At 42.8% G+C, this 576,716-nt stretch overlaps 6 protein-coding genes and 2 long non-coding RNA genes across 12 annotated transcripts; 5 read left to right on the top strand and 3 right to left on the bottom strand.

Moving 5' to 3' along the window:
• Positions 1 to 56,345: 56,345 nt before the first annotated feature.
• Positions 56,346 to 79,258, bottom strand: LOC121136973. Its single transcript, XR_005874168.1, has 3 exons — positions 78,824 to 79,258; positions 61,377 to 61,421; positions 56,346 to 57,844 (listed from the first exon to the last, which is right to left on the bottom strand). It is a non-coding gene; the product is annotated as an uncharacterized LOC121136973 (long non-coding RNA).
• Positions 79,259 to 179,973: 100,715 nt separating this feature from the next.
• Tsen15 (tRNA splicing endonuclease subunit 15) lies at positions 179,974 to 195,668 on the bottom strand. Of its 2 annotated transcripts, XM_005071278.4 has the most exons (5): positions 195,470 to 195,664; positions 193,003 to 193,084; positions 192,577 to 192,712; positions 180,984 to 181,125; positions 179,974 to 180,543 (listed from the first exon to the last, which is right to left on the bottom strand). In XM_005071278.4, the coding sequence occupies exons 1-5, from the start codon at positions 195,596 to 195,598 to the stop codon at positions 180,523 to 180,525; spliced, it is 510 nt and encodes a 169-aa protein (XP_005071335.1). In that variant the 5' UTR covers positions 195,599 to 195,664; the 3' UTR covers positions 179,974 to 180,522. The 2 variants fall into 2 exon arrangements, with proteins under 2 accessions (XP_005071335.1, XP_012969709.1); XM_013114255.3 differs by having other exon boundaries at positions 179,974 to 181,125; positions 195,470 to 195,668.
• An 8,579-nt stretch (positions 195,669 to 204,247) lies between these two features.
• Colgalt2 (collagen beta(1-O)galactosyltransferase 2) lies at positions 204,248 to 311,732 on the top strand. The gene is made up of 12 exons (XM_040737600.1): positions 204,248 to 204,813; positions 270,727 to 270,837; positions 274,261 to 274,378; positions 276,062 to 276,196; positions 281,330 to 281,534; positions 286,587 to 286,706; positions 288,694 to 288,770; positions 292,930 to 293,036; positions 303,385 to 303,517; positions 304,493 to 304,620; positions 307,892 to 308,098; positions 309,561 to 311,732. The coding sequence occupies exons 1-12, from the start codon at positions 204,554 to 204,556 to the stop codon at positions 309,835 to 309,837; spliced, it is 1,878 nt and encodes a 625-aa protein (XP_040593534.1). The 5' UTR covers positions 204,248 to 204,553; the 3' UTR covers positions 309,838 to 311,732.
• Positions 311,733 to 318,032: 6,300 nt separating this feature from the next.
• Positions 318,033 to 548,819, bottom strand: Rgl1 (ral guanine nucleotide dissociation stimulator like 1). 3 transcript variants are annotated; one of them, XM_005071280.4, is made up of 19 exons: positions 548,410 to 548,819; positions 460,538 to 460,701; positions 420,887 to 420,997; positions 385,233 to 385,441; positions 370,206 to 370,283; positions 356,828 to 357,012; positions 353,992 to 354,116; positions 352,178 to 352,393; positions 348,903 to 349,006; positions 344,603 to 344,687; positions 340,192 to 340,281; positions 338,116 to 338,202; positions 336,744 to 336,776; positions 334,044 to 334,165; positions 332,074 to 332,163; positions 328,334 to 328,520; positions 324,777 to 325,031; positions 321,940 to 322,054; positions 318,033 to 320,330 (listed from the first exon to the last, which is right to left on the bottom strand). In XM_005071280.4, exons 2-19 carry the CDS (start codon positions 460,667 to 460,669, stop codon positions 320,143 to 320,145), a joined length of 2,412 nt encoding a protein of 803 aa, XP_005071337.2. In that variant the 5' UTR covers positions 460,670 to 460,701; positions 548,410 to 548,819; the 3' UTR covers positions 318,033 to 320,142. The 3 variants fall into 3 exon arrangements, with proteins under 3 accessions (XP_005071337.2, XP_040593533.1, XP_005071338.2); XM_040737599.1 differs by lacking the exon at positions 420,887 to 420,997; XM_005071281.4 differs by lacking the exons at positions 460,538 to 460,701; positions 548,410 to 548,819 and adding an exon at positions 421,998 to 422,187.
• Positions 363,642 to 365,424, top strand: LOC121136710. The gene is made up of 3 exons (XR_005873779.1): positions 363,642 to 363,729; positions 363,838 to 363,978; positions 365,049 to 365,424. It is a non-coding gene; the product is annotated as an uncharacterized LOC121136710 (long non-coding RNA).
• Positions 534,656 to 538,420, top strand: Apobec4 (apolipoprotein B mRNA editing enzyme catalytic polypeptide like 4). Of its 2 annotated transcripts, XM_040737601.1 has the most exons (3): positions 534,656 to 534,896; positions 535,425 to 535,550; positions 537,070 to 538,420. In XM_040737601.1, the coding sequence occupies exon 3, from the start codon at positions 537,100 to 537,102 to the stop codon at positions 538,171 to 538,173; it is 1,074 nt and encodes a 357-aa protein (XP_040593535.1). In that variant the 5' UTR covers positions 534,656 to 534,896; positions 535,425 to 535,550; positions 537,070 to 537,099; the 3' UTR covers positions 538,174 to 538,420. The 2 variants fall into 2 exon arrangements, with proteins under 2 accessions (XP_040593535.1, XP_012969819.1); XM_013114365.3 differs by lacking the exon at positions 535,425 to 535,550.
• Positions 548,820 to 549,086: 267 nt separating the features above from the next.
• On the top strand, positions 549,087 to 558,403 carry Arpc5 (actin related protein 2/3 complex subunit 5). Its single transcript, XM_005071283.4, has 4 exons — positions 549,087 to 549,379; positions 551,437 to 551,509; positions 554,041 to 554,217; positions 557,091 to 558,403. The coding sequence occupies exons 1-4, from the start codon at positions 549,237 to 549,239 to the stop codon at positions 557,151 to 557,153; spliced, it is 456 nt and encodes a 151-aa protein (XP_005071340.1). The 5' UTR covers positions 549,087 to 549,236; the 3' UTR covers positions 557,154 to 558,403.
• On the top strand, positions 552,255 to 552,710 carry LOC101828270 (ATP synthase subunit g, mitochondrial-like). The gene has a single exon (XM_040737602.1). It carries the CDS (start codon positions 552,300 to 552,302, stop codon positions 552,609 to 552,611), a length of 312 nt encoding a protein of 103 aa, XP_040593536.1. The 5' UTR covers positions 552,255 to 552,299; the 3' UTR covers positions 552,612 to 552,710.
• Positions 558,404 to 576,716: the final 18,313 nt, after the last annotated feature.

The following is a 576,716-nucleotide window of genomic DNA, read 5'->3' as shown; positions in this document are numbered from 1 at the left end:
CCCACCATGGCTCACTAAACCAGAAAGTCCTACAAGTTAACAGAGATCAACCTGAAGCGTGAAAAACACATTAAGAAACCGCATCTTTGAGACAGTAGACTAGAAGCGAGAACTCAGGAAATGAGACAGCTGCTCCTCACTGGGCAGCCTGGGCGGATTCTGAAGTGTGAACAAGGTAGACCCCACCCCAAAGCACAGAAACCGTCTATGCAACATGCAAACAAGATTCTCACACATCTGAGAAGACAGCTAGAACCAGGTTTCTTTCTCTCGTATATGAAAAGGGAAAGCCAAGCCACAGAATAAACAAAGGGGAAGTGTTCCAAGTGAGATGACTAGAAAAGAAACCACAATTTAAAAATTTCTGCAAAGCAAAATCTTGAGAGTATCCAGGGCCTGGGGGTTGAGAAAGACACATTAACTTTTAGAGGAGTCTCAGTAAGATGACTGATACCTTCTCAAAAGAGAAATAAAAGTTAGAGTATAGAACAATGATGCATTAGAGAGACAAAAAGAAAAAAAGCTACAAATACAACCTCAAATAGTTAATCCAGTGACAATACCCTCCAAATGTGAAAATATATATCATATGCATCTTTCTAAACAAGCAAACAAGAATTCAGCATCGAGGGAGCCATAAAGAAATAGATGCTACCGGGAATTCTTCAAACAGAAGGGAAATTATCCCCCAAATCTGAGAAAGAATAGAATGTAATACAAAAACAAAGGAGCTATCCACCACAGAATTGCTCTCTTGTGGAGCTTAATATATAGAGTAACAATTAATGAAAACTCTAAAGCAAAATCAGGGGGAAACATTGTTACAATTTAAATGCTGTAAAGATCTTTTGTGAGACACAAAATAAAATAAAAGTCCTATTGAATTGGTTGATTTCTGGGAAGCTCTTTAGATAGCCCTCAGCGGAGGGGCATTGGTTGCGCACACATGAGAACAAACTGAAAACAAAGGCAAGAACTTGAACTCAGTGTGGCAGACCAAGTGAACTTGGCTACATGATCAAATTCTTGGACAGGATAAGGGTATCATGTCGTAGTTATCCAAGGAGAGTTTGTGGGGAGGGAGCAGAGATCAATTCAAAATGATCAGTTTCGCAGAGGAAGAAAAGATGACACCCTTCCCCATCATCTTTAGCAATGCTTTTGTTTGTTTGGTTTTGCCTTGCTCTGCTTTGTGTTTTAGGAAGTGGCATCTTTAACATGTACACCAACAAATTGGTCATGTATTGAAAACTTTAGGATTTGAGGCCAAGAAAATAAGCTTATCATTTGCTACTTACTAATCATAGGTTATGGGACACTTTCCCAAAGATTCCTGCTTCCCAGGAAGAAATGATGCAAACCTTAGTGCAAAAAGCAAAGACAAAGAGCTTGGAAAAGGAAGTTGCATTCTGAGTGCAGTGCGGAGCTGCAGCTAGTCCAGTGTGCCAGGTGTACTGAGCAGATCCCCTCTTTCTGTGGACAGAGTCAGTATGCTACTGTTGGGTCTTGTCCAGCACAGCTGTATATGGCCAGAGGGGAGGCCTTTCACTCTGCCATTGTTAAGGCTTCTCCATGGTTTCTGTGCAGAACTGTCTTAACAGGGAGAGCCTCAGAGGCGGGCAGACGACAGGGTGGAAATGTATTTTCCTAGATGGGCAGGCACCATCAGAAAAAACAGTCTTGTTCAGAACACATTAGTGCTGTGAGATAACAACAAGGAACAAAGAGATCCCTCCCCCTTCAGATCCCTGCTGGACAGATGTCTTCAAAGATAGGAGGGTGTGAATTAGGCACCAGGTCCAGGAGTGAGGAATGAAGAAATAGTGATATCATTTCTTTATAGAAAATCAGCTGTCTTACAACCACATCCCTTTGCTTATTAATCCATCTGAAATTTCCCAGGGGATTTTGAACTGGCTCTTTGCCTACTGATGAATCTGTAACTCTGTGATAATTAACTGTAATGGTTTTGAGACAGACCCTCTTCTCAATCATGGCCTGGTCCTGAGCTGCCAAACACCATCTGCACCTGGGTGGCGGGCTAACAGCATTCCTATTTTACTCCAGTTTTTTTAAAATGTGGAATCCACTGTCCTCTATGCTAACCAGAGAGCAAAGACAACTCTAAATTCCCTTCTGTGAAGTGAGGTGATAGGGAAGGAAGGGGGGGTCGGGGGAAGAGGGACGCTAAAGGGTTCCCTTCTCTGAGACCAGGACACAAAAAGCCTCTCTATTCCTGGCCACCTGGACTCACCAGGCTCATTATGTGAGCGACTGAGGGTTGACCAGGCAGTCAGCAGACCAAAGAGCGTCGGAGAAGGGAAGAGAAGGGAGTTCTTATGCGAGCAGCTCCCAGTGCCTGTGGTGGGAGAGGCAGGAGGCTGCTGGTAATTTTCCGGGCACTCAGCAAGCACCAAAGCGCCCCTCACACAAACACAATGGCAATGTGGCCAGGGAGCCAGATGGGCCGTATTCCAGGCAAAGGCGGAGAGGAGGTGATGGAGTCTGGATTTGTCGGCTCCTTAGCCTTGCTGCTGGCCCTCTGTCTTTTGACAGTGGATTTACCTTTCATTAGTCCCTAAAAGGAGGGTGCAGCCCAGCTGGGTCTCCTGGAAGCTGTGGACTTGCTGATTTGCACACTCCTTGTGCATATTTTTATGTGGGCAGGGAAAACAGATGGCTCCATCCACATAGCTGAAAACCCAGCTGGTTGTTGCTGTGCTAAATGACCTGAGCTTGGAGATCCGAGTCTTCCCTGCCAGAGCCTTGGGGAAGTTGGGAAATATGTTTGTCTTTGAATTAGAGCATAGGAAGCCAAGGTCCAAGATGCTGCATCCCCCACTGGACCCTGTGGGCTGTGGGGACGCAGGAGAAGCAGTGTTAAGCCCAGTATATTACATATGGGAACCCTACTTCCTAGAGTCCCCCTCCTTTCTTTCTAGCTCCTTCTTTCCTTCCCTCCTCCTTCCCTCCTCCTTCCTTCCTTCCTTCCTTCCTTCCTCTCTCTCCCTCCCTCCCCCTCTTTCCCCCCCCTCTCATTAACTAGGCAGATCAAAAACTCACTAACAGATAGCGTTGTCTTCCCTTTCCTTCTACTTGTCTATGCAAGGAGGGAGGTGTAGATGTGCCGAGGTGTGACATGTTTGAGTGTGTATGCACAGGTATGTGGAGGCCAGAGGTTGACACTGGGTGTCTTTTTCAGTCACTTCCCACCTTTTTTTTATTTTGAAACAAGGCCTCTCACTGAGCCCAGAGCTTGCAGATTCAGGTAGACTGAGTTGCCAGCAAGCCCCAGGGGATCCTCCTGTTTCTGCCTCCCCCAGGGTTGGGATTACAGGAGTGTTCTACTGAGCCCAGCTTCTTTTAATTCTACTTTAAGAACTTGTCTTATCTCTTGTTCTTTTTACGCTGAAACAGACCTAATAAGAGAAATTTCCAAAACATACCAAGCATACATACATATATATTACATATTTAAAATAGGCATCCATATATACATTCCTGTTGTCTTAGTTTAGGTTACTATCGCCACGATGAAACACCATGACCAAAAGCAAATCGTATGTGGGGGCAGTGAGGGTTTCTTTGGCTTATGCATCTACATCACAGTCCATTACTGAAGGAAGTCAGAACAGGAACTCAAACAGGGCAAGAACCTGGAGGCAGGAGCTGATGCTGAGGCCATTCTGAAGGGGTGCTGCTTACTGGCTTACTCCCCATGTTTTGCTCAGCCTGCTTTCTTATTCAACCCAGGATCAGGGATGACCCTATCCAGAATAGTTTGGGTCCTCCCACATCAATCACTAATTAAGAGAAAACTCCACAAGCTTGCCTACAGCTCGGTCCTACGGAGGCATTTTCTCAATTGAGGTTCCCTCCTCTCAGATGACTCTAGCTGTGTTAAGTTGACATAAAATCAGCCAGCACACCTGTGAATGCTGGATGTAGAGATAACTACATGAATGAACTCAGGCCATTGATATCTGAAGTCCCCAGAGCAGAGTTTAAGAAAGTTCTCCTCTCCAATATGGAAGCAACACATGAGGATTCCTCTTTCTTCTCTCAAATGTAGTCTTGTGTACTCTGTGTTATGGGGAAGGCTCACAGCAAGGGAGAGACTCTTTGAGGGAAAGTTGTAAATACCCCCTGAAGGGCCTTGGGCTCCTCATGGCTTCCAATTGTCAGGGAAGAGCAAGAGTTTCTTCTGTGGTCAAGATGCTTCTGAGCTGTCTGGGCTCATGGGGTCAATGTGCACTTGGCCAGGTTGGTCCCGGCTCTCAAATTTAGTTTGCTGACCCCTCAAGTGTGAACTTCCCAGCTCTGTATCCACGCCTCCCTGCTTTCAGTTAGGCAGGAAAGAGGGACTGGGCAAACCTCCAGGACTTCAGATCAGCCCTCTGTTCAGATAAACTTTTATGGATGTTTCTACTTGGGAAGAGAGACAGCTCAAATTCTTCGCTCGGTTTTAAGTTGTACCTTGGTGACATACCAACAGATTTAAGTGCTGACATTATACCTGGAGTCAAAAATGCCCATGTGTGACTTGAATTAAGTAGACGTCCTCTGATAAGATCCACAAGGCCAATTAATCTCAGGGTGTTAAGCGGAAATTCTCTGAAAGGCACCAAGCAATCTACTCTTTGTGAGATAAATCAGAGGAAGAAGGTCTTTGGCCCATGCGCTTATTTTAATTGAGTTCAATTTCATTTTGGCACACTGAGCAGTTTCTGTAGTAATCTAGCTTGGGAGAGTAGTAAAATGAGACAGATTATGTATTTATTTACCTACCTACCTATCTACGTACCTACCCATTCATTCATTCATTCATTCATGCTGGGGAGAGAATGCAGAACCCAAAGCACATGAAGCAAGCATTCTACCATATAATCCCAGCAGCTTTAGATTCATTTGGTCCTAAATTCAAAATCTCTGCACTCTCTCTTGTTAGGCTAGGGTGATATCTAATTTCTCTATTCCTCAGACTCTTGACTGAAACTGATGATAATAATACCTTCCTCACAGGGTTATTGTGAGAAGTCAGATGATCAGAATGTAATGCATGCATAATAAGTAGTATTATTTCTAAGTCCCTAAGGGGAGGGGGTTGCTGCTCTGTACATTTGCTTTCACAAGGTTAGAAAGGAAATGATGTCAAGAAAAATTGTGAAGGTTAGCATTAATCAGAAGTTTCATGGGACCAGGAGTGATGACTCAGTTGGTAAAGTAATTTGATTTCCAGCACCCACGGAAATAGCCTGTAGACATGAACCTATAATCCAGCATTGGGATGGCTGAGACAGGTAGATGCTTGGAGCTTGCTGGCTAGCCAGTGTAGCCAGTCATCAAGCTATGTCCAATGAGAGACTTTGTCTCAAATGCATAGTGTGAAGAGTAATTGAGGAAGACAACCAACATATAGACTGCTGACCCTCACATGCATGAGCATGTATCTGCTTGCATGCAGATGCGCACGCATACATGCACACACACACACATGCATGCATGCACGCACACATGCATGAGTACACATGCACACACACAGAGATAAGAGAGTTTCCTGTGTATCAGCTCCTCCTCTATAAGCATTCGCATGCATGGACTGGTTGAATTCTCACAATGCTCTTTATCTCCGTCCTACAGATGAAGACCCTCGGGCACAGAAGAGATTACGTACCTCCTCTGAAATGGGGGTTCAGTGTATGCCTGAGCTACTTTTGTCATTTTCAGGGACTGATTTGTTTGAGAAAAAAGGTCATCCAGTCATTCTCATTATTCTGGGTTCTTTTTCTAGATCTTTCATGTTGGTTACCCAGGCTTAAGAATCCCCCCTTGTTCTCTTGAAGTGCTACATGAGGGGGAAATCTTTTCAGGATCGCTAAAGCTAAATCCCAATGTCTTCCACATCAATTGAGAAGGATGTATGTAGTCGTGAAGAAAATTCTTGTTTATCTTTGTGATCAGTTCAGGTTCATAATGTGCACAATATATCAGTAAAACAAAGCAAACAAAAAGACCAGACAAACCTCCAAATGGCAGATAAATATGAACCAGTCAAAATAAAATCCCCTGAGCCCACTGACGTTTGCCCCCGTGAGAAATGGGGTGCGGAAGCAGACAGGGTGGCTCTTTGTTTGGTTCAGCTTCACTTAAACATATAAATTGAATTATCTATGAGGATTTGTTCAGCAAATGATCTTTGAGCATCTCCTATGTTGTCTGACACTGAAGGATTCCGTCTTAGGTCAGCTTTGAGCTTTGCGTTTCAGGTTTCAGCAGGAATCTGAAATTTACTGGTGGAGGTTGCTCACCTCCAAGGACTACCACAAGCCACTGCTTTGAAAGACTTGCTCATGGGCTGTCTCTCATCCTCAGCTTTACACCCTCCTCTTGCCCTATTCGTGTCCACTGGTTTTGCAGTAATTATCTGGTCCTCAAAATTTAATTTATGGGACTGTGATGGTTGTGACCAGCTACTTCAAGTTTAAAACACTGATTTTTTTTCTTTTTAAAAAGGGGTCTTATTGTGTAGCACAAGCTGGCCTTGACCTCTTCATCGTCTTGGTTCACAAGTTCTGGGTTTCAATTATTCACCACCACGATGGGCTTTGTCGCTTGAACTTAATAGAGAATGGATCTTGAAGTCCAATAGCAAATATAAATTCCAGCACCAGCACCTCTCTCTCTCTCATCCTGTTTCTATCCTCCAAGTGCTGGAATTACAGATGTGAGCCATCACAAACGGGCCAGCACTCATGCTTAAAACTGTACAATACCATTACATTTTTGCAACGTGCAAATGCTTCATTTCACTCTGCTCCAGTTCCCGGAGAAGTCACTCCACTCCCCTTTGTCCTCGTCACTAACAATCCACACACTTGCCTCTCGCTATCAAAAGCCTGCATCTTGTGTTCAGCACTGGTCACACAAGTCCAACTGTGTCATGAGCCTGTGTTTCTAATGATCTCCCCACTGTTTTATTACTTTTTTTTCTTACCAGTTTAGCCCAAGAATGGGAATGCATAGCACTGTCCTATGTGCCTCCAGTCTTTCTGTGGGTCACATCTAAGAAGCGCTTGCTTAACTAATCTCCTCTACAGTATATTGAGCTGCTGTAATCAAATGAGCCCGTGGGCTGCTACAGGGGGGCCATGGTACAATTACTGCTGAGTTGTTGGAGCTGCTACCTGGGCATCGGTGCCTTTGTTTATTGCTCAGATGAGCACATTTTAATGATCCAGAGAAAATGAGCACAAGCTGCTACTGCCAGTTAATATGAATTCTGAATAAATAAATGCAAATGGAGTTGTGGGTGACAATGGCTTCCTTTTGATTTTGGCCTCCTTAATCTGGTTTTGCATTAGCAGGCACTCCTGCTAAAGGCTGAAAGAACTGTTCCTGCTGGAGTCAGAGGCAGCCTTTCACCTCCCAGCATTTGACACAGCAAGGTGCAAGGGAGACACAGTTAGGACTTCAGGAATCCTCCCCCCACCAACTGAAAGTACATCCTGTACTAGCCAGGAAACACCCAAAGAGACTCACATTCTCAAAAACATGCCATTTGCTTCTATGACAACGCCAGAAACATACAAACATTATACATTTTAGCAAAATCCCACACATTAGAGAGCAAATTTCTGATTATCTGAGGTGTTTGATAGTTTTCGGTTTTATTTGACATCTTCCTTTCAAGTCTAGCATTTCAAACAAAAAGGAGATTGGTTGCCTCGGGCCAAATGTTTATGTCTCCGACATCCTAAGGGAATGATGCTGCAGAATTCTGCAAAACTTTGCTGCTGGAGTTTTCTCAAAAATTCTTCATAGTTTTTTTTTTCCTTATATAAAAAAGCCAAAAGCTGTGAAGCCTAGGCAGGATAATATTCTATGAGCTTCCCCAACCTCCACACTGTCTCCTGTTTTTCTGTTTTCCTAAAGCTTGAGTTAAAGAACATATAACCGTCTCCACAAGACCCCTCCTTTCACATTTGTCTGCTTGCAAGCACCCTGAAAGACACTGCCTCTGCCTTTTGAACTCCTGCACCCTGTGTGAGGCCATGATCTCAGTCAGTGGTACAGAAGGAACGTGACTAAGAGGTGATAAATAAGATGGACTGAGATGAGTTGTGAGGACAGGTAAGATTCTGGTATTCGTGGGAGGAAGGGCACAGTCTGGTGAGTGGAGAGCTAAACAAAGTCACGTGACTGACATTGGGTCCAAGTGGGTGCAGAGGGCATGCTGATGACTGGGGAAAGGGAAAAGGGCAGCTAATTGAGAAGACAGAGCAAGAACAAGGGTGGCAGACACATCTATTGCTTTGGATGAAGTCCAACAATGAGGAATTTTAGGAAACAACCAAAGGGGAATTTCAGGAGAACAAAACAAAACAAAACAATTAATAGGCAACTATCACAAGTTCTTGGGTAAAGCAAGGTCAGGCCTGTCTCTACATGGTGACAGCAGATGACAGGTGACAAAAGGAAGGCAAGCAAGGAGTCTGCACTGCAATCTAAGAGGATGGTGAGGTCCAGCCCAGCAGGACAGGGCAAGAAGAGAGCTGAGAAGGAGGCCAGGTACTGTAGGAGAAGAAAGATCTCACCATAGAGAGAGCATGGAACTAAAACAGGTCAGCTACCCAGCCCGGAGACTTCATTAGCAGGGAAGACCGACATCTTTCCTGAAGAAACAGAAAGGAAATGGTTGGTCTCTGAACATAAGCTTTTTGGACAATGACTAGATCACTATATATTAATCTCATATATTGACAAAAGCATTAAATATCTGTATTCTGTTAGTGCTATGATTTAGAAAAGGAGCAAAACACAATTTCTGCGTTTAAATGCTGCAAATACAGGGGCAGATCTGGTTGTAGGGAAGAACAGTAGGTGCCATGAAGACACTAAGGTCCTTGGGAAGGATTTCCAAAGATGTTTACTGCAGGAATGGCTGGGACACAGTGAGTGAAGGAAGGAGCTAGAAGTGAAGCCCAGGGGAGACAGAAGCTTGAGCAGAGATGGACAAGGCCGAGGAACAGGATGGGCATCCATGACTGGGGCATTATATGATTTGCAATCTGTGTACCAGCTTAATGCTTTGATTAATTGCATTCTGAACCCTATCTTATCACCTATAAGAGGACAAGAAAGGAATATTAAACCGCAACCCAGGATTAAATAGAATCAAAAGGGTCTGCTCCAAAATTTGCCATCAATGGTGAAGAGATTTTCACCATTTATCTCTTCTGCAATTGATCTTGAACTCTAAAGAGGTGAATACAGATAAAATGAAATTCTCCTGTAGGGAGAATACAAATGTGAGCCCTGGGTTAGTCTGAAAGAAGATCTAGGGCAGGGAAAGTGTTGATGGATGTGAAATTCTTTCAAACTCCGCCATGGCCAGCAGCCTTATGGATGTGAGATATTGAGACTCTCAGATTAAAATCAGTTACTCTAATGCTGCCTAAGGCTCTAGAAAACCAAGGACTGGAGATATGGCTCAGGAGTAAATTGTTTATCTGATCTGGAAGACGCCCTAGGTTTAATGCCCACCACCATAGAAATAAACAAGGATTTGAAGGGCTGACATTTCCAGGCAAGATGAAGGATGCTCTTATTGGTTATTGAAAGCATACAGAGTTTCTACCAAGTGACAAGCGCTATGATAATAAAGTCACAATGGCTGGAAGAAAGTATTGGTGAGTAAGTGAATATCAAGCTGACTAGAGGACTAGGGACGTAGCTTAGCTAGAGCGCTTGCCTAATATGAACAAAGTCCTGGGTTTGATCCCCAGCACCATGTAAACCAAGGATGACAGGTGCTTGGGAGACAAAATCAAGAGGATCAGAAGTTCAAGGTTCTCTTCTACCACGTAGTGAGTTCAAAACTAGCCCAAGATAGGGAAGACCTTGTCTCAGAACACAGACAAAGAAAACTGATAACAACAATGACAAAAACAGAACAAAATCTCCTTGGCATCTGCCCCCTCCCCAAACACTTCATTCAGGGCAGATGTTCCTCTGGTCCACCATGCATTCAAAGATTAGGATACATCAACCTGTGATTCTCATAGGTGTGAACAAGCAGCAATTCCACAAGAGATCATTTAAGGAGTGTGGTACAGGTTAAGGATATGGTATTCTAAACTGGGGTTTTCCTTTTCCTTTGTTTTTGAGTCTTCTAATGCTTTGTGCATTTTGAGTTAATTAGCCACTGGAAGCATACGGTGGTTTGTGGTACAATCTGTTGTGTAAGGAAAGTCTTTCTTGAATCCCAGAAATCCTGATTTCCTTTATTGCAGATGGTGCCTGGGTGCCATCATTTCTGAGCCAGCCCCCCTAAATAGTGGAATGACAACCAGGGTTTGAAAATGACTAGTTGGACCAAGATCACTACCAGAAGGTATACCTTCAGACTGGCCTTAGTCCTATAGATGAAATCAGCATGTTCGTCAGTAGGCATTCCCTCCCGGTGTGCAGTCTGACCCTGTGCGTTTGAACCAGGTTGATCCATTCACATGCCAGGCAGTGAGGAATGGGAGCCATGGCTTCTGGGGTTCTGCTTTTCAATCATTATCTCATATTGGTCTGCTTTATTTCTAGTCTCACTCTCAGCCCTTTGCTTCTCCAAAGAAGTAGATGGAGGAGTGTGAAGGGTAGAAGTCAGGCTAATGCCATCAGAGGCCGGTCACCTTAGTAGGCTTCTTGGAGATGAGTCCCACTTCAGCTGCCAGGGAACATCTGGATAAGGATGTTACATGACTGCCAAGGCTGGACTTTGCCATTTTAAATGGATTCCCTGTCCTTGGGTGCCTTGTCATCGGTGCTTTGCAGACTGACGTCTGGCAGAGCAGATAATTGGTCAGTCTCATCTCTTCTGACCCAAGGAAACAAACTGGTCATGCCAATATGGTGAGGACATTGTGGAACTCCTCCAGAGGATAGAAGCAGCTGCTGATTTCTCAAGACAGAGGATCAAATATAGTTTTAGGGCTAAGATTATAGCTCAGTGGTGAAACACTCGTGTAGCACAAGCAAGCCCTGGGTTGATTCCCAGTACTTTACTACACAAATACAATACTAACTTTAGATGAGAACTCCCAGGGTTAGCTACATTACTTCCCCTGACTTCTGCACCTTCTTCTGATTGGACAAAGCCTTTTCCCTGGCTCTGTCTTTGCATCTATAAAGTATCTAAGTAACCTCAGTCCTTTTATTCTGCATCCCATGAGGAAGATGGGTAAACGATAGATAATGAACTGAAATGGTGAAAAAAGGCCATCCTTAGCTTCTGGAGTAACAGGGACACTGTGAGACCAAGAAGAACCTGAGTGCTCGGGCCACTGAGTGATCAGAGCTGCTTGGAGCACATGACTACCTCTTCTCTCATAAGCATTATTTATTTTCTAGTCCTGCCATCATCTTGACAGACCTTCCTCTGAAGTTGGTCCAATCACCCTGTCCTTCTCGGCTGTGCCTCCTGGAATTAGACACATGATTCCAAGGGCTCTGAGTTATGTGAGTATAAAGAGAAGATTGCTCTAGTCTTCCTCCACTCTAGGTATGTGTTTCACGACCTGGTGTGCTTGCTGCAAAGGTTTATTTCTGACCATGACCTTCTGGTCTGTCTCTAACAGCCTGAACACATTCCCCTTCTCACATGGCTCAGTCTTGTTTTCTACCCTGAAATGCTAAAACCCCTGGAATTCCGAAATCCCGTTTTTCTAAGACTTTCAGCTTCCTTGATGTGTCTATAATGGAGAGTGGGCTGCTAGATTCTAATGCCGAATGGATAGATTGAAGCCCAATGTTAAACTGAAGTTCATTTTAACTGAACCACCTCTGAAGATAGTTAAAATATATTTTGAAAAGCAGAGACATGACGATTCCATACTTACTGCCTGGTCCCACCCCTCACAGAAAACGTAGGGCCTTGTCCCATATTCAATGTTCATGTGCCTGCAGCTCCATAGTAGGTATAGCATAGAATAAATTAAAGATTTGTTTTGCTCAAACTTTGCTTTTGCAGGGGTATCAAGTTAGCAGCATTTACATCACCAGAATCTAATTATTTTCTAGGTGATACCAAATGAATTCCAAGAATAGGATTCTATGCCCTTTTAAGGTAGGGCAATTTTGCTTGTTACTTCTGGTTACCACTTGTAGTCTCTTGTCTTGTGTACCTCATTTTCTTTTCTGTGCTGTCTAGCTATTTCCTTTGAACTGAACCCATGCATCCTGAAGGTAGGAGGGAGGCCCCGCAAGACTCAGGAAGCTCAGAAAGTTAGAAGCTGGCAAGATCCCCAAGGTCCACAAACAATAAACTGCTTGAGGAGCAGGGCTTCTCCTGCAGGGCTGCCTGCATGTCCTGTGGGGGTGCTCTAGGGATGCATCTCTCAGTGGACTCTTTGGTGAGGCAGCTGTCCTTGGAACCTCAACGCTCCTGTAAATAGCATCAATAAATCCATTGATTTACAGACCCAGAGCTTGGTGGAACTATTTCTTTTGTTGGTACCGCTCTGTGGTGAGTAGACATTTGTTCATATCTCCCTAGGAAAGGTCACACAACCATGTGGAATGATGGATGGTTCATGGAATTCCCCTTAGGCAGAGTCCTGCCCTTGCCTCTTCTTTCCTAGGTATCCTAGCCAGGCAACAGAGTTACTCTATGTTCTGGAGCAGAGAACCACACTGGTCATGTTGGGTTCTGCTTTATCTTCAAGATAAAAATTGGCAGTTATCTTTACATCATGAATTGGTGGCTGATTGCCACAGAACCATCCTCTTTAATTCTGAGGTCTAATTCCGGTCGCCATCTTCTCATATTGAAGAGTGATGACATAGGATACAAAGCAACTGTGATCCTACCATGGAGCAGAAAGCAAGCAGTACTCAACTTGGCACTCTGCCCTGGAGATAGGACGCCTTCCATCCATCAATATTGACCAGCGTGTCTTTGACATCACCATCATCTCCCTAAAATCACTCAGAGGAGTGTTCCTGACTGCTGTTAGTATTCTTTAGACTCGCGGAATCTGAAAGTAGACTGCTTAGGACACAGTGTTTACATGCTCCGCTCTTTGGGACATTGCCTGATCAAGGTTCTGGGAACACAAAATATTTATATAATCCCTGGGTTGATGCTACTGAGGAGACCAGCCAAGGTGAAATCCCAGCAAGGGGCTTGTGATTCCTTAGCTTTCTGCTTGATTTCCTGTCAGCAGGGATAATAAATGAAACCAGTGGCTATTCCTCAGAGGAGGAAGGGATACCAAAATAAAGACTCAGTGCTCAACACTGCCGGGTATTCAAATGAGGGAAGACTACATCGCTAAAACAACTGTAGAAGAGCCATGCTCAGAGAGAAACTGTCAGGTCAGGACCCTCCCATTATTTGTCTCCTTTAATACAGCCCTGAATGTTTGTTTTTATGTCTGAGTTTTGGATGAAGCAGTCACATGGGTTTTTCAGGTTTCACAGTTTAGCAAGCTGTAGAATCAGCTCTCTAAGCTAGGGCAGGCCAGGTGTGCACAGACCTTCCTGTTTCCCTCTCGTGATGCTGCCTCTCTCCTACTTGGCAAGGGTGTCTTGGAAGGATCACATCCAAGAAAAATGATCACATAGGCACTAGGATGGAAATGTAGCGGAGTCAAGAGTTCACATGGGGAAAACTAGATGTGAAATGGATCCTTTAGGCTTTGGTGCCAGCACTGTAATACTTTGCTGATTAAAGCCTAGGAAACACACACACACACACACACACACACACACACACACACACACACACACACCATAAATCACAGAGTTCTTTGCATCAAAGGCACAGATAACCTTCTGTTCCTTCTGCTTTCTCGATTCCCAACAGTTTGCAATGTGTCCCAGCAACAGAACTCAACAGTTTGAAACTGCAAAACTAAAGTTAACAGTCAGATCCATAGAGGATGCTCCAAATGAGAAAATCTTAGCCTTTTTCCTAGAAAGCACAGAAGGGGGGAGAGAAAGGGGGAGAAAAGGAGAGAGCGGGGAGAATAGAGAAAGAAAGCAGAGGAGAGAGATCTTCCTTCTCAAGTCATTTGGATTAAATTTTCAGGCAGTGAGCCAGGAAATACAAGACATCAGACATGAGAAAGGGGTTTGTACCTTTAAAAGGTTACAATCTTACCCTCTGCTTTGCAATGAACTGCATTTTTACCTTACTGCTTTTAGGGTCTGTAAAATCACCCCTTCATACTTATTACATGGATTTGTTAATATCCAACTTTACTATTTTGTTTTTGTTTTCCTCTTGTGTGTGTGTGTGTGTGTGTGTGTGTGTGTGTGTGTGTGTGCATGTGTATTTGTAGGCACATGTGGGCATGCGTGGTGTTGTACACACACCACGCATGTGTGTGTACAAATGTGAAGGCCCAATGCTGATATCACGATCTTCTTCAATCACTTTCCCTGTTATTCATTGAGGCAAGGTCTCTCAGTGGAGCCTAGAGCTCACCAATATGCAAGTCTGGCTAGCCAGCTTGCCCTGGGGATCCTCTGTCTCTAACTTCTGATAGTTCTGGAATTACAGCGGGGTGCCATGCATAGCCAAGTATTTACATGGGTTCTGGGTATCCAAGTTCTGTTCCTGACACTTACATAATAAGCAAACACTCCCCATGTCTCCCATTTTAGACTCTATGTCATCTAAGAGTTCATAACTCCTATATACAATATGCTGGTCATGAACACAGTAGGACCTCAACAGTTATTTGCTGAGCTAATGCATGGCGTTATTACTGTGTTGTGTACCGTTTAAGTCACTGCTTCTCACTGGACCTACAATCTGTAAGTCAGCTGTTAGGAACAGTTGTGCTCAAAGTTGGTCTTTCAAGGCAGTTGTTACATGACCCCAGGTCTGGAGGGGCCACTATGCTTTGGTGAGTTTGACTCCTACCCTTGTCACTTGAAAGGGAAGTAGCTTGACTTCCTTACCCCTGGGCTTTTTTTCACTGAGTTCTAGGAACCCCAGAACAGTATTGCATTAAATAACTATGTAAGTTAGATTATTCTCATCACAACAGTCGTATGACTCTTTTAAGATGTACTGGAGACCACATCATGTGTCTTTGGCTCCCTCTTCATTGACTTAGCACTTGACCTGGAGCAAACTTCAGATTCCTTGCATTACCCTGACAGGCTCTCCAGGACCTGGCTCCAGGCTCTCTTCCCCCCACCCTACCCCAGTACTCTGAGCACCTTCCCACACAGGGCCATTCCACAGGTGACTCCTCTTTTCCAAGATCCTCTTCTGGTCACAAATACAGGCTGCCCCAGATGTCTCCATTTCAATGGCCTACTACCAACATTCGTTTTGAAATTGCCACCTAAACCCCACACCCACAACCCAAACCCACTGGCTTTTAATCTATTCCTTCTCCATAGCGCCTTTCCCTCGGCACCAAGTCTCCCAAGGCTCCTTTTATAATGTCTTAGTTGAAGGCTCTGCTGTCATTCACACTTCCCAGGAAACTTCGAAGAGGGACAGCTTTCAAATGCCCTGAGATAATGTTGGGCACAAAGTAATCACTGTGCATTTGTTGAATGAATGAAAGCCATAACAAAGACAGCATGGTACTGGCCCACAGGGAGTCTCATTAATGACCTATATCACCGGCACCCCGCCACTGTCCTTTTCCTTCTCGGTGTCTCTGGGACACTGACATGGGCTTCTGGGGCCCTGACAAGGATAAGGTACATAGTGCATGAAACGCGAGGCAGTTAATGCTAGGTGCTCAGGAAGTATTCTTTCTAGTATTTTTTGGTGGTAGCTGTCCAAGTTTGTTCTCTATTGTTGTGATATACACTATGACCAAAAGTATCTTGAGGGAAAAGGGCTGTATTTGGCTCGTATCTCCATCAGAGTGAATCACTGAGAGAAGTCAGGGCAGGAACTCACACAGAAGCAGAAGCAGGTTGGGGGTGGGTTGGGGAGCTGTTTGTTGGTTGTGCTCTCCCTGCTTGTTCAACTTGTTTCCTTTCTTTCTTTGTTTGTTTTTACAAGACAGGGTTTCTCTGTATTGTTTTGGAGGCTGTCCAGCCTGGCCTCAACTTGTTTTCTTAAGCAACCCAGAATGACCTTCCTAGGAGTGACATTGCCCACAGTGGGCTGGGCCCTCTCACATCAATCAATAATGAAGAAAACATCCCACTGACACACTTACAAAATAATCTGATGGAGGGAGGCCAATGACTTAACCGAGGTTCCCTTTTTCCAGGTACTTTTGATTGTATCAAGTCAGCACAAACTAACAAACACAATGGTCTTTAATGAACTTTTTAAAAGTAGAAAACCCTTGCCAGGCAGTGGTGGTGCACTCCTTTAATTCCAGCACGGGAGGCAGAGGCAGGAGGATCTCTCTGATAACCCTGGTCTATAAGAGAGCCACTTCCAGACTTCCAGGATATGCTCTAAAGCTACACAGAGAAACCCTGTATCAAAAAATCCTTCATATACAGCCGTAAAAACCAGCTGTCCACTCCACAGGTCAATGCCACGTTGGGACACAGCAGAACACTTGGAGCCACTGATTCATTATTAATATGATGATGCTAGTTAGCAAAGTCCCCAAAGTGACTTTCTGTGACCTTTTGCATTCTTGACCACAAGCCTCTTCTAATCTTACTTTCTAAATATCTTTTCTAAAATTTGGTGGGAAAACAGGATGAAAAGCATACTTTTGCTTTCATAGATACTTGAGTTGGCATTCATAGCCCAAAGAAATCCCCAGGAGAAAAAATAATTACTTACAATTAAAAGGAAAATTTCTCTGGAAAAATTGGAGAATGCTAAAAGCCAAAAGGATGGCATCAATTGAAGAGTAGACATCTCCGTGCCGGTGGCTAGAACATTTGGCTGTATTTGTTTTCAAGCCAGCAGAAATGTTCCTTTTTTGTCTCTATCTTTCCTTCGTCCTTTCTCTGTCAGCTTAAAAGAAGTTTATTTTGAAGTTAAGCATGCAAAGGTTCACAAATTCTTCCTTTTGTTTATTATTAGCAGATGGGCCAGCAGTGCTCATCTGCCCCAACTTCTGGAGATGCCAAGGATATGGCTGAGGTCTGGGTAGGAACACTCACCAGCATGAGTTCTCTGTAGAAGGCAAATCCAAGCTCTACCTTAGTGTGGAAAAGAGCCCCTACTGTCTACTTCTCCTGAAAACCCCTGAGTCAACACATGGTTCCCTCATCTCTACACGTCTGTGTAGCTTGCTTCTTATCATTTGCTTCTCTAGACAGAGTGACCTTTGTCAGGGAATAACTCTAGCAACGAAGGATGGCATTATTTTTATAGTCAGCTCACAGCTCTGTCCAGCTTTCCTGCACAATACTTTTGCAGGCAAGCACTCTCATCACTCGCCATTCGAAAGTCAAGCAGCTCTCTTAAACACTGCACTTCTTCAGCTGGAAAGCCCTGGTGCCAAGTCTTTCACTGTGCCAACAATCCCATATTCTGCATAAAACATGAATTATTCAAATTTCTATCCACCAACTTCTTTCTCAACGTAGGGATAGTAAGGGTTGGCATAGCCATGGTGACAGCCAGGAACCTGTCATCAGTAGTGGTTTCCCGAGGGCAAAGCTAGAATGGGTTTAATTAGGTTCATTTGAAATTCTAAAGGTAAGCAGGTATAAACATTGGTCTCAAGTGAGAGGCAGGGCTGACGTTAGGGTCCCAGAGCCAGAAGCTGAGCTTTGCACAGAGCAATGGTAACCCCAAGGAAAAGGGTTGTGACCCAGACTGACAATTCTCTCAGAAGGCAGGCAGCTCAGCTGAGCAAATGTGACTCTACAGTGTGGTGAAGGCACACCCCCAGCGGGGACAGTTTCTAGAGCCAAGAATGAATTATTTTTTAAATAGAAATACAATGAATACCATACAGAAAAATCAACAGAAAATGGACAAAGACTTAAACTCATGACCCAAAACTGTAGAACTTCTGGAAGAGTAGAGAAAACCTTCAGGATGCTGGACTTGGAAATGAATATGACACCAAAAACACAGACATTTACAGCAAAGGTTGACAAATGGGATATCATCAGACTGGAAGGAATTTGAACAGCAAAGGGGAAGTCAATGTAGTGAAAGGGCTACCTAGAAATCTATAGAAAATACTATAAGGAGTTAATAGCAAAAAACACACAGGGAACTTAAGGCTGGATGAATGGTTCTTTCCAAGGAGCTGGGCATGATTGCCAGCATCCACATGATGGCTCAAAATAGATTGTAACTCTAACCTCAAGAGATTGGAACCTTCTTTTGGCCTCTCTTGGAACTAGGAATGCACATGGTGCATGGACATACGTGCAGGCAAAACACTCATTCATAAAGCACTCATGCAACTCAGTGCACATATACCAATTAGTAGTGGGCAACAGCTGTGAGTAGACTCTTCTCTGAAGACATCCAAGTGGCTAATACATATACGGAAAGATGCTGGGCATTTTAATCATCAAGAAATAGTAAATCATAATCATAATGGAGCATCACTTCATCTTCACCTGAATGGTGAGTAGGAGGAAGCAGACAGTAGTCACCGTTGGCAAGGACCTGGAGAAATGGGGGTCCTTGTGTACTGCTGGGGAGGATTTCCTTGCTACAAAACAGTGTGAAGGTTCTTGATAAAATTAAAAACAGAGTAATATAAGATCTAACAATCCCACTGGGCTGTTGATTAAAAAAAATTGAAATAAGAACCTCAAGGAGGCTACTGGTCTGTTGTATTCCCTGCCATAGTATTAAAAAATAGCGAAAACGTACAAGAAACCGAACAGATTTTATCTCATTTTTTGTTTGGCTTTTCAAAGGCAGTTGTAGGTCCAAGGCAAACTTTAGGGTAGTTTTAGCTTCATGACAAAACTAAAAGTGAAGAAAAACTTCCAAACACCTTTGTCCCTACAAATGTACATCTGTCCCTGCTATCAACACCTCCACAATAATGGCACCTTTGTTACAACTGATGAACCTGGACCAGCACGTCTTAGCCCCCAAGGCCATGCTGGTTCTTGATGCTGTATATTCTGTAGGTTTTAACAAACGAGGGGTGACTTGTTTTGTCAGTGTGCTATCCCAGCAAGTATCTTAATCGTTACATCAAACTGTTAAAATCTGTTCTCAGTCTCCTCATTTCGGTTTGTTCCCGTCATCCTCTTTCTACATAGTTTAACAATTGCTAGGCTACAGTCAGAATTGTGCACTCTGCAGTCTTTCATGATTGACTTCCTTCATCAGTAATGGGCATTTAAGTTTCACTCATGTCTTTTTCCATGGCTCACTAGTTTACTTGTGCTTACTGTTGAATTATGTTCTCTTGTTGGGAAGTATTAGCATTTACTCCCCCATTCAGACATTTTGTTTTGCTTCTAAGTTTTGGCAATTATTAAGAAAACTATGACAAGCATCTAAGATCATGTTTTTGGATGGACATAAACTTTTTTAACTCATTGGGGTGCACCAAAGAAACACAATTATTAGATCACACAGTGAAAATAATGCTTAACTTGTGAAAACTTGCCAAACTGTGCCCCAAAGTGGCTGTGCCATTTTCCATAGCCACCAGCAATGAGGAAAAGTATGACGGCTCCATGAGAGCCTGCTGTTCAAGGCAGCTGTAAATGCAGCCCAAGTCAAACTCCTACACTTACTGAAAAACTGATAACTTTTGTGACTTTGCTTGTGACTCATTTGTGAAGCTTTTGAGCATGAACTTTGTGGATGACAGTGTCATTTTGTCGTGTCCAAAGGCTGGACACATCTTCTTGCCAGCCTTTGATGATGTCAGTGTTTTGGACCTGCATATTCTGGTAGGTCTCGATGCTTTAACTTGCAATTACTTAATTACATAAGATGCTGAACACTGTTTCAACTCTGTTTGCCATCTGAATATTCTCTTTGGTGAAAGATTTGTTCAGATCTTTTGCCCATTTTTAAAATTGAGAATTTTATTTTTTATTAAGAGTTATCTATATATTTTATAATAGTCCTTTGCCAGACATGTGTCTGGCTAATATCTTTCCCATGTCTTTCTTCTCATTCATTTTTAAAGATCTTTTATTTTTATTCTATGTGTATGTCTCCCTGTGTGTACATATGTATGTTCATTTATGCATGCAGTACCTGCAGGGTCTAGAAGAGGGCACTAGATTCCTTGAGATTGGAGTTACAGACTCTAGTGAGCTACTTTGTGGATGCTAGAAACCAAACTGGGGTCATCTGAAAGGACAGCAAGTGCTCTTAACTGCTGAGCCACCTCTCCAGAGCCTATCTTCTTATGACTATTCTTTTTATATAAGTAGTAGCACTTTATCCATTTTTTAAAATTCTAACCTTTTTCACTTAATATTTTGTTGGAGATCTTTGCATCTGGTTGTATAACCAGGTCCTCAGTTTTCTTTCAATTATATACTACTTAATTTTGGGTCTGCCGGTTTATTTAGCTACTTGCTTTTGGAGAGCACTGTATTGTATCTGGCCTTTGCTAAGACAAGGCTGCTACAGTGCATAACACATGTGTGCAGCCTCTGGCCTAAGTGTAGTCATGTCTGTAGAAGTCAGCTAGCCTTTGATTATAGTGCTTGCTGTGTGTTGGAAAGGCTCTTACCGATGCCATGCACAACATTTCACGGACTGCAAATGGTTCAGAGTCAAGTCAGACTCTCTGATGCCATTGTGGCATCAGTCTCTGCTTCTCATTGAATAGCCCAGGACCAGAAGAGGAGCGTTTTAGACTTTGCACTGGCTTTCCAATTTCTTCTTACTTGGGGATTTCTCACAGGTGTCTTGGCTAAGTCCAGCTTTCATCAGCCTCTCCAACACTTTTTAGGGAAGGGAAGACTGTCCTGTCTTTACCCAATGTCATTGTTTCTCTCTGTTTCTCATTCTTGTGGCTCTCCAGCTTGTGGAACTTATGACAACCCTAACTCTTGTTTTCTCATATTCCTTGTTGGCCATCTGGGGGAGTGTTTCCTGTGTTATCCGTATTCTTTTGACTGCCTGGCATTCTGTCCCATGATTTTGTAGTTAACAGATAAGGATTTGCAGCACAGATGAATGAAATTTAGGTTTGTTGGCAACTGTCTCTTTGTCTTTCAGATTAATTGCATCTTGTAGAAAACATGCTAAAATGTAAAAATATTGCTTGTATTTTCAAGATTAAAAAGGGAATCAGGCTAAGGATGTGACTCATGGGGTATAATGTTTGCTTTATAGTTGTAAGGAATTGGGCTTGGATCCCTAGCACCCATGCAAATGTCAGTGGGCGTGGCAGCCCAACCATAATCCCAGTGCCCAGGGAGTAGAGTTAGGAGAATTTTAGAGCAAGTTCTGAGTCTGCCTAAAGGTATAAGGTGGAGAGAAATTGTGAAAGATACTTGCCGGGTGTGGTAGCACACACTGGTAGGATTTGCTGAAGGAGGCGGAGGCAGGAGGATCACAGGAAAAATAATCAATACCATCTTCTCATCATCTTGTGTGCATATATACCTGCACACATATGCAGCCTCACACATATCAACATACAGATACACATGCATGCACACCACACACTTATGTAAAAGTAAACAAAACATTCTAAAGGTCATATAATATTTAAGAGTAACACCTGGGCTGGAGAAGTGTCGCAGTGGTTAAGAACACATGCCATTTTCCCAAAGGACCCGGATTTAATTCCCGGCATGTGGAGGCTCACAACAGCATGTAGCTCCAGTCCTAGGGGACTCAGTGCCCTCTTCTAGCAGCAGACATACATGCACAAGCATACATGAGGGGTGTAAGGAACAACAGAGTAAGTAGCACATGGAATCAGGCTAGCATGTCCTTACAACTGCTTGCATGAGCCAGCAAGGGGACTTAGGTACTGGCCAGTCTTGTATTCCAAAATGTTTGATATGCCAGCTCCTTCTCTACATCACAGCTCAATTCTAAGCCTTAAAATAACAACTTGCATGTAAGGGCTATCACTGCTAGATTCTGGTGACTTCGGGAAGGGTGAAGATGTAGGTATACACATAATGGCATCCGTTGACTGGTGATAGGAAAGACCAGAAGAAAAGGATAAAAAGAATTTTGTCTTCATCTAACTATGTTACTCCTAGGAGAGGAGTGTCTTCAGTTCTTATAACAATCCTAACATCTGAATGCAGAATTGTAACTGTTCGTGACTGGCCATCCCTGGAGAGCTGTGTGTAATGCACAAAGGACTTCCAAGAACATTCATTGTCTAATATGTACATGTTCTGGATATTGAGGAAAACAGATCACAAACCGTGCTGCTGGGTCTCCTGTGTATATTTTCTGCATAAGCAGAATTTCACAGAATTGAGGCCATTGGCATTTTCTTTCCCCGATTCTATTTTCACATAAATAAAACTGACACACGAGCCACTTCAGAAGAGGTCAATGATTTGGCTTAATTGCTTCTCCAGAGGCACAAGGAGAGGCTCTGCGAAGTAGAATTGGTTTTCTATACTCAAGCAAGCATGCATATGTTGACACATTGCCTCTTCTTCCCACAGAGGCCGTAAGTGATACAAGAAACAAAATAAGAGCAGTGCGATGCTCTGCCTCCTAAGCAGCCTTTGCATTTCAAAGATAAAAAGTGACTTGTGGGCACCCCAGGGTCAGGAAACTTCACATAAGGGATTTTATATCGATAAACAGTGTGTCTCATTTCAGGAGAGCATTCAGAATGCATGAGGCTCCCAGCACATACAGCCTTCCTCTGAACAATTTCAATGGAATCTTTATTATGCATTTTGTATGCTGTGTTACCAGCCAGCCAAAAGCTACTGAGTGTCTGCTATGTGCTAGAAACAGACAGAGGCAGGCTATCGATGTGACGGAGGGGGCAGATTTCAGAAGCAGCATATGTGTGCATCCTCCTAACGGTGAGACCACGGTCCAGTCACAAACTCAGGTGTTATATAGTGTCTTTACCTATGTATTGAATGCATTGTGTGGATTCAATGAAACTAGGAAGAGAAAGCGTTTACTGCCTTACCTGGCTGTGTACATAGTTAACAAACTAAATAGCATTAGCAGCTACTATTATTGTTCTCACAGAGATGGCATAGCACCAGTCCTCAGCAATCCAGAATCCAGTGACAAACAAGACATGAGTTAGTGTTAGGATGACTCCAAGTGCAAGGCCATGAATGATCCTTATTGCATATTATTTGGATGAGGCATGGTACAGCTCCCCATGACATTCTTATGGGATGGCAGACTCATGTAACTGTACACGTGTAGATTTATGAATCATTTCAATGACACCTCTGGAAAGTTGGGGTCCTTTATCTTTTTGACGTATTAATGATACTGTTTTTCTACTTAATTCTGATTTATTATTTTGCAAGTGAAGCCTACTAGGTCACTATACTAGGTAAAGGGTGCTCTGATAGATGTATTGAGTTTATAAGAATAAATGAAATGGTGAGGATCCTCTGCAATAGTCCTCTAGATAAGCTCCCTGAAAGTTGGAAATATCATTAAGTCAAATGCATTTTAGGGGCTGGGTATATGGCTCAGTAGATAAGAGCGCTTGCTGCACAAGCATAAGGACCCGAGTTCAAATCCTCAACACCTATGTAAGAGGTTGAGTAGGGAGTGTCTACACCTCCATTGCTGTAGGCAGACAAAGATAGAAAGATCACCGGAGCTTGCTGACTGCCAGCCTAGCTCCAGGTTCAGGGAGAGACCTTGTCTCCAAGAAATAATGTGAGGAGTGATAAAGCAAGACACCTAATTCCTCCTCAGGCCATAGTACACACACATGTGCACATACATCACACACATATGTGACGCACAAATAAAATCTAAAAAGGTCAGTTCATTTAAATTTCACCCCCAACTTGCCGAGCATCATAGTTCAGCAAGTGGAGAGAATCCTCAGCTTTCCCTTGTGATCACGTGGCTGACCAGGGGCTGCTTCTGTCTTCCACGGCCAGCACAGTGAGGGACTGTAGAAAAAAAAGACTGGACTTCAAAATTCAAAGTACAGTTTCTACAGTACGAGTGCTGTTTTCACACTGATAGAAAACCCCTAGATCGTAAGTCCTCAGAGACTGTGCAGTAATATGAGGGTGGAGTCTACTCCTAGAGTGAGAACAGATGCTCTCCTAGTTGTGGTCCTCTGGGAAATAAATGCCGGGATAAAGCAGGAAGTGCAGGGATGAGCTGGATAAACAACAGCTGTCAATGGTACTGGGGAGAGGACCAGGAGGTGGGACAGAAAAGCTTCCGACCACAGTGCTGGTGTCAAGGAAGAAGAGTGGGTTGTCAAGGATGGGGACAGGCTCCCCAGCAGGTCCCCACCGAACTCCGGAACCTTCCCAGGGAGTGAGGCTCAAGATAGATACTGAAGTGTATTCCAAACAGCCTCACCTAGACATCTTGGTCCACTGTTTGTTCCTCTTCCAGAAACTTCTGTTTGTTCTAGCTTCATTCTTCTGCTGTTATGAAAGCATATGAGGGGAAGAGAGGGTTTATTTCATCTTAGAGATTACAACCTGTGAATGAGGGAAGTTAGCATGGGCTCAAGCAGGAACTTGGGGCAGAAGCCATGGAGGAGCACTGCATGCTGGCTTGTTTAGGTTCATGCCTAGTTGACTTTTTATACGCTCTGGACTCATTTGTCCAGGGAAAGGTGCCACCTGTCATGGTTGTGTTCTCCTACATCAACTAACAACCAAAACAACCTTTCACAGACAACCCCACAGGCTCTGCTCTCAAATAAGTCTAGGCTGCATCAAGTTGTCAGTTAATGCTGACTAGGGCACTGTGTGAAGGAACAGCTGACCTCCAGAGAGTCACACAGGGTCCTCACAGTGGAGCAAGTTATGTAGTGTTAAAAGAGTGGTTACTGGAACTAGACATTCAATCGAAGGGTTGAAAATTAAGGCCAAGAAACTTGTCAGAATATAAGACAATTAAGTTAGAGATAGATAATATAAAATATATGAAAATTAAAAAATGAGATGTTAAGAGAACAACCCAAGAAAGCTACTATTCTGTTCATGGGGGGGGGTAGAAAAGGAGACAAGAGATAAGCAGAGAAATTGCTTCATAAGAAGAAAAACAGCTTTTTAGAACTGAAATAAGGTAGATAGTTCAGTATGAAAAAAATCATATACTTGGTTACATCTTTATAAAATTATATAATGCTATCTAGAGAAGGTCCAAATGCTTTCAGAGGGATAAAATGTTCACATATACAAATGCATGAGAGTCACATTGCCACCAGACTTCTGAGGAGTAAGAGGAGATGCTAGATCACAAAAGATAAAGGACTTTTAAAGGACTGGAGCTCTAGGTGGTGGTGGCACAGCTTTGAATTCCAGCACTCAGGAGGCAGAGCCAGGCTCTCTGTGAGTTCAAGGCCAGTCTGTCTACAGAATTAGTTCCAGGACAGTCAGAATGGTTACACAAAGAAATCCTGTCTTAAAAGATAAGCAAACAAACAAAACAAAATAAAAGCCATAACAAAATAAACAAACAAAAAACCAAAATCAAAACAAAAGGATTCTGGAGCAAATGATTTTCAACCTAGAATTGAGTACTTGGCCAGCAGTGGGAGGATATTAAAACCTGAACATGCAAGGGGATGTGATTTGCAAGTAACTTAGTTACTGGAAGACATATTCTGCCGTCATTGGGGTAGGGGCACAAAAAAGACCTGAGAGTCACCACCCAGTGAATTCAACCAGGTGAGACAGTGATGGGAGCTTTCAGGAAGGATCCGATGAAGATTTAGAGTTCTGATCCAGACCAGCTCGAAGGGCCAGGAGGGGACCAACATGTGGGTTGGGTAGTAGCTGAGGCTCCGCTGACAGTCTGCAACTACCCTCTTCTCTCAAAGAAGATGAAGAAGGTACAGGAGAAGGATACCAGGAAGAAACAAAACCTGGGTAAGAAAGCAAGGTGCAGTGTGAAGCAGCTCAGAATGTGGTATTGTTCTAGACAAATAACACAGTGGGAAAACCAAAATGTATCTGGTTTTGATGCTAAGAATGATCTTTAGAGTGAATCAAGAACCTTCATCTGCTATTACAGAGAATGAAAAGTCACTTTAATATACTTCTTGGACAAGCAGTAGATGACACTTTTTGCTATTTTAATGACAGTGAAGTGCGAATGCTGCTGACTTTTATGAACGAAATGAAAGCACTGATAAATATTTGGCCTTGTATAATGATTATAGGAGATAGTAGGTGAGACAGGGAGAAACGTAGAGGAAGTGTCAGGTACTTTCCAAGTTAGAAAAGCAGCAGGAGGTTGATGGCAGCAATTTGTGTAATGTTCCTTATTTCTTTATATTTTAATTTTACATGTATGGGTGTTCACACAAATGGCTCCTGTATGTCTGGGCACCATACATGCATATGGTACCAATAGGAGCCAGAAAAAGGTGTCAGATCTTCTGGTACTGGAGTTAAAGACAGCTGTGAGCTGCCATGTGGGTCCTGGAAATCAAACCTGGGACCCCCCCAGTGCTCTTAACCATTGAGACATCTCGCCGGCCTCCATGGAAACAATTGGAACATTCATGTAACAATGGTAGCTAATGAGGGAGTAAAAAAAGATAGGTATATTAAACATTTGGAGAAATCAAGAAAGAAGTTAATGTCAGAAAAATTTCATTTCTCAAGAGTTTAAGGGTAGAAACTGAACAAAAATATCAGCATCTAGATTTGTATGAACTACACTTGTGGGTATGGCTAGACAAAGAACCAAATATGGAAACAATGAAAAGAAATGAGAATATACCAAGAACTGGCTGGGAAAATGCCAACTTGGTGAGTTCTCTTACATTGTGGGATTTTTTTTACCAGTCATGAGGACTGTTTAATAAAAAAATTTAAAACCCTTAAATATTATTTTGTTTAAGAGAACAGGAGCCACAGTTCACCGCAAGAGTGGACATTAGAGTTGGTTGTGCTATGTTCCTTTCATGGAAGAAAATGCATTAATTCTCTCTCCAATTGCATTTTTCCATTTGGCATCCTCCCCCCATGCTTTCCTTCTTCTTCTCCTTTTCCCATCCCCCTTCTTTCACCAGCAGTGCCAGAATAGACCAAGAATTTCCCATACTTCTTAAAGGGACACAAATGTAATGTTTGGCATTTTAATTGCCTGTCATAGTTAAATTATTTCATGTGTGAAACAAAATGTGCAGACATTAGCATATTGTGAGCATTAAATCTTTGGCGTTTCAACAACTAGAGGCATACTCTACCCTGCAGATATGGATGTTGCCCAAGTCTCAGTCTGTTCCTTCCTCAGACCCTCTCTTCAGGATTTTCTAAAGGGCCCACAAGAAAAATGTATGCTTAAAAAAATCCAAGCTGTCATTGGTGTTTTTGATTTTAGCCATTCTGACAGCAGTAAGATGGCATCTCAGAGTTGTTTTGATTTGCATTTCCCTAATGGCTAAGGATGTTGAGCACTTTCTCAAGTGCCTCTCAGCCATTTTAGACTCTTCTATAAAGAATTTTCTATTTAGTTCTGTACCCCACTTTTTAATTGGATCCTTTGGTGTTTTGGAGACTTGCTTCTTGAGTTCTGTGTAAATTTTGGAGATCACACCTCTGTTAGATGTGGGGTTAGTGAATATCTTTTCCCATTTTGTGGGCTGCCTTTTTGTCTTGTTGACTGTGTCCTTTGCCTTACAGAAGCTTTTTAGTTTCATGAGGTCCCATTTGTTAATTGTCGATCTCAGTGTCTGTGCTACTGGTGTTATGTTCAGGAAGTGGTCTCCTGTACCAATTCGTTCAAGGGTCCCTCACACTTTCTCTTCTAAGAGGTTTAGTGTGGCTGGATTTATGTTGAGGTCTGTGATTCCTTTGGACTTAAGTTTTGTGCATGGCAATAGACATGGTTCTATCTGCAGTCTTCTACATGCCAATATCCACCTATGCCAGCACCATTTGTTGAAGATGCTATCTTTTTTCCATTGCATAATTTTAGCTTCTTTGTCAAAAATCAGGTGTTCTTAGGTGTGTGGGTTAATATCAGGGTGTTCAATTCGATTCCATTGGTCTACCTGTCTATTTTTGTGCCAATACCAAGCTGTTTTCAGGACTATAGCTCTATAATAGAGCTTGAAGTCAGGGATGGTGATGCCTCCAGATGTTGCTTTGTTTAACAGGGTTGTCTTGGCTATTTTGGAGGATGTGGAGAAAGGGGAATACTCCTTCATTGCTGGTGGGAGTGCAAACTTGTACAGCCACTTTGGAAATCAGTATGGAGATTCCTCAGGAAAATGGGACTCTGTCTACCACAAGACCCAGCAATTCCACTCTTAGGCATATACCCAAAAGATGTCCATTCATACAACAAGGATGTCTGTTCCACTATGTTCATAGCAGCGTTATATGTAATAGCCAGATCCTAGAAGCAACCTAGATGCCCCACAACTGAAGAGTGGATAGAGAAAATGTGGTACATTTACACAATGGAGTACTACTCAGCGGAAAAAAAATGGAATCTTGAAATTTGCAGGCAAATGGATGGCACTAGAAGAAACCATCCTGAGTGAGGTAACCCAGTCACAAAAAGACAAGCATGGTATGTACTCACTCATACATAGATTTTAGACATGAATCAGGGGAGTGCCAGCCTACAATCCCATTGCCAGTGAGTCTGGGAAACAGGGAGGTTCCCAATAGAGATTTGCATGATACCCAGAGAAGTGGAATGAGGCAAGATATCCCGAGCAGATTGGGAGCATGGGGGAGGGGAGAGGGAACCAGGAAAATGAGAGGGTGAGAAGAGGAGGGGAGAGGAAGACATGGAGCAGGAAGGTTGAGTCAAGGTAAGAATAGAGGAGAGCAGGATAAGAGAGCAGGGAGTCATTCTAGGTTTGAGGAGAGATCTGGCACTAGTGAGATTTCCAGAGATCTACAAGGATGACACCAACTGACAAACTAAGCAATAGTGGAGAGACTACCTTAAATGCTCCTCCCTGATAATGAGTTTGACAACTACCTTAGATGCCATCCTAGAACCTTCAGCCAATGACTGATGGAAGCACCCACAACTAAACACTGGACTGAACTCCTGGAACCCAGTGACAGAGAGGGAGGAGTGATGAACAAAGGGGTCAGGATCCTGCTGGTGAAACCCACAGAGACAGCTAACCTGACGAGGGGAATTCTTGGACCCCAGACTAATGGCTGAGAGGCCATCGGGGGACTGATCCAGAACCCCTGAATGTAGTGTCAGTGAGGAGGCCTCGGCAATCTCTGGGGCCTTGGGTAGTAGATCAGTGTTTACCATGGTGTATGAATGAACTTTGGGAGACCATTCCACATGGAGGGATGCTCTCTCAACCTGGACACATTGGGGAGGGCGTAGGTCCTGCCCTGGTTGAAATTTCAGACTCTGGAGATCCCCCGTAGAAGGCCTCACCCTCCCTGGGGAATGGTATGGGGATTGAGTGGGGCGCTGAGGGGACATGGAGGGACTGGGGAGGAGGGGTGGGAGAGGGAACTGGGATTAACATGTGAAGCAAGCATGTTTCTAATTTAAATAAAAATATATTGGAAAAAACCCAAGCAAATTATTTTGTAAAATAATTTTAAATTGTGCAAGGATAGGCTCTCTGACATTCAGAAAAAGTCTTCTTCATCTTCCAGGTATTTCTAGGGAGTACTGAATAGATCCAAGGAAATCCAAGGCCTGAGCTCACCTCAGGGGCCACTGGCCCCCACCCCCACACACAACAGTTAGCAGAGATACAGCCTTTCCTGAGGATTCCCTTTCACATGTCTGAGGATAGGAATAGAATCCTTTGACTGCACTATGCTGCGAGCCTTAAGTCTTCAGGGGACACTGTAAATTCCCTTTATTCTGATATGCAGGGATGAGAAATGTGTTTTGTGTCCGTCTGCCCCTCTTCCTCTATCTATCTATCTATCTATCTATCTATCTATCTATCTATCTATCTATCTATCATCTGTCTCCTTCCTCCCTCCCTCTCTTCCTTTTTCTCTTCCTTCTTTCTGTGCTATCATTCCCCTCGCTTTCTCGCTTTCTCTCTTTCTCTCCGTGTGTGTGTGTGTGTGTGTGTGTGTGTGTGTGTGTGTGTGTAAGCCAAAGGAGCACCTCAGCTGCTGTTACTCAGAAGCTATTCACCTTGATTGTTGAAACAGATTTTTCATTGTTTTGGAAGTGGTTGGTTTGGCTAAGATGACTGAGCAGCAAACCTCAGGGATGAACCTGTCCATGGCTCCTCAACGCTGGCATTATAAGAATACACTCTGTTTCTGGGTGTTTGATGTGGGCACTGGGAATAAAATCCAGGACCTCATGCTTTTTATGACAAGCCCGTTACTTATCTCTACAGATCTCTAAAATGTCAAGGTTCTGAATCCTAAAAAAAATATTGTAAGATGTTAGACCTTAAACTTAGGATCTCAAGCATACTCAAAAATTGCTACAACATTGAGCTGTATTCCCAGCTCCAAAAATAAAATTCAATTTTAAAATAATTAGAAGAGAAACAAAATGGCAAATTAGAAACACAGCATGCTGTTTTCATAGCACGTCTACATTCAAGTGTAATGTATGAATAATTTTTAAATGGAATTTTATTTGTAAATATAATTCATTCCCATCTTAATGTGCTATTAATGTCCAAGGGACAGGTGCAGAAACATGCATTGTAGCAAGAGATTAACGATTCAGGGGTGGTGGAAAGTATGCAGCTGGATGAATTTTGTGTGAGTGAACTGGACTAGTCAGTTCTTAGCAGAAACAAAAGGCAGACCAACTAAATTTGGAAGTTCACGTGATCCCTTCACAGACAGCACAATATCCAGACAGACAGCAACAAAAAAAGGACAAAAACTAAAGATATGAGGACAGATAAATAAAGGCTGAGGTGTGCCTATTTTTGTTGTTGTTGTTTTTTTTTTGTTTTGTTTTGTTTGTTTGATTTTGGGTGTTCAAGACAGGGTTTCTCTGTATTGTTTTGGAGCCTGTCCTAGAACTTGATCTGTAGACCAGGCTGGCCTCGAACTCAGAGGTCTTCCTGCCTCTGCCTCCTGAGTGCTGGGATTAAAGGTGTGAGACACCAATGCCCTTATGCCTAGTTTGGTAAGTAAATTTAACAGAAATAATTTGCATACAACAAGGCACATAAATATTAGTAGGGTAAGTTTTGATAAGTTCCTGCACTAATGCAGCCACCTTTCAATGGAGCCCAGAATATATGATTTTTAATCTCCTAATAAGAATTCCATCTCCTTCCATCATCCCCACCCCAGTGAGTCCCTGGGGTGTTTCCTAACACCACTCATTATAATTGACTACTTACCAACTTCTGAATGGGTCAGGCCAGCATGTGTTTTTTTTTTTAATATTTACTCTACTTCGAGTAGACTATGCTCTTGGATCAAGCAATAAATGCAAACCTGGAGAAATTTGGACTGTAAATTTTATCACTATTTTCTCTACATTTTGTTCTTTTCATTTGGAGATTTAAATGAAATTGATTTTTAGTTTTTAATAATTTCTCTCAACTTGTTTTGAAGTTTATTGATAATCTACTGTGTCACCTTTACCACTCAGCAAAGCCTTTCCAGTGAGTGACATATTCAATTGTTTCACATTTTGGTTGTAGTTTATGTCTGGTTCCTCCTCCTCCTCCTCCTCCTCCTCCTCCTCCTCCTCCTCCTCCTCCTCCTCCTCCTCCTCCCTCCCTCCCTCCTTTTCATTTCTTTGTTGATGTTTCCTATCTGCTCAAGCCCATGTTTTAGGGTCTGAGAGGTGGCTCAGTGGCCTAGAATCACCTGGGAAGAGGACAACGCAAATGAAAACTTGCCTGGATTGGCCTGTGTCCAGCCCATCAAATTGTCTTGGCCAATGATGGATGTGGGCGACACATCCCTAGGCTGGTGGGCTGAGCTGAGCTGGCTGAACACGAGTGGGTCAACAAGCCAGCAGCATTCCTACATGGTTTCTACTCCAGTTCCTGCTCCGCCCCGCCCCTGACTCTTCTGAATGATGGACTGAGACCGGGAGGGTAAGACAAATAACATACACCGAGCTCAGCAGAAAAGTAACTAGGATGGAACACGAACTATTTTAGCATAAGACCCAAGTTCAGTTCTGAACTGCCTGTGACTCCAACTCTGGGGATCCAATGAACTCTTTTGACGCACACACAAAATTAAGAATAAAATAAAATATTTCAAATAAAAAGAACTCTTTTTTTTCTGTTTAAAACGATATTGTTTAATAAATTTACAATTTAAAATTTATCTACTTCATACTAGGTCTCCTTAGATATTGGTAATATTCATGGGCATTTTTTACACAATTTGTCATTGTGAAAGTGCAGCAATATGTCTGTGTATATCAATACAGGTATTAAGGGACTGATTAAAATGTTATGTTATTTAGATTTCATCACATGCATGCCAAAAAGACCATAATTATAATCTATGCACCAACTCTCTCATGGTAAATGTATATCTTTGATAGACTTTATTTTTCTCTAGTGTTAAGAATAATTAAAGTTATGTTGTTTTGATTGTCAAATCAATCTAAGCCTGACCTTTAATATTCAAGCAAAATTAAATTAAATATATACATATATGAAACCCAATGAAATAATTGTCTTGGATAATTCATCTTTCTTTTTTTAATATTTTTTTATTTTCCATTTTAAATTTAGATAAGACACAAGGTTGCTTCACAAGTCAGTACGAGGTCCCTCTCCCTTTCCCTCCCCTCCTCCCGTGCCCTCCCCCCATCCCCCCCCTCGTTATCCCCTCATTCCCCCAGGGAGGGTGAGGCCCTCCATGGGGGTGTCCATAGTCTGTCATTTCATATAGGGCAGGGCCTAGACCCTTCCCCAAGAGTTCAGGGTGAGAGTGCACCTCACATTGTTCTATGGGAGTCCAGAGACCGTGTGTATACTTGGGATGGGTACTGATCTGCTGTCCAAGGCTCAATAGATTACCTAGGCCTCCTCACTGACACCCAGATTCAGGGGATCTTGATCAGTCCCATGCTGGATTCCCAGGCTGATGCCTGGGATTCAAGAGTTAACCTTTGTCTGGTCAGCTGTTTCTGGGGGTTCAACCAGCCCAGTCTTAATCCCTTTGATCATCAGTCCTCCCTCTCTGATACTGGCTTTCTTGAGTTCAGCTCAGTACTTAACCAGCCAGTAAATGAAGTTACTGTTTCCCAGACTCTCTGGCCATAGGATTGTAGGCTGGCACTCCCCAGATCTATGACTAAAATCCATATATGAGAGAGTACATGCCATGTTTCTCTTTTTGTGACTGGGTTACCTCACTCAGGATGGTTTCTTCCAGTGTCATCCATTTGCCTGCGAATCTCATGATTCCATTATTTTTTTCTGCTGAATAGTACTCCATTGTGTAGATGTACCACATTTTCTCTATCCACTCTTCGGGTGAGGGACATCTAGGTTGCTTCCAAGTTCTGGCTATTACAAATAAAGCTGCTATGAACATAGTGGAACAGACATCTTTGTTATATGAATGGGCATCTTTTGGATATATGCCTAAGAGTGCAGTTGCTGGGTCTTGTGGTAGGTTTATTCCCATTTTTCTGAGGAATCTCCATACTGCTTTCCAAAGTGGCTGAACCAGTTGGCACTCCCACCAGCAATGGAGGAGTGTCCCCCTTTCACCGCATCCTCTCCAGCATAAATTGTCATTGGTGTTTTTGATTTTAGCCATTCTGACAGGAGTGAGATGGTATCTCAGAGTTGCTTTGATTTGCATTTCCCTAATGGCTAAGGATGTTGAGCACTTTCTCAAGTGCCTCTCAGCCATTTTAGACTCCTCTATTGAAAACTCTCTATTTAGTTCTGCAGCCCACTTCTTAATTGGGTCCTTTGCTGTTTTGGAGACTTGCTTCTTGAGTTCTTTGTAAATTTTGGAGATCAACCCTCTGTCAGATGTGGGATTAGTGAATATTTTTTCCCATTCTGTAGGCTGCCTTTTTGTCTTGCTGACTGTGTCCTTTGCCTTACAGAAGCTTCTCAGTTTCAGTAGGTCCCATTTATTAATTGTTGATCTCACTGTCTGTGCTACTGGTGTTATGTTCAGGAAGCTGTCTCCTGTACCAATTCGTTCAAGGGTACCACCCACTTTCTCTTCTAAGAGTTTCAGTGTGGCTGGATTTATGTTGAGGTCTTTGATCCATTTGGACTTAAGTTTTGTGCATGGCGATAAACATGGATCGATCCGCATTCTTCTACATGCCAGTCTCCAATTATGCCAGCACCATTTGTTGAAGATGCTTTCTTTATTCCATTGTATATTTTTAGCTTCTTTGTCAAAGATCAGATGTTCGTACGTGTGTGGGTTAATACCCGGATTTTCAATTCGATTCCATTGGTCTACCTGTCTATTTTTGTGCCAATACCAAGCTGTTTTCAGGACTATAGCTCTATAATAGAGCTTGAGGTCAGGGATAGTGATGCCTCCGGACGTTGCCTTGTTGAACAGGGTTGTTTTGGCTATCCTGGGTCTTTTGTGTTTCCATACAAAATTGATTATTGTTCTTTCAAGGTCTGTGAAGAATTGTGCTAGGATTTTAATGGGGATTGCATTGAATCTGTAGATTGCTTTTGGCAGGATTGCCATTTTTACTACATTGATCCTACCTATCCAAGAGCATGGGAGATCTTTCCATTTTCTGAGGGCTTCTTTAATTTCTTTCTGTAAAGATTCAAAGTTCTTGCGATACAGGTCTTTCACTTGTTTGGTTAGCGTTACCCCAAGGTATTTTATGTTGTTTGTGGCAATTGTAAAGGGTGATGTTTCTCTGATTTCTCTTTCAGCCCTTTTATCATCTGTATATAGTAGGGCTACTGACTTTCTTGAGTTGATCTTGTAACCTGCCACTTTGCTGAAGGTGTTAATCAGCTGTAAGAGTTCCCTGGTAGAGTTCTTTGGGTCATTGATGTAAACTATCATATCGTCTGCAAACAGTGAAAGTTTGACTTCTTCCTTCCCAATTTGTATCCCCTTGATCCCCCTTTGTTGTCGTATGGCAATAGCTAGAACTTCAAGTACCATGTTGAAAAGGTATGGAGAGAGTGGACAGCCTTGTTTTGTTCCTGATTTTAGAGGAATTGCGTTGAGTTTCTGTCCATTTAGTTTGATGTTGGCTGTTGGTTTACTGTATATGGCTTTTATTATGTTTAAGTATGTCCCTGTTATCCCAGATCTCTCCAAGACCTTTATCATGAAGGGGTGTTGGATTTTCTCAAAGGCTTTTTCAGCATCTAGTGAGATGATCATGTGATTTTTGTTTTTCAGCTTATTTATATGGTGGATTACGTTGATGGATTTTCGTATGTTGAACCATCCCTGCATCCCTGGGATGAAACCTACTTGATCGTGGTGAATGATTGTTTTGATGTGTTCTTGGATCCGATTTGCCAGTATTTTATTGAGTATTTTTGCATCAATGTTCATGAGGGATATTGGTCTGAAGTTCTCTTTCTTGGTTGTATCTTTGTGTGGCTTGGGGATCAAGGTTATTGAAGCCTCATAGAAAGAGTTTGGCAAAGACCCTTCTGCTTCTATTGTGTGGAACACTTTGAGAAGAATTGGTATAAGCTGTTCTTTGAATTTGTGGTAGAATTCTGCACTGAGGCCATCTGGACCTGGACTTTTTTTGGTTGGGAGACTTTTGATGACAGCTTCTATTTCCATAGGGGTTATAGGTCTATTTAAATTGCTTATCTGTTCTTGATTTAGTTTTGGCAAATGATAGCTGTCCAGGAAGTCATCCATTTCCTTTAAATTTTCGAATTTTGTGGAGTACAGGTTTTCAAAGTATGACCTAATGATTCTCTGGATTTCCTCAGAGTCTGTTGTTATGTCCCCCTTTTCATTTCTGATTTTGTTAATATGCGTGTTCACTCTCTGCTGTTTGGTAAGTTTGGACAAAGGTTTGTCTATCTTGTTGATTTTCTCAAAGAACCAACTCTTCGTTGCATTGATTCTTTGTATTGTTTTCCTGGTTTCTACTTTGTTGATTTCAGCCCTCAATTTGATTATTTCCTGGCGTCTACTCCTCCTGGGGAAGTTTGCTTCTTTGTGTTCTAGAGCTTTTAGCTGTGATGTTAATTCTCTGGTATAACTGTTTTCCTGTTTCTTCATGTGAGCACTTAGTGCTATGAACTTCCCCGTAGCACTGCTTTCAAAGTGTCCCATAGGTTTGGGTATGTTGTGTCTTCATTCTCATTGAGTTCGAGGAAGTCTTTAATTTCTTTTTTTATTTCCTCTTTGACCCAGGGATGGTGCAGTTGAGCATTATTCAATTTCCATGAGTTTGTAGGTTTTCTGCAATTTGTGTTGTTGTTGAATTCTAATTTTAAGGCATGGTGGTCTGATAAGATGCATGGAGTTATTCCAATTTTTTTGTAGCTGCTGAGGTTTGATATGTTGCCAAGTATGTGGTCGATTTTTGAGAAGGTTCCATGTGGTGGTGAGAAGAAGGTATATTCTTTTTTATGTGGATGAAATGTTCTATAGATATCTGTTAATCCCAGTTGGGTCATTACTTCTATTAGACCCTTTGCTTCTTTGTTGAGTTTCTGTCTGGTATTCTTGTCTAATGGTGAGAGTGGTGTGTTGAAATCTCCCACTATAACTGTGTGGGGCTTTAGATGAGATTTAAGTTCTAATAATGTTTCTTTAACGAATGTGGATGCCTTTGTATTGGGGGCATAGATGTTCAGGATAGACACTTCATCTTGGTGGGTTTCACCTGTGATGAGTATGTAATGACCTCCTTCATCTCTTTTGATTGATTTTATTTTAAAGTCTAGTTTGTTAGATATTAGGATTGCTACCCCTGCTTGTTTCTTGGGTCCATTTGATTGAAAAATTTTTTCCCAACCTTTAACTCTCAAGTAATGTCTGTCTTTGAGGGTGAGGTGTGTTTCTTGTATGCAGCAGAAGGAAGGGTTCTGTCTTCGAATCCATTCTGCTAGTCTGTGTCTTTTTATGGGTGAGTTAAGGCCGTTAATATTGAGGGATATTAATGACCATTGATTGCTCATCCTTCTTCGATTTGCGATGGTTGTTGTTGGTGGAATTATGGGTGGAATTTCACCCCTTTGTTCTTTTGGCTGTTGGTAGAGAGGGATTCTCTAATGCTTATGTTTTTCTGGTTGTAGTTAGCTTCCTTGGGTTGGAGTTTTCCTTCCAAAATTTTCTGTAGGGCTGGGTTAGTGGACACATATTGGTTGAATCTAGTTTTGTCATGGAATATCTTGTTTTCTCTGTCTATAGTGATTGAGAGCTTTGCCAGGTATAGTAGTCTGGGCTGGCATCCATGGTCTCTTAGTGTAGGTAGAATATCTATCCAGGACCTTCTGGCTTTCAGAGTTTCCATGGAGAAATCAGGTGTAATTCTGATAGGTCTGCCTTTATATGTTACTTGCCCTTTTTCCTTAGCTGCTCTTAATATTCTTTCTTTATTCTGTATGTTTGGGGTCTTGATTATTATGTGGCGAGGGATTTTTTTTTGTGGTCCACTCTATTTGGTGTTCTGTAGGCTTCTTGTACCTTCATTGGCATGTCTTTCTTAAGGTTGGGGAAGTTTTCTTCTATGATTTTGTTGAATATGCCTTCTGCCCCTTTGAGGTGGATTTCTTCTCCTTCTTCTATACCTATTATTCTTAGGTTTGGTCTTTTCATGGTGTCCCATAATTCCTGGATGTTCTGTGTTAAGGATTTGTTGGATTTAAGGTTTTCTTTGGTTGATAAATCCATTTCTCCTAATGTATCTTCAACACTTGAGATTCTCTCTTCCATCTCTTCTATTCTGTTGGTAATGCTTGTATTGGTAGTGCCTGACTGTTTGTCCAGCTTTTCTATTTTCTGCCTTTCTTCAGATTGTGTTTTTTTTAGTGTCTCTATTTCAGTTTTCAACCCTTGCAGCGTTTGCATTGCTTCTTGCAATTTTCTGTTTATCTGTTCGTCCGTTTGTTGCCTTTTATGAATTTTTTGGTTTGTTCTTTCTTCCATTTCTTGCATTTTTTGGTTTGCTTTTTCTTCCATTTCTTGGATTTTGTGCTTTGTTTCTTCTTCCATTTCCTGCCTTTTTTGGTTTGTTTCTTCCTCCATTTTTTTCATTTTTTGCTTTGTTTTTTCTACCATTTCTTGCATTTTTTGCTTTGTTTCTTCTTCCATTTTCTGCCTTTTTTGGTATGTTTCTTCTTCTAATTCTTGCATTTTTTGCTTTGCTTTTTCTTCCATTTCTTGCATTTTTTGCTTCATTTCTTCTTCCATTTCGTGCCTTTTTTGGTTTGTTTTTTCTTCCAATTCTTGCATTTTTTGGTTTGTTTTTTCTTCCATTTCTTGCATTTTTTGGTTTGTTTTTTCTTCCATTTCTTTGAGGGATTTTCCAATATCCTCTTTTAGGGCCTCTATCATTTTCATGAAAGTGCTTTTAAGGTCGTTCTCTTCTGCTTCCATCTCGTTGAAATATTGGGGTCTTGCTGGTGTGGAGTCTCTAGAATCTGGCGGTGTCATATTTGTTTTTATGTTGCTGACTGTGTTTTTGTACTGTCTCTTTCCCATCTCTTCTTCTAGTGGGTGCAGAAAGAGCCCCTTCCTGGTCTGGGGACCAGAGTTCCCTTTTGGTGGGTGCTAGTAAGTCCAGTAATCTGGTGGTTCTTCTATACCTTGTCCAAATGCTGGTCCGTGGGTAGAGAAGAAGAACAGGAATCTGGGGCGCTTAGCCTCCTACCTGGTCCCCTGGACCCTATGCTGGGTCCTGTTGTACCTGATCCGGAACAGCTACTCCCCTGGTCTCCCTGGCTCCTGTAGTTTCCTGGTCTCTTTGGTGGGAGAGAAGATCTGGAATCTGGGGTGCTTGGCTCCCGCCGGGACTGGGAGCTCTGTGCAGTTCCCAGGCGATCTGCAGGCTCTGGAACACAGGCCAGGAAGCTGGCCTGTTTACCTGATGCTGCCAGAGGGACAGCTACTTCCCTGTACTCCAAGCCTCCTCTTGTTTCCTAGTCTCGTTGGTGGGAGAGAAGATCTGGAGTCTGGGGTGCTTGGCTCCCGCCGGGATTGGGAGCTCTGTGCAGTTCCCAGGCGATCTGCAGGCTCTGGAACACAGGCCGGGAAGCTGGCCTGTTTACCAAAAAGAACTCTTATATTTAATTTTTTTCTTAGTGTATGAATAGTGGGTTTTCATACAAATACATCATTGTACTTGGTTCAAATTTGTTCGCCTCATTCATTCTCCTGACACTGGTCTCCTTCCAGAACCCAAATATTACCCTTCTACCTCCATGTCTTATGCAATATATCATATATATATATTATATATATTTATATCTAGAATCCTCATGTCAAAGAAAAACATGGTACTTTGTCTTTCTCCCCTCAGTTATCCTCTCTTATTCTCCCTTTTAACCTTTTTAAACCCCTTTCTCCACTCTTAATTCCCCTCTACTTACGTAATATTTAAATTCAGACTCTGCATATGGGTGAATAAGTGATATTTTTCTACGGATCGGACTTATTCTCGTGAATATGATGCACTCTAGTTCCTTCCATTTTCTTGAGAATGGTATACCTTCGTTCTTCTTCCTGGCTGAATAAAACTGTTATATATATATGTATATATATATATATATATATATATATATATATATTACACTGTATTTATCCATTCATATGTTGATGGGCATCTCTCCTGGTTTGATATCTTAGCAACTGTGAAGGATGCAGCAATCAACAGAGGTGTGCCAATATCTCTGTGGCATCCTAACTTAGATTCCATGGTGTATACAGGAAGAGGGGTATAAGTGGATGTGCTAGTTTTTTTAAAGCTTTTTTTGGGGGAACCTCTGCACCAGCTTACATCCCCACAAGTAGAACCTAAGGATTCTCTTTTTCTACATTATAACCAGCACTTGTTGTTAGTTATGTTAATGATAACTGTTCTGACTTAGGGAAAATGGAATTTCAATGTTGTTCTGCTGTCTGTTTACCTGATGGCTAAGAATGTTGACCATTTTTATATCTATAATGACCATTTGTATTTCATATTTTGAGAACTGCCTTTTCATTAGTCTATTTGTTGATTGCATGATTTGCTTTGCTTTTTGTTGATTATTTTTTGAGTTCCTTATAGATTGCAGTGATATAGTCACAAATATTTCTGCTTTTGAGGCTGTTTCTTCACTTACCCGATTGTTTTCTTTGCTGTGCGAAATATTGTAGCTTTATGTTACTTTGATTGTCAATTCTTGCAATTATCTCTTGAGCTATTGGAGTTATTGGAGTCCTTGCCTATGTCTATATTTTGAAGTATATTTTTTGTTTTCCTATAACAGCATCAGTTTTTCTCCATTTAATATAATGCTGGATATAGGTTTGTCTCATATAGCCTTTATTATTTTGAAGTATGTTCTTTCTATTTCTAGTTTTTTCAGGAATTTTATCACGAAGGGATGTTTAATTGATAAAAAGTCTTATGTGTCTGTTGAGATACTCATGTGAATTCTGTCCTTACATCTATTTATACGCTGTATTATATTTATTGGTTTGCATATGAAGATCCATCTTTGCATCTCTGAATAAAGTCAACTTGGTCATGATTGCATGATCTTCTTAATGAAATGTTGAATTTGGTTTGCAAGTATCTTACTTAAAAAATGTTTGCATCTATGTTAACTAGAAAGATTGATCTATAGTTTCTTTTGTTGTTGTTGTTGCCTTCCTATCTGATTTTTGTATCAGGGTAATAGTAACTCCATAGAAAAAAACGGATAGGATCATGTCCCTTACTTTTTTACGCATTTGTTTTGCTTTGAGAAAGGGTCTCATGTAGCCTCGGCTTCCCTTAAACTCATCATGTAGTTAAGGGTTATCTTGATCTGATTCACACTTGCCTCTGCATCCCAAGTGATGGGAATGTAGGAAACATCATGTAACACCATGACCAGACTTCATGGAATAATTTGAGGAGCATTGTTGTTTGATTTGCTTTAAATGTCTGGTAGAATATAGCATATATCTGTCTAGTCATGGGGATTTGTTTTGTGGGAGACTCTTACTGCTTCAATATGTTTACGTTGTTTGTATTCACTCCACTTAGCTTTGGTAGATGATATGTCTATGAATTTGTCCGTTTCTTCCAGTTTTTCAGGTTTTTTTAGATGTAGGTTTAAAATTTTCTCATATGGGCCTCTGAATTTTTATCTGTATCTGTTGTAATGATTCCTTTTTCACTGGCAATTTTATTAATATTAAGAGTTTGCCTCATCTTTTCAAAGAATTAACTCTTATTGATTTTTCATGTTGTTTTACATTGTATTAATTTAATTATTTCCTTCCTTAATCTTATTGTTTCTTTTTGTCTCCTGCATTTGGATTTGGCTTGTTCTTGTTTTTCTAAGAATTTGGTTGCATCATTAGGTTATTTATTTGTAGTCTCCTAGTTTTTAAAAATGTAAGCACATATGGCTATAAACTTGCAGTGGAAGTACCTTGCTCTATCCAAAGAATTCTGACAAGCTGTGCTTCCCTTTTTATTTTATTCTATGAGCATTTCAATATACTTCATGATTTCTTCAATGACTTATTGGTCATACTTGAGTTTATTATTCACTCTCTACTATTTGCCTAATTTCTGTGGCTTTTCTTGCTATTGAGTTCTGGTTTTATTCCATTATGATTTGATGAGGTGCAAGAAATAATTTTTACCTTTTTGCATTTGTCAAGGCTTCTTTTATGTTCTAAAATGTGCTCTACCTTAGGGAAACTCTATGGGTTGCCAAAAAGAATGTGTGTTAGATAGCTGTTGGATAAAATATTTTGTAGCTATTTTCTAGGTCCAGTTAATCTATGATGCAGAGTCTTAGTCAGAGTTCTTTTGCTATGAAAAGATATTATCAACATGGCAACTCTTATAAAGGAAAGCAGTTAATTTGGGCTTGCTTACAGTTTCAGTTTAGTCTAATATCATCATGGTAAGAAACAGTGTCATTCAGGCAGACATGGTGCTGGAGAAGTAGCTGAGAATTCTACATCCATATGCACTGGCATCAAGAAGAAAGAGACTCAACTTGTAATGGACTTTTTGAAATTTCAAAACCCATCCTCCAATGACACATTTCCTCTAACAAAGACACACATCCTAATCTTTTCAAATGGTGCCAATTCTGGTTCAGAATATTTGTATACACTGTAAAGATGTGTCTCTGCCTAAAGCACCTTCTGATTGGCTTAATAAAGAGCTGAATAGTCAATAGCTAGACAGGAGAGGATAGGTGGGATTTCTGGGAAGAGAGAGGAAGAGGAGATGGAATCTAGGCACATGGATTATGCTATGGAGAAGCTGAGGAGACACTAAAGAGGTCAGAAATATGGTACAAAGTAGAGATAAACAAGCCATATAGCAGAGTATAGATTAATAAAAACAGGTTAATTTAAGTTATAAGTGCTAGTTGGACAAGCCTAAGCTAATGGCCAAGCTTTTATAATTAACAAGAAGTCTCTATGTTCTTATTTGGGGTCTGACAATCCAAAAATAGTCCAGACATGAAAGCTTGCTACACACTCCTTGGTGACCAAGTGTTCAAATCTATGAGCCCATGGGGGAACATTCTTATTAAAACTACTATTCAGTTTAAAGTTTCTTGGTTGATTTTTAGTCTGATAACCTATCTACTGATGAGTGTGCTTTTAAAGTCACTCATTATTAATGTATTGGGACCTACCTGGTCTTCTATGTTAATTAGCATTAGGCTACTTCTCTAGAAGACAGGTCAGACCCGTGACTAGCATATTGGGTGTAGGACATGGAAGGGCCAGTCAGTGAGATTACCATTCACTTCAGAAATTGCTCATCCTATGACCTTAGTGATGATAGTAGGATAGTGATTATATTCTGGGAATCCTATTGCCATTACCCTATAACTTCCCATGATCATCTGGGTGGCAGTGGTGGCATGGATTGCTTGTAATTTCAAGTTATCCCATGATATCATTTGTCATGGTTGACCTCGATTGGGCAGGGATGGTGGAGCTGGTGGACGAGGGCTAAGCAGTTGGTGGTTCAGAAGACAATAACAGTACTGAGGGAATCTGTTCTTGTCATAGTCACCCCCAATAAAAGCATGGAGTATCAGCGGAAGGAGCAGAAGTGATCAAGCTTTGGCTCTGTCCTTCGTGAACACTTGGCTTTCTTCATGTAGTGAAGACATCAAAGAACGCCATACATTCAGCCAAGTTTTCTCATTTAGCGGTGGCAAGAACACTATCTGCAAGATGGAGATGTGCCATTGAACTTGTAATTGTAAAATCATATTGGCATACATAAACTGTGTAGTTGATATCATTGAAAAGTAAATCACTGATGAGAGCAAATCTATTCTGTTAAAGCTGAAAGCAGTCATTGTGATCCAGTGCCCAATATGGCTAAAGTCATCTTCTCTGAACTTCACCCTGCTTTTTAAGGGTGTTTTTGTCACTGAGTGAGGAGAATCAGTTGTCTGCTAAATGAGAAGAGCAGATTACAGAGGTCGAGTTTCTGATGACAATTTTTTAAATTTCTTAGCTTTTATTTTGTCTAATAATTTCCAGTTAATATGCCAGTAAGTAATCTTCAGGTAACTCAAGACCCAGACTTCGCATTCATTCATATGATATTGAAATAAAAATGGATTGCATACCCTCTGATTTCTAGTTTCTTTACAGAACTGTCAGGTAAGAGATTACTAATGATTTGCCTTATTCATACAATGGGGTGGAGAGCAGAAAAATACCAACAAAATGTGGTGAAGCTGAGAGACTGAGCAAACAGACTCTTGACAGTCTAACTAGAGAAAATAAAGTAATATGGACAAAGAATTACTCTGTAATCGTAGAAGAAAGGGAAGAAGGCGAAGACCCATCCTTCTTAGGAATCATTCTAGATACCAAGAGTTTTGACAGGGTAGACAGACCAGGCAAGGGAAGAAGAGAAAGTACACATAAGTCTTTTAACACACACATACAAGCAAACATGTGCACACACGCACACACACACATATGTGCATGCAAGCACATACACACATGTGCATGTACACACATGTACATACATGTATATGTGTATATGTAGACATACATTCACATGTATATGCATATACACATACATGTATGCACACATACATATGCACATATACATACCATATATACATATACAAATATATATGCATACACAAACATATACATATATAATCATACATACATATATGTACATATCCTCAAGACAGGAGGATATTTTTTGCTGACTTCAACCAACCTGGCAGAGACTTGTTGAAGAAGTCATTCCCACAATTTTTCAAACCAGTCTTTGCAGAAAACTTAGTGGTCATCACCCGAGGACAAAAGCAACTTGAGAGAAACTAAAGAATCCCATAGACCCGATCTCATTCTCCATGCATCTTATCAGACCACCGTGCTTTAAAATTAGAATTCAACAACAACACAAATTGCAGAAACCCTACAAACTCATGGAAATTGAATAATGCTCAACTGCACCATCCCTGGGTCAAAGAGGAAATAAAAAAAGAAATTAAAGACTTCCTCGAATTCAATGAGAATGAAGACACAACATACTCAAACCTATGGGACACTTTGAAAGCAGTGCTACGGGGGAAGTTCATAGCACTAAGTGCCCACATGAAGAAACTGGAGAACAGTTATACTAGAGAATTAACAGCACAGCTGAAAGCTCTAGAACACAAAGAAGCAAACTCCCCCAGGAGGAGTAGACGCCAGGAAATAATCAAATTGAGGGCTGAAATCAATAAAGTAGAAACTAGGAAAACAATACAAAGAATCAATGCAATGAAGAGTTGGTTCTTTGAGAAAATCAACAAGATAGACAAACCTTTGTCCAAACTTACCAAACAGCAGAGAGTGAACATGCAAATTTAACAAAATCAGAAATGAAAAGGGGGACATAACAACAGACTTTGAGGAAATCCAGAGAATCATTAGGTCATACTTTGAAAACCTGTACTTCACAAAATTCAAAAATTTAAAGGAAATGGACGACTTCCTGGATAGCTATCACTTGCCAAAACTAAATCAAGAACAGATAAGCAATTTAAATAGATCTATAACCCCTATGGAAATAGAAGCAGTCATCAAAAGTCTCCCAACCAAAAAAAGTCCAGGTCCAGATGGCCTCAGTGTAGAATTCTACCAGAAATTCAAAATAACAGCTTATACCAATTCTTCTCAAAGTATTCCACACAATAGAAGCACAAGGGTCTTTGCCAAACTCTTTCTATGAGGCTTCAATAACCTTGATTCCCAAGCCACACAAAGATACAACTAAGAAAGAGAACTTCAGACCAATATCCCTCATGAACATTGATGCAAAAATACTCAATAAAATACTGGCAAATCGGATCCAAGAACACATCAAAACAATCATTCACCACGATCAAGTAGGTTTCATCCCAGGGATGCAGGGATGGTTCAACATACGAAAATCCATCAACGTAATCTACCATATAAATAAGCTGAAAAACAAAAATCACATGATCATCTCACTAGATGCTGAAAAAGCCTTTGAGAAAATCCAACACCCCTTCATGATAAAGGTCTTGGAGAGATCTGGGATAATAGGGACATACTTAAACATAATAAAAGCTATATACAGTAAACCAACAGCCAATATCAAACTAAATGACAGAAACTCAACGCAATTCCTCTAAAATCAGGAACAAAACAAGGCTGACCACTCTCCCCATACCTGTTCAACATGGTACTTGAAGTTCTAGCTATTGCCATACGACAACAAAGGGGGATCAAGGGGATACAAATTGGGAAGGAAGTGGTCAAACTTTCACTGTTTGCAGATGATATGATAGTTTACATCAATGACCCAAAGAACTCTATCAGGGAACTCTTACAGCTGATTAACACTTTCAGCAAAGTGGCAGGCTGCAAGATCAACTCAAGAAAATCAGTAGCCCTACTACATACAGATGATAAAAGGGCTGAAAAAGAAATCAGAGAAACATCACCCTTTATAATTGCCACAAATAACATAAGATACCTTGGGGTAACGCTAACCAAACAAGTGAAAGACCTGTATCGCAAGAACTTTGAATCTTTACAGAAAGAAATTAAAGAAGCCCTCAGAAAATGGAAAGATCTCCCATGCTCTTGGATAGGTAGGATCAATGTAGTAAAAATGGCAATCCTGCCAAAAGCAATCTACAGATTCAATGCAATCCCCATTAAAATCCTAGCACAATTCTTCACAGACCTTGAAAGAACAATAATCAATTTTGTATGGAAACACAAAAGACCCAGGATAGCCAAAACAACCCTGTTCAACAAGGCAACGTCCAGAGGCATCAGCATCCCTGACCTCAAGCTCTATTATAGAGCTATAGTCCTGAAAACAGCTTGGTATTGGCACAAAAATAGACAGGTAGACCAATGGAATCAAATTGAAAACCCTGATATTAACCCACACATGTATGAACATCTGATCTTTGACAAAGAAGCTAAAAATATACAATGGAATAAAGAAAGCACCTCAACAAATGGTGCTGGCATAACTGGAGGCTGGCATGTAGAAGAATGCGGATTGATCCATGTTTATCGCCATGCACAAAACTTAAGTCCAAATGGATCAAAGACCTCAACATAAATCCAGCCACACTGAACCTCTTAGAAGAGAAAGTGGGTGGTACCCTTGAACGAATCTTGAAATTCCCAGGCAAATGGATGACACTAGAAGAAACCATCCTGAGTGAGGTAACCCAGTCACCAAAAGAGAAACATGGCATGTACTCTCTCATATATGGATTTTAGACATAGATATGGGGAGTGCCAGCCTACAATCCTATGGCCAGAGAGTCTGGGAAACAGAAACTTTATTTAGTGGCTGATCGAAGAAGAGGCAGACTCCCTTGGTTAAGTACTGAGCTGAACTCAAGAAAGCCAGTAACAGAGAGGGAGGACTGATGATCAAAGGGATTAAGACTGGGCTGGTTTAACCCCCAGAAACAGCTGACCAGACAAAGGTTAACTCGTGAAACCCAGGCATTAGCCTGGGAAGCCAGCCACTTTGGAAATCAGTATGGAGATTCCCCAGAAAAATGGGAATAAACCTACCACAAGACCCAGCAACTCCACTCTTAGGCATATACCCAAAAGATGTCCATTCATACAACAAGGATGTCTGCTCTACTATGTTCATAGCAGCATTATTTGTAATAGCCAGAACTTGGAAGCAACCTAGATATCCCTCAACCAAAGAGTGGATAGAGAAAATGTGGTACATTTACACAATAGAGTACTATTCAGCAGAAAAAAACAATGTAATCCTGAGAATCACAGGCAAATGGATGACACTAGAAGAAACCATCCTGAGTGAGGTAACCCAGTCACAAAAAGAGAAACATGGCATGTACTCTCTCATATATGGATTTTAGACATAGATCTGTGGAGTGCCAGCCTACAATCCCATGGCCAGAGAGTCTGGGAAACAGAAACTTCATTTAGTGGCTGATCGAAGAAGAGGCAGACTCCCTTGGTTAAGTACTGAGCTGAACTCAAGAAAGCCAGTAACAGAGAGGGAGGACTGATGACCAAAGGGATTAAGACTGGGCTGGTTTAACCCCCAGAAACAGCTGACCTGACAAAGGTTAACTCTTGAATCCCAGGCATCAGCCTGGGAATCCAGCATGGGACTGATCAAGACCCCTGAATGTGAGTGTCAGTGAGGAGGCCTAGGTAATCTATTGAGCCTTGGGCAGCAGATCAGTACCCATCCCGAGTATACACACGGACTTTGGACTCCCATCCAACAATGTGAGGTGCACTCGCACCCTGAACTCTTGGGGAAGGGTCTAGGCCCTGCCCTATATGAAATGACAGACTATGGACACCCCCATGGAGGGCCTCACCCTCCCTGGGGGAATGAGGGGATAATGAGGGGGTTGGGGGGAGGGCATGGGAGGGGGGAGGGAAAGGGAGATGACCCTGGAACTGACTTGTGAGGCAACCTTGTTTCTTATCTAAATTTAAACTGAAAAATAAATAAATAATACATATGCTGTAAAAATAAAAATGAATAAAAAGAAAATAAAACACAAATACATTAAAAAAAGAATCTGAATTTCTCTGTTTTCTGGTGTGTTCCTAGGTTGGGAAAAGGAAACAGCTGATTCCACAGCTGGTGACAGAGCCCTTTTCAAGGGCAGTTGCCGGAGAACCCAGACATGGGGAGCAGCTGTTCCTCCTCTCCTGGGAAGTTCACCTACCACTGACAGCAGGTGGGGAGTGGATCCAGTCAAGCCTGCCTGTCTCAGCAAGTAGGAGATGCTTCGATCAGGAAGTCAGAGCTGATCCCTCTTCTCCATAATTTCTTTTCCTTTTTACAAAGCTCTGCACGGACTAGCTGGGGAGCAGTCTCTACAGACCAGGGCTGCACACTTCACAGAAGCGCTGGGGCTCAACTTTAAATAATGCACTCCACAGCAGGCTACACTGTTTACAAAACTATTCTTTCCCAGGCTTGCTCCAGAGGCATTTGGTTTCCAACATTTGAAACTGCCTTGCTCACCGTTTCCTTACACTTAAGAGTGAACTGGAGCGCATTTATTGTTAGAGGTGCTAGGTGTGCCTTCTGTGCTCAGTGAAGGAGCCCGAGGAGGGCATCCCAAAGAAGGTATAGGAGCTGGCCAGTGCAGTCATGAGGTGCTTTGCGGATGAGAGCCCACCTGTGTTCAGTAACTTCAGTTCCAATGTGTCCCTCAGCACTGGGGTTGAAATATTAATCCCTAAGTCGTGTGTTAATGACATTAGGAGGTGGAACCTTTAGGATATTGCTGCACATTCATGAAGGCTTTGAGCTCATGAATAAATTGATAATGGATTAACAGGTTAATGGTTGTAGTAGGAATAGCTGTGTTATAAAGGCGAGCTCTTTCTAGTAAGCATATTCAATTTTAACGGTGATGACCTTGCCATGCTATGATACAGATTTTGAGTAGATGCCAGTACCCTGCTCTTGAACTTTCCAGAACCTAATTAACAACTGGCCACTTCCTCCCCCTCTCTTCCCCTCCCCTTCACCTCATTTCACCTTCCTCTTCTTCCTGCTCTTCTTCCTCCTTCTTGATGACAGAGATTGAACCCAGGATCTTACACAGGCTAAGCAAACACTCTGCCGCTGAGCCATAACCCCAGCCTCTAAACTGGCATCCTTTATAAATTACCTGGTCTTAGGAGACTGAAAATTGGCTAACACAAGGATTCACCCAAGTCACTTCGTTGAAACTTCTTGTCCTATTTGTAAGTATTTCAGGTACTCGGGGAACTTGGCTTTTCTGATCATTGAGATTCCCCACCATTATCATTCCACTTGTCTGCCTGCATATCTGTCTGTCTGTCTGTCTTTCTATCTATCTGTATCTATCTCTGTATAGAAAATAGTATATAGAATCAAAGAAAGAAGGAGAGAGGGAGAGGTAGGAGGGAGAGAACTAGAGAAGAGGGAAAAATTTGGCTTTTACTTTCTACCATTCTGTGCAGAATCATAAATATGATTGCTCTAGAGTATTCATTATATGGGAACAGGGAAGGCATCTTTTCCTCAACATTTCTCTTTGACTAAGAAGTAGCTGCTTTTTATGCCACCCTGTCCTGGAGTTAGGAATTTATGGACTTTTGTGCTTTGAAAAATTTCCTCTGCACAAAAAGTTCTTTGGAAAATTTTCCTGTTTACTGAAATGCATTTTCCTCTACAACTGTTCCTGTCACTCACAGGGAAATTGTGCACAGTGAAAGAAATTCCTTTCTTGGAGCCTGTATCTAGCAGAGCTGGAGTTTCATCTTTGGTTGGTTTGTAATTCTTCTATGCATGTAGCATGGGGGTCACTGTCATATACTCTTTGACTCCCCCATTTCCCCTACATTTTGGACTTACATATCTTCATTGCTGGAAAATGTGGTATGATGTGTATTGTCCCTTAAGAAGGTATAAAAACTTTATGTAACCTACATGCACTTCCAGCTTGCATATTGTCTTGGATGTGATGAGTAAATTCCTGGTGAAATGATACAAAAACTACAGTTCCTTCATGGTTACATCATTTGTGTCCAGGGATGACATCATGAGAATGTCCTAGTTCCTAGACCTTGGTAGTTTGGGAATGAGCCATGTCATCCTTCACTCATTAGAAATGATGGAATAACTTTCATCCTGTACTACTGCATGCCTGTCATACTTTTAAATTCTTAATACTTAAATATAGTATGTATACATCCCATTATATATTTAATAGATAAGGCTTGTTTTAAGTCATGAAGCTTAAAATTATTCCTTGTAAGTTCTACTTAAATTAATCTGTTATTATTCAACTGGATACTTTAAAATACAAATGGCTGACTGCACAATAGGTATTAAGGTATTATCCATCTTTTTAGTAGGAGTTATTTAGCTAAATAACATTCAGGTTCTACTTAGTCTAACCCTGTAGGTTCACAGTTCTCTACCTGCTTTGTGAGTGTGATGGTGACTTTTGCTGGCCACATCCTCTTGACTTCTTCATCTTATGACTTGGATATGTTTGGCCAATGGAAGAGCTGGAAGGAGACTTAAGAATTTATGAAGTGATATGAGGGCATTTATTCCTCTGGCTTCATCTCTTCTGGATCATAGTTTGGTACTGGTTGTATATTTTGCTGTGAGGTCACATACCTTAAATAATTTTGTGGATTGTTTCTCCATTCCTTGCTCCTTGGTGTTGTTATTGCTTTTAGGGTAATTTAAAAACTACTTTGTCTGTGTACTTTACCTTGCTTTGTCTTTGTAATTATCTCCTGATTATGTCGTCTGCAGTCATTCCTTTGGAATACACGACTTGTATTCAGACAAAACCCATATGAAGTGCTGGAGAGTTGGCTCGGCCATTAAGAAAATGTGCTGCTCTTACAGGTGATCCATGCCTTAGTCCAAGCACCCATGTCAGGTGTCAGGTAGCTCATGACAGCCTCTAACTCTAGATCCTGGGCTCCGATGCCCTCTTCTGATATCTGTGGACACCTACACATATCTGCATGCATACGCACAATTACAAATAAAATCAAATCTTTTTGAAAACGCCCAGGTGAATAAATTAAGGACACTAAAAATGGCTACTTAAACAACAGGTCTATGAAGCGGAATATGGGATTATATTGTATAGTTAGCAGAATAATGGCCTCCTGAAAATGTTCATCTCCTATTCCTGGAATCTAGATGTTACGTTTCATGAAGAGGGGGATTATATCTGTACATGGAATTAAGAGTGATATCAACTGAGTTACAGATAGATTCTTCTGGATGTTCAGAGAGGCCCCATAGAATCAAAAGTGTTCTTAAAAGTGAAGGGGGCATCTAGAAGAGATAGCATCAGTGATACATTATGAGAAAGATTGACAGCCATCCTAACTTTGAAAGCAGAAAGGCACCATGAGTCAGGGATGGAAGGCAGTGTCTGGAATTAGAAAAGTCAAGGAAACTTATTTCCCCCTGGGGTCTCAAGGATGAAACCTTAACTTTGCCTAGTGAGGACTTTTGTTTTTATATATAGGATAATAAATGGGAGTTGTTTTAAGCCAGTGAGTTTATAGTAATTGATTGCAGCATCAATAGGAGACTGATAAAATTGCTACCATATTTAATGAATGCATTGAATTTTTTGATACAGGAAAATATTATGCAGATAATTTAGGATGTTATACTCAAATTATTAATAGTAACAGAAATTGGAATTCATGTAAGTAGAAAGCAAGATGAAGATCAATTAGTTATGGTCCTTAGTTGCTATGGTGACAATGGTAATTATCAATAATGTGGTGTAACTTGACTGTTTTTATCAATAATAAATGATATGCATAGCTAAACAAATAAATTAAAAGTTTGGAGGTCCAGCCAGGACACAAATAGGAAATTAGAAAATCTGTATGAAGGCTCTCAGAAGTTGCTGACTATCTTGAATGTGTTAGACAGAAGTGAGGACCAGTCTGGGGTCTAAGAATGAAGACATTAATGTCTGTTCTGCTATGTATTTCTAGGGCTTGCTGGCCAGTCAGTGAGGCTGAAATGGAGAGTTATGGGTTCAGTAAGAGGCCATGTCTCAAAAAATAAGATGGAGACACTGGAACAGAGAGCAGACTTTTGAGACATGAAACGGGAACATTTGGACACACAAAGGCAAGGCCTTAGCCTTTGAACTTCAACAGTGTCTCAAAAAATAATAATAATGCAACTAAGGATCCCAATCCACCAAAGGGACTGAGGAGCAGGGCTTTGGTGATGGGTGAAGGAAATCATGCCTAACAATTTATCTTGTATGATCAGTTTCAGGTATAGGACTATGCAGCTATACATCATTAATTTCTTCTATCTTTTTTCTTTGTCACCTTATATAAAAGGTTGGGCTGGAGATAGCTCAGTGACATGGTACATGCTTGAAATACACAAGACTGTGGTTTTGAACCCTAGCACCACCACTGAAAGTAAAAAGTTTTAAAAGTCATTGGTAGTATCTAATGTTTTAGCTTCAGGTGGGACTATGGTTGAGTCATGCTATCTTCCTTGCAGTGGTGGCTGGTAGGATATCATAGGCCTTCAATGTTGGAGACGTATTTCTCACTCTGAAAGACAGATGCTGAGATAAAGTGTCTCTAGGGTGCGTGTGTACCATTCTTCACACTTCTCCATGACTTGCATCAACCAAACCTCCCTGCCTTTGACATGTGCTTGCTATGTCCAGCATGACTTGGTCATGGGAAATTGACTGGGATAAGGGAGTGAAGAAAGGACAGACGTGTACAGTAAGGCTGATAAAGGATGGGCCATGCTTATTCTGATGCATCGGTGCTAACTGTGAAAGTCTTATTTATTATGCTTATTAAGTACAGCACAGGGAGGAATTACTGGTCTCTGTAGGACATTTCTCTAGGTGAACAGTCTCTGGCTGTAAACATCCCTGAGGAGGTAGCTGTGGCCAATACTGTCTGTATAATCTGTTAATATTTGCATGTGGACCTGAAGAATGCTTTTCCATTTCTCATGGGCCTGAGGGATTGATTCTTGTCAATCATACGCATTCCCTTGGAGCTTCATCTGTTCTTCACACACTCACTCAGGGCTTCCACAGCTGCCCACATCTGCCTGGGCTACACTAACAGATAACACTGACAGGAGAGTTAGAGTGAGTGGTGTATGTGGGAAGAGCCAGACATATTTGTGCCTAGTTTTTTCTTGTTGAACTACATCTGGCTGTGTCTTCCATAGCCCCTGTTTTGTGTGTGTGTGTGTGTGTGTGTGTGTGTACATTCTCATGTGTATGTGCATCTAGGTATGTGCTTATGTGTGGGGAGGCAAGATGTTAGATGTTGATGTCTCTATCAATTGCTCTCTATCTTATTTTAATTTTAAAGGTTTATTTTATTAGCACTCCTGTGTGTATGTTGGGAGAGGTATATATGGTTCATGAATGGGTGCCTATAGAAGCCTGTCCTCTACAGGATCCACAACAAAAGCTCCTAACTATCAAGCCTTCTCTCCAGTCCTTCCCTCTTATTTTTTAAGACCGGGTCTCTTACTGCACCCAGAGTTTGCTGACTCAGCTAATCTGGCTGGCCAGAAAGCCATGGAGATCACCCTGTCTCTGCCTCCTCAGAGTTGGAATTGCAGGCACACTCAACTTTTCTACATGGGTGCTAGGACTGAGCCTTTGGTCCTCTTTACCAACTGAGCCGTCTTCCCGGCTACCAAAGGCACTGTTTTAGAGTCATAGCTAGTGATCCCATCCCTTGTAGTTCAGCTCTCATTCGCGGCTTGCTGGGGTTTCTAACCTTCATTGACCCCAGGATGAAAGAGAACATTTAAGCCACCTCACTTCTCTAAGTAGTTCCTTTATTGATTTCTTCTTTAGCACCCCCCTTTTCTTGCGAAAACACTAATTTGATGCTGTCATCATCATCATCATTATCATTGTCATCATTGCTACCATCATCATCACCATCACCGTCATCCTAACATCACTATCATCATTTTCATTATAGAAGCTGACACTCACTGAACATTTTATTATATGGCAATTTTGTACATAAATGAGTTTACTTTATCTCCACTGCAAACAGTGATTGCTGTTACATCATTTAGCACAACAGAAAAATTTAGAAATGTGAAATTGACTCGTGGCTTACCCATCCAGGTAGTAAGTACCTGAAGCAGAGTGTAAACCCCATCTGTGAGCTGTAGTATGCTTGGAAGGTGCTGAGTCTGGGAATCAGAGAGCTTGGGTTTAAATACCAAAGGGTTCCATGAGTGAAGCCACTTGGTCCCACTGATCCTGGGATTCTCCTATGGGAACTCCATCATTCCTGTCAGGGTTCTTTCCAAGCAACGGAAAGAATATTCTCAATTAAATGACAGAAACACAGAGAGTTCTAAAGGCAGCAGCAACTAAGCTATACGTTTTTCTACCCTTCCATGTCTTCAGTGCCAACAGTTTTCCATCTTAGGATGATTGCTCAAGATTAAAGTTATCAGAGAATGTGTGCGCTGGCCTCCCCAGTGTCATGTGACCATGCCTTTTACCAGTAGTACTAGATCCTGAATCCACACTAACTGATATAGCATTGGGATTCTTAGAAAATTCAGTATAAGTCTACCTGGAAAGGGAAAGAAGCTATAAAGATAAAACATGAGGCAGACAGACAGACAGATAGACACGAGTACACACACACACACACACACACACACACACACACACACACACACACACACACACCCATTTCCAGGCTTGTTGCAAAAAGCAAAGGACAGAATCTAGGCAAAGTGCTTACAGTTCAAGGCATTTTCTTCCCTCCTGCTGGATAATTAGAAGAACAGGAACTTGTCTGCACTGGGAAGAACCCTGGTGGAGGAACTGACCTTCCACTCGCTGTGTCTGTTGTCCATCTCTGACACTCTCTCCTAGAGTTGGCTGTTGTCCAGCTCCTGTTCTGTGAGTGAGAGCTGCGAGCCCCACCCTACCATGCCAGTTACATAGTGCTCTCTCCAACTGTCTACAGGGTGAGCCTAAGGACTACCTCCCTTCCAACTGTCTACAGAGTGAGCCTGAGGACTACCTCCCACTTGTCTGTCTCTTAAGTGTCTAACATCCCTTTGCAGTCCCCATCTTGGATTTAACATTTTTCAAAAGTATAGACAAATTGAAATAATTATAGTAAACACCCATAAACACACCTAAATTCTTCCATTGGTGTTTTAATTCATTTATTTATTTGGTTACCCATCTGTCATCCATTCATCTGTCCATTCATCCATCCACACATCCAAACCTCCATTTGACAATACTGTGTCTTGATGGAGTTACAAAGTTTTTTGTTTTCTAGTTTTTCTCTTGTACAATACTGATCCCAAATGTTTGTATCAACATTGGCAGAAGCTGCCTGGAAGGGACTTCTGCAACTCCTTGGGGCTGGACAATGTTCTCTTGGTTAATATTTTGACTAGAAAAAATTTTAAAGCTTCTTTTTTCTTAAGAAGCAACAATCTGTCCTTTCTGGTGGCTTTTTTTTTTTGGATTCCTACTATTTCTAACTATGTCTCTAAAATGGATTTTTTTAGATTGCCTTGAAATGACAGGGAAGAGTTCTTAGAAAAATAAAATACTGGCTGAAGTGACCCCAAAGCAGATTATCTGGATGGAGCATTTCCTAGATGATGGTGGTGGTGGTGATGGTGGTGGTGACGTTGTTGATGGTGGTGCTAAGTTTTGAACAATCTTGAAAATTTGTCCCATAATTATCAAAATTTGTCATCTAATTACCAAATCTTGGAACAGTGCAAGATTCTAAGAAAGAAATTTCAAATCATGAGAGTCAGGTATGCATCTCATCTTGCAAGGACAGTTCACTTACTGAGATATTTTGCAATTGGCATTGTGTTAGATTCTGATGTGACTGGGTTTCATTATAAGGTCCGTGGTTTTGATTCAAGGCCCTAAACTCAAGACTCTAGCATCTGGCTTCCAACTAATTTCTTTGTTGGAATAAAGCTTTTGAGCCATTGCTGGTTAAATTTTAGTACAAATAAATACACAAACCAACAAACAAATCAAAGCAAAACCAATCAACCAAACAAGCAAGCAAACCAAAGACAGTGAAAGAACGCCACCACAGACATTCCTGAAGGACACATACAGGTCAGTTTCCACTCAAGCCCTAAAACATGAAACACCTACTCTTGGTGCCATTTGTTGGTGCTCTGCACGAACTTTATTCCCTATATTCCACGGGTGAGTGAGAATGGAAGCATGGCAGTGGGAGTGTCACAGGGAAAGGGGATGATCAGGTGGTGGGAATGCGGCGGGGGCAGCGGGGGGGGATCAGGTGGCCAGGGAAAACTTGTTGGGAGGGCTTGATTAAGGAGATGAGAATAACCCAGCCAAAGTGGGTGAAAGGGTCTGCGTGGCTCAAACTGAGACAGAATCTCAGGACATGAGAAAGCAAAAAGGGAAAGATGGAGAGAAGGCAGAGATGGAGAGAGATGGGACGATGCTCCACATAAGCAGGAAGAGGCGTCTGGGAGAAGCTCAGCATGTGGAAAGACTGGCCTTGGGTCATGGGGTATGATCAAAAGGCATCGGGACTGACCACAATGGGTCTGTTAGACTCTCCCACTAATTAAAGAAATAGCCCTCTCCCCTTCACCTTTCTCAACACTATCCCAAATTGTTCTCCAGACATTCATCATCACCTAATGCCTCATTCTGGAAACATCAGTGAAAGATGAGCTGCACATAGCTCCAGACAGGGCTCTGGTTGGTTAAAGTCAGTTAGCACAGCCTGCTGTCTAGCCACTGACGGAGATTCAGCCATAGCTCCGTGACCTGGACTGAAATGCTCAGAAAAGAAAGCTTCTCTCCTGCATGATGGGGTGAGACCCAGAATTGCTAGAATCATGGTGAATCTGTGAGGAAAGCCAGCCTAAGGCTGAAGCATAACCTTTGAAGGCAGGACACGCAGAACATTAAAAACTCCAGGGATCCTCTGGGCCAGCCTCTGTTCAAGCTCAAGGTACCTGAACATAACAAATTTGTCTTTATCAGTAATTATTTTGAGACTATGTTTCATGTAGCCTGGGTTTGCTTTAAACTTACCACACAGCCAAGGAGAGCTTTCTAATACTCCTGCCTCTACCTTCCAAGTTCAAAGATCACAGTCATGTGTGTATGTGTGTGTGGGGGGGGAAGGGGTGGGGGTGTTTATGGACCAAAGGCATTGACGTTGAAGTCTGCTGTGTTCTTTTAGAGACAGCCCTGCGCATTGTTGATTAGGAGTGTGCACAACCTTGAGATGTGTGTGGACCATGAAAGCAAAATGGTTTGCATGAGTTAAAAAGAAGACAAAGAGGTGCACTTTGGAATTTCTGAAACAGAACAGGCCTGTTGTCACACTAGTTCTCTGTTTTATGCCTGCGGGTGACTGGTTCTCTCAATGCAGACCACATTTTGTTAGAAAGGAAAATTCAGGCTGTCATCAGGACTAAACTCAGCAGGGGTCTTCAGGAACCTATAGACAGCAGGGACGCCATCTTCTGAGATCTGAGTTCACTTCAGGCACAATGCAAAATCTTTTCAAGGACATTTCCTGGATGTGGCCTCAGAAAAAGAATGCAAGTCAGAAAGGAATCAATTAAAGAATTAGTCATAAGTGCCAGGACAAAGGTGTCCACATGCCAGTCTATCTTGTCTGTCATATTCCCATCATGCACCTCAGCATTCCCCTGTGAACAAAAGGAAGAGGATGATAATTAGAAAGGATGGCTGCCTCTTGTTTGAGTCACAGATCCCAGAGCTCTTTCCTGGAGCTGCAGCAAGGCTTATGCTGTGACAATGATCAACCTCTTGAGGAAAGCAATTACTGACGTCATCTGGAGGGTAGGGCCCCATGCAAGATGAGGTCAACATGCACCCAGTTGCTTTTATGGTAACATTCTTCCTCTGACTTTCAAGGTCTGAAAACTATGTCACACTCTTACCATTTTTGTTTTTCTCTCAGGAGAACGGTACCTCTAGTGACCCCAGACACAGTGTGGACAGTTCCTTTTGTCCTACCTGATCTGTATGTCTCTCATTTCTACTCCATTAGAATTTCTTCATCTGTCCCCTCACTTACCCCCACTGCTGCTTCTGGTAATAGATTGTTATCACTGCCCAGCAGGGACAGTCTCATCACTTCCTAACTGGCCTCCTGTGCTCTCCCACCTGGGATTCTCCAAAATGAGCAGAAGTTAGTTTTCAAAAATACAACTTTGTTTGCACTACCCATTTACTCTTTGTGGCTTCTGGCATAGGGCTCAACAGTTTAACTGTTATGTTCTAGTCCTTGCTAAGACTCGGAGTCTTATTTCTTTCCATGTCTTCTGTTCAGTCTTGTCAAGTTATTTCCATAGTCTCAACACACACTCTAGTCCTTCCCGCTTCCATGTTTCAGTTCAGACTGCTCCTCCTGCGTGGAATGTACTCCTTAGTGAGCATGTCTACCTGGTCAACAGACTTCATCTTTGGAGGCTCCTCTCAAGAGTCACCTGTGAGCTCTTTTGTGTCTGCTGTCAACAGGGCCTGTTTCCAACCTTTTCTCGTCTCAAGGCCATGCAGTTTTGTGGTGTCATATATTTCTATTATGCTTTCTGGCACTCACCATCGCCTTTGCTTTGCATTTATACTGGCATTGCTAACCTTCAAAAGAGCCTCTCGAGAGGGGCTGCAAGACTGGTAGAGGAAGACAGGACTCGTGCCATGATGTGTCTGGAGGGAGCTCAGATCTCAGAAGATGAGATCACCGCTGTTGCGATAGGATCCAAACAATTAGCTTCTGACCTGTCCCTGTTCCCACCAGCATCCTTCTAGCCATACTTCCCAGCTTCTTTCACCAGCAGCTTAACCAACCTGCGGTTTCTCCAATTCTGACAGAAGTGGCCTCTTTCTGTCCCTCAGAGAAATACCAGCATGAGGCAGCTGCCTCCCTACAGTTTTTGCCTGTATGACATCAAGTTCTACACTTTCAGTCACTAAGCTAAAACCTGTATCAAGTCAACAGTTCTTTCTATTCAAGTCATTCCACTAAAATAGTTGTACTTCACATCTTCTGACTGAGTTCTGCATGAATCACTTACTGAGCCCACAGGGGTTCCTCTAGTGTGATGGTGTCATGTTTAGATTTTCCCCCAAAGAAACACCAATGAGGGGCCAGAGGATTACTCAGGTAGTAAAATACTTGCCGTGTAAGCATGAGGACCTGGGCTGAATACCCAGCATCCTTGTTGAAAGCCAGGTGTGGCTGCACACATTTGTAACCCTGGCACCAGAGAAACAAGGGCAGGTGGAGCCCTGGATATTCTGTGAGGCCTCAGGCCTCAGTGTAAGACCTTGTCTCCAAAGCAAAATAAAACGTCAACAACACAAGGAAATCAAGCTGAGTGGCTTCTGGGAGCGATATCTGAGGTTGGCCCCTGGCCTCCACAAGGAGATGCACACACATGAATACACGTCTTTATTGTGCATACTCCCACAAAATAAAAATACATCTAAAAGAAAAAGAATCAATGAATTAAAAAAATCTTTAATGAACAGATCCATTGTGTAGAAGCTTACTACAGAGTTTTCACTGAATGCACAGCATCTTGGCAGGGAGCAGCACCATTTAAGACACCCTATTCTCTAGGTTCTTAAAAAATTAATTTACATTTATTTATTTACTTATTTGTATATGAGGGAGGCACATGGGTTCCACGATTTATGTTTGAGGATGGAGATGGACAACTTGTAGTCAGTTCTCTCCTTCCACAGTGTGGATCCTGGGGTTTGAACTCTGGTCCAGCCTTGGTGACAAGGACCTCACTGGCTCAACTATCTCTCTACCTTCTCTCTCTGTCTTGACTCTGTGGTGTTTTCTTTAGAGAACACCTGGTTTACTTCTCTTGATCGCTTTTTACAGGGTCTTGATGAAAGCCTCTGTGTCTTGTCCTACTCTAGATCAATGAATACTTCCTTCTCATTCCAGTCTTGTGACTAGGCTCTGTCCCAAGCAGTTGTTCCTATTCTCTATTAGCTTGTCATTTGTATGTTTTCTTCTCTTTCCTCCCTGAGACCGAGAATAGGGACCTTTAATCTGTTCCTAGGAATCCCTCACCATTCTTCAGATGGTGTTAGACAAATGAAGGCATCAAATGCATGGTCGGGTTGTGGAGACCCCTTTGCTCTGTGTTAGTACTGTGATCACAGCACTTGTAAGTGGTGTTGATTGACACATGAGTACTGGGAATGATCCCAGATCCTCATTGATGCTCCCGACATTTTTCCTATTTATATGTACATCCTCGTCTTTTAAGAACCATCACTTTAGTTTCTACTAATGGTGACAGAGGCCATCCTAGCAGCAAGAGTTCAGTTTGGAGTCAGGTTGGGTTCAGACTCTCACCCACACTCTGGATGCCCTTCAACAAGTCACTTAACTTCGAAGTCTCAGTACCTTTGGTATAAATTGGAGTTATAAAAATCATAATGGGCATTCATTTAATGTTATGTGTTATATATGTTCTTAGAATTACATATGTTTAACCAATTAAATCTTCACAAAACCCTGGAAGTAATTTATTATTATTCCTTCATTTTATAGGTAAAATGAGCAATCTCAAAGCTAAACATGGCAGCACAAGCCTGTGATCCCAGCACTTGGTAGGTGAAGACAGGAGGACCAGGAATTCAAGAACATTCTGAAATCCACAGTGAGGATTTAAAGCTAGTCTAAAATACATGAGACTGAGAACCCTCTCAAAATGTAATAAATGAATAAATATATAAATGACGAGGATGAGGAATATCATCTCAGAGAGCCCATGTAACCTGTCTGACATCACCCATCTAGCCATTCTCAAGACTAGTATGTAGATACAGGCAGTCTGGCTCTAGGGTTCAGTTGGCTAATGGTTACTCTTATGCCTCTTTCCATGGGCAGAGTTCTACTCCATATTGAGTTCTGCTGAGGACTGAACTTGTGACTTCCAAGTGGCTGCTATCTTGCTCTGTCCTCATGTGTCAGGGAGACAGAGTCATAGCAAACTTTCCAATAAGTCTTCTCATCAAGGCACTAAGCTCAAGGACCTCACTCACCACCATGATCTCATCCAAGCAGTTGTCCCAATATGGCCTCCATTACATGAACTGGGAGAGTGTGGCTCAGAAAAATCACAATTCAGTCTACAAACACGATTACCTGGACTGTTGTTCTGGCAGGGACTAGGGGTGTGGCCTTACCAGGATTGTATAGATGGCAGCAGTCCTTGTGGCCACTCCAGCAGCCTGCAATAGAGTTCAGAGAGAGCTTGAAATCAGGAGCTGAAGTTAAAATTAGGTTTACCATTGAAACAATCCAGCCAGTGTGGACTGCTATTTTAGTTCTGAACAATTTGGCAAGAACCTCTGTGTCTAATAGTGGCAGGATGTTTTCCTGCTGTCTTTAACGGTCAACATGATGAGAGGCATTTGATTTTGTCATGTTTATCCCATGTTCTGTTGCTAAGGAAGAGGTGATGTAACCAAAAAACATGGTGAGGATGAAGACTGAGCCATGCAAAGGAAGCTTCTGGGACAAGCCATCGACATATCCTTTTACCCTGCCGGATTTTCTTCCCAGTATTGACTACCACCTGACCCCGTACAACCTACTTATTTATATGTTATCTGTCCTCCTACAAAGAACAGCTATGTGACAACCAGAACTCTGTGTGGCTCCCTGCCATGCCATTTCCTCCTTAAACATTGCTCTTTGCACAGCGGGTCCCCAGTCATCACTTTTTGGATGAACAGTGGGAAATATATTCAGTATTACTTTTCCAGAAAAAGTATGTAGAGTCTTCCTGAATTATTGTACATAGCAACTTAACCTAAAATTCTGATGATTTAATCTTAAAATGTGATCAAGAGAAAATTGCCAGCCAGTGTGGAATAAGAGCCACATTTCCATTAGGTATGAGTATAAGGGTTGTTTGAGACCTGACAGGCAGGATGGAACTCACCTAGCAAATATTTGAAGTCGGGCCTGAACAAAACAGCAGGGGTAGTATTGTTGTTAGCACCTTGAATAAGAGCCAATGTTCAAATTTCTTTTAGAATTTAGTACCAGAAAGTATGCTACAATAGCTAAGACTTAAATAGATCCAAACCATACCTTTGTCCCTTTGATTCTCTGAAAGCTTAGACCCAAAATTAATGCCCAGACATAGTGGGTGTACCTTAGTTACCTTTCCAAAACATCATTACCAAGGCAATTTGCAAAGGGAAGTGTTTAATGGAGCTGTGGTTTCAGAGGGTTAGAGCCCATGATAGCTGAGAAAAGGCATGGCAGCTGGGACAGTTGAGTGCTTACATCTTTTTTTTATAAGCAGGAGGCAGAGAGAGAACACACTGGAAATGCTGGGAGTCTTGAAATCCCAAAGCCCACCTGTAGTGACACACTTCTTCCTACAAGGCCATACCTCGTATTCTAATGTATGGTTCAATGCTGGTCATTCTCATGCAGACCATCACAAGAAGTATAGGCTGTGCTGGTAAAGTTGATGTGTATTTCTTGCTTTCTTGCATGTGCTCCCTAGCTTTATCTCCCTTCCTTCTTTTTAATTTTGAAGTACCGGGGATTGAACCCAGAGTTTCATGTGTGCTAGTTTTGTTATTGTTTTATCACTGATCTATATCCCCCAACTATTTCTGTATGTATTTTAAACATCTATGTTTTTTAATAAGTTCATAATATTACTTACTACCACCCACATTAAATTTAGAAAGTAGAATACACATCCATAGCTTAAATAGCCAAGTAAAGCTAGTGTCCTGGAAGGATCCCTCCACTTCCAAATCACTTACCCAGCATGCAGTTCTTCCCCATGACCACCTCCAATCCTGTCCCTTGCCCTGGATCTGCAGGAGTAGCCTCAATCAGCGCATTCGCTTCATTCTATGTATTTTGCTAAGTCACATGCACTAGTCACATACCAAACAGATTTGGTCTTGTGTTCTATTCAGTCACCTCTGGATTCCCCATGGTCTAGCCTAGTGCAATTCACTAGAATGTGCAGGCACTTCAGCATCCTTCTTGTCATGTCCTATTCCAAATTTATGCCATGATGAGACTAAGTTGTCTGAGTCCCTCAGCCTTTCATACTTTCCATACGTCGTTTTTTCTTCCTTTTTTCCATCTTGTCCATCTTGCAAACTCTATCCTTCTAATATCTTTAGTTTACTCAGTGTGAGTCTGTTGATAAATCATCTGAGCTGCCTTCAGCATGTCTGGCACTGTGTCCTGGGCACAGGGTACTGAGCTGTGCTTTCTATGGATTTGTTTGACTTCCAGAATGCATCTCTTCTCCCAATAACTTTCTTTAAGACCCCATCTATTCCTCCGCTCATTTTACTCCAGTCCACACTGTTGAGCAGGCTTTTGGGTTGCTTGGGTGCATGGCTTAATTAGTCTGCTTGACTCTGGGTTCACAAAGAGAAGAAGATTTTTTTTCATTTGTCTCTGTATCTTTGGGTCCAAAGGCAGACAAAGATGGATGTTGGAAAATGATGAATAAATGAAGTACATGAGAAACCAAAGGAACACTTATATAGTACTCTTGCATAGTGTGCACTCCCTGAATACCTGTTTAATGGGAGGGAAAGTGAGATTTAGAGACACTCAACAGCTCATAGCAAAAGGGAGATGCAATAGATGGGGTGGTGTATGAGTGGCAGCACACACGTGAGCATCCTGTGTTTAGGATGAAGATGGAGTGACTCAGCTTTTGACTGTAAGCATTTACTTTGGTCCAAGAAATATTTCCTGAACATAAACTATAAATATGAAAGCTGAAAATGTGGTAGAGCTTATTAAGGCACACATATTGACTACTTGCAAAGCAACATGGCTCAAAATATATAGACTCTGGGACCCAATGATTTTTGGCTGAATATGATCAAAATACTTACATGAAACTCAGAAAGAAATGCCAAGAGGCTCAGCACCCAGGGCATGGAGTCTGACTGTGTAGCTCACCTGGCAATTAGTCTATCATCGTCTTAAACTGGTTCATAAACCTTGCATTGATTTTAGCTTATCTCAAGGCAAATGCCTTTCATATGGAAAAGTACCACCAGGACACAGTGAAGGAGATCAGAACAGTAGCTCCACCCTGAGCTGCAGGACACTGATTTCAGGAGATATACAAATGAGGACCTGGTGAGGAGGAAGCAGAGAGACTATTTGACAGCATTATAGGCAGTGCAAAGAAGATGGACTATCTCCAGTCCAGATACAAAGAGGAGGAGCTGCCGAGAGACTCCACAGAAAGGAGGCGGTCCCCAATGTGATCAGAGACACGCCTTGTCTCTGTGGTGAAGAAAACTAACAATAAGCTCTAGAGCATTGAGGAGTCAAAAGTGAGCTTCCCTAACACTGAACCTCAAGAAAAGATGGAATTTCTGAAAGATTGGGAACGACTTTGTCCAACAACGCTGTGTTTCTCCCTCTTTTTCTAGATTGTACATCCTCCAGGGCAGGGATGAATATCTAGTCTCTTCTCCTATCACCCCCACTCCCACTCCTGCCCTGCCAGGTCTGTCTCAGGGGTAAAAACGCTCTATGTATTTATCAAAGGTCTACCAGATAATGGATGGACTCACCCCAGTGCCAGCAGCTGACAGACATAATGACCGATGCAAGGCAGAGAACCTGCGTAATGATGGTAATTATGGGTACAGTGCATGGGTCTCTGATGACTTTCCACATCCTAAATTCAGCTTGAGACTTACTCCTGACAAAGCTGGATCTAGAAGTCAAGCACACGGTTACCCCCATTCTTATTTGCACAGCGTGCCCTGCTGTAGTGCCTTAACTCTCACCGGATGTTGCCTCACGAGAGGATGTGGATTACTACACTTATTTCAGCGAGGGCCCAAAGGTTCATAAAAAATGAAAGCATTCATCCAAGGCTGCACAGCCAGTAAGCAATAGGTGGCAACCCAATCTTTGGGCTTTTGTCCCTGACCTGGGTTGTTTCCTCATCTGAACTCTGGCTGGAAGCCATGTCTGCAGAGCAGAGGAGAGGGTGTCGCAGTGGTAAGGAGTGAGGACTGTGGCATGGTTCCCCTCCCTCAACAACATTTCTAGATGCTGACCCACTAGGTGCTCATGTCTTTGCCCTCTATGCAGAGTGCATCTTAGGTGTCCTTTGGTATCACCCAAGTCTCTGTGGAGAGTGAGAACCTCAGCGGCTTTCCGGAAGAAGTATAAGGCAGTGATCCTGCACCCGGAAATGATCTCTGTGGAACCTTGTAGAACCACCATTGAGTTTCCAGGGTTGTGCACTCATGTCACCCCCAGGGTTGCAGAATAGAGGCTGAGGGTGCAGCACAGCCTCAGAAAGCATGATTCCCAGTAAGGGGCTGCTCCTGGCAGAGGCAGGTAAGATGGTCTTATTCTAGCTGTTGAGGCCAGCCTGAATTTCGTTTAGAAGCTCTTTCCTCCTGGGTGGTTGCTTCAGTTAAGTGGCCCCAGGCTCAGAAAGACTATATATGCTACCCCCGATTAATTACCCTGTGACGGTGCCTCACAGCTCCAATGACAGAATTTAGGGCTGTCTCTCCATAGGGAGAAAGACAGATGACAAGTGAGCCTTCTGTCTTTCACATACCATGTAGACTGTGACATGCCCCAGTGGACAATTCAGCAGCAATGGAGAGACACGATGTGTCAAGAAGATGAGAAATTCCCCCTCCCTTTTAAAGGCTGGATTTCTGTGAGCCAACCAGTTAGCAGGTGGCTCCCTTTGTCTTCTGGGTATACATAAAGGACAGGACGTAGGTGCCCTGAAGCTTATCCTGGAGCACAGCCTTCCCAGTCGGCTAACACACAGAGAAAGGTTCACTGAAATCAACAATGTGGATGATCTGTGACTTTGAGCCAGCACTGTGGATGGTCTGTGGCTTTGATAGTGCCAGAGGAAGGAAGATTTATCTGTTTCTAAATGGTAAAGCTAAGCCCCGTCTCAGACGGTGGGCTGAGACTGCCACATGCAGAGAATAACGTTGTCTATCCTGTCTCTGCTGGCTTACACTGCCTTGCATTTAGAGGTTGTCTAAGAGGACACCATCAATACGATCTTAATCATGACTGGGGTAGGATGACTCTGTACCTATTTGTGTCACTAATCTGCAGCAAGTGTTCTGGAGACATCAGTATGCAGCTCCAACTGAGTGTCAGAGGTTAGAGTCCCTTTGCTGGGCTTTACACGGGGTCACAGGCCCAGCCCACGATGCCGGTGAGCCCTGAAGGTGGAGCATCACTTCCAGGGAGGTGAGTCATGCCACAGCTACCCTGTTTGGGGAGTAAACACAAGAAATCGAGATGCCTTCAACCCCTAGTTCTTTCTTTGTCAAGACACCCTTTCCCTGCTGAGCTTAAATGAAGAAATGGTTTCCAAGTCCCAGGATATTTGTGCAACATAGTGGGTGTGCACTACGCTCTGTGGTTACTTCTTCCTCAACACTAGAAGTCACATGATATACACATGTAAAGGAGCTCACTGAGGAGAGTAGAAAGGGAGTAGAGACTCTCGGTATAGGGCAACACACACTGAGAGGCCAGCCCAGGGTGCTATGGGAATGGGGTCTAAATACAGGCACAGGTCTCTTCCCACTCCCCTCCCTCCCTTTCCTTGAAAATTGATTACCTCAGTGTTAGCCCCCCTTCCTTGTTCACTAGCTGTTGCCTGTACGTGTGTGTGTGTGTGTGTGTGTGTGTGTGCATGTGTGTTGGTTCACAATTTCAGAGAGAACAGTCTACAGTCTACTATGGTAGGAAGGCATGAGGCTAGAGAGGGTCAGTCAGGAGGAGGGAGGCCATTTCCTAGTGACCCTCCTTCACCATCTATGCCTCTCCCTCAAAGTTTTCACAAGCTCTCAATCGGGGCCACTAGCTTATGATCCAGTGTTTAAGACGCAAGTCTAAGGGAACATTTCATATTCAAGTCATAACAGTTGTTATTACAGAGGGAAATTTCCCACAAAGATGTAGAAATGAGAGAACTGCTTTCATTTTTTTAAACAATCTAGAGAAAAAGGGGCAGCGTTTGAAGGTGTGAAGCTGGGAACTTGAGCTCAGGAGTTAGGAAGCAGGATGTGGGACAGACAGGTAGAGGACAAGTGACAGGAAACCAAGGCTCACTGAGAGTCAGTAGGAGAAAGGCTCTTGGTGAGACTATCCCCGCCCTCAACCATTGGATATATCCATCCCCTGGTTGGCAATCTCCAACACTACTTAATTAGGGTGTCCACTAAAGTCCCAAGTAGCATCAAAGAGCAGCTCTACACTTGGCAGCACTTAGAGGTCCTGAGTACTGAGGTCCTTCTGCAGCCATCACCCTCACTGCTTTTCAGACAGTGAGGAATGTCCCCCTCCCCCTACTCTGACAGTGAAAGTGTTTGGAGAAGATGCCTTCGGTTTTAGGTTGGGGGCGTGGCGCTGCTTGTATCCAGAGGGGGAAGAGTGCAGGTCATGAATACTGTTCCTCTTCGTGCTGTGACAGACTTACTCAGATAGGAGTTATCTGACCCCAGATGTCAACAATACCAAGTCTGAGAAATGACGCTTTAGTAGAATTCCTTCAGGCTGCGAGCCCCACCCCCATCCGCTCCAAACAGCACTTTGTCCCTGTCTAGGTCCCTGTTTCAGCTAAGCGGATGCTGGGGTGGTGCAGGATGCGGGAAGACTCAGGTCACTGGGCGGACAGGGTTTTGATGTTGCTTTGGAAAGTCCTGACGCAGTAAAGTAACAACAGAAACAGTTCTGTTTTATTTTTTAAAGAAACAAGGATGAGAATTTAAAAGGACAAATTAACAACTCCCGAACTTCAGGAGAAAGACAACCCGTCCGCATCGGCTGCAGTAACCACTAATGGTCAGCAGAGGGCATCGGGGGCAATAGGGTATGGTGGGAGGAATTTCTGTGCCAAAGATGAGACCTTTTGTCAGAAGCCAGGAACTCAAGTGGAATTAAAAGCATGATGTAAAAAAGTCAGAAGCTGCTTTCTGGCTCCAGGACAATGCAGTTTCCACACAGCTGAGAAATGAGACCGTGGCAGAACTGGGGCGGGGGTGGGGCCTGAGAGGCCAGAGCATCCTCTGGGATTGGGGTATCCTCTGCTTGCCAGACTGCTCTCCCACAGAGTAAGGACAAACAGGCGGGAACCGAGGCTGGCTGTGCTTGCCTCCTTCCCCTCCTTCCCCTCCTGGCCTCCTTTTTCTCCTCATCTATTGAACCCAGGAATAAATAACCTTCCCATATTGAAGGAACGATGTGTTGTTTAGGTTTTAGACACTGTCCTGAATACTTTATTTTTGTTGTTGTTCTGGTGTTTAATCTTTGGTTTAGCTGTTAGTGTCATTATTATTAGGCCATATTGTAGAAGAGGAAACCAAGACTCTTGACTCTACTGTAATAATCAACTAAGGGTGTGTGTGTGTGTGTGTGTGTGTGTGTGTGTGTCTGTGTGTGTGTGTGTGTGTATGGTGTGTGTGTGTGTGTCTGTGTGTGTGTCTGTGTGTGTGTGTGTATGTGTGTGTGTGTGTGTCTGTGTGTGTGTGTGAGTGTGTGTGTGTGTGTGTATGGTGTGTGTGTGTGTGTATGGTGTGTGTGTGTGTGTGTGTGTGTATGGTGTGTGTGTGTGTGTGTGTGTGTGTATGTGTTTATGTACGTGTGGGCATGCATGTGTATAGTTGCTTTGGGCCAGAGGTTCAAGATATCAGATACCTTCCTTAGCCACTCTCCATCTTATGTTTAGATATATAGTCTGTCAGTGACCCTGGAGCTCACTGACTGTCTAGATAGGGCGACCACTGAGCTCCAGGGAGCCGCCTCCCTCTGCCTGTCCCCAGTCCTAGGACTAGAAGTTTGTGCTGCTGCACCTGGATTTTATGTGGGTACCAGGGAATCCAGACTCAGATCCTCCTGCTTGATGGTAAGCTCCTCATGAACTGAGCCATCATCCCTCTACCCCAGTGGTTCTCAGCCTTCCTAGTGCTGCAACCCTTTAATACAGCTCCTCATGCTATGGTGACCCCAACCATAAATTTATTTTTGCTGCTACTTCATAACTAATTTTGCTGTTGTTATGGATCATAATGGAGAAATCTGATATGCAGGATGTCTGATATGCAACTCCTGTGAAAGGGTCGTTCGACCCCTCAAGGGGGTTGCAATCTGCAACGGAGAACCACTGCCCTGGCCTCTTGAACATTTTTTTTAGTTTAGTGCCTTCTATATCAGGAGCTGAGCTGTATTCACTGGGAACTGAATGACACAACAGTTCCTTGCTGTTTCTGGGATGTGTACTTAGTCACTTATCAGAAGTATTAGATGGGAGGTAGGAACTTGGAGGGCTGTCTGTGGAGCTAGGGACATTGTCGTGGATATGTGTCACCAGGAGATCTTAAAGCAAAGGGAATTCTCAGTCCCCCAGTCTCACCAATGCCCTAATCTCGTACTGTTGCAGAGCGATGACTCCAATTTCCATGGAGACTCCCCACAGAGTAATTAGAACACAGTTTATAAATTTAAATCAGAGAGAACTTGGCATTCTCTGATGCATGATGGAGATTTCTTGCTGCTCTGTGGTCCATGAGGACATTTGAGAAGAAACCTCAGGACAGAAAAAAAGGATAAAAACACATTCACACGGAGCACCACCTACGCAACTGAACGGCCATCCATCTGCCCTAACCTGTCCTTCCTTTGACACCAGGCAGCCTGTGAGTGGCCCTGCCTTAGCCTCACCGCAGCCCGTTTCATGGAGGAGAGATCACCATTGATGGGAACTAGACAGGCCTGTGAATTCAGGAGCTCTCCCAAGATTTCTCCAGTTGATACTAAAAGGGAAATCAGGACTGTGTATGAGAGAGCACATATTAGGCCCAGGTGTTTCATGGCAGCAATTGTTGTCATTGCAGAGTAGCATTTTCCTGTTGTGGTATTCACCGGAATACAAACTGACACATCACTCATCCCAAAGGATATCAAAGTGTGCTTCTTATCCCACTGGGTTAACTCTGAATGAACCGTGAGTTCACACTATGAACCCGAATTCCTTTTGAGGTCTTTAACATAAGCACTGTCCAATGCAAGAAGTCAGCATGTGGCCACAGCTACATAGTTAATTGTGGTTTGTGGACCTTCTCTCTACAAAATGAAGGAATAACTATCCCCACAGGACTTGCCTGGAGACCTTATAGAGTATTAATGTGGCAGGTCCATAATAGGCAATATAGTTCGTTTTAATTAGGATCCCATGGTCTTAGAAATCAAGCTGGAATAGATCTATGGGCAATCTGGCCTATCACCTTATTCAATCCCTCTTCCATGCAGGATTGTTCCCTGGGGCGGACTCGCTAGCTCACGACTCAGTCTAAATTTAAATGACTGTAGCTAGGAGGTTTACATCATTGCCCTTGGGAAACTATTACATAGCCTAATGGATTTCAGCATGATTATCTTTTCTTCCCAATGATCCATCCCAAATTTCTCCCTGCTTAAATCTGTCTCATTTTTTTCTCATTATATGTTCTCAGATTAGGAAAAGTCACAAAACAACAATGAGAACAACCAGGAGTCCACCTCCTGGTCTTCAGCAAGGAAGGCAGGAGCTGGCCCTGACGGCCTCCGTTTAGAATGTTGCCCGGGAAACTGAACACTATCATCTTTTTCACTCACTTCAGTGGTTCCCTTTTCTTGGGAAGGCAGTTTTGTGTTTACACTGATGATGATTGGACACTTGAAATGATTCATGTCACCCTGTCCTATCTGACCTCCTAATGAACAACGACACATTGCCCAAGACTTGGGGTGCTCTCTGTGTCTAGGGAACAGAGGAAAAAAACACCCCAACTTGGGGGCATGGGGCTGAAGACTTAATCTTTCTTAATCCCTTCTGCCAAACAGTCAAGCTATCTGGTCATGTTGCAATTCCTTGGGTGACACCAGAAGAATTTTAGAACTTCAAATTAAACAAAGAGGTCTGGGCTTTTGTTTGTTTGTTTGTTTTTTGTCACAGCTCTCTCTCACACACTACCAGAGAAGCAGGGGAAAGTAGGAAATAAAGGGATAAAGGAAAACAGCAGCAAGGCTGCAGAGACAGCACACCACGCTCACCGTCCCCTATTTATAACAGATAATGGAGTCCCGAGCATGGCAGGACTGCAACTCATTAGGTCTCCTTAATTAAAGAGGATGGCCTCCTGGTGGCTTTATTTCCCTGGGTTTGTTTTTGATGATTATTATCACCACAGTATGTCCTGCTCTGAGAGAGAGGATGGGACTTCTAAGTGGCAATAATGCTGGGGAAATGCTAATAAATTCAGAGCACAGCCAGGATCAAGTTGCATCTCTGACTGGACTGTCCCACAAGCTAGACTCCCTAACACAGTTCCCCTGAGTGAACGTGCTACATACAACTCTGGCAGAGTGAGACTGACAGGAAGGAAATGGTGTTCCAGGTGTGTCTGGATGATAAAAAGAGCATAACCTACACATGACCAAACATCTATTTCCAAGGTCAGGCCATGAATGCATCCATTTGTTTTGTTTTATTGCAGTACTTTCTGGGCCAGGTGCTATGTCGATCTCCCTGGCTTCTTAGTTTTCAGTGGGTGTTACTTTTAAATCCTAGATTCTTGGCCTTTAACAATTACTTGGGTCTGTCATACTTTCTCCTAGCCTTGGACTTACTTAGTCTTTGCTTACAGCATCTTTCACTAAAACGAAGTCTTAAACTTAACGTTATTGTATCGCTGCTCTTTTCCTTTACATTTTTCTTGTGTATGCATCATCTAAAGGACCCTTCCTCAGCCGTTAGTCAAAGATGGTGCCTTCTCTTTGTCCCTGTAAGTGTGCTTTGACTTTAGTCGAAGATGGTGCCTTCTCTGTGTCCCTGTAAGTGTGCTTTGACTTTCGTGTAAATCTTTTCAGATACGTTTAGACGGAGGGTTCTGAGCCATGTGTGGCCTCTTCTCAGTCCTCCCATGTCATCAGCTGTCCCTCTCTTTCCTGCTCTGTGCACTGGATCTTCCCTTACACGTGTTTTGGCTTGTGTTGTCCTCTGTTCTACTTGTAAATCAGTTCTATCTGTTTTCACTGCTCCAAAATCTGATGGTTAATGTTATGTGCCAACTTGACTGGGCTAATGGGTGCCCAGGTAGACAGCAAAGTGCAGCTTCTGGTTGTGTATGGGCAGATGTTTCTAGAAGATGGCAGCATTTGCATCAGCTGACTGAGTAAAGACAAGCCTCCCACTGCTCTGTGGATCATCCAATCTGAGGGCTTAAACAGAACGAGAGGACAGTGGAGGGGGACTCTGCTCTGCTGACTGGGGAGTCCTGCTGCCTTTGGACATTGATGGTTCATGTTCTAAAGCCTTTCTGAGCCTCAGTTTATAAATGACAGATTCTGGGCCTTCTTGGCCTCCATATTCCCATGAGCCAATCTCTCTTAGTAGATCCTCTCCCCCATATTTGTATGCCTTGTTGGTTCTGTTCTTCCAGAAAATAAAACATTCAAATATTGTAAGAAGTCCTGGTGTCTGGTGAGATGGGTCTACTTTGTTTTGTTTTGTTTTCCAAAATTGCCTTCCATTATCCTTTGTCCTTTGCTCTTTCATATATAAATCTGATTTAGCTTTTCCAATGGCATAAGAGTAAAGACATATCCCAGAACCCCAGATACCTGAACTGAGTTGTCTGAGCTGCCTTCCATGGCTGCTCTGAGACACCCCTGGAGATGCAGGTACACACCAAGAATTTGCTACCCATGCTAACTAACTTAGCTCCATAATAGCCTGTGAGATTGGCACTCATCGCTATTCCTTTGGTCCAAGTAATAGAAATTGAGGCTGGCAAGATTAACTAATTTGATCAAGATTCTAGGGTTATTACAAACACAGAGCACATGGGCTTAAATCCATTGTTGTATGAGATTATACAGCCAGAAGTGAGATCTCTGATGTCAAATGATTACATATGAGCTCAAGGCTATGTAAAATTCAGAACTTCTCTAGATATTCAAAAACTCAAAGATTATGATGCACTTGCTAACTAGGCAAGTAATTTAAGATAATTATCTCCATCATTTCACCAAAGAAGACTCTAATGCGCAGAGGGCACATGCTCTGCCTGATATCCTTTACAAACTCCATTGCAGAAGACTTAAGTTGATTGACTTGCCCCACATGACAACCTCTTCTTCCACTCCTAGTTGTTTTCTGGGCCACCAGCTCTTAGCAGATATTATAACCAAAAGGCACAGGAAACTTCTGGTCCCATGAGAAAGATCTTTACTTCCATATGGCATGGCACTGGGCAAGTGAAAACATATTTTGAGGGCTGTGGAGATGACTGTGTTGGTAAAGTTCTTGCTGAACATTAGAAACTGAGTTCAGATCTTCAGCACCCTTTTAAAAGCAGGGTTCTATATCATATGCCTGTTATGCTACTGGTATTGAGGCGGGGACAGGAAGGTTCCTGGGACTTGTGGGCTATCTAGCCTAGCTGAATGGACATGTTCCAGGTTCAGTGAAAGACCCTGTGTTGTAAAGTAAGATTGGAGAATGTTTAAAGAAGGTACCTGATGTCAATCTCTGACCTCTCCATGTATTGATCAATACCCAGGTACAGTATGTGCCAGCGCTGGCACACATGAACATGAACACACACACACACACACACAAAACGTACTTTATCCCCTGCAGCCTGTGATCTCAGTGACACACAGTAACACATTCACTGATATTAAAACCTATTGATGGTATACAATGTAGCTCAACCCAATAGAACTCTCTCACCTGTGACCCCTGCCAAGAAACAGGACATATGCGTTTTCTAGGAAATCTGTGAGAAAAGCTGCTAAGTGCTGGCAATCATGAGAGTAAGTCTGCAGGAGTAGATTACATGGCAGGTAATTAAAAAGCAAACATGGGTTAAGAGCTGTTGAGTGAGCCAAAGAGAAACATGCCATCAGGAAGGGCTTGCTGGCTCTGGCTGCTGGTTACAGGGTAGACCCCACCATAAGCAGTGCTCTGTACAAATCTCTCTGACTCCAATGCACTCACTGACTCTGAACAAGCCACTCTGAGTATCTCTGTTCCGTTATCTGTAATGGAAGGCTTCCAGGGGCCATTAACAAGGAGAGGAAGTCAGCGATGTCTGAAGGAGCCTAAGTCTAAGGATGCCAGAGACACCTCGCTTCTCAGCACACAGGTGAGACAGTGAGGTGGCACTTAGGGTGAAGCCACAGGTTAAGTTCATTCTAACATCCCCCTGAGACCTTGAAGTCTGTTTTCTCTACACTGTTACCTGCAAGGCAGCTTTAGCAACTCATGTAACTAAAGAGAGTGGTTCATTCAGGTAAGTTACAGGCATGAAACAATTGAGGGGAAGAGAAGTCAAATGTTACAGTGTCTTCCCTGAATATATGAGAGAGAGAGAGAGAGAGAGAGAGAGAGAGAGAGAGAGAGAGAGAGAGAGAGAGAGAGAGAGAGAGATCCTTTCTTCAGCCTTCATCAGGGGAGGCAGTAAAATATACAGAACTTTAAAACAATTGTTTTGTAAAAGTCTACAGTAAAGAGAAGTATAGAAGTATAGTGGTCCCCTATTCTCTGGGATTATGGATCAAATCCTCAACTACTGGTTGCATAAACTGTGAATAGTACTGAAGTTATTTATACCATGCTTTTATTCTGAGCATATATGTCTATGACAAGGCTCAATTTATAAATTAGACGCAATAAAGATGAAAAACAATAAAACAGAGTAGTTCTGCTACACTCTGAGTTGTGTGACTATGCTCCCTGTTTCTGGAGCTTATTGTATGCTATCTTTGTGTAATGATATGAAATGGCATGGAGCCTAGGGAAAGAGATGAGACAGGTGAGTAGCCATCATAACAGCATTAGGCTGCTACATAAGGATTACTTGAATGTAGGCACTGTGATACCTTGACAGTTGATCTTATAACCAAGCCAGCTACTAAGTAACTAATAGAAGAATAGTGAATACAGTGTGGATACACTGAACAAAGATGATTGGTGTCTTGAGTGGGATGAATCAGAGTGGAACAAGATTTCACTACAAATAAGCTATGGTATTAAATGCAATACTATTTAAAACTAACGCGTTTTTATTTCTTCTAATAAAGTTAATGATTTATTTAATATTTAATATCTTCAGGATGTGGTTGATTTTGGGCAACTGAAGCCACTTGAAAACAAAGGCATTGAAAGGAAGAACCATGTGAAGGTGTGGGAGGATTTCTGGGTGTCTTAGTCTAAACTGAGGTTGCTAAGGGAGCCAGTGGTGGAGGGAGAAGAGGAGGAGGCACATGGAAGATCTTGCCCTTGTACAGCATGTGTGGTGACTGCAGTTAACACACCCCAGGATGGCAACATGGGGAGACAGGCCTGAGAGTGGAAGGCCTGCCTTCAGTCCTGGCTCTGCCATTTCCCAAGAGCAAGACCTAACGCAAACCCTGACACTCCATCCCCCATCAAACCCAAGGCAGTGTCCTGGACTCCAACTTCAAAAGCTACAGAGTCGGAGAACCTAGGTCTCATGTGAGATCCCTAGATAAACCCCAAGATGTCTGGTGAATTCTAGGAATGGGGTTTTAAGTTTTCTTTCTGTGAGTGGGGCAGGGGAGATCAAGCTCTGTATGCTGTAGTGTGTCCCCTGTGTGACCCGGCTGCCTGGGTGACCTCCTAGGAAATCCCAGTCTTGGAAAAGATGTCAAGAGTGGCCTAAGTGGGAAGGTGAGTTGGTTGGAGGTCTTTCCTCCCAGACAGGCTTTCTTCATAGAAAGGAAATAGAGATGTGGGGGAGCTTGCTGGATTCTGGGGAGCATGCTGAATGAAGTTGAGGGACCCCACTTTGCCATGCTCTGATTCTGAGAAAAAATTAATGGGAACCTTGGATTTTAAGAAAAAGTAACACAAGGGAAGCATTAAACCCAGAAGCAGTCCCAAGTGAAGCAGAATGAGAGAGGCAATGTGGAGACTTGGTGTCACCAGGTGAAGTGAAAGTTTTAGCTGAGTTTCTCTGCAAACCAGAATAATTAACCTTGTTTCATAGCTTCCAACCAAAACAGCCCTTCAGAAATGCCCACTGACCTGTGACTTCTGGCCTGCTCTGAATTTGACCCAGTAGATGTCTTTAAAGAAAAAAAAGATAGAATCCCAGTGCTTGGAAGGTTGTGGGAGGTATCAGCCATTCAAGGAAGCCTTGCTAGTGAGTGAGTTTGAAGCCAACATGAGCCCCACCAGACCTCATCTTAAAAACAGCAACGGGAGGGGGGTGAGAACAGAGTGTAATGACACACAGCTATGGAAATGCCATAATAAAACTTATGATGTATGTAACTCAAAAAAGTAACCTTAAAAGTGGTTACAAAAAGAAAAAAAACCCAAGTTCTAAAAAAAATCTTCACAAAAAAAAGTGAAACAAAATCCAAAACCTCAATAAAACCAATAAAAAACAAAATAAGTGTAGTGTCAGTGAGGAGGCCTCAGAAATCTCTGGGACCTCTGGTAGTAGATCAGTGTTTACCATGGAATATGAATGATCTTTGGGAGCCCATTCCACATGGAGGGATGCTCTCTCAGCCTGGACACTTGGGGAAGAGCCTAGGTCCTGCCCTGGATGAAATGACAGACTCTGGAAACTCCCCCCAAGAAGGGCCTCACCCTTCCTGGGGAATGATATGGGGATTGGATGAGGGGCTGGTGGAGGGACAAGGTAGGAGGGGTGGAAGAGGGAGCTGGGATTGACATGGGAAGCATTCATGTTTCTAATTTAAATAAAAACATATATTGAGGAGAAAAACCAGCAAAATAAGTAAGATCTAGGGTTGTAGCTTGCTGGGAGAGCATTTAATGCTCAAGGTACTGTGTTCAAACCACAGCACCAATAAATCAAGAGCCAAACCCAGATGCCTACACAGTGGGGCTGTGCCATAGCTTGCTTTCCAAAGAGGGAACTGACATCAGCAAGGAATGGAGGAGATGAAGGCTGTTAGATATTCATGGTGCTTCTAAAGCAAGACAGTTCCTCAGAGCTTGCCACTCCCACATTCTGAGCAACCAACTTGGCTTCCCTCAATACCAGAGAGCTCCAGTGTATATGTGGGGAGCAGAGTCAGAACCAGGGCTCCAGCTTTTGTCTCAAACCAGCATCTCCTAAAGGGGAGGAGTGTGTGTATTTGTGCATGTATGTGTGTGTGTGTGTGCATACATACATGTGTGCATGCCAGCTAACATCCAACACTGTTGGTGGGATTCCTTTAGAGTTCTCCATTACTCATGGCATATGATCTAGAGTTCTCTTCTAGTTTGGTAAAAATTCCTTTAATGTCTAAAAAGATGACAAGAAGCCATCATAGCATCCACTGTCCAAAATGAATGATACCAAACTGCACATATCACAATTGTTAGAATTTAGCTTTGCACACCACAGATACTTTTCAAATCAATAGGATCCATATGTAAGGTAACCTTTGACTGTCTTAAGTAAGAATAACTACCAGGCCCACTATGACAGGGTTCAGAGGACAACCGGGTTAATGAAGGGTCTAAAGGGGCTGGTGACTACTGATATTATGAACTGAAGAGTGTAAATTAGAAATGATGCCAGAGCCTAATGCATATGGAAGGTAAATAGGAAAGCAGATAGTGAGGTTAATTGGGTTTTGACTACTTCTAAGAAGACAGCACCAGCTAAATTGCTTTATAAATGGAAGCATTAGACTAGAATACATGTATCAGCAGAATTGTCCACAAGCCTGTTTGCCTTCTTTTTATGTAAGACAACAGCTTGCTAGTAGTCAGGGGATGAGATGATAAAGTGATTGTCCCATCCCTGACCCTTGCCTCAGTCTACCCAGCTGTCCTATAGATATAGAAATGCCTGACCTATTGAATGGGGAAGAACAAGGTAAGGGTACCACAGTATTGTAAAAGTAGCAAAAGCTAGAACTGAGTACCAATTAACATTAACAATGCATGTTCAAACATTGTATGTCAATCGACCTTTATTACAAACCCTATCCGATTCTAGACACTCTGCACAGCCAATTTTTTGAAATGCTTCCTTATTGTTACAGGATAAAATTGAAATTCCCAGCATCCACATGGAGATTCACAGCCATCTGTAATTCCAAGTCCAGGGGATTCAGTAGTCTTTTCTGTTCCCCCAAGAGCACTGCATACATGTGGTACACAGACATACATGCAGGTAAAACATACACACAACATAGAAATAATGTTTTAAGAAAAGACTATACAGAGGGGTGTGTGCATGTGTGTGTGCATGGTATAAGTGTAGCACACATATGGATACACACAGGTATGAGTGCCTTGGCCCTTATGGAGGCTGGAGGAAGAGGTCAAGTATCCCGTTCCATCACTCTCCATATTATTCATTCGAGTCAGTGTTCCTTACTGAACCTAGAGTTCACAGATTCTGCTGTCTCTATCACTCACAAGACTAGGGTAATACACGGGTGGAAGCATGCCTAGGATTTATATGGGTGCTGGGCTCAGAACTGGGGTGATCACGGTCTTAGTCACTGAGCCATTTCTCTAGCCCCAACCTTGTGCTTTTTGGAGTTTTAGAAATTATCATCACGAAAAACTCACCACTATTTCCTAGGCCATCCCAGGCATCCAAATGCCAAACCTAGGCTACGTTCTGAAACTTTTCATCTTCTTCTGTATTTGAGATGCGGTACTTCCTGGTTCAGTGACACTGAGGTGGCCAGTGATCACCTGGTCAGAGGCACCATAACTCCGTGGACGGTTCAGAACTCAGATGCTGCTCTCACACACGGATTTTGCTGGCCCAGGGTCGGGGTGTCTGAGCTGTGCCATCTCCCAAGAGAGTACTTCTGGGCCGATTGACTTAAAATTAGAGCTCAGATGGCAAAAGAAGAAGGAATAATGGGTTGAGAGATTGCCCTCATTTGCCTCTTTAAATTTTCATGCAGAGGGCGATTTGTTAACAAGGGGGAGGTCCTGAGGCATCAATAATTCAGCAGAGACTATCAAACTACAAATAGCCCCTCTGTGCCCAGCTGAGCTCCTGTCTGTTACACCAGCTACTGCGCAGGCGCTCAGGGAAAGGGTCGGGCTTCCGTGACCCAGCCCACCTACGTTCTGCCAGTCCTTCCGGATTCTCAGACCTGGAAACTGAGAGCAGGAACTCATGCTTCACAATGCCAAACTAGGGGAGGCTGAACACCAGTATCTCCAAGGAAGGTCCTGGATACCAGGCGGTCTTCCCAATTAGGTCACCAGTGTAGACACCACCAGCGTCTGTCAGACAAACTTGGAGGTTCATTCAGGGTTTAATGAATGCTTCTCCACACCCCAGCTATACTTCACCCCCCAGAACAAATGTAGCTTCATGCCATTTGCTTCACTTGGATTCTTCTGGCCTTGCCTCACACCAGAGAGGCTTAATAGTACTCGCACTCTTGCCCCTACCAAACTCAGTTCCTGGGGATCCTCTTCAAGAGCAGACTTTAGTTTGTGACGTCTGTGTCGGCTTGCATTGCCCGACCTTAGCAAAAGCCCTATCAGGTCACTTTAGCCGGTATCTGCCGTCTTCCTTTTAGTCCCGTGGTCCCTCCTCACGTAGTGGGGTGGACCCAGTAGCCTGGGGTGAGCAGTGGGCTCTACTTAATGTACCCAGTAGCAGCTGATGTTCGACCGACGGACAGAAGGTTTGGAAGGTGCCATTTAATGTTTGTTTTTTTTTGACACCTGTGTGAAGCTGAGAAAATAATACCGCGACATGAAAGTTTCACCACAGACGAAGTACCTGCCTTCTCCCTTAGGTGCTCACTGACTCAGGAGCAGGAAGCAAGCTGAACCGTGGTGAGGGCAGTGCAGGGGAAGTACTTGCTGGTCAGAACAGGGTGAAACCCTACTTAATTCGTAATTCAAGCACCTTCATGTAACCATTGTAACAGTTCAGGGCTTCAATAAAGTGCTGTCCCCATAACCCTGAGGGAGAAGTGCCATTATATAGAACAAAGGTACGATAGAGATAGAGAGTGTTTTCTTCTCCCTCAGCCACACCTTTATGGTTCCTTGGTGGCAAAGATGAACTTAGTCAGGGGTCCAAGATTTTCAAGTGATGAGGAGCTTTGGGATGACCAGCTGCAGATTGAGAAGGGAGTTAAGATAACCCCGCCTTCTTTCCATACATACGTGTGATAACCTGCACAAGGTGGACAGGAGGAAATAGAGGATGGGCCAGCCGATGCTTAGATTATATATTCAGTCATAGATGCTTCTCAGCCTCTGATGGGGAGGTCCTGATAAAAGCATTGTAAGGTGAAATATCCTAAGTACAAAGTGCATGTAGTGCCTGCTGCACTTCATAGCTTGACGGCACAACACGGCAGAGCACATTGGTTCTGTGCTACGATTGTGTGGCTGACTGCTACTTCCCAGCATCATGTCCTTTGCTTGGAAAATGATGCAAATGCAAAACCTTGAGATGGTTTGTGCAGAATGCATATAACACTTGCACCACCAAAACTCTTAAATCATCACACCAGGTTGTAAGTTGGAGCCCATCTACAGAAAGAACGTTAAATATAAAACATAAAATGTGATATGCATCTACCATGGATCTATATGTCAAACACAGTGATTTTTACATCTTTCTGCAAAGACTTGTGCATAGTAGATGATTTTGAGTTACGAAGTGCCTCTATGTAGAAATTGCTTATACACAAGACGTACAAACAGGGAGACATGCAGGCATGAATCTCTTGTCTGTCCAGTGTATTCATCTGTCTGATATGCCTTATTTTCATGCCCCTGCCTCCTTCCTAGGCCAGTATAGCACCTTGGCACTGGTCTCTGATGGTGCCCGCTGCAGTCTCTTCTCAGCAGAAGAGATGGCATGGGCTCTGTTAAAGGCTAGCTCACGCCCCACCTTCCTCTTCCTCCAACTTCAAACAGTGTGCAGTACATTCAGGAGAAAGACAAGGCTGAATTACACAGGCTTCAACGGGCCCTGCCCTCCTGTCTCACTCCTGTCCCAGTATTCCCTATCTGCATCTCCAGGCCTGTCCCATGCTCCTGTCTCCTGGACTGTCTCTACTAAGCCTGGCTGGTTAAATGTTGGATGCCATGGGTACCACCCAAGCGTCTATCACAGATCTGCTATTCTCTTGTGGTTGTTGTACCCGCTCTGTGGCCTTGTCCCCACAACCACCACTAAGCTTCCTTTTCACTGAACGCTGTGTTCGTTTTTATCTCTCCCACATGCAGGCACGGTGCAGAGTAGGCTCAGAGTACATTATTTTTAATGAACACAATAATTAGTAAGGAAATGAATTCTCAAAAGTGTACCCGACTTAAACCCACACTTATTTATCTTATTTATCACTTGGGTCGGGCAGGCATATGTGGTGTCTTTGACTTAGACATTACTGTTCCCTGGGTATGAAAAACTTCAGTCTATGTAGGAAGAGTTAACAAGGAGATGAGGGGTTGGGAGGAAATATTTGCAATTCTCAAAAGTTATAAGTAATGACTTTTAATAGAAGTTATAAAGGTAATTATTCATGAGTCAATAAGAAAGATTGCAGCCTTGTATCAAAACAAGATCATCCAGTTCATCAATTTACAAGAAAGCATTAATAGCAACTTCAGTTCCCGAAACAGAAATAGTATTTTTTCATTCAATAAAATTACTAAAAAGTATGGAGGCTAATAAAATTCAATACTGATGATAGTGTATGTATATTTCCTAGGACCCACATGTTTGTGTTCTGAATTGCATTCTAAGATACTACTAATTCAGTGGCTTAAAACAACATGGCTATCTATTGTGTCACAGTCTATAGTTGAGAAGAGTGAAACAAGTTTCACCGCACTACAGTCAATGTGCTGGATGGCATGCTCCTTCCTAGGGTCCCTATAGCAAGGCTATGCTCCCATGGACCCTCTAGCATCTGCAGGCTGCCGAGGGCCTGGGCTCATTGCCTCCTCCCATCTTCAAAGTCAGCCACATCAAGCCATGCCCATCCCCCAGTGCCACCACTCTAAGCTTTTGAGTCTCCTCAACTCTACAGAGGATCACTTTGAGTACAGTGTGACCACCCAAATAAGTCAGATGATCTCCCTGTTGTTAGACAAAGAGGAAACTTAATTCCTTTTCCAATATCAGTAGTGCCCAAATTCTGAACCCCAAAATCACCAAGAGGCCCATTTCAATGCAAAAGCATAGAGTCTTTTATTGTAGTTGTTTATTGAGCTAACCCTATTAGCTCAAGCCTTTCATCCATTCATGGGTGATGGATAGCTGGAGAAAGACCCCGAGAAACTGTGAGGCAGGGATCTTGAAGGGCAGCATGGGGAGTGTCTAGGGGTATGAAACAGTCTCAGGATTGGTGTGCTTCCATGTTTGGACAACCTGCCCTGTGTTGTTTGGTCAACTGGTTGCTATGGCCCATAGGCCCTCCCAGGGTGGTTGCTATGCTCTGCACGTCACTGCTGTGCACTTGTCCATAAAGCACAGCCCCACCAGCTAACTTCTGATTGGTTACTTGCCACGAGGAGGGCATCCAACTTCCTAGAGATCAGGACAGGCAAGGTCATGCAAGCACATGTTAGCCTGTCATGGCTGCTAAAATGGGGGGCTGGTCGCTTCACAGCCTCCTTTGTCATGAAATCTAGCATACTGGACTGTCCCAGAGCTTGGGACATAGGCACCTTGGCGGGAAAGGTTACTATTCTGCTTACTGAACCCAGCAATTTCCATTCTAGGAATACAACCTACAGAAATATATATAAACATGTCTCAATGTGTATGGCTGAAGATTTGTTACAGTAGTATTTCTAATAGAAAAATAAAAAGAAAGAAGGAAGTAAGAAAGGAAAGAAGGGAGGAGGGAGGGTGGGAGGGAAGAGCTGTTGTCTGGAAATGGAATATGCTGTGCTCCTGGGTAATGACTAATTTCAGATATCAATTCGATAGCCTGTAGGCTGCCCTGATTTTGGTCAGACATTACCCTGGGAGTTTCTGTGAGGGTGGTTTTGGGTAAAATAGCCATTTAGACCTACAGATCAAATAAGGCAGATTGCTTCACGCATGAATGGAGCAAGAAATCTGACTCTCCCAGGAAGCAGAGGAGTCTTCCCACCTGGTAACCTTTGAACCAGAGCACAAGCTTTCTCTTGCCTCTAGTAAAACTGAAATACTCTCTCATCCTAACTTTTTAAACAATATTTTTATTGATTATTTGGAAATTTCACATCATGCATTCTAATCACATTCACTTCTCAGGCCCCCCAGGTCCACCCTCCTGCTCTTGTGGCCTTCCCCAAAACAAAAGGAAGAAGAAATAAAAAAATGCCAAGTCAAATTTGTATTGCCCATATATTCCTGGAGCATGGTTGAACTCCTGGTGGCCAGCCCCTTAAGGAAAACTGAATCTGTCCCCACCCCCACCAAAAGTCATCAGTTGTGGTTAGTTGTTCTTTAGCATCCCATCATAGTTCTTAAGAGTTCTCTTCGAGGACTGCCTGTCTAGACTGTTTCTTGGGGGGAAGAGAGTGTCACAGAAACATCCTATGTCTCTCATTCTCAGCTGTGAGTCTGCAGTCATCAATACCTTGAAAAAGAAGCCTCCTTGCCATTTACATCCATCAGCAACACAAGGTATGAACTTCCACATGTCTTCTGAATAGATGTTTTATTTTTCTTTTTTAATAATTTAATTTCATTTTATGTGTGTGGGTGTTTGACCTATATGTAGGTTTGTGTACCACTTGCATGTCTGCTGCCCTCAGAAGCCAGAAGAGGCCATCAGATCTTCCTGGAACTGGAGTTATTGATGGTTATGAGCTGCCATCTGGGTCCTGGGAATCAAACTCAGGTCCTCTAGAAGAATAACCAGTGCTCTTAACAATTGAACCATCATCTCTCCTGGATTTAGATCCTGTTGGCTACCAGACTAGAACCATACCGAAAGCTCTTAGGGGTTTCTAACTTGCCCATTTAATTGGTAATTCTTAGACTTTGACAACCTCCATGTTGTATGAACCAATGACTTAGAATGTCTATTATCTGTCTATCTATCTATCTATCTATCTATCTATATCTATCATCATCATTATCTACCTACCCATCTATATCTGTCTGTCTATCTTATCTAGCCATCATCTATATATCTGTCTATATATATTTATATATCTATCTGTCATGTATGTGTCTCCATCTGTCTATCTCTATCTATCTATCTATCTATCTATCATTTATCTATCATCTTCTCAGCTCTGTTTTTAGGAAGACTTGGATAAGTCCTATTATTAAAAAAGCATACAGTCACAGGAAACAAGAAAGTGGAGTTTTATGAGCTAATATAAAAAGGATCCTCACGTGTAGAGGTATGTGAAAAAAGTGTTTAACAGGACTTGTTTTGCATAACAATGGAAAGGCCATTTATAAATGCATGCATGGCTCCGTAAACAAAAGTGTAGAAAGGGAATGAAAGCTGCATGTTAATTTCTTACCAATGATAATCCCTGGTGATCATCAGAGAAGAGCCGGGGCAGGGAGTGGAGATAGTGTTTAGAGTTCTTACAGTGTGAAAGTATTTAGTGTGTGTGTGTGTGTGTGTGTGTGTGTGTGTGTGTGTGTCTATTAAGGGAATAAAATAATCTATACATCTGTGTGCAAGGGAATGTTTTGTTTCTATCTTACCAAATTTAAAAGAAATAAAAGAAACTGGTTTAAACGCTGGAATGCCGATATGTGGGTTTACAATGAGGGAGGTCCTTCATGGTAACTGAAATACCCAGATGCACTAACAGGAGAACGTTCACAATAGAAAAATGCACAAGAAATCAAATCAGTGAACAGAAGGCACTTATTAGACATGAAATCAAAGCACAGAATATCCTTGAAGGATGCTGTATTGTTGCTAAGGTTTTAACTCCCATGAATTAGCCAATTGACACAGACACTTGTGCCCTAGACACAGCCTCTTTCTAATAACAGGGCCTGAACAGTCTCTTGAGCCTTGCTAACAAACTCTTGCTCTCCCACAGCCTTTTTGTGTTTTTAGCAGAGTCGATCAGATCCTCCGATATTTTGGTTACTGGTTTTGGTAGAGAAGATCAAATGTACTCCACTTATAGCAGAGACTTCGTGGAGTAACCTCAGAGGTATTTCCTGCTAGCAGCATCAGACTCTCATTTGGTCTCTTACTTAGCCTTCATGATGTCATCCCTAGAGCCTTGACGTTCCACTTAACTTTAAGGAAATTAATTCCTGTTATCGTGCAGACGGTGACCTTGGCTAACACCATGAATCTTTACCATGTTTGTGGTTTGTCCCTGGTTGTGTAAGATAAGAGTGTGAAACCGTGAAAGAGAAATAACACCCTGCTTCTGCCACTCTGGATCATGGGGAGATTAACAGAAGAAAATAGTTTTCCATACAGTAAATGTTGGCTGAAGTCTTTCTGCTGCACTGTTTGGTTCTGTGACACATGAAGTGGATAAGGCATGCAAGAATGTAATAGAATCCAGCATCTGCTGGGGTCACAATATCTCCAGCAGCCTCCTTTCACGAATGCCAATGGGCACCACTCTGAGGCATAGTCTGTGAGTTTTTAGATACAGGCATGCCAGGGCCAGGATCTCACCTGAAAAGTGAGTTAACAACACGGGAAGGGTGAGTGGCTACACATCTTGCTCCCTATCCTCTTCCCTAACCCCTGCCTGGAAATCAGAGATCCTGGCTGTAAACTTGTACTGTGAATGCTGGGCATTGGCAGCACACACCTTTCATCCCGGCATACGGGAGGCAGAGGCAGGCGGATCTCTGTGAGTTCGAGTCCAGTCTGGTCTACAGATCGAGTTCCAGGACAGCCTCCAAAACAATACAGAGAATCCTGAATCAAAAACAAACAAACAAACAAACAAAAAACCAAAAACTTGTACTGTGAACCCCTTCCCCACCCTCAGAAAAGTATAAGAAGACTCTGAACTATGGGCTCTGATCATTTCTTCAGAAACACTACCACGATGTCTGTCTCTGGTGCTGGAGCATGAACTTCTTGGGGTTCCCATGGAGTTTGTCTGTCCACAGCATTAATAACTCTTCTAATGAGTTCCCACTATATGTATCTGTTCATGAAATCAATAACTGTTCTAATAAACTCTTTACTTCACAGTAATCTATCTCATTACTCTCAATACTGCCTACCCCCATCCCTGCTTCTGAAACCGTTCAAGACAACCCTCTGTAGCATGCACTGCCTTCTAAGGAGACCCTCCCTCTCTAGGATCCTGAGGAACTTTCTGCCAGTCTCCACCACAGTGCCAGCCAAGTGGATGAGCAGTCTTAGAAATGAGTCCTTGCTTTTCAGGGAACCAAGACACATGCTGTCTCTGCTGGAGTCCTGTCCAAATGACAAGTGATGGACAAAAGAAATGTTGCTGTTGTTTGAAGTCACAAGTTTTGTGTCAAGAATCTCCAATCAATAGATACCTGAGACACGGCAGTGACAAAGGGGACAGACTCAGTGTGGCTCCTGGATCTGTCTTAGTAATACAATGGAGATTCCTTCTTAGAGAGTTGTAGACAGAGCTGGCTTGTGGAGTAGAGGGTGTAAACATTAGACAGAGGTGGTGAATTCAGGTTGGTACCCACTGTGTTTGTGGAGTAATAATCTTTCTCTGGGAAGATAGCTTCTGCTACTAGACATGCTGGGAAAGAGTGCAAGAAGAAAGAAGGAGGTAGGGATAGCAGGATATACTTGCAAATGGCTACTCATAGAGAGAGAATGCATGACCATGACTCCAAAAAGAAAAAAAGGGTATGGGAGACATACACAAGAGGGAGCTGAGGGGGAACAATCTGGAAAGGACAGAAGATGATGACGGGTAATCAGAAAAGTGGGTAAACAGCAACTCCACTCTTAGGCATATATCCAAAAGATGCCCATTCATACAACAAGGATGTCTGTTCCACCATGTTCGTAGCAGCATTATTTGTAATAGCCAAAACTTGGAAGCAACCTAGATGCCCCTCAACTGAAGAGTGGATAGAGAAAATGTGGTACATTTATACAATGGAGTACTACTCAGCAGAAAAAAACAATAGAATCCTTAAATTTGCAGGCAAATGGATGGCACTGGAAGAAACCATCCTGAGTGAGGTAACCTAGTCACAAAAAGAGGAGCATGGCATGTACTCTCTCATATATGGATTTTAGACATAGATCTGGGGAGTGCCAGCCTATAATCCCATGGCCAGAGAGTCTGGGAAACAGAACCTTCATTCAGTGGCTGATGGAAGAAGAGGCAGACTCCCACGGCTAAGCACTGAGCTGAACTCAAGAAATCCAGTGACCGAGAGGGAGGACTGACGAGCAAAGGAATTAAGACTGGGCTGGTTTAACCCCCAGAAACAGCTGACCTGACAAGGGTTAGCTCTTGAATCCCAGACTGATGCCTGGGACTGATCAAGACCCCCCTGAATGGGGGTGTCAGTGAGGAGGCCTAGGTAATCTATTGAGCCTTGGGTAATAGATCAGTATTTATCCCGGGTATACAAATGGACTTTGGACTCCTATCCAATAATGAGAGATGCACTCTCACCCTGAACTCTTGGGAGAGGGTCTAGGCCCTGCCCTGGATGAAATGACAGACTATGGACACCCCCATGGAGGGCCTCACCCTCCCTGGGGAAATGAGGGGATATTGGGGGGGGTTGGCGGGAGGGCACGGGAGAAGGGGAGGGAAACGGAGAGGGACCTGGAATTGACATGTGAAGCAACCTTGTTTCTAATTTAAAAATAAAAAATATTTTAAAAAGTGGGTAAGACTTGCTTTAGGTTTTAACTTTTGCTCTGATTTATTTATTTTGTGTATCTGTGTTGCCCCGCCCCCCTCATGTGTGACGGTGTGCATAGGACAGTCAGAGGATAGCTTGAAGGAGTCGGCGCTGTCCTTCTGCCATGTGGTTGCCAGGGTTCGAACTCAAGACGCCAGGCTTGTGGCAAGTGCTTCCTTTCTGTTCTTGATGAGTAACATTTCTAACCGCAAAGAAGATGCTGCATAAGACAGCCCATCCCAATGCCTGACACTAGACCCCTGCAAGAGGGAGGATCCTGTCAGACAAGCTCGTGAGGCCTGCCTTGTGTTTCAGGGGAAAGTGAGCCCAGGTGGGGCACACTGCAAAAAGCCAGGCAAACACCTCTATCTCTGGCTTTTACAACCCCTGCCTACAAGCTTGTCAAGAGCCCAGGTAGTCAACCACCCATTGTGCATTAGGAAAAAGGACGACACGTCAAGAAGAGAATTGGCATTCTGCCTTGGGGACACTCTAAAAGGAGCCCTCTTTGCAGTCTAGTGTCTTCTCCAACCTGCATGTCTCAGCCAGGGAACAGTAACTGACAGAGGTGGTGGAACAGTGACTGGGAGGACTGGATGAATATTTCATGGGTACCGGTGGAGTTAATAAATCACAAGGCACTGTGGATGGGCAGGCTGCTCTTTCTGCCCTGGACAGTGGCTGCTCAGCTCCGGTCAAGCGCAACCTCCCTTTCTGGCGTGGTCTGTCTGTACTCTGTGCTGCTTTTGGCCATGATTTTTAAATTCAGCATGTACAGAGGAATTGCAGGGAGCAGTTCCTGTGCATGCTGTAACCAGTGAGGTGAGAATGAGTGACAGAGAGATAGAGAAATTCCAGCCAACAGACTGGGCTTCTGCTTACAGTTCTGTTGATGACTGATTGGGGCACTGGACAACGAGCTTAGCTTCTCTGAATAGTGGTTTCCTGTTTCTAAAACTGAAGGGATGAGCGGGTTGGGTTCCTTGAAGTTTCCTATTTTATTCATTGATTCCTGTGTGTCTGATCTTTTAACATAGCTAGGTTTTTAAAATCTATTTTTAAAGTAAGTGTGTGTGCCTGTGTATATGTGTGTGTGTGTGTGTGTGTGTGTGTGCGTGTGTGCACCCACGTTGTTTTATTCCCATGAACCACTGAAAAGCCCCTTCCATGTTAGGAATTAAAAAAAAATCACTTGACTTCTTTAGAAAAGAAAGCAAAAATATAGACATACACATTCTCAGTCATTATTTGGAAACAGCACAGAAATTACAGGCAAGGTTCTACCACACAATACTTGAAATGTGTTTTAAAAAATCCATTTATGATTTAAAATGTAGTGACAGGGGCCAGAGAGATGGCTCAGTGCTGAGGAGCATATGCTGTCCTTGCAGAGGACACAAGTTGGCTCCCAGCACCCACACAGGTGTTTCACAAATTCCCATCATTCTAGCTCTGGTGATCTGATACCCTCTAGCCACAGACACATACAGATTTGCACGCGCGCACACACACACACCTACTTTAAAAATAAATTTTAAAAACCTAGCTATGTTAAAAGATAGTGTTATGGTCCCAATAATAGAAATAGCAATTGATTATTATTAAGAAATAAAAGTTTTAACATTGTTTAACATGTCAATCTTAATAAACTGCCATAATAAAATTGTGATATGAAATAACAGTAAAAAAATGTGATTGCATGCTTGCCTTGTGGTAGGCTCCATGCAGGCTGCTTTATAAGCATGTTTCTATTTATTCTTCAGAATCACAAAATAGGCTGAGAATACATGCTGATAAGAAATTTGAGCTGAGAAAGAGTTTCTTTGCCTAAACATCTAATTAATAAGCAGCTGATATAATATTTGAATCCTAATCATTCTGATTCCAAACATACATCTTTGTGATAATAAATAATAGCTAACACTTAACATTGTATTTACCATGAACTAGAACTTATTGTTGTAGCTTACTTATCGGATTCATCACACCTTTCATTGGCTCTGAACTATTTTACATCTCTGTAAAGTATATAGCAATGATAATAAGACAAATGATTTGTTATGGAAATGCAAATTAGTTGACTTTCCCCGGAAGGTCTTGCACTTATTTATACATTCACTCCCAAAGTCCTTATTCTCCATTTCTGTATGGTTGCTAGAATTCTTTAAAGCAGTTGCCATGTCTTCCTGATTACACTGTTTATAGTTAAGTGCAGCGTCTGACATGTGTTCATTTTCTATTTGCATAATGGTCATGGTTTTAATTTTAGAGAGAGTATGCTCCTTAGCAATTATTTACAGAAAAATGAGAGCTGGAAGAAGAGAGATGAGAGGAGGGGGAGAGGAAAGATGGGAGAGAGGAGAAAGCACCCGGTAGGAGATGGATGGCTGGAACATCTTCTCCAGGTTTTTGTACCCACTCCTGCTTCCGGTTGTGGGGCTGGCTATTGGTGAGCTGGTGGCTAACAGTGTCATGGCTGCTTGCCCTCTGGGCAACCTGTCTGGTGACTGTCCTGCGCTCCTGTCCTTTACAGCTGCTGAGGAGTGTCACCAGCATTGCCCTCTGCCCTGCAGGGCCTTTCTCCATCGTCCAGAGTCCTGCTCTCTCCAAAGCACCAGGGACGATGACAGTAGATACTGAAGGACAAAATCAAGTAGCTCTATAGTCATCTGCTCTCTTTTCTTTAACTGCCTCTTCGATGATGCACAAGATAGAGCCAGCCAAGAGCTGAGCCTGGATGGAGTAGGAGTTTATGGAGTGCCACCCTTAGCTGAGATGGTTGGCACCTGATGGTTGCTGGGGAAATGAGAATCAGTTTTCTTCAGGGATGCAAGCCCTGAGAGGGTACCAAGTGTTGTTTTAGCTACTGTCTGTGGCTCCACAGTCAGTACCCACTGCTTAGGCTGCTGCTGCCAAAGTCGCTATTGCTCTGTTTACCAATAAAGACTCAGGACTCAGATGCTGGGGTGAAAACCTGCTAGCACCCAGGAAGGAAACAGCTCACCCTGCTCTTTGGATAGCAAAAGAGAATCTCTCCAGCCACCCCAAACCAAAAAACGCAAACTCCAAGCCCCTGACTCCTCCTCCTGTGCGTCTCTTTACCCATCTTTCTGGCTCCCTTCTACTCTCTATGGCTAATTCCTGCCACCTAGTTGCTGGCTCCCCATCCTGATTAAAGGCTGATTTTTATAAAATCACTTTTGGGGTTCACCTGTGATCAAATATCTGGAAACACCATGCTCTCTCTAGTAGATTGTCCTGCACCTGTGTGCATACAGGCAGTCACTAAGTGGACCCAATAGGTGTTTAAAAAAAAGAGCCCATAAAGTTGGGAGAAAAAACTGGGGAAGGCAGATAAGAGTTAGACAGGAAGGAATGGGGAGCTCATTTATTCACAACACATGATATGCACCTGTGAAGTTCTTAAAGAATAAATTTTTTAAAGAAAAATGTTTATGTAATAAACTCCCCCACAATAATGATGTGTTCCATAACTAGCCTGTAGATGTGCTTGGAGAACATGACCATAAAACTTATAACAACCATTTAATCATAATTCTGAAAAATGCTGAAGCGATTTACTACCCGTATATTTCAAGATCAAATGATTTTGCTTTGTTTTTGTTGTATATTCATTTTTTGACACTGTCATCAATGCTTGCTGCTGTCCTAACAAGACAGTTTTTTTTTAAAAAAAGCATTTCATAAGCCCATGTTTAAAAATATTGTCAGTTGGTAGTCTGTGATATCAAAACTTGGAGAAATCTTGTTTCACAGCCTCATGGACACATCACCACGTAACACAAAATGTGTAAGAACTGACAAATTCTGATAGCACAAAATCTAAACATTTGTTGTCTCCTCTAGACTTGGAAGCTATGAAAACATTACTGCCCCCCTAGGGGTCTTGATCAGGGGGCTGCATGAAGCATGAGATCCTGAAACCACCTGCCAGCACAGAGAGTGGGTTCAATGGCGTGAAATGGTCTGTGCTCAGATCTGAAGTGGTGGGGAATTGTGGGTAAAGACACTAGTCTCAAACCACTGCAGCCAGAGAATTTCCCTTCTGATGAATCAGTGTGAGAGACAGAAATGCCAGTGACTGCTAAGAACCTGGAGTTATTACTCTTTCTCTCTCTGAAGAGACATCTAGTCTCTTTAGTTTCTTAGTTGCTGTGAATAGTGCATCAATAAACACAAACAAGCAAGTGTTCCTGTGGCGTGTTGACCTGGGGTCCTTTAGGTAAATACTCAAGACTGATATAGCTGACTCACTCATGTGGTAGCTGTCTTTTCTCTTTTTAATCTCCTGAAGAACCTCCATGCTTATTTCCACGATGGCTTTAAGGAGACCTGGTAATACTCCTTATCAAGAACAAGCTACGAGGAGGCCCCTTGGATTTTTCAGTGCCCATTCAAAAGTCGACAACCAGGAGTGCTGTAAATGCTTTATCCCTCTCCACTTCCACTTGTAGTAGAGAGATTGATCACTACTGTAAATAGAGTTAGTAATGCCTTTTCCAAAGTATGGCTGTGTAGTCTTGTGTGCCAATAGATGTGGGGTGGCAGGCTTAGGTCTGAGATGTGCCACCCTTATACACCACCTGGAAGCAAGTCAGTCAGAGAGAATTGCCTCCTCTCAAGTCCTTGGGAGCCCCTACAGTTTACTCGAATTGTCAAGTAGCTGTGAGTGAGCAAGCTGGGTTCGGTTAGCTGGCAACATACACTTAATATTACACACATTGCCAATGCCTTTTCCCAATAACGTGCAGCCCATAGAACTGTGCACACGTATGTCATAGTGGAAGTTTCCTCTGCTCTTTCTCTGTTTAACCGTATTGTGCTCATATTCTCACAACAGGAATGACCCTGAATTCTGTCATTTGTTGAAATTGCTCATTTGAATTTATTTCTGTCTTGAACTTTACCGTTTTTTTCTTTTTTCCCTTGGTAATATAAAGGGGGAGATGAACCAAGGCCTGATGCACACTAAGCAGGCTCACTACTCCAGATGCACATTAGCCCCCCTTTAAAAAACTTTTTATTTAGAGATAGGCTTTTGTGGAGTTGTCATGGGGATTTGGACTTTCTCTTGATCCTTGTGATCCTCCTGCTTCAGCCAACTGAGTAGCTGGGGCTGCAGGCCTGTGCTGCCATTCTTTGCCATCTCAGTCATCTCTCTATGCAGTATCTCACCCAGAAGAGACCCTCCTCACTCGATGTTTGCTGACTGGAATGTGGTGGTGCACACACTTCCCTTCCAGCCTTAGGAATCACAGCTAAAGCCCTTAAGAAAGAAAAGGGAAAGTTGCCCAGGGGGGTAGACTTAATCTAAGAATGGCTTGAGAGCAAACTACAAAAGCAGGCAGTGTATGGCCTGTGATGGTAAATAGAAAAGGGACTCTTCTCTGTTCATGGGCTGCTACTGTAGTAACAGAAAAGTCCATAAAAGGAACGCTCTGCTATTACCTCCTAGCCAAAAGATCGGATGAAATCTACCTCTGAGTGGAGACCTAATATTCTGGCTGAGCAGGTCACTTACCTGGCTAAGAGAGCAGCCCTCAGGAAGTCAGATTCACATTAAGCCATTCTACTAAGATGGGAGGAATAGTTATCCCTTTATGGGGCAGCACACTTTTGCCTCCTAGAATTCCAGTTTTCTAGCACAGTTCCTACATATTTACCATGGTGTTCTGCCAGGTCTGCCTGAGTATCTGAGTCCTGACACAGAAGGGTAGAACTTTCCCTTTTTCTTCTTTTCTGTCTCTTTTGGATGCTGACCACGGCATCTGCCTTTTCTGCCACTCTGAGCTTCCTTACTCTTTCTCTGAAACTCTTTGCCATGAGGCCACTTGTCTGCCATGTGCTGTCCTCTGTGCTTGGCTTCAGTGATATGGCTTTCTCTCTTCCTCCTGATCTCCATCTTCCTCTTTGAGTAGCTGCCAAGATTTATAGCTTGCTTACCCTAGGGATTTTCTTTCAAATGCTAACACAATTGTTCTCAAACTTCCATTGGGTCCATTCTTAAATTCTTTTTTTAGCAAGACCAAGAGCACCCACGCAATACCCCAAAATTTCCAAATGGGAGTTTAGTTTACATCTGAATAACATGGAGGAGGGCATTGCAATACACATTCCTCCCTTCTCCACTGTGTCTCTGTCAGAAACCATGGACCTGGGACATAGGAATCAGTATTTTGGCCAGGAGATTTTGCCAGAGGTCCACGGGCTACTTGGGAATCATTATTTTAGGATAATTCTCCACCTAGACCCAATGTGGTAACTAGCCCACTTAATTACAATGTTCTACGATGGGTGGATAAAAGAAAGGCCTAGAAGACAACAGAAGGAACAGATGAAGGGAGGAGCCACACAGCAATGAAAGTTACACATTGAACCAAGTAACCGGCAAGGTGCCTTTAAATGGAACGTGGGTGAGAAACCCTTCCCATATATATTCTAATAACACATGAGTAGGATGGCTCACTTATCTATTGACTCTCACTTGGTGTTAACCTGCCAGAGGGATGTTGCTTAGTTCTTAAAGAGACTTTCTGTATTGGAGGGGGTCAAAATGATTCTAAACACATTGCAAATAAATGACAGAGCCTGGTTTCCAACCTGGTTCTTGGCTGAAGTCAAAGCATGGGCTCTTAGTCACCATGGTGGTGTATTGTAGCTAAGTTCAGTGGAAAAAGAAAGTCATCAACATGATATGATTGCCACTAGGAGAATGATTGGCTAGTAAGGCCACTCTAAAATTGATCACAAGATCCTTTTGTGGTTAAAAAATCTGTCTGTTTCAGAACTAGAGAGATGGCTAGGCAGCTAAGAGCACTGACTGATATTCCAGAGGATCCAGGTTCAATTCCCAGCACACACACTGCAATTCATAACCATCTATAACTTCAATCCCAGGGGAACGGACCCTCTCTCTCATCTGGCCTCCACCAATGCTGTATGAATGTGATAGACAGATGTACATGCAGGGATGGACACACACACACATTAAATAAGTAAAAATTTTATAAAAGAGTCCATCTCCACAATTTACCAATTTGATGCATTTGGATTTTTATGAATTGAGTTCCATTAAAAATACATACCTGAGTTGGGCGGTGGTGGCGCACGCCTTTAATCCCAGCACTCGGGAGGCAGAGGCAGGTAGTTCTCTGTGAGTTCGAGGCCGGGCTGGAACCTCCAAAATAAAACAGAGGAACCCTGTCTCGGAAAACCAAAAAAAGTATATAAATAAATAAAATAAAATTTTACAGCCTCCAAAACAATACAGAGAAACCCTGTCTCGTAAAACCAAAAAAATAAATAAACACCTGTGTGGTCTAGGGGTGCTTCTGAGCTCTCAAAATGTGTGCTCAAAATGAAAGACACCGAGATGATGCAAACAAACCGGTTAAGGCTCTTACTCTAAATGATTGTCTGTTCCCATCCAATCACAGCCACTGAATTAAGTCCCCCAGGGGCTGATGCAAGGACAACATTGCTGTAGTGGCTCTGTGAACGGTGTCATCCACTGTGGTCTTGCTCTGAGGAGGAGGCAGGCAGTGGAGCTGCATCAGGTGGCCTGCCAGCCCGTTCAGGCAGTGCATTAGCAGTCAGCCTGCCTCAGCCAGCCTTGCTGCACAGGCTTGGCCCGATCTGTTAGAAGAGGCAATTTTCCATCTCTAATTTTCTGCAAACTCACTGTCCCTCGAGAACAAACAGCTATAATCAAAATGCCTCCTGTTGACTTTGCAAAACCTTGGAGCAAGGCTAACCACATGTTTCTAAATCCTAGCCTACAGAGCAGATCTTTAAGGCTGTAAACTGGAGGGTTCAGGAGGAAATGCTTCAAGAGGAACCGTAGCAAGGGGCGGTGGGGGTGGGGACTGGGCATGGGGTAGAGGGCTGTAAGGCTTGCCTCACTGCCTATCTCCCCTGGATACCCTGTCTCATCCACAGCAGTTCCCTGTCACATACAGAACCTTTAGTCTGCACTCAGTCTAGCGGAATAGCAAGCATAAACAAGAAGCAACGGTTGCTAGAGTCTGGTGTCTACATAAGGTTTTGAAAATGGGCAACATATAAATAACTGCTTAACGACAGATAGCTGCGAGGGGGGCTGCTATTACGAGAACAGCCTGAATAATTGTTTTCTGAACAGATGAACTCATGATTCTTGCATGAGTCTCTTTATCAGTAAGTAGGGCCTGTGGACAGTAAAGTCACCGACCTGAGTAGAAATCATGCTTGCAAGGCACAGACCTGCCTTCAGGCTCTGTTGTTCGGGGAAGACAGGTTAGTGGGAGGGGATGTAAGACTGTGGGATGTTGGGGCCACCAGGCAGAAGGCACGCAGAGAGGTGGGAGAGGGCTGAAGTGGGCTACAGTCGTCAAGGGCAGCTCTGAGGAAGAGGTGGACTTTGCACACTTCAGGATTTGGAGAGCAAGAGCAAGCCTGTACAGAGGGCATTCCAGGACAGGAGAAGCAGGCTAAGGGTGTCTCTACTTGCTGCTTGTCAATGTCTCCCAGGACTGTGAAGATGAAGGCCTTCAGACTTCTCCAAGTCTTGACCAAAAAAATCAGCCAGCGCACACAGTTACATAAAGCACCAGGGCATTAAATGATGTCAAAGGGTATTATCGTTTTATTTTTTTAGAACAGCATCTTGCATTCTAAGCAGCATAAAATTAGAAGACTTGCCTGCTAAACACAGCCCACCTTCCTCTTTGCTTGGACATTTTCAAAATGTTTAGTTGTAGAAGAAATAATTATTTGAACACATAAGCCTGGAGCTCATTGGATTGGGTAGGCTGGCCAGCCAGCAACTCCCAACAATCCTCCTATTTCTCCCCTTCCAGTGCTGGAGAATCTGAACCCAGGACTTCATGCTTATGTTGTTGCAAGCACTTTCCTGAACGAGCTAGCTAGCTCACCAATGCTGTTTTGTTTTTTTTTCCTTAAAGACAAGATCTTATTATGTAGACCAGGCTGGCCTGAAATTCAGAATTCTCTTGTCTCAGCTTCTTGGCAAAGTCTTTTATAAGTGTGATTATTTCCTGTTGCTCTATAACCAAACAGCTGTGTTTAGAACGGATGAGTAAGATTCCATTATAATTAAAAATATCACAAACCTGCCATTTGGGGAGAAAATTTTGAAACACTGGAAATGACTAAGAAGATAGTTTGTATCCTATTTGATCATGAAGGGACAGTATTCTGTAATCCAGGCCAAAGCTGTGGTAGAACTGTACACCTACTTGCAAGTAGAATTTTGACTGGCAATTTGTTTCTAGGTAATATATTATGACTTACAGAATAAATTAATCTTTTTTCTCTCATAAAGAACACAAGGATACAACCAGTGCCAAGTCTTCTCCCCCAGAAATGTTTGGCCATGTTCCCAGATGGTCCAACAGCCTTGCAAATGCAGCTCATCAACCTATTTGCTATGTAGAGTCTTTATTACTTCCTGTTGAGCAAATTGCAATGTGTATATGTCCCATATCTCCTAGTATCGCTGGATAATAGCATTTTTAACTTTCCCTTGACCAAGGTCACTTTAAGGCTCTCTGCTACTCTTTTCAGGCTTGGGTGGTTCTATTAGTCACTCAACTTCTTGAGGATACAGATGCAACATGAAAGATGTTCCCAGTGTTAATGGATAGTCCATGTGATAAAGGTTCTTGTGGCAAATAAACACAGGGAGGGCTATAAGCCTACTGTCCCCACCTAGGAATTTTGAATATATGTTGGCAGAGAAGAAAACACAGAAGTTAAGCAGGAAATATGATGGCTTTGAAACTCAATTGATTACAAAATTCCCCCACTTCCCCCTCTCTCTTAGCGTGTGTATGTGTCAGTTTGTGAGCCCCTTGCCTTTTTCTTTCTATAAAATCTCTGGACATGAGCATAATCACAGTAATAATGAGGACATTAACACTTATTTCTATCATTTTAGTGATCACCGTGGGAATTTTAACATACATCGTGCACTCCGGAGGCAGAGGCAGGCAGATCTCTGTGAGTTTGAGACCAGCCTGGTCCACAAAACATAGTTCCAGGACAGCCTCCAAAGTCACAGAGAAACCCTGTCTCGAACCCCCTCCCCCCCAAAAAGTTTAATGTTTATAACTTTACTTTCCATCTGGACCGTGTCAGTCATCACCTGCTGAAACTTATATGTAAAACTTTCTTGTTACTTTAGCCTCACAATTTAGACGTTAATGTTATCATCAGACACAGTCAACATTCACACTTCCCATTGTTGTGGATCACAAATCTTCCTGACCTTAGGAAGACTGTCACTAGAAGTTTATTGTGAATGTGTTGGTAGTAAATCCACCCAAGTTTCTATGAGAAAATGTCTAGTTTTGAAAGATGGCATTGATAAGTATAGAATTCAGCCTGAAAGCAGGTTTCTTTCTGTACTTTTGAAGTTTATTTTCTATTCTTCACATTGTCAGTGTGACTTCCGAAGAGTCAGCTATGTCATTGTAGTTGTTCTGGGCTTGGGGTTTTTGTTGTCGCTTATTTTTCTATATCCTTCTCTGGATCTCCAATCTGTCTATTTCTCTCCCGTATTGCTATTTGTTACTTTGGGTGATTTGTTGTCTTTAATGTTCTTAACACTTCTGGAAAACACTAGTCATGTATTTTGGCTCTGGATATTCTTAATTCTTATTTCTATATAGCACTTAGATTGTGCATTTCTTGGACTTACACATTCTGATCTCCTGATTTTTAGTCTCTTTCATATTTTTTGTATCTGCCTCACATGCTTCTTCAGCCTTACTTTCCAAGTCGATAATTGTTTCTTTCATTGTGTTTAATGAAATATCAATGTCATCTATCTATAGTCTACTTTCAATTGCTGTTTTTCTTTTCTGAGGATTCTTTCCGTAATTATTTTTTCCATACTTATTACTGCATACACATTGATTAATTAATACCTTCATTTTACATGATGTTTACATTGGTTTTTGATAATTCTAATAACCAGAGTCTTTGCACGTATGATTTTGTGGTTTGCTGCCTCTACTGAAACTCATTCGTGGTTATGTGTTTCCTGTGAGTATATGCTGAATGATGCTGGAATGATGAATTTTTTGATGTAGTTTGAACAGTTTGTTCTTGAGAGAGGATTTGTGTTTGATTCTACCTGACAGGGATGCTTGCTGTTCCTAGTCCTAGTACTTACTACAAGCCTAAGGTAAGTGTGATGTGAGTATTGTCAATGTGGCAGATCAGTAGTCCCCTGGGAGATGGGCCTCTAGGCTGCCTATGAGAGATTTTGTTGATTATATTAATTGATGTGGGAAGATTAATCTTAATTGTGGGTAGGATTCCCTGGGCAGCGGATTCTGGACTACATAAGTGGAGAAAGGGAGATGTGTGCACATATTGCCTTTTCCTGAACAGGACATGATGCAACCAGCTGCTTCAAGCTGCCGCCGCCTTGATTTCCTCTCTGTGATGTACTGTGCATAGACTAATAGCTAAAACCAATCCTCTGTTCTTTAAGTTGCCATGTCAGAGCACTTTATCACAGCAACAGGAAGGAAACCAAGATAGCAATTAAGCTTATGTGGTGTTGGCACAGAGAAAGACAGAGTTCATAAGGACATGTTCACGCATATGGAAATAAATGCACAGCAGAGGTAGCATCGCAAACATTCTACTAAAGTGATTTATTCAATAGATGATGCATAATAAAGAAGCAATGACTAAAAAATGATTTGAGAAAAAGAGCTATTTCCAATTTTTAGGAAGAGGGATAGCAAACACCTAAATAGGAACATGGTTCTGACACTAAAGCCTGCACGTTTGGCTTCAGAATAAGTATGGGTCCGCCGGAAGTACAACTGGTGCTCTTATTGCCTGATCCATCTCTCCAGCCCCATTGCATTGTTCTTGAGAATGGATCTGTGTTTTGTATTATTTTGTATAAATTCTTGCCTGATTTGGAAGTCAATTCCAGGACATTGAGGGCGTGCAGAAGTCATGAAAGGCATCAAAACCAATCTCTGGGAGTTCACAGCTAGGTTACCATCTGGAGGGTACAGCTAGCACTCAGTATGTATGAGGGCATTCTAAGAAAGTAGATTAAACACAGATCAGAGCTGTCACCCTGATGGAACAGAAAACTAAACTGTTTGTTCAACTCCCACCCCTCCCCATGCAGGATTGTATTTGAGCTGCTGGTACCCAGGCATTGCTGGTTTGTCTCATTCCTTAGTGTGTGGAAGCATAGCTAGACTTAGGCCAGCAGCTATACAATTTTCCCAGACAGAGAGTCACAGGAAGCCACCAGGGTCTGTGTAAGCCACCACCGGCAGGTGACCTCCTGAGTGAGTGCAAGGGATATGGGTGGAGGGTTAACAGAGCCCTCCTTTCCTTGGAAACAGGAACTCACTGAAATTCATTTGTTTACCCTAATCAAGCAGACCCACATTAATGTCAAAGCAGAAGGAGAACAATATAAGTCAGAGGATCACTAATGGGAGCTTGACCTTGTACAATCCTGTGGCGAGAGAATAGATACAACACAGCCTCTAAAGGTTGTTCAGTGGACAAAGGTTAAAAAACAGCCAGTAAGCTAAACAAACTTTTGGTCTCTTCAGCAGATTCCTTCATATAACTGTCTATTCATTTGGCATGAGACCAGTGATGCAATTGGAGCTTAATAGCAGATAGATTGATGCCTATTGAATTCACATAAGAGGAGGGATATGCCTGGTGTATGTACATTAGAAGGAGATGTGCCTGGTATACTTATATTAGAAGGGATAAATTTGGTGTATGCATATTAGAAGTGAATATGTCTGATGTATGAATATTATAAAGTATTATATCTGGTATATGCATAATAGGAGGGACTATGCCTGGTGTGTTTTTTAACCCCTAATTCTGTGTCAGAAAGCTGTTGTAACTATCATGCTTTCAGTTCTTTGGGATTTTTGCCAAGGAGAATGGGGAGGAGAGGAATGGAGATGAAGAACTAGAAGGAGGAGGGGGATGAGAAGAGGGAGAAGACTCTCCTCTTAGTCATGCTATAGGAAATTATGGGGCCACAATGATTAGTTTAATGCCTGAAGGACCCTGCTCAAACTAAGGCAATATGGTCAGCCTTTTAATAATTAACTTTAAACACTAAGTGAATCCTCAGAGAAATTGTTCATAGGATAAATGAAAATGAAGGTAGGGTCGTGGAATTTGTGAAGAACAATTACAAGGATACCATATCTAAGGTCTGAAGTCCTTGAGAGGAGAGATGCCTTTATGTATGCAAGGAAAGCTAAGTCTTCATTAAAAGTAGCTTTCTGATAGGAGAGATTTGGAATTGACCTCATGAATTTATTTATTCAACCACAGCAATCACTACGTGGGATGCTGGGATGCTACAGTTGTGATCATTCATCTTGATTACAACTTGGTTGGATCTTGAGTCAACTAGAAGATGTGTCTCTGGGTTGTATATGAGGGCTTTTCCAGTAAAGATTAAGAATGATCCTCCCCACAGAGTGGGCACCGTCTTCCAGTGGTGGCCCAAGAGTCTAAGGGAAAAAGAGTGTTTTTTTTCCTGCCTACTTTTCATCACTGCTGGTGAGAACACACACTCTGTTGCTTCTGTTGACATCCTAATGTCAGACCCAACTTCTTTAGCCTTCCAACATGGACTGAAGACCAGCAGATCTCTGGGAATCCTCTAGGCTTTCAGGGCCAGATTGGACTGGTAAGACACTCAGCCCAGTGGACTGGTAAACCTCCAGGTTCTCAGCTTCTCCAGTGTGCCCCCAATCATGGCTGGACACGTAAGCCAATCTAATGAATCACCTTTGTAACATGTACCCTTCAAACAGTTTGAATCTTCTACAGGATCCTGACCTTCTTTTGGCTGAGGGTGAATAGGAAGAGACCAATAATGAACAAGGAAACACAATTAAGGCTTTCAATAACGTAAAATTAGAAAGTGCCCCGGAATGTGGAAATGATTGGTTGTTCTTAGATTTTGTCTCATAAGGTTTCTTCCAGCATAGTCCATGATGTAAGAAAGGATGATAGCTACATGTCTACCTACAGAAGAATGTTCCAGACTGTGAGGAGGCAAAGTGCAGACACTTCCATGGAGGAAAGTGGTTGATTATCCCCAACACAACAAAGAGAACAATGATAAACAAAAGGAGAAAAGCTGTAGGGTACTAAGATCAGAGGGATGGCTGTTGGTAACATGGGGGGTGGGGAACGGACCTGCAAAGCTCACGAATCTTCAACCAAAATGAATGACACTTGGAACCATTGCTAGGCTTTTCACTTCTTTCCAAAGGATGCAGCCAATGCAGTGGTGTTGGCAGAACAAAGAATGTTTACTGTTTCAACAGTCCTGGTGAAATAGTGAGCGCTTGGACTGGACTCTGAGAGCTTAGATGATAAAGGATTGAATTAGGACTTACATTTATAATACAGTCACAAAAATTGTTCATAAGCATATAAGACAAAGAGAGAAAGTGTCAAAGATGGACGGAGGACTTGACCTGGGGAACCAAAAGGTCAAAGGTTCTGTTTATTGGCATGCGAGGGTAGCACATTGGGTGGAAGAAATCACACCTTTGGTGTCAGTCCTAGTCTGAGATGTCTCTTAGATGGAGCTGTGGTCTGAATGTTTTTGCTCCCCCCAAATCCATATATTGAAAGCTAATTGCTAATGCAATTCTGTGAAGAAGTGGAGCTTTTGCTGGGAGTGGTTAGGTCATGTCTTAACTCATATCCAGCTGCTTTATTACACTTAAACCCTGAGAGAACACAGCCAACCCGGGTGTATATAAATCCTAGCAACTCATGAGGGCTCCATTCTCATGAGTGGAATTGATGCCACTATAAAAAGAGCCCAAGAGAACTATTTCAGCCCCACTGCAAAGTAAAGACACAGAAGTAAGGAACCTGTGTCACCAGACACTAAATCTGTTGGTGACTTTATCTTCGTTCCTGACTATGGAATCATAACCATTAAATGTCTGTTATTTACAAATTTTTTGGGTGAAGATATAATCAAATTGAGATAAAACATTCAGGGGGTGTTGTCAAGCAAGCAGGTGTGTGTGTGTGTGTGTGTGTGTGTGTGTGTTTCTCGGACAAAATTCTGAATGGAAATATGAATTAAGGAGTCACACTGAAAGCTGTGTCACAAGGAGGAATCACCAAAAGCAATAGTTATGGAAGAGAAGACGTTCACAGCTGTACTTCCCTAATAGCTTTGAATGTGCCTGACAGCCAAAGGGAAGAAAGAAGCTCAATGCTGGATTTGGCATCAATAACCCTGGAAGACAGTGACTTGACCAATGAGGAATAAGCGGCTGCCACGCCCCTGAAAGAAGGTGGACTTATAAATAAGGACCCTGAAGTACAGCAAAAAGAAAGAAGACAAAGAATTTATGAAAAAGGAACTCTGAAGGAAAATAAAATAAAAACTTAATAGCTACAATAGGATCCCTAACTTCTTTTGGCCGCCATATAGAGTAATGCCAAAGGAGAGGGTGGCTTCTAACCTAAGATTTCTCTTATGAATTATGGAAATCTGAGATGTAGGGTTCTCCTGAGAAAACAGTGAGTTAAGACGTGAGCTAGCATGTTGAATTCTGGGGTGTGGAATGTTCTTCATAAATGCTTGCTATGAGTATTTTTCATTGCCTTGTTGCCCGAGAGTTTGAAAATGTAACGATTCTACTCATTGTCATTTGGTAAGAACAGCCACCCTGTGGCAAGCTATAGTGTTATACTGCCACAGGAGAGCATGTTTTATTCCAGCGCCAATACTAGTCATGGCTTCCTTGGTGTTTTCTTAGTAAGTGCCAATTTTACATTGGAGTGAAGTAAATAAGATAGGGGGGTTGGGAATGCATTTCCTTATTGAGTAGCTCTTTACCAATAACAATGGATTGGTAGGTGCAGCAGGCTGTAACTTAGACCTTTCATCTCAGGTTGACGTGGCATTAAGTAGAACATTCTATTGGAAAAGTGGCTCCTGAGATTGCTATGCTTCTCAAAATAGCTGCTCCCTGTAGCCTGTACTTCTTTGCCTGGTTGTTTTGAAGTGTTTACACTGTTCTCTCTAACTAAAATTGCTGGCTGATTTGATTTCATCTGGACTTTATATTATGCTGCAGTGATTAATCCACTTGATCTTTGCCAAAGTCAACCAGTTGCCGAGTAACACTTGTCATTTCCATGTCCATTGAATAAACACCCTCTCCTGGAATCAGTGCTTGATAACTCTCCAATCCTTGTCTATGATGCACCTGCAACCTTGAGTAAAACATCGAAACAATGAGAGATTTTCAAGTTAATTTTTGTCATTTGCTATCCTCTATGTTTCAGATTTGAGGGAGGGGCTATATGAGCACTAGATTGGGATTGATAGCCCAAGAGAAGATGATAGACTATCTGGTTAATTGTTCTCTTGCTACATTTGATCTATCTTCCTGCCACCAAGGCCAAGATGGCAGGAACCAGATTGTATCTGCCTCTTTGCCAGGACAGTCAAGTGAGGAAGGGCTAATACAGAGAAGGGAAGGGTGGGCCTTTAACTCCCATTCCCTGCCTCTTCAAACTACCCAGTGTGTGTGTGTGTGTGTGTGTGTGTGTGTGTGTGTGTGTGTGTGTGTGACTTTCTGGCTGTGGAAATTTAGCTGTTGAGAGAAATGGCACCTGTATAAAGTCACACAACTAGGAAGGCACAAAGGCAGGTCTGACTCCTCAAATATCTGTATTCTTAGCCTTTACTTAACAATGCCTCCTGACCCAGCTGTTTCTTTTTTCTGTAGGTCAGTAGGTTTTAGTATTTATAGAGGGTATGTAGGTATCACTGTGGTTTAAAAGGTGTCATCTCTTAGACACTGCATTTTTTTAAATGTATCACCTTCTAAGCCTAACATCCTCACTCCCTCCCTAACCCCGGTCCTGGGCAGCCACTTGCTTATCTATGTCTATGGACATTTTATTTCTATAAGATCTTATTTTATGTCTAATTACATGTGTCTGTTTGTGTCTGTGCACTGTGTGGGAATGCCCATAGAGGCAAAGGGAGGGTGCCAGATCCCCAGGACCTAGAGTTACAGGTGGTCTGTGATGGTTGCCAGATGTAGGTACTCAGAACCAAATTCTGGTCCTTTGTGAGAGCAGTATACTTTCTTACTGGCTGAGCCACCATACAACATGAGCCTTTTTTAAAGTAGCTTCTTTCAATTGGCATGTTTTCAGGGTTTTTGTTTTGTTTTGTTTGTTTCATGTCCTACCTTGTACCGTCCCTCACTTCCTTTTGTCACCGCTGTATCCCGTGGTCTGGATTTACCACATTTTATTTGTGCATTCATTCAAAACTTAATACAAATTGGCTGCTTTTACATCTGGAATATGAATAGTGGTCCTGTGAATATTTACATACAGAGCTGTGTGGATACATGCTTGGTTTAAATGTACCGGGGAACAGAATTTCTGGAACTCTGTATTAATGTTTCGAGGGACTACCAGACTCTTCTGAAATTGTTGTGCCATTTCTGTTCTTCCAACAACATATGCAGTTTTCAGTTTCTCTGTAGCCTGGTGATTAACTCCCTTTATTGTAGCCCTACTGTGTGTGAAGTTATGCCTCGTTGTGGTCTTGATGTGTATTTTCCCTTTGATTAATGATGCAGATGCACACCTTTTTTCTTGTTGGGAGGGTGTTCTTTTGAAATTGTCCTCAGATCCTTGGCTCATTTTTAAACTAGAATTTACACATTATTATCAGTTTGCAAGATAATATCAGGTTGCAAGTGCTTTTTACCTTCTTAATTCAAATCCTTTGTTACATAGGGCCTGCAACATTTTTTTTCCTGTTTTATGGTAGGCTTTTCATGGTGTCATGTAAGCCCCTTAAAGATACTATGATAGAATGCCGTAAGCTAGAAAATTTGCTAAGAAAAGAGCCTATTCCTTGCAGTGTGGAGGCTGGGAGCCCAAGGTCAAAGTGTCCTCATATCTAGTGTTTGGTGACCTTCCTGGATGGCTTTCTTGTTGCTATAACTGCACATGAGTTAAAGTGTAAGTTATGGAGCTGGAGAAATGTTCAACAATCAAGAACATTTGCTGCTTTTTTAGAGGTCTTGAATTCTGTTCGGAACACCCATGTCAGGTGGTTACGAACCCCAGCTCCAGGGTGTCTGACACCTTCTGGCCTCTGCAGGCATCTGCACTCATATGACATATGCTTGAAAATACACATATACATACATACAAATTAAGTAAAAATTTAAAATAAAGGTAAATTCTGTGAAGGAGGGGATATTATTATGTTTACAAATTATTCATAGTACTTGGAGCAGTGTCGGGCTCAGAGAATGAAATCAATACATATTTTTATTTGAACAGAATGAAACCTATTACCCAATATGTAATATTCTTTTAACAAAAATTCTAGAAATCCTATTTCTAAATGTCACAAACAACTGAAACACAGAAATGTCAGTACATGTATGCCAGAAGGTATACATTATGTACATTTTGACAACATAAAATTAACTATCTGATAATCTGAAGCCAAACCATGAGTAGCCATGAAGGGAGGAAGGAGACTGGAAGGAGAAACTGCTAAGCCCCCTATTGCCTAAGAGGAGTGGCAGGAGGCTCTGTCCAGATTAACAGAGTGGGAGATGGAAGGTTGGAGGTACCATTTACATCTCTGTAGAAGTGTCTCACAGAACAGTAAAAATCATAATACATCTGGAAGTTATTAAGCCTTGAGTACAAGGGAGCCAAGAGCCGTATCTTTCTAAGGGAACCCAATACATTTACATTTTGGGGTTGATACATAAAAATTAAAGAGATGGCAGATTGCTGGGCGTTGGCGGCACACGCCTTTAATCCCAGCATTCGGGAGGGAGAGGCAGGCGGATCTCTGTGAGTTCTAGACCAGCCTGGACTACCAAGTGAGTTCCAGGACAGCCTCCAAAGCTACAGAGAAACCCTGTCTCGAAAAACCAAAAAAAAAAAAAAAAAGAGAGATGGCAGATTGTTACTGTAGGGGTTTGTGTCATAGAAAAATTTAAGCTGTTCCTATGCAGTATGCCATGGAAATAGGCCTTTCTTTTAAAAATACCCTCCAAAACTATAACTAGTTTGCACTGTCACATGTCTATGCTCTAAAATGCTTCTAATTTAAAACTAGGTTTCTCTAAGAAAAAGAATACAATTTTTAGGGCAGAAAAGGATAATCAAACAGTTTGCAAGTGCATACTTCTTGCCAGTGAGGAACATCCAACATTTTGCAAACGTCATCTGATGGTGAGTGTCAGAGTCTACATTTACCAGACAGAGAGAACCAGACAAAGATGGAAGCGACTCACTCATTTTCAGTGTGTCTGCAACCAAGCCAGTGAGAAAGCCCAGACTTCCTGGATTCTGCATTCGAAGATGTAGTTGATGGATTTCTCCTTAGAAAGACCACATATTGATATGATGATAGTTAAGGAAGAAATCCAAACTAATATGGCACACTGTGTTTACAATTTGGAGAATTCCTGTATTTTTCCATCCAATAATCTGGAGCCAAAATGCACATTGCCTGTCAAGACACAGACCAGTGTGTCTCTGAAGCACTGATGGGGCTATCTGTCGGCTGGGGAGTGACACCTGCAAGGCAAAAGAGGACTGTCACCGAAATGGCCACCGTTAATTTTAAGACTCTTAGTACAAGTCATACATCTTGCTGTCTGTGTCAATACTACTGCGATTTTGTAACCATGTAAGAAACAACCTATGGTTAATGAGCTTGATAAACAATTCTGATTGTTTTGCTACATGCCTCTTATTAATTCAATCTACTAACACAGGTAGAAAGAAGGAAAGGCTTATTTGCGGGATCCGCTGTGATTTTGCTCATCAGTTTCATTTTTAATTTGCTTAGCCTTCTTAGTGGGAAGACTGGAAGGAACAGAAGTCATCGAGTGATCCCTCCTGTTTGATCAGTCGTCTCCTCCACCTTCCACCCCTGCTTTCCAACACCCACACAAACACTGAGAACAACTCTCTGCTAGACAGTGCTGGCTCAAATGGCCAAAGTTAGTACTGGGGCAAAGCATGGATACTCTATGGAAAGTGAGCATCGGACCAATGCTGCTTCACAGCTTTCAAGAGAATTTGAGAGAGGTTCTGAGCGTGCAGACCCAGTCTAATTGGTGTCTTGAGTAAAAAAGAGGCAGATGGAGAACTCATTAATGGCCACACTTTTAGTGTATAAACTGAGAAATAGAAATGACAATGACAAAGACACCAGATAGAGGAGTAGATGTGAAGAGAATGGGGTGAATTAATCACGTGTGTGTATGCATGTGTGTGTGCGTGTGTGTGTGTGTGTGTGTGTGCGCATGTTTCAATGGGCAGTGGTTCATATATATGAAGATGTTCATGCATGTGGAGGCCAGAGGTCAAGGTTGGGTGTCTTTCTCAGTCATTCTCCACCATGCTAAGGCAGAATCTTTTACATGAACCCAGAGCTTTCTAGATTAGCTATTCTAGCTAACTGGCTTGCCGCAGAGATCACCCATCTCCACCTTCTGAACAATGGGATTAGAAATGGTTACTTACCCAGCATTTATGTGGGTGCTAGGGACTTGAACTCTGACCCTCGTGTGTGCACAGCAACCACTTTACCCACTGGACCATCTCCCTAGCTCCTACCCATAGTTTTATTGTGACAGAATATGTGTAACACGACATTTACCGTGTTAACCATTTGGGTTATATAATTTGGTGAATTAATCTACATACATAGTTGTGTAGCATCACCTCCGAGCATCTCTAGACCTTGGTGGGGTATATAATTTGATGAATTAATTTATACACATATAGGTGTGTAACCACGACCTCTGTGCATCTCTAAACCTTGGTTTCAAAACTTAGATACATGAAACAGTGGCTCTCTACCTCTCTCTCTAAATCCCTGGGTAACTACTATTCTCTGGATCTTACTAATGTGGGAATTAATCATTCTTACCAGATGACTGCTGGGGTTATATCCAATAGCAATTTGTTGTTTCCCAGATCCAAAACCAGTACGTGTTCTGCATAATGGATAGGGCTCCATTAAGCATCCTTCCTTCAGAGTGTAAGCCACAGGGAGCTTTCCCATTAGAAGTCACTGGAGGGATAATACAAAGAAAGGGGGCTCTCCTGTTTCTAGTGTCAGCAGTGTGCCTCTGTCTCTGTTTCTGTGTCTCTGTCTCTCTATTACCCCCCACCCCCAACCCTCCCCAGCCCCCCCCCCCACCTGCGCATGTGTGTGCATTCACTTGTAAGTATGTTGCCTGCTGCTGCCTATGTCTGAGATCTTTCCGGCCTTTTAATTCTTCAACTGGCAGAGAAAATGCACCTGATCAAGGTCCTAGATAGCTAACAGTTTCATCACCGCAGAGAGACCCTGCCTCCCATCCTCTTTCATCTGGAAGTGCAAAACTGGAAAAGACCTGTCCTTCAGAAAGAGCAGCAGCTCCATCCGTATCAGCTCTGCCATGGAGAACATTGATCAAATTGGGTTCAAATCAATCAGAGTGGGTGGTGAAACAAGAGCGGATGCTGGGACCAGTCAGAACAGAGGCCGAAGGAAACAACAGAGACACTGGCTAGCCACAATGATCCATCTGTGACGGGTCCGGCAGATGCCAGCTCTGTATCTGTGGGAACCCAGGTTTGAGATAATCGGAAGGACTGTGGCAGAGTCCTTGCTGCTCTGACTTCAGTCAAACCTTCCCAGCTCATTGATGGCCTATAAAGAGGATGAAATAACTGGCAAGCAGTTAGGAAATTTTCTAGAATATTTCCAGTGATGCCTATTCCTCTGCTAGCCTTACCTATCTCTATGCAACAATACAGTTTTTTTAGACTACTGGACCAAATAAGCGAGTCACTAATTTCTCACAGTCCCTGTTTGCATTATTAGAAAATTCTGGCATCTCCACCTTCAGGGTGTGTCCACAATCTAACCACGTTCATGGCCCAGCCACCATCACCTCTTGCCTAGATTCCGCCATCATCTCCTCACTGATGTCTTAGGCCTTTCCTCAGTTTAACAGAGGAAAGATCCAGTCCAACAGAAGTCTGGTTGTGAGACCCCTCTTTTAGATATTCGCCAATGGTTTTGCATCTCAGCAAAAGCCAAAGGACATATATTAGCCTTCAAGACCTAATATCAGCAAGATGAGGAATTTAGTCTCTTCCTGCCTCAGGGGCCTTTTCACAGGCTGGTCCTCTTGCAGTGTCTATTAATTCTCAGCCTAGTCAACTCCTATTCATTCTCCTGATCTCATGATGGTTATTTCCTCAGGAAAGCCTGCCTCGAATCCTCACGCTCAAGCTCTCCAATAGCCGATGCTCTTTTTAAAAGACACATACAGTGCAGTTTATCATTCTATGTTCATGCAACTACTAGTTTAATGCCTCTTTTTCTCTGTGTACTGTATACTCAGTGAGACTGCAAACACCAGACGGATCATTTGGCGCAATCTGGCCTCAGGTTCAAGCAAGCCCTTTGTAGAGACACTTGTGGTGTCAAACAGGAAGCAACATGAAGAAAAGCCTTCCTTGCGATGTGTCAAGCCTTCCAGGAAAGACTTAGCTATGAAGATATTTTCAGTCCTTTCTAAACCCACAAGGTCTATAAAGCACTGCCTCCCAGGGACGGTCGGCAGCCCGTTAGCAGGAGAATACAGCCCGAGAAGGTATTTACATTCTAACAGGAGTCTTGAAGGAGGGAGACTTGTCTCAATCCTGCACCATAATGATTTATGCAGTCGGGAACTGCGGCAGCCAGCGACAATTAGAAGAGATGGGTGCGGCAAGAGCCAGAGAAACGGTGCTGATGAAGTCTAGATGGTAAATTTGTCTTCTACCTCTGTGAACTAATTAGCACAAATGGTGAACTAAAAGAAGGCTCACTTATTGCCACAGGATCTCAGAAGACCAAGTGTGTGCGACCAAATGAGCTGGGTCCTCTGCTTGGGGGTCTCCCAAGCTGCAATAAATGTCATGGCTGTGTTGCCAAGGGAGGGACCTCTTCTAAGTTTCTTCTGCAGTTGGCAGAATTCAGTTCCTATGGTAGAGTAGGTTCCTTATGGTCTTGCTTGCTGCTAGCCTGGTGTCACACTCAGCTCCCAAGGCTACTAGTGTTCCTTCAGTTGTGTTCCATAGGTGTGGGCAGCACTCATGTCCACTGTGCATACCAGTGGGAGGCGCCCCTCAGATTCTATTTCCTGAGTCAACAGAACCAAACTCACCACTCTTATGAGTGCCCCCCCCACCGAGACAGGATGCCTCCGGGATGAGCTTCCATTTTCTGTAGAATGTAGCATCATCACAAGAATGATAATGTCTCATATCCCAAGGTTCCACGCACACACAAGGACACTGCAGAGGGTCTGGGCAGACAGAGTCCTGAGGCTGTGTGAGCATCCTGCTTACCAAGAGATTCCCAGTCCTAACAAACTCCAGAGTACTTTTTCACTACCACCCCACTAAGCGCTTCCCAGCAGATAACCTTGAGAATTCTCATCATAAATGGTGTCGTTTCCCTGGTTTCATAGGCCAGGGATTTAGAAGCCAGGTGGCTTCTCACATGATCAGTAAAATGAGCACCTGAGATTTTGAACTCTAGTCTTTGTGAATCCAGACCTCATTCATACCCATTTTACCTCCTCAAAGGTATCCCCCTGGCACTGGCAGAGCTGTGATCATCATGGTTGATGGATGTAAACACTGGCTTGGGGTGATTATGTAACACGTTCAAGACCACCCAGTTAGTGAGTGGCAGAGCAGCCTTCAGTGTAATCTTCTTCTCTGATCCACGCAGGAGAGCCGTGCCATTGATGGACACTCTCCCCAGTTGCTTGTCAGCTAGAATAAAACATAGTAACAATTTTCACCCAGACATTGGGGGAAACAGCGTACCTCCTGGCTGTAAGGCTTGGCTGAATGATATACTCTGTATAATCAGCCCTGTGTCAGTTAACCTGTAGTGAATGAAAAGTAGTCATGTTTCATTCTCATGCTGAGGAAGGGGTCTCAGCTATGGATACCTGATCTTCCCTCCATCTGAAGGAATACTTTATGATACTTGGTGCCTTGGAAAGATATCCCCCCTGGGAGATAGATCAGTGATTCATACACACAGCCTGTGCATCTGTACCTTTAAATGAAGGCATTCCAGGGTCAAAGTTAATAACAATTCAGGGGTAAGGGTAAGTTTGCTTTATACTAGCTGCATTTTCTATACTCCTTGCAAGGAGGCAGAACATCTTTCAGTAAAACTTATAAACAAACACTGTCATCAGATATAAATGCCATCATTTGTCCCACCTGTGTCTTATCACCCAAAGTCAGCTCGATTGTCCTGAAGCTGGCATCCATCTTCTTTTTCCTATTTCTTCTCATTGCCTGCCACTGCCAGGATGCAGACAGAGCCTGGAAAGGCGGGGTTGCCTCCAAGATCTGATGCCCCTCCTCCCTGTCCTGCAACTATGCTCCAGGCAGATGGCAGCAGCTGAATATTACTAGAGATTTTTCATTTCATTTGCATGCCCTGCCACGTGGCAGTTTGGATAATAACTGCTGTCCTCTGTAAACACCGCATCTCCTGGTGGGCAACTCCTCAGGCATAATGGCAGCTGGCCCCCAGTCATCCAGGCCACCATTTCATCTTGCTGTCCCCACAGGAGCAGGGACAGTTACAAGCCCTGGGAGCTTCACCAGTCCTAGTCTGTGGCCTCAGCCAGCCTGCACCTGAGCTCTGCCAAAAATATTCTTAGATTGGGAACCCCAACTGATAATCGCTCTAAGCCCCTAATGCGATTACCGATTTAGGCAATGAGCTTCAGGGCAGTGTGTAAGCATTAGGAAACTGTTGCTGAGGAACTGTGTGTTTGTATATTGCCTGTACAGTGTTTGAAAATTTCTTTTTTTATGCAAATTTCAATGAGCAAGAAGGAAAAGTCATCTTTGGCTAAGCAGTAAATAAAGTCATGACAGTGAAAGTAGTTAGCCAGAGAAAGGTATACGAAGAACCTGGGGTGGAGGGAACGTTGGTTAGAGGCTGAGGAGTCAAGAGACCCGAAGAGGCAGAAAAGGCAGAGGAAGGTGTTGCAGGCCCTTGGGTCACATCAACCCTGCAGAGGGTATGAGCAGAATAAAATCAGAGTCCGATAATTAGAGCATGAAGAACAGAGATGCTGGTCAGAGAGTTCGGTAGAGGAATTCAGTGAATGGCGCCCCCTGGAGGACATAGTAAGAAGGAAGAGAAAGGCAGCAATGGGAAAGATCGGGGAAAGATCGGATCAAGAAGATAAGGATCATTTATGGTCCAGTATTGAGGAATCCACAGAGGGGAGAAGTGGATATCACAGGAGGCCGGACTCAGGTGGCAGTCCTCTGCATCAGTGGGGCAGGGACAAGCCCGCACAAGAGGATACGGGCTGGGAAATCAGAGGAAGGCACCGGAGTCTAAGGATTGACAACTGTAAACACACTTTGAAAGCAAGTTTCCTGAGGGACTGGGTTCCTTTGGGGACCGGTGTAGAAGTGCATTAGCAGCCTCTAAGCCATGTGACTTCACACTTTAGGAGAGGAGGGGCCTGCCAGCTTGAGGTAATGTGAAGAGTGCACGAAGACTCGCCATCTCCCCGTGGCTCTCCCTAATAACCAGCTGTATGTAAGGAGAATAGACAATTAAGGTTAGAGGTCAGCAGAGCCGCAGTCCATTCCTATTGTCACAAACACCCCTGGATGTCAGTGTGACTTGCTTCAGCCAATGTTGGCCAAATGGCCACAGGACAAAAGGGGTACCTTCCACAATATAAACACTTCCCCAGAGGAGCATCTACTTAGAAAACGGGGCTGCAATATGCTGGGACTGTGCTTGCAACAAGAGGACATGGTTTTCTGTGTGAAGAGACAGAAAAAAAATTAAGCCAGGTGGAAGAACTATTGAACGACCTTGACTGTGATCACTCTTTCGTTCGGGCGTCACCTTTTCTGTTATCTACTCACTGAACTGTAACTCTCCAATGGCTTCCAGCTGTTTCTGACCCACAGAGTCCTGCCTCTGTGCCCATGACTACCTAGCAAACTGCCCCTGGGGTCAGCAATAACCAGTGTGCCCACAGCGTTACAAACCAGGGCTTCAAGGAAACTGCTGAGAGTTCCTAGCTCATCTAGCTGCTGCCTCGGTTGGGCCTCCAAGGATAGTCAGTCATCAAACACCAGGATCCGCCAGTCTTCGGCGCACTGCGCCAGGCTCCCAGAGACAAGCACACTGGCCAGGCTCCTGTGTGTATTTCTGGATTCTTCTGCGCTTATTCTGAGGTACCCTGTAATAGAGGAGTTATATCCCCTGTTTCCTCCTCACCTGTAACTCCGGTGTTGTGTACAAATGTCTACACTTCGCTTTAGCCCAGTGATGAAAACGGGAAGGAAACTCAATGAAAAGCTTTTTATTTATTTATTTATATATTTATTTATTTATTTATTATGGTTCAGTGGAGATGGGGGAGGAAAAGGAACTCAGAGAGGAGTTCCAGAGCTAAATCAAACAGGAAGATTTTTAATGAGACTGTCCCCACGAGGAAATGACTCAGCAGTTTGGGAAGAGAGAGGCAGCCCAGGGTTGCTGTCCAGGAAGGGCAGGGCTTTCCTTTTGGTTCCCAGGATGGAGCCGAGCATCCAGTTTTCAATCTTGTTCCCTAGAGATGTGGGGGAGGGGAGCTGTGAGGGGCACAGATGGAGTTGTAGCTGTTACGCCTCCGAGACTGAGCAACACCTGGACTCTGTCCATGGGAAGTCAATCTAAGCTCACTGAGACCATGTGACCCTATGTCTGTTGAGAGAAAAGGGTCAGAAGGTTCTGGAACTGTGCCTGACAAAAGGAGACAGTTCTACCTGTGCCCAGAACAAAGGAGAAAGGGAATGTTCTCCCCAATATGAAAACACTTCAAAAAATGAGAAAAAGAAAATAAAAAAATACTATTAAAGGACTAAGGTTCAGTATTTCTGGTGAGCACATTATAGACTGGCTGGCTGTACACAGCGGCTTGTACTTTCTGAGTTAAAAGTCAAGGCATGGTGGTTGATAATATTTTGTTGTTTCTGTTTCTGTGAACAAGAACTATACAAAACCATGATACAAAACTACAGTCACAAATTTAAAAAAATTAATTTATTAAAAATGGAAGCCTTACATGGGGTTGAAAGTACCCTGGGAAATATCAGATGAAGGGACTCTGCTTTGAAGCGGAGTGTATCTGGGGAGGGGTGATGAACAAAACTCTACTAACTGCAGGCTTTTTTCCCTCTCGGGAACCACCAGAATTCTCCATTCAGTTACCAAGGCTAGTCAGTGGCTTGTGTCATCCAAAATGCACTCTTTCCTGGAACTCTATTTTCTCATTCAAACTAAGCCTTGGACTAAGTTTGGGTCACAGGAAGAAGTCAAGGCAGTTCCAATTAATGGGCATTGGGTATCAACTATGTCTCAGGCAGATTTTGAAGTGTGTGTTAGCCTATGGGGGCTGTCTATAGGGGAAATGAGACTATGAGAGCAGGCAGACTAAAGCAATGCAAATGACTCTCCATTCTTGTACTCATTAAAAAAGATCTATATTTAGTACCTAACATATACCATGCACCATTCAATATACTCAGAGGATACAGCAAAAAGCAAGGCTGGGAGCTTTGAACTAATTCTAAGCCCTGGCTCAGGTATGATTGGTCTTGAGCAAGTCTGCTAAACTGTCTGGTCCCCAGATTTCTTATTTTAAGAGTGTAAATTATAAAAACAATCATATTAATACTGTTTGAGAATTCTTGGAAAGTCCAGAGGCAGTTGAGATTGGCACTGAATGTTTGTTGGTTGTTTCTTTAAGGCACTGTTCATCATAAATGGCAGCTAGATATACAAGTTAACCTATGGGGGCAGTCTATAGGTGAAACAAAGAGAATTATGTTCTCCTACGCATGATCCAGGATGTGGGTGTGCAGGACTGCAGCTACACACAAAGAGTCAGCATCCCAGACTGGGATGACTTGGGAACAGCTTCTTCAAGAGTCTGGGAATTTCAGCCATGTCTGACAATACCCCATGTATACAATAGTCACGTATACAATATAGCTACATGATGAGTTTATTATTAATATAGTATTAAGGTCTCACAAGCCCACTTATTCTAAAGCTTCTGAACATCCAGTTTATACTCTGGGGACCACATGATTCCAGCTTTCCTTCTTGCTTTGTGGGCCCATTAGTGCTAAGTAAAGCTACTTTACTCATCAGAGTAATGCAAACAGAGATGGGCTTGACATATAAACATGCTTTCATCTGCTGGAAGCTTATAAAACAGCAGGGTGCATTTTATACAAAGGTTTGGAAGGAGTTTGAGTACAGAAAAGTTGAGAAGCAGGAGAAAGGACAAGAGCTGGTTTCAGAGTGAGTTTCATTTTAGTAAAATATTATGCCACATCCTAGTAAGACTTGTATCTTTAATTTTACTCATTTTATGACTTTGATATTTAAGGCATGGATTTCTTGGTCTTATATGAACTCTAAGGTCATATGAGTTAAAACCTGGTTTTATATTATGCAAATTTAGATAACATTAATAAAAAGACTTGAAGTCCGATGTAGGGGTTCACTACATTGTTAAAAAACCATGGTGTGCTCTGTAAGGAAAGGCTGCTGGCAACTCCCCTGGTGTAGAAGGAGGAAGCCCTGGCCGAAAAGGTCACTTTTCTGGATGAGAATATGTGGCCGCAGATTCCTGGGAACATTCCAGAAGTGAGGTTCTGCTAGGAGAGAGGTACAAAGGAGCACATGTTCCTGAGAACATATCCTCTTCAATTTTTTTCTCAGCTGAACTTCCTGACTCTCAGGAGTGTACCCTGCATGCAGGGGTTCAGTCATAAACAGAAGGCATACAGTCCCTGACCCCTCCCACCGAAGAGTTCACAGTGGAGTGCTCGCTGTATTTAAATTCTCAGCTTCCTCATCTTCTCCTTTCCCACGGGCTCAAGTCTCCGGGGGCATCACCAACTTCCACCCTATTTTTCAAATAAGCGCATTTCTTTTGATTTATTTAACATGTACCTAGAAGGGGAGGCATTCTGGTTGAGCCCAGGGTACTTCCCCAACTTCTGTCTCCATGCTGATCTGATTCTAGGACAGGTACTACACAAAACAAGGGCTTTGGAACTAGGAAGACAGCAAGAGGTGGTTTGATGAGAATGTGCCCCACAGGCTCGTATTTGCATACTTAGTTCCCAGCTGACTGAACTGTTTGGGAAGGCTTAGGGGGTGTGGTCTTGTTGGAGAAGGTGTGTCACTGAGGGAGAACATTGAGGTTTCAAAAGACTCGGACCACTCCCAATGTGCTCTCTCTGCCTCCTTCTTGTGAATAAAGATGTGAGCCCTTGGCCATTCCTGCTGCTATATTTTTGTTCCGTCAACATGGGCTCTGAGCCTCTGAAACTGTTAACCCAACTCAATGTGTTTGTAAGTTGGATTGGTTATGGTGATTTGTCACAGCGATAGGAAAGCACCTCAGACACAGAGCCACTGAAACCAGATCTTCAGAAGCAAAACTTGAGGCAGGGGTGGTTTCGTTTTGTCTTTTATAGGGGGGACACATGATTTAACTTATAAAGAAGGATGGGGAGGAACAACAATGAAATGGACAGGGGGAGCAAGGGCATAGTCTCAGAAAAAGTCCACGCATGAGAGGACTTGAGCACAGATAACGCCACAGACTTTCTGTTTCTGTGCTCTCTCTCTCTCTCTCTCTCTCTCTCTCTCTCTCTCTCTCTCTCTCTCTCTCTTCCCCCCCCCTCTTTCTGTGGGTACTCGTGTGGGAGTAGAAATTGTCATATCCAGAAAAGGAGAAGCCAAGAGCTATTCACCCACACTCGAGCTGGTCACCAAGCCAACCCACAACGCAGACGTTCAAGTGCAGGGTTTCTTTCCATAGGTTAACAGGCTGTTGCGTCAGATGACGACCCAAAGTGCTCAAGAGTCGCTATTCATCTTCCATGGAAGACACTCTTGGCAGCCCACTCCCGTCAGAGACCTGTCTGACTCATCCTTCTGGATGGTGAGAAGGTAAATCCATCTCCGGAAGCCAGGCATCCCTTCTTCCCCTCCACCCACACCTAGCTGTGTGGAGGAATCCAACCCCCACACAGTCTCCTGGTCACCCAGTCCTTTCTACTTTATTTGCCCCAGGTAGCCAGAGTTCTAAGCCAGAGGTCTGACTCCAGGGGCTCCAACATGTCAGGCCCAGGCTCTCACCTGGACAAAAACAAACATAGTCAGAAAAGGTCAGAAAGAATCAAATGGACACTTGAAGAGGCTGGAAAGAAAGCGTGTGGGCATCTCTTAGGGGTACTGACTGAGCCTTAGGTTTAAACTGAGGAAGGACCAGAGCAGGAGCTGAGGGGGTGATTTGAAGCAGGATTGGAAAAACTGGTCTGGTTGGTCACTAGCTCAGCTCTGGTTCTGTGAGGCAGCCCTGGAGAAACCCTTCTTGCCCAAGGAACAATCCATTCCAATCAGGTAATTGTCTCTGCTGAGGGATGGTTTCATCATGTGCTGCTCTGTCTATGGGGTACTGGGAATCCAGAAGCTGATGTTCCTAGAATCCACGGGGACAGTTAGGTCAATGACCACAGGTTTTCCAGGCACCTCTCTGGTTTATTCTTATCTTTATGCCTTCAGTCTTAAAGAGGGTAGCTGCAGATGAATCACCAGTTTCCAGGCAGACACTCCTGAGGCAGCCTGACTGCCTGCAAAGATAAAGCAACATCTACTGACCCTAAGTTTTGAAGGAGGCAGATACACGATGGTCAGAGATGCGGCCTCCCACCCTGCTTTTAGTTACCCTGTGGGCCCAGGTGAGGAGTCTGTGCTCTTTAGTAAAACCAGTTCCTTTGTATGTGCTGTAATTGCCTGTCTGGAACTCAGCCTTCTTAAGACCTCTGCTGGGGAGGACTGCTTCCCAACCGCGTCCCATGAAGCTGTAGCATTCCTGGGTGGAAGAAAGAATGTGACTATAGACAGAAGGGGTCCCCTGTCACCCTAAGCCCTAGAACTGTGACTGTTCCATCACATGGCACATGTGAAGATGTGGCTGGGGTTAAAGACCTCAGGAAATAATCCCAGATTATCCGAGGGGACCCAGTCAAGTAATGCAAGTCCTTAAAAGGCGGGAAACTTCCCTGGCTGTGTTTAGGGCAGCTGAGCCTGGAGGAAAAGGAGACACATGGTATGGATGCACCATTACTAACTTTCATGACACAGGAAGGAGCTGACAGCCCCAAGAAAGTAGGGACTTCTGCGCTACAAGGGTGAGGAAGTGAATCCTGCCAGCAATCCAGATGACAGCCACTGAACCCAAGGGAAGAGACCCAGCACTCCTGATACCTGGTGTTGCTCGTGAGACCTGTGTCAGCCTTCTGACCTATAGAACTAAGATAATGCATTTGTGTTATTTAGCTGCTGTATTTGTGGTCATTTGTCACAACAACAATGGGCAAAACAGTTTTTGAAAGACAATGCTCTAGCCTGTCAATCATGCTGATCATATAGTCACAAGATTTACAGAAGAACAAAGCCAGTAATAAAGCATGAAGTGAATCAAGGAGCAGCTAACTTGTTCACAGCAAAGGGACAAGCTGAAGCTGCAGCAATTTGTGACTCTGCGTCTGACCGCATCACATGCTGTGTGCAAATAGAAGTGCTGCAGACCCGTGGCATCCAACTCCGTTGTCATAGTTACTCTAGAAAGGGAAAGATGCCTCGACAAAGACCAGATTGGCTGTTTTAAGTGGCGAGAGGGTACCCTAAGGGTGGCCAGATGCTTCTACATTCAAGTCAGAGATGTTTTCTGAAATTAGGATTCTGTCAGCTCTGCCTCAAATGAAATCAAGGTCATTAACGCTCAGAAAACAGCATGTCTGCATTAATGACGGACACCTTTTAAGGAGAACTTGTTCTTAAATCTTAAGATCCAGAGAAATAAACATCAACAGCAGCAAAGCTTTGAAATGAATATTGCCCCACATTAGCTGTTAATTGCTGGTCACTTCTCACAGCTGATTTCTTATCCTTCTTTAACTTCCTTCCCTCTGTCCTAGCCACACCGGGATGTGCCTTGGACATGCCATGTTTATCCCTCAGCCCTTCCTCCAGACGCTGGCACGTTTCACTCCGTCCAGAAGCTTGCGTGCTCTGCTTCCGCCTTCACTCTCTCTGCCACGGTGCCCACTTCAGACAGCTCTTCCCAGAGTCCCTTGTTTAAAACAGATGCCCCCAGCCCAAGTGGTTAGCCTCTTTACAGGGCTTACGCATTTATTTCCTTACACAGCTTCATTTCCCTCTCATCAGAATGGACCCTGAATGGGAACCAAGACCCCGCCATTTGCCCACTGCTGTATCCCTCCCCAGCTTCCAGTCCATGATAGAAGCTGTGCTGCCTGTTGCTCTGTCACTCCTCTGCCTCTCAAACACTGGCTGCCCTCACACCCCAATGTGTTACAAATCTAAGTTCTTCCCATAGGTCATGCAACTGGCATGACAGATTGTTTTTCAAAGATGGCCATCACAATAAACGCTACATGTCCCTACAAATTCATGCTGGTACTTCTCCCTTTTATAAATACATCTGTGTTCTCTCTTACTCATCTGCACTGGCCTGGAAATACAGTGCGACTTTTCCTTGATGCAATGTAACTTCTAAGGGATAAAGCAGTTGACCTTATTTTTCTGTATCTCTTTGGTGTCACAGACTTCATGTTGTGTGGAAGCCTATACCATAGGAGAGACCATCAGTATTTAACCAGAAAAATAGCCAAGTTGAGATCTCCCCTGACAGCCAGCACCTGCTTCCATATGTGTGAGATATGACAAGGTAATCCCATTTGTTGTCTTACTAGAGGCAAAGAAGACAACCTAGTAAAACTACCAATCAGCCTTCCAAATCTCCTGGAGATTATTATATTGCAAGCCACAATTAGTAAAAGGGCACTGAAACAAGGTTATTGACTGTTAAAAGAACCAATTGCAGTTGCTGCCATATGCCATTCATATTCTCTGTCTCAGAGTAGCTTAAGAACTTGGTTTCTAACCTCCTGAGTCACACCATGTGTCTCAGTTGTTTTTCCAGTCACTATACAAAATATACTGTCCAAAAACAATTTTGGGGGCAAAGGGTTTACTCTGGCTCAGAGTTCATTGCAGGGGTGTCACATGACAGGAGCTAGAGGCCCCTGGTCACATTGCATCCATAGTCAAGAAGCAGAGAGAAATGCATGCTCATAATAAGACTTTCTCTCCTTTTCATCCAGGCAAGGACCCGGCCATGAAACAGTGCCCTCAACATTTAAGGTGGATTTTCTCTCCTCAATTAACCCAGCAAAGAAAACTCTCCCTAGGCATGTCTACAGGCCACAGATCCTGCTACACTAATAATGAAAGTTAACAGTCACAGAAAGCTTGCAGCCATCTCTTCAAACCTTTGTCCTAGAGTAACTTAATGAAAATTGATTGTTAGGAATTGCACTCATAAAAATGTGTGTGTGTGTGTGTGTGTGTGTGTGTGTGTGTGTGTGTATGATCTAGGATTTTTCTAAATTCTGCCACTTTAAGATTAGAAAGTCATCCAGGAGAGCTGAACCAAGGAGCTTCACTCTGTCCTCAGTCTCCTTAGCCCAAGCTTGGTGACAATTCCCTTCTAAGCAGCTCTTGACATGTATAAATCCAGATTCGGTCCCCTTCTAGTCAAATTTGCCTCTGCTACTGGAGTACCTTCTCAGGAGGCTTCTCAACTGGTCCCACTAGCCAAAGCCAGGGTCATAGGGCCACACAACCTCCTTAGCCAGGGTCATTGGGACCGCATGACCTCACTGTGCTATTGCTGGGACCACTCTGGGAAGGCTACTGGAGTAACCAGCAGAGCTTTGATAGAAATAGCACAATTATTTTTAAAAGCCAATGGTCAGAATACCTCAAATGCAGTTAAACAATGAGTCTGCATAGCAGTTGTAGACCAAAGTGTGTATAGATACAGTGTCTATAGCTAGCAAGAAAAATACAGAGAGATCCAAGTATGTAGTACGTGTAGAAAGTGGTTCAGTAAGATGTGACCACCTTTAAACAGACCTAGGCTTGAATTCTGAATCTTCCACTGATAAGCAGCAGACTCATGGGCAAGTCCCTGACTCTCTCTAAGACTCAGTTCCTTTATCTGTGAAATGGAAAAGCAACAGAATCTTTCTCACCAGGACGTTGTAAGGAAGAAATGACCAGATGAATGCAACTGACCACTACTCAAGAAAAGGGAGCCTGAGATCCAAGAAGGATGCTCTGGGGTTACTGCGGCTTCAGGAGTCAGTATGGGTTTCAGAGTGGAGCTGGGGAACGCTGCCTTGAGAGCACGCAGCAGAAGAGCCTCGGGTCTACATAGTCCTCTCCCCTCACTCCCGCAGGAACCACCACCACCATCACACCAGAGGCCTGCCTTGGTTGACTTTTGAGCCACTAAAACCATGGGTCCCTGGGACTAAAGCCCTGGGGAAAAACTCTACCTCCCTCTTTCCCCATATTTCATTTGAAGTTTGGCAGAAGGGCCAACTTGCAAGGCAACACGAGCCAGAAAACCCACTTAATGCCCTTGGTTTCCCACGAGCTAGTGGCGGAGCACTCTCATTTGCACAAAGTACTGTGTATCAAAATAGGCAGTTGGAAATATTCCTGGCAGATGGTGCTAAATATAGAGCCAGTGACAGATTGGCCCCACCGCGAGGCTCCTCTCTTGCTTGTTAAGAGTGTGCCAGAGCCAAAAAGCCTTTCTTCTAGCTTCTCCTTCCCGGAAGACTGTGGCAATGGCCCAAGCATGCGCCATGCTAGACATCTGCCAAGACTAAGAGGAGGGAGCAGTGCCTGACGGTGAGCCCCAGCACCCTGTCTGGGGGGAGGGGATCCACACTCCAGGTACTGAACTAAATTCCATTAATCAGCCTCTCTAAAGGATTGACTGATGAATGAACAAAACTCTGCTGTATGGAAATGGAGGTAGGTTGGGCAATGGTTAAAGTTGAAGGTTGCAAAGTCAGTGCATGGAGAGTCCTGCTCTTGCCTCACTCTAGCTACATGAGCTAGTTACAAGGTTGCTTAGCAATTTGAGGCCTCAGCTTCTTTCATCTGTAGAATGGGTATATTAACAGGACCTACTTCATGTAACGATGAAATAGTGTAATTTAGGCCGTGTCTGGTACAAAATACCTTTTGAACAGATGGTAACTATTTTAGATAATGGACCAAGGAGAGAGAGAGAGAGAGAGAGAGAGAGAGAGAGAGAGAGAGAGAGAGAGAGAGAGAGAGAAGAGAAAGAGCCCAAATAACTAAAGGATGTCTGACTGAGAATATTTTAACTAAGAGCAAAATTGACGTTAAAAATATAGTCCAGGATTAGTGAGATGCCTCAGTTAATGAAAGGACATGGCATGCAGCCTGATGCTCTAAGTTCAATCCCCAGAACCCATGGTTACAGGAGAGGACAGACTCTCAGAATTTACCCTTGGCCTCCGCACATGCACCATGACATGCACACACACAAAATAAACAGCTAGAAATAAATAAAATAAAAATATGACCAAGGTGTGAATTTCTAAATTGTTTCTCTGTATAAGAAGATTGAAATGACCAGCACCACACAGACCCACTGGGAGCCGGCACATAGCAGAGTTTTAGAGTGTAAAAGGTGGCTTCCGGGGTGGGAGACATTCTAGGGGCTCAGACCATCTTTTAAAGATTATTAGTTGTTGGGAGATGTCATTCTGTAAAAATGTGTCTGATTGGTTTGAATAAAGCACTGTTGGCCAATAGGGAAGCAAGATAGGTGATGTAGGAGTCGAGGAGGATTCTGGGAAAGAGAGACACAGTCAGTTACAATGTATCCTCCAGAGGAGTAAGACGTCCAGTCCCTTTTCTCTGGTAAGAAAAATACTTAGATTAACAATTATGGGGTAAACACCTAAGTCAGAGCTAGCCAGTAAGAAACAAGCAAACGGCCGAGAGCTTCATAATTAGTATAGTGTCCTGTGTGTTATTTGGGAACTGCAACTGTGGCAGGGCCTAGGTGGATGGTGGGGAAGGGAAGGCTGCACTCTACAATTAGTTTTTGTTTTTTGTTTTGTTTCTTGAGACAGGGTTTCTCTGTATTGTTTTGGAGGCTGTCCTGGAACTTGCTCTGTAGACCAGGCTGGCCTTGAACTCACAGAGATCCGCCTGCCTCTGCCTCCCGAGTGCTGGGATTAAAGGCGTGCACCACCAATGCCCAGCTATTAGTTTATTGTAGTGCCTACTTTGTTGTACTGGGGATGGAGCCCAGGGCAAGCACTTTACCACTGAATTATAGCCCAGCCCTTTTTACTTCATTGTTAGATCCCAAGAGTGGTCTCAGTATGTGGCTCAGGCTGGCCTCGGCCTTGTAATAGGGTAATCCTACGCTTTAGTCATGCCTTCATGACCACATCTCTGGTTTGCTTGTCTCGTTTTATTTTCTCCGAGTTTTGGCATTACGATTTCTGATTGTCTTATCCTCTGTGTTGTGGAAGGACCATGTCCTTAAGATTTCATGGAGAGCTAGAATATTCCTGAGAGCCTAAGACTGCCTGCCCCTTGGAGTCAGAGGAGCTTTTCCCACACAATTTCCCCAGTGGGAGATTACAATGAGGGCAACATTTCCCTGAGAATTCTGTACGATGCTCAAGACTCTGGCTCCAAAAATAGCAGATGGGACCATGTCTTTACAGTCCACACTCTCCTATGTACTTGCACCCTGTGTAACGGCAGGTCAGCTGCTTTTATTCACATGCCCCAACATTTCAGAAGCTTCACTTAGGCATCACATGGACACTAGCATGTGAAGAAAGGGAAGGGGATGTCTGTGCTACACACAGTTATCCAAGGATTCAGTCTGCTCAAGGCTTCTAAGGTTGTCTGGGTGACACCATCTTCAAGAAGCTGATGGAGAAGGCACACGGAGAACCAAGGCAGAAAAACTGTAACACACGTCACTTGCACTCACGTGCGGTTGGTAGAGCTTGGTCATATGACCATACATGACATAAAAGAGGTCAGGATGTGTAGTTTCTCTGGCTGCCCAGAGAGAAAACGGAGGTTCTGGCGTTCTGGCTGGACCGATTCAAACTCTCCTAGAACTATTAAGTCAGGGGACCAAGAAACATTCTGAAGAGGCACTCTGGAGAAATTCCTGAAGATTTTCACATTTCTTGTGCTATTTTTTATTTGAATTTGCTAATAGTTGCCCATAATCTGTATCTCTTCCTCTTAAATTAGAAAATCAGACATCACAGTTTCTCTTCATTAGGAATTAGACTGTTCTGTATCCTTACTGCCTAAGGTCACTTGGCATGTGTAACTCCTTTTGAGAGAAAAAGAAAAAGAAAACAGCCCACCAGTTATCATTTGAAAGAAAGCTGTTCTAGTGTAAGGCTTGGGGTTTTGTGCACTGGGGTTTCAATGTAACTTTTCCAATACCATTCAAACTTGTTTTATCAGTAGGCTGCCAAGGAGCTCTGTAGACAGAGGGGTGGGGAGGGGGAGAAAATGTCTTTATTTCTGAAAAAACCAGCTCTGCAATGACATGGAATAGCTCCCCAGATTTCCAAGTGGGAAACATCACACATTGTCCCTGCACCTACTAGAGTGAGTGATATGCACTGATGCAATAATACTTGTGTGTTTACAGAAGTCTTTTACTTTTATGATCATTTCAAAGATATTTCAACAGTATTAGTGGGTGCAAATCATATGACTAAGGTATTAAAACCTAAACCAAAACACCATTACTGGTGAACTTTACTGTAACATTGCTGTATGTACAGCTTTCTGCTATGGTAAAACACAAATATGATAGCATTTAATATTCATTGTTCCTGGTGAATGCTTAACATTTTATCCCATACATGCTTCTGATACCTTTACACTTTATCAGTTTTTCCCACAGATTATTAGACCTATTTTGTTGTTATGAATCAGAACCAAATGGAGAGATTATTATAAAATACATATATTCCCTGTACCTGCTGATTATAAAGGATATGCTTGGGAAATGGTTTAAATATGAGATGCCCCCCTACATGGCTCCAAGAAACAATAGCTTGAACCTCAGAAACCATGAGCTAAGGCAAATAAGTCCTCCTTGTGAGTTTTTTTTTCTGGGTAATTTTTTGTCATAGTTACACCAGAGGCAACTGATGTGGCAGTATTAACAAGTTTAGTAGTCATTTTTTCATACACACAGCATTTGAGTACCATGTCTTATATTTCATTCATTTCCCAGTGCCCAACATGGAATAATAAGTACTTCATTTATGCATCATGATGAAAGAACAAATGAATCAGATAAAATAGTATGCTTACAGGCTAGAGAGATGTCTCACTAGTTAAGAGCACTGGTTGCTCTTCCAGAGGACTGGAGTTCAATTCCCAGGATCCATATGGTAGCTCACTCCAGTTCCAGGGGATTCAACACTATCACACAGACATACATGTAGGTAAAACACCAATACAATCAAATAATGAAATAATGAAATCTTGAAAAAAAAGTATGCTTGCAAATAAATCTGCTACTGAAATTAAAGAACTAAATTAAAAAATCATTTTACAATGTTGATTGTCTTATTTTCACCTACATTAATTGTTCAAATTATTCTGAGAATGCAGAGTCATAGGTGAACAGTAAAGTCTTTACTAGTTGTGTCAAGTTTGCTTGGTAACATCAAATTTAGGTAAAAAAAATTTGATAAGAACACTGCGTACTAGTAACACAGCCTCTGTGTTACTGGTGTTCTAGTTAAATGAGTTGTGAGAATGACTTATATAGCATCTAAATCAATGTCAAGATCATTTAATTCTTGATAATTCATTATTAAATGCCAGAGTCTTTACCAGTTTCCCCAAAACAAAGACAATTGCAAGTCTCCAAGAGGTACCACTTCACTTTCTGGATGTATCCCTAACCCCAACCCAACCCTCTGTGGCCCTTCTACCACTCTGGATGCTCCTGGTCTGCATTTTAAGTCCCATCATCCCCTACTACCATCCCTCAACATTTTGTACCAGGCCCTTTTGAAAAGGAAACCAATGCAAGTGGGGAACAAGGATATTTATTAGCACTTACACGAGAAGCTGGGAAGACGAGAAGCCCTCAGAAACGTGGCCAGCATCCAAGAGAGAGAGAGATTTTGCTTTCCCTTTCCTTTTATCTCCCACCTGTCCCACCTATCCCTGTCCATGCCCTTTAGGGGCGTGGATAGTATCTTGAGTATGTGATCTTTCCCCTACAACCCCCTTTAGTCTAAATAAGAGATTTAAACTTGATACAAAGCTCAAACATATGCAACATATGTACATAGAAGGTGATAAGCAAGTTATAATCTACTTATATCCTAAACTAGCATATCTACCCCATCTAAATCCTAAACTTATCTGAAAGAGATGCCCAAGTCTGAACACCTCCTTCCAATCCCAACCCTAAAAATAATTGAAAACTAACACTAACAGGTGTAAACTATCCTGTAATATCAACAGTAGGGAAAGGGGGCATAGTATTCTCAAAATTACTTCCTGCTGAAATGGGACGACAACAATCTCATAGGAACCTGTAGGAAGAAAATATTAGTGTAACAAGAATCTTAAGTAGATTAAATAGTCTCTGTTTGGCAGGAGATACTTGACTGAAGTTCTAATGTTGATTGAAGCTCTTACCTGAAGCTCTGGCCAGATTGTAGAAGGTGCACTGTATCTGTTCATTGGTCTGGAATTGTGTCGAGCCATGTAGTTCCAAACTGGTTTCAGGATGGTACCTGTCAGGTGGAGTCAATGATGTGGGGCAGTTCAGATGTATCAAGTCAGATCAGGTGGAGTCGATGAAGTGGGCCCCATTTTCTTTCCAAAGTGTTTGAAGATTGCTATCAGGAAACTCCTTGTTCTCTGGAAAACACAAGCATTAATGTTAACAGATAAATTTTCAACTTTTGTATGTATGCATACCAGGAAAGGCAACAATAAGAAAGATAGTAAACATGAGGGAAATTAGACTTTCAGAAAAGGAACTGAGTATAAACAGATGACAATCCCTAGTTTTGCTTTCTTCTGTCTTTTTTTTTTCTTCTGTCTTTTTTTTCTTCTGGCTCTTTTTTAATTTAATTTAATTTTATTTTAACAACATGCTTGGATTTAGAGGAGGAGAGCCAATCCAACTCCAAAGTCAGCTTCAGTTAAATGAATTGGGACTAAAAGAGTATTAAGAAGCAAGGAGAAATGTATATTATAAGAATGAATTGGAGAGTGTTAGACATTGATACCACACAGTAGATTCTTGTTTGTTTGATCATCCTTTTGGGTAGGACAGTACACATGCATTTCCATATCACTTGGAAGTTTAACCAATCCTTGTCCTTATTATTTGAGAATTAACCCCTACACAGGGACATCTGATTGTTAGGAAAAATTCTTTTGCCCAAGGAAGGCAGGCAAATATGAGGTTCATGGCTTATTTTTCTCAAGACCTAAAACCAGTTCTGGTGCACATACCACTTTGAAAACTACAAAAATCCAGAGAGATAAAATCCAAAGCCAAATATGAAGGAGGAGCAGGGATTTCATGCTATGACCCATAGCAAGAGGAAGGCTTCTTAACTCCCTCCCTTTCCCTAGTGTGTTTTAGTCTTCTGTGAGTTTTCCCTCATTTCATGCTTACTCCAGATGGTGAGGATAAGGAATCTTAGACTTGCCCAAGAAACCAGAAGGTGTCATTTGTGTGAGGATGTAGCCATTCATCTAGCATGTACATTTGTGACTAATACATGCTACTGCTCTGAGCGCCAGTCATATACCAGCATGGGAAAGTCCCTACTCAGAGGAACTTTATATTACAGTGTACATAAAATAAAATATATACCAAGTCAGACGAGAGACTTCCATCAAGAAAAAACAAAACAGGGAGAGTGGAGAGAGACTGTCAGGGCATTACAACAATCTGAGCAAGTCTTGACAGCCTTCAAAATGACATTTGAAGCTGTTAGTATCATATTCTCCATCATTGATTGAATAGCTAGGTAGAAAATGGGGATATATAAACTTAGACAACTCAGTGATATTTATAAAAATTCCACACAACGAGAGAAGACAATGCCCTCTTTTATACATGCATGAGGAATTCTCCAGAGTCAACCATATGCTAGGCCATAAAACAAGCTTCAAAAACTTTGAAATGTTTGAAATCATAGAAAGCGTGTTTTCCAAAAGCAATTCACTTAAATTAGATACTAACAACAGAAGGAAATTTGAGAAATCACCAAGTACTTGAAAATTTAACAAGGCACTTCCAAATAACCTATTTGTCAAGTAAGCTAAAGGAAAAAAATTAACATTTTCAGTGAACTAAAAGTGAAATCTCTCAGGGTCAATAAGATGGCTAAATAATTAAAAGCTCTGTGACACAGTTCCGATGACCTGAGGTCCACCCCTGTATCCTCCAATGGAAGGAGAGAACTGACTCTTGCAATTTACCCTTTGACAATCACATGTATGCTGTTGTATGTGTGGTAGAATATTATTTTAAGGTGTGTTACTTTTGTTTATGCTGCATTTGTTTTCAACTTTGTGAAGCTGTGTTATCTAGCATGCCATCTAAAACACCTGGCAGTCCTAGTAAAGAGCTAAATGCCCAATATCGAGGCAGGAGCAAGGATAGGCCGGGCTGGCAGGCAGAGAGCACTTAGAAGGAGAACTGAGGAAGTGGGGCAGCAGGGGGAAAGGAGAGGAGGACATCAGGGCTCAGTTGCCCAGCCAGGCACAGAGCAAGAGTGAAAGTCAGGTATACAGAAATAGAGAAAGATAAAGGCCCAGAGGCAGCAGGCAGTCCAGATAATTTAAGACAAGCTGGCAAGAAACAAGCCAAGCAAGGCTGAGCATTCGTAACTAAGAATAAGCCTCCATGTGAAATGTACTTGGGACCTGGGTGGTGGGCCTTTCAAAAAGGTCAAAAAGCCAAAACAATAAAAAGTAAAAATAACTTTCAACAAGTATGCACATGTCTGCATGCTCTCTCATAAACACACACACACACACACACACACACACACACACACACACACACACACACCAATAATATTAAATGCATTTTTTTAAAAAAGAAAACGTGCTGAGTATGGTCGCATATTCCCATAATCCTATTCAGTTCTCAAAGGATCTAGAGGCCAGAATGGGCTGCTTAGTTAGACCCACCTCAGAAAGAAAAGAAGAACTCAATCTACACATTTGCCATAAATAGTTAGCATAAGTAGTTAGAAATAGAGGAGTTAATTTAACACAAAGCAAGCAGAAGCAAGGAAACAATAAATATCACAGTAGAAAACAATGAAAAGAAAAGATAACAGAGAAAATTTGTGAAGCCAAATGCTCATTCCATGCAAATATCAGCAAAACTGACAAATCTGTAGCTTGACAACAGGACACAAATTACCAAAATCAGGGGGATAGTAGGGAATTGCTAACAACCTCCAATTAAAGGATAATGAATAAATGTCATGAACAATGTGTGCCAATAAATTAAATGCCTTGTGCAAATTACAATGAATACATGAATGACCTAAACTGACTCAAAAATTAGACAATATAAATAAACCTAAATTAAAGGAAACAAATTAGTAATCCAAGTTTTTCTAAAAAGAAAATGTCAGTCTCAAATGACTTCAATAGTGAATTCTAACTAATATTCAGAAAAGAAACACTTCAAATTCTTTATTAACACTCTCATAAGAGTAGGGAAACACTTCTACACATATTGCACAAACCCAGTTGTCATGCTGATAAAAAATTCCAACAGGCATCTCAAAATAATCAGCTTGCTATCTTTTATAGACACAGACTTTTAAAGTCTGATAAACTTAATAAGATGAATCCAGAAGTATGGAAGGATCGTATACCATCACCAAGTAGAATTAAAGGAACAAATACAAGTATTTATGTTCAAAACTACAACATGTCATATATATATATATTAGTTACTTTTCTTACTGCTGTGGCGAAACAGCTGCCAAAAGCAAGTTAAGGAAGGAAAGGTTTGACTCAGAGCCTAAGGGCACAGCCATCGAGACAGGAGGGACATGGATGCAGGAGTCTGATAGCTGGTCACTGTGCATCACAGTCAGGAAATAGAGAGATGCATTCTGGCAATCAGCTGGCATGCTCCTTTTCATTTCATTCAGGGCTCCAACTCTAAGAATGATGCTGCCAACATTTAGGGTGGGTCTTCACGCCTCAACCCAATCTAGACATTCTCTCAGACATGCCTACAGGTTTGTCTCCTAGATAATTCTAGCTCCTGTCAAGTTGACAATCAATAAACATTAAATACTGCCATCATCATTAACTTGACACTCATACATATCATTTTTAACCCATGGTTTCCTACCTCTTGTCATTATAAGCTCATAGCTACTTCATAAAGCAAAGTCTTTTCAGTCCAACTTCAAAAGTTCCTGTGGTCTTTAATAGCCCAGACACTATTTAAAAGTCCAAGTCTTTTCTTCAGTTCAAGGCCATCTCAACTCTGGGCTCGTATAAAATCAAAACTAAGTTATACAGTTCCACTATCCAATGGCCCCAGAGAAAAATTCCTATTCTAACAGGGATGAGTGAGGTATTGGATAACCATGTCAAAATAAGAACAAAGTCTAACAGAAAACACCAAAAGCTAAAATTCCACTATGGTAATCTGGGGTTTGTGATAGAATCCCCTTGGGTTCACAGGTCTTGGGCAGTCCCACCTGTCATTCTCTGTGGCTTGCAGTGCACATACCCTCTCTCTGGCTAACTTCATTCTGTGCTGTAGATTTCTTCAATGTGTGCTCTGTGATCTTTAAATTTGAACTTCACCTTCAAAGTCTCATGCAATGGCCTCTGAGGGCCTCTTTTCAGGGAATCCAACATTGCCCTACATTGCCGGGCCTGAGTAGCCTTCAGGAGCCTTAGCAAAAGACTACACGACTCTGTTACTCTGGCATCTTTAATGCCTGGGAAACCAGTACCACAAGTTTGCTGTCAAGTCTGCTGAAAAAATGTGAGCTGTAGCCTGGCCTTGAAATATAGTTTTAGCAGTCTCTGTGTGCCTAACAAGCTGGTTTTGGTCAAGAGACTCCCTCAGAGGCATTCTCACTCAGGTTTCCTCATTGCAAATGAATTTGTATTTTTATAATTTTTGAGCCCTTGATGGTGATGAGGTCTCACTCTCAGGATGTGTTTCCTATTGTCCCCATGTAGATCATGAGCTGTCTTAATTGCTAATTTAATTGTCGTGATAAGATACCATGACCATCCCTTGTATAAGAGCTACAGGTAATTAGCAATGAGGAGGGGAATTTAGTCTTCTCTGGGAATGAGCCACTTAATTTGCCATCCAATATCCTAAACACATACAAACAGCACTAAACAGCCTCAACGGGATGCATTTGTTTATTTACTTAAATTTATGTATGTTATCCCTGTGAGTGTGTGTGTGTGTGTGTGTGTGTGTGTGTAATAATTTTAAGAAAGATGCCATGAATTTGAGCAGGATCTGGGAGTATGGGAGGAGTTAGAGGAAGAAGGGGGATTAATGCAACTATATTTAAGTTAAAAATAAAATAAAATTTTAAGAAAAGAACAACCCTAGCGTACAATTACTGCATCAGCAGCATGGAGGCTTTTTTCCCCATTTGATGAACACACACACACACACATACACACACTTCCAGCCTGTAGTCCTGGAGCTGAATTCTGCACTCTATTTGCTAGTGACCTATGAGTGTCCCTGCAGAAGACATCTCTTCTTCCTGGGCTCATTTGTCACTCTTCCTCTCTCTCAGCATCATTTGAAACATGCAAAATCCCATCCTCACCCTCCCTGTCACAGCAGCAGGTGACCTGGAAAGGGACATAAAGGCAAGTTACAGAAATGCAATGGTCAGACCCATCTGCATAGAATCACGCATCCATACACTATTCAAAAATGCATCCAGAAGATTTTTACAGAATTTCTATCACATGGGAGTAAGAGAGCTCGAGGGTAAGTGTCCCAGTTTGTTTCTCCGTTGCTGTGATAAAACACACTGATAAAAAACAGCCTACGGGAGAAGGGGTTTACTCTGGCTCACAGTTCAAGTCCATCATGGCAAGGACGTGCAACAGTAGGAATTGACTGATTGCATTATATCCTCAATCTAGAAGCAGAGAGAGAAGGAAGTTTCATGCTCGCTAGTGTTTATCTTGATTTCTCTATTATAGACAGTTCAGTATCTCCAGTCCATGGGATGGTACCACACACCATGGGCAAGTCTTCCCATGTCGATTGTCATAATCAAGATAATTCCCCACAGGTGCACCCAGCGGCCAGCCTCCCTGGTGACTCTAGATCTGTCAGGTTGACAACACTCCCCACAAACAGTCGACAGTAGGTGAGCTCACTCTCTGCTGGTCTGGTCAGGGGTGGTTTTACAGAGGCATTGGCTTGGTGTGGGTATTTGAGCTTGGCCTTAGCAGATGAAGGAGGCTTTGAGAAATGGAGGAGGAAAGAATAAAGGGGGAATTCTGGAGGGGCAGGGGCTGTGTGAATAACACCATGGAAAGGAGCACACAATTTCTGTGTGGGACCCTCCAAAGGCCAGGCACCCTCCTTCATTTGGGGGGAAACCAAACAGCAGAGCAGCAGCCTAGATGCCCCAATCTCATGTAGAGGTTCTCTGCAATGTTCTATTACTCGTAGTAGGGCCAGGCCTTCCTTCTATCTTTACCTCTGAGGTTATATGATTGCTAGAAGCTTTAAAACTCTTCATTCTGTAGGTCTATTAAGCAAGTATGAACGAGGCCTGTGGCATAGCAGCACATCAGCCCAAGAAACAGTGATGAAAAAGGCAACTTCGGCACTAGAGACTAAGAAATTGCTGGAGCGATTGGGGTATTAGAGTTTGCACACCATGAAATGGATTCTAGTGTGAATTCATGAGGTTCTTAATGGATTCTAGAGTGATTCATGAGGTTCTTAATAGGAGAATCAGATTCTAGAGTGATTCATGAGGTTCTTAATAGGAGAATCAGGTCACATTGCTACAGTAATAGGTTGAATCTGAACATCTTATCTCTTTGCAATGAGGTTAAAATAGAAGGATTTCGCATTTTATGGGACTTGATATCATGGGTGCTGCTGTCTTACTAACTAGCAAGTTTCTCTGTCACTTGTGGTGATGTTTTGTTTACGATAAAACAAATAAAGCTTGCCTGAAGATCAGAGAAGAAAAGCGCAAGTCACTAGAGTTCTCACCTCTACCAATGCTCAGACCAAAGTGGTGATCCTATCCTCAGATTACATCTCCAAACTGCACTGCTCCTCACCAAACTGCAATAAGTTCCTATCTCCCCTCACCTTATATTCCTCTCTGCCCAGACATATCACTCCTGTCTGTCTCCACCTTCCTAGTGCTGGGATTAAAGGCATGCCACCCAAGTGCTGGGATCAAAGGTGTGAACTCTTTTTATCTTTTAGACTTTTTTTTACTCTCATGTAGCCCAGGGTGGTCTTGAACTCAGAGATCATTTGCCTCTTGTTTCCTGAGTGCTGGGATTAAAGGTGTGGTCACCACTGTCTGTCCTCTATGGCCGTGGCTATCTTTGTACTCTTAATCTTCAGGCAAGCTTTATTTATTAGATCATAAACAAAATATCACCACAGTCACCTGTGTTAGCTCCCCATCACTGTGCAAAGGAGCTGGAAATCATGATTTTTTTCATTTTGGCAGACAGTATCAGAGAAGTCTGTCAATGATCCCTTGGCCCTATTGCCTTTGGGCCTGTGGTGTTCATGGCAGAATCACATCGCAGGGGCAGCTTCTCACCTCATGGCAACTGAGGAAGAGACAGAAGGGGTTGGAAACCAGGGAAGGGAGCCCCAATGTATTCTTAAAATATGTCCTCCTAGTGAACCACTACCCCCAACCCTGCCACCAGCTGGAGACTAAGTCTTTAACACAGGAGACTTTGAGGAACAATCCGCATCCAAACTAGAACACACCTTATTTGTAAAACAGAGGAAATGTTAGCACACGGTTGATCAAGGATGAGTAAATTCATGTACAGTGCCTGGTTTATAGCAAGTGCTTGATGAATGCTGCTCTTGGACTTTTATCACGGCACTCACAGCTGAGGCCTTCCCTCATCTACTGTTCTGTGTCTCTGAATATGAAAATCATAAATTCTCTGCATAAAATCACCTGAAGAACTTTTGGACATGGATTCTTGTTCCCTACCTTAGACCAATGGAATCAATAATCATCTCTTGGGATAGGGACCAGGAAGCCCCATTTGGTTGATATATGCAAGTGATTTTCATCTTCTTGGAATTTGAAACCATCAAGATAGTGTGTTTATTGGAGATGAGATCTCTGCCTTTGCTTCCATGACCTTCTGTGTGAGCTGAATATAAAATCAACTCCACCGTCTAGAACACCAGGAGATGACCACTCAAGGCACAGTGAAGCATCTATGGGGCTGAGGTCAACAACACCAGGTGGCCTGAAGCCCATCTAACTATGCTATACTTGTTCTTGTTCTAGATACTCACCTCCTGATCTGCTGGGATCAATCCCCAGCCTGCAGTAGCTGGGGGGAGAGGGGGCGGGAGCCTGCTCAGCTACCAGTGTTCCGCAAAAGAGAACTGTTTGGAAACCTGGTACCTACAGAATACATCTGTCACTCCACCAATCAAATCAATGCTCAGCATACATGACATGAATGAGCTGATTCCCTGCATTATCAGTTTATCACCGGATTCGTTCTGAAGCTCAATCCCATCGCATGAGACATTTGGATTAAATCCCTACAGGTAACCACACTCTAGAACAGACATGCATGTCTCATATTTTAAGTGTGAGAAATTTCCTCACCATAGCAAACACAGTAGAAAATAACAAGTCTTTACACATCTATAGGACTCTATGGTTAGCTGTCTAGGAACTTCCACACCTATTATCAGCATGTCTCCAAGTGGAAATTAGAGAAAATAGACATTTTTTTGCCCTAAAGAGTTTACAAGGCCCACATAACTACCTATCAAACTCTGGGCTGACAAATGCATGGTTCTCCATTCTATGCCTCCTCATCCTGGGTTTGTCCTGCCATCCCGCTCTAACTCCAGCCTACAGGGACAAGGAATGCTGGTTTTGAGACCACACTTTGAATCTCTAGTCTTTCATTCTTCCAGCTTTTCAAACTCATGGGAGTGGAGTATGCATAAAACACCAAGCACTGTCCCTGGAACATAGCCATCAGCCCAGAGTCATTACATGCCTGGCATACATACACTGCTGTTATTAGATACAGACGGTGCTGACAGCCATGGGTGGTCATTCTGACCCAAATGGCTAAGATTCTACATGAGTCTCACTGCAGTCTATTTCTTCTCTGGAATGCCTTTTTCAGGGAAGAGGACAAAATTGTCATGGTGTTCTGGTATTCTCGTGTAGGTTTCCTTCTGGATACGCTGAAGAAATCCTTTGGAATTTATGCTCTAGTTATCAAGAACCTGCATTATGACCATATGATACTATGTTTGACACCAGAAATGTAATTCTTCTCCAGAGAGCCAAGTATCGACTCCATGCCTGTCCTAAATCAAGCAACCCAGTTACTCAGTTTTCTTCATTTGCTGCTTCGTCAGTCTCAGTAGCATGTGCTTAGCTGAGTGGGCAAACTATGATCAGGCCAAGAAAGAGGCCTGGATGAATTCCCCTGATTCTGCTCGGCCTGAAGAAACTGTCCCTGGCCAATTCCTCAACATCAAAAGGTTTAGAAAGAATACATTACATAAAGGAAGAAATGAAAATATTGACAAACCGGGGGATTGGCGTCTGTTGCAGATGATGCCACGTTAACTTTGGTTAATTACAGTCGTGGATCTCTGAGAGCAGTTGTCTCTGTTGCTACTGCCTAACCCATCCTTACCAGAGACCTAGCTGGTGCTCATGGAGACTATAGAAATGAAGGAGAATAAGCTGTCTTCCCAACTAAAGGACACAGGATGCCAAGTGCAGGACTAATCTGTAGTAGAGGCCACATCCCAAGCATGAGTATACTGGGTCTGAAGGGTTCTCCATCCTCATGGGCTTGATCCTCTTCTTGCTGCATTCTCTCTGTATCTAATGCCCTGGAAATGGCAGGAAGCCTGGGTGTTCCTCAGCCCAGGAAAGACAAGTGAGTCATGACACAATAGACTGGAAGCAGAGGAGGCTGCGACTTTCAGATAAGGGGCCCATGAGAGGAATGCAACTTCAGAGGAGAGCTCCTAAGAAAACAAGTTCAAAATACGTTCTCAACAGTACCGTTTTTAAGGAAAAACACACAGAAGCAAGAAGCATAGAAGGGTACATGAGAACCAGAAATTCCATGGTGGTAACTATGATGGAATATTACACAGCTATTAAAAAGAACAAGTTTATCAGATGCAATGAGGAGATGTTCCTACAGAACAGTATAGAGTTACCATAATCACAGTTAACATCTGTCTACATTCAAATATTAAACAAAATGGTGTGAGATTCCCTCACAACCTGAGAGATCAAATCATTATTGGATTTATCATGTTTTAAATAGATTACATTTCTTTAACAAGGGCATCCCCTTAGCCTGCAATCCTCCCTTCAGCCTCCTGTACTGGCCCCATACTTCCGAGCCTCCTCTTTAACAGAGTCGATGCTCTCACTCTGTCTGCTCACAACTCACACACAACCCCTCCTTTCTGTGTTTCAGTCACTCAGCCCTTTTGGATCCTCAGAACCTCCTAGGTCTTGAGGTCTATGTACTCCCTACTGCCTGGAGGCTCCTGGCCTCAAGTCTATGAATTTCACAATTTCACAGTCACATGGTTCTACCATTATCTTCACACCTGGCAGCTTGCTTTATTAGACTCAGACCCCTTGAAAGCTTTGTAATTATATGTGAATCATGGTTTCTCCTAAAACGATGGAAAGCTTTGTGAGGAATGTGATGCTTAACTTTATTTGCCAACTGGATTGGATTGAAAGGGCTTTCATCCCTCAGGCAGGAGAATTCTCCTGCTCTGACTACCTTTGGGCCAGGACACCGACTTCTTCCCATCTCAAACCAAACCCGGCTGACTCTCAAGCTTGCTGGCCTTTGGATGGTTACCCCATTCTTCTGGGCTCTCACATACTTATGATTCAGTCTGAATTTTTCTCTCATTTGCTCTGATTCCTTTCATTGAAATTTTCTAGAGATAAATATATTCTTTTGTTTGTGTTTTTCAAGAGGACATGCCTAATATAAGAAATACTATTTGAACTGCTTGCAACCATATGCCAACATAGTGATTGCTCAGGCTGATTGTATAATAAGATTTTATTGAATAAATGTATCAACAGATAGATGGGGTGGGAATACAATTCAATGATAATAATAATTTTACACAATATATGTAGCATATGTAGGTTATTGAACATTTTATACTCATTTAGTGTGGCCACATCTTTTCAGAGTCATTGCAATAATAATAAGCAGGCTTTTTTCTAATTCTTGGACCTCTGTGAGGTTGGCATTATTCCAGCTTCACAACTGAATAAAGGGAGGGTCTCAGAAGTTAACAAATCTGTCCATGCTCACACAGTGAGCCTAAGGACAGAACAAAGTCTGGGATGAGGACAAGCAAGGTTGAACTCAGACCTTTTGCCACTGTGGCTACGTGGACAACACACTGGCTATTATAAGCTGCACTGGAGAATGCTGGGGGGCTTTCAGGGGGCAGAAACACGACTTTGCTCCATCTTGTTGCTGCTCAGCAATGGTGAAGGTAATGGTGCTCCAGTCTGGGAAGGAGATGCTGGCCCTGCTGGTGGGGTTGCAAAGGTGAGGAAATTGTTGATGAAGCTTAGACATGACTCTTTGCTCATTTTTTTCATATGCAGTCTGCAGTTGTTATTGCCCTCATTTTCAGGGGTATTCTGTTGATCATATAATAGTCATATCAAACTCTTTAAGAGAGTCTCATTAAGTGACTTCATTGTCACCGGGACTACTTGTAACACAACAGAATGACTAGAACATGAGTTGGACCTCATGATGTGGTCAGAAAAGTCAAAAGACACAGAGACATCAAGGACAGTCTACAGTGTATACTAATATGACTGCCACTCTCAAGAGCTCTGACCAACTGAATATTTACAAAAATATATGCTCAAAGGGCAGACACGGCAGGGCAAAGAATACATGAGATAGTCAGGAAGCAAATGGTTTACTCTCAGCTTCGACACAGATGATCTTCCTCTGTACCACATGCAAGCGCTGTGCCCTTTTCATCACTTCAGCCTCCACAGCCCAGTGAGGCCTTCATCTTCTCAGCCTCTGCCATCAGCAGCTGTCTCTAGAGAGCCTGATGACAGCTCTATCTGCTGCGTGAAACCAAAGCCTGCTTTTCTCCCATCAGAGCATCCTTAGCCTATGGCATATACCACTGCCTAATGGCATGGGTTTCCCAGGCCAGCATGGCAGGGATCAGTAATCTCTGCCCTGACAGCAGCTGGAATTCCAGCAACTACCTCTAGGCAAACAGTATGCAATAGCAGATGATAGGCCCGGTGGTAAGATTTATCTAATGCTGCCTACTAAGTAATAATAATAATAATAATAATAATAATAATAATAATAATAATTTTAATGCTCATTTCTTCTCTTGTGATCTCATATTATTAAATTGCTAAGTTTTATATTATACATCTGTATTGCTAAAATAATAACAGTTAATTACTTGAGAGGCATTAAAACAATTCTAATAATGAAAACAAATTAGAACAAATTTTGTAATGAGTTACCATTTTTATACTTTGCCTATGTTCCATCTTCTATCTCTATACTATTAAGCAGAACAGAATCAAAATGCTGAGAGAGATTTAACCAGTCATGATAGAATTGGAAATCAGAAAATGAAGTCTTTTGCCAATGATGCTGTAACTAACCATGTGGACTTAAAGCCTCCTTGCCATGTTGGGATTCAGTTTCCTGTCTGCAAGCAAGGAAAGAATGATTTACAACCTGGCAGCGGTGGCATTTGGAAGGCAGAGGCAGGCGGATCTCTGTGAGTTCAAGGCCAGCCTGGTCTGCAGAGAAAGTTCCAGGAAGGCTCCAAATCTACAGAAAAACCTTGTCTTGAAAAACAAACAAACAAACAAACAAAGAATGGCTTAGACTTGCAGGTGGAGAAGACCTCTCCTTTGTACCAAGTGCCCCTCGCTGTTTTATCCCCTGCTTCATTAGCAGCAAGTCCAGTTCTTGTTTGAGGTTATTACTGGTTTGGTTTTGTTTTAAGGTCCATGGCATTCTCATCATTCAGTTCCCAACTAGTCACCCCTCAGAGAAAGTTCTGCATACTTCTACTGTTTGAAAAGAAAAATAGATGTAGATGATTATATATGCACACACATATGTATACTTTTACTGTTTGAAAGGTGAAATAGACGTAGATGGTTATATATGCACACACAGATTCATACTTTCACTGTTTGAAAGGTAAAAATGGGCTTGAAGGGACACGGCATTTAAAGAAAGAAAGGTCTAAGAAAGAGACAGGAATGAGAGAGTGTGCGTGCTTTTTCTAACTACCTGAGGAAAAGCCATTTTGAAGTGTCTATAAAGCTTTATTAAACTTATTAAGGATTGCATCAAATTGTGTACAAGTCAATTCAATCTACAAAGCAGGAGCCATTCCAATAATTCTGTTCACAAGACAATATAATTATGTTAAACTATAAACATTGCAAAAACACTTAATAATTTCATTCTTATGCTAGACTTTTCCCTTGGTACCAAAAAAGCTCCTGGTGGAAATAAATAAATATCCATCAGATCTGTAAGAAAAACCCTATGGAAATGCTAATTCATCAGAAGTTAGCGTAAACATTTGTCTTTCCTTCTGCTTTTAACAGTCTTCTAGAAACAGAACTAAAGTTGATCTTTTCATTTAGCTAAAATTCTCAGTGGTGTGCTCAAATGTAAAGAGCACTGGTGCTTGAACAAAACAAACCCATTATCCTTTAAGGGTCCAGAAGAGTAGCTACCTTTCTCACAGTCCGTCTTGGCTTTATATCGGACACTATGAGCCACCCTGAAAACTGGCCCTGTATGTAATGTTTGCTGTGTGTGGAGAGATGGAGTGCTATTTCACTAACACACACACACACACACACATTCACACACACACAGAGAGAGAGAGAGAGACAGAGACAGAGACAGAGACAGAGACAGAGAGAGAATACTTAGACCAGACTTAAACCCGAGTAAGTACTGTTAAATATTTCATTCAGGGGATATACATATTCTTCAATATCCTCCACTTTGATATTTTGTGATTTATTTATTTAAAGGTGATTTTTTCCCTAAGAGAGACTGAGAGAAGTCTAACATGAGACTCAAACAAATAAATAATTTATCCCTGTGTGATAAACTCCACTGAAGTGCCACTGAATCCAGCTACGTGTGTGAAACTTTGCACTCTGAATGTGGCCATTCTGCAGACACTGTTACTCTGATTAAATGGATTCTGGATCAAACCCCAATGATGCTTCCCTGTTCCCTCCTCCCTCATTCTTGGGCCTCATGGGGAAATAATCCTTGAGACTTGATTGCTTTATAGGAAAACTGAAGTTTCTTAAATGTTTAACACTCATGTGTACAATTAGAGGTGATAACCCATCCTCGTGGGATTATTTTTAAAAACCTTAGAGAAATTTTAAGTGGTATTTAATACAGTCCTATATATTATTAGCCTGGATACTATATCCTCTTCAGTTTCTTATTGACAATATTTTACTCCATGATTAATGTCCCCAAGGCATAACTAAGGGAATAACTTCTCTTATCTAGATGTGTAACTTCTCTGAAGTTATTTTATTCTCAATTTCCTGATGGAAAATATGTTTGCTTTCTTGTATCTGGAAAATTAGGTAGTCATCGCATTTGGTATTCATTTATTCTCCCATCAGGGACAGACCTCGTCTATTGTCTTATCACGTGTGAAAATGAAACTGTTAGCACAGGCCTTTGCCAGCGAACACTTCCCAATTTTATAGACTCATTGAACAGTATTTTCCCCCTCGCTGTGAGGTAAAGGATCCAACATAATAAAACTTCGTTACATATTTCAAAATACTTACCAAAAAGCTTAAGATCCAGACAGAAAAGTGTGCCCAGTAGGATCTGTTTCATCAGGCTCAATAGCAGGAAAGTTCCTATAATTTTTTCACACAAGATCATGTTGGACAATGATCGTAGGACGTGAATGGCAAGAGACTAGCAAGCTTGAGGCTAGCCTGTACTACATTGTTTCACCCAATAATCTTGGCATTTATGAAATGTCACAGGGAAATTAATGTCAATTTGTGCAATTTAGCAAGCAACATATTAATAATTATAATAAATGATGATCTTGGATCATCTGTTCCCTTTTTCCGGTTGGTAAAATACAATTTCACATGCAGAATACAGCGGGAATTCCAGCTTAAATTAATTTGTATTGTTGATATGTAACTTATGATGTACTTATTAGAGCATTTCAAAAGAAAAACACCAAGACCAGTGTCAGGGTTCTGAAGATGTCACTAGCCGGAGAGCAGTGTAGATGTAGACACTGTCAGAGTATTTTTATTAAATACAAACATTATCAGCCATGGAAAAAGCTATTACAATAAAGTACTTGGAACACCACCACCTTTATTATTTAATTTTACAACATATACTGTAGGATAGCAGGTGAAAACTAGGATGTAGCATAGAAATGGGGAGTGGGGAGCAAAGTAGGCAACAATCACTGAGAGAGAGAGAGAGAGAGAGAGAGAGAGAGAGAGAGAGAGAGAGAGAGAGAGAGAGAGAGGGAGGTGACTGCTAAAGTGTGGAAAAGTTGGGCTCCTGCAACAGATGATTTAACATTTTTGTCAAATTGTTGGTTCTGGCTGACTCAGGAACAGGAACACGCAATGTGTCCCTAACGTTACTAACAATATCTGCAATTTAATTGTTGACTACATGCAGACAAAGAACTAGACAAGCTAGTTCTTTGTCTGCATGTATGCACTTAGATCCTCACTCATTAATAAATAATAATTTAAATTTTCACTATATTCTTTCATATCTCCCAAAGAAGTGTGAACAACAATTCATAAAGCCTCTACCAGCTCCTGCTGTCTGTACCAGGCAGAAGCAGCCTCTCCCTCACCCTCCCTGAAGTCGCCAAAATGCTAAGGCACCAACCCATCAAGTAGCTAAAAAAAGAACAGGCTACTAGCAAATAGTCACTGAGAAAAAACTTAGTGCTTACTGCTACTTTTTCCTATTAAGATGTAAGAAAAGATAAAATCTGAAATCAGTAAGAGAGCTTGAAGTGAAAAATCATAATTACCCTTTTAAGTGTGTCAGAGGCATATAACAACAAAGAGAATAGAACTCAAACAATGAAGACAATGGTTAGAGAAATTACAGAACCCTGACGGAATCTGTCATATTGTAGAAGAAAAGATAAGTGACTACAGTCTGAAGTGAGAGCCATCCATCACTTCACAATGTCCACAGAAAAGCTCACTAGAGGAAAGTGTCCACAGCCTCAGAGAGGATCTCACTAACACCACACTTGATCAAGCTGTGTGGAAAGTGGACAAGAAGACAATAGAAAATAATTATCTGCAGTTGCGATTGAAAAAGGCCTGGGGGTCCATCTACAAAATTTGTACGTGTAATGATTATTGATAGATGGTGTCGGTGGAGTAAACCTTTCCTTTGTAAAGTATCACATTTCTTCATTAACACCTTAGACCTCAGGCTGACTCCATTTCTTAGCTGTTCTGAGTGGTGTAGCCACAAACATGGATGTGCAAGCATGTCTGGGGTGATGTTGACTCAGGGTCCTTCAGGAGGGGCATATAGCTAGGCCACACGGTACTGTTGCCTAGTCTATGTTCAGTGTTGTGAAGTGCCTCCACACAGATTTATGGTCTATGTTCAGTGTTGTGAAGTGCCTCCACACAGATTTATGGTCTATGTTCAGTGTTGTGAAGTGCCTCCACACAGATTTCTGGTGGCTCTACCAGTTTTCATCCACACTAGCAATGTCACCACTGCACCACAGCAATGGCACCAGTGTCACGTAGGTGTTTTCAGTACCACCTCAGGCTCAGAGTAATTGGGAGTTCCTGGCAAAGATGTCTGGTGGCTTTGCCGAAATCAACCTAAATTTTTTTTGCAAGCACTCATTTTATTTGTGGTAACCAACAGGTACAGAGTCTAAGTGTCCACACATGGCTGAACGTGTCCTCAAAATGTGGTCACCCATACAAAGAAATTAAAAAGGTATTTATTTAAATTTAATAAAGAAATAAATATCTAATGTATGTTACAAACATGAATGTTTGAAAGAAGTCTGTGAGTGCACAATGTATCCATGGTGGCTGAATGTATACAATTCAAAGATTTCCTCCTTGGTTTGGCTCTTCCTCTGTACCCCTTGTACATGTGCTTGAACAAGTTCCCTGTTACTGAGCTGTTAACTCCAACCTCATAGTGACTTTTGATAAGCAGACTTTAGGAAAATCGATTCCAGTTTATTAGCTTATCATTTTCCCCTATACATGACAGTTTTCGTATTCTAAGACAATTCCCAAGGTCACAAAGGTAGCCTCTGTGGTTTTTTCTAGAAATGTAATAGCCTAGTTTTTCACTTTCTGTTTGTCTCTTCTCTCTCTCTCCCTCTCCCTCTCCCTCTTCCTCTCCCTTCCCCTTCTAGGGTATTACTGAACCTAGAGCAAGTTTGGGTGAGACTCACTGGCCAATGAGTCCCAGGATCCATCCATTGTTCTCAGTCCTGCACGCTAGGTTACAGATGCATCAATGCCTGCAGCCTGCCCCATCCCCTTTCTAATGTGGATGCTCCAGTTCCCAACTCAGGCAGGTCTTCACGCTTGCACAGGAGGTTCTCTACCTACTTGAGCCATCCCCCCAGGCCCCTGTGGTTTCCTTTTTAAGTGCGTAATTCTTCTGTTAGTTTTGGATATGTTGTGAAGTGTTCATCATGGTTCAATATTTTTCTGTATACATGTATCCAACACCATTTATTGGTCCCTCAGTCTATTCTGAAAGTAATACTGTCTTGATAACTCTAACTTTATAAACAATTTTATAATCAAATAGTGCAAAATTGTCAGTTTAGAATCTTGTAAAAGATTCTGTAGTCTATTATTCTAAAATGTTTAGCATTCTTTTTACATTTGAGTATCAACTTGGCAATTTCTACACAAGGCATGCTGGTATCTTATAATGAAATTACATTAAATCTGTATACCATTTAAGGAAAGTGAAACTAATTTTTCTGCTTCCTTCTGTCAAAGATATCCATGCCCTAATTCTTGGGACCTTTAAATATGCTATAACCTAAATTCTTTACCTTCCAGAGACACTGTTGACCTTCCAACATTTCTGCAAGCCTTTGAATCTGATATCAGCATTTCACACATGGATACCTTAAAGAGGCTTTTCTTTGTTTGAAATATTTGGTCCCAGAAGTGAGGCTAATGTTGCAAGTTTTAGTGCATATGTGTGTGTGCGAAGCTCCTGGGTATTTACATTTTACGTTTATGAGCCCAGTTAGCACAGCTGTAGACTAACGTGTCAGTAGCTGCATGCTATACATTAGGGATATTGTAGATGTGTTCTCCTAAAGACAGCAGGTTTGTGAGTAGCCCTTAGAGCAACATGAGATTGGCTATAGTAACATACTAATATTGAACGAGGTTTTTCAATCCATTTTACTTCACTCGCAGACAAGTCTTAGACTCCAGAGAGTCGACCCTAATATTTCGGGAAGGCATTAGTGAAAGGGTCAGTTCTTGTGGGTGGGATGAGATGGGGTGTATGTTTGTGGTGTAGTGTGGTTGGGGTGGGGAGATGTGGTAGCGAGCATATAGGAAAGGAACATGTCTATATTGGTAGAAGGGGCAGCAACTCATGGTTTCTCGTGTACTAATGCATACTGTGGGAGTCCAGCTCCCAGATCCACTCCAGGGTAATAAAAAGAAAGCCTCAGAGTAGTGGGACATAGAAAAAATCTTACCCGATGGTTGCTAGACATTCCTATCTGAGGAAAAATACAAACAAGCACACACTTTCTGCTAGCAACCTAAAAAACAAAAACAAACCAACAAAAAAATGAAGGAGCACACACTTCCCTTATGGTGACCTTCTCTTTTACTTCAACTTATAAAGTCTCTCTTTCTTGACAACGTCTCTTTACACACAAGCATCTCTCTCCAGCCCAATTACATCTTTCTATATTCAGTTACAGTTACAGATCTCCACACAGCATCTCTGTGTAGCAGCAGCTCATTCACACAGCCCTCTAGCTCATACTTACATCTTCTAGATCATTCATTCATTCTTTCCTCAGTCTGTCACTCATTCATTCTCACATTTCTTCATCTTCCACACTTCTCTCTCACAGCAGCCTTCTCTCAACGCCGCTCCTGCTTCTGTCTTTAAGCTCTCTGTCTTGCTGTCCCTCTCCCAGCCAAATTCTGGACAATTTTAAGTTATTTTATAGGGCCCAACCAATACTCAAAACCCAAGATAAGTCATGTGATTTCTCTCAGGCTAGGAATGTCACTGTTGAGTAGGTGGCCTTGCACATAGCTCTACATTGGTGAGGGTTCCCAGACAGTAAGTAAACAGATGACTGAACCTTGAACCTGCAAAAAGTCAATTACTGAGAAAGTTATATCCAATCAATTTGCTTCTATTCTGACCTTGAATTCAGTGAATAACACCTGAAAAAAACACCTTCTGTATTTGTCTCTGGGGGCAACTGGATAATGGTCTTCAGGGGCGACCAGCCTGCTTTGAATCTTCTCTGACGTCTAAAGTTAGCTTGTCTGTGTAAAAGGCTGTCTTTGTGACTGAGAATCCTATGTCTGTCTGAGCAATGTAAAATATCCTGCTATTATTTCTATTCATCAAATTTATACAATCTAAGCATCATCTTTCTGACTATCCACAGCTACATGTGTGCCCAACAAGTATAAAACACACCACCCAAGGATTGTGGAAAGAGCACCACAGCTGTTCTTACTAAGGAAACATAGCAGTGGTACCTATTAAAGTTACAGGAACAACCAGTCATCCAGTCAATAACCACATGACTTTGCCAGATGGGAGTCCCCAATAATGTCTGGTGAGTTTGACAAGTAGGATTCTCCAACACCATCTAGGGGATTGATTTGTTAAGTACTTGTTAAGAGAAGCTTTTTCTTGCTAGCCGCTTTGGTATATCACCCGCCAGTCGTCTGGGCTCTGCCGCTTTGTAGTCCCCAAATAAACACACAAGACGCTGTATTAATTATGAAGCTGTTGGCCTTGCTTGTTTCTTACTGGCTACCTCTGACTTAAGTAATTACCCCATAATTGTTAATCTAAGTATGTCTCTTACCGGAGAATAGTTCCAGGCTTCCTACCCCCATGGCGTTGCATGTTAACTCTCTTGTGTTTCTCCTTCCCAGAATCCTCCTGGACTCCTAGCCCCACCTATCTAGATTCCTATAGGCTCAACAGTACTTTATTGACAAATAACAGGCAAATAACAGGACTTCCCCAACAGTACTAGTTGTCGCTGCTGTACAGTCCTATGGCCCTCTGCAATGTACCTGTCACTAAGTTAGGCTTCATGCGTACACTGGGGGGCACAGAGCTGGTACACTGTAGTTTCCGTTGCAGTACTTCTCATCACCCTCCTTTATGGACACCGGAGTCTGCCTTACACCCACTCATACTGCAGTACTCTGCATGGGTCTGATCCTGAGTGAAATTTCTTTCTCAGTAACTCGGTAAGCATTCCCTATTCCTTTGAAATCTATAAATCCCACTTTCTGTGATCTTCTGAGCCACCCAAATGAGTAAGGGGCTCCTTCTCCTGTGAGTGTTGACAATAGCTACAAGTCTAGCATATCATTGGTCATGTTTGCCCAACCCCCTAAGTCTGTTTGCCTCCCCCAAGCAGGCTGGAAACCCCGTAGGCAAAGACCTCATTGAGCACCATAGCCTCAATATGTAGACTACAGTAGATCCTGAATCTATGATTCTGGACAATAAAAAGTGAATGGAGAATACACAAATAAGTGATTGAATGGACAAGATGTCATGAAAGCACCTGAGCTTTGTGCATTTCCCTAGGGAGGCACCATTAGTGCTGGAACTTCAAAATGGAATAGGAGACCAAAATGGTGTGTTACTATCATCAAATAAAACATTTTTTTATCTCAACAGTCCCAGTTCTTATTCTGTCTGTCTCTGCCCTAATTTTTTTCACAGAAAAGACACCTTTTTTCTTTAAACTCTCACAAACTGTCCTTGGTGGCTAGCCAAAACTCTAGGAGCAAATACATTCCTTCTGGATGCCATGGGTCCCACAGTGCTTTCTTCTGATGGGAAATGACTGTTGAAAATGTTCATCAGCTCCTCCTGGATCTGGCATTAGGACTCCAGTCAAAGCTGTTTTATATAAAATATAAAATGTTTTCATTAAATGTTATTTATTTTTAGGCCCCTACACAAGTGTTTTATAAACCAATCTGAAACAATTTAATGTCTTAGAGTTTTTAAGAAATATCTAATATTTCTTAGAGTTTCAGAAGCACAACCAAGCCAGAAGGAAAGCTACTGAAATAGTCACTAGTAACCTATCTACTAATTATCTACTCTGTTGTCTACTAACAATGGAGTGGGTAACCTATCCACTCTTATTTCCTTTTTAACACCTTTGTCTCTTTTTTGCTGGGAGGTAGGAGAGACAGGGTCTTTCTACGTAGCCCTGGCTGTGCTAGAACTCACTAACTATGTAGCCCTGGCCGGCATCAAATTCACATAACTCCTTCTGCCTCTGCACACCACACATGGCTTCATTTGTTCTTTCTGTGGTTCTGCTGAAAACAAGGGGAAATGGTTCCCTGAAATCTCTTACAGAGTCAGCTCAATAATCCAAATATTAGAAACCTCACTCAAATAGCTTAGACACTTTCTTGACTCCAAATGTATTTTCTTGCTCTTTCAAGACATTTTAAGTCAGTTGATTTTTTCCCTTGTAGTGGTGGAGAGCAAACATGATCTTAGAGTGTTGGGCAAGTGTATGTCACTGCGGTAAACTCCCAGCCCCGAGTGGAATTCTTCTCCCCCTTTGAGTTTCTCCAAATGAGTCTTCAAATAGATCAGAAAAGCATCCTGGATATCTTCTTGCACTTTCCAAGTATTTGGGATCCCCATCTGTCACTAGAGATTAAGGAAGGAAACGTGGGTCATATGCCTATTATCACTATTCTTAGGTTCACTTCTGTTAATGTTCCAAGGATTAAGACCCAAGAACATCATTACAAAACCATCCAAACTTTCAACGAGTCACTTAATTGGTGAAATGGAGAGGCCAAGTCACAGCTTGCTCATTTAAAGTCTAAGATTTAGAATACACAAATTCTAGTCCTTGAATAGTCTCTCTCTCTCTCTCTCTCTCTCTCTCTCTCTCTCTCTCTCTCTCTCTCTCTCTCTCTGTCTCTCTCCCTTCCTCCCTCCCTCCCACTGTGTGTGTGTGTGTGTGTGTGAAGATCATCAGGGTATCAGGGTTTCAGCAGATATTTAAGTAACTACCAAGTACAGGATCCTTTGAAAACTAAATTTAAAAAGCAGGCTTGTCAGAGGTAGTGGGGTACTCAGCAATGACTTTTCACACAATCCTTCCCAGGCTGGGAAATATTTGCCGACTTTTAACTACTAAGACAATATATATTTATGTGAGGGAAGAGATATTCAGAAAAAATGAGGTAGTTGTGAAAATGAAATACTTTTTCCTCATTAACTGGGCCTAGCCTAGAAAGTCAGAAACTAAGGTGATGTATTAAATGACCTCAAGAATACATAGAGGCTTAATGGGGACATTCACTTCCCTTAGATGAGAGAGAGGGGGGAGGAAGGAAGGAAGGAAGGGAATAATGAGGGAAGGGAAGAGAACTCAGATTTTCAGCTCAAGAGACATAAAAGAGCATATAAAGCCAGGTCGAGAGCAAAGCAGTGTTGTTGGAGTGACTGCTGACCTGGGGAGGAGAGGAAGGAACGTGAGCCACACCAGCTGCTCATCAGGAAGACACAATCTAGTTGGGAAGATGAGACATTATCTCACTAAATGGAGGTTAACTCAAGAAAGTAGCTCCAGAAACTGTGTGGCTGTCCACAGAGCCAAGCACAGGGGAAAGCCAAACACAGAACTCTCTGAGCCCAGCATGGTAGAAATCCTCAAGGACTGGAGAAAGTGTAAATCTTGGTGTTCAGCCTCAAGCGGTGAGGTGGGTCTGAGGAGAGGAGAGACAGAGGAGGAAGAGGGAGATGAGGAGGAAGGGAAGAAGGAGGGGCCTGCACATGAAGAGCGGTTACCAGAAGTGAAACTGAAGGATTGATATCCCACAACCAGGTGCATGAGACTCCTAGTGTAGCCACAGTGAAGACACAGAAAGCCAGGTAGGGCCAGAGGAAGGGGCGGGAGTATGGTTCAGTTTGGGAAGACAAAATTATCCTGTGTGGATGATAGTGATGGTGACATTACCATGTGCATGTGCTTAAAGCCTCTGAAATTCACACTCAAAATACTTAAAGTGATGAATTAGATGCTATGTGAATTTTTGTAGGTCTTAAGAGAGACAGCTCTCTTTCCCCAGGGAAGTGGCGGTGGGTTTATCCCAAACTCTCTTAGCAAGCTAATAAGAAAGGGGCTTTGTGTAAGACAGGAGGAAAGCTATTGGATGCCCAGCCACTGCCATTAAATGCTGTTTGGAGATGAAGCAGTGGTTAGGCATGCAATAGATTTATTCCTGTTTTGCACAAAGCCCCTTTCTCATTAGGATGCCATGCTCTAATGGATGGCCTTCCGCCCTGTGACTGGACTCAGTGGCCTATGAAAAGAGGACACGAAGTTGGGGTGGGAGGAGCTAGAGGGAGCACAACAGGTTAAGATGATCAAAACACATTGTACGTATGTATGGAATTCTCAGAGAATGAATTAAAAGCCCATTTCCACTATAAAAGCCAGTTATTTCACCAGCTTCATTAAAATGAGCATGGCCTTTGATGTTTAAGAGGGTATGCTATTGGGAAAGTTTCTGCTTATGTTTAAGAAAAATAGAGAGAAGGCTATTCTGTTATGAGTGCTCCCCCCTTACTTTTGCATGTTTTCATATAAGGACACAATGCTGAGATAAAGATGGTTAACATGGTCATCTTCTATGCATTTAGAGAGATAAAGAATGGTAGAAATTCTACCTGGAGTGCAACAGCCTTGCTACTGTGCTAACCGACCCCAAGAACAATGTACCCCTCACTGTTAAAGCCACTTTTACTTTGTATTCTACATGTATTTGGTATTACAAAACAGCCCTCAGGCACATTGCAAGGGCTATAGTTTGAGCTACAGTTTATTCTTCCTCACCGTGGGGAACAAGAAGAAGGTATATACAGTAAGACATCAAGACAAAAATGAATGCCAAGAAAAGAGATGGGACCATCATCAAATGTGATCAGGGAACAGGCAAGCAAGGGGCTGGTGTTTTCCCACGTGTTAGAAACATCAAAAAGTCCTGTTTCCCAGAAAGGGTGTACATAAAGGAAATGCTGAGCATAAACATGGACTGACACTGGGAAGCATCTAGAAACAGGTAAACAACAGACCAATAGAGTTATGAGTGGAAAACTAACAGAGCAGCATACAAAGAGGACTGGGAGAATGAAGAAAAAGATAATTGTGCCATCTACAACAGATCATTGTCTTTTCTCAACTCCACAGACATCCCAAATTCTCTGCTGTGCTTCACTTTTCCTATATTCATGTGACAATGGCTCTCGACACATTGATATACACCCCTATCAGGTCTATGTAGTCTATTTTTATTCTTATCATTTTTTCACCCATGTTCAGCATCTTTTTGAGGATATTTCGAACTCGGTGTTTAGTAAGCACATTTATTAAGTGGTGGTACACTAGCTGCCTCCAGAACTAGTTAAACAGGCACAGGCCAGAACGGGAACACAACTCCATCTGTTCACTTAAGATTCTGGCAGCTCTGGCAGGCAGGTCCAGGCATGGGGCAAGCTGTTGGATCCCAGATATTCCTGTCCTGTGGTACTCTTAACAGGACCCAAGAGGCTGCACAAGACAGCTGTCCATTAGGAAGGGGCTCTTTGGCCCAAGGATGGGAGTGAGAGGCCAGTTAGTATATTAATATGATCTAATTCTCCCCACGCACACCACTGGCTATTTTGCTATTTGCTTATATTTTAAGGGTCATTCAAGGTTCCCCATAGGAAGTCTTTCCTAATGCTTTTTCTAAGGACTGTTTTATAAAAACTAAAATAAGGCAGAGTTATGAAAGAATGCATACATACTCTTCTACCACAAACCCTGGTGGAATAATGCTGGCCCCACCCATGAGGGATTAGTGACCCTTCTCACAAAGCTCCACTTCCATTTTAGGATTTAATTCTTCCTTGTGCATCTGATTCTGCTTAGGGGTAGTTTTTTGTTTGTTTGTTTTGTTTTGTTTCTTTTGGTTAGTCTCTCAGCATCTAACGAATGGAATATTATTCCCTTGATAGCACACAAACTCTCCATGAGTGGCAGAGTCCCAGAGGAGATGTGTTTGAATGAAAATAAATTTCTTCTGAAAATGAGACACAAATGAACCATGTTTTACATCAGAAAGATTTCTTTTTAAAATTCAACTTTAAGGAAATGGCTCTCCAAGGAGTGATGGAATGGTTCTGATGGCCTCCCAGAGCCACGTGACCTGTTTGATTTTATTCAGGGATCTAAAGAGAAGCAATGTGGAGCAAGAGAAAGAGAAGGCCCAGACCTGCTGAGTTTCAAAGGTCAACAGGAATCACAGCAGGTTTAATCTTCATTCCCAGTGCTTCCTCATGTCATAGGAAGTGAGGTAATATATAAGTACCTAAGATAGCAAAAGGGATTGTGGTATCAAACTGAATTGATGAAATGGGGATCTTGGCACTGTGTCACTAAAAAGCTATGAAAGGTTCATATGAAGGGGTGACCTATGACACATGATGCCTCTTGGGTCAATTGATGCCACAACAAGACATTCTCTTAGCCAGATAATCACAGATCTTAAAGCCACGTGCATGCCCACAGCACCTTCACCGAAGAGAGCTATCATTCAATGTCTGCTTTACACTTTGACAGTCAGATAATGTACTTGGCCCTTTCTCAAGTAGATTCCAAGTTTGTTACAAACAAGCAATCTAGACAGGCAAGAAACTTTCTCCTAAGAAAATCCATAGTTAAGGATCCAGCACCAACACTTGTGGTTGATGTTAGTTTACCTGGAGTCTGCATGTTCACATGAAGGAGTGAGTGGACTGACTGCCTTCCCTTTCGAGGAAAAAAAATGAATCACAGGCCAATTTTTATTTAACACTGAACCCAGACTCAGATGTAGTATTTTACAACATTCTTTGGGATAACGATGATAATAAGGCTCTGCTTACCCATCTATTTTTACTTCATTTTGCAGAGTTTACATTGACAGGCTCCTGCACTGCTATGATTAAACAATGTAACCAGGTTACATCAGTGTGATGAAACAATGTAACCAGGTTGTATCACTGTGATGAAACAATGTAACCAGGTTACATCAGTGTGATGAAACAATGTAACCAGGTTACATCAGTGTGATGAAACAATGTAACTGGGTTACATCTCTGTGATGAAATACCACGACCCAAGCAACATAGGGAGGAAAGGGTTTATGTGCCTTACACTTCCACATCAATGCTCATCATTGAAAGAAGTCAGGACAAAAACACAAAAGGAACAAACACAAAAGGAACCTGGAGGCAGGAGCTGAGGCAGAGGCCATGGATGGATGCTGCATACTGGCTTGCTCAGCCTGCTTTCTTATAGAACCTAGGACCACCATCCCGGGGATAGCACCACCCACATGGGCCGCACCACCACATATCAATCACTAATTAAGAAAATACCCTCCTGGCTGACCTACAGTCTAATCTGATGGATACATTTCTTGATTGAGGTTCCTTCCTCTCAGATAACTATAACTTGTGTCAAGTTGACTTAGAACTAGCCTGTCACCCAATACTACCCAGACCCCACTTTCCAGTTGTGAGACTTTTTCATCTCTTTCTTTCTCCTTCTGTTTTCCCACCTAAGTACTAATCAGGCCCACACCTGCTCAGTTTTGAATTGGATGAGGTCTGGAATGTTGAGGGCGGTCTAGCCACAGATTTTCCTTGTTTTATTCCACTGTCCACATCTTTCAGAGAGAGTTCAAGGCCTCCTCCTCTTGGAAATCTCTAATCCTACATATTCTGCTGTTTACTTCACACTTCCTTCCATCTTCTGTTGGCCCATTTCTCACTTTGCATGTGCAGCAGTCTTTTTCTTTAATCACCAGAAAGCCCTGTTGGGATGGAGAACTCAGCCAGCTTCATTTGATTTGCTTACCATGAGAGGTGGACCTGTTAGTACTGTGCTGACCATGATGACATCATGATGCCGGCTTTAATTGTCACCATCTCTTGTGGACAGCAGGCTTGGCACAGCACATGTCAAGGAGAAGACAACTAATAATACTTGTTGAAGAGATAGATGTCCTGGTGGTAAACACATTCATTTATATAATGAACATATGGAGTGTCTACTCTGGGTACTCAGGATGCAAAGATGAACAAATTGTTTCTGTCAGTTGGTCTCTGAGCTGCACGAGTTTGAGGCAATTCCTTTTGTAGCACTATTTGGGTCTCCTTGTATATTAAGGAAGGAAAGATCTAAACTAACATCATTAGTTAAGCCCAATTAGTGGTAAATAGAAGAAAAATCAGAGACTGTAGATACTCTGGGGAAGACTTCATTCTACATAATACATTCCTCCTAAAAGAAATCCTTTAAGTCTACCACTGGCCCCATTCATTGGAAGTAACCCTTAATGCCAGCACATAGTTCTCCCGCCCTGCTCCATGTGAGTGACCCTACATCTGTGTAGGTAGAAACTAGGGCACAGCTCTGGGACCTGCTTTCAGGATGGTGCACTTGGGCTACATTCCAATATGCTTTAAACAGATTTTTGGCAAATAATATGACAAATGCAGAGATACATTCTAATTAACTATAGTGTTCAAACCAGATAATAATATACATTTCATTTAATATAATGATCTTAATATCACCCTGTAAGTATGCAATGTTGTCATTGCTTCTCCTAAGTCACTGACTCCATTCTGCAGTATTCTCTTCAGAAACAGGGAAATAGGAAATTCGGTGTTCATTTTCTACTTGTTATGGACACTAAAGGCAAACTCCATTAGACCAATCTCCCAACTCTTGGGAGGCGGGTGAATTCATCAGTGCAGTATTCTTAAGCATATGAAAGTTCTTTGATTCTTTTCCTTCCTCTTTCTTTTTTCAAATAAGTATATGAGGAAGCCCATGTATGCTAACACTACTAGCTGCCTTCATCCATACACCCATCATCATACATTCATCATACACCATCATCTATGGTCATCATACACCATCATCATACATTCATCATACACCATCATCTATGGTCATCATACACCATCATCATACGGTCATCATACACCATCATCGTACATTCATCATACACCATCATCATACGGTCATCATACACCATCATCATACGGGCATCATACACCATCATCATATGGGCATCATACTCCCATCAGTCGTACATCACAGAGACTGCTTTTCTCAGTGTAACCTGCTGTCTGCTTCTTCTTGCTCAACTTTTCTCCCACTTAATGCTTCCCCCTCCTCTCCTCTCTTCCCTCCCTCCCTCTCTCCATCTGTCCCTCAGAGATCATTTCTTTGGTCATTGTTATCTTCTTCAGACTTTTCTCTATCCCTGTCTTTCTTTGCAGTCATATGCTAGTATATCTCTGCTTTCCCCTTGAATTGGAGCCTTCTGAAGATATGACCTCTACGTCACTTGTCAGGACCTTTAAGAGGGCTGCATGTGGTAGATGTTGAAACAAATTTGTTTGAATTTATTGAAAACATTGACATATTGTTAGCAAACACTTGGTGTTATGAGGTATAAAATGAAAGTGGTTTAATTATTCTGATTTGAGACTCCCATCGATCTGGGATGGAGGCACAAATGACAAGGCATATTTTAGACTGCACTTGCATCCTGTGGAATCCGGGTCATGGAGGCATGACAGGAAAGAACACTGGAGATTTCAGCTGAGCTTTATGGGCCCTCTGGGGACCACTGGACAACACTAGTTTAAATGGGTTAAAAACTGAAAAAAATCCTTCAACTGGTTTCAATTAAGCCAAAGTAACCCTGTCCCGCATGTTAGAGGTCAGCACATAGTTTCCCCTTTTCTCATTTATTGCTCCCAGCAAGGATCCCAGAGGGTTCTATTTCTCAAACTGATCTCTGTATCATCTCCTCTGCATTCAATTAGAGTATAAGCAAAGGCAAAAATAATCAGATTGCTTAAGAGGCCTCTTCTGTTCTCCTGATCGTCTCTTAATTTTCGCCCTAGAAGTCCATGTGGAGAGCCCAGTTAGGTGGAGTCTGAGGAATAAAGATGTCAGGGTCTCTAGGAAAGACCACAATCTTGAATGTTCTCTGTTCCTGTTATGCCTGTGCACATGTGACTGGTCTTCTAAAACAATGGAGCAACCATATGTCAAGGCTGACTTGGACCTGAAGTAGAGTTGGACTGGTACTGTACACTTAGCCCTAAATTTCTACATCACATAGCCTGGCCTGCTTCCTAATTGTTTCATCTCAACTGCACAGAAGAAGGAACAAATCTAAACCTTTTTATTTTTTATTAGTGCCCCTCTGGGCACAGGTCTAACCTCAAGCACCTGAGCCTCTAAGACAGTCCCTTAGTTCAACCTTGTTGGCAAACACTTGCCTACTGGCTAAATAGTTGGCAAAAGCATCTTCAGTTTCTCAGAGGAAAGGCACAGTCATATTATTTGACACAAATCATTATAATACATAAGAAATTGGGATTGGAAATTTTTAGTGGATGTCATTAGCTTTCTTTCTAGAATGAAAGGGAACAAGCTACTTCTGGTCACCTGCCAATGGCATCCCCAGGAGTAGCCTTCAACCACAGACTCTAGAGAGACTGAGTATAAATATTTAGGCTCCCCTCCCCTGGGTGGGATTATTCTGAGTCACATGTTTTGAACTATAACTCAAGTTTCCCCATGAATTCCAGTTACTCAGTACAAAGGCTGGTGTTAGGACATGCTGGCTATTGGCTGTCTCTTCTTACCATGTCACACTATCACTGTGCCCTTACTTCACAAATGAATTACTTGTACTGACATCTTTTCTCAAAGAGTCAAAACAAGCAGAGAGGTGGGCAGAGGAGTAAAGCAGTGTACAGCAGGTCCTACTCTGTCACCATGCCACGTGATGCCTAGCACCCAAATGGCTGTCTGCATTAGGCTGTAGCTCATAGGAGTTGTATGGCTATTGAAGTTCTTCAGACTTTACTCATTTGTAAAACAGGACAACATTTGCTGCCCCAAAAGATCATTCCAGGGACGATAACCGTCTTAGTTGGGATTTCTATTGCTGTGAAGAAACACCATGACCATAGCAACTCTTATAAAGGAAAACATTTAATTAGGGTGGGCTTACATTTCCAGAGGTGTAGTCCCTTATCATCATGGCATTACGTGGTGGCATGCAGACAGACACGGTGGTGGAGAGGTAGCTGAGTGTCCTACATCTTGGCTTACAGGAGACAGGAAATGGTCAGTCTCACTGGACATGGCTTGAGCATACATGAGACCTCAAAACCCTCCCCCAAGTGACACACTTCCTCCAACAAGACCACACCCACTCCAACAAGGCCACACCTCCCAGTAGTGCCACTTCCTTTTGGGGCCATTTTCCTTCAAACCACCACAGTGATAATTGCCAGCAGGATTCAAAGAGGCTTTCATGAAGTCAGTGTAGCTCAGCAACACTATGCAGGTATACATAGGGCGTCTCACTCAAATCAGGAGATTCCACATGGGTGTTTGTAGTGGGTATTTGCCCCACCCATGACCTTGGGCTATCTGGCCGGATAGAGGTGGAGCTTCTTGTTTCCTTTAAAAGTATAAGGGGAACAGTCTTGCGCTCTCTTTGGTGATTGTTAGAGATTGGATACTCTCTTGGGTGGTGACTGGAGATCTGATCACAGCTCCCAGCATCTCCACGGCAGAAGACTGAGGCTCTCTACCCTATTGTTATTCATAAGTGTTCCCCAATAAATATTTGATAACCTTTTGTTCAGGCACTTGTGGACTCCCTTACTGCCACCTACAAGTGTTGAATTCAAAATCCATATTTAATCAAGGTAAATGGAGCATGCAACATGTATTACGGAATGCCCATCAGGATCTTGAGCAGTGGCCTACATGTAAACAGCCACCTAGGCTTCTATCTGGTACAATATTTCAGGATCAAAAAACAGAAAAACAATATGTTAAGACAAAAAAACTCTGAATTCAGAGTTGCAGGTAAAGGACAGTAGCTCAGGGGACTCGAGGATTTGCATCTTGAATGCCAGCTATAGCCCCTGCTCTAACTACTGCACATTACTGTTGCTAGCAAGGCAATCCCCTAGCCAAAGGATTGGAGGCAGCAAGGAGCTTAGATCCCAGTAACAAGGGAGGGGACAGCTGCTCTTAATTCATATCACCAGGAAATGTATGCAGCTCATTTCTCCTGGAATAAAAGATACAGTCACAAATGGTTGTAAAGTATCTACCTTAAAAAATAGCTAATATTTAGGGCCAGGTATGATGGCACACACCTTTAATTTCAGGACTTGGGAAGCAGAGACAGGTAGGTCTCAGTGAATCTGAGGTTGCCTGATCTTTACAGCAAGTTCTAAGCCAGCCAGGGCTACATATTGAGATAGATAGATAGATAGATAGATAGATAGATAGATAGATAGATAGATAGATAGGTAGGTAGGTAGGTAGGTAGATAGATAGATAGATAGATAGATAGCAATTAAAAATGCCTTACCTAAAACCATGTTTTAATCTCTACAAGATCTTCATGGTTTTTTTTTGTTATCTCCCTCTTACATGCATGAAAACAAGCAACATATTCAACACAGCCCACAAGTAAGTGGCAGGGGAGAAGAACCAATTCTGATCTCTAGAACATAGCCTTCCCACGACTTTTCTGACTCCTAAAGGACAGTGTGTGCACTGACTATCGCTATGAGGCTCCTCCAAAGTCACCGGTAGAGCTGGTGTCTGTAGCTCAGCAAGCCTGGCTTTGGAACCTGAAAAGACCTTTTAACCTCAGAACGCCTGCTGCAATTGGCTTCTACCTTGGATAGCTCTGCAACTCAATATTAGCTCTCTTTGCTGCCCCACCTTGGCACCAGGGAAGTTTCAAGACAATTGATTGGAAAGTGAATCTCATCTCATTCTAGTCCTGTCCCTGGTGTTGTCCCTATCTATATTTAGATAAATGCTTTGCACAGCCGAAGAGGCAATAAAAACAAGCCACGGAGATTCTAGGCTGGTGCCAGGACACAATAATGAGCTACAAGCTCTTGTGTTTTCCCCAAAGAATGAGTATTCTGAAACAATGAAAGACAATAAAAACAAGCTACATCGGCAAGCTACATGGTGTGCTTGGGGTCTGGAGCATCTCCCCCGTTCTCTCTTTACCTAAATGAGGCTAAACCATAAACAGTGAACAACTTGTAAAGTCACAGGAGAGCAGGGCTAGGGAGTGGCCGGTGGCCTGAGGCACCATCTTGATGCCCAATATGTCACCTGGTAAAGCACAAGCCAAACTTGAACCTTGAGGTTTTAGGAAGACAACAGCAGGTGTGAAGTGTGAAAGGAAAGCCCAGCTCCATTCTTCAGTTTGGGGGTTCAGTGGACAGACCGTCCTGTTGAGAACCCCTTCTCTGGACTCGTGGGGAGTGCTGCAGTTTCTCCATTATGTATAGCAATGTGTCTCAATGAACTCCATCCGCTGCAGTTGTCTGTACCTCTGCCCTCTTTTCTACTATATGCTAAAGTGCTTGAGGGCAGAAACGGTTGCCTGGCTATTTCATAGCCTCTCTACAAGCTGGATTGCTGTCTGTTCGATGGAACTATTTCAATGAAGCCACGTTACTCAAGCCTGGTGACAACTATGTCGTCTTCAGGCTGAAATTTAAAAAAGCAGTGTGCTTTTCAATCCTGGGAACCATCACATTTCTGAACTCTGCCCAGTCCCTTTTATTTCTGCAGTCAGACAAAGCAATCCTTGCCTGAGCACATTTCTATCTGTTACACCTTGCTGACTGCCCTCGCTAACAACAGTCTCTTTGGAGATGAAAACTCGCCGAGCACTTGCCCTTGCCTTTTCAATTATCACCAGCAGCAGATTCGCCGGAAGCTCCACCACCCCCGCCACAGATCTCCATCCCCCAACCTTCCATCTTAGTGTCTGGGCCACCTCCATCCAACCGCTAAGCCAACACTGCGCATTTTATGTGTTTGCTTTTTCCCACCAAGCCCCAATTCAAAGTGCCAGTTTCTAAATTTACCAGGTAATTAACACTAGCAGCTTTAATAAATAAAATTTCAAGACCCAATTCAAACTCAGTTTGATTCTTTACAGCAGGTGGATGTTTCTGGTCTTCCATGTGCTGAGTTAGGGACCCTGGGAGCCCACGCATCTTTCAGTTCTACCATCTTCTAGAATCTTCTTGGCTTCTTCATCCATCCAGCGGGAAAGGGGGCAATGAGATGACATGTGATCAACTAAATTTCACCCATGTGATCATCTAAATTTCACCCATGTTATCATCACAATCTAATGTTGTGGTGGACAGCATTTGCCACCCAGGTGCCCATCATGTCATCTATCCAAACCCAGATGTAAGGAAAAGCTAGCAAGCATGGCTGCCACAAAGTTTAATAATTACAGTTGGAGTATCTTTAATATTTTCACACTGCAGGTTGTATATACGATTTCATATCACAGCCCTGAAAAATTTAACAACTACATAAATGTATATGTCAGTCTCTGAGCCTTGGTGACTATAAGTACTATATAATGTTTGATTACACACACGTGTGCACGCATACGCAGAGACAATGAGGACTCAGAGGGCAAATAGCTTGCTCTAAGACATACACGTTAATGGCAGGCCAGGATGTAAACCCACACTCCCATCACTTCTAAGCACTTTCACTCTCTGCTCCACAGAGCAAGAGATACACAGCTATATGTACTCTGAGATAGTATGTGAGAAGGCTTATGTGCAGTGACTCAAGCTGGATTTTAAAAGTAAGGATCTACCCAGCCAGAGTGACACTGAAGTTAGTGACTTCGCTATTTGGAGATCTACATGTAAAGGTACTGAGGCCTGAGCAGGCACAGTCCTCTCAAAAGACTCGTGGAAGGCATGATTGTGATGTTTAGATTCCATTAGCCAGAAGGTATTGATAATAACAAATCATGTCCTAAATCTTAGTTACCTCTCTCCAAAATTTCCCCAGGGGAGTCATATACCTACAGAAGAGTAAACAATGGAAGGGAAGCCAGTGTCCCATTCCACTGAAACTCTGCTCCCGCGCGGATTAAATATAGTGTGCATGCTCTGAAACACACTGGATTGTGATTGTGGGGGTGCTGGCAGATGAATCCCTTAAGAGGAATAAATACTTTTCCCTTGGGCCTGATTTAACTCTCAAGGCAGTGAAACCTCCCTCTTGTAGACTGGATGAGCTACAGTGAAAGCAGTCTTTTACATAAACCATAAACACCCTCCTCCTTTTATTCCAAGACACACTCAGCAGAAGCTGAAGAGTCGCTGATACTGTGGTAGTGTGTCCCAGTCTCCAAAATCATGAGTCAAGATTAACCTCTTCCATCTCAGACAGTAGTGGGGCTAGACTAAGTCAGGGCCCCAACTCCCAGAGCCCCTGGTGAGAACGTCATTACTGCCACCTGTCCCAATCCAACTTCATGATTTCACCAGTCTTCACCTGCTGTAAGAAAAGAGCAAACAGATGAGACCACTGGAGAGGCAAGAGCGGAGCAGAACGCTGACTGGATGTGTCCTAAGCAGAAAGTGTCTCCTCCTCCCTAGTCAGACCACGCAGACACAGAAAAGTCTACTGACCACTTCCGCAGCAGCAATGAAATGGGTGCAGGGGATAATTCATCTTTGCATGTGGCCTTTGGCTTCCACCAATGCTACAGCGGTACTTTATCTTCTCATAACTGTAACAGGAACTTCGAATATGGCCTATGTCTGTATGCATATAGGCGTGATGGCTATTTTTGATGTCAATTTGACTGCATCTGAAATTAACTAAAATTCAAATGGCTGAGTACACCTATGAGGGATTTTTCTTTTTTAATTCAAAATAGAAACAATCTTATTTTACAAATCAATCCCAGTTCCCTCTCCCTCTCCTCCTCCGCTGCCCCCCACCAACTCCCCATCCCAACTCTCTTCTTCTCCCCAGGGAGGGTGAGGCCTTCCATGAGGGAATCATCAAAGTCTGTCACATCATTTGGAGCAGGACCTAGGCCCTCCCTTGTGTGTCTAGGCTGAGAGACAATCCCTCTACGGGGAATGGGCTCCCAAAGTCCATTCGTACACTAGGGATAAATACTGTTCTACTACCAGAGGCCCCATAGACTGCCCAGGTCCTCAACTGACACCCACCTTCAGGGGGCCTGGTTTGATCCTATGCTGATTTCCCAGCTGTCAGTCTGGGGTCCATGAGCTCTCCCTTGTTTAGGTCAGCTGTTTCTGTGGGTTTCTCCAGCCTGGTCTTGACCCCTTTGCTCATCACTCCTCCCTCTCTGCAACTAGATTCCAGGAGTTCAGCTCAGTGCTTAGCTGTGGGTGTCTGCTTCTGCTTCCATCAGCTACTAGATGAAGGCTCTAGGATGGCATATAAGGTAGTCATCAATCTCATTATAGGGGAAGGGCATTTAAGGCAGCCTCTCCACTATTGTTTAGATTCTTAGCTGTGGTCATCCTTGTAGACTTCTGGACATTTCCCTAGTGCCAGATTTCCCTTTAAACTTATAATGACTCCCTATATTAAGGTATCTCTTTTTTTGCTTTCCTCTATTCTTCCCCTGACTCAATCTTCTGGTCCCTCATGTCCTTCTCCTCGCTCCTCTTCTCTCCTTCTCTTTTTCCTAACTCCCTCTCCCCTCCCCCTGTGCTCCCAATTTGCTCAGTAGACCTTGTCCCTTTCCCTTTCTCCGGAGGACCATGTATGTCTCTCTTAGGGTCCTCCTTGTTTCCTAGCTTCTCTGGAGATGTAGATTATAGGCTTGTAATCCTTTGCTCTATGTCTAATATCCATATATGAAAGAGTGCATACCATATTTGTCTTTTTGTGACTGGGTTACCTCACTCGGGATGGTTTTTTTATAGTTCCATGAGGGATTTTGCTTAATTAAATCATTTGAAGTAAGGAGACTCACTTTTAATCTGGCTCTTTTGAGGTGGGAAGATCCACCTTCTGCTGGCAGCCTATCTGTCACAGGGAAGAAGGAACCTACTTCTTCAGGATTCCAGTGTATACTGAAAACCAACCGAGGCATCTAGCCTCATGGACTGAACAACTACTGGATTCTTGGACTTGCCATTGGTAGACAATCATTGTTGGACTAGCTGAACCACAGCTGGTAAGTCATATATATATATATATATATATATATATATATATATAGAGAGAGAGAGAGAGAGAGAGAGAGAGAGAGATTCTATCAGTTCTGTTCCTCTAGAGCAATGGTTCTCAACCTTCCAAATGCTGTGACCCTTTAATATAGTTCCTTGTGTTATGGTGACCCCCAACCATAAAATTATCTCATTGCTACTTCATAACTGTAATTTTACTTCTATTATGAATTGTGGTATATATCTGACATGAGGGATATCGGATATGTGACCACCAAAGGGGTTGTGACCCATAGGTTAAAAACCACAGCTCTAGAGAACTCTGACTAATGCAGTAGTATATATTTTCAATATGTGGTATATTTTTACATGTGTATGTGTATATGAGGGCATATGGACAGCTATATGCTCACACTCATGAAGACCAGAAGAGGACATTGTGACCTTCTATAACACGCTCTGCTTTTTTAATTTGAGACAGCAACTCTTGCTGAACATTGAGCTAGACTGGTGGTCAGGAAACCCTAGCAATCCTCTTGTCTCTACCCATCACAGCACTAGGGTTACAAGCACACATTACCATGCCTGACCTTTTACATGGATGCTAGAGATTTGAACTCAGATCCTCATGTTTTGCACAACAAGTGCTTTTGCCCACTGAGTCATCTCCCCAGCCCTGTGTCAGGACTTTGTGTGAGCATTGTGAATTATTTTTAGTGAATAGAGAGCCATCAAGCACAGTTCAGTGTCATAGATTGTCACTACATAGGATCTCTAGCATATAGAATCTATAATATATACAGCATGAAACGTATTATCTATAGCATATAGAATGTATAGCATGTGAACCCTGTAGCACACAACATCTGTAGCAAATAGAATATATAGCATGTGGACCCTGTAGCATGTAGAATCTGTAGAGGCTCTGCCTTAGATATTGGGAAAGGGAGGAGGCATAATGAGCACTGTAACACCCACAGGGGATGCCCAGAATGTCCATTCACTCCACATATCCCTGCTCCCTTTTCTGTCCCTACCCTCACCCCGCAACACACACTTGCTTACTCCTTAAATTCGGTGATTCTTTTGATTTCACTTTGAGCACTGAGAAGAAAAACATTTTAAAGGTTTGTTTATTGTTATTTTAAGTGTTTGAGTCTATTGCCTGCATGGGTGGTGCCTGCAGAGACCAGAAGAGGGGCATCAGCTCCCCTGGAGCTTGAGTAACAGACAGTTGGGAGTTGTCATGTGGGTGCTGGGTACCAAACCTGGGTCCTCTGCAAGAACAGCAGGTTGCCCTTAACCACTGAGTCGTCTCTCCAGAGTCTGGAGTCCAAACCAAGAAACACTTGTCTTCATCCAGAGAGAACAACTTCAGGAATGATTGACACTCCATTCTGCTTTTAAATATGGGGTTTACTTTAAATAATTTGGCAGGCTTCGTAGAGAAATCACCACAGAGAATGACAGATTGTATGAAAACCACCAAAACCGTGGGCCTCATCTGCCAGGGGAATACTCCATCTTCCATACAGTCACTGGTTTAGATTCCTACAAAAGTGAAGAGTCTCAGTATGTCACACAGCTCTGCCTACCTTCTAGAAATGAAAGGAATCAACAAGTAGGGCCCGACTCATTGCATTTTCTCAAGAGTAAAAACAAACAGGCAAGAAAACAAAACCCAGTCCAATGAACGTTGGTGGTGAGTTAGGGAACATAAGGAAAAACACACGCTACATATTACACACTGGCTGACATGAGTAAAACAGGATGACATGAAATTCCCCCCGCCCCTCCCCTCTCCTTCCTTGTCTCCTCCCTACTCTCCCTACGGAAGGGCCCACATGGCAAAGAAATGAGCTGCAGCCAGCAGCCAGCCAAGTGAGCCATCTTGGAAGTGGATTCTCCTGCCCAGTTGGGCCGTCAACAACAACAGCCCTAGCTGATGTCTTCATTGCTGCTCCATGGAAAATCCCAAGTCAGAACCATGTCCTTAAACTGCTCCATATTTCTGAACCACAGAAGCCTTACGTTATTGTTTTAAGCTGCTGAAACTAGGGAAATTTGTTATACAAGAGATTACTCTAACACACCACGGCCTTCATATGTTCTCCATCTTCGTATGAGGGCATGTAAAGAGGAAAGACAGGCCGGTAAGAATGAAAAACTTTTCTTTTTCCTGACTAAATATCAAGATCTGCCATAAAAGCACACCTCTGTGATGCTTTTACTAACAGTTCCTATCCCATTACCAAGAGGCTATAAAATTAGTTTATTTAGAACTGTTAAGACTTTGAAACTCAGTGTATTAAACAAAATAAGTATTTCCTGGTTCTTATTAACTTGCCAAAACATCCTAGTCTAAATGTAAAAGTGGTCAATGTGCATGAAATATATTTGAGACAGTCAAAAAGGAATGCTAAGTCACCTTTCACTGGGAAATGACATTTTAATATCCCTTATTTTCAGACTTCTTATATAGATCAAATTATCCTTCGTAGGCAGTTTTACACCCTCCTTTTTATCATGCAGTGACTTTGTCTCTCAGTTTCTGATCTCTTGGCTTCAGCTACTGACTCTCAGGTCAAATTCTCGCCTAAACTGCTTGTTATTCAAAGACTGTTCTGTGACCTGTTGGACCAATCTCATCTTAGAACTCTTCAGAAATGCCTCAGATCCTATCACACTCTTACCACAGGACATTTGCACCTGCCCTCTCCCTGGTGGCAAGGACAGTCCTTCGGTTATTTGCATGAACCATTCCCATTGCATTTTCATTTCTGTTCAAATGGTTCCTGAAAAGAAAAGCCATCCCTAACCGACCAAACTAAAGTTACATCCCTATCGTGTTCCATCCCTGTAGTAGTCAGGGTTCTCCAGAGTAACATAATTTGAACGAGTTTATATAGAGAGAAAGGGGATTCATTAGAAGGACTGTAGTCCAGCTAGTCCAATAGTAGCTGTCTATGAGCAGGTTCAAGAACACAGTTGTTTTTCAGCCATTGAGGAATGGATGTCTCAACTTGTCTTCAGTATATGCTGGAATCACCAAGAAGTAGCTCTAATGCTACTAAAGAAACGGACTTGCTAGAGAGGTGAGAGCAAGTGGACAAAAAGCAAAAGCTTTCTTCTTCCAGGTCCTTATATGGGCTTGCAGTATGAGGCCTGGCCCAGATTACAGGTGGGTCTTCCCACCCCCAAGAGCCAGATCAAATGTATCTTTCCACCCCCATGGTATGGATTAGAAGTAGATCCTCCCACTTCAAATTCAGCAAAACTCCCTCACAGGTGTACCCCTCAATTTGGGGGTTTTAGTGAATTCTAGATGTACTCAAGTTGACAACCAAGAATAGCAATCACAAACCCTACTACTCCACTTTGTTTTACAATATGATGTTGTTTTATATAATCTTTTTTAAGACTTCCTTTCAGAAATGCCTCTGTAACACCCACTCTGGATTAGACATTATTCTAAGTTCTTCAGACCCAGTGGGGAACAGAACAAAGTCTCTCACTGTCTTACTGTATTAGAACGTACAGATGCAAGCTGCTAGTCAGTGTTTTATTTTTTTAAAAAAACTAGCTACTTCTTCAAGAAAAGGCTCAAGTCTCATCAAGTGCAGAAGACTCCATCCATGCTGGGTCCCAGGACTTAAACACTGCACCTTCTCATTGAGGGAAGTACTAATGTGCTTTTGTGGTAGGCCGGCCTAGTTAGCCCTGTTGGTTTTAATCCTAACAGATTGCCCCAGGACAGTCTTTCTGCATTGGAAAATGTCCCTGACATCATGCACACATCCCCTTTTCTGGCGGTGTTTGTCTTGCTCTCATGCCTTTAGCTGAATTTCGAAGCTTCCCCACTACAGGACTACACTGTTTTGTATCCCTGTCAACAACCCGTGGCAGCAGCAGTAATAGCAGTCACAAAGTCAGGAGTGAGGAAAACCATCTTGAGGCAATGTGTTGGTGTCCTGTTACTGTCTCTTTCTGTACCTTTGCTGTGGTCTGTTTTGTCCACTCCGATGTTCATGTAGAAATTCATGCCAAAGCGAGGAGGGTGCTGAGAGGTGAGCCCTCGAAGAAACAGCAGTATTCATGAGGATAATGAATGCTACTAGAAAAAGGTATTTGGATACTTCTTGGTCTCTCTTACCATTGTGCCGTCTACCATGGAATTATGTGGCAAGAATGCATTAGCTTCTTCATCTTGGCCCTCCCAAGCTCAAGAACACTGCACAATGAACACACATCCTTTATACTTAACCCACTCTCAAGTCATCATGACACAACACTTCCCCCCTACTTCACAGCTAGGCTCCATTCTTTGAAGAACCTGGCTTACAGTCAGTTGTGTATTCCTCTGAAAGGGGCAATTTATATGTGACCAGAAAGTCCTCCGAGATCGCAAGGGAAGGGAACGTGAACGTTTATTATATGTTAGTCTTTCTTCTCAACAACATTATGTGAAGAAATGCCACTCTGGAAAGGCACAGTGTGTCCTTTCTTTTACAGATGAGAAACTGAGGCTCAGGGAATTATCTAACTGCCCAGCCTCATGATGGATGACTGAAACCAAAATCGCCTTTCAAGCTTTAGAGCCTCAAAGAAACATGGTCTCCTTAGAAAACCGGGAGGTTTGTGAAAAACCAAACATGAGTGCAGACAGAACCAGGTGGCAGAAATGATGGCAGGAGGAGAAGATGTGTGTTGCAAGATCCTTTAGCCACAGTCACCAAATTCATGACTACAAGGCATCTCAAATCATATCCGCAGCAGCCCCTTCAATCTATAGAAGTCACCTATCAAGGTCAAAGGAAGTGAATAATATCCATTTGTATCTAAATGACTGAAAGCCTACTACCTATGAAAAGCAAACCTATGTAATTATAATTACAAGAGCCAAACTACCCAACAGATTTACTTGAGATGGGAGAAAAGATGAACAACTTTTCACATAGTTTCCAAACACTTGGCATCCACATTAATTTTATAGTTATGTAGGAGATATTACCATTCCAAAGTAATTTCTTAATTTAACACTATCCTCATGTCTTCACCCATCCCAAATTGCTGGATAAATAAATAAATACAAGTTTCCCCATAAGAAGGGACGTGTAATCAAATAGTGAGTTTATTGGGCACATATATTTTGTATATTTTTTTTTAATTTCTCAGAACTGCTAGGTACAGGATCTCACAGCAATAACAAAGGAAGACAGTTAGGGATATGTTCTTTCTTGCTCATGGTTCAAGGAACATGGGGCTACTATTTGCTACTATTTTATGCAAAGCAGAAAGAACAGACAGGTCCTTGCCCTATCCTTTGAAGAGCAGGAATGGAACTGGGTGAGAAGTAGTCAACTTAGGAATATTTGAATGCAATAAAATGACATTTCTCAGTGCTTACTCTGTGTTGAGTACCAACAATGCACGTTAAATAAGAGAGAATGTATACTCTCAAGATTAAAAAGCTCTTGTAAAAATAATATGAAGTCAGTGATAATTAACACCTTCTGTCTGCAAACACAGCAGGATAATATTTTGAGGTATGAAATGATGTTTTCCCTGCTCAGTGATTCTTGTTACCTGTGACCCTTCTCCTGGGCAGCATTTTTTGGCACACTGCCTTATGGGATGGATTATACTACAGAACAAAAGAGGTAAATTCTTGGCTTTTGATTTTCAAAATCTGAAATCTTGGCAAAAACATTATGTTTGGAAAGAAAATAGACCCAAACTAGCCAAAGTCAATTTTCCTACCCCTCTCCTAAGATAAAATTGGAAGAAAAAAAATAAAAGCCTAGAAGATAACAAAAACACAAGAGTCAGAGCCTTGAATGGGTCACTGAGCAGACACTGTTCTGTTCCCTCCATCCTGACCTGGTCCAGAAGAGAGACAATAGACATGGCAAGGGAAATGAAATATGCAAGGACTCTGTGGCCAGCATGGACCTCTGCCCCACACCTCCCGCTGCTGTTGTCCTCCAGAGTGGGCAATATGCCCACAGACCAGGGTTCTTAGACTCTTTTCCTGTGAGTTGTGGTGCCAGTGGAGAGCATCTACCCGATAAATTATTTAGATGGAGAAGGTGGCCCTGATAAATTACCTACATGGAGAAGGGGCCATATGTCCTGAAAGTTCTCTACATGGAAATAAAGGAACAAAACCAAGTATCTCATTGGGGCCCAAAAGAAATGGCTGAGCGAGACCCAGATCTGGAAGCCCTTGTTGTCTGGGCGGGGAATGGGGGTAGAGGGATTGGAAGGAGCCACAGTGACTTACGTGGAGCGGGCATTCGATGCCAATGTGGCTGATGAGAAACCCCAAGGAGTGATGTCTGCCCTCAAGTCTCTTCCCATCCATGGCAATGGGTCCCCACATCTCCCTGGGTCTCTATAAATACTCCAGGTTCACAGTCCCACGCAGAGGATGATGAATCCTAGAAGAGAAGCCACCAGGTTCCTCGTAAACCCAGGCGGTCTATGCACTCAATAGTAACCTGCTTCCTGCAGAAACAGTATCTCCGGGATCAATTAGGTCTCCTGCAATGCAGGCACAGGGCTTGTTTTCTTCATTCTTAGGAGGCAAAAGCTCAGGCTAACATATGGAACAGATCATGGCACCATAGACTCCTAATACACAAAGGTGGAACCCGAGCAGTGGAGTGAGGAAAAGGTGTTGCCCGAACTCGCCACTCCTCTGCATTTTATTAGAGCAAGACTTTTTTTTTCCTTGCAATGTCCTATCATTACTTCCCCACTGCGACTCCAGCTCTGTCAGTTATCAAATTCATTCCCTCTATCTCTCCTCTCTAATCCATACCTTTAGTTAAGTTGATCATGGCTATCCATCTAACTTGCTTTGGCCCGTGTAATGTAGGCTGGAGTGATAGCCGAATTAAAATGAAGTCTGTGACACGTCAATATGTTTTTTCCTCCTGTCACTAGAACTGATACATTCCAGAAGGAGGAGGTTCTGTCACTAGTAGATTCCCAGAGAAAGGATTCCTGGCTACGTGCAGTGTGAGTTTATGCACACTTTGTGGATGCATGTGATGAGAACAAAGTAATTATTTGTTAAATGAAGTCACTGGTTGCTACTATATCATATTCTAACACATCCTGAAAAACAATTTGGGAGCCTGCTGAGACTCAGGCTCTTATACTGCTCCTCTGAACTTTCAACACAAGCTACTGCCACTATTGCTGGTCTCCAAAAAGTAAGTTCAGTCACTAGGAGTGAACATTTGGAGCCTCTTACATCCAACTTATTAAATGTTGACAATAATCAGAAAATATGAGACCTTTCCTCCAAAAATTCATATATAGAATTGTGTCTTATCCATGTGGGTCCTACAAAAGTACTTGTCAGATAAAATTAAGTCCTAACTTCAAGGTTAGAAGGTAGAATTACAGTATTATTGTGATCAATAGCAAGCAGATAAAGGACATGCTTGTTGAAATCAGTTCTATGTCTGAGTCTATTCTGTGCCCACACCAACTCCAGCTCCAGCAAATGGAGACATTTTCTAAGTTCTTTGCCTACTCTTGAATTTTGTTTTACGTTTGTCTGTGGAAGGGCATGAACATGAATAGATTTATTCTCTGAAATCAAACTGTAAATAGAGTGCCATAAACACAATTTTAAGTTATCTACACCCAGCTTAACATGTTGATCCATTTGTTCAAGAGAATGAGAGGAGAACATGACCCATGCTCAAAATACTCCCTACCCCCTCCTGGACAGCTTTTCCTCCCAGGCCTCTTTGACATACATTACTATGTTTCTGTGAATCACTGGGGAGAAAAGCAACAAGGTATTCTGAAAGGAAAAGTGAGGCAGATATTGAGCGACATGGCTCTTACCCTACTGACCCACCTATCACTTGCTTCCCCAAGAAGTCATTACTTAACTGCTTAGGTGCTAATTTTTCTCCACCTCCAGAGCACAGGATGATAATAATAATAATAATAATAAGCAATATCAGCTTTCTTGTGAGACTCTGGATGAGGGCTGAGAGGTACTTAGTGAATACAGCAGAGCACACTTATAATTTAGAATGTGTGCTGCCCTTCCTTACAATGCTCTCAGCTTATATCATGCTTACATTTTTCCCTTCTCTAGAAGACAATAAACTCATTGAAAAAGGCACAGTCCCATTTTCTGTTGTTTTTTAACATCTATTCTTCTCTCATACATTACATCCCCACCAAAGTTTCTTCTCACTCAGCTCCTCCCGCCCCCCCCCACCTCCCAAATCCCCCAGATCAACTCCTTTGTTTCCCTTGCAGGGAGAGGGGGGTGGCAGGCCTCCCAGGAATTTATCCACTGAACACAAATAACAAGTGTTTGTAGCAATAATACTGGCTACAAACTCTCATATCATAGCTGGACAAGGCAACCTGTATGAGGAACAGGGTCCCAATCACAGGCAAAAGAATAAGAGACACCCCCAACTTTTATTGTTGGGAGTCCCACAAGAACACTAAACTACACACCCATAAAGTACATGTAGAGGACCTAGCACAGACCCACACAGGGTCTATGTTTGTCACCTCAGTTTCTGTGAGATCCTGAGTCCTGTTTAGTTGATTCTGTGGGCCCTGTTCTCCTGGTGTTCTGAACCTACAATACTTCCTCTCACTCTTCTTCAGGGTTCCCTGATCCTGTTTAGTTTTTGGCTGTGGGTCTCTGCATCTACTCCCATCAGTTGCTGGATGGTGCATCTCTGACAACAATGGCACTGATCTATGAGTATAGCAGAATATCATTAGGAATCATTTCATTGACCCTACCGCCAATCCTATTTGGTTCTATCCTGGGTCTCTGGAGTATCCTGCCTCTGCTTCCTGACCATCCATGCCATGTCAGATATGGGCTCCCTCTTGTGGCATGGGTCTCAAGTTGGACCAGTCCATTCCCACAAGTTCTGCACCACCATTGCCCCAGTAGGTCTTGCAGGCAGGACAGATGATAGGTTGAAGGTTTTGTAGCTAGTTGATGCCCCAGTCCCACTGTTAGGAACCTTGCCTGGTTATAGAATACAGCCAGTTCAGGCTTTCTGTCTCCCATTACTAGGAGACTTCTCTAGGGTCACTCTTGTAGATTCTACAGAGTTTCCACTAAACTAGGTTTTTACAAATATCCCCCAATCTCAGTCTACTCTCCCAGTATTTTTCTCCCATCCTGAGCCCTTCTATTCCAATGTCCACCCACTCCTAGTTCACCTACAAAATCTATTCAATTTCCCCTCCCCAGGGAAATCCACGTATTCACACACACACACACACACACACACACACACACACACTTGAGCCCTCCTTGTTACTTTGTTACTTAGCCTCTCTGGACCAATGGATTGTAGCATGATTATCCTTTACTTAACAGCTAATAGCCATTTATAAGTGAGAACATGCCATGCTTGTCTTTCTGAGTATGGGTTACTTTACTCAGGGTTATGTTTTCTAGTTCTATCAATTGGCCAGAACATTTCATGATGTTATTTTTTAACCACTGAGTAGCACTTCACTATATAAATGTACCCTTTCCTTTAACCATTCTTCTGCTGAGGGATGTCTAGATTGTTTCCAGATTCTGACTATTACGAGTAAAGCATTGTGAACATGGTTGAGCAAGTGTCCTTATCATAGGATGAAGAATCCTTTGGGTATATGCCAGAGAGTGGTATAGCTGGGTCTTGAGGTAGATGGATTCCCAATTTTCTGAGGAACTGTCATATTGATTTACATAGTGACTGTACGAGTTTGCACTCACATTAGCAGTGGAGGAGTGTTCCCCTTGCTCCACATCCTCATCAGCATGAGCTACCACTTGTGTTTTTGATCTTAGCTATTCTGACAGGTGTAAGATGAAATCTCAAAGTAGTTTTGATTTGAATTTCCATGATGGCTAAAGATGTTGAACATTTCTAAGTCATTTGAGATTTCTCTGCTTAGAATTCTCTGCTTAGATCTCTACCCCATTTTTAAATTGGATTATCAGGTTTGTTGATATTTAGTTTCTTGAGTTTTTTTCTTATATATATTTTGGATATTAGCCCTCCGTCAGATGTGGGTTGATGAACATCTTTTCCCATTCTGTAGGTTGCCATTTTTTTTCTGTTGATGGTGTCATTTGCCTTATGGAGGCTTCTCAGTTTCTTGAGGTCCCATTTATTGATTGTTCTTAGTGCCTGTGCTGTTGGTGTTCTCTTCAGGAAATTGTCTCCTGTACCAAGGAGTTCAAGGCTATCCCCCACTTTCTCTTCTACTTTGTTCAGTGTATCTGGTTTTATGTTAAAGTCTTTGATCCACCTGGGCTTGTGTTTTGTGCTGGGTGATAGATATGGACCCATTTGTATTCTTCTATATGCAGCTGTACAGTTAGACCAAAACCATTTGTTGAAGATGCTTTCTTTTTTTCCATTGTGTATTTTTGGCTTCCTTATATGTAGCTCCAAATGACGCTGTAACAATAAGCGACACTTACTGAAAGTAAAAGCTTTCTTTTTTTCCATTGTGTATTTTTGGCTTCCTTATATGTAGCTCCAAATGACGCTGTAACAATAAGCGACACTTACTGAAAGTAAAACTAAGTATTTATTGTAGAAATTACTCACAAGATACCAAACAAGTAACCCAGATGAGCCAAGTAGTTTTCTGCTGCCGAACCGGAAGCCGAACTCCGGGAAAAGAGACCGAGACTTCCTGTGTGCTGTCTTTTATGCCTTCCCCCGTAACGCCCCCTAGCCATGCCCAAAAGTGGGCCTGGCTAGTGACGTAGTTCACCGCCTTTACGTCTTTACGTCTTCACGTCTTTACGTCCAGCTGTATACGTCTTTAGTCATGCCTAAAGTGGGTGTGGTTAGCGGTGTGGTAAACCGCCCTTTTATTACCTCATCTGTATGCACCTCTAGTAAGTCACATGTTTTATGGCGGCATACAGACTTCCTCCTACACTTATAAAAAAAAATCAGGTGTCCATAGGTGTGTGGATTTACATATGGGTCTTCAAATCAATTCCATTGATCCACCTGTCTGTTTTTATGCCAATACCACGCTGTTTTTATTACTATAGCTCTGTAGCAGAGCTTAAAATCAGGGATGGTGATACCTCCTGATGTTCTTTTACTATACAGAATTGTTTTAGCTATCCTGGGAGTTTTGTTTCCCCAAATGAAAGTGAGTATTGTCCTTTCAAGGTTTGTTAAGAATTGTGTTGGAATTTTGATGGGGAGTACATTGAATCTGTATATTTCTTTTGGTAAGATTGCCATTTTTACTATGTTAATCCTACTGATCCATGGAAGATCTTTCTATCTTTTGATATCTTCTTCAGTTTCATTTTCAAAGACTTAAAAGTTCTTGTCATACATGTCTTTCATTTTCTTGGTTAGAGTTACTCCAAGATGCATTATTCATGGCTATTGTGAATGATGTTGTTCCCCAGCATTCTTTCTTAGTCCATTTGTCACTTTTGTATACGAGGGCTACTGATTTTTTTTTTAGTTAATCTTGTATCCTGTCACTTCATTAAAGGTGTTTACCAGCTGTAAGAGTTCCCCGGTAGATTTTGGGGGTTGCTTATGAATACTATCTGCAAATATTAATACTTTAACTCCTTCCTTTCCAATCTGTATCCCCTTGATACTCGTTGGCTGTCTTATTGCTCCTGCTAGAACTCCAAGTACTATATTGAATAGATACAGCCCTTCCTTGTTCCTGATTTTAGTGGAATTGCTTTGATTCTTCTCCATTTAATTTGATAAATTGCCTTTATTATGTTTAGGTGTGTTCTTATATCCCTAATCTATCTAAGAGTTTCATCATAAAGGGGTGTTGGATTTTGTGAAAGGCTTTTTCAGCATCTAATGAGATGATCATGTAGTTTTTTTTCAGTTTATTTATATTGTGGATTACATTGACTGGTTTTCATATGTTGAACCATTCCTATATCTCTGGAATGAAGCCTACTTCATCATGGTGGTTGATTTCTTGATGTGTTCTTGGATTTTGTTTGTCATTTATTGAAATTTTTTTGCATCTATGCCCATGAGGGAAATTGGTCTGTAATTCTCTGTCTGTGTTGAATCTTTGTGTGGTTTGGGTATCAGGGTGACTATGACTTCATAAAATGAATTTGGCAATGTTCCTACTGTTTCTATTTTATGGAAAACTTGAGGACTATAAGTAATAGCAATTCTTTGAAAGTCTGGTAGAATTCTGCACTAAAACCATCTGGCCCTGGGCTTTTGTTTGTTTGCTTGTTGGCTTCAGAGACTTTTAATGACTACTTCTATTTCCTTAGAGGTTACAGGTCTGTTTAAATTGTTTATCTGATCTTGATTTAACTTTGATAAGCAGTATCTATTGAGAAAGTTATTGATTCCTTTGAGATTTTCTAATTTTGTGGAGTACAATTTCAAAGTAAGACAAATGATTATTTGAATTTCCTTGGTGCCTATTGTTATGCCCCCTTTCCTTTCTGATTTTGTTAATTTGGATATTTTTCTCTCTTTTAGTTAAGTTTGGATAAGGGTTTTCTGTCTTGTTGATTTCCTATTTTTCTTTTTATCTCTTCTAATGTATATTCTTGAGAAGAAACACAATACATGCAATGAGTATTTGAAAACTTAGTCAGAAGTTGTTGAATCCTACCTCCTTAGGTAAATGGCATAAACTACACAAATGACATACTTTATATGCAGTATGGCAAGTTTTCTTCAATTCATATTGCCAGCATTCTCCTGGAGTCTGGGGTGAGACAGCACATGTAAGAAGCAGTTGCTGTGGACTGTAGCATATCTCTTCACCCCAAAATGTACATGCTGAAGTTGCAGTGTGACTGAATTCAGAAAGGAATAGAGCTCTGGGGAGGTGTTAGTGTGATGTGAGGTTATAAGGATGGGGCCCCATTAATGAGGCTGTGTCCTTCTAAGAAAAAGGAGAGTCCAGGGCACTTCTCTCCATGGACAGCAGGGGAAGACCATGAGAGGTAGGTAGAGACATAGAGGCCAGGGAAAGAATCTTGAGCCAAATCAGCTGACATTTTGATCTGGAACCTCCAGACTCTACACTACGAGAAAATAAACTTCTACTTCTGAGCTACCTGATTAAAATATTAGCTAATACCTGATTGGACGTGTAGTCTTCCCACCAGTCGCTTGGGTCCCACTGTTGTCTCAGTCCCCAAATAACACATGAGACACTATATTAATTATGAAGCTGTTGGCCGTTTGCTTTGATTTCTTATTAGCTAGCACTGACCTAATTATTAACCCATAACTGATAATCTAAGTATTTGCACATGATCTTCTCTTACCAGACAAAAGGTCCAGACCTCTTACTCCTCTGGCATCCTACATCGTGATTGACTGTGCCTCTGTTTCCCAGAATCCTCCTCGACTCCTCGTCCCACCTATCTTGCTTCCCTATTGGTCAACAGTGCTTTATTTAATAAACCAATAAGACAACATATACACAGGACTTCCCCCATCACCTGATAAATCAATAAATGAACATTTAATGAAATATTGTCTCTACACAGTAGTCTCAAAACAAATGTCAGTCTTAGATTTTGCTTTCATTGATTTAAAGGAAAGTTTCCCAGAATCACCCAATAATATAGTTGGGCATTATGACAACCCCACTGACATATGATCTTTCCATCTTTTTTCATTTGTGGGCCCAAGCAGTCATTACCCATAGGTCATCAAGACTATACTGCTGGAAGGGGCCAGCAGCAAGAAAGAGCATAGTTATTGCACAGAAAGAAGGGGAAAGTATATGACTAGCACATTATTCTGTAAGCAGTCCAGGTAACATACAGCAGGCAGACAGCCGCTCCCGACAGGAGCTCTACATGCTTTGGCAAGAAGGTGCTGTGCAGCAGTAGGCAAGTGGCTTCCTGCTGGGACAGCAATGGAAAAGGTGACCTCACAGAGGAAGTTAGCATAGAAATGTCTGAACAAAAGATGAAATACCACGGCTGAAGCTTTAAGTTGTTTGCTTCCAGGCTTGTAAAACTGTAAAGATGTTCAGCCAAAAGAAATGAGCCCACATGAGTTAGTGTTTGCTCTCTACTGAATCCTGTGAGAGTCTTCTAAGAGGTGCAGGCGGGAGAACAAAGGAAATTAGTCAAGAGCCACTGGACCTGGGTGACTTCATGCTGCCCTGGCCCTTCCCAGCAGAGGGCACACAGACCTAGGACTCAGGAGACAGCAGCCAGAGAGAAATCCCACAAAGCCTTTTCCTCCCCTCCCAGCTGGAAAGGGAGGAAGGCAGCTTAAATAGGATTATAGCAGCCACCCAAGTCTTTTACTATAGGAATGTGTATACCTACATCAACACAGAATGTACTTGAGACCTGAGGCCTCTTGCCTCAGGGGCTAATTGTTGCCTCAGTTACTAATTGATCCTGAAATTCACTGAATAAAGCAGGCTTTTGCAAGCAAAAATGAAATACATAACTGCATATGGAGCTGAGAAACAAAAAGTCTAGAAAAAAAATCTCTCCCACTCACCCCTTCCCCAAAAGGCTTTTTGCTTTTAAATAGGGATTTACATTTTGAGCAAGCCTGACTCAAGTTACATATATAACACGGGTAGGGTGTAATTTTAGAGGCCTGTCAGAAAGAGGGGGTGTGGGTACATAAGACTTATTTGTATTTTTATTTATACTTCTCACAGATTGAAATGAAAATTCAGGAGAACTTCCCAAGAAAAACCTCAAGCTAATTCAAGCCTGCAGTCTGGAGATGCGTTTAGCCTACAGCGCCCTCTTGTGTCCATGGGCATCGTTCAAATTCGCCTCCAGGCAAAAAGCAAACCACTGTCTAAGCCCCAAGTCTACAGCATGCTTGGTTTGCCAGTCACCGAGTCTGCAAAGTGCCAGTTACTGTGGGACCTGGAACTGAGGTGTGTTTTTAAAAGCCATGGTTTCCTTCTGTTCTTACCGAGACACAGCTGGGCTGCTTCTCTTCAAGCTGTGTTGGATCACTGGGCTCATGAGCAGGTATCCGACTGGCTTTGGCAGAACAGCTTTAAGTCACAGGGACCACTCTGAAACTAAGTCAACACCCCAAGTGGAACAGTGAAACCGAGGGCTGGCCTTGGATTTGAAAAGCCATGTTGGTCTTGTTACCTAGATCTCACTCACTAATCTGACACTTAAGCTTCACATTTCCATCTGAAAATGCAGACTTTACATTCAACCCTGTAGGAGTGAAGGTGAGAATTCACACCTGAAGACTTGAATCTGGGACTGCCACAGTGGAGTCTCCGAAGCATCTTCTTCAAGCCTTCCGGGGTGTAGCAAAGGTAATCTGACACTGTGAACATCTTTCGTCAAGTAAAACTCAGGGATGGTCAAGGGAGCACAGATAACTATGGACCAAGAAAACCCTGTGACACTGTCATACTTCTGGCTTTGGCCATTTTTTCCCACGTCTGTCACCGTTGCTTCCTAATCAGCCATGAGATCTGATGTAGGTGGGCCTGGACCTGTGACTCACTTCCAACTGAGGAACAAGGCTCGCATTACACAAGACAGCAAGCCCATCCTGCTACATCTCCTGCTGGCTGTGCTGGGAAAGCCCACGTGACAAGGAGCAGAACACAGCCTCTAGCTTACCTTCAGAGGCCGAGAGTAGCACAAGGCGTGGGAAGCTGCAGCCAAGCAGCTGAGGGAGGAAGCACGCTCAGTAGCACCTCAGCCAACAAGCCCATGCCCACTTCACTGACCAGAAAAATGCTAAGCCCGGCGGTGGTGGCCACACCTTTAATCCCAGCACTCGGGAGGCAGAGGCAGGCGGATCTCTGTGAGTTCGAGGCCAGCCTGGTCTACAGAGCAAGTTCCAGGACAGCCTCCAAAACAATATGGAGAAACCGTGTCTCAAAAAGCCAAAAAAAAAAAAAAAGTAAAATGAAATAAATGTGCTGTTACAAGATGCTAAAACATACAATGATGGAGGATTACTATAGGTCTTTAATTTAAAACATTTTATTATAAAAGTAATACAAATAACAAATGAAATGTCGAGAGAAACAAAGTTATCCATTCACTGCCCTGCCATCCTACTATAACAACAGTTGGTAATTTGATTATCTACTTTTACAGCCTGGTGTGTCATTTGCTTCCATGACCATGTTCTAATGCTCTTGTGTCCAGTTTTCATTGTAGCATTTTCTCAGGTACCATTTCATGGGTACATGTCCATTTCATGGGTACTAGTCCATTGACTCCAGGTGTGGGATGGCATAGGCATATACAGATTCCCCCATCTGAACATATCCTTACTATAAACCTTCATATAACTATAATGTCTCTGATAAGAATGTTCTAGGCTAACTACCCTATATTTGCACGCAATATAGATTCTTCTTCTTATATATAAGAAGGTTTTATGCTGAAAGCAAGCTTATGGGTCGGCACTAGCTAAAGGCAAGCCTGACTACCTCTGAGACACAAAATGAAGCAGACTGATGGCCCTCAAATCCAATCTTTCACGAATGAAATCAGCATCAGGACAGGTGTCATCTTCTAAGAGAAATATTCTGTAACACAAAGAAAGAAGATCAGAACGCTCCTAGTGGAGAACATATGTAAGAGTAAGATTAGAAAGGTATTTCATGTAACTATCCCAATTAGGCTGACAACTGTAGAGAAAGCACATGCCAAATATGTATTAAAATGTTACTGACAATGTCAAGTGCCAGCATTTGTAAATAAGTGTTTTGATGAAAACTATTACTGGCCTTTGCATTTCATCTCAGTTACTCACTTAAGATGCATGATGATGTCACAAAATGCTCTGGGAAAATAAGAATTTCTCCAGAGAATAGGAAAACCAAATTATTTCTGCATTGCATAAGACAGAGACAGTTTTCAGGGGAATAAAAACCAAGCCTTTTCTTCCTTGAAGTGGAAACCAAGTGGCCTGATCCACGCCTTTTCTCTTCCATCACTGTTTCCTGGCAGTTAGTTCAAAACTGACCTGCGGGTCCGGCAGCATAAATCCATCTGTAAGCTTATAATAGACTATTGTGGAATCCGACTCCACTATGGCCAAAGTAAAAGACATCGGCAGTTCTGGGTCACCTTGCAATTTTCTAGATGCCTTCAAGATTTCCCTTATCCTGAAAATGAAGACAAAGTATATGTGAGACTCACAGTCACCCAGTTAATGATACGATCAAGCAGTATAAATTCTTGAGGGAAAAGTAAAATATTGCTAAGGCAATGTCTGAGGCTTGAACATAAACATTAAAAGTTGTCTTCTCACACAGAAAGCCCTAAGAAAGACCTACCTACTCAGATTAATTATATTTGGAACCTACAAAATACAACGCTAAGAATGGTTTGTGCATTTAATGGCTAAGGATTACAGATGCTAATTTTTCAGTTTCCCAACTTGGAAACTTAGCGGGAACAAAGTGACACTCACACCTGTACCATAGCATGGGAGACAGACTGGGGAGGGACACAGAAAATTACATAGAGTTTTAGGCCAGCTGGAGCTTACACTGTGAGACCCTGTCTCATATCTGCAAAGCAACGACTGTAGTAAACATGCCCCTTGTTTTCACATGGGTTACAAATATTACCTTTGAACATGTCACTCCCCATTGGTCACGCACTGGCCCAACTGTTCTGCTACTATGAGGTTCTTTCTGTTTTTTTTTAACTTGGGGCAGGAAAGAAGGACACAACATCGGTAAAGATAGGCTGCAGGGGGCATCTTTCTGTATGAGGACGTCTCTCTTCAAATATTTCTGGTTAGTTTTTCTACGTACCAGAACTATTAGACCTAAGTAGACACAGTCCTATGATTTCCATTACAGAGTTTGACCATAAAAATCTAAAATAAAAATAGAAAAATAAAACATTTAAAATTGATAATGGCAGCATTTCAGCTTGCTTATCCTGGAAAATAATCCACCAAATATAATTCTAGGTCTTCTAAGTACTACTAGTTTTTGTTAACTGCAAGCTAAAAATCCTTATTACCTACTCAAGAAAGTCTGTGGTCAAAAACTGGGTAAAAATGCAGCATCCCCAAACACTTTCTTAAATAAGTAAATAAAAAATGATTAGCTAGCTTATCATAAAGCAAATCAATTTCCAGTGGTTAAGATATTGAAGACAGAAGGTTAATTAGCATATTAACTTCTACCACAGAATACACAAAGGGTCTATGACTCTAATTGCATGCCTGGTAAATGTACTTGCTATTATACAACAGTAAAGGTCTCCTGCCAATTTTTCTATTTAAGTGATTGAATAAACCTGTCCTTTAAGGGTTTTTTTTTTCTTCAAGTTAATAGGAGGGAAAACATATTATATTCTGACATTCATTTCTAAACATTATTCTCTGGCATCGTTTCCCTGCTCAAAAATTTCTTCTCCCCAATACTTTTTATTTAAATTGTCATACACACTGCTTTTTAAGTTTATTTTTATGTGTGTGAGTGCTCTGCCTACACATATGTATGTTCATCCTGTGTGTGCAGTGCCCAGAGAGGCCAGAAAAGGGTGTTGGATCCTTTGGGACTAATTACTGCTGGCCAGCTGCCATGTGGGTGCTGGGAACCAAACCTGGTCCCCTGTAAAATCAATACTGCCCATAACCACCGAGCCATCTCTCCAGCCCTTATAAAGCTAGTAAATACTTTTGTCAGGAGTACAAAAGGAATTCAATGAGGACAATACTTTGAACAAACAAACTGAAGATAGTGCACCCCTTTAGAGTATTCAAAGCTGAAACGAAGTGAAAGGGCTTCTCTAAGGGTCATGTAGTCACAGCACAAGTTCTGTTAACAAGACCTATTCTAGCTTTCCTATCTTTGCAAAATATTTAATATCCACCCTTGCCTCTAAGATTACTACTACAGTAAATATTAAAATTAATCTAAACTACAAAGGCATTCTGGCTATTAGTAGGAACATAGGAAATATTCACTTTTAGAAGCAGCCTGAATACAGGAACTTGGACTTAGCTCTTAAAGGGATTCTACTTCTGCTGAATTGCATGGCCATGAACTACAGGCCTGCTGATAGGCAGTTTGGTCCAGAGATATTCAGGAGAAGTCTTGGTGAGGACTTTGTTATTCTGCTCGATGGAAAGGGTGACGAATCCATATCGAAATTAGCAGTTAAAGAAAAAAGATAACATATATAAGTTCTACTTTGAATCAGTATTTTCTACCAAAAATAAAATAGACTAATAACTGTTTTAGTCATAAACATTTTCTTTCTTTGTTTCTTTTTGTTTGTTTGTTTTTTTTGGGACAGGGTTTCCCCTGGAAATTTTTAATAATAACATATAAAATTTTAGCCAGGAGGATAGGTGGTGGCACACACCTTTAATCCCAGTACTCAGGAGGTAGATGCAGGCAGGACAGTCAGGGCTACATAGTGAGACTTGCCTTAATAAGTAAATAAACAAACAAATAAATGAATAAAAAAATTCAACAGAAACTAGAAATAAAGGGAAATGTCCTCATTATTATAAATGCCATATATCAAAACTGTTTAGCTAATGCAGTTAAAAAGACAGCTTCCCCTTTAATATAGAACAGTGCTAAGATTTCAGCTTTTGTTGAGGAAAACTAAGGTCAACAGAAGTGGAACAGCAGTGTTTTCTACAGTAAGGTGACAATACTTCTTAAATGGATCCTTAGGCTCAACACGGTCACTACAGAATCCTAACATGTTTATCTAAATCTTCTCCTATCAGTGACACATTTATTTCCCAATATGCAACATATATAAAACCTAGCACATGCCCATAAACCCTGCAATGGGCAAGCTGAAAGCAAATTTCTCTTAGTATCCCTAACTGCAGACTGTGATGAGAATAGGACACAGACAAAGGAGAAAAGACTTTAAGAAAACTTTATACAATATGATCTACTGTCTAAATTGAGGTAGGGGTGTGTGTGTGTGTGTGTGTGTGTGTGTGTGTGTGCGCGCGCGCATGTGCGCGCGCGTGCACTTGCGTTCATGTGAGTATGTGCGTATTGTGGGTGTCTGTGTGTTTTTCCTAAAGTAAAGTAGTGAACAGTATAGGGATTTTATATTTCACACTACTAAACAAGGATAGAAATTTCCACTTCAGTCACTGTTGTGTTTTGATTCTCAATTGATGTTTGTTTTCAGAATTCTAAACAGCAAAATATTTTCAGGCTTACTCAAAACACTTAAGGTTAGAGAATTAACACAGAGTTGTAAAGGAGGTTTTGTTTTCAGAGCTGAGGGAACTTACTGCCCAAATTAAATGAAAGTTCCTATTTCTGAGCTCTTGTTTATCCCTCTTGGTGGGGTGAGTAGGAAAACTACCAGTGCATCTTCACAGTGAATGGATAAAATGGTACCCGGCTGCTACCTCACCACATATGGGCAAGCTTACAAAGTTCTGTGTTTAAAGTCTTGTCTAGACTACTTTGAACATGTGTTTACTTAGAGTACAATCTTCCTAGTCAAGAATTTGTTTCTTTATGGTATATTGCATGAGCTCATAAAAACATTTATGCCAATAGGCCATGCTATCTTAGTCTTGTAAAAAACTATGGATAACAATGGAGATTCTGAAGTTCTACTTTAAAATCACACATGACTATTAAGATGCACTAAAGGGTAACTTAATTTTCAATAATATGAATTCTTATTTCAAAATAAGAGAACTCCACATGTGAACATGCCCTCTACACTAACAAGGGTTTCATTTTTTCTAATCAGTGAAATCTCAAGGAGAAATTCTCAACTAAAGAAAAGGATTTGTCAATAATATTCATAGCTTTTGATTATCAGTAATAACATTTGATGCTGATGGCAGACTTTCCCTTTTCATAATTCTTCACAGATGATCTCTATACGATAAAAAGGGGGCTGACTTTTTATTGTTGTTCTTTATTTTATTAACTTATTACATTCTAATCCCAGTTCCCCTCCCTCCTTTCCTCCCAAGCCCTCCATTCCTCCCCTCCTCCCAGCTGATCCATGGAGAGGTTAAGGCCTCCCATAGTAAGTCTACTAAATCTATCCCATCATGTAGTTGAGTCACCTCTCCACCCCCACACCCCTGTGTCTAGGCTGAGCAAGGTATCTCTCCATATAGAATGGGCTCCACTAAGTCAGTTTGTGCATTAGAGTTAGATCTTGGACCAACTGCCAGTGGACTCATATATTGTCCCAGTCACACCATTGTCACCTATATTAAGGGAGCTAGTTTGGTCTTATGCAGGTTCAAGGAGGCTGATTTTTAATAAACTGATATAACCAATTTGACAACCAGCCTAAACCAAGACAAAGTCAACACTATTTGACCAATGTCCCTAGACCAAGTTACTTATACCTTTTCCACAAATCTCAATTTTGATTTAGAGATTTGCAATGAGGGCAAGAAGCTGAAGAAAATATTACTCTTAACTAAAAATGTTGAAATAAAATCCACCATGACCTAAAAGTCATATTAATTTCTATCCACAGAAGTGTCTCTTTCTGCTCTCCTTAGTGTGGCTAAGCAAGGATATATATACAGGAGTTCTACCTACAAAAGGCACTGATTTTTTCATCAGTCTCATCTTGCTGTAATAGAATGTTACCTAATGATGCAGCTCTGGAGCAGCTCAAAATTCACTCAGAACCAGAAACACCAAGAAAGCTGTGTTCTTCCATGGGCTCCGTTCTTAAGAAAAGTTCCAGGGAGAGCAGGCCACAGCTTTGGGAAGCAGGCCAGAACTTCCCAGTTTAAAAAAGCAAGGCAGCTGAACTCTCAGTAGATTTGCTGAAGAATTAAGAGCCTGTGTGGCTATTTACCTCACTGGGAAGAAGTCATTTTGGAAAAAAGAAAAGAAGAAAGGGGGGGTTAGGGTTGCAGTTTCAGCAGCAAGTAGTGAGTCCCAGCAGAGGTGGTATGAGGACACATGTCCTGATTACCAAGGAAGCCAAACAGTACAAGTCATTTTATCAGCTATTAGACTTCAGGCCTCAAATAAGAGTGGCTGCTAAATAAACTAATAAAGATGCCATGCTTTCAAAAAGGAGTGTCTTTTAAAGAACAAAGTCATCATTCAAGAAAACAATGTAGCATTTAAGTATTAAATCTCAGCCAGATGAGGTGGTGCATGTCTACAAGCCCAGTACTCAGGAGACTAAGGCAGGAGGAACATCATGTGTGTGGCCAGCCTGGGCTACAGAGTGAATACCAAGGTAGCCCAGGCTACAAAGCAAGACCTGTCTTGAGAAAAATAATTAAGTCAAATAAACAACAATAATTAGAGATGATATAAGGAAACTTGGTTCTTCTAATCTTTTCTTTCATAAGACAACACAAGGGGACAGAGGGTGAAGGGCCATATGCATAGGGGGGGGGGGGGGGGAAGAATACAATGGAAGGAAGGTAAGGAGAGCAGGGCACTGCTGGATTGCCTACACTGCAGTTACAGTGGACAGATGGGAAATGGAGAGGCTCTGCAAATGAATACCCCCCCTCCGGAAACTCTTGAACGGATAATGGCTATTACCTATCAAGTCTGCCTCGGGAACTAGTCACTCAGCAAATAATACTGGCTTCTGTAAACCAGGCCCCAGGCTAGGTACTAGGTGTAAGGCAATGAACACAGTGAAGTCTCTGCTTCCAGGGAACTTACTTTCTAGTGGAGAAACACAGACAGTAAGTAATCAAATAAGACCAAACACACAATATGTGAGTATCAGCATGCCAAGTGTTATAATATGCATTTAGGGAGGAAAGTACTAGTGATCATTTGTCAAATATGAGGAATGGGAAGAAATATTTACATCTCTCTTTCTCTCCACTGTGTGTGGTGTGTGTGTGCGTATGCGTGCACTTCAGAATGAACAGAGTTGTTATTTACTAACCAGAAGAAATCACAGAAAGAACAAATGTAGGGCAAATCTGAAGTTCTTTTTCAACATGCTAATTAGAGACACCTTTAAGATCACAGTAGATATGTCAAGTAAAGCATTACACATATGATTTGAAGTGGAAATATGAAAGTATAAATTGGGATCCATCAGCATATTGACAACATATAAAACCATGGACCAGAGGAGGTTACTAGAGAGTGAGCGGGAAAAGTTCTGAGCCCCAGAGCATTTCTATACTTAAAGAGGCCAGAAGCTTGCAAAGGTCCACAGCAGTAAAGAGGAGAACGTGAAGGAACTGCACACTCCTTCAAGCTCCAAGGACGTCCTTGTGCTAACAGCCTCTTACACTCTCATGGGAATGGAAATGAGCACTACCATTCCTGGTGCCCTCACGGCTGTCTGCTTTAGGGCCTGCTGCTGTTTCCTAAAGACCCCGGAGTGGCAAAATCCTGCTCTAGCTTTCTCTTACTCTGCATTCCTGACTCTGATTCCTTCTCCTGCAGTATTGCTTCCCGGAAGGTTCTTACTGTCTCTCTTCTCCCCTCCTCATTCTTCTCTCCCACTGAACATCTCTGCCTTGCTCCGCCCACATACACATATGAACTCCAACACAAAATACAGAGCACCCTTACTAGCTGTGGGCAGCTTTGCCTCTGCCATTACTAACACCCAGTCACAACAACACTGTCATCCTTTTCAGGCTTTCTTAGGCTCAATAATTTGCTTACATGACTTCAATGTCTGTGCTTCTTTTAAATGACTTGTCTTCCAGGGAATGCTCCCAGACTCCCTATCCCCTCCTACACTGTCTATAGAGATTAGGTCTCATCCTCTGCAGTCTTGCTCAGTGTCCTAGGCACTGCAGGACTCTAGACAGTTCAAGCAGGACAAACATGGCTCTGGCAGGCCTTGCCCTTCTCCCCCATTCCCTCTACCTTGCTAAAAACCATCAGATTCCATCCCTTCAGCTAGCCACCAAGGTCTGTTCTCTTACTTGACCTCCTCCTCCTGAGGCTGACTACCAGGGTCCAGTTTTCAAAGTATTGAATCCAGCAATCAAAAGCCCAATTAAAATTAGACAACTCATCCTAACATGGGCTTTTCCCTTTATAAACCACCATTTTCCTATGGTCCACATCTGTCTCCTCTCTATCTAGAGGTAGTCCTTTGTGCCTCCAGGACAAAAATCCCTGCCCCCTCTCACTTGTTCCCTTCCCCTTCTCCCTCACCATCTATCTCCTGTCTGTCTCTTATTCATGCCCTCTGTCCCTGTGGGACAAATAATTCTCCTTTGTGCTGAGAACTTGGTCTTCGGGGTCCTGAGCTGATACTGATTCCTTATAGATACATCTCTCAGTGCATTTAATCACACTGGGTATAATCTGTCCCTCTCAGCCCTGGACTCAGAGCATCATGTAGGAAAGGTCTGTGATACTGTGTAGCCTTGATCCCAGGCATCCAATATAAGGGATAAAAATCATGAGCAATCTGAAATCTATCTCATCCTCTCTCCAAAAGATCTTTCTATTTTGCTTTTCAATAGCCTATAACTATATTCATACTCATTTATATTCACTGTATTTAATGGTTAAAAGTATAACTATACACATTTTTATATTCTTAACACTTTAGTATAAGAACAATAAATAAAATTTTAATTTTTCCTATACAGCTCAGTGTTTTAAAATATCAGCTCTTCTCCCTGCAAATCCATTAATGCAACTGGTATGTGAATAAATAATTTATCCACTTATATTGTGTGGGAGACTGCTGTGATATCTCGCTGGGACAACACTAATAGCTGATAAAGTACTTGTGTAAGTAATCATGTCTCCTAAAGAAAAATTACTATTGGCAGTCTTCAAAGGCTATGTAGAGAAAAGAATGGTAACAAAGAAGAAAAAGAACTACAATCCATGTGATTCAATGTAGGGAGAAAGAAAGGGCATTCTTCTGAGAGCATTGTGGCAAACAGGATACGATATGCCTAAATAAGCTAGGCAGATTAGGAAAACCAAGTCTAGGAACTCTAATTTGGGCTCCAATAGTCTTCATGGTACAAGAATCTTGCCAAAGGAGTCTCACTGCCCTAGGATGGCAGGTCTTAGGCTTTCAGCTTCCTAGAGGTGAACTGGCAGGCAGATGGAGTGTTGATGCTGCTCCTAATTTGCAGAGTGGCACTGGGACTGGAAGTCATGCCAAGAAAGGTCATCTGGGGGCTGGAGATGGCTCAGAGGTTAAGAGCACTGACTGCTCTTCTAGAGGTCCTGAGTTCAATTCCCAGCAACCACATGGTGGCTCACAACCATCCATAATGAGATCTGGTGCCCTCTTCTGGTGTGCAGACATACAAGGAGGCAGGATGTTGTATTCATAATGAAGAAAGAAAGGAAGGAAGGAAGGAAGGAAGGAAGGAAGGAAGGAAGGAAGGAAGAAAGAAAGAAAGAAAGAAAGAAAGAAAGAAAGAAAGAAAGAAAGAAAGAAAGAAAGAAAGAAAGGCCATCTGATGACTTTCTCTCACCCAGAAGAACACCAGTATTTGTGAAACTGGGGGCTCCATCCTCACTTGCACTGTCCTCTAACACTGAGAAGGTTTTATAGAGTAAAAAGCAGCAATGCACAGCTACTGTTGAGGACAGGTAACTAACATCTTTACCAGAGAGATTTAACGTCATGTGAAAAACAGCACCACATAACTGTGCATCTTATGATCACAGAGGAAATTAATTTTTCTCAGATCACTTAAGCATATATAACTACAGAAAGGCTTAGATATGCAAGCTTTGATTCCAGTTTCAGCCCCTCTAGTATCTTATGGAAGGTACTAAACTGACATTAAAATTGAGAAAAAAAATATTAGGTCTATCAGGAATACACAAACCACCACTAGTCAAAAATTTTTTATAAAGCCTTCTTCTCTTCTTTCTTCCCGAACCTTGCAGTAAGTTACTTAAAATGTTTCCCCTTTACAATCACCTGTATTCAACCCTATCCCAAATGCCTGGAACATTATGATCTTGACTTCAGTATGACAAACTTCTGCTCATGATTCCCAACAAAAACCAATGGCAAAATAGCTTTCCTTTGGAGGAATGTGTACTAGCATCAGTGAGTATATATAATCATGGTAAAATGCTTAGTTTCCCTTTTCACCCAAAGAGAAGCTACCTAAACATAAATTTAACTTCATTTTCAACACCAGCATTGAAAAAGATAGGGCAGGCCTCTAACTTATGCAGGAATCCCTTGTTGTGTCAGACAAAGAACTCTTACCCACTGAGCTATATCCCCAGTCTTCCATCAGTTTGGTGACCTCTGTGAATCTATGACCATTGCCTCATAGCATTGCCTTGTCTGGGGAAAAGTACTTGCCCCCACAGGCATTTACCAAGTGTTATAAGGATCCCTTAGAGTCCCGAGCTTCATTTGAACAGAAAACAAGCTAAGGTGCCATGCAATATGGACATACCACATTAATTTGTGTGTCTGAAAATATGACAAACTATTTACTTATACTCATATAGACCTTCAATCACTCAAATACTCATACACCCTGAAATGGAATCTGCCTTTTGAGTGTCAGAGACTATGAAAACAAAATCACCAGTCCAAAGCCTGAGAAAGTAAGTAGGAAATAGATGCAAAAACAGTCCAGAAATTCTGAGAAATGTAGCCAGATATACATTGACATTAAGAACTGATATTATGAACTAGTACCTTTTAAGGAAGTAGCAAATATGCACTCTACAGCACAAAGTAAAGAATGAGCCATGTAAGTACATCTGTCAGTTTGCCACTCAACACTCAAATAGCAAGACAGCTACTGAAATGGTTTTAACTGATACAGTATATTGTTGTTTGTCTGCACTCACAGAGTGTTCTGTAACTATACTGTAGTTAATACAACTAGAGTTAGTGACAGCTGCCAAGCCTTACAAATCTGAAAACTCAGACTGTATACAGGAGTTATCATTGTAAATACACATGAAACTGCATGCCAACAGACTGCTTATTCCTTTGGTTCTGTGATTTAGCATGCTTCCCATTTCCCAATTGATAAAAATGTTATTTACAGTTTTGTTAGGAATATGAACATTAGAAACAACAGTCTCACGAAGCTAACCACCATAGCTCCAGACAGGGCCTCGATGTGCTCTGTGATGTGTGACATGTTTCTAACACTAGGGTCAGGCAGGATATCCTTACAATAAAATCAGTACTCTTGATAATATGTTAGTCTCCTTCGCTCACGTTCTCACATAACTTCTTGAACAGCAGTCAAAGGGGAAAGCAGCACTGCCAGGTCAATTACTACAGAGGAAAGCACAGCGGTTACTTCTGTGAGAAGGAAAGAGCTATTCCACACACTGGGAAGGAGTCTGGGAAGGCTTGACAAGTTCCTCGCCACGGTTATGCGAGTTGGATATAGGTACTTTATGATAATTCAAATTTGTAATTATGAGCTTATGTAATAATTACATATTACTCATATTACTATGTAGTAATTCTAGAATCAAATGAAAATGAAAACACAACTTAAAAGAACTGAGGGATATAGCAATTGGTAAGAAGAAAGCTCAAAGCTGTAAGTGCTTAAATTAAAGAGAGGGTCTCAAATAAAACTTAATATGTATCTTCAAGTTTGAGAAACATAAGAAAAGCCAAACTCAAAACTAATAGATGGAAAAATAATAATTATGGAGCAGAAATCAATGAAATGGAAATAAAAAATAGAAGAATCACTGACACTAAGAGCTCATTCTTTAAAAGCATAAAACAATCAAATTAACCAGAGAAATAACCATTCTGGAGATAAAACGGTGATATTATGATCCATACTAATGAAATTCAGAGGAACTGTTTGGAAATCTAGACTCCAAGAAATTGGAAAATCTACAAGAAATTGATAGAAATACTGTCTACCAAACGTAACAAACCTAATGAATATAAACAACTTAAACAGATCTATAAAGAGTACTGAGATTGAAGCAGTAATCTCCCAACTAAAATAAAACAAACACAACAAAAACTACAACATGGTTTCACTGCATGTATGGAATTTGTGATTATAAGAGGTGGTAAATGAGAACATGATAAGAGAACTAACTGTTGTAAATGAAGGCAAACAGTAGTTATTCACAGGAAAACAGGAGCCCTTTTCCTGTTGTATCATTAAAAAAAAAAACACTGTAATTCTTAGTACCCTTTTAAAAGTTAAAAACAGACCTATACTTAGAATTCCAAGCAGGAAATATACCTTAAGCTAGATGCAAAGATGATGATTATAAAAGAAAGAAAAGACACACATGATCATATTCAAATTAGGATGTTATTCATTTAAAACATACCTTAAAAACAGTAAGGAATGGGCTTAAAAACGGAAAATAGGGCCAATAAAAGATTATGGGTAAAAACATATAAAGAACTTATAAAAGAGAAGAAGAAGAGGAAGAGGAAGAAGAAGAAGCAGAAGAGGAAGAAGGAGGAGGAGGAGGAGGAGGAGGAGGAGGAGAAGGAGAAGGAGAAGGAGAAGGAGAAGGAGAAGAAGAAGAAGAAGAAGAAGAAGAAGAAGAAGAAGAAGAAGAAGAAGAAGAAGAAGAAGAAGAAGAAGAAGAAGAAGAAGAAGAAGAAGGAGAAAGCACAAACCATCTAATAAGCAATGGATCTGTTACACTAAGACTAAAGTACTCACTCACCTGCTATGGCTGAGGGAAGCAGAAATGGGTGTAGGCACCACAGTCTGTAGCCCCTCCCCTTCTATCTCAGTGCCAAGGAGGCAGATAAGCTGTAGTTCTGGTATTCCTACACAGTTTACTTCATGCCAACTTTTACCTGAAAAAGCATCAAGAATGCATTCATTGAAAACAAAAGATAGCATTCTAAATTTCTAATACTCAGTAGAACAAACCACTCATGATATATAATCCTCTCTTCTGCTTTTCTGATCTTTTCTACAGCCTTATAATTCCCAATGTAAATGAACAAAGAAGTGTAAAATTAACTGGAAAAGTTACTAGTAAATGAAAAATGTTCGTTTATTATATGTGAACAATGCTATATGACAACCAAATTTCCCAACCTCCCACACCCCAATAACAAAGCAATATAAACAAGCAACTTACTCTCCATGAGGTCCAAGTAAACCAAGAATGCTATATAAACTTGGGTGGCATCTCCTATATCTAATTCCATCATTTCTAGGTACTGAAAATCAAAACACAATTGTTAAATAGAGAAAGAAATAGCTCACTGTTTTCTTTCATTTAACAAGTATTTACTAAATGCATAAATATAATATAAATTGAGTACACGGAGAAGAAGAGTAATGGTGTGAGTAATTATGGAAAGTGAGAATAAGCTACATATATTCAAGAGTCAATAAAGATACATATCCACCAGGGTCAGAGAAAATTTAAATACGACTTTGATTGGGTTATGCTATGGGAAGCCTCTATTTCTCTGGTCTTTTTAATTTGCATACAGAAAAACTTATACTAACTTCCTCTGCACTCCCACTCTCGATTTACTTGAGGTTTAAGAAGCAAACAACTTAGCCGGGCAGTGGTGGCGCACGCCTTTAATCCCAGCACTCGGGAGACAGAGGCAGGAGGATCTCTGTGAGTTTGAGGCTGGGCTGGACCGGCAGCCTCCAAAACAATACAGAGAGACCCTGTCTCGTAAAACCAAAAAAAAAAAAAAAAAAAAAAAAAAAGAAGAAGCAAACAACTTCTTTCAGACTTGCTATTTGTTACAGGAAAAACTCAGAAACCTACTCCTGCAGAGAAAGCCTTGGGCATTCAAACGTGTCAGTGGGCAGGTCCATAAACAGAGCTGACTCACAGATGAGACAGCTGCAGACCCTTGGAGGGGGCTGCAGGCCTGCTGTCGCCTTCTTCCATCCACTGAATGGTACACATACAGGTTGGATAGGAGGGCTTTGCCTGTCCCACACCTCAGAAGTGCTTGACAATGCATGACAGAGACATAGTTTTGGGTCAGGCTACAAAGTCTATGTGAGAAATCAATCATGAATTTTATCCATGTGGAGTAGTGCGGACTTCTGATTCAATGAATAAAATAATAAGCTTGTAAATGAGAAAATCCAGTAACATCTTATTAAGCGGTCTTCAAATTAAGTAACTAAAGGGTATAACTGTAAAATACACATTATTTCTTTTCTCTTTTATATCAATTTGTTGATCCTAGAAGAAAAAAGTATCAACAGGAAAATTTGATAGTAGGTCTAGACAGACAGTCATTAGCATCAAAGAAAAAAAAAGACCCTGCAAGAAAGGAAATTGTCTAAAGGCAATATCAGACTTAGATGTAATTTTTTTTTTTTTTTTTGGTTTTTACGAGACAGGGTTTCTCTGTATTGTTTTGGAGGCTGTCGGTCCAGCCCAGCCTCGAACTCAGAGATCCGCCTGCCTCTGCCTCCCGAGTGCTGGGATTAAAGGCGTGCGCCACCACCGCCCAGTCTTAGATGCAATTTTAAAAGATTACTAGTAGATACTTATATAGTGTTTTTGATATGTCAAACATCTTACAAAACTGTCCCTATGAGGTTAAGTACTACTATTATGCCTGTTTTTAAATGAAGAGACTGTGATATACTGAGACAAGTCAAAAGACTGAAGCACAAGACACAATGAGTCAATGACAAAAAAAAGTCAACGTTGGTAACAGAAATAAGATTCAAAATGGAGAAGTCTGAATTGGAGTCCAGGCTACTAGCCACTGTCTCTGCCTCTCTTCTTTCCTCCCCCATTATTATAATTTGTTAAATTTATAACATTTCCATGCTATTGTTTATGGAGAAGATGAACGGAAGAGAGCAAGAAAACATCAAGCTTCAGGAAGTAGGGAAAGGCTCATCTTTTCAGATTTGTACTTTCAAATATTTCCTTTCCTTGAATATTTAGACGCTTATCTGAGTTCATAACGCAAAAGGAAAAGTTGCCATTTTATTAATGTACCAATCCAATCCTCAAGATCCTTATAGAACCTGCATTCGTTATCAGCATGCTGTTTGTGGTTTTTCGGATACAAACCACCGATTTCCGAAGCAGAGGTTAGGAAAAGGCTATCCTTATTTTCCTTGAGGCCAATACAGTAAAACTGGCAACATGAACAGCTCTGCCCTGTGCAAGAACTTATTCAGTTTCTAAGAAATCCGAAAAAAATGGGATTCCGTTTCCATACAGAATGACGGCGCACACACTTTGGGCCTAAGGCTACGTGGAATGTGACTGTGGTTAACTAAGCACATTATTTGTGGACTCCTAGGTCTCAGTCATAGCCCGCAGATCGGCTAACCGTGGATTCAATCAGTTCACCCCAGAAAGGACTAGATAGGAAAAACAGGTATGCTTATCAGAGGCCTCTGGATAAGAGCGGCTCTGGCAGAGTGAGAGGCACGGTGTTAGTCATATAAACAAACAAAAATGATACTGCGGGCGATCTGCGGCCTTGCGCAGGGGTCGCCCCCGCCGGGAGGCTGGCAAGCGTCCTCCGCCGGCCGGACACGGCCCAGAGGAGTCGCTGTGAGGAGGGCCGGGTCGGCGCCCGACTGGCCTCGCGCCTCCTGACCTTAGGGTGTGTGCCCATCCAGGCGTCCTCGGGAGCCCACGTGTGGGGGGTGGCGCCGCCAGCGCGAACGGGACCCGGGCCAAGGCCGCTACATCCCGGGGTTGGCTCGGAATCGCCGTGCTCCTCCATGCTGCCCGCGCAGAGAGCAGTGGTGTCGCGCGAAGCCCGCCCGGCCAGAAGCCGAGCCCAGCGCTCCGCAGTTCCGCTTCCCGCCGCACACACGGGGCGGAGAGTGCGGGCCACGCCCCCTGCCCGAGGGTGCTCGCACCTGCGCGCACGCGCTCCAGTCCCCGCCACGCCCTTGGCACCGCCACCACCACCACCACCCCGCCCCATCATTTGTTTGTTTGTTTGTTTGTTTGTTTGTTTGTTTTTCTCCCCAATCTGGGCAGGTGATAGAGTGGAGGAAGTTCGCTAACAGCCTGACTTCAGAGTCCTTCAGCTAGCTCCATTGTTAAGTTCATATTCTCGCCTGAGAAATGAAGGATTCTATCTTGGTCTTAAATTCCTGAGAACAGGAAAAGGCCCCAATCAATTCCCTACCGTCGAAGTTTAAAATAAAAACGTAGTTTTAGAGCGAGCTCACCTTTCAAGATTAGTTTAAACGTGAGGTGTGGATGGACTATTGAAAACTAACGTATGCATGTGACTTAAGAGCCAAAGACCAGTACCTTCCCACAGATGAGTAGGACATGGCAAGTGGATTTGAATTGACCCCGAGTAAGAAAGGGAGTCAGTGGAGGTTCCTGGTACATATTAACAGCATCACTTCGAGCTATGAGGACAGACTGAAGAGAAGATGGGTGGAAGCAAGGAATGATTACAAAGACACTGACTATATTAAGCTGACCAAAAAGGCTTCCAAAATTAAAAGTACTAGGCAGGGTATTTCAGCACTTCAAAACACAATGGATGGGGAGGGCCTAGGCCCTGCCCCAAATGTATTTCAGTACTTCAAAACACAATGGATGGGGAGGGCCTAGGCCCTGCCCCAAATGAGGTGACAGATTGTAATGATCCTTCATGGAAGGCCTCACCCTCCCTGGGGAGAGGATGCAGGATGGGATGGGGGTACCGTTGGGAGATGGGAGTAAGAGGGAACTGGGGTTGATATGTAAAATAAAATTTAAAAAAAATTACATATGAAAAACAAAACACAATGGATTAAAAATCTTGTGTTGTGGTGGCACATGGCTTTCTGAGAACTCAGGAGGCAGAGAGAGGTAGATCTCTGAGTTCAAGGCCAGCCTGCTCCACAGATCAAGTTCCAGGATAGTAAAGGCTACCCAAAGAAACCCTGCCTTAAAAAGACCAAAACCAGCCGGGCGGTGGTGGCACATGCCTTTAATCCCAGCACTCGGGAGGCAGAGGCAGGCGGATCTCTGTGAGTTTGAGGCCCGGCTGGACCTACAGCCTCCAAAACAATACAGAGAGACCCTGTCTCGTAAAACCAAAAAAAAAAAAAAAAAAAAAAAAAGAAGACCAAAAACAAAGAAAAAGAATCTTGTGTTGAAATAAGCAAGATTTCAATGTGACATACATCAGCAATGAAGTGCAGCAAAACATGTTTTCATGGAAATATCAAAAGTCAAATTTCAGCAAAGAAAAAAAATTAAAAATCCAATGGGCATTCTGCAACTGAAGATGACAATTTCAATTTCAGAAATAAATATTTTTCAGTGGGCGAATTTTGACAGCCAAAATGGAATCATGGAGGAAGAGGTAGGTGAAGCTGATGCCAGAGGAACAGAAGTCAGGAGACGTGAACAGATACTTTTATAAGGGGTGGGAGGCAGCTAAGTGCTAGACAGGGTGGTGAATGCTTGCAATCCCAGTATGCAGAAGGCTAAACCGGGAGAACTGAATTTGAGACCAGACCAGTCTACAGAGGGAGTTCTAGTTCAACCTGGGATACAAGACAACACCTTGACACAATAAACAAACACACAGCGAGTGAGAAAAGTCTTAGAGGTGTGTTACATAGTAGTGGACTAACATACAGAAAAGGGTAGAAAAGTTGAAGAAATGATGGCCAAAAATTTCACAATTTTAATAAAAACTGTTAGCGGTACAAAATGATCGATGAATATCAATTAAAAGAGGCATGAATTCACACTGTTCCAAGCTGCTGAAAATGAAAGAAAAAGAGAAAACCTCGAATGTTTCAGAATAATAAATACAAGGAAACTCTACCTACAAAGATTCGTTAAGTTTCCCTTGAATATGTTATATCTGTAGGGAATCATTATCTTTGCCTCCACGAAACAGCTATTAAGCTCCCTCAAAGCAAACAGTATTAAAATTAGGAGGCTCCCTGGAGCACCAAACACTGGAACTAGTTCAAGTGATTAGAAATGAATAAACCCTTCTCTCTGGCTCCTAAAGACTTAAATCAGTCAAAGAGGTGTAACATTCGGTTGCTAATCTGAGAAAGGGGATCCTGTAATTCAGGACGCAGATCTAAAGAGATTAGACCCTATGTGAACAAGACTTCCAAACACCTTCAATGAAAGATTTTTCTACCTTACATTTAAAGGTTAAAGGGTAAGTGGAGGAGTGGAGGAGAAAGAGAAACCTGAAAGGGTAAAAAAAGCACTAGAAACTTTTTATTCAAGATTAAATTCTATTGTCTAGAAAAATAATGATATAGGCACACGTGTATAGGGAGTGCTTCTGACTTTTAATTTCACTATTTAAGAGTTGAATAAAAATGGAATTTTTGCTGCCAGATTAAGAAATGAAGATTTTTAAAGCAGTTCTTGCTGGTTAGGAATGGCTAAGAATGAGCAAGAAGAATTAAAGCACAGAATCAGAAGGACTCCTGTAGCAAGCTTAGAGTGAAATCTACCAGAAAGCAGGGTAGAGTCTGCCGGAATTTTCCATTTGTAAGTGCTTCAACAGTTCATTAGATTAGAGTACTGAGGGGCTTAGAAGAAAAGTCCGTAAGTAAGTAGCAGTGAATCCGATTCCCTCCTGAATATTATGTTCTGAGTAATCTGGCACTTGCAGAGCTGATTTCCCAGGCTGATATTTGAGCCAGATCATTTTGTTCCTACAAAAAAAGTCAGTAATATCTATCCACGGATAGTCAGTCTCAAGAGAAAAAGCCATCGCTAAGTTGTGGTGCAAAGTGTTGTTTCCTAATAGTTGATGAGCCAGCTCTGATACAGTATCTAAGAATTTTCTTACTCTAAAACATGGAGTAAACTGCTTGAGAAAGTATGCAATGAACAGAATATGATGGATTGGCACAATATGTGTGTGTACTACCAGAGCTTGGGAAGCCAAAGCAGGAACAATCTGAGCTTAAAGCCAGATGGAGAAACAGCACGGATGGATGATAAATGGGTACTTCCGTAGATAAAGAGATGCATTTAATGCTTAAATAACAACTTGTGATGGAAGTTTCTGTCCTGCCTCATCCTGCAGCCTTTTTGTTACAAATAAACACACAAGGGCTTACATTAATTATAAATTGTCCAATGGTTCAGGCTTTTTATTGACTAGCTCTCTCTTAATTGTTAACCCATTTCTTTTAATCTGGGTATCTTCAGTGATGCCCAGGTCTCTTGCTTACAAGGCAGCTGCCTGTCTCCCTGACTCCACTGTCCATTGGTCGAAACAGCTTTATTCATCAACCAATAAGAGAAGCATATATTCACAGCATACAGAAGGACATCCTCCATCAATTTAGAGCCCTCCAATCATCCCATCTCTGTTCTTGCTTACAAAATATGGGGTGGGGATGTTGTGATCAGAGGGGCTAAAAAGTTTCAAGTCTGCATCAAGTCTGTAGGGCAGGTTTGGACTGGCTGGGGGGAACCCCAGGAGATAGGTGATGTTACAGCCTTGAATCCAAAGGCAATCTGGTAGCATGGCTTCTTCCTTGTTTTGGAATACTGTCCTTTTCCCTTGACCTTAGCAGATTGGATGAGGCTCAGCCACAATACAAGGAGAAATGTGCTTAGCTTAAAAGTTTACTGCATTGATTGTTAATCATATCAAAAAGAAAAATTATTTCACAGGAGTCTCTATGCTGTTTGGACTAAATAATAGGACACCCCTGCCTAGCTGAGCTGACACATAAAAACTAATCATAGGAAAAAGAAATCCAAACAAAATAAAGACACTGAGTAACCTAAAGCTCAACCTGCTGCTCGTGCCTGGGGATAACACATGTGACAAGAAGAGACACACAATGGGCTTCAGGTTGGTGGCCATTATGTTTCTCAAGTTAGGTGCTGGGCAATCAGTTAGTAGTGTTGAAACTGACACATTGTTTTTAGATTATATTGGTTTATAATACAGCTTGTGTTTAATAAATACTTTATAGTGCACAAAAATAGTCTGGTATTTTTGTAAAGAGATGTAGACATGCATGCTTAAACAATAGCTGGCTTTGAAAAAGCATCAAAATCAAATCATAGCTCTCCAACACATCTTATCTCCAGCCACTTTATCAACATCTGCTTCCAAAGTGAGTTTTCAGCCTCTCTAAAGAAAGCTGGCTATAAACCTACACTAAATACATACAAATTGAAAACATGATATTAAAATGATTTCGGGACTTGGGAGACAGCTTTGTATGTAGAATGCTTGCTGTCTAAGCATGAGGACCTGAGTCAGTGTCCTCAGCATCCATGCATAAGCTGGTAGACTGGGATGTATCTGTAATGCTTGTGATAGGGCATGGAAAAGCTCCTGGACAGACCTACTAGAAGAAGGAGTAAATTCTGTATTCAGTGGAGAGCAACTGGCAACTGAAACAGACAGTTGCTGTCAATCTCTGGCCTTCACATTTATTGGGGAAAAAAAAGAGCTAAGACAAGGTAACAGAAGGAAATACGGAGGTAATATGATGTCTTAGTTTTAACTCGCTTAGTTTGTAGTAAGATGAGCATATGAACAAATGGCAAGTATTCCTTAAAGTAAGGGGATCTTAGTTATGAAAGTTGAGTGGACACTGGCCAAGAAAGAAGAGAAAGGAAGAGAGAACATCTCTGTGAAACCCTTCTAAAAGGTCCTGCCACTATCACCCATGTTCCTCTGCTGTAGCTGGAACATACTTCTGCCGTGGTTTCACTTAGTGTCTTCTGCAAGCTGGTGAGTCTCTGAGAGTGAGGATGTTTCCTATTGGCGCGGGGGGGGGAAGGTGTGGAGTGGATTTTAACCCACTAGTTACTTAAGTATAAACACCATAGAAAATGGTTACAGCAGGAGACAAGGTTTTAACCCATTAGTCATTTAAGTATAAACTCCACAGAAAGGGGTTAGGGCAGGGGACAGATTCTGAGAATGAAATTGCCTGCAGACTACACTGACCAAGTAAAAGGGAGAACATACGGAAGTGGCTGAGATGGAAATTGGTACCAGGAGTGGGTATTGTTATGAGAGGCCTGTTTATTCTAGGAAGACTTTGAGACCTTGGACTAGAAATGGTTGAACATTTTAAGCAGGAATTACTGGAACATCCTAGTAGGAGCATGGAAGATGCTAAGAGCAATATAAATTATAATGACCTAGGTCAAGAAATTCCAAAGGGGAAAAACATTAATAAGTAGCCTAAAGACTATTCTTATGATATTTCATCACAAAAATATGGCTGCTTTTTTCCCTTGTCCTAAAAATCGTCCTGAGGCTAAATTGAAGAGTTTGGGATTAATGGCATTGGCAGAGATTTCAAGGCAGCCTGTTAGTGACCATGTCTTCTGGTTATTAGCAGTCACTCTCATACAAATCTATAATGAAAAGGAGCAAGCAGAGCAAGGAAAATATAAAATATACAGTTTGAGGAGGAAGGGAGCACCAGGAAATGTAATATAGAAGACAAAAGGTCCAGTGCTCAGGAAGATAAATTTAAAGAAAAGCCTGATGTTAAGTGGAATAAGGGGAGTAGGGACCCAAGGACAAAACCCTGCCTAGCTAAGCTTTCAACTTGTGAAAAGGAATTAAAGAAAAGCTTAAGCAGTTAGGGAAACAATCTACAGCAGAAAGATGATGCAAATGTAATTTTACAACGGAAACGAATTCCATCCCCTGAAGTAGCAGAACTTGGCAGCTTTAACCACTTGGCTCTGGCTTTAGAGTCAAGAATACATGAAAGGGGATATGGAATCTTCCTCCATGGCTAAGAAAGCTGCAGAGGCCAGCAGTGCATCAGGGATGCCACTGTGTGTAGGCTCGGAGAGGTCATCATGTGGAGCTGATTTGAGACCCCAAGATGTTGGAGATAATGAGATACCTGCCAAGGAGAGCTGCAGACTGGATGTGGAACCAGCCCAAGTGAGAGGAGTATGTTACACTCCCAACAAAACTGGAAGGAACTGGAGATCTAAAAGGCACTTTGGCATCAGAGTTGGAGATGCAGAATTTGGAGTTTGCCCTGCTGGTTGGAGTAGGCATGGCCTTGTTGGAGGAAGTGTTTCACTGGTGATGAGCTTTGCGGTTTCAAATGCCCAGCCAAATCTAGGCTCTCTCTCTCTCTCTCTCTCTCTCTCTCTCTCTCTCTCTCTCTCTCTCTCTCTCTCTCTTTCTCTCTCTGTCAGGGACCTCCGGCCATCAACCAGGTACTGCTACTCACGTACTCATAAGAAAAGCCCCTCATAGAAAGTACGTGACTCGGGACCACCCTGCTCCCTGCCAAATTCCAGAAACAGACCTGCGGCTTATCTAGGGCATAGGCTTAATAGAAGGTGGATTGTGAAAGATAAAGTTAGAGTCTGCAGTTAGGTTACCAGAGGACACAAGATGCCCTACCCATCCCACTGACCTTCTGCTCTGCCAGGTTCATTACAGCTACAGCACATCCCCCATTCCTTTGCCTCTTCCCTCCCCCTATATAAATCCCTTTGGGATGAATAAAGTTGTCGCCTTGATCAGACTCTTGTCTTGGCGTCTGTCCTTGTATCCCCTGCCCCCCATCTTTTCCCTAGGTGCCCACCAGACCCACGATGAGTGTCCTGTGGGTCGGGACAGTCTCTCTCTCTCTCTCTCTCTCTCGATCAGGGTGTAGTTCTCAGCTACTTCTCCAGCACCACGCTCCTACCATGATGACAATGATTAACCCCCTGAAACTGGAAACAAGTTCCAGGTTAAATGCTTTCTTTTCTAAGTGCTGCCTTGGTCATGGATCTCTTCACAGCAATGCAACAGTGACTGAGATACAAAGGAACTTGTAAACGAGTAGAATCTGAACGAGTGGAGCTTGCATAGCACAGGTCTGGAAAGCTGAGAACTGGAACGAGTTCACTGCATTTGTAAGTACCAGACTAGTCTCAGTGGGGAGGGCATGCTAAAGGCACACTTTGCTGTGGCGGAGAAAGGGAGACGAAGAAACAGAGGAAGGCAGTGCTGCCTCCTCCTTCTCAGAGCTTGATCAATAGAGGGCCACTAGGAGACAAAGGTTACTATCGTTGTTTCACAAGCAGGGTCCTACACAACCCTGCTAAGACACTTCCAAGTCCTTAGTGTTGGAATGAAAAGCCTGGCCACTATGTCTACCTATGTTTATAATAAGGGTTTTGTTTTGTTTTTGTTTCTTGTGTGTGTGTGTGTGTGTGTGTGTGTGTGTGTGTGTGTGTGTGTGGTTGGTTGGTTGGTTGGTTGGTTTTTTGAGACAGTGGTTCTCCGTGGGACGGTCCTGGAAGTCCTGGAACTCGCTTTGTAGAGCAGGCTAGCCTCGATCTCAAGGAGATCCTCCTGTCTCTGCCTCCAAAGTGCTGGGATTTTAAGGCATGCGCTACCATGGCCTGGCTATAGTAAGAAACTTTCAATGATGTGAAAAGGGCCTAAGTTTTGGTGTGAGGGAAGGGAGCTGCTACAAACGGACCAGTTGAAAGTCCAGAGAGCGGAGAAGAGCAAATAGAGGCCTTCTGAGAGCTGTGGAGAAAGAACAACACAATCAGTAAGAAGAAGCCTCAGGTCGGAGCTGAGAGCGGAGAAGAGCAAATAGAGGCCTTCTGAGAGCTGTGGAGAAAGAACAACACAATCAGTAAGAAGAAGCCTCAGGTCGGAGCTGAGGGCTTGTTGGCCTGGCGGTGATGGTTGCGAACTTCCAGGGTCCACAGTTAGCCTGCACACAGATCAAAGGCTGGTTTTCATGCCACAGTTACTCTGGTCCTGTGTTATCTTCAAGGGTAAATAATCTCTGAGAATGCAAGCGGTTTCATTTTGCCCGCCGATCGTGTTCTACCTTTACCCTTTCTTCTGGGCTTCATTCTTTCCCCTCCCTCTGGCACGTGGGTCTTCCTACTCTTGGCAGTTTGGGTCATTATCGGGGCGGGGGACACATGGATCTTTTCTTCCACACCTCTTCACTTAGGAAGGGACTCCCAGGGCTGGAGAGATAGCCCAGCTGTTAGGAGCTCTTACTGAAACCTTATTTGAAAAGAAGGGCCCCGGAATGGTGTTCCATTGGGACTTTTTATTTTCAGGGTTCTGATTTGAGGTGTTTATTCTGTCAAGAATGAATTTCAGGAGAAGTGTATCTGAAACACAAGCATTTTGCCTCTGTGGGAGTTATAACATTGTTTCTCACAGTCCTGGGTGGTTGGGGAGACGTCCCATTTCAAAACTCTAATCTGTCAATAGGTGCTTTATGAAATCCTGGATCCATCGCGTCACCGTGAAGGACTTCAGACTGTGGTTTGCAGAGTAAATTTTCTTGGGGTTGTACCGTTATGTACACACACACACACACACACACACACACACACACACACACACACACATACACACACACACACACACACACACACACACACACGCCCATTGGCAGACAGGGCCACACCTCACAGCTCCGGAGGAAGCCGCAGACCTCAGCTGTACAAGCGCAGCTCTGACTAGGGGAACTTTCCGTGGACGACCATTCTCACAGTGGCGACCTGTCGGTCCGCGGGGCGGAGCGCAGGGCGAGCGAGCGCGAGCGGCGGGGGAGTCGGTGTGCTGGGGACTCCGGCCGGGACTGGGCGACAGCGGGTCCCGCGAGCTACAGAAGTCGGTGCCCGTGCGCGCTCCCGCCGGCTCCGGGGCAGCCGCATCCCCGGCGCCACCGGCAGCATCGCCGCCTCCCGCCAGCCGCGGAACATGGCTGCACGCCGCGCCACCGTCGCCTGCGCGCTGCTGCTGCTGTCCTCCGCCCTGCTCCGCCGCGGCTGCCGGGCGCGCTTCACTGCCGAGCCCGATTCGGATGAGGACGGAGAGGAAACGGTGGCGTTCCCCGAGTCGCCCCTACAGAGCCCCACGGTGCTCGTGGTTGTCCTCGCCCGCAACGCCGCGCACACGCTGCCTCACTTCCTCGGCTGCCTGGAGCGGCTGGACTATCCCAAGAGCAGGATGGCCATCTGGTGAGCGGGTAGGGGTCCCGGGCCACCCCGGAGGACGAGGGCAGCCTGGCACGCACACGCCGTTGCTGCTCTTGTGGGTTCTGGACCGGGCGGGTGGTGGGACCCGGAGGGAGATGAGGGCGAGATATGGGCGAGAATCCCGTGGCCTTGATTTTCCTCGTCCCCCTCTTCTGCCTCACCGGTGGTAAGGGACTTGAGGAGATCTCCTTAGGAAGACTTTCAAACCCTCCCTTTCAGTCGCGAGGTTTGTTCTGTACCCCCAAGCCAGGAAAGGAAGGGAGAGAGAAGAGTTTCTGTCGCCTCCAGATGAACACACAGAACTTAAGTTGGACTGGCAAAGCGGTCCGCAGAGGCTGGAGGAGTGGAGAATGAGGCTCCCTGACTTGCAGGTGCTAAGCTCTTGCTCCCTGCTTAACTTGGTTTCTTGGTTTTTCCCTGGGGTACCTGAACCCAGGGATGGAGAATATGTTGCTTTGTTTGGAGTCTTTCCAATCATACCACACTGTGGACTGGTCTTCTTGGGAGCTCCAGAAGGTTCCTGCCTGTTTAGTGTCCTAGGACTCATTCCTGCTACAGATGCAAACTGCTGTGAGGTACTCCGGGGTTTCTTCTGGGGAAGTATGGAGCCACTTTGGGGAGGATAAACAGCCGAGTTTTGTCAGGTTGGTCCCCTTGTGTTTGCTGTGGATTAGGACCTGGAATCAATGGAGGTCTGTCCCCTTTCTGTTCTAGACCTCAGTCCGGGTTCCACACCTTTAAATCCAAGCATTAGTGGTAGAGCTGGCCAGAAGAGCTCTTGATGGTCTACAGAAGTAAAAACTTGCCAGGAAAGACTAGCTATCAGGTTGGCAGACAAGCCCCTCATCCTTGAGAATAACAACTCAGGTCACCCTGGAACAGTTTTGAAGGGAACTGTCCCCAGACCAGAGGCACCTTAAAGCAGAGATGGCCGGGGAGAGGAGGAAGGAATTGGCAGGCTAACAGTACCTGGTAGGAGAGGTAGTGAAGTGCGAAAACAAACAGGCACAGTACAGCACTGTGGGCACACTGCCTCGCTCTGCACCCTGCCATACGTGACGGCTTCCACGAAGAAGAGTGTGCTGTGTGAGAACATTGGGGAGCCAGGTTTGCACCCGGCGCGCGTACGTGCGTGCGTGTGTGTGTGTGTGTGTGTGTGTGTGTGTGTGTGTGTGTGTGTGTGTGTGTGTGTGTTAGTTAACCACTCCATGCCAGAAGAATCTCAAGTCTTTTCCTGCTTGATTCGCAGAAGAAATCTTCTACATATGGTTTTGGTTTTTTTTCATGCACTATTTAATTTTTTAAAACCTTACCGTATTTACCAGAAGTTAGGAAGTGGAGAAGAAATTACTGAAACTCACTCAAAACCACAGAATTAGCAAAAGGTGTGCTGACAAAGGCAATGTTGGGGAAGAGGAGCTCACAGTTCAAGGGTGTGGTTCAGCACCAGGAGCAGGAGGAGGAAGTCTTGGCTGCTGGAGCCTGAGGTCCTATTGTATTCACAGTCAGAACACAGAGAGATAGATGTTGTTGTCTACTTTCTACTCTGTCCAGGGACTCCAACAGTACCGAGTATAATCGGAGTAGGTCTTCACGATTCTTTCATGGACACATCCTTCATAGACACACCCAAAAGTGTCCTCCCTTGGTGATTTTAGATCCAAATCTAATCTGTCTGGCAATGAACAACAGCCACCACAGAAGGTAAAGCGAAAATGTGACCCATGAGTTTGTCTACAGACTCTACAGCTTTTTAAAAGGTTCTAGATTAGGAATGTGAGATAAGCAAGATTTACAGCCACCTATAAATTACAAATTAGGATATCGGGGTTGTTTCTCAATAGCTTGATATGTGATTTGGTCCACATGCTACAGAATCCATTAGTGCTGATTTCAATAAGTATGCAGGAGGTGAGATAAATGACTGAAAAGTATTCTTCCTAGCTCTTTTGAATTTTATAGATGTTTTGACATGACTGGAATCAACAAGAAAACTGATGTTTATCCTAACTTCCGTGAGTGTTCCAGATTACATGAACACTGATGTTCTGCTTAGATAAGTGATGTTTTGATCCTGCATAGACTTTGTGGCCTCTTTTCCCTTATTCATGGTCCAAGTCACTGTACTCATCCTTTATGGCCAGTGTCTTAGTTAGAGTTTCTATTGCTGTGAAGAGATACTGTGACCATGGCAACTCCTATAAAGAAAAATATTTAATTATTGGAATGGCTCAACTACACTCCATAATCATCATGTTGGAACATGGCGGCATGCAGGCAGACATGATACTGGAGAAATATCTGAGAGCCTACTTCTTACAGGCAACAGGAAGTGATCTGAGACATGGGGCAGTATCTTGAGCATATATGAGACCTCAAAGCTCACCTCCACAGTGACACACTTCCTCCAACAAGACCACATCTACTTCAACAAGGCCACACCTCCTAACAATGCCCCTCCCTTTGGGGTCCATTTTCTTTCAAACCACCCCAGTCAGCATGAGAAGACTGAGAGAGATTTGCAAGACTTGGGAGAGGATATGGGTAAACTTTACATTAGTCTCTGGAGACTCTTGTCTTAAGAAGCTTTGTTCTATCTTAGGAGCCCTGTGTAAGGCCTTAAGTAACAATGGAAATGCTAGTTATTATGGAACCAGAGACAGGGCTCAGTGGTTAAGAGCATTTGATGCTCTTGCAAAGGACTAAACTGGAGTTCATTTCCCAGCACCATGTCAGACCACTGGCAACCACCAGAAACTCCTGGCTTCTGCAGACACCCACATATGTGTGGGCATATATACACAGAGTTATGGACAGTAAATGAAAAATAAATCTGTTTAAAAAGTTAATTTTAAAATATTCTCTAATTCTTATGTACCTTCAATCAGTTAGATCTGAAATACAATTGAACAAAGTGTGGTTCCATTCTGTGGCTCCTCAAACACAAATTTTTTCATAGGACAGTAACATGTTTGGAATGGCATTTAGATATTGTGAGGGGGGAGAAAGGATTTCTAAGTCATATTGGAGTGCGTGTATGGTCTTGAAGGCTTTTAGAGAAGTTGATAGTGAGCTTAAACTGAGTTTTGAAGCATAAATAGGAATTCCAAGAGGAATTCTCCTGGAGAAGAAGTCTTCTAGAAGGAAGAGCTTCCAGAAGCGAGGAGCATTGACCAGAGCTTCCATTCAGACAAATTATAGCAGGTGACCAATGTAACGACTGCTGACCTCCAGATACATATTCTTCTACAGCATCTCTCTGGAAATGCCAGCTTTTGGATAGGCACTAGAAGGGTACTTGTCCAGGAAGGTTGTAGCTTATAACCTAGACTATGTTTCAGTGGGATGTTGTAGCCACAAGGAGCTCCTACCAGTTGCTTCCTTCTTGATTGACTCATAAACCCAAGACCTACTCAGCATCTGAGATGCCAAATGGGGTGTCTACTTTGCAAGGCTCGGCCATGAGCTACTGAGAGTATTCAGCAAGCATCACTGAGAAGCATGTGGGATGCTAGCTTTCACTGAAACACATTTCAGAATCTCACTCTGTGCACACCCACTCTTCTCCTTCATCCTCTGCTGAGGGATAGGAGATCATGAGATAAGATTCTTTTCTAAATCACTGAATGTTAAGACATGTCACGGCGTCATTGAGAGTCTGGCCCATGGACCACATGCAGACTTCCCTGCCATGTGATTCCCTTACACAGCTTTCTAGACTTGATCTGTACCGCACACGCAGGTGAGATGGGTACCAACAAACTGGTGTGAGAACTCCTGCTTTTGGAAAATGCATTTATTTCGATGAGAATCAAAATTTGGGGGTTAGGGAATTGATTGAACATTAAAAAGTTTTATTTCAGAGATACTTAACAGCAGCAAAAGGGAAATTGTTTTCATTCTCTTGTGTGATATCAAAACTCAACAAACTATTTGTCTTTAGTTATCACAACCTGGGATAAGAATCAAGGCAGGAATTTTGTACGGACTAAAACGTGCAGTACTGTGCTGAGACACAGGAACGGTGAAACTGTGACTTGAGGCAGTGTGCTTCAACGCTGTCTCTTGAATTCAGTGGTGCCACGGACAAGTGACCATAGCAATAGCGGGCAAGGCTGATGTCCTCCCACTCTCCAGAGCTGTGATTTGGGTAAGGAAGGCCCATGTACCAGTAGCAAAAAATGAAAAGGACACATTTGACCCAAAAGAAGAAATACTTGATCTAAAAACAGACCTTAAGTTTATTATTTGGAGTGCCTATGATGCTTGTGGGGAGACAGTCACAAGGCAATAACTGCTGTGTGATTATGGAACAATGTAGACATTTCATCTGGTGGAGTGGTACAGAGTATTGCACTAAACTGAGACCCATTTTATGGTTTTAAGTTGAGTGATGAGATTCTGTTGGCATAAATATGCAGTGACAGGCTTCTGCTTGTTCTGCTTGAACTAGTACCAATATTTTGCCCTCTACTTTATCTCTGCATTGTTTGGGGATTATGTGGAATCTACTTCCATATTTTAATGGGCAAGCAAGAGAATTTTGGCAGTCACAGTCAACTAGATTTACTAATGTGTTTGTAAAACATCCTAAATTGCTATCAGTGATAGTTTTTAGAACCTGGGGTGGAGATGATGTCATAGTTTGTCAGGAGCTTGGCATGCACTGGTTATCCATTCAAAGACAAATTTTAGCTACATTGCAAATGGATGGTTCTTTAAGTCTCCTTCCTAATAGTATTTTGTTTTCTCCGCCTGTCTCTTCTTTTTTCTTATGTTTTCCAACATGGTAATTTAGAATGGTGTTAAGGATTTTATAAATTAGAATTAGACTGGGGTGTACGTCTTCTGTGTCATCATGGGCGTCCTTCGCTATCTCACTTCATATAGGAGGAAACAGGCACAGAGAATAGTAATGCCTTGCTGAAGGTCACAAGCTGGGCTGGCACATGGTTAGAATGTGAGCCAGGGGACTGATGTGCTCACCAAGTGCACACGGTCTGCTTGAGAGCAATAAAGGACCAGTCAGCGCTCCTTTTTGCCTCTGTCAGATGACCCAGCTTGGAAAGATAAGTGCACCAGTGTTTTCTTCAAATGAGAGTTGTCTCTTCTGCTTGAATGGCACCAGGGGCTCCATGGTTCTCTTCCGCTGTCCCGATCATTTTGTCACTTAGCTCAGGCACTGACTAATGGTTACTGAGCTCAACTCTATTTCAGAAGATTCCACAGGAACATATTTTAGCAAGTCACTGCCTGCAACCAAAAGAAATCTCCCAAGTACGACTATTGGCAACAATTAAAACAGAACTTTGCACACATCTGTTGACTACATTTGGGTCCCTATTGCTAAAACAGTCCATTTTCAGCTTCTTCAGTGGGTGGTCTTAGACTAGCTTGTCCCATAAATTCAATTATCTTTGCAATGTTTGAAGAAACTTGTCAAGCTCCAATTTTAAAATATGATTGGTTTCTGAACTCTGCATTCCTTTGAATACAGACTGGAGTAACAAATGCATGTCACCAATCCTACTGCTTCAATGATTACAAACTGTTTGCAGCAATAGATAGTGTCCCTAAATTGTTCCCATCCTGTCTTATTGAGTTGCATGCATTGGACCGCAAAGCACAGAGTAGGTAAGGAAGTTCTCCCAGTAGTTATATAGTGAATACCATGACGGGATCATAGATTTCAACTTTTAAATCCTGAGTGCCTGTTTCAATGTTGTTTATGTTAGAGAATGCCTCTCCTGGTTTGTAAGTCACACCAGTTATCCTAAGAACAGGTTGGTTTTATAAATAAGTCTTCAGGTCTTTATTCGAGAGGTTCTGCCTCTGCATTCCCTTGCCACTCTTGGGTCAGAGGCCTGTGCTTCTCGCAGTCTTCCTGCTTGGCTGTCTCCTGTGGCTGTAGATATGAACAATGAACGCTCTGTAACCGGGAATGCTGCCGGTTGTGCTGTGGTCCCTCTCCCAACACGTAAATGTGCACATGTGTCATTTCACTATGTGGCGCTGTCTCCATTCCACAGAGCAGTATAGTAGGACCATTATGAAACTTTCATGGGGATGATAGTAGGGGATTATAAGGGCTGTTTCTACACATTTCTTCACAATGTGCAACATTATACAGTAAAGCTGAGAAAACCGTTAGCCTATAATATATTTGTAGACTGTTCTCCAGTTACCACCTTATGAAGAGATTTCACTGTGTGTATTTAAACCATAACTATAATTCATCGAGAGCTACAAATTGTGTGGCTTTAACATTTTACTCTCAAAGGAGTGGCTTGTTAATTTAATTGCATTTATGTTAACATATCTAAAAATTAATGATCAAAAATTATATCTGGGGCTGGAGCGATGGTCCATTGCTTAAGAGCAAGCACTACTCTTGCAGAGGATCCAAGTCCAGTTTCCCCAGCTCTCACTTTGGGAGGCTCAGAACCACCTGTAACTCCACCTCCAGGGCATCTGTAACCCTCTCTGGTCTCTGAGAGGCTCTGTACTCATGGTTTGTACTCATGTACAATCCCCCCCACACATATACTCATAATTTAAAATAAAAATATTTTAAAGGTTGAATATCTTAGAACTCATATATTTACTTAATAATAATGTAATACAAACTTTTCTCTAAGACTTTTTTCTTTTATAAGTTACAATGCAAGACTAAAACAGTGTGCATAGGAATGCGATAAAGCATAAATTTCTCTTCTACTTCACACCACCGGCTAGAGGAGAGCAATGAGAATGCTTCGCATAGTTGCCTAGAAACTGTCAATATATGTGCGTATTTTGGCCCAACTATAGATGCTGCCTAAATCCTGCATAATGATGATACTTTTGAAGGCATTTTTCTGTACCAGGGTCTTTAAACCCTGACAAGGCACCACATTACTTCCCAGTGTCCATAATCAAATCCGTTTCATAACCAGTGTTTCATGGAGTAAGTCTATGGAGTTCCATCACCCCTGCATCCTCATCTGACTCTTTGTGCTCCAGAGGACCTGTCCCAGTCACCATTTTTAAATATTTAAAAATTGTACTATTTTTTTTTATATGTGTGACCATTTCGCCTGCATGTATGTCTGCACACCATATGCGTGCCTGGTGTCCTCAGAGGGAGAAGAGGGCATTGGGTCCCCGGGAACTGGAGTTAGAGATGGTTGTGAGTTGCCATGTGAGTGCTGGGTCTCAAACCTAAGCCCGCTCTAAGAGCAACCAGTACTCTTAACCACTGAGCCGTCTCTTCAGCCCTCTTAATCTTTAAAACATACTTTTGTAATTTTTTATAATGGTACATAAACTGAAAATGCATCTCCAAATTCTATATATCATAAGTATCTAAGTTTATAATGTTTCATAAGTGCATATGCCTGTGTAATGAATACTTGACCTTGCCAGTTCTGCGTTTCTCCACAACAACTGTTACTGGGGCTGACTAGACTCTTTTCCATGACCTCTGTCCAGGCAGCACAGTCCCCGTTAGTCCCACATTGTATGGGTTTGCAGTAAGGTCCTGCTGTGTCTTTAACTTGATGTACCTGACCTCTGTTGGTATTTGGGTCCTCCCTCCTCAGGCTAGTACCCAAGTAGTAACTATTAAGAACTAGAAGGCTTGGCGAGTGGCCACTGGGTGACCTAGTGGTAAATAAATCAGGATCATGTTAACTTTTCCTTCTGCTCTCCATTCTTCTAGCAGGAAAGCTGTGTTAATATTCATAAAAGCTTTTTAAAAATCTTGTTATAGGTAGTAATTGAAAATCCAGACAGAATTTACACAGAATGGCTATAATTAATTTAGTGGGACGTGCTGCCCTGTAACAAATGCATTTGTTGGTGGTGACATTAACCAAGTCTCTCACATGAATTAAACTTTAGATTCGCCAAGAAATTGTTTCTCTTCTTCTTCAGGAACACCATATGTGCCAAGATTTTTTTTCAGACTTGTACTTTGAATAACAATGTCCTGAAGATCTGCTAAGGTTAAACTCAGGGCTTTGTAACAAGTTAATTTCATTGAATCTGCAATTGTTATTATTTTAGCTGTTTGGCAAATTCAACAAGCTGGTGGCTATCTCTTGCCTCATTGAGATTTTGTTGTTCTATAAACATGATACAAGAATAACTAACTCTCTCCCTCCAGTGTTCTCATATTCCTATTTGGGGATACCTTAGAAAACATGCATCAGAAGCATGAAAATCATAAAGAATGACCCTAGACTCTCAGCTCCCCAAATGAGGCAGAAAGCCAAGCCTGCAGGAAGGCTTCTGCTAAAGGATTTTTATGAGTATCTGGGTTCAGTAGCATGTTGGCCATGTTAGAATATTTCATTTCCTTCCAGGTTCAGTTGCTTTAAAATCAGCTGAGAGGCATATACCAGGCTGGAGAAAGGCTTCTTAAATTGTGAACTCCCCAATTTGGCTACTAACTACCAAATAATAATAATAATAATAATAATAATAATGAATTAAACTACAGTGCATGCACTTTAGTCAAAGTCAATACAATTTTTTTATTGCCTGGTTGGTTGGTTTTCTTGTTATGGCTTGGTTTTGTGTTTCAAGACAGGGTGTCTCTGTGTAGCCCTATGTGTCCTAGACCTCACCCTGTAGACAAGACAAGAGATCCACCTGTCTCTGCCTCCTGAGTGCTGGGGTTAAAGGCATGCACCTCCACCATCCCATTGACAAAAGGATTCTTACGATAGTATAAGGCTCTTTTCAGTCTCTCTTTTGAGAGGGACTGTCCATGTTTTGGAGAAGGAGGGTAGAGGGCAATTATAAGCTTCTTGCTCTCATAGGTGACAGATATGACATGAACCAGAGGAATCTAAGATGTGCAATGATTGGTATTCTCACTGAAAGTTACAGTGAGAAATTGCTCCTTTTAAGGTCTTGAGAAATAAAGAGTTTTGTAGATACTTAACAGTGTAAATGAAATTCCTGAGATATCTGTGAAAAAAATGTGTTTGTAGACATTTGGGGCCCTGGCATTCCCAAGAGTGCCTTGCTGGGCTAATAGAGGCTTTTTAGTTTCTTGGTGGCCAGCCAGCCTCATAATCTTGGCCAAGTGGCACACACAGCACAGTGATTATGGTGTAGACCCGCCAAGACAGTGGGAAACTGATGCCAAGTGGGATCAGGATTTTTCATGTCATCACTGCACCACTGAACAGCCAGCTTGTGTGCGGCTCTGGCATGGCCCTGTGCAAACGCAGGTTGAGTGGAGAGCGCCCAGGCATCCAGACTCTGTCTTGTTCAGGGTGGATTTTGTGGAGCTCACATGAAGGCTTGAAATAGCTAGCATTGCAAATATTTTAGAAAATTATCACCCTCCTCTCTAGCCTTTCTCAGTCTTCCTAGATTTCAAACTTTACTAAACACACTACTTTCCATTGTTCTATTTCCACTTTAGCAAGATCATCTATGGATATCCAAACCAATGGACTAACAATGATAAATATTAAGGAACTAGGAAGACAAAAGCAAACATACCTCCAAGTTCATATAAAGAAAGGAACAATGAAAACCAGAGTAGGAATAAATAGAAGGTTAAAAAATCCAAAAGATAATGAAAAAAGCTATTCTCCAAATGCAACTGACAAACCCTTGCTAGAGTAATATATAGTTTATACATTTTATAGATTCTAGTAAATACAATCAGAGATGAATGAAAGGAAAGCATTTCCAGGGCACTATACAAATACAAAGACCATAGGAGATTATTGTGGACACAAATATGACAATAAACATGCATTCTTTCTCTAACAGTGGCTGCTTTTTCAAATATGTATTGTTTAAAGACAGAGCTACAAATGGTTGACCCTCTGCATGTAGTTCCTTGTACTGGGGCTCAGTATAAAAAGCCATTCCCTCAAGCTTCCATTTTCAGCTTACTCTACATAATAAATTTATTAATCATTTAGCTTTATGTAAGAAAGATATTTATTGATGAACTTCTTTAGAATGGAGCAAGATGAAACTCGTGATTGCCTCCAGCTAAAAAGTATTCACCTGAGCTGGGCGTTGGTGGCACACGCCTTTAATCCCAGCACTCGGGAGGCAGAGGCAGGGGGATCTCTGTGAGTTCGAGGCCAGCCTGGTCTACAGAGCGAGTTCCAGGACAGCCTCCAAAACAATACAGAGAAACCCTGTCTTGGAAAATTCCTTGATCTTAGTTCTCTGTTGCTTGTATTTAACTCTCTCTTCTTCTTCTTCTCCTCCTCCTCTTCCTCCTCCCTCCTCCTCCTTCTCCCATCCCTTCCTCCCTCTTGCTGTCTATCCCTTCCTCTCTCTGTCTCTCTCTCTGTCTCTGTCTCTCTCTCTCTGTCTTGCACGCGCGCGCGCGCGCGCGCGCGCGTGTGTGTGTGTGTGTGTGTGTGTGTGTGTGTTCTAACACATGTAGTATAAAGGACAGAAAAGGATGTCTAGTGTTTGGTGTTCTGCTACATTTTTTTCTCTTCCTTACTCCTTTGAGACAAGGTTTCTGTCTGTGGCGCTTAGACTGAAGGCCAGTTAGTTCCAGGGATCTGCCTGTCTCCATCCCTTAGCACTGCAGTTACAAGTTACACTGGGATTTTATGTGGGTGCTAGGGATCAGAACTCAAGCCCTCAGGCTTTGCAGAAAGCTCTCTTGCCCATTGAACTCCCCACTACTTCTTCCCTCTGTGAAAACACACCGTTTTGAAAGACAAAGCCATGCACCATAGATAGCCTATGCCATTCTGTAACTGTGTAGGCACATGCTGGCCTTGAACTCGAGGCAATCTTCCCACCTCAGCTTCCACGGTGCCAGGATTTGACCATAAGCCATTATTCCAGCTTAATATTCTTATATTGTTTTTTTTTCATGCCACTTAAAACTCCTCCTCTTATCTGTGACTGATAAAATTGCACTTTTTAATAGCTGGCAATTCAGCTGTAATTATGTGATATTACAAAGTTCCAAGTCTGGGTCCTCATCACTCATAAGAAACTTAACATCTATTTCTTGGAAAACCGTACTGCTCTTGTTTCTATACAGAGGATTGCTCTGAGTTCATTACAGATACATAGTTTAAGGAGCTGATATGGTGGCATTATTATAGTTGCAAGCGCACAGCTTCCTGTGGGGGACAATAATGACTTGGCTGATAATCTTAAACTTTTTCACTCCCAATTTTCTTGTATTCTTTCAAAAAAACAGTAAAGATTCCTAAGTGTCTGCATTCATTTGTACTTTTAATCCTTTTTTTTCCTTTTGAAGAATGTAAGCTGCGTTCTTTAACTGAGTATGTGCCACCGAGAAAGCAGTAACTATTGAGGGGTAAAGCTAAGACCTGGGTCCCTGCCTCCAAAAGCAGCTTCGTCTGCTTCCTATTCCCCTGCAGTGGACGTTCAGTTCGTTAACTGTGCTGTCCTGTGAAGGGAGTGAGATGCATCACTGCGTGTATCACTTCCCATAAGTAATGTGTTCCCCGTGGGTCTCAGTTTCCTGGCCAGTAGAATAAGAGAAATGTCCTGGAATTGTGGTTCTCAAATGGGGCTAATTATCAGAATCATTGGATGAAGTCTTAAGGAAAGACCCAGGCCAGGGCTGATGGGGTAGAGCCAGGGACAGCTGAAACATTTTGTAAACCTTCCAGGAGATTTCCGTGTTCAGCTAAGATTGAAAACCTCTGGGCAAGATGTTCTTAAAATCTGATATTATTCCCCCTTGATGAGAATGACCATACCCGAGAACTTTCACAAACCTTAAATGTAGAATTGATTCTTGAGGGACCTTTAGTCAAATGTTAAATCTTTTGAGAGTGGCTTCAAAATGCTGAGTTTTGTTAGGAGCACATGGCCTTCCATCCCTCTGTCTACTGCTACAGAGTTTCTTCCTTAACAGCTGTTGTCTCCTTTGGATGGAATGTGCTGGAGACGACTGACCTGTGGAGGAATGTGCCAACATGATAACCAGCCTCGCAGAGGCATATTTGGCAATTTCTTATGAAGAGTTCTGTGCACCAGGTGCAGAAGCAGCTTCAGCCCAGGACTTACTTCCTTGGCACAGATGGCTGCCCCTTGGCTAGGGGAACTGTGTGTAGCAAGGCTTCTAAGCACACCCAGCCAGACTCTGGCTAGCCCAGGGTCCCTTCCCACTGTGGGATTTGGTATGTTGCCCAGCTCTGCTTTGGGGTTTTCTGTTTCATAATGATGCAGGACCTCTGATCATCTCTGGGTATTGAATTGCTGTTGATGTTACTTCTAATGGCTTTGGGCTTTCTGGATTTGCATAAACAGTGCTGCCTTTGTCCTGTGGTCTTGACACAGCTTCAAAGCATTGAGCAGGCATCAAAGCCACACAGGAGCCTCATTTTATTCAGGCATCAGATTGCAGCCTTGCCAGCAGGTGACTAAGGTTACAACTCTACTTCTGGCCGGGTTTTCTGCCCATCGAAGACTACGTTCGGTTCTGCTAAGTCCTCTTGATTGTAGCTCTGCACAGCAACAGACTGTGCAGGAGGTCTGTGCAAATACAGCTGAATGGAAAAGGAACTGCTGATGTGTTATCTGAGGACAGGAGGAGTGTCGCTCACTCGAGTAACACTGTGCTTCCCCAGCCCTGTGAGAGGCAGATTACTTAGGGTCCCTGAGGGAAACATGGAAGTCCCGGTCCCCTCACATGCCGCTGGAATGCACTTTGTGAGGACTCAAACCTCATTTGCCATGTGCTTCACCAAAGTGAAAGAAGCCCTTGACTCCTCCATGGGGCACATGTGTCTTTACTTTGGATGTACTGAGGTCTGCCTCTCAGTAGAGCCCTTAGAGCAGTCACGTGATGCACCTGCACCTGAGTCTCTGCCTCTGCTTCCCAGTAGCTGTGCAACAAAACAATAGGGCCTAGTATTTATTTTATTAGTAGGAGTAGTCAACTTGGTTCACTTACAATTTTTTATGTGTACACTACGTATTTTGCCTCCTCTTCCTCTACTCTCTCCCATTTCTCTCCTGCCCCTCCCAGAACTCCCCCTTTTGGGAATCCCTTTCCCCCAGTTATTAGTTTGTATGTTGCTTAGTGTCCAGAATTTAATCAGGGCCATCTGTGGTCCTGAGTTAGGGACTGTCAGAGCATCGATGGTCTCAGCAGTGAGTTAGGGACTGTCAGAGCATCGATGGTCTCAGCAGTGAGTTAGGGACTGTCAGAGCATCGATGGTCTCAGCAGTGAGTTTGGAACTGTCAGGATCACTGGTCTCAGCAGTGAGTTTGGAACTGTCAGAGGATTGCTGGTCTCAGCAGTGAGTTTGGAACTGTCAGAGGATCACTGGTCTCAGCAGTGAGTTAGGGACTGTCAGAGCATCGCTGGTCTCAGCAGTGAGTTAGGGACTGTCAGAGCATCGCTGGTCTCACCAGTAGATGCTCAGCTTCCCCTTCTCCCAGAATCTGTTATCTGCAGATCAGCAGTATGTGATAGGACCCAATGAGTCCCTTCCCCCAACACAGCTGACCACTAGGAGGGCCCCACCTCTGTGGCTCCAGTACCACAGAGCTGCTGTGGGTTCATGGTTGCCACGTCCATGCCCTGCTTAGAAGATGGCATTCCACTGCCCCTCTCTCTATGCCCTGGCTCTCACAAGTGGGGCCTAATCTTCATTTCCTCTCTGACAGGAAGTGAGAGGTATTCTGCAGCATTGTATCTGAGGTCTCTTAGCACCAGCCGCATTAGAGTCCCGAGTGCTGCTCTTGTATGCCATCTCCGCCTGTGTCCTCTGTATTCTGAAAGTTTTCCGGGTGCTTTGCCTGGGCAGGCTACAAGCTCCTGTGTACCCACACTTCCACTCCCTAGACCCTAAACCTCACCCCCTTGTCCTGTTACTTGAGATGACACATTGAACTCTACCCGCCTTTTTGTTGTATTTGTTCATTGTTTTGTTAAGAAAGATCTTGCTATGTAGCCTTCGGCTGACTTTGGAACTTGCCATATAGACCAGGCCGGCCTTAAACTCATAGAGGTCTGCTTGCCTCTATCTCCCAAGCCCTGGAATTAAAGGTGCACACCACCACGCCTCGTTTGTTTTCACTTACATTTGCACTCTTCCATGGTTTTGAGTTGTCCGTATCTCTAATCCTCGATGCCACAACTGATCATTCATATCTGTATTGGAAAGGGGGCATTTGCCCTTTAACACAAGTGAAGATGCAGCTATTGTGAATACTGGCTGCAAAAGTCAGGGCTCTGAAGAGAAGAAACAGCGTGCAGAGAATATTATGAGAGGAGCCTGCTGCCAGTCGGGGAAGCCATCACTGTCAGCACTAGGGATAAAACACTTGCTCCTTGAGCAGACACAATGCTACACTTGTTACACAATGTTACACTTGACTGTTTTTATTGCTTAAAAACATAAGTGAAGACAACTTTTCCCTAGAATGTTTCCTCTTTTACTGCAGAAAAGACATAAATGGGAGCTTGGCATTTGTGGCTGTAATGGGAAACAGTTTATGTGTTTGCTCTTTGTGAAGGCTGCTGGTTAGCCATGCAGCCCAGTGCACTCTGCTCGGTCTACTATGAGGGGAAGTAGCTTACTTATGCCTTGGAAGGGTTAGAACAATGGTTCTCAACCTGTGGGTTGTGGCCCCTTGGTGGGGGTCCAACAGTCCTTTCACAGGGGTCACCTAAGACCATCAGAAAACAGATGTTTACACTATAATTTATCACAGTAGCAGAACTACAGTTTTGAAATAGTATGAAAATAACTTATGATTGGGGACCACCATGACATGAGGAACTGTATTAAAGGGTCGCAGAATTAGGAAGGTTGAGAACCACTGGATTAGACAAACCTGGCAGTTGGAGGTTCAGTCTCAGTAGGCTAATGAGCAATGGAAAGATTTTACTTCACCAAGCTGCCATTATATCAGAGATGCTAAAACCTGGCCTGCATCTGATACCTTCCGAAAGCAAAATTTAAACACCATGAAGGGTCATTGTAACACAAAGCTCCTGCAAGAAAGTCAAATCATGGAGGCAAAGAATACTCTTTTTTCAGGGTGTTCTCACTGGTGACCCCGACTTACCTACCTGGGGTTCAGTCTCCAAATCAAACTCTTCCCTTTCCAAGCATCCACCAATAAATCAAAAGGCAGATCCCTCTGCTAGTCAGAAGCGCCCTGAGAGAGCCCTGATTCTTGGCTGCCTCCCTCAGGCCTCTGCTCTTGGCTGCTTAGCTGACACTCTCCAGCTGTAAGCTGTCTGCCTGCAGCGCCAGATGTTTGAGCCTCGAAAGGAAGATGTTAGGGAAAGGCCTTGGTAGCTAATGCTGGGGCCTGGGCGTGCTCAGCAGACAATGCTCTGGTGATTTTTTTTTATTCTGATCTCACAGCAAGCAGGCAGGGATTAACAGGCTGGAGACAGAACCATTTTGGCTCTGAAGTAATGTGGCTTTTTGAAGCTGTGTCTCTCTTCCATGTAACAGAGTGTCTGAGAGTTGATATTGTTTTCTGATCAGTGTGCCACCTGTCAGGTTTCAGACAATGAACTGCCCTGGCATTCTGTATCTTTGACCTAGAGAACCAAGAGGGACATTTGACGGACCTGATGGCAGTGGGTGCATGGCTGCATTTAACTTTCTGAAGCCATTTCCCCCTTTTGAATCTTCAGGCTTTTCTTATTAATTAACCCTCTCCTCACTTCATTGACGTCTAAAGTTAGCTCCATTTCCTTTCTAAGTCTCCTTTTGTTTCCCAAGAGTCGTTTCCCCAAGTTGGCCTTTGTTGGTTTATTTTACCCATATCGTTGGTTTGGATAGTGATGATCGTAGACCCTTTTCTGTCTTATTTGAAATGCTGGGGGAAAAGCTTATTTGAAAAGCTATGTGCTCCATTCATCTTGTGAAAAATGATTATGACATCTAAAAATCCAGACAGGTAATTCTTGTTTTCAGAAACTTCAAAAAAATATTTATCGCCGGGCGGTTATGGCGCACGCCTTTAATCCCAGCACTCGGGAGGCAGAGGCAGGGGGATCTCTGTGAGTTCAAGGCTGGGCTGGACCGACAGCCTCCAAAACAATACAGAGAAACCCTGTCTCGTAAAACCAAAAAAAAAATATCTTCTTTGCTCTTTGATACCCAGGAAGGTGAAGGCAAAGGTTATTGATGACTGTGGTCTGTAGTTAATTTCACACGTGGTGGTAAAATCATACACTATCACTTCTAGACCCCTGAATAATCAACTGTTAACAAATGAGGTCATTTTTTGGTAGAAGAACTGCCTATGTCATTGTCTCAAAAGAGAGATGGGTTACAGATTTTGTCTGAGAACATGCTTCCAAACACTGTTTAAACTCCTGGAAGCTTAGTCTAAACCTGGCCTTAATCCCACAAAAAAACTTGAGTGTTGCAGGTCTCCAACTAAGTAGACAGTGAGAAAAAAACCAGCAACATGCTAAGTAAAAAAAAGGACATCAATAGTCATTTGAATAATTATTTTCACTAATACTGCCACTAAGACATTCAGATTTCTTTGTGTGTGTCTGTAGTTCTTATGCATATATCATGTTTACATGTAAAGTGTGTGTGTGTGTGCGTGTGTGTGTGTGTGTGTGTGTGTGTGTGTGTGTGTGTGTGTGGTGTACATGGAAGTCAGTTGTCAATGTCTCCTGTCTGCTATCTATTCTTCACATGGGTTCTTTTGAGGCAGGGGCTCTCACTGAACCCAGAGCTTCCTGATTTCACCAACATAGTTAGCTAGTTCTCACCGGGAATTCCGCATCTCTGCCCTGAAGAGGACTGGCATCATAGGCAGGTCACCACACCCACCTTGCATTTACATGGAACCCAGTTGTCAGCCTTTTGTGCAATGTACTTTATTTACTCAGTCATCTCCCTGGCCTTGCAATTTGCATTTCTTTCAGTTCTTGAGAAGGTAGAAAGCCCTGGTGACTTCATTAAAGTCCTTTAATGGTGAATGTCAGAATGTTTACTTCATGAATATTTCTTGCTATGCCTCCAAGGTCTGCTTTCTGAAAGTACTAGTCTGCAGTGTGGGCCGCCATGATTCTTCTGTCCTGGAGTTCACTCCTGCAATCTCCACCTTGCTGAGTGGTGTGACTTCACAAAGGACTTGGAGGTGACGGTGTGAGACTGCTGGCACCAGACGACTAAAAGTAATAGAAGTGATCTCATGGTTGCTTGCTCCATGAGAAATAAAATTTTCCATGTTATGAGGATATTCAAGTTGTTCCCAAAGGAGGCCATCGTGGAGAGAATCAAGGCCAGCAGCCAACAGCCACCATCAGCTTGCAGCTTGTGAATGAGGTCCTAGGATGAGGTCTTCCATCCCCATGAAGACTTCAGGTCTCTGTAGCTCCAGCTGAAGGGATTTGTGGGAAGAACCTGAGTGATGGGAAGGAGCTGCCTTATGGAGATGGTGGGAAGGAGGGCAAAGGGAGCCATGGAGAGGGTTGCTTGAGAGCAAGCATACAAGGGCTGTTCACCTAAGAGAAGTGTGGACTTGGGGCACATTTTTCTTCTTTCTATTCATTGAAATTAGTGTCAACAACACAATAAGATACCTTGATGTCAATTCTTTAAAATCTGCTGCTTTTTTTCTTATGGATTTCTGCTACAGGACAAAGGAAAACAACAGGAACTGCAGTAATTTATTCACCAAAACCCAGCCATTGCCCACAGCAGCTGTGCCACTGCCAGTACAGTTTACCATCTGTCAGTGGAGGAAATGAACACTGTTCATGTTGCTGGAGTGTGCAGAATCCGTTATTTCCTTCTGCAACATCCTCAGCACCCGGACTTTACAGTGGAATATTCTCAGAGGGCTTTCTGTGGCTCTGGCGTCATTGGCAGAATCCAGGGCGGGGTGTGGGTGGGGTCAGAATTCATGAGAACTCAGAATACTTTAAGACACAAAATAAAATTTGGTAAATATACTACTTCCACAATGATTGAAACATTTTATGAGATCATGCAATGGGCCTAAAAATAAGGTGCAAGCTGTACATCATCAGATTATAGGAACAGAAGGCCATAAGGGCCGGTTTATGTTTAGACAATACGTCACTGATGCAGACATCCAAGATGGTCCTTGGTGGCTTAACACTGCGCATCTAATGCATTGTGAATCATCTGAGTTAGCACAAAATGGCAGGCAGCAGATGGAGTACAAAAGCAAACAGTGCTGTCATCTGTTATCTAACTGCTCTGGCCAGAATGCCCCTTTTGGATAGGATTGGCATGAATAAGGCCTTGGGATCAAGGCCTTCACCTTTGCCAGCCTGCCTGTGTATATCTGTCTGTAGGCCTGTGGTGTGCTGGCGTGCACGTGGGTGTCTACTGGCAGCTGCCTGCCTACTGGCTGGGTACCAACGAGTAAAGTTTGTCTTATCTGCCTGGGACTCCTAACATCCTTCCCAGGCTTCCATCCCTGGCATCTCCCTGTGACCCTCCTCCTTCACTGGTGTCAGGGATTGGACCCCACCTTGACGTCAATTCTGTGCCTATGTCCTCTCCTCAAGAGTGTTGGCTGGGCTTGTCAGCCATTCAGCAGGCAGCAGCTGAGTTTTAGGTGAATTAGCGGCTGCTCTTCCATTTGCTTTCTTTGGCCATGTAGCAAAATCTATAGAAACAGGCAGTGGTGCTGCAGACCCTGCTTTTCGTATTCACAGAGACATCGTGTGAACCCAGTCCTCTTTTCACTGTGGTGAAATCGCATCTCCTTGGAGTTAAACAGATCTCTCAGTTTGACTCTGGGTACCTACAGCAATTTCTTTGAAATTTACTTCCGTTCATACTTACATTTTAGACCTCAATTACAGAGTATTGGACTCTTAAAAAAAATCTCTATTAGTTTCAATTATTTGAGGCTTTGGTTTCACAGCTAAAATTAGGAAATCAGAAAAAATGTGAAGAACAACTGTTTCAAAGAGCCTCTTTAGATTAGGAATTTATTTTGTGTTTCCGGATTTATCAATTTCTATTTCCTAGTTTATCAGTTAGTGTGACAAGGAACTTTGTCATTCCCAAGTATAGGTCGAGAGAACCAATTACTGACTTAAAAAAATACTCTGTAAACCTGTTAGCCTTGTGCTGGAGGGAAGTCTCAATGAGTAATTATTTCAGACCAGTGAGCTCATAACTGTCTGCTGGGCAAAGCCTGGTCCTAGTTTCTTCATGCAAAATAAGCTCCAGGATGTTTCTATCTATGTTTCTGCCTGATCCCTCGCAATGCTCCTTTAACCCCATGAGAACCAGATTCTTCAGGTCAAAGGCATCCATTCCTTCTGCCTCCTCTACTGCACTACCAAGAATTATGCTGATGCAACAAGCCAAAACCAGAGCAGAGAGCCATGGCTCGTTTCTTTTGAAAGGGAGACGTAAGGTGACAGTGACTGTGTGAAGGACCTCAGCTGCCCAAACGGGAATGTTCATGTTCAAGATGAGGAGGGTCTAATCTCTAATAAAATCCAAATGATGACCTTAGCTCTTAGCAGAGGCTGGGTCCACAGTGAGCTGGTTGCCTTTTTAAAGGCTTCCTCTTCATTTGGCGTTCTTTCTGCTTGCTACTGGCAGAAAAAAAAACCTCTCTCCCTTCTCCATTTATTCTGATCCCTGCTGTCTGGAGGCTATTCCAGCCTTTTAATATTTGACTTTCAGAAACTGCATATTCATTTCTGTAGGGGTCTCTGTGTTCAATTTGGCTCTAAAATATCACGCCTTTTCAGCTTGGTATTTTATATAGTGTTACCGTTGATATCTTATGAAATATTTAGATTTTCAACGTAAAGTGAAGGCTGTGTGTGGGATGCAAAGGTTTGTCGTGTTCCTGACTATTAGCAATGGAGCCGTTTCCTGTGAATGCACTTGTTGTCGGAGCTTGCCCTCCATCTTGTTTTCTTTTGCTGCTGAAGATATTTTGAAACTTTGATTTCTGAGAGTGGAATTCTTTACAGGCTTCCTAGAAAAGAAAACCTAACATACTGGTTAGAGGGACTTCTTTAAAAAAAGACACACTCTTAAGTAGATCAGGCTAGTTTCAAACTCACTAGGTAGCCGAGGAAGACCTTGAACTTCTGACCATCCTACCTCAACCTCCCTAGTGCTTGGATTAAAGGTGTGTGCCGCCATGCCCAGTCCATGCACTCTCTGCAGGCCCCAGCCTCCAGTCAGAATAATCAGTATAAAAAGTAGCCTCCTTCTCCCTCTTATGACTCTGTAGTGACACAAGTCTCCCACCTCCCAACTGAGACGTGATGAGATACTAAGAGAAGCCAAGTGTCTCAAATATGACTTTTAAAATAGTGCCTTGGGCCGGGCGTTGGTGGCGCACGCCTTTAATCCCAGCACTCAGGAGGCAGAGGCAGGCGGATCTCTGTGAGTTCGAGGCCAGGCTGGACTGACAGCCTCCAAAACAAAACAACCCTGTCTTGTAAAACCAAAAAAAAAAGTGCCTGATTATTTTCAACATAAGCAGTAATTCATGGCAGCGATGTTCTTAGGGAATCAGTTTTAATTTATGTTTGATAGTTCTATTTGATTATTGTCTTAGCTAATTGCCGAGCCATTTCTCTAGCCCCCAGTGACTTCTATTCTTAAAAAACTATTTTCTAAACTGTTCTGTGGTACCCTGAGTTTTATAAAAACATTTCACTTAATGAGGAATAATATTGAATGAGCACTTACTATGCGTGAATTGCAGTAACATTTTCCATGAATAGACACACTCAGAATGTGTGTACAACAACCCATGAAACATAGTAGCCTCCCCTGACACAGAAACTGAAGGTCCATAAATTTAGATTTTCCAGAACTACATACCTCACTTGGGGCCAGAGGCTGATTGACTGTGGCGCTAAGGAAGCTTACCCTTCAGTCTTCCTGCTGGGAACACATCACAGAGACTTCAGTTTTGTGTTGGCAAAATGTGCTGGCAGAAATGTTTTATCAGCAGTTGGCCAAGGCGACTTAGCCAGCTTGCCCTAAATCATGTCACATTTTGGGGGGACATCACATTGGAGAGACGAGGACTTGTCTGTGATCTTACTTGGGGATGCATGTAGTTTGAGGTTGGTGGGATAATGGGGTTCGTAATTCCTCCAGACTCACCATATTATTCTTGACCCATTTGGAACACAGATGAAGACCCCAAGGTTCGTACATGTGGCTGGTACCATCAGTGAGTCAGGAGACAAGAAAAAGCAGTTGAACTTTGTCTCTAGAAAACACTTCCATCAGACACAAGCCATGTAAGTGAATGCCCCAGGGAAAATCTTTCACACATTACTCCCATAGGAAAAAGGATGTATGCCTGATCTGTTTATAATATTCAGTTATCTAGTATTTTCTGGAAGAAACTTTGTTTTAAGCAGGCCTTTTCTGTCCTTTTCTCTCCCAGAAAAGGGAACCCATGGCCGACCAAAGCAACAGTAGCACCGAAATTTAGCTTGGTGAACTAATGAGTTCCTCTGGAGGTTGCTAGCAGGAGTATGGGTGAGGGATTACTTACAGGAGCAGATGTGACTCCAAAGCAGCTGCAGCCTGGAAAAGCCTGGCCCAACTCACAGAAGTTGTATTCTAAGAGCTCTCTGCTCAGTTTGCAGGCAGCTCGAAAGTGAGAAATCACTCCTGTGTGGCTCAGCCCGTTCTCCCCCAACACCAGGGGCTATTTCCTGCTTCTGGAAAGTGGGAAGAGCCTTCAAGAATCTAGTTTCCACTGACCTAGACTTCTAATGAGCTTCTGTTTACCTACATCTGATGAGCTCTTCTCCCTCTTGGGGAGACTTTCAACATGGAGGAAACTGTCCTACAAAGGGGACATTGCATGAGCTAGAGCAGAATTGAAGAGTCTGGGGACAGGAGGTCTGTAGCAGCACACAAGAGCATGTCAGCTTTGCTTTAACTCCTCAGGGCGGATGAAAGGCACCTTGACTTGACAGTTCAGCTGACAGAAGTGTCACCAACACAGTCAATTGACTCAGTCCTTGCCACATTGCTAATGAGATGCAAACTTCAAACAACTATGAGAGAAGAAAGGCTAAATTATGATATTTCTACTCCCACTCTCCAAAAAGATCTTGTTAATAGTTGTGTAAAAGTTGAGACTACCTAAACAAAACATAAGAAAGTGCATTCACAGCAGTATGCCAGGTAGCTGGCTTGCAAAATGCTTTGTGTCTTGGATTTTTGTGGCATTTCTTGACTTTTAAAAATATGGTAGATTTATTTTCCTAGTTGAAATAAATACCTTACATTTTTGTGTGTAAAATAGTCACTTTTGGGGCCACAGGGATGTCTAAGCAGTTAACAGTACTTGTTGCTTTTGCAACAAGTTTGATTCCTAGTACTTATTGGTAGTTCACAGCCCTCTGTAACTTTCCAGTTTCAGGGAATCTGATGACCTCTTCTGGCCCCTTCTAACACTGCATGCCTGTGATACACATACATTTGGGCAAAACACCCATATTCATAAAAGCTTTAAAAATAGTCTCTCTTATATTTAACCCAACATTTGGAATTTTGCATGCCTTTTTAAAAAAAATGGGTTGCCGAGTTAATCTATGCTTTCAAGTCTTACAAAGGCTATATTCAATCCCGCCTGATCCTTACTCATAGCCTTAGAGCAGCATGGTGCTCCTTAACTGACACAACACTCTTTCAGAAACTGTGTATTCACCTTTGATTACCTTGCAAATCAACTGTTCATTGATGAAGGTTCATTGTTAGAGTTCTCAGAACTAGCAACAGTTAGCCTGCTTCCACACTGAAATACTACTGAAAAAAAAGTAGCATCCCTGCATTCATAGTTACAAATATCATTTTTAACACCTAACACTCATTTCCCACAATCACACGCTTCACAAACCTTCCAGATGGTTGCTTTTGCCACACTGAATAGAATAATTCATAGCACAAGAAGAATCCCCTTCCAGTTTGACAGTATAATTCCCTCCTGGACCTTTGGTATAATTCCATGAATGACAATGGTTTTAGTTGCTGAAAATTTATAGCCATGGTGTAAAGCTCTAAATCATTTTGACTCGGGCTAACTAAGTAATTATCATTTAATGCACAAGAAATCATCCTGTCGCCCATTTTATTAACTCTGCATGGCTCCAGAAACTACCACATGTCTATAAATAAAGACGCTAGTGACAATTTGAGGCCTGGAGGAAGAAGTCACTTTTACAGCATCACCTTTGATATTTTAAGTTCTTCAGCATGTTCACTGAAACTAATAATGACAGTCGATGAATTATAATTAGAACTTCTAGTGTGAGTGAATGCCACACATAGCATGACATCCACAACGAAGACTTGGAGTCTCTTCATAGTTTCATGTACATAGCTCCGAACTCGATTCATCAAAGTCTTTGTGCTGCTCCGGAGGGGCCCTGGGGACCTGGTGACATGTCTGTCACCTGCTGATTAGTGTCACTTCTTCACATCAGCACCATCGGTCCTCCACCTTCCTCCTTGACTCCTTTTACTTTTTTTTTTAATCTTGTTTTTTTGTTTTATTTTGTTTTGTTTTTTTGAGACAGAGTTTCTCTGTGTAACAACGATAGTTGTCCTAGAAATAGCTCTGTAGACCAGGCTGGCCTTGAACTCACAGAGATCTGCCTGCTTCTGCCTCCTGGGATTAAAGGTGTGTGCCACATGAGCCTGACTTTCAACAGAATAAGTTCACAAGGAGGGCTAAGGACTGGCCCTGCAGGCCTCAGGCCTCAGAACACTGCAAAGGTGCCTGAGCAGGGACTGGAACTCATGGGCTCCATTTTATTGAGTTAGGAAATAATACAGCCATGAGGAGACAGCCTTATATTTATCCATTTACTGAAGACATTAACTCTCAGAGTGAGAAGTGCTACCCCCCCCCTCTGTTTTAGAAGGCCAGTGCCCTAGCAAGCTCAGGGTGGAGCGGTGCTCTGAGAGCCTCTAGGGGCAGGGACTGTGGGTGACAACAAGGGTTAAAGCTCCTCTGTTGCAAGCACACAAAACGCAACACGCTTAGACGTTCATTGTCTTGCCCTTCACAGACTTTCCCTCTGTTCTAAGCTCCAGGATTCCCTCCTTCGTCTAGAAGGTTTTCATCCGTTCCTACCCTCTGTCATTCCTTTGGTTTGAGTCACTCCCATCCTTGTCTCCAGTGGAGTCTCCGTTCCCATTTTCCTTTCATCAGTCTACCCCATGGCTATACTGCAAGCCTTCTTTAGACGAAAGTGGCCATGCCGTTACCAACCTCCAACAGATCTTCTAAGGAGTCCAGATGACTTGGCACGGAGCACAAGGCCCCTTACAATATGGAGATTCTGCTGGTGTCTCTGGCCTCATCCTTCCTTTCTGGTCTCTCCTGGTGCAATCCTATGGAACTGTTTTCTAATGTACCACAACTCTCTCTGCCCTTGGAGCTTTTTGAACTACTAAAATGCTCTTTGCTAAATCCTGCTGAGTAATCCTGACTTCCCCGCTCCATCACTGCCTATGCTCCAAGGCTCGACACAAACCTGTCTTTCTTCTGGTAGCTTCATGCAGGCACTGATGTATGGGCCGAGACCTCCTTGATGTCCTCCCCTGCACCTTCCATGGCCTTGTTTTAACTGTTGGCCTTTCTGCATCAGACCCCTGATCTCAGGCTCCTAACAGTGTTATTGTGTCCTCACATGAGGCACCATGGAGGAAGATGCTGAACAAATATCTGGGAAAGGACAAATCAGTTATTCTAATAGAGTGTCACCAATCTGGTTTCATCTATTTCATTTTAGGAGGCAATGAAAGCCCCCAAACAATTATGGACCACTCCCCCCACCCCAGCTCTCCAGAGACGCCTCTGGTGGCAAAGTTAGGATCAGAACTCCTCAGAAGCAGGAAACTCGGAATTCTTTCTATGGAACCTTGTATCATATTTTGTTTGTTTGGTCTGGGGGAAGTGTGTGTTCCAGATGGTACATGAGGAGAATTTTATGTTCATTAGACTTTCTGCACCCACACTGAAAGAACAGTTTATTTATCATGAGACTCAGTTCAGTGAGACAGACTGTGCTCCTTTGTTTCAAAGAGCCATCACAGTCATTATGGAAATCAGGTTTGAGAGTTTATTCTTCTCTCTCTTAAGACAAAGGATTTGGAAAGAAGACCCATCACTGTGTTTTCATTTGCTTTAGGAGGAAACACCAAACACAGACACACACACACACACACACACACACACACACACACACACACACACACGGATGGAGGTTGACTTTTGCAATCTCTAACCAAGCAATTTCTGCGTTTTCAATATTGTTATTCCTATACAACATTTAAAAATACTCTTGGAGGCGTCTATGAGGATAGTGGATTTTTTAAGATCAGTCACACTGCCCATCCTAAAGAAGGAGGCGGGAGGAATATGATCAGATTGTGGGCACATGAAGGACTAGACTCTGGAGACTCTGCTTTTTCCTTGCTTTATTGTTCTATTTTTAGTCTCCTTTTGAAAGAGGAGCCTGAAAAATGCATCCTCAGCAAGCATGAGGAAGGCCAAGGCATTTCCTTCTTTTCCTGCCTTGTCCCTGGAGATAACAGAATTCTGAGTGACCTTCCCGCATTCTGTAGTAAAAGCCAACGCAAATGCAGAGAGTTTATAGGACTTGCACTTCCTAATCACTCCCTGCTGGCTGTGTGATATTAATAACTGCTTTATACAATAGCCATACTAACACATGGGCCAGGCTGATGTTCACCTAGACCTCGAGTGAAGCTAAAAGTAACAGGACGGACAGTGGAGAGAGTTGAATGGTGATTGAAACTACAGTGACTCCACAGAAAACAAAGGGGATGGGAAGGTTTGAGGACTGCAGCCCCTTGCAGTCCCGCAGGAGACATTGAGAAGCACGGCTGGCCAGGTAGCCCATCGACTAAGAGCACATACTGCTCTTGCAGAAGCATCAAGTTCAGTTCCCAGCACATTCATCTGGCTGCTTACAACCTGTTACAGCACCAGCACAGAGGACCCAGCGCTTTCCCTGACCTTCATAGGTACAGCACTCACACATACAAGCCCACACTCTTGCCACATGCACATATACAAACAATTGAATATTAAAATTAAAGTCTTAAAAAATAAATTTTTAATGGCAAGAAACATGGCAGCCAAAGGGAATGGAACATATTTTTTTAGATTCTGGCTGGTCCTGTGAGGAAGACAAGGTACTAGACATTTCTTTTTGTAGCAGGCAGGAGCAAACTGAGCGGGAAAGACTCTCAGCAGACAATCCTGCAGGTAATGGGAGGCTAAATTTAACATGAGAGTAGCTGGGATATTGTGAGTTGTGTAAGTTCAGATCCCAGCATTCATTCAATAGGCTTGGCACATACTGAGTACACTTGCATAGCTAGCAATGGCTGAGAATTGATAGTGGCTTATGTGTTAGACTATGTCTAAGGAGAAAGAGAGGAAATATGGGTTTTGGTTTTCCCATATGGTTTTGAATCATTTCTTGAAAAAGCTGAAATAGCCCTTGGTTCCCACTGGCTTCTTTAATATATTGTTGCTGCTGGTGATGTTAATGGCCTCTTCCCGACTTGTTGTATCTCAGCCACAACATGGTGCCACTGGGAACTTTAGATTGAATGGCCTCCCCACTGGCCTGGTGTATCTGCTTCCCTGGTTGCAGAGCACTGCCAGTGCTTACTGAGTGGCTTCCGTGCATCTCCTGGAAAGCGATGATTATTTGTTCCTGCTCCCTAAAATCTAGACAAAAGAAGAAGAAGGAGAAGGACAAGGAGGAGGAGGAGGAGAAAGAGGAGGAGAAGGAAGATGAGAAGGAGGAGGAGGAGGAGGAGGAGGAGGAAGAAGAAGAAGAAGAAGAAGAAGAAGAAGAAGAAGAAGAAGAAGAAGAAGAAGAAGAAGAAGAAGAAGAAGAAGAAGAAGAAGAAGAAGAAGAAGAAGAAGAAGAAGAAGAAGAAGAAGACCATCAGGCACCAGGTGGTGGTGCATGCCTTTAATCCCAGCACTTGGGGGGCAGAAGCAGGTGGATCTTTGTGAGTTACACTGTCTCAAAAAACCAAAACAAAACAAAAAATCTAGACAAGAGATCCTTGTTGGTGCTGTTCTGAGAGGTGACCAGGGCCTTCAGGACAAAGGCTGATGAAGTTCCAAGGAGCCTTGTTGCCCTCTCCTATCTGGAAACTCTTGGCTGGAACTCATGGCTGCTCTGTGATTTTCCTGTCTATCATTTCAGGTAACCAACTGCTCCTGTAACTGTGATTCCTGGAGTTCCTTTGCTCAGGCCTGTGAGCCTCATCCATCACAGAGAGATTGGGGAGACTTATGGGAGGGGAGATGGGAAACATGAAACCTCTCTTTATATCTGTTTCCCTTTGCCTGAAAATCACCATGTCTTTGGCGTTCCTTTCCCGACGGGGTTTTTTTAAGGTCTTGGAGTGGTTTGGAGACATCTGACAATTACACAGTGGAGCTGTCCATAGCTGTCACCCTCAGACATGAGCAGATGCAGAGGGCCAAACACCCTTAGGGAGATCCTAAACGTGGAGCTTATGATGACAACCTGCTGAAGAAGCTAGTGGAACACTGTGTGAGTCATTGTCCTATTGCTGTGAAGAGACGCTATGACCAAAGCAACTCTTCAGAGAAAGCATTTAATTGGGGGCTTGCTTACAATATCAGAGGGTTAGTCCATGACCATCCTGGCTAGGAGCATGGTGGCAGGCAGGCAGGCCCGGCACTGAAGCAGTAGCTGAGAGCTCTCATCTTATCCACAAGATGGAGGCAAAGAGAGAGCAAGACTGAGTCTGGAGTGAGCTTCTGAAACCTTGAAGCTCACCCCCTTCAACGAGGCCACACCTCCTAATCCTCCCTAAACAGTTCACCAACTGGGAACCACACATTCAAATATATGAGCTGTAGGGGCCATTCTTATTCAAAGTACCACAAAGTACCAAGGGCAATTTTGTTTTCTACAAACAAAACATGGGTCTCTTTATGAATTTGAAATTTTGAAGCTTGAACTTCCAATCGTCAAGAGTATTGGCCCTGCTTGAGTCAGAGCATGTGGTTTCTCATTGGTATTATCCATTGAGTCACTGGCTGTAGATGTTTAGGAACAAAACCTGGATCCCAGAGTCAGGGTGTTTGGAGTCCTCTCTGTATTCACTGCTAGACAAAGGACCCTATTGCCTGATGATATGATGTCAACTGGCAGTGCCATGGTATCTACAAGAATATGAGGAATGGGCACTGTGTGTGAAACTGCACTCACTCTCCAGTGTCTATGTGTTATGGCTGCTCAGCTTCCTGCCTGGGCAAAGGCTTCAGCTCCATGTTCACAGATATGAGCAAGAGAAGAATAAATACAAATTATGTCTAATAAGTCACATTTAAAACATTATAGTTATCACAATTTAAAAATTTCCACACAAATGCCATTCCAGCACACCCTCTTAGTATCTGCTAACTTTTTGTATTATCACTAGTGTTCTGGGTGTGGAGAAATTTGAAATTTTGGGGAGGCAGGTGATATTGTCTAATGTAGCTAGTATGAAAATTGATTCAGGCTTATCTGCTTATGAAAAATCAACAAAACCATGAATTCCCAGACAAAAACAGAAGAGAAGCTGCTTGGTAGACAAAGGGGGCCAATAGGAAGAGGAGGGGAAAGAAAAAGAGGACGGATGGAATATGGAGTGCCCATGCTCACTGGAAATGTAACCAAATAGAATTTAAAGTTTAAATCTGAAAAAAGCACAGCGATTGCTGTTTAACAGGAGTGAGGAGAATTTGTAAAGAGGGTGAAATGAAAAACAGAAATAACCTAAAGAGTTGCCATTGCCAAATCAGACTGTGGGAATCATACATCTGTCCGTTTATTTACACCTCTTCCGTCAGAAAGGAACTTGAGAGGGTTATGTTGATTACAAAAAGGTCAGTCTCTCATTAAAATTCTGTTCAGGGATGCGGGAACAGAAGGGAAATTTGTTCCTCTTGATCCCCATTTAAGAAATCACCTTTACTGCTGACAGCCTCCTCTCTGACCTTCACCTGGGCTCCTTTCTGCAGATCTGGAGATGAACGTGTCATGATTCCTAACACTGTGGTGGGCAGGCCTACTTACAAGTGGAGATTCCTCTAACTTCAATCTTGTAAACACAGCAAAAGATGACTCAGTGGTTAAGAGCACTTTTTTCTTGTACAGGACCCAGGTTTGGTTCACTACACTGTGGTTTACAACTATCCATATCCCCAGTTTCAGGAGATCTGATGCCCTTTTCTGCCCCTTATGCCCTCCATGGGTACTAGACATGAATGTGGTACACACACATATGTGCAGGTAACCACACACACACACACACACATACACCCACAATAGATGATAGATAGACACATAGATAGATGATAGATAGATAGGTAGATAGATAGATAAAAACAAAAGAAAAAACCAAAGGACTTTCATGTGGATTATGTATTGTTTCACTTTTGATTTTGAAATAATTCAAGCATTACAAAACATTGCAAGAATAGAGCAAAGAACCCACATACACCACTCCTGCAAATTGTTCCACTGCTTTGCCATTCTGTATGTGTGTGTATATGCATATATATACATATGTATGTGTGTATATATGTATATATAATTCTTTTTAAGGACTTGATATAATAGTCTTCAAGCCTCACACTCCTGCATCTTCAAATGCTTTCATGTGTTTTCTCCTGGAAACAAGAATATTATCTCATCTATCTGCAGTTTAATTCTATCAGGAAGTTTACAATCCTTTAGTTCACAACCGGCATTTTAATTACAGGAATTTCTCTTTTTTTTTTAGCTGCTTTTCTCTTCCTGGCATATATCAATTGTACGCAGTACTGAGGTCAGAGGGCAACTTCAGTTGTCAGTCCTCACCTTTTCCCCCGTGTCTGAAATAGGGTCTCTTGTTTGCCACTGCATACACTGTGCTAGCTGGTCCAGGACCTTCTGAGGAGAGGGCTCCCCCACCCACCCTGGGAGTACTGGGATTACAGATGCACTACCTGTCTGGAGGAAGTGAGGAGGGTTTTTAAGGAGGGCAGGTGTGAAACAGAAACAATTTGAAGAGTTGCCATCCACAAACCAGGCTGTAGGCTTCCCAATGACTCTGGGGATCTGAATTCATGTCAGCACACTTGCACGGAAATTGCTTCACTCACTGAGACCCATTTGTCAATTTTTAGAAAGCCTGGCTCTATTTTGGAGTAATAAAACGTATAAGTGCATTCATCAAAGCATGAGAATATAAAACCAATGCTCACAAATAAGTAGCTTTTCTATAGACTGAGCATGCTGAGAACAAAATCAGGAAAATCCATTTATAGTAAATTCGCAAGGATAAAATACCTAGGAATAAACATAACCAAAGGAAGTAAGATTTTAAGATACTGAAGAATGAAGTAGCCACTAGAAGATAGAAGGGATTTCCATGCTCAGGAATTAGCAGAATTAATGTTAAAAGAAGAAAGAAAGAAAAAGGGAAGAAAGAAAAGGAAAAAGACTACATACTGCCAAAGGGATGTACAGATTCAGTGCAATGCCCATCAAATCACCAAAGGTACACTTCCCAGAAATAGGGAGGAAAAGGCCTAAAATTCATATGAAACCATAAAAGAGCCTGGATAAACAAAACCATCCTGAGTAAATGAACAGTGATAGAGATCTCATAATTCCTGATCTCAAACTATACTTCAGCTCTATAGTCAAATACAGCTAAATGTGCATTATATAAGCACAAAAACAGATGTTTAGATCAAGAAAATAGAACAGATGATCCAAAACTAAGCCCACAGAGATTCATTAATCTGATTTTTTCTTGAGATTAATATAATTACATCATCTCCTCCTCCTCTTTCCTCCCTCCAAACCCTTCTTACTCTCTTTCAAATTCCTGGCCTCTTTTTTGGGGGGGTGGCGGGGTGAGTCCTGTAATTCACTCTGTATACCAGGCTGGCCTTGAACTCACAGAGATCCCCCTGCCTCTGCCTCACAAGTGCTTGGATTAAAGGTGTACTGCCTGGTTCTGGCCTCTTTTTCATTAATTGTTGTTACGTGTGTGTGTGTGTGTGTGTGTGTGTGTGTGTGTATAAATACAATGTACTTGCTATAATGTTATAGTATGTGTGTTTTCAGGGCTAACTATTGGGTATCGGATAACCCATTCGTGTGCTCTTCATTAAGAAAGGGTAATTCTCCCACTCTCAATATTCTCTAGTTGTAGTTCCTTGTCTGCGATTGAGGCCTCCTGAGCTTCCCTCCTTCTGTGTTAGCCTGTTTATTGGTGTCATTCCTGTTCAGCTAATTCTTGTTCACAGTTTGGACAGCCATGCTGCTGAGACTTCATGGGGGTGGTTTCTGACTTCCCTAGGAGACACACTCTCCATAGCAAACTCCCTGTCTTTCTAGTTTCATTCACCCCTTCTCCTGCAATGATCTTTGAGGCTTAGGTGCAGCGGCTGTATTGTAGATATATCAATTGGGACTAGACTCCATAACTTTGCATTTAATTGGCTGCAATTTTCTGTAATTAATGGTCTCCATTTGTTGCAAAGAGAATTTTTCTTGATGAGGGGTAAGAGCCACACTTATTGGTGGGTGTAAAGATAAATATTTAGAATGTAGTTAGGGTTTATGCTGATCTACTGAAGTAGCAATTGTAGGTTCTCCTCGAAGACACATGACTCTATGAAACTTGATAGTTGATAGATCTCCAGTACCAGATGTGAGTTCCCTCTTGTTGAGCAGGTCCTAAATACAATTAGAGAGCTGTTGATTAAAACCAAGATATGTGTGCTACTACTGTCCCCTTAAGGTTATCAGGCAACGCTAATCATCTTTGTGGTTCATAGGCAGCATATCATAGGACTGTTGATTGCTTCTCTTCTTTGGAAGCTTGCATGTGTCTTTTGGTATCATGAAAGCTAGACTTGAGGGAGGAGGCTTTCAAGTCAGTTCCAGCTCAGAGGCCTAGGAGTTTCCTGTCTGAAGTGCATGGTGTCTTCAGCAATAGGGACTTACCTTCTGTCTCTGGGGGAGGGGGCAACCAAGGGTGATAGCAATAGCCTATAAAGTTTTGGGAGTCTCTTAGACAACTCTGACCAACAATCAAACGTCTGATTTTTATAAAACTTCCAAAATCATACATTCCATCAAAGACAGCCTCTTCAACAAAAGGTGCTAGAAAAACTGAGTAGTCACATGGAAAAGAATAAAATTAGATCCCTGTCACTCACCATGCACAGAAATTCAGTTCAAGAACAGATCAAAGGCCTCAGTGCAAGACCAGCTCTGTCTTCGTTTCTTGAATAAGACATGGTTAGAGATCATCTATTGCATTCTTATTCTCTTTAGTTTCCTTTAACTTGAACTAATATTTAATTTTGATCTTTTTGCTCTTTCCTGTGGCTGATATTTTTCAACACAATTTGATTTCTGTGATGTTTCTTTGTGATCAAGTCTTCTGTGTCCTCTTGGCATTGGTGTACCATGTGTCTTTAGCATCCTCTTGGCCCTGGAGTACCATAATCCATGTGTCTTTAGCATCCTCTTGGCCCTGGTGTACCATAATCCATGTGTCTTGAGCATCCTCTTGGATACCATAATCCATGTGTATTTAGCATCCTTTTGGCTCTGGTGTACCATAATCCGTGTGTCTTTAGCATCCTCTTGGCCTTGGTATACCATAATCCATGTGTCTTGAGCATCCTCTTGGATACCATAGTTCATGTGTTTTGAGCGTCCTCTTGGCCCTGGTGTACCATAATCCATGTGTCTTTAGCATCATATCCAGAGGTTGATAGCATTAACTATTGCTGGCGATGTTAACTCTGATGACTTAGTTAATGGGTTTCTAATTTCCCCATGGTATAGTAACACTTTCCTTTGGGATTGGTAATTGATCTCATTAGGTTTTCAGTTCTTCATGGGCAGGCAGTGTTCTCTGCTCCCTGTTTATCTGGATTGAGGAGAATTAACCCTGGCAACAGCAGCTGCTGAATAAGATGAACCTCAGTATGTGGTTCAGTAAAATATAGTATTTTAGCTTTGTCAGGTTTTTTTTTATGAAGATAACTTTGGCAAGTGAAAGTTAACAATGGGGAAAAGGCTCTTTCTAAAGTATTTTGTTTGAGGAGCTGGCTTTGCCTTGTGGACCCTGAAGATAGGACTACTTTGAGATTCACACCAAATGAAGCTGATGTCTTGGGTACCACTAGCCACAGTCCCTCATCCTAACTCTCCTTCAAAGAGTAACAACCTATTAGGAGGCCCCAAAAGCAAATAAAAGTAATATCTCCAGTCTCTATTATTGTAGAATACTCCTAAGTTTTGAATATGGGATTTCACTGAATCTAAAATATGCGGTTACTTTGTATATAACAGAGAAAGGAAGTTACCGTCTAAACTGTAATGTAATTCTTTTTTATCATTCTGAGTATTTATTTCATGCTTATAAAGGGGCCTCTTTTGGAGTTACTAAGGCATAGCTCATTTATATTCTGTGAACACATGGAAAGAAAATATAAAAGAAGTTAATGGACTGAGGTATATCTAAAACATCACAGCAGAGTCTGGGTTCACAGCATCACCACCCCCACAAGTCACTAGGGTCTCTTTTACATGTGATCTTATTCTCTGACTTCTGCTTAGGTGGTGGTGTTGCTAGAAAGTGTGGTTTCATAGTTCTCTTCTAAGTCACCGATGTTGCCTCTGAAGTGATGTTACCAGACTTGTCACAAGGAAAATTCTTTCCTTGAATGCTCTCAAAGTGCCTTTGAGTGTCTGCAAGTTTTAAAAGACTATTTCTCTAATGTAAACCAGGATGAGAAACCATTTCTGTCAGCAGAGATAATTAAGTCACACCAACTATGGAGTGATTGCATGATGCTCACGATTGCAGGTGCCAGTGAATTCACAGAAAGAGGTCCTTAGCGTTAATGAAGTGAGACTTGTATATGGCACGTTAGCGAGTAACTAGCAGAATCAAGATGACGTATTGTGCAAGGTTGGTGAGGATGTAGAATCAGGCTCCAGCACTCCTGGTACTGTAAACTGTTACTCTCGTGGGAGGTGCTTTGTAACGTAAATACACACCTTTTTCTGCCTTAATGTTCTTTTGCTGCTAGTCTCAGAGTTTTGTCTCTTTTCTAAGAAAATTACAAGAGACGCAGTTAAAGTTTTATGAACCAAATATGCATCACAGAAACAAGTACAATGTTCAACATGTGGGGTAAGAGAATGTTTCCACAAGTGTTTAATCAAGTGCTCCCTGGAACACAGGAAAAAGCCCTGGCAGCACGCCTCCACCTTCGTTTCTCCAGGAGTTGGAGAGGAGAGTGACCCACAAGAGGGTAGAATGAACTACCTTCCATACGGCTTCTTTCCCGTAGGTCTCCTCAAACAGCACAGGAAGACTTTCCCTTTTCTTCTGTGTCTAAAGCCCAAGATAGCAACTACAGATGAAAACGTGTTCCAGGGTCCTCTGTCTTTCTCTTCCGGATTCTTTCCTTTTTTAAATTTACAGTCACAAAGGCTTTGTTTATTGACTACATGTTCCCCAGCACTGTTTGGTTTAAATCAAAATTCAAAAAACAAATTTTAATTTAAATAACATTTTTTCACTTATTTTACATACCAACCAGTTTCCCCTCCGTCCTCTCCTCTTGTCCCCTCCCCCTCCCATCTACCTGGTCCCCATCCACTCCTCCATTTCCAGTCAGAAAGGGACAGGACTCCCATGGGCTTGCACAAAGCATGATGCCTCTAGTTGGGACAGGGCTGAGCTCCTCTCCTTATCTGACTGGGTCAGGTAATCCAGCATGGGGAAGAGGTTACCAAAACCCAGCTAGGCTCCAGGGAGAGGACCTGCTCTCACTGTTAGGAGTCTTACTAAGGGACCAAGCGATTGGCTTTCTTACCTGTGCTGTAACTTGTCATTTATATCCTGAGCACGTGTAATGAGTAGCTGCACTTGAGTCATGGATTCTCTCCATCATGCTGAGGACTCCGGCATGACCTGCCTCTGTGATGAGCTTGTGAGATGGGCCCCCTGAAAGACAGGTTCCAGGATTTACACAGGACAAAGAAGACACCCATAGGAATAACTCCACTTGTAGCAGCACCCAGGAACCCGATCTGTGTGGGTATGGCCTGGTGACATGAGTTGAGAGACAGACTATGGGTGGGGTATACATGCTTCCAGGAGAGCAGCTATCCTATCAGCAAAGCTCAAGACAGGACGGACATGAGGTAGGAACTCCGAGTAGAATCAGAGGCTCTTTTTCAAGTCTGTAGTCAACTCAGGTCCCAAAGAGCAGTGTGGACCATAGAGGCCATATCCATAACACACTGTAGCCTGGGAAGTACCACTAACCAGAAATGTCCTCGTTACTACTCATCCTGCCGCCAGCAGAGAGGCACCAGAGCTGGGGCAGCCACCAAGAAGCTGGAGGACATGAAGACAACAAGCTCATGAGGTGCCAGGCATTTAGGGCCTCTACTGGGGCTTGAGGGTCTGTATGGCAAAGCGTAAGATAAAGCCGTCCAGTGTAAGGACTTCATGTTTATTGATGGCTCTGTGTCCATAGCGTTAGGAAGCCGGGGCGGGGGGGGGTCTTTGGGGCTTCCCTGTTAAGATTTCATCTGTAAGTCTTCATCGATCCCTCTCTGTGGCATACTGTTTGTCCTTGGCCCAGGTCCAGCAGCCCGGGTCTGAGAGGGTCTCTGAGCACTCGTCAGAAGTCTGCAACACTTCCCCTGTGTTCTCAGGCTCTCTTCCTTCCCGGGTGAGATTCTTTCTGAACTGGTAGACGATTTCTTGTCAGCATAAAATGCTAATTACTCTCTGTGATTTTTCACAAACTTTAAGTATAATGAACCTCTGGTCCTTTGACCAGAGGACCTTGGGACACTTCTGCCTGCCTCTTCTTCCTCGTGCCATGACTTCCTGTTGCCCCCAACTGAGACTCTTTTGTCACATAGTACACTAAAGCAATTCCCCCAGAAATCCCAGAATGCTAATCTTCTCTCTAAAGGTTCATTGTATCCCACAGGATGTTTATGAACCATCTTTCATGCTGGTTTAGAAATTATAAAAATAGAAAATCCTGTGTTGCATTTACGATGCGATTGCTGTGTGGTTTTTGTAGAGAACTGGTCACCTCTTGCTATCTAGCACCGCCTAAAAAAGATTTGTAAATTAAATAAATGAACTTGAAAATGCCTTTAGGATAACTGTAGAACACACTAAAGGACTTATTTGTTTGTTTTATAAGATAGAATCTCACTATGATTCCTTGACTGGCCTGGAACTTACTATATAGTCAGGCTAGCTATGAACTCACTGACATCCACCTGTCTCTGCCTCCTGAGAGCTGGAATTAAAGACGTGTGCCCAGCCACTAATAGATATAAATTACTCTTACTTTTACTTTTTGTCTTATTTTCCTATATTACTTGGGGTTACTGGTTACATCTGTAATCTTTTTTTTTTCTTCAGTAGCCTCTTCAGTGCAAAGAGGATTATTCAGTTTTATTCCCCCTTGTCATTATCAACCAGTGTATCAATTCCAAAAGAGATTGATGGAATGTAAATCTTCTATCTCTTACCTTGTTGCCCCAGGCTTACCTTGCTCAGACCAGACACGGGTGAGGCTGTGGCTGCCTCACTGTTCAGAGATGGAAAATGCAAGCTATGTTCAGCACGCAGCTCAGTCTAAGAGTAAAAGGTGCAGTTTTTAGATCTTGGACTCTGACCTCTGTAGTGATACATTATTTATGATTTATTAAACCTTGCCTGAGGAGAAACAAAGTCAACCACAAGCTATAGAGCTCAGTCAGTGGTGGTACACACCTTTAATCCCAGAAGCCTTAGAGCTAGGAAGTGGTGGAACATACCTTTAGTCCCAGGATTCAGGCCTAAGAAGTAGATGGATCTCTGTTAGCTCAAGGCCACACTGAGCTACATGAAATTGACCCAGTCCTAAAGAGAAACAACTCACATAAATGTGATCTCAACACTTGGGATCACACGTCTTTAATTCCAGGACTCATGAGAGGTGTATAAGACAGGAGCAAGGTCTCAGATCAAGCATTCATTCTCCAGCCACACTGACGACAGGAAGACATTGAAATCTCCAGTCACGCTGAGGAGAAGTTATAGTCTAAGGTTTGGTAGAGCCAGGATCGCCTTTCATTCTGAGGTAGAGTAAGAACTAGTGACCATCTGCTTTGCTTTTCTGATCTTCAGCTTGAAGTTTGAACCCCAAAATCAGTCTCTGAGTCTTTTATTTTTTCTGTTACAGACCTCACTGTTTTCTTTCTCCATTACTAGTTTGTCATGGGAAAGGAGATGTTAACAGAGTGTGTGTTGTGTTGCTAAGTGCTGTAGATGTTAAGGTTGCTAATAGGTTATCTGATTTTAAGAACTATGAAGCCTTGGATATTATATTTATCGTCTTTGAACTTTTAGCACATTTTGCAGGAGCTGGAGACCTGCTTGTTCTTGGTGATACATCAAGCAAATGTCCTTGTTTTACATGTACCTGAAGATGCAATAAAGCATAACGAATGTGGTAAAATAAGATTTGAGATGGTGTGAAAAGGCACACTGTGAAGAGTTTTTCTAAAAATCCATTATGAGCACAGTGCAAACTCTCCTAACCTTAGTGGCATACAGTGACAACTGTTTCACCAGGATCACTAACTCTGTGGCTCAGAAATCCATGAAGCACAACAGGGGTGCTTGTATCTGCTCCATCATTTCTGGGTTCTCAACACGAAGAACTTGAAGGCCAGGAAGCCAGAGTCACTTGAAGGCTCTTCCACCCTAGGTCAAATCTCTCGACCAGGAAGATTCAAAGAGCAGGAGCGATCATCAGAAGGCATGCATGGGACCTCCCTCTTCCTCAAAGCACAGCAGCCTCTTGCACAGGAACCTTGCACTCTGGGTGTGGGTGTTCTGAACAAGGAGGTAGCCACCTTGCCTTGTTCGTAGAAAACACAGCATCATTTTTGCTGCCAAGACTTAAGATGGGACTGAGGCCACATTCTTGATTGGAGAAATACTCAGGCTATACTATGAAATAGCAGATACGGTTGCAGATATACTGGAAAATAGAACATATTCCAGCAGTGGCAATTTGCTTCCTCAGGCTGTTAACAGCTGTGGGATAAGGGACAGCTTGCAGCACATGATTTGCTTTAACTGTCACCTGCTGTTGAACATTGAGTTTATTTTCAATCCTTTTGTACCATAAATGATGATACAATAAATATATTTTTATCATATCTCTTTATGAATGTGGCTACATACACTTATAGGATATGATCTTATGAGTAGGATTCCTTGCTCAAAAAGTAATTCTACAAGTTTAAATTTAGTAACTATCAAGCCTAGCTCATGGCATAAAGATCATCTTGGCTTTGACCAAACCCTTAGAATAATAATGGCTAACACTATGAGAAATTATTACTCTCCATAAAGGAATCTGGAGATAAAGATTCCAGGACCAGTATGGACATTCCATGACAACATGAGGAACCCTGTCTTCCAGCTTTCCAACCCAGGTCCCTTTAATTTGTCTTCACCCCCTTAATTCAGAATGGTAGTTTGAAGACAATACTTTCAGGGATCATTTCTATAGTTCGTTACCAGAATGGTAGTTTGCCATGTCATTCCAATTCTAAGCAGCAAAATGCACTAAAGGAAGAAGAGGGATCACACACTTTCTTGCTGTAACAAGGCTTCCTGGAAGTCATCTATGGTCCATCTTAAATATTATTAGCTTAAATTCCTGCATACATAGATGTGGGATTTGAGGGAGTGCCTGCTTGGATCCAAGTGGGGTTTGCCCATATAACATCATAATTCTTACTATGCAGGAGAATGGATGCTGGTAGGCTGCCAGCAATTTCTGTGTCATTCCTTTGTATGTGTCACTGCTAAGGCTCACACAGGGAAACCAAAGCTCAGAAATAGTAAGAAACGTGTCCCAATTCCCAAAGATAGCAAGCACAGAGTACCAATTTAGATCTGGGTCCTCCTTTTAAATGGTCAAGAACGGGATTATATTCCCAACTCAGCATCTCTCCAGCCTATCCCCAAATGTTATTGCTTCATTCTGAGACCTTGATAAGGCTATTTGGCCCTGTTTTGTTTGTGTGGAGCTTGCACAGTGTCTATAAAGTCAATCGAAACTGAAGCTCGTGATAATTCTTCTTGAGCTGGTGATTTCTGTCCCTGCTGCTACGTAGCGGTCCCAGTGTGGGATCAGCCGCATGCTATCTTGATTTGAGTGGCTTTGTCATGTCCTCCGCAATGCTTCCTTTCAGAGCTCCTGGCCTTCTGCTCCTCACACAATGCACCTTTTCATAAAGAAGAGCTGAGTCATGAATGGCAGTGCAGATGCCACGAGTTTATTTGCAGCCTGGAATCCAACCCAGGTTTCCTTCAGCAGTCCAAGGCAGCTGCCACCTGACAGCACCCCAGTCTAGACTACATCAAATCCATTTACTGACAGGCTCAGGACTTCTGTCCTGTAGGTTCTAGATGGGAATGTGCAGTATGTGGGGCGGGGCCAAAGAGGAGGCCTGCATGGACAGAAGGGAATGATAGCTTGACCCCCAGCACTTGCTGTCTATAGTAATGAGGTGTAGAAATGTTAGCCTTCAGAATCGGCCGAGGAGGATAAGATCCACGTATGGACCAGCAGAGTCAGGACTTTAACTGTCGTCAGTGGGAAGCTTTACTCAGAAATGAAGTGTTGTAGCCTACAAACATAAGGTCCAAACTCTTAGACCTGTGGGCTATTCCATCAGTAGCATCAGGCTTGTCCTGATGCAGCCTTCAGATTATAAAATTCCACATAGCAGAGCTTCTTCTCAACAGGAGTCAGTCAGACACCTTTTCAAACATCAAATAAACAAAACAGAGAGCTGATTCCTGGTAGATACTCTCTTCGTATGTTTTGTGCCATGGAAACGAATACAGATGATGCTCAGCTCACATGGTAGCTCATTCAGATGAATCCATCTTAAATTGTAAAGTGCTTAGTTGAAAAATGTTTAGTTCATCCCTGAACACCTCAGCTTAGCAATGCCATGCACTGCAGAGTTTCCGGCAGTTCCCTTCATGTCCTATGGCTGCTCCTGCTCAGCATCTCAAATGTGCACCAACCACAAAGCACTACTAAGAAAAACAAGGACAGTTCCTACCAGATGCATGCTGCTCTTCACCACGACAGAGGAAAAAGTACTCATTCAAGCCATCATTAGTAGGAGACCATTTGCACCCTTGTCTGAATGGTTCCTTATGAACTATGGCTCAAACTCTTCACACCTTAGAGGTCAGGCAGGACAAGGTCAGGTTGCTCTCATTTGATAAAGAACTCGCTGCATCATCCCAGCAGAAGGGAGGTGGGGGAGCACGTGCTGGTGAGGGAAAGGAGAACAAAGTTGCCCCATGCTGGGATAGTGAATCTATGCCTCAAGCAACACAGAATTGCGCTCACCCAGCAAAACACGGGTTACCCAAACACCCCCTAGCACCTCCACACAGGGGAGGGCAAGTTTCTAACTCAAGAACTTGAGGGAACATATCCAGCTAACTAAGGAAACACCTACTCCTGTCTTCTTGAGGAATAAAGAAAACAACATCAGAAAGAGCATTTACGGTGCAGAAAGTAACGCTGAGCAAGAAAAGCGGTGAACATGTTGGGGAATCACACTGTTGCTTAATGAAACATCAAGTGTCTAATTAGGGTATTAAAATAAAGAGAGAACTAAAATTCGGTATAAAAATTAATGTTTTATTTGGAATCTGAGCCAACTTGAAATTAAATCATTCTAAGGTTATTTATTTGAAGAGGATAAAATGTTTATTAAATTTAAATTTTATCATATTAGACACACATCCTAATTTCCATGCTGTTCATTAACTACCACAGGGAGAGAAGAAAACAGGTGGAGAAGACCTAAGTAAGGCAAAAGATGGGAAATATTTTTAAAATCATAGCTGAAAAACCCAGATTCTTTTCATACACATGGGAATTTTACAAGAATCACACACACACACACACACACACACACACACAGCAAAACCAAAATAGAAGAGAATTGATAAAATAGCTCACTCTTGGGAAGTAATACCACACAGAAATGACCAACACAAGGGGAACACAATATTGCTGTTATACATGAAAAATAAGTCAAAGATCAAAAATAGATAGTAATGAAGATTTAGAAAACAGAAAGGCTCGACAACTACTTATAAACTATAAGAAAAATGGCTGTCTTAAGACACAAGAGAAAAATCCAGAATAAAGTAAATGAAGGAAGGAATTGTAAACACAAAAATTAAGGAAATAGAAGAAGTTAAAAACAGTAAAGAGGATCAATAATCCAATACAGATTTAAAAAATTTCACAAAATTTATATATAGCAATCCAGTACGTGTCTGTTTACCACCATCTACCAGAAAGTACACTCATTTAAAATCTTATTTACTTATTTATTTTTGTTTTAAGATTTATTTAAAGCATGTCTATGTCTATATGAGGGGATATGAGCATCTGAATGCAGTGCCTTGGAGGCCAGATGAGGGAGGTCATCTCCTGGAGCTGGAGTTACAGGTTGTGAGTCACCCAGTGTGGGTGCTGTGAACTGAACTCAGGTCCACAGGAGGAGGAGGAGGAGGAGGAGCAGCAGGAGGAGGAGGAGGAGGAGGATTCACTTACAACTGATGAGCCACCTCTTCAGTCCCTGTTTGTTTACTTTGAGATGTGATATCACTCTGTTCACCAGACTGGTCTCAAACTTTTGGATGGCCAGCCAGTGTAGCCAATTGGTGACTAGCAGGTTCAGTGGCAGACACTGTCTCAAAAAATAAAATGGAGAAGTGATTAAGGAAAGCAGACATCCTCTGGCTGTTGTACGTATACCGATGCAGGTGCATACACCACACACAGACGCCCAGCAAGATAATCAATAGCAGATAATTCAGATTGGCTGTTACTGGCTGAGCGGGAGAATGAGTAACTTGCGAAGGCACACAGTGAATTTCTAAGATAGCTACTTAAACTAGTAGATGTTCTTTGTTGTTGTTGTTATTATTTTGGTGTTTTGAGACAGGGGCTCACTATGTAGATCTGACTGTCCTGGAACTCACTATGTCGACCAAGCTGGCCTTGGATTCACAGATATCTGCCTGCCTCTGCCTCCTAAGTACTGAAATTAAAGGCATGGGCCACAATGCCTGGCCTTTTTAAAAATAAAATTTAACCCTCATATTTATTTCATGAAAATAATCCATGGCATTATGTGATAAACTTACAAATCTTAGCCACTTTTCCAATGCTAGATCTATTTACATATTCTTACATTAAGTCTTCTTAAAGACATACTCTTTTATCTTTTACTTTCAAAATGTATGGATATACTTTATATAATACAAATTACAATATGAAGCATGATAATTGATACTGTCTTACATCTATAGAATACTTTCCAGTGAATCTTTTTTATTTTAAATTTGTCATGACACTTTGTTAAGCAAAAGACAGTTTTATTCTACAGAAAATAAGCTTGAGTGGTAAGTTCATTTGCTTGAAATTTCTGACTTGAAATGTCTGGCTCAGTGCCAGACACCAGGCTTCTTGTTTTCAGAAGTTCTGATACTGGCTTCTGACCCGGGTCATGAATTTGTTCTCCGTTACTATTTTGTTCATTTAAAGACCTGATCTGTGTGGCGTCCCTTCTGAACTCGAGAACTATACCACTGAAAATATTTCAATAGTGAAATTAAAAAATGTAAAAAGGCTAAATAGCTAATAGTTTGATTACCTAAGAGGTGGTGCCCTCTGAATGCAGATCATCATGTTTATAATAGGTTATCTCTCAGATACCTGCTGTGGGTCTAACCTCAATCTCTGTGAGCAGTCAGTTCTCACTGTTATCTTCCAATGTAACTGTGAGCATTAGAGAAGCCAGGGCTGGCAGAAGCAGTACAGCAGTTCTCCCCTCCTCCCCTTCCAGGCAGGGACCTCTAACAAGTCAAGTCCCAGCCTGCTTGAAAGTCTGAATATTTGCTTCTGTCTAGGAGAGAGTGTCCTTTCCCTCTCAGAACTCAGTATCCAACGCTTAGGGCTAGGTCTCTTTCATTCCATCTTCTCATTCACAGTTTTACTTGTGTTTTATCTCATCTGCCCTGATATCTGGGCCTCTTTGTTGAGCCATGAAACCCAGTCATTGTCTGTGTTGTGAATCTGTATTGTTAGAGGAACATCCTGGCTTCTGTGGACTGTTCTGCTGTTTGTCTTGCTAGCCTCATATTCCTTTTCTTCAGAGGCATGGGTGGCAGGGTAAGTCAGTTCCCTGAGGGGGCATCAGTGCTACAAATGGCAAGGGAGATCCTGTGTCTTTCCTTCCTCTTGAACCTGGAGTCTGCGCTAATTGTGGTGAGGCTGCTGCATCCAAAGCAAGTCTGTTACATCACTTATACTTGATAATCCTGTAAGTGTGGCAGTTTATTAGATAATGGAGGTCAAACCACTTAGACAATACTTTAGAATGAATACTGTAAGATTACTGTGAGATTAAAAAACACAAAAGAATCCGGATGTTGACTTGATCGGTTAATTCAGATCAAAGAGTTAAAAAGAACAACATTCAGTATATTTGGAAAGTTTTAAAAATACACGCATTACCGGTGGGACAAGTAACATAAAGTTGAATATTAGGAGGCAAGAGATCATCATGAAAGTGTTTCATTTTTTTAAAAGTTGGATAAATGAAGAGAACAGTGAAAGGTTGTCATCTCACCTCATGAAGGTGCAACTAGAAGAGAGGAAGCAGATAACACATGGAAGAGGGGTGAAGAGAGGATGCTGGGATTCAGCGGTGCAATTTCTGTGTAGGACAGGGCAATACCTATGATTGAGAACGATTAATTACATCTTTCAAATAGCCAGTGGAGAAGCTTTTAAAATGTTTACAGCGCAAGAACATGATAACTGTCTGAGGTGATGGGCTTGCTAAGTCCCAGTTCTGGTCAGGCATGTATTGAAGTATCACATTGTACCCTATATATAAATAAGTAAAATTGCTACAATTAAGAGCAATTTCTCAAGAGTATACCTGAAGATGAAAATGATACATTTACAAATGTTAAGGTAATTAGAATATTTTAAGCAATTCAGGTGTTCAGTTAAAAAAATAGTGAAGAAAATTCAGAACCTTTCCTCAGAAAAATGAATAGGCAGACAAAAGCAACAACAACAACAAACAAAGAGAAGGGAGGGAGGGAGGGAGGGAGGGAGGGAGGGAGGGAGGGAGGGAGGGAGGGAGGGAGGGAGGGAGGGAGGGAAGGAAGGTAACCCACATTTTCTGCCTGGAAGCAAACACACTATAAGGCACTATAAGAAGTCCTTGAGCTCTGGCTGACTGGTGTAGTCTGATTCCTCAGAACTGAGACTTCACTTACAAAAAAAAAATCTTCTTGCTGGGAAAAATGCCACGAAGAGTTCTGGGAGTCTACCCTTTCCTCACCACCCCAGTTAACTCCAGTGCATACTTCTTCAGCTAGGTCTAGAACATTATTAGGGGCTTGTTGTTCATCTGTATTCAGGCATGACTATATGCATTTGGAATTGTTCATTAGATTATGCATCATTTTGAAAATAAAATAGATTTTTTGTTTGGAGGATTTTAATTCTACTGAATCAAGACCAAATGTCTTTTATTGGATTATGATGCATACATTTCTTATTAATGAGCTACTTAGGTTTGCAAGTTATTGCTACAAGGCTTTGGAAATTTTATGTCTAAGAAAAATGACTATTAGTGAGATGTGGTGGCATATGACTGTAATCCCAAGCTCAGGAGGAAAGTAAAGGCAGAAGGATCACGATTTCAAGACTAACCTGGGTCTACATAGTAAATCCTTGTCTCAAACAATAACAGCAGCAGCAGCAACACCACACCACACACACACACACAAACACACACACACACACACACAGGTGCTTTTTCATATTTTTGTTTTTCCCATCTGTGTCCGGGAATGAGTGAGGAAACCTAAGGCTATGGGGTGATGTGACTTAGTCAAAACTGATTACCTGGAAAATTGGGTCCCTGTAGAGAATGGAATATACTGACAGCATAAAGTTGGGTGCTGGTGACTTAGTTTCTATTTTTAAGAAATCTGGCTAATACAAGACATTTAATTTTATGCTAACTTTTGGTTATTGCTGCCCTTGAGACTTCAAACAAAATGTCTTCATCTATTTCTTTTGAAATTTGCTCTTTAATGTGTAGATTAATTAGGCAGAGCTATCAGTACAGGTTGAGTGTCCCTTACCCAGAATGCTTGGGATCAGGATATTTTAGATTTTAAGTCTTTTCAGTACAGGTTGAGTGTCCCTTACCCAGAATGCTTGGGATCAGGATATTTTAGATTTTAAGTCTTTGAGATTTTGGAATATTTGAGTCAATTTTATTCCTAATCCTTATATCCAAAATGCTCCAAACTTTTCCTATTTTCCTTTTTTTTTTTTTTTTTTTTGTAGCAGCCCTGGCTGTCCTGGAACTCACTCTGAGGACCAGGCTGACCTCGAACTCACAGAGATCCACCTGCCTCTCCCTCCTGAGTGCTAAAGGCATGGGCCACCACAATCGGCCAACCTTTTTTTTTTCTTCAATGTTTCAGATTTTGGAGTTTTTTCAGATTAAAATGCTCAATCTGTAGCAGTTTAGTGACTGTTTTTTCATCCAGGAAACGGAAGATCCCTGCTTCCTGGAATTTATAAGGATTAAAAGTAAAATACCTGTGATTCCTTTGTAAGAACCTTCGTATGAGTGCTGCACCAAAGGGCTTTTGCCTTTCACGGTACGCAGGTGGTAGTCTGGTGAAATGTGGTTCCCTTTTGGATTCTCTGTTTAATGAACTGGGGTCTGAAGGTTCGCACGTAGCTTTGGCAGTGCCTCATCCCTCTTCTACACATAGCATGTGGGAGCAGAAGTAAAACTTCCACAATGTCCCCCAAGGATGCAATTTAGAGGCAGACAATTGAAAACTTAGTGAGTTTCAGGGAAATGAATTCTGACAATTGGACATCAACTGGTTATCCTTTCATTGTGTCTCTAAAGCATTCCTTCAGCGTGGGATAGCCTGGGCTGGGGAAGGAAGGGCTTCCTTCAGCATGGGATAGCCCGGGCTGGGGAAGGAAGGGCTTCCTTCAGCATGGGATAGCCCAGGCTGGGGAAGGAAGCTCTACCACTATGCTGCGTGGTCCTAGGGTGGCCCGAAGGGAAAGTTGCTGCCTTCTCCTGAACTGGCTTAGCTGGACTCTGTTTACAATAGTCAGTGCCAAATCCTCCTGCTGGATTTCTAATTTGGCTCTGAAGACACGCCCTAATGAGAGCTGGAAAGAAGGATGACTCACCTCTTGCCACATTTGTCACCATCCAGATTCACATTTGCCTGAACTCTGCCTTGGCCCAGTGTCTCCTGGGGTACAACCTTCAGAACAACTGATCACATTATCCACTCCCTCCTGGACAGGTTCGGATGCTCCTCCAATAACATTTCAACAATGCAGCACCAAACAGCATCCCTCCCCAGCCTCCTTCCAGGTCTGGCTTCAAAAGTCAGACTTTCAGACTGGGTTGATTAAACAGGAAGGAAGTGCCCCAAAGACATTTCACTATCTTTACCGGAGACTTTATTTCTAAGGATGAAATCACATATTTTGTATCTAGAGAACAAAAGAATGTGAAGTATAGTGTTTTAACAATCAATAATTTGCTCGGGAGGCAGAGGCAGACGGATCTCTGTGAGTTCGAGGCCAGGCTGGACCGACAGCCTCCAAAACAATACAGAGAAACCCTGTCTCGAAAAACCAAAAAACAAAAACATTCAATAATTTATTTAGCAATACTATACTTGTGTTGGTAAATGCTCTCCTGCGCTTGAGGACACAGCATGGTTACAATCAATGACAGACACCTTACCTATTCTTGTCCTTGTGGAGACAATATACTAGAAGCAGAGAAATAAATCATTCAGTCTCATAACAAGAAAGGAGATAGTTGGCATCAAAAACATTAAGTCATGGGATTTGACCCACTTGGGAGGTCGGGGAGCCTTTACTAAGCTGGAAGTTGAGGATACAGAATCCTGGACCTAACTCCCAGAGTCATCCAATGAAATTCAGGACATGCTTCAAGAAAAACGAATGTCTTACTCGTCCATAAGCAATTCTCAATTCAAAGCAACTGCTAAGCTGGGCCTGGTGGTGCATACCTGTAATCTCAGCACCTGGAAAGTTGAGGCAGGGGGTTTCAAGTTTGGGGCAAGCTTAGGCTACATAGCAAGACTTTGATGAAAACAAAACAGAACATTCAACACCAAACAACAGCAACAAATGGGCAAAGATCTTTAAGTCTACCTGTTGGAGGAGAGAAAACAAAGCTAATTGTTCAAGAAGTGCAATAAACCAGTTATTCTTTTATTTATTTATTTTTGTTAACCTAGCCTTTAACAGCTGAGCCTTCTCTCCAGCCAGAACCAGTTATTCTTAAGTACCGTTGACTCTTCAAGACTTCATGCAAGATTATAAACACTTCACTTATCCCTTGAGGTAATGAGGATGGCTAATGAGGGCTCTCAAACAACTACGTTCTCCGTGGCTGAGGCTGTTTCATTGACAATGCCGAGCCTGCTGATACATACACCTAGCACTCTGAGGGGAAAGTTACAGCTTTCTCCTACATATTTCAAAGTTTTTCCTTCTGCTTTGAACTTGCCTCCAAAGTACAATCTCCAGGTAAGACATGGGGGATTGGGTTTTGAGTTCAGCTGCCTGACCAAAGGCTGGCTTGGACTCTTACTATTTCTGAAACTTCACGCCTCCATACACCTGATGTTTCTCATCTGTATCTTGGAGCTAAAGAGCACTGCACTGGAGTGCAGTTGGGAGGAGCCAACACTGGAGTACAGTTGGGAGGAACCAAGGGATGCTCTAAGAGTCCTGCATCTCATTCTGGCAGATAAGGAGTGTTCAGCTTGGTCTTCTCTGTCTCCCTCTGCAGATACAGTGAGCTCCAGTGACAGTCGAAGACATATATGAACTGTATATTTGTGTACACACACACACACACACACACACACAGACCCTGAAAAAACCCTAGTAGTACACACTGTTCCTTCCCTCTGACATGAGTTTTCCGTAATGGAGATGGAGGGAGGATGTGATTAACACAGCTTACTGTTTGCTCTGACACCACCACTCTGAATAAAATAACTTGAAACTCGTCAGAAAACAGTTCTTGGGGTTCCCTAACTTGTGAGTGACTATAGATAGGAATATGGTTACATATCTAGTGCCAGCCGACTGTCATCTGCTCCTCCCTATGTGGAAACCACAAATGAGTTGACATAGGAAAGCCAGACCTCAAACTTTTATAGCAGGTAGATTCAAGGCAAACATTTTCCTCTCTTCCCTGAGCGAGCTGCCGTGTTGTCACTGGAGGGCAGACAACAGTTATCGGCCTACACTGCAGCTTGGTGTCAGTTGAGCCAAATTCTTGTCTGATGGGAAAACAGCCTTGAATTCCGTTTGCAAATTGGGTATGTCTTTCCTTTGTTCTTGCTTCCAGTCTAACTCCATCAGTGGGGAAGCAAGGACTGTAGCAGGAGTGACTTCAGTGGCTTAAGAAAAAAGTCCAAATGGTTTGCACAGGGCTGGTATTATTCTGTTATAAACTTGATGCTTCCTTTCATTAAGTATAGAGCATGAGCAAGCCACCACATTTTCATTTTGCTATTAACTTATGTGAACATTTGTTTATTCATTTATACATACACATTCACAAACATACATACATGCATACACACATACACATACACAAACACACATACACACAAACATACACATGAAAACACATGTACAAGCATACACACACACTCACATGTGTACACTAAGCATTTATTATTTACTAACAGCTTTGAATGGAAAGATTGAATATTTAACCTGGGAGATACAAATGAAGTTGTGGAGAAAATGATTCAGAATGTCAGAATCCACACCTTCCTCAGCCTATGTCAGAATCTATATCTTCCCCAGTCTATGTCAGAATCTATACCTTCCCCAGCCTATGTGACTACTGAATCTGAGAATAAAAATAGAAAATGGCTACTCATTTGTTACATACAAAAGATTAAGTCTAAGACCCAGTAGAAACTAAAATCCACAGGTGCTCCTATAGAATAACATAGTCTTTGCACACAGTGCCTAGGCAATTATCTCACTGTACAGTGACATAGCCTTTGCACACATGACCTATGCAATCAGCTGGCTTACTGTAGAGTGACATAGTCTTTGCACACATGACCCATGCAATAATCTCACTTACTGGAGTTGCTTCAAGGTCACTTGTCTTATCTATTGTTACAGGGTACATGCCTTATAAGTGTTTGTCTTGTGGTGTTGTGTTGGTGATAATGACAAGAAAAAGTATGCATATATTTGGTGCAGACACATTCATAAAAGCTTTTCCATCTTTGGTGGTTGACCACGGATGTAACTGTTCTCTGTGATTTTTGACACCCCAAACTTCTGCTCTGCCGTTCCTCCTTGACTGCCAGTCCTAGCCCAGCAGATTTGCATTTGGTTCCCCAACACCATCTCATCCTCTCCACACATTTTCGTCTTTGGAAAATTCTATCTCTTCCAAATATCTGCTCTCCTTCATGTTTCCTCCAGGCTCTTCATTCTTTAAGTCTCCCATGGTCCATCCCATACCTTTCCAGGCATCCCCTCCCCTTCAGTGACTACCAGTGACTTGAAAATTACAAATACCTAAGCACCCAGAGACAGATATTGGGGTTCAAGCTTCAAGATGAAGATCAGAGAAGCAAAGCAGCCAAGCCACTGGAAATGGCAATCCTGCCTCCACCAAGCCTCGGACTCTAATCCCAGACTGCTGCCTTTCCTCAACATGACTGGAGACTGATTTTCCTCATGAGACCCTTTGCTTTTTATACCTCTCGAGTGCTGGGATTTAAGGTGTGTGATCACCTTTGTGTGAGCTGTTTCTCTTTAGGACTATATCAAGTTCATGTAGCTCAATGTGGCCTTGAACTAACAGGGATCTGTCTGCCTGTCTCCTGAATCCTGGGATTGAAGGTGTGTGCCACCATTGTCTGACCTCTATAGCTTGTGGCTGGCATCCTGAACCCTCAGGAAAGCTTTATGGAATCATAAATAACATATCACCCCACCTTTATTTCCTATTGAACTATGAGGAATTTCCCTTTCTGTGACTTCAGAGACAAAATAGGATTTTTCAACAGCTGTTAAGACCCTTGCACAAAGGAGAGGCAGAGTGGGTTTGTTGAATTAGGGGACTACACAGTGCTTTTGTAAGTTCTTGTCAGGTTAAGGGTTCGGTAAGAAGGGAGCCATGGCCTATGAGGCATTGATTTAATGTGAGGATGGAGAGTGGGCAGAGAAAATAACCATATTTTCACGGCATGTACAGTTTGCTCTTTAACCTGAATGGCCATTGTCAAAGTTAAATTCTATTGAGAAGTAGAAAAAAAATGGTTTGGAATCTTATAGTCCATTCCTTTTTTTTTCTTGTGTTTAAATTGGTGTGTATATTTTTATTATTTTTATTCATTCTTTCAGAGTATCCTACAATGTGTCTTGATCACATTCACCCAACTCTTCCCAGGCTCACCCCTTATTCCAGCAAACGTTGTGTCCTTTTCTTTCATCCTATAAAGGCCAATTTGTGCTGCCCAAATAAATACTCTTGGATATGGCCTTCCACTGGAACATGGTCAACTTACCAGAGACCACACTTAGAGAAAAGTGCCCTCCCTCTCCCAGCAGCTGACAAAGCCAGTATCTCCACTGCCAGGGTGGGATTGTGTGTCCAACTCTCATCTCCATGGGGAGATCTAGTCCGGCACATGTTTAATGCACACTCTTGTGACCATTGTGAGTTCTGTACAACTCCCCTCGGGTGTCCAAAAGACACTATTGCCATGTAGTTATCAATGGCCTCTGGCTCTTACACTCTTCTTGCACCCTCTTCTGCCATGATTTCTGGGACTTGGGAGGAGGGCTGCAGCATAAATGCTCCATTTAGGGCTGGGCATTCCCTCTTGATCTCTACACCTTGGCCACTTGCGGGTTTCAGTGTTAACCAATATATACTGCAAACAGAAGTTTCTCAGCTGAGGGTTGAGAGATGCACTGTTTCAGATGGAAAAAAACAAGACAGACAGATCATGTAAATTTATTAGTATTATAGAGCTAGTTGATTGTAGAACCATATCCCCAATCTCTATAGGTTGTTTGTTTGTTTCCATTAAGGATGAGGTTTGTCTGAACCCTGTATGAGTCTGAGCTGGGTCTTCTGTGTATACCTTATGGTTGGGTAGCTTGGTGGTCTTGTGGGACTCCCATCAGCGGGAGTGGAGGGTGTCTCTGACTCCTTTGTCTGCACTTGGGATCCTTTCCCTAATAATGGGTTGCCACATCCAACTGTAACGTGAACGTTTGTGCCTAGGCTTATTGTACCTTGTTAGGCCATGTATGATGGATATCCCCAGGAGGCCTGCTCATTTTCTTTTTGTTTTTCTCTCTTTTTCTTTTTTCCTTTTCTTTCTTTCTTTTTTTTGAAGGAAAACAGAGAAGTTGATCTGGGAAGAGGGGAAATGGAAGGAGGGTCTAAGAGGAATGAAGGAAATTGCAGTCAGGAGTCAATGTGTGAGAAAAGAATAAAAGTTTTTAAAAAGGATATGATTTGTTAAATAGTTGAGTCAGTAGCCCAGTTCTATCAGTAACCAGAACACTTACTGTCTCTTTTACCTGCCCTGGTTTCCGTAAAGGGATGAATGAAAGCCAACCTCTCTGCGCAGCCTCTTCACAGTCTCCGTCACAGGAACCAGGTGGCCCTTACACGGTCCGCACAGTTCATCCAAAGCAGCCCCTGCTGCTGCAGTCCTCTGGCCAGTTGCTTCATCCACCAAGCCCAGGCCTCGGGCTGTGGCTTTGTCTGTGGTCACCCTGGCTCTGGTTTGCCATGACCTCATGTTTCAGATGTTCCACGTTTTGCCGTGGCATTGCCCCACCAGGCCCTCGGATTGACTGTTTACATCAGTGGCAACTGCCCAGCCTCGCCACTAGGCAGTACTGGCGTCCATCCCTTGAGGGTTTACTCATCTGCTCATGTTCCAGTCTCTCCACTCAGCTCCTCCATGAAGACCTGACAACTCCCTGTGTCCTCACAACTGCCCTTGAGATTCTGAGTCCTTGTGTCTGTTCACGTCATGAAGTCAAGACACTGGGAAGTGCAGGAAGTGTCCTGTGCCTCACAATAGGAAGTCAAGAATTTTAAAAGTTAAGAAAATATGCATCAAGGCTTGATTAAAAGTAAAAGGAGAACAAGCCTTGGGATGCAGTCCATCAGCCTGAAGGTTCTCATCTATAAGATGGGAACAATAGGAGCTGGAGAGATAACCAGATACCAGCACGCACTTAGAGGCAAAGAATGGCAGTGAATGTCTGTAATGTCTGTAATGGAGGTCAGGGACAGGCAGATGTTTGTGGTTTGCTGGCCAGCTGAACAGGCAAGGTTCAATGAGAGACCTTGTCTCAAAATTTAAGGTGGAGAAGGCATGCACCCACATATGTGAGTGCACCTGTACATATATGCACACATGTGTACAATACACACACATGTGGAAATAAATAATATCAGGATAGAGTTATCATAAAAAATTAGCATATAATAACATCAGTATAGAATTTCTTTCAAGATTAGAGTTGTGTACATAAAACATGCAGCTTAGTGCTGAAAATACAGTGCCTGAAATACAGTAGGCTTTCCATAAGTGGCTGTAAATATATATATAAAATTTGAGGCAACAATACTTAAGGGAAATGAAAACACATCTACATAAAAAGTTTATACATGGATGTTCGTAGCAGCATTCTCTATAACCACTGAAAATCAAATGTATTCAAATGTCCATTAGGTAAGGAAGAGATAGAGAGAATTTTATATACCCATGCAATGGAATCTTATTTGCCTATAAAAGGAAATGAAATGCTGGTACATGATACAGCATAGAGAAACCTTGGAAACATGCTAAGTGAAAGAAATCACATGCAAAAGACCACTGATGTACAATTTAATTTATACAAAATATCCTGAACTGACACATCCATAAAGACAAACAGTGCAATTGTGGTTATGAGGGGCTGGGAGGGGGAAGGGTTGCTCATAGACACCTTTCTTTCTGAGGTGAAGAGAATGGTTTGCATTAGACGATGGTGGGGTTGTGCAGGTCTATTAATTTATTTAAAGCCACCAGTGGCATACTTCAAAAAGTAAATGATAGGTATCTAAATTATACCTGCATAAAACTGCTGCTTAAAAGTTGTGCATATGACTGGGAAGTGGTGGTGCATTCCTTTGATCCCAATATTCGGGAGGCAGAGGCAGGTGAATCTCTATGAGTTCAAGGCCAAGCCTGGTCTACAAAGTGAGTTCCAAGACAGCTAGGACTGTTACACATGTGCAGCAATGGTGATGTCTTAGTTACTAATCAATGGAGGTCTATGCTTATTCCATGGTGTTTGCTCCATTTTTTGTTTGAGAATTTTACACATATATACAATGTTTCTACCAAATCCACATTAACACCCTCTTCCCATCCATTCTTCCAGTACAGACTGCTTGGCAAAATTATTTGGACCTTGATCTATGTCCTGGTAGTTTTAATGGTCAATTTCGACGGAGCTTGGTAGGAAAGCCTCCATTGAGAAATTGCCTAGCTTAACTTGGCCTGTGGATGTGTCTGGTGTGGGGGAGGAATGGTTGTTAATTGGTGTAGGAGGGCCTGGGGACAGCACAGACCCTGGGTGGGTAGTCCTGGAAGAAGACTAGCTAAGGATAGCCCTGAGCGTGAGCCCGCGAGCAGTGTTCTTCCCTGGTTTCTGCTTCCATTCCTGCCGAGCTCCTGCCCACACTTCCCTCAGTGATAGACTATGATCTGGATTTTAAGCCAACAAACTTATTTCTCCCCTACACTGCTTTTCATCAGTGTTTTATAACAGCAAGGGAAGAAAGGAAGTGCACTACACCTGTGTGTAACTTTCCGTTTGCACTGAAGATGCTTTCTGTGTTGATGCAAATGGAGAAGTGATTTTTTTTCTACCCTCCTAGGCATATTTGAAATACTTAATTGCTAAACTATGTGCCCTGAGCAGTAGATGGATGGACCTTGGCTACCAAGAGCTAAAATAATGTCGTCTTTGTATTGGGTTCATGGTTTCCTGAGAGGCTCTGCCAGGCTGGAATATTTTCACAGCATTTCAGCCTGAGAGTTCTCATAGGTTAAAAAGAGAGAGGGGGAGAGAGACTTTTTATCTCTAAAACCTGAATAACTGGCTTCCTCTGAACAATTGGAAAGCCTAGCATTTTGAACAAAGTCCCTCGTGGCTACAGTCAGATGGAGCCTGCAGGCGCTGCTCATTAGGAGTCCTCCTCTCATGGGTCATTCCTATTTGTGCCCAACTTTTGTAGGCATGGGGCTTGTATGGGAAAAACCCATAGAGATTTCTCATTCGTTCACTCATCAAATCCACACTTGGTAGCTACATGGTACTACAAACTGATAGGGACTGGGATGGTCCCTATCCTCCGGGACCCATCTGATAACAGAAAAAGAAATCCAGCAAATGCAGTGGAAGTTTAACGACAAATCCAGGCATTGAAGCCAGGCTGAGCTGACTAACGGGAGACTCTAGGAGACACCCTGAATCCACTGAAACATTCCTTTAGGACCAGTGAATGCTTCAAAGGGGGGAACATGCTGTCTTGTCTGTGGTCTTCAGAGAACTTTCAGTAGTACTCAAAAGAAAAAAAAATCCAGAACCAAGAGGAAAAAATGGGAACTGCTGAGTGGGTGATAATGGGTGGAGATAGGAGTAAACAAGGAGCAAAGGAGAGGAAGAAAGGGGAAAAGAGGTCCTCACACAATGCAAAACAGATTGGTCCTGTCTCAGATAATGCACTTGGTATTTTCATAGAATTCTAAGGTTTTGACTCAAAGGGAAATTGTCGTGAATTAACCCAAGCAAAACTTGCAGTGATCAGATCAACTGCCCATCTTTCTTGTCTCCTGTTAGGAAATTTTCATACTCTCATACTGAGGGGATCATATTGGTTGTGTAGATTAATGTCCCTTACATGATACAGAGCACCTTCCAATATGGCGGTGTCTCGTCTGCATCTACTTGTTGTTGGGACAGTATGATGGGGAAGCTGGACTGCAGCTCAGAAGGCCTGAAAGAAAAGTCCAAAGCAGAGGAAATTGAAGCAATGCATAACTTAGTTCATTGTTGGGCTAGGGCGATAAACGGCACTCAGGTTAAGTCCTCACCATACAGAGAATGTCCCTTCACGAAGCGTCCAGAAGCGCCCACTGACATTTCATTCAGCTAATCTGTTTCACTGTAATAATACTAGGCTTATGAGTTTACAGGTAAAACTTTTTCTCTAGGAGCAAAATTCATGATATTTAGGACTGAAATTGATGAGCAGATTGCATGGGGTTTGATCCTTTTATTGAAAATGGATTTTTTTCATACGATATACATGGATAGTGGTTTATGGTTCCCCTCCCTTTGCTCCTCCCAGTTCCTCCCTACCTCCCTTCCCACTCCATTTCTGTCTGTCATTAGAAGACAAACAGGCATCTAAGAGATAATATAATAATATAACATAAAACAAATAGAAGGAAGAGAGAAAACCAGACAGACAGATGGAAAAGAGCCTAAGAAAAGGCACAAGGACCAGATATAGACACAGAGATCCTTTCATTTGCACACTCGGGAACCCCATAAAAAATTGGAAGCCATAATATACATTCAAAGGACCTGTGTGGGGAAAAAAGAGAAAATAAGAAAAAAGAAATAAAAGAAAATCCCCAATACGACTTTATGAGTCAAGGAACCTCCAAAGACGCCACTGAGTTCACTTTCTGTTGTCCTGTCCATCTACTGCTGGGCATGTGGCCTACCCTTCAGAGGGATTTGCTGTCCCTAGTGGGACTCCCTTGGAGAAAACTAAATTTGCATGTGTAAGGGGTTGTCAGTTAGAGATGGCTTCTGGCTTAGGGGTACTGGAATGAGTCCACTTCTCCTTTCAGCTCTAGGACTCCGTCTGATACAGGCTGGTGCAGGCCCTGTGTACGCTGCCCCAGTCTCTGTGAGTTCATATGTGCGCTGGTCCTGTCAGGTTTAGAAGGCCTTGTCTCCTGGTGGCCTCCATCGTCCCTATCTTACATTCTTTCTGCCTCCTCTTTCATAGTGTCCCCTGAACCTGGAGAAGAGGGATGCGATGGTGGTTATGGCTGAGTGTTCCAACGCCTCTCCCCCTTTACATAATGTCTGGCTGTGGGTCTCTGTATTTGTCCCCATCTGCTGGAGAGGAAGTTTCTCTGATGCTGGCTAAGTAAGGCACTGGTCTATGAGTACAGCAGGATGTCATTAGGAACCGTCTTTTGCTCTGTTCCTTTAACAGAACAGTAGTATTTGGTTTTACCTTAGGTCCCTAGGCTATCTAGTCTCGGGTTCTTGGTCACCCAAGAAGCATCTCATAGAGTGGGCCTGAAGCCAAACCAAAAATTGGTTGGCTACTCCCACATGGGTTGTTTGTTTTATGTGGTGCTTGCCCAGTTGTTTCTGGAATGAAGGGGTGCACTGAGCACAGTGGTTAGTGCACAGGAGAGTTTCATGAGAAATTAATTTATTTCATTTCCTAGTTTAATAGAACCTAGGAAAAGGCTTTTGTTGGGAGAACTCCCCGGGTCCCTAGTCTATATTTGTATCCTTAATCATATCATTATCTACAGCCGATATCTAGTTTCCACCCATCCAGATGGATTCTAGACATTTGAAACACTACTGGGTAACCAAGAAGCAAGAAACAATCGGTTTATTTTGCCAAGTGGCTAAGCATGCCCCTCCCTCTGGTAGGTCTGCTGCTGGGGAGTGGGTGTTTTGCTGGAATCAGAATGTAGATGGAGTGCTTTATGAGTGACCTTTATTGACTAATAATTTCATTAGTTATTTCCAAAGGGGGGGTGGTTATTTCAGGTGGAATTTTTATCTTCTCTACCAATGGACCTTCACTACTGAGTTTAAAAAAAAAAGGCCACTTAAGAGGGCACTTGAAGGTTTGAAATCTCAAACTGGAAAATTCACTTTTTGCCAGTTACTGCTCATGGTGGGAATGGTTCAGTCCCTGGCTAACTAACGGTGTCCATTCCACCGCCAAGCCTCTGAAGAACGTACTTTTCAGATTCTCAGGCAGCAAAGAACAACTGCTATTTATAGATGCCATTTTCTCACACTGGCTGCAGTCCTATTGCTCTGAAATGCCAGGACCTAGACTTTACCCGAAACCCAGTGCGTATGGGAGTGATCTAGAGTACTATGTCCACAATAACTGAGGAATCCAGTCTAGCTTCAATACAGTTCCATTGGCCTCCTGCTTACCAATGTGAGTTTACCCCTAACAGCCTCAGAAGGCCTTGCGGTTAAAGTAAATGAACCGGTTCTAATTATTTCAAGCTGGTTATTGTTTAAGAGCCAAATTTAGGAGTAAGAACTGACTTTCTGGAACGAGGAAAGACGTCAGGTTTAGTTTTATTGTTGCTTTTGATTATGAGCAGGTAACTCCCAAGTTTGCCCCCACCCTGCCCTCAGTGAAGCCCTTTCAGCCTACAGACAGGCTTCTTCAGTGACACATGTGCTGGCTTCCACCACCCGTGGCAATGTGCCCATCATTCCAGGAACTTCCTCAGCCAAGGCAGTCCTATATGTGCTATTGGCCAGAATTCCAGGGGTTTGCTTTTGTCCCGGGTGCCTTTTTGGATGTCCAGGTCCTTGAACCTCTCCTGACTTTCAAAGCTAGAGGTGAGAAAGCTTGACAAAACAAGAATTAGAAACACGGCCAGAGAGGAGAGAAATGGAAAGGGTCAGATGCCACCAGCATGTCCCTCACAGTGCTGCAACTGTTTCTGTGAACCTGCTGTCTCTGGTGGAAGCAGGCAATCCTACCTATTTCCTTTTTGTTTTCTATGATGGCATCTTCTTTAATTACTCAGGTATCCAGGGTGCCATTCCTTTGCATGAAATGGCTTTGTCTATAGTCATATTTTGATTCTTTTTTCATTTCTTTCAGTATATGGTCTTTAGTTGCTCTCTTCATGGTTTTCCTGGGTATTATAATTAACAACTCAGTTTATAATTATCTAGATCAAATTGGTAGCTATGTAATTTTAACAGTACAAGAAAATGTTTGTCCTGAATAGATTTATTTCTCCTCTTTTGTGTTGTTTTTAATCACAAATTATATCTTTATTCATGGTGTTCATTCACCTATTCTTATAATTATTGCTTTATAAAATTCTATTTTAAAAACCATAGGCAAAAACAAATTATAAAATTAAAATGCTTTAACACTGAAAAACTGAGCCAAGAGGCACTGATGGACAGATAGGGCCTAACCTTGAGCATTGAAGCCATTTCAAGGCCATGGCTCCCCTAAAATGTAAGAGGGATACCTCTCAGTGCTGCAGGGTCCCGGTGTTCCTCAGAGGCACTAGACCATCCTGATTGGATTCTTGTCATCTTAACACAAGCTAGAGCTATCCGGAAAGAGGAACCTGAATTGAGAAAATGCCTCCATCCGATTTCCTATAGGCAAGTGTGTAGGGCATTTTCTTGATTAATGATTTATGTGGGAGGGTCCAGCCTGCTGAGGCGCTGTCACCCCTGATCCTGAGCTGTATCAGGAAGCAGGCTGAGCAAGTGATGGGAAGCAAGTCAGTAAGCAGCTCTCCTCCACGACTCCTGCTTCAGTTGCTGCCCCCAGGTTCCTGCCTTGCCTTCCCTCAGTGATGACTTGTGACCTGAGTGTTAGAAGCCGAAATAAACCCTTTGCTCCCCAATCTTCTTTAAGTAGAAACCTAAGACACTGATCATCAAAAAAAGAAATGAGTAGAACTCAAGGTCTGACCTCCCCACACACTTTATCCTAAGTCATAGAGATTGGAGGCAGGGAGGGGGACAAAGATAAATGACCAAGAACCTGGTTCTCCTGTAAGCCCATGTGTCTTAATTTGAGCTGCTGTGACAAAACATCTTAGATTACATCATCTGTGAGCAAAAGGCTTAGTTTTGGAGCCTGGCAAGGACAAGATCAGGTTGCTGACAGAGCTGGTTTCTGATGAGGGCTCCACCTCTGTCTTATAGATGGCAGAGCTTGTTACTGCACCACCAAATAGCAGGAGGAGCCCATAGAGCTCACCTTCCTTCTAAAGCCTCCTAAAGACCCCGCCTCTTATGCTATCACATTGATCCTAAGTCCCACCTTCTGAAGTTTGGATTCCAAGGGAACATTTAGATCATGGTACCATGTTTGTGTTTCCGCTGACAGTGTCTGGTTTAGTGGCTTATTTGTGAACACCTGTCCAGGTGTCCCACTATCTGTTGCCTCATGGCGGGTTTGCATTACTGTTCACTTCATGTGTTTTTATTTTCCTGACGCTAGGGGGTTGGATCCAGAGCCTTGTATACGCTATGGAAATGTTCTAACATTGAGCTGCATCCCAACCCACATCCTTGGTTTCCTACACAGTCACTGAAGGATGCTCCATTACTCCTCTGGGTGCCCTTCCTAGTCTGACAGAGAGCAGGGTTAACAACCTCAAGGCAGTTCTCACTTTCTTCTTGGATTTGATGGAACTCTCAAGTTGAGAGAAGAAATACAGAGTGCCTGTGCTCCTCCTAAGGGAAATCACATATCTGCTGTGCTGTGCTCACTGGCTTGATGGGAAACACCACAGTTAGACAGATGTCTTCACGCTCAGTTCCTTATGGAGTATTGTGGAGGACCGTGCCCCTTGCTGGTACATTATTCTGCAGGACTGTGAAAAAAGAACAGTTAATGGAAGCCTCGTGTTTCCTCCAGGAAGCCCGCATCTGGGCCTTTGGTACCCTTCTCCCGCCCCAGCCCTCTCTGAATAGCCCTGGGCCCGGATGCTTTCCTAAACACTTGTTAATAAAGAAACTGTGAAGCAGTACTTAGACCTATCTGCCTGGGTTGCTGTGTATTACCAAGGGACTAGGGGGGCTTTAGTGGGCGATGAAAGGCTTCCTCTGTGGGCTGGGCGGCCCAGCATCATTCTTCTTCCTCTGGGACTCACTGTTGGAGAGATGGATTCTGCACATCAAAGGTCAATGAGGGTGCTTCCTCCCCAGCTGCGGCTGGGAAGTTGTTCTTTTCTGCAGAAGCCTGAGAACAAAGAGAATGCTACCCACCACCAATGAACTCAGGAGAGCGGTTCTGAGGAGGATGCTTTAAGGTTGTAATTCTATTTTCAATTATGTGGGCATCTCTGCATTGTTCCACAACAGAAGTGGATATTTAGGTAGATTTGGGTATTGTTCCATCCGTAGACCAGAAAGATTTATTTCCTTTAACACCAATTTTTAAAAAGGGAATAAGAAACGCTTCCAAATGCAGGGAAGACAAAGAGAATGTAAGTCCTGTATGACAACAACAACCAAGAAAAATGATTAAATTTCCCACAGTACTTTAAACATTAAAAATAACAGAATTCTAGTAACTTTTGTCTAGTATTGCGGTAGAGGGGTTTCGCTTTAATTTATTCTTACTTACAATGTTGTGAGCGAAGAAGGGTGTGCTGCACATGTTGTATTTCATGAGACAGTGGCTACCTGTTACACAGGACAGTGGCAGCCCGTGGCCCTGTGCCAAAATAGATCTGACTGTAGTTGATGTGCTACAGTTCTTGTTAAGAACACAAGCACTTCCATACCCCCGTTTGGAACCATTTCCTGCCTCCTCTTGGTGGTTGGTTGTCTGCTATAGTCCTGTCTTTGTCCTAAGTGTCCCTGGTATCACACTGTACTCCATTCACACAGCACCTCTTCCTCTCCAGCAGCACAGTGCCCAGGGATATGAGGGTGGCCATCCTTCTAGAGCTAACAAAGAAAGGAGCTACTTCTAAGTAAGACACTTGAAAGTACCCCGCAGTTGGCCATTGATGCTCTTAGCTTTTGAATCAGGTTTTAAGACTGCTTTTAATTCAAATATCTATTTTATGAAGTTCATTATTTTAAAAAAAACAGCAAAAAGAAAACTTCACACACTAAGTTAACCAGATTCGGAGTATCTCAATGAACTTTTAATCAGTCAGAATGTCCATTCTGACGTGGTGGAGCTTCGCACTGGATTTTACACCTTCACTATCGAATACATGCATTTATTTGCCTCTAACACCGAAATCCCATGACACTGTTGGAACTAGGAAGTCAACTGACTTTATAACATAAATCTTTGTGACTGTTCTAATGATAGCACTAATTAAACTTTTTAATAGATAGTGTTACTTAAACTTTTGTTTAACTTCATCATCTCGCCCTTCTCAAAAGATTTTTTTTGCTGACATGATGAGTTTTCCTTAGTGCCTCTGTCCTTGAATTATATTTACTTGCCTTTGTAATCTCTTAACTTAATCAACTGGTTAACTTCAGAACCTTAAAACCTCATTGTAACAGTATTCCAGTTTCAGTAATGGGGGTTTATCAAAAAAGAACTCAGAGAATATTTTTTCCTGTTTATAGCCACTTTTAATTCTTTATTAATCTTTTTTATTTTTAAATTTAAATTTAAATTAGAAACAAGGTTGCTTCACATGTCAATCCCAGGTCGCTCCCCTTTCCCTCCCCTCCTCCCATGCCCTCCCACGAATCCCTCCAATGCCCTCTCATTTCCCCAGGGAGGATGAGGCCCTCCATGGGGATGTCCATAGTCTGTCATTTCATCCAGGGCAGGGCCTAGACCCTCCCCCAAGAGTCCAGGGTGAGAGTGCATCTCTCATTGTTGGATGGGCACCCAAAGTCCATTTGTATGCCTGGGATAAATACTGATCTACTACCCAAGGCCCAATAGATTGCTTAGGCCTCCGCATTGACACCCACATTTAGGACGTCTTGATCAGTTCCATGCTGGATTCCCAGACATCAGTCTGGGATTCAAGAGCTAACCCTTGTCAGGTCAGCTATTTCTGGGGGTTAAACCAGCCCAGTCTTAACCCCTTTGCTCATCAGTCCTCCCTCTCTGTCACTGGATTCCTTGAGTTCAGCTCAGTGTTTAGCTGTAGGAGTCTGCCTCTGCTTCCATCAGCCACTGAATGAGGGTTCTGTTTCCCAGACTCTCCAGCCGTGGGATTGTAGGCTGGCACTCCCCAGATCTATGTCTAAAATCCATATATGAGAGAGTACATTCCATGTTTGTCTTTTTGTGACTGGGTTACCTCACTCAGGATGGTTTCTTCTAGTGCCATCCATTTGCCTGCGAATTTCAAGATTCCATTGTTTTTTTCTGCTGAGTAGTACTCCATTGTGTAAATGTACCACATTTTCTCTATCCACTCTTCAGTTGAGGGGCATCTAGGTTGCTTCCAAGTTCTGGCTATTACAAATAATGTTGCTATGAACATAGTGGAACAGATGTCCTTGTCGTATGAATGTGCATCTTTTGGATATATGCCTAAGAGTGGAATTGCTGGGTCTTGTGGTAGGTTTATTCCCATTTTTCTGAGGAATCTCCCCAATGGTTTCTAAAGTGGCTGTATGAGTTGGCGCTCACACCAGCAGTGGAGGATTGTTCCCCTTTCTCCACTACCTCTCCAGCATAAACTGTCTTTGGTGTTTTTGATTTTAGCCATTCTGACAGGAGTAAGATGGTATCTCAGAGTTGTTTTGATTTGCATTTCTCTGATGGCTAAGGATGTTGAACACTTTCTCAAGTGCCTCTCAGTCATTTTAGACTCCTCTATTGAGAATTCTCTATGTATTCTCTAGCCCACTTTTTAATTGGATCTTTTGGTATTTTGGAGATTTGCTTCTTGAGTTCTTTGTAAATTTTGGAGATCAGCCTTCTGTCAGATGTGGGGTTAGTGAATATCTTTTCCCATTCTGTGAGCTGCCCTTTTGTCTTGTTGACTGTGTCCTTTACCTTACAGAAGCTTCTCTGTTTCAGGAGGTCCCATGTATTAATTGTGACCTCACTGTCTGTGCTATTGGTGTTACGTTCAGGTACCAGTTTGTTCAAGGGTACCACCCACTTTCTCTTCTAAAAGGTTCAGTGTGGCTGGATTTATGTTGAGGTCTTTGATCCATTTGAACTTAAGTTTTGTGCATGGCGATAGACATGGATCTATCTGCATTCTTCCACATGCCAGCATCCAGTTATGCCAGCATCATTTGTTGAAGATGCTTTCTTTTTTCTATTGTATATTTTTAGCTTCTTTGTCAAAGATCAGATGTTCATATATGTATGGGTTCATATATGTCTATTTTTGTGCCAATACCAAGCTGTTTTCAGGACTACAGCTCTATAATAGAGCTTGAAGTCAGGGATGGTGATGCCTCCAGATGTTGCTTTGTTGAGTAAGGTTGTTTTGGCTATCCTGGGTCTTTTGTTTTTCCATACAAAATTGATTATTGTTCTTTCGAGGTCTGTGAAGAATTGTGCCAGTATTTTAATGGGGATTGCATTGAATCTGTAGATTGCTTTTGGCAGGATTGCCATTTTTTTTGTTTGTTTTTTACGAGACAGGGTTTCTCTGTGTTGTTTCGGAGGCTATCGGTCCAGCCCGGCCTCGAACTCACAGAGATCCGCCTGCCTCTGCCTCCCGAGTGCTGGGATTAAAGGCGTGCGCCACCACCGCCCGGCAGGATTGCCATTTTTTACTACATTGATCCTACCTATCCAAGAGCATGGGAGATCTTTCCATTTTCTGATGTCTTCTTTAATTTCTTTCTTTAAAGACTCAAAGTTCAGCCGGGTGTTGGTGGCGCACGCCTTTAATCCCAGCACTTGGGAGGCAGAGGCAGGTGGATCTCTGTGAGTTCGAGGCCAGCCTGGTCTACAAGAGCTAGTTCCAGGACAGCCTCCAAAGCCACAGAGAAACCCTGTCTCGAAAAACCAAAAAAAAAAAAAAAAAAAAGACTCAAAGTTCTTGGAATACATGTCTTTCACTTGTTTAGTTAGAGTTACCCCAAGGTATTTTATGTTGTTTGTGGCAATTGTAAAGGGTGATATTCAGAGAATATTCTTAAACTTACATTGAGAAGCATGGCTAGTCTTCACAGACTTAATAGAATTTCTGTACCAAGGTAGTTAATTATTTTGCACAAAGAGTAAAATTTTGCTATTCTTTTTCTTCAATTATAAAACTATTAAGAAGCTTCTGGAAAACTTGCTGATATTGAACCAGCAGTCCACTTGCCTTGTATAAAATAAATCAATAAAACTAGTCTTTAATTTGTTCAAATATCTATTTTAAAATTTTTTCCAATACCAGTTGCATACCTTCATCCTTGCTTTTCCCATACCTGTGACTTAAAGTCACACAGCTTTTAATTATTTCATATTTTACAGAATTGTATTCCCTATTGGCTATAGTTTTTTTATCTAGCAACTTCTTTTGTTCTTGTGTATTCCTGAACATTCTGTGTCTTAAAGATCTTTTTTTATATTACATTTGGAACAAAATCCCCAGTGAAAATAACAAGAAATCCAGTAGGGAGAAGGCTTAGCAAAAGCTCATTACCATATACGGCAGAAGTCTCTCCCCTTGCTCCTGTCAAGGCTGTGTTCCCAGGATCCAGCTGCTAACAGACTTAGAGTCTCTCCCTCCATGGAGGAGCAGCTGAATTGACAATAAATTCTAGCCATTCACTGCCTTTTAAGGTTGTCAGATGTGTCTGTCCGGCCATGATTTTTTCTCCGTACCTCTTTTTTCAGTCTTTGTCCCTGTGTCCCTCCCAATTCCTTCTTTCTTTCCTCTTTTACTTTTATTTAATCCTGAACTTATGAAGATAAGCTGCAAATCTCATCTTAGCATGGAACTGGGTTATATTTTGTAATATAAACTGAAAATAGTTTTGGTTTTAGAAACTATGTAATCTGCTTTACAAAAAAAGGATTCATTTATATGTGTTTGTCTGTCTGTCTGAGAGTGTGAACACGTGTGTATGCACCTGTGCTCGAATGGAGGCTCAAAGACAATATCAGATCATTTGGAGTCAGAGTTACAGGTACCTGTGGAATGCTTGGCTTGTTATGTGGGTGCTGAGATCTGAACTCTGGTCCTCATCATTGTGCAGAAAGTGCTGTTAATAGCTGAGCCATTTTTCTGGACCCTGCAAGTCTCGCCCCCCACTCCTTTAAGTATATATGTTAGTTCAACTTTCTAGGTAGAACAGAAATACTTTTGCGTATATTATTTGAAGAAATTTGCAGATACTGTACTTTGTGGAAGTGATGGGAAAGCTAGTCCCAAATAGGCAAAGCTACCTTAGATTTTGAGCTTTACATTAGGAAATATTGTGAATTCCCCTTCATGCAGATAACTAAAGCAGTCCTGACTAAACATTTTGTTGTGATTTGAAATGAAAATAAAACTCGAGTTTTTCTTAGACAAGGGTATTAGTAGCTTTAGAGAGTAGAGTTTCCATCTTAGCCATCTTACTCCCTAGGTTAATCCGTTTTGCTGAACCATGCTCTGTGCTCTAACAACATGAAGATGATAAGAAGCAGCATCTCTCACTCAGATGTCCTGTCTAATGTGGTCCATGAGAATTACTCTGTGCATAGTTCTCCTACTCCACATCTGAGAACTCATCATTCTCCTTTTAGTTAATCTGGGGTCTTTGGGGTTTTTCTTCCTTTTTTAATGATGCGACTGAATCATATTATGCCTTTTCTCATACAGGGCAGCCACTGATCACAATGTGGATAATACAACAGAAATACTCAGGGAATGGCTGAAAAATGTCCAGAGGCAATATCACTACGTGGAGTGGAGGCCTATGGATGAACCAGAGTGAGTAACAGGGAAAGCTGTGTAAACCTGTCCTCCTCCAACACTGGTTTTCCAGCCATCTGGGCTTCTGATCTTGGGGGCATGCGGACTTTGATGGCCACCCTTTCTGCATCTGAGTTGCAAAATTGGCCTTTTCTTCTATTAACAGACCTTCATCACCCCCTCTGCCTCTTTATTCCTGGGCTGCTAGCCAAGTTAAGGTTTTCAACAGCTTATAAATTACAATGATGGTGTGTATTTTAACCATTGTTTTATTTATTGCTTTTTTTAGTGTGAACTGTTTTATTTTTAAGAAATCATGGTGGACGTTTGTATAGCTTCCATACATACCTTACTTTTTAAAGTTATGTCTTGAAGACTATTGCATAACAGTCATCCAGGCACTTACTCACTTTGAACTGCATGCATCTGTTATATATATCGTGATTATTTACTCAATGTTCAATGATGAACATATAGGCTATTTTAGTATTAACATAGCAATTTCTTAGTCACTTTCATATCTTAGTCTACTTACAGACTTTTTATATTAGTCTATATTCTCCTGAGAAAGAACACTAATAGGAAAAACATTATTATACATACAGTGAATATTATGTATGTGGTGGTTCTTTAGACTAGTTTACAGTTTGGAGACTAAATAATCCAACAATGTTTGTCTGTCTGCATGCTCGCCAGCCAGAGAAACCAGGAGCTTCTCAATCCGTGAAGCTGGAAGCTTTAGGACAAGAAAAATGAACTCACAGCCCCAGCTGAAGGTCTGGGAACAGCTGGAGAGTTATTGGTTTGCATCTCCATTGAAAGAGCCAAAGGTTGAATTCCATGGTGATAAAGTACAGCACTTGCTTAGCGACAACAGAGCCTCCATGTTCTGTCTGGCTTCCCCATTCTACCTTTGTTCCCCATGAGCCTCTGTCTATTACAAGGCTGCCCACATTAAGGGTGTGTCTTCCCTATCAGTGTGGCTCCAAATGCCAATCATTCCTGGAAGTGCACACACAGACACACCTCCAAGTGTACTTTACTAATCCCCTGGGGGTCTCCCAATCCGTCAAGTTGGTCATTAGGATCAATTACTACAGTGTCATACTGCCAGAGAAATCTTCCTAAGATACAAGTGAAATGATTTCATTTCTTTATTACAAAGATTCAAATGGATCTCAAGTACATACAGGGCAAAGTTCAAATACCTGAGACATGCATCCAAGATTTTCATATTTCCTGTTCTTCTGCAAAGAAAATAATGAATGCTTTATCCAGAATTTCAGTTTACTTCAACTCCTGACTCCTACTGAGGCAGGTCCTGGAAGTGTTTTTTCTCTCTTTATAACCAGCTCTGATTCTAAGTCACAGACTCTACAGAAAGTGGAGATTTTTTTCAAGTGTGTAGATCTTATCTTTACTTAGATTGTCTATATATATATATACAGACATAATATACAGACATATATATATATATTATATATGATACTTTATCTTCATGTACCAGAAGAGGGTCTCAGAACCCACTCACTAGAGATGGTTGTGAGACACCAGTGTGGTTGTTGGGAATTGAAATCAGGACCTCTAGAAGAACAACTAATGCTCTTTGTTGTTGTTGTTTGTTTTTTGCTTTTTTTTAAACAGGGTTTCTCTGTATTGTTTTGGAGCCTTTCCTGGACTCACTCTGTAGACTAGGCTGTCCTCAAACTCACAGAGATCTTCCTGCCACTGCCTCCCAGTGCTCTTAACCCCTAAGTCATTTCTCTAGCCCCTGATTGCTTATTTTCTATGCTAGTTTTTGACATAATACATTGAGCTATCCTTAATTAACCACAATTTATTCAAGCTTTTAAAAATTAACTGTGAGTTTTTGTCAGGGGATACAATATGCAAACACTTTATATTTTCCCTCCTTGCTATATTTTTAGCAGCCACCAAATCTAAACTTGTTGGATGAACAAATGAGTGAATAGAATTAAAAAAGTATCTAAAATATAAAATTATATATGTCCCCAAGTCCACTATGATTCCAACTTTAGGATTTATGCAAGTTGAATGAATAAGTAGTCTGGGTTTCTGCACAAGAAAAGCCATTTATTGAATGCCAAATATGTATAGTAATAATAACAAATGTCATTGCAGAACAAATGAATTCTTATAGACTCTATTTTTTACATATACAAACAGACATTGAATACATATGTGTATATATAAATCTATAATCCAAGTCTATGGTCTATATATTAATCAAATTTATCAATTAAGTTTGGAAACTATAAAAGATTTTAAACAGTTCTTTGGTATTTCTTGTGATAGAATTTAGCCTAACTTTAAAAAAATTACACAGGTACGCTTTGGTTCCCAGACATGTTCTCTGTAGCCAGATTTTTACTTCATAGAGTATATGCCAAGGACAGTATGAAAAAATATTTCATAAGGCATTATTTTTGGCAATATATTCAGAAAAACAGGAATTTCACTAATTTCCACAGGAACAGTAACTGAGGAAGACATTCCAGAGAATTCCTGGGCTGTAAGTAGTTTATTAATTATATAGCATTCTTTGTGTAGCAACAGTCTTAGTGTTTGTGACTTTTCAATCATTAAGGCAAACACACTACCCACACACTTCCAAGAACTTGAAATGCTGGCCAGCTGGAGTGATACCATGCATATCCATCTCAGCTGAGAGCTTTCAGATGGCATTCACTGGATCTTTGCGTTTGTGGTCAGTTAAGAGTCTTGACCTAGCCTTCTTATGAATGTCAACAGACGTCCCTAGAACATTATGTGCTTGCTCCCTCACCTCACATAAGACAGGTCAATTAAACCTCACTGAACCATTTACTGAGATTTCAAGGAGTAAGCTAAACCTTTGATTTTCTTAAGAAACTCATACCTTTACCCTGTATTTCCACATTTATTTGATAAGGCATATTAAGTATCTAACAATACAAGCTTTGGGTAGTGACTGCCTGAAATGAATTCTGGTGGTACCACTTACGGTAACATTAAACACTCTACACCAGTATCATCTCTTTGAAATTGAGAAAATAGCAAGATTACTGCATAAGGCACTTAAATCCCACTAAAGAAAAGTCAGGCACAGAGGTGATCATATACTTTATAATTAGAAGGCTGAGGCAGGCGGTTAGCTAAATGTAGGAATTCAAGTTCAACCTCGGCAATAGTGAGACTTAACCTCAAAGAAGGAAGAGAAGAACAAAGAGAAGGAGAAGACCCACTGATGTCTTTCATATAAAGACAATTGATTGCTTGATTTCTCATTGTTCCAGTTTGCTTATCTATGATACAGATGATGATAATACCAGTCCCTTGTTTCTGATTCCAAGAATGATGGAGGAATGAGTCAGTACATGCAAACACTGAGGCCAGGCTATGTCCATGCAGGCACTCAATGACTGTAAGTTCCTCTTTTAGGTCTTACCCTGATGAAATTGGACCAAAGCACTGGCCAAGCTCCCGGTTTGCCCATGTCATGAAACTGCGACAGGCAGCCCTTCGAACTGCGAGGGAAAAATGGTCAGACTACATCCTGGTAAAAACAGATGCTTCATTCCTTAACAACTGTTCCCCAAAATGTACCATAACCAAGAAGTGGTACCCATGAAGCAGTCAAAACATGCTTTTGTTTAGACATAACCTTCCCCAGGAAAGGTTCAATGGAAATTTTTGGTGATTAAACATTGCAATACCTGGACTTTATCTCAGACTCTTTTTGAGATGCATTTTCAGTGACTTGTATGGATGGCAAGACTTCTGAACTATGTGTTTCATGTCACAGGAGTAAGAAACTCTGAATCATTTTAGTAGTTGAAGTCTTAATGACTTTTGTAAGAATTTTAAAAACATATAAAATGAGATTGCAATGAACACAACTGAAACTCTGCCCCCCTTTTCCATGAGGTGATTTGGGAAATGGGATCTCCTGTTTGTCTTCCTGGATACAACCTGGTACTCAGAATTTTTCTCCTGGGGGTTCCAGCATAATCCTGAGAGCTTACATAATGGCTCAAACAAAAGCTGGGCTTGGTGACTAGGAGTCCATGCACCCTCATCCTTGATGAACCCTCTCAGTTGGAAAGGATGTCTGCTGCTTTTGGAGAAAGGAGTCACCATCTCATTTCCAGACAGGGGCTTTTTCTCCATGAGTTTGTTGAGCACACGTTTTCCACTGTGACACTAGAAATGATGCCAATATTATCATAGTACACTAGTGGGTATCCGCCTTTACTAGACTCCGATTACCATAGGAAATGAATGTTTCTATCTGTGCCACTCCCTGGTCCCTTATCTACTTAAAAAATCAGCTTGATAATGTTTTAGAAACATTGTCCACACATGCAACTTCATAGAAAATTTAAAGTTGTACCATTATATGTAATGTTATGTGAAACCACTAAAATGTTACTAAAAATATACAAATGCCGCCAGGCGTTGGTGGCGCAGGCCTTTAATCCCAGCACTCGGGAGGCAGAGTCAGGCAGATCTCTGTGAGTTCGAGGCCGGGCTGGACCGATAGCCTCCGAAACAATACAGAGAAACCCTGTCTCGTAAAAACCAAAAAAAAAAAAAAAATACAAATGCCAAACTATAAAATTTTCATAAGCAAATTGACAAAGTGTTTCTAATTGTAAAATTTGATTACATAAAATATAAAATATAATTTTGATTACATAAAATATAAAATCTATTGCTTTGGCTTTATTAAACCAAGCATTGTAATCTGATTCTGTCTCTATAAATGAATCAATGTTGATATGAATTTTCTACTGAGAAACATACTTGGTCATGTGGGTTGAGAAAGTGTAATTTAAACAAAATTTCTGTTTGTGACATTGTAGCAGCATGGTCTGTTATGAACCATTTTGACACTACTGTTGAAAACCTAAATAGGTCTACCCCTGGGTACTGAGAGTAGGCAACAGGTATATATTCACATGAGTCTGTAAGAGCTTAGCAACCATTAACATCTTGAACTTAAATCACTTACCAATATATAAACTGTGTCCTGTTGATTGTACATGTGGGTACCATGTGGCAATACCAGCTCACAGCTTAGAGCTGAACACCAGAAGTTAGACTACATGCATTTGACTGAATGGAAGCTGCCATGCTGCAATGGTTCTCACTAAGGAGGGTGGGGATAAGAACTGACCCCAGATCTCATGTGCTGAGTTATTGAACCCTGAGTATTGACTTTGTCTTTCTCTTCTCCTAGTTCATAGATGTCGACAATTTCCTGACTAATCCACAGACCCTGACCCTAATGATTGCAGAGAACAGAACCATTGTGGCCCCCATGCTGGAGTCCCGGGGCCTGTACTCTAACTTCTGGTGTGGAATCACACCTCAGGCAAGTCTTTTGGTTAGGTAACTGAGGAGTGTTGAAAAAGCATGATCGGGTCAATGGTAGCACCCCTTCTCATGTCCTCTTTAGAGACGTATGTGCCAGTGTCACTGCAGAAAGGAGGTAAACCTACAGCAAATGCCCCAACCCAGTGGGCATTATAAACAATATATTCTACAGAGCTTAGTGCTAGAAGTTTCAATTAACCAATAAGTATAATAGATTTTGTTTTCCCTTTTATCCAGGTCAGGGATTAATTGATTTGTTTTTTACAATTAAAATATCAATACAAAAGTCCATCAGAAAAAAAACTTAGAAGTACAAAAAAAGTATTTTAAAAAAGCATAATAGCCAAAAATATTCATCCCACCACTATACCAACACTATAGACACTTGCATTTCTTTAATGACTATACCATGACCAAAGGATATCCATAATTTACTTAAACTTCTTATTTCAACATCCAAGTTGTTTCCAAGCATTTTAACAATTACAATTACTACCATCAATGATGCAACATTTTTGCATCTATATAAGATTTCCTTAAGATAATTTCTTGGATCTTGTCCTCTCTTACTGTCCTATTGCTATGAGGAAAGACCATGACCAAGGCAACTTGAAGGAAAGCATTTGATTGGGGGTTTGCTCATGGTTTCAAAGGGTTAATCCTTGATCATCATGGCAGGGAGCATGGCAGCAGGCAGGCATGTAGCTGAAAGCTCATGATATTGGGGGAGGATGGCAGGCATGGCTTGGGCTTTTAAAACATCAAAGCCTACCCTAGTGACACATCTTCTACAATGAGACCACACCTCCTAATCCTTCTCAAACAGTTCCACTAACTGGGGAACTGAGATTATAGATGCCATTCTCATTCAAATGACAACAAACATGGAATCACTGAGTCAAAGTGTATTCTGATGATCTTTGATATAGATCAATAAATTTATTTTCATAGAGTTCTGACGATTGAAACTGACATAGAAGCTTGCTTTTCAAAAGTTGAAGTTAAAAATGTAAATTTCTAATTCTGTTTTTGTAGTCAATCTTAAATTTTAGATATTTATTACAGTAAATACTGATAAGCATTTTATTTGAATTCTTAGTGAATTAGACAGATAAATTAAACTCACCAATGTAATGTAGCTATATAAGACAAAAATGCAATGAAGAGGGAAGTGTGTTCTCATGGCCAGAGAACTAAGTTTTGTCTCTCTTTTTATGTTTGATTTGGCTTTAAATGAGGAATGAGGCCAACAGTGTGATGAGTACTTAAATCTGGCTTTTGCAGAGGGAACCCTAATTGGTAGCATGTTCTAATTTTTATGGTGTAAATACTCCTTTCATACAAGGAATTGCAATGTAGACACCTGATAATATAGCTATTAAAAATACATAACAAAGCAGGCATGGTGACCCTGTACTCAGGAGGCCAAAGGCAAGAGGATGAAGAATTCCAGGAAATGGGGCTGGAGAAATGACACTGTCCATGTAAAAGTCCATGCCTAGTCTCATGTGTGCCTATAACCCAAGTGCTACTGGGTGTTGAGCCAGTAAGAGCACTGTAGAATGCTGGTTACCATACCAACTCCAGGATCATTAAGATAACCTGTCTTGTTTATTTGTTTCTAGTCAGGGTTTCACTGTGTAGCCCTGGCTGTCCTGGAACTCACTTTGTAGAGATAACCTGTCTTAAAAGAATAAGGAGGATAATGATTGAGCAGGATACTTAAGATCTTCCTGCCTTCTATATGTGTTCATGGGTGTAAGTATTTCCCCCAAAACAGGTGTATATACCACATACACACACACAATCATGCACATACACAGACACATGTTGTGTAACAAGACTTTTCCTGGGGAGCTGCTATGCATACATCTCTTCACTCCAGATAGGAAACCCATGACAGACCAACAAACACATACCACTGAAGTCCAACTTGGTAAATTCTAAGTTTTATTGAGATTTCTCATAGGAATATAAGGGGCAGAAATGACTCAAAACAGTACATCACCAAAGCCCACTCCAGCACAGGTGGTGGTGCCCAAAAGTTGGAAACCTGGAGCACACCGTACAGCCTGCAGGCAGCTCAACAGGTTGGAGAGTGTCCCATCCCAGAGACGCAGTTGGTCTAAACCTCTTGCAGGCAGCTTGGGGAGTTTCTGTTTATCCCAAGCAACTGGAAGTTTGGTCTCAGGGTCTTCTTTACAGTTTGACTTGTAGAAAGGGTTTCTGCCCTGCCCGGTTCCCCAGCCTTTTCATTCCAAGTAAACACATAGAGACCTATATTAATTATAAACTGTTTGGCCGATGGCTCAGGCTTTTTACTGGCTAACCCTCTCTTAATTATTAACCCATAACTATTAATCTATGTTTTTCTACATGCCTTATCTTACTGGAGAATGCCTGGAGTACTATCTTTCTTGTACCTACATGGTGTCTCTCTGGAGGCTCCTCTCTGCCTTCCTGTCCCCAAAATTCTCCTTGTCTGGTAGCGCCGTCTATACTTTCTGTTTGGCTACTGGCAATCAGTGTTTTACTCATCAACCAATAAGAAAAACATATATACAGAAGGACATCCCCCACCATTGGCTAATCTGAGAATTCCCTGCAGGATAGAATGTTTCAATCAACACACACACACACACACACACACACACACACACACACACACACACACGGGTGGAGGAAGAGAGAGACGGGGGAGAGAGGGCCAATTGAGCATGATTGTGAACGGTATAATCCCAGAATTTGGAAAGAAGGATAATTCACAGGCATCCTCAACTACATAAGGAAGTCAGAGCCTCGGCTACCTCAAATCTTGTCTGAAATAATCAGAACAGAAACAGAAAACAAGAATTCAAGGTTAATGTAAACTGCATTATAACACCTTGTCTCAAAAAAAAACAAGAAATTCTCACGTGAATGGTAAGGGTTGACATGACTTTTGCTTTTACATGTTTTAATCTGCCAAGATCTCAAATGGCTTGCAAATTGCTGAAAATGTAATAACCAGTGGCCCCAACATAGCACTAAACCAGGAATTCCTCTTTTGTTGCATTAGAGTCCTTGTTTCTAAGAGATTTTGAATGATTCTTACCATCTACTTGTTTTTGAAGGAGACAAGTTGATGTGTAGAAAGTTTATTCAGTACTTTGCAGGAAAGCATTGTATTAAGTTAGCACAAACTTTTCATTAACAATCTGCACTGTTGCACGTGCAGGGCCACCTGAGGCTTGTTTTGAGTGAGTTCTGCTTTGCCACCAGCAACAGCAGTGAGAGGAGGTTATCCCAGCAACAGCAGCTTCCAAGTTTCTGTTAGTTCCTTATTAAAAGTGAGTAGGAAGAATGTGATCATCTATTTTTCAGAGTAAAACTCAATTCTGTGCAGTCTTGGCCAATTATAGTCATCTTCATCTGTTTCTGGCTTTCTTCCATCCTAGTACATTTTCAACTTGGACAGGAAGGAAAACGGCTAATGACTTCATAAGGTCCAAGGCAGCCCTACTTTCCAGAACCTTTAAACACATCCCAGTCGAAGTCATATTGCCATTGCCTGGCTAATGAGCATCACCTAATATCAATAAACTTCAGTTCTTTTGAAAGAATGATACAACTATTGTGTCCACCTCTCTTTGGGAAGCTTGTCAATTCTTTTTTTCCTCTGTTTCCTTTCCTACCATCTCTCTGAGGATACTCAATGGTTTATCGTCCTCCTAAAATTTCCAAGTTTCTCATCCTAACAGTATTAGCTTGAATCTGTAGGGAACCTTTTGAAAAACCAATGTCCCCATTATCCCTTAAAGATCTCCAATAGTCTGAAGCATTAGGGGAAGCCAGTGCTCTAAGGTCAAATAGGTAGCAAGCAAGTGGTTATGATGACTGTAAGACTCACATCTCCCAAGTCTCAGCTTATGGTCCTTTGGCCTTTATCATATGGGGTGGTTGGATTAGTAGCCCAGCTAACTCTTCTTCACACTGAAAGGAGTATCACAGTAGTAGAAGGAGATGCAGTACCTGTTGCATGGTGCTGACCTCACAACCAGAAATGCACCATATAGGAGTAGGAGTGCCTACAGAATACTTAGAAACTTGGGTATCCAGTGAGCATTGTGTGCCTCTAGTGGTAGTCTTGTGAAGCTTTCCAGTCATCCCCCGGAAATTCCGGTTTCTATCACACGTTCTGTAAATGCTTTTCAAATCTTCTACATACTTCAGAGAGACATATTGTCCTTTGTGACTAGTATCACTGGAGTAGATGTCCTCTACAAGATTCTACACCCCACATGGAATAGTCCTGTACTATCTCATTTATTAACTGTCCATCATTAGCTGAATTACAGCAGGCATTCCATGGGAATGTGTTGGATGAAATTAAATTTGGATGGAAAACAAATTGACACGCACCAAAGTAATTGAAAACCACAAAGTGGGAGGACAGATTGTCCCATGCTCTCATACAGGAGAAAGTGTTAAAATGGGGGTTGGGAGTTCCCCCCAAAATGTGAAGCAGTTAACTTCTTCACTGAAATACCAAGTCAGCAATTGCACTGAAAAAAGTCCTGGAGATGTATGTGGAAATCATATGCATCAAAAACATTAGCCAAGTGTAGCATAGTCATTTCAATGCTAGCCAATAATGGTTGGTGCTTTCTTAATGTTAGACATTATTCTAAGTACTTCATAGTTCCACCTTGCTTAATTGTATAGGGAAAATACCTTTGAGGTAGATAATATTAGCTGTCCCTGTTTCAGAGCTGGAGGGAAGGCACAGCAAGGTTGAGACACCTATAAACAAGAGGGAACTGAGACAAGGCATTGAATCAGACATGTGTTCATACTTGTCTTCACTACCCCCTTTTGTATTAATATTAATCCTTCACATTTAGTCATAAGCCTACGTGCACTACACTTTGTGAAATTATTAAATCAACGGAAATTGGATAAAAATGGTTCCTGATGTCAAAATCCCTCTGTGTTTTAAATGCAGATTCATTTCTGGGGCACATTTAGAAATGCTTGGTCAGGACAAGGAGAGAGGAGACGGTCTGGAACTTTCTGTTGACCTGTGATAGCAGATGACGGGATGGCAATGCTTCCAATGAGAGAACATAGTCTGTTATTTGCTCTCTTCCAGGGCTTCTATAAGCGGACACCAGACTACCTTCAGATTAGAGAGTGGAAGAGGATGGGCTGCTTTCCCGTCCCCATGGTCCACTCCACCTTCCTGATTGACCTCAGGAAAGAGGCCTCCAACAATCTGGCTTTCTATCCCCCTCACCAGGACTACACCTGGACCTTTGATGACATCATTGTTTTTGCCTTCTCTAGCAGGCAAGCAGGTACTGTTTGTGCTTGGCTGTAGGCTGCCATGGAAACATGACATGTCCCTGTGTCCTGTGCATATTTAAAAACACCTCAGTCTCAGTTTCAAGCCTGTGAGAGCGATAAACTGTTCTAACCATGCCAGAATCCTCTGTGTTGCTGTTCTTGAGGGCCAAAGATGAAGAGAAGGGGCTGGTTCCACACAGACTCCAGTCCCTTCTGAGGAGGATCTGAGTTGATGGGGGGACAGTGATAATGACAGCCTTGAAAAACTCACTGACTCTCTAGAGCTAATGGTTTTGCTATTGCTAATTTCAAGAATCCTATTATTAATTTAGAACCTAGAACAATACTGGTAAATTCTCCAGGATTCACACATCGAACCGTTTCTTCTCAAATAATCTGTACTGCTGTAGTGACTCTGTCCCACAGTTCTTAGCAGCCCAGATTTTTTCTTCATTATCTTTTCATAATTCAGGAGGCATTGCCCTTAATGTAGGATTCAAGCTCCCTCAGCACCAAGGATGCTCTATGGATGAAGGCAGAAACTGGACTATAGGACTCTGCTCCTATCAGAGTGCAATCCAGAAGTTGAACACAGTACTTCCATGCATGTCTCCTTAGTCAGAACTTAACAAGGGGTCACTTCCTCACTTGGAGGGAGGCTCAGAATGTCATCTTCTTTCTGTGTGGTCATAAACCCCACTCTCTCACTCTTGGGAACAGATATTGGAGGTAGTCATCGGTCCCAGCCTCCATCCCAGACTTAAGCACCTGGTGAGTCACTATGGCCACTGGATTTTGTGGGCTTCTTGACAAAACCAAACCACTAGGAAGGAAAGGTGTTTTGTTTTTCTTCTCTCTTTTTTCCCCTCTGCTTCCTCCTCCCATTTTCTTGGGAAGACTAATTCATAAAACTAGTTCAGGAAGATTCCTGCCTTTCCTAAGGTACTTTCTTAAGTACCTCAGGCCTTCCTGACAGCAGCGAGGGCCTGTTAGCCTAACAAAATGAGTTTAGAAACCAAGAAGATGGTGAAATAAACTCATGATGGCTACCTAAGTTGTGGAGAAAATGATTTTTGCAAAGATCCCTGGCATCTGGGGAGATTGCTGAAAAATGAGAATGTTAGCACAGATCCACAAGACACACAAGACCCAGATGACCCACTCACTGGTGTACGTTTGAGAAGAAAGAGGACATTTTGTAGAAATGGTAAGGTCGATTTTCCTGTTTGGTAGGATAATTTATAGTGCTTGGCAGACATTTAGGGAGCCTTGTGTTAAGAAAGGGCACTCCTCATTAGGTCTGAAAGTTTGCACGAAGGTTCTTGTGTCCATGTTAATGGGAGCTGCTTCTCGATGTGTGATTTGCTCTGATTTCTCCATAGCCAGAAGCAGAGGCAGGGCCTTCCTGTTCCAGCAAGTTCTGTCAAGCCTTCGCTTCAGAGTTTGAAACAAGGAGAAGTGAGCTGCTATGATTATGGTGATGGTCAGTGCACAACAGACCTCTTTTATACCCATTGCACAAGACACAGTTGAGACCCAGGGGTTAAATAATGATATGTCTATTTTAAACTAACATGCAAGTGTTAGGCCTGAAAAATGGATGCAGAGTATCCTGGAATTTTCATCTTTGCCATTTGTATGGCCTGTTTGCCAGTCAGGCTTCCCAGATATATTCCTGGGTTATTAAAAGCAGATATGGATGCCCAAACCCATTGGCAAGTTGTCTGAGGGGAACTAGAGGTGGAAAAGGAAAGAGGTCCTACAATTTTGTCTGGCATTGTGTTAGAGTTTGTAATTGTTGGGGAGTTCAGATCCTTAGCTGTGGAAACATAACTAAGTTTTGATACCTATGAGCACTGAGGGCTAACACAAACAGGGCAGGAGAGAATTACTGAAGGCTACTGCCTGGCAGCTGTGCGTTCTGAGGTCGTACTTCAATAATGTTTTCAAATTTCATTGATTTTTCAGAAGAAGGACAAATGAACCTGGGAGCTACCTTAGCCCGTGGCACGTCTCAAGGCTCTCCCTTTCTTCATCAGGTCCAAAGAAAAATACTTCTCCCTCCCTTGAGAGAGACTTTGTAAAAAATGACTGGTATTCTTTTGTTTCCACTGTTCTAAAATTCTCTGGATGTGCATTATCCATCAGAACATAATTTTTTAAATGGACCAAAAGAAGCAAATTGTCTCTCTGTACTAAGCAGGACCATGGGAGTCATAGACAAGTCTCTGTGGCAATAGTGAGGCCAGGGGTAAGAATGTGGCTTCCATGCGGCTAGGGATTGGACTTCTGAATCGTGACTACAGGAGCCCTTCTCTGTGCTAGCCGAGCATCTTCCAAGTAATCCACTGTAGCCAAACACATGGAAGTGCATTCTGGTGTAGGGATGCCAGTCCCAGGGGCTAATGGCCTGACACTAAACTGTAAGCTCCAGGTGGAGAGAGAGAGAGAGAGAGAGAGAGAGAGAGAGAGAGAGAGAGAGAGAGAGAGAGAGAGAGAGAGAGAGAGAGAGAGAGAGAGAAGTTGGAACCAATCCTTGGGGACAAAGATTTGGTACTAAAGACTTACTGTGGAGCCCTGGGCCAATCACAGCCTGAGTCCGATTTCTCATCACAGGGAAAGAGATTATTCATCAGTCTTTGTTATTTAGGTCTATGTGGCTCAAGAAAGCGTTTGGTGTCTTCCTAAAGATAACAAAGCACTTTCCTCACAACACTTGCCTCTCCTTCTCAAAGATTCACCAGAAATTGTTACTACAAGATAATCTCAGAGTCTTTAATTGTCAACGTATCTCATTTTTTAATCATATTATCCATGAACATAGTTGAAAGAGCCCAGTGACCTATGCTTTATTAAAATGAGTACTCCCAACATGCCACTCTTGGAAATGGGTACATAAGTATATTATGTATATCTTTGTTTTTAAGTAGCACGCACCCTTCTTCTTTTCTTTGTCTTAGCTTCCCCCCTTCCAAATCAACCCTCCATTACAGACAAGGATAAGTGAGCTCACTCCCCTTTGGCCTTCTATTGGAAACACATTCTCCTTATCACCGTGTCCTCTCTATGTCATTAATATTTTGAGTGTTGGGGGTGAGTAAGTGGCTTGGTAGTCAGGAACATGTGCTGCTCTACAGAGGACTTGGATTTGGTCCCCAATATCCACACGGTTGACTCACAGCTGCATGTGCCTCCCTTTCCAGGGAATCTGTGACAGCTTCTGGCCTCTTTGGATACCACACACACATGTGGTACACAAGCAAGCATAGAGGCACTCACACATACACTCAAATAAAAACAAATCTTTTAAAAATGCTGCAGGTTTTTATTATAATCACATGATCATAAAATACCAGATCACTATAAAATTTTCTTTTATCAAACTTAGTAATTCTCTCTCTCTCTCTCTCTCTGTGTGTGTGTGTGTGTGTGTGTGTGTGTATGAAAAAGACAGAGATCACTAGTAAAACTGAAAGCCAATTATTTATTTTCTCAAACTTCTAGAGTAGTCATAATTATCAACCGTCCCCTTTTGCATGTTAGAAGATTCTGTCACAGCCATCGACTTGGAGCTAAGTGTGCTTTTGCCCTGCATCACCTTTCTTGTGTCTTGAGTCTTTCTTGTGCATGGTGATCTTTCTCCTTCTCCTTATGCACCTCCTCTCTTCTTCTTTCCTCGTCATCTAGCAACTTGCTGAGAAAGTGTGATGGGAGGTAAATATTTCATAGACTTGCATTTCATGTCTGAAAGTGCCTTTCTTATACCTGCTCACTTGCTGGACAGTTTGGCTAGGTATCATATCACCTTTGTATGGAAGCCTTGGGACATTAAATGGTTAAAGGGGGTTTGTCTAACTAGAATAGAGAGGCAATCTAAACTTGAGTCTTTTTTTTTCTACTTTCTTAGTTCATTACAACTTTGTAAAAAGTCACATTCTGGTTTGTAGTTCCAGAAACATTCATGTGAGCAAATAGCACAGCTAATGAGTTCAACTGAAGAAGGCAACAGAGGTGACAGCACCTGGTGAGACCAACCAGAATCAGGAAAGGTGGAGGACAAAAGCCCTTTTCTTTCCTTGTTCTTCTCTGCTAATCCAATAAGACAACTTCACCTGGCTTGGTGGGTGATGCAGCTGACTGCTGGAAATTTCATCTGCCCCAAATAAAGATGTCACAATGTGGATAATTTCCTCAGGAAAACACCAATGATTATAGCAATTAACAAGTCAGAGGCTTGGGTGCATAGTTCGAAGTTTGGCAGGTGTGTCCTTGTAACTAAGTAAACTGGTTCCATTGCTGGAACTAAGACCATTTTGAGTCCTCATTCCTAACTGGATTCACAGAGAGAGGTTCTTTTCAGTTCTCCAAGTTCACTGGTGGGGGCTGTGAATACTAGAGCTGAATATAAGAGAACTGTGGCATTGCTGGCACTGCCACACTGCAGGTTCTTAACAAGGTTTGATAGCAAGGATTATTTTTGTCCCTTTATGGACTTATTTTTGAGAATTTTGTTCATTGGTCACTCCAAATCCATGCCAGCCACCGGGGAAAAATAAAACCAAGAAGACTCATGCGAAATTATAAATGTCCTTCGTATCTTTTAAATGTTTTGTTTTTGTGTGCTTGGATTTAGCTCTAATAATCTGTCAGCCTTATAGGATCTCCCTGTGTGCTTTCATGTCAAATATGGATCTCATTCCTCATCTTCTTATTATTTCCTTTAGATGGATTAGACTGTTCCGTTCTGCTCTCTGGAATGGGAAACACTTCTTCCTGTCTGATTCCATGCCTTTAACTATTCATTTCAGGTCACAACTGAGCTTTTATTTAAGAAAGAAAAATCAATTTCCTCTGGACTGAAGGATGGCCCATGGGTTTTGAAGAGCCCCCAATTCTGTTTCAATTTTTTAATAAAAGAATATTTTAAGGTTCTATAGTCAGTTCCCCAAATAAGCCATTTGTTCAGTTTCAGTGTTGAACTCAGTGTCAGCCAGAGCCCAGTCTCCATCTCTTACTACGAAGTGTGGTTTTGATTGATTGACTTTGTTCTCTCAAATCTTCAGGCATCCAGATGTACCTCTGCAACAAAGAGCACTATGGCTACCTGCCCATCCCTCTGAAGCCCCATCAGACGCTGCAGGAAGACATCGAGAACCTCATCCATGTGCAGATAGAAGCAATGAGTGAGTGACTGGGGATCCAGGGCTGTAAAATCTCTAGCTAGAGGCAAGTGAGATGTCAAACCATACAGGATATTCACTAGGCAGTAGAAACCAGCTACTGGGAGAGTTATTGGGAAATAATGATTGAAGCATGGGAACATGTAATCTTCCAGAATAGATGTGGGATCCATACCTGTGATAAGTCACTCCACAAAGGTACTAGGAAGTCCAAACATTTTACAGCCAACCCTCGGTTTTCAGAGGATCACAGTTTAATTGGGGAGACAGGACTAATATTAAAAACACACCAATAGTACAGTGTGCTGTGAACGGAGCCAATGCAAAGGCAACAGGAACTTAGAATAGATTTACTGTGGCCTCTGTGGTCACGCTCAGCCCCGATGCTTCTTCAGGCAATCTTGGGGAGAAGTGGGTAGGTTAAACAAGAGGACGGACACTACAGGACGAGGGAAGAAACTGAGAAGATAAGCAATTTCCATCCTGGAAGAGAGTGGGCTAAAATATTAGGAGTAAAGCTTAAGAAGTTGAAGTGGCTTGACTAATACGGTCCTTAATTAGATAGTCCAGAAAAAGTAGAGAATTCATCCTAAAGAAAACCAATGAAGGCTTTGGAGGGAGTAAAAGGTCAGGCTAGAAACAATCACTCAACACATGCATAGTGCATGATTTCCCATAATAATGAAATACAGCAATGAACAAAACAAGCAAAACCTTGCCATCAAGAGCTTATATTCTATCAGAGACATAGGTAATATATCAAGGAAGCAGTTACACGAATCTTTGGGGGAAGAATTCTAAGCAGAAAGAACAATACACATAAAGACCACTAGAGAGGAGAAATCTTGGGAGTGTTCCAGGGCCAGAGGGCAACATGGTGGGTAATGAAGAGCCGGGTAGAGGGAGATGAAGTCGTGGATGGATACAGAACACACTTGGCCAAGGCAAGGAATTCAGATTTTATCCTAAGAGCAATGTGAACCCATAGGGTGGTGTGATGTGATTTATGTATTTAGAAAGACCACTTAAGCACTTAAGTACTAGAGTGTAAGGGATTAATACATTTATCCTGCTGAGAGATGTTAGTGGTTGAGATCTGAGCTGCAGCAAGGAGGTAATGAGAAACAGACAGGTTTAAGGTCCATGTTAATGGCAGAGCCCATTGTACTTATAGAGGCTTGGAGGCAGTCCATAAAGCAAAGGGGGAATTAAGAACGACTCCAATAGTTTGGTCCATATAACTTACTGAGTCAAAAGGCTTCACTTCATCATGTATTCCTGAAGTATTTATTGCATGTCTGAATAGAGAGGCCAGGAGATAAGTAGATATATGAATCTGTGAGTTCAGGGAAGAGATTCCATTGAGAGAGACATTTGAGAATCATTAACACCACAAGGATATTTGAAGCCAAGGAACAGTGTGACCTCATGTAGTAAAACAAAGGACAGATCCCCAGAGCAGACCAACGGCCAGAAAGCTGGGAATTAATAAGGAGGTATGTTTTGCGAAAGAGCCAAATGTTGTTGGGACGCCAAGTGAAACGGGGATGAAGAAGTGACCATTGGGAATGTCACACTACAGCACTGTACCAGATGCTCGTGCCTGTAATCCTAATACTTAGGAGGAAAGGCAGCAGCCTCAAGAGTTTCGGGCTAGCCTGAGCTACATAGCAGGTTCCAAACTATCCTGGGCTACAGAGCGAGACCCTGTCAAGAGAAAAGAGGAGGAGCAGAAAGAGAGCTGCCATCAGTTTTCTAAGAAGCACTTTGATGCAGTGGCAGGGGCACTGGCTGCTTGGAATTGGTGAGCAGCAGACAATGGAGAGATAAGAAGAAGGGATCGTGACAGGATGTGGGATAGAGAAACGGATGGTGCTGCTGCAGGGACTGCAGACAGCTGTCCCTGCCCTGTCCTGGAGCCTAGGGTGCTGAAACGGTCTAGTTCCCGACCCTCTCTCTAACAAAGCACTCCGTTTTTTCTGTCTTCCAGTTGACCGTCCTCCAATGGAACCCTCTCAGTTTGTGTCCGTTGTCCCTAAGTATCCAGACAAGATGGGATTTGATGAGGTAGGAAAGTCTCTCCCTCCCTCTCTCCCTCTCTCCCTCTCTCTCTCTCTCTCCTCTCTCTCTCTCTCTCTCTCTCTCTCTCTCTCTCTCTCTCTCTCTCTCTCTCTCTCTCTCTCTCTCTCTGGTGTGTGTGTGTGAGAGAGAGAGAGAGAGAATATTCACATAAGTGCAGACCTGTGTGTTCATGTTGAAATAAAAGAACAAGCACCTGTCTGAGCAAGTAGGCAAGCTTGACTACTGGAAAAGCCTTGAGGACTTGGGCTTGTTATCATTCTATCTTCTGCTCTTCACGAAGGAGGATCATAGTAAAAAGAGTCAAAAAAGAATTATTTAGCAATGAATGTGAATTTGCCATGCACTTTTATTGAGGTTCAAGGGTAAGGTAAAGAGGGTTTATGTTCTAAGTTCTGGAGACATTAACTATTCTTCCATAGGTGAGTAGATGGAAACTATTCTAGAACATTCTATGTTTTGTTTTCTTTCTGCCTTTCTTCCACGGAAAAAGGTTGGGGGACAGAGTTGGAAGGACAAACGAAGAAAGAAACATGTTCTAAAATCCTGTCTTTCGGCAGGCAGGAACTTTTGGCAGTTCCCTAGGGCCATATCTACTGTGCAGTTGTAAGTGCGTAAATAACAAAGCAGAGGTGGGCCTTTAGCTCAGTGGTAGAGCACTTTCTTAGGATAAGTGAAGTCCTGGGCCCAGTTCCTAGCACCACAAATGAAAGGGGGAGGGGAAGGGAGAGAAAGAAAAAGAAAGGGGGTGGGGAAATGGGGAGAGAGGAGAGTGCTGAGGGAAAGGAAGGAGGAAGGAGGGGAGAGAGGGAGGGAGGGAGGCAGAAGAGAAGGAAAGAAGGGAGGGAAGGAGGAAGGGAGAGAGGGAGGAAGGGAGGGCAGGGAGGGAGGCAGGGAGGGAGGGAGGGAGGGAGGGAGGGAGGGCAGGCAGAACATAGAGTTGCTTTTCTTGGTAGTGTGTAAAACAGATGGTCAGCAGGGCCGGAATTGTGAGTCTGTGTCTCTGAGCCCTTCCTGGCCCCTTATGTGCCAGCTGGTCAGTACTGAGGAGTTCTGTGGTCTGGAGCTATGACCTGCCAGAAGTCCACAAACTGAGACAGAATTCTGCCAGAAGTTCTGGATTTAAGCCAAGCATTGTGCTTTGAACTCAGTACACTTTAATGGGAGGAAAACACCTTATCATATTAACATCTGTGGCCCTAAAACAAGTCCATCCCAAGGAGCAGCTAAAGGGACTAGGAACTGGGATGTGTCCTACAAAACTGACTTAAGTCAGAAGTCCAAGAGTAGGAATGGGTGCTTGGTGAATATCAAATAGTGATCATGCTATTTCCACAGAAAGCAGAAAAAGGAGAGATGAATTTAAATGTAGCTAAGTATAAATAGACTCTATTCAGTCTATTTCTATTTACTAAAATTAGTAAATAGTTTTCAAAACTGACCAGTGCTACAAGGGTGGGCTGACCGGAGCCACAGGGGTGGGTGTGCCCTACCTGGGGTGAGCCCTCCCCAGGGTGGGCCTTCCCCTCCCTCTTCCTCCTTCCCTCCCTTCCCCTCCCTTCCCCTCCCTCCTCCTCCTTCCCCCTCCCTCCCTCCCTCTTGCTCTTACTGAGTGTAGCTCTTATTCCGTGGGGCAATGAACTCTCCTCATTCCCTAGGAGAGAGGCTCAAGTGTCTTTCCTTATCTCCCTTTTTCCTCCTGGAGTCATATTTCTGTGAGGGCCAAATCGCAGCAAATGAAACAGAACCAGGACCATCTGGCTCCGCCATGGGCAGGACTTGGTGTTAGGCCAGCCCTAGAAAGTGAGGTGGGCAGGGACTGGGCTTTCCACAGCCCGGGGATAATCATCTCTCTGTCTGCAGCAGACATGGGCTGTGGAAAAGGGGTGTCAGAGGCCTTTTCCGTCCTCCCTTGCTGTGACCTGGTTGCTGGTGTCTGGCTGCATTTGGCACTCAGTTCTTTGCTGTTTACTGAGTATGAGCGAGCCGTCTGTGTTTTTCCTTCGTGGCTACTGACTTTATTGCCCTTGCCCTGGCAGGGCTGGGAAGGGACTATTATTTACTGAGAGCTTCCTCGACTGGAGGCCTCTGGTTTGCAGGGAACTTTTTTTGGATGCTTCTTTGTTTATTTTGTTTTGTTTTTCTTTGCCTCCTCGGGTGACCCCAGGTGGCTCCCTGGTTGTGCAGGGGATATGCCATTTCCTTCCTATGTCTGTAAAACCTGGGAATGAAACATAGCCCTTGACAGGATTCTAGAGAGGGAGAAAACGAAGCATGAAGGAACACAGCGCTTTAAACTATCAAGTCCCCAGTATACGGCACACATAAATAATGACTTTTTATTTTATTAATAATTATCCAGTTGGGTAAACCAAGGAGTCAAATCCTGCTGCAGGCACCTGCCGAGCCCCATCACACGGAGATGTTGTAAAAGGGCTCTGTTGCTCCCGTGAACCTATCTGTGAACAGAGATAAGACTGTTTTGCAAGGGAAAATTGAAAGCTTAGTATAACTTTCTGATCCTGCTAAAACATATATTTTAAATTATATTCAGGATTATCACTGAGCTAAAGCTCCTGATACAATATAACCTGAGTCCCAACCTGATTATAGGATGAAACCAACTTTATCATAAGACAGATATATACAAGTTTTCTTATGTACGGGTCTTGAGGGGTGACTTTGTTCAAACACCTCCTTTTCTAGATAGCAGAGCTAATGACCCAGAGGCATTAAAGGTCTTCCCCAGAGTCACCCAGAGGGTTAGTCCTCTGCCATGTCTCTTGCTTAATCAGGAGGAAATGAGTGTCCTCTGCCCTGTTCCTACAGGTTGCTCCTTCATTATGACATAAATTCCTGCTGGCAGCTAACATCTCCCAGTTTCAAACTGTTTAATATTCAAATTCAGTTTGTTACCACCTGTAGCAAGAGGTCCTTATTCAAATGGTAACTTATAGATGGATAAGATAATTCTGTGAATGAAGTACCTGCTGCCAAGCTGGAAGATGTGTGTTTGATCCTGGGACCCATATGGAAAGAGAGAACTAACTCCTGTAGATTGTCCTGTGACCTCCACACACGCACCATAGCACCTGCAGGCACACATTTATACTATGCACACTATGCACACTATACACACTACGCACACTAGCTAATCAAATAACTATAAAGTGCTAACTTACCTGCAACTGTGTTCACCAGGCTTTAGTTGCCTTGTGATGTCTATGTATTAGCGCTGCCGTCAATCAGGCATTGACAGTCAGAGTGAGGGGTGCGGGGGCACCCAGTCCTCTCTCAGAAACATGGCATGCACATCCTTCCTTATTCACAAGCCTGCAGATGGCCTCTGTAGAGCACACTACAAAAAACTCATACCCAAGCTACATTTTGCAGTACACTCCTCTGTCAAGGGTAGCCCCCAAGGGAATGGCCTTGTTTTCTTCTATTTCTTTTTTTTCCTCTTAGCTCTAGAGAGCTGAAGAATTCTGACAAACAACAAACCATCCTCTGAAACTGAGATCTTGACATTCATGCTCCATGAAGTCACTCCATGAAGACTCAGATTTTTCTTAGTTTTTGAAAGATGTAAAGTTTACCCTTATAGGATGTGAGCTGTGGTGATACCAAGCACAGTACTCATGGGGCAGAGTCACGTGGTCCCAATTCCTGGATGAGGAAACTGAGGCATAGGGGCAACAGGCCTAAGACAGACAGGACAAACAGTATCAAGAACACAGGGATGCCAATGCGTTCAGCCACTTGGTTTGACTTAGCTATTTGGCAAACCACTTCCTCCCTATCGGGGCTGTGTGCATGCAGCGTAAATCACCTTTGGCCTTTTGGGTGGTATTTTTTTACTTTATTTTCTCAAGCGAAGAGTGAGTGATATTATCAGTGAATATCATGGAGACAGCAGGTTAGGCCACTCCTGATGGCTGCACTTGGAAATCATCTCCATTGTGATAAATAGCATTTGCCACCCCCGCCCCACGAGCCTAACAAGGAAATCCGGCGCTGTACGGCTTTCTTCCCGTTCCTTATTCTGCAAACCCCTCTGGTCCTGCATTTGTCTTGCTGAGCTTTTCAAACAACCTAAAATAAACCTTGAGTCACCTGTGTCTCTTTCCCCTTTTGCTTCCCGCGTTAGATTTTCATGATTAACCTCAAACGCAGGAAGGACAGGCGGGACCGGATGCTGCGCACGCTCTACGAGCAGGAGATTGAGGTCAAGATCGTGGAGGCCGTGGATGGGAAGTGAGTCTTCCTTGCAGGTGTGCTTGGAGCAGGGTGGTGCCTTCCCCGACTGAGGAGGAGTCCTGGAGGGAGGGGCATGGCCATGGGGGACAGATGCTTGGGAGGATGCCCGTTGTAGCAGTGATGCTCGTTTCCGAGTTGGCCTAGGACCCACTCCCCAGCCAGTGATCTCTGAGTCTCACACCACTGGAGAAGATTGCCCTGTCTCTGTCCACTCTCAGAGCTGAGGTGGTTTCCAGTTTTCTCTCACGTAGTGAATGGGTTTAGAATCGTGTTCCGGTCTGAAGAAAACAAACAAACCAAACCAAGTCGATAAAGGTCTATGTGTCCTGTTGTGTGAGACATCTAGATTCCTCCCAGTCAGACCATAGGAAAATCAGACATACCCAGAACTGACTATGACTCAGGCTAGCCTTGAACTTGTTATTCTGCCGCAGCCTCCAGAGTGCTGGGGTTTACAGGTGTGTGTCAGTTTATATCTCCTACATTTAAACATTTGATCCATGCTGAGCTGAGTGTCATATATGATGTGTAACAGGGATTCCCTTCTTGTTTACATATGGTCATTTGCCTTTCCCTGTACCACTTACCTAACAACTACATTAACCCTCTGCAGTCTTGGTCATAAATGTAAGAGAATACTTCCGACCTCTTGATTCCATTACGTTAATCTACAGATCCAGCCTTACGCTAGTTCCACGCTGACTTCAGGACTGTAGCTTTTGAGTGTAAGGAAGTGTGAGTCCTGCACCTCTTTTACCGTTTAGCAAGGCTATTTTACATATTGTAGGTGCCTGGTGTTCTGTGAGTTTTAGTCGTTTTACACACACACACACACACACACACACACACACACACACACCAGCTTGGGTTTTGATAGGAGCTGCACTAAATCTACAGATCAGGTGAAGGAGTGCCAAGAATCACAAGTCTCTTGCTAGGTCTATGCCAGTTCTTTGAATGACACTTAGTTGTTTTCAGTTTATTCCTTGGTATTGTTGATGACATGGTAATAACATTATTTCTTTAATTTAATTTTTGAAGGTTTATTGCCAAATGTATACAAATACTATTGGTGTTGTATACCAATCATATACTCCACAGCCATATTTATCAGCTCTAAGTGTGTATGTGTGTGTGCGTATGCCCATTATTATTTCTTCTTTTCCAATCTGGATAGTACTTACTTCCTTTTCTTGCCTTATGGCCCTGGCTGTTGCCTTGAGTACAACATTCAAAAGAAATGATGAGAACTTATACTTTTGTCACATGTCATAAGATCATATTCCTCATCTCATAGAGAAAGCGTTTAGGATTTTTTTCTCTGTTAAGTACTGTATTAAGGGTACAGTTGTATAGAGTTAATGGGCTATACCTTATATTACTGTTTTCTTGTAATTTCTTAACATGAAAGTTTGTCAGATGCATCTTCCACCGAGATGATCACATAACTTCTTGTCTATCAACACGGTGCATTGATTTGCTACATCTTCACATGTTAAACAACACTTGCAATCCTGGGGAAAAATTTCACCTAGTCATGCATACAATCCCTCACTTCTGTTGCTAGATTCCACATACTAGTATCTTCTTGAAGATTCTACATCTATATTAACAGGAATATTGACCTGTAGCTTTCTAGTTTTGTTTCATAGAGTCACTTGGAATTGGTTCTTTCCTGCTCTATTTGTTTTGGAAAGGTTGTTAAGAACTTGTATTATTTCTTCTTTGAACCTCTGGCTTTAGGCTTCTCTTTGTAGAAGATTTCAGATTACTAACCAAACTTCTTTCCTTGTTTAGACTGAGAATTTCTTATTTTTCAAGCAATTTCAGTAATTCCACTGTCATATAAATTTGCATTTAATCTAGGTATTTTTAAAAAAATGGCAAACAAATATTTATAGTATAATCCTTTTTACTTCTATAAGACCAATCGTGTACCTGCTCTTTCATTCTTGAATTTAGTAACTGAATAGTAGTAAATGAATCTACTCGCTTTGTTAATTTGTAGGTCTAAGTAAAAGACCATTAGCTTTCTTGTTCTTTTCAAATAAACAGGCTCTCTCTCTCTCTGTCTCTCTCTCTCTCTCTCTCTGTGTCTGTGTGTGTGTGTGTGTGTGTGGTGTTCTGTATTGTTTTCTATTCTATAATTTATTTATTCCAATGTAGTCCTTACTCTTCTCTATTTCCTAGTTAATGTGAGTTTAATTTGCCTTTTCTTCCACTAGTTTTCAAAAATGGTTGGGTGGGTCACATGTATTCCTTTTTAATGACATTGTTACAGTTGTAATTGTGTGTCTAGGTACTAAATACTGCATTAAGTACAGTTCATAAGTTGCAATATCCTGTATTTTCACTCATTTCAAAATATTTTCTAATTTTCCTCATGATTTCATTTTTAGTCATAGATTATTTAGAAGTGTGTTAATTTCATGGGTTTGTTTATTTCTCGATTTGTGTTCTTATTAATCATTCCACTGTACCATTTTAATCGATGGAGGTTTGACTTAGGGTCTTTGTGGTCTTTATGGTCTAACGCATGTCTTTCTTGGAGAATGCTCCAGGTACACTTGAACACATGAATGCGTTGCTGTCATTGAATGGAGTGCTCTACAGATGTCTGTTAAGTCTAATTGGCTTCTAGTGTTTTTCAAGTTTTACTTATATGTAAGTGTTATGTCTTCCTAAATGATTTATCATCTCTCATTGTCTTTAGAATATATTTTCTCTGCAGGTTTATTTTTTCTGATAATAAAGCCCTTCATCTCTCTTACGGCTGCTGTTCACATCATGTATCATCTTACGGCTACTGTTCACATCATGTATCATCTTACGGCTACTGTTCACATCATGTATCATCTTACGGCTGCTGTTCACATCATGTATCATTGTCCACCCTTTTACTTTCAACCTGTTTGTGTTTTGAGTTGGAATCCTGTCTCTTGTAGACAGCATGTTGTTGGATTATTTAAAATCCCTTGCTGTTGATTGCAGTGTTGAATCCATTTGCCTTCACTACCTTTCCCTGCCTTCTAAGGGCTTAAAGTGGGAAGTAAGAGACTGGGTCTTTGAGACTTTTTATTCTGGGAAAATTTACAGCCTTGAGTATAGTCATGTGGCCACTTTCGGTGGCCACATGACCCCAGTTCTCACAACTCATGGTTTTGTGAGGTGACTGGTGTTTAAGGATGCTGTAGGACTTGGGAGAAAGGATTTCAATTAAGATAAATAGAAAGCTTACAAAACTAACTGTGCATGTAGATTCCATTGTTCTCCTTAACAAGCACTCCATGGATTATTGTGGGACCTTAGTTAATTTCCAGAGTTTTGGAAACCTGATGGTGGCCATTTAACCAGTGCCTTGTTACTTTTTTTTAATCATTTTTTATTTTAAATTTAAATAGCTTGTTTTACATGTCAATCCCAGTTCCCTCTCCCTCCCCTCCTCCCGCACTCCCCTTCCCCCCCACCCTCCCACCCTATTGCCAAATCCTTCCACATAGGGGATATCTAGAGTCTGTCATTTTACTCTGGGTAGGGTCCAGGCACTCCCCTAAGAGTCCAGGCTGAGAGAGCATCCCTCTTTGTGCTATAGGCACACGAAGACTGTTTGTATACCAGGGATAGACACTGATCCACAGCTCAGGGCCCCATAGGTTGCCCAGGCCTTCTCGCTGACACTCACATTTGGGGGTCCAGATCAGTCCCATGCTGGCCTCCACACTGTCAGTCTGGGGTCCAAGAGCTCTCCCCTGTTCAGATCAGCTATCTCTGCTGGTTTTGCCAGCCCATTCTTTGCTAATTTGCTCATCACTCCTCTCTCTCTGTCACTGGGTTCCTTGGGTTCAGTTCAGTGATTAATTGTGTGTTTGCCTCTGCTTCCATCAGTCACAGGATGAAGGCTCCCGGATGGTTATAGACATCAAGTTCATTATCAGGAATGGGCATTCGAGGTGGTCTCTCCACTATTGCTTAGCTTGCCAATTGGTGTTATCCCTTTAGATCACTCGAGGTCGCTCTGGTGCCTGATCTGTATTCGATCCTATGATTCCCTCTTCCCCCTATTCTACCCCCACCCCCTCAACTTCCTGTTCCCCCATGACCAACTCTCTTCCTCTTCACCCCCTCTCTTCTTCCCAGGTCCCACTCCCCCCCACCCCTCGCTGTGTTCCCCATCCATTCAGGGGATCTTGTCTCAATCCTCTTCTCTTGGGTACTATGCATATATGCATATCTTTTAGGTTCTTTCCTGTTTCCCAGACCCTCTATCAGTGGAAGTGCAGACTGGCACTATCCTGATCCATGTCTAAAATCCATATATGAGTGAGTACATACCATGTTTGTCTTTTTGCGACTGGGTTACCTCACTCAGGATGGTTTCTTCCAGTGCTATCCATTTCCCTGCGAATTTCAAGATTCCATTGTTTTTTTCTGCTGAGTAATACTCCATTGTGTAAATGTACCACATTTTCTCTATCCACTCTTCAGTTGAGGGGCATCTAGGTTCTTCCAGGTTCTGGCTATTACAAATAATGCTGCTATGAACATAGTGGAGCAGATACCCTTGTTGTATGAACTTGCCTCATTTGGATATATGCCTAAGAGTGGAATTGCTGGGTCTAGTGGTATATTAATTCCCATTTTCCTGAGGAATCTCCATACTGATTTCCAAAGAGGCTGTATGAGTCGGCACTCCCACCAGCAGTGGAGGAGTGTTCCTCTCTCTCCACATCCTCTCCAGCATAAATTGTCTTCGGTGTTTTTGATTTTAGCCATTCTGACAGGAGTCAGATGGTATCTCAGAGTTGTTTTGATTTGCATTTCCCTGATGGCTAAGGATGTTGAGCACTTTCTTAAGTGTCTCTTGGCCATTTTAGCCTCCTCTACTGAGAATTCTCTATTTAGCTCTGTACCCCACCTTTCAATTGGATCCTTTGGTGTTTTGGAGACTTGTTTCTTGAGTTCTTTGTAAATTTTGGAGATTAGCCCTCTGTCAGATGTAGGGTTAGTGAATATCTTTTCCCATTCTGTGGCCTGCCTTTTTGTCTTTTTGACTGTGTCCTTTGCCTTACAGAAGCTTTTTAGTTTCAGAAGGTCCCATTTGTTAATTGTCGATCTCAGTGCCTGTGCCACTGGTGTTATGTTTAGGAAGTGGTCTCCTGTACCAACTCGTTGAGGAGTATCTCCCACTTTCTCTTCTAAAAGTTTCAGTGTGGCTGGATTTATGTTGAGATCTTTGATCCATTTGGACTTAAGTTTTGTACAAGGCGATAAACATGGATCTATCTGCAGTCTTCTGCATACCAGTACCCAGTTATGCCAGCACCATTTGTTGAAGATGCTTTCTTTTTTCCATTGTACAGTTTTAGCTTCTTTGTCAAAAATCAAGTGTTCATAGTGTGTGGGTTAAAATTAGAGCTTTCGATTCGGTTCCATTGGTCTACCTGCCTATTTTTGTGCCAATACCAAGCTGTTTTCAGGACTATAGCTCTATAATAGAGCTTGAAGTCAGGTATGGTGATGCCTCCTGAAGTTCCTTTATTGTATAGGGATGTTTTAGCTATCCTGGGCCTTTTGTTTTTCCATATAAAGTTGATTAATGTTCTTTCCAGGTCCTTGAAGAATTGTGATGGAATTTTTGTAGGGATTGCATTGAATCTGTAGACTGCTTTTGGCAAGATTGCCATTTTTATTATGTTGATACTACCAATCCAAGAACATGGGAGATCTTTCCATTTTCTGGTATCTTCTTTGATTTCTTTCTTTAAAGACACAAAGTTCTTGATATACAGGTCTTTAATTTCCTTGGTTAACATTATCCCCAGATATTTGATGCTGTTTTTGGCTATTGTAAAGGGTGATGTTTCTCTGATTTCTTTCTCAGTCACTTCATCATCTGTATATAATAGGGCCACTGATTTTTTTGAGTTTACCTTGTATCCTGCCACATTGCTGAAGGTGTTTATCAGCTCTAGGAGTAACCTTGCGGAGTTTTTTGGGTCACTTATGTAAACTATCATATCATCTGCAAATAGTGAAAGTTTGACTTCTTCTTTTCCTATTTGTATCCCCTTTATCTCCTTTTGTTGTCTTATTGCTGTAGCTAGAACTTCAAGTACAATATTGAAGAGATATGGAGAGAGTGGACAGCCTTGTCTTGTTCCTGATTTTAGAGGAATTGCTTTGAGTTTCTCTCCATTTAGTTTGATGTTAGCTGTTGGTTTACTGTATATTGCTTTTATTATATTCAGGTACATTCCTGTTATCCCTGATCTCTCTAGGACCTTTATCATGAAGGGGTGCTGGATTTTGTCAAAGGCTTTTTCAGCATCTAGTGAGATTATCATGTGGTTTTTCTTTCGCAGATTGTTAATATGGTGGATTACATTGATAGATTTTCTAATGTTGAACCATCCCTGCATTCCTGGGATGAAGCCTACTTGATCATGGTGGATGATTTTTCTGATGTGTTCTTGAATCCGGTTTGCGAGTATTTTATTGAGTATTTTTGCATCAATGTTCATGAGGGAAATTGGTCTATAGTTCTCTTTCTTAGTTGTGTCTTTGTGTGGCTTGGGTATCAAGGTAATTGTAGCCTCGTAGAAAGAGTTTGGCAGTGAGCCTCCTGCTTCTATTGTGTGGAATACTTTGAGGAATATTGGAATTAGCTCTTCTTTGAATTTCTGGTAGAATTCTGCACTGAAGCCATCTGGGCCTGGGCTTTTTTTATTTGGGAGACTTTTGATGACTGCTTCTATTTCATTAGGGGTTATAGGTCTGTTTAGATTGTTTATCTGTTCTTGATTTAGTTTTGGCAAGTGATATCTATCCAGGAAATTGTCCATTTCCTTTAAATTTTCAAATTTTGTGGAGTACAGATTTTCAAAGTATGCCCTGATGATTCTCTGGATTTCCTCAGAGTCTGTTGTTATGTCCCCTTTTCCATCCCTGATTTTGTTAATTAGCATGCTCTCCCTCTGTCTTTTGGTTAGTTTGGACAGAGGTTTATCTATTTTGTTGATTTTCTCAAAGAACCAACTCTTTGTTTCATTGATTCTTCTCAGTGTTTTTCTGGTTTCTACTTGATTGATTTCAGCCCTCAATTTGATTATTTCCTGGCGTCTGCTCCTCCTGGGGGAGTTTGCTTCTTTTTGTTCTAGAACATTCAGCTGTGCTATTAATTCTCTAGTATGACTGTTCTCCAGTTTTTTCATGTGGGCACTTAGTGCTATAAACTTTCCTCTCAGCACTGCTTTCAAAGTGTCCCATAAGTTTGTGTATGTTGTGTCTTCATTCTCATTGAAATTGAGGAAGTCTTTAATTTCTTTTTTTATTTGTTCCTTTACCCAGGGATGGTGCAATTGTGCATTGTTCAATCTCCATGAGTTTGTAGGGTTTCTGCGATTTGTGTTATTGTTGAATTCTAATGTTAATGCATGGTGGTCTGATAAGATGCAGGGGGTTATTCCAATTTTTTTGTATCTGTGGAGATTTGCTATGTTTCCTATTATGTGGTCAATTTTAGAGAAGGTTCCATGTGGTGCTGAGAAGAAGGTATATCCCTTTGTATTTGGGTGGAATGTTCTATAGATGTCTGTTAAACCCAGTTGGGTCATAACTTCTATTAGTTCTTTTGTTTCTTTGTTAAGTTTCTGTCTGGAGGTCCTGTCTAGCGGTGAGATCGGAGTGTTGAAGTCTCCTACTATTAGTGGGTGAGATTTTATGTGCATTTTGAGCTTTAGTAATGTTTCTTTCACGAATGTAGGTGCCTTTGTATTTGGGGCATAGATGTTTAAAATTGAGACTTCGTCTTGATGTATTTTTCCTTTGATGAATATGAAGTGTCCTTCTTCATCTCTTTTGATTGATTTTAATTTGAAGTCTAATTTGTTAGATATTAGGATTGCTACACCCGCTTGTTTCTTGGGACCGTTTGATTGGAAGATCTTTTCCCAACCCTTTACTCTGAGATAACATCTGTCTTTGATGTTGAGATGTGTTTCTTGTATGCAGCAGAAGGAAGGGTTCTGTCTTCATATCCATTCTGCTAGTCTGTGTCTTTTTATAGGCAAGTTGAGGCCGTTGACATTGAGGGATATTAATGACCATTGATTGGTGATCCTTGTTTGTGCTTGATTTATTGTTAGTGAAGTTATTTTGTGTAGTTTCTCCTCCCTTTTTCTTTTGGTGTTTTGTAAAGTGTGATTATATATTGCCTGTGTCTTTGTGAATGTAGTTATCTTCCTTGGCTCTAGGTTTTCCTTCTAGCATTTTCTGTAGAGCTGGATTCATGGATACGTATTGTTTAAATCTGGCTTTGTCATGGAATATTTTGTTTTCTCCATCTATGGTAATTGAGAGCTTTGCTGGATATAGTAGTCTGGGCTGGCATCCTTGTTCCCTTAGCGTTTGTAGGACATCTGACCAGGATCTTCTGGCTGTCATCGTTTCCATTGAGAAGTCAGGTGTAATTCGGACAGGTCTGCCTTTGTATGTTACTTGGCCTTTTTCTTTAGCTGCTCTTAATATTTTCTCTTTACTCTGTAGGTTTGATGTTTTGAGTATTATATGGCGAGGTGACTTCTTTTTCTGGTCGAGCCTATTTGGTGTTCTGTAAGATTCTTGTACTTTCATAGGCATATCTTTCTTTAGGTTAGGGAAGTTTTCTTCTATGATTTTGTTGAATATGTTTTCTGTACCTTTAAGTTGAATTTCTTCACCTTCTTCTATACCTATTATTCTCAGGTTTGGCTTCTTCACGGTGTCCCATATTTCCTGGATATTTTGTGTTAAGGATTTGTTGGTTTTGAGATTTTCTTTGGTTGACGACTCTATATCCTCTAATGAGTCTTCAACACCTGAGATTCTCTCTTCTATCTCTTGTATTCTATTGGTGATACTTGCATCTGTAGTTCCTGATCGTTTACCCAGCTTTTCTATTTCCAGCATCCCTTCATTCTGTGTTTTCTTTATCGTTTCTATTTCAGCTTTCAATCCTTCAACTGTTTGAGTTGTTTCCTTAATTTTTTTGGTTGTTCTTTCTTGGTGCTCTTCAGATTCTTTGAGAGATTTGTTTATTTCTTGAATTTTTCCCCCATTTCATGGATTTTTTGTTTGTTTTTCTTCTATTTCTTTAAGGGATTTCCTCGTTTCTTCTTTGAGGGTCTCCATCATCTTCATGAAATAATTTTTAAGGTCTGTCTCCTCTTCTTCGTCTATGTAGTGCTTTTCGGGTCTTGCTGGTGTTGGATCCCTGGATTCTGGTGGGGTCATGTTGGTGTTTCTATTGCTGAGTGATCTCTTATTCTGTCTTCTTCCCATCTCTTCTTTCAGTGGGTGCTGGTGGGGTCTTTCCGTCTCCACTGGTCTCCTTCCTTCCTGCAGCTGAAGCTGGGGATGCTGACACGGAGTTTGGGTCCTGGTAGGGCTGATGTCTTTCCTGAAGCTGGTCTCACTGGGGTTGGGGTCTTGGAATTGTTGACTTCTTTGCTGTGTGGGCAGGTCTCCTGAAGCTGTACTCGCTGGGGTTGGGGTCTTGGAAGGGCTGATGTCTTTCCTGAAGCTGGACTCGCTGGGGTTGGGGTCTTGGAAGGGCTGATGTCTTTCCTGAAGCTGGACTCACTGGGGTTGGGGTCTTGGAGGGGCTGATGTCTTTCCTGTGTGGGCGGGTCTTCTGGATGCCAGGAGCGGCCCGGAAGATCAACGGGGATGGGGGATGGGCAGGCGGTCCCCGCCGGAGACCCAATCTCATCTGAAGCTGGACTCGCTGCCTTGTTACTTTTATAAAGAGACATTTACTCCATTCGGAACATTTAAGCAATGTTTTATTTTAGACCTTGTTTGAGTTTTAGGTCCAAAGGAATGTCACATATGCATAGTTTCTCTTCTAATTATTTCCTGTCCTCAGCTCTTCCAGGATATAATGTGCCTATAAGTTGCTTTTCCTTCATTAGGAGAGTACTTTTTCAAAGTTTAAAAAAAAAAACTATGGAAAACAAACAAACAAAAACCATGTTGGACACTGGGAGGGATGTGCACATGCAGAAGAGATCATTTTACCTTCATCGTGCTCATGATGTCACTGTGGTACACCGACCTGGAGGCCATCAAGGGGCTTATAGGAAACTGAGAAGTTTTCGTCCATGTATGGAGAGGCTCTACAGAAACACGCTCTCTCTCTCGCTCTCTCTCTCTCTCTCTCTCTCTCTCTCTCTCTCTCTCTCTCTCTCTCTCCCTCTCTGCGTGTGTCTGTCTGTCTGTCATCCCCCTTGTCTCCTTCTTTCTCTCCCCACACTGGAGTGGAGACACCTTGACTTAGATATGCTCATGCATGTTCTTTGTCATACAGGGCACTCAACACAAGCCAGCTGAAGGCATGGAACATTGAAATGCTACCAGGGTACCGTGACCCCTACTCCTCCAGGCCTTTAACACGGGGCGAAATTGGCTGCTTCCTTAGTCACTTCTCTGTCTGGAAAGAGGTAATTAATTCTTTAGAGGAGCAGGCTGGTAATGAGGAAGAGAAAGAACAGAACTTTCAGATGCAAAAGGAGCCTATGATTGTCTCAGAAGCATGCTTACATATCACTATTGCTTTGTGAATCCCATCAGCCCAAGGCCAGCAGCAAAGATCCTAGGGTGGTGGTCTCTGTGCTACTTGGGATGGTGGCAGGTGAAGGTATTCACACCGTGTGAACTTTATTTTCCTGAGCTCATCTTCACAGCAAGCATGAATTGTTTGTGTATGCCTGTCATGTTATCATTTACCAATGAATTCATGCGAGAATCACATGAACTGTTCTCATGTAAGAAGATTCAGAGCCATAGCATGACCCTGTGTCTTACGTATCCAGATACTAGCGGAGGTGGCATTGGTGTATAGGGTACATGAATAAAGCTCAAGTCCCACAAGAAAGAAGAATAACAAAAAGGGAAGGAAAGGCTAAATACAGACCCCTTGGTGCCCTCTCTCCTTTAATGACCCAGTTACAATGTTACAGAAACATAGAGAAGTACATAAATCATAAGGTACTGTCAATGAAATCTCACACATAGAAGACACCCATATTAATACTGGATCAAGAAACAGATGACAAATATGCCAGAGGTGTCCCCCTCTGCCTGATATTCTGGTCACTATTCCCCAAGGGCTATCACCATCCTGGCATCTGAGAGCATGGTCTGGCCTGTCTTTGTACTTTCCTTTATGTGAATGGAACCACACAATACATATGACCCCTCAGTATTGTGTATGAGAGACGTTAACCTGCAAGATTGCTACGACTGTAACATTGATTTAGTTGTAGATCATCTCTCCTCCTTGCTATGACTACGCCACATTCATCCATACATCCTGCTGTCAACAGACATTTTCTTAGATCTGAGCTATGTGCTTTCTCAAATGAAAATGGTATCAGAGTTTTCACACATTCTTTTCCCACTGGTGGCCTTTACAGGTTATTGACCGGGGACTGGAGAAGACGCTCGTCATTGAAGACGATGTGCGTTTTGAGCATCAGTTCAAGAAGAAACTAGTGAAGCTGATGGATGACATTGACAAGGTTCAGCTGGACTGGGAACTGATGTGAGTCACAATATGAGTAGCACTCAAAGACAGTCTTTTCCAAGGTACAGAAAGTCCACCTCCCCAGCTGGTAGGAGACCCAACTCAAGCTTCCTCCCATTTGCCTGGTTTTTCACACCACAGATGTTTCCAGAAGTAGGGAGAGGTTGGGCAGTTGTTTTTACCTCCATCTACTTTCCAAGGTGAGAAACTGTGGGAGGTTTTGGCTTTTTGTTGTTGTTGTTGTTTGTTTTATGAAATTGGAGTTGGCCAGACGATAAGGGACCTCATGACAAGGCAGTGGACATTTCACCTGCAAAGCAAAGTTGCCTGTGGGCAGGTGTGAAGAGGAGTAGGAGGCATTCATTAAAGGGCTAATGCAGAGCATACTTGAACCTCAGCTTCCAGGACAAGGGTTGCCTCTGCAGTCCCTGATGGGGCTGATGGGTGTGGGAGGCTCAGAAGAAAACTCCCGCACTGGGATGGGGTTCTCTAATAAAGAAACCCTGAGATCGCTGGCTCGGAGCTAGTATTAGTCAATGCATTGTCCCTTGCCTCTGAACCAGCATCTTTTCCTTCTCATTCCTCCTTTCTTCCCTTTCTCTCCCCTTCTCTCCTTTTGTTTCTCTTTCTTTGTAAAATAATCGACTCCTTCTGTTCCCTCCAACGAGGCAGAAGCATCCCAAGGTCCCTGGCTGTGTATCTAAGGTAATACTGTCAAATCAGAGCCTGCTCCTTTGGAACCGCCTACCTTTCCTTGTCTTCCCATCCTCATCCCGGAAGTTAATTTTGCACTCTGGTGGAAGACCTGTTTTCACAGAAAGTGGCCTGTTCTTATCTTAAAAAGAAGCCCAGTGATGGCCCAACTAACTCAGGAAATAGACCTCAAAATCAGTACTAGAAAGAGGCCTTCCCCTGCCAGACTTGAGTCACGTGGTCCGTGTCTTAAACTGTCGTGGTCACTGCTCTTCAGCCCTTCTGCATCTTGATTATACCGCCTGTGGTAAAGCCTCATGCCCACACACACTGAAAGCCATGCTGTGCTCAGGTGACACACAAAAAGGTAACTTTGACTGACACTTGATAGTCACAGAAAACACAGCCCAGGACACCTAAAGCGGAGATTCAGGACACATGCCTTCTCATGTGTGGTATGGTTGGTACATTCTCAGGACAGAGTGTCATCAGACCCAGGAAGGAAGGCCAGATGGCTGTCCTGATAAGGATGGAAAGAGTAAAGAGGTATTCTAAAATGTCACAGATCTTTAAAAAAACTGTTAAATGCATTAATGAATAATTACTCAAACACTGAAAACAATCATCCATCCATAGTTAGCAGCCTTGTTGTTTCCAGAAAAAAAGAAATAATAAATTGGGACAATCTAAACAGTCACTGGACTTATCTGGGGAGTTTCCCTCAGTAAGAAATAGAGTAGGGGCTAAATATGTTATTTCAAATTTTCTGATCACACTGAAAGTTAAAAAATAAATGAGGTAAAAATTATTTAGTCAAATATATCAAAATATCACTATTTTAACATGTAAGTAATATTTCTAACCATTAATGAAATAGTTTATGGTGTTTTACTATCTTTAAAGGCCTATGTATACAAAATGCAAACCCCTCTGCTGTATGACTAGATTAAAATGTTTACAAAAGTTATTGAGGTATATATCAAAACACATAAATAAATTGTACTTAGCATTTATACTTTAAAAAAATAAAGGCCTATGTATATAAATTTTAAAATTAAAATTAAAAAAGGCCTATGTATAATTACACTCAAAACACAGTTAAACCCAGGAAATAAAATGTCAACTGTTAAACTGTGGTCCTACCAATTAATAAACTTGCTTTTCCAGAAGAAAAGCATTTTACAGAGCTAAAATATCAAAATTGTAACTTCTTCTTAAGTTTTGAAATTACAATATAATTTCATTATTTCCCCTTTCTCTTTCCTCTCTCCAATCTCTCTCATGTAGTTCTCCTTTCTCTCAAATTCGTGTCATCTGCATCCTTTTTTAAAATTGTTGTTACATACATATATATTCTATATATTTATATAAATATATATGTATTCCTGGATATATAAATATAACTTATTTAGTCTGTAGAATGCTGTGAGTATGTATATGATTTCAGGGATGACCACTTGGTATTGGATACCCAATCTGGGGGTTCTTCCTGGGATGGGAAGACTCTAAATCCTGCTCTCAGTTTTCCTTGGTTTCCTGTAGGTCTTTATCTAGGGTTGAATTTCCCTCATTTGTGTTAGCATGTCTATTGGTGTGATCCTTATTCATGTCTTATTTAGGCAGCCATGCTGTTGAGGCTTCATGGGTATGGCTTCCCTGTCATTCCTGGGAGATGCAATCGCATAGCAGACACCCTGTCCCTCTGGCTCTGACGATCTTGCCTCCCCTTCTCCTGTTATGTCCCCTAAGCCTTAAGTATAGGGACTGTACTGGAGGTGGGTCCATTGGGGCACCATCCAAATTAGAAATTAGATTAGTAAGATTATAAACTCAGTTCCTGGGCCCTTGCAGCCATATTTCAAGTTCACTAGAAGTTTCTTTGCCACTATATAAGAGAAATCCAGTCTCTTCAGTCTGAAATGACAGCGACTATAAGGATGTATGCCTGAGATCCCCAGAAGAGCTGAAGATGGAATGTGTTCTTGTTCTGCGTGAGTCAGTGTCTTCCTCGGAGCATGTGCAGAGTGTGAAGGGGGGAAGGCTTTCAGAGCTGTCATTCAGACTGTCCAGAAGGAACCTTTGGGGGCTCCTCTGGAGTGTCCATGTCCTCTACTGATGACGCTGTCCACTGCAGCCCTTTCTATCCTGTCTACCCCAGCACTTGAAAAGTGGTACAGAAACTATCCAAGGTTGACACTCTGGGGATGTGAGGACAACAAATCCAATATCCCCACAATTGGCCTCTTTCATTCCGTTCCAACCTCTCTACACACAGCTGGAAATCCTGTATCGTCCCTGGGAAATCACCCAAGCAATTTTTCCATCTCTTTGCATCTTCCCTTTCTGGCTTAAAGACAGACCACTAGGCTTGAATAGTTGGGGTGCTGATAAATGGAGCCGGGGAACTGCCTTCATGAGGACCAATAGCTATTACGGATACTGGAGGAAAGTTCTCTGTGGTAGTGTACGTGAGCAAAAGACTCAACAGCCCAGTCTTTAAACTGCCCTTTCAAGCTATACATGTGCTCTGTTCTTCTAATATCCAGTATCCTAATATCTAGTTGGAACATTTCTCCTCATCCCCATTTCCCTACAGTTACATTGGTAGGAAAAGAATGCAAGTCAAAGAGCCAGAGAAAGCGGTGCCCAATGTTGTAAATCTGGTTGAAGCTGACTATTCCTACTGGACGCTGGGCTACGCCATCTCTTTGGAGGGAGCACAGAAGCTTGTTGGAGCGGATCCCTTTGGGAAGATGTTACCAGTGGATGAGTTTCTGCCAGTCATGTACAACAAGCATCCTGTGTAAGTCTCCTGCCATGGCCACCTGTTCCTTTGGCACACACTGTTCAGGAATTAAGCCGCCTGGGTAGAACTTGGTATTTTTTTTATAGTTGTATGGCTTTCCTAAAGGATCCTTCCATAATCATAGCCTGGAAGGTTGAGTAGCCCCTTGAACAGACAGGAAGGATGAGGCAGATGAGGTGAATGCCTTGCCTAATGTCCTCTTCATTACCCAGTGCACAGGGCCACCGTCCTCTCAGAATCCACTTGTCAGTCTGTTCTTCTGACCCCATAACTTCACATCCCGGAAGCTAAATGTCGTTTTCTTAAGCACCCTAGATTTGGAGTTCATTCTGCTCATTCTCTGTGTGTAGACTAGTAGGCAGTGGTGCACATCCTCTCGGTGCTTGTCCTGTTGGAGATAACATAGACCCGTGAACACATCATCATGATGTATCATGATACTTATAGTCATGGAGATGGCAAGATAATCAGGGAATGAGGAGGTGGCCCCTGAGCCAGTATCAGTGGAAAAAAGAGTTACTCAGAATCCCAAAGGCCTGTGACTGACAGATGCTTATCAAAAAGTCTGGTAAACTGATGGTTACCTGTCAGTCCTTACAGTAGGATATGAACCCTTGGAGGTAGGAACAATCACAAACTCTGGGTCCTTAGAGTATGTGCAATAGCCACTCAACAGTGTCTCCTAAACTCATGAGTGGAGCAGGAGGCCGGGTTCCAACTTCAGCTCCTTCCCTCAGATGCTAAGTGATGTCCAACTCTCACCTTCATCTTAGTTGTTGAGGCTCCCATGATGCAGCTTGCTCATTTTGTCTCCTGTCATCAGTAAAAATAGAACTAGCTACATGTCATTTTAATGTGGCATGCTCTACCTCTGAATTCTGACAGAAACAGAGTCAAACCATTATCTCCTCTAACAGAAGGGAAATTAATAGTTACTTAATTGATACTTATTTCACTCACAGACAAAGACAAGGCATCAGTATCCTCCATAGGAGCCCTTGGGGGAGGGCCAAGACGTCCCTCTACTTTACAATTGCATAGAACCAGGGCAGCAAGCAAGAACTGGAATGCAATGCCTCCAAGCAGTGTCCATGTCACTTACCCCACTGCTGCTGTCAGGGTTCCAGGTGTAATTTGTTTATTCAGGAACAGGACACTGGTTGTGACTTGACTATGTTTATTTATCACTAGGAGTCCAACAGAGTTTAACTTGAAGCTCCTTCATTAAACTGTCCTACCCAATTGCAACAGGTTGGGTCTGGCCTTATGTGTTTGTACCGATCTTTTGAAAGCTTTAAAGAAACCCTTGTGTTTGTAGCCTAAGGTTCTCTACAAGCGGTACAACTTACAAAGCAAGACATGAACTTGGGTGGTTTCAGAGATGACAAGCAGGGTCCCCTACCCTTCCCTGCTCCCTGAGGCTTCTGCCCCTCATGTGGCCGTGCACTTCTTGTTACAGAGCGGAGTACAAGGAGTATTATGAACCCAGGGACTTGAAAGCCTTCTCTGCAGAGCCCTTGCTCATCTACCCCACGCATTACACAGGCCAGCCGGGCTATCTGAGCGACACAGAAACTTCGACCATTTGGGACAATGAGACAGTTGCCACTGACTGGGACAGGACACATTCCTGGAAGTCCCGCAAGCAAGGACACATCCACAGCAATGCCAAGAACACAGAAGCACTGCCACCACCGACTTCTCTGGACACGGTGCCTTCAAGGGACGAGCTCTGAGAGCTCCCGAGGAGTATGGCCCACATGATTCATCACTGTCTGGCTTTTCTAAAGGGCTACTTATCTGTTTGTTCCAGGTTTTTTTGTTTGTTTCTTAGAGAGACGGCAGTCATCTAATCAAAGTGGTTTGATGCAATTGATCAAAATAATATACTTTGGATAGTGAAGGATGGAGAAATTAAAAACCAAATGCCCTGGGATACCTTGACTGGAATGGCTGAGTTAAACTTCAGTCCAAATGTCCAGTTCTCACTAGCCACAGAACGCCGGTTGCCACACTGATGTGGCAACGTGACTTGTAACTTGGTGGTCCAAGGGATGGCACCACCAAGCTGCCCACCAGTAAGTGGGCAGTCGAAGTAGACAAGCCACAGGACCTGTTTACTCACCTGAGTGGTCCATCTTATGTGGCAGATGTGACCTTGAAAATGCCAAGTCATCTAGGCTATATTTATTGGTCTACTTTATGTGACCTTGAAAATTGGCCTGTGTAACAAATGCCTGGGGTTAGGGAAGTCAAAACCATTAATTCAGCTTTTATTCAGAGGAGCTCTGCCATGAGCCTACTAAAAGTGGATGTTTTATTCTTGGCCTCCTTATTCAGTGGGGTGAGTAGCTGGCTTGGGCTGAGACGTGGCTCTTGACCATCATGGCAGCTAGATCTTTCATTAAAATGTCTAGTTTCCATGTGGCTACAATATTTAGATATTTATGGAAGAAGTATCTCAGCCTTTGGCATTTTTATTGTGGCTTCCTGAGTCTGATATGTACTATTTATAGAGAAAACTGTAATATATACAAGGTGAGGTATGGGGTGATCCCAGCCCTGTGCTTAGCCCCTCCCACCCTTTGTGGCACTCCTTTGCCTGGAAAGGAACTGCAGGTGTGACTTTAGCATGTCGCCGCTAAGAGGAGGAACACATTTCAGGCTCACATTTGACCTTGCCTTGGACTGTCATTATATTCTGAATTATTTATTTTACAAATTTGGAAAAAAAGCATTGTCTGTAGGGTGAGGCAGGGAAATAGGTGTCTCAGGCTCTCATCCTGTACTGGAGGACATCAGTGTAGACAGATGGATCAGGCTCTCATCCTGTACTGGGGGACATCAGTGTAGACAGGTGTCTCAGGCTCTCATCCCGTACTGGGGGACATAGTGTTGTCAGGTGTGTTCAAACATCTGAGTTGCCTGAATTTCTCAACGGGGCCTTTGCAGGGACGACTGCTGGTGAAAGATTCTAACCATTCTCCAGTGAGTCAAGGAGACCTTGGTCCACACAATAGATTGCAGTCAACAATCTGCAACTTTCAAAGTCAAAAGAATCCTAGCTACCCTTTCTCAAAAGATGGACCCTAAAACTCCTTCCTAATTTCTCCATAGACTAAGTGTATATCAGGTGCAATGTCTGACTGTGTCATGGTGTCCAGAGACACAACCAGGTGTCTGAGAGCATCTCGCTTCACCTCAGCTAGCTGGTTGTGTTGATCTTCTCCGCTAGCTATTCCACAGAAACAGAGAAGCCAGGCTTATCCAATCCCCGTTTGCCTCTTCTCATCTGGAACAACAGGAAGAGCATTGAGAGCTTTTAGAAAGCTTAGGCGATTCCTGGGCCTCCTTGGGTGTTTGGTATTTTTGTCTGTACTTTGAATGTGTGCAAGCATGCCTGGCTTTAACTGTGTTTTTAGAGTGTGGGAGGTGTGCTTGGAGTGGGAAGACTGGGTTGCTCTTTGTGGTGTTCTTGTTGTTTTCATGGAGAACTTCCCCCCATTCGCCCCGTCAGCTGGTCTGACGGACTTAAGGATTCCCATTCTTAAAAGACATTGGATTTCAATTTTCTAGAATTTTAGATTAGGACCTTTTTAACTGTGAATAAAGTTCCGGTTCTGTTTGTCCAGCCTGTTTGTGACTGCTCGGATTTGAGTCCCTAGCAACGTTTTCCTGTGAGTGTTATAAGCTGAACATCTGGTGCTTTTAGAAGTCATCTGGTCAGCAATCTGGAGGTTCCTTGACCTCACTGCTTGTCCTGTCCCACTTCTCCCCTTAAACCCAGGTGTCTGACCTTTGCGGTGACACTCCAAGCCTTCAGTGCAGACTCTCCACTGGCCCCGGAGCTGTTCTTGGTGCCTGAGAAGCTGAATCCCATCCTGTTTCCTCTTGAGCTGGGATCTTCTGATGGGCAAGCATAGGTGCTGCTGTACGAGTGGGCCCCTGTAGTCTGCAGAGGACACATCCCTTGAGTTCCCTTGGGAACCTGAAGAAGCAAGCATCTCCACACCCTAGTCTGTTCTACTGTGCTATTATTTCCGGGTAGGGAAGTAATGAACTGCTTTCTGGAGCTCTTCATAAAAGTTAAAACAAAGGAAGAACCTTATAGCTAAATTATGCTTGTTCCTTGGCTCTTCAAACTCTTGCCAGTGACTTGCACTACTGGGACCTCCACGTCTGCATTAGGGTATTGAAATCCAAAGAGAGCCATGAACTGTCATGGGATTCCCCAAGACAAATGAGATAGGGCAGCAGCTACTGCCCTGCTTGTTCTGCGGGAGCTGCTATGGACAGGTGAGTAGAAGTGTGTGAGCTAGCATGGATTATGGTGTATGTTCAAGGCAGAAGTCTCCCCCTAGAGGGACCTGAGGGTGCCAATACATGAGTCCACCCTACCATTCAAAGATAAAATAGTAGGGAGAGTGACTCCAGTACTTTCTTTCTTTTCTTCCTTCCTTCCTTCCTTCCTTCCTTCCTTCCTTCCTTCCTTCCTTCCTTCCTTCCTTTCTTTCTTTTCTTTCTTTCTGTTGGCTGGTGACTTGGGCTTCTTATTCTTTTTTCCCTTCCTTTTCTTATTTAAGTTAGAAACAAGTTTGTTTCACATGTCAATCCCAGTTCCCTCTCCCTCCCCTCCTCCCCATCCCAGCCCACCAGGTCCCCCAGTCCCCCACCAAATCTACACTCCGATCCTTCCATGGTGGATCTCCAGGCGACTCCAGTATTTCAAATCAAACTTCCCCCAAGTCTCCAGACCCATGTGTGAGCATTGCCTGGCTTCAGGCCTTGTTCTGGGGAAAGAAATATTCAGGGGACAAGGGCAGGTCCCCAATACTGTGGAATCAGTGAGTTCAAGAGCAGAAGGGAAGGTGGCCTTCTGGCTCCCCAAATCTTAATGGCACACTGTTGGCCTGGGACCTCACCTGGTGTCTAATACTTCCATCAAAATTTCTTCCTGAACACTAAAGCAAGTTCATGTTTTCCTGTCCTTGTCACAGGAGATCAGTTTGGGAGCTACACAGGCAGTAGCTGCATTTTAGAGATGGGGGATGGGGATAGGCTGCAGGATACCAGGGGAATTGATTGTGCTGAAGAGGCCTATGGATGATGAGGAAAGAGGACTTGGTGTGGCTGTTGGGAATGCTTTCCTGGCACAAGGAAATGATGTTTGTGCAAATACCTGTCTACAGCTAATGGGAGAGATGGTGGGATGGAAAAGCTGAGGATGTGTTGGGAGTGATAATGGAGCAGGGCTCACTAGGTGATGATGGCAAGCTGACTTGATTAATTTCTGATCCTGGAGACAGAGGCTGCTGTTTGGGGAGGAATTCTGGGATTCTAGGTGTGGCTCCTTTCCTGACAAACAGTGCAGAGGGTTCTGGAACAAAGTTGTGCCTGAAGTCAGAAAGTTTCCCATTCAGGCACAAACCTGTTGATCTTGTTGTTTCTCATTTATGATTTGAGCACGTGACTAAAGTAAAGATGACTTCTAGGAGGTTTTCCACTGTGTGCTTATGAGATACCCTTTCCAAGCAAGGTGGGGAGGTGGACGGGCCACAAGTGATCTCTTTGACGGACAAGAAATCAGTTCACTAAGGAGTTAAATAACAACAAAATAAAGTTACAGTGAGGCAGGCACTTGAGAAAACAGAATATGATGGGTTGCACCCCACGACAGGCAGTTCTGGAAATTGTCAGTATGGCCACATTGCATTTTTAGGGACATTTCCTTCAGAGAAAACCTGCTGCTCCGGAGGCATTCTCATAACTATGGCCAAGGGAAGAAGCTGGAAGGAGAAAGGACTAATGAGGTCCCCTGTGGCCCTCAACTGACAGCTTCCTCAGCATAGGGCATCTGAGGCAAGGAAGAAAAGTCTAGTGGGTTTTCTGTTTGCCCAATTGGAGAAGAAAACTAACAGTGGTGGCTTTCATCATGCTACCAGAGATTGCACAGAAAATGGTACCCCTTCCTGTGACAAGGACAGGAAAACACGAACTTGCTTGATGGAAGTATTAGACACCAGGTGAGGTCCCAGGCCAACGGTGTGCCATTAGGATTTGGGGAGCCAGAAGGCCACCTTCCCTTCTGCTCTTGAACTCACTGAAAACTCTCTCTCCAATCCTTACGATCTTTCCCTCCTTTTCCCCCTCCTTTTCCTTTCCCTCTTTGCATGCGTGCGTGTGTGCGTGCATGTGTGCGTGTGCACGTGCGTGTGCACGTGCGTGTGCACGTGCGTGTGTGTGCGTGCATGTGTGTGCGTGTGTGTGTGCACGTGCTTGCTCTCCCACTGTTCATAATTAAAATGGTCTTGCTTGGGCCGCTGTCACGACCCTAACCGTGCTGCTCACAACCCAAGACATCCTCCTCTTGCTCTGAGAAGGGTAGGAGAGTGGAAAGAATGAAGAATCATCAGAGAATCAATTCTCTTTGCTCTCGAATAAACTACATTTTAGGCCCCTCCCTGGTTTCTTCAGCTTGTTTCTCTTGAAATGGGTGTGCAAGTCAAATTCCATGCCGGAGCACTTCCAAGATCCAAAAAACATCTGCTTCAAAGCCCCTGGGGAACCTGGAGAGAGCTCCTCTGCTCAGTTCCCAGCCCAGAGGCGTCCAGAAGCTCACTGTCGGAAGAATGTGCAGCCTTCCCCTCTGTCTCAGAACAGCTTAGAGAACAATCCGTGAGAAAGTGTCTCCACTGGAAGGAGAGCCAGAGTGTGGAACAGACATGCCAGCCAGAGTTGAGTTAGAGTGTCCATGTGTGAGCCCGAAGGTTCCTGCTGCTATTCTACACCAGCCTGACACTGTGATGGGGTTGTATGATCATCCATCCTGGCTGTGCAGGAAAAACAAAACAAACAAACAAAAAGCAAATTTGAGGGAATGGTGATGTCCATAAATAAAGAGGAAAGTGGGAGCCAGCAGCGCTAAGTCCTGATGCCCAGGGGCATTCTGGGACAGAAATACAAGGACAAGCGGAGATGAGAGGATGCCAGGCCATGCTTGGAGATAGTGATGTTGGTGCACAGGGACAGGGAAGGAAGGAAGTAGAAACTAGAAGTAGGAGGGAGGTTTAATGGAAGTATTACTAGCCTAGTCCTTAAAGTGCACTTTATGAAACCTATCACAATGGGAGAGACTGAGATGGGGTCAGGCCGCAGTGAAATGCTGGGACAGCAACAGCCTGGATTCAGGCATGTGTAGTCTGGGTAGGACCTTTGGAGTCAAAGGAACGATGCAGGTATTAAACTCACACAGAAGGTTCACTCGTTAAATAGGCCCGCAGAGGGCATCCAGGAAGGTGGGTGCCCTCAGAAGGATACTCCAGCACAGGGCTCAGGTTACCTGTCAAAAACCCCTTCATTGCAAGACTGAAGGCTGGCCAGGGGGTCTGTGCAGAGCCTACATGCCTGTCTTCATGAGCCTCTTTGGGTCACAGCCAAGAAGCAAGCTGTAGGAGCCCCAGGCATGCTCCAACTCCATGAGTCAGTCTTTCCCCAAGGCAGCAGCAGGCTGATATTCCCAGGGTGCAGTTCCACACATAGATGCCCTACCTCAAAGATTTTCCTGTCTCACACCTGGAATGTGGGCTGCTCTCCCACCCAAGAATGTCAGGGCTTACTTCCCTCAGCCAGCTGAGCCTGTGTACCCAAGCAAAGAGCTTTTTGCACATGTGCTATCACTTGGCACTGAATAAACCTCAAGGGGTAGGGATGCCTGTTAGTTATGACTTTTCAGCTACGACAAAGGTAAATAATATAATTTGCCTATGGTGGTAGTGGCCAGGAAGTCAGTCTCCTCAGCATTCAGATCTCCCCACCACACACACACACACACACACACACGCACGCACGCACGCACGCACGCACACTCACAGAGCAAAGTGCAGTTCCAACAAATGTCTAATCTCTCTCTCTCCCTCTCTCTCTCTCTCATTGATATATGGGAGTCTGTAACTTTGATATATGATATACTAATTACTCAACAAATTATCATACAAACACATATACATATATATCATATATATATATATGTATATATACCATAGTGTACATTCTCAGATAAGATTTTGCTGAAGGCTTGGCTGTTTGCTGTCATATAAATGAGGATCACGGATGTGTGGGATAAAACATTTAGAAGGATGCTTCCATTTCAAATTTGGCCACTTGATTTTTTGAGAGGAGGCATGGGAGTAATTCAAAACTAATTTCAGTTGTCTCTTGTTGGAGATGATATACTGCCACTCATTTATAATGTTTGTGTTCAAGATCAGACCTGTGTCACACCATGCTGTTCTGGTGATAAATGATGGAGGGGTGCGGTGATTCCTCACGAGAAACTGTGATAAAGGGCATGGACACCAGTCACGGGAGCACAGGAGCTGTGAGAGCCCCGGTGCTCGCAGAAAGGGAGATCCTGCATCAACACACCACCCACCTCCAAAAACTGGGTGCGGGACGAGTGAGAAGGGAAAGGGAGGGAACACTAGGGGGTGTGGCTTAAACTAAATTCCCCAAACTGCTAAATAAAATGAAGTGCTTCCACACAGGTTACAGGCTGCCGGGTAGAAATATGGTGCCCACGTGCAATAGTAATTGGCAAATTATGATCTAAAATGGACTTGTTTCTATTGAATTTTTCTGCCTTTTAGACAAATTTATGTCATTCTTTCTGATATCCCCTCTTTAGCATCTCTTGCTTCTCCTTTGCAGCCCACTCATATGTCCTTACCATCTTTTCCAAACACTGTCTCTGATGGCTGTGGAATGTTCTAGAAAGATACATGAGAGCTCCTCAAGTTCTTCAGGTGTGTGTGTCTTGCCTCCCTTGCACAGAGACACCAGATGGAGCTACACAGTAACGGGACCGTGGATGATGGGTGGCACACCATGTCAGTCAGAAGAGCATGACTAAAAACACTGTAGAAATCACTGTGACTGTGGGGGGTAGGAAACCAAGCAGGTACAACTGTAAGGCAGGAGGCAGCTGAGTCCCTGGTCACTGCTTAAGAGCCCTGCCTGGCTCCTGCTGTACTCACACAAATGGAAAAGAAAATTTCTGGTTTCAATTAGTGAGGCTTCTTGGTTACTTCAGTCTAGTCTAGGTGGCCTAGTAAATACTTCCAGTGGCATTTCATTTTCGACATCTCTCAAGGAAAACAGCAAAGTAATTAACGTCTTATATAGGAATTGTAGGCATGTGCAGAGAAAGCCAATTAGTCTCAGGAAACTCCCCATCCCCTGAGGTCAGTGCAGCAGCCTCCTGCGGTCTGATACTGTGTGAACTTGAAAGTGAGTCAGAGACGAGATCTAAAGACATGATTTCAGGCAAAACTCTCCAAGGCTGGTTTCTACATATGGGGTGGGGAGCTAGTTTCTAGAATGGTTTTGAAAAAGTTGTCACATAGTGCCAGAGATCATGCCACATTATCAGTTCCCTGTTAAAATACGCACTTGCTTCAATTTAGGAACCTGTGGGAAAGTAATTCTGGGTAACAATATGAAAGCAATGAGACTGTGTTGTGTGAAGTCAGATAATAGGACACCTTCTGAGAAGACATCCCTGTCCATCCCGGATTCCTTGCTGTGGGAGCACCTCCAGCAGTTTTACAACTGCCCAGATGGTGGCAGCACCGCATTCGATAAAGTCCCTCAGTGAGCTATCAAGGCCTACTTTGAATCCTCAGCCCAGGTTTACACTCCAGGCAGCCCCACTACGTGGCTGCTAAGAAAAGCAGTCTGGCAAAGCACCATCACTGACTGGTGTGCCCCAGAACATCCCTCTTCCCTCTAAGCTGACAACCCTTGCCAGTGGAGACAACCCTCTGCCATTAGCTGTTGCTCTGCTCCATCTAGCTGATTCAGAAAAGGCCTTGGACCAAATGCTGGCAAACCCGGAGCCCAGAACCCACCCAATCAACACTCCAGATACAAGCCCTTTGGGTCTGGCAGCACATGCCAACCAAGTCCCAAACCAGTTTATTAGTTTAACCAAAAGGTAAACAGATGCTGGAGGCGCAGAAAGACAAGCATGAGAGCAGCTGGAAACAACGCCCAGCTGTTCACCCAGAAGCAAAGTTAAAACAACTACAGTGGCATTAAATAAATGAGGCCATGTTTTATCCACTCGGGATTTCCATCGTCTTTTTTAAAAAAGGTAAATATATATATATATACTTTTTCTTTACATTGCTGAATATAAATCTAGGCTCTATATATACAGTATATATACACAGGGTGAGCACGTTGGGCAGAACATGTATGTCTTGTGAGCCACACCCTAAACCAGGTCAACAGCTCTGCATTCACTTTTTGACCTTGACACTGAGAAAGGCAGCCTGAGGCTTGGTTTACCTCAGTCTTCCTGATGACTGTGATCCCTGCCATCTCCCTCCATACACAGACACACCAACCAAACAAGGCTCACACACAAAAAAGAAAGTGCCTTCCGACTAGTTGACACCTAGCCGGTCTCCACAGCCCAGTCCAGTCTCCTAGAAACACCAAGGGAATCTGATGAGTTCTTGGCTCTCTCTTTGGTCCATTGCCATGAATCTCTGAGCTTTGCCTGGTGTTTCTTGTTGAATTAATATGGCTATTTACATAACATAAACCCCACACAACCTTTGGGAGCTATGTATAGTATTGTTAGGAAAAAAAGTTCCCTGTTACAATCTAGACATCATATCCTAGGTTCATTCTCTTTATTTTTGGAATAAAAACTGGTATTTGGGGAATTTTTTTCCTTAAAAAGGGGGAAGAACAATCTGAAAGTGCTTCTTACACATTAGCTCATCCCATATGGCTTTTTCATTCAAACCCCCACATCGCTTAGATCAGAAGCAAAAGCATGAGGGTGTTCTATAGACAAGAATGTCACGTACAGTGATGCTGGGGGAGCAGGTGTGGGGATGAGAAAGGAAGAAAGGCATTGTTTCCCTCTAGAAGGATGCAGCTCTGTGAGAAAGAGCTGAGACAGGGACGCGGTCCCCTTTCCCTGTCACTGGGCAATGTTACGAAAGTGAAGAAGGAAACTAGGTGTTGCTATGAGCAGGGAACATTTTCTGAGGGCCTAGAAGTCTTTCATGGGCTTGAAATGATCCAATGTAGTCAATCGCAGTAGAAATGTCTACACCTGAGGAACAAATTGCACATAAGATAGTTACAAGGCTCCAGATGGCGAAAGACCCCGGATGTACACGGTTACATGCGGAAGGGCAATAGAACAGCGGCACTCCAAGACAGAAGAGTCAAATGAGTCGTCCGTCTTCAGCACTTCCTCCTCTGACCGATAAATTATGGAGTAACGACTGTGGTGTGTTCTTTAGGAGAGGGCACAGAAACACAGCAGGGTTTCCAGAAACGAAACAAGCTTGTGTTGGCTCCAGAGGCATTGTGATGGGGACCGGCAAGGCACGAAGACCCCTGAAGCTCCAGCAGACACAGGCAGAGGGCAGAGACCGCTGACTCATCCAAACCTTCCCTTGATGGCCTTTCATGGAGCCTGCGGGCAACCCAACCTCTGCAGTTTGTTCATCTGCTGGCATGTGACTGAGACAGTAATCCTCTCCCTTTACAAAAATAGAGTTTGGGCTTATAATACTGGCATGAAGAACACTCTGTGTGGTAGATCTGATTCTATTTATTTGGAAGGTATGAGACTAGGTTCTCAGTCCCTCCTATTTCCCTGTAAAAAGTGACCTCAACTTCCCAGGCCATTGTGCAAATTGATTTTTCCATAGTCCAAAACATCCTGTCAAGTTCCTCTTATATATCCATATATACACCCACTAGATGTGTGAGTGTATACACTTTTAAAATGTGGATCATTTTGTATTTCACTTTCATGTCCAAGAGCATCAGTGAATCATTTATCCTTTTAATGTCAAACTCACTTCCACTCTCTCTACATAGTGCTTTGTATGCATCCAAACTCAATAAATATCTGTTGGCTTCACCAATGATCCTCAGCACTGGGTGGTGGCTGCAGTCCCCACAGCTGTTCTCACCCCTACTCTGCCTTTGGCAAGCAGGGTGCATTGTCCTTTTCAGAGGGTGATCTTGCTGTGTCTGTTACTCCAACAGCCCCGCTTAGCTGTCCTGGGCAATGTCAAGCTGGTCCGACTACGCAGTTTTACCTGCTCTTCCACTGAGTTCTTTTTGCGTAAAATGAAGTCAAAGTTCACTTGGCTGTTCATGGCATAAAAGACATTTGCAGAGTCTGGGATCACCAGTTCTGAAAGAGACAAGGACACAGCAGTTGGTCAGTTTGGATAATACAGCCCATCACTGACTGGCAGAAGCCAAGGCTGCCTAGACACAAGGCCTGCATGGGGGCCAGGTTACATTCTTTGAATGTAATCTTGACCAGGCAGTGTGAACACTTCCTCATGACTGCTCCCCAAATCTCACTCCCCATCTGAAACTGAGAGCAAATAAAGTGTCAGAATTCCTCCTGTGAACTTACTACTCAGACACATACTATTAAAACTTGAAGGATGCATGCAGATGGGGGCACCAGGATGGTCCCAGAACCACCGAGCTGGATCGAGCACCCAAGCCTCCCAGCTCTGCACCCATACCCCAGTAACATAAGTGGTTTGTTTTCCACGGAGGAGGGTGCTCCTTGTTGCTGAGCAGCGCCCTCCATCAAGATGAGATGTCAGGGCGGGTCTGTTGGCCAGTAGGGCTAGTGTCGTTCAACAATGTGTACTAGCATCTCTGCTCTTGGAGTAGTCTCATTCTGACTGAGCAGGCCTCTCCTATGTGACAGAGAGGTTATTCACCTGCCTCCATCTCTCCCAAACCCACGCCAGTCCAGATGAGCAAATAAGATACAAGAAGGGGTGACTATTTGCCAGAAAAGACCTTTGAAAAGCATTTTTAAAATTATGAGACTGGCCTCACAGATGCATTTCACCAGTTCTTTGGTTACTAAAGATTGGTCAGAAATTTAAAAAACAAAACAACAAACCCCACAACTCTCTCAAATGCTGAAGTGAAACAGGTAAGAAATTCTGACATGAGTGCTTCCGGGTCACACAGGACTGAGAATCAGTGTCAAGTAAAGGATGTGTGTGTCCACCCGCCCAGACCCAAGAGGGTCCATCTGCTTCCCACTCCTGACAAAGAGAGACTTCTCGTGAAAATGAACTTCTCGTGGAGAACACCCACTCCCTCCCTCCCTCCCTCCCTCCCTCCCTCCCTCCCTCCCTCTCTCTCTCTCTCTCTCTCTTTCTCTCTCATACACACACACACACACACACACTGTCCATGAAAATGCACTTCTTGTGGGGAACACAAGTGATAGGCAAAAGGAATTCTGTGGAAAAGCTCAGAAACAGCAAACAAGAGTTGGGGTCCTGAAAGTTTGGAGCAGCTTGAGACATTCTACAGTAAGGTGATGTGTAGCTTGTTAAAAAACACAACCAGGGGGCACGAGAGAGGGTCCCGTGCATAAGAGCGCTCGCTATGCAAGCGTGAGAATCTGAGTTTGGATCCAGCACCCACATAAAAAGCCATATGCCTATAACTAACCCTATCAAGGGAGGAGACAGGAGGATTGATTGCCTGGGCTTGCAGGCCACCAGCCTTGCTCCAGACTCAGTGAGAGCAGACCACCCACTGTACTGCCCTGGCCACAGACGAAAGTGAGTGCACACACACACACACACACACACACATACACACACACCTGTGCATACACCACACATTCGTAATTTACACACACATGTACACACGCATGGGCTCATGCCACATTACATTATACGCCCTTTCTGCTGTCAGCAACTAAGACCAAAATGTGCACACGCTGGCACCTGCCACGCAGAGGAGAACATGCCCACCTTTGTCCTCCGAGATGACCTGTACCAGCTCGTACTCCTCAGCTGGGTCTGAGTCCAGATTGTGCTTCAGCATCGCCCTCTGAATCACAGCAGGGGTCTTATCCTGGCTTGTCAACTGCAAAGACAACAGGCATCAGTGCCGTGCAAGGCTCACGTTGTCTAAGCTTATCTTTGCTGTCTTGTGTGGCACATACTCCTCTAGGAAGGATGGGGTAGGTGACATAGAATGGGACAAAAAGCCAGGACTCCTGAGTGTTAGAACTGCTTCCATCTGAGTAGCCAAAAGATGGCAGACATGTATTAACAGAGCCCCCCACTAAAATGGGGAAAACACGCATTGCCTATCACCCCACACTACTTAAGCTCCCAATAGAGGCGCGCGTGCGTGCGTGCGTGCATGTGTGTATGCACGCGCTCGTGAGCACGCACACACACACACACACACACACACACAGAGCCTGATTTCCTCCAGGGCCTAAGTGCCTCCTTGTGACCCAGGCAGCAGCTGGTATTTTTTATTAATAAACAGCAATAAGGGCCGTGTGGATTTGCCTGTTATCAAAGCATCTGGCTTATGTACTTCCAAGGAAAGTTTGGTGCACACAAACTTCTAAAGGAAGAAAATACATAGTTTGGAGAGTACAAAGGAAATATCCTCACACAGTAGGTTAGTGGTGCAATGCTGAAGGAGGGAGGGCACTTGGGGGATAAATGCTATGCTAAGACAGTTAGATTTCAGTTTAGAAACCAGGCCTTCCTGTTTAGGGAGAAAGCCAGGCTAAAAATAAGGCCAAAGGCTTCCTTTGGGTGTTTATTACTTTGTAGGACAAAAGCTAGAGAGAAAAACTAATATATACAATTAGCGTTACCAACAGGGAAGGCTCCAGGCTTCACCCTGTGCACCCCAAGAAAGGACAACAAATGGGGGCTGTTCCCCAAAGGCAGTCCCTCCCCCACCGAAGGATTACTTTGGGGATTCATTTATCTACTGTCCACCCAACACCAGGACATCACATTTGCTCCAACATGGCTCTCAGATGTACTGACTTCCCCTGGCCAAGCAGAGCACACAGCTACGGCATGGCACGCAGTGTAACTGCTGGGTGCACAAATCTGTACTATGATTCCGAGACACTGTGGTTACGTGGGTGCCCACTGCTCTCTGGTTGGCATATGTAACAATGACTAGAGTGTACTGAAAATAGGACTGCTACCGAAGACCTGGTATTTCTCTAGTACATTTGGTTAGCTACTCCCTACTTCTGGTTGAACTGGGTCTCGTTCCACATTCATCCCCACCCCATGGGGCTGAAGGACTCCGACACCAGCCCTGATAATCTATTAGCAATGTCATCTGGACGTCTCAATTTAAAGACCCTGAAACTTCGCCTCTAGCAGTTCATATCTCACTGGACAGAGTCACCGGCCACCAGGATACCAGACGGCCCCAAATTCTCCCTCTTCCTTAGGAATCCTCCCTCTTCCGTACCCTCCACAACAGTTACCAAGAGGCTGATAACGGGATGAATGGGCTCTTACAATAATACCTCATAAGGCATTTCCCATATCATCTCCAGCCACAGGATCAACACTCAAGCCCTTATCACGTCCTGAATGAAAGATAGGAGCAGCTTCCTTGCTTGCTTCCCACCCCCGGCCCACCCCCGGCGCTCCCTCCCACCCCCCACCCAGTGTAGCAGCAGGCCTCCCCAAGGCCAGCTACTCTTCTAACGAACAAATCTGGTCGTTTCTTAACATGATCCCTCCAGGGAGACCTTACTGCCTGTAGAATTAACACAAAGTCCCCCAAGGAGGCCACAAGACCATTTCCAATCTGGTCTGGCTTCTGTTAGAACATTTAGTGTATGATCTCTCTCTCTCTCTTTTATTACACATTCTTCAAAGATCAATGAGTCTTATTCATTGCTCTATTCTCCAAGCCCAGGGCAATAACTAGTAACAACACAGGCTCAATAATTACTGCATTCAGTGAATGGCCAGCAAAGGTTTTTTTCTGGAATGTTAGAAGAAAATGACTACCCACACTTATGGAACATCTAGGCCTCAGCTTGGAGGCAAATGATGGGAAGGAAAACAGAAATGGTATTTATTATAGATTTGGCTGCAGAAAAGAATCTATTATTTATTTACCTATTATTTATTTATTTTAGTGTATGATAGACCTATCAACTAAGGAATTTAATCATCTAACATAAAACCTTACACAGTCAGGTTATCACCATGAGAAGTCTTGTATGTATCCCAAAAATCTACCATCATCGAAAGTAGTTTTGGAATTTTCTAGTCTACTGTAGGTCTTGTAAGAAGCACATGAAACCTGGTTCCATTCACTCACTTAGTGTAGCTACTTGCTGAACCAAATGGCATTTCCACCTTAATCTCCCTCTTCAGGAGCCAGGCCTGAGAAAACTGTTACCAGGGACCTCACTACTGAAAAGGCATTTAATTTTCTCCTAAGCGTAAACGTTGGAAGAGTTCCAAGGAGGCATGTGAAGCAGTGGCATCCTCCCTGGACTGCTGTCACATAGTCACCCACGCTGATCATCACAGAACATGACACCAACCTGGATGAATAGGTTTAAATAATTCTTAAGACGACAAAACTGTGTCCTATATGCACCTGCACCATTAGATAAAATAACATTAATCTACACCCAGGAGGAAGATGCTGTTTTTCATGTTGGTTTTGTGTGCACACAGAAGCAGGTGTGACACATCCATGTGTATTCAAGGGTACCAGCCTGCACAGCTGGCAGACACAGAGAGAGGCCTGGGCTCTTCCCACGGAGACCCTCCCAGGCAGGACGGCCCCTTACCATGATGCTTTTGTACATGTTGCCATTGTTGTCTTCTATACTGATACGGATGATGCAGGTATCTTCGCTCTGCTGATTGTAAACAGGGGGCAGGACTGTGGAGGTAATGGATGTCACAGAGACGGAGCGCTTGTGAATTTTAGGGTTGTTGTTGCACGTCGGAGGGGAGGACAGGGGGTTGATTAAGGATGACATCCCTGAGGAATTCGTATCCATGGAATGGATTGAGGAACATGAAGAGGAGGACTCAGAGAGCTGTGAGAGTTAACACAAAGAAAACAGCACCATTAGACCCTGGACCAAGCATGCTTCAGTTTTCAAGGCAGAAGTAGATGTGGGAAACGATCAACTTCAGTTACTTCCTCCTCAGTCCTCATGGGTCTCTCATATCTGATCACACACACACTTACAGACCATGCGCTGACGCTGCTGCCAGTGACTCAGTGTGCTCTCATCACTCTGGATCTAGAAAAGGCACACTGGTTCTGGATTTCCTGGTTTAAGTTGCGCTTATGAAAGTCAACCAGGAGATGGCAGCAGATACCAGCTTATACAGGCCCTACACGCTGAAGAAAGTCAGCTTACAAATGCCAGGAAGCCTTCCTTAAAACTTACTGGTTCTCACCACCAACATTCTCACCTCCAATGTGACCACAGAGAGCATTGTGTCCTGACTCTACTTCACATCCAGACTTTGTAGTAGGAGATAAATGTCTTTATATTTAGAAGCTTCTAAGATAAGGACTACAGTTTATGTAGTTCAGGGGTGTGTGTGGAGAGTTAGAGATCACATGACCCCTGCCTCAACTAGAGAAGCCCAAGACCCAGAGAGAACACTGTGTCCCAGCAGCACTCCTTCCCCTTTGCTATGGGGTGTGTGTGTGTGAGTGTGTGTGTATGGTGTGTGTGTATGGTGTGTGTGTATGGTGTGTGTGTATGGTGTGTGTGTATGGTGTGTGTGTGTATATGGTGTGTGTGTGTGAGTGTGTGTGTATGGTGTGTGTGTGTGTATGGTGTGTGTGTGTGAGTGTGTGTGTGTGTGTATGGTGTGTGTGTGTATGGTGTGTGTGTGAGTGTGTGTATGGTGTGTGTGTGTGAGTGTGTGTGTATGGTGTGTGTGTGAGTGTGTGTGTGAGTGTGTGTGTGTGAGTGTGTGTGTGTGTGATATTTGCAATGACTTTAACTGAATTATAATAATCCTACAAAATATTCTAGGAGCCAGTAAAATAAATAATACTAACTTCTTTCATATGTGTCTGCCCTATCACTGAAACAGACTAAGAAACATGGCTTTCTGATAATGAGGCTGCTGAAAAAGTAGGAACCATGTTATCTTTAATTTCTTGGGGCCTGCTTCCTCCTGTGGCATCCATCCTGTGTTAAAGACAATTCTACAACATGGGTGTTCTATTACAGATAGCAAACTGCAACACCAGCTCTGATATGTAGCATCTACAGTGGGATTGGCACGGTGCCATTTAGCTGTATGTTGCTGCTGTTTGGAATTTTCTGTTCCCAAGTGACTCAACTTGAGCACTGATGCACAGGGCACAATTTTGATAGCATAATTTTGTCTGCAAACATATCGTTTAGAAGGCCTGCTTTCCAAATGTTGGTTGAATTTTTCCACTTTCCCTTCCCCTTGGGCTTTCCACGGTTTTAATAACACGTATAACTGAGATGATAAAGCATTAAGAATGGGGAGGTTACATGGGTTTTAAAGAGACTATCTGATGGACCTTCATATTCCCAGTAAGAATTTAAGTGGTGAGGAGTGAGCACGAAAACAGATGTTTAGAAATAATGATAAGGAGCATGAGGAAAGAGGAATGCAGGTTACACTTTCCTTTTAAAGTAACAGACTCACATGGGATGGAGAGAGACCATGTGGAGGCCACTAGAGAAGAAGTCACCACAGGGCCCTGTGCTAGGAATGTGCAAGACATTCAGGCCCAGTCAGGTGCCGTGCAGAGCTGTGGAATTTTCTGGGTAATGTACAGGGGTTTTGCAGCACATAAACCACATGTCATCTTGAAGTCTCTAGAAACCTGACTCTGGGACAGATGCATCTGAACACATAAGCATAGTCTATGAAAGGAATTAGACTGACAAAAAAACCAAAACAAAACACAAAGAGTTGTGGAAACAGCAGCCCCCTCATGATTTCCAGGGCACTGTGTGTGTGTGTGTGTGTGTGTGTGTGTGTGTGTGTGTGTGTGTGTGTGTGTGTACGGAAGCCAGGCTTTGTTCATACCAGTTTCCACTCTACCACAAGCTGCATCCTCAGCTCCAACCTCATGCTCTCCCAAGGGTAATATGGTTTTATTTGACCTATGCTCCAACAATTGATTCCATCTCCTTCCCAGACCGGGATAGAAAGATGTGTGGGCAGCACAGCCACGGTCACTTTCCTATCATGTTCACCAGCAGGTTACAAGACCCAAAAACATGAGACCCTGTGGAAATCAAGTGAGCAAGGCCTCATTCTAGATTTTTAAATCTATGTGTTCAAAAAAACCCTCTGTGTGTGAGCAAAGAAGCATGTGTATAGATGTGTGTGCGCTTATGCGTATGAGAGCAGGTGTGTGTACACCAGGGCACACATGCAGGTCTAAGAGGACAACCACATGTGTCAGTTCCTGCCTTCGAACTTGTCTGAGACAGGTTCTCCACCGTTTTGTACATATAGCCCGCTAGCTGACCTGCGAGCTTCCGAGGGACCTCCTGTCCCTGTCTCCCATCTTGTTTTGGCAGGGCAGAAATTTCCCTTATTTGTACAGCTGTGAGAAATGGACTGGATGAGGATCCCTCTATCGGCGCTTACAGTTTGCTATCTATTTCCGCTGTGGTAGACTAGATCATCATTATCAACTCCTCACCCTGCTGCAAGCTGTGCCCTTTGCCCTGGGATTTGTTTCATGGTTCCTCCCACTGAAGTTGGATCGGATCTCCCTGCTTCAGTTATTTCTGTTGGATCTGACCACATGACTGCTTTAAGCAACGGAACGTTGGTAGGTATGATCAAGGAAAGGCTCTCTGTTGCACTTATAGGGTAGCGCTTCTGTCCCTCTTCTTCATACATTTCAGCATGCCAAGAGAATGTTCTGGAAAGCCTACTACTCCAAGTGGATGACAGGTAAGTGAGTAAACTTGGGTTAAAACTGGGATAGGGCTAAGTCTGACCCAAAGCAGTCAGCCCCCTAGAAACATGGTGGTTGCTCTAAGTCCTTGAGTTTCAGAATGCTTTTCCTGTGTGGCACCAAAAAGTTGGCATATCTCCATTTCTTACGTTTTATTCCTCCTCAAGTATTCCTGATTCTCTTGACTCTATACTTATTTTACAGGTCATAATCCTTTGGTGCATTTAGGCATGGGCAGAAAAATGTTTAAAGGCACAGATGAATAAGCCAATCTCCTTAGCACTTTGCAGCTGTTCTCTGAGGACTGGGTCCTCAGAAGAGACTCTGCCTCTGACACCTACAGGCATTCTTCGTGTGGCAAATAGCATGCCGGGGGCTGCAACAGAAATGAGAATTATGGGAAGGGTTAGTGTGTACCTTCTTTTGAGGCTCATCTGGTGTGTCCATGGGTGTGATGGAACCCTCCTCGGCCTCTGAGTGGTTTGACTCACAGGATGACACGCTGACTGAGTCCATGCTCTCACCAGAGCTCCCGCTGGCCGTGGACTTGGGCTGCTCTTTGGTGGGAGTGCTCCCAGTGATGATATCAGTCCCCAGAAACAGTCTGCAGAAACCAGAATGCCAAACATGCAAGCTGTTACTAACCTAGAACCTATGACTGAGCAAACAATGTGTGCCAACTAAAACGTCGATGTTTTCTCAATCACCTATGTTCTGTTGTACATATTTTAAGAAAAGGAATGCTATAATGCTTCTAACAAATAGTAGTGACTATCTTGTCCCAGAAGGTTATGTCCAACCCCAAGCAACACATAGGTTGTTTAACTGATGTAGCCTTTCCAATCACTAGTCCTCCATCTTTTAGCAGTCCGTGGACCACTGTGACAGGGTCAGAAAACCAGCACTCCACCCCTTATTGCGTCCTACCCTAAGATGAACTTGGAACTTCCTGCAGCTGGAAGAGGTGGGTGTGCTCTGGATAAGAAACCAAGGAAGAACACTTCTGCTTTGAGCCATCTGGAGAACTACAATAACCCAAGCCCCTTCCCCATAAAAGGACTGTGCAAGAAATATTAAAACCTCTTTTGGGCTGAGCTAGCAAGATGTAAGGGAAATCCCTACAGGCCTTAAGAAAAAAGAGAACTGAAAATCGGAAGCTGGTGAGCCATTTCTGCAGCTGCTGTCTTTGGGAAATGGGAGGTATGAATGGTGGCAAAATCGTCATTTAAAAAAGTAACACACTTTCATATACATAATAATGGGGTTCCACTTGGTATTCCCACACATATATGCAGTGTGTACTGACCACAGATTTAACATGTACATAACACTGTGAAATGAGGGTTCTATTTATGAAAGGAAGGGTGCTACAACCTAATCTCTAAAGTCAGGCACTCCAAGGGCTTTACCCTTCAGTAAAGAAGAGATAGGCTAGAAAAATACCTTGCCACAGACACGGGGAACAACAGGAAAGCCTGTCTGTCCTGGCCTGAATTTGTATGGAAGGAATGATGTCTCCACACATGTGTGAACCTGGTCTGTGCTTCACTCTGACTTCCTACCTATGTGGTCTATGTGTTAGCAAGTCTCAGGCCATCACTGGGAATAATGGGTGGATGGATGGACTCTGTTTTTCAGGAAGGCTATACCTTTTACCCAAGCTGCAGACAATCCCTTTATAAAGATGAGCTCACAATATAAAATTTAAAAATATACACAAAGAACCACTCCACTCAAAGACAATTAACAAACATAATGGGCAGGAGATGCCAACTCTTGAGAATCTCTTACAGAACAGTCAGAGAGAAAGTATCATCCACTCATTCACTTGACAACATTTGCATGTCCACCACAGGCTCAGTTTTATACATATATTTAAAAATATTAAAGAAATAAGAGAATATAAATCTTTTCAGAGAAAGACCACTCCCACAAAAAAGAGAATTTGAAAAAAAATCACATATACGTGAAATATATGATTTAAATAAAAAACTCAGTAGAGTTAAAGTAACTACTGAAGAAAACAATCAAAACAATCATGAAAAAATCATGAGTAGATCTGGAAAAAAAATCCCCAGAAATCAGAATGAAGAAAGGAAGATATGGAGACAGATGTTACAGGATACAGTGAAAACAAAAGGAAGTCTTGCACATGTGTAAGAGCAGCACAACGAGACAGGGAAGGAAACCTCGGAAAATACAATGGCTGAGAAGATTCCATAACTGGTGAGCCACAAAAATCCACTGATCCAGGGAGCACTATACTCTCACATCACAAATGATAACCAAGATGTCTGCATGACAGCGGGTGGGGTTGGGATGTGTCAAAGTGAACTACTTGGCCTGGGAAAACTGGCCATGATTCCCTAAGGGTTATTCATGCTTGCCCCTGACCAGTGCAGACAACATCACCCAAAAGATGGGAGTCGGGCTTATAAACTAATGGATCTGTATGAGAGGGGAAATTCCTGGAATTAAAGTCTAGAGATCAACTTTACGGAGCAGAGTAGATTCTCAAGCTTCTTCTACAGAAACTGGTCCAATCAAAGCCTGGAGTCTAATGAACAGATTCTTATTCCTCCTTTTCCCTCCTGTGGTTCTCCTTGGTTAACTTGTACATCTCTCTCTTCCTTCAGAATGTAATTTCATAGGTCGCCACAGGTAAAGCATCTATAAACTTAACCCTGTGCTGAATCTTAGGTATGCATCCATGTTCTCCCATTACAAGCACACGATCCACCCTTTCCATACTTCAGTGTCCTGTTCTATGCGATTGGAGCTAATTACAGAAACTGTTTCCTAGATCGTGTTGTAAATTTTATAAACACACGTATTGTTCTTATAACAGCCCTAGCGTTCGGCTCATTTTAGTCATTCTAAACATACCCACTATTCAATTACTGCTAGGTGGCAGCACTTAAGATTCTGCAAACAGAGCAACACATAAAGACAAGGCTTCCCCTCATGGAGCTTAAATTCTATACAGACACATACAGTATACAGTATGTCAGATGAAGCTAAATGTGACAAAAAAAAAAAAAAAACCAAAGATGAAAGACCACCAAGAGAGGGCGTCAGGGACAGGTGATGTGAACGGGGTAGAGAACTCAACAAGCTTGTCAAGGTGACATTTCCACAAACACCTGAAGGAAGTAAGCCAGGAAGCCAGGTGGCTCTGTGGGAGAGGAGTTAGTGGAACAAAGGCAACTCAGAAAGGGTAGAGTGAACGGGAAAGGTGGGACAGACAGATGGACAGGCCATCAGGGCAATGCTGGTGCTGCGGGCCAATGGGTCCTGCAGAGAGTCTAAGAGCTCTGGATTCTATCCAGATGGAGTGAAGTCTCAAAAAGTTGAGACTTCATCTACCAAACCTGATGGACAATGTTTCTATTCTAATTCTGCTTACACTAAACTGTAAAAAGTCAGCATGAATGAGGATGACCAGAGAGACAGCACTATGGGAAGATCACTCTTAGGAGATAACCATTCTTGCCAACATCCAGGGGGAAAAAAGACCATTTCAAGCCACAGGAAGGGCTAGTAGCATGGCAACAGCCTGGTGTTCAAAGGTTGGCTAGAAGGCTGACGTGGTGGACCTCAGTGAACCAAGCCAAGTGTTGTAAGAGGGAAAGCTGGGAGTCATCGCATAAGGCCTAGTAAACTGGGGCCCAGAGCTGAGACTCCATTTCAAAATACAACCATCGGATGTTTTTAAAAAGCGACACACTCTGTTGTTCAAAGGATCAACAAGCTATTTAGTAGAGAATGAATTGATGGGACAAGAGGACAGTCAGCCAACAGCTGCTGGTGATGCAGGCATGAGACAATAATGGCTCATACAGGAGGAAAGAGAGAGGAATGGATGGACATAATGGGCCTTTTGAGTTCATGACAGGACATATACTCTTTTTTTTTTTTTTTTGGTTTTTCGAGACAGGGTTTCTCTGTATTGTTTTGGAGGCTGGCCTTGAACTCACAGAGATCCTCCTGCCTCTGCCTCCCGAGTGCTGGGATTAAAGGCATGTGCCACCACCGCCCAGCAGGAAATATACTCTTTAAGTGAACATTCAGTGCTGCTGAATGTATTTCCTCTCCCCACTCTGACAAAACCCTCTCAGGGTCAGGATTCGTGAGAAGTGGGCGGGGGAACCACTTACAGGCTCAGCCTCTTCACCATGCTCTTCCGAGGCTTAGGGGAGGTGGTGCTGGCATCGGCAGCTGCTTCAATCTCACAGGAGAGAGCATAGCTGAGAAAGACAGGGAGGTCTGAGGTCAGTGTTTAAGCGCAGAACAGATTCCAGACTCTTGTGATTTGCTGGAATACTGGATTTAGAGGAAGGCTCTGAATAGTCAAAGTAAAGCTGTAGACTGTGGTGTTGTAGCAGGGGTGTCAGAGGGTGTCTGCTTATGGCCACATCTGGTAAGTGCACACTGCATGCCTCCCCTCCACCCCTCTTCCTTTCAGGGGTAGAGGGACGGAGCCTGCTCAGTTCCCCAGGCTTCCACACTGGCAGCAGAAGCTGACTGCAGCCTGCCCCTTGATCACCCTCATCCCATCGCAAGGCCAGAGGAAGAATCCTCCTCCCCAATGAGCCCCACCCCATTTCTTTTCTGCTTCCTCCTTCTAATGTGTTTGTGTGTATGTGCACATGTGTGCACACGCACATATTTTTATGATAGGAAAACGGAAGGAGGCGTTTTTGTAAAATACCTAACTATTGGTGAATAGACATAAGCAATTATATTATTTATAAAGATACATAGATATAACTACAGCCTTATCTTTAATTGCCCAAACTTTCTCAATTAAAAGTGCTGGGGCTTCAGATTCTGGTACGCCAGGCAAACAGCAACTGAGGCAAGGACAAGAGGAGTTTCTGATTTGAAGTGCTTCCGGTGAAAGCTTGTAGCTGTAACTAGCACCGGTACATGGTGAGTAGGCAGATGGGTCATGATGCCCATCGTCATGCCACCTCAAAGCTGAGGTGGTAATCAGGCAGCCTGCCATAACCAGCTACAGTACCCCTCAAAGCCCTCGAGTCCTCACTGGCAAATACTTATTGTGCTGTCAATTTTACTCTTCCTTATGATAAATCCTCAAAGAAAACCTCAGGTCTAACTCAGCGATCAGCAAACTTTCTTTGAATCAGACCAGAGAGTAAGTATTTTAGGATGCGGGCCGTATGGTCTGTCTTTAATGCATGAGAACAACCATAGATAAAATGTAAATGAATGGACCATATTTCGTTAACGAGTTATTTGTGGATCCTGAAATTTGAATTTCAAATAACTATCCCATGCCATATTCTTCTTCTTTTATTTTTTCCCTTCTGACACTTAAAATGTGAAAAGAGGCAGTGGGCCACATATGACAGCCACCAGATTAGAGGGAAGGTCTTAACCTGCAGGCCCAGTATCCAAAGCACTAGCTAGACTCTATGAGCCTTTCCATGTTTTGAAATCTATGCCCCATGCCTCACCCACACCAGAAGCACCACTGCCCTCCGAACACCACACCTGCCAGGACACCAGGCCTTAGCTCACGCTCCTGTCTTGCTGTGTCTGGAATGTTCTTCACTGGCTCCTCTAGTGCAATCTCTCTTCACAGCCTAGCCTACCTGGTAATATCTGTAAATCATCCCCATCCGACATCAGTCCTTAGCCAATGAACTGCTCCTGCCCATAGGAGCCACAGCACTTCAGTTACTCTCTATTTCAGGTTCCCATGGGTTCTTCTTCCTCTTCCTCTCCCCCTCCTCTCTCCCTGAAAGCTAACGCTGTGAACTCTGTGATATGACAGTGGTAGTGATGGTGTCAAGCATGATTAGCATTCTAATAGTGCTTCCCAGAATATGATTTTATACTTAAACATTTTATATACAGGCATCCTAAAGATGAGGAAGGATAAAGGAATGGTTCAAGTTTTCAAAGCTGAGTTACATGACAAGACTTGAAAGCCCATTCACTAGTCCTGTCAGCTTAGCTTCCCTCTGGAAACCAAGGCCCCAGGACCCTAGAACAGCCATCCAAGAGCCATTGAACAGATGACCAAACAAGTTTCTGGCCACTACTAGTCTCTAACCACACCACAGTTCCACCCTGACAGGTGATACACAGCTCAGCCTACCTCTCCTCCTCTGTTAGAAGCTGCTGCCTCTGGAACCACTGGATAAACTTCTGGTCTGGGGTCATGCAGTAGCTGTTGCAAGCAGACTGTAGGAGCTTTATCTGAGCAATCACCTCAAATTCCTAAAGCAGACAGAAAACCAAAAGGAGACTGAGGAATAAGATACAACAAATACAAGTCTTTTCAACATGGAACTGTAACACCCTAAGGGGTAAAATGGGGAGAAAACCATTGCAGAGGACTGTGAAATTCTGCTGCTGTAGAAAGTAAATGAATAAACCCTAAACTCTAACTCAGGGATGGGGTGGAGTTCAGTGGCAGAGGGTATGCCTGGCATACACAACACCCTGGGTTCAATCTCTGGTACCACAGACAAAATAAATTTAAAATACACACATGTATCACTTAAAACTCCTGAAGGCCTTGTATGCTTCTGCTCTCTTCTCCTTGAAAAACAATCTTAAGATTAAAAAACCATCAAAAGAAGCCCAATTAGTCACCAACTCAACTTATAAGAGCACCTTTTCCTTCCTATTTCCATTCTTGGGATTTTTTTCTTTTAAGTGTAAAATTGATGAAATAGGTTTTACTCCTATTTCTTAAAAAAAGAAAGAAGAAAAGAAAGAGAAGGAAGAAAGGGAGGGAGAGAGGAAGGAAGGAAAAGGAAAGGAAAGGGAAGGAAAGCAATGCTTCAGGCCATGACGCTCCCAGCCTCCCACCCGTAACTTCTCCAACCCTTTCTCCTCATTATAAATACACACTGGTAGGGCTGGCCATCTAAACAGTACCGGTCTCATAAAGCTTAATGTTTAGGTTCCCCAAATCCTTGGGTTTTTACTACTTCAGTAAATCATTTCGCTAACCTTCTAAAGCTCACATGAGAACAAGAGAAGCAAATACATAATTACGTCCAAAATTATTTACACCTCTTCACACACTTCAAGGTCCCTTTTTAAATGTCAGCCATCAGGACAAACTGTAGCGTTAGCTTTCATATGCAAACTTTGCAAATGTTTAACTTCTTAGTCTTAAAAGGAAAGTGGTTTCCAGGTTTATGCTGAAGTTAAGGGCCCGGCGCGGGGCGTTGTGGAGGCATAACAGGACATGACGGAAGCAACTGAAGAGCTCGTGGAGTCTTTGGATCTCAGCCTTCAAGTCAGTGGTCTTATCCCTAATCCAGTGCTGTTGTGGGGTGTTTATACCACCATGCCACAGAAGGCTCAGTGGACAAGGGACAGAAAGCTCCGGCCAGTCCTTTGGTATCTTGTTGCTGAGGAGGCTAGCCCATGCCCCATCACTCCCCAGGTTCTCTGCTCCTGCACTGTTCTCTGGCCTCAAGCTGAGACTGGACTCTGCCTCCTCTGTACTTCTCTAAGACCCTCCAGTTCTGCTTTGAGCTCGGATGAAGATGAATTATGGCTGGCTGCTCATCTGCCTGTCTCTGTCCTGGATTGTGGACTTCATGAGGGTAGGGAGCTCTGGTTTCTCACAGAAGAAGTTTCCAAACTCCCTGTTAGGTACAGAATCAGTGCTGGGAGAACGAAAGGATGGAGACAGAGTAAAAGACAGTGAACACTACAGGGTAGTGACAGCTCTCACTCATTTTCCTTTCAAACATTCAAATGCCTATCGCATTATACTTTAAAAAAAAAAACAGTGCAGAACTATTCTACCCATAGAAAGATTCAAGTATGATATAGAACATTCTTCCTATACTGACAGGAAAGATAAAAGATAACTACCTACATCTAATGGGGAAGACTGACGATGTCCTTCTCACACCCAGACAAATCCACGGGAGTAACCATCTTAATGTCTTTCACTCTTAGAAACTTATTTCCTTAATAGATGAACTTGCTTTTTATTCAACTGAGAAAAAAAAATGCTTATGTTGGATGGTAGTGGCGCACGCCTTTAATCCCAGCACTTGAGAAGCAGAGGCAGGCTGATCTCTGTTAAGTTCGAGGTCAGACTGAACTGCAGAGCTAGTTCCAGTACATTCAAGGTTACACAGAGAAACCCTGTCTCAAAAACAAAAACAAGCAAACAAAAACCATATATTCAAGGTGTGAACGTGATATTTTAGAATAGGTATTTGCTGTGGAATGACTAAATCAAGCTTAATAACATATTAAGTAAGTGTTTCACATATTTCTTTGTAGGAGAATATTCAAAATCTATTCTCAGTAATAATTTTCACATGCATAATACATTATTACTAACTATAGAGTAAACCTGTTTTTCTAAAAGTAACTGCAAAGAAGGAGATGAGGCAGAGGTAAGAAAAGAAATCTCTCAATCGGTGTGTGTGTGTGTGTGTTAGGGATCAAATGCAAGCCCTTATGCATGCTAGGTCAAGGGCCCTCCCATTGAGCTATGCACCGGCTCTACACTACCTTTAATTTATTAATAAGCTTTGCCACTGGACAAAATCTGAATTCTGCTCATTACCAGCTGACTCTGGCCCAGCTATTCAATCTCTTCCATCCTCACCTTTCACTGAAGATGAGGAAAAAGAGCTTACAGGGGTCTCCTGGAGCGATGTACAGGAACATGCCAAACATAATTCATATTAAAAATGGTTGGTGGGTATCATTTTCTGTCTCTCCAAAAACAAAGAACAAAATCTGTCTCCACTTTTTAGTTTTTCATGCCCAGATTAAACAAAATGGCAAAAAGGTAGGCAAGAGTTCTACTTACCCTTCTCCTTTTCTCAAAGTTGATCAGTCCACCCTGAAAGAAATGTTTAAAAGAATGTAACCAAGCAAACTATAGAGCCCTGTGCTGCTGCGGGTCACACTAAATAATGAGAGACTTGTAATTATTAATGATCTTGTTAACATGGCCACTACAGAGGAAGACGGTCATCTCCTGGTAGGCAACCATCTTAAAATCTGAAACCAACTACAACAGCAGTGATAAGGCATTGCACGTCAGAATCCAACACATTTGCCAAGCTAGTGAAGAGCTTGACCCAATACAGCAAAAACAGATGCCACTGACTCATGCTAAAAACCAAATTGACAATGGTTTATCATAAGGGAAGTGACTTCCCCACAGCATCATGGAAATTTAGAAATTAAGTTTCAATTCTTCAGCACCACCATCCCTATTCTCAGTAGGTTACATTTAATTTCTCAATATTTGCCCACTCCATGCAGTTCCTAGAGGCCAGGGAGACACACGAGTTCGGGAAATGCAAAATGGATGAGCATGTCTACACCACTTACAGAATACTGGGAAGTATGTAAAACAGCTTCCCTTTCCAGTTGCTGTACATGCAAAGCAGGCTGCATTGGAGAACCTAATGTGTACATATACAGGCTGCTTTTGTTTTGTAGGAAGCTGTGTTTTGTTTAGTCTGTGATTTGTTTGTTTGTTTGGCATTGCTAGGGACTGACCCAGGATGTGAAAGGCATGTGCTCTGAGTTAGAAGTTGAGCCCTACAAATAATCTTTAAATCTCATTTCAAATATCAAATCCTTTTGTACCTAACATTTCCTTACTGCTACTAACAGGCTGCTTGTTTGGGTAGAATTTACCTGCCTTCACTGCAAAAGAAATACAGCAGGCGGAGCCAAGTGTATACTCGAGAACAGGTGACAGTGACACAATAATTACAAAGGAATGAGGAGGATCTACTCGAAAATTCACTAGTCTGGCTCATTCTTTACTCTCCGGGGAGAGCTGGGGGTATTAACCCTTCGAGTCCATCCCCAGTGCCCATGCTCAGCCCCCACCCCTCAAAAGGCATTTTAGTCACGTGTCTTCATATGGACCTGACCATCCTCCATCATCTGACATGCTCCCTCGCCTTCCACGGCCTTTCTTACTGCTCACACTGCTACCATTTCCAGCCACCCTGCCTGATTCAGTAAGCAGTGGTTCCTCTCGCTGGCCTCTGCGCCATTTCTGGCATCTTCTGGTGTTTGTTTTGTGCTCCCACTGCCCAGCCTACTACCACGTGCATCGTGGGCTCTAAAAAGATACTTTGAGAAACAAAGTTCTCCATACAGCCAAGAAGAAGGCTGCACCGAACTGCCTTGGCTGCAAGCAGCTGCAGAGAACCTACCTCAATGAAGTCCTGAAGAGCAGTGTCCAGCATGGTCAGGTCAGTCAGGAAGGTGCCCAAGTAAGGTACAGTGCCCTGCATCACACCCTGAAGAGGAGTCAGAGCAGGCTGTCTTTACTGTCACTGAAATGTTTAATGCCTTTGGTGACCCACACACCAGAGAAAATGAACCTGGACAATGCTAGTTTGGAGTCATTAGTGTCTCCTGCAGGACTGAAACTGTTTTAAAGCCCTATACAAACAGGACAGGAACTGTATGACCTAATGTCTAACTTCCATTCAGGAAAAGCAAGCCTCTGTCCAGATCCATCACACATGTGTCCAAGTGTGTTCACAGCTGGGTCCAGAACTCAGGCTCTGGTCAGGGGGCTCTGCTCTCCTCAGTGTATGCAGATACTTCCAACTGTTTGGAATGCCCCGGATAGCCATGGCCTCAGGATCATTAAGAGTAGACCATTATTTCCCAGTAAAAGAAGTATGGGCCATCACTATTAGTGATTTACCTTCGGAAAAACAGAGAGAGAGAGTAGTGACTTTACACAGGTTAATTGGACAAACTCTATTTTAACCAAGTCAGGGATACCATCAACATGACAGCAGATGCCACGCTGACACCACATTCTTTGACAGGATGTGACAAGAGGAGTATTTCATCTCTGTGAAATTCTTTCCAAACAGGTGTGACCTCAGTTTAATCACTAGACAAACAAAGATGAACTCGGACTGTGGGGCATTTTACAGGACTCCTGGGTGATACTCCTGATGACTGTTGAGGTCAAGACAAACAAGTTAAGACTCTGAAGCTGCCATGAACCAGAAGCGATTAGAAATCGTGACAGCTAAGTGTTGCTGGTATGCTGAACTGGGTCCTAGGACAGACAGCAGTGAGTTCCAAATGAAGTCTGGGTTTTAATTGACAGGCTTCCGTTAGTGTACATTTCTTGGGATTGTCTGCTACACCACCATTATAGACGATGTTAAAAGTGAAGAGAAATGAGTAAAGGTTTTTAACTTGCATCCCATCAAGTCTCCTTTGAAACTCTGTTCTCCACAAGGCCACTGAGGCACAAGCGTTCTTCCGGGAAAAGAAACGGTAGGCGGGGCACAGACAGCTTGTATATGCAGGTACTTAGGGAAACTGTGGCAGGAACGGCCTGAGCCAGGGCAAGGCCAGGCCACTTGGCGAGAGGCGGGCTCTGTCCTCAGCCAGTTCACGCCATGCAGGACTTTGTCCTTCAGAAACGTACTGTCAGCTACAGTTTAGTTTGTCCTTCCCCGTTGTGTGTACAAGGTCTTATCCTGAACTAAAATAATCTCTACCCCTCCCTCAGTAGCAGCTATTTTTAACTGTCTTTGAACAACAAAAAATGTGAAACACTTTTGAGTCCTATCAGCCTTAGGTTACAGAAGAGTTCTAACCCTCAAAAATATTGCTAATTTATGTCCAGCCCTAAGGAAAGTTCTCACCAGTCCAGGTTAAAAATATTCATCTGTCTAATCTCTAATCTCTCCTCCTGTCCCCACACCCTCTGCTAGAAGCTGGGGATTTAAGGATGGAGCCAAAGGCCATAATAACTATCCTTCTGCCCTCAGGAAGGAGGTCTGGTTTCTCTGAGAACTGAACTAGGTCCAGTTAGGACCCAGAATTAGCAGAGCTAGGCGATGATTAGGGAGCTTGGGAACAAAGGAAATGATCTCTAAATACAAGGACCAAATCTTCCTAGCCAGAGACATTTTTGCCTCGGTCATTGCATACCCAAAGCTGATGAGGCTTCTGATCGAAGTGGCAACAGCAGCAAGTGTAAAAGGGGGTGGGGGATGGCAAGAGGGATGGAGATATGCCCGCTGCACACTTTTCTTCATCATTTGGTGGAGGGGCGTCTGTAGGATTTGCAGCTCTTGGTATTCATTTCTCACTGGGTCTAACACTTTTGCTAAAAACTTCCCAGGGCAAGTCAAAATGAAAGAGACCTTTGACAAGTGTGGATGCCCTGCAGAAGGATGCTGGGGTCACGTGCCAGCTGCCTAGCCAAGTATACAGGGCTGCTCTCCTGCCAGAGGACGGGGCAGACATACCATATCCTTCTGCAGCTGCAGCCGCCTCTGAGTCCGCTTCTGGTTTTCTTTCACACTGCTGTCCAGGTTTGCAAACTTTGAGGTTCCTTCCTAAGAAACAGAGCGTCCACCAAGGAGAGTCATGGAGGGTGCCAATCAGAAGAGAGGAAATCTAGGTTCTAGAATACAATCTCTTCCTGTGTCTCAGGATGCCATGCAAATGAAGAGGCCTCCTGAAGGCCTTCAGCCTGTGCTATGGTTGTGGTAGGGGCCGTGCTGCAGACTAGTCTCTGCACTTGGTGGCCGGGTATTATGCTACTCTTCCCCCACTCTGTAAAAGCAGGGATCCTAATTTCACGAGAAAAATCAATCATCAACACAAGGTAGGTGATTCCTAAAATGGGAGGCTTTTTTTTTTTTTTTTTACACACATCTGGGGTTTCATGCCAAGTAATCCTATGTCTTAGAAATGAAGCTCTCTTCCTGCACATTTTATGGCTTCTTTATCTTGGCCTGGAATGAATGTGCCAGCATCCTATGAAGGAAGGGGACTGTGTGGTACTTCTTAGCTAAATGAAACCTTTGCACAGCAAGATTTTGAGGAAGTTCAGTGTTTGGGTACACCCCAATTAATGAAAGGCAAGCCATTTGCAGGGTTCCCTTAGTCCTCCTAAGATGTCTCACCAGACTCTTACAAGTCTACCCTTCTTGGGGTCTGAGGACGGATGACCATCCATGCTCCCTGCATGCTGCCTGCTGCCTGGCACAAGAACTGAGCTTCTACCTAACCAGTAACCATGCGTTTGCTGACTGAACATAAAATGTTTCAGTTGTGTGGTTTCAGGGTCTTGTTAAGTTCTCATTTTCCAGGAACTGCATGAATGGAAGATGATTTTGCAATTCAGTGTAACCTCTATATTAGTTTTTCCTTAGTTTCTCTCGGGTTTATTGCATTATAAGCATGTGACCTTATATTAGCATACAATTACAAACGGACTCTTTCTCAGCATCAGGGCCTGACTGATAGTGTCAAGGCATAAATACATTCTGTCATTTGCCAGCTGTGACCCTGTCTGGGGCATGCCACTGGCGAACAGGACCCATCTCAGTGGCACCTCTTACAGATGAAAAGAGCGAGAGTCAGCATCTAATGGCAGTCCACACAGCTTTTCCTAGGGACTCATAGCAGGTGGTGACGCGTAAGTCCTAGTTTGGAGTGAGAAATCAATTCTGCTGACTTGAAGGCAGGCACTAGCCTCTTCCTCTTCTCCCAGAACTAAGATAAGTACTGGAAATTATTTCAGATTTGTCTAAAATTCTTTTTTTTTAATACAGAGTTTAACAGTGTAGTTCTGGCTAGCCTGGAACTCGCTATATGGAACAGACTGGCCCCACAAAGAGTCACTTGTCTCTGCCTCCCAAGTGCTGGCACTAAAAATGTACTCCACCATGCCCTGTTTATCTAAAATTCTTAATAAGGACTTCTAAAAAGTTAAACCTAAGAATCATAAAACAACAGAGGAATCTTAAGGAGCACTGAACACACCCTCCTATGAGCAGGAGAGAAAAGGACCAGAGATGAGGAGCAAGATTTGTTGACTTCATGACTTGGCTCCCTGAAAATGAGAGTCCATCCCTGCTGCAGCACTACCACAAAACTGATGAGTCAGCCATGAGCAGTGCACTCCAGTAACCTGAGCAATTGGGAGGTCAAGACAGAAGGATCATGAGTTCAAGGCCAGCCTGCAATACACCATGAATTCAAGGTTAGCCTGGACCAGACTGTAAGATGATGTCTAAATAAAAAGGAAAAAAAAAAGGCGACTGGTAACTGCCTGCTTTTTCCCAGTGGAATGTCAACTAGAAATCCAATCAATTGTCATATCCAGTATTTGTATCCTCGCCTGGCCTGAAATTCTTTACATAACCATCCCACCACCTCCATCAAGCCATCCGTGGGCTCCTGTAATACAGCACTCTGGGTCTTTGCTCCTGCCTCCTTCGAGGCTCACATTCACACTCTTGGCTACTCTTCATCTTCCCAAGTCATCTTGTTTTCCAACAGACTGGTATCATTGGGAAGTGACTTCAGTCATCACCTCTGTGCCGGTGGATTTCAAATTTCTCCCTGTGCTTCCTCCAGCCTCTCACACCAATCCTCGCTCCTCCTGGCCTCCGCACCGCTGACCTTCTCCCTAGTGCGAGTCTCTCCCCTTTGTCTCACTTTCCTTTATCTCTGCTTTTGCAGACTCCAGCTGCCTTCATGCTGTTGCAGTGCCTCAGAGAAACTTAATGCGAGGTCTCCAATGACTTTGACTGCTGGGTACTGGCTCAATTTTAAGATATGATGGTGACATTGTGGCTCAGAAGCTACCAGAAACTGTGGTTTGAATGGGTGTTCGCAGTGTGAATGGACTCTTGCTCTGACCTCAATATGAACACATTGTAGAGCTTCACTCACCATTCATTTCCCCCAGAGCCAGACTCCTGGAGGTTTTTTAGAAGTTGTTCATATTAAAGCAACCAGGGATAGTTATTATCCACCATGAGGCACAAGAACCACGAGTTGGTGGCATCCTGCTTTCTGTTGTTTTGAAATCTATAGATTCAATGATCTGTAATTATTCTAAGTTTCAGAAATCATAAGGTTTAATAAATTATAAACATAAGACAGTCTTTGAAAAGAAATGAAAAAAACTTTCTCAACAGTTAGAAGGAAAACCACAAATGTTTACTAGACATTATGTTGTCTGGGTCATAATATTAGAGAAGTGACATATTACATCTACCCTGAAGTAGAAGATAGGTCATTTAAAACTAAGATTACCCAACTATAAATCAGAGTCTAGGAGTAACATATTAGAAACAGGGCCCAGTAGTTTTTCTTAGTGCTTATTTTGAGAACTTAAGTACCTTGATCTCATTATTTACAACTGTGTTGAGAAGTTACACCCAGAACTATACACTTCACATGAATAATGATCAACAGAGATGATGGGAAAGGGATCTACACACACATATGGACTACGCAAAGCATTCCACCAGCATGCATGACAATGTACAGGCCACCTGAACTCATCGCCAAGTTTTGCAGTTCATTGGAACTGGAGCCTTATATGACATTTAACTTACAGTACCGAGGTGGATGTCTCCATCTGAGAAAGGTTTATGGGATCTTTAATGTCTAGATATAGCCTGCATCTAAGGTTTCAGCCAGAAGACTGTCACCAGGCAATGAACTGCACACAATTCAATTTATCTGCCTTGGAAGGATGATTCAGGGCTATTGGGATTTCAGTGTGCGGCTCCAGTTAGTCTAGCTCTGTGCTGCAGACTGGGAGGCCACTAAGCCATGTCCTTCCAGCCAGATGGGTTTCCATTTAAAGTCTGTGAATCCAGAAAGACGTGAAAGAAGGAGTAATGCAATCGCATGAATCATTGTTTAGTGTGCAGTTAATCCAAAGCCAAAGTCAGACATCAGCATAAGCTGCCCATCCTGTATCATCTACTCCAAGAAGGAACCAGAGCAGGAAAAATAGAAAAGTATGTGAATGACAAGCCCACTAATCCACACAGTCAAACAGCGGTTTCTGTGTGTGTGTTTCACATAAGGCACTATATCAGGCATCAGGAAATAAAGCACAGGTCTTTGATTGTCTCTAAATTGGATTTACAATTCAGCTATACTGCATGTTAGGTGTGCACCTTAGGAACTAGGGCCATTACATTCACCTGTGGGTCTTGGATATCTACAAAATAATGATGACAAAATTTAGATGGTAGGAAGCTGTGAAGAGAATAACTGGCCTATATTAACTCCCCACTGAGTGTGCATGAAGTTATTTGTCATGGTGTGAGCAATTATTGTGCAGTGTCCACAGTCCTCAACTACGGGTGAACTCCTAGACACAGAGGCTGTTTTATAAATCATCATATTTCTAAAGACAAATTCAAAGTTTTATAAATTCAAGGCATTGAGCACATTTCTAGAGACGTATAATGAATGAGTCAGGCCATCCCTTTGGCTAGCAGGCAGTTCAGGAGTCACCACTTATCTAGTGTTCAATAAACATTGCTGACTGAAAAATATTGTGCAATTTGGTCAAAAAAAAAAAAAAAGGACATGGAATTGCAGGCTGCCCTCTGTCATTCTAAGAGCCATTTTGCTGAGAAGGAATATTCCAAGGGCTCTCATTCATGCAACTTGTAGCACTGAGTGGCTGCTTGTTAACCCCAGTTCTGATTCAATCATGTGGGTGGAAGCAGGAAGGGTAGAAGGAGAAAGCTCAACTGGGCTTTGAATTCTCTCAGTCCCAAGTTTCCTAGATTACATAGAAGATAAAAATTCTGCTTTCCTGGGAGGTTAAAAGGAATGCAAATAGCTTCAATCTACTCTTCCCAGAGCCACCTCAGAGCTGCCCAGGATCCTCACCTTCATGAGTAGTTCCCGACTGGTTAGATGGTTATTATGGTCAGAGAAGATATCTGAAAGTTCTTCAAACATCAGCATCCGGTCCCTATGAACAACGATGAAGAAAAAGTAAACAACAGATAGCAAAAATATGACATCTGAAGCTTAGTTATCTTCAGTATGAATTCCCATGAAAGACTGCCTCGGGATTGGTGGGAGATGTAAACACTAATGGAGGTAATGAGTGAACTCATGTGGATAGCTTTTGTAAAAGATGAACGTGGAAATGTTCTAAGTCATACATATTTAATTTTTTAAATGATTCACTTGAAGCATCAAGTTTTAGAGAGATATTCCCTTAAGTAAGTTTAAGAAGCATTTATCCCCAAAATACATACAGAGTCCTCCAGAAGTCATCTTGGCCAGACACTTAAGTTTAGAGAGGAAGACGCCATGGCCAAGGGTTTGCCCCAGTTCTCACTAGTAACTGCTGAGAGCTGCAGATATAGAGCCCAAATGTTCCGCATCTTGGGCCCATATTCTTATTCTCAGAGTAGACTAGTAGAACCATGATGGATCCTATAGCCATGAGGGATGGGTTCAAACCTACTTACTTCCTTGGTGATCTTGGACAAGTTGCTTAACTTTGCTATGTTTCAAATTTCTTGTCTGTACATAGGGAAACGATTGAAGTATGACACATATAAAAAACCCGTGAGACTCATGTCCCTCCCCCTGCACTGCTCTCCAATAGCACTCCACTTGTCTGCACACATCTCTCTCCACAATCACTGAATGGATGACTCTGAAGGTCACAAATGACTAGCAGTCAAATCCCCAAGTATACAACATCTTCATTATCATAAAAGTCCACTATGAAGACTTGTCTGCATAGTAATGAATATAATATTATTTGTCTGACCAAACCATAAAAGCTATTTCTGTTTTGGAGAAAACAATTAAGAACTTAACTATACAAGTATTTCAATGAAAGAAATAAGTACGTATCTACCTCTGTCTACTGAAAGCAAGCAATGTAAAGGATTATAGTAAAAGTAGTTAGTAAATAAGATATCCTGACTCTACCTCCCTGAATTTAGCCACAGAGAACACATAACACTGATACAGAAAGGGCTTCAGTGATATTCTATGGCAACCTTTCTAAAACGTAAGCCAACCAGCCAACAAATCACACATGTCCAACAGGATTCAGTTTTGAGATTTTTTTTATTTTTATTTTTTTTGTTCTTGAAAAGTTGTTTTAAAAGCCAACTGAAAGAATGGATCTTCTCTTCAGCAACCCAAGAACCTAAGGCTGTTATTTTAAAGGTTAATTTATATTACTTTCATTTCGTGTTTATGTGTGTGTGGGGGTGAGGTGTGTTAGCACAGTGCCCTCAGAGCCCAGAGGCATCTGGAATTAAACTTACAGATAACTGTGGGTATTGGGAGCTGAACTTGGGTCCTCTACAGGAATGTGCAGTGCTCTTAACCATTCAGCCATCTCTCCAGCCCCCATGTGCACTAGTTTTTGAACTTGTAGTTTAAGACTCAGACCTGCTGCAAAGGAAATCTTGGGCTAGCTAGGCGACTTTCCGTAGAGTGGAACTAGTCAATCACCAATGAAAGCCATGATCGTCTTTCACTGAAGTCAGACAAGGATGGATTTTAGCATTTGACCATTCCTTTGTTTATGATGAATAGTAATGAGGGGGAGGGAAGGTAATGCCAAGGTATGGAGGACACAGGCTTCTGATTTTCCCCTCCGACTTTACCGGGAGCAGCCAACTAATGAGTCTGTGGAACCTATATCTTCATTAAATGTATGTTCAGAGGAAAATGAACCAACTAATCTCTCTCATGCAGAGTGGCAGGCACTACTGAAAATAGTAAAGAAGGAGAGGGAGGAAGAAAAGCAAGAGTAGTAGTCAAAAAAAGTGCAGTGGTCTTGAAAACCTTGGCTTCCATTTTTGTTTTGACAGATAATGGTATCACAAACACAGCTGGAACTCTGTGGTCCAGGTGGTTGTAGATTGTACAGCTCTGTAACTCAAAGCATATTCACATTTGTTTTCTAAGACGAGGTCTCATTATGTAGCCCTGGCTAGCTTGGAACTTGCTATAAGGATCAGGCTGGCATCCAACTCAACTGCCTCTTCCTTCCATGTGCTGGGACTACTATCATTCATTATAATTCTTTTTTTTTTAGCATCAGAGAATTAGCTAACCAATAAAAGTCGCTTCTCATCTCATCTGTAAGCTTGAGTCCTCTGGCACCCATTTTCCAGCATAAACTTATGATGCTCTTGGTTTGTCAATATGGGTGGGCCTCTTACAGGATAAGATAGTGATGATTAGAATCACCATGGAAATATATCTAAGGGTATATTTCTAAAAAAACAACTAGATATGGAGATATGGTTGAATGGAAAACCCCATCTGTGGTGGTTTGAACCAGAATGACCTCCCTAGGTTCACAGGTTTGAATTGGGGGTCCCTAGGTGGCAGAACTGTGTGGGAAGGATTAGAAATGTGACCTTGTGGGAGGAGATGTGTCACTATGGGTGGTATTGGAGGTTTCAAAGTCCATGCCAGATTCAGTCTCCCCTCTCCCCTGTCTTCAGATCAAGACGTAAGTTCTTAGCTATTGCTCCAGAGGCACGCACGCCTGCCACCATGCTTCCTGACATGCTGGCTGTGGACTAATCCTCTGAAACTGCAAGCAAGCCCCCATTTAAATGCCTTCCTTCATAAATTGCTTTGGTCTCCACAGTAATAGAGCAACTATGATACCACCCTAAATATGGGCCATCCATCCCACACACTGGAGTCCTGGGCTGAACAAAAAGGAAAAATTAAGTTCAGTAAAGCATTCATTGCTTGCTTTCTACCTGTAGATACAATGTGACCAGCCACTTCCTGCTCCTAATGCGACGCCTATTATATCCCCCAGAACTGTAAACCAAAATAAGTGCTTTCTTCCTTAAGTTGCTTTGCTCAGGCATTTTGTAGCAGTGACCAAACAAGTCATTAGCTAGCACAAACAATATCAGTCTCTTAGGGTTTAATCAATTCTGGCTGATGATGGAACTAAGCATCTAGGGCTTGCAGCCTAAGCACATAGCTAGAAAGTCCATTGACTTCCCTCCTGCTCAACAGTGACTATGCTGCAGACAGGGAAGATAGGAAGTTCCCACACTCTTCGTGATGAATCTTGACAGCCTCACTAGTTCAAGCCTGGGAAGGTCTGGATGGAGCTAACCCAGCTGGTACCCATGACACAAGGCATACTCTCTGGGCTGGCTGGTTTTCATGTCAACTTGACACAAGCAAGGGTATTCTGGGAAGAAGGGATGGTAATCAAATGCCTCCATGAATTGGCCTGCAGGCAAGTCTGTGGGGGGGGATTTTCTTGATTGATGATAGATATGGAAGCACCCAGCTCACTGTGGGGGATGCCATCCCAGATAAGAAAGAAGGCTGAGCAAGTCAGTAAGCAGCATTCCTCCATGGTCTCTGCATCAGTTCCTGCCTCCAGGTTCCTGCCCTGACTTCCCCTGGATGATGGACTTGTAAACTATATGGTGAAATAAACCCCTTCCTCCCCAAGTTGCCTTTGGTCATGGTGTTTTTATCATAGCAGTAGAAACTCTAAGACACCCTCTAAATTTGTGTCTCTTCCTTTGGAAAAGAAATAGTCTCTAGTCCACAATGAAAGTTCCAGAAGTGGAAGAAACAGCAATGGTGATAGAACAGGGTCACACCGTGTTCCCAGTTATTCCAAAGATTGAACTAGGAAGTATGAAGGAAACACAGCACAGGATGTTAGTAGTTGAAAATCGCAGTAAGGCACCTTGCAAGAAGCCCCCCACCTAAAACAGCTCTTTGTATGCTGAAGCAGAAGTGAACACAGTGGCTTCCTAGTGACCACCAGGAACTAAGGTCCTAGCTGCACATTATCCCTCACATCCTGCAGCAGCTTAGGGCTATGGAATGGGACCAAAAAACCAACCAGAAGTCATTCGAACTGCCCAACTCATCACTCCACCGCCTCGTCCCTCAAGATCCAGATGCTAAGCACACCCTTCAAACCATCCCCAAGGTTGGTAATCATGGCTCTGGCACACACACCAAGAATCAGTGTGAAGCTGCAGCTGCCCTCCCTCGACATCCATTAATGTGCCCTTCCTGAAACACACACAGGGTTTCAAGTATGTTTCTCTTGTCACCTAATAGGTGTTCTGATGGTAAGCACCCATAGTACGGAAGCAGCAACCGATCACCTGACAGAGGAAAACTGAGCCGGCACTGGGGAACTTACTTCGGGACCGCAGCCCAAGCCTTTTTCAACCGATAGATGGAATTGGACTGCAGTGCAGAAACGATGGCCCTCAAGGAGGAAAAATTCTTCAGGATTCTACATTCCTGTACAGGGAGTGACAGAGACATAAAAGGCATTTAAATATCAGTATTACAGTGGGTTGCTGGTTTCCTGTGTTAGAGGTATTACAGCTGCTATGAATTCTTACCACTAAATAGGCAGCTGTATAAATACTGGACATCAAAAAGTGGTTCCTTCCTCCCGCCCCAGTCACCAAAACACTTTATAGATTTTGGCACCACAAGCTTGTCTTTCCCCTCTCCCCCGATATATTTTTGTGTTGTTGTTACAGTTTTATAGTCTCCAGCTTTCCCAGTAAAAACAGCCAGAGGAGGCAAGCATACACGGCTCTGCTAGAGAACACAACTGTCGTTTGCAGAAAGAACAAGGATACCATAAAAATACATGCAGAGGATCACTGTGCCCTGCGGCTACCTGGGGGAGCTGGGCAGCAGTTCAGATGGTACAAAGAGCTCGTGCCCTGGGACGTGTATATAACTTGGCAATAAAAATTCACCACAAGTTGAACTTCGGCTTTCATGCTCTTAACCAAGGGAGAATATTTTTATACACATCCATTTGGTTTCAAATTGGCTTGTCCCACAATCGTAAACATCCAAAAACACCTTGGTACTTCAATGCTTCCAAAATAACTTGAACTTTTAAAATAAGATTCATTTTGGCAGTGTTTTAAAAACAAAACAGAAAGAGAGAAGGAAAGATCCTAGGTGTCATTTTCTGGGTAAGGAGAGGGGTTCCTTGCTTAAATGTATCCTACCATAGGGCCAAGCCCATGTGTAAGCAGTCATCAACCCTGGAGGCAAAAAAAAAAACTTCTATGGAATAGCAGGGCCAGTAAACCAGGAAACCAATCTCATTGCTGGCTGGCCTGGGGGCTGACCACGTTGTGTAAATGTCAGAGAATACACTTTACACAGAAGTACACAGGAGTGCACTGTATCCAGGTTTTACAATTGAGTACACTGATGAGTACATGTTTGACTTCATGCAGGACAACCCAGGCAAGACACGCCAGGGTGATTAGGTGTAAGTGTAAATTGCTTCAAGAATCATTTTGCTAAGTAATGTTGGTCTTCACCATGGAGGGAAAAAAATTCTCCAATTTGGAGTGACAAAATCTTTGATGCCAACCAAACCCTCAAAGGTTTTCTTCAGAATAAATTTAAATGCATTTTATGAAAGCCATTCATGCCCAGTCTTTAAAAATGTCCTGATGGCCCCTTTATTTAAAAAGAAAAAAAAGAAAGAAAGAGAGAGAGAGAGAGAGAGAGGCAGGGAGAGGGGATGGAGGAAGGAAGGTGAGGTAAAAGAAGTGAGGGACAGAGAGAGGGGGGAGGGAGGGAGGGAGAGAGAGAGAGAGAGAGAGAGAGAGAGAGAGAGAGAGAGAGAGAGAGAGAGAGAGAGAGAAGAAAGACAGAAAGGAGAAGGGAAGAAGAAAGGGAGGAAAGGAAGGAGGGAAGAGGAGGGGGAGGGAGAAAGGAGGGGGAGGGAGGGAGGGAGGGAGAGAGGGAGGGAGGGAGGGAAGGAGGGAGGGAGGGAAGGAGGGAGGGAGAGTGGAGAGCTGCTGCTGTCTGGAAACCACACTCTGACAGCATGGTTCAACAAAGGTTCAGCATTCCAAAATTATGTTCTAAAAATCAGGAAACTTGCAATAAATAAAGACACCCAGACCCTGATATATCATGTCCATCGTATTAAACATATGGAACACATTATTCAGTAACAGGCTGAGGCTGGGCTTAAGAGAACACATGAAGCATCCAGTCATGTTTTTTAAAAAGGAGGCATATTCCAGAAGATGCAGTGCAAAACCAAAAATGCAGCACAGAGCCAGGCCAAGAATACACACCCATATTAGGTCAGAAATTATTTCTACATGTAAAATTAATATCATTTTCCAACTTCTTTTCAATAGAAATCAACTGTGACTAATGAGAGAAGAATAAAATAAATCTTGGCAGAAAACCACTTGTGAGTTTCAAGGTTTTATGAAGTTATTCTACATGATTTCAAGAGACATAACATACTCAACACTGGGGAAAAGCCCACTTTAAGAGCAAGGTTAAAGCTTTCTGGATTTGTAAACATGCTATGGGATGTAGAATACACTTTGAGTTATCTACAGTTTCCTTAGCATATAAACACACAATCTATATTTAATGTCAACTGAAAGTCGTTATTTGAGCCACACACAGGGATGCTGGGTTTTTGCAGTCTAAGTAGGTCAATGAATTTGGGCATAAAGGCCATTAGTTTTGAGATATAATGTAGTGGCAAAAATACCTTCTTATAATTCTAAGAAGAAAGAGCTATTCCATGCTAGTCCCTCAAAACTTTTTGTGGTTATGTTTGTAGGGAAATAAGTTTGACTTAGAACAGAAAAGATGTAAGTTCTTTACAACGTCTATGTTTGTTCCTGCTCATTTCTTTCAGACACTAGCATGTATGGGGTCATCCGAAAAACTCAAAAAAAAGGCAAATTCTCTGCAACTTTTGTGGCTTTACTCTTTGGTTAAAAACAATAAAAGAAAATGTGAAGGATTCGGGCATTATGCCCTATAAACCAGACTTAGTGGAAAAATACATCTAATGAGACATGAAGCAAAATATGTTTTGTTTTGGTTGAGGGTTAACCATAGCCCAGAACATAATAAACAAATAGGGTATTTATATATCAACTAATTTCACAATCATTTTTTTCATTTTTACTGTAGATTCTTCTTGCCTAGGAGAAAACTTTCATCTTCAAGTACCTAAAATCCTACTGTTTGATAGATGAAGCTAAATTCATTCATGTGATCTTCCTTGATCACCTTACTCAGAGGTAACTTTTCCCTCCTCCACGTCTATGAGATTCATATTGTTGACCCCTCTCCTGCATAGGTGGAGGTCATTTCAGTAAGTCTGAGTCCTGTACAGCTAAATCAATTGTGATTGAGCTTCTTAGATCCCTATATAATATTGGAACTCAAACACATTGGGAACTGACAAACAGAAGAACAATGACTTGGAGACTGTGCCTTTCTCTGCATGGTGACAGATGCCAGTCACATGACTTGTGAATGGTGACAGCTCCAATAGATTAGATTCTGAGTCCCAGAAGAGCATAATCATTTCTAAGAACTCGGGTGTTAAGTCACAGGGCCTCAGGAAGGCCATCTACCAAACACAAGGAATTTTTATAAGATAATTACGTGAGCAATGTTAATCCACTTCTCGATGATTTTGGCTCTCTGCTGAGTTTTGAGTTCTTTGCTCCCCAGGATGGTGCTGACGACACATTTGGTGAGGGTATTAAACTGGGAGATGGTGGCACGGATCGTAGGAGCCAAATGTTTGTTTTCCTTTTTATCCCTCTGAGACCAAATGCAGCCCAGGCAGTGGTGAGGCACTACTTTCTTGAATAGTTGCTGCAACAAAAGAGGAACTGGCATTAAGGAAAACACAGATGCTTGACACATGTGTCATCTAGGACATCTGTAAATGGTGTTTTCTAAGTGGATAAATTATCTTTCTACTTGACATGCTACATGACATTTGTTTGTTTATGTTTACGGTTGTTTGTTTTAGATTCTTTTTAAATAGGATCTCTCTTTGTAGTCCTGACTATCCTGGAACTCACTATGTAGACTAGACTGACCTCGAACTCACAGAGATCTACCTGCTTCTGTCTCCCCAGTGCTAGAATTAGAGGCATGAGCCACCACACCTGGACCTCACATGATCTTTCAAATTTGCTTAACTGAGAAAAAACTTACAGAAAGAAAATAAAAATAACCAAAGCCATTTTTATTTACATATTTTCACAGAAAGTCAAGTAATTCTATTAAGATCTGTGCTACTGATCAAAAGAGAAAAAAGGCGATGGTTATTTCAACCTCAAAAATCACATCGTGTGTGCCGGACACTCAAGAACCACCAGTCATCTACCACGAAAATAGATGTCCTTTGCCCACCTGGAAAGAAGTCCACATAGCATAGCACATGCCTCATCTTTCACTGTGACTGCTTCTCATTTTTCAAGGCAGAGAAACATACTAGCAGAAGAGAGGAAGAATTCAACCTCACAAACCACACAGAAGCATAGGGAGCCTAAGGCCTTGTTTCCAGGTCTTTTCCTTAAAGCAATAAAAATGAGATATTTTTTCTTTTTTCGTCTTTTTCTTATTCTATCAGTTGTATGACCAAAAAAAACCATAGTTGAATAGATCAGATTCCCATTTGTAAAACTCAATACAAGATGTGTAAAAGTTTGTATAAAAGAAAGATGCCCAGCATGTGTTCCATATAGACTATCTGATCTACTTTCCACCCAGCATGTGCTCCATATAGACTCTCTGATCCGCTTTCCATGCTGTATTTTCTTTGCCCTTAGATGGAAACACTGGCCATTTCATATGCTGCAAAAGTGACAGAGCTTAGTTAAGTGCAGAAGGGTAAAACCACCATGACAATTGTTAATTCCTTAACTATGTTTTCCAGCAAACTTGAAGCTTTGAAATGTGACTAGCACGATCAAATATGCACAGCACACAGAAACAGTCAAAATTCAAACGTGCAGGAAGCACACGTGGAAACAGGCGACAGATGTGGTCACATGTGGATTCAATGAATTTACTCCATCCTAAGTTCTGCTTTGACCCCTTTACAATCTTCCAAATAAACAGTTCGGCTCTTGAAATATTTATGAGTGTGAAGGGAGAGAAATGCCTACAGAACAGGGGAGATTCTGTTTCACTAGGATTAGAATTCGTGCTTCCCTCTGTGACCTGAGCTCTGAGGAAAATGCACTTTCACCCAGGACTGCAAGAAGAGCTGGGCTTGAATTATTCACAGGAGTTATTCACATAGCATCTTAACTCTCCCTTTACAGACATAGACTCTCTCAAAGATGCAGAGGATTTCTAGCACATTCCCCAGTGTTGCTCACTGCCCTCTCTGGGCCACTAGTGTTGTCCCTGCCCCATGTTTTAAGTGAAGCACATCTGAGATACAGAAAGAGACCTACCGCGTCCATGTAAGTCAGCTGTTCCGCCACCAGATCTTCTGAGAAGCTCGTGAATTCTGCTGACCCTCCACTCTCCAGTTCCTCTTCCTCTTCCAGGCTGAAGGAGCTGGTGTTGAGAAGTCCATCTGTCCACAACCGGAAACAATCAGTAAGAGGGTGGCATATAAGGCTTTGTTCATGGTGTCAAGCTACACTTCTTTCATTCAGGTAGAAGACAGCTAACTCTCTGGAAAACCACAGGTAGAGATGAACGGAAGCAAACTGGAGGTCCAATCCTGTGTGCTCGTCCTTATTAAACTCAGAGGCCTAGAGCTATCCCTGAGAAGTCATTCAGTGGTCAGCGTAGGCAAAGACTGTAGAAGCCAAACCGAACACACCTTCATCTTGGTTCCTGCCGACTTCATCATCACTTCTAGGACTAATCTTGTTAACACCTTCACCCTAGCTAGGCCACACAATCCTTGATTGCTGGGCCACTTAAAACCATGAGCCTAAAAGACTGAGCAGGAAGCAGGCCAGGCTTTGGTGGGTAGGACCATTTTGGGTATCAAAGACATGCACGAGACCTGTAGAACTTGCAAAAATATTTCACAGCCTCAAACATTCAGAGTTGCTGTACTGAGAGTATGTACAAAGTGTAAAATAAATTTAAACTAAATTCACTGGACGATCATCAATCATCAGAAAGTTACAAGGGTCATAGCCTGAAGAAGTCAAAGAAAATCATTTGAAAGTTCTCTTACTGGAATCTTCTCTCAGTTCCTGAGTTGTTTCCCAACCTCATTCCTGTCAAACCTAACATTGCTCTGGGGGTGGGGGTGGGGGGAACCCTGGTCACACAAAGTGACATCTTGGCAGAAATTCCATCCTGTGTTACTGCTCTCTCAGTAGCGTGTTTATGTTTTAAGCCTTTTCTCTCTTTAGAATGGACGTTGTTAGGCATCTTGCATCATCAAATTGATGCAGCCTCTTCTAAGCTCCCTATGAGACCAACTGAAACTTATACCACTTTCCCTGTGAGATACCATGTGCTACCTGCCCTCTCTAGTGGCAGGGCTGTGATTTCAGGACTAGCCCAGGACCTCAGAGTTGAAGGTTCTGATGTGAATGGGTTGGGTTATATCTGGAAAAGGTAGGAGAGCAGCACTACATATTGCTGTTATCTTGGATACAAGGAAGTACCAATCAAAGAGCTAAAATCCCACCATGTACAGGATGCCAGAGCCTGATCCCAGTACTTTCCCTCCCCTAAACTCTGGTACTTTCTCATTCAGTGGAGAAGCAAGAAATCCAATGAGCCAACCAAAGGTTCTAAGGGGCCTTCCATCCCTCCTGACAACTACAATGTACCACAATATCTGTAAAACAATTCAGAGGCTGTCCTGCCTCAGCCAAGGAGAGCACAGGGTAAGGACTAACATTACTCACTCACTCATTCATTCATTCAAGCACTGCTAAGTCTTGTTTGCACCTAAAATGTGACTCAGTGTGAAGACTAATCCTAATCCGTTGTCTCTAGGACCTGGCCTATGACTTCACTGCTCCAGCTCCTGACTCTCTCCAGGGGCATGTAAAAACTCTAAGCACATTCTTGGGCATTGCCTAAAAGTTTTTGTGAAGTCAGGCCACCTCCCTAGTCCCTGCCTCTGCCTGCCAAAAGAGCTCAGCCCTCCAGTCCCTAGCTGGATACAACCAATGACTGGTCCCACTGGTTCCCCAATTAGGCATGCAGCCAGAGGCAGCCCCAGTGGGGAGAGCTGGGCTCCAGTGCAGCAGCAGCAACAGCATTTTCCACTCCAGCACAAAGCTGGGCCAGAGGCCCCGAAGGGAGCTGAGGTCTGGCAGCTGGAGCTTCCCGGGTATTCAAGCATTCCCGGCAGATGAAGTCATTGGAGATACAAAGCCTTTGGCAATCTGAGCCAAATGATGCAATTGCATTCCCCTTCTCTGGTCCCCAGTACATACAAACCATTCAACAGGTACCGAGTGGAATTTAGAGTTTCTGTATTTTCTTTGGCTCTGGGGTAGCACCCCTTATCTGTGTTGGGACCCATTTCCTTTCCCTCACAGAGGAAATCAGGCATTACTTCAAGGAAATGCCCATCAGAAGTTCCAAGTGGGTCAGCTGCCATGGAAACCTTTACCAGCACCTCAGTGAAAGGATGTATCATCACCTGGAAGCCTGATGGAATCTCTTGACTAATTTCTTCAGAGCTTGGCAGTCAACACACTCTAGGGTCAGCAGTGGTGGCCCCTGCATTTGTCCTTGGAAATTAGAGGTCAGCCTCCAATAGGAAAAAACAGCCTCAGAAACTTCTTTTGATGCAGCCACTAGAGAGAGTAGATGGCGGTAATCTAGGCTGCTGGGGACACATTACTGTAATGCCTTCTAGGACAAAGGAGAAACACCTCCTCCAAGCTTTTGGAAGAGGGAAATCCTTGCCAGCCCTGTGGTGTGGTTGTTTGTGACAGGTTTATCTGACAGAAGATGTTAGGCAGAAAATAAGTAGCCAGTTAATGGTCAGCAGGCCCATGTTGACAAGGGAAAGTTAAAAAATAAAAAAATCAGGGAAAAATCTGTTCTTGGTAACAGAAGGAACCCCAGGAAATAGCTTAGTTCCTCTGAGCCATTTAATCTGTAAAATCATGGAGCCAGTCTTGAAAAATCTCTCTTTTCTCTCTAAAACTTTAAGGTTCTAAAGTTAACTCTTCAGTAATTTTACACTTACACCAGCTTTCTGAGGGTGCCAGGGTTTCTCATTCAGCCAACAAATGGGGAACCTCCACGTTGTAAAATCCCAACCTAGGTTTTCCCTGGGACCAAATAGGTACTCACTGTCGGAATCCACTTCCTGCTTTTGAAACTGTTCAAGAAGGTTTTGTGCTCTCCTCTCTGGGTCTGAGCCAGGCATCATCCTTTTGAGATACTCCAACAGCTTCTGCAGGCAAGGGAAGTGAGGGGGCTCCCGGAAGTCCTCTGCACACTGGTCAAGCCAGGCCCGCAGGATGGACGCAATGGCACTGGGAAGGAGACAAGGAGAGCCAGTGAACCCGAATGCCTGTGGGACTCAGGACAAGCCCTGGACACCACGGTTGGTAGCTGGAGGGAGTATGAGGGGGTTGATAATGTTTTGTTGTTAGAAAAATCCATCCAAATCAGACAAATAGTGAGGAGAAGATTTGGTGAGTTCCAAAAGCAGTTTCCAAGCAATCCAAACACAATCCACTAATTAAAGACCACAAAACCAGGCTGTCAAGGTGATGTAGTGAGTAAGGCACTCTCTACCAAGCCTGACAACCTGAGTTCAATGCCTGTGCTGTGGTATGCTCAGGCCACGCCTTCAGATTCACACACAAACAAATGAATAAAAGCAATAAAACAGAAAAGAAAGATACATACAACTAAACATATTGGTATTTTAGGAGATACTTGGCTACCATTAGGTCAGAAATACATCTGAAGAGAAGTGTCTGTGTTTGGAGGGGAGATGAGTAAGTTTAATCTTATAAATGTCATGGGGACTTCAGCATAAGCACAAAAATTTCCTCATAAAGTTATCCCTTTGTATCTCAAATTACAATGAGAGCACATCTCAGGAACTACGGGATGGAGAAGCTAGGTCTCTGAAAGACAAACAGACAGAAAAACAAATAAAACTTGGTAAGCAACACTACTGCAACACGGTTTCTTCTGATGGATTCACAAAGGTGCACCAGGTACCAGAACTCAGAGACAGACAAGGTTATTTTGGGTGCGTGGCATGCTACAGATACATCCTGAGTAACACAGGGTGTTGCCTTTAAGTTGGGGATAGCTCCTCCCTTGAGAGCAGAGTCAGAGAAATGACTTGCTGCAAAGTCATGGAGTCAGACCCATGCCAGGCTAGGTCCCTTTCCCACAAACAGATACTCTGCCTTCCTGATAACACAGCCTCATAGCAAAGACAGTTCATTGATGTTGGCTAGAGAAGATAACAGGGGGAGCCAGGGCATCTGGTGCAACCCAAAGCAAAGACAAAATTCTTTCACCCACAAAAGTGTGTGTGTGTGTGTGTGTGTGTGTGTGTGTGTGTGTGTGTGTGTGTGTGTAGGTCAGAGGTTAACCTCCATTGTCACTCCTCAGGAGTCATCTACCTTGTCTCTCACTGGGACCTGGGGGTCATCATTAGGCTGGGCTGGCTGGCCAGCAGGCTCTAGAAACCCTCTTGCCTCTGCTTCCCCAGCATTGTGATGACAGACACACTTCACCATGTCAAACTTTTTTTTAAAAAAACATGGGTGCTGGGATCCAACCAGGTCCTCATGCTCCCACAGCAAGCATCTCACAGACTGAGCTTTATCTCCAAAGCCACAAAATGTTTTGTAGAGGGTTTGGAATGTAACTCAGTGGTATAGCATTTGTCTAACATGCACAAGGCATGTTTGGGTTTGGCCCACAGAATCACAAAAAGGAAAATTGTAATTATCTACTGTACTTCACACAAATTGTTTATATAAGTAAAAACTAGAGTGGAAGTTACTATCCACAGTGCAGGGCTACAGCTGGCTGTCACGTGTCTTAACTTCCATACTGTAATTTCATACCAAGGAGCTGAACTGCAGTCAAGGCATGCCTACCACAGATGTCCACTTAACACCTAGCTTTTGGGGCAGGAACATTTACACACTGACTGTTCCTCCACTGTGTCCACCACTGTTTCACTACCATAGACATAATGGCATCTGGAATTTCTAATGTCAATCATCTACATGAAACAAACGACATTAAACTATCAAAATAATAGAAATAATTCAACACTAAAACTCTTTAAACCAAATAACACTAACAAAAACTCTATTTTCCACCCAGAAAACTGACAGAAAGTAATTTGGGCTTTGAATTAAAATTAAAAACATGAGCTGGGCATAGTGACCCACATCTTTAAACCCAGTACTCTGGAGGCAGAGGCAGGTGGATCTCTGTGTGTTTGAAGTTGGCCTGGTCTACAGAGTGAGTTCCAGGATAGCCAGGGGGTACAGAGAGAAACCCTGTCTCAAAAAATCAAAAGAAAGAAAGGAAGGATGAAAGAAAGAATGTGAGTACAATGAACTCAATGGCTTCATATTTTGAGGGCCCTCATGCTATATTAATTATTGCTCCCTTTTAGTTATCAGACTTTAATACCATAATTGTAAACATTTATTGGCAGTTAATATTCCAGAAGTCCACTAACTGAACTTAGGAGGACATTAAGGAACAAAAGAAGAGCACATAAAGGCCAGAAGAGTATATGCTGGAGATATTTGATAAGCGTAGAAGGGAGACATAAGGGTGGATATGATAAAGATACATTATATACATGTATGAAACTGTCAAAGTTAAATAAAAAATCAAGTTATCACCTAATGTTTAATTTTTATAACAAAAATGTAATCTGTGAGTAATTTCCCTTCGTTTGGATATGCAGTAAGCTTAGGGTCATGAGGGTGCATAGTTGGGATGACACACCACAACACAGAAAACCTGACATTTGCATATATCAGCCAGAGTCTTAGAGAAGAAAACTTTATGATTCTTTTTTTTCAAGACAGGGTTTCTCTTTGTACCCTTGGCCATCCTGGAGCTCACTCTGTAGACCAGGCTGGCCTCGAACTCACAGAGATCCTCCTGCATCTATCTCCTGAGTTCTTGGATTAAAGGTGTGTGCCACCACTGCCCGACTCACTCACTTTTGTGAATTTTAAAATAAAGGACAATTGATTACTACACCCTTCCCATTTCAGTGAGAATACAGGCTTCCAATGATACTGATGAAAATCACACACACACACACACACACACACACACACACACACACACGGGGAGGGGGAGGGTGGCAATTTCACATTACACAACAGAAGTCAAAGGGAGCACGGATTGAACCATGAGGTAAAAGCTGCCAGCAATTGCAGTACTCTGGAGGCTGAGGCAGGAGAGCTACCTGGGTTCCAGGACAGCCTGGATTCCAGGGTGAAATTCTGGTCAGCCTGGGTTACAAAATTAAACCTTGACTCAGCAACACAAATGGGAGGAGACCGGAGAAAGGAAGGAAAAGGGAAATAAAGAAAAGAAAAAAATCTTAGGTTATGGGTAAGTCAGTGATACTAATGTATCAATTTCTACTTAACTGACAGCAATTGCTCATTGTAAACTCATAAAATTGTAAAATAGTAATTCTCACAAATCTACATAAACTAAAAAGCAAAATATCTACTCCATCTTTCATTCCCATTCCAACCCCACGACTTGTTATTAGCTTACAGTCTATACTTCTAGGCATTTCTGTGACTATACACACATACTCAATATACATGAAATGCAAATATAAATCAACCTTTTTTTCACTTATTGGTATGTTACAGCCACCTCTCCAGTCACTGCCCCTACAGTTATCTTACAGTTTCTCATGAACACTGTGTCCTACAGCATGGGCATACATCTAATAATCTAAGGATTCTTCTACTGGCAGGCAGATATTTAAATAATTTTTGGGTTCTCATGATTGCAAACAATTGTAAAATGTGTGTCTTGGCTTATGTCTGTGTACATTTGTGAGTAGTTCCCCAAGCATGTCATGCAGTCAATGTCCAAGAAAAGTCACAGATTCAGAGAGCCACCAAAAGAGTAACCTTTGAATGACCTGGGTTCGTATGAGACTCCCTTCCATTCCATACTTAGTCTAACATTAACTCACTATGGTGAGCAAGTTCCTCATCTGTCTGCTCTAATAGTGACCTTGCTACAGCTTAGCCTAAGGAGGTTTTGAGAGTTCACTGAAATCTAGGACACGAAAAGCATTTTCACACAAAAGAGGAATGAAGGGGGAGAAGGAAGAAATCAGAGAAGAGAAAAACAGAGACAGCGTAACTCAACACAAGCAGACCCTTGCCCTCCGATCAGCAGTGCTCCTCAGTGTGCCAGGGAAGGAGGGTTTCTGGAAAGGCCTGGACCCTTGCCCGAGGCTCACAGTAGCCTTATGTTTGCCAGGCCTGGGAAGAAACTTTCCATTCTCCACAAAACAAGCAACCAGATACAAATGTGGGGCTGTTAAGATTCCAAGAAGGAAAGTGACATCGGGAATATGACAGAGAAAAGGGGACAGCAGCGCCTTTTCCATCTTCCCTGGCCTGGCTCTGCTCCTCACCAGGACTGAATGGAAGAGTTAGAGGGCCAGGAAGGGAGACCCTGGCTGCAGTCATACTACACTGGAAAAGTCACTTGCTCACCCCATGCACAGAACTAGAAAGGCCTGGGAGAAGGGAAAATGCAATTCTCTACCAGTAGGATCACCTGTCAACTTGCAGAGTTTGCTCACTTAGTCTCGCTGACCCCTAACTGGAGAAGGGACAGAAAACACCTGCCTGCATCTATCTGACACTGATAAATTGTGATTTCAAATGACATATCAATGGGACCTTCTGAGATATATTGAGAAGGACATGACTGATAATGTGATTACAATGACCTACCAAAGCTCACAGAAGGATGGGACTAAAAAGGATAAATGGCTTGGTGAGATCAACTCACAGAAATCGAAGAATTTGTCACTGGTCACAGAGACAAACTGTGCCTCAACATCTGTGACCCCACACCTGCTGGAAGAAGGTCACAGCTCTGAACAAATACTGCACATGCACTATGGGCAGGACCACATGCACAAATGAACACACACACATGCATCCCCCCCAGAGGACACACTAAGGAAGAGCAATTCAGAGACATCCAAACTAGAGCATTAACCAGAAGACACGGTCTTTAATAATGTCTGGAGACTGGAGGAATACTGAAACCAGGTGGAGAGATTAAGATTGTACACAGTCTATTTTAAGGGGAACACTGATGCCCCAATCTTTTTCAAAGCAACCCTTTAGTGGGTTACAGAGCAGAGCTCCTCTGTCCTGAAAGGAGGTGTGGGTCTAAGCAGACACAGCAGATGAGTGGCCAGCAACATACAGCCAGGCGTCACGGCAGAGGGGACTACTAGCATGGTGTTTTCTACCTTGGGTATTCTTGACAAGAATCAACTTCCCTGCCTATTGCAAAAGCCTATGGGGGAGAGGAACACGTGATCAGATACCCAGGTGTGAGGCCTGCTAAGGTCTAGTGGAAGGCTTTTCCTTCCAGGAGAGACCCCAGGTAGAATCAATGTGACTAACTAGACGAGCATTCCTGAGTGCTTTTTTTATTTTCCATATCTACTAACTGTGTGGTAAATGTCACAATAGGGAGTTCAGAGACCCATGGAAGTACTAACCTTTAGAAGGAAGCTGGTCATGGACTCAGAAGGGTCTCCCCAGGACACCTTAAGGCTAAGGAGGAATAAGCAGCATGGAGAATGGAGCAACACTGTAAGCAAAGGTCTGGAGGTGAGACGGCGAACACTGAGTGGGCTTAGGCATTGTTTAACCAAAGAACACAGAGAGGGGAGGAGCGTAGCACAGTGACACATGCTGTGTCACGTGACACACGCTATGCTCACTGGCTTCTCAGTAAGCACAGGTCATACTTGGGAACACCTGGCTAGCAAGGTGCCTTGGTAGAGGAGCAGGGGAAACTGGTCCAGACTTCCCAGTAACAGGGAGGACTCCCAGGGTACGAAAGCAGCCACTGTGTGGAGGACTCACAGGGTACCAAAGCAGCAGCTGAGCTCCAAGCACAGATGTGACAAACCCAGAGAGTGTGAGCAAATATATAAAATTATCCTAAACACTCCAGAATTAGTAAGTTTTGGGGTTACATTGTCTCTTCCATGATGTGCAATTGCCAAGAATAAGATTACCGCTACAAGACAGATCAAGCCAGATGTTGGTGGCACACACCTTTAATCCCAGCACGCGGGAGGCAGAGTCAGGCGGATCTCTGTGAGTTCGAGGCCAGCCTGGTCTACAGAGCGAGTTCCAGGACAGCCTCCAAGACAATACAGAGAAATCCTGTCTCGAAAACACACACACACACACACACACACACACACAAATAGATTACCACTACAGAAAAAAAAAAGAATAATGCTATTCACTTGGAAGTGGTTTTTTTCCCCCTGCCCTAGAATCTATTTGAGATGATAACGTATTATGCTTAATAACTGCCAAAGGATAAGACACAGAAACTTTTGGAAAAACAGCAGAATGTTTCCCTATTCTAGGGCAGTCTCTACAGACTTGACCACCGTGAGCAAACTCGGAAAAAGGGCAATCCAGGAGCACCATGCACCTCTTAGTGAGCATGGCTGTGCCTCTGCCAAGCCATGTTGGTGGGGTGTAAAGAACTTTGTTAACCTTGAACCTGACTGAGCTAGACCCTCCACCTTGTTCTCCAAGTCCCGGAATTGGTTTTCCTCCACCTCAGGGAAGACTGCCAGATAGAGGCTGCCAGCAAGATGGTTTCCCGAGGAGAAAGAACAAAGGAAGAGAGGGACAAAGTTTCTTTTCTTCTCTCCTCCCCCTTCCCCAAGGGATGGAAACATTACTATCTGGACTGGCCAGGCTGTCTTGCCTCGGCTTCCTGTACTTTCCATTGTTACACTGTGGTGTTGGTGGGACTGGGAGGAGGGGCTGCGACAGGGTGAGGGGACAATATGCAAACAATGGCACGGTCAAGATCTAAGCACAGATGTGGGCAGGCAGGCAGGGAAGGGAAGGGGCAGTTAAAGGGACTAAGCCCTCAAGGCAGGAATAGGAAGACAAGGTACCCAGGGACGACTGAGCGGATAACTGTGTAAGGTAGCGCAGGATGAGATGCGTCTGAAACCTATTACCCAAAGTCAAGGTTACTCACACATCTGTCTTTCATTCCCACACTTAAGAGAAATATTTTCATTTTTACCGCAGGGGGAAGAATTAAAGGATACATGATGTAGCGAGCATGGCCTTGGCGAAATCCAAGCACTCTCACTTACTCACTGCATGACCCTGGACATGTTCCTCAACCGCCCAGGCTACTCTTTGGTAGACGGAAGAACGCTCTACAAGGTCATTTAAGCGTATACAGCGCACCCTTACTATGCAATCAATAACTTCTAGTTGTTATTTGAAAAGAGCATCTGCTACTCACCAAAATTATCATTTTAGGATCTCCATAACTCCCTTCCCAGTTCCCCACAGTATGGGAAGGGAGTTAATGCATTATAAACAGGGGGCTTCTGTTTAAAACCTGCTGAAGTTCTCTGCCGTTTCACCATGAATGGAGATTCCCTTGGTAGTGTTAGGTGTGACCAGGTACCAAGGACAGAAAGCAAGCCCTCCTCTGATGGGCCTGACTGACTGGGTCTTTCTTCATCTTTCCTCGACCCTCTGACCATCTCCTTCCACACTGCACAACAGCTGTTTGGGACCCCGCTGGGGGTGTTACGATAAGGCAACAGCTGAGCAAAACAGTGGGCATTTCACACACATAGGACACAGACATACATGCAGACGAAGCATCCTTACACATACAAATAATATATAAGTCTGAAAAAAAAGAAAATTCGTTGCTCATTTTTCTTCATGCTGAATCACTGCTTTAAATTCAGTTTAACCACTGGCTTACTATTCTGGAGATTTCTACCCACATCCCACAAAAACTGAGATGATATTTTAAATCACAGTTTGTGCCTTTCTTTACCCTGTATGGACATTGAAAAACAACTTTCTCTTTAATATGACATATTGCTCTATTTCGTTTGTTTCACTTAAAGGAAAGATATATTCCTTTTACATTATTACCTTCAATTCTTCTAAATTTCGAGGTTTTACTATGCTCACTGTTCTGCTGTTATTGTAGAGGTTTTTTTTTTCGTTTTTATTGAATCTTCTTGTGTGTTCAAGGATGGTCTTAAACTTAAGTGTGCTGGTACTACAGGTGTGTGTGCATCTCTGTGCCTGAGTTTGGTGTTTTATGTCTTATTTTTATGGGGTTTTTTTCTCTCAAATTTTCCCCTTTTCCTTACAATCATTCAGTTTCAATTGCCTTCTTAGGGCATTTGGATTTTCTGGAATGACTATTGATTGCAAACATTCCAGGAAGAGTTTTCAAATACTTTCCGCTTTAATTTCTCCAGGCACTAATAACTTCAGACTTCAGCTTTTCTCCAAAGAGTGCCCAACATCTTGGATGAAGACTGTTTACTAGTTCCCTTACCAGCCCCTGAGCACTCTGTCAGTACCCCAGCTTCTAGGAAGGATCACAAGAGTGACATTCGTGTCTTCTGAACGCGTGGAAAGGACAGTGGGATGATTTCAACAGGCCGAAGCACGGCAATGGTAAAGAAATTGAGAAAACAGAATTTGGCATTCCAGGAGAGCCCAGGTGAGACTCAACTAAAGAAGAGGAAATAGAAGCTGCTCTGACATAAAAGAGCACTGACTACGGGAAGCAATAAAGCACCCAGACCTGGGGAGTTTTAAATCTCTTTAAATAAACTTACATACTATCCCCCCAACACACACAGAGCAATCTCACACATTTCAAAGAACTCGTGATGCAAAAGTTGGACGGTTCCCATTCCTTCTTTGCTGCAGCAAATCTGTCCTGTGAACAGTTTCTTCTTCCTATCTGTCTGAAATGCGTTTATCATGTGGAAATGTCAACAGGCACGGTGAAGAGGGCACAGGTGAGCGAATGTGAGCGGAGTTGTTTTCTTCCATAATAGGAAGTAGGTTTCCGGATTCCCAAATCAAGGCCGATTTCAGGAGTCCTAAGATAAAAAAACAACGGCAGGGCCCACTGGTTCTCTGCTTAGGCCTAGTCTGAGCACCAGAAGTCACAGTGTGGCAAAGGTCTAAAACTAAAGCCATGGAAACAGAATTCTTGGCAACTTGAGACACTCTCGTTGAGCCCGATGACTCTGGAAGTCCTGGCTGCAACAGAGCGCGCTACGGGGCACTCCACAGGCTGGAGCCACCCTGAGCAATCTGATAACATTAATAAACACATAAAGAACGTGGGTCAGTGTGGGTTCAAGACACCAGAAACCAATCTTAAGCCATCTTAAGGCTTTATCTGTGTATTCATATTTCCATCTTTTTGGTCGGCCCTCTGTTAGCTTGATTAGATCCACACTTAGAGCATCAGAAATGACTGCCAACTTGGTACATGGAAGCATACATAAAGGGTAAGGGTCCCAATATAATTTATAGAAAAAACTGAAAAATCAAACAATTTTAGACTTTTTCATGTTCATGATTAGATCCAATAGTGAGTCTCTGTCCCTGCTCCCAATTCAACCCAGGGCCACAAAAATTAACTAAGGGCAACAGCCCTGAGGTGAGGCGCTTGGTTTCCTGCTGTGCGCTGCCCACCTAAAATCACAAGGGAACAGATGCAGGGCAGAGGAAAACAGCCGGCATTTGCCACTGTTTGTACACCCCACCCCATCCCCACTCCCACCCCACCCCCACCCCAGCTGGACAGTGTCTCAGCTCAGCTCTTGATGACTGAAGTGAGCAGCTGTGACATCACAACTTAACACGCAAATCAGGGCCGGACTCCTCTTTTCTGATGGTTTTATTCAGTCTGCTACATATGCTTTCTAAGACAGAAAAACAGTCTGGGGAATGTCCAAACGCCTAATATAGTATTTGAACCACATCTTTGATTTTGGCTTTTGAAAAACTAAATACATTTTATGTTAGCTGTCACTGACTTGAAAACGACTCGGATATTGTATGCTCCAAGAGTTCCATTTCCAGATGAAAACTCTGAAACTGAGAGAGGTAATGCGACAAACAGAGGCCGTGTGACTAGTAAGAGACAGAGTGACTGCAGGGGAGGCGGCTTTTACCCTCCCTGTGGCTGGCCCTAGGCCACCTCTGCATTTGACTCACCTAGTTGTAAAAAGGAACTCAGATGGGTAAGCTTCCAAACGAGCATGCTTAGAGGTACTAAGATACCATGTGGTGGGGTTTCCTACCAAGGCACTGGTGATATCTCATGACATGTCATCAAACGGAAGGGACAAGCCTTGTCTTGTGAATTATAGGACGTTTAGCGTCATCCTTGCCCTCTACCTGTTAGATGCCAGTAGCACATACTCCATTTGTGCACAGCCAAAGTGTCCAGATGCTGGTCAATGTCCTCTGGGGGACAAAGTCACCCTGTGACAACCAGTGCCACTCACTGCTCCAGGTCAGGGGACAGAGGTCTGGGGTGCTTGAGGGACCTGCAGTGTCACATGCAGATCGGGGAGTTGCTTCCCTGGTTCTTCTCAGGAAAACGAGCAGTGGCCATCTGTAGCGATGGACACTGTCAGGGGAGGCACACAAAAATACAGTAGAAACTGATAATGGCGACATGGAATACAAATTAATAAAAGGAGAAAAAATAGAAGAAAGGGAAACGGAAGAAAGAAAGAGGTCACCAGAGAGAAGGGGTTTTAGCATTCCAGAGTCTGGGGGACAGAGTGACCTATTATAGAATAAAGTGCTATGCATTCACCAGGCACAGTTCTTTCAAAAAGGCAACTCAGTTTGAGCAAAGGGGTCAAGAACTTTCCTCCAAGTCGCTGTGAGGTTCTGGGAAAGGACTATTGTCCCCAGATGATGGACCCCTCAGGGGAGTACTGTGTGAAGCTCTTTGTTAAGGTTTCATGTGCTTAAAACTCTAAAGCCCTTAAAACAGCTTAGCCTGGAGTTTCACCCACATTAGAGTTCTGAGTAAGTGTACAATGAATTTCAGTGGGCCTTTAAAATAATGAGCACTGCTTTTCACATCCAGGGTACAATCAATTTTCCTAAGTGCTCCTTCCCCCAAACCTATTTAATCTTGAAACACCCTCTGGTGAAAGGCTCTGGGTATGTTGCAGACGGTACTCTTCTAGGCTATTCCTGTGGCTAACTGAACAGTAACTGTAGATTTGATTGGCTTCCAACACTGGTGGCTGACAGTGCGCTCGCTCCTCACTGAACCCACACACAGGTCAGCACACCCGTCACGCCACTCTCTGGACCCTTGCCGTTTCTCTTCTGGGGACTCTCACGAACACCCATTACAAAAGGATCCTCTGAGAATCACTGTTTTAGTGCCTTCTCATGGATGAATAAAAACAATTTTAAACACTCCAATCTCATGATTTCTAAACTTGAAAATGCTCAGGACTCACTCCAAGGATCTGAAGCCGCAGATTCTAGTCCACTAGCTCAGGGTTAGTTGCTACTTCATAACTAATTTTGTGACTGTTATGAGTCAGTGTAAATATCTAATATGGAGGATATCTAATATGCAACCCTTGTGAAAGGGCCACTCAACACCCCACCAGGTTGAGAATCACTGGGCTAGAAGCAGTTCAACTTCATTTCTAAAGAGTTTCCTGGATGCTGAGCTGACAGTCCTCAATACATGTGGACATGGATGACTCCAGGCCCAACCCACCTTGATGACCTATGTTATAATGCTTCCCACTGATGCAAAGCGTGTATGGCTGCTAGCCCACAGCTAACCAGGAGAAATCCAAACTCTTTTGTGAACGATTGAAGCCCTTCACAGTGCAACCTTAGACTAGTTTCAGCCACACAGAATCCCCCGACCCACATACACTCCGTGAAGTAATCCCCCAACAACTCTCCCTTGCTTCTCAAAACTCCATATATACTGAATGTCCCTGATGGGACCTGCTGGCCCCTCTGCCTGGACAGCCACTGCCCAAGTCTTGACCATCCTTCAAATGGCACCTCCTCCACTAGTCCATCTCCTGTAGAAATAATGTAATGGTTTATCTACCATACCTTGCCTTGGACTTTTAAATATGCACATTAGCTTGTCTACTTTTCTGCGATAAAATTACAAAGAAACCTAAATGTAAGGTTTATTGGTTCTACTCGGGGGTTAAAAAGAATGCTTTTCTGACTTTCACACCTACAGTCCCTAAAGCATGGGAACCATCAATTAATCCTGTGGAGAGTTAAAAACTACACAGGAAAGCTTAATTACGTTCCCACTCTCTGGTTTTTGACCCCAAATGAGTATTTAGAGATTATTTTTGGACCCCAGAGAATCCATCGCATCTGCTCCAGAACACAGCCTTATAGTAGCCTCTATCTCCACACCATGGCTCTTTCTCGCCAGGCCACTTTCCCGTCTCCACTTTCCTGTCTCCACCCGAGCACCTGCCGAGCCACTCGCCTGTCTCCACCCGAGCACCTGCGTAACACTCGCCCGTCTCCAACCGAGCACCTGCATAACACTCGCCCGTCTCCACCCGAGCATCCGCGGTACCACTCGCTGGTCTCCACCCGAGCACCTGCGTAACACTCGCCTGGTCTCCACCCGAGCACCTGCGTAACACTCGCCCGTCTCCACCCGAGCACCTGCGTAACACTCGCCCGTCTCCACCCGAGCACCTGCCGAGCCACTTGCCCATCTCCCTGCTGCATCACTGTATCGCTCCATCCCCGCCTCCAGCCTCTTCCATATCCTCTCTGCCTAGACATCACAGGACTTGGCTTGCACCTCACACCACTGTGCTCCAGTGTCCCCAGATCAGAGAGCCTCTTCCTGGAACCCTGCAGGAGACAGAGCTCCATTGGGGCTGAGACACTTCCTTTGCTGCATTCTTCTCCACTCCTGTGATTAGTCTTTGTCTCCCTCTGCTAAAATATAAACTTCATAACAGCTAAGACTATTTCTTCATGTTCACTTGTTTTATTTCCTTGTTTATTTAAATCTCTTCAAATAGTACCTAGTCAATGGCAATGCATTATTCCTGGGTAAACAAGTGAGTATTATTAGATAACTTTCCTAAAAGTATAGGCATATAGGTAATTTAAAAACTTTGTAGATATATTTATCTTACTTTATTTTATTTGTATGAGTGTCTTGTCTATGCACCATGTGCATGCCTGATGCCTGTGGAGGTCAGAAGAGGAAATCGGATCCCCTGGAACTGGAGTTACAGATGGCTGCGAGCCACCATGTCTTTGGCAAAAGTAACAAGTACTCTTAACTGCTAAGCTCTCTTTCCAGCTCTGGCATATAGATATTGTGTGGCAAAATCACAGCGGCCTAGCAGCATGGCAGCACCCACTCCAAAGGAGTAAAAGTTTCTGCTAGACTACTTTGTTTTTGTTGGAGGTTTCAGTCATACAGTCCAGGCTGGTCTCAAATTCATGCTTCTGCCTTGGTTTCACAAGTGCACACACCACCATGTTCACACACCCTGGAGCTCAGCTGAGAGGCTGTCCTGACTGAGAGCTAGTGATACAGTCAATAAGAAGACACTCACTTCCGGATCACGGCCTTGGACTCTGATGAACTTGGACTTCCGTCTTCTTCACAGTTTGAGCCTGTCAGGTTTCCATACCTTTAAAGATGAAAACAGGCAAACAGAAATAGTCAGAAGGCTACTCTATACAACTTCAAGCACAAAATAACATGTCAGGAGCAATTAAGGATATAAATACATATGAAGGAGTATTAACATGAAGCCTCATTAACAACACATGATGGATAGACCAGTGCAGGCCAAACAGAATCAGGATTTAACTACCACACTTCTTTAAAATGTTCTCCTAATACTCCACAGTTCCCGTAATTTCTTCTATACAACAGGGTTTCATCTCAGCAAGAGCATCAGACATTACGTTCTATAAAGAAGGCAGATTGCTCCTGAGCTCTCAGACACAGGCTTATCCCACGCCCTGCTGTCTCTACACCAGGGACACAGAGCTATGTGTTCACACTTGCAGACATGGGTCATACATGGGCACAAGAATGATGCATCCATGAGGCATTTGGGAGTGTGGTCTTCTTTTGGAGAGAGCAGTGTTGGAGGATCCTAGAAGCAGCCTTGGACCTCAGAGGCTGGGAAGGAGATAAGGGCTGGACAATAGAGCCTTGTGTTGCTGGCACCAGGATAGACAGCAGTTGTGACTATACCTCCACCAAGCCAGACTGATCTAGACCCCATACCTGAGAAGACGGGAACAGAGACCCTACTTTTGAGAAAGCAGTCAGTGTTCAGAATTTATTTTGCTTGTCACAGACCCAAATTTTTACTAAAAAAGTTGCTACGTTGCTAAGTACACTACTAGCTTTTCTTTCAACCCCACTTGTGACCTAGTTCATTTTGTTCTAAAATGTCACATTTTTTGGAGATGTGGCTCAGTAGTAGAGTGCTTTGCCTAACATGCCTAAGGCCCTGGCTTCAGTGCCCAACTCTGCAAGCAAAGTAAGAGAATGTGCACTTAACAAATTGACACCCAGTCCCTAAGGAAGATGCCATTAACTCAAGGTCTGCACTATTTCTGCAGTTCCTCCTCCCAACTAGGAAGAATTCAGAGAGTCCCTGGAGTTTACAAAGCTCTTTGTTGCCCCAAGGTTTTGATACAGAAAGTCTATATTTGGTGGGTTTACATTTTTAAAGAGCACACTTTGTCTTGTGTAATAGGATTAAAGGTTCCAGCACCCTATGGCTCCTTGTTCCCAGGATTTACAAATTCTTTACAAAATAAAAGCGCACCATCTGCTTTGACTGACTGTAGTTCATCTGGTGTCCCCATCACTGCATCCTGACAAGTTCCAGGTTTGTGCCTTTAGGCACCACACCACACACCCCCCACACACACACACGCACAGGCACACGCACACACGCATGCCTGCTCCTTTCTCCAGCTCATCAGCCTTATGGGTTTCTTGGCCCCACAGAGGTATTTTCCACAGTCCCGATCCGACCCTCCTGCCCTCTTCATCCTGTGTGGCACCTGCTAGGTGAGAGTTTCAGGGGCTGCCCTCTGCTATTCCTGAGACAGGAGCTCTGTCAGATTAAGACTTCCTTCCCCTCATTAGCCAGGTAGGGGTGGGAAACGAGTCCCCTAGTAAATAAACAAAGTGGGATTCTTTTGGCCACCACCATCGTGAACTGTGGCCTCAAGCTGCCTCATGGAGGATTTGTGGTGTGAAGTAGGAGAGCCTGGGGAGGGTGCAGGAAAGAGGGCCCGAGCCCTATCTCTCACAGCAGCCCTCACTTACTAAATAGGGCACTTGATCTTTGTTTTGTTATGTTAATTTGTATTAGTGTTCTCTCCAGCGAATGTCTTTTATCTTCCCAATAGGAGCTTGAGGGATATAAATAGACTAGCAAGGCACTTTCAAGGAAAAGAAACACATTCTACTGCCCTGATAGCTTTCTTTTCCAAGAGGTTTTAACTCGAAGTTTCCAGACCTTCCTGGTTTTTTTTTTTTTTTTTTTGTCTCTAGTTTCCCATGCTCTCCTGCTCCTTTTTGGTTCTTTTTGGAGATGAAGTGGAAGTTGGGTGGCACCAATACCTATCTCAGTTCCTCCCCCAGAATGTGATGCTATGGTGTACTGCCAGTTGGTGCCAAGAAAGACTAAGCATTCCTGCACATTAATTAGCCTGTTACCATTGACAATGGCTAAGATCACGCAACTATCAATTCTCCTCACTGCCAGTGTCCATGGTTCACAACTAGGGCCAAGGTGGTGATCTAAAAATAACTCAGAGGCCTGCAAGAGCTGTCAGTTATCAGCCATGGGTTTGAAAGGCACCGGCTCCCATTGCTCCAGTCTTGCTCATCCGACCCATGGGGAAAGCTCCCAGCTCTGCATCTACTACACACCTGAGTCCAAACACTTCTCCTCGTGTCTCCTGTTTCTATCCTGCCTCTAACTACCACCCTCCTTGGGTTAAATCAATTCAACAACCACTCATCTGATCTCTTGGAGTCTGCCCAGTGATCACAGCTACCCTGTTCAAGTAAATCAGATATGGCCCGTCTCCATTCGGACCCCTCCCATGATTCCAGTCTGAGAAAACGCCCGTCTCGCTTCTCTCACAAACCCTGAGATCTTTGGTTCACCATGGTCTACCCATAACTCCCACGTTTCCCCTGCTGTCCATAGCTTCCACCTGCTCATCCACCATCAGTCATCCCCTCTGTCTCATAACTGTCACTTGCTTCTGCCACTCTCCATGAGAGGTTCTCTCAGCTCCTGGGTCATTGCTGCTGCCTTCCCTGGACATCCTGTTTAAGATGCAACCCTACTCTAACACCATCCCCCTCGCCACCTTATTCTCCACAGCTTTCAGTGTCTTCTAATATGATATACGGCCGGTGTTTTCCTGTTGGGTATCCACTAGGACATGAACTTTATGTGAGTGGCATTTTTGACTCTTGTGCTCACTGCTCTTTGGAGCTTATGATGAGGCTTGCACCCAGCTGATGCAGGAGCGATACCTGAGGTGAGCAGTCAGTGTTCTAGTGAGGCTAGAGAGACTATGTTCTGAGACTGCAAAAGCACCGTCTGGTCCCAACTCACACAGGGCCTTAACCTGTCTGTGATCCCATTTCTAAGGGCTTAAGAGCATAAAACATTCATTTTAAGCTTTGGCTGTGGTTATCCAAAATTAACATGAAAAACGTTGTAAGATGTTTAAACAGAGGTCCTGAAGGGGTTAGCAGGATGAAGTCGCAAAGGTGTGTGGGTGGTGTTCTGAAGCAGACAAAAGGGTGTGAGAACTTTCTAAAACCCACTGCACTGGGTGGGGCACCTGTCTGCTCTTGACTTTCTCACTGTTATGGAGAATTAATGCTCTGTAGGAAAAACAAAATGTAGCCAGCTTTGGGATTGAGAGTTCTTTTATGTTCATGTCAGAGTTGGTTTTACCAGACCAGGAATGCCTCTTTGATGTTTCCCTGAACCTGGTCACAGCTTCCCATCAAAGTCCAAGGGGTAAACAAAGAGTGTGCATGTGTATGTGCTTAATTAGTGGCAGCAGAAAAGCTGCAGACAAACCTGTCAACAATGTCATCTCCAATTCCCACAAACCCTCCTTAGGACTTAAGATCAAAGCTCAACCCCTCCTTAAGCTTACCACGGAGCAAGTACCCTTCTGTATAAAACTTCAATCAAAATCCAAATTGCCAGATGACTTTTGACATGGTTTACTCTGTTGTCACCAGGCAAAAAGAAAGATTTATAAGTGCCTTGTACAGTATAGCTGTGCACAATTATTTACTCAAAGTTACCTAAATAAGAGGGAAAAACCATGTTTAAATAAGGAAGAGCCATCAAAGTTACCTAAATAAGAGGGAAAAACCATGTTTAAATAAGGAAGAGCCATCTCTAATGGTTTTCTCTGAAACCCATCTGAGCAGGTGAAGTATTTAATATTTACCTGAAGTGAGGGATGACCAGGGCATTGGTAGTTCAAAGAACTCCCAAGTTGTCCACAGATACCGTCTCTCTGTAGAGGGATCAGTCCCATCATTCTGCCCCAATGGGGTCATCCTGAAGAACTTTGCGAGCCTTCCTTAATGCTAGCACATGAGCCACTGGTAACAGCAGGTAACTTGTTACATACAGGAGCTGTGCCAACTGCTTTTTGTGGACTGTTTCACTCAGTTCTCATAATCACTCTAGGGTGGTATCATTCTTCCAGTTTCACAGAGGGGAAAACGTGGCCCCAAAAGCTTACATAGTAACTTCTGGGTGACACCACTGGTAAGTGCAGCAGGGATTTGAACCTTGATAAGCAGGCCCTAGGCCCAGTGCTAAGTCACTGCCCTCCCATGAAGGCTGTAAGGCCCTGTCTACTTGTTATTTTATGAATTTATTCTCATTGGATGAGGATTGTTCATTAAGGTGCTTACTATTCTAGACATTAAGACTAAAGCACCAGGGACTAGGAAATGGCTCAGTGGATACACATGATGACCTCAGTTCAAATCCCTAGTAAAAAGACAGGCACGGCTGCACACAATTAAAACTCCTGTGGAGGATGGAGACGGTAAGACTGATTTCTGGGGTTATCTCCGGGTTCACTGAAAGATAATGTCTTGAGGGAATAAGATGGATAGAGCAGTATGCCTAACATCCTCCTCTACATGCCCATGCACACACTTGCCCGTATACCACACACTCAACACATAGGAACACACATGTACACACACACACACACACACACACACACACACACACACTCCTGAAAAAAAAGAAGGATGAGGAAACTCAAATCTATTTCCATGGAGCTCACGCTGTCTTGATGGGACATAGAGACCTGTGAAGTTCACATATGCTCAGTGTGAAACAGACAATAGAGAAGCAGGCCATGGTGTCTAGGAACCAAGGTAGGTCAGAAATTGCTGTTTCAGTGTGGCACATGACAATGACATAAAGCCCTCCAGGGAAGGAGTGAGCCACAGATGTCTCAGGAAAGAGCTGGGACAAAGGCCAGGCACAGAGGCAAGATGGCAGTTTTTAAAGGGACACTGAGGAGTGAGAGAGTGCGGGCACAGCAGCCAGCACCTGCAGACACGCAGGTCAGGATGCCTGGCACATCTTGGCATCCTGGGTTTTACTCTTCTCTTTCACTTTATACCACAGCCTGGGCCTGGCATACAAGACTCTGAACACAATCAAGAACTAGCTTACCCTCTCCTGCTATGAATAAAGGAAAGCCCGGGGAGGGCAGAGAAAGGAAGCGATACTTGGTGGGAACCGCAAAGGACAAAAAGGAGGATGTGAAGGAAGGAAGACCACACAGGAAGCCGCTGACTCAAGGACCTCTGGGAGTGTCTGGATGAATCCCTGCTTCGGAACACTTGGGCATCCTTCACTGACCCACAAGAACTCAAGGAAGGCATAAGGAAAATGTCCAAACACCAACCTTGACTCAGGAGAACATCGTGCACACAGCAGCCAGCAGCTGTCTGGAAAACCAAGCGAAGCCTGGGAAGGCCTGGCCCTGCACCCCAAAGACCAGACATGGTTGTTTTGAAGCACCCTGAATAAGTGCTTCCTGGAAGTGACTCCCTGCTCCCAGGTCTGACAAAGAACATATTCACCTAGCTTACCTTGGGAAAGTCAGGCTCCCACAGTGAAGCTGGTTACTGGGGGAGGGGGAGATATAAGTCACAGAAAAAAGGGGGGCAGAAACATTCTAGACACCCTCTGCTTTGAAAGACAGAAGCCAGGATCCTTGAAAGTAAATTTCCAAAAATCTGAGAATCCCCTAAATTACATGTATAAGATTATTACTGGCACTTTTTCATAAAGAAAGATTCCAGTGTTAGCGAGTAGACTTGTGTGTGTGTGGGGGGAGTTATATGTATAAATAAAAGTGAGGAGTATATGTGTAATGTATGCACTTATATGTGTGCAGGTGCATGCACTCATACACATACGTAGGGGCCAGAGACAGAGGACTGAGGGGGGAATTCTCTACCACTCTCAGCCTTACTCCCTTGAGACAGGGTTTCTCGCTGAACCTGGAGCTGGGCTGGCAGGCAGCCCCAGCAATCCTCCTGTCTCAGTACTCCTACAGCACTGAGATTATAGGTATGAGTGGCCACTCCTGATGTTTTAGGTGGATGTTTGGGATTCACACTCAGATCCTTGGGCTTGTGCAGCAAGTGCCTGACTCCCTGGGTTATCTCTGACAGTCTTAGGAGACTCTTGTGATTGATCAACTTTTTCTGTCAATTGCTAGAAAACGGTCAAAACTGCTACTTTAGATTATGAGTTAAATTTAAAACTTTCCAGTTACCACTCAGAATATATCCATATGGTCTTCTTCAGGTTCTTATCAGTTTTCTAATTTCCAAATATATACATACTTTAAAAAGAATCCTTCAGAGTAATTCAATATTCCAGATTTTTTTAAAGGTAACTGCATATGCACACCACATGCCCCATTTGCTAAGTGGGGAAGGAAAGCAAAAAGGCGTAGCTCAGTTTAAAGGAGACAATTTTATCTCTTAGGTCTTGTCTTACAAACCCTACTGAAGGGAGAAAGCCAGCCTGGTTATAATCTGAGGCAAAGCCTTCGACAACATCCCTTCAGGGTTAGCAGAACCTCACTTCCATCCCATAAAGCAGGGCTCTGTTGTCCCTGCATGTTCTCACTGACAATTCCCATGGTTCAGAGGAGTAGGAGGCAAGTCCACTTGGAAAAAAAATCAATTGAGCTACCAAAGGCAATCAAAGCAGCCATGGAGAATGGAGAAAACTTATTTCCGGTCTCCCTCTTGTGATCATGGTTGGAGGTAATTCTAAAACGGTGTTCTGGTTAACCCAAAGCAACTGGCATTGTTACAAAGAGAAAACAGCAACGGTGCGTTGCTGTTCACTGGGGCTGAGTTTCTGGTGGTGCTTCCTGAGCCAGGGGACCACAGATGACCAGGATATGCAGCCCCAAGCAGAACAAAGGCAAGGGGTAGACACCCGCCCCTTGGCATCCTTGAACCCAGGAGCAAGAGCTTTAGGAGACAATCTCCCTAAGATGTCCTTGTTTCTGAGCTATTGCTGCTACAGCAAGCTACCACCGGTTTGTTAGCTTCCAACACATAACTGTTCAATGGTTAACGTTGGTCTGAAGTCCACCATGGGTCTCAGGGAGTAAGATGAACCCTGTCCCTTTCTACATGCGCTGAGAAAGAATCAACTTAGTTGCCTTTCTGAAGGGCTCACAGCCTCCTCCCTCCATCTCTGCCTGACATAGAGGAATATGTAAGTTATTACCAAGGTTTATCTTCTGTTGTTCTATGAGCTGAATCATTCTTCTCCACCCAAGAAAGCACGAAACAGTGAGAAAATGAACCCTTCATAATACCTGCAAATTTTTAAGTCATTTTTAATGCTACAGGTACCCACAGTTTCTCCAGGCCATCTTCATTTATACTACCCAATAATCTCCTCATTCTCATAGTCACGGGACAGAAACTCAGCCTCAGTTCAACTTGTCTCTTACCAATTTGTCTTTCCTCTCACTTTAAATCAAAACACATCCAAAGGATTTCACCTCATTCACAGAGTCATCAAAAATCCAGACCCAGATATTTAAATTTATCTATTACAAAAGAGTATTTTTAAAAAGCAACGTCCTTCATTTGCTAAGAAACTGACATCCTCATCAAGATAGCCAGGATGTCTCTTCATTTAAACTGGAAAAGAAACAAAGCAATAATGTTGAGATTTCCTGAAAGTTTTCACACTAAATCAGTGGGGCGAGCACCCAGAAGCCAGCAGGCCATTAAAGCTCAACATCTCCGTGTGTCAGGTCAGAAGAAAATGAAAGGCTCATCAGTACCCTCATCTACTTCTTCCCGCCTGGTCCTGTGGGAGCTCTGGGAAGAGTCACTAAAGCCAGTGACATTGAACATTAGCACTCTTAAGACAAGCAGAAGGACAGAGAATTCTTGAGTATGTGGGAAAAAGATTAAATTTGAGCCCCTCCAGAAGCCCCTGCTTCTACAGATCTCCCACAAAGAGAACCTCTCTCTTTCCCTTGACCTGGAAGAACAGACAGAAGGTACTGGAAACCTTGCTTCCCCCCCAGAAGGAATAGACAGCAAAGGAATCACCCACCTTCTCTGGGTGCCAAATGCCAGCATGAATCTAAGACTGTCAAGTGCATAGTTTAACTTCAGAACTAAATGAAAACTTCATTATTTTTAAGTGAGGTTTAACAAAAAGCATTCAGAACCTACTGCATGCATTTCAAATATACGTATCCATAAAGAGTTTGAGAACTGAGTGAATTTGTATGGTGTGCTTTTTACAAGATTTACTGCTGCTACCAGTTCATACCTGCCAAGAGGACTTTTTTTTTAACTAAAAACATATATTAGTCCTCACTGTCTTGATGGGATGGTCCACTAAGCAGGCAGGTTATACCCTCCCACTAGATATGAGCACAGTCTGGGTGGCATTCACTGCTATGCCTTGCAGAACACTTCAACAGACATGGATGACTTGTATTTGTCAGGCAGTGTTCCTTAACTCCCAAAGGAGGCATCATTCCTCTCGGAGGCATAGTAGGGGTGGCAGTTCAAGAGTGGGCAAAGTAAACATGGGGATTCCAAATCATCACAAACGTCACAAAGAAAGGAAAGAATGTGCCAGTTGTTAAAGTAAAGATTTCACCTGCGCCATCACAGTGAAGCTCAGAAGGCCCCTAGAGCCCACATGTTACCTTACATTGCTGTCATATGGCTAAGGAATCCCACTCTCACAGGACTGGAGCAAGGGAGGAATGTATGTTGGCCAGCCAGGCAGCTTTCTCTGGCGGTAACGATACCTGAGCTAATCAATTTACAAGGCGAGTAAGGTTATTTTGGTCCATGCTTGGCTAGCCCTGTTGTTTCTGCCTGTCTGAGCAAGGCGGCATATCACTGGGAGACATGGCAGAGCAAACCTGCTTACTCCATAGCCCGGAAGTGAAAGAGCAAAGGAAGGACCCTGTCCTCTAGGAGTGCAAATCCCAAATAATCTGGAGACCTCTCACTACGGCTCACCTCTGAAATGTTCCCCAGCTCCCCGCCCTGCCCCCCAAAAGCACCACACTAGCATCCAAGCCAATATCACATAGACTTTGAGGGGCACTTAAAAGTACGGCAGAGTGCAAACTGATAATCAATCTAAGGTGTCTTTTTGTTTGTTTTGTTTTTATTCCTATGCCCCACCCAACCATTGTACATATGTCTAACACAAATCTCATGACTGAAAGGTTGTTTTCTATAAAACATCCTAAAACTCTGAAAGAAGGAACTACTTTTGTCCTAAGGAAAAAACCCTCCAAAGTAAATTTAAAACATCATGGCGGGAGGAGGTTGAGGTGGAGTCCCACTCTGTATCCCAAGGCAGCCTCAAACCCACAGTGATCCTCCTGCCTCAGCCTCCCAAGTGCTGGACTTCTAGGCATGAGGGTCATAGCAGTTTTAATTATATACATCTTTTTTGTATATTGGCTTGGTGAGAGTTACTCTCCACCAACACACATTACATATTTAAGATGGTGGCAACCATGGCAAGCTCTTGTAAAGTAGGTACTTCATATCAGTCAGCTGATAAATAAGTCTGGAGTTGACAAATCAAGTTTGTGAAGGAGACATCATCAGGAAAACGTAATTTCCAAGGAAGATGAATTGAGGAAGTGGTGACAAAGATAACTAAGAAGAGTTCCCCAGTCACCCCTTTTTTGTGAGTTAGCATGGGAGGTGCTGGGGTATACTGGGAGAGTCTGAATTACACAGGGGTGGCTTTTAATTCCCCCTTTGCTGTTTGTGAACTACTGGTTTCCCATTTGTAAACACAGAGTTATGATAAATAGCATGAGATAAAGTCTGTGAAAACACATGGCAAGCAGATATGGGAAGGAGAAATTCATTCAAAGACCTACTGATTAGCCTTGTCTCTGTGACATCAACAAAATTATCACCTTAAAGCATAGGTTTATAGATGGCTTCAACCTTTAAGCTTCCCAGGACATGTTCTCTGAGGGAACTAACTTGCTATGCAGGAGAATTTGACACTTTCCACCCTGATCTGAGGTCTGAAAACAGCTTGTCCAGGGTTTCTGGAGACGCAGCTCTCCCTGTTCCATGTATGATGTTGGCATTTTAGTTAGTTATCAGAGAAAGTGAGAATGTCTGAGAAAACAGCAGAACCCACACCTCTGTGGGACGTTCCCAGCCCTTGCTGAAGATCACTGGCTGAAGTAGGCCTCTGCCAACATTTGAGGTTAGGCATTTTCAGTGGTATTTACCTCCTACTCTTTAAACAGAGGGGTAGGGAGATCGGACTATTCTGAGTGACACATAGAGAAAATAAAATCTCAAAGCCCTAACACAGTCAACCCCAAATTCAGTAACTTCCTCTTGGGTTAAAAGGAAGCCCTGAGTTAAGTCTGGGCCATGGCAAGAAGCGCGGCAAACAAGAGCCTCTCTGTGAGGCACCCGTCATCCCAATAAAGGATAATATAAACATGGAATTAGCCATTCATGACTTCAAATCACTGTCTATTTGTCAATCACACAGACCCATATTAGAAAAGAAAAAATAGAACCATGAAAAGATTAAAAAGAAATCCCAGAAAATAAACAGTTCCCTACAAGAAAAGCCACAACTGAAGTCTTAAGGGAAATCAAAGCTTGACTTCAAATAAGCCGTGCTCTGGTGGGAAATAAACAATGCAACATCTGCATGAATCTACTCTTGTCTGGTTATTACCGGATTAGCACATACTGCAATCATGCAGACAGCAGAAGAAATACCTAAGAAATTTTACCTGAGGCTCACGAATGAGTCTTCCAACCTATTGGTATGAAAATGAATTTGAAATGCTTATCTTCAGAATAGGTGAGTTTGTACAATAAATTGCTTCCTCTTCATTATAGGCATTAAAAATTCTTACAGCCAACTTAGAAGTACAACAAGTCACAGAATCTACAGTTGGATTTCTGTGGAGACTGAAACATGGCCACAAGATTTCAGTGTGAGTAAGAAATGGAGTGAGGAAGAAATATTCTTGTTGAGGTTGGCACACACACAGACAAGGTTAAATTTCTGCAGAGAAAGCAAAATAAATGGGATTTATTTCTCTGAACTCCTATACCAGCATATATTAGAACTCTATTTTATACCGCCGTGTATGATGATTTACTTAACCTTATCTTTTGCAGGAAAATACTAAGTCCTGAAGAGTGGATATAAGTCTGATGGAACTGGCCTTTACAATTTGAAGGGTCCTCTGAAGGAAAAGAAACACAAAATTAAGACTATTGACTCATTCTTATAGAGAGATTCCTGCCAAGTGAGAGGCCCCCTGAGCTTAAGCTCCAGCGGCTTCACAGATCTCTGAACCACCTCAGGGCAGAAACTAAATCGTTTACATCCGAGTCCCATCTATGTGATGTCTTGCAGAGTGCTTTCCACATATTACATTACACAGGTATTCAGCGCTTAATCCCTCATTTCAGAAACAAGCAACAGATTGAACTATGAGATCACACTCAAAGCCAGCCTTAAGCCTACTCACATGGTACAGACTAAATCTTAATTCTTCATTTAACCATACTTCAACTGATAGTTTGAATTCAGTACAACCTGAATTCTATCGGATCTACTATTTAATCATTGTTATCCAGTTAGTGTTTGAAGGAAAAAAAAAACCAATTTGTCTATGCATAGAACAAAGAAAAGACATTTCAAAAATCATCAAATAAAAGCCATAGACTAAACACCCTAATTCCTGGTGTGTGTGTGTGTGTCCAGTCTTTAAGACAGACAGCTGGCACTTATGTGGACTCCTTTACGCAATGTGGACATCTGTGAGCTATTGTCAGTGGAGTTACCTCCTATGGAGAAGAGGTCACTGATTTCAAAGTGAATTTAAGAGATTTCATTTCCGCAAACGGCCTGCCAACACTTACTAGGCTCCTTTTTACAGCTATGAAGTATTGAAAAGAGAAAACTCACATAATTCTCCAATTTCTACTTACAGATATGAACCATTATATAAGAACCACAATAAAAATGACTCATATGTTATTCCAGGATTAATATTTTGTCAAGTACTGTTATTGCAGAAAATGGCACAGCTCCTTATACTGTAGCACATGACATGTTGGCCAGATCAGTGTACCATAAAAATGTATGCTTCCTGAGTGGCCAAGAATGTGAACATACAAGTAAGCATGAACCCAATAACTTCCATGTGTAAATACCCACAACAAAACTGACCCAATGTTTAGGATCTTGTGTCCCACAAATGTCTATGTATTAACAGTCTGATTCCCAGGGTGGGGTTTCTGGAAGGTGGGGGAACCTTTACATGGCAGAACCTACTTGGTACTTCCGTGCCCTTCAAGAAGAGATGTAAGACCTCAACCCTCCTTCTCTTTACTGTGTGCTCAAAGGTGAGCAGCTTCGCCCAACTCTATATTCCCATCACAATATACTAACTTGTGTCAGGACTAAAAGCAACAGGGCCAAGTGGTCAGACTGAAACCTCCAAAACTTGGAGGCCAAAACAAATCTTTAACCTTCATCAGTTGTCTATGTCAGGTATGTGTCATAGTGACAGAAAGATGACAAATACTTTGAGGACTGATCTCCTCTTGTCAATAACTATACCCTGGAAGAGGAAGTTGTTTATTCAAAGTCTTTCTGAAGACAGACTATTACATAAAATAGTTACATATGCCAATATTTAATGAAGAAACTTTAAAATCAAAGAAAAAATTAGGAAAAATATTTCCAACACAATAATAAGCAAATAATCTAATTTCTTTAATATACAAAGAATTATTATTAGATGATTAATAATTAAGCTAAATAGTTCTAAGGGAAAGAGTATAGGATAAGAAAAGAATTCACACAAAACAAATGACCGGTGTCTTTCGAAAGAGCAAGCTCTACTCTTAAACACAAGAGGCAGGCATCTGAAAATGACTTTTTTGATGGTCAGATCATAGTAAAGATGTCTCAGCTGAAGAGACTGGCCATCACCAGCTGAGGAGTGTGTGGTCTGTGATAGGATGCTCGGAACAGCAGTGTGGTAGTACAACTTTCTGGAGGCATCAGGCAGGCTTCTAAATCTCTACAACCTGGTGAAATAGTTACCCTTCTATGAGATTATTCTATAGGAGTCTCAAAAAGCACCCAGAAAATATGCTCCTTGAGATATTGTGTTCACAAATTCTTTAAAAGAATTTTAAAAACTAGAAACTGCTTAATTCTCTGTCCATGAAATTATCAGCTAGTAAGTACTAGAAAGCTGTTGAAAAAGAGGCTAGAAAAATCCACCCATATGCGTTTATTTTGAAATAATAACTTACATTTCTTGAACTTTCAACATCCTAGCCAGTATTATAAGACTTTCACATAGGCTGATTCACTGAACAAGTAAAAATATTTCTAAAATGCATAAATATGTAAAAATGAAAATTGAAGGATATGTTGTAAATCTGCTTAATTCAGTTTATATCATGTATATGCTATAAATCTATATAGGCAAGAAGTGCTGTAGCTACTGTCCAGCCTGGTACCCTCTTACCAATAAATACTACCAATAAACAAATAAGCCTATAAAGACAATGTATCTGATATAGTATACATTAAGGATACACACACACACACATATATATGTATACACACACACACACACACACACACACACACACACACACACACACACACACACATATATGCCTGGAAATTTTGGGGAATAATACAAAAAGATCACCAAGGTGTAATGGGACTAGAAAACCAAGAAAAAAGGAAATTGCAGTTTTTGCTTTTATAACTTTCTAGGCTGTGTGAACTTTATAATATAGATGGATTACCTCTATTTTTAATTAATATTACATTATTTGCCTATTTAGACAGTGGTTTGTTTAATTTTGTTCTTTGTACTAATATTTATGTTTTATAACCTAATAAAAATTACTTGAGAAAAATGCAATTTGAGAAAACTTTAATATTTCTTTTCATACCTTCTATGGTATAGGAATTTTTAACATTTTCAATGCAGTTGCATATACCTTTAAAATTAAATACACACACACACACACACACACACACACAAATCCACATATGTAACAAGCCTACTGAAAGCGTTGACTCCCGCTTCCTTCCTTAGGCAGGAAACCCAAGACTACAAGGATCTGAATTAGGAGTCTCATGATTCTAAAATAATTATTTAGTTGGCAGTTTTCTTTGTTCCAGGATCAAGTCAACATGACAATAGGTTTATAAAATATCTAAGTTTTGCTATAAATAAAACAAAAGAAAGGCAGGAACAAAAATATTTGTTCGTATGTGAGTTGCAGTGTACACTGCTCAGGTATGTGTTCCTTAACAACATGGAGCATGGACATCACTCATACACAAGTCCATAAAACACTGAATACAAGGTGATTGCTGACAGTCATGACTGTCACTGCCAAAGCCCCTACTCATCAGCGGCTTCCAGCGATCTAGGATAGAGTGCTATACATCACACGTATGAGTACATTCAGTCCCCAAAACAAGGAGATTACTGACCGGTTAAGTACGTGTACAGAAATTACAAAAATTAAAAGTTAATCTGTTAAGTTTGGGGTAGCAAATAGAAATAGAAATGTATAAATAGTTGAATCTACGTTTATAATATCTACTTTTAACTCTTCTATTGAATTTTTTAAATAGGTTTCAGCTATTGCTTGCTTTTTCCTTGTTTTTTTTTCCTTTGCTTCTGAAACAGAGCATTGCCATGTGGTCCTGGCTGTCTCAGCTTCCCGAGTACCAAGATTAGAAGCATGTACCACCATGCCCAGCCTTTATGAACTTTTTGAATGAGATTTCTTTGCCCTGGAAACAAACCATATAATTGCCTTCTGCATGCCACTTGTTCCAACAGCTGGCCTTTGTAGCCAATCTCTCCTCCCTCCTAGCCTTCCAAGTGCCCTTGAGACTGAGCCACACTCTGGTCCCTTAGACTGGCATTCAGTACTCGCCCTTTCCTCTTACCTGTCCAGCAGCAACTCCAGCACTTCCTTAGTTGAGGCAAAGCCTCTGTACGTCGACAGGAAGATGCTGATGTAGGTAAAGTCATTGTCTCCAAAAGCCGTCAGCAGGTTCTCCACAAGCTTCTCCAGCGTGCCAGCTTTGATGGTCCTGATCTTACAGGTCTCATATTGACTGACTGTGTGACCTGGAGGCAGCTGGTCCCCTTCAACCTATGGGACAAATCCATCATTAGTATTATATGCCTCGACTTCCTGATGTCAAACTGAAAACAAGAAATAGTTCAAGCCGGTGTTTCGGTATACCATCATAAAGGCTTCTCCGAATGTCTCCTAAAGCAAAGTGCTCTCCTGTAAATACAGTGTGGCAGAACAGTGGCCGTGAAGGCCAGCATGGGGAGGTGGGTTCTCTTTCTCTCTGAAGACAGAGAGATGATTACTTCATAGCTATACAATGGCTTCTCCTTTCACCCCTAGTGACAGCAAGGGTGCTGGAAATACTTTATCACCTGGAGAGAGTTTAGCAAATGTTAACTATCGTATCCTCTTTGTACTGACAAAGTCTTCACACATTTTTTTTTGGTTTTTCGAGACAGGGTTTCTCTGTAGCTTTGGAGGCTGTCCTGGAACTCTTGTAGACCAGGCTGGTCTTGAACTCACAGGGATCCACCTGTCTCTGCCTCCCGAGTGCCTTCACACTTATTTTTAAAGTCAGTGCCTACCAGGGGATGCCAAAAGAGTCAAACATTAATGATTCTGAAAAGCCAACTTTTTATATATATACACACACATATATATAAATTTTATATGTGTATATACACACACAATACATTTTCACACACACACACACACACACACACACACACACACCACATAGGGTTTGTGTAAGCCAGCTGACATCATGGTCACAGCTTGAAAAATCAGTGTTGGTAGACGTCTGTTTCCAGTGGTACCCTATGGAGATGCCACTATAATCTAACAGTCTTCAGTCCATAGGTGGCAATGTACATCCTACTTTCACGCCACCAGCAACCAAAGGAACTGGGTGAGAAACAGCTGTTCTGTGCAGTATGGGGCTTCTCCCAGGGGAGCCATGGAAAGGGTGGTGGTGCATAGCCCTACTCTCCAGAAATGTGCAAACACCAAAGATATGTGCTCATGAGAAACAGCTAGCATAGAAAAGCAAATGTAAGTATCAGTGGACACTTATACTGTACATTAATACACATAATCCATAACGTATAAAGGTCAGTGATAAAATGTGAAAGGCTTGAAAACTGAGGATGAGCAAAAAGAATCAAACTGCAGAAAAATAAGGGTGCACCTCCCATTCACAGTAAATCTGTGCCTAGAAAATTACATGCAGATACAATTTTCCAATGGACTCCTTTGTGGGTGCTAAGGAAACTCACCTACCAAGAGGAGTTCTACAATAAATCTGTTTCCAAAGCAAATAGTTATTCTCCTTGGTGCAAAGATTATCACTGGTGCAGAGAACTACCAGCCAATTTATCTGGATTATAAACTGAATTACTTTATACAGATTGCCTAAGGTCCTACATCGAAATAGTCATACATACAGAAGTCAGTGTGACAAGAGTAACAAGAGAGACCTGAGTCTCTCGTGATGACGACTGTGGCTACCGAGTTCTGCACTTTGCTTTTCCCTCACCCTCCTGTTGGAAGTTAAACTAAGAAGGAAACTCACCCAGGGATTGCTTTCAGAGAGACCCACATGGCAGCAACCACGTGAGGTTAGAACAGCTTAATGCCATTATGTCTAAGTGCTGATGGGAATTGACGGAAGGACTACGGTGTATGTGATGCATGTTTTTGTTTCCTTATTGAATTTTTTAGGTTTTGCTGAGGATGAGGCTGGAGAGATGACTCAGCAGCTCATGCTTCCTACTCTCCCGGAAGATTAGATTTCATTTCCCAGAACCCATGTCAGGAAACTCACACCTACCTGTAACTTGGGCTCTAGGGGATCTGATTCTTTTTTCTGGTCTTTTTGGGCATAAACATACATGTGACACACATGCAGGCATTTGCATACATGCACAGGTCTATACACATACACACAAAACATACAGATAAGTAAAATAAAATGTTTGTAAAAGAAAAATTTCCAGGGACAGAGGTCTGACTTAGGAAAAACACCCATATTTCCTTAGGGCTCTTAGGACTGTTGGTTCAGGCAGAGGCCTGGAGCTGCTCTTTTTCACTCTGTACTAGTTTTACAGGGTCCATCTGTTCCCCAGAAGTTCCAATTAACTTACAACAGAAATAATGAGCGAAAGATGGATGGTCTCAAACTCTAATTACATTTTAATTACTAGGTACCAGTACTGCTTTGAGAATGTACTATAAAACATTAGGTTGCTTTGCTTTGTGCTAAGAGAAGGTCCTGTGTCAAGTTCGGAGACTACAGAGTTCAATAAAGTCAAAGACATTTCTTTATTGCTGACTTTCTTCGGCTTCAACGTGTCTGCATATGACACTAAACTCTAGCAAGCAGGTATGATACACAGTATTTCTAGGTCCATTCCCCTTTAATTCTAAAATCATGTTACAGACTTCAGAATGAACTGCAATGTACTGGATTTATGTTTATCATTTTCTACTTTAAGAGAGAAAAATATAAGTGAAGACATTATAAAATATAATGCTAATTAGCCAGGCCTTTGGCTTACACCTATCCAGCCAGCCATAGTTTGGGACCAAAGGATTGCAGTGAGTTCAAGGCCAGCCTGAGCTACACAGTAAATTCCAGGTCAGCATGAGATACAAATTGAGACCCTTTCTCAATACATAGATAAATAAATAGTAAAAATAAAATTTTAAATACGATACAATAAAAACATTTATATCTCTTTAATCTCTCTGCTTTTTTCTCTCTTTCTTTCTTTTTTCCAGACAAGGTTTCTCTGCATAGCAGCTCTGGCTATCCTGAAACTCATTTTGCAAACTAGGCGGCCCTGAAACTCACAGAGATCCGCCTGCCTCTGCCTCCTGAGTTCTGGGATTAAAGGCATGCACCACCACTGCCTAGCCTCTTAGATCTCTTTCTTAATGTAATACTAAAATGGAAGGATGTTTTGTAGTTTTTGCTTTGTACTTCAAAAGACTCTGTCAAAACCATCATCTGCCTACACAATAATGCAGTAGACGTTAAAAAGTATTCAATGCCAAGTGGAACTGGCACAAGGCATAGCTTCTCCATTGGGAGAAATGGGCAGGTTCTAATTTTAAATTAAGCTTCCTTACTTACTTTGTGATAATGCAAGGGCTCCCTTCCCACGAACTTTTATGATTTGATGAGTCTTACCTTACTTTGAAGTGCAAACTCCACTCTAAAAGTAGACTTTTCTTATTGAAAGTAGAGATGATGGCTTAAAAGAATCAATTTTTCACTAATAATAATGTGACCGAGAACTCAAACACAGGGAAAAATACTTGTGGGAGACAGTGACCACACGGCCCCCCGAGAGCAGATCTGGCAGGCTGCCAAGCTGCTCCCTAAGGAATGGGATGGCTGCCCTACCCAGACCCTTCTTCCGTGTCCACTTCCTTTCCCTGTCTGCATGCCTGATTCTCCTTTGTGTCTTGTCTGATTCCTGCTCCTTGGGACTTCAGAGACATCTAACACAATGTGCTGGATGCTCATCTCAGATTTAGAAAATTATATGTGACTACAAAGAGCAAGCAGCAATATCATACAATGAAGTATAGAGTTATGCTGTTGGCTGGAATCATTCTTACAAAACTCAACAATGAGTGTTGAGTGGTTAGCGCATTCACTTAATGTTTCCTGTAGTTTCTATATTCTTAATTAGTACCCTAAAAGCTGCTTTCTGTCACTGGGCAGACCCAGATTTCGTTTTGCTTTGTTTTTAGGTGAGTTCTAACTGACCAACATTCAAACAGAGTACATTTTCACAAAACAAACAACAACTTAGCATTCTCTGCTGACTACTGGAATTGTTTTGAAATGAAGTTGTACAGAAATGAAATGTAGAAACACATCCACTGGGCCAGGAAGATTGCTCAGTGGTACAGGTGCTAGCTATCAAGACTGACCACCTAAATTCAGTCCCACAGACCCACATGGTGGAAGGAGGGAACTCCCAAAAGTTGTCCTCTGACCTCCATAAGTGCATCATGGTACACACATACCTTCATGCATGCATGCACACACGCACGCATGTGCCCCTGAATAAATAAGTGTAAAAAAATTTTAAATGCCATTTGCCATATGCCAGAATGAATAAACTAAAATGTTAAAGTTTCATTTTTGCAGCAAAAGAGTCGATAGGCCCATAATCCTTTAAAGGGATTTCAGAACCTATTTTTGTTTGTATTATCTTAATAACTTCTAATTGAAGTTTCAAAGAAAAGGGAGGAACCCTTGGCAGACAAGCGTTTAATAAGTCAGACTTGGAAAGCCAGACAAGGAGACTTGAGCCTGCCCTGTGGGTTAGCACGCTAACAGGAAACAGCTCAATCTGGGTTTAATCAGAACCCATGACTTTGCTGACAAGACCATGATACCAAGGCCACAAATATGCTACATGGCTGTTTCTTTGGTCAGCTCTTTTGCTACCAGAACTCAGCTTCTTCTAAGAAATCTACAATTCTACCCAAGTAACCTAACTATACGTGCAAGTTCTAATTGCCAAAGCTCATGAAAACTCTGGATCCAGGACCACAAGCTCAATACCAGCTTCAACACAGTCTGAACGTCTACTTAAGTATGGACTCACTTTCACAAGATTTGACATGCCAGTTCACTAGGTTAGACATGCCAGTTGAAGGATGCTGAACAAAATTTTAAGGTAAATAATAAATAACAGGAATGTCTCGTGTGGTATTTGGGATCTACCCACAGAACTAAAGAAAAATCTACTCCTCATTTTAAATATAAACATGAGTATCACAGATACATATACATGCATGTGCTTATTTGTGGGTAGTGTAAATCAAGGCATGTTTATGATGACCACAGCAAATATTATCATCTCTACATGTTCCCAACCTTTACATTCTTCTATAGCTATTTTGAAGTGCATACTTAGCACCACTGTCTATGGTCCTAACTATACACCTTCTCACTTGCTGCCTTCCCTCCTCCCTTGCGACCTTCTAAACACCTCCATTCTGTTTAACATGATCCACTTTTTAAACAGCCACAACTGAGTGAGAACATGTGGCATTTGTCTTTCTGAGTCTGGCTTCCTTCCTTTAGCACAATGCCTCCAGTTCTGTCTGTTAATGGAAGTTACAGCACCCTTTTAAGGATGGATAATATTCCACTGTGCATGTATACCCCACAGTTTTACAATCCACTCACTCATCAATCCCACACCTAGACTAATGTAGATAGTGTTGCAGTAACAGGGAAACTCAGGTTTCTTTTTTGTGTAATAAATTATTTCACTTCCTATGGAGATATGGCCTATAGTGGAATTGCCTGATTATATGGTAATTCCATATTGCTTTGTTTAGGGATTTCCATACTGATAATGTATCCTATATTTTTATAAGATGAAGTCAACAGTCCTATGCTAGCAGCATGTAGTGAGTAAAGGGAGAACAGATGTCTCTTCCACATCTTCATCTAGTTAGTCACTCACATTTTAACGCAACAGTACCATGGGTCAGCAAAGCCTTACATTTAACACTGGGCTGTTCAGTACAATACAGGAAATGTGAAAGGAAGCCATGTGAACCACAGAAGCAGAAGGTATGATGCTGTTTCTACCCATTATAAGGCCACAGGTTCCATCCCCACAACTAAAGACAGGGTAGCAAGCAAAACCTACAGCAAACTATGTACTCAAAGTTTCTCATGACCTGTGATCTTCAGAAAAGAAGACTCAGGGGAAACAGGGTTCTCATCCTTATGGTCAGTGAAGAATGAACAGCATGTAGAGACTAAAACTGAGCAACGGGGGCATCATATAGGCAACAGAGCAAGAGGTGGACCCAGAACTGCCTGCTGGGACTCTTTCTGCAGAACTGCCTGCTGGGACTCTTTCTGCAGAACTGCCTGCTGGGACTCTTTCTGCAGAACTGCCTGCTGGGACTCTTCCTGTAGAGTGTGATATATTAGTTCCTTTTCTATTGCCATGATAAGATGCCATGATCAAGGCGACTTGTGGGAAGAAAGCTTATCCCAGAGGGATAAGAGTCCATCACCATTGGGGTTTGGGGACAGCATTGCAGCAGGCAGATATATATGAGGCTGGAACAGGAACTGAGTGCTCCCATTTACACTATAAACCAGAAGTACAGGGAGAGCACTGGAAACATAACATGGCTTCTTAATCCTGGAAGCCCACCACCCAGTGACACACTTCCCCAGTAAGGACACACCTCCTAAACTCACCCCAGTAGCACTGCCAACTAGGGACCAAGTATTCAGATTCCCAAGAATATGGAGAACATCTTATTCAAAGCACCACATGTGTCTTCCACTGGCTGCAGAGCAGAGCCCCTTCTGGAATGAGGGTCCTAGCAGCTATTACCAGATGGCATAAGTTTACACAGAAAGATGGCATTGAGTTTTGAGTAACGTTTTAGATCTTCCAACAGCTTTGGGGAAGAAGTGGTTTAGTTTCTGTTTGAGGAGATAAAGGAAACAAGAAGTCAAAAGGTCAGGAAGATAGCATTTTTGCACCCCTGTCCTTCAGTTCAAAGCACCCCAAGTGCCAAAGTACCTCCTTGGGGGCATCGTTTTCTGTGTCCCAATAAAACTCAATGTGAGTGGTTTCTGGAAAGACAGACAACGTATCTTGGAAACGCCATGAGGGACCCAGTATGCTGGAGGTGCCAGAAAAGGCTTCCTGAGTAGGCGGTGCCCACACTGTGACTGCACAATGTTGGCAAGGGCACAGCAGGCACAGGGCCCAGCATAAACAAAGTCATTAAGGAGAATGAAGCATGAGGGGAAGATGGTTGCAGAGGCAATGTGACAGTGGGAATGACGGCTTGGCCAGACAGCCAGCAGAGGCCTACTGACAACAAAGGATTTAAACGATGTACCCGAGGAGGTAGAGATGCCAGGTCCTCTAGGAAATGGGAAGCCAATGGTGAGGGCGCACTCTATCTTTAGTCAAAGAAATAATCGGGGCTATTTACCTGACTTCTGGCATGGGTGACTGTACACAAATGGTGTCACGGAATAAAAGAAAACAGAAGGGGGCTGTAGAGAAGTACTGAGTTCTGCTTTAGAAACCACTGGGCTTGAGGAGCTGGGGACATGGCTCCTTGTTAAAGTTCCTGTGAAGCCGTATGAGGACCTAAGTCTGAATCGGGGTCCCCAACATCCACAGAAAAGCCACAACAACACATGGTAAAACACCCCCCCATGTTGGGAGGTGGGAGCTGTAGTAGCAGTGGTGGATCATTGGAGCATGGTGGCCAACCACTCCAGTCAGTGACTTCCAGGTTCAGTGAGAACTCTGTGCCTCCAGAGGCAGAAGACTGGTGGTTATTTACCTTCATTGTATGAGTGTTCCCAAATAAATATCTGGTATTCTTTATTCAGGCATTCATGGACATTGTTTAACCTGCCTTCACTGATGTCAAACTCTAGCCTCCATATACCCATGGCATACACGTGAGCGCACACTCACACACACACACACTCATTCACACGCATACACGCTCAGCCACATACACATGCACACTCACTCACACACATACACACTCACACACACCATATGTACCTTCCATCTAATCATGCAAACACACCAAGGCCAAGCCAGCATGTACCACTTGCCAACTATGCATATTCTTTCTTGACTCTAGTCAGCAGCATCCTATTAGCATGAATTCAACTATGCTGGGAATATGTACATCAAATGTGACAAAACAAACAAACAAAACTGTGACAAACAGTGTTTTTGCAGTGCAGGTTTCTCAGCATCCTACTGCCCAGGAGTCCTCAGAGTGTGTCGATGGCCACTGAAGCCTTTCTCTTTGTGTCCCCTCCAAGTGAAGTATTCTGTTATCACTGTGGTCTTCAACTTTAGAGAAGACAGAAAATTATGCCTCTAGAATATGATAAAAAGGAGAAATGTGGTGGAGGAGACCTGAGCATGTTCACAACAATGAATGCAATCAAAACAACCTTGACCTTGCTGGAAGCCACCTGTCAGAATGAAGCCCCATGGCCAGGTTTCTACAATGTGTCCTTCATCCTCAGGAAAATTCTAGGGGAGGCCAAACAGCAAACAATAGCTGGCCTTCTCTCACAGAAATCCCATCCCCCTCCATCCTGTCTCAGCAGGGTTTCCTAGATAGCCCCTAGAGAGTCCAGCATCCTTCCCTGAGAAAACAGGAAGTTGTTTTTCCACAACAGACTACTTCTTCAACATTTCTTACACAAATTACTATTTCTGCACATCTTTTAAGGGTTCAAATTTTGCTGTGAATGGTCTCACCCCTGCCTTCTCTCTGTCTATTTATTTATCCATTTCTTTTTCTTTTCTTGAAATCAGGTTTTTCTGTCCAGGCTGGCCTCAACCCCCTAGCACTCCAGTGATAGTGATCCTCCTGCCTCAGTGCCCTCAGTACCTGGGACTTGAGATGCCTGTGACTATCACACTCGGTTTCGGTTTCTGAGGTTAATTTAGTATCGAAACTAGAGCTAAACCTTAAAGTTGCAATGTTTTGGTCGTCTACCTTATAAAGAGAAATCACCTGCTAACCTTGAGAAGCTAAAGGACTTAAGAGTTTGGACTAAGACAGCCACTGCTGCACTTACTAAATAACATCGCACAGTGTCCCACACAAAACAGTATCCAGAGTGAACTTCCCCAAATCACAACCCTCTCCTTGTCCTCTCACTGAAAGGTCCCAGGTTCACAGATGTCCTTGCTGTCTGGACTTTTGTCTGGTTTGTGCAACCCAACCAATGTGTACTGTAAGTGTCAGCAGGGGGTAGTGAGCTTCCTATGACCTACTACTCTTTGTGAATGAAGCCAGCTATGAATGGAAAGCCTTCTCCACAGCCCTAGGCTTTCCCACCAAACTATAAAGCCCACAGGCAGTTTCCTGGAGCTTGATCTCTTTGAGAGAGTTCTAAGTTCCCACTCACAGATTCTAAGCTTGGATGGGGGCAGAACTGCCTGATATTATCAAACTTAGCTTGATTCTTAGTCTGTATGTCACATCCAGAAACCTCTCTTTCCCATCTTCCTATGGGATGAGTTCAATTTCAACTAAACTATTTCCCACTATTAGGTGACTGGAGAGATGGCTCAGTGGTTAAGAGTACTGACTGCTCTTCCTGAGAATCCAGGATCTGTTTCCAGTACCTACAACACAGCTAACAACCATCTGTAACTCCAGTTCCAAGGTATCCAACGCCTTCTTATGATCTCCATAGGTACTATGGACATGTACACAGACATACAAACAGGCAGAACATCCATACACATAAAATAAAAATAAATAAAACTAAAACAAAGCAAAACCTTAAGTGTCTCCCACTATTACTGTCATCATTACTACAAAGGCCAAGGGTAAAAAACAAAATCCCAAGCTAGAGGATGGCTCAATTGGCAAAGTATTCACCATGCAACCTAGGTTAGGGTCCCAAAACCCATATAAAAAATCTGGGTACTTCAGCACATGTCTATTATAGAGAAAGTAGGATCCACAGGACTCACTGGCAGAATAGGTGGGGCAATCTGGCAGAATCAGTGAGAGGCACCGTCTCAAAAAACTAAGATGTCAAGTGAATGAAAAAGGCATTTGGCCTCCATATACACTAGCATACACAGGTTCATGGATGTTCTGCCACACATGTACACATACACATAAATACACATGGGGGGGGCGGGTGAGGAGAGAGATCCCATCATCAATCTGCCAGGGAAACTTTACTTCCTTTTGGGATCACCGAAATGATATTGTGATATTGTATGGCTTGTTTCCTTTCTTCTCTAGCACAAAAATAAATAAATAAAAAGTTATGTGTGGCTTAAAAACTCAAACATAAAATGCATTGTTATAGTTCACACAAAGTTGTGGGATACTGGACTCTGGCAAATCCCTTCTCCCTAAGTACTATATTTACAGTAAGTGACATCCTAGAACATGGGCTTCCTGATAGAGCAAACAGGAATCTTTCAAGCATATGATCAAACAACTGAAAAGACAGTCTACTTTATTTCTCCTGAGCAGATCTCTCCTTGGAAAGAAACACTACATTTATCCTTTATTGGGTACTTGATTCTAAGAAACTGCTTTTATACTCTAAAAGCAGAGGAAGGAAAGGGAGAGCTGGCGTGCAGTATTGAGCTCCTGCTGTGGATCAGATGCCCAATCCCTACAGCATCCTTTACTACAGGAACTGCCACTACTTCACTTGAAGAAGTCACCCGAAGTTATTCAACCAACTAATATGAGCAGCAGTAAGTATAGCTCTTTCCCCATGGTAATGTGTTGCCTAAGAACACAAAGCAATATAGTATTGTATACTCAGTCTCCATATCCAAACACTAAAGAGTGTCAAAACGAAATACCCTGGAATCTACACACTTCGTTTACTCTAATGAGAAAGAAAACTAGGTAACAGACACAAAGGCAAAGTGCAGGGATACACATTACTCACTGTCCACAAATAAAATACTATATGTAACACTAAAATCCTTTTCAATTTTCCTTATCATTTCAAGCACTCTCCAGGATTGTTTTTGACTCCTTACGTAGACTGAAATCATTAACACTCAAAAGTAATATTGCCTTAAAACTCAAGGTCTTCTTTGGGGGAAAACAAGTCTCCTTCATTATTACATGTTCTTAGATAACTAATCGTGTCTAAGAAGGATGCGCAGCTTCCCCAAAGTGTGCAAGAGAAGCTAGGTGAGCAGTGAGTGACTGCATGGAGAACTACTGAAGGGGTCCCTAGGGAGCACTCACATTCTGTCCCAAGTTTCAGATTCTTAACTGATTCACCGACACGCTATACTTAAGTCTACTCTCAAGTCAAGAGTTTTTTTTATTTTGTTTTTTTTATTTTTTTCGAGACAGGGTTTCTCTGTGTAGCTTTGAAGTCTATTCTGGCACTTGCTCTGTAGACCAGGCTGGTCTTGAACTCACAGAGATCCGCCTGCCTCTGCCTCACCAGTGCTGGGATTAAAGGCGTATGCCACCAAAGTCCAGCTTGAGTCAAGATTTTTAAAGAATTAAAAACAAAATAGTATTATGATTGAAAATAGGATATAGGTAAAGGTAGATTTATAAAGTCTAATACTTGAGAAAGAAAAAGAAGGTAGATTATTGAAAATTTTGATGTCTGGGGAAAACAGGTACAACAGAAACTGAAAAAAAACATGTTGTTCACTAAATATTAATGGTCAAAAATACACATGTAAAAAGGCAGGTGTTAGCTGTAAAGAAAAAGCTTATCTACCTAGCATGCTCATCATTCTCATGAACCACTCGTGATGTCATTTAGTGAAGACAGTATTAAAATGGCCTCCATTGTGCAAGGAACTGAAATGAAATACTAAGGAAACCTCAGTACATGAAAGAAAGGAGGGGTTTCTGCTGTTTAAAATCTAATAGTACAGATTACAATCAGAACTTTTTTCAGTTAATGACATGAAGGGATAAAGCTTGACACTGTATAATGCATAGTAGACATTAAATAAATGCACAAAAACCTTAAAGGGAAAATTACAGAACTCCGAGATTCACTGATAAGGATTATAGGTAACAGAGTAAAATGGCAAGAAACTAGATTTTATTTCTAGTTCCAGACCCATAAATCATTGAGAACTTGTTAGTGTTCTCTACACCTCTCAACAGTGGACTAATTTATAATTTGGTTGTTTTCATTTGCTCTTAAATGCACTTAAGTAGATTAATTCATTCAATAAACATTTGTTGAGTCTCAACTGCAAGGTTGCTGGAAGCCATAGACACAACAAAGAACCAGACAGACAAGATGCCAAGATATCACCCAGATGAATGTACCTCCTCTACAATTACATAAGATGAAAGCAGATTCCTGGGCTCATCACTGACTGGTTAATGCCTACAGGGTCCTATCCCACAGACACAGTCTTCAAGCTATCCAAGTCTGGAGTTTTATGGATGCATGCTAGAAATGCCAAAGAGCTGTGGTTTGTGTCAATGCCATATGCACACATAGAAAGCAGGAACAGAGCAGGAGCAGTCCCTCCTAATCAGGCCTCTGTCACTGTGAATAGTACCTGTAGATGAGACCACTGACCAGATGAATGTAAATAGCAGTCCTCTATACTTATAAATCTATATAAAAAGCAGCACACTTCTCTATGTTGTCTCTAGCAGCACCAGGAAACTAAGCAATGGATTCTCATATTCATTTATTCCCTTTAACAAAAGGCACCACTCAACTTCATAAAATAACAGAAGCTCAGAAGAAGGTTCTAAACTTTCGATCATAGTAACTATAAGTTTCTACATTAAAAATAGTTTAATTTTTTAATTTTAGCAAGAAACAATGCACTCTTAGGGATTTATTTGTCTCCTCCCTCAAACACTACAGTCTTAAAGAAAATCATCTCAGGTTCTAGGTGATGCATCTGACTTCTGACCCTGTGGTTCAGAGGATGCAAAAGAATGGTGAACAGAGTGACTACACTTGCATTTCTCTGCCATCTGATAAATACAGTGTGACAATGTGAAAGCAAAAACAAATAAGGCTCACTGAAGGGACAAGGAAGAAATTAACTAATATAAGCTGGGACAAGGCCACCTGACCTCCGCTACTCTTAGTTTTCTTGTTCTTAGGCTAAGAACAACATCAATGAGTCTTTACTAACTCACCTTGATATTATGAAGATGGTTTTTCTAATTGTGGGATAAAATTCCAAATACTTGAGATTAAACAGCTATGCAGTATGTGAAGACTTTGTTGACATACATGCCATCATCCCAAGAAGTTTTCAAAAAACACCATGGTGATTTTTCTTGACTATGTTATGAAATCGAGCAAGTTTTAGGGAAGGCATTATGATCAGCCTACGGAGTTGGCCTCTGCCTTCATTTCTCTTCCCATTGTTTGCTCACCCTGTGGAAATGTTTCAGCACCTACTTCCTGTGGCAACCACAGTACTGGCACTGTACATACCTTCCTGGAACTCATTGACCCTTTTGCTCAAGAACAACAAAAGGTTAAAAACGGTACTCTAGTCACTACTTGAACCATGCAGGGTACTCAATAAATCTGTTCTCATCTAAGAAAAACTGACAACGACAATTAATGATATTAAGAATATTCTGCATATCTTATAAAAACTTCACACATCTGATATATTTATTACTCCCTCTTTGAGGAAACTGAAGCCCAGAGAAACCATTTTATTTCAGGTCACATGCTAAGTGATGAAGGCAGGTTCATATTCAAGTGGTCTTGACTTGGACTTTGACTTGGTCACAATACTAGCTCAGCACTTGTAAAACTCTCCTGTGGACCCACAGGCTCATCACTAGTTCCTCATCCTGTATTTAATGCCCCTCTGTTGACCTCTGCCTCCTCCATCCCATTGCTATATCCTAATGCAGACCCTATATCTTAACTGAGGGTGTTCTCACTCATCTGCTTCCAACCTCACCCTATCCTTTGACCTGTAGCCATGATGATGCTTCTAAAGTGCATGCTCTCTCTGCTTCAGACTGAAGTCAAACCATCTACAAGAGCTACGTTTGTCCTGTAACTCAGGAGTTTGTCCTCGACAGCATGAGTGTGCCTTCCACCGGAAGATGAAGATAGATGAACTGCAGATTTATTCATTATAGCACACTGCTTCTACTTCAGACTATCTTGTTTATAGGAATCCTCCACTTACCATTAGAATAAGATTACTCATCCATGTGGCAGTCCCCTTATCTGTGTTCTAGAGGAAGCCAGGAACTTAGGAGAACCCTGAACTGTACAGAGCAATGAATGCCCTTTCCATCTCAACCAAGCCCTGACCATTCACAGGGATCAGAGTGTTTCTGCCATGAACTACCACAACAAAACCAACACACAATTCTTTTTCTTTCTTTACAACTTCATGACTAAGAAGACTCGCTTGTCTTAAACTACTACTAGGCTACCAACAGTGACTATTAAAAAATGTAAATCGGGTCACTCTCTTACTTAAAACCTTTGGCTTTCCATCAGACTTGGAGATGATGCAGCCTTCTGCCAGAACTCCCAAGGACCTTACCAACTATCCCCTTGACCTTCACCATCACAGCCATCCACTTCCCTCCCTAAGCCCCAGCCTTACTCACTGATCTACATGAACCGACTAGAATGCTGCAGGCTCATTCATGCCTATGACCTCTGTATTAGCTCCTTCTATGTTGTGAGACCTAATCATGGGCTTCTGGATGGCTTTTCACTCATTCTTATGGACAAGCAGTATCTGCACAAATCAGTCCCGATGCCCCAGAATCCCTCTGTGACAGAGGCTGTGTGCTTGGGCCTGCACCACTATAACAAACATTACTGAGTAGGGGTCCCAGCAATAGGGCTAGATGAACTCTAAAGATGATGTAAACAAAACCAGTGATGAGAGAAAGCAAGCAATCTGCTTTTCCAGGGCACGATGCCCACTTCTAGAATTTCTGTGCTACCCCTCTCTTCTCCAAACCCCTTTCTGCCTTATCTTGAACAAGGGGTCAATTTATTTTCTCTTCAGCCATTCCTTGAGAATGGTTTTACTCAGAGTAGAAGTGTGCATTTGCTTTAAATTGCTCCCAACTGGAGCAGATGAGAAGGCATGCGCATGAGCCAACTCTCCATACAGGCTTGCAAGTGATCGGTAAATCTCAGAGATAATAGCACTTTTATCAGCATGGCATTTTCTAATATTCAGAGACTCCCTATATACACAGATCCTCACATCAATTCCATTTTACTGATAGTGACACTGGCAGGGTTGTCCTCTCCTGACTCTCAGAATGCAGATATCAAGAGCCTATTCCATGTGGGCTGATGCTGTAAATGAAACAAAATTTGGATTCTATACAAAATTCCTTTACTGGAGACAGGGAAGAAACAAACAAACACACAAAAGCACCTGTATCAGCTAGTTTTTCATCATCATAACAAAATGACAAAGGCAGGCTCACTTCATAAGGAAGCTATTTGTATTTAGCTCACAGGCTGAAGACTCAAGGGCGAGATGTCAGCATCATTTTGGCTCTAGTGAAGATGTTGAAGGCAAGACAAGCAGAGAAACAAGAATCACATCTCCCAATAGGATGCAGAAGAGTGACTTGGAGAGCAGGCTGGCTCTTTTACCCGCTGGCTTTCCTAAGGACCCAGCAGCACACAGCAGGAACTTAACACCTCCTAAGGGAGGCTCTTCCAATGGCCTGCACATCTCTAACTGGGCTACACATCTTAAAGGGTCTCCTCTGCTACCTCCCTCATCAGCACCCTGAGACCACATCCTGGAGCTAGCCCTATCCAAACCACAGCACTAATGTAGGCAAACTCTGAAATACAGGCTCTGTGTTACCAAAATTACTTCAAGGTAAACTTTCAATTCTTTAGGTATAAAACACATTTTGATCATATTTAACCCCCATAATCCTTTCATGTCCTCCTCACTTTCACTAAGCCACACCAAATATTTAGATTTCCTATTAACGTGACAGAGGTCATGGGACTATGGAAAATTAGAACTGTTGAAATCTAACAAAACACAAGTTGTCTTGTCAAAGAAGTGTAATTGCCATGTCGCCAGCAGTAATTGCATGTTTGGATTTTCAAATAAGCGTGCTTGTCTCCCACTTGAAAAAAAAAGGAGAAAAAAGAAAGAAAGAAAGAAAGAAAGAAAGAAAGAAAGAAAGAAAGAAAGGAAGGAAGGAAGGAAGGAAGGAAGAAAGAAAGAAGGGAAGGAAGGAAGGAAGAAAGAAGGGAAGGAAGGAAGGAAGGAAGGAAGGAAGGAAGGAAGGAAAGAAGGAAGGAAGGAAGGAAGGCAGGTAGGTTGGTTGCAGCATTTTCCTTTCTAGGAATGCAATTTAACTTAATAGCTAAGCTAATAACCACGAGCTGCTGACTTGGTGCAAACAAAGAGAGCACTGTCTCTGCGAGTGGACACAATGGTCCTGGGTGATGGATCCCCGTATCTGGGCTGGGTGACCATTCCATTATGTAACCAATGGAGCTGCAGAACTACTGTTACAAAATGCCACACTGCCCTGTCATTCTAATCAAAGTGGGGAGGCCCCTGGTCACTTCTCTAGCTTATGAGGTTAAAAGGCTGAAATTGTTTTGAGCACAAGAAATCATGTACATAGCTGGCCTGCCCCACTTCAGAAAGGAATGAGAAAAAAAGGTTTATTTATTTGTTTACTTATATTTTATGTTTAGGAGACAACTATGGGGAAGGGTAAGAAGGGTAGAAAAGAGGCAGAGTCATCTACAAAAGAGCTATGCTGTTAGCGAGGCCTTAATTGAGGAAATCATAGCAGTTTTCGAATGTACTTGTGTGACTTGATAGGCCCTCGGCAAACACTTAGAAACACTAACTGATTCATTTTTCCAAAAACGATGTGAGAGGCACAAACGGTCCATTGACGTCACACAACAAAGCACAGAGTCTAGGAATCTACAGGGCTAGCTGTGGACTTCCATGTGCAGCTCAGAGTTATCCCATGCCTTCTGCAGGCAGGTCTCTGAGGTGAGCATGGAGGCAAATCTTTAAGAAGTCCTTCAAATAAACCTGAGAAGATGCTGTTCAGGGTGTGAATAAGGCTGAGTGAAACAGCCAATGTTAAGAAAGAAGTAAGATCCAAATTATATAAGGGGTGTAGGGGCGTGGGGTGGTGGTCAATGTTTGGTATGCAGCTATTTTCTCATGGGGGGCTTTAAACACCAGTATATTTAAAGTTTCATTTCTTTTGATGGAAACATTTCAAAAATACATTCTTTTTCTACTGAGTGCGATTTAGCCTTTCATTCACAGCCCAGTAGGCCACCAATTGTCAACAGTCCTGTGGTATGTGCCTCTGACATAGATTAATGTGCTTATTCCAAAATTAAACATTATCACATGCCTTTTCTCATTCTTTCTCTAGAATTTTACCAGCATCTTTTCCTTGCATGCATTCATTCAACAGACACTCATCTGTCTATGGGATATCAACAGCAGTGAGGGAAGGAATAGCTAAACCCCATGACCTCTGGAGTTAGATTCCGGTAGAGGAAAGTGAAAAGTCATCCATAATGAGCAAACAAATGAAGAAAGACATATATTGGTGATGACATTTGGGGACAACGGATAGGATAGGAAAGGTTGTTTGAGTGAGTATACAGAGAAAGCCTCATGGACAAGGGAACTTTTGACCATAGCCTTCCCTAGGATTGCCAGTTGTTGCTGAGTATGTCAGCTTCCAAAAACCCACGGTCTTCAAATTGCTATTTCTGAACGGTAAGGAGGCAGTAACCAGTGTTCTATCTATTAAGAGCTGGCACTGTACTCATCAAGAATGCCACTCTCCTGGCCTGTCCTCTGAGAGAACTTACTTCATTAGTACTGTTATTCTTATTTGCTTCGTTTTGGTTTGTTTGTGTGTGTGCATACATGTTGACATGTGTGTGTGTGTTCATGTGTAAGTACATGTGTGTAGAGAGGTGAGGCTAGAAGTCAGTGTCGAATGTCTTCCTCAATTATTCTCTATCGTATTTATTTGTGTCTGTGTTGTATGTGTACACATGTTTACACGTGTGAAGTCATACTGCTCATGTGCACATGTGAATGTGACAGCCCAAAGCTGATGTCAGGTGTCTTCTTGTCATTTTCCACATTATATAACACTGGGCAGGCTCTCTTGCTGAAGCCCATGACTGGGACTCCATCTTTCCAGGCCCTGGTATTTGGTTTTGAAATGTGCTTTTTCAGAAAAGGAAAATCTGAACTGTCCAAAAGTCCCAGAGTAGTCCTCGCCTGTAGTGTATACATAAGATTTTAAACATCTTAAAACTCTGGCCACCCAGGTAGACTGCCATCTTCTAACTCCACCCTCTGTAACTATTACGCTAACTGCTTCTACCCTCTTGCCCTCTGAATAGGACAGTCCAAGCTCAGACTTCAACCTCTTCTATGTTTCATGTCATTCACACATTCATGTACTTAAAACGATGTGTCTACTTCACTAACCTCAGAGTGCTTCTAATCTGGAAACGATTCCAGCAAAACATGTCTGAAATGCAGTCATGCCACTGCCTTCCCAGAACCACAAAGAAGTCCTATCCTGAATCTGTTTCTGCTATTGTCTCCACTCTTCTCCATTCATACCCAGTAGCACCCTGTCACGGAGGAGAAGCCCCACCTCTCCGTGAACACTCATAAGCATTTAATGGTATTCTCTTCAGTCGTGTAGCTCCTGGTAAGGTGTCCATGCTCCTGTAAACAAACCTATCCCGTGATCTAAAGATACTCAGTGGGTCACCAATAAAGAAGAGACATGAAAAGAGCTAGTTGGGAAGAGGAAGTGGATTAGCATGAGTGGGAGGGAAGAAGAGATGATAAGGGGTGTGTGTGTGACTATGACCAAACACATTATACATACATATATATACACACACATATATATATATATATACATTATTATAGGTCATCAATAGATGTTAATATAAACATTATAAACATCAATAAATACATGCTTTTAAGGTTGGCCTACTCTCACATTCTTTCTTTGGAGTAACACTGAATAAACTTAATACAGTGATTCTCCATGTTTCTAAATTATGAGATAAAAGGGATTGTTGGGAGATGGCTCAGCGGTTAAGAGAATGGGTGGTTCTTCCAGAGGTCCCTGACTCACACCCCAGCACCCAGATGATGACTCACAACCACCTGTTACTCTCTTCCTTGGGCATTAGGTACATACACGTAGTACACAGACACACATGCAAGTAACACTCATACACACAAAGTAAGTTAATTCAAAAGGTTTTTAAATATTCGATGAAAGAAGGTCCTGTACTAAGACTGAGAGTTCGCTTAGAGTAGCATACACCCCAAACACAGAAATGTGAACATTAACAGTCATGATAACAATGAACACTGTGAAAAGTATAAGGCCAGCTAAAGGCCTTTTTTTCAACTACTCTAGGAGCAAGAATAAGGAAGGGTGTGGCTCATTGCTGATAGTGGGGTAATTTGGACTGATAATGCAAGAAAGCAGAACTATTCACCCCTATCTAGACTTCTATCTTCCCTATCAAGTAAAAGGCCTTTGAACTAGAAAGGGTAAACCAACACAGCAAAGAAGAAACTGGAGCTCAGGAAAGAGCAGACGAAAAAGAACACTTAGTCCTTTAATGATTTCACATCTCTAGAGACAGGAGGCCGACTTCAGCCTCGGCTGAAGTGATCACAGTACTGATGAATGGAACAGGAGGAGAAAGTCCACTGGGCATCCCAGAGTGGCAGAACGCTTGGTTTTGGTGGATAAATGGAGATGGATAAATGGAGACCACAAATGATAGGCTGCTATTCCCATGGCTAGGCCAAAATTCCAGATTTGGTTTGCAAATAATGATCACTAGGAGCTAATGTGATATCATGAGAAAAAACAAAGTCATACCAAACTAATGATCCTACCTTCACTGACCCACACTGGTACCCCAGGGGTTTGCTCACAGACTTCAAAGACACCAAGACCATTCCACCCCAGCTCTGCCCTCTGGTCACTAGAGTCAGGATCGAGATGTGTGAGTTGAGTAGTTGTGAAGCCAGCTAGATCTGAGTTCAAATCCCACAGTCAAGCCTGCTGAGTGGGACGCTGTGTTGCAGGACCTCTGGAAACTGAACGGAAAGCAATAGCTGAGTCATTGCTTTACCAAATCAGGATTTTAAAAGATTCTGAAAACAACCAGGAAGAAAATGGCTAAGACCAATAAAATTAAATTTAGTGAAAGCAAATATTTTCCATATTTAGATGTTTAAAACATCTCTTCTCTAAATACAGACATACTAAGACAGTTTAATGGGACTTAATAGTAACTCTTATTTAAAAAAAATCAAAGAAATTTTGCTAAATATGTCTTGAATGTAACACATCCATAGAGAGACCTATCTCAAGTTCCAAACAGAACACGGCTAATTTTAGACAAAACTACAAGAAAATTGCCAAAACTGATGTTTGTACGCAGTATGACTTAGCAGAAGATTATATGGACTATCAAGGAGTACAGTGTAGTTTGATGAACCGAGGAAGGTCATGTGACTACCTTTGGGAAACTGGAGTCACTTCGTGGGAAAGCAGCATGAGAGTTACCGTGGCCTTCAAATCTGCTGGGATGAAAGCTCCAAAATCACCGACCCTTGCACAGAGGCTGGGGTCGGAAGGAATGAGTACAGCAACAAATGAATGCTTTTGATCGGTAGCCATCCAAATACCTGGTGACTGGTCAGTCTGCCCTGGAATTTCGGCACTTTCTGTCTCCAAATGAACTTGCAGATCATTTAACCCAACTCACTTAAAAATCCTGGGTGATCACCAGCAAGAAGTATCCAGGAGAAGGAGAAGCCAAGGCTGCCTGGCCCTGTCTATGCTGAGGGTGAGCTAACTCACTGCAGCAAATGCTCCACTCCTAAACGCGGTGCTTTAAGACTCCTTTCAGAGGACAAATACGATCTAAATCTACAGGCTTCAGGAACAACTGTTTGGTGGCTTTTGTGGGCAATTGTTTTATGAAAATCAAGTGTGTCTAAGACATAATTTTAAAGAATTTGGCTCCAGGAGAAAGAGCTAAAGCAGTAGTCACGTGTTTCACATTTCCTACTCTTGCCTGCCAGATTTTTTTTTAATTAAGAAAAGAAAAATGGGTCAACTAGAAAGAATTTTTACAACTGTCAGAATAAATACAAGGCCATGCAAGCTCATAAACTTTATTATTGGGGGAGGACTTTGCCCCTCCCTGTGACTGTAAATACCCGTTGTTTAGAACCCAGTCAAGCATACAGCCCTGGTGACGTCCCTATACCTAATGTATGGTAAGAACATCTTTTCTGGAAGAAGACTGATAGGATCCTGGATTAGAACAACAGCCTCATCAGTTTCCCCCTCACCTACAGTCTGCCTCTTCAGATGCCAACAGGACCCAGAAAGGAAGGGCCTTGCAGTCACAAACAAAACAAAATCTATTAAATCTGGCTTGAGCCCAAGGTCACTAAGAAACAGCTCACTTCTTAGAAAGAATCGCCACCCATGAGACCATTTTGGAAAAAGGCTTTAATCACACACACGCACACACACACACACACACACACACACACCCTTCTAGATTCCAGGGGCACCTTAGGGCTGTCCTCACATGGCCTTCAATGGACAGCATGGCAGCAGCACCCTGGTTCCTGTCACTCTGGAAGCTCCTAACTAACTGAGATGAATATTGAGCTCATGTATTGTCTGGTTTAGCTGAAGAGTTCCAGACCAGCTTCAACCTCTCAGACCTATACAGTCAGACCTGGCCTCTGCTAACACTCCAGATTAAGTCAGCCACCAGAACAATGACTCGCAGACATTTTGACCATGATTCACAGTTTAAAATGTAAAAGACATGTTTTACCTGGGGTCTGGTCTAAACACATGTACTATTAAACAAGAAGTTTCACAATAAAGCCATTTTGGTATTTTTATTCCATTCTATCCTAATATAAAAATACTATTTTCTTAACCACTGAATTGATTTCAGAACCCACAACTTACATTTTGAACACTAAGGTCTGAGAACAACACTATTTAAAGTAAATATAAATTAGCCAGGAGTAATTTCTGTGAGGGCCATATTTAAAATAGTGAAAAGAAACTTTTTTATGAATTTAACAATAGTTTGTTTAACCTTTCATACCCAGGATATCATCATTTTACCATAAGCTCACTACAAGAAATCACTGTGACATTTTATATCAGCAAGTCTTCCTGCCTTGGAGTGGACTTTGTGTGGACAGACATTCAGGCCAGAGGAACTGTTTCAAGTGCTCTGGAGACACAGGAACAAGGAGCTACCACGGGGCAGTGCAACCCTAGGGCATCTGGTCCCAAATCCGCCACCCGGCCCACACAGTGCTGTGTGGAGCAGAAGGAAGGCACGGTCCACTCCTGCCAAGTCCCCTGCAGTCCAGTCACGTGAACTCATCCCACGCAGCTGCGCTATCAGCTCCAGCTCCTCCACAGGCTCCAGAGCTCTGATAAGGGCCAGGAATTTCACAGGAAGACCAGAAAGGAGGCTTATAAACCAATAACAGGCATTATCATCTTGAAGTGCCTCAAACACAGTCTGAAAGCATTGGGAGTGGGGGTGGGGGTCCTGTGGTATCAGAAACATAACAAATAGCACAAACCACTCAAATCAGAAAGTAAATCTTAGAGAACTTGTTCTGTAAACTAATATTTGCTGATCACAAAACTGAACATGAATCCCAACAGTAGCTATAACAAAAAGTGTCCATGAATAAAGACTGGAGGGCAAAAAGCAACGGAAGAATTGTTATTGGTGGAGGATGGGGCAGATGCCTTAAACCCAGTTCTTGGAGGCAAAGGCAGGCAGATCTCTGAGAGGTCCAAGTCAACCAGAGCTGCAAAGTGAGACCAGAGTTACAGACAAATAAACAACTCCCCCAACACACACACACACACACACACACACACACACACACACGCACGCACGCACACACGCACACACACACACACACACACACACACACACTGCCACCTCTGTTCTATAGTACTGACACTATAGGCTTGTCCACCATGCCTGACTTCTACAGTGCAGGGGTCGAACCCAGAGCCTTGTATTTACTAGGCAAATACTCTACCAGATGAGCTGCATTTCCCTTTGTCTTAATGCCAAGTGAGTCCTGATGAGAGGAACACCCTTCAGAAGGTGGCCACACAGCAAGCCTACAACATCCATCTCTGTGTAGGCAGCTGAATTACATACATACCCTGCATCGTTATAAGAGACTGAATTACATACATACTCTGCAATTTTCTGCTCATGAAGGGTATCAGGTCCCTGTGAACAAACAAATTCAACAGAGTAAAACCAGACCAGCTTAACACTAGGTACGAATGAATGTGAAGACAATTACAGACCTCAGATATGTAAGGTAGGTGATAACCCTGAGCAGAAATTAAGTTCCTAATGGTCCCTTCTAGACTCATGACTCAAGCCATTATAGCTCCAAAAAATCTATAGGTGAAGTCTGGGCTCCATGCCAGCCCACCTATCTACAGAGCTCACCATCACTTCACAGGATTCTGTAGTGTAGAAATGAAATAGCAGTAATAAAATGAAGCAAAGGAGCCGGGCAGTGGTGGCGCATGCCTTTAATCCCAGCACTCAGGAGGCAGAGGCAGGCGGATCTCTGTGAGTTCGAGGCTGGGCTGGACCGACAGCCTCCAAAACAATACAGAGAAACCCTGTCTCGTAAAACCAAAAAATAAAAATAAATAAATAAAATGAAGCAAAGGCAATATTCTCTTCCCTTGTTAAATGATTAGTTGACTAGTAAGCTGTAAATCAAATCTAGCTTACTTAATTTTTTTGTTTCAAAAACTGACACTGAGCATATAACCAATGACAAGAAATAGCATTAAATGTACTTGTTTTAGTTCCAAGATAACCCATAGAAAGACTGTCTCAAACAAACAAGCATGAAAATAGATGCTACTGAGTTTAGATAACATCTCAGACAATGCCCCAGGCTATGGGAATGCAAAGATTAATGAACTATGACCCAAGCCTCGAGGCACTAAAATGAATAGGGTAAAGGAAAAGGAAAAGTATACCTAAAGGCCAAGGATGATGGTTCACACCTGCAACCTCAACACTCAGGAAACTGAAGTACAAGAAATACAAGCTCAACCCCAGTCTGGGCTTACACAGTAAGGCCATGTCCTAAGCAAACAAAAATTGTCACGATGACAAGCGCTATAACAGAGCTTTTGGTAAGTGCTAAGAACATCCCTGCCCCCAGCCCTGGAGTAATAAATCCAGAAGAGGTTAGGAAAACAGAAGACAAAATATGGCATCTGAGTGACTGGAAAGGTTGAGTTGGCCATCAGTCGCTGAAATTGGAAGCCTGGCAGGTAGACACGGTGGCATAGGTTGTGACACAGGAAGAATGAATCTGAATAAGAACTTCACTAGGTAGAATGAAGTCTAAAGCACTTCATAGAGTCAACCTTGCAGGGAGCTAGAGGGCCAGGAGAATGGGAACTTTTGAGGTAATGCTCTTCCCTGTGTGAGTTCTGGCAGAACCCCTTCAACCCTCTTGTGGGACCTTAATGCATAGGTCAGAGTTAAAGGCTCAAGTAGGCACTTCACCACCAGTCATCAAAGTTCATCAAGCATTTGTCCTAGAGCACATACTCATTTGGGGACTGTCTCAGTCAACACTGGCTAGGAAGCTAGTTTTGTAAAGAATATCATAATCTTCCAACCCCAAAGGTGGCTCATGAAGAAAAGTTTGAAGCAACATGAGCCCCCCCAAGAGTGGGAGCAGAAGATCAGGAGCCACCCCCCACCTCCGGGACACTCTAGATAGCATGGTATCTTAAAGCTGGTTCATAAGCCTGCACTGCTCAGTGTCACAGTGTCACTGCTTCACATAAGGATGATGGCCACCGTGAGTCCCAAGTCAGTGGACAGGTCCCTTCTCCTGCACCCCAGGCAGTCAGCAGGGGAGAGTTCGGCATCCGTCAGGAACAATGTGAGCCAGTCACTGATTAAGCATCTTGTTATAGGAGACTTAATTTTCAGCTAGCACTTGGGTACAAGGGTCAGTTAGCCCCACAAATCATCTGACAATAGGCACAGATTAACAGCTTGGGTCCTGAGGTGTGACTATCTCAAATGAACAGGGCAGCATTACAAGACAGTCAGGACAGACCCATTTGAATAGAAGGAAGGTTGGATCTGTGGCCAACCAGTCAAAGACCCTGGAGACTATTTTTAATCCAGAAAGGACAGGAAGGAACAAGAACAAAAAAAAAAGGAACTCACACAGGAGAGAAGGAAAACAAGAAGGAAGCATCTGTCATAAGCAGGGGGAAGGCAGGGAGGGGAATGGGACTTCAGAACTGTGTCCCTGATGGGGAGGCCAGGAGTGTCACAGGAAAGGGGCTGCGGGTGGAAAGAGAGCTTGGAGAGCAGCCACAGGACTTCTCAAAGGAAGTGTTTTAAATGCCTGTGTTGTAGGAGGGTAGGTTCTGGGTGGCCAGTAACAACAGTCTTGCCTCTGGCATTTGGTCATGAGTTCAAATCCCACATTGGCCTCAAACCAAGAGCTGACTTTTGCAGTCACTTCACCACTTTCTGTGTAATAAATTAAAAGTGCCAACGAGAAAGGAGGCATCAAAGAGAGAAGTAGAAAGCTTTCCTTCGCTGGGTGCTCATGACTGCTGTCTTGAGAATCCCATGAGGAAGGGTTATTTATTCCCGAGGCCCATCCACAGACAATCCCAGGGCTCTGCATCCTCACTGCATCCCGAGCACCAGAGGTTATGACTGGGGTGGAGGAGTGGAAAGAGGAAAACACAGACTATCTCCTACAGAATGAGGGAAGGGAGGCGGGACTAATGAGCAGAACATGTCCATCAACCACCTGGGTAGTGAGTAGAGCAGGAAAAGAAATGAAAGGTCTTTAGGTTAAATAACAACAAGGATAGTCTTATGTTTGTATTACAACTTAGTGATATACATTAACTAAGGTGTCCTCAGGAAACACATAGGGAGAAGGGAAAACAGGTACTTCCTTGTTTTACAGGAGAACCACGGTAAGATTTAAAAAATCAAGAGACAGCCTCAAAGTCACACAGTTCCTACTGGCTTGGGACTCAAGCATTACATTAATTAACTAATCGGCAAATGGCACAATAAGGGTTTTTTTTCATTCCTCACACAGACCTGAAATTTATGCTGCAAGCACAATTTATTAGTACCCTAGATTTTGTCCAACTGTGTATAACATAATGAAACAGAACTATTTCTTACCTTCCCATTTTCCATCAGAAATATCAAATATAAAAGACAGAACGCTGCCACTACTGGATAGTTTTTAAATTTTTATTGCTTTTTAAATTTTATGTACCTGTATGTATACGGAGGTGGGCTGTGCCCACAGAGGACAGAAGAAGGTGTTGGATCTCCCAGAGCTAAAGTTACAAGTGATTGTAAGACGCCCCACATGACTGCTGGGAACTCAAGCAAGTCTCCACGAGCACAGCAAGGACTCTAACCACTCCTGCCCATCAAATCAAATTAATCATAGAAAAATGCAAGGAAATTTAAATGCAAAATGTTGGATCCTAAGGAATGGTTTTGTCTTTTGCTGTGCAGGTGGCCAGACAGAGAAAAGACACTAGATATTCATGAGGGTTAGCCTTGGTTAGCCACCCAGATGGGATTGGGAGTCAGGCACTGGTAAAGCACACTTTGGGGTGTGTCTGTCTATAAGGCTGTGGCAGAGGCCTTGCAGCAGGAGCACTCAGACAATTTGAGCTTAATCTGTTGCTGCACTTAAGACCCAAACTGCCTGTTGGGAGGTGGTGACTCTGTGGAAGATGGAACCTGACTGAAGAAGCAGATCCTTGGGGAGCTATGTCTTACACTCCATACATTTCCTGTCACTTCTCCTCTGTGTTTCCTGTCCGCAATGCTACAAATTGTTCCTCCACCTCTTCCCTCCCATGACAGACCGAAACTTACAAAACAGTGAACCAAATAAATCCCTCCAAGTATTTCTATACAGCATTTTGTCAGAGCTATGAGAAAGAGGCCACCGTATTATTGGAATAAGCTCAAGTTTTATGGACCCCTGCCATGGTTTGGACTTCCACTATTGTGTGTAAAATGAGAGGACAGAGTTGGGGACGTGCTTAATTCAGTTTCCTAAGCAACCTGAGGTTGCTCATAACCCCAAGCTTCAGGAGGCACATGTAGCAGAGCCACACATGTTCTTTAAAGTTCAGAAGAGGGTTCTACAGTGGGGAGCTGAGAAGACCCTCCACTTAGTGCAAAGGGGGTATACCAGATTCTCCACCCTGTGCCAAGCGCTTACTGGCTTGAGTCATTCTTACCCCCTAGCCATGCAGTCAGAAAAGCACTGCATTGTCTCCATAGCAAGGAGCCCAGGCTTAGAGCGAGCACAAGACCTCTTAGCTCCAGCCAGCACAGCACACTCGAGGCAGAGATGAATTTTCAAAGCACCAGGTTTCCTACCCCAGACCCCTACAGGAAATATCCCTGAAAGGCAAGAGCAGCCAGGAGGGCCCAGCTCCTAGGAAAACACAGCAGAGTTCAAAGACCAGTGTGCTAATTCTCCAGCCAGGTCTTAATGGTGCTGGGCTCTTCCAGTTAATGCTTGCTTCAGTCATTTTTTTAAAAGTATTTGTTTATTGTGTCTGCATTAGAAGTCAACCTTTGGACAGAGATTGCTAGTCTGTTCCTTATGCCTTGCAAAACTAACCCAATGCTTCCGATTTCCTGGGTTTTTCCATTTAGAATTATCAGCTGTCTCAATAAACAACTTCAAGTGTTACACTTTCAACAGGGAAAGGGCCATAAAACATTGTATTTTTAACCAGCATCTAATCCAACTTCAGTTATTTTTACCTATATCCTTTAAATGTTCTTGTGTCTAATTTTGTAGATAAGAACTGTCCAAAGATCCCAACCCCAGCACCACAGTAACAGAAGTCCCAGGCTTATACTAGAGAGTCACTTGCAAGGGGACACCAGAGACTTTGTTAATGGGTTGACCAACAGCAGCCACTGTTAGCAGAAAAGACACAGTCTGGGCCTTCAAACTGTCTTTAGAATTATGAAATGAAAGATTCAGCCTTGGCTTTGCTTTTATAAAAGATGAAAATATTCAAAAAATAAGACATTGTTGAATACTTGACAGAAAGCAACGAACATACAGAAAATTTCTTGGGTTTGATTACGTGGTATATGATTAACTGTTGAAATAAATTCAAATAAATAGACTATGCTGAGAAAAAAGAAAAAGGCTAGAGTGTCAGGGGAGGAGATATTTGTTTGCTTGGTGCTTTAGTGAGAGTTAAAAAATTATCTAAAGTCATTGACACACCATCTCTTCCCAAACTACCACCACGGGTACCCTGAGGAGTCATAACAGATTCTGAATAGTGTAAAGGAGAAAGTGGCTTTGGAGAAAGCAACTAGACAGAGCCCCACATCATCAGAGCACAGCACAGGCCACAGCAAGGCTGAGACATGGCACCGTTAGAGTGCAGGGCTGAAGGAGGAACCTAAGAGCAGGCTTTCTCTATGTACACAGACTTCCTGCAGCAGGCCGCTAACTGGTTGCCTACTGAACACTGTGGGCTTGTTCTATCTCTATTTCTCCTGGGTTTCCTCTATTTGTAGTCTTAAAAAACAAAACTAAACTAAAGGCAGTTCTCATATTAAAGTTAGTGAGGAGGTCTCAACAATCACACAGTTAAGGAGAGGCAACCAAAGGTGTCAAGGTCGAGTTTTGATCAGTCTCAGAAGAGACTGAAAAGTGACGGTATAAATACACAACAAATCCTTAAAAGTAAAGTGTGAGAAACTACTTGAACATGTAGGCTAATGGGGGAAGGGCAGTAGGGGGAGGAGGTAGGGGGGGAGAAGGAGAGAATAGTAGCAATCACAGTGATCCTCCAGGAGCAGGAATGCCAGCAGCCCAGACACACAGTGGCAGGGAGGGCTGGACATTCAGTGGGGAGAGAGATAAAGAGCAGAACACCTAACTGTAAAATGTCTTGTTCCCTAACAACAGGACTATTAGTTTAAATGCTATTGTCTGGAATACAGCTCTTTGATCACAGTACAGTGGGCTCTGGATTTACTCTCCTTCCCAGTCTACAGATCCAATGGGCTTCCTTTGCAGGGCAAAACAGACAAACCACACCACAGAGTCTTGGAATCTGAGAAGCTAGTCAATCAGAGCTTCCTGCCTCAGCCTTGCTGAGCCCACACTGAGGTTAGGTCTCTGGTCACCACATATCAAACACAGCTAGATTGGAGTGTCCTCCTCCTAGGGAAGGAGGCATTACTAGTGAGTTACCTTAGTACATTTGACCCAAGGAGAGGAGAGTGACACTGTCCCCAAGAAAGCAGGCCAGCTTTGGTCTGGCCAGTTCATGGCAAGCTAACTGCCCAAGAGCTCCTCCTGCCAACGGGACCTACCCCCCTCACCCCGCCCCCCACCAACATTCACCCCTCCCGTCCTCTTCATTCTGCTGTCACTTCTTTCTTCCCACATTACCACACAAGCCTCCTCTGGGGTCCCCCTTGCTGCAGTCTGGCTTCCTTCCAACACATCCTCCCACAGACTCTGTCATGGCTCTAAAATGTGCATCTGGTCACACTGCCCTGTTTAAAACCCTTCACTGTGATGGCCCCTATGACAGTGTCACTCCAGTTCCACAGCTTGGGGACTCCAGAGCTGAGAACCAGAGCTCCTTGTGCCAGGTCCCTACCTTCTCTCTCTGGCCCCTTCCCCACCAAGTTCTGGCCTCTTCCCCAGGGGAGGCTCAGATAGAAATTCCATTCCTGGTCTCCCTGCCTCCCCACAATCTGTGCTCTCTGACTGAAGTGTCAGGGCCCTGAGACTAGCTTTTAAGTTCCTCTCTGAAGTACCACATGCCTGGGTAACCCACAGCCCCTGTCCCTTCCACAGTCCCCATCCGATACCACATCTACCACAACATGCTGGGACTGACTTGACTTTGTCTCCCCTGCTTGGAACCCTTTAGAAGAAAACTGTTTCACTGAACGCTGTAGCCCCATATTTAGCATGCTATCTGTGAAATTCTGATTGTGTTTACCCGCAAATGACCCAGAAGCTAGCTCCAGAGAACTCCAAATCAACTCTGAGAAACTAGCCACACCCATTGGCCAGCCACAGACAGGCTGTTGGCTGAGTCTAAGAGAATGAAGCAACTTTAATGACCTCTCCCATTTCCAACACTCGTCTTGCTCTGTTTATAGAAATCAGCCTTTTCTGCCAACAAACACCATGGCGGAGATGCTATACTGGACTTTGTGCGTGCTCTAATGTAGCACATGTACCAAAGTCACTGCAAATTCCCAGCCCTTAGAAGGGGAAGTTTAAAAGGAAATTATGCTGGGGATAAATGAGCCGGAAACAAACAGGCCAGTGCTGTGACAGATGCCAACAAGGAGCCAATGTGGACAAGCGTGCCACTCACCTCTCTTCACTTCTCTCAATTTAAAACTCCAAGGGACATACCTTATAGCTTCAGAGAAGAAAGGAATTATGTCTATAATTTTAAGTATAAGAGTTAATATACCTCTAAGGCTTATGGTGCTCTCATTTGTGAGAGGTAGACACTATTTTTAGCACTTGTGAACATTTTATTTATTATTTTTGTGGTTTTATGTTCTGCCTGTTTACCACATGCACACAGTACCCAGAGAGGCCAGAAGAGGGCGCTGGGATCTCTGGGACAGGAGTTCAGAGGGTTGCCAGGCACCCCATGGTGCTGGGAATCAAGCCCAGGTCATCTGGAAGAATAGCCCATGCTCTTAACCACTGAGCCATCTCTCCAGCCCCTGGCCATGCAATTTTTAAAGCTAAATACAGTATTCTCTGGATTGACAAACTGAAACGGATATTCTTAATTAGATACCAAATATTCCTTATGCAATGAAAAGGCAAGAAACCAGTATCTTAGGCAGTTTTAATGACCTACGCTCTCTTGGTTGGCGCAGGCTACCCTATTATTGGACTAATTATTTGAGAAACATGTTCCCAAGGTCAGAATGAAAAATACCAGTTGCTTAGTTTTCAGATGGCTGCTTAATTTTGAGCTTTACTTTCTAAAGCCTAAATTAAACATCCCAACAGACATGAATAGCTCAGCCCAAGGCTTGTCTTCCTAGATGAAAACAAGGATGGCCAACAGTAAACCAGAGGTTCCTCTGGGGCTTATCTCCTTTCAATTCTAAAATCCCACTCCTCTTTCCAACTACACATGATTGTAACGCTTGCCAATACTTTTAACTCATGTGTTGCCCTTCTTTCTTCAGTGGCTCACAAGCAGGAAAGCACAATCGGAGCTCATGGCTTTAAAAGGCACTGGAATTTGTTGTTGTTGCTGCTGCTGTTGTTGTTGTTAAAAAGAATCATCACCATCTTTGTGTGTGCCCTGCTCTGTGCCAGAAAGAATGTTGAGACAGCTATAACCATTACCTAATTGATTTTTCTCGCTCACATGCCATGCCCTCTGCTCCTCCTTATAGGCTCACATCCTATGGTGATTTGGCTTTAAATGATAAACAACCATACATTAATATTTATCAAGACGACATTAGTCCCATAAAGAAGGATGAAGCCTGAGCTATCCATGCAACAAACATTTATTGACTGTAGTTACAAGATTCTATCTACGGGGGGGGGGGATATAAGCAAGCAGACAATTACAGCAACATGAGGTAAACATATAACAAGACCCAGAATTCTCTGAGACACAGAGGCACAGCTCACCCACCCTGGGAGATTCAAAGAAGAGTTCCAGAATCAAAGTTAGCTGACAGCTCTAGGAATTTCCCCCACATGAATGCAATATGAATAGCTACACCACTGACATATCAGGCAGAGTCTGAGGTGTAACCAGGAGAAAGAATGCCTCCTCCAGATGTCACTAATATTCATTTACCAGGGCACTTCCAAAGCCCAAAGATGGGCCACAGTCCACCTATATTCATGGATCTATATAAGCTTCTCACATCTTTTTATGTCTGTAGTCCATCCTCTTCTGGTTTACTGTTTGTGTCTCTTATCAAAAATTCCAGCCCATTCGAACAAAAACTCATCAAGAGTTGAAGTGTGCAAGAGTGTGACAAGCACTAGGCACCGGAAAGGAGGTACCAGGACCCTACCACAGGGTCATATGACTATCAAAGTACAGAAGTGAGAAAAACCACAAGACTATCCACCAACCCAATCCACTTCCCAACGGATGCAAAGTGAACCCATTACTAACAATTCAATACTATGCTTATCCTAAGGGTGATACATTTTTTTCTGTCCTGTTCTGCAGACTCCAAAGCCCCTTCCCTGAATGCTCTTCCTTGGTGCCTTTAGGGAACTTTGTCTAACATACTTTTCCTACTTCAGAGGACATTGTTTTTTTCAATCTGCTTGTTCCTATCACTGTGGATGTATACCACAATGCCAGTATCAAAGGCAAATAACACAAGTTGACCGTTTTGCCCTTCCAAAACTAAAAGAAAAGTTGGATGAAATTAATTTCTAATGTCTCTTCCAGTCTCGGACTTTATGACATGATTGAAGCCACAATGAAAGTTGTGCGTCAGTAAATTGGCCAAACTTTAGATATTACTGTACGTGAGCCAAAATTTCAATGCTATTTTCAATATACCCACATTGTCAATGGACAAGATTATCAGTGCATGCATGGGCAAACCAGGCCTGGATCATACTCAGTATCTATTTTAGGACCACTGCCATAGGTTTTCCTCAAATAATCACAAACAAAGCACAAATTTAAGTTAAAAAAAGAAAAAGGAAGGAAGGAAGGAAGAAAGAAAACTAGTATGACTTAAGTGTTTTGGCTTATGTACTTATATCTAAGAATGTGGAATTATTCTTTAACTTTTTAGATTTATTTCATGTGTATGAGTGTTTAGCCTCCATGAAGGTATTGCATCCCCCTGCAACTGGAGTTACATATTGTGAGCCACTATGTGGGTGCTAGGAACCAAACCTAGGTCCTCTGAAAGAGTAACAAGTACTCTTAACAGCTGAGCCGTTTTCCAGTTCCAAATGTGTAATTATTTAGTTATGCTTCCTATAATTGAATATTAATTATCCTGAAATCTTAGCACTAGAAAATATAAAATCTGTGCTCTGTCCTTTGAAACTTGGTTTAGTTTCTCTTGGGGAGTTGTTGTCGTCGTTTAGATAGGGTCTTATGTAGCTCAGGCTGGCCTTGAACTCACTATGTAGCAAAAGATGATCTTGAGTTCCTGATGTTCCTGCCTCTACCTCCTGAATGTTAGGGTTGCAGGTGCTAAGCTTTTTGAATAACACTACAGATCCAGTAGCAGGACTATGGCCACAGTCATATGCTACAGGGCCGCATACACCTCTGTCCAGTGCCACACTTTATACAACCTAAGTGTTGATCTTATCAATAAGATATGCATCGTCATAACACACCCCATAATTTGCAGCTCCACTTATCATCCAAAGCATAAAGAAGACCAGAAGGCTACATTTCTCAACTCCTGCACCAGGAGGGGTCTCGAGGGGAAGCATGCCGGAATTGTCGTTGTGTTGTGCACCAACAATATCCTCAAGTGCTATGGAAACAGCCTTAAGGGTCTGGGTAGGTCTTGACAAAAAAGAGCTAATGCCTGTGTGCAAATCCAGCCTCTACTATTCCTTAACTATATGACCCTGCAAGCAAGTGACTCACTCTGGGCATTGTTTTCCTTGTATATAAAAGAGAGCTTCATAATGGCACCTTCCCCATAAAGCTGTTGTCAGATTCCAGTATGCATGAAGTGTCTTCCTCGCCTCACCTCAACCCCATTAACTCTAAAACTGTTCACTTTGAAGAATTCTGAATAGACTCCTGGAATGTAGAAAAGCAAACATGAGGAAGCTAACTGAGAGAAAAGAGAAAGATTTCAGAGTTGCTGTGTCTCAACTGATTGAGTCAAATTGAGTCTGGGGGTTTTCAGGAACAAAAAACAGAGCTTCTCCACAGGACACCTAAGACAAGAAAGCAAGTGGCATTTAAGACGGAGAGTTCTAAGAACTGACTTTTGATGAGGCGTGGTGTCCCTGAGTCACTTGTTCGCATGGGAGGAGGGTAGGATTCCTCCATGAACCAGAAACAATCTCACATGATCCCTTCTTCTCCGTGTTTCAGATCTACAGTTCAACTCAGAGCCAACTGCTCAGAACTTTATAGATCTAAGGATATGGAGAGAAGTTGGATAAGAGAAGAATGGAAGCCAGGCAGTGGTGATGCATGTTTTTAATCCCAGCACTCAGGAGGCAGAGGCAGGTGGATCTCTGTGAGGGAGTTCAGTGACTAGAGTAGCTGCTAAGAATCACTAAGTAGCTGTCAACCTCTAAACAAATGGCAGTTTATTCGGGTGGGGTCCCCTCTATTGCTCCCACTACATTCATTGCTACCATATCTGGCTAAATACGAACTCTGCCACCCATGCAACATTTGTATCATTAGAGAGAGGAAATGCAAAGGCTATTTGAAGACAACCAGTTCAGAGCTTATCAATCATTTAGAACTAGCCATACATGTCAACACCACACCAACATCAATCACATTTAAATAATGCATATATACACAAAGCCAGCAGAAGCAACACGGTTACTTGTTAGCATTCAACACAGCTCATACCAGGCTCCTGTTCTGAGGAAGGTACTGCTTGAAAAACCTCGGCTTTTCACCAACACAGCTCCTATCTTTGTAGACCACATCTTCAGGGCCACCAGCAACTTAACTGCCCTAGTCAAAGTACCCTGACCCAAGCATTGGAGCAGCAAAATCCAAACAGGGAAGGCCGATGTGAGAAGAAAACAAATCCTGTGTCAGCAGTCATGGCAGAGGAAGGTATGGCTCCAGGCTTCCTGCTTTCAACTCTGAGACTTAGAAGTCATGTCGCCTCTGCTCCTCCCAGGAAGCCCTGGATATTCTACAGTCTACCTGAGGACACTGTTCCAAACCTTGAGTGTTCTGAAACTAAAGTCAGTAAGTTGTGATGCAAGTATTCACTCCTCACTTCAGCCATCACCCACAAAGCCTTGGTGTGACTCTACTGAAGACAAGAGAGCGCCCTCTCTGTCTTGACTTCCTTCAGCCACCGCTATGTTCCCATGTTATCTGTAGCCACTCTCTTCTCCAACTGAGGAATTAATTCCTTAATTCTCCCACAGGTTCCTATGCACCCAAATAGGCTTTCTGCCTTGCGTAGTCCCTTCATTTGGGATGTGCTGAAAGATTCACTGGATGAATTAAGAACTCACATGACCCTCCCCAAGAGTTTATGGAAAGCAATTTTGCCAAGTGTCTGCATCCCCACTCCATACTCTACAGGCAAAGTCCCAATACTAAGTATGCATGTGTCTCCTTCATTCAAAGACGTCTCCATAGAAAGACGGTCACAGTGGGAAACCTGCCACCCCTCACAAGAAGCAGTTCTGAACAGCCTGTTGCTTGTACATTTTGAGTTTCTGGCTGTTGGCAACAACAGGTAATGGAAAGAAAAGGGTACCTCATGGGCACAGTGGCTTATGGCACTAATAGAACCAAGCAGTGCTTTCTGGCCAGTTCTCTGTGTGTCTGTAATCTTCTGCCACACCATCCCCAATCTGTTTGCCAAGGCCCTCAAGATGTTTCCGGCAGGTTCTGAATTATTGACAAACTTAGGGAAGATGCTTTGGAAAACACCAAGTACTAAAACAGACCTGTACAGCTAGTGCAAACACTTCGCCATCAGCAGTTTCCTTTATAAGGTGGGGGGGGGGCGCCTTGGCTAAATAATAATGACATTCACAGAAGAGTTGACACTGAAATTCCAAAGTTCAAGATCTCAGAAGCTCTACTCACCCCTAGCCATCTCGCTCCTTTATTGGCCGCCTGTTGAATCTGGACTCTTTTGAGGGTGACATGGTAAACAGCTCCTTCCTCAACTTCTTCACCCCAGTCCTGAATCGAGCTCTGCCAGGCACAGAGAAAGAGAGAGAAAGAGGGTCGTTGTGTGCTGTTGTTTTCTTCCCCATCGCTAACCACACGCTATCCCAGCTGCTCCCCTGCTTCAGCACTCAAAGCCTGAGATGGGCTGTTCGAATAAATATTCAATCAGAGCAATGCAAGACACATTGCAACAGGCAAGGCTGATTTTCTTGGCCTGCAGCCCTTTCCTGCGGTATCAGGATCCTCCGACTTCTCCAGTTCAGTTAGTTTTCCTAGACTTGCCACATAACTTAAACCATTTTTTCAAGTTTTTTTTTGTCCTTCATAAGGAAACTGTGGTTTAGTCCTGATAAACTCTGTCGCTTTAAGCGAAACGAAAAATAACTCATTTGCAAAAACAAAAGTTTATCCCTCTCTAAGTGCGCAAACATTTGAGCAACGGCGGTTTTAAACTCCCCGCAAACAAGTGTTTTAATGCCAAGAGCTCTTTGGGAAGTGAAGTTGTATGACTTTTTCTCCTCTTACTGTTTTGGAACCCAAAAAAGTTAGGGGGATGTGGAAAGTTTTCATTTCCGAAAAAACAAAAAGCAAAACTCTGGCAAGTGCAGAGAAAGCAACACATCTTCATGCAGCTTCCACTGAAATTCACATAGCGACCCCCTGGATAGTCATGCCGCCTGCTAGACCTCAGATGTGCCTTAAAGGGCTGCTGCTGTTGGGAAGTAGAGCAGAGCGCAGCACCGCTCCCCCAGACTGAGCTCTGTCCTTTCTAGTTTCTGCTCTCCTGACGCACATCTGTCCCAGACACCCCGGGTGATGCCTGAGTACACAGGCAATGTTTCTAGGGAGAAGAGGCACAGAGAGGGGAGAGATACAAAGCAGAGTAAGAAAGCTCCCCACGGAGCGCGAGGTCCGGGTGGCTCGATCACTTCCACAAGACTTTAACAACCCAGCCGAGAAAGCGGGAGGTAGGAAGATTCCCCTAGCAGAGAGGCGTCCGGGGAAGGCAGGGAGCTCGCGTTACCATTTTAGCTTGCCAAAGCAATTTCATTCTCAGTTTTCTCTCCGGTACGCGAACACTGCATGATGCGCCCTGCTCCGAGGCGGCCGCGGCGTCTCGCTGGCCCGGCTCCGGGTCCCCGCTCTTCCCACGCGCCCCGCTGCCCCACCGCCACCTCCGCCGCCGCGCGCGACTCGGCCACAAAGGAGAACGGCCAGCGAGCGAGCGAGCAGCCCGGGAGCCCGCGGCCACAGACTCCTCCCCGCCGCTCCGTGATGTCAGGCTTTCCTGTTTGTGCTTGTGAGCGCACTCTCCCTTTCGGAAGCCCTGCGGATCAAGGCAGCGAGCGATCGTTTCTCCGGCTCCGGAGTGGTCGGGGAAACGAAGCTTTCAAGTCGACCGGTTCATAGGGAGTTTCCTGGTGGCCACCAGGTGCCAAAATAGAACCAACTGTGCCACACGGCATGTGTGCCCGGCCTCCACCGCCTGCTGCTTCGCTGAAGGAAAACTGGGGGAATTCAGGATGAAGGACACTTGTGTGATCTGCTTGCTATTTGGAACTTGGGATAATCAAATCAGAGTGCCCTCGGCTTCGGGGAAGCTTTTCATTAGGATAAAGTCAATAGATACCTGGGTATCTAAAAACCGTGACTGGGGGCTCTAACCTACTACCTTGCACCTGCAGCTGCCTGGACTTGTTCCTACAGTCCATTCTTGTTCATTTGCTTCTTTCTGACAAAAGGTGGCCTGGTTAGCCTTGAACTTTTGGAAGTTTTGTGGCAATTCTCCTGCCTCTGTATTCTGAGTAGTAAGATTATAGGCATGCATCAGCTCCACCACCCATTCTGATAAGGCTTAGTTGCAGCCTTCCTGGCTACTGTGGGTGAGAGCAGACAAGGCTGGAGAGGATCTTGCTGGATCTGACAATATGTGGCATGGGCCATAAGTGGACCTTGAAGTTTCTGGAGTCTCTGTGAGTAGCCATGGGGTGTCTGCACTGTGGGCAAACAGTGGAATAATTACTGCAGGGAAAGCCCTTAGAAGGACACTGCTGGTGTCCTTTTTTATCTTAACACAAAGATCTATGTGGGACAATTACATTTTAAAAGATCAGCTTTCAACACATCAGCAGCAAGAGATAACAGATAATAATGCAGCCAAAACTGCACCTTCCAGCACTCCACAATCACAAAAACCTTGGGGCTCATATGTTTTACAGGCATCACCTCTGATCACTTTGAAAAAGACCTCCTCCTAATTGCTGTGCTAGGGCATACCACTGAGCTTTGATTAGTAATAAATATATCATGAGCTGAAATGTCAAGGGATCAAATGTATGATGTCCCCAGAAGAGCAGAAGAAGCGACAGCAAGGGCATACCAAGGAAGCAAAAGATCTCTGCACACTAGTCTACAAGTCACTCAGTCAAATGCTCCTCAGACAGTCCCAAGCTTCAGGGGTCCAAGACTGTGTAGACAGAAGAATGTTCTTTTTCCAACTAAAGTGGCTGCTTCTGTTGCTTCTGTAATTTAAGTACCTGCTGTGTAAAGGGAGGGACAATGGGACCCAGTTCAAACCTGGACTTAACAGTGCAATCAGGTTAGATACCACTCAGATACAAAGTGGGACAAACACCCACCTCACCCACACAAATCATCTGGTGCATGGAGAATTGTCCAAAGGTATCATTCTCTCCCTGCTCCCCACAACCCCCAAGCACTACTGGCCCAGACTCCATGGAAAGCTGTATCATATCTGCAATGAAGACAAATCTGAAACAGTGTCTTCTCAATTACAGTTCCAGAGAAGTTTACCAAGAATGATTGTGTTTATACCTAAGAATGAGTTATTTAACCCAAAAGTCCTGGTAAGAAGGTATATTGATTACATTGCCTATAGGTGAAGTATTTTGAAATAAAATTGAAAAACTATCATTGCCTTCAACATCTGATAGTTCTAAATCACATACAGTCAGCTTTCTTTGAAATCTTTCTTCCCTTCATATGTCTACATGCCGCTACGTCCTGGCATGATGATAATAGACTAAGCTGAACTGTAGGGGACCCAATTAAATGTTTCCCTTAATAAGAGTTGCTGCAGTCATGGTGTGTCTTCACAGCCATAGAAGCCCTAACTACAGCACACACTAACTATAAATAACTTTTTAAGGGAAAGATGGAAGGGAAGTGGGGAAGGAAGAAGAGAAGGAGACGCACATGCTGAGGTAGCCTGTTGGTGAGGATGCAGAGAGGAGGGAGCCCTCGTGTACTGTTGTTGAGAATGGAAGCAGTATCCACAATGAAAAACAGTACAGCTTTGCTCAAGAAATTAATAATACATCTACCATAAGATTACTCAGTAATGTCAATTTTGGGTATTTATAAAAATGTATGTAACTACAGATCTCTAAGGCATGCCTGCATGTCCACGTCTATCACAGCACTATTCACAATGGCCAAGCTACAGAGACAATCTAGATGTCAATCAATGGATGAATGGATAAAAGAAAACATGATGCAATGAAGTGTTATACAGCTTTTAAAAAGGCAGAAGTCCTGTCATCCATGACTCCATGATGGACCTGGAAGATGCTATGCTGACGGAAGCATCTCAAAGACAATGTAAGATCTCACTTCCATACTGAATCTGAGTAGTCAGTCAAACACATACGATCAGAATAGAATGGTGATGCCTGGTGGGTGAGAGCAGGAGGCTAGGAAGGTACTGGTCAAAGAATTCAAAATTTCAGTAACATGAGATAATTTTTGCATAGGGCCTACAGCTACTGTCTTGTATGTTTTAAGTTACCAGAGAGTAGATCTTATATTATATGATGGCAGCAATAATGGAGCAGGGAGAAACACTGAAGATGCACCTGTCCTTGATGATGGTGACAGTTTCATGGCTATGTGCTGATCTCCAAGCTCATCAAGTTATAAATAAACATACAGCATGTCACATGTCACCCATACCTTACTGAAGTCACTTAAAAAGCTTGTCTTGAAAATGGCAATGCCAACATAAGATGGCTAGAAATAGTAAGACCTCAGCTTTGCCATCCCCAAACTCAAGCCTAGACTATAACATCCTATGTTCAATCAACAGTTTAGAGCAGCCAGGTGGTGGTGGCATGCACCTTTAATCCCAGCACTTGGGAGGCAGAGGCGGGTGGATCTCTGTGAGTTTGAGGCCAGCCTGGCCTACAGAGCAAGTTCCAGAACAACCAAGGCTACACAAAGAAACCCTCTCTGGAAAGGCAAACAAACAAAAGTTTAAAGGAAAACAGCTAAGAGTGGAGTAACAGCAATGACTATAGGAAGAAAGGGAAGTGAGTGGGTTCCAATCCCTTTACACCTTGCCTTACCAAGTCTGAGTAGCATTTGTCTCCACCCACTCACAACAACTACCTAAGGGGCAGCCTTTCCTACTCAATGCTAATAGAGCTGAAACGAAACTGTTAATAGCCGTTTGTGATCATTTTATTAATAATTATACCTCAGCTATCTGTAGATTCCTAACAACAATTTTGGAGGAAGATATAAGGAAATAAACCAGATGCTTCTTAACTTTACCTTCAGCAATATCTAAGTATGGCTGAAACGTGAGGCCCTCAGTCCTCTGGACAACCCCATGAATGCTTCTCCCTGGTCTTGAGGTTTGCAGGCTGTTTTGCTTAGCAATAGCTTCCCCCACTCAGTTCCCCAGTACCATCTGGGCATTCTACTATGGTTGTTCCCAGCTGTGAAAACTGCAATTGGACTAGGGGTGCAACTCAGTGATAAAGTGTCTACTTAGCATGTGCAAGGCCTTGGGTTCAATCACCAACTCCAAAATAAAAAAACAACAAAAACCCTGGGGTTGCCCCAGTTGCCAACTTTTAGCTTGAACTTTCAATCTTGCTCTGCAAAGGCCAAGGCGCCAGTCACGCTTGGTTAAAGATGAATGTCCTTTAAATGACTGACAGTTGCTGTCATCTTCTCAACTCACACCAACCTTATGAACTGTCAATTGTTTGGTTAGTGGATTATTCTATTCATGTAAGCACATTATGAGTCAATTTTAGACAGTTCTATTGTAACTGCCCTAAAGCATGGAAAATAAAGACAGAAGAAATATAAACAGATACCATTCAACAACTGGCAGGCCCGAGACAGAGGGCTCCTGTGGCCATGACAGCAACTAATATTTTAACCATTTGTTGGTGGTTACTCTTAATTGCTGATGCTACATACCTATAGAAGAAGTTGAGTTATGGAATACCATTTGTACCTAATGTACCATTTGTGGCTAATATGCACCAATGCCTCACCTAATTATAGATTTCTATAAAAGAAAAATGGACACAGCCAGCAATGTGTCCACAGAGATGAAAAGATCAAAACACAGCAATCAGCTGAGACATGTTGCCAGGTTCTGTGTGACGTGTCATAAAACACTGCAGAGGACAAGGTGAGTGAGTGACCTAACCTGAACATGAAGGGCTTTGACCAAGATGCTGGAGTCAGTGGACAATTAACGAGATCACCTTTTTTTCCTCAAAGCTAAAGGAACCTCCTTTTGTCATGAGTGTGGTATTGAAATAGTAGTGAGTCTCAAAGAAAGGGGGGCAGGTATGGCAAAATGACAAAGAGCAATGGCCTTCAGTCAGGCATCTGGAGTTGAGGTCTAGCCTGACACTTCACCCACTTAGTCCTATTAAGAAGATAGGGATATAAACACTTCTGTCATTGGCTCACAGTAGGCATTAATTGAGATCAAGCCTTTAGCACAGTACCCAACATCTGGTTACTACTCAATGCTAATAGCAGTAGGAGCTGCCATGTGTTCAGGTTAAAGAATTGCAAAAAATACAGGAAACTACTGGTGTTAAAAAAAATCTGGCTCCTCTTTTAAGTAGCTCAAGATCCTATAGCTTGGAGACAGAATTTCATGATACTAAGATCACAGAGAGCCCTCACCCACTATTCAGTCCAGTGAGCAACATTTACTGAATTGCTACAAACCTAGAAAAATGCAGTACTCAGTGTTCCTGCCTACTTCAATCCATTCTCTTCCTCACAGTAGCCAGAGTGATCTTTACAAATCACATTACCATCTCTTCCTGTTCTTTATCCCCTCTGGGACTCCCTATTGCCAAGGATAAAAGCCCAGATCCTGCCTACACCCCATGCAGCCTGGCTGAGGCTGGCTTCTGCCTACCCCAACCTCCTTCTCCTCCCTGTTGTGCTCTCAGACTGCAGCTGCTTGCCTGTTTTTGATATCTTGGATATATCTGACTCCCCCTGCCAGAGGGCCTTAGAAGACATCATTTTCCTGAGCTGGGGCATCCTAGCTCCTTCTTGCTCTGGTTTAAATACCTGTCCCAGCCTGGTATGTCACAGTTGAATGCTTGCACCGACAGCTGTTAAGGTTCTTTTACTAGACTGTAAACTCTATGAAGGCAGAGGTGATGCCAGGTTTTCTCTCACCATTTTGTGCTAGCTCCTTACATTGCTGAGCACACAGAGGTCTGCTATGGTTATTAGCAATGCAGATGCCAAATAACCAAAGAGACAGAGACAGAGACAGAGTCAGAGAGAGATGATTTGACAGCTAGATGGGGGGGGGTCAGGTTATAAATTCATTAAGGGACTAATAAATATGGCTGAATGACAAATAAATCTTAGATTTTGTCACTATCTTAAAGTTGTTTATAGTACTTTAAAAGGAAAGGAAAAGTATAAAGGAACTGGGTGAAAAATGATTTTCCAACACTAAAGATCACCAAGTAAGATTAGCAGATCAGAGCAAGCGGAGCAAGGGACAACTGAAACAATGAAACTCCACCAGGCAGGGCTCACTCTTGAAAAGCCTTGCAGGGGCTGGAGAGAGAGACCAGAGATTAACAGCACACACTGCTTTCACAGAGGAACCTGGATCAGTTGCTAGCACTAGAGCAGGCAGCTATAACTCCAGCTCCAGCCATGCATGGCTTCTATGACACCTGTACTTAAAAGCACACAGACATACACATATGTGCATGGTTTAAAAATATATTTTTAATAAGCTTTTTTTGTTTGGTTTTGGTTTTTGGGTTTTGGAGACAGGGTTTCTCTGTGGCTTTGGAGGCTGTCATGAAACTAGCTCTTGTAAACCAGGCTGATCTCGAACTCATAAAGATCCTCCTGCCTCTGCCTCCTGAGTGCTGGGATTAAAGGGGTGCACCATCAAGGCCCATCATGTTTTTAATGAGCTTTAAGTCTCCCAGGAGGGACATGGAAATTGAGAGCTGTGACAGATATATTTAAGATGCACCATATGCATGTATCAAATTATCAGAGAATAAATAAAGCTCTTCTTTATGCATCATATGATACAGCTTCTCCAAAAGACCATTGTTAGACTTTTGAAGACAAAGAGAAGCATGCTTTGGAAGAAAAGAAAGGGTTCTGGGAGGACCACAAGCTCAAAGGAGACAGAAAGAGAAGAGATTTAGACCCTGTGGTCCAGGAAAACAGGCATAGACACAGTAGCCCATCCCTAGCCGAGAAGCCATTTGCAATTGAGGCCTGCTGGGAAAGAGAAAATCCGTTTCTCCAATGGAGTGTCACCACATAATCAACCATACTCCAGGGCAGGCCCCATGCCCAGGAGACGTGGGCAACACAGAATGGACTCCCATGGACTCCACGGTTTGATAGGTTTTCTGTTTCCTTGTTCTTTTTTTACGTTTGCTTGTCTGTTTTGATTTTCTTTTCTTTAGTATGTGTTGTTATTTGTTTTTCTTTTTTGAGAGGGAAAATGAAGTTGGGTGGGTAGGGATGTGGAGAGGACGTGGAAGGAGTTGGGGGAAGAAAGAATGCTCAAAATATATTATACGAGAAAAATAATATAAACTTTAAAGATAATTAGAAATGCTAAAATAGCACATCAGCTAGATGGCTCTAACGCTTGTCTGTAGATCAGAGTGTGAGGGGAAAAGGGACAAGAGAAGGCTGTGGAAGGGATGCTCTTCTAAATTAGCAGCTACTCACGGGGGACAATAGGAGGCTTTGAAAGAAAGAGCCGAGTCTGAGTGGCGTGGGAAGAAGAAAAGTGATGATAGGTGACAGACTACAAGAAAATGAGTGGGCAAAGACGAGATACTCTGAGAATGCAGGGGCCTGCAAATAAAGTAAAAAGGGATTCTGCTCTGAGGGAAAAAACTGACTCAGTTCTATGAAGAAAGAAACTAGAGATAGTGACAGAGGAGTGACCAAAAAAAAAAAAAAAAAAGAGGTGAGGACTAGAAATGTGAGGTCGTCCATATGCAGGGAGAGTTCACCGGAGCCCTGGGGGACAAGGGTGGGTAGCATGCAACCAGTCTCACAATATGTGCCCCACGAGAAAGAAAACAAAAAGCACCAGAGAAGAGAACGAGATGGAAGGAGAAGGGCCAGAGCTGTGGGATGTAATGATGAGAAGAAAGCTCACTGCACTTAGAAATTCTCCAGCTGAAGTCAGTGTTGGAAGATGGTCAATGGACTTGTCAATATTTCAAACAAGCACTGCCTTCTGCCATTGTTGCAAGATACTGCATGGATTTTTAAGAGAGTTCTATTTTAAAAATCTACAAGTGTTTTTGAAAAAATTGTCGTAGTTATTCTATGACACTCTTCAATAAAATGTAACCAAAGTTAATTGAAAGTCTTAGTGTGGTCAGTTACATAACAGCAGAATTGCTGAATGGCTTAAACACTGTGTTTTCCCAGAAATATTTGTCTTCTGGATGAAACCAAGAATGGAAAGTTCCTGGCTTCAAGAACAACGTCTGAGAAGGTGGAAAGAAAAGAAAAGCCTACATGATGAGAATGAAACTTTAACAAAAGTTAGCCAAACTGCTGCAGATGTGCTGACTACTCTCACACAGGGAAACAGAAACACAAAGAAAAGGTGGGTTTTCACACTTTAGAAAGTCGATTGTGTATCCATTAGATAACCCTGATTTTCTTAAAGGAAAAAATAATAAAACAGAAAATGTTTTATACATTCCATTGCCAAGAAAAACTGTAGATAGCTAGGTCCTTGACATTTGCCTGTTACATTGACTGGGTCAGTTCACGGTGGCCCATATGGATCCTGCTTGTTTTAAAGCATAGAGTGTGAGTTCTTATATTAACTTTCTTTACTGTTGTTATGCTAACATCATGACCAAACCCAGCTTGGGGAGGGAAAGGTGTATTTCAGCTTACAGCTTTCAGTCCGTGAAGGGAAGTCAGGGCAGGAGTGAAGAAGAGGCCATGCAGGAATACTACTTAATGGACCTTTCTTGAGCTTTTATTCTGGTACCTCTCTTATACAACCCAGGACCACCTCCCACAGTGGGCTGAGCCATCTCCCATCAATCATTAATCAAGAAAAAAATACCCCACAGACTTGCCTTCACACATTTTCTCAATTAAATTTCCCCCTTCCAAGATGACCCTATCTTGAGTCAAGTTGATAAAAACAACAACAACAACAACAAAAAGTAGGCAAGGCAGGCTATAGAATGGAAACTGCCTTGCTTGGGATAGGAAGCAAGAGGTGGAGTTACCTTGTCTCCTTTGTCTTCCTCTAGGTGAGAGAAAAGCTGCTGCCCCTAACAATTGTAACAGCTCACACCCACCTGCCTGGTTCTCCCTTTTATTTTGGTTTTTTTGGTTTTTCAAGACAGGGTTTCTCTGTGGCTTTGGAGGCTGTCCTGGCACTAGCTCTTGTAGACCAGGCTGGCCTCGAACTCACAGAGATCCACCAGCCTCTGCCTCCCGAGTGCTGGGATTAAAGGCGTGCGCCACCAACGCCCTGCGGTTCTCCCTTTGAATCTTTCTCCAAGGGTGGTGGTGGTGGTGGTAGTGACAACGGTGCTGTGTGTGTGTGTGTGTGTGTGTGTGTGTGTGTGTGTGTGTGTCTGTCTGTCTGTCTGTCTGTCTGTCTATGTGCCTGTGTTTGTTAGGAGAGGGGAGAGCAGCTTACCCACCCACGAGGTCCATGGTCTCAAATGCTAACCTTTCTCACATGCTAGATGTTCTCACCGACAATGTTCATTCGAGGTTCTTCTGTGTATCAAATAAGCCAGCATACATCCTTCCTTTAGGTCCTGGCTAAATGATTATTTCCTAACCTGATCCTTCACAGAGAATTATGGGATTGCAAAAATAAAAAAATACTTTATGTTCTAGGAGACTTTCACCTGGTTAGTATAGTGTAGCAAGCAATTCCCCAAAGCCAAGGTTCAGTTACCTGGGGTCAACTGTGGTATGACATATTAATATTTTTCTTGATTTCTTGATTTTCTCTCAATTTTTGTTTTGACTTTATTGTCTCCACTTTTGAGAGAGACAGAGAGAAGTCACTTTCTCAAATGTATGTGATGACATGTTGTTATATGTTCTGTTTTATTGTTGGTTATTGCTGATTATTTTTCTCTTACTGTGGATAAGGGAGGACCATAAAGACATTGGTGCTCATGAACAGACAGTATGTTGTCAGTCTTTTTGACATTTTTTGTGAACTAGGGCTTTAAAATAAAGTGTGTGTGTATATGTATGTGTGTGTGTGTTGGGGGGGTTACACACATGTAAATGCCAGTGCCATCTTCAGGAATGCCATCTACCTTCTTTGATATAAGGCTTCTTATTGTCTTGGAGGTCAACAATAAGTCTAGCGTGATTGGCTAGCAAGCCGTGTGGGTCCTCCTGTCTCCATTTTTCCAGTGCTGGGGTTATTCTCCTGTCTCTACTTTCCCATTGCCAGAATTATAAAGAGGAGCCTTACCACAACTGGTGATGTTGCATGGGTTCTGCAGGATGAACCCTACTACTGGCCCCACATTCTTCTTCACGTCTGATCCTAACTCTCAACCTGGCTCTCTGTCTGTTTCCTGTCTGGATGGCTCCTTCCTTCTCCTCCTTTACTACTGATCAATTACATTTCATGGATTCACCTTAGGGATCATTATCTCTGGAAAATGTGCTTTCAATCCTGTACGTTTAGTCATGCTTGCCACCGGTATATCTTCTCTTGGCTTCTATCATGCAATAAGGAAACTGTTTTGTTGGTCTTCTCCTTCATTAATACTGCGAGGCATACATAACAGCTGTATGGTTGAGTTCACTCTGAGAAAAAGGCCACTTGTTGAAGTCACATCATTGCCCACTGTGTCCCAAGGACATTCTGTGAGTCATACTGAGTGTAGTGCAGACTGTCTGCATCTGTGGTAGGGTGGTAAGGTTGGGATTAGCACCTCCTGGCTAGGTCGTGATTACCCAGCGTTTAGTCCTTACAGCGTGACTGGCTTGCCTTATACCTACTTTCAAGTAAAAATGTTTCTGTCCTGGTGACCACTGGTGCTTTCTGCTGCATTGTAGCTTATAACATCTGCTGCATATGTCCTCTTGATGGTCTCTCATTTTCCATTTTATGTCACAAGAAACAGAAACATCAATACTGCATACAACATAAATGTTGGACCACATTCAAAAATCCGAGTCTTTTGACTCCAAATATAGCAATTTCAAAAGAGGACATTTTACTTAGGTCATTTATGTAGTAACACCTTCGCTAGTATATACTATTTCCATTATTTGTGAACTGCAGCATCTTAGGGAGTACATTAGTACTTCACTCCCCCCAGTGATTGGACGGGCAGTCACACACTTACCAGCACTCAAGAACTATGTTCTCAATGGCTCTCTCCAGGGTTTTCTCCCAGTGCCATTATCCTGGCGCAGGCACATAACTGTGACTGCATCATTTGTTCTCTCAGATAGGCATGCAGGCAGCCTAGGTAGCAACTGTGTGTGCATGGGAAGTCAAGTTCTCAAACAGTCTTACAGTCTAAAGCTGGGTGTGGTCCTGTGAATCTGTAGTTTCAGCTATGCTGCAGTCTGATACCAGTGAGGGCACTGGGCCAAGACCCCCAGGTCAAAAGAAGAGAGAGAAACAAAAGGGAAGGTGGAATGAGAGGAACAAGAAAAGGGAAAAAGCAAAGAGGAGTTTACAGTCTGAAGGAAGAGCAAGCCAAGTGATTGCCCTCATGCTGCAGTCATGTGAGAAATGCTGTCCTATAGCACGAATGGTCAAGCTTCCAGGAGGGACAGCTCATTCACAGTCAGGCAGTCAGGCACATATAAAACTATGACTGCTAACGGGAAGCAAAAGTCAGTAGATGAAAAGTGGGAAGCATTCAGATCATGGAGAAGTGTTCAGATCGGCCAAACAATAGCAGAAATGGATGCCAAAGAGAACAAAGCAATTCCCCAGTTAGAGTGGAAAGTCGTCTGACACACCTGAAGGATGAGAAGGGTTCCTTGAGCAAAGTGGGAGGAGCCAGAGTGCAGTTTGGGAGCCATAACCTTCAGTGCAGATCACTGGAAGAGTTTCATAACAACATTTGCATGTTCAGTAGGCATGACCAAGCTAAAGATGTAACTCAGTGGGTAGAATGCAAAAACCCTACCCCAGTCCCTCATAAGTCAGGCTTGGTGGTACTGGCCTGTGATCCCAGTGCTGGGGAAACTGACAGGAGGATCAGGAGCTCCAGACAACTCTCAGTTACGTGATGAGTTCAAGGCTAGCCTGGGATATAAGAGACCTTGTGACAATTAAATAAATGGATAGGGATGGCTAGGTGGCTCAGTGGCCACGCCTTATGAACTGAGTTTGTTCCCAGAACCCATATAGTAGAAGAAGACAACCAACTTCTACAAGTTGTCCTCTGACCTCCACATGCTCATGGTGGCATGAGAAAGCACGCGCGCGGCTCGCGCGCTCGCACGCTCGCGCGCACACACACACACACACACACACGCACACACTAAATAAATGTAAGAAAACACATATAAATAAATGAGAATGCATTAGAGAGAGAGAGACAGAGACACACACACACACACACACACACACACACACACACACACACACAGAGCACACCAGAGACCTGACCACAGTGTGGCAAGGGTCAGAACAGCACTCCAGGGAAATGCCTTGTAAGCCACTTCAGTAAGTTCAACTTTTTTAAAAAGCCCCACTTAAAAAGTGAAAAGGGACAGATAAAGCTGACACTTTTATGACTTACTTTTTAGTGACTGTAATCAGTTTTCTGGTACACAGGGTTTAAGGAGGCACGAGGGGAAATGATCACATGGGAGAAGGACTTAGGAAGGTGTGATTGTTGCTTTCTGTGTCAGTATGCCACAGATTGGAATTCCCTGGAAGAATTATCCTGATTACCTTAATTGATGTGCACAGCACCTTCTAGTAGCAGCTCAGAAAAAATGACACAGCACAAGAAAGGTTTTCTTCTTCTTCTCCTTCTCCTTCTCCTTCTCCTTCTCCTTCCTTCTCCTTCTCCTTCTCCTTCTCCTCCTCCTCCTCCTCCTCCTCCTCCTCCTCCTCCTCCTCCTCCTCCTCCTCCTCCTCCTCCTCCTGCTGCTGCTGCTGCTTGGCTTTCCCTCTTCCTTTCTTGGCTCTCCAGGACATCCAGGGTTTTTGTGGCAAACTGGAACTCCTAAGCATCTAGCTTTGTTAACTGAGAAACTAGCAAGTTCTCAGTGTCTCCAATATGAGACCATCATTTGTGGGGATACTCTCACCACTGAGAGGCCCAGCATCATCTTGTCAGATGTGAGACAACTATTACTGTTACTGCTGTTACTACTTCAGTATAAGTCAATTTAATAAAATCATTATATGTGTGTGTATATATATTCATATATACATGCACACTCGTATTATATTGTATTCCTCCCCTAGAGAACTTTCACTAGTACAGAAGGGGAATGTCAAATTTCTGTCACAGGTGAAGCATCATTTTCCACGCCAAGCTCAAACTAATCTCCCTAAAAGAGTTCAGCTGAGAGATCCCTGGTGCTCATTTTTCTGCTTTTCCCCTTTTACCTACCAAACAAAGCCCAAATTCCAGTCAGCAGAGTCCTCTCCACACAGCTGGGCCTCTTTGCTCCCACCTGTAAGCCCGGCATCTAAGATCAGTCACAGCCATAGCACAAGGAATGAAAAGCCTTTGGCTCAGCACTCTGGAATGGAGACTCCAGCCATCTTTTCTGCTAGACTGGCCCCATGTTCCAGGCCTGACTCCTGGCTTGGCATTCTGCCTGGTCCCTCTGTGGCTGGGGCCCAGCTTCTCGCTTTCCATCCTGCCCTCTCCTCCTAGAGCTTGGAAGTCAGCCCACAAACCTGAGTAAATTGTCTAGAGCCTGCTAACAGCAGACACGCATTCGACTCCCTGGTTCCTGATTACATTTCCAAGTGCCACCTGTCCCTAAACTTTCCTTCCCCCTCCCAATGCCAACTCTTCTTGCCTGGGTGCTGGCCTGTCATCTTGCCATATTCTTCCGCAACCCCTTCCAGTGTCTGCCCTGCCAGCTAAGACTTCCTGAGTTCCTGCCCTGAACTGTGCGCAGATCTACACTCTGCTGCTTGTGGTGAGCCCAGCCATTTCTAGCACTAGTTTAAACCACAGTAAAAAACATAGAGGCTAGAGCCCTGGCATGCCATTAAGAATTCTTCCTCATGTTTCTATACCCTTCCCTCCAGCCCACATTTATCTCATTGTTATTTGTGCCGTTCCCCACCCCCATGCACCATGTTTACAGTTTAGTCCTGACAACCCCAAAGTGTAGAGAGGGCTTTCTTCCATTCCATCCCACTTAGACATTCCTAATAGTAAGCTCAAAAGCAAGACAGACCATAATATATCCCTACCCTGGCTGGAAATTCCATCTCCCTCTGATCTCCTGTGACCCATTATCTAGGCTTCGATTTGGAATTTTATTGCATTCTTTCTTATTTTACATGTCTTATCTCACTAAGGATATAAATATCATGGGAATAAGATCCACGTCTGATTACTTAGCAGAGCAAAATCTAGGAGTGAGAAGGAGGAAGACGGGGAAAGGGGAGGAAAAGACAAAGGAGACTTGGCTTAATTTCATAGCATGAGTAACAGTCCACAGCCCACATCTGACCGAGCTCTCTCTGAGTGCTTTTCATTCTCCATCCATTCACGCACACACACACACACACACACACACACACACACACACACCCTGAGGCATGGGCAGCACATCTCTACCCTCCCCTCAATGTCCTGTGGAAACCGGATAGTGAGAAAAGGCACAGGAGACCCACACTTGTCCATACAAGTGGAGGGTTCCAAGTGTGGTTAAAGTGGATGGAGTTAACTCTGGCATCCAGCACAGCACAGCACAGCACAGTTCCCTACAGCAACGACATCTAGACAAGTAGCTCCCACTGCTTCTTACTTTGCCAGTGCCCATGCCACCGTGTGAGTAGGTAGCATGTTTATTGTGTGTCATTATTTTGTATTTCCCCTAGATTTTCTTTTAGAAATTTTAGATACTTAAGAAAATAGGACAGCAATCCCACTAAACCCTGAAGAAAGGCTGGATCACAATCCCAGAAAAAAATAATTATAACCCACCAGCCACAGTCTCCTGTCTGCAATATTCCATAATACTGACATTCAGATGTTTTCCATGTATCACGTTGCTATTTGGCTGTATGTAAAAATATAGTACTCAGACCTAGAGCATGAGCTCCAAAGGCTCAATGGTCAGGAGGCCTACGATGCCAATCAGACATCACCAATCAGGTTTTATGGAGGAACATTTACGACTGAACATGCTTCAAAGTGCCCTCGAGTGATTACTCACTCCTGTCAGCGTCCCCTTCTGGGAGATGAGCTGCACATCCTGGCTGAAGCTCAGGGCTGAGTTCCTTTGATAGCATCAGAGAAGATTCTCGAATGCTTACAGATTGACAGAGCCGTGTAAAGGCAACAGAACTGGTGGCTGCCTCTCAAAACCTCACTTTTTCGGATTAGCACGGGTGTCAGTTCTGTTTTCTGAGACGCTCTTCCTGGAACTGGACTCCTGGTGGGGACACTGAAAGTGTGATGGAGGAGGTAGTCTTGTTGGCCTCAAAGATGGATGAAGCCTCAAGGCAGGAAAGAGGGGCGATTTGAACATCATTTATTTGTATACCAGATGTCTAGAAGCTAAACCACAGGCAAGAGTTTAAGAATAAAAACAGAAACCAGGTACATATATCTGAGAAGGCAATAATACTTCCCCACCTATTCAAAATGCATGCTTATACTCTTTAGAGTGAAAATGGGCACAAGCATGATTTGCAATATTCATCACTATTAAAAGCACATTTTTATAGCATCGTTGTCCTGGATTCAACGAAGGCTGCTTCCTATTCAAACCTGAGAATGTAGTTCTCTTTAGGATACAAAGAATCACTGAGTCAGAATGCTTGCTTAGCTTGAACATGGCCCTGGGTTCCATCCCCAGTGCTTAAAAAAAAGTGAATAAATTTTATAATAAAAAAACCACATCCTTGATGAAAGAGTTGTGTCACTACTAGGAATTTAGCCTATGGATTCACAGAACATTTCAGTAAGATATAGATAAATGATTATTAAAGCATAATTCATCGTGGTGTTTAAAAATACATCAAAATGTCTCCAGGCCCAGGACTGATTAAATAAAAATAGGATGTCTATATGATACATAACAATCCATTTTACACTGGTTATGAGAATCAGTCTGTGTATGCCAACTTCAAATTGTTTGTAAGATACATCACTGAGGAGAAAAAGGCCAAGGACAGAGCAGCATGGACAGCATGGCCCCTTACATGTTAAAATCAACACACCAATGTATGGAGCTGACTACCTGGTACAGAGAAGCTTGTGTGTGATTTTTAATTCTGGAATGAATTTCGAGAACTTATCCCTGCCAAAGTTTGTTTGTTTGTTTGTTTTGGGGTTTTTTTTTTTGTTTTTGTTTTTTTTAAGGGGCTTGAGATGGAGTTCCAGAACAATTTACAAAAGGAAGGTGGCTTAAGGGAGAGATATCATGACTCTGTTTAAGTTTCTTATTATTATCATCCAATAGTAATGGGGAGGTGACCCAGTGTGTAAAGTGCTTCCTGGGCAAGTGTGGGACCTGAGTTTGAATCTCCAGCTTCCAGATATGGAAACACAAGCCTGTATCCCATTACTTGGTGGAGTAGGTGGGGTGGGGCAGAGACTGGAGGCTCCCAGGGACTGGAAGAAAAGTCAGTCTAGTCACAATGATGTACTCTGGATTCAGTGAAAGACCTTGCTCAAAACATAAAGAGGAGAGCAATAAAGAACAACTCTAGACAACTTCTGACCTGTCCACACAAATAAATACACAAGTGAAAACACATGTATACAACATACACATGTACAAATCCTAATATGCTATTATTGTTTCAATGAGGCTCTAAGTTGATGCCTTCAGCAACAGTTAGGTACATGGACAAAGAGGGAAGAAAAAAAAGATACTTAGAGGATAAATCTGTAATACTCTCATCTTGCCAAAAAAAAAAAAAATGTTCACTGTGCATCAAGGTGCAGGAGGAAATAGAAAGAAAAAGAGAAATCCTGGCCTCATCTCAGGTTTTTATTGATTTTTTTTCCTACTTATTTCACTTTGAAACAATCTTTGATAATAACCGCTGGTCCTTGCAAGAAAATATGAAGGATTACAACTTGGCCCGAAGCTCTCCAAAAGACTGAACAAGTTCTCCCTCTTCCTCCTGTGGCTTGCCATCAGGGAATGCTGACAAACCTTTGTGGCAACAGGCCAACTAACCAAAAGCAGAGAGCAGGCCTCCACAGCTGCTGGCGGCTCCATTTCCACTAATGGCATGGTTCCTTTGCTTTGAGGCATCTTGGTTCTTGTGTACAGCTTCAAATGCTGCTTCATTAATCCACTGCATGCCCATGATCTGTGAGGCTCACTCAAGTTATCTAGATGGTATGAAGATGGAAGGCAAAGTTGAGACTGAAGAGGCCACTGTGCGAAAGGGTCACTTAATTTCTGTACATAACACACACTGAGGCATTCGATTGCTTCAAACCTACCTCTGTGGCTTCCAGGATGGAACAAGGTTAACATTTATCTGAGTGAAATCCCATCTAGCACTGACTGGAAACAAATCTTGTCACGTAGGTGTGACTAATTTTCTATTGTCTACCTGAAAGTTGTCCCCAAATACCAATCCCAGAATCTTCACAGAATCTCCCCTGTCTCACCCATCTTCTAAGCATTCCTCCCTGGGATAAGAAGATAGATCAGTAAGATGACAAACCCTGTTGGATAATTTCTAAATGCTGGAGCTTCTCCAGGAAAGAAAGGTGACCTGCCCATGGGGCAGGTGACTTCAGCTAGTTATAGCCAGGACTAATGAGGCCAAGGTCATGAGCTTGCTTACACTATGGGCCAATTAGCTTTGATCTGTCTCATGGCCACATCCTGTATCCCTCAATCCAAACAGCTGTTTCCAAAATGGATGCCTTTCATGACAAGGGGCACTGGTCCAAAGCAGAAGGGTGTATTCATTCAAATTTATCATGCTATTGCAAAATGATATAACTTGTTAGGGACATTAAAATTGCATCACCTGGCATTTGTTCCAAAAAAGACAAGGAATGACAACACCAAGCAACATCTCACAGATGTGTACAACTTCTAGATTAACAACCAAACAGAAAACTATCATCTGTTCAGACAACCCATTTCTTAAGTAGGCTATCATATCACGAACCCACTTTCCCAATGCAACCATTCCTGAAGAAAAGGATGTAGGTTAGCAGACTACGAATGTTCTCTAGGCTCACAGGGGTTCCCCTAGCAAGGAAATAGTACTCAGCATGAACTCTGCCCAATTCACATCCTTCATCTCTCACCAAGGATTTTACATAAAAACTAAACTGAACCAGCACTGAGCTGCTGTTTGACCTGAGTGTCTTTCATGCTAGTCAGCTACATTTCCCTCTTATAAACTGGTAGTTCTTCAGCCTGGCCCAGTTCTCCATTCACAAATGGATTACTCACCTTCATACCAGCTTCCTTTTATGATTGTGTTACAGAGTGTGACACAGATGTTTCCCCATTATTCATAAAAACATATAAAATTGTGTTTCCTCATCTCTGTGTCTGTCTCCTTGTTTTTAAACTCTCTAACAAAATCCACAAAATAATAAATATCTCAAAAAGCCCATGCACCAGTATCTGGAGCACATTAAATCTTAGAATTAATCTTAGGAGATATCTCACTCACATTCACCTTGGCCCAGAATTAACTTTGGGGGTTGCCACACACAATGCCCTAGAGTTAACACTGGGGGTCTTCTTAATGCCTTCAAATTTAAGCACATATTCAAATGGAATCTCTTTACTCACAGGAGAACAAAGGAGTTTTTTGGGTATTTTTTGTTTTGTTTGCAACACTGTAAGTTGTCATTTTAAGTCTCTGACACCCTCCCCCTTCCCCTGCAATAGGTAGCTATTCTGCTCACTTACTGATGGAAGCCCGATGTGGTAGGAGGGGTGTGTGTACCACTGTTGCTGTTCCAGTCCCTGGCAGGTGTCTCTGGAAGGACTGAAATAAGAATCAACAGGAGGCTCCAATTTAGCAGTACCAAGTGTACAACTGTGCCAGGAAGCAGAATTGTTTCTTTTAGAAATTGCTTCCCCGTCACTGTTCATTTGTCTTTAAACAAGGTCAGAATACAAACCTCAGGAAATATGGTTCATTTTTGGTAATGATCTGGAAAATGATACTCCAAAATATGACCAAGATCTGACCATGCATATCTTGAACCCATCAGGCTGAGGACAAACAATCTGGACTACGGATTCTATATCCTCTTTCATTCTGGGCTCTCCATTCTTCCTAACTCCTGTGGTCCTCAAGGTAACCCATATTTTTTTCTGTTTGCTTTCATAAAGAACATGAACATACTATACAAAATAGGGTTCCCAAGTCTCTTACACCATTGAAAAGTGTATCCAAACATTATCTTTCTTAACTTACTAAAACCTTAGCTTGTAGGTAATTTTCCCCTTACTGCTTATGAGGTCACTAAGAAAACCCCACTCTGCCCTCTGGCTCCTGTTTTCCTTCAGTGCTTCCTCTCCTCTCTCCCTCTTTCCTTCTTCTCTCTCCTAGAGGACATGGCTTCTTTTCTTTCCTATGGAATTCCAGTCAGTAGCGCTGCCAATAACCCCAAGCTGCATTCTGCTGAGGTAGGCCAGTTGGGCCTTGTGGTGGTTTAACCCTCACTTACAACACAGGCTCAGACCTTCCTCTGAGAACAAGATTCCACAGATCCATCTCAAAGCCACCATGTGGGATGGAAATGAAGCCAAAAGTAAATGCATTCTGTTTAGAGCTACTGGGAATGTTAAATATAAGGGGTGAGGGATAAAAAAGAGGGCTACAAGGAATGTTCCCCAAACCTGTAAGTTACAGATATTCTTGGACATATAAAGGGAATCGTAAGGTAATCTGTCCCTCAAGCACCCCACTCTCAGATGAAATGTTAGCAGTAGGTTGGGTTGGGGATCAGAGTGAGAACAAAGTCATCAAAAGAACACAACTAACAATTGCCACGGCTGACCTTGATTGTCAGTTGGATGGGACTGAAAGATGCTGTGTTGGTTTTGTTTCCTGCTTCTAGGTCTACATACCCTGAAAAGGGCACCTTAGACTAGGAAGGGTTATTTTAGTTCACAATTCCAGGTTGCATTCTATCACTGAGAAGGCGTCGGCAGGATCTTGAAACTTGGTTACATACAAACATAGTCAAGAACAGAAAGAAGGTGTGCATGCCTGCACACTTCCGCTCTGTTCACTGGCTCTTCTCTACAGTGAGAAGACTGGGAATACTGACCACTTACAGTCTGGGTTGTCCCACCTCCATTAACATCATCAAGATTATCTCCTGCAGACACACCCACAGGCCAGTCTGACCCAGACAGTCCCTCACCTTCTCTTCCCTGGAGACTCTAGATTGTGTCAGGTTGACAATTAAAACTGCCCTAACCATCACAGATGCTGGGAGATAAAGTAAGGTACATCCCCCGAGGGTATCTACAAAGAGGGTTTCCAGAAAAGATTATTTACCAGAGGGTACGTCCTGAAGATGAGTGTCACTATCCCACATGCTCAGGACATGAATAAAACAGAAGAAAAAGAGAAATTTTGCTGTTTCCTGGCCACGATAAGGTAAGCTTCTCTGTTACTACATCCTGCCCACAATGATGACATCCTCCCCACCGATGGACTGTACCCCTGACATTGTGAACAAAACAAATTGCCCTCCCTTACTACTCAGTGAAAAAAAATACAAAAAACAATGGAATCTTGAAATTCGCAGGCCAATGGATGGAACTAGAAAAAACCATCCTGAGTGAGGTAACCCAGTCACAAAATGACAAACATGCTATGTATTCACTCATATATGGATTTTAGACATAGAACAAAGGATTACCAGCCTACAATCCACACTGCCAGAGAAGCTAGGAAACAAGGAGGACCCTAAGAGATACCTACATGGTCCCCTGGAGAAGGTGAAAGGGACAAGATCTCCTGAGCTAATTGGGAGCATGGGGGGAGGGAAGAGGGAGTTAGGAGAAAGAGAAGGAGAGAAGAGAAGGGGAGAGGAGGACATGAGGGAGCAGGAAGATCGAGTCAGGGGAAGAATAAAGGAGAGCAAGAAAGGAGATACCATAATAGAGGGAGCCATTATAGGTTTAAAGAGAAATCTGGCACTAGGGAAATGTCCATGGATCTACAAGGATGACCCCAACTAACAATCTAAGCAATAGTGGAAAGGTTACCTTTATATGCCCTTCCCTGATAATGAGATTGATGACTACTTTATATGCCATCCTAGAGCCTTCATCCAGTGGCTGATGGAAGCAGAGGCAAACACCCACAGCTAAACTCTGAACTGAACTCCTAGAATCCAGTTGCAGAGAGGGAGGAGTGATCAACAAAGAGGTCAAGACTGGGCTGGAGAAACCCACAGAAACAGCTGACCTGAACAAGAGGGAGCTCATAGACCCCATACTGATAGCTGGGAAACCAGCATAGGACCAATCCAGACCCCCTGAACCTGAGTGTCAGTTAGGAGGCCTGGGCAATCTTTGTGGCCTTGGGTAGTGGATCAGTATTTATTACTAGTTTACGAATGGACTTTGGGAGCCCATTCCACATAGAGGGATACTCTCTCAGCCTAGACACACGGAGCAAGGCCTAGGCCCTGCTCCAAATGATATGACAGATTTTGAAAATTCCCCATAGAAGGCCTCACCCTTCCTGGGAAACAGAAAGGGAATAGGATAGGGAGTTGGTGGGGGGTAGGGGAGGAGGGAAAGGAGAGGGAACTGGGATTGACATGTAAAACAAGCCCATTTCTGATTTAAATTAAAAAAAAAAGAAACAAATCACTCTCCCAGTCATTTCTTCACAATGACAAAAACAAAAGAAAACAAAACAATAAAAAATATACTCTCAGATTAGGAGAGAATGGCCAGGAACATTGTCTCATAATAACTTAATCTTTGGGAATCTTATAGAACTGTAAAAACTAAGTCTATGAAACAATAGTTGGAAATTAGGGTATAATGTTATTGTGCAACTTTGGGAAAGTCACAAGCTCAGATCCTTAGCTTTTCTACTGACTCCCTCCCTGAGAAGTCACAGGCAAGCTCACCACATGGTTAGTTGTATACCAAATTGTCTGAACCATTTATTTTCCATTGTGAAACGTTGTGTAATGGCCCTGTGTTTGAACATGATCAGATATTGCAAATGACTGTCATTTGAGTGTAATCATCCTTGCCTCTGACCCAGTGCAACTGTATTCCAAACATCATGTCTCAATGCCGTATGATAACACTATTGGCTTTGTTAAGAAGAAACATCTCCCAGATTGTAAAACAACTTACTAGCCTTGACAACTCGAGAGCAGGTTCACAAACATGATCTGTCTGATGGAGGGAGACAACCAGCCGACGAAGGAAAAAAGTTAACTTAGCTTTACAAAGCTTGTCTACCTACAGGTTATGTTTCAAACCACTATCCTCAGGTCTGCTCCTAAGTCCAGGCAGTTCTCAGAAAAGCCTGTATAAATGCCATCTGCTGATGGCAAACACAGCCAAGGCACTGAGGCTCAGGCTAGCTTCCACAAGTTCATTGATTGAAAATATAGAGGAGACAGAACTTCTATGCCGAATTTATTCACATGATGTAACATACATTTCTGTCTGCTGAAAAAAATAATAGCAACAGTGATTGCAGACTCCCCAGAAAACATGGCATTTCCCCGGACACCAGACTCTGAATTATCAGTCCCTAAGTGTTGACATCCTGAACACAAAAAGTGAGACTTGGCCCGGTGAGAAAGTTGAGTGTGTGAAGGTGATTGTCATCCATCCTGGAACGTAAAGGAGAGGCAGAGAGGTCTCACAGAGCTATCCTCTCACCTGCACACATGCTCTGTGGTATGAGCTACCAATATAAAATAATAATAATAATAATAATAATAATAATAATAATAATAATAATTTGGGGGTTGTTGTGGTTTTGGTGGCTTTTTGGTTTTGTTTTTTGTTTGTTTATTTGCTTGGTTTTTGTTTTTCAAGACATGATTTCTCTGTGAGAACTCACTTTGTAGATCAGACTGGCCTCATACTCACAGAAATCACCAGTCTTTGTCTCCTGAGTGCTGGGATTAGAGGCATGTACCACCACATCTGGCACAATAACAAATTTTTAAAAATTAACTTGGGTACTTCCGCCCACGCTCAGGGCAGGGGGCAGAGGTGAGCACTGGGTCCCCTTCTTACACCCGAATTCCTCCTGTTGGCCCTCTCTAGGATCCCCTGGCCTGGGGACTGCAGTCGGGTCAACTCGCTCCCAACAGACAACCAAGCAACCAGGAGACTGCAGAGAGAGTTGGTCCACTTCCGCCCACACTCAGGGCAGAGGGCAGAGGGCAGAGGGCAGAGGGCAGAGGGCAGAGGACAGAGACTATTGGATTTGCTTGTACCCACCAAAAGGGAACCCTGGTCGCCTACCCACCAGGAGAGGAAGAGACTCTTTCTATACCTACTGGAAGAAGTGATAGGGAAGAGGCAATATAAGAACACACTCAGGAACAGAAAAACAAATATGACACCACCAGAGTAAGACCTGAACACCCCAGTGCGGATGAAGCAGAAGGGAATGACTTTAAAAACACCTTCATGAAAATGACAGAGGCCCTCAAAGAAGATGTGAGAAAATCCCTTAAAGAAATGGAAGAAAAAACAAACCAAAAAATACAGGAAATAGAAGAAAAAACAAACCAAAAAAAATCCAACAAATGCGAGGAAAACACAAAGCAAAAATTACAAGAAACAATTCAAACAGTGCAAGGGTTGAATGCTGACATGGAGACAATAAAAAACACAGTCTGAAGGAACGCTGGAAATAGAAAAACTGGGAAAACGGTCAGGTACTACAGATGCAAGTATAACCAACAGAATACAGGAGATAGAAGAGAGAGTCTCAGGTGTTGAAGACATACTAGGAGAAATAAAGAAAATCTTAAGTTCAACAAATCCCTAACACAAAATATCCAGGAAATATGGGACACTGTGAAAAGACCAAACCTAAGAATAACAGGTATATAAGAAGGTGAAGAAACCCAACTCAAAGGGACAGGAAACATATTCAACAAAATCATATAAGAAAACTTTCCCAACCTAAAGAAAGACATGCCAATGAAGGTACAAGAAGCTTACAGAACACCAAATAGAGTGGACCCCCCAAAAAAACATCCCTTCGCCATATAATAATAAGACCCCAAGCATACAGAATAAAGAAAGAATACATAGAGCAGCTAAGGAAAAAGGTCAAATAACATACAAAGGCAAACCCATAAGAATAACACCTGACTTCTCCATGGAAACTCTGAAAGCCAGAAGGTCCTGGATATTCTATTAACACTAAGAGACCACGGATGCTAGCCCAGACTGCTATGCCCAGCAAAGCTTTCAATCAATATAGATGGACAAAACAAGATATTCCATGACAAAACCAGATTTAAACAATACATATCCACTAAGCCAGCCTTACAGGAAGTTCTGGAAGGAAAACTCCAACCCAAGGAAGTTAACTACAACCAGAAAAACATAGGGAATAGATAATCCCACTTTACCAACAGCCAAAGGAGAAAAGGGATGGAAATCCACATACAATTCCACCAACAACAACATGCCAAAACAAATGAGAACGAGCAATCAAAGGTCATTAATATCCCTCAATATTAATGTCCTTAACTCACCGATAAAAAGGCACAGGCTAACAGAATGGTTTCAAAGACAGAACCCATCCTTCTGCTGCATACAAGAAACACACCTCAGCTTCAAAGACAGATGTTACATCAGAGGTAAGGGTTGGGAAAAGATTTTTCCAATCAAATGGTCCCAAGAAACAAGCATGGGTAGCAATCCTAATATCTAACAAACTAGAATTTAAACTGAAATCAATCAAAAGAGATGAAGGAGGTCATTTCATATTCATCACAGGAAAAATCCACCAAGATGAAATCTCGATTCTGAATATCTATGCCCCAAATAAAAAGGCATCCACATTCATAAAATAAGCATTACTAAAACTCAAACCACACATAAAACCTCACACGGCAACTCCAACTCTAGGGGCATCTGATTCACTTCCACAGGCACCATCACTCGTGTACGTACATTTCACAAATACATAAATAACAGATAGATAGATAGACAGATAGATAGATAGACAGACAGACAGACAGACAGACAGACAGACAGACAGATAGATAGATAGAAAGAAAGAAAAAACAATGTTTTAAAAGTGAAACCTCACCACCACAGCAGATGTGGGGTAGGTCCTTGATGTTTCTGTGGTCAAAATCTGCCCCAGAGGTAGGAAGTGAGTATGACCAGCCATGATCTGGCCCCACCCCACCACTGCTCTCCGTCCCTATTGAGTTGTTCTGCATTCTCCTGTCTTTGTCTGATCTTCATGTGCATGTGCATGTGCACACGCACACACACACACACACACACACACACACACACACACACACACGAGTGCGCGCGAGTTCTGTCCATTCTCCAGGTTCCAGTTTACATATCACTACCCCTAAACACCATTCATTACTCTTTTCCTTTGTGCTCTGTCCCCTTGTGACCATGTATTTCCTTTTAATTGCCCTGATCACATGAATAATGATATTAAATAAGTAAGTCTGTATTCCCACTAAACTGAAGACTCCAAGGCAGAGATGTGTTAGCATTGATGCTCATGAGAGCCAATGGACAAGCATAATTCAATGTAAATGGAATGACTCAATTCGCTATCCTCCATTCATGAAGGTAGTAATTCATTTTAGATGTTTTCTCTAATAATATGTCTTTACAGCGAATTATTTTAATAACAATCTTTAGATATGTAAAAGACATAAGAACACAAATATATAAATCATATTCATATTATCACTACCTGGAACTGACAAATGTCAATAGTTTTTCATATTACCTCAGTTTGTTGAAGATTGTTTTCAGGAAACTGGAAAGATTGGTTACTGGCCAACAGCACATTCTTTTCTTGCCAGGTACCTGAGTTCAGTTCCCAGCACCTACTTCAGATAGCTCACAACCACCTGAAACTCCCGCTGCAGGGTATCCAACACCCTCTTCTGGCCTCCATGGATGCCTGCAGTCATGTACACACACCCACTCATACACCACACACATACCAGACACATACACAAAAGTGAAACACGTCTTGAAAAAATGTATATTGATGGTTTTGTGATCAATCTGAGTGAACTAGAGTAGAAAAAAAGGAACAATATTAATGAGACTGTGCTCTGTGCTAGCCTTTGTCTAAATGGTATGTGTACACTGTATGTTCAGTCTTCCTATAAGGCTATTAATGTACACATCTTCTAGAATTTTTTTAAAGCTGGACTTGAAGGATTAACTCCTTCCCAAGGTTTACACAGCCAGGAAATGTCAGGACCACACTTGAACCTATTGTGCTTAGATGCAAAATCCATGGTACTTTCTTCTTCATTCCTTACATACCGAGTTCTGTCGACATTTGAAAGGAACATGAGCTTTCTGAGCCAGACAATGTGCCTTCACATATGTTATTCATCCACTCACTTAACATATCAATGAAGCACCTACTACGGGCTGTGCGCTGTTACAGTTCATAAATATGCAGAAAATTAAGTTAAACAGAGCACTGCACACATAACCATTCTGCCTAATAGGGCTGAGCTGAAGAACAGGAAGTAAGGAAGTAACATGAGTCCATGGAATTTCTCCCTTGCAAAAAGTATATCTGCATATATATTATTGCTATATGCATCAAAGCAAATCAAGCAAAACTGCAGCAAAAGGCTGAATCAATCCCCCTGGTTAAGGTGACAAGCTACTGACTAAATAGTTCCTGGAATCGTTTTCATGGTCCTATAAGGACTAGAGTTTATGCTTGTGGTGTGAGAAGACTTTATAAGGAAACTATACATTTTGTTAACACGATAAAACAAATGTGATATGTAGGGATGAACACCTTGACCTGTTCCCTGTGTCTTCCCAGTTGTCTTCTCCACATCTTGTGGCTCAGAGGTTTGGGCCTGGTCCAGCAAAGCCTTTGCATCTTCTATTCTGCACTCTCTGCTTGCTGCAGGAAACAGCTGCTGCCACCCTCCACTCAGAGACTACTGGTCTCCTGTGCGTGCTTTATACCAGGGGCTGCCCTACACTGCTCCATGGAGCCCCTAGTGTGAGCCCCTCAGAATTCCTCACTAAATTTGTGACAACAGTGGCCGCAGTTTGAACTTCTCTCAGTAAATGATAACACATCCCTTTGGATTCCTGGTTCTTTTTTACCTCCTCGAATCTCCTGAACTCTCACTTATCCCTTAAAAACAACCTCCTCCTGACCTGATAAAGCATGATTCCCCCATCACAATGCCCCACTCTCTTTTCTGCCATGTTTAACTGCTTTGGTCAACTTCACTTTGAAACAATTCAGATTTGTTCTGGCACGGCATTTATCTTACGAAAAATGAATGTTTGAGGTAACAATGAGCTAGTTTGTAAGCACAGTCGCCAGAAGGGTAAACAAGAATGGAGAAGTCCTCTGCTTCCTGAAGACTCATTTCATCAGCAATTTGTTTCTTTGTCACTGTTTCTTCTATTACATATGTTGTCGAGTCTGAGAAGTCCAGTAAAATTGTAATTTTCCTATTATTGGTAAGTGCAAGCCCCACAATGAAACTCTCGGTTCTGAGCTCTGGGTCTGTTCTTTTGTGATGCTGGAGAAAAACACTTCCAAACCCAAGAGATGGAAATTGTCATTTTGATGCACAGAGAGTTGCTGATCTGCCCATGGCCTTGTTCATTTATTTGGTATTTGTTCATTCAAGAAACACCTCAGCATTGAAGGACACAGCTGTGAGTAAAACAGTGTGCAGTGCTTCATGCTAGGAACTGGTGTCGAAAAAAGGGCTCAAACAACAAACAGTAATTAATACAACAGCTGCTCATTAAAGAAACAAGGGCCAAGGAGAAAGGAACAGGGAGGGGAAGGAGGGAATGAGAGAAGGAGGGGGACAGAAAAAGGAAAGGAGAAAGAGTGCTATAATTTAGACTTGAAACATTCCCCATTGGCTCATGTTCTCCAGCTGTGGAACTGCTTTGAAAGGTCACAGATTAGAACCTTTGGCAGGTGCAGCCTAGCTTGAGGAAGTGTGTCACTGGAGGGTGGACCTTGAGGGTTACAGCCAAGCCCCATTTCCTGACCCTAGTCGACTCCTCTCTGCTTCCTGCCTAACTCTTGGGCTGCCACAGTCAACAAACCTGCTCCCATTGCCACCACGCTTTCCCTCCCTGCCGTGATGTGCTGTGTCTCCTCAGACTGAGGGAGAGGGAGGGAGGAAGGGAGGGAGGGAGGAGGAGGGAGGAGGGAGGGAGGGCAAGGGCAAGAGCACACCTGCTTTGTTGAGACAGGGTAATGGCTGCATCCTCCTGTCTCAGTTTCCTGAGTGCTGGGATACAGGTACCACAATGGGTGGGCAGGAAACCCCCAGCAATTGGTAGAGAGACCAGCATGGTATGCAGAGCCATGGTGTTATCAGTAAGGAGGCAATGTTTGAAGAATTGTAACCCTTTCTCATGAGTGCTCTTCTGTATCCCCACTCCCTCAAAACTTTGCCTATTTGAAATTTTCTTCATTTACAACATTTTCTAAGGTTGCTAGAGCAGGCATTCTCATCAAGAAAACCTGTCGAGGATGTTGGATGCCAGATTTGGAGGAAGGGAGTCTAGCACAGGTGTGCAGACACTACCAAACCTGATCCCGAGGAGAGTGGGGTCAGTACCAGCTATGGTGGGGGAAGGACAACCTTTCCCAACTTTCTATCCAAATTTGTAAGGCAGAGACAATTTAAATAATGCCATCCCTTCCACACATATACTGCTTCTGAGGAAAGACAAGTCAGAAGGACAGAATTGACAGACTTACTTATTTACCATATTTCCAAACACCTACAGGAAACTGGTCGATCTGTAAGCCCCTCACCTCGTGCCCTGCCTCTTCATGGTTGCATATCAAGAGTGTCCTGACATAATGGACTTCCTGACGAAACAAAAGGAGATCCTGAAGTTTATTTAAGAAGCATACTTTTAATCACAGCACTCCAGAGGCAGAAGCAGGTGGATCTCTGTGAGTTCAAGACCAGCCTGGTCTACAAGAGCTAGCTCCAGGACAGCCTTCAAAGCCACAGAGAAACCCTGTCTCGAAGAACAAAACAAACAAACAAACTAAAGAACAAAAACAAAAAAAGCATGCCTTTAATCCCAGCCCTGGGGAGGTAGAGGTAGGTAAATCTCTATGAATTCCAAGTCAGCCTGATCTACAGAGTGAGTTCCAGGACAGCCAGGAACTGCTCAGGGAGACCCAGTCTTGAAAAAGAGAAAAAGAAAGAAAAGAAAGGAAGTGCTGAACTTGTTTCAAAGTCTTTTTTCTTAGAGACTGAAGACATTCAAGAATGAATTACTTCAATAACCCAGTTGTCATGCCCACCCCACACCATGCCTGTTATTTAAATAAATTTACTGGGATTTCCTTTGTTTTTTACATGAAAACTCAAAGACATGCTCATGCTTGGTACAGTGAAGGCAAGACTCAATCCAGGCAGAGGAGCCTAAGCAGAACAGGCTAAACTGACCGCAAAAGTCTAAGATGTTTTATAGGAGAAAGGTCTCTGCCTGAGAATGTTCGCTGTCCTAGAGAGGTTTATCTTTTCCCATTTAAATACCTGTCACCTGAGCCAGGATAAAATGAGGTTATAAACCACAGAGGAGAGAACACTGCTGAAGCTAGAGAAAAAGAAGGCCCAGGGGTTCTGACACACCCACATCTGGTTTCCCTAAGATAACTCATGTGTCTCAAAACAGTGCCATTTAACTGGGTCCTGAAAGATGGCCCTCTATGAACCTTAGGAAGCCTTCTCTCACCAGACACAGCCAAAGGTGCAGCCAGGTTCAATGCAACAGCCATTTAAAACAGAAGTGACCCTAGACTATGAGAATTTCCAGAATCTAGGAGGCATTTTGAGTTAGAGCAATTGTCATACCCTTGATGGCCAGTGTGGTGTGACCATACACTTTCCAGTTTGAAGTAGGATTTAAGTCATGGTAGAGTTCAATTCCATTGTGAGTTATTAAGAAGGCAGAAGGGGCTAAGAATATGATTCAGTGAGTAAGTGTGTTTGTGGTGCAAGGAACAGAACCTGAGTTTCAATCTCCAGCACCCATTTAGGCCGCATGGGCCTGTAAGCTCAATATTGGAGAGTAAAGAGCAGAGAATCCTGGGAGTTCCCTGGTCGGTCAGTCTAGCTAAAACAGTTAACTTTAGGATCCATTAAAAAGGGACTATCTAATATCAATGTAAATTCAGACATAATGAAAGGTTGACTTCCTGAGTGTCTCCTTTTACTTTGGACTAATGGGATGTATCATGGAGAACTTGTGAGTATGGCAACAAGGACCAATGAAGAAAATGGAAAAGTCACAGAGTATGTATACTGGAGCCAGAGAAACTTCCTTGACTACAGATGCATGCCCATAGTGATTAACTGTACTTCAAGAACTATGTTGCAAATACTTCAATTCTATATATTACGATGTGTCGACATCTTTAAAACTCTTCCTGGCCCTTTCTCAGAGAAGCTGACCAATTACTAAAGGGAAAGGGCCCATAGCAAGTCTTCTTGGGTTAACTAACCTCTCCAGAACTACCACTTCTAACTACCACTTCTATCTAGTCAAGAGATGCTATCCCCTGTATTAATCATCCAGGCTGGTTACCAGGCAACTAGACATCAGCCCAAAAGTCACTAAAATTCTGCACACTAGTCAGTCCTAAGCTGTTTGTCAGTCCTGACTTGATTGACAGCTCTAATTCCAGGATAGGAATGGTCTAATATTCTCCTGACTGCTTCCTGAACACCACCGTCTTCCCAGAAGGCCTTGAGTGGCATGTTTTACCTCCTGTGAGCATGACAAGTTGTTTCCCCCTCCAAGATTTTTCATGTCCCCCTTATAACCATTTCATGTCCCTATTATGACCACAATGACTGCCTAATAAAAAGCACAAAACAAGGATATGTGATGTTCTTCTGGTTGGCTTCAATGTCCACAGAAGGAACAGGCATCAAGGGAATAGGAGAAGCACACATGTTCCAATATGGAGCAGAGCTCATTACACAGACAAGACTACAAAGATCTGAGTGTTTCAGGATGCCATTTACAAAGTCAGGATACTGATAATAATGGAATGTGTTCCCCAACGTTTGAACATTGAAAACCTAATCTCAGTGTGTATTAGAATGTGGGGCCTTTGGAAGTCCTCAGAATGTGAGGACGGACAGGGTGGATGGTCTTGTAAAGGAGACCCGGAAGGGCTCTCTGTAGGAGGAAACTTACGACTGCACCATTAACCATTCACTCTCTTTTCAGCTTCCGGTTGGGTAGTCAAAGCTACTTGACTCATCTGGGTTGCCTGGTTTCTCTTGCAAGTAATTTCAACAATAAACAGTTACCTATACCCTCAACAAGTGTGCCTTTTATCATTACAGCAACATATTTGGTGTCAGAACTTTCAGAACCCGGATCCAGGCGCCCTGGGAGCGGCTGCTCCTCGACCCGAACACCGCCGGTCCCAGGCACAAGTGGGTTCTCCTATGGCTAAGTCCCCCACCACTTTGCTCAGCAAGGCATGATTCCCGCTGCCCCTACCACCACTCACAGCCGGGAACCAGCACCTTCTACCTGCCGGTAAGGTTATGTGGTCTTCTGAGATTTCTCTTGCAGCCACGTGCTCCTTTACTGATGGCCTGCTGAATTCGGTCTGAATAAAAATCCACTGATAATAAGTTTAACTGCTTTATACAATGACGACAAACATTACAATGCAGGAAGTTAAGAATTTTCTTGTTTTTTGTATGGATGGGATGTTAGAAAGGGTTGAGAACCTACCTGGAAGGTACTTTCTACCCACAATAGTGATTATCAGTTTGATAATCGATATAATTTTACTAAAGAAATGGTTCGAGAATAGGGTGAAAAATGACGAACTTATACAGACCATATGGTCATCACAAGATGGTTATGAAATCCTAGTACAAAGAATTCAGAAAATGGAAAATTCCTTGTAGGCTGGTAAGGAAAGTTTGTAAAAAATATTCAGAATATTCAAAATGATAATGTAGATCTGACAAACAGGTTTAAAGAGACAACAATGTAGCCTGCCACAGGAGTAAGAGGTCCTGACCACTTTCTCCGGTAAGAGAAATACTTAGATTAACAATTATGGGTTAAATACTTAAGTCAGAGATAGCCAGTAAGAAACCAAGCAAATGGCCAACAGCTTAATAATTAATATAGTGTCCTGTGTGTTATTTGGGGACTGCAACTGTGGCAGGGCCCAGGCAGATGGCGGGGAAGACTATACTAGGGGAAGACTATACTCTACAGCTCTCCATCTTTCCCTGCTACATGGGGACACAGCAAAACGTCAGTTGTCTGCTACCTGGAAGAAGCCCCTTATTGGGATCTGACCACGTTGACACCTTGGTCATAAACTTCTCACCTCCAGAACTGTAAGAAATAACTGCTTGTTATTTATAAACTGGTTGTCTGAGCTGCTATCTAACAGCTGCCTAAAGTAGCTAAGACAGATGCTTTGTGGTGGGAACCTAAACAGAAACTCAGTCACAAGGACTGCCAAGGGTGTGAGGAGTAGAGATGGTGGTAGCTTCGATGGCCCATCAGTGTCTGTTTACAGGACACTGCAGAGCCATGCTCTCTGAAGCTCCACTGGTTTGTTAGGAGCTGAGTTTGCTGCCCGAGCCAGAACTGGCTGAGGATTGAATGGGGGAAGTAAGTGTAGAATCAGGCAGGTTCTGAAGCTTCTAGGCAGCTTCACAAAGAAATCAAAGTGTAGAATTGGAGAGAGACAAACTGAATTACAATCTTATTCTGCTACTTACCAGCTGCCTATCTTAGGGCATGTGTCTTAATTTCTAATCTTCACATTTCTTATGAATAAAATGAAAATGTTATTAATACAAAGGAGGCGCTCAGGCAATTGTATCTTCTCTCCTTTACAGACTCCAGTTGACATGCATTCAGTCTCCATATTTTATTTCTCACTACTGATGACATCAACTTTACTCATCTCAGAACTCAGGCCTCAAAGCATTTTATGCATTAATAACTTCCTAGCAAGTAAATTTTTGTCTCTTTGCCTCATATGAAAATGTTGGCAGACTGAAAAAGGAATTCCTGAGAATTGTATAGAAGAGTCCGGGCTCTGTCATCAAACCCCAGCGTTTATGTTCAACAAAGAGCTGGCTCCTCAGAATTTAACACAACACACTCCCACTGCTTGTCCAAACTGTCATCCAGTTTTTTAAAAGATCCCCCTCTTCCTGTCCCTCGGATGAGTATGATTTAATCCCCAAAGCATGCATGATGAACACATTACTATTTCCTCCTCCAAGAACGTGATGTGACAACGCGGCCCCGTCCCTGAGCTGGATAGAGAAAGGTCATGTCCTGTTTCCATTCATGCAATCAGTACTTCACTTTTACAGAATGTGTCTGCACCACAGAGAATAGTGCCCATTTTAGAGACCTCCTCACACATGCAAAAACTGAACACAGCTAAGTCCAGGGTTTATGACAATCCAATAGAGTCAACCAGCAATACCACAAAAATCTTATATACTAATAAACCAAATCACTGTAACATAATGCTATCTCAAAAAAGTATCAAATGACTCTCCCACATACACAGAAGTGACAACATTTTGGTTGACATTACTATTAGAGAAACAACATGACCATTAAATCATGAAAAAATTCACCGGTCAGTCCAGTATTTATTTCAATCCTAGTCTAGCAGGGTGCCAGTGCTTTGAGGTTCATAAACAAAGTAAAATTATGATGAAGAACAGAGTCTCAAGGATAGACAGTCTCCTTGGGAAAAGAAAATTACCATCTTGTAAAAAAAGAACTACCCCAAATAATCCCTAGTTTAGCATTGACTCACACATTGGGGACAGAGAAGAGAACGGGCAGTGTAAGCGAGATGGCTTGGAAGTATTCTGAGCCATTCCACACAGGTCTAATAGAGACCTTCTGAAAAAACCAGACCAAGTTACCACCATGTCTAAAGCCCTTCATTGACTCCCCAGGGACCACAGGATAGCTTCCAAACTTCTAAGTGAGGAGCATAAGGCTTTTCATTACATAGTCACTCTCAGCTTCCTCTCTTGCCACACTTCTTCTGCCATAGTTGCTCAAGATTCTAGAATATTCTAACACTCCTTCTCCTATGGAGATCAATCTGATTCCCTTCTTAAAAAGTCATTTGGCTGGGTTGATTTCCACTTTTCTCTTAAAAATGCATTCAGGTAGTACTGGCTATGGTGTTTGTTTTCCCTGACACCCACAACCACATAATACGAGGTTATGTTGTCTGCTCTTAGGATACTATATCTACCACATTGTCCTTCAATTATCAATTCATTTATTTAACTCTCTTTGTCTATTCCATGCCCCATTTTTAAAGATAAACCTTGTGGAATTAAGATAGACAAATAACAAAACAGGTTGGCTGAGCATGGCAGTGCACGCAGGTAATCCTGGACTCAGGAGGCTAAAGCAGGAAGGTTGTAAGTTTGAGACCAGTCTGAGGCTACACAGCAAGTTCCAAACCACTCTGTATTACAAGACAAAATTTTGTCTAAAAAAACAATAACAATGGTAATGCATATAGTTCAATGAGTTCTGATACCATATAAATTAATAGATATCGTTATCACACAACTGGGTAATCTTTTCACTGTGCCCTCCTTCACTGAAAAACTGAAAACTACAGAGATCTTATAAAAATATTTTCCATAAATGAATCTTCTATAAAGATTATAATACTTTCTGTTAAATATACATTTATTTATAGTCTAAAATTAAATATATATTTAGGAACTACATGGAATAGTTATGATTAATCACTACACTGAAACACTTTGTTTCAATACTAATTGGTGACTACATGAAACTTTTAAATGATTACAAAGTTCAGTAATGTATAAACTTACATAATCAAGTACTTAACTGAATACAATAAAGAATAACACAAATTTACATGACCTAAGATGACACTTGCTAAGTATAATACATATTAAAAGATATACTTTTAAAGCATGGATTTTTAAATTTCTAGATTATTCCCTAGTGGACTCTTATACTGAAAAAGTTTGATAAGATAAAACAAAATATCTTAAGCTGGCTGTGGTAGCACACCTTTAATTCCAGCACTGTTGAGGCAGAGGGATCTCTAAACTCAAGGCCAGCCTGGTTTACATATCTAAGCTCAAGGACAGCCAGGGCTGTGTAGAGACCTGCCTCAGAAAAATAAAAAGTAAGATAAAGTATCGTTTTCATTACCTTAATAAACTTGCAAGAAATTCAGATCTCTCCAAAACCAAAGACTAAATGGAAGTAGAACCCACAAGGATTCTGAGATCAGCATCCATCCATTAGAGGGTACTGGCCAAGCCAGGTAAAACTTTAGGTCTTGTTCTCTGTGAAACTTAACTGTCAACCAAACCTCATTTGTACCTGTCTTGTCACAGCATAGTAACTTTGCTCTAAGTTCCTGCCCAAACGGACATTACCCTCTACAATAAAACACAAACTCATATAGTGTATGGCACAAATTAATTAAGGACTTAAAATTCAGTATTTCTTCTAATGTTTTTGTTTTGTTGCTGTTTTACTTCTTTGTTTTTGTTATCTTTGCAAATTGCCATCTAAATACAGAAGATTCTGAGCCCTACAGGATGGAGGAGCTTGGAGAAGCTCTGAGTAGTCTGAAAAATGTCAAGCTAAGAACTAGCTTTCCACATAAAACCCTAGGATGGCTAAAACAATACAGAATGATAGGAGAACTGCTGGAGGTATCACCATCCCTGAGCTCAAATTGTACTACTGAGCTATAGTAATAAAAACAGCATGGTGTTGACACAAAAACAGACTCAATGGTCAATGGAATAGAAATGAAGACCAATAAGCCCTACACACTTACAGATATCCAAGTTTTGATTGAAAACTCAGAAATACACACTGGAAAAAGTTAACATCTTTAACAAATGGGGCTGGTCAAGTTGGACGGCTGTGTGTAGAAGAATCCAAATAGATTCATACTTATCACTCTGCACAAAACTCAAGTCCAAATGAATAAAAGAACTCAACATAAAACCAGATAACACTGAACCTGATAGAAGAGGAAGTGAGAAACAGCCTTGAACTCATTGGCACAGGAAAAGACTCACAGAATGCCATTAATACAGGCACTAAGAGCAGCAATTCATAATGGGACCTCATGAAACTGAAAAGCTTCTGTAAAGCAAAGGACATCATCATTTGGACAAAGCAACAGCCTACAGAATTTCAAAAGATTTTTATCCAGTTTACAGAATTAAAAAAATATTTTATCAACTACACATCCTATAGAGGGCTAATATCCACATGACATAAAGAACTCAAAAATATGGACATTATGAAAACAAATAACTCAATTAAAAATGAATTACAGATCTAAATAGAGAATTCATGAAAGAGAAACTCAAATGACTGAGAAGCATTAAAGAAACGGTCAACATCTTTAGTCACCAGGGAAATGCAAATCAAAACTACTTTGAGATTTCAACTCATACCAATCAGAATGGCTTGTCTATGTGGTCAGTTGGTCTTCAGTAGAGGCTGGAATCCTGAAGAAGTAGGCTATAATGTCAATGAAGGAATGGACTTGCTAGCAAGGCAGGACAAGCAGACAAAGAGCAAAAGCTTCCTTCTTCCATGCCACACCAGAGGAAGGTGTAGACCAGATCCCCTACATTCGTCTGTGGTGTAGAATGGGGGTAAGGGAAAGATGCCTTCCCCCCTTACCCCTACTGCATCCAGCTGGTGAGGGAGTTGGCCCTTCCCTTTACTGGCTGTAACATTTGGGAAAGTGGGCCCTGCACCTTGCCTGGACTGCACAGTAGAGCTGACCCTACTGACCAGGGTGCTGGGAGCATGGGTTATCTGCCCCCACCCCTCATCTGTCATATGGTGGTGTGAGTGGGGGAGAGATGCCCCCCCACCCCTTGCCACCTGGCAGGTGGGAGAGCTGTCCCTGCTCCTCACCAGTTGCAGAACTGCACTTTGGCTGGGTAACACCGGAGTGATGGCCTTGATGGTGTAGTTATGGGAGTGCTGACCCCTGTGAACTTGAAAGCAGGAGAACAGGCACTGTCCCTGCTCATCACTGCAAGGGGTAAACTATCGAGGGCAAGGCTGGAGAACTCAGTCTGGTGTTGTGGACACAGGAGAGCTGGTGGGCTGACCAACCCTGCAACAACCCAGGTCCAGAACCAAGAGTTGGTGCACCCCAACATCCACCCCATCTGTGATTTGCTGGAGCATGTGAAGAGGCTGGTCCTACAGACCCAAAGCTGCAGGATCTCCATGACACAGGACAGCAACATGATCTCCAAGAGGAGGCCCAGTGAGGGCCCAACATCAACAGTGTAGCAGAGAGCAGAGGCCTCAAACAAGACCAATGACTCTGCAATGAACACTGGCAAGTAAAGATGCATGGACAAAAGGGTTTACTGAATGGTTCACTGTATCACACGGCAGCTTCCATGACGAGGTTGATTGATTTTTTCTTTTTTATTTCTCTTAAATTTTATTTTATTCTATTTGGGAGGGGGGTTTGCAAGGGCAGAGGGTTGATATGAAGGAACAGGATAGGAATGCTTAATATGAAAGACACAAAGAATAAATAATAAAGTTTTAAAAAGTGTATCTTCCTGTCTCAGGATTCAGATCAAAGGTGTATCTTACTACCTCAAAAGTCCAGACCAGAAGTGAATCTACCCATTTCAAACCAAGCAAAAAACATCCCTTGAAGGTGTGCCCAGACATTCCTGGATTACAGTTAGTTCCAGGTGTAGTCAAACTGACAACCAAGAATAGCAATCACACCCCTCTTAGGCATATACCCAAAGGACACTTCATCCTACCACAGAGACCCTTGCTCATCCATGTTCACTGCTTCTCTATTCACAAGAAAGAGACAGCATACCCAGCTCAGGCTTACTGCAGCAGGTTATAGGCTCAGTGGAGTTACAAGGTGTTGGAGAGGAGTTTAAGGGTGCTGCACAGGATGGAAGATGAAAGTATTCCAAGCAGAGAAAGGTGTAATCCAAAGTTAAGGGTCTAATGTGGTATCGTCATAGACCACATAGAGGGGAGAAGGCCACTTGTTGCAGTCACATCATTGCCCACTGTGTCCCAAGGGCATTCTGTGAGTCATACACACATCAGTGGTTGAGATTAGCACGACCTGGCTAGGTCGTGGCTACCCAAGCTTGGGTTATCAACTCCATCCTGCTTTTTAATCTTCTTGTTAAAGCCTCTCATTCAGCTGTGCCTCTGGGAAGTGCTTCTTCAGGACCTCATCATTACTTATGAGATATATCAAACACATCACAAAAATAAACGCCAAATGTATCATTTCCACTACATACAATATATATACACAAATATATACACACACATACATACACAAACACACATAAACACAGACACATATACACATACAAACACACATGCACACACACATACACAAACACACACAAACAGCACCCACACACACACATACACAAAATACTAGCATTTGTTGAGACTTCAATAAAAGGCTTAAGGAAGAAAAAAAAATCACAGAAGAGCAATGCTGGGAGAGAAGACAGGAAGAAAAATGCCTTCAACTATACCTAGGTATCTGAGACCACAGGGCAGGTTACCCACATATGAGCTCAAGTTATGATTTTATGCTTTGGTTGTTAGCACTATTACCATCTTTGCCTGTGTCATCAATAATGCCCAAGGGACATATCTCCGGCTTGCTGCTCTGCCTCCTTAGCTGTGCCTTTGGTCCCTGAACAGACTTTCAAGCTGGCCTGGGGTGTCAGCTACCCCAGGAATTTTCTAGTCTCAGGTATGCACCAGTTCTAGCATTTAGCATTGTCTTACCTCCTCTGTCTTTAAAACTTCCCATATTTGAGCGTGATCCTCCACCAGCCAGTGTCCTGGGTTTTCTACTTTTGTGGAAAGTTTGACTTTAGACACCACTTGAGTAGACTCTCCCACAGATTTCCCATCCATCTTGAAAGAAGCAAGCAGGAGGCATTACGGATCTGGTGGAAGAATGAAATACAATCCAGATTAAAATAAAAAATAATATTTGAAAATACATGAAAGCAAATTATTGTGCTGCTTGATTTTTGAACAGTGAAGCCGCTGAAGACAATATTATTACAGACATACTCTTATGGTCACTTTTCATAGTCAATATTTATTACTGGTATTTTAGTACAGGCTTCTGGAAGAATAGGGATACATTTTGATAATGGACAGTGATACAAACTTTATTTTTGAAAGAGTTCCTTTTGATGAAGGGATCTGTGCACATGGGTGCAGGTGCCCTTAGAGGCCAGTAGAGGCCAGGAGACACCCTGGAGCTGGAGTTACAGGTGGTTGTGAGATTCCAGAGTCAGTGCCGAGAACTAAACTTGGGTCCTCTGCAAGAACAGTATGGGCTCTCAACAGCTGAGCCATCTTTGTATCTCCTGCGATACAATTTTTTTAAATCTGCTTATTATATCTCTTGCTATTTTGCTCTGGATCCTGGGGAGGAAAAGTGGAAATGAGTGGGGGAAAGGCTAGTGACAGTGCTCTTCTCATATTCTGTATTTCACTGACAGTTTGGAAAAAACATTGACTAAAGCATTGGGAGTTGTACTCCTCAAACACACCCTGGGCAGCTGTGTGTACAAAGCTCTGTGCTAGGCACACACAAAATTCAGAAGTTTTGTCCTCAAATCTCTAAGGTCTTATGCTCCAGGGCAGAAAACTCATAAACAAGCTTTACTAGTGTGGATAATACAATATAACATGTGAAAGGCCACCAGAAACATGTTTCCAAACTGTGATGGAGGGCTGGGGGTGGCTGAGCACACACCCAGTGGGCACTAGGTCTGGATTAGAGCCCACACACCAATAAGTAAAATAGTAATACCTACAGTGGAAGCAGGAGGGGGAGATGCCCCACAGTGGAGGCAGGAGGACGGGGGGAGATGCCCCACAGTGGAGGCAGGAGGACGGGGGGGGAGATGCCCCACAGTGGAAGCAGGAGGATGGGGGGAGATGCCCCACAGTGGAAGCATGGGGGGGGAGATGCCCCACAGTGGAAGCATGGGGGGGAGATGCCCCACAGTGGAAGCAGGAGGATGGGGGAGATGCCCCACAGTGGAAGCATGAGGGGGAGATGCCCCACAGTGGAAGCATGGGGGGGGAGATGCCCCACAGTGGAAGCAGGAGGATGGGGGAGATGCCCCACAGTGGAGGCATGAGGATGGGGAGATGCCCCACAGTGGAGGCATGGGGGAGATGCCCCACAGTGGAAGCATGGGGGGAGATGCCCCACAGTGGAAGCATGGGGGGAGATGCCCCACAGTGGAAGCATGGGGGGAGATGCCCCACAGTGGAAGCAGGAGGATGGGGGAGATGCCCCACAGTGGAAGCATGGGGGGGGAGATGCCCCACAGTGGAAGCAGGGGGGAGATGCCCCACAGTGGAAGCATGGGGGGGAGATGCCCCACAGTGGAAGCATGGGGGGAGATGCCCCACAGTAGAAGCATGGGGGGAGATGCCCCACAGTGGAAGCATGGGGGGAGATGCCCCACAGTGGAAGCATGGGGGGGGAGATGCCCCACAGTGGAAGCAGGAGGATGGGGGAGATGCCCCACAGTGGAAGCAGGGGGGAGGTGCCCCACAGTGGAAGCATGGGGGGGGGAGATGCCCCACAGTGGAAGCAGGAGGATGGGGGGGAGATGCCCCACAGTCGAAGCAGGAGGATGGGGGGGAGATGCCCCACAGTGGAAGCGGGGAGGGGGAGATGCCCCACAGTGGAAGCAGGGGGGGAGATGCCCCACAGTGGAAGCGGGGGGGGAGATGCCCCACAGTGGAAGCGGGGAGGGGGGGATGCCCCACAGTGGAAGCAGGAGGGGGGGAGGTGCCCATCTGTGTTTACCGGCTACCTTGTCTTCTTAGGCTTTAGGTTCACTGCTGGAGTCAAACAAGGTTTTACAGTGGATCCTGACTCTAGAAGGTCTCCTTCAGCTCTTGTCAAATTCTCATCACAACCTGCTTCCAAGTCAGGCTGTCCTAAGGAATCTTTTTGCTTTCATTCACTCAAATACTCTTCTTAGGGTAATTTTTACAAAAAATCTTATCTGTTCATGATATTCTGCTTATTTAAATTTTTCTATGAGAATAAAATCCAAATCCCTTCACACAGCAGTGAAGGCCTTTGGTGCCTGACTCCTTTCACCTCCTGAGCATGCGCTGCCTAGGTCATATACTACTTCAGCCATCTGAAAACACAAATGGGACTAGGCAGTGGTGGTGAATGCCTTTAATCACAGCACTCAGAGGTAGGGGTGGAGGTGGGGGCAAGGCCAGCCTGGTCTACAAAGCAAGTTCAAGGACAACCAGAGCTGTTACACAGAGAAACGCTGTCTCCCTAGGCCCCCCAAAAAAAACAAGAAGAAGGAGAAGGAAGAAGAAATATATATGGATCCCAAAAACACCCAGCTATTTTAGTTCTTGTTTGTGATCTTTTCACTCTAGTCCATACCCCAAGAGATTTAAAGGGGACCCGCTCTGTGTACTGAGAACAGTCATACGACTTTATCATATTTACTTGCTTTCAACTCCATTTCTACCTTCAACTCTCTTAAGTATCTTGAGACTAGAGATGTGTCCTATCCAAAGCAGGTGTAAGTAAATATTAAATGAATGCCAATCCAATAATTTAGTAACTCATGACAACCCAGAAATAAAAAAGAAGCAGCAATTTGCTAATTCACATAACAAGTAATAAAGTCAAGTTATCTCCTCCTTAAGCCTCATTGGCTTGGTGGACTAAGTTCTTCATAATATGAGAGCAAATGTAGATTCAGCATATATTCCAAGTGGCTAATATTGCAAGATGGAATTGACCATTAATTAACAACACTGGCTTTTACAACTCTAGCTTCAGGGAGCTGAGCCTTATGCTCATGTACCCTGCTCCCAAATAAGAGTAGATGGAAAATGAAGACAGAGGGAGGGCCAGGGTGACATCAGAGAAGCAGAGACAAGTCTCTCTGCAGAGAAGTTCTTTCTCTGCCTTAGGACCTCACAGGCTCCATCTGGGAGCCATGGACAGCAAGGCTGTCCGCTTGCAAGAGCAGCCATGGGTAGAATGACATCCCAGGCCATCATATGGTGTGTAGAAACATGGAGCACATCCCAAGCTCACAATCGGAATCAGGAGAATACAACCCACACAATTCAGAGTGGACAAAGTCCTTCTGAGAGGACACACTGATAAATGACACCGACACATTCAAGGAAATAAACAAGACAGAGTCATGGGGAGGTTGCAAGCCAAGAAAAAGGAAATTAAAAATAAACAGGCAAAATGGAAATAGACCAGATTAGTGGGGAAGGAAATTCCATTGTTGTTACTGGAGATAGTACTGTAAACAACAAATAATAAATCAAAACAAAGTGAGGAAACTGCCTAAGATGGCTTTGGCTGCACTTTCCACATGCCATGGAGATGTAACTGGATGATCTCGACAAATTACAAAATCTCAGAACAAACACTGTACATCTGTAAGCACACAGCAACCCAGCGACCCCACAGCGCGCCTCTGCTGACTGCCCACAGCTGCTCTCTTCCCCACCATGTGGGTGAAAGTTGGCCCATTTTCAGTGCTGGGACTGAACTCGACTATGAACTGACTTCCCACAGACTGCTCCTTGCCCTGTCTGGGGAAAAGATGCATTTCTGCACTGGCAGCAGTCCCAAAGCAGCCGGCGGCTGAGGAGGATCACGGAGAGGCAGCCAGTTCTTCCAAGATTCTGCACGTCTTGGAGCTTCTCCACCTGCCACCCCACCTCTGACACTGGAGTCTTGTCCACCCATCCTCATTTTCTACTTAAGAAAAAATATGACACTAGGTACCAGCCACGGGGTTCCATGTTTTCCCCTTTGAGCTCTCATCCACACAGTAACCTTACAAGGTGGCTACCACTATTTTACCATGGTGAGATGTGAGATTCAGCAGGGCTAAGTAACTGTATTACACTACTGCGAAGTTGGAGGTTCCCGAGTTCATGCCTCTGCCCCCCTCCAATGGAAGGCACTGCCCCCGTGCCCTCTCCTACTCTTTCATCACTTCTGAAAAGCACTTCTCTCCATCCCCTCTCATCCCTGGTGGAGCACCCTTCTTCCATGCCCCTTCATGTTCACCGGGACTGATGTCAGGATCTCCGACACAACAGCACCCCCTAGAGAGAGGCTCACACCTGAGTAGTACAAGGTAAGAGCAGGCTAGATGGAGAGGGAATTTGCCAGCAATAGATTAGTCCTTCTCTGCTTCCCTACTGTCTGAAGTTTTGATGGAGGTAGGCTTCACAGGTGTGTGACAGGCGGTCTCTGCTTAGTCACACGGGGCCCCTTGATGAGAGGAATCCCATATGTTTTGCTGAGTCTTGACTGCCCCACCCCCAATTTATACAGCCACTAACTTGTCTATTCCTTTGAGTATAAAGTATTTTATACTTTTTATTTTTCAAACTTACGTTTTCTTTCAGCAATTAATGAATTAAAAGTCTCCTACTGGATCTCCTAAAATCCAGCTAGAAGTTTACAAGGCAGCCAACTTTTTCAAACTGAGCACGGGAGATATCATGGCCCATCCTCCCACGTGCCACACCTTAGAGGGATGCATTGCCTGTTTCTCAAAACATAGGGTCAAAGGTTACAAAGCGCCCTCCCTACAGACACCACAGACACGATCCACTCAATAGCACCATATACATGATGGAATCACTGTAAAGCTCAATGGAAATCTTCTTTTCTGGTTATGAATGAGTATAAAATATCATAAACCTGGTGAAATCAGTTCTGAAAAGCTGTTTTCCTAAAATACTCAATACCCCAAACAATCATGTTATCAAACTCCTGAATGGTCAGAGCAGTCATAAATTGGAACCAGGCTTGGGTGGGGGTTAGAATGTTTTTTAAAAGCAAATATGTAATCAGAGAACACAGAAACAATTTTTTTCTCTTAGACATTAAAAAATAAAATTTCTTAAGAAAAATTTCCTGTTGTCTCTGCTGCAGGACGCAGGGGAGTAAAATTAAAACAGGAAAGATGAGTGAGATGGAGTGGAGGAAGGGTGCTCCCAGGTGACACAGACAAAGGATTTTCCCATCAGAAGTCACACATGGGCTTCCAAGGTCACCTTGACTTCAAGACACCTCCACTACAGTCACTCAGTCTTGGTTTTTTAATTAGGGTTTTCTAAGTATCAGTCTAATCAAAATGTGTCAGCTGAAGAAACTAATAGCAGTTTAAAACTGGTGAGACAACTAACCTTAAAATATGATTACTACTAGAGACGTTTCCTTGTAAACGGGCATTTCTTATATTTGAACTGTACTTTTAATATCTGTGTATTTCTATAGGTGCTGTGTGCACAGGCATGTAGAGGCCAGAAACGACGTTGTGCATCTCCCTCTACTGTGTTCCATGTTACATAGTGAGGTAGGGCAGTGGTTCTCATCCTTCCTGAGTCAGAGACCCTTTAAGATAGTTCCTCATGTTGTGATCACCCCCCAACCACGAAAGTATTCATCATTTTGCTACTGTTATGAATCATAATGTAAATATCCGATATGAGAATATCTGATACTCCACCCCTCCATAACCAAGGGGTTATGACACACAGGTTGAGAACTACTGAGGTAGAGTCCCTTACCTCTACCCACAGCTCACTGATTGAGATAGTCTAGCTAGCCAGATTGTCCGGGATTCCTGTCTCCACCATGACCACCCAGCATGTCCATAGGTACTGGAGACCAAATCTAGCCCACAGGCTCACTCAGAAAGTCCTTCACCCTCTGAGCCTTCTCTCTAGCCCCTCTATATTCTTTCAAAAATACTTCTAACTTCTATATGCTAATACATATATCATCCGTACATAAAACCTTAATCATCTATAGTTTCTTTTCCTTCTAAAGTGATTATTAACTAGAGATCACATTGTCCATGACATAATAAAGATGGAGTTAAAGGTATCATCCCCAAATGACTGTTAAACACAGAAGTCAATGAGGAAGAGTTAATCTTAGAGATGTAAATATCGATTAGCAACCCAAAGACACAAAAAAATTGCTGTTATTAGTATCCTTGTCATTTGATGAAAATTACCTGTGACTACCACAGAAAGATAACCTTCTTGAAACATAGCTTTAGGGCAAGTTCTAGGACCTGATTGCACTCATAAATCTCTGTCTGTATTAACTCCATATTAAATTTTGTTTGATAAATCAGTCAGCGTTTATTGAATTTGACTTTCTTCCTAGGGTGACAAGCAGGGCATGAAACATCCTTTGTCAAATATCTCCGTTTTTTCTCCTCCGGCTTTTCTTGCAATGTTTTTGGAAGGGAAAAGGAGTGTTCCATATCCAGAGCCTTCCTGGGATGCTCTGGCGGTTCTCAGCTCCCTCTGTCAGAGTCGGGCTTCTCTTCTGCTCCTGTGGAATCCATTACATGTATTACTAATACGCGAGTTTTTCTTTGTGTCTCATATAAGCTCTTTGCTTCTACTTGAGGAAATCTTTTTAGTTTTCAAAGCCAACTACAAATTAACCTTGAAAATGCCTGGCATATCCAGCTTGTTCCACTTTCTTTCTGTGGCTGTTCGTCTTGTGTCATATCCACCCTCCTGCCCTTTCCTCCTCATCCTTCTTCCTGGTGAGCCAGGGTCCTGTCCAGATAAGCCGGGTTTGTTTATCTTTATCTTCTGCTATCTCCAGCTCTCCCATCCATCAGGGACAGCTGCTGTTGTTTTGCTGCAGCTGCGGGCGATGAAACAGGAACCACAAAACTCAACAAACCCACATGGAGTTTACTGGGAAAGGGAGGGAAGGGAGGAGTAGGTGTTGGCCAACCGGGAACAGAGATGGAAGGGGGAAGGGAAGAGAAAAGAGGTAAAGAGACACAGAGACAGAGAGGACAGGAGAGAAGAGGGAGACAGGAAAAGTCCGGTTTGCCCCCCGGGAATGGCAGGAAAGAGAAGAGAGCAGGATAGAGAGGAGTGGGAAAGAGAAGAGGGCAGGATAGAGAGGAGTGGGAAAGAGAAGAGAGCAGAAAAAAAGTGAGCAGACAAAAATGCTGTGAAGTGGGCAGGGTCTTTCTTTTAAAGGGGTCCTTTGCACCTGCATGCAGGCTCCATGGAACTCTGGGCTGACCAGAGTACTGCCTGAGTGCATTTCTGCTAGGTGACAGGGGCAGGCTAGCAGAATGCCTGAATTCTTATAGACATTGCACAACAAACTTTACACAAGGGAATTTATGGGGGGGGGACCAGGAGGGTGGCTGCCTCTGTTCTGGTGAGAAACAGCAGAGGACTGAACAGGATACAGGGCTTATATAGAGTGTCTTGGCGATGAGGGTGGAACTTTTCAGGGTGCAGGTTTCCAGGGTGGAGACTGGTGGAATTTCACGTCCAGAGAGATTGGGCTTTTTTGTTGTTGCTGTTTTTGTTTTTGTTTTTGTTTTTCGAGACAGGATTTCTCTGTATTGTTTTTAGAGGCTGTCCTGGAACTCCCTCTGTAGACCAGGGTCACCTCGAACTCACAGAGATCCGCCTGCCTCTACCTCCTGAATGCTGGGATTAAAGGCGTGCGCCACCAAAGCCCAGCTGAGATTAGGCTTTTCATTCTGCAGGATGAGGGCAGGGTCCGCCACTTAGGGCAGTTAGAGCATAGTCTATGGGTAGAACCTGGCAGTTAGAGGTCCTTGTGGGAGGGGCCTGTCCACTCCCATGACTCGAGTGGCTTACCTCTGATTTACAAAATAATGCACTCACCTCCTCCAAAAGTGGGAGCAAAACTATATGAATTATTATTCTATATTAGTTGAAGGAGTCATATTGCTGAAGAATTTATATTGCTAAATATAAATAAAGGTTTATATTGGCATTTGGCTCGCCACTCATATATTGTGCTTACTCGCACACTGTGCATTCACTATCCAGAAGTAAAACAAGGAACATGTCATTGCAGAGTGATGGTAAATGTCAGTTGCATTTGACACGCCACGATGGGTATGTCAGCTAGGAGGCATGGCAGCAACAGAGCAACACAAGATCTTCCTTTTTGACATGTCAGCTGCATTTCTGCCCTGTATAAGGCAGTTAGCTTTCAGCTTGCTTAGCTCTCCACAACTTACTCTGACCTCTACCCTCAGACTGCCAGCTCATCAAAGACAAGACTGGGCACCAACTTAATAGACTGCTTCAATGTCTTAAAAACAGCCAGCACCTTTTAGAAACACTTGTTTTTAATTAAAAGCACTTCACTAGAATAAAGGATTAAACAGCTGTCATCATGGTGAATTTTGGAATAAATGTCAATCATTGGGCAACCATTTTCAAAGGAATTTTCATTACATAAAGGTCTCACTGGAGACTGAGCAAGATTGCACAACACAGTCTATGCACTTAGAACCAACTCTGAGAGCAACCGGCTCCAGTTAAATGCATAAAAATGTAAAAGTATAAGGATTCCTATTTGACTCAACTTAATTTTTTAAAAATATTCATTTTAATATTATGTGTATGGATGTTTGCCTGAGTATGTACCACATGTGTGCAATACCTGTGAGAACCAGAAGAGGGTGCTGAATCTCCCCTAGAACTGGAGTTACTGACAGTTGTGAGCTTGCCACATGGGTGCTGGGGACCAACCTGGGTCTTAGCAAGAACAAAAGATGCTCTTAACTGCAAGCCATCTCTCCAGCACCCTCAAGCTGAGAATTTCTAAAAGTGGATCCCATTGGACTTCAGATTTTGTATATTTTCTCTGAGCACTGATGGCATTTGGCAGAACTTCTTGATTTAAATAAATAATAAATAAATAAACAAACAAGGAAAGAAACATCCAGACTGAGCAGCAGTTCTTACTGAGCACACTCCCAGCCCAGGGAAACAGTAGGGCTCCCTTCCCGGTCTCCATTCAGGAGGCAATCTGGCAATACATCCACAGAGGCAGACCTGGAGGCTGGGAGGAAGAGGACACCCGAAGCACAACTAAGGCTGAGATCACAAAGAACCCTTCAGCGCTGTAGCTAAGGAGGATTCTAGGGATGGTGTAGTTGTAGCTGACAGAATCCAAAGCTCAGCTGTTATGTGCTTGAAAGCTTAAGGAGACAGACCTGTCAGTCACATGACTGCCTGGGGCAGTCACAATTCTGTAGACTCTAGCTTTAATGCGCTGAATGCAGGCAAAAGCAAGAATCCTTGGGGGTGGGGGTGGGGCAGACACAGTTCAACAGGGGCAGGCTTTTCCTGTCCATGCTGAAGTGAGAGCCATCCTTCTTAGGTCTCAAAGTTCTGACAGTGACATTGGCTACATGACCACCCCACAGACACTGGGCTACCTCACAAGTGTCACCTCAGCAGCAAGACAGCCTAAGCAGAAAGCCCCAGTTATCTTGTGCCTGGGAGCCTCGCCTCCCCCTTCCACACCTCTCCTCACAGAGCCAATGTGCCACTCACATAATTGTGTCATGCAGATGTCAAAAGTCTCAGCACCAAGCTGGCAAGATGTCTCAGTGGGTAAAGAGACTTGCTGTCAAGACTGATGACCTGAATTTGAGCCCTGGACACATATAGTGGAAGAAAAGAACTAATTACGGCAAGTTTTACACACACACACACACACACACACACACACACACACACACATGCACAAACACACATTAAATTTTTTTATAATGTTAAAACAAAACATGAGTTCCCAGGAATCTAGTTTTTAAAATATTCAGAGGGAGGTTTCTTTTGCGAGGTAAGTAAGAGCTCAAATGTGGGGCTGAGGAAATGCTCAGTTGGAACGTATTTGCCACACAAGCATAAGGACTTGAGTTCAGATTCTTAGCACCAACCTAAAATGCCAGGTATAACATTGGCAATATATATCTGTGATCCTGGCACTGAGGAGGTAGAGACAGGCAGATCTCTGGAGCTCACTGGCCAGCCAGTCCAGCAAGCTCCAGACACACACACCCCTCCCCGTCTTTCTGTGTGTGTGTGTGTGTGTGTGTGTGCGCGCGCGCGCACGCGCGCGTGCGTGCACACGCATGTGTGCCACACTGTAGTTTTAGAATCAGAAGACAAGTTTCTTTTAGGAGTCTGTTTCTTCCTCCCCCAAGGGGTTCCAGACTCTGAGCCCAGGTCATCAAGCTTGTGTGGAAACCTTTTACCCACTGAACCATCTCACCAAGGCCATAGCTTAACAGAATTCCTTTTTTTATTTTTACATTTTTTAAATTATCAACTTGCCATATATCCTATCATGCCAATTTCATCAGAAAAGGCTGTATCATGACATGAAGTGTGTTCTGCATATATTGGAAAAGAGGCAATCTATTTACTGAGACTCATTTGTCTTTTAGTGAACTGTGCTAAGAATACTGTACTAAGATGGCTCAGTGGTTACGACCACTGGTTGCTCTTCTAGAGGACCTAGTTTGATTCCTAGCATCCACATGGTGGTGTACATCTGTCTGTAGCTCCAGTTCCAGTGGAATTGATGCACTCACTGTTTTGGCCTCCAGGGGCACCAGGCATACATGTGATGCACAGACATGTATACAGGCAAAACATCTACATACATAAATTAAAATAAATAAACCTTTAGAAATTAATACTGCAACTTTTTTCTTCCTACATGCTTTTCTTTCCTCTTCAAGCTCTATGGGGATGCACTGTACTGCGGGGGATGTACCCAGTGTTCTTGTGCATATTGGGTGGAGAAATTTTCAACTTTGATCTCTACAATCCATTAAAGATGAAATTCATTATTTTGAAGTGAATGACCATAACAAAACCTTTTAAGCCTAAATAAAATAACCTAAAACTAAATTTTGTTCTCGAATTCTAAACAGATTGTCATAATATGTTTGGAAAACCACTTTATATAGGAAGAGTCAGGAGTGTTTTCAACTCCGCCTAGGAGGAAGGTTGGCTGGAATACATTAAATAGATACTGAATAAGAATTTAACTTTCTTTAAAGCTGCGCACATTCCCAGCAGGACCATGCCTGGACTTCTCATCAGCTTTCGGCATAGCACCAGCCAGCACCGTCCTCTCCAAAGCAGCATTAAATGATTTGTGTACATCTGCAGGACCTCTGTGTTTAATCCTGGATTACGCTTTCACTAAGGGTAAGGGTTTGGACAGATGCTGCCCTGGTCTAATTGGCCCGTTTTATCTGCCCTTTTCCCATAGGCATACAGTATTTGATGCCCAAACTGTGAAATGCCTCAGTTTCTATACCAGCAAATGAGAAGTGGTGGAATGTGGGTTTTTGTTTCACAGTCCCCATGAAATGCATTCCAGCGTCTGTCTGAAGGGAAGGAGTGTTATATTCCTCGGCACTATTTCATTTCATAGGCTGAGCTTCTTTTCTGTTTCTGTTACTCGTCCCTCCTTAATCCTTCCAGGATTGTGACGGTTCATCTCCGTCGTCAACTTGACTGGGTTTTCACTTGCCAAGGAGACTATACCTCGAGGCATGTCTGTGATGGTATTCCAGAGCAGATCAACTGAGGAGAGCAGCCCCAACCTGAATATAGGATGGCATCATCTGACAAGCTGCAGTTTCAGACAGGATAAAAAGGGATCAAAGAGGAAGCCAGCTCATCACTCGCATTCATCTCTGCTTCCTGACTGTAGACATGATGTAACCAACCACCTCAAACTCCCACGGCCATGCCTTCCCTGCCATGATGGACCTCATTCCCTCAAACCATGAGCCAAGCAAACCACTCTCAGCCTTGTTTTACCACAATAATACAAAGACCGTTCTACTCCTCTTCAGTTTTCTCAGAACCACGCCTTGCTATTTCTAGTAAAGTAGAACCAAAAGAGAATATTCTGGATTCTAAGTTCTTAACAGCAACTTTGTGAATACAAGATTATGTTGTCCTGTTTCCTGGCTGGCTGGTCCACAGACGAATCTAGCTTTCTGCTTTAAGAGGGGAAATGTTCAGGGCCATGCTAAAACTACATCTAACAGCATGCTAGCTGTGGGAGGGAAGACAAAGCCATGCCTTTTTCCTCAGCTACTGACCAGCCCTCACTCCCCTCAGTGTGTGTAGTACAAGGAGAAGCCAAAAGTAAGTAGGGGTGGTGAGGTCGCTTACACACCATAGGTGAGCATTCCACATGCATATGAGGAGAAACCATGTTTCCAAATATCAGGGGAGGTGCTGGGAGTTTCTACACAGACCACTCTCTGAAGTGAGCAGTGATTCCTGCTTACAGAGAAACCGAAGCTTGGAGAACTTGATCTGTCCAAGGTCACACAGCAGAGTCCAAATTTGAGACTAGATCTGGCTGACACAGAACAATTCTATTCTTACATCACCTATCTGTGACCTTCACCCGCCACAGAATTGCGGTCATGTTAATTTGGGGCTTTGCAAAGGAAACAATCAGCAAAGTGAAGAGTCAGCCAAGTGGGGAACGAAAAGCTTTGCCAACTGTACATCAGACGGGATTAATATCCAGGATACATAAAGAACGGGAACAGTTCAACATTGAAAGAACAAACCATTAGTCAGAAAATTGGCTACTGAACCGAGACGGTTCTCAAAAAGAAGAAATATGTGGAAAGTATGGAACAGCCTTTGTCACCAGGGAAAGGAAAATAAAACTGTTTTGAGAGTCCATCTCCCTCTGTCAGAATGGCTAACATCCAGAAGACCACAGCAAATGTTGGTGATGATGCAGTTAAAGGAGAGTCTTACACATGGCCAGTCAGATGTGTGCTCAGACAGCCACTGCGGACATCCATACCGAGAAACTAAATGCAGAAGTACCATGTAACCCAACTGTGCCACCTCTGAGAACACATTCTCAGAATCCTAAGTCAACACACCACAAAGACACTTGCACATCCATAGTGATTGTTACACTAGTCACAATCACCAGGAACAGAACCAGACTCAACGGCCATCCACAGATGACTGCATGAAGAAAAGTGTGGTCCATACACACAAGGACTTTTATTTAGCCATAAAGAGAAGAAAATGAAATCATGACTTTTTCAGGAAAAGAGATCAGGAGACTGTTAGGTTAGACAAGACAAACCATACTCATAAGGACAAATACTGTTTCTTCTCACTTCCGGAATCCAGATTTCAAGGGTGGATGTGACGTGAAAGTTCAATGGGGAATGTGAGGGGGAGGGAGAAAGCTTAAGGGATGGGATGGGGGCAACGCAACTTGAACAAAAGGGAAGACTATTAAGAAAGAACTACCAAGGTGAGGGAAGCAGGTGGGAGGGTGTTTGAGGTCAGTCAGGGATTTAGAGACAGAGAAAAACCAAGTATGATAATGTATGCATATGAATGCAATTAATGAAACTTGGTGCCTGGTAAACTAAAAGAAAAGTTAAAAGAAAAAAAAGGCTTTGGAACTTTGATAAAGCAGCAGGGGCAAGGCCAGGACGGCTATAGGAACTGTGGTCTTGCTTATCTGCCACTGACAGGGAGCTGCTTTCAGATTCTTCAGGGGTCATCAGCTCCTCCCCATCTCTGGCTCCCATCAGTCTCCCTGGCCCTACCCTTTGACAGCAATGTAAACAGTCCACACCACCACAAAGAGTCAGCAAACAGCCAGCCTTTCACTCCTTGCTCACATATGTAAATTTTTATTACAGAATCACAGCGAAGCCTTTGCAAACCTATTACACCTAGTACAGCACCCACTGACTTCTCCTTTCCCTACACTTCTGGAGGGGGGGGATGGGCTTGTGAGTCACCAGACCTTGGTCCCAGCTGTGCTAGCCACTGATTCTGGGTACCAGAGAGATGCGCATTGCTATCCTCCCAGAGACTGGAGGTCCATTCGCACACCAGCTAAACTTAGGCAGATGTCAGAGAGATGCGCATTGCTATCCTCCCAGAGACTGGAGGTCCATTCGCACACCAGTTAAACTTAGGCAGATGTCAGAGAGATGCGCATTGCTATCCTCCCAGAAACTGGAGGTCCATTCGCACACCAGTTAAACTTAGGCAGATGTCAGCAAGCCAATTGTCTACACGCTCCCTCCCTCCTTCCTTGCTGTAGTCTGAGCTAAAAGAAGGTGCAGAGTTTCATGTTTTCTTCTGTTCTATGCCCTTAAAAGGAATCCCAGGCTCATGATCGTGTGTATACAGTTCCACAGATAGGAGGAGGTATAATGGGATCTGGTCCAGTCAGTTCTCAGGTCTTATCTGAGACATAAATGCATTGATTAAGTCCGCCTGGATATGTGTCAGAAGGCTGCCCGGAGGATGGCTGGCGTTTCTCCATTTCCTTGCCACAGACCTCCAGAGTTGTTTATACCCCAACCCAGTTCCTACTGGACCAATTAGTCAAAATTCTGTTCTGTACTCTCTGAATTAAAATCTGGCAGCAGTAGCCCTCCAAGTATAACAGACTGTCACAACTGACTTCACATAGCCACAAAGAAATTGCAGTCGAAAGGCAGAGCCCTGGATAAACTGCAGTAGTACATTAGCAGCGACATTTATTTTAAATACGGGGTCCTGTGTTTTGCCCTGAGCTGTCAGAGTAATGGAGCACACTCGTATTATCCTAGGGAGAAGAGGTCATGGACTCCTTTGTGCTGGCCAGACCATGTGAGCATCTCTCTCCTGGTTTGCCTCCGTTGGGACTTCTAGCAGAGAGGCCCTAACTGTGAACTCTTGACCAGGAATTTTAAGGGGGAAGGTTGCTTCATGTCACAGCCAAAGTTTGTGCCAAGAAAGCTAAAACTTGCTTGTTGGAATAACAACGATCTTCTAGAGCAATGCACCATGGATACTAAGAAAGCTTCACAAATCTGCCCATTCTTACCATAAACTCAGAAAAAAGTTTTTAGGGAAATAAAGAATAAAGAGCTTCCCCTGAGCTGAAGGCACCCTAGCACCTCACTTCTCTGCAATGTTGCAGTTGACATGACCCCGTGGATCTAAAGGGGGTGGCACCTGTCCCTCTTGATATTCAAAACTATGTCCTGGGGTTTGTGGGGGAAAACTACAATTTTGATTCATGTATGTATTTCATTTCATCTGATTTTTCTACTTTGTGTATATTTTATAATGCATATGAACATTAGACTACTGTTGCCTTATATTATTAACATATAAATAGTTAAATGTATATTAAGAATAAGTACTCTAACACTTTCAAAGTCACTGCCGTCCCTGTGCAAAGCATCCACTGTTAACTCATGAAAGAAACTCCCTCATGTCTGTCCTGTTTCTATGAAGCACTGTGCCATCCCCCCAGGAACCCAAGCTGGACTTCTCAGAATTCTCCTCAGCTGCTCCAGTTCCTGGAGCCCCTCATCCAAGGCACCATCACATTCTGCTGATAACGTCTCTGCAAGGCGTCTCAGTCCAGAGCTGTCTCTGCTTGTAAGCACTGTCCTCGCATACACCTCCACTGTCTCTAAGCTGAACTACTGCAACAGCCACGTTACTGACCTCTGCCTCCTCCTTTCCCTTCTCCACCATCACCATCAGAGCCATCTTCCCAGAAACCTCTTACACACCACTGCCCTGCTTAGGAACCTGCAACAGGAATGCACCACCTCAGGGCATAGTGCAGGGTTCTTAGTACAGTCCTTCATGGTGTGACCACATTCTGATCATATGCTCTCCTCTACACTGCTCCAGCTCCCCTCCCCCCACACATTCCCGAACTTCTTGTTCTGAAACTGTGACCTCCCACGCCTTGGTGCGTGTGATCATTTATACCCAGAACATTCCTCTTTCTTCCTCTGGTGTTACCCCACTGAGACACAATAGTTATCGCTTATTAAGCACATGTGTGACTCCATGACACTTGACCTTATGGCACCTCACACTGATTCTGACTTGTTACAGTAAATAACATAGCCAGAATTCTGTTCCAAATCACTCTGATTCCAAAGCATATACTTTCAACCACTGATTAGCTTTCCAAGAAAAGGAAATGATCACCTCTGCAGTCCCAAATCACTGTGGGGAGTGCATTATTCTTCCCTGTGTAAGTGAGCATAATACTTCTCTCACAGCACTCATAAGGCGATAATTCAGTTTATAGTCTAGTAGCCATGAGCTCTTCAGAGGTCAAGGGCTATTCGTACTCCCTTTACATAATAGGCACCTAGCATATACTGATGTATTGAGTACAGAGTACTCAACAGATGCTTGTTAAACAAATCAATTCACAAACATGTTGGCCTTCTTCCCCTGTTCCACCTACTGGGTTCCAACACAGCCCAAACATAAATGCTGAAATCACAGAAATTCCTGATGTTCAATGTAGAACAAATTTTATAAGTGGAAAAATTGTCAACAACTATATAAAGCTTTTCTTCATGGACTCCAAAAATTTGCCCCTTAAAAACAGAGCAACTTCTATGCACAAACCTGGATTTGTATTACATTTTATTTTTATTCTGTGTGCTTGTGTATACATACACTCATACTATGGCGCATGTGTGCAGGTCAGAAATCAACTTTTGGGAATCAGTTCTTCCTTCCTTCATGTAGGATCCGAAGATCAAACTCAGATTGTTAGGCTTAGTGGCAAGCACCATTACCCACTGAGCCATCCCATTGGCCATGCAAGCCTGGTTGATGCCTTATAAGACACATATCTCATCTTAGGAGCACAATCTATGGGTTCTGACAAGTGTATACGCCTTTGTTTCTAATACAGTGTCTCTTCTTGCTTCATGGCTTCTTCAGTTACAGCTGTATTTTGAGATTCATCCACATTGCTACATATTTGAATGCCTTGCTTCTTTTCATTGTGGGGTAATATTCCATTGTTAAATGCCTTATTTATACAGCCACCTGTTAATAGACATCTGTGCTGTTTCCAGAGTGGTTACTTGAAAGTGAGCGGAATGTTTGTGCACACCTTTTCATATGGACACACATATTCATTTCCCTTAGATAAAAGCCCAAGAATGGAATTTTTGGATGAGATGGTAGGTGCATATTTGACTTTATCAACAACTGCTGAGACAATCCACTCAAGTGGTTCTGGTACAGTTTTATACTCCTGTCTGTAGTGCATGAGCTGTTCCATATCTTTTACCAAAAGGTGGTAATTTCAGCCTTTGAAATTGACCCACTCTAATCTAATGACCCTGTGGCAGCATCACACTGTGGCTATAATTCATTTCTCTAATGATAAATGACCCTGAACCCTAATACATCTCCCTTGGTAAAGAATGTATTCAAGGGCTGGAGAGATGGCTTAGTGGTTAAAAGCACTGGCTACTCTTACAAAGGATCTGGGTTCAATTCTCAGCACCAACATGGTAGCTCACAACTGTCTGTAACTGCAGTTCCAGTGGATTGGACACCCTCACACAGACATACATGCAGGCAAAAAAATGAATGTAAAAAAATTAAAAGGGGGGTGCTGGAGTGATGGCTCAGAACTTAATAGCATTGACTGTTTTCCTAGAGAGCCTGGGTTAAATTCCTAGCACCCACATGGCAGCTCACACCTGTCTGTAACTCCAGTTCCAGGGGACCTGACACCCATGGCAAAACACCAATGCACATACAATACAAATTTTTTAAAAAAAAGAATGAATCCAAATGTGTCCCTTTTACCCACTTTTGTTGGTTTTTTTTTCAAGACAAGGTTTCTCTGTACAGCTGTGGCTGTCCTGGAATTCACTATGTAGACCACTGTGCCTCCTTAGTACTGGGATTAAAGACATGCACCACCACCACCTGGCTTTTTATTGACTTTGTAATTGGTTCTGTCAGTGACTTCAGAGTAAGGTACGCATTCTAGACACTACTTCGTGATGGCTAATATTGACCATCAACTTGACAGAATCTAAAACCACCCAGCAGACAAACCTCTGGCCAAGTCTATGGAGAAGTTTCTAGATAGAGTTAGCACTAGATGAGTGTGTCAGCATTCCACGGGCAGGTATCAGATTGAGTAAAAAGGAGAGACAGTGAAGTGAGCACCAAAGGTCATCCCTCTCCACTTAATGACTGAAAGAGGAATGGAACAAGCTGCCCATCACCTTGTCTCTCCCACCATAATGGGCCTTGAGCTGAGAGACACAAGAAAGCCTTTCTCCCTTAAGTTGCTTTTCTCGGGTACTCTGACACAGGAAAGAGAAAAGTAATATGTGGTCCTTACACAACAACATAGAAAATTAACTATGCATATGTTGTGTGATACTTGTATACTGTGTGACGATGTATTGCTATGATTGGTGTAATAAAAGCTGAGTGTCCAATAGCTAGACAGGAGGTATAGGCAGGACTTCTGGGCACAGAGAAAGGAAGAGAAGGAGGGATCAAGGCACAGGGAGACATCAGGAGATGCAGAGCAAGCAGAATGTGCAGGAGAGGTAACACCAACAAGGTAAATGGCAGAACGTAGGTTAATATAAATGGGTTAATTTAAGTTATAAGAGCTAGTTAGGAACAAGTCTATGGTATAGGCCAAGCTTTCATAATTAATAAGAAGTCTCTGACAGGACAGAAAAAGACTTGCTACATGTACACACACACACACACACACACACACACACACACACACCAGCAGTCTGAGGTCCATCTTTGTATTTAATTTTCTTGCTGATGTTTTGTGAGGAACATTCATTTTAATATTTCAAAATGTATGTATATGTGTATCAGTGCTTTGCCTGCATGTATGTCTCTGCACCTTGTATACAGTGCTGAAGAGGCCAGAAAAGGGCAGCAGATCCCCTGGGGCTGGAGTTACAGATGGTTGTAAGCTGCCATGTGGGTGCTGGGGATCACACCCAGGGGAAGAGCAGCCAGAGCTCATAACTGCTGAACCATCTCTCCAGACCCAAAAGCATTACTTTTAAATTGTTAATATGCTCCAGTTTACAAAATTGTTTTCTTTTACGTTCATGTTTTTTGCATCCTAGCTGCCAAATCTTGGTCTACACAAAGGTTTCTTCTGAGAAGTTTTATTGGTTTCCCGTTTATATTTGGGACTATTCTAGTTTCATTCTGTTGATGATAAAACACTCTGAACACAACCAATATGGAGAAGGGAAGATTTATTTGGCTTATATTTCCAGATCATAATCCTTTATAGAGAGGAGTCAAGGCAGGAACCATGGGTACACTGCTTACCAGCTAGCTCCCTGAGTCACTCAAGGCTCCTGCTTAGCCATTCAGAACCAACGGGCCTAGGGATGCTGCTGCTGCCCACCAATGCTGGGCCCCGCTCCATCAGTTAATCAGCATAACCCCCTCACAGAAATGCTCACAGACCAATCTGATTAGTCAGTTCTTAGTTGAGGGTTTTCTCAGATAACTCCAGACTATGTCAAGTTGACAATTAAAGCTAACCAGGATAGAGACTTTGGTACATTTTGAGATAACTCAAGTAAGATAAAGTCAAGTTCTTTATTTTTTTCTACACAGATAAACTGTTCTAGAGTGTTTATTGAAGAGGTAATACTTCCCATGTTCAACTGCCTAGTATCTTGGTTAGAAATCAATTTTAATATATATGGGTCTATTTCTGAATGTTATGTTCGTTGATTCTGTCAAATTTGTGACAAACACATGACTTCATTACTACAGCAGTGTAAGCGCTAAGCTTAGTACATGTAACTCTTCTTTAGTTCTTTGTCATGATAGCTTCTACCAATCCAGGCATCTAGGTTCCAATACAAATTAGCTTATTATCCACCTCAGAGTGGAAGCACATGGGTATTGCACTAGGATTTTCACAGAACCAGGCTCCGATTTCAGACACTTCTACCCTTTGTTACCATTTCCTACTATTTGAGAGTCGTTTGCATTTTTATTTTCTAGTGTACCATGGGTATGTGGGTTGTTGCTTGTGGAGTTGTCATGTTCTCATGTAAACATTGAAGCCTAGAAACTTCCCTTCCAGCTGAATTTCACAAATATTACGTACACTTTCTTTCTGTTAAGCCTAAAACACATTTTGGTATATGTGTGGGAGGGTTTATTACATGTTTCTGTGGGTGTGTGATTGCAGAGGTCAGGAGATGGTTTCAGAACCCCTGAAGGTGGAGTTACAGGCCTGGTGAGGATGCTGGGAATGAACTCAGGTGCTCTGTAAGAAGTCTTACCAGCTGAGCCATCTCTTCAGGCCCTGTCTTCATCGTATCTTGAGACACAGGCTTGCATCTTGAACCTGGAGCTCATCCAGTTAGCTAAACTGGCTGGTCCCTGAGCTTAGGCATCTTCTCTACCAGCACTGAGGTCACAGATGCATGCCACCACTCCCTGCTTTTTACTTGGGTGCTAAGGACCCACCTGAGTCCTCATACTTGTCAACCAGGCCACTCACCAATGAGCCATCTCCCAGCCCCCTTTCTCTTTATTAACTATTTTTAATTCCATTTTACCAGTATGCTTGGTTTATTAGCTATAGTTTAATTTAAATGATTAATCTACCGTTTGTATTATTCTTCTCTAGTTTGCCTACTTTGGACATACCCCTTATGTATAAGCATTTCATAACTGCATACTTCATTCCAGTCTCCTCCTGCATTTGGCACTATTGATACCATGCATTTTTCAATTTCCCATAAGTCCCACAATATATTGCTTTTATTTTACATTTAAGTGATCAATTACATTTGAAAAATGTTAAAACAATAGTAAGAGTCCTTGATAGCTAGCCACACATTTGCCATCTTCAGATTCCCACTGAGTATAAAATATTTAACTCCCATGTATGAATCTACACTTTCATAGGTAATTTTTTTCTGTTTTAAGAATTTCCTTTAATGTGTCCATTTGTTTTGTTTTCTTTTTTGAGACAGGGTCTCATGCAGTGGAGGCTGTCCTTGAATTCCTGATCCTCCTGCTTCTGCCCCTCAAATGCAGGGACGACTGGCCTGGATCGCCATGTCTGGTTCCCTTATATCTTATTATGTGCTGACTGCAAGCTCTCACAGTTTATATTGCTCTGGAAAAGGTGTTTTATTTTATGTTCATCTTTAAGAGGTGTTTTCTCTGGCTGTAGAATTTTAGATTGATAGAAGTCTCCCCAATGCTTTAAAGCTCTTTTCCTGTCTTCTAACTTCCAGTGCTTCTTAAGGTGGGGACATTCCTCTCCTTCCTCCATGTAAAACCTACCCCCCTTTACTCTAGCTTCAAACAAAATGTTTTTGCACAGTAAATGATCTGCAGTGATTTGATTGTGAGGTTTTGGTGTGGTCGTCTTTGTGTTTTTATCCTTATTCATCATCTGAAGCCTCTATGTCTGTCGAGTTTATATTCTTTACAAAATTGTGGAAAAATTTGTGGTCATGTTTTGAACATTTTTCCTGTTCTTCTATTACTCCCTTTTCTGAAGACCACAATTGAAATGTTTCCAAGTACCTCACTGATCTCATTATTTTGCTAGCTTTTATATCTGTAAGGAAGCTTCACTTGAGATGATTCTGTTGCTGAGCCTCCAAGCATCCTTTTGACATCACTGTAGAACTCCGATCTCTGGGCATTATGTAGATGCTGACACTCCGGACATCAGAGCAGCTGTGATTACTTATGAGAAACTCTCAGAGGTCCAGTCCATGTCACACCTTCATAGCAGAGGATGTCAGCGGACCCTCGCCTGAGTTTACAACCACTCACGTGCCTTCCTTCCTGACCTCTCACCAGGCACAAGAAATTCCTGCCACAACTGCAAGTACCAGATGCCAGTGTCCAGACGGCCTGGTGTTGGAACTCGGGTAACACTGCTTCGGTGCATTGTCATGAATGCAGGTTTTGACTTTTTGGTGCTGTAGATATCCCTGAGTCATCCATGCTCCTGTAATATGTCAATCTTCTCCCACAACCATTTACATAATTCAGATAAATTCACAGTTCACCAGGCTGGACATGGACAAATAATTCCTTTGTTCTATTGGTGCTCTGCATGAAGTAATGTTCTGAAGTCTCCCCAGACAAAGTTATGCAGCAGCTACGTCTACCCTGTCATTAACCTTTTCATGAAGTGAAACTCATTTTGGATAATGGACTGTCTTTTTATATTATCCCTTCTCCTCATTGCATTCATATTTTACTTTTTACCAGTTCATCATATTGAGCATTTTTAAGACCATGTTTTCAGGTCTTCCCTATTTTTTTTTACTCTGTCATACTGGAGCTTGTAATATTGACTGTTTTTTCCCCTGTATTCTGTATGTGTTACAATTAAAAAACCAAAATGTTAAGCACTGTGAACTTGGCATTAAGTGCTGACTTTAATTCATTAAAAAAAAAAAACATTGCCTATTGTTCTGAGAACTTAATCTTTGTAGATTAGTTGAAATCTTTTGGTGCTTTTTCTAAAGGTTTTTAGTAAGTGTCAAAATTACCCTTGACTCTAGGTCTATTTTCACCCCACCACTAACAGTTGAGCCTTAAAGGGTTTCTAATGGATGTGCCATGTGTGACATAAACTCTCTCTCTACTCTCACTGGTTGAAACTCTGGTCCTGTGTGGCATCTGTAAATGGTTCAGCATGCACAAAATCGAATAATGTTTCTTTACCAAGCGTCTCTCTCTTCTCAAGGGGACCGAGTGCAGGTTCCACTAGTAAGTTATTGTAAACTGTTAAGGATAATTAAGAAAAATATGACTAAAGTAAAGTCTTTAAAGAAAAAATAAAGTAACATAAAAAATAAGCCATGTTAGGATTGGAAATAAATCACAGGGCGCCTGAATCCTATATGTTGCTTTGTTGATTTTGAATTTTTTAAATGCTGATGGATGAATAGCAACTGCTGAGAGACATTGGATTGTGAAGGGACTACTGAATTAAACCAACCTATATACTTTAGGTATTTCTTAGCTTCAGAATGTAAGTCAGGAAATGCGTTGGGTTGGGGAAGAGCTTGTGCTTTTATTTCCATAGGAAACAGAAACCTATGGTTTCCTTCAAAATTAATAAAGACTAGATTTGACTGGGGGAGACCTACTGAGGATCTTAGCTACAGACACGAGAGAGGAAGCAAAAAAAAACTACAGGGCAGGTGATGTGTATTCTGACCTCTCTACTGGAACAACTCTGAGACTGGATGAGACATGATGAATCTTGATGGCTACAGAGTCCTCTTAATAGTTTGGTTATACAGTTCAAATGGACTTATAAAGGTAACAGATGTCTTTTGCCTGCTCAAACATAAAATAAATCATCTTAAGTTGTTTTGTGCATACAGCACATTCCATACTTGTGTTAATACAGATATATATGCTACCTTTAAAAGCTTATATGTTTTCGACAGAGATGGAGGAGTGATGAGCAAAGGGGTCAAGACCGTGCTGGTGAAACCCACAAAGACAGCTGACCAGATAAGGGGGAGCTCTTGAATCCCAGACTGATGACTGAGAGGCCAACAGGGAACTAATCCAGACTCCATGAATGTAATGCCAGGGAGGAGGCCACAGAAATCACTGGGGCCTTGGGTAGTAGATCAGTGTTCACCATGGTTTATGAATGAGCTTTGGGAGTCATTTCAAGTAGAGGGATGCTCTCTCAGCTTGGACACATGGGGAAGGGCCTAGGTCCTGCCCAAGATGAAATGACAGACTTAAGAGATCCTCCCCAAGGAGGGTCTCACCCTCCCTGGGGAATGATGATGTGGGGATTGGGTGGGGGACTGGGGAGATGGTGGAGGGACAAGGGAGGAGGGGTGGGAGAGGGAGTTGGACATTCATATTTCTAATTTAAATAAAAACATATATTGAGGGAAAAAAGAATTAGAACTCTTTCTATTTAGACAGTACCTGATAATTGTTCTTATTGTACATAGTTTTACTAAGTTAGAGTTAAAATGCTTTCCATTTTATTTAAATAAAAGGAGGGGAATGTTGTGGAATAATCTTTTTGTAACTGTAAAGATATGTCACTCTCATCGGTTTAATAAAATGCTGAACAGCCAATAGCTAGGCAGGATTTCCGGGCACAGAGAATAATGGGAAAAAGAAGGACAGAGGTACCAGGGGACTCAAAGCAAGCAGCATGGGCATTACAGAGTAAAGGTAATTGAACTATACATGAGAAGGTAGATTAAAAGATATGAGTTAATTTAAGTCATAAGAGATAGTCAGAAACAAGCCTAAGATGTTGGCCAAACTTTCATAATAAGAAGTCTCTGTTTCATTATTTGGGAGCTGGCTGGTGGCACAGAGAAAGACTTGCAACATACATATGTCTGTCCATGTAATTATTGAGGAATTCTTAATTTATTTACAAAATATAAGAAGTCTACCATGCAATGCAAGACTTATTTGTATCAGAATGCTACTTTTAACTCTTTGCAACAGAGACCACTAAAGAAAACTAAAAACCAATCAAAATAAAGAGTTGTGGAGCCCAATCCCAATACCTCTGCAAAACACTCCCACACAGAAGGCTCAGAGAGCATTGCTGCAAAGGAACAAGGAAGACTGTAAAAGCCAGATCAGGAAGTTTGCTGAGAGATTGTGTTTCCTAGTGACATCAGAAGCTACATCCATGAAGTCTCACTAACACAACTCGTAAACATGAGCTGAACAAGGATGATACCAATGGGCATGCCAAAGTAGGCAGAGAAAATCCATGAGGCCTCTACATACTGAGAACTACAGACAACTGAAGAAAGCTGCAAGTGGGCAAGTGGTCTTCTCCAGCACACCAGCTGGTTGTCCAGTGCCAAACACTCAGTCCTGAAACATACATACAAGTACATTATATAGATGGAGGAATAGATATGCATTTATGTCTTGTGTTATATGGAGTTGCTATGCAAATCGTGGGCACTTAAATATATATGCATCCAATAAAATTAATGAAAGAAGAGGCTGTGAAGAAGAATAGGAGGGTAGGAGGGGTATATGAGAGTTTGAAGAGAGGGAAGGCAAGTGAGAAATGCTATAATACACTACAATCTCAAAATTTTTTAAGTTAAAAAAAATGGGCCATTCAATCTAAAACACATTTGTATTGGAAATGCTATAGAAATTACTTTTAAGGATGTAAGTAGTTCAGGTATGGTGGTACATGCCTTTAATCCCAGCACTTGGGAAGATGAGACCAGTGGATCTCTGGGAGTTCAAGGCCATCCTGGTCTATATGGTGAGTTCCAGTACTGCCAGAGATACATGTGTGTCCTTGTGAGACCTTGTCTTAAAAAGGGGGAGAGTGTAAGTAGCATTTCTCAGCATATAGGAAGATTCAACTCCATAATTGTTTGTTCTCAGAAAATCTTTCTGACCATCATTCTGAACTTCCCTAATATTTCATTTTGACTTCCCAGACACTCTTCCTTGGGCCATGCTGTTTTGGTTACTTTTCTACTGTTGTAATAAAACACCATGACTAAGGCAACTTATAGAAGGCAGGGGGGTTATTTTAGACTTATGAAACATAAAATTTCCTGTGATCCTAGTGGTCTATTTAAAAAGTAAATCCTCCAAACCCCAGGATTCATAATGATCAAGAAAATAGCATTTTACACCAAATAGTTCTTCATTTTTATTGCTGATTAAAAGTCTTCTTCCTGATAGACATGAAATTGAGCTACTACCTGAGGAACTATGGCATTTGATGGCTGCTGGGAGAGGGAGACAGACTATCCTTTAATGATGTGACCCCCATAGTAGGCTGGCCACAAAATAGGGTAGGTCCCAATCCCAAGACTGTGGTAGGCACCACAGAGTGGACTCAACAAGTTACAAGGGGAGGAGAATCTCAAGTTGGGTAATAAGGGAAGGAAGGATGTAAAGGGTGGTAATGGGAGAAGTTGACAGGGTGAATATATTTAAAATATACTGTATAAAACTCTCTAAGAATTAATAAAATATTGCTAAAATGTCATCTTCCCAACTGTCTATACCCTACACTCAACAGAACCTCCATGGTGACTATTATTCAAGTTCCAGCTTACACACAGGCTACTTTGCAAACTACTTTCTGTAATTATGCTTCCTTACTTAATTAGCTCTTTAGGATGTTAGGGAATTGGTGATACAATGCACTGGGGGTCACATACTTTTTGTGGAATTCACACCACTCCTAAAGAAATCTTTGTAAGGCAGAGAAGCGCTAAGCACACTTTCATCGCAAACTGCAAACTATGGACCCAACTTCTCTTTTTTTCATAAATATTTTGGAACTGTTTTATACGCATTAAAGTGATTCCAGCCTTGGAAACAAGAGTGAGGATAAAAATTGGTATGTCATCAAATTACTAGCCAGTTTTTCCACAGATTGCCCAAGGGCAAAAGCATGAGCTAAGCTTTCCATTGACTTTGTTTCTCCATCCTTACAAGTTCAAATGAACTTCTTCTAAGGCTGCAGGCTACCTGGAGCTGCTGTGCAGAGCTGCCATGGCCTGAAATCACCTTCATTCATTAATTCCTACAGGGACTCTGTTTCCCTCCATAGCACATTAACCAGCTGTGAGGCAGAAGCTGCTTCAGTCATTACCAGCATCATCCCTAGAGCTTCTTGACATTGCAGTTCTGTTTCACTTCCGCTTTACAGTAGTCTTAATACAAAACAGCTATAAACATGAAAGTCATATATTAACCAAAATTATTGCTTTAATTTTAAGACTAAGGCTATAGTTGACATGCTATTGTAATATATATATACATATATATAATTGATACAAACAACTTAAATAAAACATATTTTTACAAGAAATTATGAAGTTCTCTGTCTATAGGCCCTTGGAAAATCTTCATATACTCCAGGGTAGCCACACTCCAGTTAGAAGATCCCTGAAGTGCCACAAACTGTCTCCCAGAAACCAATGCTACAGTGCCCAGGGAATAAGGATTTATCCCGTCAAATATCAGATCCCCTAGACTTGCCCCTAGCTTTGCCACTATGTGTACATCAGGAGAGAAGATGTGCTGCCTTCACCCAGGACTTTTCACCATATCCAAGCAAAGAGTTATCTGTCTTTACATGGAATGAGCAGATAAAAAGGATACCTGGCTGTCGCACCTGCCGTGCGGCCTGCATCCGAGAATGTAGCGAGGTGGTCGGGATAGATGACACAGAGACCGGTCGGTTGCTTTAAGAAAACTTTATGCTTCCCAAGTCAGCTTAGGAGGAGATTCCAAGTCTGCTTAGGAGAGAGAAGTCTCAGGAGAAGTCTCTCTAAGAAAAAGGAGCTTCCCTTTTTAAGGACTTCTGCCATTCATCTACATACCATTCTTTCCTCCTGGCTGGTGGTCTAATCTCCGGCCCCAGAATCGGGGAGACACCACAGGGAAACAGGAAGAGGCATCTAGCCGTAGGGGATGTGAAAGGCATGGTATTTCAGTGAGCAAGCCCTATCTGAGCCCTAAAGCACTGAATTGTTTTCAGTAAACATTACATAGATGCCTGCTCCCAGGCCGAAGGGGAAGTGGGTTTCTGCTCAAGGTCTGGTGTCCCCACACCTGGCTATCAGCTAAAACCCTCATTTCAGCTCATAGGAGAGCCAGTAGTAAAATTCAAGTCTTCTGATTCTTCACCCAGAGTTTGATAGATGTCCACCTAAGCTCTGAAAATATATGTTCCTCTATCCACTGTATAGAGTCACTTCTGTGGCTTCTCAGCCCCCTAGTAGTTAGGTGCAGCCAGGCCAGTTCTACACGAAGGACTAGGCAAAAATGGCATGGCTCTTGACAGCTTAGCTCATAAAATCCTTCCATATGGCTCTCTTTCCATGATTTTTTTTCTACCCCAAATTGCCTGAGAGAGACACCATCTCAAGGGTGAACTCAGAAGTTGCATTTTGGTGTGGCCTTGAGAATGAAAAGTTCACCCTATTACCTTGATAATTTGTCCAGTACTTCATTATAAGCAAGAAATAAACCTGAATTATGTTTAAATCAGTATAAATCTTGGATCCCATTTTTCATAACAGTAAACAGACCTTAATTAGTAGACAGGCTTTTGTAACATGTTGAGTCACTTCATCCCTGTTTGAAGTGGAACAGGTTAATAGTTCTAGTATATCATAATAATTTTTTAAATCATCAACTCAATTGGACCAATGGATGTACAGGTAGTTTAATGTTATTCTGGGGGTGCTGGAGAGAGGCTCAGCGGCTAAGAGCACTTATTATTCTTCCAAAGGATCTCGGTTCAATTCCCAGAGCCCACATGTTGACTCACTAACATCTGTCATTCCAGTTCCAGGGGACCTGACACCCTCTTCCAGCCTCCAAGGACGCTAGCCGTGCACCTGGTACACTGATAGGCAGGCAAAACACACATGCATACAAATTAGTTTTAAAATATTATTTCAATGCATCTCTGACTTGGTAGAGCAGATTACCCTCCCTTGTGTGGGTAGGCTTCAACCAATCCTAAATGGAACTCCTAAATAGAACAAAACGGTGAGCTGGGGAAGAGCTCTCTCTCTCTCTCTCTCTCTCTCTCTCTCTCTCTCTCTCTCTCTCTCTCTCTCTCTGTCTGTCTTTAAGCTAGAATACAGTCTACTCCCTTCAGACTTGAACTTACACTGTCAGCTGCCTGGGCTCCCAACTAAAGGTCTCAGGACTTCCTGGTCCCCATAGCTACATGAAGAAATTCCTTAGAGTATTTCTCCCAACCACCTCCACACACATACACAAATGTGGAGAGAGGGGAGGAGCATTGGGGGGAGGGGGAAGAGACGGATGGAAAAAGGGAAAGAGGGAGCCAAGATCAACACATACCTGAGGATAACAATTCAAACTTGAACTAAAAGATTGCACAATATAACTGGCCAAACACTAACTTCTTGCCTCTTACGTGTTAGAATGCACAAAAACGTGTCAACAGCATCTGTCACCTAATTATTTAAGCCAGTGACAGCATCGTATCCTAGGAAATAATGTTTATACTCCAAAGAAACAAATGTCTGCTGTCTCCAGTGGTATCTGAACACAATCTTGAAAGATAGATTTATGAAATCTAAACATTACTTCACAATCTGAGGTGAAGGTAGATGAAAAGGAGTGAATTAAATCTTAAATAGTAAAGCTAAACATCAGTTATTTAAAAACAAGGATCAAATATAGAATCTTCAGACTTAGGGATGAGGAAGGAATCTCAGAGGGAGGAACTTGGCAGTAACTTTTGAACAATATCACATGGATTGAAGTTCAAATGCAGCTCTGCCACTTATTGGCTACATCACCCTAATCTAAGCAGGTTCCTGAACAATCCATAGTTTCTTCATTTACAAACCCAGAGTCCAGCACACTCACCAACTGGGCTGGAATACAATAAAATGTATACAGCATGGCAATGGCTCTACAAATTTCAGTTCCTTTCTTGTAATCACCGGAAATCAGAAGCCAAACTTCCTCTTCTCCCCAGCTCAGTATCTCTCTATCTGTACCATACTGCTTCCACCTCCCAGTTCCTACTGGCAAGAGGCCATGAAGCACATCCGGGTGCCCTAGGGGCTGGGACAGTGAAAATATAGCACTAATAACATCTGTACTCTTTGTTCTGGCTTTATTCATTTGATATATAGTCATTAAAACGTTTATAAAACACTTGCTCCCTGTGGCTAGCTGTGGTAATATTGCAAAGAAAATGCAGTGTTTATTTCTTAACTCCAAGTCTTATGCTTCTTGAGTCTGCACCCCTATGGGCCTTGGTTTCCTTGGTTATAAATCAAAGGGCTGAAATCCTATAATGAAGCTAAGATTATCACTGAGTCTAAAATCTTGCTTGCTCACCAATGTCTCACCAAGAGTGCCATCTTCCCTTATCCCTGGCTCGTGGTTCTTACTCCTGAGATTCTGTGTGTGTAGGCAAAGCTGCAAAAAACAGGATGTTTGTATCTGAGCTTTCAGAATGAATTAGTTCTGAAGCATAGTATGGACCATCTTGCTTTTAAAAACTACAGATGGCCATTTGAAAGCTAAAATGCATTGTTGTCTGGTACAAGTCTAACTATGACAAGTCTAACTATGCAAAACAAAAAAATGAATGAATTAAAAATAGCATCTGGGTTCAGTTAACATTACAGGGAACACCTACATGAAATAATAAATGAAATAAGGAAATACAATTTCGTTGCAAAAGACAGAGGAGTAATTCCTTACCCCATGCATGATGTCCATTTATTTGAGAAATATTTTTGGAAAAGGGGAAAAAACATTGGATGATGATTCCACAGACCATCAGTGCAGTGGAGAAAATTCTGTATTTATTGCAGTTTCAGATGTTAGCATTTACAACACCTACATAGCTATCCTTCAAACGTGAATTCAAGCTGAGACCGGGAAACAACTCCTAATATTAGGCTAGGTCCTTTTTCACTGAATCATTCACTAAACAAATGTTAGTTCTGGGGCTTGAGATCCAGTAGTGAATAAATAGTACAAAAGTCTTCACTCCAGTGTCTTCTTCCACTTGGATAGCTACACAACAGAAACTTACTGTTCACAGTTCTTGCTAGCACAAGGTCAGGGCAGACTTGGTGTCTAATGATCTGGTTCATAGATGGTACCTTCTGCCTCAGTCTTCTCGGGAGCAAAGGGATGGGGGACCTTTCTGGGGCCTTTTAAAAAGGGACAGTGTACCATTATTAAAGATTCTCAGGACCCCCAAGATCAAGTTCTCAGCACAAAGGAGAATTATTTGCCTCAGAGGACAGAGGGCATGAATAAAGGACAGACAGGAGATAGAGGGTGAAGGAGAAGAGGAAGGGAACAAGAGAGAGGGGGGCAGGGATTTTTGTCCTGGGGGGGTGCAAAGACTGCCTCTGGATAAAGAGGGAACAGACATGGCCCATAGGTGAGTGGCAGTTTATAAAGGGAAAATGGAAAACCCCATATTAGAATGAGGTGTTTAATTTTAATTGGGCATGTTAATTAGGTGATGGTTGGACCTAGGTAATCAGCCTCAGGAGTAGGAAGTGGCCAAATAAGGAACTAGACCTTGGAGGACTAACAGTTTTTAGCAAGGCAGAGGAAATCAGGGAGAAGGGCAAGGCCTACCAGAGCCATACCCACCACACTCAAGCTGGCCAGCCTCTTCACTTTGCTCTGAGGATTTAATTAGCCCCCGATAAGCCCCATCTCCAAGTGCATTAGGGATTGGGTGCTAACACATGAATTTGAGGAAGATAAAAACAGTTCATCTGTAGCATGTAGAAACCATACTGTAGTGGCAAATTTACCTCTTATCCTAGAATTAGACTTCAACCAGAACTGTTGTTTGAAAAAGGAAGCATGTTATACTTTTAGATTATTTTTATAAAGGTAAACAAAGAGGCCCTCTTAGCGCAGTAGGCAGCGCGTCAGTCTCATAAAGGCAAACAAAATTTCTCCTTTTGAAAAAAATGCCCATCCCACTGGCATCTAGTTACCAAATGACAACCATTCATGTCACAGTTAACGGGGAGTGGCCAATGACAACTGATAGAAATTATAGTTGCTTCGCTCATAAGGATGGTCAGTGTGTGAGTCTTGAAAATCTCTAATATACTCTGTTAGGCTTCCTGGCTTCTTACAGATTCCCTTCTATGCTGAGACTGCCATAAAACACATCCTCATTTCAGATCAGTGTGTTTTAGGAACTGAGGTTTAAATCCACACCTACCCACTTCCCATCTTCAATTACTGTTGCTGCTGACCAGCTTCCATGGCAATAGAGCCATGAGAAAATGACTATATCACTTACTGGATCAGCATCCTTATCCCACAAACCAGTCATCTCAGGAAAAGATGCTAACACCAAGCCTCAGAAACCTAAAAGATGGCACACTGATAATCACAATATGAATGAATAGGATTCGTTCATTGTTCACATAAATGTTCTCTCTCTCCCTCTCTCCCTCCCCTCCCCCTCCCCCTCTTTCCTCCACCCCTCTCTTCTTTCCTCACTCCCTCCCCCTCTCTCCTTTTCTCTCTAGCACACAGGGAGAGCCCTGAAGTCAGAGAATTAAATCACCAGCAGGAGTTATTTCAGCTAAACTGAAAATGAACCACTTACAACCTAAGACTATCCTCTGCCCACTGATGTCTTCCTCCCATTAGAGTTGACAATGGCAGGCTGTCAAGTGAATACATCATGGCCTCCTCCCACTGTCTTAGGCCTCAATTGCAGCGTTACCAAGATAAAATAATAACTATTTGTCAATCAGGCTGCTTTAAATGAGCTCTGTGTAATGTCTGTCAAGGCCCCTCCCAGGCCAGTTCCTGCCAGAAAAATCACTAGCACGGGAGGGATGGCTGACAGCGGGCAGAGTTTCCCCTCCCCAACTGGTTTCCTGATGAGTAGTTTTCTCTTTTCCGTGGCTCTTCACATTTAGAAAATGCTTTATGACCACTTTAATTACAAGACTTAGGGTACTTTGATCCTCATAACAACCTACAAAATAAATCTAATTTTATAAATGAGAAAACAGTCTTTCTTTCACAATAGCATGTGGCAGCCTTGGTGACTGACGCTGAGCTCTTAACAGATAAAAGTGTTGTCATTGTATCATATCTGGGGGGTTATCAGCAGTATCAACTGTGAATGCCTTTTGCTCTTCCTCTACAAACCCCATCCTATCCCCAGAGTTTGGCAAACACTGTAGAGCTTGAGAGGAACTGGTAGGTTTATCTGACATAGCATCCCAGGCAAAGTTCAGTATGCTGTTAAATCCCACTGAGCACAGCAAGTCCTGAACAAAGAGGATTCCTCAGATAACCATAACAGGATGCAAAATGGATTCCCCTGCACAGCCTGCCAAGGGGAGGTCTAGAGACCCCATTCACCTTAGTGACCAGAAGTGGGGTCTGGATACCCAGCCGAAGTAGACTGAATATTTTGTTATATTTCGTTGCTCTCTGAGTTGCTTCCTTGTTGTTCTCATACATTACCCCACACACCCATTGAGTGCAGGAGACGATGGAAGAGTTGGAGAGATCCCAGAAAACTGTTCAATGGAACTGGGAGTGGTTACAGGCTCAGCTGACAAATGTTCAATTAACTACATCCAGGGACAGCTCATGGGAGAATGACAAATATCTCCAGAATCTGGATGTCACAGTTTGGGGCCTCTTCCAACTGAAGAGGCTGACTGAAGCCAAGTGCAAAAATAGAGTGAGGAACTAAACAGCAAGCAAACTCTCCATACTGCACCCTTTGCATTTCCTGGGGTCCAAAGAGACTGTGTGAAGAGTAACTCATACACAAGAAGTTTTTTTGGAGATCTGTTCAAGAGGGTTGATTCATCAAGAGCCTGTGTGATCAACCTCCAGGAGCAGGTGCTCAGGATTAAAAAAAAAATCAAAGTGTAGCAAGAAAGGCCCCAGAGAAGGCAGAACTGCAGCCTAGAGGGAGAAGACATGTGTAAGTCTGTCACCCAGTGTCAAAGGCCCAGAAGGAGCAGGAACCCAGACAAGCAGCACCCAAATAAACCCTTTTCCTGCAGTTGTCCACTTCCCAGATCCTGGGGGAAACCCAGGAGACAAAAGGGATGGGAAAGGAATGATCAAGAACTCTGCTGTCCTACTTCCCTTGATGTTGCTTTGATAAAACACTCTGACCAAAAGAAACTTAGGGGAATGAGGGATTTATTTCAGCTTACCAGTCATGATCCATCACTGAGGGAAGCCAGGGCAAGGACTCAAGCAAGAACTTGGAGCAGAAACTACAAAGGGACACTGCTATATAATCGGTTAGCTCAGACAATTCAAGACTACCTGTCCATGAAATGGTGCTATCCATAGGCCCTCCTACATCAATTAACAATCAAGACAATTCCCCACAGACATGCCCACAGGTCAATTTGATCTAGGGAGCCTTCAATAGTGGCTCTCCTGCCAGGTATTTCTAGGGTATGTCAAGTTGACAGTTACAGCTAACTAGGACACTACTCTAGTCATGCCTATAGGAGTTCAAGTGTAACAGCCTCTTCTACAGTGGTTCTTTGCACACACACATCTGTCTCATTCTCCTCTGGATCTATATTGGGTTCAGGTGCCCTCACAGGTCTTGGCTGAACTGGGTATGGAGAGAGGTGAAGGTGGCTCTCAGGTAGTGAGTTGACCATGAAGAGGTGGCTGAGCTCTCATGCCACCAGCACCAGAAGCTTCTACAGCCCTAGTACACCACCTCTTGTGTCATGAATAGTAGTAAAACAGGCAGCAGAGTAGTAGTAAGGCCTTGTGGAGGGCAGCTATGCACGAGCCAGGAGAGCAAGCAAGGGAGGGAGCTGCAACTGAGTTGTAAGGACCTAACAAAAGAGGTGGTGACTATGGCTGAGAACAGTGCTGAATGTGAACGTCTCTGGCCTGGAACTCACTGCTGTGTGCTCCTTCATGCTAGAGTTTGTAGTGGCTGGCAACCAAAGATGGGAAGCGTAGGAATGAGAAGGATGTGCTGAAAGACAAATTTAATGTAAACATCTGCCTCAATATATAAACATCTGCCTCAACTCCCTCAAATTCAAGGGTGACTGGGGGAAGAAACCTGTCTCCCAGAGCAAAGTCAGGCACACCAACCATTTCCACTAAGGGGAACAGGTTATATAACTCCTTCACAAGTGTGAGCTTTCAATTCACATAGTCAAGAACCCGCAGTACAAAATTGCCATCCCTTGGTTTTCAAGGGGATGTCATTTCCATGCATAACTGTGATGGGTAAACAGAAAAAGTACATTTGGAAATCTTTTCTTGATGTAATAGAGAAGAGCAATTACAAGATCATGAGAGCTGGGGAGAGGGCTCAGCAGGTAAGAGCACTTGTTGCTTAAGTATGAGGACAGGGGTTCAAATTCCACCACACATGTAAAAATTTAGGCATAGCCAAGTATGCCTGTAACCCTGGTAATGCAAGGGCAAAAACAAGTGATTGTTGGGGCTTTCTGTTGAGTCAATAGTGCAAGATATCCAACATCCTCTCTGGTCTCCACAAGCATACATGGGTTTTCATACCTGTACATGCATGCATATCACACATATGTATACATGCTCACACACACACAGATGATGGAAGAGCTTCATGACAGAAATATAGGTGCACCCAAGCAGTGGGTAGTTTACTCCTCTGTCTACCTACCAACTCACACCACTGGTTTAGACTCCCCCTCTCACTTCCCTCCACACAAGACACTGAAAGGTGCCTACCATGAGCGACCATGACTCGTTTTCTTACCTTACTCTCATGGGAGCGATTCTCTGAAGCACTCTTTCCTACTCATATGGACACTAAGCACGCCCTAACCTTGAACAGTCAGTCCAGTTTTGACATGCCTGTCCACACCAGCATGTGCTCCATGTGTGATCACCTCTTAGATAGCCATGTAGCTGTCTTCCATGTGAATCTAAACCCTTGTCTTAGCTCAGAATGGTGACTCATGCCTGTAATTCCAGAACTTTGGGGACTAAGGCAGGAGCATCGCCAAAAGTTTGATATCAACCTTGGCTACATGCTGAGTTCCAAGACAACTTAGGCTATAGAGTGACACCTTGTGTCAAGGGGTAAAAAACACCCTTGTCTTAACAGATATAATGACTTTTTGTTGTGGCAATCAGTGTTCCTTCCATTGATCTACTAGTACAGAATGGCTATTATGGGTCAAAGGAAAATCAAACCTTATTATCTTCACTTGAAAGTAAGAGGAAGGGGGCTGAAGAGCTGGCTTAGTGGTTCAGAGAACTGGCTGCTCTTCCATAGGACCCAGGTTTGATTCCCAGCACCTACATGGAAGAGCACAACTGTCTGTAGCTCCAGTTATAGGGGATCCATCCAACTAGATCCATCCAGATCTTCTGGCCTCTGTGGACACACAAACACTCAGGCATACACACACACACACACACACACACACACACACACACACACACACACACACATGCATTAGATAGATAGATAAATAGATGATCGATCGATAGATAGATAGATAGATAGACAGACAGACAGATAGATAGATATTTTCTAACTAAAGTAAGAGAAGGGATATATGTTCACCGGAGTCCTGCTACCTTCTCCTCACAAAATTGATCTGTTGTTCTGGGTCACTCCTGTGCTATGAGTGAATTCAAGTAAAGAACCATGATTCATCTCCAAAACTAACTGTTTGCTAGGGTCCAGAAAGGTCTGGCTTGTTTGTTTTTTATTCAACATGCAGATGATTTTGGGACACCAGGCTCTATAAACTCCCGCCCCTACTGTAGTCAAATGAAAAGCAAAGCTTAAGTCTCGTCCCTGTTCTCAGGTGGCTTGCGGGCCCTTCTGTGGCAGGTGTCAACACACTGAGGCACGAAGGACCAAGTGAAAGCACACAGACGAGGACAGTGGATTGTAGCTGAGCCAAAAATGTGACCATCCTGCCATCATGGCTGAGTTTGTGGCTGAATTTCTGGACCATTAAACGAACTGGAATATAAAGACAATCTGCAGAAGGCATTTTCTGCGAAATAAATGCATGTTGAAAAAAACAATCCAAAATAGAAGAGAAAGCACCTCACATCACTGAAGGTAGTGTGGGGGGAGGGCTCGAAGAAGGCTGTTCCTGTATCAGCTCCACCGAATGCTGCCCATTGAGTCAAAAGCTGCACGAATGAGTCAAAAGAACGGTAAGCCTCTCCGGATGGAGTACATGCTCTTGTATGCCACCTGGCCTTTCCCAAGTCACATGATACAGGCTTGAGACACGTGTTGGGAATGGAGCACACAACTAGTCACTAGGGAACTACAGCAGCAGTATCTCTGAGGGCTGAGTTTATTTTACATCCCTCCAACAAATACCGCAGCTGGTTAATGTATTTACTGAATTTAACAACTGAACTTTACTGAGGATATGGCTCTGGAATTCTAGTCTTAAGGAGCTGCATTGATCTGGTAAGCTCCTCTGTGCTGTGTCATCCCATGATGGGAGCAGTGAGTAGGAGAGCACACAGTAGCCAACAGAAAAAGTAAGCCAAAGTTACTTTTTTTTAAAACCAGCCCTCAAGGAAGTGAGTGATTCATTCCCATAATAAAGGCATTGATCCACTCATGGAGAGCAGGACATAAGGACCTAATCAACTCTTGTTAGACCCCTCTCCCCACAGAATTGGACATGAACTCTAGGGAACATAGTCAAGCCACAGCAAGGATTCAGACTTGTAACCAGGCACCACCAAGGTCAAGGCCAGGGCAGCTCTAATATCATATTACTTTAAGGCTTCAGAGAATGAAAACACCCCTGCTTCATCAAAACACTAGAAATCTCAAGGCCTGGAGAACTTGTAGTCTCCAAAACGTAAAGCCTGGAGCCTGTTCCATTACTGAGTCCTTGTGTAATCTCAGAGCTAACAGCTGATGAACTTATGTCTGTTTCCCCATCTGGTTGCCAAAGAACCTTGAAATATGGTTTCTGTCTTTTCCTGATATGGCTTCATGTGAGACCCATGCTAGCATGAATACAGATGCTGACTAGTCTTACAAAGCTGAAACCCTAATGTCTTCCTCAGGGACTGTATTCAACGGGTCTAAGTCAATAACAGACACCACCATAGACTTACAGTTCTTTCTTTCCATAAAATCACTCATAATAATTGGAGTCGCTAAGTGCAGTGTGGTTTACCATGGGACTTAAGTGGCTGGCTCATTACTTTGCTCAGGTCTGAGCAGGATGGAGGCAGGAGTGAGAAAAGGAATTAGAATTCAGCATTTACCTGACCACAGTCACTGAAAGAATTGGCACATCCCATGTGATATGGGAAAGCTCAGTTTGGCAGACATAGCATCATGTCCAATATATAATGACAGCAACTGGAACAGTAAAGGCAAGGACTCAGTGTCCCTAGATGAGGACACAGCACCAGAGACTTGGAGGCTGACCCTCCCAAGAACATCAAGAGGAATACCTCATAAGCTTCAAGGAAGTCCACAACTGATAAAATGCACTTTGAGCTAAAATTCAGGGCATCTCTGAAGGGCTTGGGTAAAGGATGAAAGTAAGAGGAGGCTGAAGGATAGGCAGGTAAACAAGACCCAAGACCGTCAGAGGTAAGTTCTGAGGAGAACAAAAGACTTCACATTAGAACTAAGCAAAGACTAAATTATTCAAGCCAAGATTAAGGAACAGAGACATCCAGCTTCAATATAGGAAAGACATCAGGAGAGTCCAGAACACATGATCCAGTAGTTCTATCTGGGGGAAAGGATGGATCCCACATCGGGAAAGTGCGGCAGAATCTAACACAGTCTATCAGGTTGTGTAAACTCTGGAGGTGACAAGATATTAAAATCAAGAAACATTTCACAGAACAGTTCATTATTTTCACCACTCTAAATAAAAAGCCAGGTGATTCACACCTGAACTCCTACCACCCCCAAGGTGGAGGCAGGGGATCACAAATTTGAGACCAGCATGAACTACATAGTCAGACATTGTCTCAAAAACAAAGGAAAGGCAATTTATATAGAAACATAGGCTGACCACAACATTCCCTGAAGGACTTTGTAATGAAGTCAGAGAAATGAAAGACAGAATTACTTTCAATCCATGGCCTAGCTGATTTTGGAATAGACACTGATACAGGACTGATAATTTCATTTTAGTGATGTTTAATCAGTCTGGATCAATAGAATGAGATGCTGAAATTAACCTTAAAACATCATTTAGGTCAAGTTACATCAAACCTTGTGTGATAAACATACTGTGTGAACTCAGTAAGTCCTGAGTTACTTCCCCTTCGTGAACCAGGAAAGCAACAGACACAGCAATGGACTCTGCTGCCGACAGAAGTAGAAGAAGAATGCCCCTCACTTCACCCTGCCTCCATCCCCCCACAGCCTTCTCCTGGCTTGGTCTTACTGAGTCAAAAGATGATGACACAGAGAAAATGCAACCAGCAGGTACCATCACTCCTCCCATAGAGAAGAGAGTTAGGAGGGGAGGCAAGGATCTGAAGTTTTGCAGTCTAGCATTTCTGCATACTTATCAGAGACCATGCTTCCAAAGGCATTCTAATTTGTCCTCAATATGCAACACCAATGACAGTTTCAAATCTTGGAATTAAAGATGTGACAGGGATAACTACTGAGACACTTGAGGTTTTAATGGCTCCATTGAATATTTCAAGATGTTGTGAGATATATTTAAGGGATACTTTGTGCAATGTGATAATTTAAAATGACTGAAATTCCATTCATCACGTTCTGAATTTCAAATTGCTCATCATTCATTCACACATTCATTGATCATCTACTTACTGGGAAGGTTGTTCCAGACACTTGGCATATAGTGATGGATAAAACCAGACCAAGTCACTGTCTATGTGGAACCTACACACTAATGGGAGGCAATAAAAACAATCAATTCCTATATAAAATACTAGAAAATTACCAACACAACACAGAAAAACAGCATGGAAAACTGAAGAGCTTTTCCAGTTGTTAACAACTGGTAGAGAAAGACCTAACTGAGGTCTCATCTAATCATACTTGGCAGAAATGAGAGTAAAATGTAAGGCCTGAGGGGGGAAAAAAGGAGTCTCTTCTGGGCATAGGGAGGTGCTTTGAGGAGCAGCAAGAACACTGGGCAGAAAAGAGACACATGATGTCTTCAGTGGTCTTTCAGGGGCTGGGGAAACCATGATGGACTCTGGACAAGCGACATCACAAATGGCCACTGGCTACTGTGTTCCGAAGAACTTGAAGACAACAGTGAAACAAGGATGTCAGGCAGGAAGCTAATGGAACAGTCAAAGTCTAGAGGGTGAGTGGTGACCTCACAGTGCTAGAAGTAAAGGTAGGAACAACTAGACAGATTCAAGATGTAGTGGAAAGATCTGCACAACAGGACTGTATGATGGGAGACAGAGAAGTCCAAGGAATGACTACAGGCCTAGTGACAATTATTGAGTGAAAGAGCTTTGAAGACACGAATCAAGTTTTGGTTTATACACATGCTAAATTAGATATTGAAGTTCAGATGTTGGATAGAATACTAACCACCTGGTATTCAAGCAGAAGACAAAACTGGAGACATAAACTTTGGATTTGTCAGCATACACATGAAATTTCGACATGAAATTGGAGCAAATTCCTGATGTCTATGGACTGAACCTGATAACCTTAACTGAGGTCACATAAAAACATTACCACAGTGCTCTACGGCACACCCTGTCTATGTGTAATGAATTAACTTTCTGCTTGTGCATCTAGAACAGTACTATTTTTTCTCTTGAAAAAAAATTGAGGAAACAGTCCCAATAATTTTCTGTGTTCCATGGTTTAGACAGTTGGGAAATACTGATTATGACTCTAACATAGTCAAGGAAGTGAAGAAAGAGAAGAAGGGGAAAAAATGGTCAGTGAGGTTGGAAGAAAGCCAGGTGAAGATCAAATAAAGTTAACAGTTCCGATGGGGTGAGAGCTGAGGGTTTTAACCACATTTGACTACACGGGGGTGTAGTGACCTTGGCAAGTGCAGTTTCAGAGGCTGGTGATTGAATCATGTTTAGATGATGGCAGGCTAGGGAGATGGCTCAGTGGGTAAAGTGCTCACAGTACAAGAATGAGGACCTGAGCTTAGATCCCAGAGTACACATAAAAGCCATGTATGGCCATGTACACTTATAATATCGGCACTGAGTGGTAGGGACAGGAGGATTCCAGCAGCTTCCTGACAAGCCAGTAATCAGTGAGTGATAAGCCCTGTCTCAAAAGTAAGATGGAAAAAATAAAGGGATAGAGAGCCAACATCAACGTTTGACCTCCACAGGTGTACTCATATGCGCACACGCGCGTGCGCATGCACACACACACACCAGAGGGTAGGAACAGGAAGAATGAAGTCTCTTTAGTGTGGATAAACAGTGATTCAAAGTATACCTAGCTAACTAGAAGATGGGAAGCATTAGAAACATGTACCTCTAAAATAAATTGTGCTAATAAAACCAAACTTGTACTCAACATACTACACAGTGTTCATTGTCCGAAAATACATTAGAAATCACTGATATAATCCACTTCTCCCCATGGCTTTATTTTTTATTTGTTTGTTTGTTTTCTGAGACAAGGCCACATTATGAAGCCCTATTTGGCCTAAAACTCAGTATATAGACAAGGCTGGCTGGTGTAGAACTCATAGAGATTCACCTGCATCTGACTCTTGAGTGCTAGGACTCAAGGTGTGAGCTACCACAGCAGGTGTGCCCATAGTTTTAAGCATCCTTATAAATATTACATGAACAGAGAACTTCAAATACTTGAAAACTGTCAAGTGACAAAAAATAGTCTATTGTCCTCATGATCTTATGATTTGTTCATACAATTCATACAAATCACACGAATTCTCTGGAACTTTTTCTGTAGATCAAAAATGGTAACATTGGGACGACTCATTAAAAAGGCCTTAGGACAAACACAGCTTGTTCTCATGAGTAAGTGACATAACAACACTGGGCTAACTGTAGCATCTATATGTTTCAGGTGTTCACTGAGGTCTACAGATGGTCCCACTGACTCAGGTGAAAGGAAAGAAAAATAATCTAAGAGAATAGAAAGCAGGACTCAAGGTGCAGTCCTATGGGGCACTCTGGTGTGCAGGCTGTGGCACTGAGCAGTCTTCCTAGAGCTTTCACGTGCCAAGAGCATGATGTCACATCTGCAAGAGCAGCCCTCACACATGTACTGTGTCTCTCACACCTTCACTTGCAGGGCTTCAGCTCTTTCCACTCAAGTCATCCAAGAGCTTCAGTGATGGGGGATGGATGCTCACCATCCTAAGAACGCCTTTGCTTTTCAATGTGTGTGTGTTCTGAAAACAGCTGCTCATATACCAGGACTGTTGGGAAAGTACTACATTTTCAGGCAAACTGCAGACCGACACAAGTGGAAATGTTATTTTCCTGAAAACCCTGCTAGAGCTGCTCCAGCAATTTCTTAGTTTCACACATGACCTCAAAACAAGTCACTCTTCCTTTCCAAATCCATCTGCTTTTCTGGCTTTAGTTCTAGCCTTACATTTAAATATGCAATCCAGTCAGAAACAATAGCCCCACAATCCCAAAGTAACCAGATTTGCAAATTTGAATTACGATGCCCACAGGATGTGTAGAAATCAGATGGTGAACTCCAATCCCAAACCTAATACTCCAAGATTCAACTCCAAGAAGTCAATTACCGGCCACATTCTGCAATCTGTTTCCAGACTAGCTGAAAGACATAATGCTTTATGTTAAAAAAAAATCTTAAAACAGAGCCATGACTTGGGTTGACAAACATCAAGCCTTCCAGTTGCTCTATTATCTCAGCTAAAAGCTTAAAATCCAATCTAGTCTGGAGGGGGAATCAAAAGCAAGAATAGTTAGCAAGGATGCCATGTAAAGAGTAGGAGTCAAGAATTTAGACTAAGCTCTCACTCTGTGAGTCTGGAATCAGCTGGGGGAAACTGTGCCATCCAAGCAGCTCTGTCCTTAGCTGCCACCTGGGGCTGCACACCAGAATGGACGCAGTCAGTGTGCTTTGAAACAAAGGGTAAACTTTCCCTTCCCAGACTTTCACATTGAGTTCTCTGCCGCAGTCCCTCATCTAGAGCTGTGTTCTGGGCAGATGACCAGAGTAACATCCATTCAGAAAAACAGAAATAAGGTTGCCAAGGAAACGAAAGTTAATAAAACAATATTGAGGGAAGCAGTCATATCATCGTATGCCTTAACAGTCCTCTAAGAGAATTATTTAAATTTGATTCTGGACCAAGATTCAAATCTATTCTTTCAAAGGTACACAAAGATAACTTTGAACTAGAGTAAACTAAGAGGCTTAACCAAAGAACTATGGAAGGTCAACGGCTATTTAAGGGCAGTTCTGGACAACACCCAACTTCTGGACCCTGTCTCAATTCTAATTCAAACTACATATTCAGCTCTGCCACAACGCTGCATGCTATCTGGACCAGGGCTGTGTATCCCAGAGTGCCCTGGTAAGGAGGAAGGCTGCTCTCTTTTCATGCTGGCTGAACTATCCACTCCTAGGCTAGAACAGAAAAGGCATGCTCACCTCCATGTCCTTCTACCAGAATCCACTTGTGTCAAAAATTCTATGACACAGAACAACACTGTGTCAGATTATGCACACTGACACAGAAAGTAGGTAGAGAAAGAAGGGAAGTCTGTTTTAAAACAGAGGAGAAAGCAAAAATATGTATGCCAAATAATTCTCAGCTTTCACCATGGCATCCTCCAGGCAAGCTCTCCACCAGCCCAAAGAGCAAACGGCAATTCGTATCAAAATCTTTGCATGAACCAAAGTTGCATAAAATAAAGACTCTAATAGCCAAAGCAATGCTAAGCAAAAGGAATAAAGCTGAGGGCATTATATCTCCAGCTACAGCTCAAGTACTGCTAAAATAGATTAGCAAATTACACAAACCAGAACAGCATGGTATTGACATAAAAACAGATGCACAGCCAGTGCAACAGATGACACTTTAAAATAAGTTCACACATCTACAGCCACTGACTTACAGCAAAGGCAGCAAGAGCACATACTGGGAAAAGTACAGTCTCTACAGAATGGTGCTGGCAAAACTGGATATGAAGGATGAAACTATATTCTTACTGCTCATCACACACGCGCACACACAAAAAGTCAATTCAAAATGCAAAGACTCAAATGCAAGACCTAAAACTGTGAAAATACTAGATGAAACACAAGGGAAATGTTTCAGGACATTAGTCAACAAAAGCAAAATTTGGTAAATTCAATTACATGACCGAAAAGCTTTTGTAAAACAAAGGCAACAGTCAACAGAGGGAAGAGATGACCAGAGAGCATGAGAAAACACCTGCATATTCACCTGACCAAGGAATTACACCAAATAAAAAGGAACTTAACAACCAGATAACCAAAAAACAAACAAAAAACCCAAAAACTATTACAAACTGGCATATGCAACCAGCCAGTAGTGTCACATGCCTTTAATCCCAGCACTCAGAAGGCTGAGGAAGGGAGATTTTTCGAAGTCCAAGGCCAGCCTGGTCTACAGAGCAAGTTCCAAAACAGACAGGGCTCTACAGAGAAACCCTGTCTCCATCACCCCCTCCAAAAAAACAGCAGATGACTAAATAGACTTTTCTTTTCTTTCTTTTTTAATGTAAGTAAATAGCCAAAAAGTACCTGGGAGAAAATGTTCAATAATGATAACTGTCAGGGAAAAACAAAATGAAAACTACAATGAATCACAAATTAACTCACGCTAGGCAGAATGGATATTATCGGAAACAGAAATCATAACGAAATTTGGCAAGGACACAAAGAAAGGGAACTCTCCTACCTTGCTGGTATGAATGCAAATTAGCACAGCCATTATGCAAAACACATGGAGGTGCCTCAAGAAATAGAAATGGCATTACCACATGATTCAGCAATTGCACTGCCATCTACATACACAAAGGAAATTAAATTAGAACACTGAAGAGACATCTGGACTCACATGTTTATTGCACTCACATGTTCACAGCAGCCTAGAATATGGAATCACCCCAAGTGTCAGCTGGTGAATAAATGGATAAATAAAAGGTTGTTTATAAACATAGAGGAACATTGCTCAGACTTAGAAAGAATAGAATCCTGTTGCTATGGTTTGAGTGAGGAATTTTCCCCGCAGGCTCACGAATCTGAACACTTGGCCCACAGTGGTGGTGCTGTCTTAGGAGGGTACAGAACCGTTAGATGGTGCAGCTTCACTGAAGGAAGTGTGTCATTAGGAGCGAGGTTTGAGGGGTTATATCTCACCCTACTCCATGTTCACCCTCTGCTTCCCACGTGTGGTTGTCATGGGAACTTTCAGCTTTTTGGCTGCCCACTGCCATGCCTCTCCTGAAACCATAAGCTAAAATAAATTCTTATCACAGAACAAAAAGTAACTTATACACCCATCATTCCAACACAGACGAGGAAGATTCTGTACAGCTCTCACCCCTTCTTCATCAAAGAAGCTTCCAGCAGAGGAAGACCACAGAAAACCATGACCGGTCAAAATGCTAAGAACAACAAGCCATGCTGTAACTAATACATCTACAACACAACCCCACACACCTAAGGGCCACAGATCATCACAGAAGAGGAGGAAGAAAGATAAAAGATCCAGAGGACAGGGAAATCTGGTGAGAATTTGTGTCTTCTAGAAATGACAGGGAAGATAAACCCAGGATACCTCACCAACATGACTGCCTAAACAAGACCTGACCAAGACAACACAAAGAGACATGCTAACTCAGGAGAGGGAATCTGACAGGACCCCAACCCTAGACAAAGGGCTACAGACAATGATTGCTGGATGAGGGAGAATTGTTTTGCCAGGGATAAGCTCTAAATTAGCTTTCCAAAATCAAGCCTGCCCTGAAATACAACAAACAACACTAAACAGACTTGTTAGGCTGTATTTATATATTTATGTACACACATATATATGCTTTACATGTATGTGTATGTATTATATATGTATAATATATGTAGCAATAAAATAACTAAAGAAAAAGAGGCTATGAATTTGATAGAGTGAGGTTGAGGGACATGGGAGTGGTTGGAGGGAGGGAAGGGAGGAGGAAATAATGTAATTGTATTTTTATTTGAAAGCATTGCAAATAAAAGGGGTAGTAATAATTTTATCATATGAAGATATTATTCTAGCATTTTACACATGTATAAAGTTATTAGATTTGATAAGTGAAATCAGACTACTACAGAAAAAAATACATTTTGAACATTCACTGACATAGCTCTTGATGTTTAATCTGTCTTCTAAATATTATTTTAAATTGATATGATTGATGGGGGATGTCCTTCTGTATATGTGTTTCTCTTATTGGTTGATGAATAAAACACTGGCCAATAGAGGCAGGAAGATAGGCGGGACTAGATGAGGAGAATTCTGGGAAAGGTAGGCAGAGAGACTGCAAAGGGATGCCATGTAGAGACTAGGAGGATAGGTTGTACGAGGTATTCTCTGGTAAGATAAGGCCGTGTAGAAATACATAGATTTATAGAAATGGGTTGATAATTAAGACAAGCTAGCCAATAAGAAGCCACAGCCATTGGCCAACAGTTTAATAATTAATATACGTCTCTGTGTGCTTATTTGGAGCTGGGAAGGGTGGAAGGACCTAGTGGGACAAGAAACTCCAGTAACATAATGACACATATTTATAGAGTACAGCATGATATTCCAATGCATGTGTATACATTGTATGAAGATATAATCTGTGAAACTTATATATTTCTTTTTTAATATTTTATTTTATATGCATTGGTGTTTTGACTGCATGTGTGTCTGTGGGAAGGTGTCAGAAGCCCTGGAACTGGAGTTATAGACAGTTGTGATCTGCCATGTGGGTGCTGGGAATTGAACCTGGGTCCTCTGGAAGAGCAGCCAGTGCTCTTAATCACTGAGTCATCTCTCCAGCACCACATGTTTTTCTTAATCATTGACTTCAAAGTCAACATTCCTAAATTAACAGTGGTTATGCATTTGCTAATTTTCTACATAGACATCTATGGGAAATTATCATCAAGTTCATATGTTTCATTTTTATGATCAAACAGATTTTTTTTTCAGTGAGACAACTTTCCTACCTGGATACCTGGAATAATATGCAAAAAGTGACTGTTAACTGTTAACTAGTTAAAACAAACAGTGACAAAGTAAGAGTCTAACCAAGTCTGCAGAATTTTCTACTTTTTAATTCAATGTATTTTCATATGGACAGCAATGAGAAAAATTGTCATTCACTATAATCAGTATTTCATTTATCTCAAAAGGCAGTGTTTGTCCCAAAATATAGGGTCTGTTGCTTAAATGATCCCTTCATAACTACTGAGAAGCCTCCATGGATATGTTAACGGATTCAGGGAAGGTCATATCGTAGGTAGACAGGTGTGTCTTTATTTTGCCTTTCAAGCATCAGCCTGACACCCCTTCTTTCTCCTGTCTCTGAGTTCTTTAAGATCTCAGGAAAGGGCAAATGATTATCAGTTACCTGTTCTTGATTGAAAATGCAAGTCATCGAATAATTTCAAAATCTACCTTTCCAAGTTGAACCTTCTCCCTGGAGGACTGAGCCTGAGGCATGCCCCACAGTGGTAGATAAAGCTCTTTATTAGTAACTCAGAGATTCTAGGTATCTCTAACACCTGAACACAGTGCATAAAAGAACCCTGGATCCCAGAGTAAACGCTCTTCTATAAACCAATTCCCACACAGTCAACCATTCAAATACTCTCTAGCCTAGGGGTTGCCACCTCCTAGGCCCTTCCTTCAGTCAACACTGCTGAGCTCAAATTAACTTATGGGTCCCCTAAGACACCTTCTCTACCTCCTTTAACTAAATAGGGCTTTCCAGCTTTTATGGCTTCTGTGTTGTACACACTGCCAAGTCTTGTAATTAAGCAGTCAATTTCCCTTTAAATGATGTATACAAATAACATGCCTTTAAACCTAAGTAGTAAGTTCCCCAAACTGACACACTATACATCACCCCTCTGTAGTTTCTCGCACAGAATTAGGCACAATTCTAGAAATATACCTCCCCAAAAAAACTTGAATAATCAGCCCAGCCATCCCCGTCTTCATCTTCAGAAGAGCTCTTAAAGACCACACCCACTTCAGCCCAGGAGGACAGGGTCAGAAACCACATTTCTATGAGCAGAATCCACGTTACAAGATGTGGAGCAGTGACTAGGAACCACCAATCACCCTTTTTTAAAATTTCTTTTATTTAAATTGGAAACAAGCTTGCTTCACATGTCAATCCCAGCTCCCTCTCCCTCCCCTCCTCTCCCGCCCCCCACCACCTCCCATCCACAATTCACCCTTTTATTTGTTCATTCAACAAGCTTTAAATTCCTGCCCTGTGTCAGACAGTGAAAGTTAAAAAAAAAGACAGAAACATGAGGCAACTATTACACATATCAAACTTGATAAGAACGATGTCTACACAGCCGCAGAAGGGAGGAAGAAGGAGCAACTGTCTAGCTGAGATGTTAGGAAAGTCAGCTCAGAAAATAGAATATTCCAAGTGGGGGCTGAGAAAATGACCATGAGTTTACCAGAGGACTCCTGATGAAAACTCCAGGAAAGCCGCCCATGCGTGGAAACAATGTCTCTTTCATCCTCTTCTCATTTGCCCTACTATCCCTAAGACACCTCCGTTTCAATGAGGGCTACTCACCCAGGGTGGTGGGAAGTGTACACCTGAAAATCCCACACTTGCGAAGCTGAAACAAGCATGTGCTTCGTTGTGAGATTATCACAACAAAAAAAGCAAACTGAATAAAGCCATCCCCCTGATCTTAAGGAGTATTTACTTGAGCTAAGGAAGAAGGACTTAATTTTAACATTTTGGGGGATTTGGAGGTTTAATCCAAACCTATAATTTGCAGAAAGAAATACCTGTAACTGGTTCAACACTCATTTTTATTGGGTTGTTGATATTTAGAGATAAATTTTATATAACTAATTATGTGTTTTACCTTTAAACGATAGAGATTGAGAAAAGACTGTCTGGAAGCTATCTAGTCCATGTTTCCACTCATAAGGACCACTTCTCTCAGTCAGTGGCTGCCTTTGTAAGCCCTGCATTGCAGCACCCAGGAAACAGCTGCTGGGAACACCTGTGTAAGGCAAGGAAACCAGCAAGGTAACTGCTCCTCCCGATATTCCTAAAGCAAAACAACCTGCTCAGAATTTTTAAAATTTTACTTCTCTGCAGAGCACTGAAAAAATATGCTGCCTGATAGATGGAAAGGGGAATCGTTGAAATGTGTGCAATAATATTACCCAGGGTTCATCTTCTAGCTAGTGTTTTAAGAGCAAAAGCTAATGGGACTTTCCAACTGGTGACCTTTAAGCAACACTGGCGGTATCAACATGCATCCATAGTCCAATTTTAGAAGGAAACTGAAGAAACTGTTAGGAACAAGTGGTTGTGCAAGTGCTGTTCTTGGTACTTATTATTTTCTCAGGATCTCATTCTGACTGCTTTTAAAGACATGCAAGCCCTCCTCTCTACGACCTTAGGGATGCTTACAAATGTATAGTAAAAGCATAAAGTCTCATAGACGGTGCTATCAAAACAATGTTGTTGTTGTTTTTACTATTATTATCCTCAGCTACACATAAACAGTCAAGAGGACAAGAAGGAGAAATGACCTAAAATTACTTTGACTTGTTTTATGAACCCCCAAGTTCAGATCGGGGCCTTTCTGTAGCCTCTGGAGTTCTGGGACCTCAGAATAGAAAACAGCAAGAGAATGGGACCTGGATCCCCATGCCAGGGTGCTGGGACAACAGCGATCAGGACAGCACACTCCACTTACACTGTGCATTATACTTAAAAGAATTCTTTCCCAATAATCATCCACATCCTAAGCCTCCAACAGAGACGTCTGAATTCCAGAAGCAACATGGACACGGGGCAGAACCAGAACTGAAACCCAGTTCTTACTGGTACAAAAAGGGAAAATTTCAGCAGTCTAGACACAGCATGACCAATGAACCCTTCTTTCTGCTGGTCCCTCATTTGGCTTTCTGCTTCTTAATAGTCATTGATTTTTTTTTGAGGTATAGAATTTCGGGATCATTAGGAATGCATTTTAGATTTCTGGTTTTATCATCTGTTAATCAAGCCCAGTATCAATTCCCTCTCCGCTGAAGCTGACTTTGCTGGAAGAACAACTCAAGGCAAATGAAGAGGCATTTCTGCAGGAAAGCTCTGAGAGCCATCTCCGGGTACAAGACACAAGAGATTCACATGATCCCACGTTTGGAGGAGTACTATGCCCAAAATCATTCTGAAGAGCACATTACTATACAAAGGCCTTCCAACACATACACCTGACCCCCCACAAAAACAGTAAAGGGTATTTTTCCTCTGAGTCCCCAACTACTGAAAGAGTGCCAGTAGCGCAGGTGTGGTGGTGCATGCTTGTAATCCCAGCCCTTTGGAGGCTGAGCCAGGATCATTGAATTGAGGCCATCCTGGGCTACATAGTAAGACCCTGTCTCAAAACAAAAATATAACAACAACAAAGGACTAGATTCATTCCTTCTTCTCTCTCCCTCCTTCCTTTCCTTTCTGCATCTCTCCCTCCCTTTCTTTTTCCCTCCCTCCCTTCCTTCTTGCATTCACATAAAATCTACTATGGCCAGGAGAGCTGGGCATTGGTGGTACACACCTTTAATCCCAGCCCTCTGCTGGCAGAGATAGGTGGATCTCTGAGTTCAAGGCCAGCCTGATCTACAGCTCAAGTTCCAAGACAGGCTCCAAAGAAACAGAGCTACAGAAAAATCCTGTCTCAAACCCCACTCCCTCAAAAGAAAGTCCCACAGAGAGAAATGAAAATGAGTGTGTCTGTTCCTGGGCCCTTCGACAGGAAAAAACATTTCACTAATAAATGTAACATCTGAAAATGTACAGCAGCTTGTTTAAAGTGACTGTTTCCAGGGCGGAGTTTCCAGAGAATGAGTGCTACCTGAATTCCAACCATAACTGTATATTACACAACTGGAAAATATTGGCTTAGCATGACCGACAGATAACAACTTATGACAGCTTTTAGAAGCTCCAGCATTAGGCTAAGAATCATCAAAACTATGACTAGTGGAATGGCTGGATAGATAGGTGCTTGCTGCTCTTGTAGAGGACCAGGGTGTGGCTCCCACAACCATCTGTACCTACAGTTCTGGGGATCCAAAGCCCTCGTCTGGCCTCCGCAGGCACTAGCCGTATACATGGTACACACAGTTACAGGCAAACACTCACACACAGCAAATAAAAACAAATGTAAAAGACTAGTTAGTTTAAAGGATGCTTCATGTTAAATCCAAACTAAGGTGTGTTGGTAGGGTAAAAAGTAAAATAAGAATTGGTTTAATATTTTTGAAATTGTTAAGGTTTTAAATATAATTCAGATTTATGTTCAAATGTTTCATATATTTACCCATTATATATTTAATGCTTATTAATCTTTCCAACTGGATCAATTAAAGTTTGTTAACTGCTAGAACGAAATTTTTTGAAGTGGTAGACAAATTGTGTCACAATATTACTGTATCACCAAACAATATGTGCGACAATGTAAGTTATTATCTGATCACACTCCTGCCACGCTTTGACTTATCTATATCAGTTTACCCTATTCGTGTTAAAGATTTATGCCATTTAAACAATAACCCCAGCTTTTACCAGCAGTAAGAGCTGACAATATAAAAAAATGCTAACTGCAACTTTCAATGTTCTATGTTTTAAATTAGACATGGGGGTGGGGCTTATAGAAGACCACAGTCTTTGCTATGTCTACAGAAATAAGAACACCTTCTGATTATAGAAGCCTGAAATTCTAAATTGGTGAGGAGCAACTTTCACACTCAGGCAATTCTCATGCTGGTTCTTAGTTGTAATTTGAGGTAGCAACCAGTAGATGGCACTGCTGACCTGAATCATAAACAGGCCATTGTTTTTCTTGCCCATTTACATTAAGCCTACGAACCTTTCATTACTACAAAACTGAACTCTGAAATATTTTAAGAGAAAAATAAAAAGAGAGTTCTTCACATTAATCCAATTGATAGTACTCCAAGGTAAGTACTTGAGATGAAGTTTTAAGTACAGAAAAGACACACACACACACACTTAAATAAACACTGATACACTTTCAGATTAGAATTATGCCTCACATGGGGAAGTAAGGCTCTCGCTCCCTTGCCATGGGTCTCTGCAGGAGGCCAGCACAGATTCTGTGGGTGTGGCTTTCCATTGTTGAGATGTGCTCACACCTGCACACAGGTTTGTCCTTTGCAGTCCAGGGCTTCCTACCTTCCCTCTTGGAGTCAGAAAGCAGCAGAATGGCAATGTCCACCCCACCAGCCTCTGGAGCTACTTAGGGCTCACAATGCAGCAAGAAAGGCCTCGGCCCCACCCTTCAAACACTGTCTCACTGATGATGGCTGGTGTGGGAACTGAGTCTTCACCAACAAAGCTTAAGAGGCCCATGTTCCTTTCCAGTGGTAGCACTTTTAGAGGCTGTCATACTTCTATCCCGTGTGTGTGTGTGTGTGTGTGTGTGTGTGTGTGTGTGTGTGTGTGTGTGTGTGTGTTGGGCACCAGGTCATTGAATCTACATCTTACCTCAAGGCACTTCCCAAAACTCAGGTGCCTTCCCACAGATGGCCTGGTGCCATAGAGATAACCCATCACTTAACAATACTTTGATAACACCTGCACTCCCTGATGAGATCTCCTGCCCATCACATAACAAACGCTCCTCCTCTGCCTCACTTTTCAGCGTCTCTGGTCTAACAACCTCCGCCCCATGGCCAATGCCACATTCCCCTATTTAAGCTTGTACAGAACTCTCATTAAACACAGTTTGATCGGAAGGTCTGTCTTGCTGTCCATCTCTCTCATGTTTCTTGTCTCATTCACTCCAGGTTCCTGTGGGCTCGAACCCATTGTGCCCTGCTGGGCAGGGCATGTGTATGTGCACGTGTCCACATGTGTGTATGTGTGTGTGCATGAGTGTGTATGTGCATGTGCATGTGTTGGTGCATGCATGTGTGTGCACGTGTGTGCGTGTATGTGCCCTTGCATGTGAGTGTGTGTATGTGTGTGTGTGTACAAACCTGTCTATATTTGCTTCCCAGCTCATTGTCAACAACAACAACAACGTACTTAACGCATATGGCAACACACCACTGACACTGCTCAGACAGAAAAATGCAGCGGCAAACAGAAGAGAGGTGGGGCTTCTCGCAATAGCTATTTCTTCACGTTGGTAATAAGAAATAATATCTCTATGTCACTGACAAATCAATGGAAACTGAGGTCTTTGGGGAAGCAAGACTGACACAAACCAGTAAAAGTGCCATCGGGAACACCAACCCTACAGAAAGAGGGGTTCAAGGAGACTCCAGTGTTTGGTGAGCCAATCTGCTGCACAGAGAGCCAGTCAGGTTCCACTGCTTCAGAGTCTATCACACGGGGTCTTTGAGGCTACACACAGTCTTGAGGATACACACTGTCACATGCAGTCTTTGTTCCATTATTAATGAGGAAATTCAAATGAGCAGGCACTATAGCTATTTTATAAGAAAGCAAGCACACAGTTCACCTCAAATTGTTGTTCCCTGCCCACCCACCCCCATTGCATCAAAATTTACTTAAGAGCTTCACAGTTAGGAAATAAGATAACACTGCAAATTAAGACCCTGAATTCTCAGTGAAGTGGGAGATTAATTCATCACATCAGAAAAACTTCAGAAGGCATTTTATCAAGCACCTGTTCAATGTCCACTCTCTGGGTACGGTGTTCTCACTCAGCCTCACATCATTCTTGAACTAGGGCCAAGCCCCAGCTCTGTGTCACCGCAGCTATGCGACCTTGCCCTCCCCACATACCTATCTCATCTGACACAACACTGTTACAGTGACGTTTTGCACACATAAAGGGCCTAATAAATAGCAACCAGTAAATTTTTCAGTATTAAACAAAGAATTCCATGTATTCAGAGAGGTGAGCAAATCCAGAGCTGAGTATGATTTTAGACAGGATTAAGTTCTCTGAAGAAGGTGGCATAGCTATAGTGGTAGAGCATCCCACAACTCCAGAACTTGGGAGACTCTCAAATTCAAGGGCCGCAGTGACGCCTGCCTTCCATCCAAGCATTAGAGAGGCTGAGGCAGGAGGAGTTGGTGGAGTTCAAGTCCATTCTGATCCATGTGGTAAATCTGAGGCCAGCCTGTGCCACATGAGACCCTACCTCGAAAAGAAAGAAAAGAGAAACAAAAACTACAGGAAGCTTGTGGTTCTTAACTAAATAGCCTAGGACAAACGTGAAATAGATCACTACAATATATGAACATTTAGAGCATTGTGGAGCTACCAGGAATCATGGCTACCTCACTGAAGATGAATAGTTCAAACAACTGACAGCCTTCTTCCTTAGCAGACTAAAGCCAGGAAGTGAGACGGACACAGCGTAATAATTTTTACTTATGTGTATGTGTGAGAGAGCGTCACATGTGTGTGAGTGCCCAGGGAAGCCAGAGGAGGAGCTGGAACTACAGGAACTTGTGGGCTGCCTGACACAGGTTCTGGGAACCCACTCAGGTCCCCTGGAGGAGCAGCAAGTGACCTCACTGCCGAGCATCTCTCCAGGCCCAGGCATGGAGTGTTTCAAAAGGAATTTGAAAGTAGGTTTTTCTTTGGATGAGGAAAAACTCAGGTTCTGTGATAATACCGACTCATTATCTGTTAAATGATAATGATAACTAAATTCTACTTTTTTAGTTGGTAGTAATCCAGAGGACAGTATCTATGACTAGCTATAGGATTTTAGATGATCCTTCTGGGAAGCTGTATTAGTCAGGTTTCTCTAGAGGGACAGAATTGATAGACTAATAAATATATATACATTTATTCTAATAAATCCATATGTATATGGATTATTAGAGTGGCTTTTAGTCTGTAGTACAGCTGGTTCAACCGTGGCAGAAAGTCCAAGAAAGTAGTAGTCGTTCAGTCCAGGAGACTGGATGTCCCAGCCAGTCTTCAGTATACGTTAGAACCCTGAAGAAGGAGGCTGTAATGCCCGTAAAGAATGCCTCAGTTATCGGCAGCATAACATTAAAAACAGTAAACATTTGGACGACACAATCAGAATCTAAAAGATCTTCATGGAATAAAATGATAGGTCAAGATAAAACCAGGTGATTTGGTGAAAGGGACAGGTCTTTAGGTTTGGGCAGACACATATGTGAGGCTTGGTTCTGCCCCTTGACAAGGAGAACGGTGGTGATGGTGGTGGTGGTGACAGAGAATTGAGGTGACAATCATTGGTTTTTTTAAAAGGTGATGTCTTACACAGAAGTACAGAAGCAGCTTCAACTACAATGGAGGAGCTGCCCAAATCCACTTGGAGAATAGTCAGACCCGAGACTTTGAGAGGGAAGTGGGTACTGCTATTATAATAATGCCAGGGCAACAGGTGAAACCTAGGACTGCTGTGGGCAAACTAGGACACAAGATCTCCGTGCTTGTAGCCCATGCTAAAAGCACTAGACATTTGAACAGATGAGGTGTCCAATTGGCCAACAATTGGCTGTTATCATTTAAAATGCATCCGGCAGCCTTTACTAAATGCTCAATCTTAGGTCCTCTGCATAAATTACCATGTTTGTTACACACAAAGGTATTATTAAGGGTGAGAGGGTGGCAGGAAAGCTGCACAGAGGCACTTAGCACTCACCTAGTCCTTCTCAAAGAGGAACCAAGCAACGGGTGCACGTGGCTATATACTGAGCTGAATGACACAGGAGCACGGTGGAGCGCAACAACAAAAAACGAGGCAGGGAATGTGGCTACTCGGTAAAGTGGTGACCCCAGTTTGATGCCCAGATCCCACATAAAAATTAAAATGAGAAACCTGGGCATGACATACCTATAATGTCAATACTGGGGAGGTAGAGACTTACTGGCCATCCAGTATGGATGAATCTGTAAGCTCCAGATTTAATGATAGATGCTGTCTCAAAAGATAAAATGTAGAGTAATTGGAGACGACACCCAACATCAACCTCTGGACTACACATGCACACATATGCATGCATATGTTTAAACAGAGGGAGGGAGGGAGGGAGGGAGGGAGGGAGAGGGAGAGGGAAGGCATGGGGGGAGGGAGGGAGGGAAGGAAGGAGGGAGGGAGATCTGAAACAGCAGCATAACAAGAGAAATAAAATGTTCCAAGATTTGCTGCCCAGATCCATAGACGGAGTGTCCCCTGCAAGGGTAGAGGCGAAAGAGCCATAGCAAATTCTATTAGTAAAAACACCAGCAATCTTAGTCACTACAAAGCCCCACAACCCTTATGGTTTCACAGCCTAGGGGGATAAGAACCCTGCGATCTACACAGCATACTGGCTCTGGAAAAGGAATTAATTTCACCTCTTAGCAAGCACCCAGGGTGCTGCAGCCAGGAGCTACCTTGGGAAGAACTCATTGTTTGAGTTTAGATTACTAAAGGGGTCAGAACCTGGGGTTCTCCTGTCCCTGGGACCCCACAAACACACTCCACTGGTCAGTGGGTAGCTGCCTTACACACAGACTTACCACAGTAGAATGACTCTCACAGCCACACCGTGAAGGACCCATTACAAAGAGCAGTGATCTAGAGGAAAGTACCCTCTTCCAGAACCAGGGTTGGGAGAGCCTGTCATTGGACCAGAAGTGTAGTCAACCACCTGTGGCTTAACACAGAGGCCAGAGATGGGCTCCTCTCTCCAGCACCATGCATGGCAGCCTGCTGCTAAGATGGGGGCGGAACTCCAGTTTCCACTACCCCTTTGCCGTAGAGACATTCTGGGTGCCCTTGCACTAACAAGGTGATTCCTGCTGGTGTCCCACCCCTAAGGCACACAGTTGTAGAAGGTCTGGAGAGAAATTTTGCCAGATGTTGGCTGCTTCTGCTCTGGCTCACTCCCAGAAGTACCTCAGCAGAGAAGAATTTTACCCAGTTCCAGCTGTGGCCCACTCCTACCTGATGGCTGGCAGACACTATAAGTGGAGGACTGGAGGAAACGCACACACAGCTGGGGGCAGAATGCATGGGACAGATTCCTGCCACTGGACCAGCATGCCCCCAGCATGGACCATCACAGGTGAGAGGAACAGCTCCCATCTTGCTGCCATCACACCCAAGCAGATCCCTTACACTAGTCACCCCCAAACTGTCTGACCACATTCCTGCGTGAGCGCCACAGGAGATGCTGTGGCTCCTGTCCTTGACTCCCCTGTAGAGCACCAAGATCTGTACCAAGTCTAAAGGGAGGGCACTCACCTCTACTGACACAGAGAGACTCTTTCAGATAACAGCAATGCCTAAGGAGACCTCCATCAAGCCATCGAGGCCACATTGCCATTGCAGGAGGGACTGTACATGCTACACAACACACACTCCTCTGTCTAGATCACACTTGCCTAAACTGCAAAGATGGTGAACCTCAAAGCCTCCAATATGGTGCACAGTGCCCAAACTCACGAGCCACAGTCAAAGATGCTTCAGGAGATTGCACTATAGCTTCTAGCTGGAAACAAAGTCAGTATTGCATAGCAAGCAATCTCCCAAGGTCCAGCTTTTGGAAAGCTGCTTAGGACCAAGGCTATTCCAAGAGTGGCAGAGATGTCCATTCCACTGGATATGTAAATCTCAACACAGTAACACAAGAAATAAAAATTGACCCCTCCCGAAGAGCATAGCTTCCTGGCAACAAATGTTGGGGATTGAAAAAAATATTTTAAAAACAATTCAAATGATATTTTAAAATCCTAACTATATTCCAGAAAAGACAATTTAAATGAAATTAAGATGAGAGTACAGGATGAGAACAAAAAATTCAACAGATTTTTTTTTAAACCAGTCAGTCTTAAATTCCGAAAAGAGCCAGAGAAATCAGACCACAAAGTAAGAAAGGCCTCCAGCAGACTGGACCAAGAACAAAGATTATGGGAGCTTGAAGCCATCCTTTGAGAACTGCACATTCAGAAAGGAAAAAAGAAAGAAGAGAGCTACCTAGATCTGTGGGGTACCATCTGCATCAATATCGCATCACTGGCATGATCAAAGGGGGAAATAAAGGTTATAAAAATGTATCCCTTACTGGGGGCTGGAAAGATGACTCAGTGGTTGATAGTACTGTCTGCTCTTCCAGAGAAATGGGGTTCCATTCTCAGGATCCACAGGGAAGCTCACAGCCATCATTAACTCTAGTTCCAAGGGTTCTGACACCCTCTTCCGGCCTCTGCAGGCACCAGACACGCATGTAGGCAAAACACTCATACACATAAAAGAAAACACACACACATATATATGCATATATATTGCAATAATAGCAATACACTTCCCTAAGCTTAGGATAGGTATGAACATCTATAAAAGCTCCAAAGAGGCACAGATGCCCAGAAAAGATTTTCATCATAACAGACTATGATCAAACTGTCAAAAGCAGAGGACAAAGAACTTTTAAATCTATAAGAAAAATCACCAAGCCACACTTTAAAACAGCTCCATTAGACATAGGTTTTAATAGCAGAAACTCTATAGGTCCAGGAGGACACATTTCAAGCACTGAGGGAAAATAACTATGAACCATGATTACTATACCCAGCAAGGCTATCATGTTTCCAGAGTTTTTAGGGAATAAGCCTGGACTGGGCTGTAGCAGTTCTAACGAGCCAGGTTTTGCTACTCATCCTCAATGAGGTAATTAATCGAACAAATATTAATGAAACACATTGAACGAAAATGTATTCAATGTGGAAACACTGGGAAGAGGATCAAATAAAGAGGTCCAGGGACACCCAAGTCTATTTTCAGGGCACTGTTATGAGGTTTAAGTTTAAATAACCAAACATCCCTGGTCAAAGTGTAGTCCTGTCCACCAGCGAAGTATCAACATCTTAGCAGCTCCAAGGTCTGTCCTGTAAGTAGTCAGGATCCTGCAAAATCTCCTCCTCAAGGAAAGTTCACTCTGTCTGGGACCAGGGCTCCAGTCTTTCCCTTCTGCCAACAAGAGACTCCTGAGTAAATTCCAGTGCCATGGGGCTCATAAGAAAAGGTACAAAGGGCCTCTCCTTAGAATATCTTCTCTCCTGCCAGGAGGGTTACCATCCTTCAGAATCCAAAGAAAAAGACATTCCAATATAAGCAAACACTAAGGGAACTCATGGCCACCACTCCAGCATAATATAATAATAGATGCTCAAGAAGGACCTGTGCCCAGAAATGAAAGAAAGGTAACTGCCATCGCCATAGCAGGTGAAGAATAGACTTCATTAAAAGAACATAAACACAGAGGTGCAGACCTGATACGATGGTGGGTAGGATGGTGGGTCAGGAGCTGTGTCCGTGTGATGTGGTGAAGGAAGAGAGTCAGAATAAAAAGAACAGACTCTTCCAAAATCAAGAAAGAGCACCAGAAATTTACAAGAGGGATGATGACAGCTCAAAGGTATGGAGAAAGAGAAGGTATCACCAGATGTAGCTGCAGGACTCCTCCACAGGCAGGTGGAGGGAAACAGAAGCTTCAACCTAATGGTAACCCTGGCCAGCCTGATGAAGAGACTTACCGGCCATCCTATCTACAGGACAAATTCTTACAAGCCCCACCCTGCTGCAAGTTCTGGTGGGATGATTTCTCCAGAAGGGCAGTTTAGCAGTAGAGAGATCCCCATTTTACTGTTCCTAGTGACTTGAAAAACTGTGACTGAGTACCACCTTAAAAGAGACCATCTCATTGAGTGAAAATGAGCAACTCTGGGTACCAGAGAACAAGGAATAACCATTGGTCAGAGAAGCTAAGTTCAGTCTGTAACAGTCCCACCCCTATCCTCAGCGAGAGCGAAGAGAAACCCTACAGAATGAGAGGAAATATTTACCAGTTATTAACTTGACAGAGAATTAGAAAAATATCTACCTGTTTACTTTATAAAGAGAGAGGAAAAGAACACAAGGAGTTGGATGGCTACGGAGGTAGGGAGGATCTGGGGAGAGAGAAGGGAAGGGAAACTGATCAGAATACAATATATGAAAAAATATTTTCAATAAAAAAAACAATAGTGGCAAATGACCTGAAAAGAAACTTCTCAAAAGGAGAAATACAAATCTCAAAAAATATGCAAAAAATAATTCTAGATATCATTAGCTGACTGGAAAATACAAATAAAAAATACAATGAGATACCTAACCTCAGACTAAGAGGCAGGTAGATCTCTGAGTTTGAGGCTAGCCTTATCCACAGAGCAAGTTCCAGGACAGTCAGAGCTACACAGAGAAACCTTGTCTTAAAAACTGTGGTGATATCTTGCTTGTACAAATAAAGCCTGTCTGAAGATAAGAGAATGGAGTTTGCCACTAGCTAACCATAGAGGTCTGGAGGTCTGTACAGACGGACAGGAAGTGAGGTAGCTGGGGAGAAACAGAATATAAGCAGGGAGAAACAGGAACTTGCTCTCTTGTCTGCTGAGACACTAAGGAGGTAAGGTGTGGCGGTGACTTGCTCCTTCTCTCTGCTCTCTCAGCATTTTCCTCTATATCTGACTTAAGGTTTTTATTACTTAGACTGATTAAGAACTCCATTTACAGAAAACAATAAACAAAAAACTAAAAATAGAATTAAATTCTGCTACTAGGCATATACCCACAAGAAGTGAAATCAGTAGCTTAGAGCACTATCCACGATAACCAAGATATAAAGTTCACTTGGTATCCATCAATAGTGGAAGGACTAAGTAAATGTGTGTCCACACACACATTAAGATGGAATATTGTTCCACCTTTAAAAATAATGAAATCCTATCATTTGCATTAAAACGACTGGAATGGGAGGACATCACATAAACAAAATAAGCCAGACACAGAATGACAAGTATTGCACATTCTGTCTTACAAGCAAAAGCTAATTTTAAAAAAAGAAAAGTGAGTTAACTTGACAGTAGATGAGTGCTTATTGGGACTTGCAAAGGATTCCAGGATTGAGGATGGAGAACACTGAGGGAGAGGATGGAGGTACACCACCAATGCGCAATGTGTGCTTGCATGAAAAGTCACAATGAGTCCATTAATAGGCTTACCTGACAAGTTTTGTAATATACATATAGTGCCCCAAAATACTGTAAACCAGTCAAGAGGTCACGAAAGGCCCTTGTACTACAGGTGAAGAAACTGAGGGAAAAGAAAGTTTAATGGCTTGACTGCTGTTACTTCCAGCTTACCTCATGTTTACACCAAACACAGGGCCAAGCCAGACGCCCCCCACCACCACTCTATTCATTTAACTGTTACTACACAGTGTCTTCAGATTTGTAACCTGACTGCACAAAAATGCACTGTACTGCATGCAGAGCAGTCCTTGCTTCGGTTTCAGTGGACCCAGCCAAGGGCACAATTCCATATCCCTGGTCTTCACACAGACTACATTCACTAGTGGATTCAGAATGGAGGGATATTTGAAGGCCTTGATACATCTGGATGAGTGAAAGGCAATAAAAATGCTTAGCTTAGACTAAGACAAGAAATTGAATAGCTAAGTCCATGGCCACAGAGAAGTGGGGTGTGGACCATTCAGCAGCACCCATTGAAATCTAATGCATATAAGTATTTAATTAAACAATTTACTGATTTAACTGCACAATCAAGACAAATGTGGGGTGTGGTGATGTTAATTTTGGTTTTGGTTTTATTGCTGTTTTTTTCTTGAGATACGGCCTCATGCAGCCCAGGCTGGCCTAAAACTCACTCTAGCTGATAATGATCTTGGTCTTCTGACTTTCTACCTCCTCCTCAGTGTTGGGGTGGTTAAGGTGTGTGCCACTGTGACCAGCATACACCATGCTGGAGTGTGAACCTAGGGTTTCCTGCACGCTAACAAGCACTCTACCAACTAAGCTCCCTCTCCAGCTGCAAGACAAAAGTCCCAAGAAGACTTTGCCGCTTGGAATAAACTCTGATGTTGCTATTCTGTTCCCATTGTGATCTGTTTCTCTTCTTTCAATGCTGATCACATGCAGTTCAAATTGTTTCACAACCCCAGATTTCGGCCTGCACACTAAATAATAACACTACTCTGTACTGTCCTACAGAAACAAATTAAAAACCAGTGGATGAGTGTTTCAAGAAAGTATATTTAGCTTATCATAAACAGCAGTTAAGTCACAGAGATGTTCAAAACTGTAATGGGCACATCAGCACAAGGGGGTCTCCCACCATGCTAGGTGATGTGAGTGTCCCATTTGGGACAAGGGTGTAGTTAAAGGGATTCAAGCGTGTGACTGAAAGCAAATGGCTGACATCGAAGAGCAGCAAATCTGAGATTCCATTATAAATTAACTTTTATAATAGAAATAACATCTTGCCTCCCATTTTCTGAGGATTTCAGTATGTTCCAATCTAGCAAGATGGAAGAAGGGGAACAGCAAAATAGAAGGAAAGGAAAAGAGAAAGGAAGATGTGTGCAGTTGAAATTAGCGTCTCCTTTCCATCCCAAGCAAACATAAACTGGATTCAGCCAGAATACATATCCTGGATGCCCCATATGAGTAAATGGGGAGGTGGGGGTGTCAGCAAGTCACTCTGAGTCTACAATACACTCTGATGGCTTCTGTTCAGACCATCTGGAGGAGCAGAGCAGCAGAGGTGGTGCTGAGCTTAGGACTTGATGAGGGAAACAGCTTTCCACCAGGCTTGGTCAATTCTTTTTGACAGGTATACATATTGCAACAATCTTCAAAGGCAACTTCTGGGACAGCCTCCTAACTCCTTTTGAAAATACTGCCAAGAAAGGAAATGAAGTAAGAAATGAAAGCCAAATAAGGATAAAATGATTGAAAGAGAACATTAACTAATGAACCCAAAAGGACACAGTGATATAGTAAAACTTATTAGACTACTGACCACCAATGTAAGCCATGGCTCCTGGAGGTTCACTGCCAGTACACAGCGTGATCTTGACACCACATACCTTTATAACCCTCAAAGCCATGTCCATAACCAAACACTAACACATCAGCAAAACCCCAGGGGCTGCTCTCTGAAGAAAACTAACTTCTGTAGTGACCTTGTCAGGGTTTTCTAAAAGCAGGAAAGTTCAAACTGGGGTAAATGATCCATCAAAACTGCCAAGAGTTCTCTGGATGTTTTACACCAAAATCACCTTCCTTACAGTGCCCCAGAACAAAAGGGGTTTCATCGACTAGAATGCAGGACGATTGCTACTCATCAACTAAGCAAATAAAAAGAAATCAAAAGGTTAGCCTCAGCTATTAATTCCTTTAATCAAGTCAGATTCTAACCTCAATACTCAAATACTGTCAACATTTAATAGAAAGCCTTTGGGTTTGCATATTAAATAAGTTGATTCTTTCTGAATATAATGCAAAGTTAGAAGCTTTTTCTAAGACCATCAGCACATCCTAGAATCTTGAACTGTTGCTGGACTCGTTCCTACATTGCTGTAAAGTGTGCTACAATCTCTCGAGGCAAAACAGAATCCTGTGTGGAAGGATGAGCGCAGAAAGTAAACTGAAACCAGACTCGAATTTGGCAAGTCAGTGAAGACAGAGTCTTGGAAGCAGAAGAAAACGAGCTGAGGTTGACATAATTCAGGTGGGTTGGAATTCAAAGCATGCTGGGACCTTGGTAACACAGACCAGCTGGAGTAAGACAAAGCCAAACCAGCCCAAGCACAGGCTCTGAACACGCACACGCTCCAAGGGCCTGGTTTCCAGGGAACACTAGTAAGCCCAGCACATTAGGTCAAGCAAGTGCAGCCAGGCATCGGAAATCCACAACGACCCCTCAGGTTGGGGTCAAAGGAGCATAGTTACTGTCATGGCAACAGTTCTAGTTCCAGTAAACAGAGCAACCTAGCTTACTAGATGAAATAGAGCAAAAATTCTAAATGTGCAGCTGAGCTGACATGAAAGAAAGGAAATTTCTAGAATCAAGAACAGGGAATAGTATAAACAAACATTATATTGATAGTAATATTTGGAACATCTAGAAGGTATTATTGGTAGTAAGAACCAAGAAGCTAAGAAGGGAGGGGTGTTTTGCTTTGTTTTGAAGCAAAGACAGAAGTTTAATATCTAGGATATAAATATTAGTTTATGATTCAAAAATGTCTATTACTAAATACAAATAATGTCGTAACAGACCCCCAGGTGACACAGCTGGCAATGGTGGAAGCATCATTCAGGCATCAGAACCCAGCCCACAGGTGGCAGCACCGGGCAAATGGAGAACAAAAACCTCATCCATCCAAGTCTATAGTTCTGGGAAAGTCCCTCAGTGTACTGACCTTGATTTCTGTCAACCTGGAATGTGTTTTTATTGTGCTTACAAGTCCAATACTGACTGTGTTTGGGTTCTGAACACCCAATATTGTAGGATGTTATTTTAAGATGCATTACATTTATTTATACTGTGGAAGGCATAATGTGCAAAGATGTGTTGCATTCTGTTATGGTGTTTAACTCTGTGAAACTGTGTTACTTTGCCTGTCTAAAATACCTGACTGGTCTAATACAGAGCTGAATGGCCAATAGCAAGGAGAGAAAGGATAGGTAAAATAACCAACTCTGTGTCAAAATAACCAAATCAGAGAACTGACACTCTCCAACTTGAAAACCTGCTGTAGTGTTGCTGAGGTCAGTATCAAATTTGAAACATTTGAAATGAATACAAACTATTTCAGTAATGCAAACAGTTAAGTGCACTGTTGTGGGCAGTGATGATGCTGGCCAAACATGTCTCCTGATACAACATACAGCCATCCCACTCCGTATTGACTGACTTTGACAATCACAGTTATGATCGGTAGACAGCCATGTAGTTGGGCTTTTTGATACTGCAGAGCAAGAGGCAATGGGACAGCCTATGGCAACTGTGCTAATGAACAAAACAGATGCATTTCTAGCCCATTTCAGTGATTGCCTGAGACAACTCACCGCTGTCCAAGGACACTACTATTGACATACTTGTCAAAGGCAAGCAAAAGCCACCTTTGAGTTTAGAGACTGCTGAAAGGTGACCAATAGTCTGAATGTTGCCACACATAAAGGCCTGAAGAATGAAGTTGTTAAAGCTCTGTTGGCTGCCCTAGAGCTTCCTTAACAAAAAAGAGACTGAGATGAGTTAAACAAAACTCTTCACATGTCAGCCCCAGGAGTGTTAGCTCCACCCCCTCTTACTTCAGGCATGTATCACAATGTTTGATGCTATTTCTACATTTTTCCTGTCGTGATAACAACACAATGGGAAATCTGATAATGGAGATGCTGGGAATTCCAGGTTCATTTGAGACAAGCAATAAATGGAGCAAAGATGGTGTCTTAGGATTTCTATTGCTGTGAAGAGACACATAGCCATGGCAACTCTAGGAAATCATTTAATTGAAGCTGACTTACAGTTTCAGAGGGTTAGTCCATTGTCATTGTGGGTGGCATGAAAGCAGACACAGTGTTGGTGCAGGAGCTGGGGAGAACACATCTTGACTCGCAAGCAACAGGAAGTAGTCTGTCTCACTGTGCATAGCTTGAGCATGGATGAGACCTCAAAGTCACAGTGACACACTTCCTCCAACAAGGTCACACCTACTTCAACAAGAACACACCTCCTAATAGTGCCACTACCTATGGCCACTAAAACACATGAGACTATAGGGGCTATACCTATTCAAACCACCACAGATGATCTTATCAACAAACAGTGCTGAAACTGAATATCAACATGTTTTTTAAATGCATCTAGACAAAGATCTTAAGCATACCATAGAACTCAGTGTAAGATACAAAACAAAGACATTTCAAGAAGACAACACAGGGTAACATGTAGGTAACATTGGGTACAATGAGAATGTTATGAAAACAGCATTGAAGGCACAATTCATAAAAAAAATCGGTAAGATATCAATGAAACTTAAAACTTCTGATCCATGAAAGTCAATGTCAAAAGAATGATAATACAAGCCAAAGAATAGGAAAAAATATGAGCAAGATACGTATAATGAAGGACTGTTATTCACAAAATATGAAGAACTTTTAAAACACAATAGTAAGAAAAGAAACAGCCCAAATCTTAAGATGAGCACAAGATCCAAAAAGACATCTCAAAAAGACACAGATATTCAAGTGAGCATGTGGCCAAGTGGTCGCTGTCATCTGACAGGAGGAAATTTCATATGAGAACATTCATATGAAATATTTCTATTACAATAGTCAAAATCCAAACCACTGACATCAAATACTGGTAAGGATATGGAACAAGAGCTCATGTTCAGTGCTGTATACCCATAGAAAATCTAGCTATGGAGATGACATGCTAATTACCCATAAAGTTAAACAAAGGCTTACCACATGAGCCAGCAGTCATGCTGCTTAGTATTTACCCAAGGGAACTGAAAACTTACATCCTCAAAGACTGCATAAGGAAATTCAGAGAAGCTTTACTCAAAACTATCCCAAACTGGAAGCAACCAAGATGTCCTTCCTTAGAAGAATGCACAAACTGGGGAATTAGGACAACATGTTATTATTTAGCACAAACAAGCAAAGTATCAAGACATGTGGAACCTCAAAGACACAATGAGTAAAAGAAGCCATCTGTATACCTACAGTATGAGTCCAACTATGAAACATTCTAGAAAGAGACAGTAAAGAGATGAGCATTCACCACAGGTTTGCACGAACAATGGTGATTAGCAGTGTTTATAAGAAGAAAGGTTGCACAAGAAGATCCCAGAACATGTTTAGTACTGTGAAACCATTTTGCATGGCATTACAATAGTAGATATACACCAGCATGCACTTCCATAAAACACCTATCATGTGTCACACCAAGGCTGCATGCTAAGGTAAACTGTGGAGTCTGGGTAACAACTGTCAACAGAGCCTCATGATTCTTCACAAATACAGCACTATGCTGTGGGATATTGATAATGAGGGAGGTGCACATATCCACCCAGAAAGTATATGAGAATTCTGTGTATTCTCAATTTTGTCATGAAACTCTGAGAGTTATAGAATATTATTGTGTTATATTTGTTTATGCTCTGGAATATTTGTTTAATGATGCAAAGATGTACTGCATTCTTTTATGTCTCATTCGTTTAACCCTGTGAAACTGTATTACTTTGCCTGTCTAAAACACCTGATTGGTCTAATAAAGAGTTGAACAGTCAATAGCAAGGCAGGAAAAAGGATAGGTGGGGCTGGCAGACAAAGAGAATAGAAGGGATCAAGGAGCAAGAAAAGAAGGAGAAACTAGGGGCCAGCCACCCAGCTGCAAAGCCAGCCAAGGAGTAAGAGTAAAAGAAAGATCACAGAAGTAAGAAAAGGAAAAAGCCCAGAGGCAAAAGGTAGATGAGATAATTTAAGAAAAGCTGGTTAGAAACAAGCCAAGCTAAGGCAGGGCATTTATATATAATAATAAGCCTCCATGTGTTTATTTGGGAGCTGGGTGGCAGGCCCCCAAAGAGTAAAGTGTGATGATATATTATTTATGATTTATTAAAGCTGGCTTGATAATTCAGAAAGCAAAGTCAGTCACAAGCCATAGAAGTCAGGCACACACTTTTAATTCCAGCAGCCAGAGCCAGGAGTTGGTGATACGAACCTTTAATCCTAGGACTCGATATTAAGAGGTAGATGGATCTGCACAAGATTGATCCAGTCCTAAAGAGAAACAGCTCACACAGAGATGATCTCAGCACCTGGAATCACAAGCCTTTAATCCCAGCACTTAGAGGGATATACAAGATAGGAGCAGGGTCTTCAGTAGTCAGTATCAGGCATTCATTCTCCAGCCACATTGAGGATAGGAGGCATTCATTCTCCAACCACGCTGAGGATATGAAGACATTCTCCAGCCACACTGAGGAGAGGCAGCAGGATCAGCCCGTTCAGCCTGAGGTAGCAGTAAGAGCCAGTGGCCCACTACTTTGCTTTTCTGGCCTTCACCTTGAAGTTTGAACCCAATATCCATTTCTGAACCTTTTATTTATCGTGTTACAGTAAAGAGAAAAAAGAGTAAAGAGAAAAACAACACCAACTACACTCGACCACTCTAAAAGACACTCACCATTAGAAGTGACGTGCTACACACAGTCACATTAACACTCTCAACAAGCAAAGGGAATCAGTCACAAACTGGGTGACACCATTTACAATCTGTCACTTACAACAGCTCAACTTAACTTTTTTTTAACTTTGCAAAGACATGAAAGTGATTCTATAGAAATAACATTTCAAGTTTTGAATGTCAATCCCTTCCGGAGCTAGTGGTATGCCGTTTCTCTCTGGAGAGGCTCACCCCCCACCACCTGGCCCTTGCCGGTCAACCGTAATCACATGACAAACAGGCAGGGCATGTGCTGCCACTGGAGGGTATTAAGCTGGTTATCTGGAGAAAATCACCCTATGATGCTTTCAGCATATCTGTAAAACAGGTTTACAAGATGGAGCCTTAATGTGAATCAAGGAGCCTCTGTATTATGAAACTTAAAAAACAAATCTCATCAATAGTAATAACAAATACATATTCATCTAGAGGCATGGGGGAGAATGACTAATGGGGAAGAGGAAATCTGGAGTGGATAGAAACAACCTGTGTTTTTATGATAACATAAATATACATTTTGTTCAAATTTCTTAAACTATATATTTTAAATGGTGCATTTTTATAATATAAACTATATCTCAACAAAGATGATCATAAACAACTGTGACTTTATGTTGTGGTATAATAGTCATCTATGGGAAATATTCTGTAGGGGTGTAGGGAGATGGCTGTCAGAACTTTTGGGTATCAGTACAGATGGATATCTCAGAGTCTTACTATGTAGCCCTGGCTGTCCTAGAATTCACTATGTAGAGCAGGCTGGCCTCAAACTCACAGCTATCTGTCTTCCTATGCCTCCCAAGTGCTGGGATTAAAGGCGTGTGTCACTGGCTTTCTAACTTTTCAAAGATAGATAGTGGACAGCCAAATTTCCCTATATGCATAAAAATTTCCATAGAATAATAATGTTAATATTTCCAAGGAAGCAGGAAATAGAAAATATGACCTGTTTTTCAGCAGTAGATGAAAGGCAAAATAAATACTAGGATTTGGAAAAATATTTTGTCATATTACAAAATCATATTCTCTACAATGAAGGACCCATGCGTAGGAGATTGCTAAAGCACAGTCATTCCTTTTATTAAGATATGATTCAAATTCAATTGATGTGATTGGGATGAATTGTTAGAATAGGTCAAGGGTTAAGGATTAGTGACGAATTTTGAAAACACACCTTTGTTCCATTTCAAACAAATCTTTAAAATTGGTATCCTTGGCTTGTGAAAGTGCTCTAAAATTTCTTCCTGTGTGCTCATCAACATACTTTGTGAGACTGCTTTTCTTCATTATGATACTTTTAAACAAAAATATGAGAGCATGTTAGCTATATTCTCCAACTAGTGTTGACACCAATTCAATACAGATTAAACAAATACAGCAAATTAGCTGGTCACAATAAAGACTTTAAACATGAACGTATTAATAGAAGGTTTGTAAAATGTGTGAACACAGCACAGCAAATACAGTTTTGGGGTCAGAGAGATATCACAGGGCTAAAACTGCTAGCTGAGCAAGTCTGCAGGCCCCATTCAATTCCCAGACCATGTAGAAGTCTCGTGCAATGCTCTACAACTGTAACCCACATTCCTACTTTGAGATGAGAGATGGGGACAGGAGACTCACACAGAAGCTCATGTAGAAGTCTCATACAATGCTCTACAACTGTAATCCCACATTCCTACTTTGAGATGAGAGGTGGGGACAGGAGACTCACACAGAAGCTCATGTAGAAGTCTCATACAATGCTCTACAACTGTAATCCCACATTCCTACTTTGAGATGAGAGGTGGGGACAGGAGACTCACACAGAAGCTCATGTAGAAGTCTCATGCAATGCTCTACAACTGTAACCCACATTCCTATTTTGAGATGAGAGGTGGGGACAGGAGACTCACACAGAAGCTCATGTAGAAGTCTCGTGCAATGCTCTACAACTGTAACCCACATTCCTACTTTGAGATGAGAGGTGGGGACAGGAGACTCACACAGAAGCTCATGTAGAAGTCTCATACAATGCTCTACAACTGTAATCCCACATTCCTACTTTGAGATGAGAGGTGGGGACAGGAGACTCACACAGAAGCTCATGTAGAAGTCTCATGCAATGCTCTACAACTGTAACCCACATTCCTATTTTGAGATGAGACGTGGGGACAGGAGACTCACACAGAAGCTCATGGGCCAGCTAGACTGAAGTACACAGCACTGCAGCAGAAATAACCAGAGACCAGGCCTGGCGACAAGTGAAAGGAAAGAACCAACTATCGTGAATCACAGTGATTCTCAGTGTTAATCACCTACGTACAAACTTCAGTAAGCGTTCTGTATCATTTCTCTACTCCTTCTACAGAGAAAATCTTTTCTTTGTTCTGTTTGTTTTTGCACAGTGGCAGACATACAGACCAACGAAACAGAACACAGAGTCCCCCAATAAACTCAGACATACCTGGTCAAATGAATTTTAGCAAGGGTACTACCACAATGCAGTGGGAAGTGATACTCACATCACAAATGTTGCTGGAAAGCTGGATATTTATAATCCAGAGGCTGAAATTGAAGCTTTGTCCCACACTGAGCACAAAAAAAAATCATCTTAAAATGGGTTAAAGTTCTAACTACCGAGACTGGAAACTAAAACTCTGGAAGAAACTGGGGTATAATCTTTACCACATTGGTCTTGGTGATCATTTCTCATCTATAACAACAAAGGCACAAGCAACAAAGGTAAGCCCAAGGCTGGGAACACGGCTCCCAGGCAGAATGTTCGTCTAGCACACGCAAATCTACGGGTTCAATTCTTAGTGCCAGGAGAAAACAAAACTGACAACTATTCTGTTTATGTTTATTAAGCACTAATTTTTTAAAGTATAGACTGTTGGACTAATTATAAAAAATGAGCTTATGCTTATTGGCCATTTTGTTCTTTCATAAAATAATTTTTAGTACATTTTAAAAGAATGATTGTATTTTAGATCTATTTTAGAAGTAATTTTAAGTGAGTCTTGCCAGGCTGAAGCCTCCTTTGGAGCTTACCATACAGAGGTCCCAATGGAGGCTTTCCCTACCCTTCCCCTCCCTTTAATCCTGAGCATTTGCTCTTGTTTCCTTGGCAATGGGGGAAAATCTAAATGGGGGAAGAATTCTAAAGCATTCTTAAGAAAAGCCTGCCAAACCAGTCCCTGCTGTTTGGACTGTGCTGCCACCCTGTGGCCATTTTGTCTACAAACCCAACCTAGAAGGTCCATCTTTTGCTCCACCCCCAACTCCCACGCCCTCCCGAGACAAGGGCTCATGTAGCCCAGGTTGGTTGGCCTAGAACTCCCTACATAGCCAATGATAGCCCCGAATTCCTCCTCATCCTCTTGCCTTTGCATCCCTAGTGCTGGGGTTACAGGCTGAGCATCCACCAATGTTCCTGTACTCTTCTGTCATCCTTTCCTTCCAGGCCAACACTTTTCCTTTCTACTTTTCCCATCAAATTGCCTGGAGAGCTCCCCAAAGCCTACTGCCCTCTGCCCTTCCGCACTTCAAACTTGCCTTTTAAATTCCGGTTCTATTTCCAGGTGACTTGCTACTGCTACATATCTGAGCACTGGCAATGTCAACCACCACAGAATGAATTACATCATTAATTGAGCACAGTGTGCTCAAATAAAAGTTAATAACGCAAGTAATACAATATAAATTACTTCTGTCACCCAAAAAGGGAAACACTTCCTATACAGCCTTCAGCAACCACAACCATCTTGGCTGTATCCCCAATCAGGCTGCCAGATCACCGACTGACATAGTCATCTGAGTGAAGGTCTTTGTAAATGTAGATTTTATAATCTTCATTCTAATTTCATATTTTACGTGGATAATACACACAGCTCATCAGAATGAAGATGAGACATGGCAGATGGGCTAAGATAGAAACTTCTCCCTTCTGGCAGGTGTCCACTGGACACTGGAGGCAGAGACAGGAGAATCACAGATCAGCAAATCTAGTGACAGCAGCAGTGAACACGTGGAGCCCTGTCTCAAGGTAGACGGCCAGGACCCACACCCAAGGTCATCCTATGATCTCCACACAGGTGCCGTTACACATGAGCACCCACACTCTGCGGGGGACGGGAAGACTGGGAAGGAGGGGGTGAGAGGAGAGGATGCCTTTGCAGTCAGAATGGAATTGGGGGATATAATGTTAAGTAAGTCACACAAAAAATCAAATATTATGTTTTCACACGTTAAATATTAAAAGTTGATTTCATAGAAGACTGTAAAATTGGAGTTCCCAAAGTCTGGGGAGGGCAAGGAAAGGAGAATGGTGAGGGTTGACAGAGGACAGGGAACAAATGAAAGGACCCATCTCTAATGTTCTACAGCATAGACAATTAACCATGGCTAGCAGTAATTAATTGTGTGCTGCAAAATTGTGTAGGGATTTCTAATGTTCCCTACTCAGAGAAATAATAAAGAGCTGATGGTCATTACACATAAGTATATTCCATTATGATGTGATAATTAGAATTTTAATATATATTTTTAATATAATTGAACTTCCTAAAACCACCTTACTACACAATTGGTTGGTATTACAAGGCTCATGTTTCCTGTTTCCTCCAGTTTAACTTTCTTTCTGACTTGATTTACCTAGTGTACAACCCATCACGTAAGGCGCATGACACACAAGGGGATGACCATATAGAGACCATGGGACTTGTTAACTCCTTTTCCTACCTTGACTGGAGCCTCTGGCACAGTTAATACTTTTTTATTACATAAGCATCCCAAAAGATTTCTAAAGTTACCACTTTTTAAAATTTTTTGAGATAAGGTCTTACTCCATAGCCCTGGCTAGCCTGGAACTTGCTACAAGACTGACATCTACAAGTCCGGAGATCTGCCAGACTTCACCACGTTCTCCAAGTTCTAGATTAAAGGCATAAACCACCACAAACAGGCTTTTTAAATTAATATTGTATATCAGGGTATCATTTGTTAGAGTTAAGCAGAAGATGAGATATGAGAATCAACTTCCAGTCATTTGTAAACTCATTCAGTGAGGAGCTGCTCTGAACACAAAAGCAAAACCAAGAAGGGCCAAAGGTGGGGTAGGATGAGGTGTAACAGTGCATGTGCCAAGGAAACCAGGCAGGGAAAAGTAATTGAGTGTCGTTAGCTGAGGCTTGGGGAGTGCACATGACAGCCTCAGAAAGTGCAGAACCCAAGATAACATACCAGCCTCCAAGGAATGCCATGGCTGAGAGAGGACTACTGAGAGAGCAGCCTGTCCTCAGTGTGGCCAGTAGCCACCAAAGTCAAGCAATGGAAGCATGACACAAAACCAATACAAGAGGCAGAAGGGGCTTCTGGGGGCTTGCTCTCCCTGAGGAGATAGTACCTTTGCTTAAAAGCTGTCAGCAGTGACCAATGGAAATAAACACAGAACCACCACTTACTCATTCAAGCAGCCTGAGGGAGAACGAGGGGAAAGAGCAGAATGGATCACATCTCGCAGCACCCTGGTGTCTGAGAGACGGTGAGGGGCAAATAGGCCAGGGAGAGAGAAGAAGGATGAAGAGAAAGGGCCGCTGCTGCACCAGAAGCCAAGCTGTCTTATGACAGCGCTACACATACAAGGAGCAAGAGTTGCCCAGGGAACTTCTCAGACAATGCAAAGTGCTGGCGCTTCCCATAAACTCATTTAGACTGAGTCAAGAACTCCCTTTTGGGGCTGGAGAGATGGCTGAGTGGTTAAGAGAATTTGCTACTCTTACAAAGGACCTGGGTTCAGTTCCCAGCATCCATATGGTGGCTCACAAAGGTATGTAACTGCAGTTCCAGGAGTTCAAACTCACCCTTCTGGCTTCTTCATATACTGTGTGTACATGGTGCATGTACATAAGCAGGGCAAAATTCTCATACATATAAAATAAATAAATCGTTTTTAATGTTACAAAAAAGATCCCTTTGTAAAGTATGGGTCTGTTTGTCCAAACTGGGCTATCTTTCAAAATCAAGTCAGCTTAATGTCACAGAAAGGCAGACCTCCCAAGGAGTGGCCCCTTGAGCCTATACAGACAACAGAAGCCCCAAATCTTGTTCACGAAGTGACCCTGGCATCTATTCTAGATGTGAGAGAAGGGGCTGAGAAGACAACCTTAGATTTTATTCTTACAGATACAGAGGAAAAATTTCAACAGATTCACTTAAACAATTAGATATCACCCTTTTATTCAGGCTGGAATAAGCAAGCAGACATGTATATTTTCATCTTTGGAACAGGTGGTTTGATATGCAAATAAAGTAATAAGTGTTAGAGCCGTATCCTAGCAGTAGCTACTTTCCAAACGTTACCATGGCACCAATTCAACCGTGTTCTTAGAGGCAGCCACACCTCAGCAAGGACTAACTTGGGCCAGAAAAATTAAAAGAACTAATTAGAAACTGTGCAAGAGTCCTGACACGCTATCAGAGGGAGTCTTTATGGCACAAATGCCCTCTGAATCTACGTGAAACAGGGCATGGAACTTCAGGGAGGAAACAAAGAAGATGGACCAGTGCCTCTAACACCTGGAGTGTGATCCAAGCCTGGAGACAAAACGGTGGTAATTATAACTGCTAACATTTGTTTTTAGCTCTGAGCAGATTGTGCGCAGATTGGAAGGGCAAACTCCATTCTCCAATTACTCCAGTGCGAACTGTGCCTTAGCAGCACTCACTAGATCATAGTTGGCTGGAACGAGAGCAGCCTGTCCTCAGTATGTTAAGCCGAGGAAGTCTGTCCTTCCATGGCCACAGTCCAGGACCACTCGCCACTGAATGTGAGAAAAAGAATCCTCCGGCAGGTTGGGCTCCCCACATCTCTCATGCTTGCTACCAACAAATCCAAGAGACAAAGCTGTAGGGGGAAGGACCATGCAATGGTGACACAAGCAGCCAGGGACAAGTTCAAACCCACTTGGCTTGTGAGCCAGTTAAGGTTACTGAGATAGCCCTGGGACACCTGGGTAGCAAAAAACAAAGAGACAGATAACAAAAATTATCAATATAAGTAGTCTGTAATCAAAAACACATTCATACAATAAACCTTGAGTTCTATGAAAACTTAAAGGGAATGGTGCTTTCTCCTTCAGGCTGGTGGAAGGACAGCTAGTTGTCATTAACAAGAACAAGACTCCCTGGTTTATATCAAAATCATTGGTCACCAAGATTGCCTTCCAGACAGTAATGCGCTGTGTCTAGCTAAGGCTGAAACACAGGTAGGAGAGCGGTAAAAATAAAGGTATGCCTGGGAAATAACACAGGAGTTTCCATGTTGCTGCCTCTATTGTAAAAGACTAAAGACTTTTACACCTTTAATCCACTTGGGAAGCAGAGGCAGGTGGAGCTCTGTGAGTCTGAGGCCACCCTGGTCTACAAAGCAAGTTCCAGTTACACAAAGAAACCCTGTCTCAAGGGAAAAAAAAAAAAGACCTCCTGCTTTTCTACTTTCCCAAGGGCAGTCACAGGTTGCTATATACTTACTCCTCACACCAGCTTAAAAATGATAATGAAGGCAGAAAAGGCCTTCTTAGTATTTTTCCATATCATTTATGGAACAAAACACTGATACATAAAGGAGAAAAAAATTCATCTGTATCAGTGTGTCTTCCAATTGTTGATGGCATCACTATTCCTTATTCTCTACAAGAAACATGTAGTACTCACACATGACTTCAAAATGCTTTAACAACTACATCATAATGCCCTAGGTAAAACAATAATAGTAATTTGAGAAATAATTTTTAAAGACTGGCCATTAATTACTTAAGGATCAACATCTGGAATTGGATAGCCCAGGAACTGCTGATCTTCTATATTTTGAAGAAACAGTATGTTGTTTGCATTAGACTAATTTTTGAAACCCTTCTAATAGGGCCCACAAACTGAAAATAAACCCTTAGATATGAGTGAATGTGTGCCCACAAACCAAACAATACACAAGTGGTACTTCTAGAAGTCTCAAGCCCTGAGCAAAACTGTTCCTATGAGCCAATTCTGAAAAAGATAACATCTTCAAGTCACTGCCAATGTTTTTAAGAAACAGCTCATTCAAAAGGCAAGCACACTCAAAACCAGTATCCAATATGTCTGGGTATACCAGTCACTACTACATTCAGATCAGAGTAAAGGGAAGAAATCATGAACGAAACAAAAGGCCTGCTTCTTTCTTTGGGCTTTTATAAGTAGGAATCACCAAGATGACATGGGATTTGTACTATTGCCACTAAGCTAATTTTGGTTGAGTCATGCCTGGCACACAGTAAAGCATTTGATATTTATTATATGTGTGATATTATTAAGTTCCAAGACAACCTTATGAATAGGTACTACGATCATCTTTGCAGACAAGGAAGCTATGGCTTCAGAGGCTAAAGGACTTAACTAAAGGACCATTAAGCTGGGGTGCAAAACAACACAGCCTTGAATGTAGGCAGTTTGTGTCTAGAACTTACTACTAACCCATTTTCTGTACAGACATGGAATCCAGGAAACAGGTAAAGTTGTAATCTGTATTTCTCACTAGTCTCCCTCACCACCACCTGACACAGTGTCAATGAGGAAAAATTAATCTTGAACTCTATAATCTACTCATATATCTCACCTTTAGGCTCAAGTGTGCTTCAATAGAGATTGTGCGATTATGGTAGCTTCCCTACAGGAAACTAGGGCTTAGAAAAATCTATACATTGTCTTCAGTTTTTCCTGCTAGTTTTTTCATTTCTCTTCTTTGTTTAGATCTGCAACCTGAAGATAATAACATTAGCAATGGAGCCACTGTATGAGGAGTATATAACACATGGTGGAACAATAGTCAAGCCTTATTACTGGCTAAGCTTCTCTCTAGATTGCACCAACTGCCCTTACCACATTCGGACAGGAGAAGAAGCAAGGGTTCCTTACACAGAATTTCAGAAGATTTTTGGATTTCCATGGTCAACATACCCTCAAATAAAACACCTCTCATTTTATGAGCTGAGAAGTTCCACTGGGAACGTGAAACAAAAGGGCCATGCCAGCAACTGCACTGGGAATCCCAACCACCCAGAGTCAATGCTATTTGAGAGGAATGGTTACCTTGACTCAGTCATATCTTATAGCAGCAACATTAGGCATATCATTCTGTATTCCAGCCACTCCCCTTGTGATGAGGCTAACCATTGTTGCATTAACAAAATGTACAATTTCCTGAAGATGTATCCAGATGTCACTCTTAGTATTTTCTTTTCTCAGCTCTATCATACAGAGAATCAATTTCCTACCTCGGCCTTGAACCGTGAGGCTCTCCAGAGCCTGGCCAGTCTATGGCCCCAGGTCACTTTGAGTCCAATAAGTGGTGGCATTTGGCATTCTATTCTCAAAAATTTTGTTAGTTATGTCCCGGGATCAACTGTTCTCCAGCCCTTTACAGCAGGGAGAATACTGGCTGACAGGTACAATGCTTATGAAATAAACTCCATAACAGGAGTGAAGCCTTATTTTATCGATGTTCTTCGGAGGCAGCGAAGAGAGAGTCAGAGCACAAAAGTTCAGGCAGCTTTGGAAAACCACACCTTAAACAATGCTGATCCCGGACAAGCCAGCCTCAGTCAGGGCCCTAGGACTCCTGTAGTTTCCATGCTGGTGCCTTACAGAGATCTACCACCAATCCATGTGGGTCAAAACCCACAGAAACCCAGGAATGTGGTAAGACACTTGAATATGCCTCAACTGACATCATCTGAGGCCAAATACTTTAGGAAACCTCCCTCGGGCAGGCCTGTGGAGGTGGTGCGAGTCACAAACAGGTCTGGAGGCATCAAAGAGGCAAATGAAAAAAACAAGCAGAAATGGAAGAGATAAACTTTATCTTATCAAGCAAAACATTTGCCAAAGAATTTATTAGACAGGTAATAAAAAAAATTGGACATTCTTTCTCCTAGGTCTAACTGAGATGGAGATAAACTGATGTAATAAAAACAAAATCTGATTGTTTACTGTAACAACTACTGTAAGAGATACTATTTTCAATATAATCCAAAATGTTGGCATAAGCAACTTTATCTCTCTTTCTGAAAGTAACTAACAAAATAAATGCTTTTTAAATGTTTATTATTTGTATGTATATGGGTATTTTGCCTACATGTATGTCTTGCATCATGTGCGTTCAGTGCCCTTGGAGGCCAGAAGAGGACATCAGAAGCCCCGAGACTGAAGTTATATTTGGTTGTAAGCTGGGAATTGAATTCAGGTCCTCTGGAAGATGAACCAATGCTGTTAACGGCTAGGCCATCTCTCCAGCCCCAAAATAAATGTTTTGAGGCAGAAAAACAGTGTCTCTACTCTAGCCTACCCACATCATACTTCCAAAAAGGACATGGACTAAATAACTTCTGAACCTGTTTCAGTATAAAAATACCCTGTAAAATTAGAGCGCACTCAAAGGTACTGACATCAACAGCCGTCTCAGGGGCAAAGCAGTGATTTTTCATTGATTGTTGACCATGGTTGGAAGAACTTTGGGCAGTCCATTTTTTTTAAGTGATTCAAAATTGTTTTGTGTGAGTAAAAGCTCTTCTGCAAATTGATTACATATGACTACAAAAAATTGATTTTTTTTTAAACCTAGCCAGCTACTCAGTTTGATCTTTCTGACTTAAAGTTCTCCCTCCCTAGGTAGATCATAGAAGCAGGATGATGTGTTAGAGTCTTCAAAGGCATCCTCCATCACCTACTATACCAAACTCCACACTGCTCTTGATGGCTTCCAACATTCTTTATTTCCTTATTTCATCAGGATACCAATTTTCTATAGGGTATGTCAAATCAAGTTTCTCTACCTTTCTCCTTCCCTCCCTGCTTCCCCCTCCCTCTTTCTTTCTTCTCCCTTTCTCCCTCCTCTCTCTTCTCTTTCTCCTGTAACATATAACACAATATCCACTCAAAATGAAGGTAGCACAGTTGACTCTCCATCTTAATAAATTCACCAAATCCCTTATCCACTCTGGGCAGGTGCCTGCTTAACCACCCTCCATGGGATATCTTTAGTTGTGTGTTACCATTATCCCTCTTCTATTAAAGCTCCCCAATGCAAAATGTGTATTTCTTTCCTTTTTTCTGATCTCTTCTTCGCTGTATATATATATATAATTTTTCCTTGATTAACCCTCTGAGTCACTTAAACAAAATTATTTTGCTTATTATAGCCCAAATTTGCTGCTTCATTCCTCCCTTGGAAATATGTAAATACATACTATAGAAAAAGTACATTCAAATGCAAATTCCTATTACATTTCCTACATAGTCAAGACTGATTATAAAATCTCTATATAAAGTCATGCTACCCTAAGAAGGTAATATGCTAATATTAACATTAAACCCAATAACATTCCATGAAGGGGGAGGAGGGGATAAGAAAGAAAAAAACTTTCTTAGGAATAGAAATTTAAATTGTGATTAAAATAAACATGAATAAAATATTTAAAGAAAAATTCTGTCTTTAGCCTGCAGATTTTGATCAAAATAATTGAATATAATTTTATCATGGGTATATAGTAATCATTATTTAAAGAGATGTGTTAAAGTTTATCATTAAATTATGAAATCCTATTTCTACAAATTAGAATGCTATGTTGGGGAAAAAAAAGACACCAACATAACAAATTTGGCATTTCTGATTATTATAAAGATAGAGCTGAGGCTGAGAGTCTAACTCTATAATACATGCCTAACACTGTAAGGTCCTGAATTTGATTCAATAGCACCTCTTCTGCCAAATTCAAAAGATAAAATCATTGCCATAAAACCAGTCTTCAAAGTGGTGAAGTAGACCACAGCACCCTAAGATGCACGCTTGTAGGATTTGCTGAAAGAGGCAGGCGGATTACAAGTTTGAGGCCAGCCTGGGCTATGGGGGGGGGGGTGGAATGTTGACAGACCTATAGAAAAGAGAAGTGTCCTTGAACATTACATTTTCTTACTAATCAGATAGGCTTGTGTCACAGTTAGGGTTTTCATTGCTGTGAAAAGACACTATGACCACAGCAAGTCTTATAAAGAAAATATTTAATTGAAGTGCCTTGCTTACTGTTCCAGAGGTTCAGTTACCATTATGGTCGGGAGCATGGTGACATGCAGGCAGATATGGTGCTGGCTACATCTTGACCAGAAGGCAACAGGAAGACAACTCACACTGGGTGGTATAGCCCACCCCCACAGTGACACACTTCCTCCAACAAGGCCACACCCACTCCAACAAAAGCCACATTCCCTAACAGTACCACTCCCTGTGAGATTATGGGGCCAATTACATTTAAACTACCACAGCCTGTAAATGGAATGTGAATGACAAGCCGTAAGTCCAAGCCAATACAGTAAAGCCTTACAGAAGAAAATGTATGCCCTTAGCCACACGTGGGCTACATAGTGAGACCTTTCTTTAAAAAAATGGTTTAAAGTAATGTTTCCTTATCTGTAAAAGCAAGGAGTAAGGGCAGCGATGATCTTGAACTCCTGATACCCCCACCTCCACCTCCCAAGCACTGGGATTAAGACATGCACCGCCACACCCAGTTTATGGGGCACTCAATATTGAAATCAGGGCCTTGTGCATGCTAGGCAAGCATCCTCCTAACTGAACTAGATTCCTGCGGTAGCTCATTTTGAGTTCCAGCTTCTTTAAGAAAACATCAACAAAACAACTTTTCCAAGGAGTGAGCTCTACACATAGTGCCAGGTCTGGCTCACTCACTACACGAGGGTTCCTGGTCATGCCTGGCTGGCCCAGAGACAGCAACAGTGAGAAGTTTAGATGTTCTGGCCCTCTTCAGCAAAATGACAATGATTTAAGATGCTTAAGATGTTCAAGAATATCATTACCAGTCAGGCATGGTGACTCAAGAGGAAGAAGCAGGTGGCTCTCTGTGAGGTCCAGGTCAGAATAGCCAGGACTACATACTACTCTGTCTCAGAAAAAAAATTACATCACTTCCACCATGCAAAAGGAAATTCCAAATGAATAATATATAAGCCAACATATTAAACCACTTTGTGACACAGATCTGAAAAAAGATATGAGGGTATCACCCAAGAAACCAATAAAGGTGAATGGAAGGACACTACCTTCAGTGTGGTTCAGAGTTTGACTCTCAGTTTTGTAGACCCAACTACCTATGGAGTCAATACAAAAGGAATGGATTTAGGTCAGGGGTAGACAGATTTACAAAGCTCCCAAGAGTAACAGGTAAAGACAACTAATACATTGATTTCCAGTGGGATTTAATCTGGATATGCACACAAATATTTAAATCACCTATCTTATAGTCTTTCCATGTATATTTATTATATAAGAAGCTTTCTGGATTTAAATGAGGATTCAAGCAGTCAACCGTATGAGTTAAATGTTTGTGCTATCTGATTCTGCACTTGCATGGAGATAGGCATCTGTCATTTGGGATGAAACAAGGAGGTGTATGCAAGAGCTTCTGTCTTCTAAGTGTTAGGCAGATGCAGCCTATAAGAGACAACACAAAGTCTATAGCCAACTCCTGTTGTGTCTAAAATAATGCCGGGGTGTTGGTGGCGAACGGCTTTAATCCCAGCTCTCGGGAGGCAGAGGAAGGCGGATCTCTGTGAGTTTGAGGCCAGCCTGCTCTACCGAGTGAGTTCCAGGACAGCCTCCAAAACAATACAGAGAAACCCTGTCTCCAAAAACAAAAACAAAAACAAATATATTGATTTTCCTTTGACGTTGTTTGAGATAAGTTCTCACTCTGTGACCCAAGCTGCTCTGGTAGTGACTATGTAGCCCAGGCTGGCCTCCAGCTCATACTGATCTTCCTGTATCAGTCTCCTGAATGTGGGGTTGTAGGTATGAGGCACCACACCCATCTCTCCTGATATTCAAAAGTTTCATCAAATTACAGTTTAACCCTACTGACCTGACCTGAGAGTGAATCTCATTTCTTTAAATTTCTGCTGCATACTTTGACTTCATGTGCGCGCCTCAGCCTTTAACGAGTGAGCTATCTTGCCAGACCTCTGCTAAGCATTTTTGACTCACAGTGCATACAATATAACAAAAAGTTTAGTTCATAGAATAATGTAATCCTATTCATCTCATTTTCAAGGCTCTAAGGAGCTGCATGTTAGATATTTTAGGCACCAGCTCATTCAATAACTCCAACAATCCTATGAAGCATGTGTATTATAATACCTGAAAAGATGGTACCAGAGAGAATTTGTATTGACCTGAGCATCAAATCCTGAAGACTGAGCTAATAGTCAGGTCCATGTCTGACTGCAGAGCCCATGTTCTTTTCTTCAGCACTTCCCTAATGGTGTGTGATGTCTGGGAAACCCAGTGGCCATCAGTACCTCCTTGTGACTTCTCAGTAATTCTGCTTAAACTATACTGCCAAGAGGCATCTTCTAGACTGGGAAGCCAAGGGGCCTGTACAGTACAGTACAGTTAGGGAATCTCAGGTGGTGGCTTTTAACCCACCCCACTCCTCTTCAGCCATCACTACATACCAAACACAGACCCCAGGACTGTCTGATTCTGTGGTGTGCCAAATAGGGCATCCAAGGAAATGGAATGAAGACCATATCACTTACAATTTGTTAAAATTAAAAGCAAACAAAACTACCATAGAAATTCACTTCTTATATACCTCCAAGACCCGAAAGTGAGGATCTTAGGATCCCATGTTCACAATAACAGGTTACCACAAATAAACCAAGTGTCCCTTGGCACATGACTGGGTAAATAAAATGTGGTATTTGTTATATAAAATAGAACCATGGGGCTAGAAAAATGGCCCAGTTATTAAGATTACTGGCTGATCAGACTGTGGTGGCTCATGCCTTTAATCCCAGCACTCAGGAGGCAGAGGCTGGAGGATCTCTGTGAGCTCAAAGCCAGCCTGCTGGTCTACAGAACAAGTTCCAGGACAGGCTCCAAAGCTACACAGAGAAACCCCATCTCAAAAAACAAACAAATAGAAGAAAAAAAAAAACCACTGGTTGTTCTTACAGAGTACTAAAGTTCAATTCCCAGCATCCACATGGCAGCTTACAACCATCTGTAACACCAGTTCCTGTCAGGTGCTGGAGGCAGGAGAAAGTGGGGAATTATTGTTTAATGGGTCTAGAGGTTCAGATCTGTCAAATGATGGGTGGTGGTGAAGATTTTACAATGTGAATGTGCTTAATACCAAACACCTATGCGTTTCAAAGGAGTTATGATGTGCGGGGGGGGGGTGCATGCATGTAGGTGTGCTGGTTGATGTATGTGCTTGTACATGCAGTACACATGGAGGACTCACTGCTCATGCACATGTGTAAAAGCAGGTGGAGGCCAAAAGTCAGTCTCGGGTGTCATTCCCCAATCAATATCCACACATGTTGTTTTGAATTTTTAAGTTCTGCTTGTTAAAAATGTTTAATTGTGTGTGTGTGTGTGTGTGTGTGTGTGTGTGTGTGTGTGTATGTGTGTGTGTGTGTGGTATGTGCACATGAGTACTGACAGCATGAGAGGTCAGAGGTGTCAGATCTCCTGGAACCAGAATTACAAGTGGTCCTGAGCTACCCCACTTAGACCCAAACTCAGGTCCTCTACGAAAAAGATACGCATCCTTAACTTCTGAGCCATCTCTCCAGCCTTGCCTCAATCATGGGATGAGGGGAACAGGCCCCTCACTGGCCTAAGCTCATGGATTTGGCCAAACTGGTTTATTCCTAAGCCCCAGCAACCTGCCTGTCTCATCTCCCTAACACGGGGGATTTACAAGCACATTCTATTATGCCCAGCTCTTTACGTAGGTTCTGGGAATTGAACTCAGTCCCTCTTGCTTGCAAGGCAAGTTTTTTACTGACTGAGCTATCTCCCCAGCCTGGAATTTATTTTTTGGAACAAAGCTGTGTTGCTAGTATTTTTGATAATCAGATTACAGGAGAAAAGGTTGATTTTTAATACTTTGTTCACATAGTTACTGGTAAGGATGTTGGGGTGCAACGGTCTTTTTGCCCACAGATTACTAGGGAAACCAGGAATGTTAAACATGCAGGCTCTCTCCTCAATGGAGGAGATAAAATACCTGTTTTCCCCCATAGAAAGCTGGGAGTGGATATTGTTAATGACCTAATGACCTTTTTGCGTTCTCTGATAGCAGACCTCACCTACCTTTTGCTATAGAGACAGACCTCACCCAAATTCCTTACAATGCTTATCCTAGACTCTCCCTCCCTAGCTTGCAGTTAATAGAACCCATCTTTAGGGGTATGTCACCTGTACTGTATAGCCTGCTGATCTCTATGCCAACTCAGTCAGAGATCAACTCAGTCAGAGGAGGTTATGAACACATATGACTAAAGGTGTCCACAGATTCCAGAAGACATCAAATACCCTAGAGCTGGTGGGGTGTCAGACATCTGATGTGAGAGCTGGGAACCAAACTTGGATCCTCTGGGAAAAAAAAAGTACATACACTTAACTGTTCAACCATCTCTCCAACCCCAACAATTTATTTTCAAATCCATACATCATCATAAAAGTTAATATCTCATTCTCTACAAAGTTTTTTGTTTGTTTGGTTTGGTTTTTTGGGTTTGTTTGTTTGTTTTTGTTTTTTGAGACAGGGTTTCTCTATATTGTTTTGGAGGCTGTCCTGGAACTAGAGCAGGCTGGCCTCAAACTCACAGAGATCCACCTGCCTCTGCAATCCCGAGAGCTGGGATTAAAGGCGTGAGCCACCAACGCTCGGCTTCTACAATGTTAAAAAAAAATGTATCCATTCTTTGGAAGACCAGAGTCTTTCTGGGGAAATGATTCAGTTGATGAACTGCTTGCTGTTCGAGCATGAGGACCTGGATTTAGACCCCAACACCCACATAAAAACTGGGGTAGGAAACTGAGCCTATAATCCAGCACCAGGGAGGCAGAGACAAGAGAATCCCTGTGACTTATTGTCTAGTGAGTCATGTGGAACTGGTGAGCTCCAGGCTCAATAAAAGACCCTGTTTCAAAAATAAATAAATAAAGTGGAGAGGAATAGAGGAAGACACCCAGCGTTGACTTCTGACCTTCCACATGTTCACACATATGCTAGCATCCATATACTCTTATATACACATACCTAGAAGCACAGATTGATAATTAGTTACAATCTTGTATGTACTAATATACAAAGGTTCCACAATTAAATCACGAAACTTTCTGCTGTACTTCACTATATAATCATAAAAGCATGAAAACTAGAGCTAATCAAAGACAAAGAATTTTAAAGGGTTTCCTCACAATACAAGTTGATTTGTGCATTAGTAGGAGCATCAAACTACAGCATAGCATATTAAAACATGCTAAAATTTTTATACTGAGGGATTATGTTGAGAACAGTGGTATTAACCTGTCATTACCAGACATGAAATTCATTTCTTTTATTTTGTAGTACAAGCTTAACAAAGTTCACTTTTTGTCTTCAGGTACTAGGGATTATACTCAAAGCATCATGCATACCAAGTAAGTGTAAGCTCTCTACTGAGCTATATCCTCAGCTTTAACGTTCATTTCTCACTTCAAACAATAAAAAACAATAGTGTTGTGCTCCAGGGCTCAAGGAAATTTTTTTAAATATTTGGTGGCAAGAGTTTGTGAGGAAATAAAAGCACAGAAAAGGTAGAGTACTTGGCTTAAGATACATAAAAAAGACCTCATAAGACAACTTCATTAGGTCCTTGGCCTTTTCTTCTTAACATACATGGGGGTAGGGGATACACACACACATACACACTTAACACCTACATAAGTCACATTGTACTCGTGCATTCTAGTTGGTTCTCTCCTGCCACCATGCCGTTCCCAGCGACTGAACTCTGCTCGTCACAGCAAGGACCTTCACCAGCTGCGCCAGCTCACTGGCCCTGATCCTTGGTTCTTTGCAACATCACAGAAAGAAGGAGCTACAAAGGCAGCAGTAATCCCAGGAAATTAAGATCCGGTCTCCTTTAATGTGGAAGACAACCTAATTATTTGCATAATAAATACATCTTAAACCAAGCAAATCCTTTGTATGAGAGGAAAGCAGTCATTTGAAAAACCCAAAGAGAATAAAATTACCTAGAATCAATTAAGTATCATGGATAACAGTAAAATTTAGAATTTACAAGAAAAATATTGTGCAGTTTCTAATTAGAAGATAAATTAAGAACAGGTTTCTTCAGAGACAAGCATTTCCTTTAAATCTTGTAAAAAAAATTAAATATTGGCCAAGGAGAGGCAAGGAAGTAGTGTATCCATTAAAATACTCAATTTTTAAATGTTACTTTTGAATTAATTTGTGAGATCATTAATTGGCTGACTACCCACTACATCCTAGGCACTTAGTTCACTATGAGGCACTACTTAAAAAGAAAAACAGAAAACAAAGCAAGCAAGCAAACAGCAGCAACAAAAAACACCGTCGCCTTTAACAGTTCACACATGGACCAAAATTCAGGAATCAAGATAATTACATCCTTGAACAACTGACTTTTTTATTCCTCACTGTTCCATTAAGTTGATTTCTACCCCAGAATTCTTCCCCAGTTCTAAAATAAGAGAACAAAAAATTATTCAAGTAAGACAATAGGAAAAACTAAGACTTGGGATTAAGATTGTGTTAGCTCTTAAATCCTTGTTTCTATTTGCACTCAACAGTGCATCTAATGTTTAATTTTCTCTTCAAAGAAAACCTTAATTTAAAAGAACAAAAAGTACAGTCAGCCTTAACATCTAAAAGAGTATGCTGTGTAGTTTTATGAAAGTTACACAAGATTGAAACAGAAAAAAATATTTAAATATTTATTCTAAGTTACATAATGCCATCATCATAATAATGATACCTCGGCAAACGACTTTAAAAGTAAGTATTTCTGCCTTTGTTCTCTTAAGACATGAGCGTTTTTACGAGCTCATAATGTGAATGCTAGTCAAGGAAATGTCACTGCTGTCAACTAAATGATATACTTACGGGGGATACCACATTGCTGCTTCACAAGGAAAAGGAATGAGTTTCACTTACAGTGCTCTCTCTACATGAACACATTCATATATCTGAACATGTGTGTATGCCTATATTCAACAAATGTTTGATCCTGAGATCTTTCTCTTTCTGATTCCCTATTTTCAGTGTGGCTCTCAAATTGTATTGCCTTTTATATTTTACTAACTCATCAAGCATGTACTGACTACCTTCTGAATACCTAATTATTTTTCATGGGAAAAAAAAGGATACATAAGAAAACTTGGACTCTACCCTTCAGAATATTGGGATCTCTTTCACCAGTGAGATAGAACACGACATATCATCAAATAATTTATGAAGCTAGTTCTACAGAACCAATTATCACATTGCACGTATACACAGAATTTTAGAGTCTTTTTGAAGCATTTCCGCGTATCGAACCCTGGGAACATTCCTGTGAAGTGTACATTAGCCCCATTTTTGCAGTAAGAAATCCGAGGTTCCAAACGTTAAGCAATGTGCCTCAATTAAGCAGTTTAAGAAAATCGAGACTTCAGCCAGTTTTCTAATCCCAAGCCCACTGCTCTTTTCAGTACAGCACAGCAAACGAGGAATGGGGTAACTCACAGGACCGTATCCAACCTTCTGTTATATGTGAAAGCAGGTAAACCTGCATCCAAGCAGGGCACAGCCAAGCGCCGGAATTAATTTTATTCTGTAAATACTTGTACTATACAGTATAATACACAGAGCACAGCTATTATTTCTTTAGTCTTAGTGCCTCTCCCTCCTCAATAAGAGCTCTGATCTCACAAACGGGGATGTAGAATATAACAACTTGACAGGCTCCCAGGAACCTTAAACCATAAATATCAACCTTGAAAGTCCAGTTTCTACTAATCCTTGCACATGCTGTTTTCCCTCAGCACTGAAGAGCCTTAACTCGCCCACCCTCTTCTGGCATTCTTGCTCCAAATAACTACTTATTTTTAAGATGTGATGGCTGATTTTACAGAATGCTACAAGTTTGCCCCAATTTCGCCACCCGTCCCCAGCTCCAACCCAAGCGTCTTTCCCTCCCTCCGGATGGAGAGAATACCGAGTTTAGATTCTGCAGGTCCGGCAGCGATGCTGTCTGTCACACAGGTAAGAAGTGACCTCTCGACTCCGTCCTTGGGGATCTCCCGCCGACAGCGCGGCGGGATCCCAAACCCGGGAAGGGGCTCTCAGCTCAGGAACGCAGCCCCTGGCTGCGCTCGGTCCGCAGGGAGGGCTTCGATCACTAGTTCCGTGCTGGGCGCCCAGCTGAGCATCACTCCGCCTCATGCTCCCGGTGACTGCAGGGGACTAGGTCCTGCAGCCAGTCCATCCCACCCCACGCCCGAGTCCGGTCACCCAGACCTCACACCGGACCCCAACAACAAGCCTCGGGCACGGACGGCGGCGGCGGCGGCAGCAGGCCGGGCCACGCGCCCCAGGTGCCCATAGCCTCCAACCCAAGACCCCCCCCACAAGGCTGGACCGCAGAAAAGCGTTTCTATGGGAACCTCCCGTGTCACGTGACGCTCCCCGGCGGCCAATCGCGTCTCGTCGCCGCCTCAGCCAGCTTTCCGTCCGCCCGCCGCCCCCGCCTCCTCCATCGGCCCCGCCCCTTTCCTGCAACGGGTCCGCGCGTGCGCGGTGCGTCCCGCGCGCTCCCGGGCCGACGCGCGCTCCCCCGGGGACGCGGGGGCGGGGCGGGGGCTGAAGGAGAGCTCGAAGCCGAGGAGGAAGCCGGGCCAGGCTGGCGCGCAGGCCCAGAAGCGAGCAAGCGCCGGCTACCGGCGACGCCCCAGAGCGGAAGAGGGAAGTGAGTCGCGCCGGGCTGGGCTCGCAAAAGGCAAGAGGCACCGCGGAGGGGAGGCCAGCGTAGCATCGCGATCCGGGATGTCGAAGAACACGGTGTCGTCGGCCCGCTTCCGGAAGGTGGACGTGGACGAATACGATGAGAACAAGTTCGTGGACGAGGAGGACGGCGGCGATGGCCAGGCCGGGCCCGACGAGAGCGAGGTGGACTCATGCCTGCGGCAATATCCTTGCTCCCGCGGGGGCCGTGGGGACGCGAGGCTCTGGGTGGGGACGGAGGGCTGGAGCTCCCGGAGCCGTGCTCGCGAACTTGCGGGCGCCCGGATTCCTCAGGTGCGCCGCCCCAGCGGCCGCGCCCTCGCGGGCGACCGGCCGGCGCCCCAGTGGGTACCTGGTGGGGACGCGGGCGTCCCGCTTGGAGTCGGCTTTTCTGTCGGGCGTGTGGTTTGCAGAGCGGTGAGATAGTTAATTCCTAGCCGGGAGAGATGGAGTGGTTCGCAAATTGAGGCCCTCGGTACATTCAGCCCGTGGGCTTCTCTCTTCATCATCACTCTTAGAGAAAAGGATTTGGCAAGGTTGCACATAATTCATTAACAGAGCGAAGGGAGTTTTCTTCTCCAAAATTCCCAGTCAAAGCTTGGAGCCTTTACTTGCTAAGAAAAAGCCAATAGGAAAAGGCTAGGGAATGCATGTGGTGAATCCCTGGCAATATTTAAGATGAACCCCAGTGAAGAAAACGGAGGATGAGTCCGTTCTTGAAACCAAAATCGTTTTTCTGAAATTGTTTCCATTCGAATTAAAATATGGCTGTCAGTTCCTGATTCCTTAGTTTGCATATCTGAATATTCATAACCCTGAAATTCATTTGCATCGATCTCTTAGAAAAATCGAAATGTTGCAAAAACCCAAATTGTAGCTTTAGAAAAATCGCACTCGTTAAGTCTGTTCATACAGCTCTTTCCTCGTCAATTTTCTACAAGATTATACTGAAACAACAAATAAGTGAGCAAAAATATTTAGTGATAACTACAATATCGAACATACATATGTCATATAGGTTTAACTTTTATTACCAAAACTTCCACATCAGTTACTACTAACCTGTTTATTTATTAAAATACTTGGACTTTTTTTCTTTTAAAAAGTGTTGTTTAGAAAACCATGCAGCCTTGAGAGTAGTTTATCACCGACTGTAAATAATTTTTATTAGGACTTTTCCGTAGAAGTGGTGAGCATTGCTCTTTGTTAAAAAAATCTTTATGATGGGTATGTGATATTTTATTAAAATAATGTATTTTAGGTAATTTCTGGCGACCCATCTTAAAATGTAAAGATACAATTTCTCGTTATAACTAGGAGATACAGCCCGGGTTGGGTACTACAATCAGACGGAGGAACAAGTGACTCTTTGGTTTTCCTTTTAGGGAAATGACTGCCTATTCTGACAGTCTGATTGGTTTTCCGTTTCCCATGCTTGCTAACTCACTAGTGCTTTCAGAGCCTGATTGAATAGGTATGAATGGTCCAGCCCAGTTTCGAATAACCTGTAGGAAAAAAAGTAGGCTGCCACCTACAGGTGATGTGGATTATTACAGCTCCAGTGGCCCTGTTCATCAATATTAAGCTATTGCCTGTTCCGTTCTGATTGCCAGAGTAATCAGCCAGCATTTCAGTTAATATATAGTGTAGTTTCTGTATAAAGTTTAGAGTTGTTTTCCGATAAGAATTACACACAAATAAGATGGTATACTTTGTGCTTTGTTGGTTTGTAGGCTGCTTCAGTTGGTGACCTAATAATCTGATGATGCAAATTTTAAGGTTTCTTTTTTTTCCTTTTTTCTTTTTGGTTTTTCGAGACAGGGTTTCTCTGTATTGCTTTGGAGGTTGTCCTGGAACTCGCTCTGTAGAGCAGGCTGGCCTGGAACTCACAGAGATCCGCCTGCCTCTGCCTCCCTAGTGCTGGGATTAAAGGCGTGTGCCACCAATGCCCGGCTTAAGGTTTCTTGAATACCTATCTAGACAATTGTGTGTATTTCCCTAGAAAGTGTAATGTCTTTGATGGGGACCAAAGTTAAGATATCTTTGCTTTAAAAATAATTCCTATATTCTCTTAATTGATGTTAACCTTTGATTGACATATTAGAAATAAACAAATGCAGTTTCTAATATCGAACATAATGTCCATAGTAATTTTTGTTACTATAGGAAGTCAAGTCTTAATAAAAAATAGTTCTGTAAAGCAGGGCCTGTCCTTTGTTGTTATCCCCTTAACTGTCATTACAGGAAACATGACAGCTGCGCTCCAGGCAGCTCTGAAGAACCCCCCTATCAACACAAAGAGTCAGGCAGTGAAGGTGAGTTGCCAGCCACAGCATTAGTCTCTGCCATGTCTGACTGTTCTTATTGAAATCCTTGACACTAGAGTTTACCACGTGAATTTTTTGTTTACTTTTTGTTTCTTTTGAGATTGGGTCTAGGTATATAACCTGGCCTAAAACTCACAGAGATCTCCTGCCTCCACTGGGATTAAAGGCATATGCCACCACAACTAGTTTAAAAGGAAACTCTTGATAAGTAAAAACATCTTACAAAAAATAACAGTGTAGAGTTAGGATAATGTGGTGTAGAACACTGTCAATTTAAAGGATGGAGACTTCAGTTCTATTAATTATGTTACTATTACATATATTGTTAATGAAGTTAATATTAAATATTGTAGAAGACACAAGCATGATCATGAGATGATAACCATGCTGCTCCTTGGATCAGTTACTGCCTTTGGTTTTGCTGCATGCTTAAAGAGTTTCTACAAGGGTTTGTATTCTTTAAAAAAACAATCTTACAGTTCAACTGTATAGTAGTGTTCGAGAACTTCTTTCTTAGCAATAAGATTGCCTTTAGGTGCTGGAGAGATGGCTCAATGGTTAAGAGCACTGGCTGCTCTTCCAGAGGACCCAGGTTAATTCCCAGCACCCACATGGCAACTCGCAACTGTCTGTAACCCCAGTTTTATAGGATCTGACACCTTCACACCAATGCATATAAAATAAATTTTAAAAAACTATTTTAAAGGGCCTGCCACGGGTCCTTTCGAGGGTGACATTCAGCCGGTGGTGCGAGGAGACCGACCTTCCACCCTAGGCCATGGCCAAGTTTGTCCGTAACTTCGCAGAGAAGGCCCCGGCGCTAGTAAGTGCTGCCGTGACTTACTCGAAGCCTCGTTTGGCCACATTTTGGTACTACGCCAAGGTTGAACTGGTTCCCCCAACCCCTGCTGAACTCCCTGCAGCTATTCAGAGTGCAAAAAAAATAATTCAAAGTGGTAAAACTGGTAGCTTCAAACAGCTTACAGTTAAGGAAGCTATGCTGAATGGTTTGGTCACCACTGAGGTGTGGATGTGGTTTTATATCGGAGAGATCATAGGCAAACGTGGCATCATAGGCTATGATGTTTGAAGGCTGATCTTTAACATCTGATTTTATTTGAGTTTTTATTTGAATGTTCTTGAACCACATGTAATGAGACTGCTATCTGAATAAAATACTAGCTGTCGAGTAAAAAAAAAACTATTTTAAAGCATTTTAGCTGCAATATTGCATCAGTCCTCTACTAATTCTTACAAAACTACTTGATTGTTTATTGTTTAAAATAGAAGCCAACCAAAGCCCTGTGGTCTGCAGGTCTACATCTCAGGACCTCAAGAACTCTAATGATAGTAGTATAGGTAAATGCATAGTGATTATCAAGGCATTAAATTTTGTATGGGGGAAAGCTTTCTTTGCTTTTTAAAAATGGTTAGAGCATCATTAGAATTTCTGCTTTACTCCTTATGTTTTTTTCTTGTTTTTTTTCAATGACAGTTTGTGAGAGGGAGGTTATAGCTCTAGATACAAAGATTTTTTCTAAATAGAGAAATTGCAGTCTTTAAACTGAAGATGGCATTGATAGTAGAAGTGTTTTTGTAAAATCCTGCCCATAGCAATGATGAAGAGACCACTGTGTGCTGAACAGAAGGAGAAATGAATTGTAGAACAGATTGATTAAGTGTTCCTCTACTTAGATGATGCATAAAGAGATTCCTTTGCTTCAGGACAGGCTTTACCAGAGGGGAGGTTTAGAGATGAGCATAGATGGACCTAATGTCTGTATGGTTTTAGATGGGAGCTTTTAAGAAAATACCACTTTTGAAAGATAGTACAAGATAGATTTGTATAAATCAGTTTTTCTTTTTAGTTTTTTAAGTTTTTAAATGATATAATAAATTGTTAAATTTTCCCATCAGCTGTTAGTAAATCCCCCCTTCTACCTCCAGTTCTGTCAAGACTGTGTTCCAGAGCCCTTTAATCTCAGGAGGCAGAGACAGAGGCAGACAGATCTCTGTGAGTTCGAGGCCAGCCTGATCTACATAGTGAGTTCCAGGCTACACAGTGAGACCCTGTCTCAAAATAAACAAACGAACAGAATGGCAGCCAGAAGCACCCTGTGTTCTTGGAGTCACCCCTAATGGGTGTCCTGCTTCTGTCTTACTCCCGCTGCCGTTGCTGTTGTCAGCAGAGATGCCAATTTTGTCTTACAATGAGAATCAGATTGTGTCTATGGCCTACAGGCCCTCCCTTGTCCTCTCATGTCATGTTCTCTCACTTTCTTGACTGCTTCTCCTACCACCCTGCTCTGCCGCCTCAGGCATTTCGAACATTCTGAATGCTTTGAAACCCATGCTGACAGCACTTGTTCTTTCGTTTATCTGAACATTAGCCATATTTCCAAGCAGTTTTCTTTCACATCCTCCAAATCCTCCTTCAAATTTCACTCCAATGTGGCCTTTGTAAAGTTGTGTTCCCAGCACATACATGTCTAAGTGTTTTGTTATGTATTTACCCACAGGACCGGGCAGGCAGCATTGTCCTGAAAGTGCTCATCTCCTTTAAAGCTAATGATATTGAAAAGGCCGTTCAGTCTCTGGATAAGAATGGTGTGGACCTCCTAATGAAGTATATTTATAAAGGCTTTGAGAGCCCCTCTGACAATAGCAGCGCAATGTTACTACAGTGGCATGAAAAGGTAGGTTACAAACTACAGGTCCTAATAACTGGTTCCTTTACAGAAGAGACTATCACCTGGAAAACAAGACCTGATTGTATATCCTTATTAATACTAATAAAATGCTTGAAGATGAAAAGTTCACATTTGCTTACCAGCCTTGGTCTTAAGAGATTCTGATTTACATTGCATATTTATTTGCATATGTTTAGTACATAACTGATTATATACTTGAAGTATGAATCCCAAGAAAAATTTTCAAATGGAAATCCAGAATTCTTTTACACCAATCAAAAGAAATAACCTGAAATGAAAGGATTGATGTGTGGTACATACAAACAGTGAAATATTATTCATCCATGAAAAAGAATGGAGTTTTCATACATGCTACAATATAGATGAACCTAGAAAATGTTGTACTAAATGACCCAGACACTTAAGAACAAATACTTGATATTTCTACTTACATGAAAGAATCTGAAATAGGCAAGCTCAAGGGAATATAAAGTTACTAGACATTGCTGAGAACTGTGGAGAAAGGTCAGAGTGCTTTGCCTAACATTCCCAAGGTTTGATCCCCAGCACTGTATTTTTGCTTTGTTTTGTTTTCAAAGATTATTACTGACCGTGCCTGTTATCCTGCACTCTGGAGAGAAGTATTCCAGACCAACCTGGTCTATATCATGAATTATATGCTATATTGAGAGGCTATGTCTCAGAGAAGGAGAGAAAAAGAAATTAGTGTTAGTTCTGTGTAAGAAGTCAGTAGATGAACCAGGTGACTCAGTAGGTCAAATCTCCTAGAAGCCTGCCAACCTGAGTTCACTCTCTGGGACCCACGTGGTGGGCAGAAGGAACAGCTACCTACCTACCTACCTACACATACACATACACATACACACACACACACACACACACACACACACACACACACACGTATATACGGTGGACAGAAGGAACAGCTACCTCCACACACAGATTGTGTACACACACACACACACACACGTATATACATTGTACCCACATACATGCACACAAAGCAAGGGTAATTTTAGGTAATCTTTCATCCCAAGCTCTTATATGATAAAAATATAAACAATAGCATTAAAAAGAAAAAGAAAAAAATGACAGATAAAAGGCTATGTATTCTCTAACATTCTTAGAATCCTCAAAACTCAAGGGGCTCCTCCTTTCACCTTGTTAGAACAGGGTTCCTCTTGTTTCTTGTACTATGCTGTATGTTTCAAGTTTAGCCAGCCACATCTTCCTGTAGAGAGAGATGCTGAGATTCCAGATGCTAACCATGACTTTTCTGTGGAGATCCAGCTCAGCGTGCCAGGCTTGTAGTGAGGCACTTTGAACATTGTAAGCCATTTACTCAGCACCACAAGGTCATTTTTTTCCAAAGTCACTCTTTAAAACCATTCTCCAGTCTGAGTGAAAACACATATAAGATAAAACTAAAAGCTTCAGTTAAGTCCCTTTACCTTACATACACTACAGAAGAGCTAATATTTATGAATAACATTTCTCACAGTGTTCCACTATAGTACCTGTCCTAATTATAGTACACCCTTTCACTGAAGGGAGCTCATGTAGTAATTTGTGTGGTCCTTTTACTTGGACTCTTTGTTTGATAGATTCCACACTTGTTTACATTTCACTTCTTTCTCACTGGCTCTGAAGTGTGCACATGTCTTTCTGTCTTCAGTTTGCAGCTGAAGAGCCACCTCTTAAGCCCAACCAACACAAGACCAGTGTAGCCTCAGGGTCACAGGGACACTGATTGGGGATTTGTTATAGTGCAAACATTCTTCTGAGCCGTTTATAAATATATTAACTCATGTAATCCTCAAAAACATGCTAAAATGAGAAACCCTGGTAGGTGAGAAAGTGTATCATGTTTTAAGTCTGTTTCTTCCCAGCTCCTCCCGAGAGTTGACTTTCTAAGTACTGCTCAGTCTGTTGATGCCACAGATCTGTAATGCACCCTTGCCAGCATCTCAAAACGACTGCTCTGGCAGCCTCACTGGCTTGCCAGCACTTTCATCTTGCACCAGTCTGTTCTCTACGGCCACTGGAGCGTTGTCTGTAAAATCCAAAGGTATTCTCATCAGTCATTCCCTTAGGCTTCAGCTGCGTCTGTCTTCCTTGAATACACTCTACCCCCATCTCCACACTGTCTTCAGGTACAGTCTGTCTGTTTCCCGAACATCTTTTGCTGTCAGGCTAGGTAGATGCCCTTTCTCTGCTATTGCTGCACCCTAAGATAACTCACACCACTTCATACATGATACCAAAATGCTGTGTTTATGTAACTGCCTCATAGTAGGCCAAAGGATGTTTATTCATTTTTATATCCACAATACACAATGGTACTCAAAGTATTTTTTCAATAAAAGTAAACCAGAGTTTCCAATTGTTGATATTTAATCGTGACTCTGAATAAAGTTCGTAAGTTCCAAGTTAGAGATCATCAGCTCCTAAGTAATACCTTCTTACCTTAGGAAAATCTTCAAACTGAGAGGAAGTTGGGGTGACTTGTCCCGACTTAAGGTTCTTCCTAACCGTGGTGAGGGCAGGAGATGGAGAACGTCCTGAGTTTGTGTTTGAACACCTGTTTCAGTCAGGAACGTTGTGCTGCAGACATCTTTAAACATTATTTAGACACGGTATGCTAGAATAGTGACCAGTGTGTATTTGGAAGTAAGTTCACAGGGGCAGGAACCCTTGGTCTTTGCTTTCTTTTACGCTCTAGTTCTAATAAGACTACTATTAGTCTTATGCTGAGCATTGCCTGGGACATAATTGACGCTTAGGAAATGATTTCAGTACTCTGTCTAATCTGAGACTTGAATCTTTATCACCCTTTCTGTGTGTTTGGTTTGTTTTAGGCACTTGCTGCTGGAGGCGTAGGGTCCATCGTTCGTGTTTTGACTGCAAGAAAAACCGTGTAGTCCAGCTGGAACTGGACATCGCTCGCAGGAGTGGGAGTTGCTGGTACAAAGACCAAAACAACCAAACGGCACCGCTGCCCTGTGGGTAGCGCCTGCTTCTCTCAGCTTTGCCTTGCTTCCTTTTCATACCTATAAAGAAGAAACTTGCATATCCATTTCCTTGATGAAAATTGAGATAATGTGGAGAAAGTTCTGTTTCAGTGGGGCGTTTGATCCTCTCATAACCATGTCAATAATATGTACACCATTCTGTAATTTATATTCAAGTTTGATTGTACAATTTTTACTCTTTGGCTGGTTTAAGGGTTTTACTTTATTTTTAACCAATACTGAGAGATCTGATCAAATTTGAGGCCAGTTTCCTAACTCATTGCTAGTCAGGAAATGATCTTTATTTTTAAAAATGAGAGACTGGCAGCTATTAACATTGCAAAACTGGACCACACTTCCCTTATTTAAGCAAAATGTGTTTCCAGAGCAAGTAGTGGGCAAGCCCCACTGCCGTTTTCCAGCTTTATTTCTGCTTGCCTCCAGATGATGCTGTGAGTGTAAGTGTGCTACTTCCTGTTAGCATCCAGTTACCATGGCCTCAACCTCTTTGTGGTGACCCAGGGTCCAGAGCAAGGAGTCTTGCTCTCTATAAATGTATTTACAAAATACAAGCGCCTTTTTGGCACATACATCACATTTCCTTCTGATAATAAGTCTGACTGGGGAAACTACCCCAAGTCAGAAAGGACATTGAAACTAATGTAATTCAAACTCAAGCAGCGTCTGTCTGAAATACTGCTTTCTTCAGAAATAAGATAGCTGCCTTAGACATTTACCCAAGTATTCACTGTAACATCTCATATGCCCAATGAAGTCTTCAGTGTTCTTCAGGTGATGGGGATCTCAGAAAATTTGGTTCTGATCCAAACAAATATGTATTCTGTGTTTCAGCTCAGTGTTTTTTAAGAAAGAAAATGTCACACAGTGAAAAAAAAAATTGAGAACCAAATTGGTTCTCAAAAAAAAAGACCGGTGCTTGTAAAAAGTTATTATTATGAAGTAGTTCCAAAACAATCACGTGAATGCACAGAGGGAATCAGCCTGGTTAGTCTTTGCATAAGATGTCAGTTCCAGAGTCACTGAGGTGAGAACCAGTGCAGAAATTCTATAAACTGCTGTTTTGATACCTGCTCTTTTGTTTTGTTCTGTTTTGTAAAATTATGATAAACTTCAGAAAATAAAATGTCAGTGTTGAATAATTTCTTTTTCTTAATTGAATACTTGTAAATCTCCAGTTAGTTAAGGAGCAGGGCATGCGGTGCTGTTGCCATCTTAGGGGAGGATGTACAAATCACTTGATAGGAACAGGTTCAGAGAAGAGGCACTAATGATGTCAGAGCACTGCTGAGGCCACTGTGTGACTGGAACCCTCTGGGTGCCAGCAGGATGTGTCAGAGACCCAGGGACCAAATTCCTGTAGCTGCAGAAGTCACTTCTAGCTTCTAAGCTCTCCCTTGTAGACCCCAAGACCCCTTTCTCCCACCTGTCTTCCAGCAGCTCTGCTTTCCAGCCTCACCTGGCTAAACCCCTGGTTTTCTCAAGCTAAGTGCACATTGGAAGTGTCAAGCAGGCATAGCACAGCCACTTTAGAGAGCAAGAGGGAGCATGCTCATACTGTTTCTGTGATCTAACTCCGGGGGAGGTGGCAGCAAATGTTGTAATCCCTGTTTTATATTCACGGGAGTGGATATGGTAAAATCTGTCAGCCCGTCACTCTACCAAGTGGAGATAGTAAAAATGGACAACAGTACAGCATAGGATTGAATGAGGGTGGGTACCAACTGAGGACAGTGGGCACCACAGTGTGTCTGTCTAGATGAGAGTAACTAGCTCACCACCCCTGGTGGGTAGTACTTAGCACACAAGTAGCTCTCAGCTGCCCATGTGGCAGCCAGTGTATGCAGAGGCCGGAGGACTGACAGGTCTTCAGGCACTTTTCCACTGTATTTTTTGAGTCACTGAACTTGGAGCTTACCAGTGGCTTGACTGGCCAACAAACCCCTGGGGACCTTACAGACACCACAGTGTCTGACTTTGTGCCAGCACTCTGACTTGGTATTCTTGTCACAGCCGCCCTTTACCCTCAACCATCCTCCTGCCCCACAGGAGCAGCTCTCTGCCTGTTGCCCTTCTTTCATCGCAATGTTTGCAGTCATTTGGTTTGACCCTGTTTTGTTTTTGAGAAATGGATCTTGATTTTTAGTCCAGGTTGGCCTCTTATTCAGCAATCCTGCCTCAGCCTCTACCTGGCATTACAGGTGTGCCCATACCAGGCTTGCTGTCACCTTTTTATTCCCAAAGGGGAGCAGAGGCAATGAGAAATCTCAACAGTGGAGACTAAGGCAAGCAGATCATGAGCCTCTCTGAACTAGCTGGCAAGAACCTGTCGTAGGAAACCAAGGGCTGGCCATGTAGCCCAGTGGTGGAAGTTGGCATGTGCCTCATCTTATTCCCCACACACCAAAAAAAGGAGACACAGCAAATATGCCTGTTTTCAGTTCCTAGGTAGCAGTACCGTTTAGGAAATGGTGGTGGATGAGCATGCTGAATACTTCAGGAAATGCATTGATGCACAGGTGAAAACTGCAAGATTAGTCACATCGTTGGGGTGTGTCAGACAAAGGCAGCTGGGGCCTTGTTACTTTCTCCTGCATTGGAAGTAAGTCTTGGGTACTTGAAAATTGATGTCCTTCCACTTTGAATGTGACTGTGAATGCAGTTGATTTTGGGTGAACACCCAAAACCAAGTGGACCAAAGGCCAATGAGTCAACTCAATCCAAACTAAGTTTTGTAAGGGTGGGAAGGACAGAGGGTCCAGGTGACATAAACAAAACAATGAAATGTTTAAGAGTGCTAGTTCACTCTTGGAGTTTTAACATTTCAACAAAGAAAATTCTTGACCATGAGAGTCACTCAACAGATTACACTTGCATAAGGAGTGTCTCGGGAGATTCAAGACAGGAAGGAATGTCAGAAAGTGGTTTTAGCCAAATAAATATTTGGTCATTTAATCTTGTGGCTTTTTGTTTGTTTGTTTGTTTCTCTGTAGGTTTGGAGACTGCCCTGGAACTCCTTTGAAGACTAGGCTGGCCTCAAACTCACAGAGATCTGCCTGCCTCTGCCTCTCAAATGCTGGGATTAAAGGCATGACCACCACGACCCGGCATCTTGTGCCTTTTATAACAGTAAAAAAGAATGGGAAAATTACATTTTATAAGAAAGGCATTTTAAATTTACCAATAAAGAGCTGTTCATTAAAAATTATTCTTGCACTGGATAGGGTGCTCTGTGGCTGGGGTTTACTCCACAATCGTGAGGCCTGGGATTGGAATCAAAGTGCTCAGGACCAAACCAGAAGCCCACAGAACACCTATAACTCCAGCTCGGGAAGTCGGTGGTCTGCATGCACAGGTGTGTATGCCCACACTGATGAATAAATTAAATTGGGGGGGCGGTTTTTACTCTTTCTATTCTTGATCTTTCTGAATGGTCAATTCTGTCTCCTACTGTTGTCTTTGTGTCTTGTTTCCGAGACACAAGTGGTCCAGCGAACATCCAATGGTCCAAAATTAACACTGGTTTTATATGAATATAATGCCAACTGTAAAATAAGGCAGGGCACTGAAGACATTCCTGGTTTGTGGTAGTGTGACTTTAAATTTTCATAGCCAGAATCTCAGTTACAGGAGGATTAAAAAGAAAAGCCCAACGCATGCCGAGAAGCTGAAGACCTGAAGAAACTCAGAAAATGGATCAGTCTCTAACGTGGGGCCACTTTACTGCATCTGCAAGTGCGTGGGGGAGAAAGCTGTGTCTAGGAGAGGTGAAGACTGGGCTTTTCTCTAGAATCCCCAAATCGGTGCTTGGGTACTTGTGAGATCATGCCAGGAACCTTTCACAGGCAAGAAGGAGAAGCCAGGAGAAAGGTTTGGAAAGGTTTTACAATGAGAGACCTGCTCCACACCAAGAGCTCAGCAGTTTTCTCTCAGTATTACTTTAATATCCCTAGGAAAAGAACCATGTAGATTTTTTTTTAAAGTAGCAAAAGAAAACTGTATGGAGCATAAACCCAGCCACTTTTCCCTAGAGGTACACTTAGAGTGCATCCCACTAACTCTCGTGATAGTTGTCCCTGTGCTGTTTGCACAGATGATGGATAACTAATGAACTGCTTTTTCAGTTTTGTTGCGATTCCATTTATCAAGAAACAGGGCAGCAGTCACATGTCATTAGCCAAACCCAAGACATTATTGGCCATAACCAGAATTGGGTATATTTACACTTCTTACAGGCAAAATATTAAAAACACCAAAAGGATCAAGAATGGAGACACACTATGTTAAACCAATGCCTTTCAACATTTAGAACGGTGTTCACTTCTTCTGCCTCTCTTCTCTTCTTCCTCTTCACCTCAGCCATGCGTCTCTGGGAGTACTTGAAGTAGGAAAACTTCCAGGGCCAGTGTGTCCAGCCTCAGAGCAAATGTTTTCAGCCAGTGTTCCCTGCCTGTAGGTGGTGCTGCGCCACACTGCTGACCCATCCACAGGCTTTCCTACTTTAGTATAAAGAACACAAATACTCTCTACGGACCTCATACTTCTCTGGAACAATTCCATAAGTTCCCCATAGCATGAAGCAGACTGAGTAGCTCATGGCACACCTGATCCAGTCCAGCCTTTTAAAAAGCCCCTTACCTTCCAGCTCTGTTTAGTTCCTGCTCTGTAGGCAGCTGAACTTTAAACTTTGAACTGACCCTGGGGCACCTCTGAAGTCACAGAAGCTGTGTCATCTTTCCTAGGTAGATTCCTTTTTTTTTCTAATGGTGCCAACACAATGCCATAAGTAAACAAAGATGCTAAACAACATGCTTCATTTTGTTTATCCCCAAAGCCAAAACAAGATTCCAGACATAACCCTAATGAGTTTCTTCACCTGAGACCTGAGCTGAAGGTCAGTGTCGTTTTTAACAAATAGTTGTATAATTTCCCTTTTCACTCACTTATTTTCTAATAGTTTTTTCCTATAGTGGTAATTTTCCCACCTTCCCTAGCAGCCCTCTTGAGGAAAAATATAATTCTTTAACAAGAGTGTAAGCGCTCACAGGTAAATACCTATAAAGTCCTCCTTTCGCCTATATAGATACTAGCATTTTTTTTTTTTTTTTTTTTGGTTTTTCGAGACAGAGTTTCTCTGTGGCTTTGGAGGCTTTCCTGGAACTCGCTTGGTAGTCCAGGCTGGTCTCGAACTCACAGAGATCCGCCTGCCTCTGCCTCCCGAGTGCTGGGATTAAAGGCGTGCACCACCAACGCCCGGCTAGATACTAGCATTTTATACATATATTCTAACCTTGGTTTTCATTAAATATGTGCTAACTTTAAAGTTTGTATTTTTCTGCCCAACAATTTCTTTTTCAAATTCGAAGTTCCTAATGCATGTAACAGCCAGAAATGTGGCAAGCGCCTATAATTCCAGTAGAGGTAGAGGCAGAAGCATCAGGAGTTCAAGGCCATCCTCATCTACACAGAAAGTTCAAGAACAGCTTAGCCCTCATAACACCCTTGTCTGTTACTAATAAAAGGAAATACAAGACATGAAGTCCCACAGTCCACACAAGGAGTAAAGGACAGAGCTCACAGAACACTCGCCTCCCACGAGGGAGGCTCCAGGTTCAGTCCTCAGTGGGCGATCAATGGGAGAAGTCCTGGGTAACGCCTTATAGATTCGGTTATTGCTTCTCTGCTTTTTTTTTTTTTTTTTCCCGATTGGACCTGGAACCTCACACATGCTCCATCACTGACCTACCCAGCTCTTGTTTGTATTTTGAGACAGGGTCTCACCAGCTTCATTTAGAAATCCTATTGCCTCAGCCTTCTTAATAGGCAGGATTGCAGCCTATGTCACCAGGCCCAGCAGTTTGGCTGCTTCTCTGAAGACCTGAAGGTTTTTTTGTTACCCTTTGCTTTTCTTCCTTTCTTTTTCTTTTTGTTCTGTTTGCTTTTCTAAGGAACACAGCTAAGCACAGCACCAGCTGCCATGTAGTCTACAACAGAAAGCAGTTTCTCTGTTGGCTAAAACGTACCTGCCAGGGACAATAGAGTACTTAAGATGTGCTCTTTGCCTTGCAGACCTAGAGTCTAGGAAACACACACATGAGCAGCACTAAAACCAGGTAGGAAATGAAGCAATGATAAAAGGACGCAGAGTAACAGTTGACAAAATTGCTTCTCAACAGTGACTGTTAAGAAAAATCTGAGTATGTAACCATCCCACTGGGTCTTGAAGACAGAGAGTTTGCCAAATAGAAAAAGAGCAGAAAGGGAATGCAAGGCAGAGGGAACAGTGTGGTATCGGAAGTCATATAATTAGCCGGGATCCTGTTCGTTAATTAACTGGCACTACAGAGCAACCAAGTGTTTGGAGACACGTTCCAAGTTTTTCTAGTTCTCAATTCAAAAGCAAGAGGTTCCCTTAACTTGGATATATTTAAAACCCAGTGTTGACTCTAACCACACGGAAAGCATCTGCTCTTGGGATGCAGTCACTTAGGAATGGCATGTTTCAGCTATTGTTGGGACAGGAAATATATAGGCAAAGTTTCTCTCTGAGAGTGACTCAGGAGAGCTCAGTAGCACTCAGAGGGGCTCTGTGGAAGGTGAGCATGACCAACAGTGATGGCTTTGTGGGTGTCAGGGACAGATTGCAGCACACATGCTACTTTTTTATGATTTACTTCTTTAATGTGTACAGTGTTCTGCCTACACGTATACTATGCCTGCAGGCCAGAAAAGGGCATCAGATCTCATCATAGATGATTGTGAGCCACCATGTGGTTGCTGACACTTGAACTCAGGACCTCTGGAAGAGCAGGTGGTACTCTTCACCTCTGAGTCATCTCTCCAGCCTACATGCTATTTCTACTTTAAAATACATTCGGCACGTGAAGATTTGGCCTTGGCCCTTAGAGCTTCTTGGCCAACCACCCTGTTGCACAGCTGCAAGGATCGCCATCCACTCCACACAGTTAGCTGTGCTTTAATGCCACTCAAGAAACCAGAACAAATGGTCCTCCCAGTGAGTTTGGCGATACTGACAGAAGCACCAGCAAGGTCCACAAATCAGCCTCTGGAAACCCTTCCTATCACTCCTGCTTCTGTTACCCGCCAGCTTCTCCTCCTCTACCAGGTACACAGAAAAATGTTCCCCAGATGCCTAAGTTCCTGCCTTGAAGCTCAGGCACCCAAACCAAACTGACTTCTATCTTGACTCCACCATTTTCTAAAACCTTGCACCTCATTGGAGCCTCTTATATATTTGCTGAAGAATCAGACTTGTTTAGGTGAGCAAGTGAGTCAATAATTATTTCCCATTTTAATGAGGCTAACTGGAGACGTGTATTACCTGTAGAAGAGTCCATGTTACTATGATGTAACAATTCAGGTATCTAATAGTTAAGGCTTTCTACGTATGACAGACATTAGTTAGATGGAGTAATTGTAGTGTAATAAAGCATGTTTTCAGTTTGGGACAAACAGAGCAAGCTCTGTGGCTTCTGATTGGTCGCTTAGCCTTTCTGGGTTCATTTCTTCATCTATAAAGTCATATGTGTTGTATGCAATGTGAAGTCACAAGTCACTGAAAAATGCCACGTACCTGGCACATCTGTAGTTCTGTGGGGAAAGCTGGTGGTATTTCCTTATGGGATTCTTTCTGTTGGACTTCTGCAGTTCCTAGTTGTCTTACCTGTCTGCATGCTGCATGACCATTGCTGACACTTCAGAAGGTAGGCAAAGAGGCCAGGAACCATGTCTGCAGATATCGCGACAGTTTAAGGGACACTAAGTGAAGGCCTGTTGTACTTGGGAATTGTCCCCTGCTGCACGATGCTAAGTGTTGGGATTACTGAGATAACTGAGGGGCAGGTCCTCCTCCTCAGGATCCTACCCATATCTCTATTCTTTGGGTTTTGTTGTTTGTTTGTTGTTGCTGTGTGTTGTAATATGTGTGGACACATGTACATGCAAGCATTCATGTGTGTGAATGCAGGTGCATATAGACTATGGTGGACACGTGGCACTCAGACAAGCTCAGGTGGTGGTCTTTCTTTCTACCTTGCTTGAGACAGGATCTCTGTTGCTACTTACTCTAGTCTAGCTGGCCTGCAGGTTCCCAGGGATTCTCCCGTCTCACGAGGATTCCAGATGCTCATGGTCACACCAATCTTTACATTGGGATCCTGGGATCCCAGCCCAGGTCCCCATGCTTGCTCAGCAAGTGCTTTACCTACTGAGCCATCTCCTCAGCCTGAGATTTTTTTAAAGCTAAACTTTGAAAGTCGAAGTCACCTGTGTCTCCACATAAACACCTCAAGGGCTTTCCCATTGCTACATAAACTACAAACTCATTATTGTGACTTAAGTCAGTACGTCATATCTCTATCTCCCAACTTCATCGCTCAGCTTTAATCTCTGAGCCACACTCACCGTGGCCTTCCCTCTGAGGACTCCCTCCACTTTAGACAAAGGGCCTTTGCTCATGATGCTTCCTCTGCCAGAAATACCCTTCCTTCTCACTTCCTGTTCGAATGACTAAGTCCTTATTCTGTTTACTTAATCAGGAAAGCCATGCCCAATCCCATCTGATATAAATGAATGCCCTTGTAGCTTTGAATGGCAATAGGCCTTGGGTAGCACTTGGCATCATTACAATCCATATTTATTTGTGTGACTATTTGGTCATTGATACACCATACTGCTTCATGAAAATGGGCACTGTCTAGTTCACCCATGCCGAGCTCTCATTGCAAGTTAATTATCTTTTACCAAGTAAGGTTACCAAGTCTAGTCACTACATAGCAAGTGTGAAGAAGGTGTCATTGCTTAAATGAGCATTGAAAAATAAAATGCGGAGGTGGAGAGGAGCAAGAAGGGAAGGGAGGAGGGACTGGGGTTGAAATGTAGAAATAATAAAAAGGAAAAGCAGAAAAAGAAAAACGACAAAGAATATATATTACTTAGCATCATGTAACAAATCCTTCCAAAACCCAGTAGCTTACCACATCAATGGCCTCCTCTGACAGTTTTGTGGGTCGGGAATTTGGTTGTGGCTTCCTGAGTATTACTAACTTTGAGTTTTTCACGAGTTTGTGGTTGGGTGGCACTGTGGGTCATACCTGCCAGTCTTGTTTGAGGCTAGACACAGCTTCCACAGAAACTCACTCACATGGCTGGCAGGTTCTTGCTGGCTGTTGTCCAGAGCTCCATGTGGGCCTCTCCACAGGGATGCCTTATTGTCCTCACAGTGTGACAGCCGGCTTCCAACAATGCAAGGCAGGAGCTGCAGCACCATTATGACCCTGCATTAGAAGTCACATGCCATCAAGTCCACAATATTTGTCATCGCCCAGGTCGGCTCTGGCTCGTTGTGAAAGAAGACTACACAAGAGTGTGAACCTAGGAAACAGATGCTCTGGCCATCTTGGAGGTTGACTACCACAGACACCTCTGCTCAGCACTCCCATTTTAAGACCCCCTTACATATGAGACATTTATACAAAGAAGTCATGGCATCACTCCCTGAGGCCTCTCTACCTCCCCTGGCAGATTTAGTTCCCAAGTTCAACATCAGGCAATGAAAAGCCTGAGGTGACCCTCGCAGACAGATGGCATTAGTTTTTGATGACTAAGTTACTATACCTCAAGATTCAGCCCCATGCAAGTGCACAGGAGGTCAATTTGTTTTCCCACTTTATCACCTATCCACTAACACACACACACACACACACACACACACACACACACACGAGACTTAGATACCTAAGACAACACATGCTTATTTTCTCTAGCTCCCAGGAGTCAGACATTAGCTGAGTCCACTGTCTAAGGGATGTTTGAGGCAACACAGAATGGATGTGGGAGCTGCCTTTTCCCAAGTCCCAGGAACAGCAGTGTCCATAGGCTGTGTTACTGGGGATTTGGACTCTGTGTCTTTTGGCTGTGGCCCACAGGCCACACAGACCTCTCAACAGTGTAGCTCCCAATATGACATGGAAAGTGTGGTCTCCTGTCAGCTAATCTTGGAAGTGGCATCCCTACGCTTCTGCTGGAATCTCTCTCTTTGAAGCAAAGCACATGTCCAGCCCACAGTCAAAAGGTGAGTTGGAGGCCAGCATGCTCTACACAGAGAGATCCTTCCTATAGATAGAATGAAAAAATAAAACAGTAAAAAGACTGACAACGTGTTTGTATGTGTGTGTGGGATCTCTCTCTTGCACCCACATACACACCCCTTAGTGGTACACATGTGTGGAGTATGCTCACATGGGTATGCAAGTGCACACACACCAGCCCATGTGCAAGGGGAAGACATTGGCTGTCTGCTCTATCACTCACCACCTTACCCTTTGATGCTCCTGTCTGTGCTCACTCCCAGAACTAGGGCTAAAGAAGCCTTCAATCACACTTGACTTTTCATGTAGATTCTGGGGATTTGGATTAAGGTTCTCATTCTTACACAGCAAGCACCCTTATCCACTGAGCCATCTCCCCAGCCCCAACATTACTTTTTGATGTGCATGTGGAGGTCACTGAGATAATTCAGTAGGCAATAGGACTTGCCACAAAGCCTGATGACCTGAGTTCCATCCCCAGGACCCACCTATGTGGTGGAAGGAGACAAATCCCACAGTTGCGTTCTGAGCTACACACACACACACACACACACACACACACACACACACACACACTCACACTCACACGCACACAAATAAATAAATATAATTAAAATGTGCATGTGCTGTTTGTATTTTGCAACCTTTTCTTCACATTCCTGTGGAGAAGTGGGAAGCTGTCATTAGTCCCAGAGAACTATCATGAAGGAACTAGAGAACAAAGACTCTAAATGTGAACTTTAAATCCCAAAGCCATGGTCCTTGTATTAGTTACTTTTCTGTTGCTGTGAAAAAAATGCCATAACCAAACGCAAAGGAAGTGTTATTTTGGCTTATGTCTCTAAAGGGCTAACTATCCACCAACTGGGACCAAATGTTCAAACACATGGGGGGGGGTTCTTATTCAGATCATCACAGTAAATGACAACATGGGGAAGGTCTGTTGAGCAGTCCCCCCTCACTCTGCACTGTCATCTCCTCTCCCAGCCACACCCCTCCCCTGCCCTCTCCTCCCCTGCCCACACCTGAGAAGTTCCACAGGAGAACCACAAGCCAGAATTCCCAGCAACCTCTTTAAAAACTTGGTGCAATGGCAAGTATCTGAAATTCCACCACTGCTACAGCCGGATGGAAGGCAGAAACGGGAGCCCTGCTCCCAAAGCTTGTGGTTCAGCTAGCTTGGGTGACAATCTTGGCTAGGGTTAGAGTTCCCCTTATAACCTAGCCAAGAATCAACGCTTCTCAGGACCCTGTGCCAGGCTGGCCAGATCAAATTAGGGAACTACATGACCACAAGGCTTGCCCACAGATGTCTTTACCTACTTCCGCATCCCTGAATGAACACTTGGGACACCCAGGAATGGGAAGAGGGTGGGTGACAGGCTCCAGCTGCTTCACAGACACTGCCAGGTAGTGCAATGACTCAAACAACTAGAGAGGGTACAAATAAAGGTGTCCCCTAAACACAGACTCACCGCTCTTACCTGACCCCCAGCTCTTTCCCTCTTCACAGGTCTCAGATCCTGGGGACTCCTCAGAAATGGTGACATTTTCTTGCCCATACCCACCCTCCACCCCACTGAAAGGACCTGCACAAGACACCCCAAGATCAAGTTCCCGGCACAAAGGAGATCCATTTGCCCCAGAGGGACAAAGGGCAGGGAATAAGAGACAGAGACAGGAGATGGAGGACAAGAGCAAAGGGGGAGGGGGAAGGGACAAAGGACTGCCTCTGGAGAGAGAGGAGACACACATGGCTCATAGGCAAACGGCAGTTCATAAAGGGAAAGGGGAAACCCAGTGTTAGCGTAGGGTGTTTAATTTTAATTGGGTGAGCCATAGAGGGCTTTTGATTGCTGAACTTCAATACTTGGATTGCTGGGCCTTGGTGGTCAGCCTCTGGAGGAGCAAGTGGCCAAATAAGGGAATAGACCTTGGTGACCAGCTTTAGAAATGATATCTAACGGTTTAGCAAGGCCGAGGGGCTGGAGGAAGAGCAAGGCCTGCCAGAACCATATTTGCCCTGCCCAGGCTATTACCCTTCACCACCCCACACCCACTTGATGTGGTGTCCAGGTCCGTGAACTGAGCGGTCATCTATCAAGCTGCAATAAGTTCCCCGCCCACTGAGGTTTACAAACAGCCAATGAAACCAGGATGATGTGCTGGGTGAAGGAAGTATGGGGCAACCAGCTGGAGTGCAGAAACCCAGCTCGAATGCTCGAGAGTAGTTGAGAAACAGCATCTAAAGCAAGAGCAGGACCAATCAGATAAGGCTGCGGAGGTTGAACCTCCGACCTGATGGAGCTCCGCGCGAAGCTCTGGCTCCTGTGCAGAGCGCTAGTTTCACACCTTCCAAAAGGCGCAGAAAACCTGGGTGGCTGCCGGCGCTCTGAGAGACAGTAGAAAGGGGAATCCTTTGGGTTCACCGGAGGTGATGCAACACAACAGCCACCCTGCTGGCATTTGGGCAGAAGGCAGAACTGCTTAGAATGTATTTATGCACAATGCTAGAAAAAAAAAATAAGCACAAGACATTCCTAGTTTCCAGCACTAACCCAGACGAGTATCATATTGTTTCCAGATGGCTTTACCTGATCATTTCAAGTCACATGTGATGATGACAGAGAAAGGCATCTTTTACCCTCCTGGTGGGTCATGTTACACTTCCTCAGGATCGGTCCCTAACCTTGCTCAAGAGACCGCTGATGCTTGTAAACTGAGAGTGTGCTTGAGGGGAGGTGGGGGTGGAGAGGTGGGGAAAGGGCGGTGAGGTGGGGAGGTGGAGGGTGGGGGGGTGGTGAGGTGAGGGATGTCCACTGTGGGTTTCTGTCCCTCCAGTTCCTTCACTCAGTTAAAACAACAGCAAGACAGGCGTGATCAGAATGTAATCCCTGTGAGCTTTAGGAGACAGTTAATTCAGAGGGTTAGGCAGCATTCTGCCTGAACAGAAGGGAAAGCTGGATCCCGAATTGCTCTAATCAAAGCACAAGCATTAGATGTAAAACCACAACCAACAGCGTTCGGCTAATTATTTGCCTGGAAGCAGCTGTGAACAGTTCGCTAAAGCTGCTTCATGGCAAGTTAAACATGTCCGTGCCTCAGAAGCATTAGCCTTGGGGACAAGCCCCCTGTAAATGGCATTCCCTGTTGATGGCTGGTGCAGGAAGTTTCCTGGACTCTAGGAGTCCAGACCCTACCATGTTCCTGGCTCTCCAGCTGCCCGTGCCCAGGTTGCTATGCAGGCCCAGAAGCCAGAGTGAGCATCTGTCTGGGAACTGCAGGCTGCAGCAGCAGCTGGTACAGATGTATCCAGAGAGTTTAAAAAAAAAATCCCTCAGGGACTAGAGATTCGCCTGCTTTCTGCTCAAGCACAGAGAATCTGAGGAGAAAAGAGTTTGTTCCAAGTGGCTTTGGCAAATGACCTCGGCAGAACTTTGTTTTCAGATTCAGGGAAGAGAGGAGCAACTGAACCCTAGTCCCACTGGCAAGGGTAAAGTGTCTCACTACCTATGTGTCTGCCACAGTGTCCAGCCCAAACTAAAGAATTCTGAACCCCTTCAAGTGGACCTGTGGGCCTGGAGAAGGCACAGTGGCCCAGAGAGAGGGTCAACAGGATGATTGGAGTTACAGACCCAAGTTTCCTCAGTTAAAACAGTGTATGGCCGAGGGAGCCAGCTCCTGGAGGCTGAAACAGGAAACAGGGTTCCAAACGCTGTTTTCCAAATCTGGTTATGTTTGTTTCTTCTTACATCCATTTACCTTTGCAGAACCTTGTTTGTGATCACAGGTTTACGAAACAGTTCTAGTTTATCTAACGTTTAAAACAATCAGCAGGCTTCGAATCAAGCAAGAGATCTCTTGAGATCGGGTATGTGTTAGCCCCCACTTTTGACCTCAGGAACTCCCAGCCTTCTCTACTGTAGCAGCAGAGGTCATGCTGGCTCCCTGCTGCCCAGAGGAAGCAATAGCTTCTGTACAGCTGTCAGTGGAAGTACTTAAGTCATTTAGGTCATGGGACAGAATCTTAGGACATCTCTACTCGGCACATCATTCCCTTCCCTAGATACAATACCATCACTCATGAAAAAAGCCTGTTCTTGCTGTTGTGTGTGTGTGGGTTGGTTGGTTGGTTGGTTGGTTGGTAGCCTGGTTGTTGTTTTAATCTGTGTGTGTGTGTGTGTGTGCGTGCGCGTGTGTGTGTGTGGTGGGGGAGACAAAGGCAGGCAGAGATAGATGGGTGTATAAGTGTGCAACTGTGTGTGTGGAAATCAGAGGACAACCTTGAGTGTTGGTCCTCACCTTCTACCTCGATTGAGACAGGGTCTCTTGCTTGTGGCTTTGTATGCCAGGCTAGCTGGCTTTCAAGCTTCTGGGAATTCACGTGGAATTACAGACAAGTGCTACCACATCCAATGCTTTACAAGAGGCTTTGAACTCATGTCCTTATGCTTCTGGGGGAAGTACTTTAAACACTAAGAATTCTCCGTAGCTCAATGTTTGTTGTTTTGGTCTGTTTTTAAGGTGTTTTTTTTTTCAATTTTATGTACATGAGTGTTTTACCAGTCTGTATGCATATATGTATGTCACATGCATGCAGTCCCCAAGAAGACCAGAAGAAGGGATTAGATCCCCAGGAACTGGAATTACAGACTATTGTGAGCTACCATGTTGACTCTAGAAACAGAACCCAGGTCCTCTGCAAGAACAGAGTTATGGTTGCAAGCTCGCCCTTGACGAGAGTTAGGGATGTAATTTCCATAGCAGCAGAGGCTTTGAACCCCTTTAAGGATAGCAGGGCACTGGAACTAACCCTAACGATACTAGTTCCTCTCTGTATGTGCTCGGTGGGCGTCATTTCATTTGCCCCTTACAAAAAAGTGCTGTTAGCAAAAGGCATTGAGTTTTAGGTTCAGTAACTTGGTCAAGGTTTATTGACTTCCTAAGCCTGTGGCTCTGTGTGGCTGCACAGGCCACACACCTCTTATATGTTACAGGGAGCCCACAAGGATGACCACTCAAGTACAGTTTATAGCCAACTGATCGTCTTAATTCCAGCTGGTTGGGTCCACACCCAAGTGTTCAGGGACCTGGGTGGTGCCCTGACTGTCCAGAACACTGAGTTTTAAAGGCAGAAACCACATCTTGGCATCTCACTCAGGGGGACTTTGCAAAGTAAGCTATTTGAAGCAAGCAGTTTTAACAGAAGCTGAGGAAAGTGTTTAGCCAGAGAGGGTTTAGCTAAGATAAGTTAGCTAGAACATCCTGACCTTTGGTTCCTAGAAGAGTTGGGTAGTTTTCCACAGAATTCTCAATCAAGGGGATCGAATTCTAACTACCCCTGAAATGGCCTCCGGAAGAATACAAGATGAGAAACTTTTCCTTGTCTTGTCACATTATGTGTCTGGTTCAACTTCAGCCACCATTGCAACTGTGTTGCAATGGAAAGGTAAACACTGATTCTGATTTCTCTCTCCTCCCCAATTTACTTAGAACTCCTGAATTAGAAGAACTACAGTCTATCAGCACACAGCATTTTTCAGACACTTGAGCATTGCTATCCAGAAAAGCAAGGCTGTAATGTACAGCAAGCCTCACAGGCATTTGGAGAAAGTCCAAGTCCCTGACCAGACCTCTGGAACTGAAGCTCTTTACTCACAAATGTAGGAAAATATAGCTTTAAGGAAATCTTCATATACTATATTTTTTCCTTTCACATACTACTTTTTAATTTTAGCCAAATTCTCAAACCATCAATGCTGCTGTTTGCTTAGTGTCCTAGTTAGGTTTCTATTGCTGTGATAAAACACCATGATCATAAACAGCTTAGGGAAGGAAGGGTTTACTTCTGCTTAGAACTCTTATCTCACACTCCGTTGCTGAGGCAAGTCAGGACAGAAAATCATAGAGCAGGATCCTGGAAGTAGAAGCTGATGCAGAGGCCACAGAGGAGTGACACTTTCTGGCTGGCTCACTATGACCCCCCTCTGCTTTCTTATAACACCAGGGCCACCAGCACAAGGGTGGCACCATCCACAGTGGGCTGGGCCTTCCCACCCCAATCACTAATTTAAAAAATGCACCCCAGGCTTGCCCGCAGTCTGGGCAAACAGAGTTTCTCTGTGTAGCCCTGGCTGTCTTAGAACTCACTCTATAGAACAGGCTGTCCTCGAACTCAGAGATCCACCTGCCTCTGCCTCCCAAGTGCTGGGATTAAAGATGTGTGCCATCACCACACAGCTACAGGCCAGAGTTACAGAGGCATTTTCTCAGTTACGGTTTCTTCTTCCCAAATGACTCTAGTTTATGTCAACTCGACATAAAACTACCCAGAATTCCTAGAATTTTTCTTCCATTGATTTACCTTTTAAAAACTTATCTTATTTATGAAAATTAAAATAAAACTATTATACTGGCTATATGTTTTGTTTGTTGTTTGTTAGTTTTTCCTTTCTTTTTTGAGACAGGCTGACTGAAGACTCACGATCCTCCTGCTTCTATCTCCTGAAGGCTAGGATTGGAGGCATGTGCCACCACTCAACCTACTTGTATTCCCTAACAGACATTAAAATAAACTCTTGGATGTGGATATTCAATTTTTGTTAATTCATCCTGTAAGTATGTGCACAGATGTGTGACTGATATACATACATACATATACATATATATATATATACATATATGTTTGTCCCAAAGTTAATGTAGTAATGTGCGATCAAAAACAATCTGACTGCCATTCTTGGACTGGACTGGTTATACAGTGGAAAGTAACAGAGCCGTAAGCAAGAAATGAGGAAGCTCTCTTCTGATGAGGCAGCAGGGCTGAAGGAAAGAGCATGACACAGAATGCTGTCTCACATTGTATGTGTGTAAAAAGGGAGGGGATGGAGAACTCCACCTGTCCTCTGGAAGAGTGCCAGTAAGTTAACAAAATGATTTTCCATGTTCCAGAAACATTTAGCAATGAGGACAGAAAACTCTTCCATATTTAATTTTTGAGTCATGTCCAAAATTAAATGAATTAAAATAATACTACCAGTATATGGAAGAAAGTATTTATCCACATACTACAATCATCTTGTAAGCTGATAACAGTTTACATTCCTACGGGCAGACGTGTCACTCTGGCGGTCCCAGGGATGGGGTGATGGCCTTTGTGTGCACTCTAAAACTCTACCAAGTGTCCTCAGACAGGACAACAGATTAAGTACTAATGCTGAGAAGGAAATGGAAGGGCCTTCGTTACAGAAGGATACCCTGCAGGTCCTTACTGATGAACTCCCAGAGAAGAAGCTACACTTCAAGGAGAAGGGTGAGTATCCATGTGAAGGCAACATCTATGTCTGCTTGGCCAACTGAACTGTGAGCCGATAAGGAAGAGGAGGAAGCAGGGAGTAGACTCCGAGCTCAGGCTCCAGGGAAAAGGTCAGGCTGGGAGCCCTGGATGTCAGAGACAAGCAGTTGCTAGAGAGGACGTGAGAGTCAGGTTTAGTGCCAGTCTCGCGAGCTGGTCCAAAGGGAGACTTCCAGACCTCTGCATGGGTGGTTGAGTTCAGTCACTGACTCCAAAACTTGGCTGTGTTGCTATTAACACAGAGTTCACTATTTCTGGTGCACATGCCCGTGTCCTCCTCGATCTAGGCTTCTTCAGGTTGTTTGCAAGTCTCATTCAAATTGTGGATTTAAAAAAAATAAAATAAAAAGTGGTGGTGCAGGCCTTTAATCCCAGCACTTGGGAGGCAGAGGCAGAGGGATCTCTGTGAGTTCAAGGTCAGTCTGGTCTACAGAGTGAGTTCCAGTACATCCAGGACCGTCTGGTGGGGTGAGGGGTGGGGGTGGGGAGGCTAAAGACATAAGGTGGCATTAGTATTAAGAAGAAGGCACAAGACTCAGCCTCAAAGCATTCTAAATCAGTCTTGTGTTGTCTAAGGGATATCTGTCCCGACTGTCTTAGCAATATTCACACACTTTTCCCGAATTACCTCCCACAAATGTCCTTTCACAAAAGGAAGAGGGGTGCCAGAGAGACAGCTCAGGCGTAAAGAATGCCATGCGCTTGCCTGGGTCGGTTCCCAGCACCCACGTGGTGACTCACAACACATCTACTTCCAAGGGTTCTGACACCTCTCTGACCTCTGCAGCCTTCTGCACATGTATGCTGCACATCCGTATACTCAAACAGACACACAAAATACAGTTAAAAAAAAAGAGAGAATATGTTTTAACCTGGGTTGTGTTTAGTAAGCTCTAGGTGCCACACCCCACTCCCTGAATCAGTACAAGCCGTACCCAGACACCAAATGCTTAGGAGGGGCAAGCGCTGGGAGATACTGCAAAGGCAGACAGCAAGCAGTAGCGGCAGCACGAGGGAAAGCAGGAAAGGCAAAGGGTGCAAAGCTGGCTGGTGTTTCTGCAGGAGAGAAAGGGTTTGTAAGGAGAAAAGGGGGAGTCTTGCTAGAGTGACTTAGCAAGTCCTGATTGGACATGTTTGTCAAATAACGAATTTTGATTGTTGGACCTTGGTGTTTTGTCTCAGGAATGAGTCAGTGGCCTAGTAAGGGAATGAACTGTGGGGACTAGCTTTAGGGATGTAACAGTTTTAAGCAGGAGAGAGGTAAAGGGGCAAAAGGGCAAAACCTGTCTGCAGTGTTTGCTGTGCTCCGGCCTGTGTTTGCCATTCCCAGGCTTAGTAGTGCCTTCAAAAGGCACTATGCACAGCATCGATATTTAACACAAAACTTAATAATCAAACAAATGACAGTCATGAACAATACAGTGGGAAGCCAGATGAAATCAGACATGGACCCTGTATTCCCCAAGCGTACAGTTTAGATGGGAGGCCAACATAGCGATAAGCAATATCTCATGTAGTTGTACTCGAAATTCCACAAGTGTTCAGTGGCACACGCATGCTTACACATATGCACATACACAGACTAAATGGGTAAATGTTAAAATTCAGGTATGGCCATTTATACCTGTAATCCTAGCACTTGGGCGGCAGCAGCAGAAGGATCACTGCAGATCCCAGGCTGGCCAGAGCTGCAGAGCAAAACTTCATTTAAAAAAATAAAGTAAGACTCAGCATTTTTGCCTGAACCCATGAAAGCACTCTCCCTGGGGCAGTGTGGAAGATATAGCTTAACTTTCACATTGACTCAGGAGACTGGAACAGAACTTGGGTTCTGACAGAAGAATGCTTGGGAAGGAATCGTGGCTGAAAGCCCATTGGCTAACTGTGGGAAGCAGTAACTACACACAGTGACTGCACAGAGGACAATAATAAACTGTGACCCACAGGTGATCAGAGGGAGCTGTGTGCTGTGACTGAGCAGGGGGATCACAG

This window comes from Mesocricetus auratus, unplaced genomic scaffold (assembly GCF_017639785.1).
Source record: "Mesocricetus auratus isolate SY011 unplaced genomic scaffold, BCM_Maur_2.0 Super-Scaffold_100676, whole genome shotgun sequence".
NCBI lineage: Eukaryota > Metazoa > Chordata > Mammalia > Rodentia > Cricetidae > Mesocricetus > Mesocricetus auratus.
The sequence above is the reverse complement of the archived record's forward strand: the minus strand, read 5'-3'. Positions and strand labels throughout refer to the sequence as shown.

Bases quoted from the DNA above. Each gene is read 5' to 3' on its own strand.
- Rgl1 (XM_005071280.4), bottom strand. From the start codon at position 460,669: ATGGATGGGAAATCTGTGGGAGAGTCTACTCAAGTGGTGTCTAAAGTC. The intron at 370,284-385,232 runs GTAAGAGGAAAG...TCATCTTTAAAG, and splicing joins CTGGAGTTGCTGCTGGACAG to GTATGGAAACCTGACAGGCT. The intron at 334,166-336,743 runs GTAAGTAGAACT...TGTCTGCTTTAG, and splicing joins ACTTTGAGAAAAGGAGAAGG to GAATTTGAGGTGATTGCTCA.
- Tsen15 (XM_013114255.3), bottom strand. From the start codon at position 195,598: ATGGAGGAGCACGGCGATTCCGAGCCAACCCCGGGATGTAGCGGCCTT. The intron at 192,713-193,002 runs GTAAGTTGCTTG...ATGCTTTTTCAG, and splicing joins TTACTTGGACCTCATGGAGA to GTAAAAGTTGGCATGAAGTA. The intron at 181,126-192,576 runs GTGAGTGAGTAC...CTTCATTTTCAG, and splicing joins GCTTCCCTCAGCCATAGCAG to GATAAGGGAAATCTTGAAGG.
- Colgalt2 (XM_040737600.1), top strand. From the start codon at position 204,554: ATGGCTGCACGCCGCGCCACCGTCGCCTGCGCGCTGCTGCTGCTGTCC. The intron at 286,707-288,693 runs GTGAGTGACTGG...TCTGTCTTCCAG, and splicing joins TGTGCAGATAGAAGCAATGA to TTGACCGTCCTCCAATGGAA. The intron at 308,099-309,560 runs GTAAGTCTCCTG...TTCTTGTTACAG, and splicing joins ATGTACAACAAGCATCCTGT to AGCGGAGTACAAGGAGTATT.
- Apobec4 (XM_013114365.3), top strand. From the start codon at position 537,100: ATGGAGCCACTGTATGAGGAGTATATAACACATGGTGGAACAATAGTC.
- LOC101828270 (XM_040737602.1), top strand. From the start codon at position 552,300: ATGGCCAAGTTTGTCCGTAACTTCGCAGAGAAGGCCCCGGCGCTAGTA.
- Arpc5 (XM_005071283.4), top strand. From the start codon at position 549,237: ATGTCGAAGAACACGGTGTCGTCGGCCCGCTTCCGGAAGGTGGACGTG. The intron at 551,510-554,040 runs GTGAGTTGCCAG...ATTTACCCACAG, and splicing joins CAAAGAGTCAGGCAGTGAAG to GACCGGGCAGGCAGCATTGT. The intron at 554,218-557,090 runs GTAGGTTACAAA...GGTTTGTTTTAG, and splicing joins TACTACAGTGGCATGAAAAG to GCACTTGCTGCTGGAGGCGT.